Below are 473515 nucleotides of genomic sequence, written 5' to 3' on the forward strand. Positions count from 1 at the left end.
CAGACCTGTCAGTTGTTTTTCAAAACATAATTTATGTCGGTAATTGTAGAACAATATTAAATTACTGTAAAATTTCATGCATTTTACTATCCCCCCCCCCCTTCCTTCAATGGGAAAAATTTAACCTGTAAAACCGTCCCATTGGCCCGTCTTGTGAATTTAAAATGTTTGTTATTGCAACAACTGATCTTATTGTACTCTATCAGATTTAGGGATTGCAATACCGGACAGAAAATTCAATACCGGTATTCGGTATTTTAAAACGTAATACCGTTATTTGAAATTTCTCAAACAATTCTTGAAAGCATATTGTTCCATTTGCCACACTTCATAATTGTGTGCAAAAATTATATTATTTACGAAAACGTATTGTGGAAAACATAAAATGAAGGAACAAATGTCATAATAAAAAATCGATAATAGTGAAAATCATAATGCATTTATTGAACTGTCTAAGCATGGAACTCATTTTAGTGCTCAACTTTCATATAGTTAAAAGTACTCTCTGCTGATTCACGCAGGTCGGTGGTACTATTAACAATGTGCAATTCATCTCCTCTAATTGTCTAGAAGTCCTTCATCTTAAAATAATTTGGTATCTTGCTTATCCGTTTGTGTGTGTGTGTGTTTTGTATTGTGTGCATTATTATTATTGTTAATTACATTTATCTTTATGGCTAGTTGTAATTTCTTTGCGAGAGACGATACGTTTCCAATATTAACATCATTTTCTCTTGAGAAGGAGAGGTTTGTGTTTGCTTTTGAAATTTACGATACGTAACTAAATTAGATCTTGTTATTTTCTCTTATTCGTTTTCGCTTTCTTTTCAAAATTCTTTACAATTATAATTGTGCAAATATATGAAAGTATGTTTCAGTTGATTAGGTTTTACCTGTATGCAAATTTTCAAGCACTATTCTATAATTTCTAAATATTATCTTTCAAGTATAAAGTCAAATAGCGAGACAGGACAACAATACCGATGATGGTGACAACAAATTACCTATTTTTTATGCTAACAAGAAAGAGTTTTTGTCAAAATTTAGTACAGTTGAAACAATTTTTTTGTAAAAAAATGATAAAGTATTACTGCAATTGATAGTTGAAATAAATGTTTCACAGAACATATGCATTCAAAATTACACTCGAAATTTAACTTTCACAGAAGGGAAAGTGATTGATCAGGGAAATGGAAAAAATACAAACATGGTGCACAAAAGCGCACGAAAATACGATTCAGCTCTAATGACAGTATCATTTTGCAATTTTTCCGCTATTTGTGTTAAATGATATTCTATTAGTTCATGCTTTTGAAACCAAATGTTTACATCAATTGATTGATTTTGGTTGTTGTATCATGGACAAAGAAATATACGTTTAAAATATAAAGTAGATATATTTAATAAGTTAAATTCTTTAATTGAAGCTATTGATTATTTTCAGCTAATACCGAAAATACCAGTATTTTACCTCCGCAAATACTCGTATTGCAAAATTGTAAAGTTGCTCTTTATACCAGTATTCGGTATACCGGTGATGCAATCACTAATCAGATTCATTACAAGTATAGCGCAGCCTGAACTACCTCCTGAAGGTTTTTTTTTTTTTTTTTTTTTGATAAAAACTGTCTGAGAGAGAGAGAGAGAGAGAGAGAGAGAGAGGAATATATGTATAAAATACTGAATTAAGTTTTAAAATATTGTTAAGGTAGGCGAACAACCTAAATATTTTTTTCTTTAATATTCATTGTAACTTTTCTAAACCTTAACGCAACTTAAAAAACGCGGTTATGAGAAAATCAAGAAAGAAAAAGTAAATTTCAGTTATAAGCAGTGCATTTGAGTTTAGTAAATTTCTTCTAGTTTTCTTAATAGTTCAACGTTTACCAATTTAAAAAACAATTGCGGATTTAGAAAGAACTCTCTAAAACACTGGGGGCTCTCTAAATTTTTCAAAATCTCAAAATCGATAATTTTTGAAAATAAGGGTGGTCGCCCACCTTGCAACCAAGGCATCTAACGGAGAGATGACCCCCCCCCCCCCCCCACAAACACACACATCCTTCTCGCTGCACCTACAAAGAGGAGATTTGAAGTTTTATATAACAATAGCTTTTTAAGCATTTTAAATAACTCAAAATTACAACTCGAGCGGGAAAAAAGGAAAGGAGATGAAAATTAAAATTATAAGGAGGATAAAATGGAAAATATTAAGAAAAAAAAAACTGCGAATGATTAAAGGAATTATTTTTACATTGGTTTCCTATTCCGTTAGCGGAAAAAATGTTTTATTTTCGATTATATAAAGTGAAGATTTATGAATTAAACAAACTGTTTGAATAAATTTTCATCTATCTTTCTTTATGTTCAGTATCAGTTTTATTTGAAAGGTTTGTCTGTATTCCGATAAAGACGGATAGGGGAAAGAACATAGCGATTAGCCATATGGAAGTGCTTGCCACCTGTTTTGACAGGCTTGCGGCGACCGCCAAAAAGTCCCATATTCCCCCCTCCCCCCTTTCTTCTAAACAAATCACAATAAACCGGTCTCAACCCAGAGGGGGTGTTGAGAGAAACATGTACCCTCAAGATTTGTTATCGAAATTGAAAATTGGTGGAATGTTTTTTAAATTATACTTCAGACCGGATAAAATGGCCTAAAATTCATTATCCTGCAGTGGCGTACTAAGAAATTAATTTTGTGAAGTGCATATATTGTTCTAATATGGCATTTTTAGAACTACCACTCACTGAATATAATTTTTTACTACCGTATTATACTTTTTTTCTGTTTAAAACTGACTAAGGATTTTTAAAAATTAAATTATAAAAAAAACAAATATGAATTATTTAGAAATAATAAAGCTACCACAAGAACAAAATTTGCACTAGCCAAAATTTGGGAAATCAATCATTCAATAATTGATAATACAGTCACATGAAAAGATCAAAGCAGTGAATGTGTCGAAAATAAAAATTATGTACACATTTGGTTTTATAAATTTGCATCTATTCACATTTTTTGTTTTACAAAATTATTAAGATTTCTTCAGCCACGTAGAGACACATCTCCATGTAGTTTTATCCTAATATAAATAATAGCGGATGATCGAGTAACTCGCGTGTTTCAAAAATGAAACTCGCGCCACGGCATGATAATTTGATAATACGTTTTGGTGATGTTTAACATGCAGGGAAAGACTAAATGGTCAACAATGAACTCTATCTACTGGAGTTTTGATTTAATCCACTGGAGTTGGGTTTAAAACTTCAAGTGTCAAAATATCACCAAACAGGCAATTGCTGAGCTAAAATGTAGGAGCAAATTTTCACCCATCATACCTTGACGGGCGATTTTCTAGTAATATTATATCAAACATTCCGTTCACGCTTTTCAAAAGTACTAAACATTATAAATTTTAAAAAAAATAAAATTACGTTGTTGGAAACGATTTTTCAGCAGTGCATTAGGTTAGATCTTAAAAGCCGCGATTTTTTTTTTTTTTTTTCTGTTTTTTGCAGGCCAGTTTGATTAATGCATTAAATTATTTAGAGGTAAATTAACGGAATCAAAGCTTGAAAGATAACCGAAAACAACGATTTCTCGAAACTTAACAAAATGTGTTTACAATTACCGTATAAATTCCAAAATTTTTAAACATTATTGTACACATCGACTTAACTTTTTATTTGAAATAAAAAATGTATCATTAATGCAAAAACTAAGACTTTTGTCTCTACTAGCAGTATACTTTGACTTTCAATAGCTTGTAACAGGAATTGATGTTGGTTTACACCACTGGGTTAACCCACTGTCTCCCATAAGAGCAATTTTCACATTTTGTTTATATGACCATTTACTGCTCCTAGTACTTTAATTATGTCCTTTATCTGAAAGTTATCCTCCTTATTCTGTTAAATCTTCCAGATTACTTCCAAGATATTCATCAGAAGAAAATTCCAACAATGGAAATAATATCATTGATTCATTTGTAACAAAGTCTTCTAAGATTTTGTTTTTAATTCAATTCAACTCAACACTGATTTTTTGGTGTAATTTCTACTTTAGCAGAAACTTAATTTTACATATCATTCACCATCAACATCAGTCTTTTTGTTGATATACTGACAACTATCCAATGAAGTTAAACACACAAGTCCTAATAAATATTGCAAGTGATTTGAAAATTTATTTGAATTTGATTCAGAAATGTTGAATTATTGATGAAAATTCAAGTAACGATTTCAGAAACAGATAATTGTAAGAAACTCTGGAAGCTTGCAGTGCAGACATCTGAGCTTTCAAATATATACAAACTATGAAAAGGTGCATTGGACATTGTCCTTCTCCTTTTGAATTTAATATAAATTGAGTTTTGGATGTTCGGAGCTTGAGGAAATATACGACTTAAGACCATATATGGTAGATTGCTCCCTGTGACAATAGCTTATAAATGTAATTATACTAAGCTGGACCAACAAAAAAAGATGTTCATAAGTTCCATAACTTCATTACAATCTCCTTATATTTGGTTTATTTTGTTTTAGGTATTTGTTTGCATAGTCGATGGTCTTTAACGTTATGCTTTCTACTAGTTTTGCAACAATCTTTAATGAAGTTCCCGGCTCACACTTCACTAAAAAAAAAAAAAAAAATCCTAATATTTTTGAAAACTTTTAAGCAGCGCAATCTTCAGGAGAGGATGTAATTCCTATGCATGCTTTTAAGAATAAACTAATTATCTATACTCTATGATTTGATGTTTGCTAGCACGTGGAAGAAGTTTCTTTAGTTTATTGGGATCAGTGTTTGGACTGGTGCGACTAAAAATCATTGAACAAATGCTGCCATATCAACATTACCAATCTTAAATAGCTTCAGTCTCACTTTTTTCTGTAGGAACTGCGTAAAATTAAGAAATTTCTTTCCCAGCAGCTCAATAAATGATCAAGTTCTTCAGTAAGATTATAAGTTAATTTTCTATCACAGTTACAATTTATTAAATTCTATATTTTTAGTGCAATTAAGTGAGTTTTACTGCTACCGTCTAATAATTATATTGTTTGGAAATAAGTAAGAGCCAAGTTTAGCCTTAAGAATTAAAACAAAGTCTTCAATTCTAATCCAAAATAATCATGATTTCTAAAAACTAAGTTTTAGAAAAAATATTTCGAACATTTTTTAACGGTAGTTCATGTATTCTGTGATAGCAACACAAAGCGGCTCATCTGTTTTTTTTCCCTATTATTTATAGTTTTACATAGTCTAGTAATCCCTTACATAATTTAAATAGAAAACTGAAGTAGTAATGAATGTATTTTTATGATTTTATCCTTAAATTAAATTCCCATGTGTTGGATATATGAATGTATGCATATGCATCAAATATTTTCCCATCGTTGAGCTACCTCTAAATATTGTTAGAATCAAATTGCCAAAACTTGCCTGTTTTTTTTTTTTTTTTTTTTTTTTTTTTCACAAAAAGGAACCAAATTAGGGGGTGAGAAGACTTCAAAAATAAGCTCCACCCTGCAGTACAGTGTTATGAAAGGTTTTTTTTGCTAAGAAAGCTTGGCTAAGGAAGCTTTGGCTTAAGGAAAATTGGCTAAGGAAATAGGCTAAAAATTTTAGGTAATTATATTCTGAAAAATATCTAAGTTGCACTCTTGTAAAGCTGTTACAGCAGCTAATCTCATTTGTATTGTTAATAAGTTCTTCCCCATGGCTAATTACTCCACAGTCAAAACACACATACTATAATCTGCCAAATCTCAAAATCAAGTCTCTTTCAGCATCTCTAATTGATTAATATTCACGTGGTGCAGAAATGAGGTCATTCTCCGTTCTTTACGATGTACAGTAATAGCATTCGAAAAATTGTTGAAAAGCATTATGTTAAAATAAATTAGAGGAAGAAAAAGGGATCATATTTTTTTTCTTTCAAACTTTAAAACATCTGCAAACAGTGAGTCAACGCCAAAAACTGCTGTGATACTCAAACATGTCCCAAAATGTTTGTGAGATGCTGGGTAATACCGCACTCTTTACCCCTGTAGAAAAAAACACCTCATATTAAAAAAATATATGTATCCTTTTCTATCAAGTGTTTCTCATTCAAAAATATAGGAAGCACTTTTTCGTGAAGATCTCATTTGAAAATTTACCACGTTTCCCAACCCCTCCCCTCATTTTGATTTTGAACAGTTCCACTGAGTTTCAAAACTCGGTGTTACCGTCTTTAATATAATGATAAAAACCTGGAGGGTGCAGCATGTAATCCTTTGCTGCAATCTTTGGGTATGCCATTGCTGTCCTGTACCGACTTTTTATTTTCTTTCGCAGTTAAGTTATATTTCTTTCTGTGGCCAACTCTTTTCGGAAATCTTATTTTGCATGGGTATAATTAAACTGCTTTAGACACATTTATATGAGGAAAATAGAATAACTACTCTTAAGAATTTTTGACTACTGGAAGAGGCAGTATTCATTTTCAAGAAATGGCTTTCCATGGGTAGTCCAATTTTTCTTTTCCTTATAACATGCAAAATATTTGACAAAATAGTTTCTTCAGTTAAAAGATTCGAAAAACACCTGAAAAAGACAGTAATGTACATTTTATTAAGAAAAGGTCGTATTTATGGATTTATCTGCAACTAACGTCCAAAAAAAAAAGCAAAAAAATACAATTACTTATGAACTTTTGTGGTTGCAAATAACCCAGGCTGTAACTGTAGCCCCCCCCCCCCCTTTTTTTCCCAATAGATTCATAATTTCAATCATTTTTTACAAAGACGGATTCCTCTGATTCTGACAAAGTAAAAGTTTTAATCCTCATGGTATTTTTCTCACTTTTCTCAAATGATATTTATTTTCAACTTGATTAAAAATGCATTAAAATTCGAACCATTTCGGGTCCATTTGACCCAAAACGATGTTCAATTTACCACATCGCGAAACTTTTTTGTTGTGGAAGAAAATCCTTTTGTAACTTTTAATCATTTTAAGTCAACTACGATTTGCCAAATTTAAAAATCCGTAACTTAAATATTTTTAAAATTATTAGCACATATACCTGAACCGTGGAGTGGGTCAATTTGACCAATAGAATTTTTGTGCACAAATAAAAAAATGCATTTTTATAGAAAGAACTGCTGAAAACTACTTCCTAATCCAGGCACGTCATCTAAAAGACCCCTCTGGTTTTGAAAAATTAATGTAATTGGATAAAGTGGGTGTGGTTTTGCTGCTTTTTGGTATAAATTTGTATCGGGTATAAAGCCTTTGACCCCCCCCCCCCCCCGCCTCGAAATGTTCGAAATGACGGGCCTGTCCTCATCTTCGCATTCTTGATAATGGATTCCACCAGAAGTCAAAGTAATTATAATTGGTATGAAACACAAACTACTATTGTATGCAATTGAAAAACTAGTGAAGAGTTCGAAGACATTTTGAAGTAACCGTAAAGCGGGGCTAATTGAGCCTCCAGGGGCTACCTGAACGCATGAGAAAAAGTGTTTAAAATCCTTCCTGATCCTTATAACTCAATGTATAGAATTAAAAAACTTTCTCCAGCAGTACTAGGTAGAGGCTCGATTATGAAACAAAGTTTCTGCTATTCCCACCTTTTTCTGATTGAGGTTATGATAGCAAGTTGTCTAAACAGTTGTTTTTTGTGTGTCTGCAAACTTTCACATCTAAGTTCATGGAAGCATCTGGTATCATCAAGGTCAAGATAGTTTTATGTTTGCATTCTATTTCTTAATAAAATAACAGTGTTTTAAGGTTATAGCTATATAATTAACACAGTAACTAATATAAGTTAGTAAAAGTGCACTGGTTGCCTCAAAATGGGGCTACTTGAACCCAGCGTTCAAACAACCTCAAACCACATTTCGTCACTAAATTATGTAAGTAAGGTTTGTAATCTTTTAAAATAAAGAGGTTAGTTACTATTTATACCCGTTTTTTTTTTTTTTTTTTTTGCAAATCTAAGGATAAAAAGGGTCCGAAAGTAAAAGAGAACCCTTTGAAGTAGGAAATAATGCTGATTATTAAGAGGAAAAATTACAATTGTGTCCAGCTTCAACTAATTCCGGAGAAATGTCTTAGAGAATGGCATCAGCCCATTTTGACTTCAGTACATCAACTCTTGAAAGGAAATTAAAATATCTTTCGCAAAACAAGCCTGGGTATCCTGTAGTTTTTGGTAGCTTGGAAGAGCAGTTATTAAAAAATATCAGAGAAAACAAAATCATCCAAGCCATTAAATTGAGCTTTTTTCATTCTTTCTAATGTTTAAATAAGGAGCATTTCAATTGGTGTTAGCTGTAGTTAGATTATGTTTCTATTTGAGAAATTATGTTTGCCTAAAAATATGTTTTTATGTATAGTAGATATAAATAATTTGCAATTTGCAATAAATAGTTTGCTCACTAGAATGTACGTTTTGAGTTTATTTTTCAAAATCATTGGTCTTTTTTGATACCACCACCTGTTTTACAGCTTTTTCTAATGGATTTGCTGAGTGGACCAAGTAGCCCCAGCACGAGGCTACTTGAACCCAATTTTCAAAAATAGAAAAAAAATATCGAGTTAAAATTGTTGTTTAAAAAAGGCTTAAAGTGGTAGCAGAACGTCTGAAAGTGGTAAAAACAAGGTTATCAGTTCAGATTATGGGTTTAACAAAGCATTCAGTGTAAAACTCGCAAAAAATATGGAATTTCGGGTCCAAGTAGCCCCACTTTACGGTACTTTTGTTCTCTCTCTTTCTCTCTCTCTCTCTCTCTCTCTCTCTCTATATATATATATATATATATATATATATATATATATATATATATATATATATATATATCATTTAAAGTCCCACTCGTAAGTGGCACACTAGCAAGTGTATGAAACAAAAACAACAAGAAACATATAAGAATAATAACAGTATAAATTGAAAAACTATGCGAAGTTGAACAATATGAACTTTAGAATTTTAGAATGGGCAGTAACTGCTACGTTATCAAAGAGCTGGAGCAGTTGGCATAATATATCTCTATAGAAACCTGCAAATTAATATATTATGCCAACTGATCCAACTCTTTGATAACGTAGCAGTTACTGCCCATTCTAAAATTCTAAAGTTCATATTGTTCAACTTCGCATAGTTTTTCAATTTATACTGTTATTATTATTATATGTTTCTTGTTGTTTTTGTTTCATACACTTGCTAGTGTGCCACTTACGAGTGAGACTTTAAATGAGATATATATAATATACATTTAACACTTTAGCTGCATTTGCGCTGTCTAAATGTATAATATTTTATTTTAAGTTCTAAGAATATTATATATATATAGAGAACAATTATGTCATCATTGTCTTACATGAATATGCCAATAAGTACGCTCATTTCTTTCTTACTGAAAAAAGCGTTCCTTGTAACGCCGAAACACGTGTCTGCAGTAACCTGAAATTTGCATTTTGACGTTGATATTTCCAATTTTACTATTCCTTACGTATTTCCATATGAATTCTTCGATCAAGTTTTCTAGCAACTGAAGGACTATTGTTGATATAATTGAGCTTAATATGTGGTGTTGGGTCTCTAATTTCTATCGAAATATCACTTTGATTTTCTTCCTCTATAGTTAGTATCTATTTGAGAGACATTTAAAAATAAGACCCCCCCCCCCCCTTCTTCCCCAACTTTATAATTTAGACATTATTTTAAAGAATCAAAACGCCGCTGTCTTAACTGTTCATGAAACTTTTGAATATTAAAAACAGTTATCAAAAAGTGATTCGAAATGTGCTCATTGCTATACGGATGGTAATTATCTTATAAAAAATATATTTTTTCCAATAAAATATACACATTTGCAAGGACATTTTCATAAGGAAACTGCAATAACCTTTAAAGTCAAATTATAAAGTTGGAGAAGAAGGGGGTGGGGGCTAATTTTTAAATGTCTCTCAAATAGATACTAACTATGGAGGAAGAAAATCAAAGTGTTATTTCGATAGAAATTAGAGACCCAACACCACATACTAAGCGCAATTATATCAACAATAGTCCTTCAGTTGCTTGAAAACTTGATCGAAGAATTCATACGGAAAAACGTAAGGAATAGTAAAATAGGAAATATCAACGTCGAAAAGCAAATTTCAGGTTACTGCAGACACGTGTTTCGGCGTTACAAGGAACGCTTTTTTCAGTAAGAAAAAAATGAGCATACATATTGGCATATTCATGTAAGACAATGAATTATAACATTAGAAGAAAAGTATGCTTAAAAATCATCTTTATATACACTTCGAATAGGTCGTGAAAAAAGGACTTGAATTGGATAACTCGCGGTCAAATTACTGGGAACTATCTGTTCTTCCATAATAAAATGTCGAGAGACCAAGTCCTTGAAATGTGAGATTTTTACACTTCGATACGCAATCGTTGCAGGTTTTATGTAATATGTATTACACCTTGCTGCATTCAATGTCTGGGTTGTATGTATTGAAGTAAATGGATTTAGCTGGTTAAAATTTATTCAAAATTTAGATGTAAGAAAATGACGCGTAAAGTTCGTTCTCTCTCGACCAAAAAAAAAAAAAAAAAAAAGTTGCCCGAAATAGAGTGCAAACAAAAATGAAGGACAACAGCAAGTTAAACGTAGAAAATGCAGAACACTCATTTATTAAGTTTTATACGCAATGCATCTAGTAAGTTGAATTATAAATATAGTCAGTAAAACTATGAAAGATATGGGGGCTATGGGGGGGGGGGGGAAGATAACGGCCCTGGAAAGAAAGAAGTATACAATTTTGTGAGGTAATTCAGGATCTAGGTGAGTGTCGCATGCTCCATTACTCACTTTTTCACAACATTAATGTGAGAGCTAACGCTGCTTTTTAATATTCATGATGCAAAATTAAATTAATATTTGTTTATTTTATTTTTATTTTAGCGGTATACCCTCACGCCCCTTTGAAATTCTTCTACGCACCCTTTGGATGCACCTCCCCCCCCCCCCCCAAGATTGAGAACAACTGGTAAAGAATAGCACTTGTCTTAGAAGCATTTAAGAAAAGGTTTCTTGGATCTTCGAAACTCGTGCACGCCTTTTTTTTTCATTTGAATTAAATTGTCTTTAACGTTGAATACAGTATATCTCTAATAACAAGGCGTTTGGTCTTGGAAGAGTATTTCTGCCCGGGGGAGATTCTTCTTTTAGAGAATCTGCGCTCTGTAGTCGATTATTTTAAAGTTAAAATGTTGAAAGTTATACCATAATACTGGAAGCAATTAGCAGAAAATTAATGCAGTAAAAACTGCCCGTAGCTGTAATATTATGTAAAAGACGTGCCACTTTATAAAAAACTGGTTCACTGAAAAAAAAGAAAAAAGAACTTTTTGTTTTAAAGCAGACAAAACGAAAATGAAAAATCTACTTAAATAAGTTCATTTGAACATCTTTCGTACTAGAAAATCTTAGGTTAGATATGATTTAAAAAATAATCATTTATAAAGTTGCGCAACGGTTATAGTATCTAAATGTTTAAAGATAAATAATACTGCAATGTATGCAGAAATAAAAAGAAAAAAAAACAGGTGCAATGAATTTCCGATTCGAAAGACATCACCAAAGAAAGAAAGAAAAAGAAAGAAAGAATGTGAAACCACACAGTACTGCATTTTTAACGTGATAAGAAAGCAGATTAGATTATAAATATATAAATTATCATAGACGCTACGTAAGCCGCAAACTACTAATCACTAAGTGAATAAAACTCTATGCCAAAGTGAAACATTATAAACAATCTCGATCGCTTAAAAAATAGCTAAATAGTTTGGTTTTGAATGAATAAATATTTTATTTAAAAAAAAAATATTTTGTTTCTTTGAGTCTAACAAAGGTGAGTCACAATATTTAAACAAAATCATAATTGATTTGAAAAAAAAAAAAAAAAGAGATACAAAAAAAAGGAGGAAGGAGAAAGAATGAAAGAAAACGAAATAAATTATTGGGTTGGTTCCGAAATTTGAAAAGTGTTTTTTCTGCAAAAGCATGCAAAAAAACATAAGATTTGACCATTTTTTAAATATTTTGACAAAGTTAATATTTTTTAAAATATACTTTAATTGGTTCAATTTCATTTTCTTCGCTTCTGCACATGACATCACAAATGATAAAATGAATTCACCGATGCCATTAGAGCAGAGCGCAATATTTAACTAGCATCTTTACTCACATGTACTTGAAACGGTATGGTTGATAGCAAGCGTAGAGCGCAGTATTCAATTCGCTTCTGAATTATCATAGCCTGGAAACGCAATAGACAGCAAGCGTAAGCATTACGTGCCAGCGGAGATGCGCCAAAGTACATAATTGTGACGTCATAAAAAACCACGCCTATTTTCAAAATTGGACTGTTTAAAAAAAAAATAGTTAAAAATTAAGCGTTGGGAAATCGAAAGTTTTTTCTCTCTCCATGTTACATGTTTTTTTTTGCATATTCTATTAATTTCAGAGACTAAAAGTAATACTTTTGACTGAAGAAAACAACCCCATTAAAGTAAAGATAAAGATTAAAGTTATTTCAAAATGTTAAAAATTAGTTTTATAAATATTTTAAGAAAAATACGTAAGACATTTTTAAAACCATCTTATAAATATTTAATTATTTAATTTAAACCATGTTTCTGTTTAACTTATTAAGGGTTTTTCATCAATCTCTTTCTCAAAGCATTAAATAATTTAATTTGTTTACATGAGGCCAGACTGATAAAAAAAAAGAAAGCAAAAAAAAAGAGAAAATAATAATGATAATCCAGTTTTCCTGGAAAAAAAAAGTCGTCATTTAAATGTCGCATTTCCATCGCAGGGAAAGAACGCGGAACGCGCAACAGTTTCGGAATCGTTTCAAGCTCATTCTCAAATCCATACCTTCCGTACTACACTCCCAACAAGAAGAGAGGAGAAATCTTCCCCCCTTCCCCATTAAGCCTTCAGCCCACTCGCCTGGGGGACGATCTAGGCTAGGAAATCTTTCCACTACCGAGAAAAGGTGACATCCCGCGATCCGCGCAGGCAGTTTTCCCGCCCAAAAATAATGCCTCCTAATAAAGGATACACCATTCCGGCGACAAAACATTCTCCATACAGAAGATAAGGGGTCGGCTAAGATTATAATTTGTTACTCAGAAACGAGTAGTAGTTCCATGATTTAAAAAAGGTGGGGGGTGGGGGGTGCTTATAAACTACTTCTTTTGATTATAACCATCCAAAAAGTACTTTTAAAACTATGATTATTACTTTCAATACATGAGACATTTAGTAGACAATTTTTAATCAGCTCTATTTATGAATATACTTTATAATCCAATGTTAGAAGCAGCCCCCCACCTCGCATGCACGCACACACACACACACACAAGAGAACAGAGTTTGACGGAATAATGAACGATGTTATGAATATTATTTGAGTATAACCTATTGTTCAATGCCAATCCTATTATTAATTAAATTTTAGAAATAAACTTCTAAAACTGGACGTTATGTCCTAGCTGTCCAAAAATGTGGACGTTCTGTCCCTGGACCTTTTGTCCGTCGGACATTGTGTCCGTTGGACGTTATGTCCGCTGGATATTATGTCCTTCGGACGTTCTGTCCCCCGGACATTTTGTCCCTCGGACGTTTTGGACCTGGACGTTATGTCCATGGACGTTTTGGATTTGGACGTTATGTCCGGCATTCGTGATAGCGACAACTGCATGAATGGGGAGCTGCTAATGACTTGATGTCGCTTGGCTTCCTCAAAAAATGAGAAAAGATGAATGCGTTGTACGATTTCGTTTCAATTTCCTCCACTTCTAATCCTCACTTTTTTGTACCACTTTTTTAAAAATAAATTCTATTCTAGGATTTATAAATTAATGTTTTGTATAATTTTTATGATAATTCGTACAACATTAAAGCACAAACTTTGCAAATAACTGCATATACATGCTTCAGGTTTACAAGGAACCTCAAAACACGGGTGTGCAATTACTACTTGCAATATTTCGCCATCTATTAACCTTTTCTATTTTCATTATTTTTATTTTCAACCCAAATGTAATTATTTCTTTCCAGTTTTAGAAACTTAAAAGTATTACTCAGCAAATCAGAGCTTGGAAGGCATCTAAACAAAACAAATCTGCCCAGAGCTTTAACTTGCTCGTGAAAATATACTGCACCCCACCACATAACTGTTACCCAAACAGTAGCGCCCCACAAAAAGTGAGATAGGAGGTCATAATTCCATAAGGACTTAAAACACACATAACATGTAAAAATGTATGCATGGGTCAACCAACTCCAGTATTCAGGTCGCACGGGTGACTAAAGAAGATGCCTTAGATACTAGTTCTCTCAGAATGGTCAAAAGAAAAGAATTTTGTTACGATATTATACAATTTACAAACTACCGTATTATCCACTTTACCTTTAGAGTTCAAAATTTTGAGTAAAGTGATACTTACTAGCAATATAATATATATTTGCACTTATAAAAATTTAATCACAAAATAGCAGTTTCTAGTTTTCTTCTGAACAACATGTTATTCATTAATTTGGGAAATTCAGTCAGTTTGTCAACATGTAAATTCAGAACCATGATTTACAAAAAAAAAAAAAAAGTGAAAAATGACAATCTGCTTAAATCTTCAAAAACAGTTGTCTCTGAAGTGAGATAAACAGAAATTTCTAATGGCGCTAAGTCACATTGTAATATTCCTTTAACGATTGTAGTGTAACAAACACCAAAAAATCGGATTTAATTCTTTCCTAAATTCATTTAATCAATTTAAAAAGACATTATCTCTTGCTTTCAGTAGCACATCCCACAACTTTGTTTCCTTGAAAATTTAAATTAATTGTTAAATTCTTCAAACAAATTAAAGTACATATTTACTTCTGTATAAATGGCATTATTCAGGAAAACATCATCAGAATAAATTTTAGGGAATATTTTTTTAAAATCATGTCATACAGCATTTTACTTACTGAAAAATATAAAGAAAATCTAAATCTGTGCTTCTACATCTGTTGCATTTACTCTTTTAGCACTAATTTAGAATTAATTGATTTTTTAAGAGAAAACAAATGTCACCTCCTTCCCCCAATATGAAATTGTTGTCAATAATAATTAAGCAATTTCAGAGTTGCATCAAAACAAGAAAACTTTCGTTCAGTACAGATTTATCTATCTTGCATTTCTATGTTAAAAAGTTGTATGCTCTCATCTTTATCATATTCGATTAGCTAGTTATATACGATAACCATGGCAACTTGTGTGTTTGTGGGTTGGAGGGGCGGGGGGCAATTTTACCTTACTTTCAAAAGTAAAGGGGCCTTGCCCTCTCACTTTTCAGAGTTAAAAATTAACAATCGACTGAAAAATTACTTCTACTCGGATTGATTTTACGTATTAATTTATTTTGCGGGAATAAAACCAAAAAACTCCAAAAAAAAAACTGAATTTTTCTTATGTTATTTCATTGGAATGAAGATTATAATTGGAAGAGTTCATGGCCGGATTTGGAAGTGTGGAGGCCCCGGGGCAAACGAAGGAGTGGAGGCCCCTAATCAGGGTTCGAAAAGATTATCATATTTTCGAAAACATCCGATACTTTGATATACAGTAGAAGACCATTATAACGCCGACCTATATAACGCAATTTTCTATAAACCGTACAACCTTCCAGAAGTAAACAATAGGTTTTGAAGTTAAAAAAATACCTCTGTTTTGTTATGCAAACATAAAAATTGTTATTTTGAAATAGTTTTTCATCTTTCCATCTTAATCCAAAGCTTTTAAATGGAAATTAGTACCCCCCTTACAGTAAACAGAAAATACCAGATGGATCTTGCAAATGCAGCTGTTATGCAAACCAAGAAGCTAGCAGAAGTGCAGGATAATGCACTTTCGTTTGATTGTGAAACATATTTATTTGTGAATAACTAATTGTAATGTTGGTGCTTTAATACTCATTGCAGATAAAACTCATTCTGAAGTGCTAATATAGAGACATATTCTGAACTTTAGTTTCAAAATTTGTGAAATGACCTATATAACGCAAAAACCTGTATAACGCAAAAGCTCTGGTCCCAAGGAGTCCGTTATAATGGTCTTCTACTGTATATCCGAATATTTTGATGTATATGCACATATCCGATATTTTCGACCCGTGAAAGCTAGGATATTTTGTAAAAATTTTATTGTGGAGGCCCCGGGGCAGTGGCCCCGCCTGCCCTCCACTAAATCCGGCTCTGGAAGAGTTAGTCTACGGTGGCTATTCATCCCAAATTTTGACGCCAAACTCCATTTTTATCTGTCATTTAATAAGTAATGTCAAAATCCAATTACATAGACTAGTTTTATTTTAAAAAAAGAAAAAAAGGGGGGAAATAAATAAGATTTTGTGGCTTCCCCACTAAGCATTCTCTTAACCCCCGTTTTTTGAGGAAAAGATTTTTTTTTTTTTTTTTCATTATTACTCTTGAAAAATTATCTTTCTATTATTTTCTTTTAACTTTCCTTTTTTTTTCTCCTGACTGGGATAGCTTTTATTACTTGTCCGTAGTATATTCAGAAATGGAAAAGAGATAGGGGTGCAATTTCTTCCAAATGTTTGAAAATAGTTTCAGAAACATTCTTTCAGTAATTATTCTCATCAGTTTGTGCAAATGGAATTGATTGAAATTGGAAAATTTAAATTATTGCATAATAAATCTTAAGCTTGTGCTTGAACTGTAATGTTCTTATTTATGATTAATATCATCTACGCGTTGAAGGCGGCTAATATATGTGTATAAGATATTTTAAGATTTACAATCAATATGCGAAAGTTAAGGGATTTGGGAATCAACCCGGCAAACCTTCTCTCGCCATGCCCCTGTTACATATATTTTTTCTGATTTTCTGTAACTCTAAAATATGTCTCTTAAAAATCTAAAAAATATTTATATTTCTGAAAAAAGAATGTTTTATAATTTTATTATAGCCTTTTTCAATAACTTTATAAAAAAGGAAAACATGTATTAAAAAGAACTATAATGTTTTATAATTTATGATTCTGCAGAAGAATAAAAGTTATTGGCTGTGCTCAAACTTTTTTAATCAATCGAAATCGGAAGAAATGTTTCCAAAAACTAAAAAACCGAACTTATTAGCAATGTGGTTAGGAACTGATGGAAAGTCACGCTGTGAAACCACCTCAAAGATCCTTTCTTCCGACCGAAGTATTTTCAACTGATGGGACAAGTGACAGTGATGTACAATTCCCAATGGCAATACAACTACAAGGATTGATAGCTAATAACTTGTGAAGATGCCCGCATTTCGGGAGGAAGGGGGAAATGAAGAAACTTTTATATTCATTCTTTTTCATTCACGCGACTTGTTCTATTTTTTCCCTTTGAAATTCTTCATTCCGAAGTTGCTTTTGATTTTTGAATATTTTTTTTGCAATTCAGATGTTTTATTCCTAATTTTAAAACATCCCATGTGTCTATAGATCGCAGACAGCTGAACCAACATACGCGATAAACACTAGCCTGGGGAAATAGCGAAAAAGGCTGCACGCCCGCGACAGCGATTAAGGTGACAGTTTACCACGCCTACTGCAATTAGTGCACACAAGAACTGACGAGATGCTGCCGATGGGGGGTCTCAGAGTGGACGATTCCATTTCCAAAATAGCTTGGTCGAAAAAGTCAGGACCTAACTATAGTAAAAAATTCCCCCCTTCCCGGTCTTAAAGAGTTAAACATAATTTTTGAAGTTGACGCAAAAACGATAGATAAAATCATTCACAGTCATAACTAAAATACAACTATAAATTTAACCAGGCCCAGTTTCTTCACTATCACATACATTATGCATTGATGACAGCATATTTGAATAACGATATAAATGTTTCGTTCGTAACTTTGGATGATTTTCTGAAAAAAAAATATGAACGAAGTATGGTTACACTGGATTTTACGTTTTGTTTTTGCGCCAACTTCAAAAATTATGTTTAAAAGCATTATCGATGGTGTTTAAAGAATAAAATTATTTTTCACTTTTTAGAGCAATTTTGAAGTCGGTTCTAATTTTTTTTTTTCAAAAAAAATTTTTTTTTGTTTATTTTCCCACTTCATGCACTAAATTTATAAGTTTTTCTATGTCAATTTGTGTTACATGATTTGTCATAATTATGAATTTTTCCATTATACATAGTTTCTACAGCTAAAATAAATGCAGCATTAATTTTATTGCCATATTTGCCGCCTCAAGATATCGTCAACAAAAAGTGAGAAATCCAGGTCTTCATTAAATCAGACTAAGAAGCATTTTATAGATGAACTTCCAATAAATCCAAGTCTTTTAGTTGGAGTTGTGATTTTGCTGGATATAAAGTAAAATGTCTGAAAATTTAACCGAACTTCAATTGAAAAATTGAAAGGATAATGAAAATATATGAAAAATTAAAAGGATAATGAAAATATATGATAAGCTTTATATATGTAACAAGCTTTGCTCACCACACTAGTCCCTATTTTCATTATATACCTTTGAAAAAAAAAAATCCATTGATATCAGTCAATTAGTTCTCAAGACACAAACAAACAAGAAAATGCACTTTGTTATTGGGTTTCCCCTATCTTTGGCCTCCCTTGGCGTTTTTTATTTACTGCGTGAAAATTGCATATTTTAAAAATCAAATGTGCTTAGTTAAAAGTTGATACTCCCTTCGTCTCCGTCCCAAACTAGTAAGTAGAACTACGTTTGAATATTTTTGTACTAGTGATTGATTCTGATGATTTTATGATTTTGTTCGAATATTTTTTAAAGATTTCAAGATACTATACTATCAATTAACAACTTTACTCGGCAAGCATTCCCTCTTAAAATCATTACCAGCTGAGTTAAAAAAAATCCGAAGTACACACGCCTTTAAGCTACGCCCCATTTCGTAAGTACTCTACCCCCAGTATAGCAGAAAAATCAGTTTTTTTTTTCTACTAAATCCCTATCCATCAACTAGAAGGTAGCTTTATGTAATTACTAGTTAACTTATGAAATGGAGCGTGGCTTCGAGTGTTGGAGCCCTGGGTTTTTGACTCTAATTTGATAGTGGTTTAAGGAGGTAAAGCTCGGTAAGTAAACGTTGTTTATTGATAACATAGCACAATAAAATCTCTGAAAAATGTGCAAATAAAATCATAATCACCAGTTTCAGAACTACTTAATTCATAAGTACTTTATTGGAACTAATTTGGTTAGGGGGGGGGGGAGAGTACTTCAGAAAACATTCGTGAAGAAAACGGAACACGAAAATCTGGAAAAAAAACTGTGTATTTTGGCTATCGGTTAAAATAAAAAATAAATTAAAAAAAAAAATCACAGATCAACAGTTTTCGCACTTTTGATTTTTTTATAGCTCAAAAAAATGAAAATTCACGACTTGATGTGCAAAGGAATTAACTCGTTTAATGGCTAAATAATGCTGATTCTCGATAAATTGAAGAAACTCTAATTCTAGAATATTATTCAGAAATTAATTTCAGAAACTAACTGAGAGTCTAGCTGCCTAAATAAAAATTTTGTTCATCCGCTGTAAAAATAACTCATTCTTGCAATCTGCTTGAAAAAAAGCTGTCAGCATTGAAATAATCATATATTTTGAAAAATACAAAAATTAAATCAGATGCTTTTCAAAGTCACAAACGAATCGTAGCTTTTTAACTTAAGAAAAAAAAAACTCAGATTTTGAAAGAAATCGTGAAAACATGTTTTATTTCAGAAATAAACTGCTGAATTTAATCGTAAAACTTTCCTCGAAATAGAAAAAAAAAATCCATGTGCATGATGGCATACACCCATGGACTTAAACCTTTACTTATTATGTATATATTCCCTTTTTAAAACTTTTTTAGGATGGATCCAACATCACGGAGATAATCGGAACAAGGACAGACGAAGACCTTTTCATAATTATAACAGTATTCTAAATGTTCGTATATTATACATTGATTTCATGTTACACATGTTTGGAAATAAAAATAAAAACTTAGGGGTAAAAAGCAAAGGTATATTTTTATAATTATTTAACAAACATTACACTAAATTAATTTTACCAAAAGATTTATTTCACATCTGCATTTTTTTAAGATTTATATTTTCAAATACCTTTTACAATTTTGGCAGAGAATTGTTTTCAAAGTATGAAGTATGAAATGCATGCAATAATAAAGTTCCTGTATTAAACATAAATTTGGCCAAATAAACGTTCTACATACAAGCAAAATCAATAAAACAAATAATTAATTGGAAAAAGAAAAAGGTAAGCTTTTTCTTAAGATTATCCAATTTTATTTTCTGTATCTAATTTTAGAACAAATAGTATGTATTAACTTAAAGTTGTACATTTTATTGTACTTTTTCTTTGAAATTTGTGGTATAAGTTGGATAAAAATCTTTTTTTTTTTTTTCTGGAATTTTTTCATGCGATGCAATGAAGAAGAAACTTCTCAGCAATTTTCTCCCAAGCATATATCGATCTAACTGTGCATAAAAGTGGCACATGATTTATTTTTCCACAACCCAATGTCTGCTGAGGAAGTAGCACTTTTATATCCCCAGTAGGGACAGGGCGATGTAGGAATTTCTACATCGTGATGCATTGCCATCCTTACATCGCGATGTAGCGATGTAGCTCAAACAGTGAAATATTCTTTCCGCTTTAGGGGCACCCCCCTCCCCAATTAGGGGAGTTTTCCTTACAAAAATCCAGGCTTTTGTCAGATCTTTTTCTAATTTGGCACATAGGTTCTTTAATCACATGGGGTAGTACCCCATATGAATACTACCCCATGGGAAACTATCCTATGTGGATTTCCAGCATCAAAGGATATCTGAGCCGAATCTGGAAAAGATCCAACGAAAACTGGATTTTTATAAGAAAACTCCTATGGGGTTTGCCACACATAGCGGGACGAAAACTACACTATGAGAATTCCGAAACATCAAAAGACAAATGTACCAAATTTGGAACAGATCAGACAAAAACTGGGTTCTTTTAAGACCCCCCCCCCCCACACATACGTGGTTTCCCACTCCATAGCGGGACGAAAACGGGAATTCCCGGGCGTCAAAGGACATCTGTGACAATTTTGGAAAAGACATGATAAAACTTTTTTCTGTAAGAAAACCCCTCATTCGGTGGTTGTCCCCCATAGCGGGGCGAAAACTACCCTATGAGAATTCCTGAGCATCAATGAACGAGCCTCTATGCCAAAATTTGGAAAGATTCGACAAAAAATGAATTTTTTTCAAGGAAAACCCCCATTAGGGTTGCCCCCCCCCCCACACCCATACATTGACAAAAGCTAACCTCCTTGAATTCCTGAGCATCAAAGAACCTCTATGGCAAATTCAGTAAAGATCGGAGAAAAACTTTTTTTTATATAAGGAGAACCCCCAATGCGGGGTTGCTCCCCCCCCCCCAATCATGGAAGGTTGAAAACTATCATGTGTGAATTCCCGAGCATCAAAGGACCTCTGTTCCAAATTTGGAAAATATATGATAAAAACTGTTTTTTCATAAGAACCCCTCCCGTATGGGGGTTGCCCCCCCCCCCCATAGCGGAAAGAAAACCATCCTATGAGAATTCCTGAGCATCAAATAACGAAACTCTGCCAAATTCGGAAAGATCCAACAAAAACTGGATTTTTTGTAGGAAAATTACCATAGGGGTTGCCCCCCCCCCCATAGAAGGCCGCAAAATACCCTGCGTGAATCCCCGTGCATCAAAGAGCCTATGTGTCAAATTTTGGAAAGATCCGACAAAAATTGGATTTTTTCAAGGAACCCCCCCCCCCCTCCCCTTATAAAGTGATGAAAACTACCCTGCGTGATTCTTGAGCATCTAAGAACCTCTGTGGCAAATTAAAAAAAGGTCGGACAAAAACTTTGTTTTAATACGGAGAACCCCCAATGCGGGGTTGTCTGTCCACCCCCCCCACATAGAGGGACACAAACGACCTTGTGTGAATTCCCGAGCCTCCAATAACGAACCTCTGTGCCAAAGTTGGAAAATATCCGACAAAAATTAGGTTTTTTGAAGGAAAACCCCCATTATGGGGGGTTTAATTAGATACCGTGGAGAGTTTATTCTGCAATGATTTGTTTTACCTTTTTCAAGAAGTTGTTTGTTTTTTACATAAATAAAAATTTGCTTGACATATTTTATGTGCCTCTTTTTTTAACAAGTACTTGTCTTTTTTTGATGGGGGGGGGGGGGGCTGCAGGCCCGTTGTTTCAATTTTTTTCCCAAATATGACAAAGAGTCTGTACTCAATAAAAATTTTACAGAAAACGAACTAAAACAACGGCCAGTCATGTGTAAAAACATGAATGTTCAAAAATCAAGACGGGAGGGGGGGGGGGTCAATTGACCCCCTGACCTCGTAAATGACGGGCCTGTGAAAGTGACTATACGCAATAAAGTGGGAATCTACGGTGGTAAGATTCTGAAGTTAGAATTTGATCACACGCACACAAATCTTATAAAATACAGTCGAACCTCGTTATAACGAACTTAAAGGGACCATTGAAATCGATTATTATAAAACGTGGTTCGCTTTATCCAAAAAACAATAAACAATACGGCAAGGATTGCAAAAAAGTTCATTTCAGCAGTTATTTGTTTTAAGCGTGTTCGAATTAACGAGGTTCGACTGTATTCTCAAAAAAAAAAAAAAAAAAAAAACTAATGTTCTCAAAGAAAAAAAAATAAATTTTCTTAAAAATTTACGAAATTAACGTCCTCATATATGACGAAATTAATTTGACGAAACTAATGCTCTCAAAACTACGAAAATGATTGTTAATTTGACGAAACTAGAATGAAGAAATATTTCGTTACATTTGATGAAATTTGCATCCTCAAACCACTAACAAAAGCAGTTTCTTCAATTTGACGAAATGTTCGCTCGGAGCATATCCCTGAAAGTAGTTTCGTCAAAAACGAAGAAAATTTCGTCAAAATTGAAAGTCCATTTCTGAGAGTGTGGCAACTCAGGGTGCCGCGGCACCCACTTTGGAACCCCAGACTTATAACAAAAGCAATGAAGCGTTCGGGTGACCATTTTTTTTTGGATTGTTGAAAAAACTGCTAAACTCAAAACCGATTGGAAACATATCTGGAGTTCCTGTATCAGACTCTGAGACTGCGACGTCTTCGTCAACCTCCGATTTTCTACAATTGAAATGAATCAGTCGGTGAGTAATTTATCAAGCCCAAATTATGTTCATAGAATATTTAATTTTTAATTAGATTTTCGCCGCATTTTTACTAATATTTTAAGTGATGTTATTTTTCTGCATACAAGATGGATGTGTCAAGTATCATGCAAATTTATAATCTAAGATGGATGTGTGTCTAGTATTATTTAAATATTTAATCAACCAGGGGTTTAGTGATCCGAAATTTCCGAAAACTTTGAGCTGTCGTTTCCGAAAATTTTTGGCTTGCATTCTAAAACTAAAAAATTATTTTATTATTTTAAAAGAAAACTTAAAAAAAAAATATATTAAATAAAAACAAAAAACCCGACTGCGTAACTCCCCCCCCCTCCAAAAAAAAACTAAAAAGAAAAAATATAAGCCCAGTAGTTTAGAATTTTATTAAATATTACTGAATAACTACTCCATTGAAATAGTTTTATTACCGATACACACAAGACAATTCATAAATTGAAAAGCAGAATAGAAGGGTCAACAGTCGGGGCAATTCCTTTTTGACCAGTCAAGGAACTCCGTGGGTTGGCTGCCCCGACTGTTGATCCTTCTATTTTGCTTTTGAATTTATGATTTGTTTTATGTGTATATAGATTATAAAACTATTTCAATGGAGTAGTTATTCAGTAATATTTAATAAAGAAATTTTTTTGTGTATTACTAGAAATGGAAATAAAGTGTCGAACAAGAGTAGTAATTATAACAATTGTGATTTAGGAAATTTCAGGGTGTTAAATAAAGCAATTTGGGCATGCTTAAAGTTTACTATACCAATGTTTGCGGTATTAGGAACAAGATGGAAGAATTGAAAACAATAATTATAGATGAGAAGTTGGATGTTATTGAAATTACAGAGACATGGGCTACCGAATTTGATGTAAATTAATTACACACTGCTGGGTATAATTTGTTTAGGAAAAATAGAGTAAGATTTTATTTTATGTTAGAGACAATTTCATTTGCAACAAATTGGTCATAAATGATAAACCTACTGATATTGATATGGTTTGGCTGGAGTTGATGAGCAATAAGGGCAAAAAATTGCGCTTTCGAAACATTTATAGGCCACCTAATTCAAGCCAGGGACAAGATGAACAGATGTTTCGTATTATTTGTGACACGTACAGTAAGGGATTTTTATCCTAGTAATGGCAGAGAAGAGGAATTTTTAAAAGTAATTGGTGATTGTTTCTTATGTCAAGTTGTAACTCGGGGGACTAGAGAGAAGGCGATTTTGGATCTAGTTTTCTGTAACATAGGAAGTTGTGTTCAGAGGTTGTGTGTAGGGGATCATATTAGAGATAGTGATCATAACAGCATTAGGTTCTGGATTGAATTTGAAGTGTACAAAGTTGAAAATTTTTTGCTTGTGCCCAATTTCAGAAACACTGATTTTGTTGCACTTGGGCAGAGCTTGAAAGAGGTTTTTTTTGTCAAGAGTGGAAAATAGCGACGTAGATCAGCAGTGGACGGAATTTAAGGAAAAACTTGCAAAAACGGTTGGGGATTATGTTCCTTTTAGGAGAAAAGGTGCTAGTACTAAAATTTGGCCCATGTGGTTCTCCAAGGAGATTAAAGAAGCTCTAAATTATAAGCGAGCGACTTTTCGTCAGTTTAAGGAAATTGGTCAGAGTGCAGATAGGCTCCAGTATTGTAAGGCAAGAAGAAATTTTAAGTATTTGGTACGGATTTCGGAAAAGGAAATTGGAGCAAAGGTTAGCAGATAACATTGATGGGAATCCTAAAAGATTTTTTGCTTACGCTCATTCTGGGAAAGCTCGAAATATTCAAATTATGCCATTGGTAGATGAGCATGGAAATTTAATCCAAAACGATAGGGATATTGCAAATGTTCTTAATAACTTTTTTCCCAGTGTGTTTAACGATAACTGTATCTCAACAGTTGACACTAGCAAGACACAAGCTATTATGCAGCTTGAGGATTTTGTATGTTCCAGGGGGGAGGTTCTATTTAATTTGAAAAAAAAATAAAGCAACTAAAGCTTCGGCACTAGATAATATTTATCCAAAAATTTTAGTTGAATGGGCAGAGGAATTAGTGAATGTTATTTTAAATGTTTTTAATGCTTCTTTTAATTCAGGGACAGTACCAGAGGACTGAAAACTGGCTAAGATAACGCAGCTCTTCAATAGAGGGTCTGAAGGTAATGCTGGAAATTATAGACCTGTAAGTCTGACTTCAGTGGTTTGTAAGATTTTCGAAACTTTGATCAAAATTAATATCATGAATTTCTTAGAGACTAGTAGTCTGTTGACTAGTTTGCATTATGGGTTCAGGGAAGGTAAATCGTGTGCTACTAATTTATTGCATTTCTACGATAAGATTACTTTAGCTTTAGATAGCAAAAAGTGTGTGGATGTTGTTTATATTGATTTCCAAAAAGCTTTTGATAAGGTACCGCATGTTGCTCTTCTCAGCAAATTAGCTGATGTAGGAATAGGAGGAAAAACTTTACTTTGGGTTAGAAATTGGCTGACTGGAAAGAAACAAAGTGTAGTTGTGAGGGGAAATCATTCTAAATGGAGTGATGTTTTAAGCGGTGTTCCTCAGGGCTCAGTTTTAGGGTCTCTCTTGTTAATTATTTTATGAATGACATCAATGATAATATTTCTGGAAGAATGAATTGTTTTGCTTATGATGTAAAAGTCATGGGGATTGTATAAAATGAAGTACAGGTTAAACAGCTTTAAGAAAATTTAGATTATATTACTAAGTAGGCGGATAAGTGGGGTATGTCAGTTAATGTAGGGAAATGCCAAGTGCTACACTTAGGTCATGGAAATAAGCGTACAAGTTATCGTTTACAGGCTTCAATCAGGCAGAAAATGTTATTGATCTGGGTACCTTAATAAATTAGGACTTCAGTTTAGTCAACAGTGTAGCATTGCAAATAACAAAGCCAACAGAATCCTTGGGTTTATCAATAGATCTATTTCAAATAAATCTAAGAAGGTTCATCTGCCTTTATATAGGAGTTTAGTAAGACCACATTTGGAGTATGCTGTGCAGTTTTGGTCGCCTTATCTGAGGAAAGATATTTGTGTATTGGAAAGGGTTCAAAGAAGGGTAACTAGACTGGTAAGGGGACTTTCAGATTTAAATTCTGATACCAGACTTAATAGGCTTAATATGTATAGCCTGGAGCAAAGGAGAATCAGAGGGGGCATGATTCAGTTGTTTAAATTTATCAAAATGAATGAGGTTAATGGATTAAATTTTTGCACCGAAAGCAGGACGAGGGGTCATTGTTTTAAGCTATTCAAATCTCAGGTTAACCTGGAAATAAGGAAAAACTACTACATTAGTAGGGTAGTGGGCTCTGGGAACAACTTACCGGAAGAGGTGGTGATGAGTAAGGAGGTGGATAGCTTTAAGAGGGCCATTGATCTTCATTGAGGACTAATAAATTGACTAAATTGACTAAGACCAGCCTAGCTGGGCCAAGAGCCTGTTTCTGGTCGTCACATTTGTATTTGTATTCTGTGCTCATAGTCAAGACAACAGCGACGGAACCTCTACATAGTGTCGCACCTCTCACAGCGGCTCCCGGGGACTTTCTCTAATTGCATTACGTATCTTAATGATCTCTAAAAGACGTATTCCTAAGTAAGACGTGGACCATCTTGTACACTTCTAGACTGCTCTCATACAGCAGCCAGAGGGGAACTTTCCATAGTGCATTATGAATTTCAAAGAACAGTGAACATTAATTATATCTTTTAGTAATACTACCGTGCATTGGCGCAGATGCGAACCGCTCAAGCCTCTTGCTGACAGCTCATAATGGGTAACACGACGAAAGAAAACTCTCTGTCCTCCCCTAAAAATTGTGATTTTTCAATTCGTTCATTAATATATTGTATGTAGAATCTTATTCATTCTGAACCGAGCCATGTAAATGCAATTCTAAAAAAAAAAAAATATATTATTATTTACCCATGTTAAAAGAGCGCGTGTTCAATCTTTTGCATGCAGCAGATAAAAGTTTTTCCTCTCACCTCTAAAGTTACAATTGTATGACTTACGTTGTTCTTACCTGAGGTACAGATATTAATATTAGGGTAGCATTAGTGTTGAAAATACTACGTACTGGTGTCAGAGTACGATTAGTTTTGGGATACAGGAGTCGGAGGACCTAAAATGTTTTCAAAAAAATTCTGTGTACAAGTATGGAGAAAGAAAAGCATAGAATTAGTAATTTAAACTATTTCATAAAGTAAAATTTTTGATCTGAAAATTTAACAAATAATCTTTACTAATAATAAAGCTGAAAGTCTGTCTCTGGATCTCTGTACGTCTGTTACGCACATAGCGCGTAGACCATTCGGCCGATTTTCCTGAAATTTAACACAGAATTAGTTCGTAGCATAGGGGTGAGCATCTCGAAGCGATTTTTCGAAAATTCGATTTTTTTTTCTTTTTCTATTCTAATTTTAAGAACATTTTACAGAGAAAATTATCATAACCTGGACAAGTAAATTTCCAAATTATCATAACGTGGAACCATAACATATGCGAGCCAATTTGCTATATCTTCATTTGCGAGAAATTCATCATCCATTATTTGTAAATACCGTATTTTCCTGCGTATAATCCGCGGATTATCTGCTAAAAAAGGCAAAGTTTATGATGTGCGGATTATACGCAGCCGCGGATTATCTGTGATTTTTTCCCCCTTAACACCAACTAGCGGCGTAGCGTAGGTTTCTGCCGCCCGAGGCAAAATCCAAATTTGCCGCCCCTCCTCGTATATGCCGCACCCCCATAGAAGAAAAGAAAAAAAAACGACATTTTTTATATTCTACAGAACGAAAACAGACTTTTATCATACAAAACATGTTTTACATTTTTATAATCTTACATCAACAGGAAATATTATCAATCGAAAAATTCTAACAAATGTTTTTCAAAAATTATTGCATTATGAGAAATAATATTTTCCCTCAAAAAAATTTTGAAAACCATGATCTGAAACTCTTGGTATATACTAGTAGTATTTCTTAAACTTCACATTGAAAAGAAAAAGAAAAAAAACGATTATAAATTACCTAATAGATACATATTTATACTTGAAAGGATTTTTTTCTTTTTAACCTAAAATTTCATCAATGGAAAATCTTCAACAACAATCAACTTCGATTGTATCAGTCGTTTCTATAAAATATTACATAAAATGTCATTAGATAAAATGACCCCTTGAATCCAAATAAGACAACCGTTTCCCCTTATCCCCTCCCCCCGTTTTGGAGATAATGCCTTTTATCCTTATCATCCTTCTGAGGGACTAGAGAAAAGAAAAGATCAAAAACATGAGCATTTGCTGCAAGGAGGGATCCTCAGGGTGGTACTCCCTCCCCCCCTAAAATATTTAAAAAGTGATCGAAACGATCATTTTTTTCCATAATGTTTTCATACTTTTCAGTGTAAAATCAAGCTATCGGCTTCACTTCAATTTCCGAAAATATGTTCACGTTGAAAGAAAAAAAAAATAAAAATAAATAAATACATCTCTAAAAAAATAAATAAAAACTTTACAAAATAATAAATCTTGAATCACCGTATGTTCCACACGAGTCGCATAGCAGATTTTCAGTCACAAACCTTTCCAAATCATTAATATTTTTTGAATTACGATCACACTTGTAATTAAGAATAGCATTTACATCTTCTTTATCATCCGGCGTAGACTCGGAAACTACCGGACCAATTTGATTAAAATTTTCAGTTTGTCTAGGCATGGCTACCTGTATAAGGCGTGCAGGTTCGAGGATGCAAATAAATAGGAATTAAAAAAAAAAAAAAATGATTCGAGGGCGAGGAAAGAAAAATATCAAGGCGCACACGCTCGAGGGGAAAAAGAAAAACCGAAACAGCTCAGGTTCGAAGGCGCAGTAAAAAAACAAAAGTCGCAAAGGTTTAAGGCAGGGGAAAAAAAAAAGAAAATTTGAATTTTTGGCATCTTGAATTCAAATTATGTGTTTCGCAATCACGAGCGTGTGTGTGTGTGTGTAGGCGTCTGCGTGTACACGCGCGCGTGTGTGTATATAGGCGCTCATGTTTGTATGCGTGCATGTGTGCAAAGGTGTGTGTGTGTGTGTGTATGTAGGCGTGTGTATATACGCGTGTGTGTAGGATATGGACGCAACTTAGAGACGGTGCTTGCTAGAGGAGCAGCATCGGGAGGGGCTGGTCGACGGTGGTGCTGCAGAGGAAGGCGGGTGAAAAATAAAATCATAGGACACCATTCAACAGTCAAATGAGAACAATAAGCAATTCGTCATTGCTCAAAAAAAAAAAATTAATTTGAATTTTGACTTCTTGAATTCAAATTATGTTTTTCGCAATCACGAGTGTGTGTATGTAGGCGTGTGTGTTTGTGTGTAGGGGGTATGTGTGTGTGTGTGTAGGCATGTGTGTTTGTGTGTGGGGTATATGTGTTTGTGTGTGGGGATATGTGTGTTTGTGTGTGGGGGTATGTGTGTTTGTGTGTAGAGATATGAGTATGTGTGTAGGCATATGTGTTTGTGTCTGTGTGCAGGCATGAATGTGTTGGTAGTTGTGTGTTTTTTTTGTGTGTATGTGTAGGTGTCTGTATGTATGCGTGTGTGTATGTGTATGTAGATGTATGTGTGTGTATGTGTTTGTGTGTGTGTAGTTGTGTATGTATGCGCGTGTGTGTAGGACATAGATGCAACCTGGAGACGGCTTTCGCTATCGGAGCAACATCGTGAGGAGCCGGTCGACGGTGATGGTGCAGAGGGTGGCGCACAGTGGTGCCAGAGTGGAAAAAATTCGATTTTCGAAAGCGCTTATTTCGATTATCTGGTGTATGATCCTCACACTGTATAAGATACGGGATATAGGAACGGCATGATTTTTTCCGCTGTATCGAGGGTATTCCCATTAATTTAGGCCCAAAGTCAGAATTATGTAAGTTTGACCAAATTCCACCCTACTCAAGATGAGTCATAAAAAAGTGTAAAAGAGTTAGAAAAAAATAATCAATTTTCCCCCTGTTCTGCGATGGTCAATTAAACCACTCATCAGTCAAACAGTGCAAAAAAATATTACAGCGCTTTACAACGTTATAAGTTACGAATTTTAAATTAGCATTGAAAACAGCTAAGATAACAAAAAAAAGCTCCGGCTTCCTCTGCGATGGGGAAGGTTATTTATCAAACTAGGGGTGCTTAAGTAAACATTAGAACATAAATCACCTGCCTTTATCTGCCTATCCGATCATAACACAGAAAAGAAAGGAAAGGGTTAGAGTACGTATTTGTTTGTTGCACTATTTTGTTAATAGAATAGGCTCAGACAAAACATTTCCCCACGTCAAAACCTTTTTTATTTGAGTTCAGTCTAGTTGCTAATGTTGTCTAGTCAGGAGCTCTATCGAAATTAAATACCGTGATTTGTGTGAGTGATTGTGGAGTGGTACAAATTTCGACGTATTCCTTCGACAAAATCACCCTGAACTTGACGAAGGAAACATTTCTTTAATGCTGACAGCTCTTAGCAAGAGTTTCTTGCCTCATTTTAATTAAAAAAAAAAAAGATAAAGTAAATCGAGACCGGGAGAGGTTCAAAAAAATCTTCAGTGAGTGGACGGAAAATGAATACGTTTTCAACATACGGGAGCAGGAATCTACAGGATGTGTTGGGAGACCAAGTAAAGACTTTGATGCTTCTGGTGAACGAAGCAAAAAAGAATAAAATACGTAAACTTCAAGCATTGTATCAACAAAGCTTGATTAACGCAGCTGCGACACATGAAAAGCACAATAAACCCAAAGCTTTGTCAGCCGATCAAGCATTAGCAATATTTCTCCAGGCCAATCTGACAAAATATCAGTACGAGGTGATTCGACAAACACTAAAAGACCTTGGATACCATGTATTTCCAAGTTATAAAAAATTAATCATCTCAAAGAAGCAATGCCACCCTGATAATATGTTAATTAATGAAACATCTGCAGCTGTCCCTTTGCAGAATTTGCTTGACCATACAGCTAAACGAATTCTGGAAACAAAACCCCTAGAAGAACTAGAAAAATTAAATGAAAATGAATTAATATTGACGACGAAATGGGGATTCGACGGTGCCTCAGGTCAAAGTGAATTTGCCCAAAAATATTCGATCATCAATAACGAAATAAGTGACTCGCTATTTATTCATGACGTCCATAGTTCCTCTGAAACTCACAATTCCAATTGATGTTGATCAAAATGGATCGATTTGGGAAAACGGCCGACCTTCTTCAACAAGACATTGCAGGCCCTTGAGATACAGCTTCCAGAAAGAGACACTTGATTTGGAACGAGATGAAGAAAAAAAGGATTGAAGAAGAAATAGAGAAGTTGGAATTTTCCCAAGTTGTGATCGGCATTAATGTCATCCGTATTCGACACACGTTGGTGATGACAATGTTGGACGGCAAGGTAGCTCAATAAGCCATCACAAATACAAAGTCTGCAAGTGCCTGCTAAATATGCAATGCTTTACCTTCGGAAATGAACGACTTAGCAAAAATCCAACAGAAACCTCTTAATGGGTCATTCCATACAGATCCAACGGATGAGTCCGCTCGACCATTTTTAATTTTTTGAAACTCATATCCCAAAAAGATGCATATGAATGATGTTTAAAACCACTTTTATTTTTTCTCTAACCTTAACCCTTGATTTTTTAGAGGTCGTCGAAAGTGATTTTCGCAGTCAAAAATGGGACTTTTAGACCTTTGCATTTCGGCCAAAATCTATTTGAATTACATTTATGGCAGTTAATTTTACGCTTTGATGTTAAAGTGCATAAGATGATAGTCTTACATGCTGAGTTACGTGGCTGTAGCTTAATAATTAAAATAATGGCAGCAGGCCAAATTTCAAGGTCAAATGTAAAATTTTTACTCATTTCAAAGGGTCATAAATCGCTTAGGGGATAAAAACACAAAGTGAAATATGGCAAAAACTAATCACTGGAGTCACACTAATGAGAAAATATAGCTGTATTTGTGTGTTTGTTTACCCTTTCTAAATTACAGCCCCTCAAAGATCAGAAAATTGAGAAAAATGACATTTTTAGACCCCTGTAAACCAAAAGGGGATGGAATTAAAAATAAAATTTCTTGGCCAATTGAATATTCCATTCAAGTACTATACATGTTATATATATTGTTTGGTGTATTTGGTTTTTAAAAAAGATACAGGTCCTTGAAATTGAGCAATTTTGCTAGTTAATTCACACTCTAAAACAGAAATAAAAAGTGTGAAAACTTCATTGCACTTTCTTAAATTACCTATAGTGTGCTCTATGTAATATATTACACTGGAAAAAGATATTTTAAGCATAAAAATAATTATTTTATTTTGATAACTTAGAAATATTTGGACATAAATGAGTAGTTCATACATGATTTACAGCTTAAGTAGTTAATTTATAGACTATCTACACACACAAATTTTCAATACATACAAACATTTGCTCTGTACATTAAGTTATGTAACTAGCCTAAACACGTGCAAAAGCATTATCTACATAGTTGAAAGGAAAAAAAGGTGCGTTTTTCATTTCTTGCTTCAGTGTATAGTTTTAAGAAAATGAACTCACACAGTAGTACTATAGTAGTTCTGGTGGTGACACAGCATGTAGCGTACTTTACTCAAATACACAACAAAAATAGAAAGAACTTTCTTAATTTATGCAACCACGAAACGGATGTCAACTTGAGAGCTGAATGGCATTTCTATGCAATATCACACGGTAATGGACATTGTAGCAGAATCAGAAGAACCATAAAAAGAATTCATACTACTAAGACTATCTTGCGAAGAACTACTAGAAGTCACATTTTAATTCATACAGAAATGTATACCTTCTGCATTTTTGCTACTAAACATTGCATGTATCCTTGTGAACATTCAGTATATTAAACTAGCTGAAAAAATGCTGCAAGAAATGTTTAAATCTGCAAATAAAATTCCCAATACAACATTTAATCACTGCTTTATGCCACTGTATTTAAATATTATCACTGTAAAATTATTGTCTCCTAGCAATAGGTATGAAGAATGGTGTGTTACTAAAAAGAATATCAAAAGAAAATGCCCATTATTGTCAGAAAAGTTATTACATAGCTTGTGTTGATCACTAAATTTAGAACCCCTGTCACTGTCTTGCTCATAGTACATTTTGAAAGTATCAAATTATGAATGTGCCTTGGTAAAGCATTCCAAAACGCCATATACTTGAGTCACCATTACAACTTACTAAGTGACTACTAGGTGAGTTAATTTTTTCAATACTGCACTCAACCAAGAAATAAAAAACGCACTTTTTAAAATTTAAATTTTTGTATGTGGATCGTTCTCACAGAAAAGGTACAAATAGACCAAAAAAATTCTTTTAACAAAACTAAGTAAAAAATAATAAAAATTGCATAAATGTTTTTGTTTGTTTATAAATTATGTGCCTAGTTAAGTTTTCTATTTTATTTTTAAAAAGATCTCAAATATTTTAAATCCCACCTCGTCCACGGAGGGGATACAATAGTCAACGGAGGATATTTTTTATGTAAGAAAGTGTCAATAAAGGTTGTTATGAAAGTAAGCATGCGTTTTAAAGCTATATGAACTATTATGTGACTCTTACTTAACATTAACAAATTAAAATGTGGAGGCTTTTGAAATAAAGACTCAGATCTCGCTTTTTATGAATATCCTATTTTATTGAAAAAAAAATCAACATTCTTGCATTTGTAACAAAATCAATAAAGTGCAACCTAATTTAGTAGGAAAAGAAAATATCGAAAGTATGTTCTTAGTTTCAATGATGAGTAAAAAAAAAACCTAATAAATCAAAAGATATTTTTTTTTTAATTTAAAAAAAAAATCATTTTCTTTTTTTTTTTTTTGAAGAATTTGCTAAAGGCCGATTTAACAAGCTTCTCGGGTCGCTTCTGGCCCGCAGGTTATAGGTTGCGCATCCCTGCTGTACAACAACATAATCATTGATTTTTGGTTTGCTTCTTATCCTTTCTCGATGAATTAATCCCAAATGGTAATGTTTACATTGATCACCACAACTTAGACAGGTGAGGTATCTTGCTTCCATATTTATTTGGTCTTTTTTAAATACAAGTTCATGAATTTTCATTGTTCCTGGAAATGGTGAAATATGCTTTGGAATTTGTTTATCTACATCACTTATAAAACTTTCTTCAACATTTTTTATTATTACATTCTTACAGTTTTTTTTTTTTTTTTGAAGTACCGAAACTAAAGTTTCACAGTCTGCGATATCTGTTTTCTGGGCAACTAACTTTTTTGTTAACCCATTTTGGAAGTAGCACAGGTTCATCTTGAAAGTCATTTATTTTAATTTATTTTAATTTGCAGGCATCACATTTACGATTTAGGCAATGTTCTCTCTGCGGATCACACGTTGCTTTAAGAACTTGAGATATATTTTTTTCATTTATAATAACAAGACTATGTAGTTTTACTATTAAAAGCTTTATGTTTTCGTGAATTTAGCATAAACGTCTCCCGATCGAAAACTTTCGGAAAGATCCAAAAAGGTCGGAGACGACAAAAAGTTTGATAACTAAGAGTTTGATGTTGTGGGCATTCTTTTATAAACATTTTATGCAAATTGTACATAGTACCATTTAAATAACGCTTTTCTTTTTTTTCTTTTATTGTAATTGTTTCTTTTTTCCCTGGGCACAAGCGACTTGCTTTGTCAGATTCTAGAAATTTCTGAACATTTAGCTGTGTTTCTTCTATGAAATCTCTTTTTGACAGTTTTGTAAGTTTTATTACCATAATTGCTAAGCATTTTGATTGAGGTTATTTTTTTTACCTTATTGAGTAGTCGATACTTTTCCATAATTTTACCAGACAAAACTTGTAGCATTGTCTTTTTCACTTTGTGAGATTTTTGGCTTTTAAAGTTAGTTTGTATTTGTCTGCCAATAGCTTCAGCAAACAATAATTTTCTAAACCCATTGGATTTGATTTTTCTATCTTTACTATTCAATTCTCTTCGAACTTTTTCTCGTGGTGATTCATTTTTCTTTTCTTCACTTTTCTGAGATCTGCTGAATCTTTTTTTATATTTTTCAAGTCTAGTATTTAATTTTTTGTTTTTCTCTTCTAATTCCTCTATCTTCTTGGCTTATAACGGTTTTTTCGTATTGTTTTTTTTTTCCTCTCAAAATTCCAGAATTCTTGTTTTCCTTGGCACTGTTACTATTATCCAATTGAGAAGAGGTGATTGGAGGTGTATCTATAATTAATTCTTCAGTTCCTTCCAATTTTCTTTGTTTACGATATTTCCTTGCTTTTTCTTTCCAAAATTTTCTTATTTTTCTTTTTTCACGTTCATTCATTTCTAGAACACATTTAATTTTTCCACTAGCCTTTCTTTGGTAGTAACGTTCTCTCTCTTTTTTTCTTACTTTCTATTTTCTTCAAACATAAGAGGATTTTTTTTTAAATTTCTGTCTAGCACGTCTCATGCTAAGTTGTTTCTTTTGTTCCCTCCTCTTTTGGATTTGAACGTCTGACTTCTTTTTACTTTTTGGTTTTGCCATTTTTTTCTACTATTAAAAGAATATATATATATATATATATATATATATATATATATATATATATATATATATATATATATATATATATATATATATATATATATATATATATATATATATATATATATATATATATACAGTGTATATAAAACATTACAGAAATCATTTAACAGAAAAACTGACAAAATGAACTTCATTAAGAGTCGAATTTAATTTCTTTTCTATAAAAAATACAAAACAAAATTGCCCTATATTTTGTTTAGCAAACTGAAATTTATTGTGATTTTTTCTAAGGCTTTGTCTCTTCCGTGGACCACGTCATCTCCTCCGTGGACATGCCACGTCCACGGAGGAGACAAAAGTAAGCTTTAGAATTTTTCAGAGTTATGATTTTAAAGTTAAAAAAATGGAATGCTTCTTTTTATCAAATATACTACTTTTGCCATCTAAAAATGATGTTTCAAATACAAAACAGTTTTATTTTACCTTTTGTATGATGACCACGGAGAATACACTAAGAACTTTGCCAAACCAGATTTAGACACAACAATCCAACACGTGTACAAGAGAACTAAAGTTGATCACTAGAAAACAAAATGGCTAAGTATCCTACCATTTACCTTATATGGACTTGACTTTTGCTGCCCTCTATTATGTATTTATTAAGTTATTTTAAGTGTCCATGGAGGGAGACTTCAATCTTAGGGACAAAGTTTATGAGTCATTTTCTTTATAAATACAATTTATTTTTTAAAAAATTTTATTTTAAAAACATCTTAGAACTCTTAGCTAGTTAATACAATCAAAGATATTTAAAATCAATTTAAACAGTTTGAGACAAATTACAAATTGCTTTGTCTCTCAGACTTAGGGACGTTCACGGAGGGGATTTTAAAGCAAAATTTTTTAAAAAATAAAACTGAAATATTAAATTTATTTAATTGTCATACATAAAATTAATTAGTTCAAAACTTAACTAAAACACATGAAAAAAGTATTAAGGAATATACTGAAGTTTTTATTATTTATTACTAAAGGACTGTAAAAGTCACCTTTTTGTGAGAATGACCCATATATAATGTTTTTGCATATATTTAAGTCAATTTAGATATGTTAATGTACAGAGCATATGTTAGTGTGTATTGAAAATTTGTGTCTGTAGATAGTCTATAAATTAACTACTTAAGCTGTAAATCATGTATGAACTACTCATTTATGTCCAAATATTTCTAAGTTATAAAAATAAAATAATTATTTTTATACTTAAAATAGCTTTTTCCAGTGTAATATATTACACAGAGCACACTATAGGTAATTTAAGAAAGTGCAATGAAGTTTTCACACTTTTTATTTCTATTTTAGAGTGTGAATTAACTAGCAAAATTGCTCAATTTCAAGGACCTGTATCTTTTTTAAAAACCAAATACACAAAACAATATATATAACATGTATAGTACTTGAATGGAATATTCAATTGGCCAAGAAATTTTATTTTTAATTCCATCCCCTTTTGGTTTACAGGAGTCTAAAAATGTCATTTTTCTCAATTTTCTGATCTTTGAGGGGCTGTAATTTATAAAGGGTAAACAAGCACACAGTTACAGCTATATTTTCTCATTAGTGTGACTCCAGTGATTAGTTTTTGCCATATTTCACTTTGTGTTTTTATCCCCTAAGCGATTTATGACCCTTTGAAATGAGTAAAAATTTTACATTTGACCTTGAACTTTGGCCTGCTGCCATTATTTTAATTATTAAGCTACAGCCACGTAACTCAGCATGTGAGACTATCATCTTATGCACGTTAACATCAAAACGTAAAATTAACTGCCATAAATGTAATTCAAATAGATTTTGGCCAAAATGCAAAAGTCTAAAAGTCCCATTTTTGACTGCGAAAATTACTTTCGATGACCTCTAAAAAATCAAGGGTTAAGGTTAGAAAAAAAAATAAAAGTGGTTTTAAACATCATTCATATGCATCTTTTTGGGATATGAGTTTCAAAAAAATTAAAAATGGTCGAGCGAACTCCTCCGTTGGATCTGTATGGAATGACCTTAATGTGAATGCTCTTGAATTCGGTATCTCTCCATTACACGCCAGAATCAAGTGCATGGAATACATCCTTCATATTGCGTACAACAAAAAATTCGAATAATGCAGGACTACAAAAGACACAAGAGACATGCACGAAAATGAAAAGAAACGTATTCAACAAGAGTTTCTTGAGAAAATCGGCGTCAAAGTGACTTAGTTAAGCAGGGTTGCGGATCTTCAAATAATGGCAGACGTTTTTTCAATGATTGCAAGGTCACAAGTGCAATAACGGGAGTCCACGAAATTCTAATTCACCGGATCGCTACCATTCTGGAAGTCATAAACAGCAATGCAATGATTGACCCAGAGAAATTCCGACGATTCTCAAAAGAAACAGCAGAGCTGGCCATTGAGAAGTATTCATGGTACTACATGCCATCCACTGTACATAAGATTTTGTTACACGGTGCTGAAATAGTGCAGAAGTCAATTCTCCCAGTCGGAATATTGTCGGAAGAGGCACAAGAAAGTAGGAATAAAGATTACAAGGCATTCAGGATCACCAACTCGCGGAAAATGTCTCATATCTCCACCAACGAAGACTTGTTCCACAAGTTGCTGGAGACTTCGGATCCTTTTATCACGAACATGAGACCCGAACCAAAGAAAAAGCATCTTGAAATCAGTGAGGCAGCTAAGGAACTGTTAATCTAATTTCGTTGAATTGGCATTGGTATGTATTCTTTCAATTTAAACAACTATTGACTAAGAATCTCAAGCTTTATTATTTTTAAAACTCTCCAGGTCTTTAAGCTTCCTTGAAGGAATCATTTTAAGCAATATTTAATTTAAATATATGCTCAAAATACTTGTTGCAACTTGTTTTTATAAGTACAACCTGTTTCGGAAATTTATAAAAAAAAATATATTTGCAATAGTCTTTCATTTCCTAATTAGTTATTTAATTAACTTCAAAATGTCGATAAAAACAGTTGAACTTGATGTATTTTTTTGTTCTTTTTTGAATGAGACCGGCCCCAGCTTTCTATGTTAACCCGTTCTCGAGACATTGAATTTTTTCCACTTTTTGGCCATTCGGCCCCACTGTGTGGCGGTGGGAAAATAAAAAGATAGCACGCCAAAAACAGTCAAATAAAAGCACTAAGCAATCGTGATTGCTCAAAAAAAAAAAAAAAAAAAATGAAGGCACACAGGTTCAGAGCACAAAAGGAAGCAGGAGCACTGTTCGAAGGGAGGGCGTTAAAATAAAAGGGAAAAAAGGGGGAAGAAGGCACACACGCTTAAGGGCACAAACAAAATAAAATTAAAAAAAAATGGTTCGAGAGGGTGCAAAAAAAAAAAAAAAAAAAGCGCTCAGGTTTGAGGGAACGAAAAAAAAAAAAAAAGAGCGCAAAAAAGGGAGAAAAGAACGAAGGCGCTCATAATCAAAAGCGCATAAGTTTTTTGATCGCGTCAAGGGAAACACGTGGAGGCGCACTCACGGAGTTAGTTAAAAGGTAATGACTGCTTCAAGGGAATACTGGCCCACGGATCGATGTGCCCACAAATATGTGCGCCTTCGTTTCTTATTGCGCTCTCAAACCTGTGCACTCTCGAGGTTTATTTTTGCTTTTCTTCTCGCTCCCTCAAACTTGTGTGCCTTTTTTTTTTTTTTTTTGCCCTCAAACTTGTGTGCCTCTTTTTTATTTTGCGCCTTATTAAGAGGGCAAATTTTTGTCGTCATGTTTGGAAATCGTTTGCGTTCAACTCTGCGAACTCCACTGTCACTGTTCACCAACCTCCGCTAGCCGGTCCAAATCTAGGTGGTGGCGTCTATGCCCTACAGAAGCACACATACACGTCAACACACACACGCCTACACACATGCTTACACACACGCCTAAACACAGACACTCGTGATTGCAAAAAAAAAAAAAAAATACATAATTTAAATTCATTGCGTCAAATTTCAAATTTTTTTTTAAAAACTTTAATTACGTCCTCGAACATGTGCGCCTTTGATTTTCTTTCTTTTTTTACGCACTCAAACTGACCGCCTTCGTATTTTTTTATCATTTTTTTTTTCGCCCTTTGGTAGTTAAGGTTGCCGCCCTCTTGGGGGAGCCAGTCCGCCCCTGACTCTTGTTGATCTTTGTGATCTATAATCCTCTCCAACGAGGTTTTCCCAGCTCACTGCGTTCTCCTCTCTCTTCTCGTCTTACTACATCAGCGCTAGTAATGATGATTCGCAATGCATGCCTCAACGAGAAAAATTTCTTGATATGAGACAAGACTGAAGAGTAAAGAAAAAAAAACCTTTTGATGTTGATTTATGATTAGTCCTGTACGCGATCCTGTAGTTGAAATATGAGTGCAAGCGTGTGTGTGTTGACATGTATGTGTGTGAGCATGCGTGTGTATGTGTGCGTGTGTAGGGCATAGACGCCAACACCCAGATTTGGTCCCGCTAGCGGAGGCCGCTGGGCAACAAACAAACACGAAGGCGATCAGTTTGAGGGCGTAGAAAAGAAAGAAAGGAAAACGGAGGTGCACATTCTCTAGGACGCAAATAAAATTTAAAAAATAGTGATACAAAATTCGCAATTCCTAACAAAGCGTCGGCTTAAAAAATATATATATATATATATATATTCAATGTTAATTTAGTGTTACGGAATTTGCCGCCCTTAGCAAAGTGCCGCCCGGGGCGAGTGCCCCCTTTGCCCCCCTTACGCTACGCCACTGACAGCAACACATTGAACCTCAATATTTTTACAGTAGGATTCACTGATCGAGACCGTACGCCGACTGAATGTTGTTTATTTTACGAAGCATGCATGTTCTTCGCTGCCTGCCTGTATGTTGGTTATTTTACGTTGCTTGAATGTTCCTCTTGGCGATTCAGGTCATGTAAAATAAGCAAGATTACAGTAAATAGCCATTTGCACAAGATTAGACCGTTAGCTCCTTTGTCTTGATTCTTTAATTAGCGTACTATAATCAAGATTTCAAGAAGAAATCATTATATTTTAGATTATATTTCAGATTAATTTTGATTATGCCTTCAAAGTAATTACTTTTTCACGTTTTTAGTTTAGTTGCTCAAATGGTATATTAAATTCAAACTTTATCTTTTGACATCGTATTATCCGCGGATTATACGAAGCTTTTTTTTCTTCAGGCCGATTTTAGAACCTGCGGATTATAGGCCGCCCGTGGATAATACACAGGAAAATACTATACAGACGAACCAAACGTCCTTTTAATTTTCCACTACAGGCAAAGTCGTGCGGGTTCCGCTAGTAAATAAAGAAAGTAAGACGAAAGGGATGAAAGTAACGAATTTCTGTCGAAGCTGCAAAGTAGGAGTACGACTAATATTGAGGTATAGGAATCGGAGTTGAAAGCCCTAAAATTTTCTCTAGTATTTCTGTGTACATGCATGGAGAATGAAAATAATTAAACGAAATTATTAAAACCATTTTTCACAATGTACATTTTAAATCTGAATAAGGAAAAAATAAGAAATTAACTTATGAAGTAAGATGAAAAGGATAAAAGTAATGAATTTCTGCCACAGCTGCGGAGTCGGAGTACGACTAATAGGGAAGTTGCAACCTATTAAATGTTCATATTTTGGCTATTGGATATTGTTCATTGACCCTCAAAACTAAAAAATTCGCCATCGCCGAATTTTAAAACACCGTGGTTGATTTTTAATGAACTTTTAAAAATCCACGCGCAAAAGTGCGCTCTTCTGAAACGTCACGAGCCTACGTCACAGGGCGCGAATGGGCAGCCTTCCGCCGACGATCCCTTGTTTTAGCTAGGGACATTTTGATCGCGCTGATATTTTTTTTTTCTAGAAATTCAATAATCCTTTTGAACACACGACTATGGAGACCGGATTCGTTAAAGCACAATCTAAATTATCTTCCTCGTGTAACATCAGTGATGATAATCGAATATTTCTGTGAGGATGAGAGGTTTAATGTTCCAGAAACGCGAGGAGTTAAATGCGAGGAGATAAGCCTTTTACGTTTCGTCTTCGAAGTCGAATGCGTGACCTTCGGCTTCTCCCCTATCGGAAGAGCGCATGACGCCACTTCCTATGCCATTTGACGTCACAAGCGCTTGAACTTTAAAAATTAATTAAAAAAAACTACTTATCGTATCGCAAAAATTTTTTCACCTATGATGTTCATACATGTTACTCTATCATATAAAAATAAAATTGAAAAATCGAAAACTTCCCTATTGTGTGGTAAAGGAGTCAGAGTTAGTAGCTGGTCATTTCCCTTTGATTCCGCAACATTAGTAAAACCATTTGCATTTCGAACTCATTTCATTTTGGTTCAGTCACATTTATCTCTTGTGTCAATGTTCAAATCTACGAGATATGGCATTTCGATTTAATTGATAGATTTTTTATCTATTCCTTGAAACCAAAAATTGAGAATGTATTCAAAATCTGCACAAATCCCCCCCCCCTATTTTTTAGGTGATAAAAAATAATGTTTTCTGTCATTCTGAATGTTAGAAAAATTTCAATTGTTCAAAAAATACTTTTAAAAAGTTAAATTGACAAAACCCTTTTCTGTGTACATGTTCATCACCAAGAACTTTTTCCAACTAAGTTTGCTTGAAGCAAATTTACCTTTAAGTTGGGGATTTATCTTTGCCTTAAATTTTCCCTTATGGGCTAATGAAATTCCTTTGATCCGTAAGAAATAGAACAAAAAATATTTAAAATCAAAAAAAGAAATCTGGAAAAGAGGTGTGTTTGCTGAAATTTTTCGAACAGAAAGTTTGTTCAAATCTGACTGTTCACTCAAAAGTTATTGTGTGTGTGGGAGGGGGGGGGGTCTTCAAATTTCTAAATGTATTCTACTGGGAAAAAAGCCTTTTTGTTATTATAAAATTGATATCAAATTAATTTACTTTAGCTGTTAGTCTTTACAGTTAACTCCAGCTACATCAATAACATTTTTTTAGGAACATTTGAAATTCAATAAATTTCTTCTGCGTTTCTGCGTACAAGTGAGGTGAAAAAAAATCATGGAATTATATTATAAAAGCCATTTTTACTTCCTTTTACAAAAAAGGAAGTATTGTATTCGCGAAAAAAATTTCACTCAAAAATCGGCCTTAATTTCCATTTTTCTCACCCCCAAATGAATGTTGAGTTGTTTTTTCGACCCGACCACACGTGGATATATGCCGAGGAACCTACAGACACACGAAATATCCATTTTGACGACCCCCGAGTTTATTACAACGAATTTTCACGTGACGTCTGTATGTACGTTTGTATGTGCGTATGTGTGTACGTATCTCGCATAACTCAAAAACAGTATGTCCTAGAAAGTTGAAATTTGGTACGTAGACTCCTAGTGGGGCCTAGTTGTGCACCTTCCCTTTTGCGGTTGCATTCGGATGTTCCTAACCTGATCTTTTGCCCCTTTTTTGGGGGAAAACATTGTTAATTTCGATGTCTCAAGTGGTATTATAATTTGTCGGACGACACTTGGCGATATATCGCCAGTCTTTTGTCGCCAAGTTTTTTCACCAACTTGGCGACATATTTGGCAATTTTTTTTTTAATTTTAAATTTGGTTTCAATTTGGCCACTGTTGGTGATATTTAGAAAGTAAACAATTGAATCACATTAAAATTGCCAATAATGGGGAAATGACATTAAATTGGAGTAAAAAGAAATCATGTGATGCACACATCAGCTCGTTTATAATGTATTACTTTGAATCTGAATAGGGAAAAGTTAATAAACAAACAAATGAAGACAAAAAGGACAATTTTTATGCAGTTACAATTTAGCAACTTTCTTTATTTGAAAGTGAACAATGACAAGATTTTTTTTTTTAAAAGGAAGGAAGAAAAAAAAAAAGCATATAGAACAAAAAAAAAATGTATCGAAATCAAGTCCTTTTTTTTTTTTCAAACACAAAAACCATCGGCGATGAAATAAGTAAAAAGAGCTCGCATGAAGAGATAAAAACTTGTTTTAACAAACCAAGTATTAGTTTAGAGAGTTGGATCGTGTGATAAAGCGCTTTGTCCCTCACTACTAACACTGAGTACTGAATCAAAACACCTCTAGACGGTAATTTAAATGGATCTTTGCCGCAATGCCGCCCTGATTTTGCGTAGTTTGTACTCCCCGCCCGTGAAGTCTACGAATCGATATTTCCCAAATTTTCTAGTTTTTTAATGTGATCAGGTCCGGCTCTTGGGGTAGGTGACCTAGGCGGTCGCCCAGGCCGGCAGATTTTAGGGTAGGGGCGGCAAATTTCAAAATTGAAATGTTTTTAAGAGTATGAATATTTGTTTCAGCGCTATAAGATTCACTGTTTCAATGCTAAAAAAATATTAATAATAATAATAATAATAATTTAGAGTGTGTACCAGTGCTCGGATATGCAAAACAAAACATAGTTCGGAATTGAATTAGAAATTCAATTTACTTTTAGAGGCTGCAAATTGCGCGATTTAAAAATCATTTCAAAATATTAATATCTGCTTCAGCGACATAAGATGCACTACTTTAATTTTTATAGAAATGTAATTTAAAGTGTGTACCAGTGCTTATGGATATGCAAAACCCAGTTTGGAATTTAACTAGAAACTCCTCAATTTGTATTATTCCATTTTGCTATTATTTTTATTTCATTAAAATATCGATGTTTTTTTTTATAATTATTTTTAATCAATGGGGAGTGGGGGCGGCGGTATTTATCAATGTCGACTAGGGCGGCAGAGCTACTAGAGCCGGCTCTGAATGTGATTCTTGAGTCTTTTGCTTTGCACCTTTGTAGGGAGTGGGAGATAGAGAACTGCGTATTCTGCTTCGACAAATATGGTGGTAACTTTTGAAAGATCCTTCTGTCTAGGTCAAAATTGGTTTTTAGTTAATAATTCCCCCTTTTTCTTTCTTTTGAAGCCTATACCGCGACGCTGCTCGAACTTTGATTTCTTTCATTATATTTCCCTTTAGTGAAGCTTAATGTGCTTTGATGGTGCCCCAATTTTGCTTGACTCTGTAGCGCCCTTGGATATTTAGTGCTCCCGATGCCCACCTCTTTCTACTCGAAAGTAATTTAAACATTGAAAAGAGATCATTGTTGAACCTTGTTTGATACAAATTCTTACTGATAACAGTTTTATGGAAAATGTGTTTTGCGACCGATTTGTAAAATCTGGCTGTTTTGCAATCGTTAACTTAGGGAGTTGTAAGTGAATAAGGAAAAAATAAGAAATTAACTTATGAAGTAAGATGAAAAGGATAAAAGTAATGAATTTCTGCCACAGCTGCGGAGTCGGAGTACGACTAATAGGGAAGTTATAGGGAAGTTGCAACCTATTAAATGTTCATATTTTGGCTATTGGATATTGTTCATTGACCCTCAAAACTAAAAAATTCGCCATCGCCGAATTTTAAAACACCGTGGTTGATTTTTAATGAACTTTTAAAAATCCACGCGCAAAAGTGCGCTCTTCTGAAACGTCACGAGCCTACGTCACAGGGCGCGAATGGGCAGCCTTCCGCCGACGATCCCTTGTTTTAGCTAGGGACATTTTGATCGCGCTGATATTTTTTTTTTCTAGAAATTCAATAATCCTTTTGAACACACTATGGAGACCGGATTCGTTAAAACACAATCTAAATTATCTTCCTCGTGTAACATCAGTGATGATATTCGAATATTTCTGTGAGGATGAGAGGTTTAATGTTCCAGAAACGCGAGGAGTTAAATGCGAGGAGATAAGCCTTTTACGTTTCGTCTTCGAAGTCGAATGCGTGACCTTCGGCTTCTCCCCTATCGGAAGAGCGCATGACGCCACTTCCTATGCCATTTGACGTCACAAGCGCTTGAACTTTAAAAAATAATTTAAAAAAAAAACTACTTATCGTATCGCAAAATTTTTTTCACCTATGATGTTCATACATGTTACTCTATCATATAAAAATAAAATTGAAAAATCGAAAACTTCCCTATTGTGTGGTAAAGGAGTCAGAGTTAGTAGCTGGTCATTTCCCTTTGATTCCGCAACATTAGTAAAACCATTTGCATTTCGAACTCATTTCATTTTGGTTCAGTCACATTTATCTCTTGTGTCAATGTTCAAATCTACGAGATATGGCATTTCGATTTAATTGATAGATTTTTTATCTATTCCTTGAAACCAAAAATTGAGAATGTATTCAAAATCTGCACAAATCCCCCCCCCTATTTTTTAGGTGATAAAAAATAATGTTTTCTGTCATTCTGAATGTTAGAAAAATTTCAATTGTTCAAAAAATACTTTTAAAAAGTTAAATTGACAAAACCCTTTTCTGTGTACATGTTCATCACCAAGAACTTTTTCCAACTAAGTTTGCTTGAAGCAAATTTACCTTTAAGTTGGGGATTTATCTTTGCCTTAAATTTTCCCTTATGGGCTAATGAAATTCCTTTGATCCGTAAGAAATAGAACAAAAAATATTTAAAATCAAAAAAAGAAATCTGGAAAAGAGGTGTGTTTGCTGAAATTTTTCGAACAGAAAGTTTGTTCAAATCTGACTGTTCACTCAAAAGTTATTGTGTGTGTGGGAGGGGGGGGGGTCTTCAAATTTCTAAATGTATTCTACTGGGAAAAAAGCCTTTTTGTTATTATAAAATTGATATCAAATTAATTTACTTTAGCTGTTAGTCTTTACAGTTAACTCCAGCTACATCAATAACATTTTTTTAGGAACATTTGAAATTCAATAAATTTCTTCTGCGTTTCTGCGTACAAGTGAGGTGAAAAAAAATCATGGAATTATATTATAAAAGCCATTTTTACTTCCTTTTACAAAAAAGGAAGTATTGTATTCGCGAAAAAATTTTCACTCAAAAATCGGCCTTAATTTCCATTTTTCTCACCCCCAAATGAATGTTGAGTTGTTTTTTCGACCCGACCACACGTGGATATATGCCGAGGAACCTACAGACACACGAAATATCCATTTTGACGACCCCCGAGTTTATTACAACGAATTTTCACGTGACGTCTGTATGTACGTTTGTATGTGCGTATGTGTGTACGTATCTCGCATAACTCAAAAACAGTATGTCCTAGAAAGTTGAAATTTGGTACGTAGACTCCTAGTGGGGCCTAGTTGTGCACCTTCCCTTTTGCGGTTGCATTCGGATGTTCCTAACCTGATCTTTTGCCCCTTTTTTGGGGGAAAACATTGTTAATTTCGATGTCTCAAGTGGTATTATAATTTGTCGGACGACACTTGGCGATATATCGCCAGTCTTTTGTCGCCAAGTTTTTTCACCAACTTGGCGACATATTTGGCAATTTTTTTTTTAATTTTAAATTTGGTTTCAATTTGGCCACTGTTGGTGATATTTAGAAAGTAAACAATTGAATCACATTAAAATTGCCAATAATGGGGAAATGACATTAAATTGGAGTAAAAAGAAATCATGTGATGCACACATCAGCTCGTTTATAATGTATTACTTTGAATCTGAATAGGGAAAAGTTAATAAACAAACAAATGAAGACAAAAAGGACAATTTTTATGCAGTTACAATTTAGCAACTTTCTTTATTTGAAAGTGAACAATGACAAGATTTTTTTTTTTAAAAGGAAGGAAGAAAAAAAAAAAGCATATAGAACAAAAAAAAAATGTATCGAAATCAAGTCCTTTTTTTTTTTCAAACACAAAAACCATCGGCGATGAAATAAGTAAAAAGAGCTCGCATGAAGAGATAAAAACTTGTTTTAACAAACCAAGTATTAGTTTAGAGAGTTGGATCGTGTGATAAAGCGCTTTGTCCCTCACTACTAACACTGAGTACTGAATCAAAACACCTCTAGACGGTAATTTAAATGGATCTTTGCCGCAATGCCGCCCTGATTTTGCGTAGTTTGTACTCCCCGCCCGTGAAGTCTACGAATCGATATTTCCCAAATTTTCTAGTTTTTTAATGTGATCAGGTCCGGCTCTTGGGGTAGGTGACCTAGGCGGTCGCCCAGGCCGGCAGATTTTAGGGTAGGGGCGGCAAATTTCAAAATTGAAATGTTTTTAAGAGTATGAATATTTGTTTCAGCGCTATAAGATTCACTGTTTCAATGCTAAAAAAATATTAATAATAATAATAATAATAATTTAGAGTGTGTACCAGTGCTCGGATATGCAAAACAAAACATAGTTCGGAATTGAATTAGAAATTCAATTTACTTTTAGAGGCTGCAAATTGCGCGATTTAAAAATCATTTCAAAATATTAATATCTGCTTCAGCGACATAAGATGCACTACTTTAATTTTTATAGAAATGTAATTTAAAGTGTGTACCAGTGCTTATGGATATGCAAAACCCAGTTTGGAATTTAACTAGAAACTCCTCAATTTGTATTATTCCATTTTGCTATTATTTTTATTTCATTAAAATATCGATGTTTTTTTTTATAATTATTTTTAATCAATGGGGAGTGGGGGCGGCGGTATTTATCAATGTCGACTAGGGCGGCAGAGCTACTAGAGCCGGCTCTGAATGTGATTCTTGAGTCTTTTGCTTTGCACCTTTGTAGGGAGTGGGAGATAGAGAACTGCATATTCTGCTTCGACAAATATGGTGGTAACTTTTGAAAGATCCTTCTGTCTAGGTCAAAATTGGTTTTTAAGTTAATAATTCCCCCTTTTTCTTTCTTTTGAAGCCTATACCGCGACGCTGCTCGAACTTTGATTTCTTTCATTATATTTCCCTTTAGTGAAGCTTAATGTGCTTTGATGGTGCCCCAATTTTGCTTGACTCTGTAGCGCCCTTGGATATTTAGTGCTCCCGATGCCCACCTCTTTCTACTCGAAAGTAATTTAAACATTGAAAAGAGATCATTGTTGAACCTTGTTTGATACAAATTCTTACTGATAACAGTTTTATGGAAAATGTGTTTTGCGACCGATTTGTAAAATCTGGCTGTTTTGCAATCGTTAACTTAGGGAGTTGTAAGTGAATAAGGAAAAAATAAGAAATTAACTTATGAAGTAAGATGAAAAGGATAAAAGTAATGAATTTCTGCCACAGCTGCGGAGTCGGAGTACGACTAATAGGGAAGTTATAGGGAAGTTGCAACCTATTAAATGTTCATATTTTGGCTATTGGATATTGTTCATTGACCCTCAAAACTAAAAAATTCGCCATCGCCGAATTTTAAAACACCGTGGTTGATTTTTAATGAACTTTTAAAAATCCACGCGCAAAAGTGCGCTCTTCTGAAACGTCACGAGCCTACGTCACAGGGCGCGAATGGGCAGCCTTCCGCCGACGATCCCTTGTTTTAGCTAGGGACATTTTGATCGCGCTGATATTTTTTTTTTCTAGAAATTCAATAATCCTTTTGAACACACTATGGAGACCGGATTCGTTAAAACACAATCTAAATTATCTTCCTCGTGTAACATCAGTGATGATATTCGAATATTTCTGTGAGGATGAGAGGTTTAATGTTCCAGAAACGCGAGGAGTTAAATGCGAGGAGATAAGCCTTTTACGTTTCGTCTTCGAAGTCGAATGCGTGACCTTCGGCTTCTCCCCTATCGGAAGAGCGCATGACGCCACTTCCTATGCCATTTGACGTCACAAGCGCTTGAACTTTAAAAAATAATTTTAAAAAAAAACTACTTATCGTATCGCAAAATTTTTTTCACCTATGATGTTCATACATGTTACTCTATCATATAAAAATAAAATTGAAAAATCGAAAACTTCCCTATTGTGTGGTACAGGAGTCAGAGTTAGTAGCTGGTCATTTCCCTTTGATTCCGCAACATTAGTAAAACCATTTGCATTTCGAACTCATTTCATTTTGGTTCAGTCACATTTATCTCTTGTGTCAATGTTCAAATCTACGAGATATGGCATTTCGATTTAATTGATAGATTTTTTATCTATTCCTTGAAACCAAAAATTGAGAATGTATTCAAAATCTGCACAAATCCCCCCCCCCCTATTTTTTAGGTAATAAAAAATAATGTTTTCTGTCATTCTGAATGTTAGAAAAATTTCAATTGTTCAAAAAATACTTTTAAAAAGTTAAATTGACAAAACCCTTTTCTGTATACATGTTCATCACCAAGAACTTTTTCCAACTAAGTTTGCTTGAAGCAAATTTACCTTTAAGTTGGGGATTTATCTTTGCCTTAAATTTTCCCTTATGGGCTAATGAAATTCCTTTGATCCGTAAGAAATAGAACAAAAAATACTTAAAATCAAAAAGTGAAATCTGGAAAAGAGGTGTGTTTGCTGAAATTTTTCGAACAGAAAGTTTGTTCAAATCTGACTGTTCACTCAAAAGTTATTGTGTATGTGGGAGGGGGGGGGGGGTCTTCAAATTTCTAAATGTATTCTACTGGGAAAAAAGCCTTTTTGTTATTATAAAATTGATATCAAATTAATTTACTTTAGCTGTTAGTCTTTACAGTTAACTCCAGCTACATCAATAACATTTTTTTAGGAACATTTGAAATTCAATAAATTTCTTCTGCATTTCTACGTACAAGTGAGGTGAAAAAAAATCATGGAATTATATTATAAAAGCGATTTTTACTTCCTTTTACAAAAAAGGAAGTATTGTATTCGCGAAAAAATTTTCACTCAAAAATCGGCCTTAATTTCCATTTTTCTCACCCCCAAATGAATGTTGAGTTGTTTTTTCGACCCGACCACACGTGGATATATGCCGAGAAACCTACAGACACACGAAATATCCATTTTGACGACCCCCGAGTTTATTACAACGAATTTTCACGTGACGTCTGTATGTACGTTTGTATGTGCGTATGTGTGTATGTATCTCGCATAACTCAAAAACAGTATGTCCTAGAAAGTTGAAATTTGGTACGTAGACTCCTAGTGGGGCCTAGTTGTGCACCTTCCCTTTTGGTTGCATTCGGATGTTCCTAACCGGATCTTTTGCCCCTTTTTTGGGGGAAAACATTGTTAATTTCGATGTCTCAAGTGGTGTTATAATTTGTCGGACGACACTTGGCGATATATCGCCAGTCTTTTGTCGCCAAGTTTTTTCACCAACTTGGCGACATATTTGGCGATTTTTTTTTAATTTTAAATTTGGTTTCAATTTGGCCACTGTTGGTGATATTTAGAAAGTAAACAATTGAATCACATCAAAATTGCCAATAATGGGGAAATGACATTAAATTGGAGTAAAAAGAAATCATGTGGCTCGTTTATAATGTATTACTTTGAATCTGAATAGGGAAAAGTTAATAAACAAACAAATGAAGACAAAAAGGACAATTTTTATGCAGTTACAATTTAGCAACTTTCTTTATTTGAAAGTGAACAATGACAAGATTTTTTTTTTAAAGGAAGGAAGGAAGGAAAAAAAAAGCATATAGAACAAAAAAAAAATGTATCGAAATCAAGTCCTTTTTTTTTCAAACACAAAAACCATCGGCGATGAAATAAGTAAAAAGAGCTCGCATGAAGAGATAAAAACTTGTTTTAACAAACCAAGTATTAGTTTAGAGAGTTGGATCGTGTGATAAAGCGCTTTGTCCCTCACTACTAACACTGAGTACTGAATCAAAACACCTCTAGACGGTAATTTAAATGGATCTTTGCCACAATGCCGCCCTGATTTTGCGTAGTTTGTACTCCCCCCCCCCCCGTGAAGTCTACGAATCGATATTTCCCAAATTTTCTAGTTTTTTAATGTGATCAGGTCCGGCTCTTGGGGTAGGTGACCTAGGCGGTCGCCCAGGCCGGCAGATTTTAGGGTAGGGGCGGCAAATTTCAAAATTGAAATGTTTTTAAGAGTATGAATATTTGTTTCAGCGCTATAAGATTCACTGTTTCAACGCTAAAAAAATATTAATAATAATAATAATAATAATTTAGAGTGTGTACCAGTGCTCGGATATGCAAAACAAAACATAGTTCGGAATTGAATTAGAAATTCAATTTACTTTTAGAGGCTGCAAATTGCGCGATTTAAAAATCATTTCAAAATATTAATATCTGCTTCAGGCGGGCAACCGGGCATTTGCCCGGTGGGCCGGTCATGCTTGGATTGCTTGGGGCCAGTCAACTATCAGCAAAGTCTTTCGGGCCTGTCTACTAACAGCAAAATGTAAATTTTGCGCGCATGTGTTTAGAATAATGCAAATTCGCAAAACACAGTCTCTGCTCCTCTTTACGTATGGGCTAAAGCTGGCGGGTGGAGGGAGGTAGGGCCGTCCCCACAAGAGGGGGGGAGGGGGAATTTCTGAAATGGGGCTGCCCAGGGCCTGATTACCACACAGGCTGATTAGGCCTAGGCCTGGAGTCCTATGTTCCTAAGGGGCCCCAAAATTTTTTAAAGAATTATGCATAGCATTGCAACGATATGAAAATCACATGTATTTTTAAAAAAATATGACTTATTAATTGGAAAAAACTTCTTTAAAAGGAAATTTTTAATCATTCTGCCAGTAACTAATTTACTTGATCACGATTATGAGGGGGCCCAAAGGGGATTCATAAATGCACATAAGTGATTTATACATAGTTGTGTGATTAGACAAAGAGGCCTCCAAAGGTCGAGCTCTGGGGATGCCAATATATTTTTAGCGGTGTAATAAAAATAAATGAATAAATTAAAAACAGGGAAACCTTAGCGGTCGTAAAAAGTTAAAATACCTTTGGTTTCTTGGACGCTTTTATTTATAAATGACAATTCACAATTGCTATACAATGCAACTTACAACAAGGGCCGACGTGAGGTCATGTCAGCTTAGTTGGAGAATAGGGGCCCGGCTCGGAATTGAACTCGTGCAGAGGGTGAAATATCCTAATAGTGAAAGGTGTAGAAGGAGGCTTGTGAAAAAATTGACCTTAGTCATTTTTTCCCCAGATCCGCTTTTGCTTTCGGCGACCCTCTTTTTAACAATTGGAATAAAAGGGACAAAATATTTTTTCCGTAAAATTATTTAAAAATAGGCAATTTAAAAATACCATTGAGGAGCATCCAGTTTCGAAAATTTGCTGGAAGAAAGTACTCGAACCTCTTCCATTTTTTTTAATATTCTTAAAGATGGTCCAAAACTGTGTTTTTAAATTAGCAGTATCAAAAATCTTCTGGGAAAGTGCCCCGTCTCCTCCTCTCTCTCGGCATCATCAATGAAGAAGGTTTTAAATCCCGTTTTTAGTGCTTCAATTTCGAAAATTTTCCGGGGTGAGCCTCCTGAAAACTCTTTTTCCTAACATCACTGAAGGTCAGCAAAAATTTCGTTTTTGGAACTCAATTTTCGAGTAACTGCCGGTGTCCTAGTCTTTACCAAAAAAGGCTTTTAAGACTTCAATTTGAAAATTTTCTGGTGGATGGCCTTGGAATCTATCTCGACTTAAAATCACCAAGGATCGTCTAAAACTGCGTTTTCAGCGCTAATATATTTAAAAAAATTTCAGAGAGCCCTCGGAACCGCTCGTCGTACCATATACTCGAAGATAATTTAAAATTCTGTTTTTGGATTTCCACACTTCTGAAAAACTGCAGCAGGAGAAACTCTGAACCTACACTCCCCTAACATCACCAAATATTGGCTAATATTGAGTTTTTAAGACTACAATTTCGAAAATTTTCCGGGGGAGAGGCCCCCGGACCAGGGCCGATCCTAGGGTTTCGGCCGCCCGTGTGCAAAGACCTAATGTGCCGCCCCTCAAGAGTAATTTGAATATTTTGACTAATCTATAACGTCTATATAAATCTTTCTTTATATTTCTATGCCAAGTTCGAATTTAAAAAGGGGGGGGGGTGGACAGAAGAATGATCTTATAAAAAGGAAGAAATTTTTTTTAGTAAGAAACTCCTTAGGTACAATCTTTGAAGAAAGTAATAGACACCAAAATTTACTAGTCGTAAAAACGCATTTTATAGTCTTTCTTCGGTGACATCAGAGAAGGGACGGAGGAAGGGGAAGCGTGGGGAAAGGTGTCAGGGGTTCAGGGGAGGAGGATTGCTCTGAGAAAATTATCGAAATTGGCGTATGAAAAATATTTTTAGTTAATCTTTAGTTGTGTTTGGTTGCAAGGACAAAAGAGTCAAGTATATTCAAGGTGCATGAAGAAATTTTCGTAACTGACGTCCAATACCGCAATTTTAGGAACTTTTTCGAGACTTTAGGTGAAAGTAATGTTGCAGTTCTTTCCTAAAATTTTTTTCAAAATTGAAATCAATTTGAAGTTATTTTTTAAGACCGTAGCTTTGGAAGGATCGGCTTTCTTCCCAAAAAATCTCCGAAACTGAAATTTTAAACCCGCAATTTTGGATTACCTTTGTTGACGTTGCAGGAGGAGGGAGATTCAATCGTCTCCCATCGAAAGATTTCGAAATATAAGGTTAAAACGCAAATTTAGGCCGTCTTTGGTGACGGGGGAGGGGGGGGGGGGTCTGGCAGCTATCCTCCGGTAATTTCTCGGCACTATTTTTTCAAAAACCCGTTTTTGGCTAGATTTGAAAACAATAGGGGAAACGTAAAAATATTCCGAACCAAAATATTTTTCGGAACTGAAATCCATTATAGGCTATTTTTGGGAAGGAAGGATTTTGGGGCTCTTAAGCGGATTTCTAAAATCGCAATTTTATATTATCTTTGGTGACGTTAACAAAACTGGGAAGCTTCTACGGATCTTTCGGATATTTTTCAACATTATCATCTGAAAAATATAACTATAAACTTTTGTTCACCTCACCTCGACGATTGATGGATATGCCCTAGCGCCGTGAAAAGTTACAATACATATGCCTGGCAGTTCTCCTCCGGAATTCTTTAGAAATATAAGTCCCAAAATCGTATTTTAAGCATTGTTTGATAACGATGGGACTAACAGCTGGCGGGGGTTCAGTGTGCCATCACGAACTGTGTTATTGAAACTAGACAATTTCAGGCTAGTTTAGACAGGAAGCTGTGACTCCGGGAAACCGTCTAAAAACGAAATTTTCAGGTATAGTGATTGCGTTGGAGAAAAGGGGTATCTGGGGTCTTTCCCCAAAAGTTCTTGAAATTGATGTTTGAGAAACGCAATTTTAGTTTGTTTTTCAATAAGTTAAGTGGAAGGGGGTGGCATTAGGGGCTTCTCTAAAGACGCTAATTTAGACTGTCTTTGGTAGTAATGTTTGCGAATGGATTTCGGAGTCCTCCACTGCAAAAATTTCGAAAAATGCCAAAGCAATTTTATATGACGTTTGATGATAAGAAGGGCTGTCATCTAAAAACACGTTTTGGATTTTGGAGCCAACATTTTTAGGCTATGTTTGATTAAGTTAAGGTGGAAGAGGTGAATCAGAGACTTAATTGGGTCCTTAAGATCGATGGTTCAACCAACGAAATTTTTCGAAAGTAAAGTCCTAGAAACGCAATTTTAAGACTACTTTAGTTTCGTCAAGGAGGTCATGGCATTCTTTTGGATCTTCGTTTTGGAGACACATTTAAATTTGCTTCCCGGAGCAAGGACCCTGTCCTCCTACCTGATCTGAAACCGGGCAGTTCATTCAAGATTTTAATCAGAAAAATTGTCGTAAAGGGGGAAAAGTACAACATTTTAGCTCGTCATTCATATACGTATGTTACTGTCAAGGGAGTCGCAATTTTCCACTTTCTCTCCACGCATCCACGATTGCATAGTTTGTTACATAGTGTTGTTTGAAATGCTTGCGAGAGTATCTAATCAGTAGAGCTTTTTTTTTATAAATAAAATGTCTTAATTGTTTAGGTCTATAAAAGCTTGGGAGGTAAACATTAGTGGCTGCCCTCGGTGCTCCTTTTAGACGGCACCATTTCATGCTTCAGAAGGGGGCCTTTCCCCTCCCCTGTATCCATGCCTGATTACCGGTTCTGTCACAAACTTTGCAACCAAGTGAAGCATGTGTGTTAAGAGTAGATATTAATGGACAATGAACCAACACAATGTTCCCTAACATCTGTTTTTCTTAAACTATGCTATGCTATCGGGAAATCGACACATACTTTGACAATTGTACATTTAAAAATCATCATATTTGTTCTACTTATTATAAGTTATCTTGTGAGAAATTCTTGAGGAATTTTGTTTGATTATTAAGAACTATATGATGCGGCCTGCGGCCGCCCCTTGCTTTGGCCGCCCTTGTGCGGCGCACACTCTGCACACCTGCTAGGATCGGCCCTGCCCCGGACCCCCCTATTTCAGGTTCAATGATAATCTTTCCATTAAGTTTATATTGCTAATACTTTAATGACTACCAGAAGCCAGAAAACTAAGTCCACTCTCTCTCTCTCTTTATGTCGGTACATGCGTTTGAAAAAATATTAAGGGGCGGCCAAACTCGTACCCGACCCCTTCCACCAGGTTTTTGACCCGATTGGGACCATCGAGTCGGGTGTCGTCAGAATATGGCAGTATAAAACAGGGAATGTTTATGACAGTCCCAGTAATTTACTGGGCAATCAAGTTATTTCTGTTATGACTGCAGAAAAGGACATACTAGCCAAGCAGTGTTATCATTAAGGAAATATTCAATCAAGTTCCGGGCATTATAAAACTACTTAAATAGACAATTACAATCACAATTTTCCCCCCAAAAAAGGTTTAGCTAATACTGTATCAATTTGTTCACCATTAAAGAGCAGAAGTGTTCCTACCTGTTAAATTTTGTTTAAATAAAACATATTTAGTTGTTAAGAATAATTTCCTCCATTTAAGTAATATCCCAATCGTTAGGTAAAATTTAATATCCATAAGAGCTATGAGGCCGCTACACCTCCTAATGCCAGGGCCGATTTTTTCAACCAATCCGCCACTGCCTCTAGACGGTAATTTAAATGGATCTTTGCCACAATGCCGCCCTGATTTTGCGTAGTTTGTACTCCCCCCCCCGTGAAGTCTACGAATCGATATTTCCCAAATTTTCTAGTTTTTTAATGTGATCAGGGGCCTTACAATGATTATATCTAGAAGGGAGTCGTTAACGAGAAACTGGTCAGAAAACCAGTTTTTCGTCGTGCGTGACGTCACTTTCCGTGAGGCACCATTTCTCCCTACCATGAAGCTATCCTAAACGTCTTGCTGCCGACTTTAGCTGCCGAGAAGGAGCATTCTCGTTTTCACCCGGGTGGCAGGTGGTGAGTTCGCTTTCTCGGGAGGTGAGAAGTGCTTCCTAGTCAAGATGGCGGTGGCTGTTTACACTTGCGTTGTGATGGAAATGTTGCAATTGTGGGATTTCTAATGCTTGTAATTTTGCAAGAGGAGTCTAGGAAATATTGCAGCCAAGTTACTTTTAATAATAGTAACATTATTATAGGAACATGGTTTTCATTAAACACTGACGCATTGTTTAAATCGTTTAGTAATTTAAATATCTTCGGTTTCAAAATATTATGAACATGTTTTTCGTTATAAAGTGGTACGAACATATTTTTCTTAGGCTCATTCCCCGAATATGGATGTTTTTAAATGAGCATTAATTATGATGAGGTCAAATAGATACATTTTTTAACAATTTCGATCGCGAGAAATGACTCATTTCTTGGTTTATATATTGGTGTTTCTGCCTTTAAATTACATGTTTTGATAGTTTTGACATGCATATTGCTGGATTCAATTTTGCGACGTTAAGCAACGTTGCTCTACAGATAGACGTTTTCTAATAACTGAGAATATTTTTACAGTCCCCCCAAACCTTTATTTTTTGTACATATAATTTTGTCTTAAAAAATAGCAGGGTATGAATGTTGGTCATTTTAATAGAACCTCAAGATCCTTAGAAATTTTTCACCTACCAAATATTTTTTAATTTACATTTCATAAAATATCAAGCTTTATTTTTCGAATCAAACTGCATTCAGTTTTTTTTTTCCCGCAGTATGTTTACGCACTGTTTTGTTGTAACCTCAGTACAAAATCAACGCGAAACACTTTCCATGTAATTAATTAAAAGAAATAAAGTTTAAACCCCACAGCACTTTTCATGTTAAGTTATAAGTTATACACTATTCTAGCCGAATTGATTTGCTGGACCACTGTTTTTTCATTAGAAGTAATGAGAAAGGGCATTGTAGTCCATTCAAAACGATAGTTTTTGAATTCCCCAGCTTTATTATTAATCCATTATTCTTCAAACTTGCATTAAATAAAAAAAGGTTTTTTTTTTCTTTTTTTTTTTTAAATATATTTCACCCTGTCTATTTGAAAATCTCTGATTGAGTAGATAGGAGTAAAAGCTATAACAGTAGCCTGACTAGCTCTCACCACTCAGAAAAGAACTTAATTTTGGGCCAGTTTATAACATAAGATAGAATAAACAAAAAATAAATGCATAATCATACAAAGAACACATAAACACAACACAAGTAATGCAATAAAGTACGTCTATTTTATAACAGAACCCAGGTATACTATTACAAATATGCTACTTTATCCTAAATTGACTGCAATAGAATTGAGTATAAAATTGTTTAGCCTTTTCTTAAACAAATTTCGATTATTAATGGTTTTTTTTAAAAAATGGGTAAGGTGTCCACAATCTTGGTCCGTAAGAGTTAATGCCATTAAACAATAGATTTGTTTTTGCGTTAATAGGTATAATGTTTTCACGGTTTCTAGTGGGGTCATTATGAACCAAATAAATTCTGTCAAATGGTTCTTAAAAGCCGTTTGTTTTGCTTTTGAAAGATAATCAAGAGCGAGTCCATCGTTTATTTTTAAAAAAATATAACAATTGCTTAGTTTTTTTTTTTTTTTTAATTAATAAAGATTCCACCTTTCTCAAGGCTTTGTACAGAATCATGAAATCAAAACAAATATGTGGCGCATGAAAGTTTATGAAGAAAGAGAATTCTTTGGTGTAAACGAAGATTAACAGTCACTAGTTTCAAACTACAGCAACCGTGCTTCCCAAATCGGCATTTCTAATTATACGAAACATAATCGTAAGGATGAGACTACATTATCAACAATTTAGGGGGGGGGGATAATCTTAAAACTAGACCATTGTCAAATTTTATTCGCTTACTTACCGTGAAAAAGTTTTGAAAACTGATGCATATTAAACAAAAGGCAAACAAAGAGGCACTTTGCATTTTAAAGTATTCTTTCGGAAGAATATTTTCAAAAGAAAAAAATAAGCCAAAAATAAAATTAATAGAATGCGTAAACACAAAAGAAAAAAGGTTGGTTATGACATATCAAGAAATGTATCTGCCAATTTGTTTGGCCATGAGATAACTCCTCGGATCCCGAAACGCCGTGGAATTAGAAGTTGCGGATCCCCGTTGCTGTGGACAAAAAAACTCAATTAGTACGAGAAACCGCAAATGCCGTGGGAAACGGAGTTGCAAGCCTCTTTTGCCGTAGGAAAAAAGAACTCCAGTCCGACTGAAGAGATTCCTTTCCCGCGTCACGAGTAGTTCTCGGAACGCTGGAAACAGGGACAAAATACTCACTCGATGCAATGGTGGTAAGAGCAAATGGGAGGAACCGACTATTTTCTCGGTTGTTCTCGGTTTTCGTGAGGGAGAAAACGTCGTCACCAGAATGGAAAGTTACTTACGTTGTAGGGCCCCAGGGGCCCTACAATGATTATCTCTAGAACGAAGTCGCTAGCGAGAAAATCGGTTTTTCTCGGCACGTGACGTCACATTCCGTGACGCGGCGATTCTGCCTACCATGAAGCTATCCTAAACGTCTTGCTGCCGACTTTAGCTGCCGAGAAGGACCATTCTCGTTTTCACCCGGTTGACAGGTGGTGAGTTGGCTTTCTCGGGAGGTGAGAAGTACTTCCTAGTCAAGATGGCGGTGGCCAGAGAAGCATTGTGACTGTTTACACTTGCATAGTGATGGAAATTTTGCAATTGTGGGATTTAATGCTCGTAATTTTGCAAGAGGAGAAGTCTAGGAATTATTGCAGCCAAGTTACTTTTAATAATAGTAATATTATTATAGGAACATGGTTTTCATTAAACACTGACGCATTGTTTAAATCGGTTAGTAATTTAAATTAAATATCTTCGGTTTCAAAATATTACGAACATATTTTCGTTATAGAGTGTTACGAACATATTTTTTTTTAGGCTCATTCCCCGAATATGGATGTTTTTAAATAAACATTAATTATGATGAGGGCAAATAGATACACTTTTTAACAATTTTGATCGCGAGAAATGACTCATTTCTTGGTTTACATATTGGTGTTTCTGCCTTTAAATTACATGTTTTGATAGTTTTGACATGCATGTTGCTGGATTCAATTTTGCGACGTTAAGCAACGTTGCTCTACAGGTAGGCGTTTTCTAATAACTGAGAATATTTTTACAATCCCCCCCCCTTTATTTTTGTACATATAATTTTGTCTTAATAAATAGTAGGGTATGACATTTGGTCAGTCGACTTTGGTTAATAGGACCTCAAGATCCTTAGAAAATTTTCACCAATCAAATATCTTTTAATTTTACATTTCATAAAATATCAATCTTTATTTTTCGAATCAAATTGAATTCAGTTATTTTCCCGCAGTATGTTTACACATTGTTTTGTGGTAACCTCAGTACAAAATCAACGCGAAACACTTTCCATTTAATTAATTTAAAGAAATAAAGTTTAAAACCCACAGCACTTTTCATGTTAAGTTATAAGTTATACACTATTCTAGCAAAATTGATTTGCTGGACCACTGTTATTTCATTAGAAGTAATGAGAAAGGGCATTGTAGCCAATTCAAAACGATCGTTTTTGAATTCCCCAGCTATATTATTTATCTATTATTCTTCAAATTTGCATTAAATATATTTTTTTTCTTTTAAATATATTTCACTCTATCTATTTGAAAATCCCTGATTGAGTAGATGGGAGTAAAGGCTATAACAGTAGCCTGAATAGCTCCCACCACTCAGAAAAGAACTTAATTTAGAGCCTGTTTATAACATAAGATAGAATTAAAAGAAAATAAATGCATAATCATACAAAGAACAATAAACACAAACAATGCAATAAAGTACGTCTAATTTTATAACGGAACCCAGGTATACTATATTACAAATATGCTACTTTATCCTAAATTGACTGCAGTAGAATTGAGTATAAAATTTTTTAGCCTTTTCTTAAACAAATTTCGATTATTAATGGTTTTTAAAAAATTGGGTAAGGTGTCCACAATCTTGGTCCGTAAGAGTTAATGCCATTAAACAATTGATTTGTTTTTGCGTTATTGGTATAATGTTTTCACAGTTTCTAGTGGGGTAATTATGGACCAAAAAATTCTGTCAAATGGTTCTTAAAAACCCTTTGTTTTGCTTTTCAAAGATAATCAAGAGCGAGTTCATCGTTTATTTTTTAAAAAATATAACAATTGCTTAGGGTTTTTTTTTTTTTTAAATTATTAAACAGATTCCACCTAAATATGTGGCGCATGAAAGTTCATGCCAAAAGAGAATTCTTTGGTGGAAACGAAGATTAACAGTCACTATTGTTTCAAACTAAAGCAACCGTGCTTCGCAAATCTGCATTTCTAATTTTAGGAAACATAACCGTAAGGGTGAGTCATTATCAACGATTTAGGGGGGGGGGATAATCTTAAAAGTAGACCATTGTCAAATTTTATTCGCTTACTTACCGTGAAAAGATTTTGAAATCTGATGTATAATAAACAAAAGGCAAACAAAAAGGCACTTTGCATTTTAAAGTATTCTTTCGAAAGAATATTTTTAAAAGAAAAAAATAAGCCAAAAATAAAATTAATAAAATGCGTAAACACAAAAGAAAAAAAAAGTTGGTTATGACATATCAAGAAATGTATCTGCCAATTTGTTTGGCCATGAGATAACTCCACGGATCCTGAAACGCCGTGGAATTAAAAGTTGCGGATCCCCGTTGCTGTGGACGAAAAAACTTAATAAGTACGGGAAACCGCAAATGCCGTGGGAAACGGAGATGCAAGCCTCTTTTGCCGTAGGAAAAAAGAACTCCAGTCTGACTGAAGCGATTCTTTTCCCGCTTCACGAGTAGTTCTCGGAACGCTGGAAAACGAGACAAAATACTCACTCGATACAATGGTGGTAAGAGCAAATGGGAGGAACCGACTATTTTCTCGGTTGTTCTCGCTTTTCGTGAGGGAGAAAACGTCGTCAATAGAATGGAACGTTACTTACGTTGTAGGGCCCCGGGGTAGGTGACCTAGGCGGTCGCCCAGGCCGGCAGATTTTAGGGTAGGGGCGGCAAATTTCAAAATTGAAATGTTTTTAAGAGTATGAATATTTGTTTCAGCGCTATAAGATTCACTGTTTCAATGCTAAAAAAATATTAATAATAATAATAATAATAATTTAGAGTGTGTACCAGTGCTCGGATATGCAAAACAAAACGTAGTTCGGAATTGAATTAGAAATTCAATTTACTTTTAGAGGCTGCAAATTGCGCGATTTAAAAATCATTTCAAAATATTAATATCTGCTTCAGCGACATAAGATGCACTACTTAAATTTTTATAGAAATGTAATTTAAAGTGTGTACCAGTGCTATATGCAAAACCCAGTTTGGAATTTTAAACTCCTCAATTTGTATTATTCCATTTTGCTATTATTTTTATTTCATTAAAATATCGATGTTTCTTTTTATAATTATTTTTATTCAATGGGGAGTGGGGGTGGCGGTATTTATCAATGTCGACTAGGGCGGCAGAACTACTAGAGCCGGCCCTGAATGTGATTCTTGAGTCTTTTGCTTTGCACCTAGGTAGGGATAGTGGGAGATAGAGAACTGCGTATTCTGCTTCGACAAATACGGTGGTAACTTTTGAAAGATCCTTCTGTCTAGGCCAAAATTGGTTTTTAGTTAATAATTCCCCCTTTTTCTTTCTTTTGAAGCCTATACCGCATACCGCGACGCTGCTCGAACTTTGATTTCTTTCATTATATTTCCCTTTAGTGAAGCTTAATGTGCTTTGATGGTGCCCCAATTTTGCTTGACTCTGTAGCGCCCTTGGATATTTAGTGCTCCCGATGCCCACCTCTTTCTACTCGAAAGTAATTTAAACATTGAAAAGAGATCATTGTTGAACCTTGTTTGATACAAATTCTTACTGATAACAGTTTCATGGAAAATGCGTTTTGCGACCGATTTGTAAAATCTGGCTGTTTTGCAATCGTTAACTTAGGGAGTTGTAAGTTCCTGCGACAAAAAAACTAAAAAAAAAAGGGTCATAGTTCCTCGAATTTGCTCAGAGTAATCTTCAATTTGAACATGAGAAATCAATTATTTCACAAGAAATCTCGTAAAAACGATCTGAAAAATAAAATATCAGACTAATTTTTTTGATTCAGTAAATTACGAATATGAATTATATAACACCTTAATTACAGCTTTGGGCACTTTTTTCAGAATGAAATCTTATTTTAAAAAATACTTCATACTGGCAGCCGAGATTAGCTGTTTTATTTTTCCGATAAGAAGGGAGTAATAGATGGGGCTAGTAGTAATTCATGTATATCTAGTGGTCTGATCCTATGTGACATCGAAATGGCGACGATGGGAAGCTGGATAATTCCGTGTAATTTATGTTAGGTTGTGAAGGAGCTCAGTTGTTTACATGGAGTTTTCGATGTTAAAAACGAGAAACTGTGTCAAACGTAAACTTAAGTCAAATACTTAAAGATAGAGAGGTAAGAACTGCAATAATAAATATAATTTGACTGGAAATTCTCCAATATTTATTAAAAATAAACTCGCTAGATCATTGGACGTCTGTTGGATATTTATATGGGGAAGGGGGGAAACAAACATCTTAGCTGCAACTAATGTCTTCCAGACCCAAATATATGTATTTATGGACCAGTTATAATTTATTTATTAATAAATTAGTTTAGATTTCGGGTATTGTCATCGTTTGACTAATTGTTATTATTTTTTATGGTATAGTGTATTGTTGGATGATAATAGTTTGCAAGCTACTGAAAGTTAGCATTTATTGTGACGCTTGGAATATATATATATATATATTCTTCTTGATGGTGTACTGATTCACCCCCTTTTTTTTATTAATATTGTGTGATTAATATTAGTATGTGACGGTACAAGAATCAGTGAGCGTTTTTCAAACTGCCCGTGCGGAATATTTTTAATTTTTTACTGGTTGGTAAACAAAGAATCCTTCAAAAATAACTTTGATCAAGTTCTAGGTAGTAATGCAGAAAAAAGTTTCCTTGGTTTATGTTTATTGACCCCCCCCCCCCTGGCCGCTTTATTGAACTAGAAAACAGTTACTGAATACTCAGATGTGTTTTAAAGTGCAGTTACATGAAACGCTCTTTAATCTGAAATAGTTTTTATCATTAAAACTAGCATTATGGTGCATTTTCCTCTTTGCAGATAATTTTGTGTGATAAAATATTTTAAATAAAAAAAACATGTTTATTTAAAATATTTAAATATTTTGTACTGATATTGTTAACACATAGCATTCCCTCTTATTGTCAATGTGCTGAGTTTTGAGATCGGTAAAAGTGTAAGAATTTTTACGATTTCCAGGGACACGTATCTCAATGTTTATTTTGGATGTAAACACATATGAGTTTCTGATTTTTTCTGATGCCAAGGTAATACATATTGTAGCGGTGCTAAATTTTTTTTTCCCATTATTTAAAACTTGTGATTGCTTATATTTTAATGTAGTATTTTAATATTAAATATTTTAATACATCGTTTTAAAGCAACTAAAAATCTTTAGCGAAGTAACATTTTAAAATGTCGACCCAACTTTTTTCAGTATTTTATCTGTTCTATTCACAATTGAGACAGTGAAAAGCAAGGGGATGTTCCTCCAGAAGCTCTCCTCTGTCTTCGGGCAAGAGATAGTACTAGTAGCCCTGGTAGGTGCTGCTATATAGCATGATTTAAAATAATGTTTCAATAAAAACCTAGCTAGGACCTAATCTTTTTATGCTTTTTACTCAAAACTTGAAAATGTCTATTTACATCCCTCTGCTTCTTACTGCTTCAATTGTTTGGATATGTATGTACTTGTGTACCTGGGCTAGTATCACATACCAGACAATCAGACCCTATAATTTCACCAACATTTTGTTATAGATCTTAATATTTTAATTGGGAGTAAGCACATTTTTAGATCTTTAAATTTGATACAAAGAATACTCCTGACCCTGACACAGTATTATTTGAATTAAATAATTTATTTAAAATTTATTTGCACGCCTCACGTGTCCAAAGTCAACCTCTTGTCGTTTGCTGTATTATGCGTTAGTTAATATTTTTGCCCTATTAAAATAGCAATGACAAAACAAATGGTAGGTTTTAAAAGCTAAGGTTCCAACATAAATGAACCATAGATTACATCACATTTCTTTTAATACTACCATAGCAACAGGAAAATTTTTTTAATATTGTTTTAATAAAGTTTACTACCTTTTTATTTTATTAGACCTGTAGTTCATACTTGTTAATTTGGCTTAAGAGTTGTAGATTAATAATTTTAAAAATATGTAATAAATTTTATGTATTGACATTCCATTAAATTATTTAAAAATACATTTTAAGTGTAGTTTATATAGTTCAGGCCCGGACCTGTAAATTTTGGGCTCCTTTGCAAAAAAGTAGCCCTAAATGCCTACTGGTTTCCTATGGCACTATGACCACAGGCCCCTTTAGTGGCTTGCCCCCCTCCTCCCCTCCTGCATCGTGGGACCTGCGGGTACATAGATCTGAACTTGGTTATACCATCACATTTTAATATAACGCCAAAAATCCAAAGTTGCGGGTGACATTTCCTCAAACTATATCAGCCATCAGTTAAAATATTTTATGGCATTGGTTTAAATTTTTATATATTTCAATGTAGAGCACTTACATATACATTAATAACAATTTACAAGTTGGCTGATATTTCTTTAAAAAAAAAATTCCACCAGTTGTAAGTGTGACATTGAAAGGACGCGCATTTCCATCTGTTTGTGAAAAAACTCAAAAATCTGTGAATTATATCAACAGAGTGAACTGTTTTTTTTTTATATTGGACAAGAATGTTCAAAGAATTATTCTGTGAAAAAATTCAACTATACCCTCCATTCTTTATAGTGTAGGAAATTCTCAAAGTTGTCGTTGCGGGTGTGACTCGTATGACCATTGAAATTAAATCTTCAATAATGACTCACACAAATGATTACAAAGCATAGTTTTTGAAGTTAACTTGTTATTAAATACATTAATACAGTCGAACTTTCCTATAAGCACAAAAGTACCTTGATATTTGCTCATTATAACGAAGTACTCTGGAAAAAGAAAATCAAAAAACAAGTCCTAAATATTATCCATATTGTGCTTTTTTTTGTACACAGAACTTGGATAGTTTAATTTGACTTGTCTTAATGTCTCTTTTTCTTCTTTCGTTTTTGATTTTGAGGAATATTCACGTCCCAAAGAGAAAATAATGGTCAGTTGCATCAATGGCTTCAAAAACATTAGTTTTTCGTAACACCAAGAGCCATCGAGTATGTTCAGGGTTTTACACATTTGTGGTTATCATCATTGCTTTCATTATTTTTTTTCTTCTGCATTAGCTTGAATTTGAGTTACATTATGCTAGGAATTGATAACATTTATGTTAATAAATGTATAATAGTCAAAATGTTATTGTAGGTACTCCACAAATTAAAAAAAAAAATGTCATCACTTTTTCTCATGCTTTCTGATTTATTACCAACTTTCAGCTAACTTTAAAATGTAAAAGGAATCTTTCCAACAAAAGCTAAGCTGCAAGTGAATAGAAATTTTATGAAACACACTCAAAAAAAAAAAGTTCCTTTTAAGGGGATTTTGTTTGTTAAAAGAGATGCTCACTTAACATTGCGCCAACCAAATTGTGCCAATTTCCTCCATAAATGCCAGTTATTACTAAATCAGGGCACGTTTCAGCAAATTTGACTGTCATATCAATGGTGTACTATACCAAGCAGTTTTCATTCCCAATCTTGAATTTAAATCTTGCAGTTGTCAGCATTTTAAAATGAGATATTGTTTCTCACTGGATACATGCATCATGGCCAATTTGGCCGCTACATATTTTCTGATTTTTTTCTCTATATATCATCATTCATTTGTTTTATTTTTGAACAAATCTACTTTGTCAAAAACTTCAATTGCAATTAGGTTAGTGAGTGGTATTATATCCTTATCAGGATGTGGCAGCAAATATCTCAATTGCGAAAATAAAGCAATGCATTTTCGCTTTTTTACTCAAATAAAAAATAAATTAAAAAAAGAAAAAATGTATGATCCTAGAAAGGAAGCGTGCATGGTGATAATCAACTTAATATGTTTTAAATCTTAGCAAAGATGTTTAAACTACTATTAAGTTCAATATAACACTTAGTTTTATCCGGCATTTTGTCCTCCCAATAACTGTTTTATTAGGAGGAGGGGACTGCAACGTTTTAAAAACCAATTATGTGTTTTCTTTTTTTTTATTTTACGAGCTGCTGTACTTATTTCTCCTTAGATATTACAGATGAAAGATGCATTTTATTTTCAACTAGAGATGAAACACACTGAGGCATATAAATGTATGAGATTAGCATTTTGCTAAAATTTTTCCCTCAATTTTAGCTTTTATGCTTAGGAACTTTTGAACACAGCTTAAACCCTGGCTCAGGGGCATGCACAGAAATTTTGGGCTTGTCACAAATGAATTTTCTGGGCTCCCCTCCATAATTTTTACCCCTATATTTCTTGTCAAGTTTTTAAAATATTGGGCCCTTTTTGGGCTCGAGCCCATGCAGGTCCAGATTTAGACTAAAGTCAAGGGCCCTTAGCTGTTTCATGTATGGGGCCCTCTTTTGTAGTTTGAAAAATGTTTCTATCGATGGTGTAAGAGGCAATTCTTTATTTTTTCCCCCTTTACTATGTCTCTTTCCTCTGATACATACAGCAATACTTTTACTTTTTTCATAGTTTTTCCCTGAATCCAGTGCCCTTGATGATTGGCAGTCATAAATAAATATGAATTAATAAATTATTAATTGCAAAATGCATACTTACTGACACAATTATTTTAAAGAATCGAGAAAAGTTTCAATAACGAGTTTTACAACTGAAAATTTTCTAGGTCGTGATTTTTACTAATTATCCTGTGTGTCTTACATCTAATAAGTTTTTTAATTTGGCAAAACCAGGGGCGAACTAGCCCGCCGGCAGTGCTCCGGCCTCTGGGCCGGTGCTCCTTTGAACCTGTGAGACTTCGTTTTTTTTCTTGTTTTTTCCTTTCTTTTGGCGCCCTTGAACCTGTACGACTTTTTTTTTTTCATTTTGCCCAAGAACGCTTGCAGTTTCATTTTTTCTTTGCTCTCTCGAACCAGTGCGCCTTTTGGGAGTCAAGGTACGTGCCCTCTTGGAGGACTACGTTTCATATAGCTTGGACTCCCTCTGGTCCAAGCTATATGCTATATTTTAAAGAAATTGTTATTCAAATGGAAGATATTGAAAATTATATGCTTTGATCGGAAAAGGACGTCTACTCAAGCACCCCCCCCTTCCAATTGCTGTTTATATGCCTATCACACTGGTTATAATCTTTTCTAGATGAATTTTGCTCCTCCATGTATTAATGTGTCGCTTTTTTTCCCCCAGCAAGCTGTTTTTTTTCCCCTCTCTGCGACGTGCGCCCCTATACCAGGGTCTAGTTTGGCCAATTGGGTAATCGAGGTTGTGATGACATCCCACATTGTTTGGGATTGCTATAATTTGCTCTGCAATCTTGCAAAGCTGAACAAGATTACCCTTTGTTGGGTACCTGGACACTCTGGAGTGATGGGAAACAAAAAAAAACGGCTACCTTGCTTGGAAAGACTCGAATATCCCTTTTGTTTACCCTGAGCCAGCAATTGGAATTTCGAAAAATCTTATTAGGACTGCTGTTTTTGATATTTTTGGTAGAAAACAGTACCATAACTGGCGCAACCTTCATGGACAGCGGCAGGTGAAATAACTTAATAGAGGTTGCCGTAGTATTAGGGCAAAGGAGCTCTTAAATCTGAACCAAAACAGTGTCAGGATGGCAATCGGCCTCCTTATTGGGCATTGTACCTTGAAGCGGCATCTTACTATAATGGCCGTCACTGATGACCCAATTAGTAGAGGCTGTCGCTTTCATAAGGAAACTGCTGCACACGTCTTGTGTGATTGGGACGTCTTTTCTGCCTACAGTTTTAAACACCTTGGCTGCCACTTGCTTGAACCCTGTGAGATTTATGATATTCCCATTAAATGCCTGCTAATCTTTGTTTTGGCTACTGGTCTGTTTTAGGACTTCTGTTAGGGGTTTAGTACAATAGACCTCTGGTCGCAGTGCTTGGCTCTATTGAGCCCCCCTCTCCATCATTTCATTTCAAAGAGGGTTAGGTGTTGTGTTTGATTTTATTTTGCATCAAAATCTTCTGGATAAAAAATTATTTAAAAAAATCTTCCGGATTTTTTTTCTCGTAAGTTGGCAGGTATTGAATGTTAGAAGTGCTTTGATTACAAAGAATGAAAAGGTAATAAACAAAAAAGAGGAGGTAAAGGCAAAAGTATTTAGTTTTTGCCCCTTTTTGAAAAAATCGAAGATCCACCACTGGGCAACTCGCAGATCCACCACTGGGCAACTCGCAGACTTAGATAAAATGAAAAGCTTTCTGCAAACACAAATCCTAACTGGAAAATTTTCTGCAAATAATTATTTTGTCTAACTCACCCTTGAATAAAAAAATAAATTTATATTCATATATGAAAGAGGCAAAAAAAAAAGTGCTTTAAATCATTCAATTTTTTTTACAATAACATATAGTTTGCTTATTTTTCACCAACTGAAGAAAACTGCCAAAACCATTATTTTTTTCACACATGTGCTTTAAAAGGCTTTTGGAGAAAGGCTTTAACAGAACTAAACTCTGGGATTTTCTTAAAAATTCCCTTAATTTTTTTTTAAATCAACGTTAGCAGTTTGAAAAAAAATTTCTGCAGAGCCAAAAAATTTCTGCGAACCCAGTTCGCGCGTTCGTCTATATTATGCAAGACTGGCAACTCGGAGGCTTTTCCTTTAAATTTTTTCGCAAATGAAGTCTTAAAGTGCAATTGAAAGCCATCTATGGTGACGTTAAGGGAAGGCATGGGTTTTAGAACTCTTCCTTAGAAATATTTTGATATTTAAGTGCCAGAAGCAGCTTCAGATGATTTTCGATGTTTGTAGGTAGAGGAAGAAGGAATTGAGGGTTCTTCTTCGAAAAATTTTCAAAACTGAAGTCCTAAAAACATCTGGCGTACATTCAGAGAGCACTAACCCAACTTTGCTTTCTAGGCTTATGATGTTTTTGGCTTAGCAGCGATGTACTGAGTTAGCATCACAAAGATCCGTGGATCAAACATGCCACGGAATTGGAACATGCTTCACTCACTCTGCATTTACATAAGTACACCATATATTTGTGACCCGGCTACTCAACAGATGGTGCCATGTACCGCAGCAACAAGCCGCACATCAACAGCAACATGCTGCAACTGGAGTTTCGTTGCTTAAGCCAGAATGCCTGGCATCTTTACGCCCCATCTGATCCAAATATCACTCACTCTCTTGCTTCCCCGCTCCATCACTCAGGGTTGTCCTATTTTGTCCACCCCGGAAAAAAAAAACTGGAAAAAACCCGGAAAAACCGTCCCAGACAAAATGTCATTTTGTCCACTTCATCAGTAAACTGAAAAGTTTGAGTTGAAAATTTGAAGTTTGAAAATAATAAATAATTATACAGATTTTTCGTATTCAAGTAATATTTTAATTTAAAAATAGCATACATAAATGTGTATGTAAACAATTGATTGTAAAATATTTTAAAGGAAAATAAAAAAAAAAGGTAAGATCAGTTGAAGTTTATGTAAGTGTGTTAATAAATCAAATGAGTTTTAAAATAAATTATAATGCATGTAATAGCATTTATAAAACAAGCATGTCAGCTGTAAATTTTAAGATGTTTATCTGTGATAAGAAGGTTTATTGCCCGTAATAAGTGCATTTATAAAACTAAAAAGTACAAATAAAAAGTTTTTAAAGATTGGAGTTTCAAAACATTAAAAATCATATTTTTAAATAAAAGAAAAACTACTTGATATTAATAAAATGAATTTTGGCATGAAGTGAAATCTGTTATTGCAATACAAATGTGATGATCGGCAACTGGCTCTGACTAGGCTGTTCCCCCCTAGTCAATTTATTAGTCCTCAATGAAGATTAATGATCCTTTTAAAGCTATCTACCCTCTTGCCTGTTATAGCCTCTTCCGATACACTGTTCTGAATGCCCATAACCCTACTAAAGTAGTATTTTTTCTTAATTTGTATGACATTAACCTATCCATAAAATATGCTGTGTACATAAATATTTTGCTGTGGGGTGACATCAATAAAAACTCGAAAAATTAACGGTTATAAAATATTTTTAGTTTATATAAATCTTTCCTTTGTATGTATGTCTCCAAGCACTCAATTGACTTTCTCATTGAGTTTATTTTCTACTATTGTGTATAATAGTCTAATCATGCCCAATAGCTTATTCATTGTTAAATTTTAATTACTTTTAAGTAAATTATGATCTAAAATTAGCTGCACCAATGTGTAATTAAATTTTTTTACAGATTTATGAAATTCTAAAGCTAATGATTCTATTTTAATTAAATGGATTCATAATAGAAAATTTATTAGAATAGTATACGAATATTATTACACCATAACATTAAATTCATGTATAATCAGTTCATTTTTCATTTCGTCACTTTGTACAGTTTCTTCCGGCGTCCAGGACTTTTTAGAAAAAAGTGGACGAAATAGCAACCCTACCATAACTTCGGGGGAAACTGTGACGTACATTCAGAGAGTACTTAACCAAACTTTGTCCCTGAGCCTCGAAGTCCTTTTATCAGCAGTAAAGTACTGGGTTAGCATCACAAAAATCCGTGGATCAAACCCCGCTATAGGATACATCACTCACTTTTCACGTCCACATCCGCATACGCCACAAACACAATTAAAGGCCATCTTTTATGACGTTAGGAGAAGGAATGGGGTTCGAAATTTTGATCCGGAAAATTTTCGAAATTGAGGTTCAGAAACCCAATTTTAGATGAATTTTGGTAATGGGAGTTTCGGGGGCTTTCCCCCGGAAATTGTTCAAAAATAGTCTTAAAAACGCTATTTGTTGGTCATCTTTGGCAGGGTTAAGAGAAAGGATGCAGTTGACATATTTGCTGGAGCAAACTGGCCAGGTCGGCTAGTCAGTTATCCTCAACTGGGCCAACGCCCGAGTGGACCACTTTAAGCAATTTTTTTTATTGAACTTAGTACATTTAATTCATACCTAACATATTTTAAAGTGTCATGATAGAAAGAAAATAATTTGTTCACTCTGTGTGAAAAATGCGTTTCAAAACAGGTTTATTTTTCTTCTATTCTCAGCAGGGGTCAAAGTAAATAGCAGAAGTCCACGCGTGCGACTGCTTTCCTCTCTAATACCAATTTTCTCTCTAGTTTTTAGAGCTCTGGGGGCCATGGCTCCCATATTCAAGAAACGGGAGGGGCCAGAGAAATTGGGGTCCAACGCAGCCGGAAATGGGGCCCGGGATGAAAAAAAGAGCATTAAAAACTTATATTAGTACATTTATTAACAAAAATTGACCTGCACCGTAAGACAAAGCTGCCCCAGCCCTGCTATAAATGCGTGGGTCATGCTTTTGGGTGTTGATACATGAGCAGCGGCATGCACAAGGGGAGGGGGGAGAAGGGACACCTGTTGGCCCGGTTCCGAGCCTAAAGGGGGCCCGAGATTTTTTAAATGAGGGGTGAAATATATGTAGGCACGCAGGGGTAAACAAGATGGAGGGGGAGCCCATAAAAGTCATTTGTGACGGGCCTCAAAATTTCTATACATGTCCCTGGTAGTCACTGTTTTTATATATTTGTTTGTTTTTTTGAGCAACATTAGTTGTAATCAGGGCCAGGTTTAACTTGGGGTCCTATGGTATTTCAGGTAGGGGGGGGGGGAGGGGGAGAGAGAAGGTACACTTGTTGGCTCGTTTCCGAGATGATAGAGGTCCGAGATTTTTTTAAATGAGGGGTGAAGGGTAAACAAGATATAGGGGGCTTGTAAAAGTCATTTGTGACAAGCCCCAAAAGTTCTGTGCACGCCCCTGGTATTCAGTGGTTGTGACCGATTCAAATAAATGCTGTCAGGTAAGATATTTCATTGGTCTATTCAGGGGTCTGGCCAGAGAATATTTGGGTCCGTTAACGGACCCTTCAAAAAAATCTGACCAACCAAAGACCAACCAAAACGGATCTTTCACAAAATCCTGATCAACCAAAACGCACTCTTCACAAAATTCAGATAAACAAGAACAGATTTTTCACAAATTGTTTATTGAAAGAGCAAATCTGAAATCAAAATAAAGCGTATTGCCATGCCATGTATAAAACTGATAATTTTTGGAACCTTATTTAAAGTAAAATTAGAGGGATCAGCTTATACAAAATCTGCTAATTTTGCAAAGAAAAAAAAATCGGCACTCTTGTGATGCTCCTGCGAGTGATAAATAAGTGCCACTGCCAAATAAATATAATGCTTGTTGTTCGTTTCTTGGAAAGAAATTAATAGCTGAAAATAAGTTTGGTTTTAAATAATTTTGTTTGTTGGTTTTATTTATTACAGCTAATTAGCAGCGTTGTTGTAAATTTTTCGGAAAAGGCATTCGTAAGCACTTTTCTGCAAGCTCATTTAATAAACATTAATAATAATAATATATATTAGCAAAATGAACTTAGAACTGCAAAGGGATATTAAGGGTGGGGAAAAAATATGATCACTTCAGATAATAAGATTACAAACTTCAAAATTATGCCACTTAGTGTGTGTCTGGTGTTAAATCTTTATAATGACTTGATTAGAAAATATTCTCATCATTTTACCAGTTTGCCAATATTTGCATTTTTAGGGTGTTTAACTGTTATTTTGGCAGAAAATTATAGGTTTGATTTTTCGATTCTAACAAGGATGATTGACTTTAAATGACTCTTTTACTTTCTTTTTTTGTTTTCTTTAGATGTCTACATTTTGAAGAATACAATCTTTTAACATCTAATTAGAGAATCATATTTTGTTCTTTTTTCAAGCTAACTTCTCTCTATTAGGATGCAAATAAATAAAAAAGTCTTTATTTTTATTAGAAGGCTCATTTCAAGTTTTTAGAGCAAAATCCCATTTTTTTTTATGAGTCGAAAATTTAAATGCTGAATCGATGGTTTAATTTTTTTTTGCTTCAACCGTGTCCACAGATTTTAATATGTTTTATAGTGTTACTGGTTACAACTAAGATTTGAAATAAACTTGAGGGAATTTAAGAACACCAGAACGGATCAACGACCTAATACACACCTTTCAACCCCCGATTCCTTCTGAGTTTCGTAGCAACCTTTAGTGAACATAATATTCTCCCTTAATCTTCATTTTTCAGTCTGAAGTGGAAAAAAAATCTATGAATGTCTCGAAATTTTTTGCGATATACAGTCGAGTCCCGACTTACGCGAGGGATGCGTTCCAAGACCACCAGGGTGGCGACAGATCAGGGAGATCAGGGAAAAGTCAGGGAACTTTATTAATCAGGGAAAAGTCAGGGAAATATCAGGGAATTTTGAAAAAATAACAAAAAATCAGGGAAAATTGATTTTATGAAGAAAAAAAATTTTTTTTTTTGCTCTACAAAATTAAGTTCTCTAATTCCCTATGCATTTTCCGCCAATTATCTGTTCAAAAAGAAAGTAAAATTAATGAGGTGCGATTATACACTGCCGTTTATTTGTGCATTTTTTTTCCTCTACGTCAAAGTATTGAATCTTACTTATTAACAACAGGATGAACTTCCTAAGATTGCTTCGTGTCTTTTAGGTTATTTATTTTACCTAGCTTGAAATTTCCTTTTACGCTTTCAATGCTATGTAAAATAAACAACTATACAGGCAAAGAGGAAGCCTTCATTAATGCCTTAGCTCCTTTGCCTTTATTTCATTGTCTTGAAGTAATTAGCGTATTGCAATCACGATTTCAAGAATTTTTGAATTAATACTATAAATGCTTAAAAGTTATTACTAGGCAATTCCACGGTGTCGGACGTAAGAATTGCACGTTATTTACTTCAAAAAACCAACACATTTAGTGGTTAACAATTTTGAAACAGAGCAAAATATTTTTTTAAATACTTACTAATGTATGTAGAATTGTTAAGCATAAAAAGAATTTCTGATACAAAATTTTATTTTAAGAAAAAAAATATTTAACTCATGGTGTCGGACGTATGAGCTGAATCTGAAAAATGAGACTAGCAAAACTAAAATCTAAGATTCAGGTCAATGGCTTAATCTGCAACAATGTAACTACTTTCATGTCAAAGAGCAATGATGAAATATTAATAACTCATAAATATTTTTTTAATTTTAGAGGTATTAAGTGCCAAAATAGGGACTTTGGTATTGGTGTCGGACGTAAAAACTTGGTGTTGGACGTAATATGTACAAAATTACCATAGTGTCAGACGTAAACAAAAGTTTAAAACCTTTTCAAATTACTTTTAATTTTGCTTTAAACCTTAAGTAATATGTTAATGGCAATAAATAAGATGTTTACATAATTACAACATTAAATATCAAATATTTTTCGTAAATGTTAATTATCACCCACTTTTAATTGGGATAGGTGGAAAAAAATTCTTAAAAATATTTTATTTTGTATAGAAGATTTTATCTTCTTCTTTTTGCCATTTAAAGTGCCCTTCTGTCCTATACATCACAGATATTTCAATCATTTCACCATTTAACAAGGGATTGCATCTTGTGTAATGTACAGACTCTTCGTTAACCGCAATCCACTTATGTACTTTAAGTTGTGCAACAAATTCTGTATCTTCAAATTCATCCAATGCACCACTGTCAGGTAATTCTTTAAATAGAGCAATTATCCTAAGTGTTTGTGAGGAAGAAGTGTCTGAGATAGTAATTTTATTCAATGAAATTGCTTTGACTCAGTGCATGCAGTGCTCAAGGATTTTGTCAAATATTGCTGCAATGTTGCTGAATTATGCATGATCTCTTCTGAGGATATGTGTACTTCAAGTACACTGCTGATTAATGAGGAGCCACAGATGCATAATTCTGGTGGCATACCACTCAACACCATTCCAGCTTTTCTAGTACAATGGATCTTTGGTTGCAGTGGTGGTCTGATTTGGTTGAGCAGCCCACCCCCCCCCTGTCATTTTACTTCCAGCTTTAAAAATAGGCCACATTTTTTTTTTTTAAACCTTACCAACTATGCTCTCTACAGCTCCTTCTCCAGGGAACACTGAAAAGAAATTCCGGGTTAATCTGGGGTGAATTTCTGCTCAAATAAATGTAAATTTTGTTAATAGGTATTTTTGCTTAAATTGTAAGCTGAGTCTATCTGAAAAAACTTATTTTTAGTGCTTGGGTACTTGGTTTTAAGATATTTTAACAGGTAACTTACACAGCATATAGCACGGCGAGTTTAGTATGATCCAATGTATCAAAAATTATTGCAAAAGTTTGAGAGAATTCTTTGGAAATCCACGCATGGGATGTGAAGATTGTGGCTTGGGCATGTTTGCCTGATTGAATTTCGTTCTGCTGTAAAAATGCCACATTTTGAGATGCTTAAAATAAAGAAAAACTATTCCTTATAAGGTCAGTGCTTCTATAAAAAAAATATTAAGTAACAAATTCGACCAGTTAATCAATTACCAGTTTCATGGTTTTAAAAAAATGTTTTTAAGTAAACGTACCTATTAATAAAGACATTTTAATGACTAAAGTATAAAGAAATGTTGTTATTGATGTCCTCTATCCCTTCTATTTTAAATCAGAGAAATTCTGTAATCAGAACGAGGTAATAATTTTAAAATTCTTGGTGTCGGACGTAATGTGGTGTCGGACGTAATTAATTTGTTACGTCCGACACCATAAAATAACAAAAAACTATTTATTTAAATTTTGTTCGGATTGCACATTTTCAACAGTAACTTATGTTCTGATTTGCAGGTAAAATGTTTTACAAAATGTTCCATTCTATTTTATACAGCACAAACTTTTAGGCAATTTAGTGTCGGACGTAATTTTATCAAAGTGCCTGTTATAAATAAGCATTTAAAGACAAAAATATTTTATTTAGCTCTCATTTTTTGTGCTACATTTGTTCTAAAGTGTTGTGGCAGGCATCTGAATCAGTTACAATTTGAAAAATATTACAGCAATAGTTTGAAATACCAATTCCAACAAGATATCAAAAAATCCATTATGGCAGCAAGTCGAAAATACCTTTGTTCAAAGGCTTGTAACTCTTACAAACATTAACTTTTGCGGTAATTTTTATTATTTTCATATAATTCAACTCATAAGCTTCAAAATGATACCTAATTTGTGAGAAAAAAAGGATTTCGAATATTTGGTCATCAGTTCCCCATTTCCGTGGAATTGCCCTACTTCTTCGCGTTTTTAATTAAATTACTAAAATTGAACTTTCAATAAAAAAAACTTGCCATTATACTATTTGTTGTCACCGCAGATTATAAAGGTTTTCTTTTCTTCAGACTTAAGTGATACTTTAATTTTATAACCAAGTTGTATACTTCTTTTATATATTTTGAAATTAACTAATTGCTTTTTTTTTCTTCTTGCAGTTCAAAGTTGTTTGTTACAAAAGCAATAATCTAAGATTTTTTTTCGTCACATACTGAAATCATTTGAAATAGAGTTAACTTGTGTACTTAAGTAAATATATTTATTTTTTTATTGTTAAAATTCTGTATTCATTCATTAAAACCTATGTTTTTGATTAGAGAAAAGCTCCCTATGAATGGATGTCAAATGGTTTCATCTGTTTTGCATAAATATGTCAATTAGTTATGTAAGAATAACTACAGTACTTCTATTTTTTCACTATTACTTGTTATTCTTGCAAGAATTATTATACTGTTTGAGAACTTAGTTCAAAATAATTTCAATTACTTTTTAGTAATATCATAAATACACATATGTTTTTAAGAGATTTTAATAGTTTCTTAAAATTCTTATGTAAGTGGTTTCTGGAAGCAAAGTATTTTTTAAAAAAAATTTCTATAATATTTCCATTGTAGAAAAATTTAATATACTGTTTTGTAGGTTTTTTCTCCCAAAAAAATTGACTTGATATGTTTTTTTTAACCATTTTATTAAAAAAGTAGCATCTTTTAAAAATATATCTTTAGTTACACAACTTAAAACGTTTAAAATACTGCATTTTATACAAACATACAATGGATTTCAAGTAGAGCAAAGAAAGAAAACCATTATCGTTGGTAACGTAAATCAGGGAAATTTGGTGAACTTAATCAGGGAAATCAGGGAAAAGTCAGGGAACTTTTTTTCACAGTTCCTGTCGCCACCCTGTCCACTCGCTTAAGTTGAAATTTCGCGTTGTGGAAAAGGATATGTGTAAAAACTTTTATAAACATACCCAATTATTTTAGACACTTGTGAACACCACCTCAAACTGTTAAAAACCCCTTCTTAAGTATACATTACTGTTTCTTACACAAAAAACTGAGTTTTTATTTGTATTTTTTTAAAAATAATATTTTATTCCACAGAAATTACTGCTACGATGCGCAAAATCAATGATTAATAGGAAAGAAAGACATAAAATAAGCATCTACGGTAAGTACAGTATGTAGTAGCAAAAATAAATGCACTATAGTTGTAATGTACAGTAGATCCAGTAATGATAATTTTAACTTAAGAAAATTAAGATGTATGCTGTGTGATCAAACCGTTATTCTTATATATTGTTAAAAACACAATACAAAACAGTTGCTTCATTAGTTCTTTTATAACGTTTCCATCAATGATAAAACCCCTCTTAATGATTTCTTAAATTCACAATACGAGAGCAGCTTCCATTTTCATAATTTTTCCATTTTGCTTAGGTACTACTCTGTAAATTTTTACAGATTTCCTGTTTTTGACTTTTAATTGTACAAATGGCAGATTCACTCATACCTAATTGCCGTGCTATCTTCGACGCATTTTATAGTTGTTCAAGCATATAAACCTTAGCTTTTCTTCAATAGTCAGCAACTTTCTCTTTTTCTTTCTATCTTCACAAACTTTAGATGAAACAGTGCTCTTAGGTGTCATTATATTTCATCAACTTTCACATTTAGAATGAAAAAAATAAATGAAAAATGAGGAGTAGTTACAGTAAAACCTGTAAAGTTGACCACCCTTGTAAGTTGACCACCTGTCTATGTTGACCGCTTTTGTCAGGAACGGAATTAGTCCTATCTCATATAATGAAGGAAAACCTCTGTAACTTGACCACCTCTCTATCTTGACCACCTGTCTATCTTGACCACTAATGTTCGCCAAATTTGGTTAGGAGTATTGTAAAAAACTCTTTGTAAGTTGACCACTTGATTGATTTGTTTTTTTTTTTAAACTTTCTTCAGCAAATCATTTTATTTATTATTTATTTATTTATTTATTATTATTATTTTTTTTTCATAGCTTTCCAAGAATGTTTTTAATGCTTTGATGACGGAACAGTATTTTACTAACTAAACAGCAATATAAAGCTTATCGCTGCTCTTTATTCTCCAAACTTGTTTTTCATTTGTTGTTCTATTTGAGATAGCTTTTTGTACTCTGTTCAATGAAAATAGGTGTTAAGAGTAAAGTTCGAAGTCTTTTCTTTCAGTTGCGATTGTTGTGACAACACAGGAACTGTGCTAAAAAGAGAAGGCCCGGATCTATACATTTTGATTTCCCTGCAACAAAATATGTAGGGCCCATACCTACAGGCCAGCAGTGTCTTTTAGTAAAGTGAAAAAGTCTTAGTACTAATTTTTTTTATATATATTTTTTCTTCAATTTCTAGGGCCGTTAGCCCCTTTAAGGACGCGGGCCTCTCGCACTGCGGGTACGCAGATCTGGGCTTGCTAATGAGTAAAGTTACATGTTTCTGGTGCAAGGGATTAAGAGATAGGATATTTTGATTTTGTCTTTATGAACTGGGAGAGTCGAGCTTGTTGCTCTTGGTGCTATTAGTTTTACATAAAAAGGCTTCGAAAAGAAAATTAGCTGAACTTGAGATTAATAAAAAGTATGAAATATTAAAATTAACTGAAAATGGAAAAAGCCAGAGAATATTAGCTGGCATATAAGGAATTTCTAAAACTAAAGTGTCTAATATAGTTAAAAACAAGGAAAAACTTACAAAATTATTTGAATAGTATTTTTAATTATTGTTTCACTTTCAATAATAATTAACAATGAAAATGAGTTGAACAGAAAGAGCGAGGGTGAATTCCTCAAAAAATGAATACATAGTGCAAGAAATGACAAAGAAAAAAGTATTACCGCCCTTTATAAGTTGACCACCTGTCTAAGTTGACCGCCAAAGTACTTCACCGCGAGTGGTCAACTTACACAGGTTTCACTGTATTTGTAAAAGCAACGGTGTGGAAAATTCCGCTCTCAGTGGTGCTAAAGGGGTAAAGGTACATTTAGTAGCCAATAACAAAGCCGATATTTACACACCACGATTCCTTTTCCGAAAATTTCCGTGTTGCGCCAGGAATTCGTGTTAGGTCTAAAATTCTTTACTGGTGAAAAAAATCGCGTTAGTGAAACCTGTGTAAGTTGACCACTTGCGGTGCAGTACTTTGGTGGTCAACTTAGACAGGTGGTCAACTTATAAAGGGGGTAATGATTTTTTCTTTTTTTGTCATTTCTTGCACCATGTATTCATTTTTTCACTAATTGACACTTACTCTTTCCGTTCAACTCACTTTCATTGTTTAACATTACTTTGAAGCAATAATTTAAAATGTTATTCAAATATTTTTAGAGGTTATTTTCTCAGAATGACGTATAATGTGTCATGTAAATTTAAAATTTCAGTAAATTGATCCAAAAAAAAAAAAAGAATATCATTGTTTATAAAATGTTATTTGATATTAACAGTTCCTAAAAATTCATAGCTAATCAAAAATAACAAATTTTTTGATTATTTTTTTTCTCATATACATTTAATACATTTATAACCATGATGATCTACTTTTCAACAAAATAACTCCTTATTGAAGTTTGGCGCTCTTATTAGACACTAGTTTTGGAAATGTGTCAGCGAATTTTCTCTGGATTTCTCCCTTTTCAATTAATTTTAATATTTCATACTTTTTATCAATCTCAAGTTCAACTAATTTTCTTTTTGAAGCCATTTTATGTAAAATTATAACACAAAGAGCAACAAACTGGACTCTCATCTCTAAAAGGCAGTTGAAAATGAAAATGTCCTATTTCTTAATCCCTTGCACCAGAAATACTGCAATGCAAGTAGCTTTTACTGTAGCACAATTCCAGTGTTGCCAAAAAATATTGCAACTGGAAAAAAATACTTTGTACTTTTCTACTGACATATGTTTTCATTGAACAGAGAGTACAAAAGGTAAACTCAAATAGAACAACAAAAGAAAAACAAGTTTGGAGAATCTGGTTCTTAGTAGTTTTCCAATGTGGTTAAACTTACAAGGAGATTTAGTTATGCTGCTGTTTTATTTAGTTGGTAAAATGCTGGTCTGGCATCAAAAATATTCTTGGAAAGCTATAAAAAAATAATAAAATAATTTGCTAAATTAAGTTTCAAAAAATAAACCAAGTGGTCAACTTACAAAGGGTTTTTTACATTACTCCAAACCAAATTTGGGGTACATTAGTGGTCAAGATAGACAGGTGGTCAAGATAGAAAGGTGGTCAAGTTACAGAGGTTTTCCTTCATTATACGAGATAGGACTAATTCCGTTCCTGACAAAAGTGATCAACATAGACAGGTGGTCAACTTACAAAGGTGGTCAACTTTACAGGTTTTACTGTAGCTATTTCGCGTAAGTCGGATCGTGTTGTAGCGGGAGTCGACTGTATAGAGATTTTTTCGATGCATTGAAACAATTTTTCTCTATGTGATGAACATAGAAATTTGCTGGGATTTCGATATATAGAAAAATTCGATATGTGGAAGTTCGATATATGGAGGTTCAACTGCAGTTTAAAATTGGGTAGAGTATACTTCAGTTTTCAGATAGTCAGTCCAAATAAGATCACTGAGCCTCCTCCTTTCTCAAACGTGACCAATGATAGTTATGCGTTTTTTAATAGTTCAAAGTCGAAACATTTTTGTAGAGAGCTCCCGATGCTTCCCTGTAACATTAATTTTACCTAGGGTAACCTAAAATTGCATTTCTAAAACTTCTCTATTTCGGAAAATGTCTGGGAAGAGCCCTCGACATTCTTAAACAAAGATAGACTTCAATTTTGAAAAAAAAAGGTAAAAAAACCAATATCGTGGGGGAACCCTTTCAGTTCCCTTTTCTCAACGTTACCGAAAATTGCGATTTTTGACAAATTTTGAAAATATCGCTTGAAAGGGAACTTTAGAGCCCCTTCTCCCGATTCCTTTCTCCTTATGCCTACATAGATTAACCAATTTTGAAAAATTTCTGGAGGAATTTACCTGATTCCTCCCTTTCCTGGTATTCTTCCAATGTTATCTGTATAGAAGCATAATAATGAGCCTTTTCAGACTTACAGCCATTGGTATCCTTTGAAGGCACATAAAAAATGTGTCAGAGTAAGCTTTAAGTTTCACAATTTCCTTTTTTTAGAACTTTAAAACTTGATTAAGAAACTTAAAGGAAAATAGGAACTAGCAGTAGTTTAATGTCTTTGCTCGACTCGGAAGAATCGAGATCCGATACTGGTTAAATTAACTTTTTTAATTTACAAAGGAGGACCAAAATACTCTTTTACTGACTGGGCCAAAGTCAGCCAGTTCGCTCCTTCATACTTGCGAACTCTACTGTTTTAACGGGAGACTCCAGTTTTTTGCCTCCATCTCCCAATTTCCCCCTGTTTATGATTTTCTCCCATTTTTGCAGTTTTTTTCAGTCAATCATCAAAAAGTTTCACCTTCTTCTCAATGGATGGCGCCCTTTTCTAGTCTACCAATGTCAATGAATAAGATTTTTTCCAATTAATAACTCATTTAGTAAAAATTAATATTTTGGAAGTTTTCCACATTGCATGTTCAACGAAGCCGAAAATTGCAACAGATTTCAATCCTTTTGTATCTTGAAAATAATTCAATTATTTTGAAAATTTGAAGTTATTTTAACCTGCCCTACCCTGTACCTACTTAATTTATATTTTATTTTCATTATGAATTGATTTTTTTTCGGACAGCAATTAAATTTTTGTAGCTCCTTTGTTGGTAGAGACTGGGGAGTGTACGAAACTTTAAGCAATGATTTTTCCTTTGCAGTATATTTTTCTTGCTGCTACCAACAAGCTTACATCTGCAAAAAATCCCTATTTCTCTTTAAATTTAGTATTTATGTTATTTAAAACCATAATTTAATAATTCTGTTGTGAAGTTATGTCACTGGTGAATCACCTATATACCTCTTGTGGAATCTCCTGTTTTTTTTCTTTGAAGGTAGGCAAGTATGAGTTGAGGAACTGCCCCTCAGCTTTACGATTGAAATTTCCAAGGATACAATTTTAGATGACCCTTAATAATTGTATGGGATGAGGGTTCTCCCCTGGAAAATTTCCAGAATTGAAGATTTTAAAATGTTGCGTTAGGCCTCCTTAAATGGCAGCAGGCAAAAGCATGATGTTCAGAACTCTCCACTGGAAATGCATTGATATTGTTCAGAAACGCAATTTTCGATACTTTTTTTGTGATGTTAGGAAGAGAGAGATTATGTGGGAGTGGGGGGGGGGGGTCTCTTCTTGGGAAATTTTTCGGAACCGGAGTCTTAAAAGGCAATTTTGTATAATCCAACCTTGCTAATGTTAGGGGCAACTAATTTTAGATCTTAATTTACTTAAAAGTAATAAAATTTAGCAATGAATGAGTTATTGGGCATGATTACGCTATTATGCATTACAATAGTAGAAATTAAATAGAAAACTCAAAAGAATTGCTTGGAGACATACTTACAAAAACGAAGATTTACAGACTAAAAACATTTTATATATATTGTTTTATTTTTCGAGTTTTTATTGATGTCACCCCATAGCAAAATATTTATGTTTTTATGGATAGGTTAATGTTATACAAATTACTACTTTTGTAGGGTTGTGGGTACTCAGAACAGTGTACCAAAAGAGGCTATAATGAGCAAGGGGGTAGATAGCTTTAAAATAGCCATTAATCTTTATTGGGGACTAATAAATTGACTAGGAACAGCCTAGCTGGGTTCAGAGCCTGTTGTAGATATCATATTGGTATTTGTATTACAAAAACAGATTTCACTTCATGTCAACATTTCCTTTATTAATATCAAGTAGATTTCTTTTTTTTAAAACTATGATTTTAATATTTTGAGAAACTCCAACCTTTAAAAACTTAATTTTCAATTTTTAATTTTATAAATGCATTTATTATGGGCAATAAACCTCTACATCACAGATAAACATCTTAAAATGCACAGCTGATGTGTTTGTTTCTATAAATGCTATTACATGCATTATAACTTATTAACACTCATTTGATTTATCTGCACATTTACATAAACTTCAACTGATCTTAATTTTTTCATTTTAACTTTAAAATATTTTTCAATCAATTTTTATATACATATTTATGTATGTTATTTTTATATTAAAATAGTACTTGAATAGGAAGAATCTATATACGTAATTATCTATTATTTCCAAACTTCAAATTTTTAACTAAAAATTTTCAGTTTACCAAAAAAGTGGAGAAAATGGACAAAATGACGTTTTGTCAGGGACATTTTTTTCTAGGTTTTTTCCGGGGTGGACAAAACAGGACAACCCTGCTTACAAGGTTAAGACAAATCAATTGACGTAAGAATAATCAAAATTGGCCAAGGCGTTTAGTCTCTACAACACCACAAAGGAACAAACTTACATACATTGACTCATATACACATTACGCTCCTTTGCATCGCGTATGCGCAGTCAGTGTTTTTTTTTTTTTTGTAATTCAAAGATTAATAAACTACCTATTCCACCCTACTATCCATCAGGGTTTCCGCTAGGGTCGCATTTTTCAAAATATGTGAAAACACTATCTCAATTGCGAAAATGAAGCAATGCATTTTTGCTTTTTTGCTCAAATAAAAAATTAATTTAAAAAAGGAAAAACAATGTATGATCCTAGAGAAGAAGCATGCATGGCAAAAATAAACTTAATCTTTTTAAATCTCAGCTAAGATGTTTAAACTCTTATTAAGCTCAATAAAACTTATTCTTATTTGGCATTATGTCCCCCAATAATTGCTTTATTAGGAACAAGGGACTGAAAAGTCCTGAAAAGCAATCATGTGTTTTCTTTTATTTTTATTTTAAATAAAATAGCTGCTGTACTTAGTTCTTCAAAGATGTCACTGATGAAATATGTATAGCATTTTCAACTAGAGACGAAACACGCTGATTCATATGTAAATATATGAAAATGTTTAACATTTTAGAATTTTGCTAAAAATTTTCCCTCAATTTTAGTGTTTATGCTAATGAACTTTTGAACCCAGCTTAAATCCTGATACCCATTCCACTCCTCCTGACCCACTAAAGAAACTTGCAGGTCCTTTTTTTGTTCAGTTCAAATGTTGCATTAATCTCAATCAATGAAAGTTCATTTCCACATAGACGACAAAATCCACCCCTGCCTTGACTTGTTTAGTTTTAACTCTAGACGACGACTGACACCTCTTGTCTTATCAGTATTTATGTTGGTATGGTCAGATCCAATGAGAAACCAAGTTGTCAGTAGGATGTTCAGTAGATATTAAGAAATTAATGTTATGCTATATAATTTCAGCGTTTCCACGCATAATTGTTATATCTGTGTATTTGAGCTGGGTTGTTTTATCAGAATTCAACGGGATATTCAACAAGAATTGTGTTACACTTGTCTAATGTTTCTGCTCTTTTTCACTTGTGACGAAAATCACTTCTAAGTTTTGATATTCGGAAATGTATTTTTTTTTCCTTCCACTATAAAAAGAAGATGGCCCCGTTCGCAAGTTGAGCACAGTTAATTCGACTTTGCTTAAAGGAAAATTAATTTACTGAATTTTATAATCAAAAATTTTCTGTGATAAAAAGCTTTGTTCTTGTTGGGTGCTCAGTAATTGGATTGTACCATTGTGTAAAAAATTAAAGTAATGATCCATAGCAAAAGTTCTTAAATGTACTGTAATAAAATAATCGAAAAGAGAAATTAAATATATAACTGATAAATAAGTAGATTCTGCGAATGAAGGTGCGAAGAATTAGTTATATTGAACTTTTCAAACAAACGCAGTTGGTAGTATAAGCAAATGAAGATCTTTACTTATCCCAAAACATGCAAGAAATGCAATTTTGGCAACTCTTGACAAAAAAAAAAAAATACTGATGAACAAAGTTTATCATGTGATTGCTCACGAAAAAAAAAAGCAAAGTTTAAAGTGCAAAATAGCTACCAAAAATGCCGGCCAGGATCGGAAAAAACCCAGTTTTTTTTTGAAATAAACAAAAAAGAAGTATTTTTAGTTTAAACCAGGTTTTTTGGTTTAAACCGAGGTCATTCCATGTCAAATCAACGAGCCTCACAACTTGACCATCACGGATTCCTACAAATTTCAGGGGATTGATTATATATAGTGATATGATACAGAAAAATATTTTTTTTTCAGATTTTTAAGCTGCCCGGTTTTTTGTGTAGGCTATTTAAAAAAGGGGGGAAAAATGCAAAAAACGAGGTTTTAGTTATTACAAGAAGTTGATTTTCTCAGCTTCTATTGGAGCTAAAGAGTTCATTTTGGTTTTAATTTAAAGCTTTTGAAATGTGCTTTTATAGGATATGTCACATTATAAGGTTTGGAGTCATTAATATTTCAAGGTCACGAAAAATATAATTTGACCTTGAATATTTCAAAAAGTGTATCTTTTAAAAATCTGAAAATAAATTATTTTTTACCCACTAATGCACTGTATATGTGGAAAAAATTTCATAATGGGATTGCAATGGGATCATGGAAAAACAAAATTTTGAACATATATCTACTTACTACTTAAATGCAATTTGTAGCGTTTCTGAAAATATTTACAAAAGGACACACAAGTTATTTTTACAACTTTTGGTTAGAATTATCCATTTCTTCCTTCGACAAGTTATAAACTCTTCCTGCAAGATTTATCCTGGGATCTACTTTTAATATTACATCATCTACAGGTACATTCAGAATAGCCTCTGCGTCTGGATAGTAAAAAGAATATGAAGGTCCATGTGGATGCAAGAATTTTATCTTAAGTGTTTCATTTTCTTCATCAGTCTGAAACACAACCTAACCACCAGTGTCCATCATACCTGCAGATTAAAACCCGACCATTTCTGCGACGAATTCAATATAATCTCGAGCAGCTCTTACATATTCTATTCTTGAATTTTTTGAAAATGAAAATATTTTGACTTCCATGTGATTCATGTTCAGTGGAATAAAAGAATGGAGTTTCTGAGTACCTGGTATTCTTCTTGCGGTCATTAACCTGTTTTTCAAAGTCTCCTCTTCTTGTTTATGTTCTTCAGTTGTACTATATTGAAAATGTATTGTCTTAATGTGATCTTTTGCACATTCATAAAGCTGTCGAGGAGTCATAATTTGGTCATTATGTATCATTTGAAGACTAGCTCTCGCTGCTAGTCTTTTCACACTGCCTCCTACACCATCGCATGCACTTTTGCCGTGTGATGTTGCAAAAAAGTGCCATTGTGCTTTGATACCAAAGTCTGACCCACGGTAACAGAGATTCAGAAAATTGAATCGATTTTTGTACTGAGAAGCAGCACCATCACTATACTAATAAGTTAAGTTTGGTTTTGTGTTATAATGAGATTGCATGAAAGAAATTAGATGTTTTTGAAAAAGATTGACTGCTGTTGTGTCATGCACAAGGCAATCAGAAATTATTACTAGAGATGTATTCATTACTGCTTTTGTGGAAGCGTCCTGAAAATAAATGGTGAAGGGGTGAATTGTAGCTTGAGCATTGTTCCAATGGAAACCTTGGGCAGCATCCTGGAGGATAAAAGAAGAATTCTCTGCAAAGATGCAGAACGATTGAGATAGCTCAATTGTTGACTTGCAGAAAATGAGTGAAGAAGTTTCGGGAGATTTTCAAAAAATATATTGATAAATTCTTCAATAGTTTTCACTAATGTCTCGAGAGATGTTCTTTTTTCAACTTGTATCCACTGTTTATATGTGATGTTTTCAACGCAGTTGAATTCAAAAGCTTCTTCGATTCTTCTCGAGGTGAAAATTTAGAATGAAAAATCATGTAATTTATTTTATTTTTAGTAGATATACATATTATACTAAAAAATATTTTTCATTTAAAAAAATGTTATGCCATTTCAAAAATAAATATGCCAGAAAAAATTTTTTTCTTCAAAATTCATATAATAAAACTGATTTTTTTTAATATTGATATTAATTTTAATTTATGTTCAGTACATATGTATAGTATATAATACCCCTTAATAATGTCAATTTTAATATATTATTAAATAAATATTTGATGCAGTATGGTTGATTTTTTTAAAAATATGTATATAACTTAAAACTTAAATGCCGATTTTGTACTGAAATGGTAAGTTATATTTTATTTTATATTTTAGCATCCCATGGCAATCCCATATTTATATGCTCGTATATTGTAAAAAATAGATGTAGGAATAACATTTTTTTTCAAAGAAAAATTAAAATACACTTTCTGAAATATCGAAGGTCAAAGGTCAAAGTGTTTGACCTTGAAATTAAAAAATCAAGAAACACAAGCATGTCACATGTCAAATAAAAGGTCCATTCAAGCACTTTCTAAAAACACCAAAAGTAATGTTCTGCGACAATACGGGAACAAATAATGAGTCATTATATGATTAGCAAAATGCAAAATTTTACATTTTTTGCTTATCTTTGGATCGAATTATCTCAGAAACTAAAATAGATAGAGACTTATTATTGTATATTTATTCCTTTTTATGTAAACCTGACAATTGAACCAAATATCAAAAAAATTTGAGAAGGTCAGGTTGAAAATGCCATTTTTTTCGTTGATTTGACATGGAACGACCCACCGGGTTCATTTCAGAAACTTCAATTTGTGTGTTAAAGAAGAAAGTAAGTAAGCAAGCAGGTTTATATAGAAAAAAAAAAAAAAAACAGATGTTAGTCAACGTCAAATAAAAGATATACAACTGCTTATTTCTAACATTGGATTTCTTGATATTTTAGTTCCTGTCATCTGCAACACGACCTGCATGAATATAGTCTTCAGATTTCTTTGTGTTTTGGCTGTGGTTCTCTGAGGGATACTTCAAGGTAAGTTAACATATATTTATTTTATGTAAATTATTAACATAACATAATTGATTAATTTAAAGTCTAATGGATTTCCGTAGGACTTACACATTTTCTAAAACGATAGATTCAACTAAGGATTTTGTATACTTATAAACCTAGTTTCAGAGATAAAAATATTGCTGTTGGACGTCAACATTTTTGTAACCATCCCAGTGGCAGAAAGTTTTGTAGCTGTCTGCGACAAGCTGTTTAGAACTTCCTATAATGTCTGCAAAATATTCGCTTTGTTTCAATAAAAAAATGAAACAAGTCTTTCTAAAAATAATTGTTATTGAAACATAACAGGAGGTGACCCCTCCTCTCCCCCCCCCCAAAGATGATGGCACGCCTCTCTCAAATTCTATAAAGCATTCCCCTCTCAAAAACGAGATCCCTACCCCTAACTGAGACCAAAAACTTTCTTAAAATTACCTCCCCTCCCCATCTGTCTAAATGTTTCAATGGTGCAATCTGATGACTCCCCCCCATGGTGGGCACCTGATATTTACAAACATGCTCTGACTACTGAACAGGGGTCTGACCAGGTTTTTTCACAAGGTCTGTTTTATTTTTATTTATTTTTTTTTGTGAAAAATTTAATAATTTTGTAAAAAAATCAATTAACTCTAAAAATTCAAATAATTGTGTGGGAGTGGGGGAGTTTTAAAAACGAAATTTCAAAATTGATACATGTATTAATGCATTCGAGATGGCACAAACTGCACAATTTAATTATGCTTATGATGGCTGTTGTGAGAGAAACCTTCCCTTCAGAGAAGTTATCTCACAATGACATTGAACATATTCAGTTGGTCATCCTAAGAAGGATAGTCCTGATTCTTTCTGGGGATCACTTGCCAAAAATGCAAAAGGCTTCTTAATAAAAATAGTATTAGGAAGGCTTTTAGCCTTCTTATTGGTCGTTGCACCTTAAAGCGGCACCTTGCTTAAATGGGTGTCAATAAGGGTCCAACTTTCTGGGGTTGCCTCTTTCTTGAGGAAACTGTTACTCACATCATGTGTGATTATGAAGTGTTTTTTGCCTATAGATTTGAACGCCTTGGTCGTAATTTGGTTGAACCATAGGTGATTCATAACATTCCTATTAGGTGTTCATTGAATTTTGCTTCACAGCTATTGATCTGTTTTAAGACTTCTGTTTGGGGACTAGTACAATAGACCTCTGGTCGCAGTGCCTGGTTCGGTTGAACCCCCCTTTCTTTCATTTCATGTGTAGTGTGTTGCATGATTTAATATTAATACTTTTTAAAAAATAGTGGGAAACTTTTTAGATACTATTTACCTTATTCAGCAACTATTTTTCAGACCATTTTTCATTTGACAGGGTGGCGACAGATCAGGGAAATCAGGGAGATCAGGGAAAAGTCAGGGAACTTTATTAATCAGGGAAAAGTCAGGGAAATATCAGGGAATTTTGAAAAAATAGCAAAAAATCAGGGAAAATTGATTTTATGAAGGATTTTTTTTTTTTTTTTTGCTTTACAAAATTAAGTACCTTAATTCCCTACACATTTTCCGCCAACTATCTGTTCAAAAAAAAAAGTAAAATTAAAGAGGTGCGATTATACACTGCCACATATTTGTGCATCTTTTTTCCTCAACGTCAAAGTATTGAATCTTACTTATTAACCACAGGATGAACTTCCTAAGATTGCTTCTGTGTCTGTTAGGTTTTTTATTTTACCTAGCTTGGAATTTCTTTTCAGGCTTTCAATGCTACGTAAAATAAACAACTATACAGGCAAAGAGGAAGCCTTCATTAATGCCTTAGTTCCTTTGCCTTTATTCCATTGTCTCGAGGTAATTAGCTCTCTGTTATCACGATTTCAAGTCTTTGGTTTTTGAATTAATAGTGATAAAAGCTTAAAAGTTATTACTTCGCGCTTTTAATTTAATTGCTAAAATTGAACTTTCAATCAAAAAAATCTTTGTTTTTTTGCCGTTATACTATTTGTTGTCATTGCAGATTATAAGGATTTTCTTTTCTTCAAATTCAAATGATTTGTTTTTTTTTTTTTTTTGCCGTTATACTATTTGTTGTCGTTGCAGATTATAAGGATTTTCTTTTCTTCAAATTCAAATGATTCTTTTATTTTGTAACCAAGTTGTATTTTTCTGTTATGTATTTTGAAATTAACTGATTGCTTTTTTTTTCTGTTTTTTTTTTTTTTTTTTTGTTTCCATGTCGTTTGTTACAAAAGCAATATAAGATTTTTTTCATCACATACTGAAATCATTTGAAATAGAGTTAACTTGTGTACTTAAGTAAATATCTTTATTTTTTTATTGTTAGAATGCTGTATTCATTCATTAAAACCTATGTTCTTGATTAGAGAAAAGCTTCCAATGAATGGATGTCAAATGGTTTCATCTCTTTTGCATAAATATGTCAATTAGTTATATAAGAATAACTGCATTACTTCTGTTCTTTCACTATTACTTGTTATTCTTGCAACAATTATTATACTGTTTGAAAATTTAGTTCGAAATAGTTTCAATTACTTTTTAGTTCTGTCATAAATACACATATGTTTTTAAGAGTGATTTTAATAGTTTCTTAAAATTCTTATGTTAAGTGGTTTCTGGAAGTCAAGTACTTTTTAAAAAAAATTCTATAATCTTTCCATGTAGAAAAATTTAATATACCTACTGTTTTGTAGGGGTTTTTTTTTCCAAAAAATTGACTTGATATATGTTATTTAAACCATTTTATTAAAAAAGTAGCATCTTTTTAAAATATATCTTTAGTTCATCAACTTTACGCAACTTAAAACGTTTAAAATACTGCATTTTATACAAACATACAATGGATTTCAAGTAGAGCTAAGAAAGGAATTATCATTGGTAACGTAAATCGGGGAAATTTGGTGAACTTAATCAGGGAAATCAGGGAAAAGTCAGGGAACTTTTTTCACAGTTCCTGTCGCCACCCTGTTTGAGACGCTACTAAAATGATTATTTTGAGGACCATAACTCAGTGGCAGCCTTGCTAACACTACTAAAGATTGTTTAAAACAGCATTTATAAAACTAAAATTTCAGAGACTTTCCGGGGGAGGGGGCTGCTAAATTCCCAAATCTGAGAGAATACTATACTTACGATTAGGTTTATATTGCTAACATTTCACTCTTGTAATGACACCCTCCTAAACCAGGAGCTGAAATTCTTTCTCGCTCTCTCTCTCTTTCTGTTAAAATACATTAAAAATTGAGGAGCCGTCAAACCCATACATTCTCCAAGTTTTTTACTTTGCAATGGCCCTACATTAGTTTTATTGCTCTTTTCTTCGTCTATATTTAAACTTGCAAGATTGTGTACATAGGGTTAGAGGGGGGGGGGGGTTGGATTTATCTCTGAGCTAATGGCTGGTTTTATGTAATCCCCGGCCGTTTTCACGTCCCAGTCCAGCCCTAATGTTGATAGATTAACATAATAAAAGTCAGTTTTTTAATATTTGTAAGATAATTGAGATTATTTGGTAGAATTGAAAAAACGTTTCAGTTTCGTTTTATTAGTGGCATAAGACATTGCTCAAAACTTATGTTGTCCGACATGCACAGGGGGCATGTAAAAATTCTGATTGGACATAAATCTTTTACCCTTAGATGCCTGGAAGGGCATGTAATGTTTAAATGAAATATGTCTTCCTAAAACTTTATTATTTCGTATTTTATTGAAAAATTTCTGCATTGTTACCACAGTTAAAAATTTTTATCAAACGGTACTGCTAATATCATATTTGGGCCATTTCACCTCAAATCGCTAATGCCATGTGTCGTCATGTCTCCAATTTTGTCCATTATTTTGTTACAAATATATCTTTGAGAAAAGCCGAAATTAATTTTTTTAGATTTTTTGAATGAAAATTATATTTTGGAGAATATTTTCAAAAATTTGATTTTTGATCATTTTTGGGGTCACCGTTTCAGAATGAATTTAGAAAATCTCTCGAATTTCTTTATTTTTCAACCAGTTAAGCTGAATTTGGTATCAATTTCACGCTGATACTTTTCTCTTTCAGTGTGAATGACAGTATTCTGTGAATTGTTGGGTGTTGCCACTCTTTATCTAAAGTTGGTTTTTATGCTTTTTTCAATTGGGAGATTAAATAAGTCATATCTCCAGAGCACCCAACTATGATCTGCATCAGTTTTTTTTGCAGCATATTTAAATTATTCTCTTGCTATGTAGAAAAAAGTAGAAAGGTGTTTTTTGTTCTTTTGAAATAAAAAATAAAGTTTGTTTTGCAGAAAGTACAAGTTTCCTATTACTTGAAATCCCTTTTCAGCTTAAAAAAGACCAAAAATTTTTCAGAACAATTAATACTGGACTGTCAAAGGATAAAAATTGATTTGTATCAATAGTTAATTGCTAAAAAGTTTTTCACTTTGGAAAAGAATGGTGCAAAAACCTTCGTTTCAGACTTCACAAAAAAAAAAAAAAAAAAAAAAGTGTACTAAATATTAAGAATAATAGTTTGAAGAATCGTGTAAAAAAATATTTCTAATGGCATTATTTTGCATTTTTTTCTGCTGTAAAAGATTTAAAAAAAAATACTATTAAAAAGTTTCCATAGCAAAAACCTGTTTGAATTATGTAACACCTGGCAATGATCTTCTGCTCTTACAATACTCATGCAACATGCATCATTCTTCTTTTGCTTTGAAAGTGAATCGACACATAGCTTTGGTCGATTATAAAATGGGAAATGAAGGGCCTGCTTGTGTGGCCTGCATTTATCTTAAAAATTTACTATGTCCTATGTATCAAAAGATGAGAAAATTAGAATTTCTATCAATAAGTTTCAAAGAAATTTTAAAATATACTTTAATCAGCAAAAATAATATTCTTCAGATAAATCTGGAGTTGTGCTTAAAACAGTATTTTATACTTGTCCAAAACAATTTTTTTGGTTAATAAAATTATTAGATTGCTACAGAAACAGTACAAGTCAAACTTCATTTCGGACTGCCAAAAAAAAGGCAGTTATCACTTTTATAATTTTTTTCTCCCATTAAATTATTTTTATCTATATAAAATGTATACTTTTTATGAGCGAATAAGTTTTAAAAGATTAGTAAAGTCATTGAATCAAAACATTCTTATTTCTTTGAAAAAAAATTCCTTTATTTTTCAGACATCAAATCTGTGTAAATTTGAAATGACCTATTTATCTCTTCGTCTTCATATCTTTTTCATTAATACTTTAAAACGGTGGCAGACATGGAACTTTTAAGCTAAACTAAAATTTTGCCTTTAGGTTAAAATTTTGCCTTTAGGTGTCCGTTGTGAGTTTTTACGTATTTTTAAATTTGATTGCATTTGCTTGTGTAAAAACACTTTTGTTTATGGTGTTATTCTACCCCTTTGCTATGGACTAAAAACATGAAGTTATATACATTTCTTCCACCAGATAAATATTATTATTGATCATTAAATTTTCTGTTAGAAGTTCATTGCAAGGAGTTATTGTTTTCTTCTTTAAATAAATTGGCGATTTTATCTTTAAAAATGAAGTTTTTTCAAACCGTTATTTTTCCTTTATTTTTGAAAGTCCGTGGTAGTGTAAAATTGAAGACATTTTAAAAGTGTCTCCTAACAAAAAGGTGCGAAGTCCTTACAAAAGTGTAGTGTTAAGGTAATTGTGTGTTTTTGATCAGATTTTTCTATATAAATGTTTTATTACATTTCCTGAAATATTGTTTGCAGCTCAGGACTTACCTAATGTGACATCCTGTGCAATGGAAGTTTTCCCGCCAGATGATCCACAGCCTGAAGAAGTGGGTAATGCTCCCACACAACTGGAACAAATGAAAGCTTGGGATGACTTTACAAAACTTGAAAGTAATTACATTCATAATTTGTCTGTATTGTCACTTTTTTTTTTCTTTCACGTGTTTCAATCTCTCAGCATTCAGTTAGAGAACCTACTACAATTCTGTCATTGCAAATACGAGACAGTCGGTGCTGTCTGCTGCTCATGAGAAATTAAATAATATGCAGAAACTAAGTTAAGAAATGGAAATGTATTTATAAGTAAAACTTTGAAGTTGAATATACAGTTTACGCTCATTATAACGATCACACATTATAAAGACCATTCTATTATAACGACCACTGGTTAACACTAGTGTTCATGCTAGGCCGTTTTTGAAGGGCGCAGCGCCCTGCCCTTTTTTGTATTGGCAGAATGCGTCCTGCCCTGCCCTTCATTTAGTGTGCTAAATGCGCCCTGCCCTTTTCAAAAATAAGGAATTGCTCCCTGTGTTTTTAAAAAGATTTCACAAGCATCTTATCGGACCCCATGATATCCAGCAATTTCATTTGCCCAGTGATCGTTCACAAAAAGTCGGAGTATTGTCATCGTCCCAGAATTTCACCCTCAAAACGGCCCCTTAAATAAAAGGAGAATCAAACACCTAGGCAATGAGAGTAAATGAGATTCTTAGAATTCAGACAGGTTTATCAATTGGATACAAAAGCAAGTTCTTAATTCTTCCCAGGGGGGCTCTAAAGGGCGTGGGAAGGGGTCCGGTCATCTGTGAAGGGGGGAGGGAGAGATTGTTTCATTCGAGCCCCATCTTTGATCTTCTGAGAATCAACAATGAGAGTAAACATTTCATAGTATTTTCTGCTGTAGGATCAGGGGATGTCTGTTCGAAGAAAAGTAGAAGGGGTAGTATGAGAAAGTCTGAGTGAGAATGCAAATGACATGTGCCTTCTGCTGAAAGGAAATTTAAAGAGTTGGAAGAAAAAGAATATAGATGCCAGCAGATAAAATATGAAGATTAGGATGTTTCAGGCATTTTTTCTTCTGCAAAATAGAGCAGAAGAAGGGTTAGTATGCTCTTGATAAAACTTGAAAACAGCTTAGGAAAAAAGTTCATTTTTAAGTAATTGACAAAGTTATGAAAACTTATCTAGTGCTTGAATTCCTTAGGCATTCGTTGAATTATACTTTTTTTTAAACATTTCATCAATGCAATTTTCTATTTTCTTAACTTGCATCAATGTGCTTAAAACGTGCATCGCACAAAAACGTCCACCGCGCTTGAGATGTCAATCCTTTTGCATCTTGTAAATATTTTAATATTTCTGACAGTCGGAAATTATTTTGACACATGCTGACTTATATTAGCGTTTTTTAAGTTATATTTTTATACTTTTTTCTGAAACCATGCCAACATTGAACTCTCATTTCACGGAAACGCGCTTCTCATCTTTGAGATTTCAATCCTTTTCCATCTTGTAAATGTTGTAATATATTTGACAATCGGAAGTTATTTTGACATATGCAACCCAAGATTAGCTTATTTTATGTTTTATTTCAATAAATCATAACACTTTTTGGGATGTTTCGCGAAAAATTACTTCCAGTGTTTGAGATTTCAATCCATTGCAACTTGTAAGTATTTCAGTGTTTTTAACAATTGGAATGTATATTTTAACATGTGTGACTTTAATAAGTATATACATTATTTTTCATTTTAAATACTAAAAAATTAATTGTTTTTGTTTTTAGTCTTGCCTATTAATTATTGCAAATAGGATTTTAATCATTATTTCCTCATTGGTTATCACTGATTTTTTGCAAAAAAATACTAAATTTAAACAAATGAGCTCGCAGTATTTTAATTTAATGTTTGGCTTGAAATGCAATATTTTTCAAAAAGTTTAATTTACATTCATCATGATCTTGATGTCTACTAAAATATTTCATGGTATAATGAAGATTACTAGGAAGTTTTTTTTTATCTAGGAAGGGGGGATCCGTAATTAAATACTGTTTGTTCTTCTTACATTGCAATGCAAAGGATTTTGAAATGCCTAGAGTTTTTACTCTTTTGGAATAAGTAGTGAAATTTATAACCCAAAATAATGTTGAAAAACACCCAAAAGTCAAATTTCAGCATTAGCTAAATGCTCCTCAGGGACTCTAGATAAGATCACTATATTTAATTCTGAAGTCAGTGGTGGCCATCAAAGAAGGGGGGGGGGGGCGATGGTGCAGACTACACTGTTTGAATTTTTGCAAGGTGTTTTAAATTGTTATTTCTCCTTTTTTGGGGGGCGGGGGGGGGGGGCACTAAGTACTTTTTGTGTTAGTGCATCATTGCTCTTTGGTAGCACTGCGTTGAATAGTGCGCTTTTTATTATAACTGCCCCTTTCATAGACCAGCATCCTGCCCTTTTTTCCTCTAGAGTGAACACTAGTTAACACCACAACTTTGTGCCTATAAACTCTATAGTTATTTGCTTTCGATATAATGCCCAGGGGTCAAACTAGTGATTTCAAAAATTTTAGAACACAACTTTGATAAAACTTTAGGATGTTTTTTGGACAACAAAAATCAAGTTTTTTAAAACTTAAATGTAATTTATAAGCTTGATTTTCGCAGTGGATGATAAAACGTTTCAAATTCAATCTTAAAAACTGCAATAAAATGCATTCAATCTTTTATTCTTCACCGCAGTGACACATTATGAAGTAGAAGTATATACCACATACCAGTAGGGTAAATGTATGTCCAAATGCTTCTTTACTTGCCTTGTTGTTTCATCAAAGTGAATTACAAAGAATTATGAAAAAATATCCTTAATAAGGAGGGATTTAAAGTAAGGTGGAAGTCCAAAACTTATTATGTACTTAACTTTTAGCAGATAATATGATACTTTTTGCTATCTCAAAATCATCACAAATATCTCTGTAAGTTACAGGTAAATCATTTGAAGATGCAAATGAATAATTTTTTTATGGTAACTAAAACTAAGAAACCCTCCCCTTTCCATTTTTTTTTTATCTTGGAGTGAATTTGAAACAAATGCTTTGGATTGCTTCATCATAATAAATTCGTTTTCAGTAGAAGACGAAGAACAAGGAATAAAAAATACAGCTTGATTTTTCAAGCTACTTGTCAACCTCTTATGTCTCGCCGCATCAGCATACCTGTGAAAATCCCTGATTATCAATATTGGAAAGATAATGCACAGACAGAACAGTGCTTTAAATTCATCCTTTTCTGCACTGCACCATGTACTGATCTTTTATCCATTTCTGTCTGCTTTATCCATCCACAAGGAAGAGAATTTTGTTTTCTGTGGCATTTTAATAAAACAAATTACTATTTAAATTTTTAAAGCAAAAAGTTAGTGACTAAATTTAAAAATTGTATTTGCAAGAGATAATCCAACTAAAATAGACAGAAACACAAAGCAAACTGACTTTTTGTACTGTAAGAACAAACTGATGCTAAATTCACACACAAAATAAGCACTATAAAAATAAATATTGCTTCCTACCTGGGGACAAATCATTTAAATTTTGCTCCAAATAATTTTTTTGAACGAAGTGTTTCTATCGGGTTTCTATCTCAGCTCATTGTATTTATTTTATTTCAATTAGCTATGATGCCTTTCACCCCATCCGCTCTCTGGCATGGAACTGCATTTGAAAGAAGGAGGGAATACTGTCCCATCCCTCTATCCGGTTAACATATTTTTCATTTCTTTTCAAATAGGGAAAAAAATCAAAAACATCAGATCATATTTCTTTCCCCTAACTCTTTTTTTGCAAAATTTGCTACACAGCTATTTTTATTTTCTTTATATAGATATATATATATATATATACACATATATATATATATATATATATATATATATATATATATATATATATATATATATATATATATATATATATATATTTTGCAGAAGAGGAATGATTGCAAGAGTTGCAAAGTATAGATAAAACAAACAACTTTATATTGAGCATGTGTTTAAGTTAACTGCATACACCCTCCCCTTCTTCAGAAAAAAAAGGCCGCAGCAACATAGGTATTGCTGTTTCTTTTTTAGAAAAAAAATTCTTCGGGTCTTCAAAGTGATTTATCCTAAAATTTTGGCATATCATCATGAAAAGTTTCAATTGTAGGTTGAATTTTATTTTTCTGCAATAAGTAAGGAATAAATGATGGGAATTTTAGGACAAAACTCGAAATGTTAGGAATTTTTGGAAAAAATTTGAAATTTTATGATTTTTAGGACAACTCCCACCCCTGAACACCCCTTCTGTATCGTCTAACCCAATACAGCGACCGAATTCAGCAAATGCTATTTTTGGTGTTTTTAAAAAGATTAAGCCAGCTAACGACAAAAGCAATATATCTTTACTATTGAGAGTACAATAACTGTAGGGGAGACTGGGGATACTTGATCCCCAGTTTAGTTTTCATTTTTTTTCTCTGGTGCAAGTTATCAGTTAAAAAAAAGTGTGAACAGTCGTAATTGTTTCCTCTATATTCAGTTGAAATTAAACAGATAATTTAGGTAAAATATTTTTTTCAATATTTTTATTAAGGGATCATGTATCCCCATATCAAGGGATACATAATCCCTTTTTGGGGGATACTTGATCCCACTGAGAAAATGTCGACTTTTCATTAGATCAGTAATTTAACTGTGGGTTTTAGTTTTCTACATAATATTTCTAAACAAAAAACCCATATTTCTAATTTTCTTTCTTAGATCATAATAATGTGAAGTCAAAACAACACTTTCAAATTTAACTAGGGAATTTAAAAAAATGTACACAATTTTAATGAACTTAGATGCTTTTGATCAGTTACTTATTCTCCAATACAGTTGTGAATAGTATATTTTATAAATAAAACCAATAATTCTTTTAAAAGTAGCATAATGAAGCTAAAACTACAACAACTAGTAAAAAAACTTACAATAATAACTATAAAAATCAACTTATTTGCTTCTTATCTTGCACTAATAAAATTAAGAGTTTTTCAGTTGAATTATTTTTTTTTTAAAGAGAAGAACAATTTGAGTGAGCACTTCTTCATTTCTTAATATCTCAAAAAATATTATAAATTTTTCGGAGCAAAAGTGTCTCCATGATTAAATAGTCTTTTTTTTTTTTATGCCCCGGAACTTTTTCAGATTAAAAAAAATATTTTGTTACTTTATGGAATTAAAAAGAAATATACTCAATTGTTCACATGTACCCCTATAGGGGGGGGGATATTTCAACGAAAAACTCTTCTATATGAAACAAATACGTATATGCAATTACACTGAAGGTTTTGCAACCAAATATCAGTTGTTTGTGTTATTTTCATACTTGCCAACTTTTATGGATCATCCATAAAATTTACGGATGTCACTTAAACTTTACAGACTTATCGATACGTTTTTTAGCCTCTGTTTGCTTTGAAACTGTTCAATCAGTTCATGAGTTTGCTTAAAAAAATTCTCAAAAAAAAAAAAAAAAAAAAAACAACTCTAAGATTCCCTTGAAAAGTAGCCAAATAAAGCGTTCCGTTCCCCCAAGCTACATCCTAAACACAACTGGCCATTTAGCCTCGTCGTTTCTTCCTGGGAGGATAAAAGGAAGGAGCTTCATCTCCTTTGGCAACGCGGAGAAAATGTGGCGTGATTTTTTCATTGCCACTGGTTCCCCTTCGGTTCCATTATGCTCTCGATTATTGAGAAGGGAAAGGAGAATTTTGCATGACCCCAAGAACTTGATAGGGTGGTTGCGGGTAGTCAACTAGTTTGGGCCGCTGATGCAAAGAAATGAAGTGTATCAGTAAGAATGTTACTTCTGGGCTGCTGGTTCAAAAAGGTCAGCCATCATTCTGTTTCCCATGTTATTTCTACAAGAAGCTAAGTGAGGTCTAATATACACTATGTAACCAAAAGTATTGGGGCACTTTTCAAAAATTCACATTTTTACAGATTTATCAAGAAATAAAAGACCAATTGCTCTGTAATTTTTTTTGCATAAAAGGTGAAGTCCAGCTGCCATTTTCCAATAAAAATTAAGTCTACCATTCAGTTAAGGGACGCACAACAAACTGAGGAAACAAAAAAAAGGTTTTTGATCATTTTTCATTGTAAATAGCTGGGAATAAGCTATAAACTTCAGATATAAGTTAAAAACCTATCTAAAATTCATTTTTATATTTTCGTGAAAGTATCTCTTATACTCACGGAGATATAAGCATTTCTTTCAAAAATGAAATTTTTTTAAAAAGGTTCTCATCTCATGTCACGCAGAGTTTTCTGTCAAGCGTTACTAAACTTTCCGTATTAGAGAAACATAATAATAAAATGTGAAGTTAAAATATTGAAAATTTAATTTAAAAAAAAAAGGTTAAAGCAATTAAGTTTTCACTGTGCATGCGCTAAAGATATCTATTTATAAGTTTTATAATCCAAAGGTCAGATATATCCTACAACTCAAAATTCCACCTTGATATCTTTAAAATGTAAAATGTTATCACTGATCTAATGAGCTGAATTTTAATAATTCTTGACTAGATGACGAATCGTGAGGGATCGTTTGCAACTAATCTGTTCTTATCATGAATGACTCTGCAGTGATAGCAGGAAAGTGCTGCCAGTTTGCAAATAACCCCTTACCTTTCGTCACCTGTCCAAGAATTATAGAAATTCGGCAAATTAGATCGCTGAAAACTTATAAAATTTTAAAGATATTGAGGTGGGACTAAAAACTCTGCGTGATATGAGCCGAAAACCTTAAAAAAAAAAAGCATTTTTGAAAGAAATGCTTATATTTTGCATATGAACGTGAAAGTTTATATTAAGCGTGTAGTTGTGTTTATTTGGCGCGGATATTGCCACGGGGGGGGGGGGGGGGGGGGGGGGGAGATACAAGCCTTGTATCTCCGTGGGTATAAGAGATACTTTCACAAAAATATAAAAACAAATTCCTGATAGTATTTTAACTTACTTCTGAAATTTATAGCTTATTTCCAGCTATTTACAATGGAAAAGGATGAAAAAACTTTTTTTGTTTCCTCAATTTGTTGCTAGCCCCCTAAATGAATAGCAGACTTAATTTTTATTGGAAAATGACAGCAAAAGTACACTTTTTATGTGAAAAGAATTTGAGCAATTGGTTCTTTATTTCTCAAGAAATCCATAAAAATGTGAATTTTCGAAAGTGTCCCAATACTTTTGGTCATAAGGTGTATGTGGAATTAGGAAAGGTTTTATCGATTTCTTCGGTTTAAAAAGCACTTATTTCAATACCAGGTAACTTGAAGCATCAAATGCAATCAGTCTTATGTTCATTTAGGTACAGATTTCATTTGAGAATTAGATAAAGTTTTGTTTACATTCGCGTAGTGAACCATTAAGCCACCATTCTGCATGTGTTGTTACTCTAATTGTCGCACATTTGCCCTCATCAAGAATTATTTGAATTGATGAAACTATTTCCATATTAGATGAGTAAACGTCACCAAAAACTCCTTTTTCCATAAAATGTATGTTGTTTTTTTTCTGGTTTTTCAGAATAACATAAATGTTTGTTTACATTTAGTAAGGTGTAGTGTTGGTGTTAATTCTGCCTCTTTTTTAAAAAAAATTCTGCATATTTCAACTCGGTTATGAAGCTTTTAATGACATTTATTAGAATTATCAAGCATCATATGCAATGCATATATCATAAAATTTGTGTATAATCACTGAATAAACCACCATGTTCCACGTTGTGTTGCTACTATCTTTCTCGCTAAACACATTTGTTACATTTTTCACTTTTTAAAAGCTATTCACATTGAGATTAAGTAAACCGTGTTTCCTTAATTTTATGGTTTTTTATAAATAGGATAAATGTTTGTTCACATTCGCGGTACCGATATCCTTCTACATTATATCGTTCGCTGGTACCGTTGATTCTACTGGTGTTAAATTCTTTCTTGAATTTATTAGCCTTTAACTTTATTCTTATGGTTCAAAGTAAGTTAAAATAACGAATGCAAGCTATTGTCTATGTTCACTGAAACACTCATGTACCATGTTGTGACGCATCAATTTTCACTGATCTTGAAGCACTGCAGGTTTACCTTACATTAAAAACCATTTGCAATGGTAATAGATCAGTCAGAGTCAACAAAATGAACTGCATTTTATTCGTTTCATGTACTGCTTTTGTTTTTGAGAGTAAGACAAGTGTTTGCATTTGTTGAACCAATGTCTGAATGTCATGTCTTATTTCATTCACCATTGTATTTTCTGCTGTGATTTATAGTATTTTTTAGACACTAATTCTATTACCTCTCGAATGAAGTTAAAGCCAGGGCTCAAAAATGATATGTGTGATTTGTTCCTGCTCATAGCATGTAAAATTTTAAATTGAGATGTTTAGTAAATTTCAATAAAGAAAAAGTTGTTATAACTATGCATAGTTAAAGATACGCAAGAGCAGTACATGGATTCAAAGGTTGAAAACCACTGTTCCTCCTCTTAATTTAAGAAAACTTTTAATTGGATGAAAGATGTTCACTTAAAAGTTTTACTGATATCCCTTTCCAAAAATTGGCAAGTAGGCAGTTTAAATTGTACAGTAACTGTCAATAAAAAGACATTGTTTTCAAATAATATAACTGCTTACTATCAAATTTTAAAGTTTCATAACATGTTCTAATCACAAGATCGAAAAAAAAAAAAATAATAATAATAATAAAAATATTTTATGTCAAGCTCATTCTTGTTATATAGTGAGTTGAAGTTTCATACAGAATATGATGATGATATTTGCTGGTATCCAAATAAGATACTCTTTAGTACTTAACGTGTGTCCTATCATTTCCCTTTTGGGCTTAAGGTATCCAATTTGTTCCTACGTGATTGAGGAATGCCCACTAATGAAATTGTACCAGAAGGTTTAAGATGATTCACAGATGGCAGGCCGAGGAGTCAGTCACCTTTCTCACCTTTAGTCACCTTTTGAAAATTTGGTTACTTTTAGTCACCTTTTGCAACTTTTGTCACCTTTCTCACCTTTCTTGAAATGCGTCTTAGGATTTTTTTTTTAATAATTAAATCTTTGAAAAGTATCTGAATGATAGCTTTAACAGTGAAATTTATTAAAAAATAGCCTTAAATATGCCCCCCCCCCACCTTGTTGTTGTTTAAGAAAAATAGCTATGCTACCGGGAAATCAGGGAATCTTTTTTATTGCTTGCAACTGCACCCTATGAGCAGAACCAGTCTTTCTATCCCTTCTACAGATGGACTTGCTCCTTATTTTCGGGAATGTATGTTAAAGGAAGCATGTTTATCCTATTAAACTTTGAGCTTTGATGAAACTACCAATGTCAAAGACAAAAAAGAACTGCAACGAACAATAAAATATTGGTCTGAAAGCCAATGTTGCATCACAACAAGGCATCTCAAAACTTTCTTCTTGGGCAAGGCAGTTGGTGAAATTTCGATTGAGACGCTATCAAGCACTTACCGAAAGTAATTATCCATGAACAAATGTCTCATGCTTTCCTTTGGATGGTCCTTATGTTAATAAAAAGGTTTTTAGGCTGTTTGACACTATTATCCTTGAGACACAAGAAAAAAGCCTAATAAATATTGGTACTTGCAGTATTCATACAATGCATAATGCGTATGTCAAAGCATTGCAGTATTTAGGTGAAGAAGCATCTGAACTTCTTCTTAGTACTTATAGCTATTTTGATGGTTGGCCTTCCCGTTAGGAGGACTTCGAAGAAGTGCAAGCTCAACTAAATACACCTCATCGCAAGTTCCTGAAACACAACTACCCATTGGCTTACCCTTGGACTTGCAGCAAACAGACTACTGGAACAGTGGGATGCTCTTCAGTATTATTTTTTAAAACATGTGCTTTAAAAAAGAATTCAGCTATGCAATGCAGGTCATATAAAGCTGTTGCGAATATTTTAAAAAGACCTTCTATAAAAGCTGAGCTGCATTTTATCTTTCCATCTGCTGATTTGTTTATGCAGTTCACGAAACGCTTTCAATGCCAAGCACCTATGATACATAAATTGTACCAAGAAATAGAGACCATTGTTCAGACTTTTATGGCTCGGATTATAAAAGCCTTTGTCATAAAGTATTTTGATTTTTTAAATGTAGACACGGATAAACTGTTTGCAGTTGGTAACAGACTACCTCTTGGAAGATCTTGTTGTTAGTGGAGAGGTGACAGATGAACTGTCAAAACTGAAAGAAAATGAAAAGGTTATGTTTTTAAGAGCTGTTAAAAAGCATTGTGTGACTACATGCAAGTATGTAATGGAAAAAAGTTGCATATCAAACGGGTTACTGAAAAGTTTTAAATTTTTGAATCCAAAAGAGAGAAGTAAATCTAGAAGCTGTAAGGATTTGATAAAGGTTGCCAAAATCATGCCTTTTAATGTTCCACTCGATAAGTTGCAAGATGAATGGAAACTTTTGCAGCTGGAAAAAGATGATGAAGCATCCGAAAACAAAACCATTGATATCTACTGGCAGCAGCACATTTCAAAAAAGGACTCAACTTCCAATAATCTAATGTTTCTAAGGTGATAAAAGCTTCACTTCAGGGTTGGGTTTTGGACTGTCCAAAACTGGTTTAGGACAGGACAAGTGGTTTTTACCGTCTAAAACTGTCCAAAAGTGTCTGAAACTGCCTTAAACTGTCCAAAACTATGTTAAAGTTAAAGGGGTGTAATCTAATCAATTCGTTTTCACTGCAGTATTCATGATGCATAAATAAAGATATTAATGAGGTTTAATTAATCAGTATTTGATAATATTTTTCTTCAAAATGTTCATTTAAAAAACATTTTACTTAAAAAAAATTGCCAATAACTTTTTCAAAAACTTATTTAACAGTTGGTAGAGTTTTGGAAGGAAATTCACAACACTACCAAGACAACTAATTTCAGTTCCATTCATAACGCAAAGGAATATTATTAAATGTACAATATTTATTTGCAAGAAAAAAGCTAAATTTTTAAAATGGTTTTTGCAAATAAGTTTTACATGATTTTTTAACAAAAATCATTTTTTAAATCTTAGATTAAAGAACAAGAAATTGATGATTAAACACTTATATTATAAAACTTGTGCTATTCTTTTTTTAGTTTACGTTTTTAATATACATTCTGTAACTAAAAAAAATTGTAATTTATTGCATTTAAGTCAATTATTGCACTATATTTTGAACACTTTCTTTTGCACACATGCATAAATGTAAAAAAGTTTAGTTTATGCAAAAAAAAAAAAAAACTCCTGCATACAAATTGAAATTTTTAATGAAGAATTTAATTCCTACTTAACTAGATTAAAATCAGCTGCATAAATAAGTTACATATATATTTATACCTGAATGTTCACATTGAATAAATATATTAAATAGTCAATAAAATAATTTTGACACTTTTTGTTCTGTTTTTGATATTTTCTCACAAAATAGTTTTGGACATTTTCGGTCACAAGGCTTTTGAACAGGATGGTAAAAACCTTGCCAACCCTGCTTTCATTTGCACACATGCATAAACATAGGGAAATTTCGTTCCTATTATCAAAAATAAATAAACGTATGCATAAAAATTGAAATTTTTATCAAGAATTCAATTCCTATGTAACTAGATTAAAATCAGCTGCATAAGTAAGTTGAAGGTTCTCATTGAATAAATGTTCAATATAAAACATTACTTTGATACATTTTATTCTGTTTTTTGATGTTTTCTCACACAATACTATTTTTTTTGAATATAGTTTTGGACAGTTTTGGACACTAGGGTTTTGGACAGGACGGTAAAAACCAGGGTTTTTACCATGGTTTTTACCGTAGTGTCCAAAACCTTGCCAACCCTGCTTCACTTGCATTATCACATGGTAATGCTGACATTAAAAGACTATTTTCTATTTCAAAGCACCTTTTTGGTGAAAATAAGACAACAAGGACTGAAAGATTTTTAAACAGCATACTTATAGTTAAAGACGCTGTAAAAAGAATATCCTCATTTGCTTTCTTTACCAATTGGTCCAGAAATAATTAAATGTGCACAACAAGCACACGTAAATTACTCAACATACATGGATGAATGTGAAAGGAAAAAGGATTTGGAATTGAAACAGAAGCAAAAAGAAGAGCAAAAAAGAAAGGATTGTGAAGAATAAACTAAGAAAATGGAAAAAATTTAAACATATATTGAAAGTGAAACTGTAGAAATCTTTACAAAAAGCATATAGGGCTATTTTGGTAAAAGTCAGTAAAAAGGGATAATCCTTTTTTGTTTTTTGAGTTCTTAACAAATTGCTTTTGGTCACCTTTTAGTTACTTTTTTGTCACCTTTTAGTCACCTTTGTTTTCAAATTTGTCACCTTTCTCGCTTTTTTCAAAGGCCATCAGCAGTCCTCGGCCTGAGATGGTTTTTTACCACCTAAAAGTTCAAATGGAGTTATATTCTGATTTGTATGGCACACCCTGTTCAAAGTATATGCAAAATATAACATTGCATCAGGCCAAAATTGTTTTGGTAAACCACTTTCTAGTAATAAAACACTAGTACAATCAGCAACATTTCTCTTATAATTTTCTGCTTAACCATTTTATTCTGGTGCAATTAGTCAGTTTATGTTTGATTGATACCGTGCTTTTTGCAAAAAATATCCAAATTGCGATTTACAATTTTTTTTCCATTATCTGTCTGTACTTGTTAAATCAATATGCAACAATAAAAAAAAAAGAAATTGTGAAAAATGAAAATTAAAACATATTTCCTGAAATAAAACGTCACTTAAATATCAGTCTATAACAGGGCTCTCAAAATGGGTGCCGTAGGAAGAGGTGAGGGGTGCCATGAAGTCAACATGGTATCAATATGTGTATGTAAGGTGAGTGCGCCAAATAATGCCCGGTTGATCAGTAAGGTAATCTTCCTTTTTTTGATACAGTATAACAAAAATTCACTATATCCTCTTTCATTGTCATCAAAATGCCTAACTGGTGATAAAGCGTTATCAACAAAACATTTTTAACTACCGGGCAACAGTGCAACATTGTAGCAAAGTTGTTGCAGAAGAGTGATGTCAAAACCAATTGAACTTATTTTACAGTATTTTTTGTTTCTTTATGGTTCTCTAAATTTTAACTGGAATAAAAAGGTTGCATACTGCTCTTGAAGCCTAAATTTTGTAGTTGTTGAATTCAAAATGAAGTGTGCCGTCACCCCCCCCCCCCCCCCCCCCCGAGATTTGATAACTAAGATTGTAGTAAGAGGACCATGGTTCGCTTAATTAACACTCCACCATCCTTATAATATAACACCAGAGTATTTAGGAGGAGGATACAATCCTATGCTGCACATATGTGCACAAATTTAAGTAAGCACAGTAACCACTTATAAGTTAACATAATAGAGATGGACTAGGTTGCCGTGGGAAACTTCTAAATCTTGAAAGGGTGCCTCGGGTTGAAAAAGTTTGAGAACCCCTGGTCTGTAACATCTTTTAAAAGCTCTTTGTTTTTTTAGCATGGCCTTAGAATAAACTAGTTTCCTAAGGGTAATAATTGACAAACGGTATCGGATTTTTAATTCTACAAAAGAAAAATTGGAGAAATATTTTTCTATTGCAGCTTTATTTTCAGGATGCATTTGCAGAGCTGTAACTAGTGTGCAGAAATCTGCATACTGCACTTGACTTCGAACCCACAGAGGTAACTTCTTACTGATAGTTGATAAATGGCTTTTCCATCGTCTGTCGCATGAGCTAATGTTGCTCAGAAGTGGGGTTAATATTAAATGCATCTATCAAACTAGAGATATACAGAGTTTTTTCCCCCTTTCAAATCTATCCATTTTCTCAATAAAAGATAAAACTGCATTATTTCTTTAGAGAGGAATAAAGTTAACATTTTCCTATATTATTCAACTATTGTCTGTTTTTCAGCAGTTGGCACTTAGCTCCTCCCCCCAACACGTGGTATTGGTTTCGTTATCGCACTGGAAGAAGACGAGTGTTCTACAATTTTCTGAAAGATCTCCTCCCACCTTCCCTCTCGAAAAAAAAATGTCTGATACAAAGACAATTGTTTTTGGTTAATTTATCATTGATTTTGCAAAGGAAATCCTAAACTTTCTGTTTTTCACACTAACTAAACATAAACGGACACCCCCCCTCCCTGTTTTTTAATTTTTATGATTGACAATGATTAGCTTGCAGATACTTTTGAGTTGCGTGTGCAGATACTTTATATTTTTATCTGCCTCTGCATCTGCCCAGCACCCCAGAGCCCTTGGTCAGGAAAACTGAGATGGGCACAATAGGCCTTGGGCCCTCCCCCCCCCCCCCCATGGACTGTCGTGCCACTGTGTTTCATTTGGTTTTAGTTCGTACAGTTATCACTGTTAAAAAATTTCTCCTATTCCCTCCAAGCTATGTTAACAAACTGAGAAAATTAATCCTTAAAGTGTCAACGCTGGTAGTCTAATCTTACTCTCTTTTCTGAACAGTTTTAGTTTACTTGGCATTTTGTGTTTTTTTGGAAGGAGGGGAACATTTCCCCAGTACTCCATGGATCCGCTTCCACTACTGTCAAATCACTTTTCATGGAGCCTTTCGTCAAGTTCTGAAAAAGATTTTTTTTCCTGTACTCTTGTTTTCTGAGCAGTTTTAGGATCACTTCGGATTTTTTTTTTGAGGGGAGAAGGGGGGGGGGACATTCCTCAGTTCCCCTCCTTAGATCTGCTTTTGCTATTCTCTCCTTGCTTTTCCTTGCGCCCTTCTTCTAGTTCAAGTTCCATAAAGCAGAAGAAATTTGTGGTACTCTGTTGTGAAAAGTTTTAGGTATGCATGAAATTTTAGGGAGGAGTTGAAAATTCCTCCAGTTCCCCTCCATGGTTCCGCCTCTGCTATTGTATGATCGCTTTTCCTGGAGCCCTTCTTCAAGTTCAAGTTCTATAAAACAGAATTTTCCCGCTCTTTGTTCTAAAACTTTTCGGGTACACATGAGAGTTTGGGAGGAAAAAAACATTCTTTCAGTCCCCCTCCATGGATCTGCTTTTGCTATCTTCTAATTGCTTTCTCCAGAGCTTCTCCTCAAGTTCAAATTCTATAAAACAGAAGATATTTCCTGTGCTCTGTTGTGAGTACAGAAGGGGGGACATTTCGCCAGTTCCCTTCCGTTGATCCGCTTCTAAAAAACAAAAAAAATTCCTATTCTGTTTCATGAAGAGTTTAAGATGCACTTGAGGTTTTTTTAAGAGGGGGGGGGGGCAATTCCGCAGTTCTTTATTTGGATCCACTTTTGCAATTCTCTCCTCGCTTTTCCTGGTGCCTTTCTTTAAGTTCAAGTTTCAAAAAATGGTAGAAATATCCTGTATTCTGTTATGAAAAATTTTAGGTACTCTTGGGATTTGGTGGGGGGGGGGGGGACGTTCCCCCTCTGTAGATCCGTGCCTGCATGGAAAGAAGCGTACAAGTTACCATTTACAAAGTTCAGTCATTAGTCAGGCTGAAAATGTTATTAATCTGGGTTTCTTAGTAAATCAAGATTTAGTAAGGTTGAGTTTATATTCAACAGTGCAGCAATGCAAGTAACAAAGCCAACAGAATGCTTGGGTTTATCAATAGATCTATTTCAAACAAATCTAAGAAGATTCTTCTGCTTTCATATAGTAGTTTAGTAACACCTTATTTGGAGTATGCTGTTCAGTTTTGATCTCCTTATCTCAGAAAAGATATTTCTGTATTGGAAAGGGTTCAAAGAAGTGTAACTGTACTAGAAAGAGGACTTTCAGATTTTATAAGACTTTATAGGCTTAATATGTATGGCCTAGAGCAAAGGAGAGTCGGAGGGGACATGATTCAATCGTTTAAATTTATCAAAATGAAAAATGTGGATGGGTTAAATTTTTGCATGGAAAGCAGTTGGAGGAGTCATTGTTTTAAGTTATTCAAAACTCAGGCGAACCTGGGAATTAGGAAAAATTACTACTTTATAACTGTCATGGAACACTTGGAACAGCTTACCGGAAGAAGCGTTAATGAGCAAGGGGGTGGATAGCTTTAAGAGGGCCATTGATCTTCATTGAGAACTAATAAACTGATTAGGACCAGCCTAGCTGGGCCCAGAGCCTGTAGCTGTTTGACACATTTGTATTGTATTATTTGTATTTGCTGTTTTTATATTTTTGATACTGCTAATGCATGTGTAAGTTATTCTGAAAGTTTTAATGAAGAAAGCTTGTGATATGATGAAAATAGCTAAAAGTAGGAAATGTTTGCTTAAACTATGTCCCAAACAAAACCTCTCTTTGTGAAGCAAAAACATCTTTTTAAGAATAGATGTCTCAAAAAGAGTTGAATTTAAAGATATTGAAATAAATTTCCAACAAATTCATGTGCTAAAAGTTGGAATGCTTTTAAAATGATTTTTTGCAGTATGCAAAGACTGCATTAATGTATTATTGGATCCCATAAAACAAAATGGGAATTTTTAGAACATGCATTTTTTTTTTTTTTTGTCCCCTTTCACTATTTTTTTTTTTTTTTTAAATTAAGTGGCTTGCTGTGCAGAGAGCAAATTGATGACTTATGGGCCGCAAGTTGTACATTCCTTGCAGTGCTTAAACTGAATTCAAAATTTCTTTCACAAAAAAGCTAAAATTAGAAAAAAAGCTTTAGCGAAATGCTAAACCATGTTGACGGTTAGTGAATACATTGACATATCTTTCTAAATGCATCAATGTGTTTCTTCTAACAATAGAAGTCCAATTTGCCCAATAACATTAATTAGCTGGCCATAATGCCCATTAAAACTAAGTACTGTTGAACTTCATTGAGGCAGTGAGAAGCAAAGGGATGCGAATGGGCATTTTCAAGTTTTGAATAAAACATGTTTATAAGGTCCTAGGTAGACTTTCATTGAATTTTTTTCTAAATCCTGCTATACAGCAGCACCTACCAGGGTTACTAGTACTATCTCTTGCTCCTCGACAGAGGAGAGGTTCATCTACCATTTTTGCTGGTTATGTCCAAATTTTTAATTTTGCCACTTACAAACTTCCCTTTGCTTTTCCCTGCCTCAATTGTAGTTTCAACGTTTTATTAGCTGAGATTTATAGTATGATTAAGCTGAATATCACTGTGCTAGTTTAATCTCTAGGACCATGTCTTTTTTTTTTTTTAATTCTTTATTTTTGTATTTTATGTGAGCAAAAACGTGAAAATGACTTGCTTTATTTTTGTAATTTAAATAGTATTTTCTCATTTTGCGAAAAATGCAACTGTAGCAAAACCCCTGCTAACCTGTAACATTAAAAGTCTTTAACAAGATGAGTAAGAATGCATGATGCTTACCATTTTCAAATAAATTGCTTTAAATAATAATAAGTATTAAATGATGCTCTGGTTAAATGCATGACTTATTCATTAAAAGTACTTGTAAAACTTGCAGACAGATTAAATCTGTCTGTAAGTTTTGCTAGTAATTTAATCAATGCAAGTAATTTAATCAAACTTTTGCAAGTTTTCATAATCTGATTACGGTATCCTATGAGTTTGTTGCAGACAGCTACAAAACGTTTTGCGACTGGGCTAGATAAGATAGACAAATGTGACAACCAACAACAGGCTCTTGGCCCAGTTAGGCTAGTCCTAGTCAATATATTAGTCCTCAATGAAGATCAATGGCCCTCTTAAAGCTATCCACCCCCTTGCTCATTACCACATCTTCCAGTAAACTGTCCCACGACCCTACTAAAGTAGTAGTTTTTCCTGATTTCCAGGTTAGTGTGAGAGTTGAATAGCTTGTAACAATGACTCCTCGTCCTGCTTTCCATGCAAAAGTTTAATCCATTAACATCTTTCATTTTGATAAATTTAAACGAGTGAATCATGTCCCCTCTGATTCTCCTTTGCTGTAGGCTATACCAGAGTCAGATAAAAATATAAAGTATCTGCGCATGCAACTCAAAAGTATCTGCAAGCTACTCATTGTCTATCACGTAAAAAAATGGGGGGGGGGGGATAATTGTCCGACTTCCAAAAAAAACAACAACATTTTTCTCCTTAGAAATAAATACTTGCAGGTATATGCTTTTGAGGTTATAAGGAACTAATTTCATGCCAATTATGTGAGCCTATGGATGCTCACATGGTACTATCATGGCTATGAATACTATCTTGTAATAATTTTTACAATCTAAATAAATAATATCAATATCAACAAATTGCTCTTCAGTTGATATAATCCTTATCTTTTATTTAAGAACTTTTACGATTATTGGGTGACGTGCAACTCCTCGACGAATGTATCCGCACGTCAGCGGATGTATCCGCGCACGGCGTGCGTGCGTGCGTCTACATTATCTAGCTCTGGGCTATACATATTAAGCCTATTAAGTCTAGTATCATAATCTAAATTTGAAAGTCCCCTTGCTAGTCTAGTTACCCTTCTTTGAACCCTTTCTAATACACAAATATCTTTCCTCAGATATGGCAACCAAAACTGCACATTAGGATGGAGTGAAAAAAATGAAATTGAGAAATGCATTTAGCCTGTATGTGGAAAACCTGCCTCTTACCAAGCCTATTTATCATACAAAATTTTAGCTAAATCAAACAATATCTTTAGCTGTCCATTTGAGGGTCAATTTTAAGTATTCAGCCTCATTTTTCACCCAACTCACAAAAATGAGATGATAAAATATAATTATCTCCCATTTGAATCTACGAATGGTTGAAATTAAACCATGGAGAAATAAATAATGTATAGTTAGTTGAATGACCTAGGTAATTGTGAAATGGCCTTCAAATGTGCATCAAGAGCGCGCATCGCATATGCTGTCTCAGCTCTGGTTTGTCCTTTCTTTGCGTTCACCGCTATCAACTGGGTTCTTTGTTCTAGTTTGTTATCTTATTTAAAATGTTCCATTTAGTTTAAATTATTTCAAACTATTTAGTTATAACTTGAAATGTAAATGAAGAGGCTGCTTTTACATATAAACAGTTTGAAAAAAAAACACAGTTACAAGTCAAGATTTTTGCTCACCAAAGTAAATAAAATAAGCATCAATTTTTATAAGTGCAGCTGAATTCCATTGAAATTTATTGAAATAATCTTGAATTCTTAAACATAGTTATCGAGTTTAGCCCTTTTCTCCCTCTAGAGCTCTAGAAGGCTCAACTCTCACGCGTTTTCTATTGTTGGCCAGAATTGACCAATATAATGCTTTCTTGGCGTTTATTCTGCTCCATTCTATACGTTATTCTATTACACTGTAAAAGTGTTCACTTCCAATAATACACGATGAATTAGGTCTAATATAATAGAGTATAACATATTCTGTTGAATCTTTCACGTTCTCTGATGGGCAGTTTCTTGAAATATGTGACCGAAAAGTTCTATTAGCTGTCGTTAACCTTCTGCAATGACTATATTCTTTCTTAACTTTGAATTATTACTTCAAATGTAAATGAAGACATTGTTTTTACGTGAAAATAACTTAAAAGGAAGAAAAACAATTTCGGTAATTTTTTCCATTTATTATTTTTTAAATTAAATATCTGAAATATTTCATCTTTTTATTGCTTATGAGATTAATTACTAACGTTTATGCCCTACTAACTGCCTTATTCCGGGCCGATGTGATGCTTTTTATTGACATCCAAGCAGTTTCAGAAATTGTTTGTATCCAAGACCATATGTTTGTTCATGTGTGTGTGTTGGGGGGGGGGGGAGATTCAGCATGAATTTTCAGCATGAATTCCTTTCCCTAATGTGGTATTCTGTACCTGCCCCTGTCCAATAGATCAGCCTCAATTGTTATAAATGTTGCTTTAAAAGATATGGGAACAATTACCAAAGAAGATTAAGTCAAGGTAGTCGATCATAGCAAAATCAGAAGGTAAAGAAGAAAAAAAAACATTGACTTGAAAAGAAAAATGAAGAATAACACTCTTCAGCAGAATATGATGTACTTTGACAGTCGAAGAGGCAATACTTTGATTCAAATTAAGAACTGAAAAAATAAAGCTAGGAAGACAACATAAGACCAAGTTGTTTTACTCTTAGAACCTGGATCAAAGTGTGATGTACTTGACCTTCTTGTGTCTGGTAGCTCTCATAAGATTGAGATAAGCATACCAGCATTTTGAAAGAAAAATATTGATATTTCTAAGTTATGCTCTATGGATTAAGTGCAAACAGTGATCAATACATGTTTTTTGAAAATGGAGTTATAAGGAAAATTGAGATTTACATTGGACGTTAATTGCAGTGGTGTATTTGTTAGTTACATACAAATGAATTACCATTATGCCAAATACTATAACATTAGGGTGGAAAAACAGCTGAGCCAAGGGGATATTGTTTAGAAATTGGGGACTAACTAGAATAATGTGAAAAGATGGCTGTGGTAAACTTTGCACAGATCAATGGTATGGCTACGAAATATGGAATATAATTTCAAATGGAAATACTTCAATCAGTTTGTTAAGAAAGAATACAGTCATTGCAGAAGGCTAATGACAGCTAATACAGGGTAGCAACAGATCAGGGAGATCAGGGAAAAGTCAGGGAACTTTACTGATCAGGGAAATATCAGAGAATTTCGAAAAAATAATAAAAATTCAGGGAAAATTGATCAAATGAAGATACAAAAATTTTTTTTTGCTTTCCAAAATTAAATACTTTTATTTCCTGTGCATTTTCCGCCAATTATTTGTTTAAAAAAAAATTTAAATTATTGAGGTGCGATTATACACTGACACATGGTTGTGCATTTTTTTCCCTTAAGGTCAAAGTATTGAGTCTTAAATTATTAACCACAGGATAAACTTCCTAAGCTTCTGTGTCTGTAAAGTTGTTTATTTTAGGTAGTTTGAATTTTTCTGTGAGGTGTTGGATGCTACGTAAAATAAACAACTCTGCAGGCAAAGAGGATGCCGCCATTAAAGACTTTGCTCCATTGCCTTTACTCATTGTCTTGAATTAGCTAGCGTACTGTAATCCCAATTTCAAGAAAAAATCTTTTTTTTTTTTAAATTGATACTGCTAAGAGCTTAAAAGGTATTTTACTTGGCATTTTCGATTTAATTGCTAAAATTGAATGTTAAATGAAAATCAACTTTGTTTTTTGCCATTTTATTATTCGCTGTCGCTTTAGATTATACAAAAGGTTTTTTTTTTTTTTCCAAACTTTAAAAGTCCTTTATTTTAAAACCAAGTTATACACTAAAAATTTTGATGTTAATTATTGTTTTTTTTTTACATTTCAATGTTGTTTGTTACAAAAGATTTTTTTTTTTGGACTAATAATGAAATTATTTGAAATAGTTGTGTACATAAGTAAATATTTCTACTATTTTTTAATAGTTAAAATGATGTATTCCATCATTAAAACCTAAATTCTTGATTAGAGAATAGCTCAATATGACTGGTTGTTTAAAGGTTCCAATTTGTATTCATAAATATGTCCATTATTTACGTAAGTAAAACTGCTTTACTTCTATACTTTCACAGTTACTTGTTATTCTCGCAGCAACAATTATGCTGCTTGAAAATTCAGTTCAAAAATATTTCCAAATAAACTTTTTTAGTTTTATCATGATTAGATATGTCTTTAAGAGTGGTTTCAATAATTTTTTGGAATTCTTGTGTTAACTGGTTACTAGTATTTGTTTTAGATTTCCTATAATATTTTTCTCCGTAGATATTTTAATATACTATTTTTACTAAAAAAAAGCTTGTTTTCGAAATATATTTTTAATTAACAGCTTAAAACGTTTTAAACACTGCATTTTATTTAATATGCAATGGTTTTCAGGTAGGGTAAAGGAAAAAACCATTATCCATGGTAATGTAAATCAGGGAAATTCAGTGAACTTAATCAGGGAAAAGTCAGGAAACTTTTTTTTGCCTTTCTTGTCGCCACCCTGATAAACTAAAACTAGACAGTAATAATAAAAAATATATAATAAGAAAACACTTATATATTTGATTAGCAGCAATAAATCTCCCTGCATCACAGGCGTCCTCTAGTGGCCAAATCGACACTAACACTTCAGGAAAGCAATTACAGCAAAAATAAGCCCCCAGAACACTACAATACTAAAATACATGATGAAATACAGCAAAAATACTAAAACTAGACAGTAATAATCAAAAAATATACTAAGAAACCACTTATCTGAGCAACAGCGAAGAGCTCTCTATACAGCACATGTGCCCTCTGGTGGCCCAAAAAAAATCTGTCATATTAGGGTGTCAGAATATCTATAGGTCAAAAAAAGTCTGAATGTTATGAATGGGTAATAAAATTTTCTAATTGATCCTCCATAAGACCTTGTAAATCAGTCTGATGATAATGCATTTTCACCTCCCACCTACACTCAATGTATTTAGGCTATAAGTGCAAAGAAATCAAGCCTAAAATCTCTCTTAATTTTTCTTTTTATAACTATTGCTTCTGTTTTGGATGTGTTCTCATGACATGAAGTTGCTTACATGTCAGAAGCTCTCCAAATATGTAGAACTGCAACTTTATTTATACAAATAATGTAAAAGAGATCACTCTTATAATTGGGTTAGCAGAGGTAAATATATATTTTGTTTATTTCATAATCTGTGTTCTCTTCACATTGTGCTTCCTTTTATGAAGCAATAAGAAATAGTAAATATAACTACTCTTTTCAGTTTCGGAAATTTTCTATGGGGCTCTTATAATTGAATGTTTTAGTATTTTCTGTTACATTGTTTTCTTTTTAGATTTAAATTTATTACTACTTGCATGTAAAATTCTAATAAAATTCATTTATTTTCAGAAGTTTTACAAGCAGCATGTGAGAACAATGATGTTCATTCCAGTGTCATTGAAACTAGTTCAATACCCGCTTCAGAGATTAATGATGAAACCTCCTTGATCAAATCTGATATTAAGAGAAAATGGGAAGAAGAAATTGTTGATCCTCTAGAGTCAAATTCTCACAAGCTAAAGCGGATTAACGATTTGGTGCTGACATCAGAAGTTACCATTGAGCTAGTAGATCCTAAACATGAAAAATGTGATAATGCACCTGTTTCTAATTTGTTGACTGACATTGTGAAATCTGAAACAGAACCAAAATATGACGAATATGCTTTTAGTTTACAACCAGATAACGCACAAATTGATTCAAAAAATTCATTAGAATTCATTAAAATTGAACCAAAATCTGGTACAAATTTATCGAGGGATCTGATACAAATTCATGATATCAAAAATAATATTGAGGAAAGCAAAGCAAATATTTTTTCTGATGGCGGAAAAGATACTATGGCTGAAGATGACTCTCATTTGAAATTGGAAACTGCTCAAGATGTGAAAAGTGAGAAGAGCTGTACAGAAAAAACAATAAAAAATGAGACCAATTTTTGCCTTGCAGAAAATGCTTTAGTAAAATCTGAAGATAGAGAACGGTTTAAGCTCCCTGAATCTGAATCTATGCTAACAGATTCATCAAGTCATACGTCAGATGTTTCTAACAACTTGGTTGGATGCTGTTTATCTGATGATGAAGATAAAATTTCGAATCATGACAATGGGAATGCAAACTGTACAGACAGTTTGGAAAAGAAGAAAGACAAAAAAGAGAAAAAAGAGGAGCTCTCAGACAAATGCCCCAAAAAAGAAGATAAACTCTTAAAAAAGAAGAAATTTGAGCGTTGCAATATAAGGTAACTAATTTTTAGATTTTTAAAAAATTATTGATTAAAATTATTTTAATGTATGGCTGTAAAATATTTTTTAAATTTCACTAGTCAAACCAATATTTAAGTAATTGTCTCCAAATTTGTAATACAGTGACAAATTTTGATTTTTGTTTTGTAAAGCTCAACAAACCTACTGGCCACATGGGACAACTTCACAGGCTAGATGTGACCCAAGTGTTATAGGTCAGACACCGTTGCAAATAATATTAGCTGATGAAAAAAAAAATCTCTTTTTTTTCTTTCAAATAAACTTTTTTTTAAAAGCGTTCTTTTTGATAGGTCTGTATTTCGAAATTCCGAATTTGGGGTCCCATACTCAGGCATCGCAGCGTTCCTATATTTCTGAAAAAGTTCCTATTTTCCTATAATTCCTATATTTTCAGTTTCCGCTTCCTTTTTTTTTTTTTAACTTTTCCCCCGACTTTCTCTATTGCCTTTTCCGCGAGCAACGCGCAGACGCCATTTTATCTTTGCAGGGCTCCCAAATGGTCCGCTTTTCCCGCCAAAGTTCGTTTTTAATGGTAAAGTCCGCTTTAGACCGCTTTTTAACATTTTGATCCGATTTTTATTTAAATATCAGATTTTAAGTTTTTTATTTCGTTAAAAGTTACTGTACACCAGAGTTGGGCAAATTTTAATTGCATGGACAATTAAAGATTAACAATTGATCAATTGTAATTGTGAAAAATTACAATTAACAATTAATTAATTGTTAATTGTAATTTTTTACAATTACAATTGATCAATTGTTAATTGTAATTTTTCACAATTACAATTGATCAATTGTTAATCTACAGTTAACAATTAATTAATTGTTAATTGTAGTTTACTACAGTTAACAATTAATTAATTGTAAATTGTAATTGTAGTTTACTACAATTTTCAATTGTTTTGTGAATTTTAATTAAAACTAACTTTTAAAAAAATTACTGGTTTTGTATCATATATATATTGTACAGGCGACAGGTCTACCTGGGATGTGGACGCTGGGCAGATACCGTATTACTATCTAACTATGTGACTACACATTTTAGCAACAAATAAAAGATCAATGCAAATAAATTATCAGTAACTTTAATGAAACTTATTGAAATCGCAATTACAACAGTAATTAACTTTAATGAAGCATATTAGATAGACAATGACAATTTTTATTTTCTTGTAATAATTTAAGTTACATTTTAATACTACTCTCTTCTCAAACATGCTGTCTGACCATCTGTGACTCTTTGGCAGATTTGTCATTGTAGCGAAAGAAAAAAGGCGTTCATTTGCAGCTGACGACGGTAAAGGTGTGTTGTATTAATAAAAACACTTTTTATCTCAGGATATCTATTGAGCAGTTGCAAATCTTGGCTTTCCTCTGCAAAAAAATGCAGCATCAAAAGTTCTGCTTTAATCATTGGTGCATCAGAGGAGGGGTTTTTTTCTGAGAACGAAATGTCGGAGACAGAGTCAGAATCAAAATTGAAAAATAAGTTGTCTTGATTACTTTTTGTTGTTGCCACAGTTGCTACTACATTGTCACTCATTTCTAAGGAAATGCAGGTCTTGAAAACTTTTAGAACCTTAGTACGATTCGTGGGCTCAAGACAAGTCAACCATTTATTTTTGAATCTTGGGTAAGATAACGCTGCCATAGCCGCATTTTCAGCTTCAAGAGTGGCGACGTCAAACATTTTTTCAAATCTCTTACCCACACTTTCTTTGTATGTTTTGATCAAGGGGCTGCAAAAGGAAAAGTTGTTTTTCTTTTCAATTTTTAGCAATTTTTTTCTCAGCGCAAGAAGGCAAGGCAGAGCTATCCCATAATATGCGTTACTCTCACTCTGCATTATATCGAAGGCTTCTGCCACTGGCGAAGTACACGCCAAATACTCTTTTATGTAATCGAATTCGTTGTCTTTGATAGAATTTTTTATGTTTAATGATCTATGTAAAAGTAAGCTTTTTTCTTTTATGTTGAAAATTTGCTGGAGGGCATCAAACAAACTATTCCATCTGGTCTCACCAGGTCGGCTTAACGTATGTCCCAACACATCCTGCATTATTTCAGCACTCTTGGGTCGTCCTGCAGCCTTCCACAAAACATTACATTTCTTCATAATTGCAGCATGCATTTGCGACAGTGGTGTGTCTTGCTCGCTTAAAAGTTTGTTCGCGTCCGTAGTTGCGCAAAGGCTTAACGTATGTGCACAGCATCGTAAATGAGCAGGAAGGAAATAATTATGCTCAGAATCTTCTAAATTTGATGATTCTTCATCTTCAACATCTGATTCAGAAAAGACTTCTGTCGGCTGAGAGTCAAGCACAACTTCATCTGTAATATTTATATTGGTCAATTTGACACCGAACATTTTGAAAGCCTTTACAAAATTACTGCCATTATCAGTCACCGATGCAACAATTTTATTCGTATTGAGGATGAAATCACCGTTAATTTCTTTAATTATATCTGATAGTCGATCGTAGCTGTGGACACCTTTGAATCGTTGACAAGCTAACGCCACAGAAACTCTGCGTAGATCATTTGTGATCCAGTGTGCTGTAACTCCGATGAAACTTCTTTTTTTACTGGACCAAATATCTATTGTTGTGCACACATAGGGAACTTCCTGTAGTGCCGACTCTATCTTAGCTACTTGCGTTTCGTAGTGTTTTCCTATACGACGTTCTAGTGTACGTCGACTCATTACAGTTAGCCCCATTTCTGATATTTTCAAGTTCATAAACATTTTAGAAAAATATGGATCTTCCACTGCACGTAATGGAATCATAGAATGTATAAAATATTTCAAAATATTTTCATCGAATTGTTCTTGTGTAATTGTATTCTCATTTGACTTATTAGTTTTTCCAGTTTTTATTTTAACAATAGTATCATTTTTTTCCCGTACCTCACTTCTCTGCTTTTTTGAATATGTTTTGTACTCTTCGATGCATTCTTGCCCATGTTTTCGCTTCAGGTGACCCAAAAAGTTCAACGTGCAATTATGATAACCTTTAACTTTAGTTAATACATCTCTTGGACATTTCATACAAAGCGCTGCAATTTTATTACCAGTAGACTCTTCGGGCAAGAATTTAAAAAATGTTCCATCAAGTAGGAGAAGTCGCTCAGGCGAAGAAGATGAAGACTCGGCGGTGTCGGTTGGTGGACTTGGTGGCATTGGCGAAGTTATTTCTAATGACTCATTATTGTCCGAAACCCGAAAAGTCACTGACATGTTACTGTCTTCGTCCATTTCGTTTATCGACGCCATTTTATTTTATAACTTTAACTCGCAACAGGGGAGAAGACACGTGCGGTCTCACACAACGCTGAAAAGCTTATCCTACCACCTCTATTTCATTTTCAGTCCGATTGAATGGTTTCTCCCAATAGCTTTTTCTTTTGTGACCTTGAACACCTCCCTTGCTTATCAGCATCTTTTTGTAAGAGCTTCTAGTTTAAATTTCAATTGCATTCTTTAGGCTGTGAGACCTCACCTCCTCATTCCCTTCAGTGCTACAATTTCCCAGGGTTGCCACGCACCAGGAAAACCGGGAAAACCTGGAATTGTCAGGGAAAATGAAAATGGCCGAAAATCAGGGAAATGTCAGGGAAAATGAAAAATTGCATATTTCCGATCGTTCTTAGCGCGGCCCCGCGGTCTATGACGTCAAAAAAAAAAAAAACTTTCAGCCTTGTTTTTTTCGCCGCATTTCCCTTCCCATTCGTTTTGTCATTCCCCTCTTTGTTCTTCCCCCTGCAGTTCTTTTTATCAACTCTCTGCCATTGGCGCATGCGCCATAGCAGTCGGCGGGCTGCGGACATGCGCAGAAGGTACTTCTTTTCTTCCTCGTTTGAGCGGGCTCTGTTTAAACGCTGCTTGTTTACGTCAGCAGTTCTGAAGTTGTTATGATGCACAGCACATTGTTTTGTCTGCGAGTGCGACTGAAGTTTTTAATGAGCTGTAATAATCTTTTCATATTTTATATTATTTCTTTAAATTAATTAATGAAATCGTATTATTCTAAACAATTTTGTTCTGTAAATTGAGTTCATTAGACAATTTTAAACTTAGAAAGTTTCTTTTTTACAGAAGTATCGCTAATCTTTTAGTATTTTGGTAGTGATCTTTAAAGGCTTCCAATGAGCTTCTTTCTTTCAAAATAAAAGTAATCCAATTAAAAAAAAATCTGCACATCAGAGAAGTTTCTGATCAATGCTCAAAATTTAACTTTATGACAAGGTGCCCACAGGAGTGATTATGGCGCCATCAAAAAAAAATTTTTTTTTTGGGGGGGGGGGATTTTTAATTATTTATTTTACTTTATTTTTATTCAAATTATTTACTCATATTACTTTACTTTATTATTTTCATCTGTGTGTGTATTTTATTGGGGAGCGAGCACACTTTTCTTTCAAAAGAATAATAATTAAAAATAAATAAATAGGTAAAAAAATAAATGAAAAAAGAGGGTTAAAAATAAAAAAAGCGCTAAGGCGTTCAGAAATATTGGGGGGGGGGTGCCATTGAACTTTGGGGGGGGGGGAGCACCCCTGTTTTATGAGCAACCAACAGGGGAAATATGTGAAGCTAAAAGATGCATGAATTTTTTACAGGCCAAAGTCTAAAAGCGCTTTGAGTTCAATGGATTGGAGGGGTAGAAGGTAATAATTGAAAAAGTTTAGGTTTCATAAGATTTTAGTTCAGATTATTTTAGCAATTAACTTTATTTTTGTGATACAGTTGTCACAATTGTTAATTTTGCAGTTCTTTCACTTGATGTAAGGCAGTGGCTCCTCGCTATTGAAAATTAGATATGCTACATTTGCATTAATTGTTTATTACAGTGATTTGCTTCACTTGTATTAGTACATTAGGGTAGTTCAAAAATACACTTTTAAAAAAAGTTTTATCCTAGAAAACAGGACACCACTCAATGTTTTTAGACTTGTGGATAATAAAATACTGGAAGAATTTTAACTTCCTATTCCAACTGAAAGAGGGTGCTCGACCCCCTCCCTCAAACTTCATAACTATGAGGAGCGGGTTAAAAAAATACATTGAACTGAAAAAACAATGTTACATACTATAATCTACACGAGTTATATGCATATTCATTGCAATAAAATAATTACTTACATAAAAAAAACAGCTGGGGAAATTAAATGTTTCTAAATTTGTGACTTTTTCTATGCTAGAGCTAATGTTAAATTAAGGGGTCATTGAGCACCCTCTTAAAATTTGAGTAAGAAGCTAAAACTTTTACAGCACAATACTATTAATAAGTCTAAAAAAAATAAGGGGTGTCTTGGACTCGAGCTGAGAGAAAAAAAAAAAAAAAAATTGAACCACCCTTAGTACATATTTTTGATTATTTCAGCTTGAGTAAATTAAATTTGGTAACCATTGTTTGTAAAGTTTGAAAATGAGGTAAGTTTTATCAAAATTTGAGATGTATATATTAATGTTGCAAAATGAAGGTGGAGATCGATAACCTGGAATTTTTCTCAAAACCACCTGGAAAACCTGGAAATGTCATGGAATTTCATTCTTGAACTTCTGTGGCAACCCTGTTTCCGGCAGTGGTAAACATGACTTTTAACGTTGGGATGCGGAATAGATGCAAAATTTTCTAGATGAGGTTGAGAGTTGTTCGAAACGTTCGCACAAAAATTGCGCAATGAATGTTCTAAGGACATTTAGGCCGAATGTTTTCCGGAAATACGACGCTATACACTACAAGTTAAGATGCTGTCAAAATTTTCCCTTAATGTGATATAATCAATTGTTGTTGCCGTGAGCCAGTTAAGGTGGCAATTTTGGATGCGCTGCTTCACTTTTTCAAAGTCCGACTTCCATAGTACACACATGCAGGGCCTAATTACGTAAAAGGAATTTTCAGAGGCCCTAACATGACTGAAAATATATGCTTAACAATACCAGCATTTGTGTTTAGCAGCAGTTTTAAAGAGATTGCTAACATCAGAGCTTGCCAAATAAAAATCTTTGGAAGAACTATATAATTAAAAAAGATATATATTTAATTTCATACATTTAAAGACACATTTAATAAAATGTGGTCACAAGTTAAATTTTCAAATGTGGGATTTGGTTCAACTCTGTTTCAATGTATATTTATGCCACTTAGTTTCTTTTGTGAAGTGTTAAATTTGATTCAATTTCTTACTGCCCTTATTCGGCGAGAATTGCAGTACAACAACTGGGGGGGGGGGGCAAATGAGACCGAGCTCCCCCTAATTTCAAAGGTTAATCGGGCCCTGCATACATGCCATAAGGACCTGTTTATAGGGTAGACAACCATTTACAGCACAGAAACACATTCACACAAAGAAAGGACAAGGACAAGAGAGAGAAAGTACATGCATGCCCAAAACGAGATTCAAACCCGGGGCTTCCCAGTCGCAGTCAGACTCCTTTGACCACTAGACAGGACATGCGACGATAATATCAGTTTTCTAGAATTAAAATGTTCTGTATACATTAAATACCTAAAATAAAATAGTTAATATACAATAGGTTCGGCTTTATTACGAGCAATAAATTATTTACTGCAGCATATGACTTTTCTGAAAAAATCTTATGGCTCCAGCAAAATTTCCTCCAAAAAGGTATAATTCAATTAAAAATTAAATTTTTTTTTCCGTACTAATAAATTCCTAAGAACATCTGACAGAAACTACAGAAATGTTACATGATTTTTAAAAAAATGTAAAACAGAGCGGTCTCTCTGACCTCACGTCCCATGATATGTCCTCCTTTCTTACCTCTTCTGTTACGGTCAAAAACAACGATTTTTACTAACTTAAAACACTTAATTAAAACACAAACATTTACGTGTGGAAAAAGCTTGCCCAGGCGAGACTAGTTCACGCGGCGAGCGAGCAATCAGCACTGAACGAAAATATGAAATTGAATAATATTTGGGACTCTGTACGCTGCACTGTACCTATTGATACATAAAGTTAATTGTTAGTTTTAATTGTTTCATAAAACAATTAAAAAAATCAATTGCAATTATTTTAATTGTGAGAAACGATTAACGTACATTAATTCAATTAAATTAATTGCAAAGTGCAATTAATAGTTTAATTGCAATTAATTTAATTGCAATTACTTTTTTAATCAATTAACTAGGCAATTGAAAAAATAATTGATTAATGCCCAACACTGCTGTACACCCAAACACGCCGCCGCAGCGCGTGTTAAAGCAAGTTCGTACGCCCATGAAAAACTTTGAAAAGTTCTTGAAAAAAAAAATCTTTTTTTTTTTTTTTCAAGTGCTTGAAAATGCATAAAAAGTTTCTTTATTGCTTGAATTCTTTCAAAAATCATTGGATTGTGCTTGTAATTCTTTAAAAAATATTTCATTAGTGCAATTTTCTGAACATTTATATTCGATATGATTTATCGCGAAAAATTGCTTTCGTGTTTGAGGTTTCAATCCTTTTGCATCTTGTTAACATTTTGATGCTTTTTACAATCCAAAGTGATTTTGACATGTGCTTACTTTAGTTTATTTTTCGTTTAATTTCAATAATTAACGAGAGAATTGTTTTTGAAGCCATGGCAACATTGAACTTACTCGGACTTCGTGGAAAAATGCTTCTCGCTTTTGAAATTTCAATCCTTTTGCATCTTGTAAATATTTTGATGTGTTCCACAATTGGAAGTTATTTTCACATATGCTACTTTAGTTTAGCTTATTGTTCGTTTAATTTCTATAACTAACGAAGGAAATATTTTGAAAACCATAACAACATTGAGCTTATTCGGATTTCGCGGAAAATTGCTTCTCGCGTTTGAAATTTCAATCTTTTTGCATCTTGTTAACATTTTGATGTGTTCCGCAATTGGAAGTTATTTTGACATATGCTACCTTAGTTGAGCGTTTTTTTTTTTTCCGTTTAATTTCAATAATTATCGAAGGAAATATTTTGGAAACCATAACAACATTGAGCTTATTCAGACTTCGCGGAAAAATGCTTCTCGCGTTTGAAATTTCAATCCTTTTGCATCTTGTGAACATTTTGATGTTTTTGACAATTGGAAGTTATTTTGACATATTCTACTATAGATTAGCTTATTTTTCGTTTAATTTCAATAATTAACGAAGGAATCATTTCGGAAGCCATGGCAACATTGAACTTATTCAGACTTCGCAGAAAAATGCTTCGTGCGTTTGAAATTTCAATCCTTTTGCATCTTGTAAATATTTTTATGTGTTCCACAATTGGAAGTTATTTTGACATATACTACCTTAGTTTAGCTTATTTTTCGTTTAATTTCTATAATTAACGAAGGAAAAATTTTCGAAACCATAACAACATTGAGCTTATTCGAACTTCGCGGAAAATTGTATCTCGCGTTTGAAATTTCAATCCTTTTGCATCTTGTGAACATTTTGATTTTTTGAGAATTGGAAGTTATTTTGACATATACTACTATAGATTAGCTTATTTTTCGTTTAATTTCAATAATTAGCGAAGGAATTATTTTGGAAGTCATGGCAACATTGAACTTACTCGTATTTCGCGGAAAAATGCTTCTCGCGTTTGAAATTTCAATCCATTTGCATCTTGTAAATATTTTTATGTGTTCCACAATTGGAAGTTATTTTGACATATACTACCTTAGTTTAGCTTATTTTTCGTTTAATTTCAATAATTAACGAAGGAAAAATTTTGGATATTCGGACTTCGCGGAAAATTGTATCTCGCGTTTGAAATTCCAATCCTTTTGCATCTTGTGAACATTTTGATGTTTTTGACAATTGGAAGGTATTTTGACATATAATAATTTGTTTAGCTTATTTTTCGTTTAATTTCAATAATTAACAAAGGGATTATTTTGGAAGCCATGGCAACATTGAACTTACTCGGACTTCGTGGAAAAATGCTTCTGGCGTTTGAAATTTCAATCCTTTTGCATCTTGTAAACATTTTGATGTTTTTGACAAGTTGGAAGTTTTCGATTTTTCAATTTTACTTTTATATGATAGAGTAACATGTATGAACATCATAGGTGAAAAAAATTTTGCGATACGATAAGTAGTTTTTTTTTAAATTAATTTTTAAAGTTCAAGCTCTTGTGACGTCAAATGGCGTAGGAAGTGACGTCATCCCCTCTTCCGATAGGGGAGAAGCGAAGGTCACGCATTCGACTTCGAAGACGAAACGTAAAAGGCTTATCTCCTCGCATTTAACTCCTCGCGTTTCTGGAACATTAAACCTCTCATCCTCTCGGAAATATTCGAATAAAATCATTGATGTTACACGAGGAAGATTACTTAGATTGTGCTTTAACGAATCCGGTCTCCATATTGTGTTCAAAAGGATTATTGAATTTCTAAAAAATAAAAATATCAGCGCGCTCAAAATGTTCAAATAGCGCTCAAATAGCGAAAACAAGGAATCTTCTGCAGAAGGCTGCCCCTGTGACGTAGGCTCGTGACGTTTCAGAAGCGCGCACTTTTGCGCGTGGATTTTTAAAAATTCATTAAAAATCAATCACGGTGTTTTAAAATTCGGCGATGGTGAATTTTTTAGTTTTGAGGGTCAATTAATATCCAATAGCCAAAATATGAACACTTAATAGGTTGCAACTTCCCTATTGGATGTTATTTTGACATATGCTACTTTAGATTAGCTTATTTCTCATTTAATTTCAATAATTAACAAAGAAATTATTTTGGAAACCAAGGTAATATTGAACTTACTCGGACTTCGCGGAAAATTGCTTTTTGTGTTTGAAATTTCAATCTTTTTGAATCATGTAAATATTAAAATATTTTGCCCAATCGAATGTTATTTTCCCATATGCCACCTTAGATTAGCATGTTTTATGTTTAATTTAATAGAGAATAAATATATTTTATAGAAAACATGCCAACATTGAACTTGGTTCGTGAAAATTTGCTTCTCTAAACTTTCAATCGTGTTGAATCTTATAAATATTTTTATATTTATGGCAATTAAAAGTTATTTTGACATGCTACATCAGATTAACTCGATTTAATTTTTATTTAAATAACTAAAAAATTAATAATTTTTGTGTTGTTTAATTCAAGTTTATTTAGTTTTCCTAACTTAATTTTGATTATTATTTGCTTATTTTCGTTTATTACTGTTTTTTTTGGTGTGGGGGGGGGTGGATATTAAATTTAAACAGTTGAGCACATAACATTTTAAAGTAGCATTTGGATATGAAACAAACTTGAATCATGTAATTTTATGAAGTTGAATTTGTGTATATATTTCGTTGTTATGATGCCTGTAGTTGTTGTCTTGTGCCAGCTAGGCTGGCAATTCGGATTGCGCTGCTTCATTTTTCCAACCGCATCGTCATTTGGTGTGAAGTCAGACTTCCACAGTACACACATGTCACGAGGACCCGTTTATAGAGTAGGCAACCATTCAGAGCATAACAATACATTCACACAAAGAAAGGACAAGAGAGAGAAAGTACGTCCATGCCCCAGCCGGGTTTCGAACCCGGACCTTCCTGTTACAGTCAGACTTTTCAGACCACTAGATAAGGCAGGCGGCATGATGCCTGCTAAGGGGGGGATCTGTCCCCCCCCCCATAAAAGTTCAAAGCACTCATGGCCCTGCAATCATGGAGTAATTTTTTAATGTAAGCTTTATGATTCTTGAAAATAACTTTGAATATGAAAATTGCAAAACTAAGCCTCATGTGATCTGCTTCCCTTTGTGATTGAGCATTTCAGATATTTTTAGGAAAACTTTGAATACAGTAGATCTGTTTGGTGTGTGATAGATTCATATCCATTGTGAAGGGATATAACGCTATTAAGAAGCATTACAAGACAGAAAAACACAAAAATAATTTTAAACTAAAGAAAGATGAAGCACAGCTTCATCTATCCTTCTGTGGGACTACCAGCATCCCTGGTTCAATTCAAAATGTATCATTATTCCTATTTAATTCTAAGGAGGCTGCCTCAAGTGCTGAGCTAAGTGCCTCCCCCCTCCCATCCAAATGTTTGTGTAAATAATATTATTATTCAATGGATAAAAAGATCAGTTGTGCAGAAGGTGATAAAGGAATTGTATCATTAAAAATCTCAGTATTATGGTTAATTAACAAATTATCTTCACGGATTTAGCAGCAGGCAGCTAATTGCCTTTTGGTGCTTCCTTGAGTTTAAATTAATGAGCAAGAGAATGCTCAAGACTAATAACCTCCAAATGAGATGACCTAATTAAATGTATGACTAGAAATGCATGATTAAAAAATAGTTGAAGACAACTTAAAAATAAAAACCAAATTTATTTGGTAAAGAAAACACCGAAGAAGTCTATTTTCTACTCGAAACATTTCCTTTTATCCTACGTGAACTCATTAGCATGCGGACGCCAAATCACCTTCTGATACACGCCAGCATAGCACCTGGCCAATGAGCATCAGGCACGTGCCGATCTGTTACGATGCATCACCGATTAAGTAAAGGTCGTGACGTCATAGATCGGCGACTGCACGTGCGAGATACGTCTTCAGGCATCCGCATTAGAAGAAAGAAAAACATCGTTGAAAATTTCTCGATGATTAGGCAAGTGACTGATATTATGGTGAGATAAGTGGTGAGATGAATTCGTTAATTATTATATAAGGGGCGCTAGGCCAACATAAATGAATGGTCCTCCCAAGGTCCTCTTTTTAATCCTAACTGGTCCTCTTTAGTCCTCTTTTTAATTGAAAATGGTCCTCTTTTACCCTTTTTTAAAGCTAAAATGTGTTTGGAGCCCTGTACCATGTTTCTTCCTGAGTGGAGCAGCGTTCGACTTTAGCTCATCTGCGCAGCTCAATTCTGCGCCCATGAAGCTCCTGCGCAAGTCCTCAAAACTTCACTTTTGAGCTCGGCGTCGATGAACTTGGGCGATCATGATGGGCACATGCGCTGTGTAGGTTTTGACAAGGTCATTCTAGGAAGGGCTCCCCAGTTAACTACCGTTTCAGGTCTCCCCAGGTGCGATTTTTTTTTCGTAACTTTGTGTTTGGCTACGGTTGCAATTATTGCTGCTTGTGGGATAGCTCATCTCAACTTCGATTGTTTTGGTTTTGATTGTGCGGAATGTAGGTGCTGCAGTTCGCGTATCAACTAGACGTTCATTTTAATAATAATGCCTCCGAAGAGGCCGCACAGCCAAGTTTTCAAAAAAGAATACACAAAGCTGTTCCCGATTTTAAAGGAATCGAGGAAGTAGGAAAGACATGCACACTTTGGGGTCGTTCCAGACCCGGATTGGGTTTGCTTTGCGGCCCCTTCACAAATTTACGCATGGTAAAAGCATCCCCATTCACAAATTCCACATCTCAAAAGCAGCTCATTCACAAAATAAATATACGAACAACATAATAGGGTAAATCTGGAACGATCATTTCTTTTTTCAACCGGAAAGCTACCGAACCAGCAGCTACGTGTGAAACATAGTCGCCATATTTGGTCATTCACGGGATGGAATCAGGCAAGGTGCTTAAGATTATAAGAACAAAGAATTGTATTTTTAGACTTATTTATGCATATTGAACTTATGTCAGGTAGTGTTATTACATGTTTTTAATCGAATAGTAGTATTGCATTTTGAAAAATTTGTCATACTGGCCAGTAGGGTGGGGCGAAAAATAAAAAGTTTTTCCGATCAACTAGTAATAGTTGCCAAAAGTTGTCTTTGGTGATAGTTAGCAAAAGTGCAAAATTTGATGAAGATCGGATAATATCTTCAGGGGGCGCTGTGGTCACAAAGTTTTATTATAAATTTTTTCCCGGATTTCATGGTTAAAATACGAAAAATAATGCTGTTAACTTATATCATTGCATTTTTTTACTCATAAGATTTATTTATGCACTGAAAGCATATGAAATAACCCATAAAAGTTCTTTTATGTTATTTATTTATATTTCCAGCATCTTAAAAAGAAACAAAAAAGTAAAAAATAGTGACTTTTAGGACAATACTAAGTAAAAATTGATGAATTTTACAAAATGTGACACAAAAATTATGAAAATGCAAATATATTAGACAAATAAAATTAAACAGCACTATTGAAACAATAATAAACAATTTTAAAAATCTGTAAAAATTTACACTACATACGTGATACAAATTTATGTGTCACAGTTAGAGCTTTTACGAAAATAGTCTTTTTTACTTTCAAAGAAAGGCAGTTCCTTTCGAGCCTCTAAACGTGCACGAATGAAACCATCCCTGGCTTCTATTCCACTTACGGCCAGAGATGCATCCGTCACCAACTTTACGCAGCGCTCCACAGATTGAGTATGACAAGGAAATTTGCACATGTTTTGAAGAAAATGAGGAACATCTCCGGTTTTCACTAAGTCATGTAGCTCGTCCTCAGTTAGTATATTTGTTATAGGAGGTTCTGTTATAAGCACTTCTTCACACTGCCAATTGATCAAGTCAACATAGTCGGAAGAAGAAAAGTTAAGCTCAGGGATGGTAAAAGTACGGATATCATTATTGTTCACAGAATTAGTGTCTCGTACTCTCAAAATCCGACGAGCAGCTAACTGCCGTATATGCCTTCGATCATCATTTAACATCGCCAGCAAGATGTTTTCAGGATGTGCAAAAAAGGCGTTCCGCTGAATGATTGGATCGATGACATGTAACAGGTCGTCTGGCAAATAACGCGACAGATGAATAACGTGCCACAAGTTTCGTGCACCATCCTTGCATGCTGAGTTGCACTTAATTAGAAACCAGCAAGGTGTATAAACTTTAATAACGAATGAAACAAGCATTTTTAAATTTGCTGTTGGATATTCTGTGCCGATGTACAAACGCAAAATCCGACTGGCTGTCATGAGCTATCTAGAATGACTCAAGGAACCAGGTACTCTTTCAGAAAGGTGTACGGAGCAGTTGCCACTAATAACGGCTTCAAATATTTCCAGTAGATATTTCTGGTCAGTACTTAGGTCCCCTCGGTCGATAGTTGGCATGTTTTGAATATTGCACTCAACGGCTTTATATTTCACTATCGGTAGTGATTCGCAGCCTATCAACATTTTGCCAATAGGACCGCTGAATCCTCGGGGATTAGTACTTGGTCCATCCAAGTATTCTACTAAATGGCGAAGCAGCAATTCGTTGCCATGAAGCTGGCATATTAACCACTGTAATGGTCTGTGAAAGAATGTTTCAAGGCGTAAAATCACGCCACTTTTTCTTCCGGTATTTACTGCAGTACCGTCACATCCGACGGCGCACAACTGAGTAATATCAATTTTGTTTTCGACAATGAAATCCAGTATGCCGTTTGCAATTCCTTCTGCGTTTGATCGATTTGGCGAAATATGTCCTAAGTATTTATTATCTGGCAGCATAACCAGTGCTACATGTTCTTCAATAATTATTTTTCGATGATAACTGCCGGACACAGATTGTTCCAAGAACAATGTACTATCCTTTCGGCCATCAAAGTACAGACCTTGTACATCAGCACATTTTGGCCCTTGGTGATGAGCTTGCAGATTTTTTCTCACTTTTTTACGCTCTCGTTTCACTTTGCTTGGATCGATTATATTTGAAGATGTTTCAGGAGAAATTAAGCCCACGTCTTTTAATATGGATGATGCCAACGCAGGCCCAGACTGGCCATAGACTTGACCGGGACTTTTCCCGGTGCGCCCTCTCGAAAGGCGCCCTTCTGTTCTTTTCTTATTTTTCGAAACAATGTTTTAGCAAAATGGAAATAAATTATGTGGAACAAAGAAGTGATTTTGCATGTGAATATTTTCACATGCAAAAGCAATGGTCTTCTTATTTATATAAACGTTCCCTTTTATTGCCCCCAATAAAGGCAATTAGTCCCCTCTCGTTTCGTAAACGGTCTGCTCCCAGGGCATCGTTTGTGGCTTATCTTTTGCTCCAAGTTTCAATTCTGAGGACAAAAGCGGACCCATGGTGTTTCCCCAATAAAAAAGGGATGTGTGCAGGGATGTGAGGGTGAAAGTGACAGCACATATCTATAGTCAAGAATACGAGAATGGTTTGATTTATTGACTGTACTTAAGTTGCTGTAAAAGAGCGAATAGCATGACTCCCTATTCTGGTAACGACCATGAGTGCAATAGAAACAAGAAGACAAATAATGTTAATTTTTGAAATCTGCACATTAAAAATAGTGTAATGTCGAAATAAGCCGCATAAAAGCAATAATTTAGTGGATGGATGAACACGATGACAGAAGTCAGATGTCGCATTTTTTGTCACTTCACAAAATAACTTTTAGGACAAGACTGCACGGTGATTCCTAGATTTTGGAGTCATGGCGCCCTTTTTGGAACTAAGATATTCGCATGGCGCCCTTCCCAAAATAAAAGTATGACTTGTAACTGGCAGTCAAAAATAAATACGAGTCGTGTATCTGCATTGAATAGCCCTTATTTATCCTGTAAAAAAAAAAAAAAGTTTCACAAATAATAAGTCTAAATTAATTGAGAAAAAATAGTTAATTTTCGATGTGGTCCTAGGAGGACTGCAGGGCTCCCCTGGGCACATTTGAGGAATTACTGGACTAAACACAATAAAGATGCCGAAAAATTTTAGAGATAAAACATTTTTTGATTTTAAACTAAGTTTTGTCAATTAAAATCATTACAAATTCAAGATCTTTGTGTTCAAAACATATTCCAGTTTTTTTATTTGGATTTAATTCTTTCACTGTCTTTTTAGCCAGATGTGTGTACAAAGGAAGGGGGTCACGGCATAACCTTCGGCATTGAAATTGTTAGGAGTTAACTTAAGAGATTTTTTAAATCTCATTTTGGGGGTCAAGTTCTCGGGAAGGGCAGCGCTGCGTAGCATTTGGAGGAGGTTCGTCATTGCCCTGGCGGTGGGGGGTTGTCGCCCTTATGTAAGCTACAATACTACCTTAAAAATATTAATATTTGAATTCCTGCATAAAATCATAATATTACATTTTATGCTGCCTTTATATCATTTTGGGAAGTTTTTTCATCTGTGTTTCCCTCAGATGAAGCTCGATACCGCGCCCCCCACTCCTCGCTATCCTGTTGACTCGTGAAGGTTATTATTGATAAACTTTGCATCAATGAAACAATGCAATTCATTATGAGCGGAACAAAGTTTGAGTTTGAAGAAGGAATGTATAACGATGTTGTTAATAAGTAAAACGCAAAGCTATTACTTGTGACGTCGCGAAGGGGGGGGGGTCCGCCTCGGGTTTGACTGTCTGGGGGGGGGGGGGTGATAACCAAAGTGGATTTACAAGTTTTTGATAAAAATGAAGCTGAAATGCATTTTTAAGACTTCTAATTTGAAAATTTTACAGGGGATAGGTCCGCCCGTACCCCAATATTTCCCACCCCACACCATGGAATCAATACGTACTACTATACTCAGAATTAGGTTCATATTGTCAATACTTAGACCTAGTAGTGACCTCTTATAACAAAAAACTGAAAACCCATTAGCTTTCCATGTGTGTAAAATAAGTTCAAAGTAATTACGAGGCCAACAATTTCACAGACCCCCTTACTTTTTTGATCTCTCGACGCACACATGCGTCTTGGGTAAGTTACATAAAAAGCATTCATAGTTTTTATTTGCCTTATGTATATTATCCCACATAAAATTTTGTTTTTCACAAATCACAAATACAGTTGTTTCTGAAAATTGTAATATTTTCATGTTTACATAGAATTTAATTTTTTTTTTTTTTGCTTTTAGAGGGAGAGGGGGGGGGGTGACACATCACTAATTACCACTCCGAGTGTCACCCATGCTAGGTACGCTACTGGTATTACAAATATTAATAAGAGTCAAGAAAGACTATATTAGAAATGGAATGTGAGAAATATCGAAGTAACCTTATTCGTTTTCTATCTGCAGTTAGTTTTTACATATCAGGATAGTATAAAGCCTAAAAAATAAACAGCACTTTTTTTTTCACAGAATAAAAGCTAAAGAATCTAACGATTAAAGCATTTTTATGAGGGTCTTTCGAAGCATTCTTGTACTGTGCAAGAGCTTTTGACTAACTATCTTTTGGTAAGCAGAAAAAGGGAGCATACATGTAGACCACACACTTGTTTTATGGCTTTAAATAACGCCTTTTAAGATGCTTTATATCGATAAGGATCTGCGATGCTTGGGTCCTGGGGGATTCATAGCAGCGGATTTCTGTTGGACAAGGGAGGACAACTATCATAAATTTTATGCAGTTAGACTACAGAGGTCCAATTGCCGTTACTTACATGAATCGAAGAGTCATTTGGATCAGATTTTTGCATTAGTGAACAAGTAATTTTGAAGCGGCAGCAAAATTGGATATATTAAGTCAAGGATCTTTTCAACAGTAGGTTACTCGTTTCAGTTTTCATTTTCTTTTTATTGCGAAAATATTTTCCTTCATGTATAATCTTAAATTATAGAATTACAATCTATGATTCATAATTAATGGCATTATGATCTATGTGCTGCGAAATGACAAATGATATTGCAAAATTTTCGAAAGTACATATGGTTAAAAAAACAACGTACTCAGATAAGTTGAAAGGTCTTGTGTTATCAATTGAAAACTATTATTTTAAAAAGTAAAAACTACTAAGATCAAGCCTGTCCTTGAACTTTTTTTTTTCATCGTCCCTCTGTTTTTAATATGATTGGTAGTTTTTATGACGGCTCTGTCTAGGTCGGTCGCGCCAGTTTTCAAAAACAAAATCTGACACTCAAAAGTTCTCGAAACTTTAAGACAACAGTGCCATGAAAATGAATAGAAACATTTAAAATGTTCGTTTTTTGCTATATATATACTTTAAAAATATAACACTTTGGACAGCGAGAAATTCTGAAATGAATTTTCAGAAATTAGATCCTGATTTAAGAATGTGGAGGAAAAAATATCATTACGAAAAACCCTCTTGTTTTCTTATGCTAACAAAAAACTTGTAATTTTAATTTTACTTTAAAAAAAAATAAGGAATTCTTAAATGAAAAAAGGAGGCAAGGGGAAATTGGACATGGTCAAGAAATTTATTTGTTATTCTTTTAAACTGAAATCTTTGAGTTTTCTTGCAAAAGTTTTATTGATTAATCAAATCAATTCATTTATTCCTTATAATAGTCACAAACAATAATAGTAATTTTAAATGTATATCCATACATAAAAAATGATTTCTCAAATAATTTAATTTCAAGCTTTTCCCCAATAGTTTCAGTGTTATTAAAATGATATTATTTATTACGTATTGCAAAAAGGCGATCAGGTGCACTGGATGAGTTAGAGTTCGATTGGTTGTATTTTCCCCCAAGATATTTGCTATGACATGATCATGTTACTAATAAATAAATAAATAAATATAGGATTTGAAAAAAAAAAAAAAAATCAGACTTTAAAAATAGATTTTAAGGACTCTAGGTATTTCTTATGTTTTATTTATAAAAAATATGTCCTTGCAAACATTAAGAAAAAAAAAAGATATTTTAACTCATTTTCATGGTAACAGTTACTTTATAGCATACATAAGCCAATTTCATTACAAATGCATAATTCGTATAAACGTAATTCGAATAATCTTTTGATTTTGAGGACTGAAATCAATTAATCACTAATGTCATGTCTCATGTTATATCCGCACTAAATTCTTCATCTTAATTACTCTTTATTAATTTTCATTTTTGATAAATTATAATATTTCTTGATTTACCCAATTTGTAAAATCAAGTTTCCCCTTCATGACTGAATTCCTTTTTTGTATTGCTATTCATTAAAAAACATACCTTTTTTTTTAAAGTACATTTATAGAAACTAGTAATGGCCTGATATTCATTACCACTCGCTCCTACTCTCAAAAGAATTGCATAACTAAAATGCTTTAAAAGAGCACCATGCAGAGATGCAAAGATTTTTACAAGGCCGATCCTAGCAGGTGTGCAGAGTGCGCACCGCACAAGGGCGGCCAAAGCAAGGGGCGGCCGCAGGAGGCATCATGTAGTTCTTTTAATCAAGCAAAATTCCTCAAGAATTTCTCACAAGATGACATAATAAGTCGAATAAATATGCAGAATTTTAAATGTTCAATTATCAAAGTGTTTGCCAATTTTCCAACAGCTTAGCATATTGAGAAAAATGGAATGTTAGACTCACATGCTTCATTTGGTTGCAAAATTTGTGACAGAACTGGTAATCAGGCATGGATACAGCAGGGAAGGGGCAATGACCGGAAATCTATTCCCCCCCCCCCCACCCGAAGCATGAAAGCGTGCCTTCTAAAGGCCACTAATACTCATTCCCAGCCTTCCAAGCTTTTATTGACCCTTAACAATGAAGACATACATATTCTATGTAAAAGAAAAAAAAAAACTATGCTGATAGGATACTCTCGCAAGTATTTCAAACTACAAATTCTGTGTTCAGCAGTCGTGGATGCGTGGAGACTGGAGAGACAATGGAAAATTGCTACTCCCCTGAGAGTCAAACATATATAATCAACGAACTAAAATTTTTAATTTTCCCCCTTTACAGCAGTTTTTTCTAATGAAAATCACGAATGAACTGCCCGGTTACACATCAAGTAGGGGGACAGGGCCTTTGCCCGGGTTAAAAATTTTAAGTGTAGCTCCAAAACGAAGATCCAAAAGGATGCCTTGACCTTTTTGACAAGACTAAAGAAGGTTTCAAACTGCGTTTTTAGGACTTCAATTTCGGAAAATGTTGCTGGTTGAACCATCGATCTTAAAGATCCAATTCAGTCTCTTATTCACTCTTTCTACTTTAAATTTAATCAAACATAGCCTAAGAATGATCGCTCTAAAATCCAAAATGTCTCTTCTGGGGACAGCTCTTCCAAACGTCATCAAAATTGCTTAATGGCATTTTTCGAATTTTATTTTTCGAAATTTGCGGTAGAGGCCCCTGATATCCATTCCCTAATATTACTACCAAAGATGGTCTGAATTAGCGGCCCTCAATCCTACCCCCCTCTCACTTAACGTATTCAAAAACAAACCAAAATTGCGTTTTTCAATCATCAGTTTCAAAGAACTTTGGGGGAAATACCGCGGATCCCCCTTTTCTCAACGTAATCACTATGGTTCAAACTTTCGTTTTTAGATGGTTACGTGAAGCCACCAAACCCTTCCTGCTTAAAATAGCCTGAAATTGACTTCAGTTTCAAAAAACAGTTCTTGAGGGCACACTGAATCCCCAACCGCTCTTTGTCCCATCGTTATCAAACAATGCCTAAAATACGATTTTGGGACTTCCATTCTAAAAAATTCCGGATAGCTTACGTAAATTTTCACGGCGCTTGGACATCCGGCATCCCCCATCAATCGGAGACAAGTCTTTAGTTATTTTTCAGATATTAATATCGAAAAAATATTCAGAAAGATCCGCTGAAACTTCTCGGTTTCCTTAACGTCACCAAAGATAGTACAAAATTGCGCTTTTTAGAGCCCTAAAACCCTTCCTTCACAAAAATAGCCTAAAATTGATTTTAATTCCGAAAAATATTTCTCTCAGTTCGGGAGTATTTTCCCCTATCGTGTCCAAATCTAGCGGAAAAATGTGTTTTTGAAACAATAGTGCCGATAAATTAACAGAGGAAAGATGCCAGACCCCCTACCGTCACCAAAGACAGCCTAAATTTGAGTTTTAAACTTCAATTTTGAAAACTTTCGATAGGAGACGACCGAATCTCCCTCCCTCCAACAACGTCAACAAAGATAACACAAAAATTGCTTGTTCCAAACTTCCGTTCCAAATAGAATTCCCATAGAATTTAATTTTTTTTTTTTTTGCTTTTAGAGGGAGAGGGGGGGGGGGTGACACATCACTAATTACCACTCCGAGTGGTCACCCATGCTAGGTACGCTACTGGTATTACAAATATTAATAAGAGTCAAGAAAGACTATATTAGAAATGGAATGTGAGAAATATCGAAGTAACCTTATTCGTTTTCTATCTGCAGTTAGTTTTTACATATCAGGATAGTATAAAGCCTAAAAAATAAACAGCACTTTTTTTTTCACAGAATAAAAGCTAAAGAATCTAACGATTAAAGCATTTTATGAGGGTCTTTCGAAGCATTCTTGTACTGTGCAAGAGCTTTTGACTAACTATCTTTTGGTAAGCAGAAAAAGGGAGCATACATGTAGACCACACACTTGTTTTATGGCTTTAAATAACGCCTTTTAAGATGCTTTATATCGATAAGGATCTGCGATGCTTGGGTCCTGGGGGATTCATAGCAGCGGATTTCTGTTGGACAAGGGAGGACAACTATCATAAATTTTATGCAGTTAGACTACAGAGGTCCAATTGCCGTTACTTACATGAATCGAAGAGTCATTTGGATCAGATTTTTGCATTAGTGAACAAGTAATTTTGAAGCGGCAGCAAAATTGGATATATTAAGTCAAGGATCTTTTCAACAGTAGGTTACTCGTTTCAGTTTTCATTTTCTTTTTATTGCGAAAATATTTTCCTTCATGTATAATCTTAAATTATAGAATTACAATCTATGATTCATAATTAATGGCATTATGATCTATGTGCTGCGAAATGACAAATGATATTGCAAAATTTTCGAAAGTACATATGGTTAAAAAAACAACGTACTCAGATAAGTTGAAAGGTCTTGTGTTATCAATTGAAAACTATTATTTTAAAAAGTAAAAACTACTAAGATCAAGCCTGTCCTTGAACTTTTTTTTTTCATCGTCCCTCTGTTTTTAATATGATTGGTAGTTTTTATGACGGCTCTGTCTAGGTCGGTCGCGCCAGTTTTCAAAAACAAAATTCTGACACTCAAAAGTTCTCGAAACTTTAAGACAACAGTGCCATGAAAATGAATAGAAACATTTAAAATGTTCGTTTTTGCTATATATATACTTTAAAAATATAACACTTTGGACAGCGAGAATTTCTGAAATGAATTTTCAGAAATTAGATCCTGATTTAAGAATGTGGAGGAAAAAATATCATTACGAAAAACCCTCTTGTTTTCTTATGCTAACAAAAAACTTGTAATTTTAATTTTACTTTAAAAAAAATAAGGAATTCTTAAATGAAAAAAGGAGGCAAGGGGAAATTGGACATGGTCAAGAAATTTATTTGTTATTCTTTTAAACTGAAATCTTTGAGTTTTCTTGCAAAAGTTTTATTGATTAATCAAATCAATTCATTTATTCCTTATAATAGTCACAAACAATAATAGTAATTTTAAATGTATATCCATACATAAAAAATGATTTCTCAAATAATTTAATTTCAAGCTTTTCCCAATAGTTTCAGTGTTATTAAAATGATATTATTTATTACGTATTGCAAAAAGGCGATCAGGTGCACTGGATGAGTTAGAGTTCGATTGGTTGTATTTTCCCCCAAGATATTTGCTATGACATGATCATGTTACTAATAAATAAATAAATAAATATAGGATTTGAAAAAAAAAAAAAAAATCAGACTTTAAAAATAGATTTTAAGGACTCTAGGTATTTCTTATGTTTTATTTATAAAAAATATGTCTTGCAAACATTAAGAAAAAAAAAAGATATTTTAACTCATTTTCATGGTAACAGTTACTTTATAGCATACATAAGCCAATTTCATTACAAATGCATAATTCGTATAAACGTAATTCGAATAATCTTTTGATTTTGAGGACTGAAATCAATTAATCACTAATGTCATGTCTCATGTTATATCCGCACTAAATTCTTCATCTTAATTACTCTTTATTAATTTTCATTTTTGATAAATTATAATATTTCTTGATTTACCCAATTTGTAAAATCAAGTTTCCCCTTCATGACTGAATTCCTTTTTTGTATTGCTATTCATTAAAAAACATACCTTTTTTTTTAAAGTACATTTATAGAAACTAGTAATGGCCTGATATTCATTACCACTCGCTCCTACTCTCAAAAGAATTGCATAACTAAAATGCTTTAAAAGAGCACCATGCAGAGATGCAAAGATTTTTACAAGGCCGATCCTAGCAGGTGTGCAGAGTGCGCACCGCACAAGGGCGGCCAAAGCAAGGGGCGGCCGCAGGAGGCATCATGTAGTTCTTTTAATCAAGCAAAATTCCTCAAGAATTTCTCACAAGATGACATAATAAGTCGAATAAATATGCAGAATTTTAAATGTTCAATTATCAAAGTGTTTGCCAATTTTCCAACAGCTTAGCATATTGAGAAAAATGGAATGTTAGACTCACATGCTTCATTTGGTTGCAAAATTTGTGACAGAACTGGTAATCAGGCATGGATACAGCAGGGAAGGGGCAATGACCGGAAATCTATTCCCCCCCCCCACCCGAAGCATGAAAGCGTGCCTTCTAAAGGCCACTAATACTCATTCCCAGCCTTCCAAGCTTTTATTGACCCTTAACAATGAAGACATACATATTCTATGTAAAAGAAAAAAAAAAACTATGCTGATAGGATACTCTCGCAAGTATTTCAAACTACAAATTCTGTGTTCAGCAGTCGTGGATGCGTGGAGACTGGAGAGACAATGGAAAATTGCTACTCCCCTGAGAGTCAAACATATATAATCAACGAACTAAAATTTTTAATTTTCCCCCTTTACAGCAGTTTTTTCTAATGAAAATCACGAATGAACTGCCCGGTTACACATCAAGTAGGGGGACAGGGCCTTTGCCCCGGGTTAAAAATTTTAAGTGTAGCTCCAAAACGAAGATCCAAAAGGATGCCTTGACCTTTTTGACAAGACTAAAGAAGGTTTCAAACTGCGTTTTTAGGACTTCAATTTCGGAAAATGTTGCTGGTTGAACCATCGATCTTAAAGATCCAATTCAGTCTCTTATTCACTCTTTCTACTTTAAATTTAATCAAACATAGCCTAAGAATGATCGCTCTAAAATCCAAAATGTCTCTTCTGGGGACAGCTCTTCCAAACGTCATCAAAAATTGCTTAATGGCATTTTTCGAATTTATTTTTCGAAATTTGCGGTAGAGGCCCCTGATATCCATTCCCTAATATTACTACCAAAGATGGTCTGAATTAGCGGCCCTCAATCCTACCCCCTCTCACTTAACGTATTCAAAAACAAACCAAAATTGCGTTTTTCAATCATCAGTTTCAAAGAACTTTGGGGGAAATACCGCGGATCCCCCTTTTCTCCAACGTAATCACTATGGTTCAAACTTTCGTTTTTAGATGGTTACGTGAAGCCACCAAACCCTTCCTGCTTAAAATAGCCTGAAATTGACTTCAGTTTCAAAAAACAGTTCTTGAGGGCACACTGAATCCCCAACCGCTCTTTGTCCCATCGTTATCAAACAATGCCTAAAATACGATTTTGGGACTTCCATTTCTAAAAAATTCCGGATAGCTTACGTAAATTTTCACGGCGCTTGGACATCCGGCATCCCCCATCAATCGGAGACAAGTCTTTAGTTATTTTTCAGATATTAATATCGAAAAATATTCAGAAAGATCCGCTGAAACTTCTCGGTTTCCTTAACGTCACCAAAGATAGTACAAAATTGCGCTTTTTAGAGCCCTAAAACCCTTCCTTCACAAAAATAGCCTAAAATTGATTTTAATTCCGAAAAATATTTCTCTCAGTTCGGAGTATTTTCCCCTATCGTGTCCAAATCTAGCGAAAAATGTGTTTTTGAAACAATAGTGCCGATAAATTAACAGAGGAAAGATGCCAGACCCCCTACCGTCACCAAAGACAGCCTAAATTTGAGTTTTAAACTTCAATTTTGAAAACTTTCGATAGGAGACGACCGAATCTCCCTCCCTCCAACAACGTCAACAAAGATAACACAAAATTGCTTGTTCCAAACTTCCGTTCCAGAAAATTTTCTTTAAGAGCGCCGATCCTTTCTAAACTAAGGTCAGAAAAAAAAAAGCTGCAATTTAACATCAATTTTCAAAGAATTTTAGGAAAGAACTCCAACATTACTTTCCCCTCAAATCTCTAAAAATTTCCTAAAATTGCAATTTTTGACGTCAATATTGAAAATTTCTCCATGGACCTTGAATGATCCCGACTCTTTTGTCCTAGCAACCAAACACAACCAAAGATTAATTACAGCTTTTTTCATAAGCCAATTTTGAATATTTTCTGGATGCGATCCCCCCCCCTGTTTCTTCCTCCTCCGTCTTTCCTCTGATGTCACCAAAGACAGACTATAAAATGCGTTTTTACGACTAGTACATTTTTTGTACCTATTACTTTCTTCAAAGATATAAATTGCACCTAAGGAGTTTTTTCTAACTTTTTACATGAATTCATCCTTCTTCTGTTTTGTTTTTCTTTTTTTTAATTAGATCTTGATACAGAAATTTGAAGAAAGATTTATATAGATTTATATGGGCGTTATAGTCGAAACATGTAAATTGCTCTTCAGGGGCGACACATCAGGTCTTTGCACACAGGCGGCCGACACCCTAGGATCGGCCCTGGATTTTTAACAATCCAAAGAAAAAAATTTACTTATGAAATGATATTTTTAATTTATTCTTTATGAGTTTTGAACTTTAGCACAATAAAGTGGAAAAAAATATTTTAAAACAGTCTTTGAAAACGGACAACAGTTTGAATTGTCATGTACATACATCTCTTTTTAATTTTAAATTGCAGAAGCATTTTGTCGAAAATGACAAACTAGCATATGCAGGGACAAAACGAGAAAAAAAAAACCTGAGCATGAATGTTGATCGCACAGAGAAAACCTCGTCAGCTTAAAGAACCGACAAATTCATGTAATGAAATGATAGCGTCATGTTTTAAAACAACAGCAGATACCAGTGAAAAAAATTCAATCGACAACACAAAAAAAAAAGGAACACTGCAAGAAGTGTTGTTACTTAATGCTATTGAACTAGTGAATGATGCATTTCAGAAGAAAGACGAACAAGCAATGAATTTTCGGAAAAAGTTTCTGTTGAGAAACATTTTTCAAAACTTCTCATTCTTCGAAATTAAAAATTATTCCCCCCAACCGCCCCCGCGACGTTATTCAAATTTTCAGGGTGTATTTTGGTGGTCTTTCGTCTCTTTTTTTCGGGGAATCTCTTTCTAGGGGGTAATCATTAATATTTAAGGGGATGTACCAACACTCTTTGGGGGGAGGGGGGAGGTCTCTTCTACTATTTTTGAACTTGCAAAAAATATGACTTCTCGTTTAGACACTTTCAACAACAAAAAGGGCTTTATTTGCTTCTCAATGATTTTTTATCCTTTTAAAAATGGTCGCATTAAATCTTAATTTCTTAGATATTATGAAGGCTCAGTCGGCGCCCTTCAACTCGGCTTTCCCGCGCCCTGTCGATCACCCAGTCCGGCCCTGTGCCAACGCGGCCGCTGATCTATTCGAAACACCGTATTGGTCACACGTTTTAGAAAATTTGTTCAAACTGACTCTTGCTTGCGAAGTGCTTGCTTTATAATTTATAACTATAAATTCAGGATCCTTTTCGTCCGTACCTTCTATTGAATATTCTTTATCAATTTCTGTTTCTTCAGAACCTTCTTCACGGGTATTAACTATGCTTTCCCTCTTCGCTCTTGATTCTTCTTTCTTTTTTCGTTCAAAACTCAGTTTTAATTTTCTTGTGGTTTGAATATCAATGTTTCCAATGAACATTTTTCTATCACCACGCTGATCAAAAAGAAAAAGTTGTTCTTTGGAAGGAACTTTGCGAGTCTTGTCGCAGTTACACGCACTGAAACGGCATTTACAACAAGCGATGTCGAAAAGTTTTTCTCGAGCTTCGGATGAAAATAACTGCATCTTTGCGTTAAACGCATTTGTTTTAACAGATTTTTTATTCATAGTTTTCTTCAGGTTTTTATATTTGCCGTGAAAATGTCGAATCATTTGAACGATTCGTTTATGTGAACTTATAGGAATAGAGGAACGATGCCATATCTCTTCTAACTTCATGGCTACGTCTTCTGCTATCTCAGTCACTGTGGGCTCTTTGGAAGAACTAAACTGTTTCTTTTCGTGTGCAAGAAATAAATAATACTTAAATACATCTTCATACGTAGGTAACACAGAATCAGACAAATTTTTTGGTGTTCCGAAAATGGAATCTTTTAACATTTTCCTTGTTTTTACTTTCGATCCCGCACAATAATCCTTCGAATGTTTTCCGCTCATTATGGTGTTAGAGATGGCGTTTCAATGCACTGAAAATATAAACATACACTGTGCTGTGCACTCGATGCTGCAGAAATGCGTCTGGAACTTTTCTCGGTTAGAGTTCAAGGTTGTATGATGTATTTAAATGGCATTTCAAATGATTCTAAGTGCTCGACGGCAGTGTCTCTTCAAATTATGGAGTTTTTACAACAAAACCATGCATTGCTTCCTTTTAATGCTAACGTTTAGTGACCAAATTTCTTTTGGAAGCTATTCTATATGTTCTTAATACATACATGTCCTTTAGAATTAAAAAAGGTGAAATTAAAGTTAGAAAAAAGCATGATTTTTACATTGAAACCATGATATTATAGGAAAAGAACAATGTTAAAACTTTGCGATCGCAGCGCCCCCTGAAGATATTAACCGATTTTCGTCAAATTTTGCACATTAGCTAACTATCACATAAGACAACTTTTGGCAACTATTACTAGTTGATCAGAAAAACTTTTCATTTTTCGCCCCACCCTACTGGCCAGCCTTGCTATAAAAATTCCTGTATATCCTCTTTTTTCAAAATGTTCCTATATTATTTCGAAAAATTCCTATATTGTTTGCAGAAAATTCCTATATTTTCCATCGAATTCCTATATTTTTTTCAGAAAATTCCTATATGTTCCATCGAATTCCTATATTTTTTTCAGAAAATTCCTATATTTTCCTATATTTTTGTTGGCAAATGTCACTTCTATCCCTGCCCATACTGTATATGTTTAATATAGAATAAAGATAAAAATGTCATATTACATAGAAATAATCTTTTTGTTTTTGGTTTGGGACATTAAGTTTAAAGATGAGCTAAAATATACACTGCTTGACATTGAAAATGCAACACCAAGGAGGAGTGGTCAGAAAGTGATGAAATTTGGAAAAAAGACAGAGACAGCAAGGAATAATTGATTTTAATTTCAAAATGATAGGCAGAATACAGAGCGAGAACGGCGTCGGCTCAGTAGGATGTAGTACCACCACGGACAGCGATACAAAGAAACATGTCTAGGCATAAAGTCAATAAGGGTACTAATGGTGTCCAGAGGGATGGCTCTCCATTCCCTTTCAACCATTTGCCACAGTTCGTCTTCTGAACAATGCAGGGACAGAGCCTGCAAACGGCGTCCAATCACATCCCACATATGTTCGATTTGTGACAGGTCAGGATAGTATGGTGGCCAGGGAAGCATCTGTGTTCCTTAGAGAGCATGTTGGCAGTGCGAGCACTGTGTGGTCAGGCGTTATCCTGCTGAAAAATTGCATTAGGTAGCCCTTGAAGGTAATGGTTTGCCACCGGCCTCAGCATACTATCCAGGAATCGTTGGGTCGTCATAGTGCCCTGAATACGAACTAGAGGTGATATGGAATTGTACGCAATTGCGCCCCAAACCATTATGCCATGTTGTCGTGCGGTGGGACCTTCCACAGTTACTGCCGGATTAGATCTGTCTCCACGTTGATGCCACACACTGGCGACTATCACTGGATAAACAGAAGTGGGATTCATCTGAGAACACGACATTTCGCCATTCTGTCATCCACATCGTTCTAGTCCGGCAGCATACTAAACGTTGCTGTCTATGTTGTGGGGTCAATGTCTTCTTAGCGGACGCCGTGATTGTAGACTAAGGGCGACCAAACAACGGAAAATGGTTCTGGTTGACACGGGAACATTCATTGTATCTTGCACCTGCTGCAGAATCGAGGATCAAGTGACTTGTGGTTCTGCTACAGCTTGTTGGTGGATGCGTCGATCCACGCGTTCTGACGTCACTCTAGCTGCCTCTGCACTCCCCAATCTTGCCACATTTCGTTGTTCCAACCAACTTTGGCACAGCTGATGCACCCTGCTCGCATCCATGTTGGTATCGGCTGCGATTTTACGTACGGACCAACCTCCCCTTTAGGGCTCGACCGATGGCATTTTTTGGCCGATGGGCCAATGCCGATTGTTGACCGATTGTTCAAAGATGGCCGATGGCCGATTGTTTTCCTCCAAATGACCGATGGCCAATGCCATAGGCCGATGGCAAAAAAAAAAGAAAATCTAACAGAAATAAATTGATAAGATTGTCAGGGATTTAAAGGATCATTAATTCTTTTCACTTTGCTTCCTTGCTCCGAGTAAGGAATTGTAATCACAAAAAAAAAAATCAGATTTCGACCTAAATTTCTATTTTACGATTACCCAATTTAAACTTGACAAGTTTTTTCGTCACATGTGTACATGCATATGTACCTAAGAACATATAGATAACCAAAATATCCATTTTGAACACCTCTTTAGTTAATTATCACATTCTTTTGTGATGTCTTTATGTGCGAAAACTTGTGTCACTCAAAAACGTTATGAAATAGTAATTTGAAAACTCATACGCACGTAGTATGATCTAAGAGTTCGAGGACAAGTTGTATAAAACCTTACCCTGAATAATTCACATTACCGAAGTACATATATCTACAAAATAGTCACCTTGAACGACTATGCACGTATGCCAACGTTGGTATAGCTTTTAGAAGGACTCCTGGAACACATTTGTCGCAACCTTCTGTAAGGCTTCTTGCGCTGCTGCTTTAACTTCATCGTGGGGAAGAAGTCGACTTTCATGTTGAGGATGCACTGTTTGATTGGTCAGTACTCTGATATGGCAAACAAATAACAACGTTTCGTCGGACTTAGCTCTGTGTGACTTTTACCTGTACTCAGCAAAAAAACATTTGCATAAGCGCCGCTTTCTTCCTTCAGGAGAAGATAAAACTGCATCACAGAAGGTAGCGAAAAAGTGGCTTCCAGGAGTGTTTCTAAAAGTTATATGAACACTGGCAGAAATACATAGTCCCTCAAGGTAACCCTTTGAAGGTGGATGTGCTTCGGTAATGTGAACTATTCTGGGTAAGGTTTGATAGTACAGCTTGTCCCTCGAGCTTTTGGATCGTACTACGTACAATCTGTACAGGGTGTAGTTATGCTTCTCCTTTTTTGACTGCTGTATGATGGAAGACAAAAAACAACAGTCAAAGAAAAAAAAAACAAAAGAAAGAAAGAAAGAAAAAAAAAGAAAAACAACGAGACTGTTTAATAACCAATTGATTTGTTTTCTTTTTTAATTAAACATATAACTAAGATTTCAGTAATATTGTAATAATGTATGGATTTAGGTACACTAAAGATAGTTAAAAAACATTAAATTATGTTGTTTAATCATTCAAAAAAAAAAAGAATAAAACTATGAAACCGTCAACAAATTACGCAATTAAAGTGGAAAGAGTGCACGTAGACATTTTTTAGTCATCAAATTAAACAAAAAAGGTAACAGATAAATTACAATATTAATTCCTAACAGGAATATTTTTATACTTATTTAAAGTTTATGAACAGAAAAGTTTGCATTTTTCATAAAAGCTATAACAGTGACACAAATTTTACGGAAAAAAAGAAATAGCCATGAAAAGAGCGAGGTTCTTAAAACACAGCCAAAATAAACAATCTCAACATTTACACCAAGTTAATCACTGAATACATATACTACTTGATCTGATGTTTGCACACGTAATATTGAACAATTTGATTGTTTAATCTTTTTTGAAGCACTAGAAACAAGTTCAAATTAAATTTTTCCATTTAACAATAATTTTCTGAAATTTAAAAAAAATGTATAACAGAAAATTTTTGAAACTTTTCTACAACATATTATTAAAAATGATGAAAACAAAAATAACTTATTGATTTTACATAAATACATAAAAATAGTTACTTACAACAGAAAAATAATCAATCGCTATTAATGATGCAAAAAAATGGCTCATTACGAAATATATGTGAAACAAGTATAAGAAATATGCAAAATGACATTTCTTGACCAAATTAAATTATCGTTAAATAATTAAGAAATGCTTGAAATGACGAGGGTGGGTTAGGGGGGGGGGGGTCAACCTCTGATTTTGGAATAATTCACAACATTAAACTTTGGCCCCAACTTCGGCCCCCTTTTTTATAGTACAGAACCGCTACCACCAACGCCTCGGAAGAGTTTCTGAATCTACTTCAGCACTTCCGAAGAAAAAATTCAAAAGTCCCTTTGATTTCCGAATTATGTCACCATTCAAAACGACTTTAATCAATTTCTTACATTAATGCTCGAAATTCTTCCTAAACAATAGATAAAGCTTGAAAAAAAAATCTCTAATTTTATGAATGGTGTTAGTTTTAAACAACTCAGAAGTACAACTAGAGTTTAGTTTCAGAAATTGAGGGAGTGGGAGGAGGGGCACATAAGTGCTCTCGGAAGTACAAAAAATAGTCGTAAAAAATAGAGTTCAAAGTAATTATAAACATTGAGCAGAAAAACCCTTTTAATACTTTCATCCGAGTTTGTTTTGATGTGCAGTGGCGGATTCAAAATATAGCAAATGTTGCAATTGCGCGAGAGGCTCCATAACCATATGGAAACCGTAGGAATTACAAAAATGCCTATGATAAATGTTTTACAACTTCTGTTGGAAACCATAGGAATTACAAAAATGCCTATGATAAATGTTTTACAACTTCTGTGATAGAGAAATAGGGCCTCAGAATGTATTTCGAGGGGCCTCAAACTTGTAGCTCCGCCGAAGAGATACAGAAAAAACTGCAATACTGTGATTCATATTACAAATATCGAAAAATTAAAAATTACTGTTGGTTCAACGGGTATCTAACAAAATGAAACAAAACCGGTTTCGCCATCTCATATTTGTTTCCATGGTCTCCAATTCGGCAAAATATCACCAAATGATCGTCAGTCTGAGACTCTAAATTAGTTTTGCATTGAAATAAGTAATTAATAGCCACAAAAAATAAGTAAATAGACTTTTTAGAACCCCCGATCGAAAACAAAAAGGGAAGTGCACAACTGGAACGTACGCACACCCCACATGCGAAAATTTAGCATTCTACAGCTTACCATTTTGAAGTTATAACTTATGAGAGGTACATACGTACATCCAGCTGCAGGAAACAACGCAACAATTAACTTGTTCGGTACCTAAATGCAGTATTAAAAACTCTTTCAGGGGTGACTAAAATAGAAATTCATACTGAAATTTAAGTAAACGATTTTATATGAAATCGGTAACTCAATTTACTTTGTATTGAAAAGAAAAATAACAAAGGTCCTTTTTTTTTTTTTTTTCAAAAACATCGGCCAATTCCATCGGCTTTTCGATGTTTTTTAAGGCCGATGTTTCCTGCAAGTTAGCATCGGCCGCCGATGCCGATGGCTAAATTGTTGAACCATCGGCGCCGATGCATCGGTCGAGTCCTACTCCCCTTCTCAGTCCAATCACCATACCCCTCGTAAAATCGTTTATCTGCTGGAAGTGCCTTCGTTGACGGTGGCCTGGCATTCTCTCGTGTTACACGTATCCTCCAAGATGAAAACAAAATTTCTTTGATAATTCTCCATTCGGAAATAGCGACACGAATATTGCCCATTCTGCAAGTTCTTTCCATTATATCTTACTTCACATGCGTCAGAGAGCTGCGCATTTCACATCATTTACATAACTCAGTGATGTCGGTCCACTCTAAAATTTGCATAAATTTCTGAACACTCCTTCTTGGTGTTGCGTTTCCAGTATCGAGCAGTGTATGTCCTTATTCATACTCATAATGAAGTAAGATTTGTGTATGTGTGGCGTTCCATCCGGGAAAACCGTAAGTACAGTCAATCCTAGATATCTCAAACCTCTTTATCTCGAAATCCTTGATGTCTCGAGAAAAAATTTTTCCCCTGCATTTTCTATGAAAACTCCTATGTATTTTCCATGGTTATCTCGAAATTTATTTTTCGAAACCCTTGTTATGTTGAAATTTTTTCACAGAAGCAAGTTTCATTAGTCATTTTTCTTTGACAATTTTTGTAGTAAACACAGTTCCAGGGACAAATGCTTGATGTTTTTTATCCCTTTTCCTAGAAATTTTTTAAATAGGGGATTGGGTCAATATAATAGGGGAGTGTTGGTTTTCGGGGGTGCTGTGTTTTCCCCAGAGTTTAGAATCTTTGTGCATTGCTCACAAACATGTCCACTTTGAGGAAAGGGATTCAATTTTTTGTCTTTCAATTTTCAAGCGAAAACGGAAAATGTCTTCCTCATTTTCATCATTCTGCTTTTTTAACTCCTACAAAATGACTGCTGAAAACTTTTCAAATGTGGGGAGCTACTGGCTGAAGATAAAATTAGAATTTTTAAATTTTTAGGTGAAAAAACCAAGTTGAAATTATTGTTTATTTCAAAATCTCATCCTGTGCACTTTCGACAATTTTAAAATTTCAAGTCTAGTAAAATATTGAAGACTACTTTATTCATCATAAATCAAAGTGGTCCCATATTACATATATAAATGCACATAGTGTACGTGTGTGTAGTTGTGAGAGTTACTAGTGTAATTTTTTTAAAACCTTAAGAACTCAAACTCAATATCTTGAATTCTCCCTCCTCCCCCACGTCCCGAGAGATTTGAGATATCGTGGTTGTACTGTATATATAAAATTTCATAATGTTAAGAATTTTTTTTTTGTTAGGGACATTAAGCTTGAAGATGAGCTGGATGCTGTTACACTTTCAGCTCAAAAAGAAGAGCAAGAACGTATAAGACGGCTTCAAGAAGCTCAGATGAGAGCATTGCAAGAAAGACTGCAACAAATAGAAGTAGAAAAGGAAGCTCTTACTCAACTGTTTAGCCAGCCACCTACTGATGCTTCCAATTTGTTTGATTCTACGTCTTTCAGCGAGTCTGAGTTGTCAAGTGATGAAAAGAAGACTGTTGTTAAGAGAGAAAATGATGTTGTTCTTGTTGAAAGCAGTGAGGAGGATAAAGCTAAACTTCAAACTGTCATTCAAGCTCCAACAGAAGGTAATCTCTTTTTCTTTTGTTTTTTTACAAATATATATTCTTCCTATTAACAGAATTGTTAAAATATAGATCGTCTTAATCAATTGTATATGTTTGAAGTATGGTTAAAAAAACTAGGAGGGTAATTATGTCCTAATTTTTTCTTATTTTAATGTAAAAATTCTGTTGTGCTTAGTTTAGGTTTTATATTTTTTCCTCACACTTTTCTTTTACGTTTTGGAAAATTGAATTGTCCAGTGAATGTATCAACAGTTGCGTCAAATAATGTGGGAAAATTTTTGTTAAAATTTTGCATTAAAATATCATGAATTAAGTTTTATATGAGCTAGAGTTTGCGAGATTTTTTTAAAACAAAATTTCCAAATATAAGAATTTAAAATATTTTAAGATTGATTAAGATTTTCTGAATAGGATCATAAAACGATCAGCTGTAGTGATCTCAATACTGGTAAACCGAATATCAGTTTTCTGAGCTGTTTTATAATTTAGTGGTACTGGCATTTGTTGAGGTAAAATACCAATCGATTGATATTAAAATGTGGCTTCTAGAATACGAATTAGTAGAATACAGGGCTAGAGCATAAAAGAATATCCCGGTTTAAAAAAATTATGTTTCATAAATTATTACACTAACCACTCGAAATGATACATAAAAATAAAGATTAACTGTCCAAGTTTTTTTGAACATACGTAACTACTTAAACCTGTACGTTCTGTACTAGCACAGCCAGAAATTCCTTATAGAGCTGGTATATTGCTCACAATAGTTCTTATACGTGTTTTTATTACTGTATTAGGATTGGCAAAAATGTAAAAACCAAGAGTGTATAAACCCAAGGTGTTTTTATTCCCAAAACCCCCCACTTCGTTGGGCCACTGATGTTCTGTCGGGTTACAAAAGGCGTACACAGTTTATCTTCGTTTTCATGTGTTTTTTAAAACCGGGGTATTCTTTTATGCTAACCCTGTATATACCGGGTGATTATAAAAAAACTTTGCCAACATCTGCACTTCTAGCGTCCGTTCTATTTAACCGATCAAGATGATATTTCAAATATAGTTCTTTTGAGATATGCGCTCGAGATTCTGTGAATGGCAACACAGTGGCCCTCGCGGTTACAGTTACAGTGACAGAAACTCGAAGTTTTCGAATGGCAACGCTTACTTTTTACCATCGCAAAATGTTCAGCACATGCGAAAACCCTAAATAGCGTTGAAACGGTACCGATATGTCCGAAAACCGACGTGTTATACACATACAAACAGTTCTTCAAGGCGCACGGAGGAATAATGCATACGACAGAGACAAGACACTGCTCAATGATGAGAACACATAGAGAAAAAAAAATCTTTATTAATTTTAAACATTTTCCACATGAGTGCCATCACAGCCAATTACGTATTGCATGCGGGAGACGGTGGACAATGTCGCTGCACGCAACATGGTACGAGGGATGTTTCCAATCTCACGCCGTATAGAATCCTTTAAGTCCGACAATGTTTGAGGATTGCACAGATAAACTCTGGATTTGAGATAGCCCCAAAACCAGAAATCCATAGGTGTCAGATCTGGGGATCGCGCAGGCCACAGAAAAGGATAATGGCGTGAGATGATGCGATCACCAAAATGCTGATCCAGGAGCCTTTTAACTGACCTCGCTATATGTGGAGGTGCGCCATCTTGCATCCAAACAATGTCATTGAGTGCATTCAGCCGACGCAACTCCGGTAAGACATAATTTTCCAGCATGGCTGCATACCGACGGCCCGTTACAGGACATGTTGCAAGGCCAGTCGGGGTCGTTTCCTCAAAGAAGAACGGGCCCAGAACAAATGTAGCTGTAATGCCGCACCACGCAGTCACTTTGGCGTCATATAATGGTACTGGCACCACAGCATGAGGATTCGTCTCTCCCCAGTGCACACAATTCTTTGTGTTAATGCTGCCATTTAAGGTGAAATGTGCCTCGTCCGTCCATAGTATGCGAAGTGGCCAATCGTTATCCGCATCATATCGTAACAAAAATTCATTTGCGAAGTCCAGACGTTGTTGTGGGTCACCCGGCTCCAACATCTGGACGCGCTGGAACCGATAGGGAAACGTGAAGTACCGAGCGCAAGAGCTTGCGGACCGTTGAGTTCGGAATATCCAACACGCGTGCTATGCCTCTTGCGGTGTCTGTGTGTCCTGTAGTCACTGTATGGTGCACTTCCATGACAACGTCCTCAGAAACAGTTGGCCGTCCGGAGCGCTGTTTGTCACAGGTGCAGCCTGTACAGTAGAGCACCGATTATCCGAACACGTCGGGACTGACCCTAGTTCGGATAAGCAAAAGTTCGGATAATTGGACAGACAATTTAAAGGATATCCCTATCTATACAAAAACCTTCACACTTTATCCAGGCTTAGGACTGGCAACACTGTTAGTGCTGGCGTGTTTAAAAATGTTTTTTTTTTGTCTTTTTTTCATTTTTTAAACTTTTTTTTGTCTTTTTTTCATTTTTTAAACTTTTTTTTGTCTTTTTTTTAAAAAAGATTATAATTTAAGTAAAAAAGCTTTTGATTTTTTCTTGCTTCAAAGAAGACATTCTTTTCAATGCTGCCATATCTCTAATGCTTCTTAAATGCATTGCTTGAATAGGATCAGCGTCTTTCTGCCTTTCGAGCCATTTCATAGCTTTTTCCAAGCATTCAAAGGCTTCGCTATGTGATGGACCTGGGTCATTTTCAGAGCATTCATTTTCAATTTCATTTTTATTTTCTTCATTTTCGCCTTCAATCTCAGCCACAATCTCATTGTCATTTAAAATCTGATATCCAGGGTCTTGCATGTCACAATTTAGCCACTCATTAACCTTTAGCCAACGGCGGTACATATGCTGTACCGACAAAAAGTGCTCTCTTCCTACGGCTGTGGTACAACGTCTGTACCAGTCCTTCCCTTCCCCCTCCAGTTACTTCCCGCAGTTGATAATCCTTTCACACACGCCTACGCAGGGAGAAAATGAATGAAACGCACTACACCCCTTTTGGGGGTCTGTCAATCAGAGGCGTTTGGCATAGTTTTGTTCCCAGTGAAGGAATGTGTGGCGAAGTTTCGAAAAAGAGGGGAGAAAGTTAAGCAGAAGTAAAATACTTGAAGGAGAGAAAAATTTTTGATAGCCTTTTTCTGTTTAATAACCCAATAGTAAGGCTTCCTATAATTAATAACAGCATATTTTACTGAGTACAAAACACCTATTTAGTTTAAGCAGTGTAGATATTTAGGGAGCAGAGCGCAAGAAACATCATTCTCCAAAATATTTCTTTTGTTATGGTTTTATAAAAATAATTAAACACTTGAAAAGCATATCTTATTTTGCTAACTTTTTGAAAATGAATATCATGCTGAATAAGAAACAACTTATCAATTTGCGATTTGCCACGTTTCATTTATTTCTTTATTTACATTTTAACTGAAAATTATTTGTAATACCATTTCAACAAAACATGGAAAACATTCTAAAATCAATAAATTTGAGAGAGAGGTTCAATTAAGAATCTGTGTCGTGAATCTTTTGGTTTGAAAATTGAAAGTTAGACTAAATGCTCATTTTTTTTTATTATAAAAAGAGTCACTAGCACAGCCAGAATTATCTTCTGGAGGGGGTTTTCTGTTCAAAACGAGCCTTTTCATATGTAAAAGTTATTGCACTAGGGATGGCAAGAATGTAAAATCAAGGGCTCTGAGGGGTGTTTTTAATCCCCCCCCCCCCTTCGCTACGCCTCAAAATCTATCTAATTGATCACTTATTGAGTGAAAAGCATAAAAACTTAATTTTGATATTTTAGAAAATATAAATGTATTTCCTTGATATTTTGTCTATAGCGAATATTATTTCAGTAGAAAGTCAAAAGGACTAAGGATATGCTGAATGAAACAAAATAAGTATGGTACACCGGGGCACGTTTACGAGGATTTTTTTTTCGCTGAATTTTTTAATTTTATGGTTCAACTTAGGAATTCTTAAACGTTATGGCCTTATAAAGCAGTTAATAAAGTATAAATTTGTGCATTCAGTTTTCCCCCTGTTTGTATTTAAGGGGCTTAAAATGTTAATTTTTAAATCAAAGTAGGTTGCTCCTCTTTCCGACTTGCGCAAAAAAAAAAAAAAAAAGAGAGGTTAAGTGAAAAGATTTATAAGAGCACCTGATATATCTTACTCAGTTTTCAATGAGAGTCTAATGTCTGTTTTTTTTTTCTTCTGTTAATTAATTCTTACATTTGGAACTGTTTATGCCAGTAAAAAATGGAAGAAAGAGGTTGGTTTTCTGTTTACTCATGCGTTTTTTTTTTTTTTTTACTTCTCTTACTCACAAATAACAACGTACTGGGTAGTGAAAATGTATTATAAAGATAGTACATAAATAGGAAATGTTGAAAAGAGGAAAGACTTGGAATTTAAAACAAATTTGCCCAGATATTTTTCTTGTGAATTGTGAAGGGAGCGGAACGTAATCCTTCAACAATTACTAGAGGTATTTCAACCACAATTGGAAGAGTGAATGGGGATATCAGGGGATTTGTAGGCTGTCTCTCCATATTATCTCACTCGACAGTGATTGACTTTGAAACGCCAGCTTCATATACAAAAAAGGGTGCCTTGCATGCTCTAAAAGATAGATAAGCGCTAACGTTCTTTATGTAAATGAATACGGTGTTCAAGTATATTCCGCTTGCACCTGCTCAGAAAAGCAAACCAAGGAATTGTTCGCTATTATTGTGGATTCTTTCTTGGACACGTATTAGTGTCATCATTTTTCTGAATAGCCAAGCTGAAAAGCAAAGTTGCCTCCCTTGAATCTAAGGTATTCTACATTGTATTTACAATGGCTTTGGTCTCAGTTGAACGCTATTTACCTCCGCATTTTAGCGCATAGATAAGGACATCTGGCATTTATTGAATCCAGTGGTCTACCTCACAAACAGAGTTTGATATTTATTATTTTGTTGTCGTTAGCCTTAGGTTAGATGAGAAGCGTTATTTCAGTGATTTCAATTTTAAAACTGAACCAAATATACTTACAGAAAATCTAAACCTAGAGAACCCCATAAGGAACAAGGAGGGAAAAAAATTATTTTCAAACCATTGAATAAGTGATGACTAGCCAAGTATAGTGTCCCACTATAGTAACCCTGTATTGCGGAGAGCTCAGCGGTCGAAGTGGACATCGCCCCCTTTATGCTGTCCTATTCGGGGGGGGGGAAGGAACTAAGAAAGCTTTGAGCCGTAGGGAGAGGGAAAAGATAATTGTATAGTTGCCGTAGCCTAAAGGTTAATTTCTTTTTCCTCATAATTTAGGATTCTTCCCATCTCTTTTATAGTTTTACACTCCTCATTTTCCTTATCAGATGCTTCTGCTCCAGTATCAATTTTTTCCCTGTTTAAAATTTTATTCCAGGCATTTTTTAACGTTGATGATTTTACAAGCTTCCAGGAATCGGCAGCCATAATGCAACAATCTTTTAAATTAATGTTTTTGGCATTCTGGGAATCAGGCTCTTCAGTGTCTTCTGATAGAAGCATCTTTCTCAACATTTGCTTTCTATAAAAGCGCTTAAATGTCTCTATTACACTCTGATCCATGGGTTGCATCAGTGATGTAACATTAGGTGGCAAAAACTTTACTCGGAACTTCCCATTTTCCCGTTCAAGGGTATCTGCACACGGATGTGAAGGTGCATTATCAAGAAGTAGGAGTACTCTGCCCTCTTTCTTCATATCTTCTTGATGTGTCTTAACTTTAGGAATGAATGTGTGATCATACCAATCAATGAAACCTTCTGATGTCATCCAAACCTTCCTTTGAGAAGTGTAAATTACTGGCAGATTTTTCCAATTATTAAAACATCGAGGCTTCTTTAAATGTCCTATCACGAACAATGGTATTCGATGGTTACCGGTTGCATTTGCGCAATTAAGAACTGTGACTCTTTCTTTGTTTAATTTAGTTCCAGAAGCACTTTTTTCGAACCCAGATGCTAATGTTTTTCGGGGTAAAGATCTCCAAAACAGGCCGGTCTCATCTGCATTGTAAATAAATTCTTCTTCGTATTTTTCTGATTTTACAAATTCAATAAATTCTTTTACGAATTTCGTAGCAGACTCTGTAGATGCAGATAATTTTTCACCATGCAATCCGATTTCGCGTATACCATGCAGTAGCTTAAAATTTCTAAGCCACCCAGAACTTGCTTGAAATGTATTAGTATTTTCTCCATTCAACTTTTCGTTGAAAAATAGTGCCTTCTCACATAATAAGGGTCCAGAAATGGGATGACCAGATGAGCGTTTCTGCAAAAACTACATGTGCAAAGCTTTATCTACTTTATCATCAAAGGATTTTTTCATCGATTTTCTATCTAAGCTTCCTTGCTCACTTTCAAGTCCCGTTAAATACTTCATAATTGATTCTTCATTCTTTTTTATATCTGATATTGTAGACTTTCCTACACCAAACTCCGCTGCTAATTTTGAAGCGGCTTCATTATTTTTCAGCCTCTTCAATATCTTTCCTTTGTCTCCTAGCGAAAGAACAACTCTTTTTCGCTTTCCAGACATCTTTTCACCTTCGTTGCAGAAAAAGAAATGAGCTAGATCGCTGGTGCAATCAACAACCGCTATCAAGAAACCTTTAGTAACAACCACTAACAACTCTATTAACAACAAGAATTAACAGCGGCTAGCAACCGATATCGACGATAACAAACTCTAAAAAAAAGCAGAGCACATGATTCTGAGCAACTCACTTTGTCAACGTAGATACGTCACACAAACCAGTTTTTCCCCACGTGTCCACAGCGAGGGTGGGGGGAGAAGAATGCAAACAGGAATTTTGTGCTTTGACCTTGGTTTCTCAACCCCTTTCTTCAAACCTTTTGTGTTCTCTCTTCCCACTAACAAAACTCCCCAAAAATACCTTGCAGTTTCCGGATTAAAATTTGTATGCCAAGAAAGAAAAGAAAAACGATAGATAACAGGGTGAAAAAAAGAGTACGTACGTAATTGAAAGCTTGGTTAGAAGGGACAGAAAAAAAAAATTAGGTTTTGGATGAAAAATATGCCGTTCGCATAAAGTTCGGAAAAAAATTTTAAAAGGCGAAAAACACGGTTCGGATAATTGGAAGTTCGGTTAAAAAATTTTAAAAGGCGAAAAACACGGTTCGGATAATTGGAAGTTCGGTTAATTGGAGTTCGGATAATCGGCGCTCTACTGTATCTTCGAATTTCCGCACTAAATCACGCAGAGCTTGCAGAGTACATGGGCCGCGTCGTTGTCGATGATTGCGGCGATACACACGCAAGGCTTCCGCAGCGTTCATCCCATTTTGGTAATAGAGTTTGATCAATTCACCGCGAACTTTCCTCGGAAGACTCATATCGTCAGCATGTGCGAGTTCCCGAATGACGACTTCGCATACCCGCTTGGTATTTTATAGGTTTCCTACACTGAATATCTGGCGACCGGCGCTCTGTGATTGGTTTCTTGACTCTGTCACATGCAAATTTATTGCGTGCGCCCAGATCGTGTTTTATTGGCCGGTTTTCAGAACTCTTTTTTGTGTTTGCAGAACACGTCAGTTTTTAGACATATCGGTACAGTTTCAACGCTATTTAGGGTTTTCGCATGCGCTGAACATTTTGCGATGGTAAAAAGTAGGCGTTGCCATTCGAAAACTTCGAGTTTCTGTCACTGTAACTGTAACCGCGAGGGCCACTGTGTTGCCATTCACAGAATCTCGAGCGCATATCTCAAAAGAACTATATTTGAAATATCATCTTGATCGGTTAAATAGAACGGACGCTAGAAGTGCAGATGTTGGCAAAGTTTTTTTATAATCACCCGGTATAATGAACTGGAATTTGTTTTCAAAGATATTTGCATATTTAATTAAAACATCTAAAAAATTTTGGTGGAACCATGAAAGGATTAGCATTAGTTATCGCAATTCCAATAATATACTAAATATTGTATTTTGAGCTATTTTTCAATTTCACTCAAACCTCTTTTAGTGCGTTTTTTTTCTTCTGTGCGACTTTTTTGTACAGAATATGAAAATTTCACTCTAATTGGGATGTAATTGACAGTTATCTATTGTTATGAAACGAGTGTGAGGTAGGTACCTCAAGTAATGAAAGGGATTTTGAGCCAGTTTACTGCTAGAAAGTTTGCTGTGAAACTATGAAGGATGTAGGTTATATGTTTTAAAAAGTTTTCTATGTGGAAAATAAGAGCACATGCTGCTGTTGTCTTGTGCCAGCTAAGCTGGCAATTAGGGTGCGCTGCTTCACTTTTCCAACTGTATTGTAATTTGGTGTGAAGTTCGACTTCCACAGTACACATATGCCAAAGGACCCGTTTAAAGGTTAAGGGTAGGCATCCATTCACAGCACCACAACACATTCATACAAAGAAAGGACAAGAGAGAGAAAGTACATCCATGACCGAGCCGGGATTCGAACCCGGAACTGCCTCATCGCAGCTAGACTCCTCTGACCACTAGTCAAGACGGGCCGCAAGAGCACATGTAAATAAAGTATTAAAAAATGTTGGCATGTGTATTTGAAAATCAGGTTATAAATGTTTAGCGAGATTAGAAGTAGCTCCTACGTCTTGAATTCTTTTAAAAAAACAATTCTTAGTAATATAACATTTTGAGTTATAGTTGGTTCTATGTTTAACTATACTCTATTTAAGGGCTTTCTCTATTTAAAGCGAACTTTTCACGATCCCGGATGCTCTACTGTAGTTTTAGAAGCATTCTATATAAGGACGATTTTTTGTTCTCCCTTGAAAGCCGTTAAATAGAAAATCAACTGTATTTTCTAAGAGAATTTTTTTTATGCAGTCCCTATCCTCTGCACAAAAACATGTTTGAGTGTACCAGTATTTGCTGAGGTAGAATACTAGTATTTTTTCGGTATTGGCTGCAAATAGTAAATAGTTTTTAATTTATGAGTTTTCAAGTTTACTCATTTGACATTGGCTGTTAGTTTATAGGGGTATTCTAGTCTAGAGGCTTGATTTTAAGGTGATTTTACGGGTGTAATAGAAAAAAACCAGTTGCTATTTTCATTATCCATTTTTATTAGTTTTTTATTGATACTTAAAAAGTATAAAAATGCATAATAGTTTCGAAAAAAAATTGAAGTTGGTGGAGGCTGGTAAAGTGGGGACTCTGAAAAAAAAGGGGGGGGGGCGTCTCCTGGTTGACATGATCCCAATCCTTCTGGTGATCTGAAACACAGTTAAGGTTACTTCTTATTAAACAAGGATGTAGAATTATCTTTTTCTCAAAATGGCATCGTTTTCATAAAAAAAGTTCAATTTTTGGCTCCTTTTTTAAACCTTGGTACTTTTTAAAAAGCAATAAAAATCAAAAAATACAAAAACCCCTACGTTGAGGCAATTTTGATAGTACTAAGAAAGTCTGTACCGAATTTCAAGTAAATCGGTGCATTAGAACTTGAGATATCTTGTCAATCGTATCGAAAAAACTAGTTTCGAGAAAAACGCTTTTAAAGTTTGCAGTCTCATTTCAACAAAAGAGTTTATTTTAACAAAATTAACTATAACTCCAAAAATAATTTCAGTTTCCATAAATCCTCTTAGAAACTTATTCTTAAAGGTCTAAACTTTCAGAATATGAAAGAAAGAAAAAATAGATTTTTTTGAATTTCTGGACTAGAATACCCCCTTCAATGTGCATTTCTTTTACTGTGACACAGTACCAAAATCATTCTATTGATGTAAAAACTTGCTTGAAAAGTAAAAATAATAGAATATGCATAGTTAACTGGAAAATAGTTTCGGATATTTACATATTTGGAAAAATTTTGGAAGAGAAAAATAAAAATAATTAAAAACAAAAACTTGCAATAATGATTTAGAAAAAGTTGTATTTAAATAATTCATCCATAAGTTCGGGTAGATACGACGCAGCTTATAAGTTTTTTAAAGTTGAAATTTAGCATGTGCGGCGTATCTTCCATGGCGTTGTATCTGAAGAAATCCCCCTCCCCCTTTCCTAGTGTTTCATTAGTTCACACAATCGAGTGGCAGTATTAGAATTCATTCAAACGTTAATAGATCTCTTAAATTGCACCATGAAACATGGTTTGCTCATTAAACTGCTCTTAAACCTGCGTTAAGTTCCGGCGATTTCACCGCTTTTCGAAGTTGTTATTCTTTGCAATGTTGCCAGATTTGTGATGGTATCATACGCTTCACAAGGCTGAAAAATGAAAGAATTGTTAACTTTTTTGATTAATGTCTCAAATATAACTTTAAAAAAAAATCAATTGATAATAGTTAAACTATTTTTCGGTGTACTACTAAGTATAACACGATGATCCGAAACTTCTCATCCAACCAAATGTAGATGTAAGCATCAGGCTTTTTGCGTGACCGTAGCGTTTTACGATCTTCTCTTTTTTACACGAAGTTCACTCCATTTCACACCCTCTATCAAGCATAGTCCCTTGTTACAGTTTCGTTCCTATTTTAATAAATGATTGCATCTGTGCATAGAAAGTGAGAGAAATATAGAGGGGAGGAGGGGTGCCATGTCAGGGGTCTGTCCAGGGTTTTTCACAAAATCCGTTTTTTTGTGAAAAATGAATTTATTTTGTGAAAAAACAAATAATTTTTCAAAAATAAAATTGTTAAAACGAAATTTTAGAATTTAGAGATGGCACAAACTGCATCATTTAAACTTAAAGTTAAGTGTTTTCCACTTCTATGTTGAAAATATCATTCTGGGGTGTTTTTCTAGTTTTTAGCTCGGGGGGGGGGGGGCATCGCTCTCTCAAGTATCAATATTTATCTTCCATTCTACATTATGTTAAATTAAACTAGAATTATTTCTGTAAACAAAAAAATAATAAAATTCAGACAAGGGTTCAGCATTTATTTTTTTGATCCAAGAGACTTTTAAAAAGCACAGAATTTCTTTTAAAACTTATAAATTCCGTGATTTTAACAGAAATAAAAAGAGATTTTATTTTCTTAACAAAGCATATTAAACATCAAAAATTCGAAAAATCATATCATCAATCCCATAGCAGATGCAAAGAGATCGCAATTCTCAAAAGTATTAAAACGGCTTGTAAAAGAAATATTTCTGATAAAATTATTTGCATTTTAAAATCCTATGATTAACATATTAATATCTGTGGACACAGTTGAAGCAAAATAAATAAATAAATAAACCATCAATTCAGCATTTTATTTTAATTTTTGATTCATAAAAGAAAATGGAATTTTGCTTTAAAAACTTGAAATGAGCGTTCTAACAAAAATAAAGAGATATTCCATTTATTTGCATCCTAATAAAGTGAAATAAGCTTGAAAAAAGAACAAAATATTCTTCTCATGTCAGATGTTGAAAGATTGCATTTTTCAAAATATAGACGTCTAAAGGGGAAAAAAAACGGAAAGTAAAAAAGTTTATTAAAAGTAAATCATCCTTGTTAGCATCGAAAAATCAAATCCATGTAATTTTCTCCCAAAATAACAGTTAAACACTGTAAAAACGCAAATATTGACAAGCTGGTAAAATGATGAGAGTATTTTCTAATCAAGTCATTATAAAGGTTGAACGCCAGACACTAAGTGGCGATAATTTTGAAGTTGGTAACCCTATCTGAAGTGATCATATTTTTTCCCCACCCTTACTATCCATTTGCAGTTCTAAGTTCATTTCGCTGATAGATATTATTATTATTATTGTTTATTAAATCATGAGCGGGGAGACAAGTGCTTACCAACAAGTTCTTACCAACGCTTTTACAGAAAAGTTTACAACACCACTGCTAATCAGCTGTGATAAAACCAACAAACAAAATTACTTATAAAACCGAACATTTTCATCTGTTAATTTCTTTTTAAGAAAGAAACAACTAGCATCATATTTATTTCCCAAAATTATCGGTTTTATACACGGCAATATGTGTTATTTTGCTTTTAGATCTGCTCTTTTAAGGAACAATTTGTGAAAGATCCGTTCTTGTTTATCAGAATTTTGTGAAGGGTCTGTTTTATTTGATCCGGATTTTGGGAAAGGTCTGTTTTGGTTGATCGGATTTTTGTGAAGGGTCCGTTAATGGACCCAAATATCCTCTGGCCACACCCCTGCATGTTTTGATATGCTCTTCTGCGGCATATATGATGGGGCAGCTTATCCGACGCACTTTTGTTTTTTGTTTTCGAATTATTGTACGTGCGGCATATACGGTAGGGCGGCTTATCTACCTGAAATTACAATAGCAAATATATACAAAGCTAAATTTTGTACTGATATTTATTTATTTTTTCATATTATAAACAACTAAAAAGAACTTTTGTTCTCTCAGAAAAGAAGCCATTGATAGCATCTGTGTAAGAAGAAAAAAACATTTCTATTTGAGAGAATGAAGTACCCGTAAAAGTTATTCAGTTTCCATTTTTAAGATACACTAGCCTCAAAAAGTTGAGGTACAACCGATATTTTGCGTCTAATTTGCAAATGAATGAATGAAGAAACAAAAAATTTGGAGGATAGGTGCATTGAATAATTTTTCAATTGAATGCGTCATAGAAATTTGTATAAGTGTATTGCGAAACTGATTTATAACAAAAGAAAGCAATGTTTATGGAAAAGTCCATTCTTTGAGAAAACAGCACATCATAGTGTTATGTAGTAAAATATCATAGAAACAATGCAAAAATGGGTTCTAATAAGGAATGTGGCTCCCCCCAACTTGAATGCATTGGCGGCATCGTTTCCATGCTGTTTATTAAGTTGTCGGACACTGGAATAGGAAGCGGCGACCAGACATAGAGTAAGCCTTGTTCCAGCTCTTGTAACGACCTTGGAGGAGGATTTAAAGTAGCAACCTGTCTATAAAGATAGTTCCAAAGATGTTCTATCGAATTCAGGTCTGGAGATCGAGCTGGTCATTTTTTCTATTTGTTCCAAACTGTGATCCTCAAGATACTCCTCAACAATCCGAGCTCAGTGAGAATGTTTGTTATCAATCCATCAGAATGAAGTCATTACCAACAGCACCAGCATATGGTAGGACGCATGGATCAAGGATCTGATCCTGATATCTCAGTCCAGTCAGAGTTTCACCATGGAACACATGCAGGTCAGTGTGACCACTGAGCGAGATCCCTGCCCAAACCATGTGATTCCACCACCTCTATAACTATGTCTTTCAACAGTGTCGGATTGATGGTATCCCCCAGATTAGTTAGATGTCCTGAATCACTCTCCAATGTAAATCTGGACTCTTCTGTGATCAGCACAGAAGCTTCGACAATCATGTTGTACCTAAATTTTTTGAGGCCAGTGTACATGATTGTTTTGGAGCTAAAGAAAAAAAATTAGAAGGTGCTAGTGAGAAAGTGACACCTTTAAAAAAATAAAATGCACCCTACTTTTGAGCGACATATCCGTAGGGCTGCCAATTACTATGTATTTGGCATACAAATTATGCATTCATCTAGTTTACTAGGTACAACGCATCTCAAAAAAAAAAAAAAAAAAAAGCGAAAGCTACCCTTTTGTATATCACGAGAAATTACTTCCAGTCTTTAACATTTTAATCCTTTTTCCTTTTAAAAATAATTTGGGCAGTTGAAAGTTAATTTAATGCTTGTTACAGAAGATAAGCTTATTTTACTTTTTGTTGTAATAATTATGAAATTACTTAATATTTTTTTAGAAAGATGGCAGATTTAAACACAGATAATTGCTTTCCTTACTGGAGATTTCAATCCTTTTGTATCTTGTAAATATTTTAATGTATGGAACAGCTGTCAGTAAAGAAAAAAGTTTGTACTTAAATTGCAGAATATGAATAATGATCAAGTGCTGCTATTTCGGAAATGAGACTGGAGCAAGGAGTCTTCTTCAACCTCTTTTGTCTTTGGCCATGTTTTGTCCTAATTCCTGGTTCCACTTTTCAGGGCTTTGGGACTATTGGTCACACGGTTCGTACGAATCATGGGAAATCCTGGAAAGTTATGAGAAAAAAAAAAAAAAAAATCAGACCTGGAAAAGTCATGGAAAATTAATATTTTCATTACAAGTCATGGAAATTTATTTTAAGTCATGGAAAAATGTCTTAGGCAGAAAGAAAGTAACAATAGCAAAAAAAGAGAAAGAAATGTTGAAGGATTTAGTAATATTGCATATAAATTGAACAATCTCAAAAACAAATCCGAGTTTTGGAATCCAATTTCATCCCCTTTTGTAACAGCCGCTCGCCTTTTTTTTGTGATGTGATTTTACTACTGGGGCATCACTAATTTTGAACTCACCATTATTTTCAGCATTTCTTATATTTTATATTTTGTAGTAGTGGACTTGTACGTTCTTGATTTTGCCACGCCCCCTCAAAAAGTGTAATTCAATTGCATCCAAGTTCGCTTCAACTACTTGTAAAAATTTCATTATTGAATTTATCAGAGTTTGTCTTGATATGTTGAAGGCTTTAAAATGAAGACTTTAGTCAGGCAATAGAACATAGAAATAGGGGAATTCTAATACTCTAAAACAGTGGTGCCCAACATACAGCTCTCAAAATTGATCCTTTTGACCAGCTGAAATATCTGGTTTGGAAAAATGAAATTACTGAAAAAAGTGGCCTTAATTTAATGAACGAATATGCTGTTTAGTTACCTGGGTAATTAGATGCACTATTGACACAACATTTTTATGATGTAAATTTGTTATTTTAAACTTAGTGATGACTCATTCAATTTTTGTCCCATTCATTACTATTCTACCCTAATTATTAAATATTTATTGGACATTTAAACATCAGTGTATTACATTCACTATATTTTTATTTTACTAGAATTTATGTGATGAAGGCAAATAAGAATTTATTACTTTCAGCAGTATGCTCTGATATTTTTCCAGTCACAAGTGCTCCAATGAGGTTGTGGCACTCCCCTAAAAGTTTTTCTAATGCTGATTTCCGAAAATTGACAAGTTTTACATTAAATAGTACTATTCTCTTTGTGTAACAAGGTAATGAAAATTTTTATGAAGTCATGAAAAATCATGGAAATTTTTTATCCAAATTGAGTATGAACCCTGTGGTCAGTTTTGCCCCTTAGTCATGACCAAAGTAGAACCTTTATCTCATGCGCATTGTATGATAGAGTAGAATTTTGAACAAAAGATCCATTTGAAATTTCTTTTACTGTGTGCTTGACTTATCTTTGTCATTTTCTTTGTAGATAATATCATTGATATCTCAAGTTCTAGTTCTGGGAATGAAAGTGACAGTGAAGATTCTGAGAAAAAAGATGATGATATTATGGTTCTTAGTGACGAAGGCGAAGTTGAAGCAGATGGTACTGCTGAAGATCCAAACAATAGTGGAGCACATACAAATGACTGTTTTAATCTGCCAGATGAGGAAGGGAGAGTTTTAGTAAATGTTGGTCATCCTCCTGAAGACCCTGATATATTTCTAGCTCCTCAAATTGCAAAAGTTATAAAGCCACATCAAGTAATTTTAAAATAGTTTTGCTTTGTAAATACTTTTCATTTATTCTTGATATTTCTTTAGGTAGTCTAATCGAACTCTTTGAAGAAACTAGAAAAACATGTACGTAGTTTTAAAAATTAGCACACCCATACATTAAGAGCTTCTGATCAAAACACGAAAATCCCCAGTGGAGAGAGGGGAACTCGTGCCGCCAATTAAATTTTATGTGTGATTTTTCAGTCTTCATGTTATAATTTTAAAACTATTTGCTTGCATGCAAAATCTTAGAGTTGATAAATGGTACAAGTGCATACTTGCCAACTATACTGTTTTTTATGGGAGACTCTCGTTTTTCCTCCCATCCTTCCATCTCCCTATTTCCCGTTTTTTTATGGTTTTCTCCTGTTTTTGCAGTTTTTTCAGTCAATCAAAACATTTTACTCCTCAATAGATGGCGCCCTTTTCCAGTCATCTACCAATATCGGGGAATAAGAATTTTTCCAATTAATAACTCATTTAGTAAAAAATTTTTTTTTTTCAAGCTTTCCACATTGTATGTGGAACAAAGCACATGTTTTGTCGAAAATTGCAGCAGATTTCAATCCTTTTGCATCTTGAAAATATTACAATTATTTTGAAAGTTTGAAGTTATTTCAACATATGCTACTCTATACCTACTTTTTTATATTTTATTTTCATTATATATTGGATTTTTTTTCCGGATTTTAGTAATTAAATTTTTGTAGCTACTTCTTTTTTGGTAGAGACTGGGGAATGCACGTAACTTTAAACAAATTCACTCCTTATTGGTTTTTCCTTTGCAGTACATTTTCATGCTGCTACCAATTAGCTTACATCTGGGAAAATCCCCATTTCACTTTAAATTTAGTATTCATGTTATTTAGAAGCATTATTTAATAATTCTGTTCTATAATATGCCACTGGTGAATCACCTATATACCTCTAGTGGAATCTCCTGTTTTTTTTTCCTTCGAAGGGGTTGGCAAGTGTATGCAAGTACAAGCAATTATTTTCATTATTTTAATAGTGCAAACAACACAGTTTGTTGTACACATATTATGCACACATTGTACACATTGTTCTTCTTGAACTTTCACAGTGAATCGCCACATAGCTTTTGTTGATTATAAAATGGTAAATTAAAAGTATGCTTATGCAAACTGCATTTATTTTAAAAATTTACTTTATTACTTAATTCAATTAAACCTTATCTTACACTTTTTTTCCTTTATTGTAAAACATGTTTACAAAGTTTCCTTCAATACCTTCTGTTTGAGTGTTTAAAAAGATACTGGATGGATCGCATTTCTTTTGTATCAAAAGATTGAAAATAATCAGAATTTTTATCAATTTTTAAAACATGCTTAAATCAACAAAAATAACCTTAAGACAAATCTAGAGTTGTGGACTACATTAGTAATGTAAGAGTAGAGGTACTTGTAGTCTATGGATAATAGGATGTAAAAAAAAAGTTATGATCTAACATACACTTTTTGCAATTAAATTACAAACATGAAGAAGTAATAACTTTTAAAGTATAACCTAAATTAATTTAAAAAATAATGATTTCTTCTTGAAATTGTGATTATAGTACCCTAATTACTAAAAGACAGTTAAGGCAAAGGAGCAAATGGTCTAATCTTGTGCAAATGAAGGCTTCATCCTTAACTAGATGTTGTTTATTTTACATAGCCTGAACCACAAAGAGGAACATTCAAGCCATGTAAAATAAACAACCTACAGGCAGCAAAATGAACATTCAAGCTGTGTAAAAGAAACAACATACAGGAAGGGACGAAAAGGTCTCTGTTGGTGTGAATCCTACTGCAAATATTGAGATTCAATGCGTTGTTGTTGAGGGGGAAAAAATCACAGATAATCTGTGGCATCGTATAAACTGCACCTCATTAACTTTATACTTTTTTAACGGATAATCCACGGATTATACGCAAGAAACTATGGTAACTAAAAGCAACGGTAAAGCTAGATATCCGGTTCAAATATCCAAATCCAGCAAACAAAATAAATTATCCGGAATCCAATATCTAGAGAAATTATGATCCGGTGCATCCCTAATTCTCCCCCCCTGCCCCGTTCCCTTTTAGTATTCATCCACTGCAACTTCTGTCAAAAATGTATGTTTGGGAAACATGCCACACATGCTTTGCCGTAGCCTACATACCCTGTTTGAGATTTCGATTTTTTTTGCATCCTGCAAATATTTTAATCTATCTTTTTTACTATGGAAGGTTTTTTTTCCTACAAATTTTTCCTTATGTCTGCTTATTTTCTTCAATATTTTTATTAATTTCTTAAACTTATTTTATTTGTTGGTTCCTTCCATGCAAAATCATAAAAAAAAAAAAAAAAAGGCCCAACACCCTCAGTCTCTTAATTTAATGAAACTTGCCATGGTTACTCTTTTTATGTATTTAAGTAAGCATACAAAATATTTACGGTAAATCTCAAATGATTTAATTTTTTACAGCCTGTTAAAATTTTTGGCATTAAACGTTTTCATGATTAATTGAATCAGATCCAAGTTGTTCTTTTGATCCTGAAATGGCATTATGAAAATTTTTAAAACCTAATATAGAGTTCCACTCCAAGCGGAATATCAATGAAAAGGGAAAGGATAAACAGTCATATACATATATATATATATATATATATATATATATATATATATATATATATATATATATATATATTTATTTTCAATTCGTGTCATGAAAGTATGTTCTACCACATAAATTTTCTCTCTGTTGTAACTTTTTCCTTTGCAAACAAACCTAATTTTAAAAAGAACATTCTCATTTTCAGCAAAATAAATTCAAGCAATTTAAATTTAAATTTTCTCTAAAAATATGAAAAAAAAAAGACATTATTGAGTGATGCAGCCAAGATAAGCACTCTGACTCCCTCAATCTTTTATCATTGGGATTAAGGGGTGAGAAATTTCTGTCTCTCTTTCAAACTTTAAATTCTTATAGAAATAAACAAACAATATGCATTGCAAGAAATGACAATGCAGCAAATTTGTACAAAATGGAATGCAAGTAACAAATTAAAAACCATAATAATAAAAACGTAGTTTACTATCTTGAGGAAAAGATATTATGAAGTTCTTGCCATGCAATTTGCCTCCCACTCTAATAATGTATGTAACATTTTTATAATAGAATGCTTTAATTATACAACTAATTTCTGAGCTTCAGCCATCCCCATTTTCCTGATCTTTCTTCATAACTGAAATTGTTTATTACTGGAAAGAGAAAAAGATTAGAAGAACAAATCAATGATCTCAGAGAGTCTGGAAATTGACATTTATGAGTTGAATACAACCTCATTCAAATACTCAGAAAGGCAGTGACATTTCCTGTACGAGTAAAAGTTGCTTTAAGACAAAAAGTCAAGGAAACGTTTGATAAACTGTAAAAGGTTGAAATAAACTTTGATAAATTATGTGCTGCAAGAAAAACTCTGTAAGAAGAATTGGTTCTGAATCATTTAAATTTTGACAATTTTTGATTAAATGTCAAATATATATTTTGTTTAATATATGCTGGAATTAACTTCAGTAGTGCTTATTAATAGGTAATATCTTATCTTAAGCTGTTAAAAGATTTTATAATGCCTTAAATAATAGACCTATTCTCTACTTTTTATTTTGTTAGCTACATGAACATTTGAAAATTTAGAAGACTAATGCAAATTTTTGAGTGAGGGAAGACTTCTTTTTAGATTTATGTTTAGAGGGGATTACAATTTTTTGGGAGGAAGAGTTTTGTGTATTCCTGTTTCATGTTATTTCCAAACAATTAAAGTGCAGATTTTTTTTTTTTTGATTGAGTATTGTGAAAAAGGAAATTACTATTAGTCATTGTTTTAAATAATTAAAAACATAATACATTTTACATATACAGTCAACTCTCAATAACTTGAAGTCTTATAGCTCGAATATTCCTTCTCGAAGTTTTCATTTGGTACCAAAATTATGACTTTTCCAGTTCTAAGTTGTCTTTTTATCTCGAAGGTAACAATTTTAAATCGAAGCTCTTATTAATGTTTTGTTCTCATTTTTACGTGCATCGGCGTAGTTTCCTTTTCCTGCAATGTTGATGAGGAATTGGTACAGTATTGGCAGATTAAATGAAAAGCAACTGATTGGGCTACACTTTGCTACGTCTAGCGATATAAAACTTTATGAGTTGCAGCTGGCTATTTTTGTGCAACTTAAAAGTTTTTGTCAAAATTTGAAAAAGTAACCTTTTTTTCTGGACCACATAAATAAGTGCTTTTATGACAAAATAATGTTTGAAAGTAATGAGAGCAAGAGAAATTGGGTGAGCTTGTATTATATCTGGCTACTTTCTTAACATTTTGTATTTTTTGCTATCCTGAAAATACAGCAACCCTGCTTTGCCATTTCCAATCCACACTTCGGGATTGAGATTTGGTTCTGTGGTGACTGCTTTGAATGATGTCAGAACAAAAATTGATGAATAACTCTTTTCATTCTAAACTATGATCGTTACAGTCCATACACACAATTTCTGTGGGGAAAAAAACCCTTTAATTCTTGAAAAGGCTGGGAGGGTTTAAAGGAAGGCTAAGAGTTTAGTAAATGGGCTTTGTATTTCAGATTATAATTCTAGGCTTAAAGCCAGGAATCATTGTTTTAAGCTTTCCAAGTCCCAAGCTAAAAAATAGGAAAAATTACTGCTTCAATTGGGGTTTTGAAATAGTTTGCCAGAAGCAGCTGTTATACGCTGGTTGCTGGTCATCACTTTTGTATTTGTACAATCTTACATGCACTCAACATTGTAGTATTGGAATTTAACAAAGACTTAGCAACCTTTGGTGGCAACAGTTTAAGAAATAAATTGCTCTGTAAATTTGTATTTAATGTGCTTGTTCATATTATTTCTTTTTTTTTTTCTAGTGAAACTAGTTGATTTGAAGGTTTTTAGCGAATGAATGTTTGTTAATCCCGGATTAATAAGGCTTGTTCTGTGATATGTATTTTTTGGTAATTATACTTAGCTTAATGTGTTGATTTAATCTTAATATATTCCAAGAAACTAAAATTCTTCGAACAAAATTGTTTTCCAGATTGGTGGCATCCGTTTTCTTTACGACAATGTTGTAGAAAATTTAGATCGATATAAATCATCCAGTGGTTTTGGCTGTATACTTGCTCACAGTATGGGACTTGGTAAAACAGTTCAAGTATGAACAATTTTCTATTAAATTTGTTATATTCTTTTAATTTTGTATTAAAATGCTCTTTATCTAAACTTTAGTTTTACAAAATTTATTGTTTTGCAGGTTGTATCATTTGTAGATGTCTTTTTGAGGCATACTCCTGCAACTTTGGTTTTATGTATTGTACCTATTAATACAATTCAAAATTGGAAAGCCGAATTTGACATGTGGGTTCCTGCATCTAACTGTGTGGAAGATTCACAAGTGTTAAGTGGAGAAATAAGACCTAGAGACTATAATGTGTACACACTGAATGAAAATTTTAAAACAATGGCTGCCAGAGCTGCTTTAATAGGTAAATTTCTTTGAAACACTCAATCCTATGTTGTTTAATTTTCTTAAATTCATCGTAAAATGGTGTGTGAAGAATAAAATCTGAAACCATCGGTGATAAATGTTTGAAGATAGCGATGAGTTAGACTTGACCTAGTCAAAAGTTATTTTATGATACTAGAAACTAATTCATCTGTTTCATAAGGAATAAATATGAATATTTAATTTTCTCCTTAGTTTGCACACTTTTGAAAAATCACAAAGTGCTTCAAAAAATTCATTTTCCAAGTGGTGGAAAATCAAAAGCTATTAAAAGCGTGAATCCTCTTGAAATTCATTAAAATTGTGCTTAATAAAAAATAATAACAAAACACTTCATCTATGCAATTTTCTTACCAAGTGTACAAAATGTCTTCACATTCACACGACGTATACATATCACTTGTATTTTGCAGGAAAATGCTTCGTGTGTTGTAGATTTCAATCCATTTACATCTTGTAAATATTTCAATAATTTTTGATGACTGGAAGATTATGTTTAATTTTAATACCTCCTAAAGTTGGTTTAGGGAAACATGCCACACTGATCACTTGCTTTGCAAAAAATTGCTGCCATGTTTGAAATTTCAGTTCTTTAACATCTTGTTAATATGTTAACGTTTTTGAAAGTTAGAAGTGTTTTTAGTACCGTGATTTCAGGTAGATAAGCCGCGGCTTATACCTGTTTTAAAGTTGAAATTTAACATCTGCAGCATATCTGAAGAAAAATTTTCATCCATCCTTCTTTCTTCCCATGTTTGCACAATTGAGTGGCAAGATAAGAATTCATTCAAATGCTTATAGAACTCTCACAAATTGCACCATGAAACATGCTTGGCTTTCGTTTAATTCCCCTTAAATCTATGTTGAGTTCTGACAATTTCACCGCTGTTTGCTGTTGTTGTTCTTTCCAATGTTGCCAGATTCATGATGGTACTGGCTGAAAAATGGAGAAATCACTAACTTGTTTGAATACGGCTATCGCAATGATGATAAATTTAAAAAAAAATCAAATGGTAAAATTTAAATTTTCCGATGTATTGCTAAGTATAACACGATGATTTGAAAACTGTTCATCCATCCAAATGTATATGTAAGCATCTGGCGACACTAGTTTATTGAGAAACCGTAGCATTTTCCCGCTTTTTTCTTTTTTATACAAAGTTAACTCCGTTTCTATCACTTTATGAAATGTAGTCCCTTGTTACAGTTTCGTTCTTACTATAATAAATGATCACATCCATCTATACTAATAATTTAAAGCTGAAGAGTTTGTGTTTGTTTGTTTCAATGCGCTAATCTCAGAAACTACTGGTTCAATTAAAAAATTCTTTTTGTGTTGAATAATCTATTTATTGAGGAAGGCTATAGGCTATTGTTTTTGAAATAAGATTGACTGAAATACACTGGTGTGCAAAAATTAAGGACAAGATGGATTTTTCAATATAACTTTGTACAAAAGCTTTCCAAATCAACACATTTAATACCGTAAGATCCCCAATACGTAAGGACATGTGTAATGTAAGCAACACTGACTAAAAGAGAAATCAGAGGGATAAAAAGAAGCTTTATTGAAAAAGTAGCGTGGAGCGCAATGCGACTGAAGGCCGAAACATCCCTGTGATGGGTGTCCAGCAAGAAACATCCGGTCTTTAGTAGGGGATATGATCTCCCCCGACTGCTAGGCAGGTTTCACAGCGTCTGCCCATGCTGAGAATGAGGGTGTCGATGAGTTGTTGAGGCATTGCTGCCCATTCGTCTTGCAGTGCCAATCGAAGCTCCCAAATCATAACTTGTGGTAAGATACGAGCTGCCAAGCGTCTGCCTAGAAAATCCCATACATGCTCGATGGGATTGAGATCCGGAGATCGTGCTGGCCAATCCATACGTTCAATATCCTCACTCTCTAAGAGCTGTTCGGCAGCTACTATGCGATGACATGGTGCATTGTCGTCCATGAAAAGGAACTGCGGACCCATAGCGCCTCTAAAAAGACGCACCTATGGAAGAGGAATCTCATTACAATAACGGGTCCTGTTGACTGAACCTGCGTCGAAGATGTGAAGATCTGTACCGTGCTGTCTTCTGGCTACGGTAAAACGCGATATCGGTTGTCCAGTCGCCTGTGTCGTGTGTCTAGTGATTTCTCCCGCTATCTGCCGCCTGTTTCTTCTGGCCTGTAAGACAATATACCGGTCATCTGCGGGTGTGGTTCCTCGTGGACGACCACTACTGAACCCCCGGATAGCTGTTCCTGTAGTTCGAAATTGTCTCCAAAGTCGTGAAACGATGCTGTGAGCAATTCCGAACTCTGCAGCCACACTTGTCACACTGCGGCCTTACTCCAACTTCTCAATGATTCGACCTCGTGTAAAAGCATCCAGATGTCGTCTAACAGATTGATTATTCACCATTTCTCACTTGAGGCAGCAACTCGGTGTGATTTTAACTGCTATACGGCGTGCAATCTCTTTGCCAGAAATACTGATCTTACACCTACGACATACTTTATACTACTCGGACACTCCCCCATTACGTCTGCCTGCATATCTGCGCATGTGCTATCGTACATCACCTTACTTAATCTCCTGATTGGTCTTTCTGTCCGCTCTGCCTCTTCGTTCAGCTGATGTGCTAATTTTTCGACTTCGTCCTTAATTTTTGCACACCAGTGTATTTGTAATTGCAAATTACATGTTTAATTAAATATTTAGTTTTATGAATTCCTAACAGATGTCAGGGTTAGTTTAGTTCTATGAATTCCTCATATATGGCAGGGTAAGTTACCTCATAGAGAGGGGTAGACCGACAATGTCCTCAGCTGCAAGGAATCATGCTGCGTGGCTCAGACACGTGGTTAGCTACACTATTGTGGGACTGTTATGGTCAGCCAACTGATTTTTTAATGCTTTTTTTTTTTTTGATATTCAGGTATGTATTTTGTTTTTGTAAGATTTTTCTAGTGGGTTTTGTTTTCCTTATTTCTTTATCATTTGATTTTGTTCTTATAATTGAAGATAGTTATTTATTCTAAGCAAACAATTTGATTCGTCATATTATTCAATTGTGATTATTCTTTATAACGTTTTTATTATAGTGTTTATTTGGGGAAACAGTTTGAATTGCAGAAAAAACCGGTTCACTCACTAAAGGGCAGGGTTATGGTAGCATGGTTATCTGGCGCATTAAGCGATGAACTATACAGTTGAAGGATTACTTTGAGTTTTATAACTACTGTTAGACTTTTTATGTGTTTTGGCGAATAGTTTTAAGTTCCAAAGAGACTTTAGTTGGTTTTTTGAAAAAGTGCATGCATTTTAGTTAAAGAAAAAATAATCATTTTACATCAGAACGGGGAGGGGGCATGGATTTTTTAATTCAAAGTATACCCTTTAAATTTTTAGCACGGGCATCGCCGTAGGGATTCTATATACAGTCTATTCTATATACAGTCGAATCTCGATAACTTGAAGTTTATGACTTAAAATGTCCTTTATCTCAAAGTTTTCATCGGGTCCCAAGCTCTTGAGACTGTTGTGGAAACTTCCTGTAACTCGAACTACCAACAACTCAAACGTTTTAGCCAGTCCCTTGGGAGTTATCGAGAGTTGACTGTATATAGCAAGAGAGAGATGGGAGAGGGGAGGGCGCCATGTTTTGATGTGCATGTTCTGCGGCGTATACGATGGGTCAGCCTATCCGATGAACTTCTGTCTTTTATTTAAGAATATGGTTAAATTACAGAAAATGTTCTAAATTCCATCCATTCGGTACAATGCAAGCTTCACAACGTTGCCGCATAGATTCACGAAGTTGTTCAAAATGTGTAGGTGCGTCATGGACACATTCTGCTGCTTCCACGATTCTGGCGTTGAGATTCGTGTCCGATGTCATATTGGCCAAATCATTATAGTTTAAATTAATATATCGACCAATTTTTCATTAGAAAAGATTCATTTTTCTCCTGCAACGTTGTCGGCTAAAATTATCACACTTCCCACTCACCCATTAGCCTGCGGATATAGCCTGTTACGATGCTGTTCATATTTTCAGACAAAATTTTCTATTCAACACTCTTTTCTAAGTTTTCTATTCTTTCAGCTGGATCTTTCTGTTTGGTTTTGGGTTCACTTGATAAATAATTTGGCTGATTTGAAAAAATAGATGGATAAACAACCAAAGTAAGCTTCGGTCTTTCTCTTTTGAGAATAAGAAGGCTGCCATCTTCTGGAGTTATTCATTCTATCATCTAATACAGTATACTATTGACTGAAATGTTTTTTGCATATGTTTGATACCCTGCTCAGGACAAAATTTTCTCTTGGTATCTTTGGGGAATTGGAATACTGATATATTTTCACTAGTATTAACAAATTTGGTAGACTTTCTGAGACATGTCATTTATGAACCATCTTTGGGATTAGAGGAACACATTTTTTTCTTTTTTAAAATTTTTACGTTAAGTTACAGAAAATATTATTTTGTATATTAAAATAATTTATTCTTGTCATTTTGAAAGCTAAATTTCTCATGGGAAATAAACAAATCACACATTCACTATGTGTATGAATGAAATGGGTGAGTTAAAGAATATATTTTTCAAGGTCATCTACATGAAGCACCAAATGCTCTAAACTTCAATTTTTTTAAAAATGATAAGTGTGTGTCGTTTCACAACTATTATACTGTCTACAGTGTAATTTTTGCTTTTATTGTGTTTCATATGTTTTATTTTAATGCATTATATATATTTTGATTAATCTCGTAGAAATTAAAGTTTGAGGTGTGTGTGTGTGTAGACTAGGGTGCCCCATTTTGCTCCCCCCCCCCAAAGCAAAAGGTAATGCCTGCTAACAGTGATCATTACAGGTATAAAATATTTTTCAAATCAAATAATATCTTCTGTGAGACGCATGGCTTTGAAATTTTGAGCAAAAAACCCTAAAATCTAATTCTCCAATTTTAATTATAGTAAAAGCGTCATGTTTCGACTTTAACAGATGTCTACTGTGAAGAAATTTGATTTTCAAACCTCAGAAAGTCAGTTATGTAATTTTGGAGTGATCAAAAAACCTCATTTGGTGCTTGAAATGGGGCATAAATTCAGTACAATCAGCAGATTTTTTTAGATTTTACATCCAAAAAGTTTCATTCCTTTCATGTATGGATTATAAATGTAATTGGATCACATTTCACTGCTGCTTGCTTTCCCTTTCCCTAATATATATACTGAAGCAGCACACTTTTTAAATTTTTCACTCCAGGGTCCCCCGTACCTACCACTATATGTGGTTTAACCAATTGGATGGGATCCTGAAGACATCTGATCTTTAGATCCAGACCAGAAACCAAGCAATCCCTGATCCAGTACCCCCAGAAGTATCATTTCACTTGGAGAACTTTGTGACCATGAGCATATTTAGTATCCCCAGTCACCATTACTGTAAACGATGCATCTTCGACTGGCTAGGATCAAACCCGGGACCCTCCCCTCACAAGTCTCCCCTTATCATTCTGGTCACGTCGGCCAAGCAGCACACTGCACACCTCAATCCCCCCCCCCCACACACTGGCCAGAAGTGACAAGACGGACATTTGTCAGCTAGGGTGCCTCAGTTTTTAATTTTTTTTTCCAGAGCAAAATGTTATGCCTGCCTGCGCGTGAACAATACCCATACATTGCATACATAAAATTCATTTTTAAATCGAATAATATCTTCGGTAAGAAGTATGGCGTCAACATTTTGAGTAAAAGCTCTAAAATATCCTCCAAATTTAAATGCAGTAAAACATTCATATTTTTGAGCTAAAAATGTCAACTGTGAAGAAATTTAATGTGCAAACCTAAACCCCCCCCCCCCCAGTCTTGCTAGAAGAGACGAGACACAATTATTATTAGGGTTCCTCGTTTTGCTACTTATTTTCTGGAGAGGAATGTAATTCCTGCCAAAAGTGGCCATTAGAGAATTATAGCTTTACATCAAGTTTCTGCACAGTTGACATGTTTTAATGCAAATATATGATCTTTTTACTGTAGTTAAAAGTGGAGAACATTTTAATGTATTTGCTAAAAATTTTTGAATTTTGAGGCCGTACTTCTCGCGGAAGGTATATTTGATTCAGAAAAGATTTTATATCTGTAATGACCATGGAGACGGGCCACTTTTGGCAGATATTACATTTTGCACTGGGGGGATGGAAGCAAAACAAGGCCCCATAGTTTGTGTAGACCTAATATTGCTCGAAGCCGTACAGTTATTGAGAATGTATGAGGATATTGTTTATCTTAAGGTGAACACAATTTTTTTTCCATAAATGTAACACTTCTTATGATTTATGTGTATTACAGTTTGTACTTATTATACAAAAAAGAATGGAAATTTAGCTTAAAAAATTGATACAGTATGTTTTTAATACAAAAAACTTGCCTAAGTATATGTGGTGCTAATGCTAATTATGAATAAGACTGAAGGCTAAATTTCATGCAATTTGTTTTTATGTGATTTGCAGCTGTGCTTCTTTGCTAGTCAACAAATTCATAAGTGAAAATACCCTTTGACCATTGCAGGGCCAAGAGCAAGCATATAATGTACTCATTATCTATGCTAAAGTTTGCATGATTCCAATCATTAGTTTTAAAATGCTTAAACAATTCTTCCAAATGATGTTTTAAAAATTAAAAAAAAAACAGCTGGCTTCCCCCCCCCCCTTAATTTTGTTAGCTGTTACCTCAACTCTTTGCAAGAGGAACGAGACAGCCTTCCTGAAGATAGGATTATTCTATTCAAAGCAGCAGGATGTATGGTCACTTTATTTAATCCATCTGTTTACGTACGACCAAAGGGTACGACCTTGAGGGTCACAGATTAGGACAAAATTTTAACTATAGGTCCATCCCCTCTGGGTATGAGTGCAGATAAAGCGGTTTGACTGCATAGGTCCTGGTTTGGCTGCAACGAAGGTCGAAAGCTGCTAGTTTGGTCCCAGAAATGCAATGGTGTTTCCATTGGAATTTCAGACTTCGACACTATGTTCGATCTCAAAAACACCTTTGACATCCTTTGTTAGAAAATTGAGTATGAGGGAGAATACATATTCATTTATGGGCACTATCTACGTTATTTCAAAAGTGGAAACGATCTTGTGTGTTTTTTTTTTCTTTTTTTGTGTGTGTGTTCCATGTGCAATAAATCAGAGCTTTTTCTCCTCTCATATTGTTTGCTTATCAATATCGGATATCTTTGACAGCAGACGATAAATATCCAGTTAAAGTAAAAGTTTTTTAAAGCAAACGACAAGTATTTTTTTACTAACAAACAAATAATATAAAATGAAAATAATTAATTTCATTTGCAAACGATAAATATCCTGTAACTATGTTATTTTGACATTCCAGTTCTTGAAATTAAAAATAGTAGCCAATTTAAATTTGAGAACCCCACTTATTAAAAATTAGTATCCAACATAATTAAATCAAAGGTAAGCATGCAAATGACTCATACTACAGTACAGTAGCAGGAAAAGGGATAAAAGTGGTAATTTTAAAGGAAACTCCATTGCATCCTAGTTACAAATTAACAACTTTGGACCCCCGTTACAACCGAACTAGGACCTATGCAGTCAAACTGCTTTGCCTGCGCTCATACCCAGTGGGAATTGTACTATACCTAGAATTTTGTCCAAATCCGTGACCCTCAAGGTCGTGCCGTTTGGTAGTTAGCTGAATAGAGGAAACAAGGAGGTGTGTTATTAATGGGATAGAGATGTACAGAATGTTAGCTTCAAGGAAAATGCCTATTATAAAGAGTCAACAGCTAAGCAAAAAATAATGTTTTTGGTAAACATTGTATGCTGCATATTTAAAATATGGGTAAGTGTTTGCAGTGCATATTTTATAAAATCATACATTGTTTTCCGATTGAAGTTTTTTAAAAATAAATCGTCATTGAAATGTACCTCAATCAGCCTTTTAATGAGACTTCTAAAATGTAGCTGATTTACTTGCTAACAATTTGAAATCTATAGAACTGATCCTGAATGGTGTGTCTGCAGATCGAGCGGCGCGAGCCTTGATTAGTAAGTAATCCAAATGGAATTGTTGATCTGGGAGATTGGCAAGAGATAATGAGGAGGCGGCAGTCACCCAATCGTCCAAATAAATTTTTATCTGACACATTAATGTCAACTTAAGCTACAACTAGGTTGCAAAAATATATTATTTCAAATTCTATGGCTATTGTGTTTGCATTCTCGGCATACTTCTGTCTTAAACCTTTTTTTTCTTCTCTTTTTACTTAGCTGAATGGAGGAAACAAGGAGGTGTGTTATTAATGGGATATGAAATGTACAGGATGTTAGCATTAAGGAAAATGCCGAAAATGCCTATTAAAAAAAGTAAAAGACTAAAGAAACAAGAGCTTCCAATAGAACCAGAAACTAATGAGCAAATAAAGAAACATATGGATGGTAAATAATTAGTGTCTTGTGATACATATTTAATTCATATTGATTGTTGTACAAGATAATGTTGATAATAGTCTACCTTTTTTCCTAATAAATTGGTTCCACTGTGGGAATTTTAAATTTGATGAGGCTGTATTCTGTATCTAGAGTCATATGTTAAGTTTAATGCTTTTTTAGAAGCATTTTATTTGTTCTATGTTCTTTCAACAGTAAGTGTGGTTGTGTTCTAGCCATACGCCATAGTTCCTATATTTTTTTGTCTGTTGATACCGAAAATCCGGTACCTTATATTATGCTTTTTCCCTCCCCATCTCTTTTTTCTGCTTCACTAATAGCTTACTTCTCGGTCATTATATCAGTTGTTACAGTAGAGAACGAATTATTCGGAATGGTCAGGACCAACGTGATCCCGGACATGTGAATTTCCTGGTTTCTATGTGGGGATTGGATTTAAATGCTAAAAAAGCTGTATGCCAATTGCTTATAAAGCCCAAATTACAATAATAAACTACTGCATTTCAAAATAAGAAAATAGTAAATAAATGCTCATAAGTTAGGAAATAGTAACAGAAAGAACCATTTGAAAGCAAAGGAGAAAAAATAAATAAATAAATATTCATAAGACAAATTTTTAAAAGCAAAATAAAACTGCAGTTCTTCACTTGCTTCTGGAAAGAAATGTTATAAAAAGAGAGAAAATAAATAAAAATCTAACATTTTTCTGAGCTAAAATGTGAGATTTTTTCTACTAGTGTGTGAAAGAGTTTTTTTGTGAACACTATTTTCAGAAAGGATTCATAATGATACATATATTTTTGTTAATTATTGCTTTTACATTGAATTAATATCAAAAAAAAATTTGACTTTTAAATTCTTGAAGTCTTATAAGTGCCATTAAAATAAATAAGTGAACTATAGTATCTGAGCAATCTGAAATGTGGACAATTCGCGAATAAGTATTCTGTGTTTCCCGTAGTTTTGTATAGTCAGACTTTTGCTCTAATAAGCTTTAACTCTAATAAGTTGGCCATACAGTAAAAAAATCTATTATAATGCAATTGTATAATCTCTTTAGAGTTTAGTTGGAATGAAATAGGAATAACATCAGTTTTTTGAGTGCTCTTTTCAAGTTTAGTTCGGGCAGAAAAATAGTGTAACGTGATCCGTTGCGACTTCCAACTTTCTTGAAAGGACGACACAGTTCTTGATTAAAAACGCAGGAAATTTATTTACACTATGTACAGGAAAGATCGTCAACAACTACTAAATTACTCATCAGCAATTAAGCAAATATCACACAACACGGTAAACTCAACAGTTACACAGGTATTTACTTCCAAATACAAAAAACAGCACATCGAAATGCCTCGCAATAAACAGAGCTAATACACTCTCAGTACAAATTCTCAATCAAAACTAACTTTTTATCATGCATGACGGCTTTTTATATACACCGAAAGAGATCTCTCAACTATTCCAGAAAATGCTACACCGTTCCACACTTTCTTATTTCTTTTCTTTCACAAATCTTATCAATGAAAAAAAATAGGGGATCATATACTTCAGCCGAATGTATAGGGGCTGAATATTCATTACGGGAAACTATTTACAGGTTACGTTACTGCAAAAAATACTATTTACAGAATTTGTAACAATAGAAAATTTTAAATTCTCTTTTAAGTTGACCCACCAAATTCAAATCTTGTTTCTGCACTGAAATTTGTTGTATTATGCTCGAGTGTATATGATACTTAAAAGAAATTGTACAAATCTTTAAAAAATATTTTTTAAAAAAGGCACATTTTTAAGAAAAAAAAAAAACAGTGGAAAGACCGTGCAATAATGTGCCAGTTTCTCGGTTTTCTGGATCCCGGATAAAAGGTTCTGTGTTGTACCAATAATAATTGTCATGTGGACCCATTAACATGCAATTCAAAAGTTATTTTATGTTTTCTTTTATCTGCCACTTTTATATTTCTGGCAAGAAAGAGATCGCATTATTCAAAATGAAGCCCCTAAAAGTAAAATTCTACAATGCCATTTTAACAAGCAGGGTTTCCAACTGCTCTACAACTTGCAGAGTTGCTCTGCAAAAATAGTAAAACTCCGCAGCACCACAAAAAATTTATTTTGCTCTTCATATTGCGGCTGTGCGTGTTTTCAAGCGATTGCGTAAATACCTCTTCACCTCCCTTCTGCGACTATCTTTCTGTCAGAATTTTTGCTGAGGCAAGTATTCTTCTTAAGTAGAAAAATGAAAAGAACTTAAATATGTCGGTGGAGAGGGGATAGGCTTGAGCGTGACGATGTACCCAGGTAGCATCAACTCATCGGATTTTGCTCGGCCGATCATTGACTCCTCCTAAACTCATCTTGTAATGCACGCTGATATCGTTGTGATCAGAATCCGAGAACGGTTTTCGATGAGCTGTTTTTTATCGGAAAACTAGATCGTTACGATCAAATTTTCCAATGAAAATTTGCCGAGCTGCATTTCATCGGAAAAACATATGGTAACGATCAAATTTTCCGATGAAAATTTGCCGAGATACATTTCATTGGAAAAAGAGATCGTAATGATCAAACTTTCCAATGAAAATTTTCCGAGCAAAATTTCATCGAAAAACGAAATCGTAACGATCAAATTTTCCGATGAAAATTTGCTGAGCTACATTTCATCGAAAAAAGAGATCTTAACTATCAAATTTTCCAATGAAAATTTGCCGAGCTACATTTCATCGGAAAAAGAGATTGTAACGATCAAATTTTCCGATGAAAATTTGCCGAGTTACATTTCATCTTAAAAAAAGTAGGTCGTTTAAATTTTCCGATAAAATTTTTCCCAATCTAAAATTTTTGGAAATCTCCCAACTGTTAAAATAGGATAAGTTTTATTATTCGAATATCCGACTATTGATCGAACGTAAGGCTATACGGATCAACATTCAGGGTTGAGAATCGGAGGAAAAATGACTGAGACTTTGACTCCGAATCCGACTCCTGGGTTTTGGAAGGGTTTACTCCGATTTGCTGCAAAATCAATTCAACTTTAACTCCACGATTTCAACGCCGATTACCTCACTGGAATTGCGAACAAAATGAGACTCCGGCTCTTGAATGATTTCTTTCTATCTCCAAAACAATTCCACTCCGTTCAATTTGACTCCCAAAATTACCGACTCCGACTCGGTTTGCGGGCAAAATGATAGACTCCGACTCTTCACTAGCTGGATCCACAAGTATATTCACTGAATAAAATTCTCACTTTCCGTTCAGAAATCTGTCATGGCCTTGCCACCTAATAGATGGCGCCACAAATGATTTTCCATTTAATACATTATTTTCCTTCTTGGAGAGAGCATAACTTGTCTAGTGGTTAGCATGTGAATCTCATATTCCAGAGGTCTAGGGTTCGATTCTCGGCTAGAGCGACTACGATTGAACTCATGAATCACGTTCATCAAAAGTTCTAAAAATAGAAATTAAATAAACAAGTGATTAAAAAAAATTAAAATATACTAAATAATTGTCCTAAATGACGTCATCCGAAAATACCCCTCCTGAAAGTTTTCAAAATGGCGGAAGGGTCACGTGATCATCCAAGATGGCGGACCCCCCTTCCCACTGTTAATTTTTTTTCCTCCTGCTTGTCCCTATATCGCAGTTGTTACTACTTCTCATCGTATTTTCATCCAAAATTCATCGCCTCGGAACAGCACTGCTCGTATATTGCTCCAAATCTCATCCGTATAGGGAGCAAAATTCATCGGATTCTACTATTGCCGATGAGACATATTGGAGCAATTCCCGATGAAAACTCATCGGAATCCGATCATCGGCCGATGAGTTGATGCTACTCGGGTAAGCATTAATGTTTACACATTTTCGAAATCTGTTTGCATCCACTTCCGTAACACTAGCTCACTTTTCTCTACTATGCCATTTTACCACTTAGACCTTCATAAATTTTCGTAGACTATTATTTTCAACCCTTCAAATATTTTATATTTTGCTGAAGACTTGAACACTTGTTATTTAACCACGCCCATTTCTCGACCACACGATTTCAAGAGATTGCTATCGCACGTGTCATTTCTTGGGTAGAAAGAAGAGAGGAACTTTTTTCTGTTGGTGGGGAGGGTAAAATAGGATTGCAGGGGAGAGGGAGGGGATAGGCTGAAGAGTGACAGTGTACTCATTAGCTGTAGCTCCTCGTGTGATGATTTTTCACTCATTTTGAAATCAGACTGCATCTGTTTTTGTTACACTCTCTCATTTTTGTCTAGTATGCCATTCTTCACTTAGATATTGTTCCTTTTTTGTAGACCATTATTTTCAACTCTTATATTAATTTTTTGTTGAATACTGCCACGCCCATTCAAAAATGTTTATCCAGTTCCATCCAAGTTAATTTAAGCCAACACCATTTGAGTTAATATAATCTAGCATCATTCGCCAAATGTAGTCTTAATGCTTACCAGGGATACAGCTCATGACGATTTTAATAAAATAAAATGTATATTAATTTTATTTTACTATTTTATTATGGCAGACATGCAAATATTTGAAATTAAAGATATTTATACTCAAAGCATGACATAGTATGTAAAGCCGTTTTACTAATTTAAAAATAATTATTTTAATTGCTAGCACTTGAAATATTTATGAAAGCTCAAAAACAATATTAGATAAGTAGTTTTTGTTTTTCTTATTGATAACAAAATACCAAGCTGCTCCACAAAATTTCAAAATGCCCGTCAAAATCACCGCAGATGCTCTTCATATTGTTCCTCAAAGGTTAGCAACCCTGAAAAGGTCTTTAAGATGAATAGTATTACTAATTATTGGCATAATAGCTGGAAATTTAGAATGAAGAAAAAAAATTGAAGATGGGGAGATAAAATAATGGCGAAAAATAGATTTCTATTGTACTATAGTGTTTGAATTAATTGGAAAAAAGCTATTATTTTGTGAACTTTCAAATTGATTGGCTAGCTAGCTCCAGCAAGTCCCACTAAGCTATTCTGTCTGTCTTCGATCTGAATGGAAGTAGTATTTTTAGTATAATCATGGAAGTAGTATTTTTTTACAGCTATAGATGCATGACTGTTAAGTACAATCATCTTTGCAAACTTTCTAGGAGTTATGTCCCTTTTTAGCATACTAATATGAACAAATATAAAATGCAACTTCCTCTTTAAGGAGCAATCTGAAGAATTGTTCAATATTCATTATTTTCCATCTAAAACTGTTCTAAGCAATCAAAACCGACATTTCTTTTTTGACCATGTTACAACTTCTCATGATCATTACAATTGACCACAAAGGTCAAGTGCTTGTCGAGTTCCTGGAACAGGGAACCACCATCAAATGGACCACCAACCTTTAGACAAGCCATTAGATGAAAATGGTTAGGCATGTTGTCCAAGGGCGCCCACTCACGGCCAATGCGTTGACGACAACATTGCAGCAATTTCAGTGGGGAATACTGGAACATCCACCATGCAGTCCAAACCTTTCACCGTGTGACTTTCATTTTTTTTTGGACCTCCAGTATAAACTATTTGCAGACATCGATTCACAACGAAGGATGAATTGTGTGACTGGGTCCAAGCCTGAATCCGACAGCAGCATATGAACTTCTTCAAAGGTGGAATCGATCGACTTGTGTCGCAAAGTTTATTGTCGCAGGCCCAATATCTTTTCTCTTGATTTCAGTTTGCATTGATTTTAAAAGTCTTTTTGTCCTAAAAAGTTTATTTGAGTCACCCAAAAAATAAAAGCTACTTTTTTTTCTTCAATTTTTTCTAAACTTTTAAGTCTCTTGAAGATTAGCCGGCAATAAAATTTTACTTCATCAACCGCGGCAAAAAAATTCCCATTTGGGTACTTATGTAATCTTACAACACTGCTTTGAGGACTACTATCGTAAATAAATTATGTCCTTCACACAAACTGATAAGCAAAGCAATGTGTTAAAGGGGAACAAAACTTTTTTCTTACTAAAGCTGTATTTTTATGCATGAAATGAAAGCGTAATTTTCGCAAAAACTTTGAATTAAAAAGAGTGCATTCAAGGTATAGAGACAACTTTGTATTAAAAGGAGTACATTCAAGATATAGAAACAACTTTGTATTAAAAACAGATTTTTTGACTAAATAAAATTTTCGAGATAAATTAGTATTCGAGTTATATGGTTTCAATTTATCGAAATTTGACTGTACTGTGAAAACCCTCAAGAAAGATATTTTCACCAGAAAAGAGATAACATTCCACAAAACACCCACCTAAAAGTTTCAGTGGTGCAGTTTGCGCCGTCCCAAATACATGTATGAATTTTGAAATTTTGTTTTTGTACGAAGTTTTCATTTTTTGATTTTTCATACAATTATTTGATTTTTCACAAAGGTTAATTCACTTAAGTTATTGATTCTTTACATAAAACACACCCTGTAAAAAATTCTTTGCAGATCCCTGCCCAATTTATCTATTACTGAAATTTATAGAATTTCTGAAAGCTACCAATAAAAATGCCAGAATTTTTGCATTTTATCCCTTCTGTGAACTTTTTTTGATGCATTTCTAGATGCTGCCTTCAACAAAATGTTTTCAACTCATTTTTAATTTCCACCTTTTTGTTCTTTGACAACTTTCACCCCTGAATATTTTTATAGTGACCAAGATCTTGAAAAACACTGTTCTCTCACCCCCCCCCCCATCAACAGCACTGGTTCTGACTTTACTCTTCTGTTACTTTGAGGTAAAAATACAGGTGACGATAAATTTAACTAGCTCTCTCAACTTTCTCCAACGATTTGGTAGAATATCTATGCTTTGGTTTTTCTTCTTTTTACAATTCCAATGAAAATGTTGAATGTAATACTGTTTTTAAGTCACCATTGCTAACAAAAGCTGCAAGAGCAATGTTTGCTTGGGCAAATGCATTGTCCTGTCTTTTACTCTTTGAAGGGATGGTCTCGTTATCCGCTAACTAAGCGGTATCCACCCAATTGGAGTGATTTTTAACTATTTCTTTTTATTTGAAGTAAGATTATAAATTAACAGGGTGGGGTCTGGCCAGAGCAAATTTGGGTCCGTTAACGGACCCTTCACAAAAATCCGATCAACCAAAACGGACCTTTCACAAAAATACGATCAACCAAAACGGACCTTTCACAAAAATCTGATCAACCAAAACGGACCCTTCACAAAATTCTGGTAAACAAAAACGGATCTTTCACAAATTGTTTATTGAAAGAGCAAATCTCAAATTAAAATAATATAGCATATTTAAAGTTAAATTAGAGGAATCAACTTATACAAAATCAGTTAATTTTGCAAAAGAAAAAAAATCGGCACTCTTGTGATGTTCCTGTAAGCCATAAATAATTACTATCGCCAAATAAATATAATGCCTGTTGTTGGTTTCTTTGAAAGAAATTAACAGCTGAAAGTCAGTTTGGTTTATAATTTTGCTTGTTTGTTTTATGCAGCGGTGTTGTTGTAAACTTCTTTGGAAAAGCGTCAACATTCTCTGAATAGGCGTAGTAAGCACTTTTCTCCCCACTCATGATTTAATCATCAATAATATACAGCGAAATGAATTTAGAACTGCAATGGATAGTATGGGTGGGACGGATGTGATCGCTTCAGATAGGGTTACAAAATTCAAACTTATCGCCACTTAGTGTCTGGTGGTGCGTTGTTAAACTGATATTTTGGGAGAAAGTTATATGGGTTTGGTTTTTCGATACTAAAAAGGATGATTAACTTTAAATAAACTTTTATTTATCGTTATTTTTTTCTATAGATGCCTACATTTTGAAAAACGCAATCTTTTTATATCCGATATGATAATCATATTTTGTTCTTTTTTTTCAAGCTAACTTCGCTTTATTAGGATGCAAATAAATGAAAAGTGTCTTTATTTTTGCAACGAAGCTTATTTCAAGTTTTTAAAGAGGAATTCCATTTTCTTTTATGAGTCAATAATTAAAATGCTGAATCGATGGTTTATTTTTTATTTTATTTATTTATTTTTTTATTTTTGCTTCAACTGTGTCCAGATATTAATGATATGTTTATCATAGGGCTCTAAAATGCAATTCAAAAGTAATTTTATCAAAAATATTTATTTTACAAGCCGTTTTTATACTTTTGATTCCTTCACTTTGAGGATTGCAATCTCTTTGCATCCGCTGTAGAAATGTGATTTTTCAAATTTTCGATGTTTAGTACGCTTAGTTAAGAGGTAAACAAATAAAATATTTTTTTATTTTTGTGAAAATCATGGAGTTTATAAGGTTTGAACGAAACTCTGTGCTGTTAAACAGTGTCTTGGGTTAAAAAGTTAAATGCTGAACCCCTGCCTAATTATTTTTCTTAGTTATTTTCAATACTATACAAAAAACATTTCTAGTATAATATAACATGATGTAGAATGGTAGATAAATATTGATACTTGAGGGGTGCCCATCTCCCAGGGAGCGATGCCTTCCCCCTCTCCCCAAATACTAGAAAAACACTCAGGAATGATATTCTCAACAGAAAAGAGAGAAAACACTCAACTTTAAGTGTCAATGATGCAGTTTCCACCATCTCAAGAGTCTAAACTTTCGTTTTTACAAGGAAAAAAATTTTTTTTTTTTTAATTATTTGGTTTTTCACAAAAATAATTGATTTTTCACAAAATTATTTTATTTTTCACAAAAAACGGACCCTGTGAAAAATCCTGGACAGACCCCTGATTAATAAATTTCAAGTGTAATTCTGAGGAGATTCAAAATGTGAAAGTTAAAATTTAAATGTTAAATTTTGAATGACTGGTTTAATTTTATTTTTAGTTTCGACTACGTCCACAGTTATTCATATGCTTATCATCGTCCTTTGATATGCAATTTTTAAATATTTCCTAAATTAATTCTTTTATACACCCTTTTACACATTTTTAATAACCTTCATTTTGAAAATAGCTGTCTTTTTGCCTCTGACGGGAATAGGATTTTTAGCATTTGTTTGCTAAGAGGCAAAAAATAAAATTAATTTGGTTTTTGATAAAAATTATTAAATGGAAAAGTTTTAAATAAAATTCCATGCTCTTTAAGAGTGTCAATTGGATGCTTCACTTGCCAAATTGAATAACTCCATGAAACAAAAAGTCGAGAAATGTGATGAAGAAGATAGTGTTATCTATAGGAGTGAAGGGGTCCTCGTGTTACATTTTCTGCCATCGCAGGATCCAAAAATTTAATATAAATTCACATTCTAAGCATTGATTAAGCACAATTGCAGCAGAAATGAGGATATTTTTAAAAAGTGGAGTTAATCGATTTGGCAACTGAGGCATCCAATTATCAAAAAGTTAAACGCTGAATCTCTGGCTGAAATTTTGTTTCAATTTTTTTGAAACAAACTTAACATCTCTAGTCAGTAATTCACGTCTGTATTTATAAATATGTAACATCTTTAAAATCAGTTTATTTTGTATTAATTATGCGGTATATGCTTTGCTGCTAGTGAAATTCTTTTAAATGTTTAGTAAAAAAGGCAATTTTCATTACTCTACAAATATTTGCGAGAGGCAAACAGAAAATCTATTGTGTTACTTTTACTTCCACCTTAAAAGAATTTTTTTGGATTTTTAGGTCCTGCTCAAAAGTATTTTTTCTTAAACCTGCAGTCACCCCTGTTAAATGCATTTTTAAATTTCTTTCAGAAATGTATGAACACATTGTAATACCAGGTCCTGATCTTGTGATCTGTGATGAAGGGCATCGAATCAAAAATAGTCTTGCTAGTACCTCTATGGCTTTAAAAAGTATTAAAACTAGGTAAATATTGAAATATTTTACAGTGCAACTGTCCTTTTTGAATCAGTTTGATTTGCTTTAATCTGTTTGATTTAATGATAATCTTCTTCTATAGCTTTGTGCTGGTTTTTTCTAATTTTTTGTTTCTGTTAACTTAGAACTATCTATTTCCTGTATTTTTCAGACGAAGAGTGGTTTTAACTGGTTATCCACTTCAAAATAACTTGCTTGAGTACTGGTGCATGGTGGACTTTGTGCGTCCTAATTATCTTGGATCAAGAGCAGAATTTTGCAATATGTTTGAACGACCTATATCAAACGGTCAATGTATTGATAGTACACCTAGAGATCGCCAGTTGATGAGATTTCGATCTCATGTTCTTCACAGTTTATTAGTTGGATTTGTTCAAAGGTACTAAATGTATGGTTACATTATCTATATCTATGTTCAAAGTAAGATTCTAATTGCTCATGTTATCAAAATACAATAGCTGTGAGTACAGAGGTGCAAAAATTAAAAAAAAAAAAATACAGTGAAGCCTGTATAAGTTGACCACTCGCGGTGCACTACTTTAGTAGTCAACTTAAACACTTGGTCAACTGACAGAGGTTGATTTATATGATAAGGGCTAATTCCTTGCCTTAAAAAAGTGGTCAACTTACAAGGGTGGTCAACTTCGCAGGTTTTACTGTACTTTTCTCTTTTGGCACATGGTGAAAAATATATCATTTTTGTGCAAAATATTGTGCTTAACTTAAATATGTAGATCTTTTTTCTCCATCACCCACATATTTTCCATTAATGGAATATAAGTTTGTTAGTTTATTTTATGAGTTTTAGTTTGTAATTTATTTAATTTGCGGAATAAACTCTATGCTTGAAGCTAATTTTGTACAGCCTGCTGTAATCTCCTCAGTCTCAGCGTCACCAGTAGGAGGCACTAAACAACAGTTAAAAAAATAAATAAATAATAAATAAATAAGTAAATAAATAAAAAAATTAAGAACACGTGTCAAGACTGCACGGTATTAGTTTTCTTGTTAGTGGATTACAGCACTGAAAAAAAGGTATTTATTGCCAAATTTTCGTTCATAGCTTGTTTACAGTCAAATAAAAATAGCATTTTCTAAAAAAAGAGGAAAGAAAGAAAATGATATGCTTGTGGGTTAGGAAGTGTTCCTATTATTTTTAAAGTAGTCAATTATTAAACTTGATGATGAATTCCTTAAATATTGTGTTTTTTATGTGAAATTACCAGCTTTCTCTTAAATCTTCCTTTTTTCTGATTTAGAACGCAATTTTAGTGTTGCTCCTCCAGAAAACAATTTTCTCAAAAATCCAGATAAAGAATTGAAAAGTACAGATTTTTTTTTTTTTTTATGTTTAGAATAAATTAATGCAAAAATTTTTTTAAAACTTATCATTCAAAATTAACCTTGGGGTCTAAGGAGGTTAATGAAATTTATATATGATTTTGATTGATATACTGGAATGTACCCTATTACCTAACATTTATGTTGGGGTTGACCAACCTTTTTTAGTGAAGGTCCACTCACGTCACAGGCGCTCTAATGGAAGGCTCTAGTACAGAGTGGGCGGTAATTGATGCATGAAAAATTTAATTGTGTATCAATTGAGTATTAAGAGCCATTATTTTGAAATTCAGACAAAAAACGGAAATTTTGGCAGTGACCATTTTTTATTTTCCTAATTTTTTTATATGTCAAAGTAGGTCATAAGAAGTGAACATTCTGAAATTTTTAGCCTTCCAAAAATTTTCTTTCGCTCATTAAAAATTCCCAAAGTTTGAGGTTTTGCAGCGCTTTTTTAGAAAAATTCTAAAAGTTGCATTTCAGTGCACTTTAGCTCTTTACAGAAACACCACCCCACTGTTATGTTTATATTTATTGGTTGTACTGTATCTAGTGATGATGACTTCATAGTTATTTTGGTTGGGGGTTGTTGCTTTCTTCAGATAAGGGGTCGCAAAGTATGGATTTTATCCGTTTTCACGCAAGTTGAACCTGCGTTATTCCCCCCAAAAAGGCACCCCCGGAAAAAAATGTGACATGTACTGAAAGTTTATACTATGAAGAGAGTAAATAGCACAAAATTTGTTTGAGGTTTAATTTTTTTAGGAGAAAAATGCCCTGATATTTTAAATTTTCAAAAATTGTGCTTTTTTGATCGCAATTAACTCAAAACAGCATCACTAGGAAAAAAAAACTTTTAGATATTATGGTACCTGGCTATGTGTAAAACATCATGAAAAAGAAAACACCATGGGATCTCTTCTTGTTTTTTAGAAAATAATTTTTTTTGTAGCTCATTTTATGCGTTTTCTCGTGCGTAAAACGTGTGTCTAGTATGCAGATTAGATCTGCTAAAACTTAAAGATGTAGTAAGAATGTATATATGTATGTATAAAAGAAAGAGAAAAAGACCAGCACTACTTTATTTTTCTGATTTTTACAAATTGATGATATTATAATTGCAGGTAAATCAGAAAACGATAAATCAATATTTTATATATATATATATATATTGATTTGTTTTATCGTATCAATCCCAAAATAATTCTTTCTTATTTATTTATTTATGTCCATAGCAATAGAAGAAATTTCATGAACAATATCTGCTTCACTTTCCTCTAAATGTCTATTTTTTATGTTATCTTCAAATACCTCTAAAAGGCTGTCGGTTCTTGATTAATCAGTATTATTTCCTTTTTTCTTTGCTTTGTATATCGGATAAAAGCAGCTTGAATTTGACTTTTTTTCAGATATTGTTTGGTTGGAATATTTTTATGTCTTTAATCCTCTCTATTCTCATTGCATGTTCTACTTGGTCGGGCGTCTGATATCTCCCGGTTTTCTCACCATAAAGGAACTTTTCTTAAAGAAACTCTCTTTGTTTCATTGAAAATCGTGTACTTTTAAGAGTTGGGAGAGCCCACCCCTCACATGAAATTGACAAAATGTTTTCTTCTTTGTTTTCTCTTTGTTGACTGGTAGATGCCTGACCAAGACCATACGAAACATAACTCTGAACAGGTATTTGAAGTTGACATAGAAAATAGATATTTAGAGGAAAGTGAAGCAGTTATTATTCATCAAATTTCTTCCACTGCTATGGACATAAATAAAAAAGAATAATTTTTGATTGATACGATAAATCAATATATATATATATATATATATATATATATATATATATATATATATATATATATATATATATAAATATATATATATATATATATATGTATATGATAACTTACGATGTTTAAACGAAAAGCCGAAGGGCTAAATTTCGTAAGTCAGTCAACAATGTTACATGCTTATACAAGCAGAGATAATATCACACAGTGGAAGGTGCAGAATCAAATATTAATGTGAAGAAATGAACATTGGAAACTTGTTAAAATCTTACCAAAAATTTATTGGTCCATAGTAACTAAAATAAATAAACTAACAAAAATAAGTTCTTAAGAATAAAACCCTGGCCATAAGTGGAGGCGGAGTTCGCAACTCCCCAACACCTATCGGACCTAACTCACAAGAGGCTGACGAACACAAAAGAAGAGAGAGAGAACGATTGGAATTGTTCACTATTTATACTTGCCTCATTTGTGTATGATTGGGCATCAAAGGATGCCAACCTAAAACTGAAACTTTACACGTGCCGAAAGATTTGAGAAGTTAATCTAATTTGAAAAAAGTTAATTTTATATTACATTACATTAGGAATGAGAACGCGGATAAATATTGTTTACCGATGTCTATCATATCCCCCCTTCTCATTCAGTAATGTTATTAAACTTTAAATTTTTATACAATTTTAATAGATTCAAAAATAACCCAAAAAAAAAATCCACAAAGGGACAGGCTTAATCTTTTACAAAAAATTTAACAATTCAACAATAAACAAATATGGATATATATCCATCATAATACATCATCCATCAGCACATGCAGCTCAATGCATCACCGCTCATTTGATTGAAGTCCTTTCTCAAAAAAGTCCTTCTTGCCTATTGATGATCCACAGTCCAAGGAAATAGTAAGTCCAAGATTAACATTTCCACTGCAAACTATCTTGTCAAACTGTAATTGACAAAAATACTCGAAACAGTATTGTTAAAATAGATGGGCACAATGATTTTACAAAAAAAATTTTTTTTTTCACAATGACAAAATTATTTAAAACACTTAGTTTCCAAAAATGAACTCTTGTCATTGAATCAAATTCCTCCATCTCAAAGATTAAACCAACGAGAAATTTGAAAAAGAATTTCAGTTGTTACAAAAATATTTATACTTTAATATCCCATTATATTTATTATACTAAACAATTTCATACCATTAAAAATTAACAAAATATTTGTTCACAAAAACGATTCAGTTCAAAACGGGTCTGCGGCTTCGTAAAAATATCGGCCCTATTGGATTTACTACCTACATGTTTTAGGGTAAAAATGTCCCGTTGAATCAAATCACGAGTTTTAAAAGACCGTTCCAATGAATGACACCAGGATTGCTTTGAAATTGACTGAAGATATTGACCGCATAACAAATGTCCGGTCTCGTTCTGCTCGCAATGAAAGAAAGACAACCCAACAAATTACGATAAGGAATCTTTGACATTTAAAATTTTTCATTTTCTGTATTAGGACAATTCAATTTCGAAAAAACAGTACCTTTACAAATCGGCAATGATGAAACCGGAAAATTGAAATGTTTGAACTTTTCAAAAACTTCAATGATATATTTTGTTTGAAACAAATTCAAACCATTCTCAGTTCTTTCAAATGCAACACCTAACAGTTTTTTCGTTTTTCCGAGAACTTTTAAGTCAAAATTTTTCCTACGTAAATTTAAAACATGATTTAAATTCTTTTCTTTCCGTGCGAGCAAAACAATATCGTCAACATAGAACAATAAAATGACACATGAATTATAAATATAAACACTATTACATTCTTCAAATTTCTGACAACCAATTTTCAATAAAACACTGTTTATCTCAAAAAACCACATACGGCCACTCTGGTGCAAACCGTAAATTGCTTTATTAAGCTTACAAACTAGATTTTCTTTCCCTTCTATTGCAAAACCCGGTGGTTGTCTCATAAAGATGCATTCTTTTAGAGGTGCATATAAATAAGCATTTTTCACATCGCACTGAAATCGAACCAACCTTCTGATATTTTCAAGGAAAAGAAAAATCGAACCAATAAAAAATGAATCGTCGGACTAAAAGTCTGATCGTACGATTCATGGGATTGTGCATATCCCTGAGCAACAAGTCTCCCACGATACCTAACAATTTTTCCCGATTCATCTCTTTTAACATTGAAAACCCATCTTGATCCGATTGGTTTTTCATTTGCAGGCAAAGGTGTTAAATCCCACACTTTTCTAGAATGCATAACCTCTAATTCATCCCTCATTGAATCTAACCACTGGTCCTTTTGCTTAGATTTAAGAACCTGTTTGTAATTCTTAGGAATTACAATTTCATCATCTAGTCATAAGTTACATAAATTTAAATGAATAGTTTGATCAGAAATTTCACCTTGATATAAATTTTTACCATTAAAATCAAATAAATGTGGCTTAAACAAAATAGCATTTTTAGAACAATATTTTTCAACATCATTTAAAGAACGTAATCGTTTAGAAGAATGTTTCTCATAAAAATAAATATCAGTACGAGATTTATCTGACCTTGGGATTGCTTTCCTCACCCATTCTGTTTCACGCAGCTGGGCGCGTGGTGGGTTTTCCCCATTTTCACTCAAGTCAGAATTCGAATCTGATTCATCCCCGCTCGTCTCGCTTTCACTCTCATCAGAAGATAAGAATTTAGACGGCATACTCGGGCTTTCACTTCCGTTATCCGTTTCGGAATTCGATTCATTTTCTGAATTTTGAGAATCTGATTGAATATTTGACCATTTGAGACAGGGACCCAGCACAACTCCACTAGAGTCACTCTCTGATATATTTTTAAAAGCTTCTTTGTAATAAACATTTTCATTAAAATTTACATTTATACTTTCAAAAATTTTTCCGCTTTCGGGAATCCAGATACGAAAACCCTTAGTGTTAAATGCATAGCCCAAAAATATACCTTTTTTGGCTTTAACATCAAGTTTATGTCTTTGCTGACGGGGTGTTCCAAGATAACACAAAACACCGAAAGGTTTGACGTGCCTAGCACTTGGCTTACGTCCACCATATAACTCAAAAGGTGTTTTAGTTTGTCCTGAGTGACAAATCCTATTCCAAGTATAACTGAAATAAAGCATAGCATCCGGCCAAAATCTTTTACTTAGCCCACTTTCTTCCAATAATACTGTTGCAGCATTAGCGGCTGAGCGATTGTACCCTTCGGCCAAACCGTTCATCTCTGGACTGAAAATATTGGTTAACTCATGTTTTATACCGTTATCCAAACAATAGTTGTCAAAAACTTTATTTACGAATTCTCCCCCGTTGTCAGTTCTAACAGCTTTTACTTTAAGATTTAAAAATCTTTCAGCACGCTTTATGTGCCTAATGAAAATTTCTGGTACTTTGCTCTTTTCACTAATTGGATACAAAGCAGATTTACGTGAAAAATCATCAATGATTGATAAATAAAAACGTTCCCCCTTATTTCCCTTAATATTACATGGACCCCACACATCAGCATGAAGTAATTCAAGGGGACATTTAGACCGTATTTTACCTATTGGTTTAAATGAAACACGTTTAAATTTACCAATTTTACAATTTTCACAATCTATTTTTACATTTTTGAATTTAGGCAGGCCACGGACACACTCAAATTCACCGCTCTTTCTGATACTATCGGTGTTAATATGTGCCAGCCTTCTATGCCACAATTCTAATTTTTCTACATTAGAGCATTCAATTTTCTCATTTTCGAAATGATCATTACTTTTATTTAGTTTTATACTTTCTTGATACGATTTATTATACAAAATTTGAGGTTTTACAAAATAAATGCCATTTCTTAAAATTGCTCTAAATATAAATCCATTTCGACCAGATATCGCCACAGAGCCGTTTCCCCCTTCAAACTTAGCACCCCCCTTATCGAATTTAGTACCCGATAACAAATTTTGACGCAGATTAGGAGAGTACTTTACATCTTTTAAAACAATGATAGTATCATCAAACTTTAATTTCACAGTTCCCATCCCCAAAATGGGGAAAGTTTCATTTCTAACGGCTACAGCCATTTCTTTGTTTCGCAATGGTTTAAAGTTCTCAAACGCACTACGAATGTTGACGAAATGATGGGTGGAACCAGTGTCGAAAATAAATTCATGTGGGTCTTCTGATATTTCATTTAGATGTACTTCGGAAATGAAAAAGTTCTGGTACTTACATGCTTCCTTTTCCACTGATGGGGAACTGCACCTCGCAGTTTTCTTGTTCGCCTTCCTCTTATTCCGGATTGGTGATCTTGACTTTCTGTTACGTTGTTCGAGGTCCTTGTCAACTCTTCTATATTGACACACGTTACTTTTATGGCCGGGTTTATTACAGTTAAAACAAATTAGTTTCCCTTTTACTCCTTTCTTGTCAAAATTACCCGGTTTCTTTACAAAGTTAGCCCTGCCGATAATTTTATCATCCTCATCTTTTAGTCGAATTCGCGATTCCTCGGCAATAAGTTCGCTGACTACTTTATTAAATGTGAATTCCTGTGCAGTAGTTCTAAGAATAACTTGACAAATATTGTCAAATTCTGAGGGCAAATGACGCAAAATTTGAAAAATCAAATAATTTTCAGAGAAATTCGCGTCTATAGCCTTAATTCTTTCGAAAATTTGCCGAGTACGGGCAGCGAAAAAATTTATCGACTCTTCCTCTTTTATAAGACATTGGGATAACTCTGAAAACAATGTCATATGCTGACAACGATTGTCAGGAAAGAAGTGATCTTTCAAAGCCTTCCAGGCATCAGCCGCGTTGACCTGATTTTCGATTATCTTTTTGAAAATTTTCTCCAAATTTAAATAAATTATGGATAGGGCCACATCTTGTCGATTTTGAAAATTACGAATCTCTTGCTCAGTAGCCTTTTTTTCATCATTAGAAAAAGGTTCTTTTTCAATGCCATTTACTATCTTCCATAGACCTCGTTCCATTAGGACAAATTTGATATCCGATGACCAACTCACATAGTTGTCAGACCTTAATTTTTCGATAGGAACACTCTGGGATGCCATGATTGATAAGAACATGAAAAACGCCAAAAAAATAAAAAAACCTAATTTCAAAAAAAAAAAAAAAACCAACAAAATCTCAAAATATCCCCGAAAAAAAAATCTAAATAGTGCAACTGTTACAGCTTCCCCCCTGGAACAAGTCCAGGTCTTCCGCTGAATTTAGCAGCCACTATTCTGCCTAACACCAAACCAACTGTATCCCCCCATAAAATGCAAACGAAACGTCTGAGAAAAGTTTACACTACACATGGCTTAAAGATTCGATACAAATTTCCAAAAAGTAAAAGAAAAGCTTATATTTTCACAGTTTTCATTCAACGCCGATGCGGGGAAAACAATTTGAAAAGATTTCCAAACACTTGTCATCTACCGATTCAGCAAAAAGACAAGTCAGTTACAACATTCCATTTCATCACAAAAACACGAAGTCTAATACTCTACTCTGCTGACAATTCGAAAACATCTTAATACATTAATTATACTCATGATACTGAACACGTAATTATTATGATACAATTGGGTAGGGCTGGGCCCATAACCCTTATGATAACTTACGATGTTTAAACGAAAAGCCGAAGGGCTAAATTTCGTAAGTCAGTCAACAATGTTACATGCTTATACAAGCAGAGATAATATCACACAGTGGAAGGTGCAGAATCAAATATTAATGTGAAGAAATGAACATTGGAAACTTGTTAAAATCTTACCAAAAATTTATTGGTCCATAGTAACTAAAATAAATAAACTAACAAAAATAAGTTCTTAAGAATAAAACCCTGGCCATAAGTGGAGGCAGAGTTCGCAACTCCCCAACACCTATCGGACCTAACTCACAAGAGGCTGACGAACACAAAAGAAGAGAGAGAGAGAACGATTGGAATCGTTCACTATTTATACTTGCCTCATTTGCATATGATTGGGCATCAAAGGATGCCAACCTAAAACTGAAACTTTTCACGTGCCGAAAGAGTTGAGAAGTTAATCTAATTTGAATAAAGTTAATTTTATATTACATTATATTAGGAATGAGAACGCGGATAAATATCGTTTACCGATGTCTATCAATATATATATATATATATATATATATATATATTTACGCACACACAAATATGATATCGATTTATCGTTTTCTGATGTACCTGCAATTAAAATACCATCAATTTGTAAAAATCAGAAAAATAAAGTATTGCTAGTCTTTTTCTCTTTCTCTATTCACACATATATACATTCCTACTACATACTGTCCAACCACGGATTGCATGGAATTTTCAAATGCCCAAATAAGACGTATCTATGTGAAAAAGGGGGAAAAGTAAAAATTTTATGCGCGTATTCCGCTCATTTGAATGAGACTCTGCTTCTGCAAAAGCTGACATCGGTAAAAAATAATAGATTCGTCCATTTCCGGCTGTAAAACGGATGTTTGTCTTCCATACAATCCGTGGTCAGACTATACTTTAAGTTTTAGCAGATCTAATCTGCATACTAGACACACGTTTTTCGCACGAGAAAACGCATAAAATGAGCTCCAAAAAAATTATTTTCTAGAAAACAAGAAGAGATCCCATGCTGTTTTCTTTTTCATGATGTTTTACACATAGCCGGGGTACCATAATATATAAAAGGTTTATTTTCCTAGTGATGCTGTTTTGAGTTAATTGCGATCAAAAAAGCACAATTTTTGAAAATTTGAAAAATATCAGGGCATTTTTCTCCTAAAACAAATTAAACCTCAAACAAATTTTGTGTTATTTACTCTCTTCATAGTATAAACTTTCAGTATTTGTTAAATTTTTTTTGGGGGGAAATAACGCAGGTTAAACTTGCGCGAAAACGGATAAAATCCATACTTTGCGAGCCCTTATCTGAAGAAAGCAACAACCCCCAACCAAAATAACTATGAAGTCATCATCACTAGATACAGTACAACCAATAAATGTAAACATAACCGTGGGGTGGTGTTTCTGTAAAGAGCTAAAGCACATTGAAATGGGACTTTTAGAATTTTTCTAAAAAAGCGCTGCAAAACCTCAAACTTTGGGAATTTTTAACGAGCGAAAGAAATTTTTTTCGAAGGCTAAAAGTTTCAGAATGGTCACTGCCACACTTTGTCTGAACTTCAAAATAATGGCTCTTAAATTCCTTATATTAAGCTACTTTGTTATAGATGATATTAATAACTTAGTTAAAATACAAAACGACCAAAATATTCACATACATGATTTAGAGCAAAAAGAAAAACCTTTTCAATGCAGAAAAAGGTTTTAAGCTTTTGATGCTGGGCAGCCTTTGTTGGACTGCTGCATAGCCATTGAAGTAAAAAAAAAAATTTTTTCCCGTTTAAAAAGTTCGAAATAGTTGTCATTAGGTAACTACTCGTTAAAAACAAACTTATCAGATCAGTTTTTTAAAATGTTTTTTTGATGCCACGTGCCATGTGTAAATAAGCATATTGCTGAAATTGCATGGGCGGATTTATGAGGGGTATAGGGGGATTAAGCCCCCCAGTTTTGGAAGGACTCTATATAATAACAACAGACCTTCCAAAATCTTAAAACAAAAAATCATGTTTTTTTTTTCTTTGAATAGTCTCAAACTGAAAATGAAGAGAATAAGGAATTTCCTATTGATATTAAAAATAAACTTATAAAAACAGCATTCACCATAGATTGCCTAAAAATAGGGTTTTAGGTTCTTATTTTTGAAAAATGTAAGTAAACTGACCCTCAAACCTGTCCTCCTACCAAGTTCACCACAGATTGTATACTGGTGTTTTTCAAACTACAATCTTGAAATACTTACGAAGTCCCGAAAATTACCTTCACCCAGCGTCACCAAAAAACAACTAAAATTGCATTTTTAAACGACAATTTCGAGAAATTGTAGAGGGTGTTTCCCTGAACCCCATACCTTTCTTTTTGTTAAGGAGATGGCCAATACTATCGCCTTTTTAAAATTTCCAAAAAAAAAAAAAAAAATTCCAGGGGGAAGACCATGAAACATCCCCTGTTCCAAACGTTGCCAAAGATTGATTATATTACCTACTAATGTAAAAATGCAATTAATGATCTTTGCAACACAACAATCTATTAGTAATATTTTTAATTTCTTTTATTCACACAAGTTTCATTTGAACATTGATGACTTTAAAATTGAGACCAAATGTAAGGGGCAGCAAACATTTTATTTGCTCTGCCAAGAAATTGCCCAGGGCTGGTATTGAATTAGCCACAATTTTAGACATTTACTTTGGGAGGCGATGAGGAGGAAGTGGGAGCAAAAATGGGTTTATATATGTTTGAGAAAATTGAACCCCTTGAGAAAATTTGGAAAAACTTTTTTTCATAAAAAATGTACCGAAAATGCAAAGTATTTTTAACATTTAAAATTCAAATGAGCATATTTTTAACATTCAAGTTGGAAACATATTTTAAGAGTTGAAATATTAAAAAATATTGCCACTGTTTTTCTTATGGCGATGGTTACTTCTAAAGCAATTATTATTTTTGTGGAATTGAAATTGCTTTGACCTCTGACTAGTAACTGAAAATTCAAATTTTCATTTCTGCTCTATCCTTTCAAAAACCTGAGATACTAAGTACAAACCTATTTTAAGTGAATTTGGGAACCCAGTGTGTGTAATTAAGAATCCTATCTGGAAAAGCTTTTTTTCTTTCCTTCTCTAAACATTTTTTTCCTTCAAAAAAAAAGAAAAAAAACTTCAATTACCGTTGTGGACGGCACATTTTTATGCGGTGAGCCGCAGGTTGGCACCTTTAATTTATGTCTGGTTTTCCATGATGTATGCTCGACCTGTGTTTCTTTTTTTCACCTACATGGTAAATAATAAGTTGTGCTGTTTGAGAAAAGTAAATACAATTCCTTGAATGTTTGTTTGCATGTGCATTTTTTAATACTGAATCTTAGACGATTGTTTTGAACAGCTGATTTTATAGAAGTCTACTTTTGTAACGCTTGATTTCAAAAACAAAATGAATGTTACATTTCTAGAATTATGGAAGTATGAATTAAAGTTTTGAATTTTGCAGGAGAGGTCATTCTGTTTTAAGAGCTGTTCTTCCCAAGAAAGAAGAACATGTACTGCTTATAAGAATGACTCCTATTCAAAGGCAGCTATATAAATGCTTTGTGAAAGATTTGCTATATGTCCAACAAGCTACAAATCCTTTAAAATTGTTTGCTGTATGCTGTAAAGTAAGTTTTTTTCATTATATTCATAATATATGTATGACAAATGACAGACAGAAATGGACAATAATAAAATTAAAGACAATATATGGCATATTGGCATAAGTGATATTTATTGCATTAGCAATAATTAATTTTAAAAAATGGTATCTCACCTCTTATTTTCAAGATTTATTTACTTTGAAAATTCAAATTACTTTTTGGCTTACATTTTATTTATTTTTTCCTTTTGAAGTCAATTTAGAAATCAAAACCAAAAGATTTGTCAAAAATGCAAAAATATAGTTAAAACAATTTTGCACTATCAAAAGTGCAAAATGAAAAAAAAAAATGGGATTAATCACCAATGAATAGGCATAATTATCATCACACTCCAATTTCTCCATACCACCACATTTTGTGGTACAACAGGTTGAATTTGAGCCGTAAAGACTGCTCTGTTTTTTGATCCAGGCTGGTGGCTACGCAGTCCCTGGTTCAGCACCCCCAGAGGTTTTACTGTATTTGAAGGACTTTAAGACCACAGCATATTTAACATGCCCCAGTCACCAAAAACGTGCACGGAGAACCGGCTGGTATCAAACCTGGGACCCTTCAGTTACAAGTCTATTGCCTTACCATTTAGGCCACCACAACCTCACTGCAAGCATTAAGCTTTAAGAGAAACAAAAGACACAATGGGTGCAAACAGGTTCTTTGCAGCATTCACAGTGCTGTCCAGTTAGCTTTGCCCTCATATACAGAATCAAGAGTATCATGGCTAACCTTCATCGGTAAATGTCACCAAATAAACCTAATAACACAGTGACAAAAATAAGATGATTTTGTGACAGTCATGTGCAGTGATGTGGATCATGTAAATAGCCAGTGAGTAGGCAAATATTTTTTGGGTATTAACCCTAGGCTTGGTTACTCAATGGGTATTTTGAAAAAAAAAAGTAAAAGTTGAATAAATGATAAATTTTTATCCAAGTACAAAATAAATTATGTAAAATTGATATATCTATATCCCTAGCGTCAATGACCAAACTTTTCCCTTACTTTCAATAACTGGTACCCGGGTACCCATTTTGAATTTCGAAGATTTAGAGCAGAAAAATAATTTTTTTTCTGACACCTCTTCTATTTAATTGAAACGTTTTCTTCCATCCTCATCTGGGGAAGTTTGTGTATCCTGGTTTTACCAAAAAAGGAAATGGTTTATTGTTTTCCAGCGTTTTATGTTTACGTTTCACCCTAAACTGTTTGAAACAAATGTATTTCTCCAGTTTTTTCGTAATACTGGATGTATTAGATTTTACACTTTGGTATTTTATTGTGAATTCGTAGTATTAAATTTATTTATACCAGTAATGTTCAACTTACAACCCGTGGACCACATGAGGCCCGCGAAGCTCATACCCTATACACATAGACCTGTCGTACCAAAAAATATTATCTGTAATTTATCCTCACTCTCATTTGCTCAACCTTTGCTGTCATGCCGTCTGACATTCGTAGGTATACTCAAAAAAAAAAAGGACAGATAATAACATATGTAGACAATAATATCCAACTGAAATGTTATTGTCTACATATTGAGAGAAACGAAGTTCCTAATTCTTTATCACTGATGATGTAACAATATGTTCGTACATCAACAAAAAGAGAAAAGGCCGTAATATTGTTTTCCACTTCACATCATAACAAAAGAAATTCTGGGGCAACAAAAGTCACAACTATTTCGTTTTATAACAAAACAAAATGTAGTGTTGACACGACTGATCAAATTTCGATAATTTTGAAGCATTTGATCAAATGGTGAAAACCAACTGGTGTAGTGCCATGTGAAATACAATTATGAGAATACTTAATTTAATTTAAAATCTTAATTATATCTGTAAATGTAATTTGAATAAATGTAAATTATACGGAAACTTTCTTTGTGTCTACGATCTGCAGTGTGACTCGTATGTAATTGCAATGTTTTCAAGTGTTTATTAATTTTTATTTATTTGACTTTTTTTTTACAGCGCGAAAAATTTTTCGGCCATGGGAAGCGAGTCCAATTCTTTGGTTTTACACCAGAAAATAAGTGAAAAAATTGAAAAACGAACCTTTATCGGGAAAAAATGGTTTCTGAGGATTTTTAAGATTTTTTTATTTTTGAGGGGGGGGGGGGAGCGCTTGAGTGTCCCAACTTGCTACAAATGTTCATGCTTTTGAACCATACTCTTCTCTAACCCTTCAGAAGAATATTAATGGTGAATACAATGCTGTTTTCCCTATCAAATATAAATAATTACTATGTAATTGCCAAAAACGTTATACAATTTGGGGGTGTGATGCCGAAGGGGGAGGAGGAGTGAGGGGGGGAACGGTGGTCATAATTTGACTCAAAGGCTCATTTTATATGACAGTCATCAAAAATTGGTGTCAGAAGCATTTTGAAGGGATATTTTTTGACGTGCAATGCAATGAGTACCCGGGTACCTGGTTATTGAATCTAGGTATAAAAAATTTAAAGGCTAAAAAACTTCCCCCAAAAATTTTTTGAAAACAAGGTTACAACTTTCTTTAGTTCAGATTCATGAAAATAACAAGGATTAAAAGCAATTTTATAAAGACCTTGTTACAAAGCGTAAAAAATTATGACAGGGTTGCCACGCACCGGGAAAACCTGGAATTGTCAGGGAAAATGAAAATGGCCGAAAATCAGGGAAATGTCAGGGAAAATGAAAAATTGCATATTTCCGATCATTCTTAGCGCGGCTTGCGGTCTATGACGTCAAAAAAAAAAAAAAAACTTTCAGCCTTGTTTTTTTCGTCGCCATTCCCTTCCCATTCGTCGTTTTGTCATTCCCCTCTTTCTTCTTCCCCTGCAGTTCTTTTTATCAACTCTCTGCCATTGGCTCGTGCGCCATAGCAGTCGGCGGCGGACATGCGCAGAAGGTACTTCTTTTCCTCCTCGTTTGAGCGGGCTCTGTTTAAACGCTGCTTGATTACGCCAGCAGTTCTGAAGTTGTTATGATGCACAGCACATTGTTTTGTCTGCGAGTGCGACTGAAGTTTTTAATGAGCTGCATTAATCTTTTCATATTTTATATTATTTCGTTAAATTAATTAATGAAATCGTATTATTCTAAATAATTTTGTTCTGTAAATTTAATTCATTAGACCATTTTAAACTTAGAAAGTTTCTCTTTTACAGAAGTATCGCTAATCTTTTAGTATTTTGGTAGTGATCTTTAAAGACTTCCAATGCACTTCTTTCTTTCAAAATAAAAGTAATCCGATTAAAAATAAAATTTGCGCATCATAGAAGTTTCTGATCAATGCTCAAAATTTAACTTTATAAAAGGGTGCCCACAGGAGTGATTAGGCGCAAGTTGCAGTATCAAAAAAAATTTTTTTTTTTGGGGGGGAGGGGTATTTTTTTAATTATTTATATTTATTTTACTTTATTTTTATTCTAATTATTTACTCATATTATTTTACTTTATTATTTTCATCTGTGTGTGTGTGTGTATTTTATTGGGGAGCGAGCACACTTTTCTTTCAAAACAATAATAATTAAAAATAAGTAAAAAAACAGGGTAAAAAATAAAAAAAAGCGCTAAGGCGTTCAGAAATATTGGGGGGGGGGGGTTGTGCCATTGAACTTGGGGGGGGGGGGGGAACACCCCTGTTTTATGAGCAACAAACAGGGAAAATATGTGAAGCTAAAAGATGCATGATTTTTTTACAGGCCAAAGTCTAAAAGCGCTTTGAGTTCAATGGATTGGAGGGGTAGAAGGCAATAATTGAAAAAGTTTAGGTTTCATAAGTTTTTAGTTCAGATTATTTTAGCAATTAACTTTATTTTTGTGATACAGATGTCACAATTGTTAATTTTGCAGTTCTTTCACTTGATGTAAGGCAGTGGCTCCTCGCTATTGAAAATTAGAAATGCTACATTTACATTAATTGTTTATTACAGTGATTTGCTTCACTTGTGTTAGTACATTAGGGTAGTTCAAAAATACACTTTAAAAAAAAGGTTTCGCCTAGAAAATAGGACACCACTCAATGTTTTTAGACTTGTGGATGGTAAAATACTGGAAGAATTTTAACTTCCTATTCCAACTGAAAGAGGGTGCTCCACCCCCTCCCTCAAGCTTCATAAGCATGAGGAGGGGGTTAAAAAAATACATTGAACTGAAAAAACAATGTTACATACTATAATCTACACGAGTAATATGCATATTCATTGCAATAAAATAATTACTTACATAAAAAAAACAGCTGGGGAAATTAAATGTTTCTAAATTTGTGACTTTTTCTATGCTAGGGCTAATGTTAAATTAAGGGGTCATTGAGCACCCTCTTAAAATTTGAGTAAGAAGCTAAAACTTTTACAGCACAATACTATTAGTAAGTCTAAAAAAAATAAGGGGTGTCTTGGACTCGAGCTGAGAGAAAAAAAAAATTGAACCACCCTTTGTACATATTTTTGATTATTTCAGCTTGAGTAAATTAAATTTGGTAACCATTGTTTGTAAAGTTTGAAAATGAGGTAAGTTTTATCAAAATTTGAGATGTATATATTAATGTTGCAAAATGAAGATGGAGAGCGATAACCTGGAATTTTTCTCAAAACCACCTGGAAAACCTGGAAATGTCAGGGAATTTCATTCTTGAACTTCCGTGGCAACCCTGTATGATAAAAGTTGCAAAAAGGTACTCGGGTACCCGGTCATTGACGCTAGGGATATACATGCAATGTGTTTGGTTTTAACCTGCAACACCTCTATTTTTGCAACCGTTAGTCCCAGATGCATACTTCCAATTGCAAAAATGTTCAAAATCAGATGCAGAGTTAAGATTTAGAAAGTTTGAAGCAAAAACAAAAATGAGTCGAAAAAAATGCAAAATTTAACTTTTTATGCGGGCCCTAGGTCCCTTAACATATATTTAGGGAAATAATCTCCATTGAAAAATAATTTAAACATGGAAAGTTTGACATTAGTACGACCAATATTCACTGACATATGAATGGCAGCGTTTTGTAACTCACACCACTTTACACTCGCCTCCAATAGCACCTTTTTGAGAAAAAAATAGCGGTTAACAAGGGTTTAAAATTAGATGTATGCATAGAGTGTGGTTTTAGAAATTTTTCGAGGTTTTGTAGTATGTTTTTGCTTATATATCATGGCAAAGCATTTGCATTTATTTTTAAATAGCAATGAAAAATATAAATTCTTTGCTTTTTTACTTTGACAGCCTGTCATTCTACTGAAAGGGTAATAAGTTCCAATCTCATCTTTTGTACGGTCTTTTAACACTTGGAGATCTATGCCCGAGCGTCACTCGGGTTGCCGTTTTTGGTGCAGGCAACTAAGCCCCAGACTCTCTAGAGGTCAAGTTTTTACTCTCTTAGCTATAAAAGTACGAGTTCTACAAATGTCTAACCTTTTTAGATACTATCTGCGAACCTTTTACTTTCAAAAAAAAATAAAAATAAATAAAAAATAGATAGCAGCACCAGGCAGAAATAACTACATGATTCGTGATAGAATAAGGGTTTAAATGTGAATTTGTGCTTTGAAATGTACCATACTAAAGCAAATTTTATTGAAAAATGTTTATATTTAAATTAAACCTATTTTCAGATATTTGTTTAAGATTTGGGTAAGAGTTCAATTTAGTCTCGGTAAACTTTTGTGGTTAAAAATGTTTTCTTATGCGGAACTTTTTTTTTTAGTTTCAAACATGCTTTTTTCAACAATTTCTTACTAAAAATTGATATTTATTTCATTCAAATAGTTACTTTATTATGAAAGAAAACATCTTAAAGTATGTAATTCTATAAAAATTACTAAAATACACATCTTCGAAGTATTTTTTAAAAAATCATGCAAAGCGCCAAAAAACCCCAGTCTGGAGGTAGATAGCCGATACCGAAAAGTGTTAAAACTTTATACCCGAATATTTCCTTGAATTCTGGTCACGCAAATGTCAAGTTTTTTGTGTTAGTAATATTTTTCAATGGAGATTATTTCCCTAAATTTATATTAGGGGACCTAGGGTCCATATTAACATTAAATTTTATATTTCTGGATTCATTCTTATTTTCGTTTCAAACTTTCAATATCTTAACTCTGCATCTGATTTTGAACATTTTTGCAATTGGAAATATGCATCTAAGACTAACGGTTACAAAAAAAGGGGTCTTGCATTTTAAACCAGAACACTCTGTATGTTGTATACAGTTTTTTACTGTAAAATTTGATGAAATTATTATAGATGAATTGTGAGTCAACTCACTTTCAGTCTAAAAAAATGTTATTGGTTCAATTCACCTTGCAGATTTTAAATCCAATAATGCAAGGAAATCATCTGAAACAATCCAAATTACTTGATGGTTTCTCTTTTGTTTATGAAGGACAGAAGCATTTGAAATTTGACAGTGTTCAGCTAAAGACATTACAGGATTGTTCATCATAAGATGTTGGGAAAATTAAAAGAGCATGAATACATAAAAAGTAGTCGAAAACTTTGTACTGTATAGTGAATAAAATATGACAACGTATATAAAGTACAAATTGAGAATGAAAAAAGGTTAAAAAAACAGCAAACAGCTGTTTAGGCACTCTAAAATACAAGTGCCATCATCAGTGCATTAAAAATGAAGACAGGTTCACCCGACTAAAACACAGTCGAGGCGAACAATGGAATGAGAGACGAGTTGTAAAAGATATGAGAGCAGTGCCGGAAATGATGACATCAAGGTTACGTCAGAACTCCAAAGGACAGTTGCACTCAGGAGAAAACGTCACGGACAAAAAATAAATCAAGTAACAGACTTCCAAACATTAGGAAAAGGGGGAGTGCTAGACAAATCATTGACGATTAAATTAGCATTTTTCCATACGTAATATGACTCCCAAAAATCTAAGTCATGAATGGACGAACACTCGTGAATAACTTTGGCGGAAGAAAAAATAAAATTATGACCGTAGGACCAGGGCTGCGGAGTCGGAAGGAAAATAGCCGACTCCGACCCCGACTCCGGGGTTTCGAAACACCCGACTCCAACTCCGACTCCGGCTTTTTTATTTATTTATTTTTCAATTCAACCCCTAACCCCCTTAATGAGAAGGGAGGAAGACCTCTATACAGAGATTGAAATATTAATTTGTTTCTTATGAAATTTAAGCGCTGTATTTTTTTGTAAAATTAAGAAGCATACAACGTCAGAAACTGAATTTGAAAATCAAATTATTCCAATAATTACGATTTTAAAATTGAAATCACATAATCATCCTATTGTTAAAAAAATTGAAAAGGTTTAACTTGCTCCCCATTAATGTTTAACGAATAGATGTTGATCAAATCGTGTGATTTTCAAAAACGCTTTTTTTGCTAAGTCAAAAAACCTTTCTAGAGCGAGGGCGGTCCGCTCCGGCCGAGATCCATCTGGTGGGTAACACCTCAAGTATATTTCAGAGTTTATAAAAACAATACACATACTTTAATTCTGAAAAAAAAAATCCCCTATAAATTTGAAATTATATTTCATCTATAAAATTTCAACGAAAATAAGGCACTATACTTGTATTGAGGGAAAATATGGGGTACATGTACGCTTGGAGAAAATTTTACAGAAAATGCGGCAATATACAGCTTTGTACAAATAGCTTTTCTTTTTCCTATAATTATTCCCTCAATTTTTAATTTTAATTTTACTGGCTGCTTTAGAATTAATCTTGAAATGAAGATTTTAAGATTAACTGCAATTATTTGAGTGTTGTAACCAAGATATTTGTTCTATTTCATACTTTTGTTGAGAATCAAGCTTGTAGATGTTGTCCTGAAATTGAAAAGACAGATATATTTTATCATGTCTTTTAGATTTGCGCCTTTGCACGCCAACACTAAGTTGAATTACAGAACACCGTAAGATACCTCTCGAACTACGGGCTCCAACTTGCTCAAGGGGTACATTCCTTTTACAATTTTATAACTGATGTCGAAGTAAAAAAATGTTATTATTGTTGTTTTAAAGTGATTAAAAAAATATAAAATGTTAGGTAAGAAAACCGTGCTCACAGTTGCTATTATTTCAAGAATGTTGAAAAACAAGCAAACTAGGGAACAGCGTAGGTGGCTATTACAGAAAATTCGATGAACAATCAAGCCAGCTGGTTATTAATGACAGTTGTCAGGGTTCGTACGGGTCATGGAAATCCTGGAAAGTCATGGAAAAAAAATAAGTGAATTTCAGACCTGGAAAAGTCATGGAAAATTTAAATTTCCATTAAAAGTCATGGAAATTTATTTCAAGTTATGGAAAAATGTCCTGGATAGAGATAAAATAACAATAACTAATAGAGCATTACAAATATTGAGAGATTAAATTTAAATGATGAAGACAAATAAGAATAGTTTAGTTTTTTAAGTGTACACTTATATTTTTTCCATTACGAGTAAGTGCTTCAATGAGGCTGTGGCATTCCTGTAGGCGTTTTGCTAAAGCTCATTTCCAAAAATTAGCAAGTTTGAGATTAAGTAGTGTTATTCTCTTCGTAAACAAGGTCATGAAAATTTTTACTAAAGTCATGAAAAAGTCTTGGAAAAGTCATGGAATTTTTTCATCCAAATAGAGTACGCACTCTGAGTTGTTTTCTTATTAGTAGGCTTTTATACATGTAATCGAATCAACTGGTAGTCAGTTTTTCAAAAAATGCCAGGAGAGTCAGCGAAAATTAAAGAAAAAAAAGTAGACCGGAGTCGGCATATTTTCTACCAACTCCGACTCCAACTCCTTTACGCCAAAATCAGTCCGACTCCGACTCCGACTCCACAGCCCTGCGTAGGACCAACAATGTTGAGCAATAGAGGAGCGTTTGAGATCCTGTTTTTTGACGTAATTTTCTTGTTCTTTTATCCGGAATTTGAGGGATTGTCGAGTCTGCCCAATGTAGGCCAATTTGCACTGGCAGGAAACACTGTAAATGCCCCATTTGTCAAGGTTCTGAACAGGGTGTTTAAGCTGTGAAAATTTTAATTTATTAACAGGAGAAAAAGTGACGGAAAAATGAAACTTTTTTAAGATTTTGGCAATTTGTAGACTGATTTTAGGAAAAAAAGGGTAAGAACGGAACTCGAATAGTTCACAGGAGCAAGTGTTTGATTTTTGTTAGTTGAGCTACATAGCTTCTTATAAATGGTATCAATAATATCTGATGTGAATCCCCGATCCACCGCAATACTTCGTAGGTAATTCAGTTCTGGTGAAAGTAAATTGGAATTTGAACAAATGGCTAAAGCACGGTAAATAAAAGATCTAAAAGCAGCCAATTTTTGTTTAGAAGGATGAACGGATAACTTGTGGGGGGGGGGAAGAGAAACAGCAAAGGGTTTACGGAAAACAGTTGTTTTAAACGTATTGTCATGACGAGTGATGGACACATCCAAGAAAAGAAAGATGATTACCAGATTCCAATTCAACAGTAAATTGAATATGTGGGTCAGTAGTATTTAGGATGGATAAAAGGTTATCAAGATCACTGACAGACGAGTCCAAAAGCACAAAAATGTCGTCAACGTACCTGACGTAACCTTGATGTCATCGTTTTCCGGCACTGCTCTCATATCTTTTACAACTCGTCTCTCATTCCATTGTTTGCCTCGACTGTTTTAGTCGGGGTGAACCTGTCTTCGTTTTTTAATGCACTGATGATGGCACTTGTATTTTAGAGTGTCGGAAACAGCTGTTTGCTGTTTTTTAACCTTTTTTCATTCTCAATTTGTACTTTATATACGTTGTCATATTTTATTCACTAAAAAGAGCATGAGTTTACTAGTATGGGTGGAGAAACTGCAATAGAAAAAACTTTTAACATTTTCAGTTAGATTCACAATAAAAAAGTTAAATCTGACAGAGTGGCTAAGCTAAAATCAGGGGTGATTGTGTTCCGGTATTTTACCGAATTTCCGGTATTTACGGACGTATTTCCGGTATTTTTATGTTCAAAAATACCAGAATTATGTTTTTTTTTTGTTATGCTTTTATCTCCCTACCTCCGCAATTTTTTAAAAATTATTATAATACTCATCAAATATACCTGCAAGAGCCTTAAGATGGACACCTATCCCTTAAGATGGACAAATGTCAAGATAATTTTGTATAACACCAGCTCAAAAGTAACTTTGTAACCCATTAAAATTTTAATCAAATGTACACACACTATTTTGACACCGACTATTGAACTATTTAATACTATGGCAGACCTGCCAACCTCTCCCGTTTTTCACGGGGAGACTCCCGTTTTTTTACTCCATTCTCCCGGTTGTACGTTTGAGTATCCATTTCTCCCGATTTTTATATTTTTTTCGGGTTTTTTTTCTTTTTTTTAAAATTAAACTTAATTTTCTTCCTTAAAATAGTTACTCACAGCCCTAATAGATGGCGTGGTTAGCAGAGCAAACCCGCACTGCTCAGTGAGCTCACGTTCGACGAGCACGACCGGTTAGTTAATCACGTGACAGCTAATGATCACGTGCTTCAATCAACCAATCAACTGCTTAGAATGGTAACGGATGCGGTAACCGGTTGATCATAGAACGCTGCGGTTAGTAACCGGTTACTTACCGATCGAACCGGTGAGGTTCGTCGAACGCAAGGGTGAGCGGCAAACATCCGATGCGTGCGTTCAGAGTGTCGACCGAAATGCTTCCAGAGATGGTATTTTGGTTTAACTCTACGTTCGCACTTCCACTTCTATCTCACGCATGCGCCGTTTGCCGTTTTCGCGGTATCGTTCAGTTTTCAGACCAGGGAGGCTAAAAGAAGGAGCCTCATCTCCTTTGGCAGCGGGGCGAAAAAGTGACCGGATTATTCCATCGCCACTGGTGGCGCTAGTGGTCCATCTCTCGCAGTTCACTCGCCTGATTTAACCGACCCCGAGTATTCGACTGGGTGGATGCCGTGGGCAGTTAGCTAGTTTGGGGCCATTGATACGAAAAATTTGTTGGAACTCAATAATATCGCGCTGGGGGGGGGTCAGCACGATGGACCTAAAATTACTTTCTTTCTTATATTTGTTCTAGAATTTTAGACATTAATTCTGTGTGTCCTCGATCTTCTTTCTATTTAGTTCTTTTACTTCAATTAATTTTATGCAGTTACTTCCTATCAACCTTCTCCACCCCCCCCCCCATAAATTTTGCATGATATAAGCTCATTTAAAATTAAATATTTCACAGTAATATGTGCAACAATATTTAGTTTCTTTTTTTGTTTACTTCTGCTGAAAAAGCCGTTTTTCTTTTCGTTTTTTTTTCTGGTGGATTAATCTTTAAAAACGATAAGAAAAAAATAATTAATACTTTGAACATTGAAAAAAACTGCTTTTTCGTGTAGTTAATTGTGAACAATTAAAAAAGAATCTTACAAGAAAGTGCTATTTAATTCAAGCGCTAATCTAGTTTATTGCTTATATTTATCAAGCTAAGTTTCGTTTTCACTTACCATAATTACTTGGTTCTTTTATTCCAATATTTAGTTCTGTTACACCGAGTTTCTTTATCCTGCACCTCCCTTTCCCCTCCCACACACAAATTTCGTGCGATATTAGCTCATATAACTTAATATATTTCGCTGTATTATGTGGCACCAATATTTAGTTTCGTTTTTGTTTAATTAATTACTTTTGCTGAAATAACCTTTTTTTTCTTTTTTATTTCGTTGGATTTATCTTTAAAAACCATTAGAAAAAATATTAATACTCTGTATATTGAGAAAAAAAAATTGTTTATCATTAGTTAATAGTGAACAATTACAAATAATGTTACAAGAAAGTGCTATATATTACAAGCGTTGATCTAGTTTATAGCTTATATTTATCACATTGTGTTTCGTTTTCACTTACCATAGTTACTTTCTTTCTCCTCCTCCCATACATAAATTTCGTGTGATATAAGCTTACATAAAACTTTATGTATTAAGTTTAGTTTGAAATTGTTGCTCTGCTCTCGATGTAAGTGAAATTTGAAGAAAAAAAAAGCAAAACATAAATATTTTAATAAAAATTATATGTTATACAATTCAATCTTAATTTCAATTGAATTCTCTACATGAGTGCGTTATTGAGTTTTTCTACTACAGTGGAGTTTCTATTATTCAAGTTAAGCATATGTGAAATTTAATAAATAAGAAGAAAAAGGACATGGAAATATAACTAGAAGAAAACAAAATTAGTGATTTAAATTCCAAAACTTTAGTTGTTCATTGCTACTCTCTTTCTATTTTTTTAAATGAATAACTTTGAAATCAAGTCTTCTCGCTTACTCTTAAAATTAAATTTATAGTACTTAGAAAAATTATGAAAACTGGATCGTAATTTACGGGTTTTATTGGGAGAAAATGTTTTCAAAAGCCAGCTAAAATCATTTTTAGTTTCATGGCAAATGAGCAGAACAGCCATATCAAAAACAATATACAAAATAGAACACAAATTGCACAACACATAACAAGAATGAATGCTCGCTAAAGTCATAGCAGAAATACAAATTAAACACATCGAATGCAAAATATGCCAAAATCCTAGGGTGGAATAAATTATTTTATGCTTCTTTGAACAGCTTTCATGGCGAAAGTAGTTTAATACTTCCAAATATACAGGTGGTAGTTTTTAAATTACACTTGTTTACAATGCTTCGCTACGAGCGAAAAGATATAAGCAGTGCGAGAGAGCATACTGTAGCAGTCTCTGGCGGAAGTGGAATTTTGTTGCCAAACTGCTAACATGGAGATTCGTCTCCTTCCTTTTACTCCCTGTTTCAGACGCATGCTAACTGCGCCGCGTGTTTTCATCTTGATCTACAGCGTGCGTTGTAGTTTAACATTCATCTTTAGCGATGTCTGAAAAAAAGAAATATCTAAAAACAAAAAGAGCGATTATACGAGTGAATTCTCTTTCATGAAAAAATTAAATAAATACTTGTTATAACAGTGTTTTTTACTTATTATAGCATCGTTTAAAATCTCCCTTTTTCTCCCTTAAAGCTTTGACTGGATCTCCCGTTTTTTCTTTTCATAAGGTTGGCAAGTCTGCTATGGCATAGGTGCACTTAAGTAATAGGGGCCAAAGATTCCCCCCCCCCCCCCATTCTAGCTTTGAAACTTTCAGGTATTTTTTGATGAACCCACAATCACCCCTGTAAAATATATCTCCTATAATTACTTGGAAGCAGCTGCTTTATGAAAGGGAGGACAAAACAAAAGGAATAAGAACTAGAAATAAGTGAAAGAGCTATAAAAACTGAGGAATTAGTTATAAGTAAGGAATTTGTTAGCCTAAAAATATATAACTTGGGCAATTTAGATTACAGTTCAAAATCGAAGTCTGACTCTCAAATGTTTGAATGAATCCATAGTTTTCTCTTAAAGCATAGGTGCATATATGGGGGAGGGGCGCAAGTGGGAGGGTGAAGCCCCCTTCTTAGAAATTAGAATTTTTTTGCTTTTAGTACTTTTTTCTTTGCAAAAATAAAAAATCATTTCTTCTCCAGCCATTACTGAATAAGTTATTAAAACTTTCAAATTTTAATAACTTTAATCATTAATGAAATTGGTTTCCATTTAAAAAATATCTGAGCCCCTCCTCCCATAAAATTTTTTATATGGGTGCCTATGTCTCAAAGTGAGCAAAAACTTAAAATATGTTTTTCTTATAACTTTCAAAATGATACAGATTAAGTTAAGATGCAAATTTTCTTGCCTTTGTTTTATTGGCTTCTTGGTTTTTTTAAATGTTATTTTAAGGATTTTTTAAACAGGGTTGTTTCTGCTAAAATTAAAGCATGAAAAAAAAAAACGTCAAATTTCAACATTTCCCTATTGTCTGTATGAAATCTAAAATGTGTGTCTTCAAATGTCTGAAAACTCATTTTTGTAAGTACTGTACTTTACCTTTCCCAGGCAGTATGTCCTTATCTGATATGTCTATAAGTTTACAATTCATGGTAATTTTTTACTAAATATTTGTGAGTTGAGATGAAATTGTGAAGGGAAATAAATTGCATTTACAGTTGTCCAATTTGCTGTGCATACCATTTTTAAACAATTTCTACTTTTCTTGTGAACAGATTTGGAATCACCCAGACATTCTGTATAAATTACTACAGGAGAAAAAGGCACAAGAGGATATTGATTTAGATATTGATATAACTGTGGCTTCAAGTCCTGCTCTTTCTGGAGTAAATTGCAGTTTGAGAAAAAGAGGTATGTTTATGTTGTAAAATTATGACTAATATACATGAGAATATACTAGTACAATAAAAAGAGTAAAGGATCATCTGAAATGCACATCATGGGTACAAGACCTTCCATCTCAGGACGGATTTCAATCTTGACGAAATTTTAGAGACCGATGACGAGACGGAAAGAAATTTGATGACTTTCCTGCAGTTATGTGTTAGAAATATATGCTTTAAATATTACACCGTTCTATAACCACAAATCTACATCCACATTCTCGCGATTTTCCATCATGGAATTGTTTCATTTGCAACAAGCTTTTAGAAGAGTGGCTTTTCGACTCGCGCTTTTTCACTTTTTTTAGGTAGTTCTGTTATACTGCCAACTCACAGCATTGTATACTGGTAAGTTTCTTACTATTCTCACTGATTTTTGAAAATTCAGCCTATTTTCTGGTTGTTTTTGATCATTCAAAGTGTAGATATGACACACAAGCACAAAATACTACATTTACATACTACGTTTGAATACTGCATTAAAAACTAGTTTCATTTTTTTTACAAAAGTCAAAACCTTAAAATTCAAACCAACAACATTTATATATGTAGATTTTTCTTTAAACATGCATATGTAGGGGAAGGAGGCTCAACATGCTTCTTTGCAGCTCAAAATACTTTCTGCCTTGAACACATCATAAAAATTTACAGGGGTTTTATTTTCATTTTTCCGCTGCTTGAAGGCTGAACTGGTTTGACATTTTCCTGAAGCTGCACACTTGATTTGTTGATTTGGGCAAAAAAGAAGGTTTATGACCTAATTTCTGAGGGACTATATTTGATTTTTCATCTTTTAGTAAAATTCTCGACTTCAAGTTTTTTCAGTTACCATCATTTCTTCTTCAGCTGAAATATTTTTCACAATAGTGGCCAGCAAAATTTCTATTTCAGCTTCAGACAATCCACTGAATGCATCTGGTTTACTTACGTGCATTGCATCAAATCTAGGTTTAGAATCCACTTTCACTGTATGTATAATGGATAGAAGAGAGTCAGTTTTTACTAATTCCTGATGCAGTGCATTTGATTTTTCATCTTCTGGTAAAAATGGTATATGTATGTAGATCTTGCCAGCTCCTTGCCACATCCTGCATCAAAAATATAAAATTCATAGTTCTCTTGTTTGTGTATCATATTACTTGAGACAACATTTTGTGACACATGTTTTACAGGGTGGCGACAGATCAGGGAAAAGTCAGGGAACTTTATTAATCAGGGAAAAGTCTGGGAATTTTGAAAAAATTACAAAAAATCAGGGAAAATTGATTTTATGAAAAAAAAAATTTTTTTTTGCTTTACAAAATTAAGTACTCTAATTCCCTACGCACTTTCCACCAATTATCTGTTCAAAAAAAAGTAAAATGAGGTGTGATTATACACTGCCGCATATTTGTGCATCTTTTTTCCTTAATGTCTAAAGTATTGAATCTTACTTATTAACCACAGTATGAACTTCCTAAGACTGCTTCTGTTAGGTTGTTTATTTTACCTAGCTTGAAATTTCCTTTTACGCTTTCAATGCTACGTAAAATAAACAACCATACAGGTAAAGAGGATGCCTTCATTAATGCCTTAGCTCCTTTGCCTTTATTCCATTGTCTCGAAGTAATTAGCTTACTGTAATCACGATTTCAAGAAGAAATCTTTGGTTTCTGAATTAGTACTATAAACGCTTAAAAGTTATTATTTCTTCGCATTTTTAATTTAATTGCTAAACTTGAACTTTCAATAAAAAAAACTTAGTTTTTTGCCGTTATACTATTTGTTGTCACTGCAGATTATAAAGGTTTTCTCTTCTTCAGACTTAAGTGATTCTTTAATTTTATAACCAAGTTGTATTCTTCTTTTATATATTTTAAAATTAACTAATTGCTTTTTTTTTCTTTTTTTTTTTTCTTGCATTTCAAAGTTGTTTGTTACAAAAGCAATCTAAGATTTTTTTTTCATTACATACTGAAATCATTTGAAATAGAGTTAACTTGTGTACTTAAGTAAATATCTTTATTTTTTTATTGTTAAAATGCTGTATTCATTCATTAAAACCTATGTTCTTGATTAGAGAAAAGCTCCCTATGAATGGATGTGAAATGGTTTCATCTGTTTTGCATAAATATGTCAATTAGTTATATAAGAATAATTACATTACTTCTATTCTTTCACTATTACTTGTTATTCTTGCAACATTTATTATACTGTTTGAAAACTTAACACAAAATAATTTCAATTACTTTTTAGTTCTATCATAAATACACACATGTTTTTAAGAGTAATTTTAATAGTTTAATTCTTATGCTAAGTGGTTTCTGGAAGTAAAGTTTTTTTTTTTTTTTTTTTTAATTTTCTCTAATCTTTCCGTGTAGAAAAATTTAATATACTGTTTTGTAGGGTTTTTTCCCCAAAAAAATTGATATGTTTTTTTTAACCATTTTATTAAAAAGGTTGCATTTTTTTAAAATATATCTTTAGTTCAACAACTTTACACAACTTAAAACGTTTAAAATACTGCATTTTATACAAACATACGATGGATTTCAAGTAGAGCAAAGAAAGAAAACCATTATTATTGGTAATGTAAATCAGGGAAATTTGGTGAACTTAACCAGGGAAATCAGGGAAAAGGCAGGGAACTTTTTTTCACAGTTCCTGTTGCCACTCTGTTTTATATCTTGCTGTTTATTTAATCCTGAATGCAGTGTTTTGGAAATTATTTTGTTGCTTGCTTTTATCTTACTTCTACTGCATATTGAAAATCTGTTTACCTCCCCCCCCCCAAAAAAAAAATACACTATCTCTATTCCTTTTCGTTTTCTGCACTACTTGTAGTTGGAAAAAAAGTTGTAATGAGAATTTTTTTCTTTTAAACTTAAAATAGTTGTTTCTTAGAAAGTTAAAACACTAGTGTAAGACTGTATAATCTAGTACTAAATTTCAGAGACTGGAAAGGGCTAATAAAGTGCCTTAAATAATTTTAATTGTTCTCTAGTCCTTGAAAAGGATTAGATGAGTTTTTGAAATTCCAGTTGTGCTTCAATTTTATTTTTTATCAAGTGTATAAATTATGAATTTTCCAAATGAGCAGCATTTTACTCTCTTGTTACCTATTTTCTAAATCGGTACACCCATTTCTTGTAAAGCATTTTTTATACTATTGATCATTTTATATTTAATTTATTGTTGTACTTGTGGTTGAGTTGGAGATGTGATCAAAAACTAATTGAATTGAACCAACAGTTGATGTAAGCAAATAACAATTGCATTATCTTCTCTCCTGCCTCGCATTTTCTCTCTGAGGACTGCTATCATTGATTAGTTGACCACAAAACAATTTTTACTGTGTATTTTCCTAATTTGCCAAAGAGTATTTTCCCCCCGAGATTTTTGTAGCTCCAATTACCCTTATAAGGTTTCAAAATGCAGAATTTTATATCTATTTCACAAAAATTCCGTGGACCCACTAGAATTGGGAAATTCTATTCCTACTTGAAAGGGACAGCATTTCTCACCTTAGACTTTATGTATAATAACATAGTGGGGGGGAGGGGGAAAGGCTTTAAAAAATGGCCTCTTTTGCCACCGACAGAAAAGTGATCCGGGCCCCCTCCAATTCGGGATATTTTATACCCTACTGTAAAAGGGACGCCATTTTCCCTCTTAAGTTCAATTTAAAAAGGACAGCAAGCAACACACAAATTAAACGACACGAAAAAGTAAGGCATGACATTATGTATCACAGGAAAAAGACATACAACATGGGGGGGAAGGGTGCTTTAAAAATGCCCCTTTTGGCCACAAACGGAAAAGTTGTCCGGACTACAGAAGAGACCCAAAACCTGAAATTGCTTAGGTCCACATCAGGTCTAGCTTTGGTTACAACCAATATTGCTTTAAAAAAATAATTTAAAAAAACACCCCCCCCCCAACAGGTACTTTGTCGTAAATCTGCCAATGATTACAATTATGATTAAAAGCATGAAAAATAAGAGATTGCGATTGTGATCATAATCCTCAACCGAAAGTTATTATGATAGCAGCAATGGTTACAGTCAGTAAAAATGTAGTTATTTACGATCATGACACACTAATTACAATTTTGATTACAATTAAAAGATAAAAAAAATTACTAAATGCACACTCATCATTTAGGCTGGTCTCTTTTATAGTAAAGTATTGTCAATTACAATTATGATTTAAAAGTGAAAAAAGTGAGCAAGGATAGAAATAAAATAATTAAATGGTTTTGTTGACACTTTTTAACATTTTAAAAGCATATCAAAGAATGATGAGCTTTAAATCTGCAATAAAATATTTAAAGCTGCCTTGCATTGACTAAGCCGTTATGCAGGTAATTCTATGTACTAAAATACACAAATACAATGGACATAGGGAAAAAAAGAGTACATGTGAACAAGTTTTTTCATTTCTTTATTTTTCAAAAAATATTAATTTCTCAATGCAAAAGTGTCTCCATGATTGAATACTTTTCTTTGTGTCATGCATTTTTTTAGGATTAAAAAAAAACTATTTCTGTACTTTATGGTATTTTTAAAAAACGTCTGCAGGGGTACATGTGAACAGGCCTGGAGCACTGTTAAAAAAACAATTAAAAAATGCAGGAGAAGCATCATGTTTTAAAGGAAAATTCTTCAATATGAAATATGTACCTAAATAAATACGTTGAAGGGTTTGTAACCTATACTTCGTCAGTACAGTAATTGTTCCAATGAGAAAATATTTTTTTCCAAATATATAACTGCTCACTGTCAAATTATAAAGTCTCGTGGCCTGTTCTGATCGCTGAATCACTAAATAATTTTTTATCATATAAGAGTTATTCTACATATATTTTGCTTTTAAGCTTCATACATTTTTTGATAATGTGTTTTAAAATGATTTTGAACTTCAGTTTTTAATTAAATGAAAATATTTTTTGTCTTACTATGTCGTGTAAGAATTATATAACACTTAATTATTGATCAACTATTTAGAAACAAAAAAAAACTAATAATTAAAAATAATAAACATAAGTAAATAAATATTTAGTAATATTAATAACAATTAACAATAAATTTACGAAGTGATTATAGGAAAATAATGATTATAAGTATTTACACATTTTTCAACACTTACAATATTCTATACTAATAGTAATATTACGGGGAGTGGCTACGGGAACTGTTCACTTATGCCCCTAGATGTTGTGTTCACAAGTGCTTCTTCGTCTACTTTAGAGCTAATTGACAAAAATAAAGAATTTTTATTTTAATAAAAAAATTTAAACGTTATCATAAATTTACATGCATGTTCGTACAATCAATGAATTGTAATACTTAGATTTAGATTAGCAGTTTGTCTTCTTCATGTGATAACATTTTTAAAACAATGATAAAATTTTTTCAACACCTGTCAAAACAAAGAAGTTGCCACCACAGAGACATAAAATGGTTCATTGCTCTAAATGTTTGTCCAAGAGGTACAGCTGTTCTTATTTTAGAATTTTTCCAGATTTTTTGCTTGAAGTGATCTTAGTAAAACTTACCATGGGCTGGGTTCACATGAGCCCCCTTTTCCCCTGTATACATCTGCATCTATCCGCCTGTTATGTCTATTGGGGTACACTGTTCACTCACATTTATGATGAAAAATATGAAATCGACCAGATAAGATTATTTTATTTGAATGCCTCTAGAAGGGGAAAAGGAAATGTAGCGAGACAGATGTGTTTCATTTATTTCAAGGTTTGGTGCTCCAAATTCGACTGAATGTCGCCTCTTCAAATTAATAAATACACCTCTTTTAAATCAGATATTTGCCTTTGCATTTCATCGCTGGTCGAACAGTACTTGTTGCACATATAAGTGATTTCTGAAAAGCTAAATATTTGCTTGTTCATTTCAGTGATTATACATGTATGAAGATTAACACATTATGGAAACTAGTACTAAAACTACCATTAGTGTTTTAACTGATAAAATTAGTTTTTTTTTTTTTTCATTTACGGAATTGGGACTGATTAATGAGAGTTGCAGTACTTTTCAATAATATGTTGCACAGGAAATCCTTAGAAAATATCCTAACTATAGACAAAGTCTATTCTTCAAAGTTCATTTTAATTAAATTCCACATTTTTAGAAAATTTTTAAATTATAAAACATGCAGAAATAAATGAGTATTCTTTAATTTTTTGATTTTTTGCAATGGTATGCAGTATATTTACAAACATTTTAGGACTTACAATTCATACTTAAAATCAAGCCCATTTATCGTGCAGGGGCAGTAGTGGATTCGCAAGTGGGGGGGGGGGGGGGGGGGGGGGGGGGGGGCTTGTTGCAATGGGGGCATTTTTGGGGCACCCTTTGTCTCTCGCAGACCTATGTAAAACATTTATCATGTGCATGGGACCCCTTGCAATTGCAACATGGCAAATCTGCCAGTGTGCAGGAGTGCTTTATTTGTTCTTGAGATAAAAAAATGCTTAAAATTGTAACAAATATGCCTGTATTATTCATTTATAATCAGATAATACGAAGAATGTTCTTTTATATTTTTCATTGATTGTGAAAAGAAAAGAAATTAAAAAGTTAAGCTAATCGCAAGAATTAATTAGCGTTTAAAAATTTGATGATTTAACTTTTAATTATATATTTTTTTAATGCTAATGCAACTTCTGTTAATAGAAAAGACCACTTTAGGAACCAATATCTGAAATTTTAAGTTTAAACACAGGTATATTGTCTTTCTTTAACATAGTTATTTGTTATTCTGCTTTTCAATAGCTTATTTTTTACTTATGCTTTAATTATGATTGTAGGTGTTGGCCAAAATAAAACCAAAATGATGCAGAGACCTTTGAAATCTTTACCTAAACTTTTAAAGGTGCAGCCAAATCTAAACATGACAGCTGACAGTATTAAATCTGAAGTTGTGGATTGCAGTCAAGGAAGCCTTCAACAGATGTCTGATGATGTGAAATTCAATTCCTTAGATGTTTGTAAAAATAATTATGCAATGAAGTCTCAAATTACACCAGGGCATAAAGATTTCTGTCAAGAAGGATCTCAGCAAACTTTTCTCAATCAATTTTCAAAAAATACTCTACCTCAACCATTTTGTCAAACAAACTATCCTCATTCTTCTGGTAAGGCATATGTAAGCAATCCTCAGAATACAAATAGTTATATACAACAAAGTAATATTGTATCATCTCGGCAGTTTTCAACGCAAACATCTCAGCAACCATTAAGTCAAGCACAATATCCTCCACCATCTTTACTACAAACAAGTTTCGAGCAGTCTCAAAATCAATATCCACTTGTTCAATCTCAGTTCAGTAATGAAACCAATGAACTAGATAAAATTAATTATCCTTCCTCTCAGCCAAATTTTCCAACAAAAGCGATGCAGTCGTTTCCTTCACAAAGTGAAAACAACTCCCATTATTCCCAGCAGTCTGAAACACATAAACAGTTTCCCCAAAGTTTATCACAATTCTCATCTCAACCGGATGATAATCAGGATATAAATTATCCCTCATCTCCTCAATCTTCAAATCAAAAGTTTTTGAAGTCATCTTCACATTCTCATGTATCAACTCCACAACAGACATATGGAACTCAATCGGAGCAACAGTATTCTCAACAAGCATATCCTTCAACCTCTAAGCAGTTTGGTGAAGAGCAATCTTTGCAATTCTCCCAACAGTCACTTACTAGTGGTTCCACATCTCACAACTCTCAACAAGTACCTTATCCTCAAATGGCAAATCAATCACCTATTGCATCAGACCGTTCTTCTGATCATACTTTGTCCTCAGATTCTGTTTATCAACCAACTCTACAGCATTCTCAGTTTCCAGTTAGTCATCCACCCCAGTCATACTCTGAATCATCTCCCCCATTATCCCAGCAGCAGTTTTCCCAGCAAGCTTCATTTCCTCAACATCCTTCATCTCAGCAGACATCTCAACAGCCAACATCTCAGTCTTCAGCTGTACAGCCACAATTTTCACAGTCGTCTACAAACCAACAAATGTATTCTCAACAGTATGGTCAGCCATCTCCAGAGTTTTCTCAAACATCATCTCCACAGTTTCAGCAGCAAAACCTTCAATCATTTCCAATTTCTCAAAACATTCAGCCTCAATTTGCTTCTAATACTCAATCATACTCTGAAACTTCTCCAAATTATCCACGACAGTCATCACCTTCATCAGTTTCTCAGCAAACATTTTCTCAATCATTCTTACAAGGAAGCTCTGAATATTCTCAGCAGTCTTCTCACCAGTTTTCTCAACAAAGCTCTACAAGTCAAACTTTTTCTAATTCATCACTGCAACATTTTAATCAACAGACAATACAGACAGGAAAATATGTCGGTAATACAGATCAGCAGAATTCTTTTCCATCACAAGCACCCACTGATGGGCATTTGCAGTTTTCTCGATCACCTCAATCTTCTGGTCAAAAACAAGTCTCTGATTCTTCCGTTGTGGGAGGAAACAAACAACAAATATTTTCACAAGCCACTTATCCTTCAGCTTCTCAACAATCTTCTGACTCACAGTACCCTCAAATTGGACAAAATCCTGGATTTGATTCACAAACATCACAGTCCAATGCATTTCCTCAAACACCTGGAAATTCAACACAGTATGCATCTCAGTCTTCAGAGCAATTCTCACAACAAGCATCGAACTCTAATCAGTTTCACCAACAAGCAAATAACCAAACTCCAAAATATTCTCAACAAACTTTACAGTGTTCTCATCAACCAGCTAGCCAACAGTATACTCAACAAGTGAATCAATCGCCTAATTATAGCCAACAACCGGCACAGAATTCTCAAACCTTTCCTCAGCAAACAGTTTCAGCTCAATTTGCTTCATCACCTCCAAAATCTCCATTCAAACAATCTAATCAAAGTCAAATTTCTGTTCCAAGCAGTCCCACATGTTATCAACAAGTGTCGCAAGCATCAGCACCTCAACAGCCTACCCAAAATATATCTCAGTTTTCACAAGTTACTTCGTTTCCTCAACAATCATCTCAAGTTCAGTCATTTTCAGCTCATGGGTCACAATATCATCAACAGTCTGTCCAGTCATCGCAGCAGTTTAATCATACAACATCACAGTCACCTCAACTGTATCCTCAACATCCTGCACAATCTCCTCAGCAATTTAATCAACAAAGTAATCAGCATTCGCATTATAACTCACAGGTTTCTCCTACTGCTCGGTCTCCTCAAAATTTCTCTCAACAAAGTAACCAAGCGCAGGAATTCACTCAGCAACCTAATCAATCATCAGGCCAAGTACATAATAATCAGCAGTCTCATTCTCCTCAACAGAAAGCTGTACCACCATTCAATGCATCACAACAAAACTCCTCTCAGCAATTCAGCCAGCAACAGTCTCAATCTTCAGAGTTTAACCATTTAGAAAATTTAAATGCTCAGCATGGTAATCAGATCTCTCCTTCAGCAATACATATTAATCAATCGCCCAATCAAAGTTCACAACAATTTAACCAGCAAGAAAATCAGGCATCACAAATATGTAACCAACAAGCAGTTCAAAATTCTCAGCATTTCAGTCAGCAGACAAACCAAGGTTCACAAATATACACTCAGCAAACAAGCCAATCCCCTCAACAATTTAATCAGCCAACAAATCAAATTTCTCCCCATGTAAATCAACAAGCTAATCAACAATATGCTTCAAATAATCAAACATCTCAAAACTGCAATGAGCAAACAAATTTAAATCAGCCATATAATATTTCAGCAAATCAGACAAACCAAATGTATAGTTCATCACATCAGACATACAATCAGCAGGTTGAACCATCACAGACTTACGTTCAACCATCGGGTCAATCAGATCAACAATATGCTAACAACAGTCAACATTCTCAGCAGTTTAATCAGCATTCAAATCAGACATCTCCACAATATACTCAGAAAGTTCCATCAAATTCTCAGAGCTATACCCAAGTACAATGTCAGTCCTCTCAACAATATTCACAGCAACCATCTCAGTCTCCGCAGCAATTTAATCAACAACCAGTTCAATCACCACAATTCACACAACCCGTTCAGTCTCCTTTACAATATTCCCAACAACCAGCTCAGTCACCTAAACAGTATTCTCAACAAGCTACCCAATCACCCCAACAATATCCACAACAGCCTGCCCAATCACCCCAACAATTTCCTCAACAATCTGCCCAATCACCACAACAATTTCCTCAACCGCCTGCCCAATCGCCCCAACAATTTTCGCAACAACCTGCCCAATCGCCCCAACAATTTCCACAACAACCTACTCAACCACCCCAACAATTTCCACAACAACCTGCCCAATCAACCCAACAATTTCCACAACAACCTGCCCAATCAACGCAACAATTTCCACAACAACCTGCGCAATCACCCCAACAATTTCCACAACAACCTGCCCAGTCTCCTCAGCAGTTCACCCAGCAACCTGTGCCATCACCTCAACAATTTTCTCAGCAGCCCTTGCAATCTCCTCAGCAGTTTTCACAACAAACAGTGCAATCTCTTCAACATTTTACTCAACCAGCGCAATCACCGCAACATTTTACTCAGCCAGCACAGTCACCCCAGCAGTTTTGCCAGCAGCAAATTCCATCTCCACAACAGTTTTCCCAACTTACCTCGCCATCTCCTCAACAGTTTTCGCAACCCACTACTCCATCTCCTCAGCAGTTTTCACAACCTACTACCCCTTCTCAGCAGTTCTCACAGCCTGCTGCTCCATCTCCACAACAATTTTCTCAACAATCAGTAAATTCACCCCAACAATTTACTCAACAAGCCACTCAGGCACCTCAATTTAATCAGCAATCCATCCCATCATCTCAACAATTTTCTCAGAGTGCATGCTCACCTCAACAGTTTTCACAGCAGTCATCTCAATCAGTTTCAACCCCACAATTTCCTCATCAGTCTACTCCTCCAACAACAACTCAATCATTTTCACAGTTAGCAAATTCTCCATATAAGCAGCCAATAAGGTCTGGACAAACTGCTTCTTTTTCAGTTCCACAGCAACAAAGTGTTCAGTCTTCTCAGTATTCTAATTCATTTTCTCAGCCTGTGAACCAAGCTTCAGTGAAAGGAAGTTTTCAGGCAGAGTACCAAAATCAGTTGCTTTCTAATTCTCCAACTACACAAACCCAAGGTTTAGTTTCTCAAAATAGTAAATCAACTCAAAGAGGATCAAAAAGCAAACAAGGACGTGCCAAGACATTAGGACCACCCTTGCTTCCTCAGTCCAATGTTCAGCATTCTGTAAAGCAGCCTCCATCATTTTCTGTGCAAGCTTTTCAAAATGGCAATTCTGCTGCAAATGTTTCACAAAAAATGGGACATTCTCCAAAGCAATTCCAAAATAGTACAAAAAGTACATTTCAGCCTCTAAATGCATCTCTTTCTAATCAGCAGAACTATTCAATTCAACACATCAAACAAGATTCTGCTGGTGTATACTCTTCAAAATGTTCTAAAGCTGTACTTCAGCCAATGAACTGTCAAGGAGTGACACATGATGCTGTTGGAGTTCAACAGCAACAGATGCAACCCAATCAACTAAAAACTGAATCATCTGTGATGGACAGCGATCAACAAAGTAATTCTGCTGAAACAGCAGTTGCTCCATTTCGAGAAAGGATAGATTCTTCTATTAACTATGAGTGGGTAAGTTTTTTTTTTTTTTTTTTTTTTTTTTTTTTTTTTTTTTATAAATTACTTAAGCTTATGTTCAATATCTCTTTAAATTTTTACAGGCTGTTCCAATAATGAAAGATTATGTCTTGGGAGTTTTGGAAAATAGCCATAAGATGATGGTTCTTTTTGTTATAATTGCTGAAACATTAAACATGGGGGATAAGTTGTTAGTCTTTAGCCAGTCTCTCTCAACACTTGATCTCTTGGAGCACTTTTTGAGCAAAATTCAAATACCCAAAAAAATAGAAGATCCTGACCATATGGGTAATGAGACCTGGTGCCGTAACAAGAATTATTTCAGTAAGTTTTACTCCTGGTGTAATTTAGTTATTTTTATGGAGAGTTACTTGAATTTACCTTGTACACATTTTTGCAGGATTGGATGGAAGTACTTCTGCCCAAGAAAGAGAAAAACTGATCAATGAATTTAATCGTAATGACAATGTGTCTCTGTTTTTGCTTTCAACACGAGCTGGTTGCCTTGGAATAAATTTAGTTGGAGCAAATCGTATTGTTGTTATGGATGCTTCATGGAATCCTTGCCATGATGCACAGGTAACTTCTATTTCTCTGAACATTCGCATTTGCACCAAATTTTATGAGTCTTTAACCCAGTAACTGAAATATCATCCTTAAAATTAATTGTATAATTCCCAGTCCTTGTAATCTTTTCTTCAAATATCCCTTTTAAAAAATAGCACAACTGGTTTAGTCCCTCAATGTAAATGGTTTTATTGAATAGTTACCATTAAGTGCCAGGGGAAGGTAAAAGTCCTTATCTGCAGAAATAAGTTTTTGAAGCACAGTGAAGCATTGTTTATACATTTTTGAAGAGACTGTATGAAAAAAGCATACAAATAAAAAAACATGTAATAGGTGTAGGTAGACTATAGGTAGACTCTGCAGGGACCAATTTGTAAAACATATAATTGATTAAAACGTGTAAAAGAGAAATGTATAAACGATACTTCACTGTATATGATAAAACGTTTCAGATTCTGTACTAAAGAAAGGAAATGTGGGAATTCGACTTTTTTTTGTGCTTTATTATCAGCGGAAACCAAATGAGCAAGCTTGTGCAATAAAGCTGAAGTACAATAGATGAAAAAATGCTAAAAAAAAGCAAAATTTGCATATACTACCGCCCTTTACCTTACCATTGCAGTATACTCTAAGCTGGTTGAGCCTTTTAGTTTCCTTGCCTAGTACTTACTGATTACTGCTTGAGAAAAATCTAGTTTACTGAAACACTAGACTTGTCTTAGGTATATGAAGCTTCCAAAAATTTCTTAATCCGTTGTACAGGTATCATCTTTCAAATACTGATACTAAAATGTTTGCACTAGTTTGTAATTTGAGTTTGCAATAATTTGCTTTCGTTTGCAAATAATTTTGTAATATGTGTGTGTGTATATGTCTTGCTCATTATCAGCTAAGTGGATGGTAATCCAATAGGAGTTATCTATTTTAGAAATTGACTTGCTTTTCTACATCGTAAAAAGCCATCATGGAAAAGCTTTTGAGAATTTTCACAGAGAATGTTGAATGAGGTAGACCTCTGACGAATCTCTTGAATAGCTCAAAGCTTAATTTGGAAGTCTGGTGTCTGTTGTGCCATATGGAATAAATTACTACACAAAATTTCAAAAACTTATTTTCTCTTTTTGCTGCACTGCTTCTGGATTGGAAGAGCTGTCTGATTTTCTAACACATGTTCTAAATTTTGGTGTGATTTGTTTAGGCGCTTACGGTTTACATAATGAGGAGAAAGTGCAGTTTTTGTTTTATAACTATTTCAAACGCAAGTAGAATGCAGAAAAGTTTCATTTTTACGATAAAATAATCTTAAAAGATATGATCAATGATCAAGCTTTGTTTTTTAATTTCAGTGCATATTATCTTTTTAAATGATGGGATGTATCAGAAAAAATAATTGTAATCCCACTGAAAAATCTGTTTTAAGTGTAACATGAATGTATTGCACTAAATAATTTTTAAATGTTTTACTATGTAAAAAAAAAACTATTTTAGAATATTTTCTTTTGTTCGAATTTCAGCGCAAATTTTAAGCAAATAAATTTATACTGTGGCATACTTCTTTCATCCAGGGTTGTTGTTAAACTCATGAGGGGGGGGGGGATTATCTTCCCCAGTTTTTCAGAAAAATTGTAGCCAAACTTTGTGTCACAAAAATAAAAGAAATCTTCACAATGCTAAAAGTGAAAAAGAAATCCGCAACAGAATCAAGATAACTAGAAATGTTTTATTCTGCAAAATTACAAAAGAAAATGCTGTCCTTAAATATTTACCATATCAATTTCAGGGTAATTTTGTTTTTTAAATCGCTTTTAATTTTTAAATCTCTAAGTATTTTTTAATATTAAATTAGTAAGAAATGAATGAATTTTCTGCAACATATGTGTAACATGTAGCATGGAAGTATTACATGGAGCTAAAATGAAGACAAACAATATAAAATTTGCATTACTGCAACTTATCCTCACAGCTGATGTTCGCGTAACTGTATTATGAAGAATTAAATCTGTCTAGGGGAGAAGTGGGTATAATGAGACAACAGCAATATATTTTCTGTTTGAATATTTTGAGCCTGGTAAAGCTTTTGAAAGGTCAGGTTGACATACTGTATATAATACTATAGAGAAAAGTTTTGTTTTCAAGTATCACATAAGAAAAATAACTATGTCATCATAGCTTGACTTATTTGTTTGTTTTTAATATTTAAATGGTTTTGTTAACACGTTTTTACTTTTAAAAAGCTTATCAAAGAAGGATGAGCTTTAAGTCTGAAATAAAAAGTTTAAAGCTGCTTTGCATTGTTTAAGCTGTTATGCCGGCAATACTATAAACTAAAATGTACACCTAAAACTTTTTGTTTCAAATTATCAACTTTGAGACCCTGCAATTTATAAAGTTGATTAGATGCCATGGGTTTGTAACCAGGACCTTAAACTTCACCACATGTACTATAACTACAGCTGTATCAAAATTATTGGCTCTTTGCACACAGAGTTATTAACCTTGATACTTGCCTTTTTGAGCAATCACGATTGCTAATTGTTTTCACTTGACCCTCCCTGATGTTGTGGTTCCTTTTTCAGCTTTGACCAAGTGCCTGTGCAGCACCACCACCCCATCGGCCTCTGCAAGCTCGCATCCTCTGGTCCTTACCACTGTCCTCCGGAATCCGATGGTGTGCATGTCCTATAGACACGCGCGCTCATACACTCACATACATGCGCACGCCTTTACACAAATACACACTGACACACCCACACCCGCCTTTACACACATACACTCGCGCCTTTGAGCATTCACGCAGATATACGTACACACACAAACCTGGCCACGCCTACAAACACAAGCCTAGCCTATACAAACGTAACCGCCCAGATCAGGGGCAGGCTTGAGGGGACAGAAGCTGTTTCTGGAAACAATAACTCCAATGAGTAGGGTCCTTCCGAAACTCGTGATTGCGAAAAACATAATTTGAATTCAAAATTTCAGAATTCAAATTTTTTTTTTTTTTTTGAAAATCATCAACTTTGAGACTGTTAAACTACCAAAGCAAAAAATAACGTTACCAAAGCAAAATTAAGTTATTTTCTGTTTTTCCGAGTACTATACAATGGCGAGTAATTCATTCTATACTCTTATCCAAGTATCACTCCCGGCTTTAGCAGATATCTGGACACAAACAAGGCAAAAAAAGTAACAAAAATAGCATTTTCAGTTGACCTTTGCTCCCAAAGCGTGCGCCCAAGACTGAGTCACTAAATTATTTATGCTAACATGTACCTAGTATCAAGTAGTATTCACATTTTAAAAAATAGCATGAGTCACAGATTGCTTTTAAAGCAAAAGAATCATACATTTTGTTCTATTTATTCACAACCTTAAACTTTGACCTCTACTAATGGACAAACAAATCAGATTTTAGAAAAAAGAATTTTAACATTTTCTTAAAGTACAACAAACACAATCTGAAATTTTCAGAAAAATTCAAAACATCAACTATCAAAAGTGTCCAATTTTTATCAAAAGTGGCAAACTTTTATGATGGCAACTCTTTTGTACTGAGATCATAAGTCGCAGTTCCGAGTGTACTGCAGTGCATCATGACGCATCGTGATGCACAAAAAGACCGCCGAAGCTGAAACATCGCAATGCGTCAAAGCTAGAACTGCCTTCGGGGATATGCCTCACTGTCTTGTGGTCTGAGCTAGGATTCACGAACCTTTGGCGGCATGATGTTGTGCAAGGTGTATGTCCACACCGCAAAGTTACTAAATTGTGCGATATCTTGCATCTTCTTGCATTCTGTTATTGATGGCAAATTTTCTTCGTTATGGCTATTGGCAATGCTTCTCGTTATTAGTGATTTTTTGACTGAAGTCGTGTTTGTTTACATCCAAGTTTTTTTTATCCAAGGAAAAAAAATCGGAAGCCTGCATGTTAGTCCAGTTCTATAAACTCATAAGGCAGTTTTCGTCCCACTAGGGGGGGGAGGGGACACCCCCTCATAAGTGATTTTCTCAAAAAAAAATCCTGGATATTTCCCAAATTTGGCATAGTGGTCCTTTGATGCTCGGTAATTCACACAAGGCAGTGTAATCCTTCTATGGAGGCGGGGGGGGGGGGGGAATCCAGGGGGGATTCTTCTAACAAACCAAGTTTTGTCCCATCTTTTTCTAATTTGACAGCAAGGTTCTTCGATGCTCAAGAATTCACATAGGAAAGTTTTCAGGACGGGGCTGTGAGGGTCAGCTTCGTTAATGGGGGTTCTCCTAATAAAAATCAAGTTTTTCTTATTTATTTTACAAATTTTGGCTCAGAGGTTCTTTGGTGCTCAGGAATTCACATGGGGTCCTTAGGGTCTTTATGAAAATCCTGTTTTCATCCAAAATTGGCACAGATGTCCTTCGACGCTCGGGAATTCCCCTGTTTTGGTCCTCTAATGGAGGGAAAAACCACCCTTGGGGTGGAGCTTCTTGTAAGAACCCAGTTTTGTCAGATCTATCCCAAATTTGGTGCATTTATCCATTGATGCTTGGGAATTCCCATAGGGTAGTTTTTTAACTTTTATGGGGGCAAATGCCCAAAGGGCAGGCACAGTAGGGAAAGGGTTGGCTAATGGTAGAAACGGGCGGGAAATGGTGGGTCCAAAATGCGACGATGAGACAACGTTGGCCCTACCGTGGATCTTTTCGATGGGCCATCATTTGGGAATTTTTAGACGGTGTAGCAGATAGTTTGGTAACGGTTGCATAGCGGACATTGCCTAAGTTTGGCCAACCATGAAGCTCACCATTCATCAACCATCTCCCATCCATTTGAAACTTGAGTGTACCCACACCTCTCCCACTATTAAATTGTAATGCAAAAACATGCGTAGTTCAGAATTGTTCGGATACAAAATATACCTTAATAGTTCATATATATTTCCTCCTATGCTAAATAATCCTTCACTTATTTCATTATTGTACTTATTTGATTTATTAAAATTTCATGAGCATGCTCTGAGGGTTTTTTTTTAAACAAAAAATTGATTGTTAAAATAGCATTAATTTTGTTAACTTAATTTTTCTGTCTTGGATAAATATGCACCCTAACCTTTAGCTTGGTGCTTTTTAGATTACCTTATCATTTTCATAAAGAGTAAAAGTCTTGGATTAAGTGGTTGATATTAATAAGAATTTAAAAATAATAAAAAAATAAGTAAGTGTAAAATAAGTAATTATGTCAAGTTATCGTAACAACTTCATTAACAACTTGCAATACTCACTAGGCAATGTCCGTTCTAAGAATTAAAAGGAAGTCTGTTGAATAAAAAATCCCCCCCCCCCCACTGATATGAAATGATCATTTTTCTTCAATTAAAATGCATACACTCTTTTTCAAAAAACCTATTATAGTCTCTTAGGAATTTAAAACTATTCGCCAAAACGCATAAAAAGATTAACAGTAGCTTTGAAACTCAAAATAATCCTTCAACTGTATAGTTCATCGCTTAACACGCCAAGCAACCACACTACCATAACCGTGCCCTTTAACGGGTGAAGCGTTTTTTTCTGCAATTTAAAATGTTTCGCCAAATAAACAATACTACATTAAAAACAGTATAAAGAACAGTTGCAATTGAATAATACTACAAATCAAATTATTTACTTAGATAAGTAACTGTCTTCAACTATAAGAACAAAAACAAATGTTGAAGAAATAAGGAAAACAAAACTCGATAGAAAAATCCTACAAAATCGAATTATGTACCTGAGTATCAAAAAAAAAAAAAAAACATTCACAAATAATTTCGCTGACCACAACAGTGACGTTCGTGTTTGAGCAGCACGGCATGGTTTTTCGCAGCTATCGACATTGTCGGTCAGCACCCTCTGGATGAGCAAATTCATAGAACTAAACTTACTCTTCCTTCTATAAGAAATTCATAGAAATAAACATTAATTAAAAATTTAATTTGCAATTACAAATATTTTGATCAATCTGATTAAAAAAAAAGCCTACAGCCTTCCTCAATAAATGAACTATTCAACACAAAAATACTATTTCAATTCAAATCAGTAATTCCTGAGATTAGTGTGTTCGAAAAAACAAACCAACTCTTCAGCTTTATAATATTAGATAGTGTGAAAATGTTCTCCCAAAAATTGAATAAAATTTTGAAATATTGTTTTGAAAAAAAAAGGATAATGTAGAAATTGTAGTACAGTCGAGGCTTGACTTACCCAAGGGATGCTTTCCTAGTCATTTACCCTGTATTCACGATTTGTTTTCAGTAGAAATCATTATTTGTAGCATCTGTCCTGTTAAAATATGTGAGACATCTCTTCGAGAATGGTTAGGAGGTACGAGTCGATAAGACATGTATATACAGTGGAGTCTCGACTAATGCTAGGAACATGTCCACAATCCTTCGCTTAACTCAAAATTTCATGTTGTGAAAAAGGGTACATACAAGTTTTTGATTAACATATGACTTGTGAGACAATGTGCCAAAACTAAGATGGGCATGGAAATAAAATAAGACTGTGTTAACCAAGTTAAGAAAACATTTTTATTATAACTTCATTGAGACAAAGAGAACAGTTACAGCTCCGTTGAGAGACATATTACATAGAGAATTTTTGTTTGAATCCCTGAATGAGTTTTACCTTTTGAGTATGATTAATGCATTTATCTAGCTGTCAAATATTGGAATTCCTCTTATAAGAACTAAAACCTGAATAATGATTTTGAGAGGTTTAGGTGTCATTTATTTGCAGAAGTTTTCTTTTCTAACTCAACAGTTTATGGTGGAAGTATTTTGTTTTGTCAAGTTTTGTTACCTCTCCTCCAAAACTTCTGAAAAATTTTCCTCTGAAAGCAAACTCTTCAGAAATTAATTTAAATTCTTCTACAGATTATGTAATGAGAATTTGTAATATTGACATCTGAGTATACCTAGCATCACTTTCTTTTGTACTCATGTCTCAAGATTTACATTGTCTAACACAATATACATGATGTTATTCAAACTATTTTTTAGTAATTTATATAAATTCATTTGTTTTTGCTGTATTCTAGGCAGTCTGCAGAATTTATCGTTATGGCCAAAAGAAGCAGTGCCATATATATAGGTTAGTCACCGATAACAGCTTAGAAAAACGCATCTATGACCGGCAAGTGAATAAGCAAGGAATGTCAGGTAGATGTATTTCCTGTGAAAATTGCTTTTAAATAAGTATCATGACTGTTGAACATTGTTATGAAAATTAATATTAATGCTGAAAGATTAATATGTGTTTGAATATATACCTGCAGTACATTAGAACCTTGATTAATCATCGCCTGCACTTAACATGTTCCCGTAATTTGTTTTTTTTCTCATTGATCTCGAATTTCTTCAATGCTGTTAGTGTTATTTCTTCCTGCATATTTTACCTTTCTCAATTCACAACTTGAGCTGGATAAAAAATATAAAATATCTGCACACAAAACTCAAAACTATATGCAGCTCTAAAAGAATATACACATTGGGTAAACATTATTTTTAGAAAACTATGTCTTTTGCTTTCAATCATATGTCCATAAAAGCAAAAAGTGAACTTCTCAATAATTTATCTACCTATTTTGAAGATAATCTATGTTTAATGAACAAGGGTCATTCAATAATTAAAAAGGCAAACGGACCTGGAGAAAATACCATTTATTTCTACACTTTTCATACTCAACATAATCCTTATTAACATTTACGCACTTGTCTCAACAAGTTACTAGTTTTTTTATACCAGCTGCAAAGAATTCTTTGTCTTGGTGTTGGAGCCAACTTTCCACAAATTTCTGGACATCTTCATTGTCCTGGAGCTATTTTTCATGAAATGCCTCTTTCAGTGGACCAAACAAATGGAATCCAGAGAGTGCTCAATCAAGGCTATGAGGTAGATGAGGCAGTACCTCCAAGATCACTTTATCAATGGTATTGTGTGTTAATTGAGCAATGTGAGAACGTATGTTTGTCTTATTGGAGAATCGCATCCCTGAAATCTGTGACTTTTCTCTCTCATGGCTGGCTTCACCTTCTGCAAAAGCATGTCTGAGTAGTAATGGCTGTTAATTGTATGCTACAATTGGAGTTTAAGGGTAGGAAGTTGGAACTTCAATCGGCTGACCAAGAACAGTGTTCTTCAGACAGTGATTCTTGACCACTTTTGAACTGTACAACCCACTTGTGAAAACTTCCACGTTGCATACAACTTTCACAATAAAGTTCAGTCTTTCTTGAGTATAAATTAACAGATTTTTTTACTTCAGCAATAAAAAAATTTAACAAAAGAACAAAAACCCTAAACATTGTTCAACTGATGTGGAATTTTAAAGAAGGACCAACATATTTTAACTTCCATTTTGAGGTTATAAACAGCAGTGATGATCAATCAGCTAATTAGAACTCATCCTAATGATGCTAGCTTAAGATCCCAATTGCATCCAAGTTGTACTACCAACAGTTTTTTCCCCACACCAATTTGTGCTTCTTTAATTATTGAATGACCCTTGTATATATTAATTAATGATTATTATTCTACATTATATAGTTATGTTCATCAAAAATTCTGCTTTTAAACTTTTCATCCACATAATACCAGCTTAGTTTTATAATTTTTTCCATAAAAAATTGTACATTATATTTCTTTTCAAACCAAAAACATAATTTAAACCTTTTTTTGTAACTTATTTTTGTTCTGCCTGCTAAAAAATTCCAGGAAAAAGATGGAGTTTGAGGCGTTGTATACAGAGTTGTTGAGTGGTTTTTTTTTAAATGTAGATTTTCATTCACATAGCATGGGAAGTCTGATCAAGAGGTTAATACAATAAACATTTATGATTTTTGGGATATAGATTTCTGTTTTGAAAAATTCACTGGTTAAGATCAAAATCCTATCTCAGCAATTTCTGAATTGTCATACAGCAAAAGTGAGATTTTGGAAGTCAAATTCAGATTTGCATTTATGCCTGATGCTGCAATGAAAGGAGCAAATGACTTAAAAACCCCTCTCTAGCCGATATAATTTACATGAACAGCACTTTTTGAGTCTCAGTGATTGAGAGGTCTCTTCTGAGACTAAAACAAAAAATATGTGGCTGGCAAAAAATATCGAAATTTTAAACCTAGCTGATTTGAAACTATGCTATTTTGTCAGATCGTATGTAAAATTTAAATTTCATTCAATTAATTCATTGTTAAATAACTTTTACTGAATGCATACTGTATGTACTTCTACTCAAATTATTCAGTAGTATTTAATGAATTTTGTCGACCCCTGATTAACATTTTTTCTCCAGTATGGTAAGTGTTTACTCAGGGTGCTACTGTATTTTGATGAGCATTTCTATTAACCAATTTTAGTGTATTTATTTCTTGCAAAGTGGTATAATAGTATCTTATTAGGGTGTTCCAAAAGAAAAAGCGAAAGCCGATTTTTCAAGTTGCACATGCGCTTATATTTTTCCTTTTTGGTCAAAACAATTGTCAAAAAAGTGTGATATAATTTGAACAATGACAATTCATGCCGACTTGCGCCTGACTGGATGAACCAGCACTGTGTACTAGGATGAATCAAAATTTTCTTTTCTTCTTAAGTTTGAAATTTTATGTTAATAAATCACAGCCTCCATTGTCCCACATGTGCCCCGAAAATATTTAGGTGTCTAACACGAGGCCTAAAAATTGTAATTCTTCAAATACAGTTGACTTTCTGTTTAACGGCGCTTTATTTAACGACTTTCTCTATTTAATGTCAACTTTTCAGTCCCGGATGCTCCACTGTAGTTTTAGAAGCATTCTATTTAAGGACGAATTCTACTTAAGAACGATTTTTTGTGGTCCCTTGAAAGTCGTTAAATAGAGAGGCAACTGTAATTTATTTTTTTCTATTCATTTAAAAAAATATATAAGGTAAGTTTTAAGAAGTTATCAAGCTGAAAAACATAAACAGTAAAGTCAGTAATTAGCATTAAATAGAAATTTGTGCTCTCTTGCAATATTTGAGTCTCCCACATATTACTCAAAATGGATTTTTTCAAGGGTAAGTTCAATTTTTCATTTTAAATGTGTTGATTTTTAATTTAATTTTTTTAATTTGAAAATGTGTTTGCCAATAGTTTTTGCACTTGATATTTCATTTAAATGTATATGTAATTTTTTGAAACATAAATAAAAAATCAATTTTTTGAAGAAAATTATAAATTATTGGCCTCTTGCTGGACATCTAAATACTTTTTAATCTGGATAAATATTTTTGTGGTACAAGTGGGGCTATAGATACAACATTTTATCAACATGAAATTTCGAACTTCCCAAACAAAAAAATTTGATTCTGCTTTGTACACATGGCTGGTTAACACTTTCGGGCTCAAGTCGGCACAGGTTGCTTTTAATGATACTTTTTTAAAAATTGTTTTAACCTAAAAGGAAAAATATAAGAGGGTGTGCAACTTAAAAAATCGAATTTCTTTTTTTTGGGGGGGGGGGACACCCTAGTAAATATTCTTCACTTCTGGTAATCCCAGAACCTCATTCTATTTATCTTAAATGCTCCTTTCAGACCTTTTTCTTGGGGGGTGGAGGGGCAGGAGGTCATCTAATGACTGAAGTACAGTAAACTCCCGATTATCTGCTGCCATTCACTTTCAAAACCAAACCTTCCATGGTCAGCAAAACCTGACTAATTGAAACTGGATTTTTAGATCTACAGTATGTACTGCTTTAGATATACACAACTGATATTTTGGTCTACACTACTTACTGCTTTAGATCCACACTACATCTATACAATTTACTTTTTAGATCTGCACTACTTACTGACTTTTTAGATCTGCACTACTTACTGACTTTTTAGATCTTCACCGCTTACTGACTTTTTAGATCTATACTACTTACAAAATTTTTAAATCTATGCTACTTACTGACATTTTAGATAGACATTACTTACTGACTTCATATTTGCACTACTTACTGACTTTTTTAGATCTGCACTACTTATTCACTTTTTAGATCTACACTATGAGAACTAAGTGAGTGATTGAACTAGTCTTGCTCAAAAATTTCCCCAATATGTTTTTAGTGTGAAATAGCTTGATCTGCTTTAATATCTCTGTTTGCAGGTTTTGCTTACGTATGTGTGTAATCATTTTGCAATTAGGTGAAATTCATTTTTTACTTACACTGTAATCATTTTAACTATAGTTCAAATGTATGCAACTGTTACTGATTTTTAAAGCTGTTGCATACACTAGTTCTGTTTTTACTTATTTTGCTGCTTGTCCTTGAATTTGCTTATCTTCGGTTACTGTGCCATCCTACTCCGTGGATAATCAAGAGTTTACTATAGCACACTATGTTTCATAAACATTGCATATGCTACCTGGGGAGTAAAAAGGGATGATGTCTTAGTAGAAAAAAATGTGCTTTGTTCAGTTCTTAAAAACCATTTCATTATATTTTATAAAAGTGTAACAAGTTGTAAATGATGTCCTTTATTAATGATGTAAGATTTCTGGACATTTTGACGCATCGGAAAAAACCCAGTTCTTTTCTAGAAACAATCTATTATTTTTACAAAGTAATAGTCAAGTTAATGAATATTCAAATTTTTAATTTCTTTTTTTTTCTTACATTTTAGTCAAGTGTTTTTCATTCCCTAAGATTTCAGTTTATAAAGGAAACTTTTATAAAAAAAATTTCTTATGTTTTTGATAAGTACTTCAAAGATCTTAGTTAAGTGTTTCCCTTCAAATAGATTCGTTTAGAAAAGAAAGAAATGAAAAAACAAAGTACTTTTATTTATTTATTTAAATTTTATTTAAGAGTCATTGATGATTGCTTCATCATGTACATTTTACTTAAGTTAGACATTTATGTATTCAATAACATCTGTTTGCTAGTGCAAAGTGATGGTTCTTTTTAGGAAGAAGGGGGGAGGGCGCGATGGATGTCAGAGTGAATCTCTAGAGGGAAAAAAGGGGCTCAAAATATTGGGAACCATTGTTCTAATCACTAGTGATTTTGATTAAATAAAAAAAAATCAGCTGATTAATTTGTTAAAATTATAAGGTATTTCAGAAGTCAATTTGTACCCTCGGTCACAAAAAGGAAGGGGTAATAAGTTTTAAAAGGGTGTATCTGTGTGTCTATTTGTGGCATCGTAGCTCCTAAACAGATGAACCAATTTTGATAACTTTTTTTCTTTCAAAAAGGGACTTGATCGAAAGTGTTCTTAGCTTGGCCTCGTTTTTGTAGAACTTTAATTACCAGAGATATTAATTTTAAACCGACTTTACATTTTACACAATTATGGTAGTAAGAACTTACCCGCGTACGTTAAAAATATTGGTCCTAATTGCAAGAATGAAGTTTTCTGTGTTTGATATTTATTTGGAGCTTCCAAGTTATATAAGTAGGAGCTATAATCTTGTTAAGTAAATTTTAAATGCAATTCTAAATCTTTATACGCGTGATTGGTAGCGATTTCATAGTCGGAAGATAAGGAGAAAAAGCTCAATGATTTAAAATTTGTATCTGCTGTCATTTCATATTTGTTAACAATGTGTGTTATGACCCGCAAAGTTCATCTTAATATGATGTTGGCTCTCTGGGACATGTATGTTTTTTTTTTTTGTAAATTTAATATTAGTTTTTGTTATTGATTTGGGGTTTCTGTTATTCTTCATTTTGGTTTTTCTTGGCAGCCTTAAAAAATAAATTCTCTGTTTACTGTTTGTAAAGGTGTTCCCGGCTCTGTTATTTTTTCTGTCAGAGTAAGTTGGGTGGAATGGGTCATCGCTGCATTTATGCTGAAATAAAATGCAAAAAATTATTTCTAGCCTGTCCAGTAGCAGCTTTACACTCTTGCTGTTGTATCCTTCATCTACCGAGCAAGTTAGAAAATTTTTTTCACATTCTATTTAAGCATTAATGCAGAGCGTTGACCCATTTCACTCAACTCTCCATTAATTTTAATGGAAATTTCTTTAAAGAGTAAATCATAGTCTTGATTATAGTTTTGCCGTATATGACATTTTTTGAAAAAACTGCCATTATTCTGACGGGAATACCTTCCGTAACAAATGTTACTCAAAGATAGTTGAATTGGGTAAAACAATTTTGAGTTCCGTATCCGCAGATCTTGCCGCTAATGATCCAGCTCCGTATCCGCGGGTCTACTTATTAACGATCCGGCGCATCACTAGTTATTGCCAATTAATCAGCTCATCCATAGTTTTAAACTTTAAAGGTCAAGATTGAAGTCCCTTTTGGTAACCCATTTATCTTTTTAGAATTTTTATTCTTTTATTACCTAAGGTCACCAGTAAGGTGTCAATTGCTTTCAATCAAAAACTGTTTGGATCCCTGGTTTTCTCTTTGCTAACTAGTTGTATTTCTTGTAAATACTTATCATTATTGCTTTCTATGGGCAGATCGAGTTGTGGATGAATTAAATCCTGAAAGCAATTTCACTTGGAAAGATGTAACTACTCTGATACAGGATGATGAAGATGATGGCCCAGTTTCAGAACTGTCTAAATTTGCTGCCTCATACTCTGACAAAGTTTTAAAGTATTTAGTTTCTGAAATGAGTCCTAGTTTGAGCAAAGTAAGTGTCGTTACAAATATTTGATTGCGCTATCTTGCAAATTTTTTTCATATTCTGATTATTCATTATTTTATGTGTCTTTAAGCATTGAATATGAAAATGATCTTCAATAGTGTTCATACTCTCCTGAAAAAATGCTGAAAAGTGCTTAGTTTTAATTTTGTTTTTGAGGGCCCTGAAAGATGCTTAATTTTATTTAAGGGTGCTGAAAGTGCAACAGAAATGCAAAACACTTGATTTTTGAGATCGAGAAAATAGCATGTGCAATGTGAATTAAAACATTATTTTCTCAAAAATTAAGCTTCATGCTTTGATACTTTACTAAAATTCCTGACAATCCTAGGAATTTGTGTCTTTTTAACCGCCTATTGCAGTGAGTTGCTGAGATTTGAGCTTCTTCTCACTGATTGCTGAGTTACTCAAAATTTGTGTTTCAAAGGATTTTGCTTCAATTTCCTTCATGAAATTGGTGGCAAATTCAATAGAGTTAGTGAATCAACTATTATTTTCAAATCTCTATTTTTCATTACCTGCTACTCTTTAGACCTAGTTCTAGGACAAATGCAGAAGTATTATTATTAAATTGAAAAGTAATTTTTAATGAAGTAAACACTTATATTGCTAGGAATTGTTTCTTTTACTAGCATTATTTGGTCTTCAAAATTTTGACCTATTTTGTAAGATAGAAAATTTTTTCGTAGAAGATTTTTGCTATTGCAATTAAAATTTCTACCTTGGAAAAAAAAAAAGAATCTATATTTTGGAAAACATGACAACATCAAACAAATACTTTAACAGACATTGAATGCTGTGTCAGTTGCTTTTCAATTATTTTGAATAACTGAAGTAATTAAAATCTTTGCTATTTTTATGTTGCTCTTTTATTTTCTATTTCAATTAAAAAAAATTTAGTTATTTAAATGAGAATATTAAAACATAAACTAACATCATTTATTTGCTTTCAGACTAAAATATTTTTATATACGAGGTGTGATCAAAAAGTACGATGAATGAATTTTTATAGCAGCACTGCTGAAGTTACATCCATATTCTGTGATTTTTCCAGTAACGTAATCATCTGAGACTAGCAGGGACAATTTGTAACGCGTTCAAAGTTGCAGTCAGGTGCCAGAGCCTCTAGAGTGAGGTCGAGTTTATCGTGTCTGTCATGCAACATGGATTTCGAACAATGCATTAACACTAAATTTTGTTTTAAGTTGCAAAAGAGCTCATGAAATGTTAAAACTGTTGCACGGCAATAATGTGGTAACTTTAAAGACTGCAAGCGGTCGAAACGGATAAGAGGCTGTTGAAGACAATCAGCATACAAGACATCCAATAACCTCAAAAGCAGAAGAAAAGGTGCAAAAAGTGGAAACAATGATTTTAGAAGTAAAATTCAAATTCAGATCAAAATTTGTTTAGAAGTAATTAAAAAGTGAAATTTATGTTGACAGTTCAGTGATAAATTTTTTGCGAAGACATTTTTTGTGTGTGTGAGGACGTAAAAGGTGTTCTTCTTTATGCCATCTGAAAAGAATTAAATTTTTAATCTGGAAGAATTATCTGGATAAAAAAAAAATCTTGAGTTTTCAATAACCCGAGCTGGCATGAGCCCCAATTACCTCGGATTTTCGACACTCTGCTGTACTTGCTTTTCACATACAATGAAGCACCATTTATACTTTTCTCTTATATATATATTTTAAATTGGTCCTTGCAGAGTTTAATACATATTAACATATATACCTATTATAGCTTTTTTTCAATTATACACTTTTTTATTACAGTTCCTTCAAAAATGTTTAAGAGGTGCTTCACTTATGTTTTAAAATTCAAACTGAAGCTAACTAAAAAACTATGAATGCAACAATGACTAATGATACTACACATGAAGATTTTGAAAATTAATATTTGCTTCCAAGGTCATGTATTTATAAATCTTTAAAATTAGACAATTTCTTTGGTATACCATATCTCATACAAAAATTTTCTATATATATGTTTAGAAATTTAACACACAAACAATTTTTCTTCTCAGAAAAATCTCTATCATATACAATATTATTCTGTCAATCACCAAAAAAATGAATGATCATATTGATTTAAAAATGACTTTCCAAGATAGTCTTCAAATTTGGGGCAATAATGATGAAATAAATTTACTGGCAGAGGAGAATTAACTCTGGCGCTGCATAAGTAATTCAGTTAATAAATTTACATGGTTTATGGTGTGCAGTAAAGTTAAATATCTTTTTTAGGAACCATTTGAGCATGAATCCCTCTTGTTGGATCGCAAAGATTTGAAATTGACAAAGCAAGAAAAGAGACTAGCAAAGCAAAGCTATGAAATGGCTAAAAGAGCTAATATGATAAATATTCGTACAACATACACATATTTACCTGCTGGAGCAGCTGGTGGTGGACAATTTATCATCAATAATAAGTAATTATATTTTGTTTTAATTGCATTTATTTAAAAATGTTCTTACATTTTTTTCAGTTTCTTTTTTTTTTGTATAAAAACACTTAGTAACTAATTTGGTATTTAAACAGTGATGGCCAACCTTTTTTAACCCAAGGCCGCAACCTGATATTAAGATAAATTGTGTATTCCAGAACCCATATAAATCTGCCATGGGCAGGTAAATGGCTGTATCTGCAGAAATAAGTCTTCGAGATATTTGAAAAAATATGTGTTGGTTTCAATACTAACAGTAGAAAAATGTTGGTATGAGACATTTTTGTGCGCTTTTGTTTTCCAGCTGAAACCAAATAAGCAAGCTTGTACATTTAAGCTAACATGCAATAGATGCAAAAAATCAAATATGATAAAATTGTAGTTACTGCCCTATACCTGCCCACGGCAGAAATATATTTAAAAATTTTCCAGATAACATATAAAAAAAAAATGTGGAAAAGTAAAGAAATTCACCACCAATCAAAAACTTATCATATTTTATCACCAAAAAATTATCACTCACCAATTAGTACTTGGGAGACTACTCAACTGGCCACTTTTTTAAAAACTCACTTGACCACAGATAATTTGTTACTACAATTGATTTTTTTTTCTTCTGAAAATCCTTTCTGTTTTTTCAGTTTTTGTTTGTGATCTAAAATCGATTCCAAGTTCTTATAGAGTATTGTATATCACTATAGATAGAAAAGCAATTATTTGTTTTACTCTTCTGTTCCACATCCTCAACAATTAGCAAGTGTAAACTCTTGGGCATAAATAAAAGGTTTGAGTTCAATTTAGGGGGGGGGGGGGTAGTGCTACTAAACTTAAGTGCCTACCAGCCTGTAGCGACTAACTAAAAATTTGAATTTTCATGTTTACATCACTTGGTAGGTATGGGCAGTTCTCTAGAAAGGCACAATTCTTCTCTCAGGCTAATAGCAAACTTAGAAAAGCAATTTCCTACATTTTTATTATTATTTTTTTTGTCACTGTTTGAAGAACAAAATGCCAGGTATTTAATGTTTATTTATGTGTAAACTTAATATTTGTCGGGGGTCTGCCCAGGATGTAATGTATCTAGGTGGGGGGGGGGAGTGTTACAATTCAAATTGTGCAATTGAAATGTTTAGGGGGATTTTTTTAAGATTTTTTCTCTTTGTATCATTTTTTTTTTGTTTTTTTTGGGATTTACTTTGAAGGAAGGGGTGCGCTATTGCTCTTGGTGAGGGGGATGGGAACCCCTGATGTATCAGTATCTATATACCCATTCAAAATTATTCTACATATTTCACTTTTTAAGTGTTAACTTTAAAAATGAGAAGATTAAAACAAGAGGTATTTGTCTCTGGTAAGGTTCACTTGGTTAATTCATAGTGGTCTGCATGTTAAAAAGGTAAATTGATAAAACCTTAGGTAGAATACTTTTATGAAGTAACTAAAACATAATGTGTAAACAAACACCGGTGCACCTGCACCATCTCTTCATGTTAACAACTGCCTCGCACACCAGACGTGTGTGAGCCTTTTATTAGCGTTTTTTTTTTTTTTGTAATTATCTATTAAATTTCGCATTTCTTTTGGGAACTCATTGTTTATTTTTTCTAGGTTGAATAAATTTTGAATATGGGCATTAATGGCTAGTGTTTTATTTTCAAAACGGGCAGTTAAGGCATTTATTAAAGAATCATAAGTGTCTTCCAAGGTTTGCAAAGATTGAGCTTCACCTTTTAGCACAGATTTAAGGTAAAATAACCTTTACGTATCATTTAATTGCTCATTTTCGTGAATTAAGGCTTTGAATTGCGAAGCGAAGTTTTCGAATTCCTCATATTTGCCGGTAAAAATAGGTAAGAGGTTTTCTGGCAGTTTATATTTAGTTTTAATGATAGGTTCATTCTGCGTAGCTAATACTTTAGTACTAATCTGAGAATCGGCGTTTTTACAAATTTGAGAGATGAGTGATAGACTTCTTACCTCAGCATTTTCAATAGAAACTTCTATTTCTTCAAATGCCTGAAGATCTTTGGTCATGTCGAGGCTATCTGGTAGCTCAAGTAACTCAGTTTGCAGTTTCTTCACATCTCTTCGAGGTTCTTTTAGGGCTTCTATAATTTTACTTTCAATTTTACTTCGGTTTCTTCCAACTTAATGGTATTTAGGAAATTTTCAATTCTTGTAACTTTTCCTTTGAGCATTCTTCTCTGACGGCTAATCACAATGGGAATTTTTTCCATGATGATTATTGTGAATTCGTTATTTCAGTCCGGTCAGACGAACCACTTTGGTAAAGTGGACTCGGTTGATTCACATAGTTGAGTGTATGTTAAAAAGGTAAATTGATAAAATCTTAGGTAGAATACTTTTATTAAGTAACTAAAACATAATGTGTAAACAAATCTTGGTGCACATATACCATCTCTTCAAGTAACGACTGCCTCGCATGCCACACGTGCAAGCCTTTTATAAATACAAATACAACTGTGACGACCAGCAACAGGCTCTGGGCCCAGCTAGACTGGTCCTAGTCAACTTACAATCCCCAGTGAAGATCAATGGCCCTCTTAAAACTATCTTCTCCCTTGCTCATTACCACCTCTTCCGGTAAGCTGTTCCAAGGTTCCACTACCCTGCTAAAATAATAATTTTTCCTAATATCCATGTTAGCCTGAGATTTAAATAGCTTAAAACAATGACCCCTTGTCCTGTTTTCAGTGCTAAACTTCAGCCCCGTAACATCTTTCATTTTAATAAATTTAAACAACTGAATCATGTCCCCTCGGTCTCCTCTTTGCTCAAGACTGTACATTTTTAGCCTTCTAAGCCTGGAATCATAGTCTAAGTGGGAAAGTCCATTTATTAGCCTTGTAGCCCGCCTTTGAACCCTTTCCAATACATTAATATCTTTCTTAAGATAAGGAAACCAAAACTGAACAGCATACTCCAAATGGGGTCTTACCAAACTTCTATATAAGGGCAGAAGAACTTCTTTAGATTGATCTTTCTTAGATTCTATTGATAAACCCAAGCATCTTATTGGCTTTGTTACTAGCAATGCTGCACTGTTGGCTAAACTTTAAATCCTGACTTATCAAGACCCCCAGATCAGTAACTTTGTCTGCCTGACTAATGACTGAACCTTGCAAATAACAACTTGTGCACTTATTTCCATGCCCTAAATGTAGCACTTGACATTTCCCAACATTAACAGCCATACCCCATTTATCAGCCCATTCCGTAATATGATCTAGATCCTCTTGCAGCTGACTTGCTTGTTCTTCATTTTCTACAGTCCCCATAACTTTGACATCATCAGCAAATTAATTCATGTTCCAAGAAATATTTTTGTGAATATCGTTCATAAAGACAATGAACAAAACTGACCCTAACACTGATCCTTGAGGAACTCTACTTAAAACCTCACTCCAATTAGAATAATTTCCCCTTACAACTACCCTTTGTTTCCTTCCGGTCAGCCAGTTTTTGACCCAAATGAAAGTTTTCCTTCCTATTCCTCAGGCATCACAGCGTTCCTATATTCCTATATTTTCCTATATTTCTGAAAAAGTTCCTATTTTCCTATAATTCCTATATTTTCAGTTTCCGCTTCCTTTTTTTTTTTTTTCATTTTCCCCCGATTTTTAGCTACTGCCTTTTCCGCTTTTCCGCGAGCCCATCGCAGGCGCCATTTTATCTTTCCTTCCGTGTTTCTTCCTGAGCGGAGCGCGAAACTTTCGACCCGACTTTAGCTCGTCTGCGCAGTTCAATTCTGCACACATGCAGCTCTTGCGCAAGTCCCCAGTCTTCGCTAAACTTCGGCGATCGTGATGAGCGCATGCGCTGTGTAGGTTTTGACGACGTCGTTCTAGGAAGAACTCGCCGGCTAACTACCGTTTCAAGTCTCCACACGTGCGATTTTTCTTTTCTTTTTTTTCACGGAACTTCGTGGAGTTAGCTCAATTTCGATTGTTTTGGTTTCGATCGTGTGGAATGTAGTTTCGTGTGTTAACTAAACGTTCATTGCAATAATAATGCCTCCGTAGACACTCCACAACCAAGTTTGTTTTCAAAAAAGAATACGCAAAGCTGTTCCAAATTTTAAAGGAATCGAGGAAGTCGAAAAACATGCATACTTTTGGGGTCAATACAGACCCAAATTGGGTCCGCTTTGCGGCACCTTCACAGAATTCTGCATCGTAAAAGCGGCCCCATTCACAAATTTCCACATCTCAAAAGCAGCTCATTCACCAAATTTCACATCATAAAATAAATATAGCAAACCGGACCTTCGGACCAGCAGCTACGTTTGAAACTTAGTCGCCATATTTGGTCATTCACGAGATGGAATCGGACAAGATGCTTAAGTGTCTAAGTTTATAAGAACAAAGCACAATTGGATATTTATTTACTGCAAACTAATGGTCATTCCCTAGATGGAAGTAGACAAGACTTATAAGTGCCTAAGTTTTCAAAAACGGAATTGGAAGTCAATTGCTATGAAAACTGTTGAAAATACCGCTAAATGTGCCAGAATTACAATTACTTTTATGCATTAAATTAAAAAATCTATTGTCGTAAATTTTTTGCGTAGTCGCCATGTTTGGTCATTCTCAAGATCAAAGTAGACAAGACTGTTAAATGCCTAATTTTCCGTAATCAGAATTTTAGATGCTTATCTCAAAGCAAACTATTGAAAATAACATAAAAGGGGTGTGTCATAAATCATGGTTTTTTTTCTCTGAATTAATTAGTTTTTTGAAGAGTGAAATTTTATTTGCACAATTACATTTGATCCTCATTGTTTTGGAGGTTTTGCTATGAACTTAAAAAAAACTATTTCATCTAAAATGCAGTTTCTTGCCGACTTCTCATTTATTTATTTTGAAACAATTCAAAAACCTATTGAAACTTACATTTTCCAAAAAACATGTTTTTGTAAAAAAAGGGCAAGGTTCTATTTTTTTTTTCTGAAAGTAGTAAAAATTGACCCCCCCCCCCCCCCCCCGTCTTTTACTTTTTGTACTTAAAAACTTGGTGACAGTGGTGGCTAATAAGATTTTTAGGTCTGGTTTATTTTATACTAAAGTGAAATTACATGAAATACACCGCCATTGTAATTTACTGAATACAAGGTGGAATTAGTCACTAATATTTCAGCTGGAAGTGCTGGAAAAAAAAGTTCATTTTTTTATTTACTTGAAAACATTGAAAACGTTTTCAAACTTTGAAAAAGTTTCTTAGTGCTTAAATTCTTTCAAAAATCATCAGATTGTGCTTAAAACTTTTTAAAATGTATTTTACTAATGCAATTTTCTGAATATGCGTTCTATTTGCAACATCGCGAAAAATCGCTTCCATGTTTGGGATTTCAATCCTTTTGCATCTTGTAAATATTTTCAATTTTTTTTCAATTATAATCTATTTTGACATATGATACCTCAGATTAGTTTATTTTTTAATTAATTTCGATATCTTAAAAAGGAATTATTTGGAAACCATAACAACATTAAACTTACCCGAATTTTGAGGATTTTTTTTTTTTAAATTTCAATCTTTTTTGCCTCCTGTAAATATTTAAATATTTTGGCTAATCGAATGTTTTCGCATATGCTACCTCAGATTAGCATATTTTATGTTTAATTTTAGTAAAAATCTAATAAATTTATTTTATGGAAAACATGCCAACGTTGAACTTACTCAGAATTTACAGAAAATTGCTTCTCATGTTTGAAATTTCAATCTTTTTGCATCTTGCAAATATTTTAATATTTTGGCTAATCAGATGTAATTTTCATATATATGCTACCCTAGATTAGCATATTTTATGTTAATTTCAGTAAAAAATAAATGAATTTATTTTATGGAAAACATGCCAACATTGAACTTAACTCACGAAAATTTGCTTCCCTTGTTTGAGGTTTCAACCCTTCAGCATCTTGTAAATATTTTATTTTTGCAATTAGAAATTATTTTGATGCACGCTAGCTACATCAGATTATCTTGTTTTATATTATTTTTTTAATAACTAAAAAATTAATTACTTTTGTTTTGTTTAATTTCATATATACTTATTTAATTTTGCAATTTTGATTTTAATTTATCATTAGCTAATTCTTGGTTATTACAGATTTTTTTGAAAAAAATTTAAATTTAAACAACTGAGCACCTAACATTTTAACTTACAGTTTGTATTTTAAAGATGAAGTTGAGCTATACAATTTTGTAAAGCTGAATTTATAAGTACATCATTTTCTTTATGTCTGTTAAAATAATTAAGGTACGTAACAGGGGTGATTGTGTTTTGATTATTCACTGGAAATCCAGTAGTGTTTGTTATGCTTTCACCTCCCTACTTCCAATTTTCACCCTTTACCTCAAATGTTCAAAGTTACTACTTTTGTTGGGTTGTGGGCACTTGGAACAGCTTACCAGAATAGACTGTAATCAGTAAAGGGGTAGATTGCTTAAGGAGGGTCATTGATCTTCATTGGGGTCCAATAAATTGACTAGCCTAGCTAGGCCCGTTGCCTGTTTCTGGTTATCAACAGGCACTGGGCCTGGTATTTATCTGTATAATATTTTGACTTCATAAATTATTTTAACATAAGAAATAAATTGTATGTATATCAAAAGTAATTGTTGTACACATGTATATTTAAGTAAAAGGGGTCTTAGCTTTGAAAAGTATCCCCCCCTCCCCCCGATTAGCTCTTTGAAATTTACAGGTTATTTTTTATGAAATTGCAATCATATCTGAATAATATCCCTTCTCTAAATTTAAATTCTAATTTCAACAATAATCCATTTGTTCCCCAAAAAAAAACTACTTTTGTCATTATGTATGTTAACTTCTTGTGAATCTTTTCAGTTAGCAAATATGGCTCTGTGAATCTGAACTTGTACATTTATTGACTATTACAAGTTATTCAGTAAAAGCAGGCTCAAGATTACATTCAGAATATTTATCACTTCTTAAGCAGCTTTCGCGAATTTTGAGGTACGAAGACTGGATTGGAGACTTTCATAAAATGTTTTCTTTCTGACTAAATTTTAAAGTTACTTGAGAACAGTTGAAATGCTTTAACGCCTGAACAACTAATACATGCATACGAATAATTTATTTATAATTATTACCTATTTATATGTTTGCATTAAGGGAAACCTGCATGCAATATTTTTAGAACAAATTTATGGTATTGCCTTGAAAAAGAATTTTTTGCCTTGAAAAGTACTTGAAAAGTGCTTGATTTTTTTTTTCTCCCTAAAGGGTATGTGAACCCTGTGACCAAATACTTCTAAATCAAATATATATTTTCCTGGGTGCCCTTGAAAGTCATGGGAAATCGTGGATTTCACTATGATCGAATTTGGTGTTGAAAAGTCAGGATTTTCAGAAACAAATTGCTCAAAGTATCATATCAGAGATTTTTCTGAGAAAAAAAGTCGTATACGTTTAAATTTTAACCTACAAATCGTCAAGTGATTTTAATTTTTACCTAAAAACTTTTTTTCCAGAAAAGGAAATTCACAATAATTTCTTTTTCACAAAAATAAAGAAAATTCAGAAATATTTTGCTTTTTCACAAAATGGGGACTCAAAAAATAAAACCCGGATTGATTCCTGATATTACTGTGTGACATCATGTGGCTTTGATTTCAGCATAGCACATGGAAAGATAATGTGCATGTTTTAACAACTTATAAAACTTTAAGTTCGGCGTTTACTGCATCGTCAAGTGATAACATAATTAGAACAGAACTTTTATTCACAAATTTCGGTCTGGAGCACAGCTTTCCCATCACAGTATCAGATCATGCAAAACTTTCATTAAAAATATGTTCCCGGGCTTGTAGGTAGCAGAGAAAATACGGTTGTGCTCGGACGGAAACAACTGCTATCATAAACTGCTTAGCAGGGAACACTGCTCAAGAGCTGTCACAAGATTTACAGCATAGTAAATAAGTATTTTAATTCTTTTCTTGAATGAAGTGGGAACCCTGGAATAGCAATGTACAAAATGCAATGAAAAAATTTAATTGCGCAAAATGCTGTAACTTCAATGTCACATGTGTTTTGCTTGTGAAAATATGTTTTAAAATTCCAAACTTGATTATGTGAAGGTTCTTAATTTGGATTCAAATTAACTAATTTTATAATAAAGGCATTTGAAAGTAGAAGGCATTTGTAGTAGTCCTTTTGTTGAAATTTAATTTATTGCACATTTTAAGTATTGTTACTGTTGCTGCTGTTTTAAAAAAAAACATTCATTTATGTTTTTTTAAAAATTATTTTGAACTTGTAAAACTAGAAAGAATCTTCAGTGAGCAACTTATGTTTAGAGATTGATTATGGACGCCACAACAAACATTCAAGAATTAGTTTAGTAATACAAATATTTTAAGGAAGATTTGTGTACACCTACAAAAAATTTCGTCTAATTTTTTTTATTTTTAAAGAAGAACGCCTTAATATGTTATTTAGTACAAATTAAAGTTTTACGCTCTTTTTCTTTTTGTAAAATTGATTTTGTGTGTATTTTTAGACATATTTATGCGTATGTATTGCACTTATGTTAGGTAGGAGTGTTATTACATGTTTCTAATCGAATAGTAATGTTGCATTTTGAAAAAAAAAAATGTCATACTGGCTAGCCTTGTTATAAAAATTCCTGTATATTCTTTTTTTTTTTCAAAACGTTCCTATATTATTTTGAAAAATTCCTATATTGCTTTCAGAAAACTCCTATATTTTCCATCGAGTTCCTATATTTTTTTCAGAAAATTCCTATATTTTCCTATATTTTTGTTGGCAAATGTCACTTCTATCCCTGTGTCTACGTCAAATTCCGCTTGAATCACAGAATGACCTCTCCTTTGAAAACAACTCGCTGTGCAGTATGTTGACAAAACGTTGTTTGTTTACAGAATTGGAAAGAAAATTGTTTTTCAAATAATTATAGCTGAGTTTTCATCAAATACTATTCAACTGATTGTTTTATGCGCAACATGTTTTTCATGTCTTTTATACTTGGTTTCTTATACCCATTGAATATTATGGTGTCTTTTCCACATCTTTTGCTTTTATATGCTTCATAGCTCCAAATATTTCAGATGTGGATCATGGTATCTGATGAACCAGTGTGTCACCGTCACGAAAGTAGGAAGTACTCTGGTGATATTGTATTAACATTTAAAGTATCTAATGACTATGGCAATGAAGATTAATCAATTTTTCTCATTTGCTGACTATTATGGTCAAATAGTGAAGTTGGCATAGTAGATAACTTGTGATTTAAAATCCACCAGCATCTTGAGCGTTATTGTCTAAGGAGATACATGCAAGCATCCTCTGTGTTAAAGGACGTGAATTTAAGTAGTGAGTCTCGCCAGCAATGACTTCTTTTTTCAGTACTCATGTTACTCATCGTTACTACTAAGAGGCCTAGTCTCTGCCCAATACGTAAAAATTTAACGCATGCAACGCCCACTCGTGACGTCACTTTTACGTACGCAACAAAACTCGCTAGTCTCTGCCCTTTCTTACCGGACGCAAAAGGCAGCTGCCAAAACGCGAACGTGCGGTAAATTAACGCCATGATTTTTCTGGCGTAAACCTTTCGTACGTACGTTCAAGAGTCAAAACAAAGATGGCTGCTGTATTCGCCGCCCATTGAGTTTTGTGAAACTTCCTGAACTATTGGAACTCATAAAGAAAAGTAATGAAGGATCATCACACGCGTTGGATATTTTTGATGCAAGATGTTTGTTAAACTTTATAAATAGATCAAAAGTTAAGTGATTAACGCCACAGAAGTGAAACATTGCTTTCCCTCCTAGAGGATTACCAGCTAATTTGCGAGTACATTCTTCGTCATTCTACAAACACAACATCATTTTTGATTCTTAGCGTTCATTTATATTTATTGATAAGAGTGAAGTAAAAGGTCTTGCACCGTGGCCCTACGAAGTTTGCTGTTGATTTTGTTCGTACAGATTAATTATTTTCCGACAGGTAAGTGGGTCATAAACCAAGCAATAAAATAAACAAAATTCTCAAGCTGATCGTTTCAGATTTTCAAGAAACTTTTCGGAATCTTACTACTCTCTGACACTTCAAATGTATGTAAATTTTTTTAAAAAATCTATCGTACACAATTGATAAGTAGGTAATTAATGTCTGAGTTTGTTAAACACTATTTTCCCGGCAGTGTTTTGAAATGTTATACCTAATTCAAGTTCTATGAGAGCTTCAGAGTTGCATAATAGCTCATTTTAAAAGAAAACTGCATGTGCCTTCCTTTGATATGTAACAACACAAATATTTCTGGTAAAAATATTTTTTCCAATTTTAAATTTTGACATTGTCTCAAAAATTCAGGTTTTTTTTTTTGTAATGTATTATAATTAATGCATCCCAAATGTTCAGAGTGGGCTCGAAACAGTTGCAGCAAATATTGTAGGATAATTTTTGCAGAAAATTGGCTTTAAAAAAATCCTGGCTAGTGATATGCCGGATATCCGAGGAAAGATACAGATTTGTATCCTTATCTGTTTTTTCGGATATTAAACAAATCTTTTATATTCTTTAATTTCAACGCATGGCATATTTGAATTTTAAATATAGATAGGTATGAAACATTCTTAAATTCTATGTAAGTTAGGTGTTTTGATTTAGTTAAATAAGGAATCATTTCAGAAATTAAAAAAGTTAATTTTTAAACCCTGACTCTATTAAGAAAGAGATAATAAGTTTGACATGTATATTTGTGTGTGTTTGTGGAATCGTAGCCCCCAAACAGATGAAACGATTTTGATCATTCTTTTTTACGCTCAAAAGGTGACTTGATTGAAAGTGTTTTTAGCTTAGAAAGTGTCTTTGTAACACTAATTACCCAGGGGTGTCCACTTCTTCCCCAAATGCAACAGAGAAAAATACCCCTGAAAACAACCCTCCTAAAATTTTCAATGCCATAGTCTGACCTTCCCTTGGTGGACACCTATGAATTAATGAAAATATTAATTAAAAACCAACTTAGTGTTTTTCGTAGTTTTAATAGTGAGATCTTATATGTGTTTAAATATTGGCACTAGTTGAAAGAATGAAATTTTCTGCGTTTAATATTCGTTAGGAATTCCCAAGTGGGGAGTTATAAGCTTGTTTACATAAAAGTAAATTTTGAGTACAATGTTGCACCTTTACGCTTGCGAGTAATAAGAATTTCTTTGTTGCTCCACGATTTAAAATTTATCTGCTTTCAGTTTCTAGCGTGTGATGACCCACAAGAAGTTCTCACGGATCTAGACACAAGTGATCCTTATCCGCAGATCTGAACTTTTAACTATCCGGCACATCACTATTTAACGATCCGGCACATCACTAGTTATAACTTAAGTTTTTTTTTTTTTTTGAGCTACAGAGCTGTACAATAGTGCATTTTAAAGATAATTTCATGATCTTTCATCTCTGATTTGCAAGTTAAATATTTTTTTTCTATTCCAATAATTTTAAAACAGCGTACTTATTAAAATTTTGTCGTAGTCCCACTCTGAAAATTTTTGGCCCTATTCACTAAAATACAGTAAAAATCATGCTCTTTTTTTACAAAATGACACTATTCTCTTTTTTTTTTATTTAAAAATTTTGGGGAATTTTTTCCCGAAAAGTATTTAAATTAAAAAATTTAACTAAAGTGCATGTCTTTCTCTTCAAAGTGAGCTAAATACAGCTCTGTAGCTCTCTTAAAGCTTGAATTATAAAATTTTAAGCACTGCCAGCAAGTTAAAAAGTGCTTTTCAACAACTTTCAGAAATTAATTACTAATAAAGTATGAAAGTGTTTTTTTTAATTATATACAGTAAAACCCCTCTAATACGGACACTAACCGGAAAAAAAATTTTATCGGCAAAAGAGGGGTGTCCGCAGGACAGAGGTTTAATAATGTTATTTTCCTTGCAATCGGAGAATAAAACATTGTCCGCATCAGAGTGGTGGCTGTTAGGAGGGATTTTATTGTAACATTTAAGATGTCAGAGAGTAGGGCTTCCAAAACTTTCATGAAAATCTGAGATGATCAGGTTGAGAATTTTATTTATTTATTTATAGATTTGATATGATCCATTTGCATGTCGAATAATATTAATTTTTGCAAATAAAATAAACAACAATGTTTCTAGGGCCAACCTGCAAGACCTTTTACTTCACTCCTATCAAAAAATATAAATGAATGCTGGGAATTAAAAATGATGTGTTTGCCGAATGATAAGGTAAATTAGTTGGTAATCCCATAATGATGAAGGAGCAAATGAGCTGGTAATATTGCTGATGGAAAGCAATGTTCCATTGCTGTGAGGTTAATCTGAACATTTTTGGTCAGAAAAAAAAGTTTGACAAATTTTGCATCTAAACTATTCAACACATTGTATGAGACTCCTGAAATACTTGTCCTTTGATGCATTCCAATATTTCTGCTTCTTGTTGAACACTCAAAGGAGCAAATTCAGCACTCAGCAGCCATCATAGACTTTGCACATAATAGCTGTAAGCTCAGGTACACATGTATACTTCCGTAGGACTCCCTCAAGGTACAGTAGGGTCTCATTTCACAATTTTCCATGGGAGGGGGGGCTGAAGATTTATGCTCAATGTATTTTATATTAAGAAAACAATAAAATACGTACACAATAATGCCAAATTTGATTGTTTCTGAAATCCAGAGGGTCCCCTTACCACCCAATTGATGGACTGGAATTCATTTTTCTTCACTATACATATCATCATTCCCATAATACGTATTACAAAATTTTACACAGTTGCGGAACCATTAAATGCAAATTTACATTAATGTTCATCGTTTCTTCAATCGGCTGATTTCAAACAAATTTCTTTACTTAAGCTGTCATTTTATTATAAAAAGGAATATTAAAACATATTCTGTACAAACTGCAGTATAATTGTAATGGAATTTTAGAGGGCTCTGCCCCCTGCTCGTTTGGCTCGCCAACCCCTGGTTGCCACCTGTGGGGGCTCAAAGCCATTTGCAGCAGGTGACTATTAATGATTTTAGGGGTGTCGAGACATCCCTGGATATCCTCAGGAATGGAGGCCCCTAAATGTTTAGAGGGGTGTTAAAGAGTGGAAATGGCTTCCCCTAGTTGCCCTGTATCCAATGGTACAGATAGACACGGCCAATCCAGAGAAGATAGACACAGAAATAAATAGTTTAGACAAGGGGCCCCACCCCCCCTGCTCGCTTTGCACGCCAACCCGTTTGCCATCTGCCTCAAAGATTTTATGCTTTTTAGGGTATCATGACATCCTTGGATATCCTCAAGACATAATCAGTACTGGATATCTGGCCCCTCAAGGTTTAGAGGGATGAGACAGGGTGCAATAAATACAGAGATTAACAACCTGTATCCAAAGGTGGGGTGTGTTGGCCGAATTAGTAAGGTGTCAGACTCTTAACTCGGGGTGCCCACCTGAAAGGGGTCATGGTACAGACTGCGCGAATAGAATTTCTAAGGGGGGAAGAAAATTGAGAGGTATTTTTTGGGGGGTGCTTTTGCTCTTGGGGGAGGACTCCTGCTTACTCGAAGGGTCCCAGGTCCGATGCCAGCCGGTCAAAGATCTTCCATGTTTGTTAATGGTGACTGGGGCAAGTTAAATATGTCGCAGTCAAAGTCCTTCAAAGAATTAATACCTCTGGGAGTGCTAGACCAGAGATTACTTGTCTTCTGACCTGGATCAAAAAACAGCTGTCTTCAGGTCCCCATCCAACAGTTTAGAACAAAAATGGTAGGTACGGGGAATCCTAGAGTGTGATGTATTCAACAGTACCAGTATTGATTTGGCAGACGTTTCCAGTTCAGAGGAGATGCGGTTAGGGACAGGCAGTCACAGAAATTAATATAATCGACTATTAGATAATCTGTTATGCAAATTGTTCTGAATTATGTTTTAATTTTCAAACTACAAATAGAAAGAAATTCACGAAAAAACATTTTAGCAATTATTTTTCTTTTCGTAATTGCATATGTAAAGCCTAATAAATACAAATTAAATTTCATTCATTGGATATTTAAAGAGAGATGGGTTTCTAAACTCCTTGGGCCTGAGCTCAGTTAGCCCCAGCTTCAGATCTACTTACCTGCAGCGCGGGGCGGCTCACTATACTAAATGGGCCCCTGGCTTTCAGTGGCTTAGAACTCCAGTAGCCAGTTAGGGGCTCTGCTAATTTTTTGCCAGGGGGGCCTAAAATTTATAGATCAGAGCCAGACAAGGGTGTCACCATCTCAACATGGAAGGGGAGGGAAGGTCCAGGAGAGTCCCAATGCAAAGTCGTTGTGACATCCCAAAATTTTCCTTATTCGACAAATTTTTTTGCCGATTCAGCAAAATTAGGAGTTCTATTAGGCAAAATTATCTTGAAGACTTTTTTTCCTCCCAAAGATTTAAGTTCAGTGTCCTCCTGGGCAGGGCCATAATTTAGACAATTTGGGGACTGGTCTTTTAGCCCCCCCCCCTCCCCCCAAGATTTTGGAAGCAATGTAATTCTAAAATGATAGCAGTATTAACTCAACACCAATAATTTTTCTTTTTTAATGGACTTGGAAGAAATATGTATATATACACTTTCAAACTCATTGACAAATGCCCCCCCCCCCCCCCGGTGGATATGTCCATGGTGCCAGAAGTGCCTGTTTTTTATTTGAGAGTTGGCACAAAAGTATTTTAAGCCAAATTCTTAAAAAATATTATAGTGTTAAAGCTATTTTGATAATTTACAAAACAATTCAAAATAATGTTTAAAAGAATGATATTTCGCTACATTAGGAATATTATGTAATTTCATTGTCATATTGACAGATCAATGAAGAAATATTAAAAATGAATTTAATTAGAACCTTTCATTGCTTTGTTTTCTTTGCTAGTTGATATTTTAATTTTTAGGAACTTGTTACTGAATCTCCGAAAAAAATGGTAAAAACTCCAACAAAAATGCTCTTTTTTATTATCATTATGATTCTTAGGTCAAAAGGTTCTTCTATTGTGCCCCTTTTTTTTCTGATTTGGGTACCCGAGTGGTGTAAGTAACAACAAGAACATTTTTTTCCATCTTTCTGTGATTGATAGCAGACGTCAGAAGGAGAATCAAAACAAAACAACTGAGGCTAGCCTCGTCTCCTGAGCGTTCTCATGTCAACGATTATAATTTTCCATTGGCTTACAGGGACAGGAAGAAAGGCGTGGTTTAATGCTTACCGTACGTTCGTTATCCCAGTGAGTATTAACGAACTTCCGGTATTTTTGGGCAGAGACTACCGCAATTACCGTACGTACGGTGAGTGCGTAAGTTGCTAGCGTCCGTTACGATGTGCTCGTGCGATGACGTCACGATTAACGTATGCTATTTACGTATGGGCAGAGACTAGACCTCTAAGTCTAATTTCAGTAGTTTCATCGTTTATCTTGGATATTTCTTCCAATAACATCAGAAATTTTTCTGCAGTAACTTTGTTTTTGCTATACACCATTCCGTTAAAAATATTACATAAACCACTTGAAAGAATGGCAAATGGATTATGGTCTACGAAGAATTGCATTAGCACTTCTGATATGAACGCAAGTTCATGTAGGCATGCTGTAATTGTTTTACCAATCTCTACCTATTTCGTCTTAAAAGAACACTTTGCTTGAAAAATCTTATTAATACCCTTTTTCAGTGAAATTTACTGTTATTTTACACAACCCATGATTTTTTCTTTTTTTTTTTTCAATTTTGGGAATGTTTCATGATTTTTCAAGATGGCGGCCAAAAAAAAAATCACTTTTTCGCGGTAGCATGGGTGTAAATCTATGTTCACTTCACTTTTAATATCTCATTCTGTATTCCTTTTCAGCTTGAAATTTCCTTTCATTTGATACCACTCATGATTTTTTTTTATATTTTTAAATTTCTTTCATGACTTATCAAGATGGCGGCTAAAAAACGCCATTTTTTGCGATAGTACAGGTGAATATTTTTAGTATGTTCACTTCTTTCTAAATGGAGGCGCATAGACATTCAATGCAGTCAAATCCAGACCAGTGAAATGTATTGTAAATTGAGGTAATCGTTAAATCAGGTATTGTTAAATCAAAGTTATACTGTACATCATGACTTTGTTCAATATGTTTCCACTTCAAATTTAATTCTAATGTTTGCTAACAGTTAATAAATATTTTACAACACTTATTATTTTTATTTTGAAGTTATGTTTTTATGTATTAAAATATTTATTCCTAATATGTTTGTGCAGGCAATGTCAATGGGTTGGTGGTACTACCATTCGTGTTTTACCAAACCAGTCATCTGGAGGTGGTGCTTTACGATCTGGAACAACAGCAACACCTATCACAGCTTCACAGTCTCTCATGAGTAGTCTTTTTAAACAAGGTGTTATGGTACAAAAACTTACTATGCCTTCAAGTGAGTAATATTTTAAATTTTGTACTAAATTTAGTATTTAAGTTTAGTGTCTGAAAACATTACATTTATTTTACATTTTTCTTAAAATGAGGACAAAATTTGAATTAATAGTTAATGAATTAATTAAGAGAGTTAATTGATAATCAATTGCTGATGTTGAAAAAAATTATCTACCAAGTTCATGAACCGTAAAAACTTAATGCTTCAATTTTAAAATTTAAATTTATCAGTGGAACTTCTCAAAATACAAATGTGATGCCCAGCAACGGACTCTGAGCCCAGCTAGGCTGGTCCTAGTCTGTTAATTAGCCCTCAATGAAGATCAGTGGCCCTCTTAAAGCTATCTACCCCCTAACTCATTCCAGCCTTTTCCAGTAAGCTGTTCCAAGGACCCACTAAACCCCTCAATCCGTCTCTTAAGTTGTGACACACATACAGTCAACCCTCGTTTATCGCAGTTAATTTGTTCCAGACTATACCGCAATAACTTAATTTCTGCGAAGTAGGAATATGTACTTATAAACCCAATGTTTTCATAATTAGAGGGCATAAAACTTCCTTGCGACAATTTAAATAGGTTTTTAACATAGTTAGAACCCCTAGACATGAAACAGCACCCTTTACCACCATTACATTTTTTATTACTAAATATATTGCACAAAATATGATAAAAGGAGATACATTAGACGTAATAGCTATCACATTGTTATTGTAGGGAAATAAACTACACACGCAATTCTTACATACTACTAGTCTATGAAAATAGCTTAACTTGTTCGATAGGGAATTAATTGCCAGTTAGTGACCGTATGCGCCCCCGTCATACGTATACAACTTAAAAAGTACATTGTTGAATACTACTGAACAGATGTTTTTATCCTCTAGTAATGGTACAGTGATTTTTACTTTCCAGTTAGTGTTTAACAGTTAAAATTAGATAGCGATTCCCTATACTTTCTTCGGCGATTTTAAACCTTCACTCCCTCAACCTACAGCCCCTCAAAAGAGCTTATCTTAAGACATACTCTGTTATTCTTTTGCAGGAAAAAGTTTACACTTGCACATAAAAAAGGCTAATTACTATATTTGAAAAAAAAAAAAACAGAAAAAACCGCGATGTAGTGAAGCCGCGAAAGTCGAAGCACGAAGTAGCGAGGGACGACTGTACTAGTAAAAAGGCGTTTTGAAGGAATTTATGATCATTTTTAAGAGTTTTTTTTTTCCCCAAAAAGGACTTTCTGGAGTTATCATTTGAAGTTGGTGTATAGTAGAACAGTAGTGAGCTATATCAACTATGTCATAAATTGTTTGTAACTTGCAAATAGTTTGAACTTATTCATGTAAAACAGTATCATTTACATTACTAATGTGTGTAGTTTACTTATGGAATATTATTCACTTCTAAAAAATCAGACCCTTTGATAAATCATATGTATTTAGTGCCGTTACTATAGGGGGAGGGGGGGAGGGGACAGTTCTCCCGGATGCCACCTGTCAGTGGGTGGCATGAAATGGAGTTCCAAGTTTTTGAAAAATTAAATACCTCTATTTGGAAAATTTCCCCCAATATTTTGAATCATATTTATTTGATAAAACTCAGCTGCATCACCATGGGGGGAGGGGGACAGATGATATCAAACTGGATTTAAGAGTCATGAAAAGTATATTTATTTCAGAAATTTTTCTCCCAACATAATAAATTATTTTAAATCAAACAATAGAGTAGAATCACTGCAAGGGGGGGGGGGATTTGCGTCAGCTGACATCCTCCTGGGGGATGACATGATAGGGAGGAACCAGAAAACTGAACCTCATTATCATTCCCTGTGTTTGAGATACGTTTAAAATAATTAAGGGGTCATCAATTTAATAGACCCCCTTACTTTTTTGACCTTGCGTCTGCCCTACGCATATGAGTCTGTGGCAAGTTATATAAAAAGTGTTTATGGTTTTATTTATCTTTTGTGCGTTAGCCAACTTAAAATGTCGTTTGAAAATGTTAAGAATTTCATTTTCTTATTGTGACAGCAAGGCTTGTCACAATTGAGCAATGAAAAGAAATGTAACGGAAAGAATCAATTTAGTGTCTTGGGCGCAACCTAGGTGACAGCACCAATTAACTGTTAGAAATAGAATTTCTACAAATATCTCTACACTTACTTTTGCCCAGGTAACTGAACTTCACGATAATCAACCGATGCTTGTTCGGACCAACGATCCGAGTGAATCGGAAGTGAGTGATCGGATCGGATATGTGACGTAACAGACTCCCGCCATTGGCTTAGCAGGGAGGCGTCTGCCACTTGGTGCATCCTCATTGGTTGCGTGGATGTGAGGGCATTGATGTGAATAATGTTGACAGACTATTTAATAGCGATCGGAGCTGAGATTCGCTCTCTCTTTTTTAAGACTCGTTCGGTGATGTCTGTCCTGTAAAAGGTAGCTATGGTAGAGCTCGTATTGTTCGGCGGATTGCGGACTGTGCTTGGCTGATCGTAGTAATAGATTACGAGCCGTATTAGGATGAGCTTAACTAACTTGCTAGTCATATTTAATTAATCTTTTTTACCTTTGGCTTCAGTTATGTTTATACAATTATATTTACCTTCTTTCACGTGTTAATAAATTTTAGTTATTTTTTAAAGAAGTCTCTTCATCAGTTATTCACAGAAAGTAGATGAAATGTTAGTTCTTTCACTAACTCTGCAAGAAGTATATAAGTTAACAGGTGGTATCATTCATCAATGGTATCAAGAAGGTTATGGGCAATTCCTGCCATAACTGACATTTCACGCACAAAATTTTTTTCAAAACCTTGCTTTCTGTGAGAAAGAAATTGAGAGATTGTTTGTGAAGGAGAGGCCAAAGATTTTTGGAATTATATTTTTAAAGAATGGCGTGCTCTAGCATAATGATAGAAAAATTGAAGGACGACAACTGCTCTTCTTGGTGCAGTGATATGAAGTTTGTTCTCATCGACCGGAATCTATGGAATATCGTCACTGGAAAAGAGACCAAGCCCAAAATTAGCACGGATAGAGGGGTTACCGCGAAAGTCGTCGCAAATTTCGAAGCTAGGAGACAATCTGCTGTTGCCGTGATATATCTACACGTCGGAGACGAATTCAGGAAAATTATTGAGAATACCGAAGATCCCCACGAAGCGTGGAACCAATTGAGGGAAGACTACTTTCCAGACAACAGAAGTATCAAGATGAAGCTCTTTTCGGAGTTAACCTCATCTAGAATGGAAGAAAACGAGAAAACTAACGTATTCGCAGATAGATTGAGGAGAATTTACGATTGTATGAAGGAGTTCAAGACCCCATTTTCGGAGGAATTTCTGTCATTCCAACTGCTCCGGTACCTCCCAGCCTGTTTCGACGGAATTGTCCAAAGTATACTGCGGAGAAGTGATGAAGATTTCATTTTTTTGAAGATTGTGTCTGACCTGGTAGCTGAGGAAAATCGTCTATCTTTGAGAAATGATGATTTCGACATTCAAGCCAAGACAACTTTCGCAGTAAACAAGAACTACAACAAAAGCGTAACGTGTTTCCGTTGTCGAAAGACTGGTCATATCAAGAAGTATTGTCCTGAAGCAAAGAGTCGTCCCTTAAGTCCAAGGAGAGGTCGTTCAAGATGGGAAAAGGCGCGGTTTCCAACGGCGAAGTGATGACCACCACCGTTCTCCATCGGCTGATTTTTGTGAGTATGAAGATTTCTTTTTAAGTGAGGCAAACTGTCTAATGGATAGATCCAGTTCATATATCTTTGATTGTGCCGCCACCCACCACTTCTCAAAGGACAGAGACATTTTTCAGAACTTTGTAGAATTAAGTAACAAAGAAATGGCTGTAGCCATTGAAGGTAAAACATTCCCGATTGAGGGAAAGGGAGATATTTACTTAAGATTTGGTAAAAGAAAAATTGTTTTAAAAGATGTACTTTACTCCTCCAAATTGAGACGAAATTTAATTTCGGGATCTAAATTTGATAAAGGTGGGGCAAAATTTGAAGCTAAAAATGGTATTTTGACGGTATCAGACCAGAAAGGTGTTATTTTTAAAGCATTTTTAAATAATGGTATATATTATGTAAAACCCCAAAATGTTGATAAATGTTTTCAAAAGTCTAGTCATGATAACGTAAATTTGAAGAATAAACAAAACTCTAGTCATTTTTCTCGTAATATCGTTAATGTTGAATCTTCAAATGTTGAATCCTTAGAAATTTGGCATAAAAGATTAGCCCACGTAAATGCTGATTGTATAAAGAAAACCAGCAACTTAGAAAGTGTACGGGGTTTGCCGAAATTCAAAGGGGGGAAATTTAATTGTGAAGATTGTAAATTGGGAAAATTTAAGAGGGTATCCTTCAAACCCATTAATAAAGTTAAATCTGAAAAACCTCTTGATTTAATTTATTCTGATGTTTGGGGACCATATCCCGTAAAAGGAAGAAATGGGGAGCGATACTACGTGTCAGTCATTGATGACTATTCCAAACAAGTTTCGCTGTATCCGATCAGAGAAAAGAGGCAAGTAACTGGTATCCTTATTCAGCATATCAGGAGGGCTGAAAGATTTTTAGGAAGTAAAGTGAAAGCACTTCACTATTATACTTATTAGTGATTAACTTACTATTATTATTACTTCACTATTATACTATTAGTTCACTTTCTATAAGAACTGATAACGGAGGGGAATATGTCAATAATGAATTTCAACAGTTTTGTAAGAATTCTGGTATTTCTCACGAATTAACAAACTCTTTTTGTCCAGAACAGAACGGTGTCAGTGAAGTATTTAACAGGGTAGTTGCTAATGGGGCCACTGTATTGCTTGAGGAAAGCGGACTAGATAAAAAGTTTTGGCCAGATGCAATGTTGCACTTCGTTTACACCTGGAACAGAGTTTGCCATTCGGGTCAAAGAAAAACGCCATTTGAGCTTTATGGGGGAAATATTCCTTCAGTAAAACACCTTAAACCATTCGGAATCGTGTCTTACGTTGGAATTCCGAAGCAGAAATGTAATAAACTAGACTTAAAAGCTAGAAAAGGTGTTCTCATCGGATATGCCTTTAAGACGAAGGGTTATCGTGTTTTTTTCCCAGAAACTGATAAGGTTGTAGAAAGCATTAATATTTCCTTTAATGAGAATTTGTTCTATAAAAAGGAATTTAAAAGTAATCGCAGTGGAGCGGTGATTGGCCATTGTCATTTTGACGATAAATCTAATTTTTCTTCAGACGATGAAAGTTCCGTGTACGAAGATGCGAGCCAATCCCAGAACGTAGAACATTCTACGGGTTCAGATCGCGAAATCGACACTACGTTGGAAGATGAAAGTTCCATTGATGAAGAAGTTAGACCCCTAAAAGAAACAACTTGGTTTAGAAAAATAGCACCGCGGAAAGATGGATTGCGAACTGATGTGTATTATTACGAAAAAAATAGTTCGAAACGGTTAAGATCCATTCATGATATCAGAAAGTATTGTAACAGAAATGCTATAGTTTTTGAACCGCATATTTTTAATTTCCAAGGTAAAAATACGTATGAAGGGGAAGTTAATGGTCAATCCACGAGCGCGAACTTTTCTCAATTATGACTAGATGAAGAAGAGATAATTATTCCCAATACTTACAAACAATTTTTAAAGTCAAAACAGAGGGAAAACTGGGAAAATTCCATGAAGGAAGAAATGAAAGTTTTTCGGGAAAGAAGGGTATGGACTTTGACACCACTTCCAGAAAACGCAAATGTAATAGGATGTAGATGGGTATATACTGTTAAACGAAACGAACAGGGCCAAATCGTAAGGTGGAAATCAAGGTTGTGTGCACAAGGTCACGAACAAGTTCAATTTGATTCCTACGATTTAACATTCAGCCCAGTTGTATCATTTAGTGTAATCCTTTTGGGCTAAATGTCTTTATTTTTGTTTCTTGAAGGATTTCACCAATATTGTTTTTAAAAAAAAAATTTTAACTTGCCTTTTGCCATTCCGGGAAAAACCTTGCACGGGAAATCCCATCCACCTGCCACCGACACTCAAATGTCCGAGTTTGAATCGGAAGTGTTCGGAAAAATATGTGGCACGCTATGATTGGTTGCCGTCATTCGGCAGACGTCGGTAAACTTCCGACAGAGCACATGTCGATCACATGAGGAAACCATGTTGAGTGCTGGATGTCAAATTAAATAAGAGTTGTGCAACCTGCAAGCTGCGTTTTTTCGAGTTGAGTTGTTCTTGCAATATGCAAATAAGGTAACGTCACATTGTTACGAGCAAGGTCGGATCTGGCTATAAATACTCGGACCGGCCGTAGCTCGATCGCTTTTGGCTACTTTTCTTTCGCTTGTCTCCTCGTCTTGTGTTGTTTGTGTTTGTAAATGTGTTCGTCCATGTTATCATAAGTTTTTTGCTACTGGCCTCTTAGGTGAGGTCTGATCTTTTCTGAATGATTCCCTGCTGATGTCTTTAGTTTCGGAAGCGCGTGCTGCCATGACGTCTATAAAAGTGAAAAGTTATAATTAAATCTAAGTGGGTCATTTGGTCTCCGAGGAAAAAGGATCGTGTCCATCTTCGATATATTTTTTCCTGATATGGTGAACTTGGCTCATAAGGTGTGAACTGACCAGCTTGCAATTCTGGTGGAGATTGCGATGCCGTCCATCTACCTGTGGGGATTCACTATGGAACATCGACAGGACTTTTTGATACCTGCATGGACTTATTGTAAGATCTTTTTAACATAATTTAATTTTTCTTCGGAGGACCAAATTATTGTATTGTAACCATTTTAATATATGTTAAATAAATGTTTTTCAGTGTAAAGAATGATTCATGTTTTATTTTCTTCGGGCAGACCACTCCCTCAAATTGTTCAGTTGGAAATGAGTTGCCTAATTTTCAGCTTAACTGTAGGCTATTAGCTCTATAACCTCAAATTATATCCAACAGGTGGTAGCAGAGTCGTGTGGTTGACCTGCCCGGAGAAAATTGAATCATTTTTTATTATGGAGAAAGATTATAGAAATGTTGAGAAGTTGGGCTCCCATAATTGGGCTACCTGGTCCAAAGATATAAAAATGGTGCTAATAGAAAGGGATTTATGGGAGATTACCCAAAAGAAACCAGAAGGGGAATTAACTAGTGCTGACAGAAAAAGATGTGGCCAAGCTTTAGCCATCATCTATTTAAACTTAGAAAAGGACATAAAAAGGTTAATTGATAATTTGGAAGATCCTAGTGAAGCTTGGAAAGCCCTTAAGACAAATTTTGAACCCCCATCTTTGGCCAGAGTAGCCGCACTATGGGAATCCTACTCCTCTTGCAAAATGCAAGAAGGTGAAACGGTGGGATTATTCGCTGCAAGGTTGGGGGGAATTTTTAACCAATTAGTCGAAAATGGATATATTATGGAAGAAAAACTCAGAACTTTTCAATTGATACGGCATTTACCTCCAAATTTCAGTAGTATTGTTCAAGTCATCTACAGATGGGAAGAAGAGAGATTTACCTTCTCGAAAGTAAAGGACGAACTACTGGCTGAGGAAGGCAGGATTAGGTATTTGGCCGAAGAGCCTAATGTAGAAAATTCGGCAATGTTTTCAAAACCCGGAAACTCCGGAATGGCAAATGGTAGGAGTAAATTTCTTGCTAAAAATAAAGTTTGTTACATTTGTAAAAAGAAAGGGCATATTGCGTCGAAGTGTTGGAGCCGTAACAAAGTAAAACAGGATAAGAATTTTAAATTCAAAACCAAAGAAGACCCTCAGGCAGGAATGTTTTGTTCAGTAAATGAAAACGAAATTTCTGCAAACACTACCTACCCAAAATGTGAGGATACATGGCTATTGGATAGTGGCAGTACATCTCATTTTTGTCGAGATAAGTCATTGTTTGCCGAACTAGAGCCTGTACAAAACACACAAATGGAGGTAGCTGTAGGAAACGTGAAGAGCCAAGGGCATTGGGAAAGTAATTTTTAAAATTGAATCAGATGGAAAATTAGTTACCATCACTCTCAATAATGTTTTCTATGCTCCAACACGGCGACACAACCTAATTTCTGGTTCTTGTATAGACAGACAGGGCTATAAGCTCAAATGGTTGCCCGGAAAGATCTGTGTTTTTAATCAAGAAAATGTTAAACTATTTACAGCAAATTTAATAAATAAACTTTATCATATTAAACCAAATTTTTATATTGATTGTGAAAATGTTAATTATACAAAAGTTTTTAAGACCAAGGACCCGTCTGAAGGGGCCAATATGGTCTGTTGATATGGAAAAATGGCATAGGAGATTTTGCCATATAAATATGGAAAGTATCACCAAAACGAGTAAACTTGGTGCAGTCCAGGGACTAGAGATTAGGAAGGGGCAAAAACCCAATTGTGACCCTTGTCAATTGGGAAAAATGAGGAAGTGCTCGTTTAAATCTATGCCAGAAAGACGTACATGGACCTGATGGGACCCCTTCAGACCGAGTCCTTGGGGGGAAAGAAATATATTTTTATAATTATAGATGATTTCTCAAGAAAGTCATATGTTTTCTTTTTAAGAGCAAAAAGTGAGGCATTTAATGTTTTTGTAAATTTTCAAAAAAGGACTGAAAGATTCCTGAACTCAAAAATTTTGGCTATCCGTTCCGATAATGGAACAGAATTTGTTAACAAAGATTTTGAGAACTATCTCACCAATCAGGGAATAAAGATAGAGCGGACCAACTCCTACACCCCGCAAATGAACGGGGTAGTAGAAAGATACAATTTAACCATAATGAATGGTGTGAGGTCTATGCTCAATGATTCTGGATTGGGGGATGAGTTTTGGGCTGAAGCCGCTCTTTGTTTTAATTATGTAAGGAATCGGACAGTAATAGGAAATATGGACAAGACCCCTTTTGAGCTGTTTTCTGGGCGTAAACCTTCAGTGAGGCACCTACGTATTTTTGGGTGTACTGCCTATGTAGGTCAGCCTAAGTCTAAACTAAAAAAGTTAGATATAAGGGCTACCAAGGGGATTATGGTCGGATACGCCTTACGTACCAAAGGGTACAGAATCTGGGATCCTGAAACCAGAACAGTCACAGAAACTATTAACGTAAAGTTCAATGAAAATGAAAAATGGGGGGAATTAAAAGTCCAAAATAAAAATGAGAGAAAATTTAATTTTATCAGGCCTATGAGTGAAGTTCAACTTGAACAGGAAATCCAGGAGAGCGTTGAGCAGACTCCCTGTGAAAAAATTAAATGGGTTAGAGAAGCCAAAAAGAGGAAGACCGGGGATAGGACTGATATTTATTATACAATTGCCGGTAAAAATAAAGTAAGATTAAATTCACTAAAACAGGTTTTAAAATATTGTAGTGAAAATAAAATAGAGTATAAACCAAAACTTTTTGACTTTTCAACTAAAAATCCAACAGTGGGGGAAATCTGTGACGAGAGTTCGGGAGAAGGTGAAGAAGCAAGTTTAGTGGAAATTTCTATACCGAATTCGTATAGGCAATGTATCGCTACCCCCCGAGGTAGACAACTGGAAACTGGCCATGGAGTCTGAATTAGATGTCATTAACCAAAGAGAGGTGTGGGACCTTGTACCCCCACCAGAGGGGAAACAAATTTTGGGAAATAGGTGGGTCTATGACCTCAAGGGGTGAAATTGTAAGATACAAGGCCAGATTGGTTGTAAGGGGGGACCGTCAAACAATTGAGTCATATTCTGAAGTTTTTAGCCCAGTAATTGAGTTTTCACTTGTGAGAGTTTTCTTTTCTATTTTTATATGTCTTTTAAAATGGTGTCACTCACAAATTGATGTAAAAAATGCTTAACTATATGCTGATTTAGAGAAACAAATCTACATGAGACAACAAGAGGGTTTTGTCAGTAAAAGCCACCCTAATTTTGTCTGTAAATTGAAGAAGTCTCTCTATGGACTACACCAGTCCGGAAGAAACTGGTTCTTAGAAATAGACAGTGTTCTTCGTGGTTTTGGTTTTCAAAAATTAAAAGGATGTAATTGTGTATATCATAGAGACAAAAACACTTTTCTTCTTATTTATGTAGATGATATAATAATTCTAGCAAAAAATGAAAATTTAATTAAAAAGGTAATGAATGAAATTAAAAGTATGTATGATATTAAAGAAATGGGGAAAACCAGAAATTTGTGGAAACCATTTGTGGAAGATAAAAATAATCTTTTTATTCACCAAAGCTCTTACATTTCGAAGGTTTTGGGGTTATTCTCTGATTACTATGTGCCAAATTCAACCCTCCCAATCTCAAAGGGTACAGTTTTGTCGAAAGACGACTGCCCGAAAACTGAGGAAGAGAAAAGGGAAGCAGAAAAGCTCCCATACAGAAATTTGTTGGGTTGTATGGCATACATAGCGGGAAAGACCCGGCCTGACATCTCTTATGCGGTGAACATTTTTTCCCAATTTCAAGCAAATCCCGGAAGGAAGCATTGGGATTTTCTATTAAGATTGCTAGGATATTTAAAGTATACAATATCATACAAACTAAATTTAAGCTCAATCAGTAGTGTTGATCTACGGGGATTTTCCGACTCCGATTATGACGCTAATCGGGAGGATAGAGTCTCAATGGGAGGATCAGTTTTGTGTATTGATCGGGTCCCAATTAATTGGAGGACATTTAAACATAAATGCAGGCATCGCAGCGTTCCTATATTCCTATATTTCTGAAAAAGTTCCTATTTTCCTATAATTTCTATATTTTCCTATATTTTCAGTTTCCGCTTCCTTTTTTTTTTTTTTTCCTTTTCCCTCGACTTTTAGTTAACGCCTTTTCCGCGAGCCCCGCGCAGGCGCCATTTTTGATAACTTACGATGTTTAAACGAAAAGCCGAAGGGCTAAATTTCGTAAGTCAGTCAACAATGTTACATGCTTATACAAGCAGAGATAATATCACACAGTGGAAGGTGCAGAATCAAATATTAATGTGAAGAAATGAACATTGGAAACTTGTTAAAATCTTACCAAAAATTTATTGGTCCATAGTAACTAAAATAAATAAACTAACAAAAATAAGTTCTTAAGAATAAAACCCGGCCATAAGTGGAGGCGGAGTTCGCAACTCCCCAACACCTATCGGACCTAACTCACAAGAGGCTGACGAACACAAAAGAAGAGAGAACGATTGGAATTGTTCACTATTTATACTTGCCTCATTTGCGTATGATTGGGCATCAAAGGATGCCAACCTAAAACTGAAACTTTACACGTGCCGAAAGAGTTGAGAAATTAATCTAATTTGAAAAAAGTTAATTTTATATTACATTACATTAGGAATGAGAACGCGGATAAATATTGTTTACCGATGTCTATCATATCCCCCCTTCCATCATAATACATCAGGGCAATTCCGCCGTTACGGACGTAACAATCACAGACTTTAAACACACATAATTTCAATTTGGTTTCATAAAGAGTTACAAATTTTTTTTCTGTTGTATAGTTTGGTGTTATTAATGCTATCAAAAATTTGGGTGCAGATTGCTTTATTAGAAAAAGTGACAAAAATTAAAAACTACCTGTTACGGACGTAACTCAGAAAACAGCAAAATGTATACATTGTCATACAATTGCCAATATTCCTGTGAATTATTCATAGATTTCTAAAATTTTCTTTGAAATACTTGTTCTTGAGATTTCAAGCTTTCTAAAACCATCAAGTTTTCATGGATATTGTTTGGAAAATTTATGATAGAAATTTATATATTTGTTACGGACGTAACAAAAAAGTGTTACGGACGTAACATGTCTGATATGGTAATTGCACAAAGCAAATAAAAGCTTGTGTATACTAATAAGTTTTGTTAAGAGAGTGCAATGGTCTAGATTAACACATTATTTTGCCCATTTAAGTTACACTTTAATAGTTTTTAAAGATTTGCGGAGGTAGGGAGCATCTCCCATGCATATACTAACCACCATGTAAATAAATATAAAATATAAATTGGTGCGTCATAAAAAGTGCAATTATCCAAGGGGAAATTAAGCAAAACAAAAGTGGAATTATTCAGTTACAAATAAATTTTTCAAATTTTTAACATGAACATGGAAGGAGAGGGTGGGGGAGGGCTTCTACAAGAGAGTACTTTTACAGTTTAAGAATTTTCGATGATTTTCTCTATCTCTCAACAAACATATTAACTGCCAAATTTCTTTTAAAGTTTAATGGTTGCCTTTGATTTCAATCGCTTTTTAACAGAATTGGCACTTTTTTTGCCAACGGTGGAAAAAAATTGTCGAAACTGACATAGGAAAAATGCATTTTGGCCAACATTTGCCTAAGTAATCTAAATCTTGCTTCAAAACTAAATGTGTTTTATCTGAGGATCAGATGTAGCTAGTTTAATAATATTTAGTACTTTTAATTTTAATCTAATCATTCTTTTTAATTTAAGTTTTAAAACTATAAAATATTCAACGCATCAATGAAGCAGTAATCTAAATATTATTTTTTTGCGGAGAGTAAATAACAATAAAAAGTAACTCAGTAACTTTGGTTTAAACTATTCAAACAGGACAAAATTCTTATCTCTAAGTTATTAAATAAGAAGTAATATCAATTTGGCTATGCTTTCAGAATGATAGAAGTTTGAAGAGAAAAACTATACTTAATATCTAATATAAATTTAAAAAAAATATACTAATGAAAATTACGCACAATATGCTTTGGATTTCATCGTGTTAAATGATCAAGTAATTTTCACAAAAATCTACTTGGAGAACACTATTCTTTTGTGTCATAGTGCATTGATGAAGCAAAGTTTAAGAATTTAAGGAACCCTCTAGAATATTTTTATGCACGTTATTAAGCATTAATTGCTAATCTAGAATTATTAACAGCAATTGAATTTATTGCATGATTTGGAGGACAAAAAAATCATACCTTGAGATTAACACCTCAGAGCAACAGTAGGATATCTTGGTGTTATTCCTAGGATTAGATGTCTTAATGTTGCTCTGAGGCGACGATGTGTATTTCAATAATTTAAAAAAATGAAATTAAATATCCACTAATATTTATAAAATTTTGAAATTCACAGTGTTAGAAGTTTTGTTATATCATATTACATGTCATACCCTATATTTTCATTGCCCATCCTGTGCTTTTTTTCTTTTTAATTGGAAATATACATGTGTTACGGACGTAACGTACTGCTTTTTGTTACGTCCGTAACAAAAAATGTTACGTCTGTAACGCCATTTTTTTAAAAACTAAAGAAATTCTAATGTTTTAAACTATGGTAAACAATTATTCTAATGAATTGCTAAAAGGACAAAAAAGGATTTCTTTTAATTTTGATTTTTTAGGAAGTAACGACAACTTTTGCTAAATTTTTGTTACGGACGTAACATTGAACTTCATTTTTTTAAAATTTAAATTGCCTGATTTTATTTTGTAAAAAAATAAAAATAAATGCATGTTATTATAGTATTATGTTAATAGTTTCAGCTGTATTGCAATTAATTTTGGTTATTTTTATTTTGCTATTAGAAATAAGCGTTTGAAAAAGGGGTATTTTTTTCTGATTGTTTTGAAGACCCGACTATCATACTTCCAACTAGGAAAAAAATTTATTATTTAATTTTATTCAAAAAGCAATGCAATATTCTGAAAATACACATTTCAAGCTTTACAATGATGTATAATATAGCAAAATAACTGCAATATGAAATTTTGACCTACTGGTTTCACTTTTCATGGAATTGCCCATCATCCATCAGCAGATGCAGCTCAATGCATCACCGCTCATTTGATTGAAGTCCTTTCTCAAAAAAGTCCTTGCCTATTGATGATCCACAGTCCAAGGAAATAGTAAGTCCAAGATTAACATTTCCACTGCAAACTATCTTGTCAAACTGTAATTGACAAAAATACTCGAAACAGTATCGTTGAAATAGATGGGCACAATGATTTTACAAAAAAATTTTTTTTTTCACAATGACAAAATTATTTAAAACGCTTAGTTTCCAAAAATAAACTCTTGTCATTGAATCAAATTCCTCCATCTCAAAGATTAAACCAACGAGAAATTTGAAAAAGAATTTCAGTTGTTACAAAAATATTTATACTTTAATATCCCATTATATTTATTATACTAAACAATTTCATACCATTAAAAATTAACAAAATATTTGTTCACAAAAACGATTCAGTTCAAAACGGGTCTGCGGCTTCGTAAAAATATCGGCCCTATTGGATTTACTACCTACATGTTTTAGGGTAAAAATGTCCCGTTGAATCAAATCACAAACAAAAAATAATTTTACATCAATATGTTTTGTACGGTGATTTTCAATCGGAGATTTAACAAAGTCAATGGCCGATTGATTATCAACGTACATTACAGATTTAATTTTACTTTTTCTAACAATTCCCCAGCGTAAACATTCGTTTAATACACGGTCAAACCACATAAGCTCTTTAGACACTTCACAAAGGGCCACAAACTCACTTTCCATAGTGGAAAGGCTAATACAACGTTCCTTGAAGGTTCGCCATTCAATCGGCGCATTATCCAACAAAATTAACTGCCCCCGAGTGAAGTTCGATCATCTCGATTAGCTGCATAATCGGCGTCAGAAAAAGCTATTAATTGGGTTCTATTACAATTTAATTTAAGTTTTAAATCTTTTGTTTGAAAAACATAGCCCAGAAGTTTTAAAAGACCGTTCCAATGAATGACACCAGGATTGCTTTGAAATTGACTGAAGATATTGACCGCATAACAAATGTCCGGTCTCGTTCTGCTCGCAATGAAAGAAAGACAACCCAACAAATTACGATAAGGAATCTTTGACATTTCAAATTTTTCATTTTCTGTATTAGGACAATTCGATTTCGAAAAAACAGTACCTTTACAAATCGGCAATTATGAAACCGGAAAATTAAAATGTTTGAACTTTTCAAAAACTTCAATGATATATTTAGTTTGAAACAAATTCAAACCATTCTCAGTTCTTTCAAATTCAACACCTAACAGTTTTTTCGTTTTTCCGAGAACTTTTAAGTCAAAATTTTTCCTAAGTAAATTTAAAACATGATTTAAATTAGTGGTTGGCTATAAAAATGACATATTTCAAAATCATCTGAACACCCCCTATATTTGTTCTACTCATCACCCTGATTACTTTGGTGTATTACATGTCATGTTTGGTTGGAATTTCAGATGGTGCAGGCCAATTTAGTGAAGAAAACTGTCATTTTTTGTATTGCGGCAATAATTTATATGTTTTAGGCCATAACTTTATCAATTTTTCAGCTAAGACAATGATTTTGATGTCTCTACATATGTTTTCATAATTAAGAGGCATCAGGAGTGAAATCTTAAACCTAATTCTTCTTTATAATTAAAAAAAAAAAGAATAATTAAAGGCGACACTACGATTTCCCATTGATTAACATAACAATAGAAGAATTAAGCTTAAGACTTCACTCCTGAGCACCTTTAATAAATAATAAATGCAATTACAATGTTAACTGTTAATCTCTGCCTAAAATGTCACCATATGCACAAATTTAATTAATATTATTAATTAGGAAAAGCGTAAAAAGTATCCTGATCACTTTAACAATCATGCATGTAGAGATGTTTACATTTTTTTTATTTAAAGCCTAAATGAAATTATTATAACAATTTTTCATAGCGCCACCTATATTCTTTTAGGTCTTAATTTTTACAATTATGACTAACCCTGTTTTTAACTGTAACCTCACCCATGGAAAAATGTAAACATCTCCACATGCATGTTTGTTAATGTTAAAATGACCAGTAAACTTTTTATGTTTTCCTTAATTCTTTTTTGAATTTAAATTTTTCATGTTTAAAAGCAAGCAGAACAAATCTGTGCACTTTTATTAACCAAAATCATGAGTGGCAAGGAGTTGAGATTTGTTTTCATGGACAAACTTCCTCTTATTAGTGAATGTGTGTTGGCCATTACTAGTTGTGCTCCATCGTATGGAAGTTCCAAGCAAAATTTAGCAGTTCATACTTTTGCTGTTGAATTGGAAATATTGTGGCACAAAGCTTTTACAAAGGAACATGTAATTTGCTTAACTACTATAAAAAAGAAGATTAATCAACATCTAAAGTTATTTCGGACAAATGTGCAAAAAAAAACGAGGAAATCGCAGAGCTAACGTAAGAAATTGGCGTGCCAACCATGCAAGTGACTTATTGGACCTTCTAAAGCCAACATCAGGTAAATAATTATATTTAATTTATTATTTTATTGCTATTGTTTTCTTTCTTGGTTGGTATGGTATATAAATTATAATTATTGTTTTTACATTGCTTTAGATCCAAATAAATTTGATTCTGATGAGAAGGCATTCTACTTTGATCAAAAGGCTCTACGTCAAGGACATCTTAGTGACCAAATTGATATTGAATATGAAGAACGTATTAGGTTACAGGATGAAACATCTGAGTTAGAAATAGAAGACAACACAGACATAGCAAATGAACAGCCAGCTTGCAGTACTTCTCAGTTTGATTTAGCTCTAGTTCAAGCTCAGAACAGATCAGGATTGGTCCGTTTTACCAAGACATTAATAGACACTTCAACACAGACTGAAAGTTCTGAAACATGGAACGAAATAATACCACCATTACGAAAAATTAGAAATGTAAATCCTAAAATTAAAATGTCTCTCGCAGTATGTAGTAGCAAAGCAGGGATTACTATTGAACAATCCCGCAAAGCTTTCAAAGCAATACTTGAATCTCTAACAGATGAGTGCTATTACTTAACAGTTGGAGATGTTCCTAATTATGTAGCTGAAACACCGAAGCGAATAAAAAAGCCAAGAATGGCAGATGATTATAAATTATACAAAAATGTCATACCTTCATCACGTGTCATTGAGCGAGTGAAACACTTACTAGCAATTGAAGAGGAACGAAACTGTGCTCTTGCTATTCTTGACACTGAGCGAAGCGACAATATAACAGTTCATTATGATTCCACTACAAGGAGACGAATCCGTGGAGAATGGACATCCATTGTTGTTAGGCTAAAAGAAGGAAGAACTTTTCGCTTGAGACCATTGTCTTTAGCAGTTGAAAACCGTGAAAATATATCAAAATTGTTGGTAGAAGAATTCAGTCGTTTGGCTGTAGCAGGTAATACAACATCAAAGACTTTGTGGAAAAAAATCTCAGCTTTGATGACTGATTCTGCTTCTAAAAATCTACATATTGAAGAGTCCGTAGCTATGACTCTTTTATCTGCACATATACCACTACATCTGCTTTGTGTTTCCCACACATGTGAAGTATTTGACCGAGGAAATATAACTGTGCTAAAAGACTGTGAAAAAAAACTGACTTTGCGTGAAAAAATAATAGCAAGGATGCCAAATATAAAGTCATTTTTGTCACTGACGAAATGCATTGTGCAGGTGGCTCTGGAAGCTCTTACAAAGCTTGTATCAAATAATGGTCACAAGTCTTCTTTATGGGAGTCATTTGAGAAGCATGTTATAGATGCTGGAAAGAAAAAGAAACACTCTCAATTTAAAGAACGTCGTTTTGGCTTGTTAGGGTATACAGCAGCTTGCATTATTTTCCATATGGATGAGTATAAGTCACTTTTACATGAAACTAAGTGTAACAACCAACTAGTACAGGCATGTCAAATGTATCTTGACTGCGATTTCATTTTGTCTGGTTTGAAAGCCCTTTCAATTTTTACTTATAAGGTTACTATGCCATTCCTAAATATGGTTGAGCAGGTTTCGCAAAAAGATTTATTAGATATTCTACCAAAGTTGCACACAGATTTGATGTCTAATTCCTTGAACACTCTGAACAAGTATGAAGTAAAATACTCATTTGAGCCTGATCAAAATTGTTCACCAATCGAGTCGCTTCTCTTAAATAAATTTTGCATGCAAGCCAGTAAAGATCTTGCTGTTCAACGTGGTAAGGAGTATGGATTTTCTGTAATCACTGGTGATAATGAAAGAGCAACTAGGCTTCACAAATTGGACGAAGCATTACTTGTTGGATTGCCAACAAATAATTTGGAATGTGAAAAAGATTTAGCGAAATTCGACAAATTAGCAGCTCGTTCAGCTGCATGTTCTAATTACAAATTTACAGGGAAGGGAACTCGAGATGATATGACTCTATTCAAATCTGCCAATCAATCTATATCTAAAACAACAAAAAATATTGCTCGAATTTTAGATGAACAAGAGCAGAAATGGGTTCAAGAACAAAACAAGATGCGGGCGGATAAACTTCAGAAATGTGTAGAGAGTGCTCAAAAGTATGTTGAAGCAGGAAATATCCTTCTTCAAAAATGTAAATCATGGAATGGTCCATTTACAGCAATAAGAGATCTTGAACAATGCCTTGAAGCCAATGCTGAAAATAAGAATAGAGTAAAACACATACTCAGGACAGAATTATGCTTTCGTCGCCATACATCGCCTCGTGATCTCCAATTCCGTCCCTACTTATACAGGGTGAATCAAATGGAAGTTGCAAATTTGAAAATGAATTTGACAATATTACTGACAAATGATGAAGAAAATGACGTTTCTCAAATTCCTGACATGTATTCTGAAGAAGATACATTGAGAATTTTAACTGAACCTATATCAAATGATAGTTCTACCAGTGAAATCACAGCTATTGTTCCTGACGCTTCAGTTAATATTATTATTAATGAGCCTTGTATTGTAATTTGGGATAACAAAAATGGCAACAGGGAGTGGTATGTGGGAATTTGTTTAGAACATATTGTTGAAGAACAAATCAATAACTACAGGATTGAACATTTAGAACGTTGGCCAAAACAGGGTGAGAGCCACCATTTGAGATGGCGTTATCCACAGAAAGCAGAAGTTCTAAATGTAGTGATTGAGCAAATTATCCCATGCAATGTAATAGGCTCATGGGAGGTATGCAGTCGTAATTCTTCTTTTATTTTGGATAACTGCCATGTTATTGACAGTCTATTCAAAGTTTTTCTTAAGAAATAAATATGTAAAGTAAATTGTGTAATCGCAAATTTTGATATTAAAATATGTTTAGAACTTTTATATTATAATTTTATTGAATTCATTGGCCATGAAAACATATGCAAAGACACCAAAATCATAATCCTAGCTCAAAAATTGGTTCAGTTATGGCCGAAAACACAAAATACTAAGTATCAATATCATGCTTTAAAAATAGAAGAGTTACGTTACTACTACTAAATCGGCCTGCACCATCTGAAATCGGCCTGCACCATGACATGTAATACACCAAAATAATCAGGGTGATGAGTAGAACAAATATAGGGGGTGTTCAGATGATTTTGAAAACGTCACCTTTTTTCGACCCTGTATAGCCAACCTCTATTTAAATTCTTTTCTTTCCGTGCGAGCAAAACAATATCGTCAACATACAACAATAAAATGACACATGAATTATAAATATAAACACAATTACATTCTTCAAATTTCTGAAAACCAATTTTCAATAAAACACTGTTTATCTCAAAAAACCACATACGGCCACTCTGGTGCAAACCGTAAATTGCTTTATTAAGCTTACAAACTAGGTTTTCTTTCCCTTCTATTGCAAAACCCGGTGGTTGTCTCATAAAGATGCATTCTTTTAGAGGTGCATATAAATAAGCATTTTTCACATCGCACTGCAAATCGAACCAACCTTCTGATATTTTCAAGGAAAAGAAAAATCGAACCAATGAAAAATGAATCGTCGGACTAAAAGTCTGATCGTACGATTCAGGGGATTGTGCATATCCCTGAGCAACAAGTCTCCCACGATACCTAACAATTTTCCCCGATTCATCTCTTTTAACATTGAAAACCCATCTCGATCCGATTGGTTTTTCATTTGCAGGCAAAGGTGTTAAATCCCACACTTTTCTAGAATGCATAACCTCTAATTCATCCCTCATTGAATCTAACCACTGGTCCTTTTGCTTAGATTTAAGAACCTGTTTGTAATTCTTAGGAATTACAATTTCATCATCTAGTCATAAGTTACATAAATTTAAATGAACAGTTTGATCAGAAATTTCACCTTGATATAAATTTTTACCATTAAAATCAAATAAATGTGGCTTAAACAAAATAGCATTTTTAGAACAATATTTTTCAACATCATTTAAAGAACGTACTCGTTTAGAAGAATGTTTCTCATAAAAATAAATATCAGTACGAGATTTATCTGACCTTGGGATTGCTTTCCTCACCCATTCTGTTTCACGCAGCTGGGCGCGTGGTGGGTTTTCCCCATTTTCACTCAAGTCAGAATTCGAATCTGATTCATCCCCGCTCGTCTCGCTTTCACTCTCATCAGGAGATAAGAATTTAGACGGCGTACTCGGGCTTTCACTTCCGTTATCCGATTCGGAATTCGATTCATTTTCTGAATTTTCAGAATCTGATTGAATATTTGACCATTTGAGACAGGGACCCAGCACAGCTCCACTAGAGTCACTCTCTGATATATTTTTAAAAGCTTCTTTGTAATAAACATTTTCATTAAAATTTACATTTATACTTTCAAAAAATTTTCCGCTTTTAGGAATCCAGATACGAAAACCCTTAGTGTTAAATGCATAGCCCAAAAATATACCCTTTTTGGCTTTAACATCAAGTTTATGTCTTTGCTGACGGGGTGTTCCAAGATAACACAAAACACCGAAAGGTTTGACGTGCCTAGCACTTGGCTTACGTCCACCATATAACTCAAAAGGTGTTTTAGTTTGTCCTGAGTGACAAATCCTATTCCAAGTATAATTGAAATAAAGCATAGCATCCGGCCAAAATCTTTTACTTAGCCCGCTTTCTTCCAATAATACTGTTGCAGCATTAGCGGCTGAGCGATTGTACACTTCGGCCAAACCGTTCATCTCTGGACTGAAAATATTGGTTAACTCATGTTTTATACCGTTATCCAAACAATAATTGTCAAAAACTTTATTTACGAATTCTCCCCCGTTGTCGGTTCTAACAGCTTTTACTTTAAGATTTAAAAATCTTTCAGCACGCTTTATGTGCCTTATGAAAATTTCTGGTACTTTGCTCTTTTCACTAATTGGATACAAAGCAGATTTACGTGAAAAATCATCAATGATTGATAAATAAAAACGTTCCCCCTTATTTCCCTTAATATTACATGGACCCCACACATCAGCATGAAGTAATTCAAGGGGACATTTAGACCGTATTTTACCTATTGGTTTAAATGAAACACGTTTAAATTTACCAATTTTACAATTTTCACAATCTATTTTTACATTTTTGAATTTAGGCAGGCCATGGACACACTCAAATTCACCGCTCTTTCTGATACTATCGGTGTTAATATGTGCCAGCCTTCTATGCCACAATTCTAATTTTTCTACATTAGAGCATTCAATTTTCTCATTTTCGAAATGATCATTACTTTTATTTAGTTTTATACTTTCTTGATACGATTTATTATACAAAATTTGAGGTTTTACAAAATAAATGCCATTTCTTAAAATTGCTCTAAATATAAATCCATTTCGACCAGATATCGCCACGGAGCCGTTTCCCCCTTCAAACTTAGCACCCCCCTTATCGAATTTAGTACCCGATAACAAATTTTGACGCAGATTAGGAGAGTACATTACATCTTTTAAAACAATGATAGTATCATCAAACTTTAATTTCACAGTTCCCATCCCCAAAATGGGGAAAGTTTCATTTCTAACGGCTACAGCCATTTCTTTGTTTCGCAATGGTTTAAAGTCCTCAAACGCACTACGAACGTTGACGAAATGATGGGTGGAACCAGTGTCGAAAATAAATTCATCAGGGTCTTCTGATACTTCATTTAGATGTACTTCGGAAATGAAAAAGTTCTGGTACTTACATGCTTCCTTTTCCACTGATGGGGAACTGCACCTCGCAGTTTTCTTGTTCGCCTTCCTCTTATTCCGGATTGGTGATCTTGACTTTCTGTTACGTTGTTCGAGGTCCTTGTCAACTCTTCTATATTGACACGCGTTACTTTTATGGCCGGGTTTATTACAGTTAAAACAAATTAGTTTCCCTTTTACTCCTTTCTTGTCAAAATTACCCGGTTTCTTTACAAAGTTAGCCCTGCCGATAATTTTATCATCCTCATCTTTTAGTCGAATTCGCGATTCCTCGGCAATAAGTTCGCTGACTACTTTATTAAATGTGAATTCCTGTGCAGTAGTTCTAAGAATAACTTGACAAATATTGTCAAATTCTGAGGGCAAATGACGCAAAATTTGAAAAATCAAATAATTTTCAGAGAAATTCGCGTCTATAGCCTTAATTCTTTCGAAAATTTGCCGAGTACGGGCAGCGAAAAGATTTATTGACTCTTCCTCTTTTATACGACATTGGGATAACTCTGAAAACAATGTCATGTGCTGACAACGATTGTCAGGAAAGAAGTGATCTTTCAAAGCCTTCCAGGCATCAGCCGCGTTGACCTGATTTTCGATTATCTTTTTGAAATTTTTCTCCAAATTTAAATAAATTATGGATAGGGCCACATCTTGTCGATTTTGAAAATTACGAATCTCTTGCTCAGTAGCCTTTTTTTCATCATTAGAAAAAGTTTCCTTTTCAATGCCATTTACTATCTTCCATAGACCTCGTTCCATTAGGACAAATTTGATATCCGATGACCAACTCACATATTTGTCAGACCTTAATTTTTCGATAGGAACACTCTGGGATGCCATGATTGATAAGAACACGAAAAAACGCCAAAAAAATAAAAAAACCTAATTTCAAAAAAAACAACCAACAAAATCTCAAAATATCCCCGAAAAAAAACCTAAATAGTGTAACTGCTTCCCCCCTGGAACAAGTCCAGGTCTTCCGCTGAATTTAGCAGCCACTATTCTGCCTAACACCAAACCAACTATATCCCCCCATAAAATGCAAACGAAACGTCTGAGAAAAGTTTACACTACACATGGCTTAAAGATTCGATACAAATTTCCAAAAAGTAAAAGAAAAACTTCTATTTTCAGTTTTCATTCAACGCCGATGCAGGGAAAACAATTTGAAAAGATTTCCAAACACTTGTCATCTACCGATTCAGCCAAAAGACAAGTCAGTTACAACATTCCATTTCATCACAAAAACACGAAGTCTAATACTCTACTCTGCTGACAATTCGAAAACATCTTAATACATTAATATTATTCATGATACTGAACACGTAATTATTATGATACAATTGGGTAGGGCTGGGCCCATAACCCTTATGATAACTTACGATGTTTAAACGAAAAGCCGAAGGGGCTAAATTTCGCAAGTCAGTCAACAATGTTACATGCTTATACAAGCAGAGATAATATCACACAGTGGAAGGTGCAGAATCAAATATTAATGTGAAGAAATGAACATTGGAAACTTGTTAAAATCTTACCAAAAATTTATTGGTCCATAGTAACTAAAATAAATAAACTAACAAAAATAAGTTCTTAAGAATAAAACCCGGCCATAAGTGGAGGCGGAGTTCGCAACTCCCCAACACCTATCGGACCTAACTCACAAGAGGCTGACGAACACAAAAGAAGAGAGAGAGAACGATTGGAATCGTTCACTATTTATACTTGCCTCATTTACATATGATTGGGCATCAAAGGATGCCAACCTAAAACTGAAACTTTACACGTGCCGAAAGAGTTGAGAAGTTAATCTAATTTGAATAAAGTTAATTTTATATTACATTACATTAGGAATGAGAACGCGGATAAATATCGTTTACCGATGTCTATCAATTTTATCTTTCCTTCCTCGGAGCAACTTTCGACTTTAGCTCGTCTGCGCAGTTCATTTCTGCGCACATGAAGCTCCTGCGCAAGTCCCCAAAACTCCGTTTTTGACTTGGGCGATCGTAATGAGCGCATGCGCTGTGTAGGTTTTGATGACGTCATTCTAGGAAGGACTCGCCGGCTAACTACCGTTTCAAGTCTCCACACGTGCGATTTTTTTTTTTACTTTACGGAACTTCGTGTAGTTAGCTCAACTTCGATTGTTTTGGTTTCGATTGTGCAGACGTTCGTGTGTTAACTAAACATTCATTGCAATAATATTGCCTCCGAAGAGACTGCACACCCAAGTTTGTTTTCAAAAAAGAATACGCAAAGCTGTTCCCGATTTCAAAGGAATCGAAGATGTCGAAAAGCATGCGTACTTTGGGGTCAATCCAGACCCAAATTAGGTCCGCTTTGCGGCCCCTTCACGGAATTCCGCATCGTAACAGCGGCCCCATTCACAAAATTCCACATCGCAAAAGTAGCTCATTCACAAAATTTCACATCACAAAATACAACAACAAATAGGGTCAATCTGGAGCGATCATTTTTTGACCAACAGCTACGTGTGAAACTTAGCCGCCATATTTGGTCATTCACGTGATGGAAGAGAAGTGTCTAAGTTTATAGGAACAAAGCACAATTGGATGTTTTTTTACTGCAAACTAATGAAAATAACGCAAAATGTGCTGCAAATCTTTTTTTTTTATTATTATTATTATTTTAATGTTTTCTAGAGAAATGAAAAACTTAATATTTAAAATTTCGTCTTATCCTCATTGCTTTGGTCCCTAATGTGCTAAAAACTATAGCATTTTCACTAAATTTTTGTTATATGAGGATTTTTCAATTATTTTTATACTACTAGTTAAAATCTAGATCGGTATAGTCGCCATTTTTGGTCATTCCCTAGATGGAAGTAGACAAGACTTTTAAGTGCCTAAGCTTTCAAAAACGGAATTGGAAGTTAATTGCTATGAAAACTGTTGAAAATACCGCTAAATGTGGCAGAAATTCTTTTTTTGGATAACAATTGTTTTCTTGAAAAATCCAAATTTTATCTTTAAAATTTTACCTTCAGAATATTATTTTATCTTCATTGCTTTGGACGCTAATGTGCTGAAAAATGACTATTTCATCTGAATTGCAATTTTTTGAGGATTTTTAATTACTTACAATTACTTTTATGCATCAAATTCAAAAATTTACTTTCGTAAATTTTTCGCGTAGTCGCCATGTTTGGTCTTTCTCAAGATCGAAGTAGACAAGACTATTAAATGCCTAAATTTCCATAAACAGAATTTTAGATGCTTACCTCAAAGCAAAATATTGAAAATACATAAAGTGTGTCATAAATCATGTTTTTTTTTCTTTTAATTAATTAGTTTTTTTGAAAAGTGAAATTTTATCTGCACAATTGCATTTGATCCTCATTGTTTTGAAGGTTTTGCTATGAACTTAAAAAAACTATTTCATCTAAAATGCAGTTTCTTGCTGACTTCTCATTTATTTATTTTGAAATAATTCAAAAACCTGTTTTAACTTACATTTTCCAAAAAGCATGTTTTTGTGAACAAGTGCAAGGTTCTATCTTTTTTTTTTCTGAAAGTAGTAAAAATTGAACTCTCCCCTCTCACTTTTTGTACTTTAAAACTGACAGTGGTGGCTAATACAGTCTGAGTAAAAACTTTAAGGCCAGTGTAATTTTCTTTGAAGAAAGAAAAATGAAATTAAAAGGATTTTAATATTATTGTATTATTAATTATTAATGTTCTTTGGTAAGAAATAACGCAACAGACAGGATTTGTAAAGCATGCAATAACCAGAAAAGCAATGGTTTATTCAAAGTTAGCATTTCAGCTTGAGTAAAAACTTTAAGGCCACTAGCATTTTTAAAAAACTGCAAGTACTTATACTGTAATAAATGTCACCTCAGTTAACAAGATTGTGGAAACCCTTCAACTTGCAGTTTTGTGATTAATTTCTTCAAAGTTTTTGTCCTACTTGTGACGATATCGTAAGGTAAAAAGTTAACTGTTCAAGAAAGAGGGCAGATTGAAGCTTTTTCTTCAACAAGGATAAGTAAACGTAATATTGCGAAAAAATAGGAAGATCGAAGACTGAAGTCAACATTTTTGTTTGATTTAAACACAATTAGTGTAAAAAGAAAACCCCGGAAAACTTAAAGCTTTGTCCTCTTGTCATGGAAGAAGAGTTTCGAAATTATTACATTATCTGAAAAGTACTCAACCAGGAAACTTATTCAGACAATAGGTTTAAATGTTTGTCAAAAACGATATATAACACAATTAGAAGGTGTGGAAATTTTATTAATGCTGCGAAATTGCTTAAACCTCATTTTTTGAAAATGCACAATATAGAGCGTTTCAACTTTAGCTAGGAAATCATGACCTGGGATAACCAATGAATACAAATAAATTTTTCTAAGGAAAAGAAGTGAAGTTTGGATGGACCAAACGGACGGAAGTACTATTGGCATGATTTACGGAAAGAAAAAGAAATATCTTACAAGCGCCAATTAGATGGAGGCTCTGTCAGAACTTGAGAGTATTTTGCTTACAATGGTGTGTGCTCAGTTGCGTTTGTTTCATGTAAAATGAACTCACAAGCATATCAAAATTTCTTCCCAAGTCATCTTTTACCAAATGCTGAATTTTTTGCTGTGGAAAATTGAAAATATCAGCAAAACAATGCATCTATCCATATGAGTAACAGTGCCAGAAATAGGCTCCAAGTAAACAATGTTGAAACTTTGAAATTACCAACTAAGTTTCCAGATCTTAACATAATAGAGAACTTATTGGGTGACTTAGCAAGAAGAGTTTATGCAAAGGAGAGACATTTTACTTCATTAATGGAACTGAAATCTACCATCGAAGATGAATGGTAAAAAATACACCCCGAATTTTGTCAAAAACTAGTTTCATTCATAAAAACAAGAATATTTGAAGTAATTTGAAGGAATGACTCCCACCACAAGCTTATAAATATTTGAATTTTTGTCCTCATCTGCTTTTTTCTATGTTGGCCTTAAAGATTTTACTCAGGTTCAAATATTGATCAGTAATATTTTCTGATAATGAAACACTTACAATTAATTTTTTTTTGTTTTTTTTTACATGTATTTAAGGTTAATAATTATCACTCATATGACTTTTTGATCCTAAGATTAAGGTGTGTCCAATTTCTCAAAAAAAGTGCACTGGACTTAAAGTTTTTACTCAGACTGTAAGTGTTTTAGATCTGGTTTATTTTAAACCAAGGTGGAATTAGTCACTAATATTTCAACTGATTTATTTTTCTTTAATGACCCAGGGTTCGTACGCCCTTGAAAAACTTTGAAAAGTGTTTCAAAATAAAAAGTTCGTTTTCAAGTGCTTGAAAACATTGAAAAAGTTTTAAAACTTAGAAAAAGTTTCTTAGTGCTTAAATTCTTTCAAAAATCATCGGATTGTGCTTAAAACTTTTAAAAAAGTATTTTACTAATGCAATTTTCTGAATATGCGCAAAAAATCGCTTCCGTGTTTGGGATTTCAATCCTTTTGAATCTTGTAATTATTTCGAATTTTTTTTTCAATTGGAAGCTATTTTGACACATGGTACCTCAGATTAGTTTATTTTTTAATTAATTTCAATGTCTAAAAAAGGATTTATTTTGGAAACCATAACAACATTGAACTTACCCGGATTTCGAGGATTTTTTTTTTTTTTTGAAATTTTAATCTTTTTGCATCCTGCAAATATTTAAATATTTTGGCTAATCGGATGTTATTTTCGCATATGCTACCTCAGATTAGCATATTTTGTTTAATTTTAGTAAAAAATTAATAAATTTATTTTATGGTAAACATGCCAACGTTGAACTACTCGGACTTTGCGAAAAATTGCTTCTCATGTTTGAAATTTCAATCTTTTTGCATCTTGCAAATATTTTAATATTTTGGCTAATCAGATGTAATTTTCATATATATGCTACCCTAGATTAGCATATTTTATGTTAATTTCAGTAAAAAATAAATGAATTTATTTTATGGAAAACATGCCAACATTGAACTTAACTCACGAAAATTTGCTTCCCTTGTTTGAGGTTTCAACCCTTCAGCATCTTGTAAATATTTTATTTTTGCAATTAGAAATTATTTTGATGCACGCTACATCAGATTATCTTGTTTTATATTATTTTTTTAATAACTAAAAAATTAATTACTTTTGTTTTGTTTAATTTCATATATACTTATTTAATTTTGCAATTTTGATTTTAATTTATCATTAGCTAATTCTTGGTTATTACAGATTTTTTTGAAAAAATTTTAAATTTAAACAACTGAGCACCTAACATTTTAACTTACAGTTTGTATTTTAAAGATGAAGTTGAGCTATACAATTTTGTAAAGCTGAATTTATAAGTACATCATTTTCTTTATGTCTGTTAAAATAATTAAGGTACGTAACAGGGGTGATTGTGTTTTGATTATTCACTGGAAATCCAGTAGTGTTTGTTATGCTTTTACCTCCCTACTTCCAATTTTCACCCTTTACCTCAAATGTTCAAAGTTACTACTTTTGTTGGGTTGTGGGCACTTGGAACAGCTTACCAGAATAGACTGTAATCAGTAAAGGGGTAGATTGCTTAAGGAGGGTCATTGATCTTCATTGGGGTCCAATAAATTGACTAGCCTAGCTAGGCCCGTTGCCTGTTTCTGGTTATCAACAGGCACTGGGCCTGGTATTTATCTGTATAATATTTTGACTTCATAAATTATTTTAACATAAGAAATAAATTGTATGTATATCAAAAGTAATTGTTGTACACATGTATATTTAAGTAAAAGGGGTCTTAGCTTTGAAAAGTATCCCCCCTCCCCCCCGATTAGCTCTTTGAAATTTACAGGTTATTTTTTATGAAATTGCAATCATACCTGAATAATATCCCTTCTCTAAATTTAAATTCTAATTTCAACAATAATCCATTTGTTCCCAAAAAAAAACTACTTTTGTCATTATGTATGTCAACTTCTTGTGAATCTTTTCAGTTAGCAAATATGGCTCTGTGAATCTGAACTTGTACATTTATTGACTATTACAAGTTATTCAGTAAAAGCAGGCTCAAGATTACAGTCAGAGTATTTATCACTTCTTAAGCAGATTTTGCGAATTTTGAGGTACGGAGACTGGATTGGGGACTTTCGTAAAATGTATTCTTTCTTACTAATTTTTAAATTTACTTTAGGACAGTTGAAATGCTTTATCGCCAGAACAACTAATACATGCATAGGAATAATTGATTTATACTTTGAATACTTATCAATAATTAACGGACGTCAAGTACTTTTGAACTTAATAGTGCCACCGAAAATTACCTTCTGGGTAGTGTTTTTGATCCTAACCGCCCTTATATGTGGATAAACCACTATCAATATTGGAAATAACCTCCTGTCTAGCTATTCCATTGAATATAGGTGTTTTGGTTTCTTCCCCAAAAAGTTAAAAGCATTCATAAAGGTTTTTTAATTATTGGCTTGCAGATTTTTATAAATTATATTTCTTTAAATGTGAAGATTGCAAAATTAAACCTCATGGGACCTGCTCCTCTTTATGACCAAGCTTTTCAAACATTTGCAGAAAAACTTTTGACACAGTTGATCTTTTTCCTATCAAAGGTCTCTTGTGGTAGAAAAGGATATTTTGTTTTCCTTTATTTTTTTTTAATATTATTACCTATTATTTATATGTTTGCATTAAAGGAGACCTGCATGCAATCAGGGTTGGCTTTCTGCCGGCAGAAACCAGTTTTTGCCATGCCAGTGGCAGAAACTGGTTATAACCGGTAAAAACCAGCAGAAACTGGCAAAAACTTAAAAATGTCTTTAATAACTCAAGTAATTAGTAAATGATACTTGTTTAAGTAAACTAAAAAATTAAACATCATTTCATCATTAAAAAAAAAATAAAATCCATCGCTAGTGCCTTTGATTTAGTTCAGAAAGGGAACTTATCAATTGCAGAGGCTTGTAGTATTTGGATTAGTTTAAAAAAGGATAAAAAAAAAAATCGGGGGTGCTTAGGAAATAGGAGTGAACTACAGAATTAAACAGGCATTACTGATTGTAATTTGCTGACTTATATGCTTCCTCTAAATTGTTTATGATAAAAATTATCATTTCATGTGCTTCAAGAAGAAAGAGCCAGAATTTTACTTGCCTAGATTTTGTACCTAATGTCACAGCTTTGCAAAACAAATTGGCCCCATTTCTCGAAACTTATATTTTTACCACAACCCCCAGTTATTACATGGTGGACCAGTTATACAATAGATGAAAGTTTCAGGAACACTGCTTGCTCCCTTGTCTGCTAGCTTTTCTGTTTTAAGAATATTCTAAAATTTCTCGTTTGTGCGTATTAAAGTGAGAACCTATTAAGATTTTTGAAACCAACTTTTCTAAGGGGCAATTGCAGGGTCCAAACAATGTAACATTTGATTTTGAATTGTGATAATTTTGTAATTAAACTACAATACATTGGTTAACAATTAATTATTTTTTCCATGCATTTTCCATTGTATATCAAGAATTTAGTTTTCATTTTGTGAGTTTTTGCCAGTTTCTGCCGCAAAGTGGCAGAAAGTGGTTTTTGCCATGCCGGTTTTAACCGGTTTCTACCAGTGGTTTTAACCACCTCGGCAGAAACTTGCCAACCCTGCATGCAATATTCTTAGAACAAATTTATGATATTGCCTTGGAAAAAAAATTTTTTGCCTTGAAAAGTACGTGAAAAGTGCTTGAATTTTTTTTCTCCCTAAAGGGTATGTGAACCCTGTGACCAAATACTTCTAAATCAAATATATATTTTCCTGGATGCCCTTAAAAGTCATGGGAAATCGTGGATCTCAACTATGATCGAATTTGGTATTGAAAAGTCGGGATTTTCAGAAAAAAAATGCTCAAAAAGTATCAGGTCGGAGATTTTTCTGAGAAAAAAAATCATATACGTTTAAATTTTAACTTACAAATCGTCAAGTGATTTTAATTTGTACCTGAAAACTTTTTTTCGGGAAAAGAAAAGGAAATTCACAATAATTTCTTTTTTACTAAAATAAAGAAAATTCGGAAATATTTTGCTTTTCCACAAAATGGGGACTCGAAAAATAAAACCTGGATTGACCCCTGATATTACTGTGTGACATGTGACTTTGATTTCAGCATAGCACATGGAAAGATAATGCGCATGTTTTAACAACTTATAAAACTTTAAGTTCGGCTTTTACTGCATCGTCAAGTGATAACATAATTAGAACAGAACTTTTATTCATGAATATCATTCTGAAGCACAGCTTTCCCATCGCAGTATCGGATCATGCAAATTCTTTCATTAAAAATGTGTTCCCGGGCTTGTAGGTAGCAAAGAAAATACGGTTGTGCTCGAATGGAAACAACCGCTATCATAAACTGCTTAGCTGGGAACACTGCTCAAGAGCTATCACAAGATTTAAAGCATAGTAAATAAGTACTTGAATTTTTTTTTCTTGAATGAGAGTGGGAACCCTGGAATAGTCATGTACAAAATGCAATGCAAAAATTTAATTGGGCAAAATGCTGTAACATTATTGTAACATGTGTTTTGCTTGTGAAAATATGTTTTAAAATTCCAAACTTGATTATATGAAGGTTCGTCTTTTGGATTCAAATTAAACTGATTTTATAATAACGAAGGGGGCATTTGAAAGTAGAATGAGTCTTTTTGTTGAAATTTAATTCATTGCACATTTTAAGTATTGTTACTGTTGCTGCTGTTTTCAAAAGAAACCATTCATTTATGGGGGGGGGGGTTAATTATTATTTTGAACTTGTAAAACTAGAAAGAATCTTCAGTGAGCAACTTATGTTTAGAGATTGATTATGGACAGTTAAGAATAAGATTAGTAATACAATTATTTTGAGAAAGATTTGTGTACACCTACGAAATTTCGTCTAATTTTTTTTTTTTTTTTTTTTTTTTTTTTTTTTTTTAAGAACGCCTTAATATGTTACTTAGTACAAATTACAGCTTAAAGCTCTTTTTCTTTTTATAAAATTTTTCTTTCACTTGTCTCCTCGTCTTGTGTTGTTTGTGTTTGTAAATGTGTTCGTCCATGTTATCATAAGTTTTTTGCTACTGGCCTCTCAGGTGAGGTCTGATCTTTTCTGAATGATTCCCTGCTGATGTCTTTAGTTTCGGAAGCGCGTGCTGCCATGACGTCTATAAAAGTGAAAAGTTATAATTAAATCTAAGTGGGTCATTTGGTCTCCGAGGAAAAAGGATCGTGTCCATCTTCGATATATTTTTTCCTGATATGGTGAACTTGGCTCATAAGGTGTGAACTGACCAGCTTGCAATTCTGGTGGAGATTGCGATGCCGTCCATCTACCTGTGGGGATTCACTATGGAACATCGACAGGACTTTTTGATACCTGCATGGACTTATTGTAAGATCTTTTTAACATAATTTAATTTTTCTTCGGAGGACCAAATTATTGTATTGTAACCATTTTAATATATGTTAAATAAATGTTTTTCAGTGTAAAGAATGATTCATGTTTTATTTTCTTCGGGCAGACCACTCCCTCAAATTGTTCAGTTGGAAATGAGTTGCCTAATTTTCAGCTTAACTGTAGGCTATTAGCTCTATAACCTCAAATTATATCCAACAAATCCATTTCTTTTTTGCATTTCTTGTAATTTTTCAAAAGTGGGAAAATGTCCTGTGCGATGTAAAATGTGCATATCTTTATGCTCCCTTAAAAGAAGATGTGTATATGCAACAACCTCCCGGTTTTGTTGAAAAAGGGAAGGAAAACTATGTCTGTAAACTTCAAAAGGCAATTTACGGACTTCATCAAAGTGGTTGAAATTGGTATTATGAAATAGACAGCGTTTTAGCAAATATAGGTTTTAACAAATTTCAAAGGTGTAATTGTGTTTATATTTTTCAATCCAAAGTAATACTTTTATTATATGTTGATGATATTGTGTTATTCGGGAAAAATAGTAAAAATATTGAATTTGTTTTAAACTTGTTGAATAAACATTTTGACCTTAAAATTTTGGGAAAAACCAAGACACTACTTGGTGTAAATTTTGAGGAATATGAAAATGAAATTAAAATGCATCAAACAAATTATATTACAGAAATTTGTGACCGTTTTAGGCATTTTAACTTTCCAATTTCTTCATTACCAATAAGTAAAGGTATAGTTTATTCCAATTCAAATTGTCCTCAATCAGAAAGTGAAAAACTTGAAATGTCTAAAATTCCTTATAGAAATTTGTTAGGTTGTCTCGCATTTATTGCAAACGGGACCAGACCGGATATTTGCTACGCCGTAAACATATTCAGCCAATTTCAGGCAAATCCTGGAATATTTCATTGGGGAGGATTACTTAAATTATTAGGTTACGTGTCTCACACTAAAGATTTCAAACTCAGTCTAAAATGTAACAAATTACAAATTTTGGGATTTAGCGATGCTGATTTCGCCAATAGCAAAGATGATAGAACTTCCTTAGGGGGACAAATAATTTCACTATATAATGCTCCGATTTCTTGGCGTACGTTCAAAGAAAAAAGCATATGCTTGTCAACCATGGAATCAGAATTCGTTGCACTTACAGAAGCAGTAAAAGAATTGCTATGGTTTGACAGAATTTTAGATGAGTGCATTAACTTTGGAATTACCAATAGCCAGAAAGTAAAATCAATATTGTATGCGGATAATCAGGCCACGATAGATTTCTGTAAATCCCCAATTGAAAATTATAGAACGAAGCACATCGATGTTAAATTATTTTTTGTGAGGGACTTAATTTATCAGGAAATTTTCTGCATTAATTTTGTAAGAAGTAAAGAAAACCAAGCTGACGTATTTACAAAACCACTTTCTAGAACTGAACTTGTAAAATTTTGTGAAACAATTTTTCATTAATCACTTTTGCTAACGATGAATATTCAGTTTGAAAGATGTAATTTCGACATTGTATCAGGAAATTTTTTAATGTATTAGGAAATGCTTTTCTGTATTGTGTAACTTTCTCAAAAATGAAATATTCGCGAAATTTTATTAAATACAATCGAATTTACCAACGTTTTTTTTGAAAATGAGAAATTTTAGGGTGTTATATATTAGAATAATTTTTTTGCAAATTACAGCTCTAGTATACACTGTAGTAATTAGTTAAAAACTTAATATGTACACTTTTATTGCATACTTTATTACGAATGTGTTTATACTTGTTTTTTTGCAAATGTTTTTTTTCTTGAGTTTTACATTAAAGTCTGGATTGTAATTTGCAATTGGATGCATGTATTTTCGTCCTGATGGAATGTGATATATCGCCGAACGATGTTTTGTATTATGCTTAATTATTGTTATATTTTCACTTTTCTATAAAGTTATAGAATGGATTTGTGAAACTAGAAGCCAAAGATGTTTTTTTTTGAAAAAAAAATTTTATTAGCTGTTTCTTGTAAGATGTAGAGAGGAGGGGCATTGTTAGAAATATAATTTCTACAAATATCTCTACACTTACTTTTTCCCAGGTAACTGAACTTCACGATAATCAACCGATGCTTGTTCGGACCAACGATCCGAGTGAATCGGAAGTGAGTGATCGGATCGGATGTGTGACGTAACAGACTCCCGCCATTGGCTTAGCAGGGAGGCGTCTCTGCCACTTGGTGCATCCTCATTGGTTGCGTGGATGTGAGGGCATTGATGTGAATATTGATGAGGACAGACTATTTAATAGTGATCGGAGCTGAGATTCGCTCTCTCTTTTTTAAGACTCGTTCGGTGATGTCTGTCCTGTAAAAGGTAGCTATGGTAGAGCTCGTATTGTTCGGCGGATTGCCGACTGTGCTTGGCTGATCATAGTAATAGATTAGCGAGCCGTATTAGGATGAGCTTAACTAACTTGCTAGTCATATTTAATTAATCTTTTTTACCTTTGGCTTCAGTTATGTTTATACAATTATATTTACCTTCTTTCACGTGTTAATAAATTTTAGTTATTTTTTAAAGAAGTCTCTTCATCAGTTATTCACAGAAAGTAGATGAAATGTTAGTTCTTTCACTAACTCTGCAAGAAGTATTACAGTTAACAGGTGGTATCATTCATCAATGGTATCATTAACAGCACACCGAGTAACCGGTCGCTCGTGGAGAGAATAAGAGCGCGAGAATTCATTCTGCCATTTTTGCCGAGTGAAAGATGTTCGAGAAAGAAGAGCTCGGACACCACGCCTGGAAGAGGAGGAAAAAGAGATGCTGAATCCTTCAAAGAATAAATGGTCGCCCAGTTGAAATATGTAAAGCATCCTGAAGCCAAAGCTGCGGAATCGCCAGAAAGCAGAATATGACCTACTCCTCGGAAAACTGAAGAAGGATCGAACAAGATTGATAAAATTTGGAATGGCCAAGTGAGATGCTCCCGAGAAGGAAGTCCAACCTGCCTTCTTTTCCTTGCCAGAGATAGCTGATCGAGACACCTCTCGATTTTCCTGCCACCCTGGGATAAGATTCCAACGATGAAGTAACTATTCCGACTGCAGTGTCCCGTTGACAACGTCTACGCCCTGGCAGGACTCTGAATTCTCCAGCTCCAGCCATGTGGTGAAATGGCGCAGCGTCCCGGCGGCCATTTTCTTCTGCTCCCTGTTGAATGAACGTGAGACTCCCACTCCATCATCATGCCTGCTCGCGAAGAGTTCCCCCTACAGAAATAGTGCTTGTGGCCTTGTCAGGCAGAAAAAAAAAGTGAAAAAAAGAAGGTGGCTAGATGGACGTCGATTCCGTGGTCCTGCATCTGATTGATTAGTGCTCCTTCTGCGCCCATCATGACTTTCTAGTGATTCTGGACGATCCAGGCTCGAGGGGATTTTATTTGGGGGGATCATTTTGATTTTTCATGATTCATAATTACCTATTTTAGTCTAGATGAGTTGATAATAAGTCTGAGTTCACCATGAGCTCGTGAAATGTTTTTATATGTCCTCGGAGGTGCACCCCTCAATTATATAATTTAAGGTTTCAAAATAAATGAAATATCTTTTGCTTCAACTTTATATATATTTTTATTGATGCAGCTAAACTCATTTCACACTCCTGTAACCAGGAGTACATCTTAACATATTTTTGCACACACAACGCAAGTACTGCAATACGCAATCGCGTAACACTTATGTTTACACAGAATGGTGTTTTTATATTTTTCAGTACAAAAAAAAATCTTCCGATAATTGTATAAATTGGCTTCAGTTACATGTTACTGTATCCTTCAAATCAAGGTTTGCCACTTTTTTTTTCGGTGGAAATTGAAAAAAATATTTCCTTTACTTTATATTCCTTGAAGTACTGAAAAACAGCAAGGTGATTGTGACATTAAAAAAGTCCAAATCTAATTTCATTTAAATTAACATGCAAATTTACAGCAGATCATTGACTCTTGCTATATGCAATATTTACAAATAATTTCGAAACTGTTTTAACTTGGTATATTTTCTCATTAAGACCTTCAATTTCAGGCATTTCCTTTGCATCTTGATCATTTTTAATGACATTAACGATTATCACTTTAATACTATGTGAAAAACTGAATGTAATTGCAAGCATTTCTATTTTATCCCAAATTACAACACATAGAATCGAACAGGGCCGAATTTCCAATTTGGCAGAAAGGTTGCTGGCTAGAGTGGCAAGTTTTTAGAGGCAGCAAAATTTTACTGAAATAATTTTTTTTTTTTTACTATTCATAAAAATAAAAATACATTTTTTTTTTTTTCAAATTTTCTGCACTGAGAAAATTTTATCACAATATATTGAAGTGATAAACAATGGGGGCAGAACATTTCCAAAAACATAAATTGACATTTATGCTAAATTTTAAAAATACTTAATTTTATTTGTAGTCTTCACTATCTCAATTAATGTAACTTCAGTAAATATAATAAATTCGGGAAGGTTTGTGACTGAGGATCTGTGATGCGAATGCGATTCGAATGAAACATGCAATGTTTCGAACATTTTATTAATATTTTTATTGTAATAAATAAATTTCTCTTAGCGTGAAAATCTTTTCGGACATGGGGTTTATACAATTCAGACCTATTCTTTAATTTTGAACCGAAAAAGTCAAAGTGTAAATTTGGGTTTGATAAAACTAAAAATTATTTTGGGGGAAAATAGCCTCCCCCTTGCAACATGAGTCTCTCAACTTGCTCGAAAGGTTTCTACCTTGGAACTTAGTTTCTTTCTCACCCTTCAGAAGAATATTAATGGTTAATATAATGCTTGCTTCCCCTCAAAATAAAAATAGATAGGTAAACGATACAACTTCTGGCCCAATTTTGAACTATATCGGAATACACTACATCAAAGCATTTTAGATACCGTTTGATGAAGAATACGAATAGCTAAGAGAAAGTATCTAGTATTCTTCACAGTGAAATCACACAGACAGTGACACAAAATGGCAGGCTAAACCCATGTGACTCCAGCCTCCAATCACAGTCGAAAGCAACACACAGTGTGTGACTTTAAGTGTCGCTACTGAAGAAAAGGATTCAGCCCTTTAGGACCCACAAACCTACTAAAGTAATATCTTTTCGTAGTTTCCAGATTAGCCTGAGATTTGAATAGCTTTAAACAATAACCCCTAATCCTACTTTTTGTATAAAAATTTAACCCATTAACATCTTTCATATTGATAAATTTAAAAAACAGAATCATGTTCTTTTTGACTTCTTTGCTCCAGGCTTTACATAGTAAGACTTTTCAGTCTGGCATCATAATCTAAATCTGAAAGTCCCCTTATTAGCCTGGTAGCCCTTTCTTGAACCATTTTGAATAAAGAAATATCTTTCTTGAGATAAGGAGGCCATTACTAAACAGCACACTCCAAATGGGGTCTTACCAAAGTTCTGTATAAAGGCTGAAGAACCTTCTTACTAAGAAAACACATTAGTGTAATAATGAAAATCCTTTTAATGTGTAACAAGTGAAAGAGCAGTGTAAAACATGTTTCTATAAGAACTAACAATTTGTTCTCGTGACTCTGTAATTGATAAGGTCCCTATTATGACGAGGTCTTAAAGTCTGAAAATTCTAAGAAGTCCCACATTTAGTGAGTTTGAGTCTCTCACGTTATTTGTAAATGGTTGCAGACAGTGAAAATGTGTGATCAATTTTTTGCCAATTCTTTAAACTTGGCACTTTTCTTAATATTTCTTGAGATTTGAAGCCTTTATGTCTCAAAAGGAGAACACAGGCAAGTATTTTTTGCATCAAAAATGTATCACGAGATGCTTTTTCCAATTGGTACCTTTTGGAACATTTCCACATTTTTATTGTTACACTACTATTTGTGTAGTCACCCCTGTTAGAATTGTTTGAAAGAGATCTATTGATAAACCCAAGCATTCTGTTGGTTTTGTTACTTAAAATGCTGTACTTTTGACTAAACTTGGAAGTCCTGATTTATTGATACACCCAGATGAATAACCTTTCTTCCTTACTAATGACTGATTCCTGTAAATAATAACTTATAGGCTTATTTCCATGACCTAAATGTAGCACTTGGCATTTCCCAACATTAACTACTATACCCCCACTTATCTACCCACTTAGTTATATGATCTAAATCATCTTGAAGCTGTTTCACTTGTTCTACATTTTGTACAATCCCCATGACTTTGACGTTATCAGCAAAACAATTCATGTTTCCAGAAATATTTTCATATATCTGATTCTTCCCCATATAACTACTCGGTTTCCTTCCAGGCAGCCAATTCCTAGCCCAAAGTAAAAATTTCCCTCCTATTCCTATATCAGCTAGTTTGTTGAGAGCAGCAATATGCAGTACCTTATCCAAAGCTTTTTGAAAATCAATATAAACATCGAAACACTTTTTGTTGTCTAAAGCCATAGTAACCTTGTCATAGAAAGGCAATAAATTAGTAGCACACGATTTACCTTTTCTCTAACCATACTGCACGCTAGTCAACAGACTATAAGTCTTTAAGAAATTCATAAACTTGATTTAGATCAAAGTTTCAAAAATTTTACAGACCATTGAAGTCTGACTTGTATCACCTTTAGACCCGTTCTTGAAGAGGGAGTTAGCCAGCTTCCAAACCTCTGTCACTGCCCTTGAGTTGTGAGCAACATTGAAAATATTTAAAATCGCATCCACTAGTTCCTCAGCACATTCAACTAACATTTTTGGATAAAATTTTTCAGGCCCTGGAGCTTTAGTTGCTGTAATTTATTTTTTCAAATAAAACGAAACATCCTCCCGGAAAACACAAAATATTAAAGCTGTATAATAGTTTGTGTCTTGTATCTGCACTGTGATCAGTTTCTTTAAAGTGAGAAAAAGTGGCTTGCTTATAATTTAAAGCTTCTTTAATTTCTCTGGGGAACCACATGGGCCAAATTTTAGTATTAACTTTCTCCTGAAAGGAACATAATCCCCAACCTAACAAAAATACTTCATTCAAGCTCTGCCTTAGCCGAACAAAATCGGCATTTCTGAAATAGGACACAAACCTAAAATTTTCATCTTTGCACTTACCAAATTTAATCCAGAAACTACTACTGTTGCGGTCAACTATCTCCAATATGATCTCCTATACACAATCCCTGAACAGAACTTCCTACGTCACAAAAAACTAGATCTAAAATCGCATCCTCTTGACTTCCCCGAGTTTCAACTTGATCTAGATTCAAAATGGCATTCTGCCGAATTCCTTGAGTTGCAATTTGATCGAAGAAACAGTCACCACACAATTACTTTCAAAAATTCCTCTTTTCAACCATTACGGGGGAAAAAATTATGCCAATCAATGCCAGGAAAATTGATATATCCCATCATGATGACGGATCCCTTACAGGACATGTCATCAATAATGATACACCTGTTCATCTGGTCCCTGGTGTAGATTAGGTGGCCTATAGGAGGGTGGCGACATATCGGGGAAAAGTCAGGGAACTTCAGGGTTCGTACGCCCTTGAAAAACCTTGAAATGTGCTTGAAAAAAGAAAGTTCATTTTCAAGTGCTTGAAAACCTTGAAAAAGTTTTAAAACCTTGAAAAAGTTTCTTAGTGCTTAAATTCTCTCAAAAATCAACGAATTGTGCTTAGAAGTTTTAAAAAAGTATTTCACCAATGCAATTTTCTGAACATGTGTTCAGTATGCAACATCGCGAAAAATTGCTTCCGTGTTTGGAATGTCAATCCTTTTGCATCTTGTAAATATTTTGATGTTTTTTACAACCGAAAGATATTTTGACACATGGTACCTTAGATTAGTTTATTTTTTGTTTAATTTCATTAATTAACAAAGAAATTAATTTCGAAACCATGACAACATTGAACTTACTCGGGTTTCGCGGAAAATTGCTCTTGTGTTTGAAATTTCAATATTTTTGCATCCTGCAAATATTTAAATATTTTGGCTAATCAAATGTTAGTTTCGCATATGCTACCTTAGATTAGTATATTTTTTGTTTAATTTTAATGAAAAACAAATAAATTTATTTCATGGGAAACATGCCACGTCGAACAAACTCAGACTTTGCGAAAAATTGCTTCTCGTGTTTGAAATTTCAATCTTTTTGCATCTTGCAAATATTTAAATATATTCACTAATCGGATGTTATTTTCATATTTGCTACCGTAGATTAGCATATTTTATGTTTAATTTCAGTAAAATATAAGTTTATTTTATGGGAAACATGACAACATTAAACTTAATTCGCGAAAATTTGCTTCCCTTGTTTGAGATTTCAATCCTTTTGCATTTTGTAAATATTTTTTTATTTTTGGCAATTAGTAGTTATTTTGACACTGCTACATCAGATTAGCTTATTTTATTTTTTTATTTTAATAACTAAAGAGTTAAAGAATTTATTACCTTGGTCTTGTTTAATTATTTGCTTATTTATTTTTGCAATTTTGAATGATTATCTTTACCTAATTTTTGGTCATTACAGATTTTTTTTTTAAATTTAAATTTCAGCAGTTGAGCACCTAACAAATTAACTTAAAGTTTGTATTTTAAATATAAAGTTGATTTATATAATTTTATTTATAAGTACATCATTTTTTTATGTCTGCTAAAATAAATAAGGTGTATAACAGGGGTGGTTGTGTTATGATTATTCACTTGAAATCCAGTAGTGTTCGTTTTTATGCTTTTACCTCCTTATATCTCCAATTTTCCCCTTTTCCTCAAATGTTCAAAATTATTACTTTATTATGGTTGTGGGTACTTGGAGCTTACTGAAAGAGGCTTTAATCAGCAAAGGGGTAGATAGCTTAAGGAGGGTCTTTCATCTTCATTTGGATCTAATAAATTGACCAGTACCAGCCTAGCTAGGCCCAGTGCCTGTTGCTGGTTATCAACAGGCACTGGGCATGGTATTTCTATGCAGAATATTTTGACTTAATAAAATATTTTATGAATTGTATGCATAGCAAAAGTTATTGTTGTACATATGTATAAATCTGAACTTGCACATTTATTGTCTATTGCAAGTTAATCAATGAAAGCTGAATAGGCTCAAGTTTGCATTCAGAGTATTTATCACTGCTTAAGCTGCTTTTGTATATTTTGAGGTGTAGAGACTGGACTGTGGACTTTCATAAACTTTTCTTACTTCCTAATTTTTAAATTTACTCGAGGACAATTGAAATGCCTTATTGGCTGAACAGCTAATAAATACATACGAATAATTGATTTGAATACTTATAAATGATTTGCAAACCTAATATTTTTAGAACTTAATAGTGCAAACTGAAATAACTTTCTGGGTAGTGTTTTTGTCCTAACCACCCTTATATTGTAATAAACCACTGTATGGTACTGGAAATAAATGTTGAAACCGGGGGGGGGGGGGGGGGGGGGGGGAGTGACTTCAAAAACTCCTCTCTGGCAATGCCATTGAACTTGGGTATTTTAGTTTCTTCCCATAAAAGTTAAAAGCACTTATGAAAGGGTTTTTTAAGTATTAATTTGCTGATTCTAGAAAATATACAAACCTCTGACTGCTGCAACCTTTGAAAAACCTCAAAATTAAACCTCTTGGTATCTGCTTCTCTTTATGACCGAACTTTTCAAACATTTTCAGAAAGACTTTCAACGCAGTAGATCTTTCATCAAAGCGTCTCTTGTTGTAGAAAAAACAATTTTGTTTTCCTATACTTTTTTGTATTATTGCCTTATTTCTATGTGTTTGTAGTAAATGAAATCTGCATACAATATTTTTAGTACAAATTTTTGATATTGCCTTGAAAACAAAATTTTTTACCTTGAAAAGTGCTTGAATTTTTTTCTGCCTAAAGGGTATGAACCCTGAACTTTATTAATCAGGGAAATATCAGGGAATTTTGAAAGAGTAACGAAAAAAAAACCCGGGAAAATCAATTTTATAGCAGAAAAAAAAATTTTGCTTTACGAAATTAAGGACTCAAATTCCCTTTGCATTTTCTGCCAATTATCTGTTTAAAAAAAAAAAAAGTAAAATTTATGATCATACAGTGCCGCATATTTGTGCATCTTTTTTCCTCAACGTCAAAGTATTGAATCTTGCTTATTAACCACACGATGAACTTCCTAAGACTGCTTCTGTGTCTGTTAGGTTGTTTATTTTACCTAGCTTGAAATTTCCTTTTATGCTTATGTTACACATTGTTACAAATTTTGTGAATTGTTAATTGTTTTTAAGATTAATTTGTTGTAATCTGGCTAGTTTTGTCCTTTGTTCCATTAATTTTAATTTTAAATTATCATAACCTGTAAATAGTTTCTTGTAATGAATATTCAACCCCCTTACATTTTAATGAAGTATATGGCCCCTCCTTTTCTGAATGATAAGATTTGTGAATGGAATAAAAAGAAAATATGAGAATTTGGTAGAACGTATTAGAATTCTCTGGATATTTCTTTGCTAGGTATAAAACGCCGGGCGTCTTGTGAATGGAAGAGTCAGTCAGTTTGCTTTCTAACTGTGGAGTCTCATTTTCAGCAGTTCCGCTGAAAGTGTGTATTAGCCTTTGCGCTGTATTTTTGATGTAGATACATGTGTAACCGTTTAGTTTAAGGTGTTAATTGATATTTGCTTATTTGTTATGGTTAATTTAGCAGCTGTTAACCATATTCCTTGTACATAGTTGTAAATAAATCTCCTGTGTTTTTCTCAAGAACTGTGTCGTCATTTAAAGAAAGTTTGAAGTTGCACTGGATCCTTAACAATATTGATAAAATGAATAGAAGTATTGTAAACTTAACGCAGATGCTAAGAGATTTCTGCACAATTACAATAAAACATGAATATAAATGTATGACATGTGGCATCAAAGGAACCTTGAAATAAGTTGAAAGTACTTTGTTTTCGACAAATAATAAATGAATGTTAACAATTTTGAACATTTAAAACGTAAAAAAAATTTAAAGGTTTTAGAGCGAAAAAAACAAAATGATTTCAAGATTTTTTTTAAACCTAAGGCAATAAGTTTCGGGTGTTCCGTATTGCTGCTTTAAACAATTACATTTAAAAAATATTGTTATTTGAGCTTAATTTTGAGTGAAGTGAGTACAGTAGACTAAAGATTATCCGTGAGTCAATCAACAGTCTAGAACATGTATTTTCGCAGTAAAAAGCAAATACAAATATTTTTTTTGTCAAAAAATGTCAAATTTAAACTTTGCTGTTTTTGTTTTATTTATTTATTGTGCTTTCTTCTTCGAACATACCCTTGTTCTTTATTGATGTTAAGTTCTGTTGTGCAAAAATACAAAACATTTTACTACACTGTATATATTTTCACTGTTTGAAGAAAGTATTTTGCATCAATACAGCTAAATTTTTGAGGAAGGACAAATTTTACTTTTTTTCCCCTCATTTTACCTTTCTTGCGGTTTATCTGTTATTTTTATTGTCCGCAGAATTTGTGCCACCCAATTTCGTGGATAATCGAGAGTTTACTGTAATCTGGAATTTTCTAAAAACAACCTGGAAAAGTCGAGGAATTTTTTTTTAACAACAAGTGTATGAACCTTGAGCATAAGGCCTCCTGCAGTTTGTTTTGTTATCAAATATACTAAAGAATATGAAGTAGTGTAATGTTATCACATATGGTTCACAGTTTGCAAAAAATTTAGAAAAATACATTATGTTACATAACTCTTAATATTTTGCTGTTTTCTCTTTACTGCTCAAGTATCAACAGAGTTCAGCTAAACTTTCTTACATTTGGTCTCAATTAGACCAGTTTAAAACAAATTTACTGTATTTAACTTTTATAGTTTGTTTTAGAGCTTGTTCTTGCTTATGCTTTTGAAAAGTATAGTTTTATGTGAGATTTATCAGAACTAAATTTGTAATTTTCTTATTTAGATGTGAGTATTCCTGTACTTACACCTGGAGCTCCACCAGTTGTCATTCCTGCTGGTCAGGATGTACTGGTTCTCAGAACACCAAAAGGTGTATATCTTCGATTGCCAGATGGTCGCATCATTGCTGTACAGTTACCTCCTAGTCTCTTGGCAAAAACTCAATTTCGCCCGAATGTTGTCACCCATTTTCGACCTGCAGCACCTAAAGGTAACTTTGTGATTCAAATTTTTATTATTTTTCTTTATAACATCTTAGAAGAATTTATATCATAAAATCCTTTATCATGAATTACCTATTCAGGCAATTAATTTGTCAATTTTAGCTACCTTGACAAATTTCAAAATGCTTGATGGCATGATTATGTTCTTCTTTTTTGTATATTTCCACTCTTTCCGCGAAAACTCATACTGGGCTAAAAACAACCCCTAGCTGTTTTTGTTTTTATATCTCAGTGGTGCAATTGCAGAATCCTGCTCCCAAAAGCACTTTTAGACCAAAATGCCTCCTGACTGCTAAAAGGATAATCCCTGTGCGAATCTTGCCAAAAGAATCATTATCTTTACAGACTTGTCAACTCTCTTGATTTTTGTGAGAGACTCCTACTTTTCCAAATCTCCCCCTTTATAAGTCATTAATTCCTCCTTTTTTAAAAGAAATTATTCTTAATGATTTTCCCAAATTATTAAAAATTTGGTTTAATGTTCTGATATTTGAGTAAAGTTTGGCACTAGTCTTATCGTTGCATGATTGTTCAATACGATATTTTACTATATGGAGTTAATGATGATAAAATGTAAGCTCACTCAATCCTCTGCAAGTGGCCTATAATAAAAAATTATTCTAAAAATTAGTCATGATAGTTAAAAATAAGTGGAAACATGTAATGAAAGTTGAAAAAATGTCTTAATAAAACCACCAGAATTTTAATTTTTAAAATGAGCCAAAAATAGTAGAGAAAAAATAATGCTCTAATGAAGCAGCAAAATGTAGTGATTTACCACAATTAATCTTATCAAAAATTCGACTAAGTTACTGAATGGTTTCAAACAAGTTTCGAGCACCCCAAAACAAAAAAAGTTGGACACAGGATTGCGCCGTTCCCTGTGTGTTTTCCGTTCATCTTCCCTTTTTACGAATGTGGAGGGTCAGAAGGTCTAACAAAATGGTGTAAGAAGGGGGCGAAATGTTTTAGGTAGGGTATTGGGCTTCTCAGTGTATTACAAAAGTATGTTAAAGTTACATTTTCAGACTCCCCCAGGCTCTAGAATGAAAGTGACATTAGATATGCATCTCCGAATCATTCCTAACCCCTAAGTGAAATAATAAAGGGTGTGAGAAATCTTTGGAGACATTCCTCGAGTTGCTTCAAGACAATAAACTGCGGTGCTTCCGGAAAAATTGCATTTGACTTTGAAAAATATTTCACATAACAAGATTTTGATTGAAAACTCTTTGACATAAGAATGAAAATTAAATTTAGATAAATACCCAAAATCAAGGGGGAAAACAATTTTTCGTCATATCAAGGTTTTTGAGATATCAAGAGTACTGTACTGAGATTAGCTAAAAAATTTCAATATTAAAATCATTTTTTAAATATTAAATAAAAAAGTTTAAATAAAGTTATCTTCTCGATAAATGTTTAGAAAAATTACTTTAAATTTTCCGTTTTCAAGGAGTGATGACTTAGGCTGGGGTATACCCAGACATGTTTTCTTTTGCACCCCACTTTCAAACTGAATTTAGCCTTTTTAAATACATTGTATTTTTACTGTAATGTGTCTAAAATATGTAATTATTGGAATACCTTATCTTAAGAATTAGAGTTTATCCTCAACAACGCACACAAAACACATTTGTGCAAAAATTAGCTTTGTGTAAGCGACTCCTTAATTTCTAGTAAATGTTAATTTATTATATAGATATGAAAAAATATCTCTTTAATAAAGGTATGAGTTTAAGATAATACAGTATCCATAACTATAGATCTAATCAGTATTTGGTCTTTTTTATCGTGTTATTCCTCCCATCCCCCCCCCAAGTAAAACTCACTCATGAGGGGTAGCACTCATTAGATTTATAGAATTCTTTGCTGGAATAAATTCAATTTGTGTTTTAAAAATTAAGTTAGATCTCTTGTTTCCTTAACAAAAAATACATTATTGCCTAATTGTGTATTTCTATACTTAAAAAATGATACAAACTAAATGCGTAACACTCATGACAAATGATTAAAATACTCTTCCTATTGAATTGTACATTTCAAGTACAACATAAAAGGAAATGATATATCCATTTTTATATTTACACATTCTAAGAAGAAACAAATCGTTGGTTTAGAGGAAAAACTCACTAAATGTATTTTAAATAAATTTTGAGTGTTAGTTCCTTTGGTTACTAAAAGTTGTTCTCTTTACAATAAAGCAGGCTTAAAACAAGACTTGAGCACCAAAAAAAAAAAAAAAAATGCAACAAAAAATCAACCAATTTTTTTTTTTTTAAATAACTATTTTTTTCATTTTCCCCACATTTCCAGAAATTTATCAAAGTGCACTTAGTGAGTTTTCCTCCTAAACCGACGAAATATGGCTTCCCTAACACTGTTGCTAACTAGGATAAAGAAATATTTTGCACATAAAAAATATTTACCTCCCTGAGGTAACACTCATAAGTTGCACATAAGGACAAAAACTGCATTGATATTTTAAAATGTTGTATGAGCAGCTCAGTAAAATCCATTTCAGCTGTTTTCAGTGACAAATATTACTTTTTTTTAATGTACAAAAATTGAAAACTCTGCTTGAAAGCGTACTAAAAAAATATAGGTTATGTAAAATTTCTAGTTAGGATAAGGAAATTACCATTACTAGCTAACTAAAGTAATAGAAAAGCTAATTAATTTACAACCATGAGAAAATGCGATGGATTTAAGATAAAACAAAGCCTCACTCTTATGCTTATGCAATTTCAAAAACTTTAATTTTATCAACAAGAAATTGTACGAAAAAAGCCAGGACACCTAACTGTCAACTGTTTTGAAAATCATCCAAAATTAAACCTTGTGTGATTTAAACCCCTTTTGACACAGTAGATCTTTTATCTAAGTGTCTCTTGTTGTAAAAAAATGCAATTTTGAATTGCTATACTTTTAATAGTACCTATTTATATAAAGGGTGTCCCAAAATTAATGCAAGATTTGAATTTGCCGCCATTTTTGCAATAAATGGTTGGCAACCCTGAAAAAAGAACAATTTGACAGCTGAGAGTTTAGGGTAATCAAAAATGGAGTATTATATGATACAATAACGCTCTTTCATTATTGAACAATTGTTTCATAAATAATGAAAGTTGAGGCTGGTCAAGCAGTTACTGTTATTGGCGCTCAGTATCACAACACGGTAATGCACGGGTGGTTGTAGGCTTGTTGACACAGACCTTTGAATTCAAATAACCCCATAAGAAGAAATTTAAAAATGTTAAATCACACGATATAGGGTGCCAATTCTGATCACCAAAATGAGAGAGTACGCGACTAGGAAATGCCTTATGCAGTAATTGAAATGTTTCACTCTCTCTAGCTGTATGGTACAATAACACCCCATTTTTACTAACCCTAAACTCTCAACTGTCAAATTGTTCTTTTTTCATGGCTGCCAACAATTTATGGAAAAAATGGTGGCAAATTCAAATCTTGCGTTAATTTTGGGACACCCTTTATTTGCATTAAGTGAAATCTACATGCAATATTTTTAGTACGAATTTACATTATTGCCTTGCAAAGTTTTTTTCTCCCTGAAGGGTATGAACCCTGTTTTATATGTTCAGAAAAACTTTTTTACAGAAACTAAACTTGGTCCGGATACTCATTCTTTTTGAGACAGTAGGCCACAAAGCCTAGAACTGTTTATGTTGAGGATAAATCAGGGGTGGTCAGTTAAAATCTTATGAAAGCGCTCCAAATTTAGCACTGTATTTGGAGCTATGTATAACTAACTATGCAATACTGTAACAGTTGTTTGATTTTATGTAGAGGTAATGTAAAAAAATTAAGAAAGATATTCACACAAAAGTTAAAGTTGCAAAGAAGCATGCATTTATAAAAATAAGGATTGTTAGCTTTTGAATTAGATACAGATAACTGCACTTATTAAAAGCATTTAATTCACATTTTGCCTTGCAAGAATGCATAGTAGTTTATTGATGTTAGGTATCTTTATATTACTTGCTTAAACTTTGGGTTTGAGAATATTTGTAGCAAGAGGTTGAAACAGAAGAAAGGTTAACATCCATTCCTAGTTTTTGACTTGTTGAAACTGTTGGCAGAAAAAAGTAAGTTTGCAGTTATAAGTAGTGCCAACTACTGTGGTACAAGCAGCTGTATTCAAAGGGACATATTTTTCTGCCTTCAAATAGAATAGCCAATCCAGGATTTTTATCTTTTTGCTTGTTTTGTGATAAGTTTCTTAATCAAAAGTCTAGTATTTATAGGAAAAGAAAAAGAAAAGTGCAACTGAATTCTGTCGGAAAAGCACAATATCTAGCATATGTTAGTAATTAAATAACAAAATAGAAACAATTTAATGTATAGAAAATAATGCTTCATAAAATGTAATTTAGGTATATTCTACAGCATAATAGCCTATTGGCAAATTTCAAATGGAACAAGAAGTCTCTTTTTCAAACGTGGGATCCGGTAGGGAGCTATGAAACCCAAAGAAACAAAAGAGCACCCTTGTATTTTAGCTGCTAGACTTTCTTCTCTGACTGAGGATTTTTTTGAAACTGGCTAAAATCATAAGGATGAAGTCTTTACAGCAAAAATTATCATGAAAAAGTAGAGAACATATGAGCAAAAAAAGAACTATTAACACAAAAAGGAAGCATATTAAATTATAAAATTTGAAAACTTGAAAAAACAAAAAGGCTAACAAACTCCTAAAATAAAACGGGGAGGGGGAGGAAAGAAGCTAAAAGTCTCCCTGGCTAACATTTTCAATGATGAAGAACAGCAGGGTGTTTCTGAACTCTAGAGTAAAACTTTAAGGGGCCGCTGGAGAGAGCCTCGGAAGTTTCGAAGTCAATGTTAAGTCTACGGGGAATTTTCCTCCCGATTGCTAATTTGCATTTCAATATTTTGAGATAATTTTTTCTGCATAACATTCTTCACAGCAGTACAAATAACGCGTCTTTTTTAATTTTTCATTTTCTGTTAAAATTTAATATTAAATGACTGTTAAATTTATGAGTTGACAAAAGAAGAGGTGCTTTCTGTTTAAACGCTTCATAAATGCTCAAGATCTAACATTTGCTCAAATTGAAAAACTACGCGTTATTCTTGAAAGTTTGGGCTTTTCAGGGATACCTTTCTTTTAATCATACTCAGATTAGGATAAGAGTAATTGGGAGGGGAAAACTGGAAAATTTTGCAAAAATTGACGAATTTCCGTGTTAACCACGCCTCCCGCCGGTGACAATAGAGAAAGAGGGGACAGCTTCTTTATCCCCTGTTGGGGTGGGGCAAGGAGATCGTCTCCAGGCAGTCTTCAGGGTAATAAAAAACATGTGTTTAGGGGGAGGGGATGACAGCAATTAAGGGTTGAATGAGCGAGAGCATTTATTTCCTTCGGGTCTAAACTTGGAGTCGACTATTTTTTGAGCTTCGCTACGCAACTTTTTCCTTGCTTACATACAGATTTGGAAATACATATCCTAGCAGGGGGAACCCCCCACGTAATTCAAATAAATTTGAAACTTTTTTTTAGCGAAAATATTACACTATCTAACAATAGGTTTGCATTTTAACTTTGCGTAATTGCCATATTATCAACTATATTTTAATGCAAAACAAAAACTCTCTTTCAGAAAAATGTATCAGAAGTGTAATATGCAAATAAAATAAAAGATGTCATAATTATGTGCCCATTGAAAGTGATTACAATGAACTTTGAAGAAAAGCATCAACAATCTTTTGTGCAAATAAACAGTTGCATTAACTAGGATGAAATACTGTGAAAGCACTTATTCTTACGAGCCTAAATTTTAGCGAAATTGAAAAAATCTACAAATTTCCGAGTTGCAAATTTTGCGAATTTTATATGAACAGAATTATTCTATAAAAAATTATTTCGCGAGGTTTAAATTTTCGTGATTACGACGAGCTCTGGAAAATTGCGAAAATGAAAGCCTCGCGAAAATAAGTGCTTTTACTCAAAGTCTTCACATAAATACGTTATTCTGAATCACTATTGATCTAATGAACTAATTTTCACGTGCTGAAAATCTAACTTCATGGTTTGAAAAGAGCCTTCTGTTATTTAAAAAGTTCTATTCGGGAATTAATGCATCACTAAGTGCTTATAGTCATAGTTTTTTTCCCCTAGATTGGCCCTCTCACTACCGAAATATAGCTAGGGGAGAGGAGACAGCAATTAGGAAACTGAAGTGCCCCGCGTGGGAGCACAGAGCGATTTCGAATGAGGTACAATGAGACATTGAGAAGGCTCATAATCAGTTATATTATGACACCATATTATAAATATTGAATACAGGTTAACATATAGTAAATGTTACACAAAACATTACAAGACTAAAAGTTAGTTATAACGATAAATTATTTATAAAGTAACTTTTGATGCATCACAAATTGAAAAAAAAATCCAATAAAACATTAGATAAGAAAATAGGAATTATGGAACGTAAGAGACATTCAAATCTTCATTGTCGAGAAATTATTCCATCGTTGGCCATCGGAACTGGCCATACCTTTTCAGTGCTGTTACCAGTAGCCAGCTTGAACACGAAATAAGATTTTTTGAAAGTGAACCAAAAAACTTTGTGCTTGAAAAACTATTTTTTTTAATTTATAAATAATTTGCTTTTAAAATATTTTTTGAAACTTTTTACAAAATTTATTGTTTTTAAAAACATAATGGGGTTCTTTCCTTCAGTCAAAAGTATGTGCTACTTTTAGTTACTGACATTGATAGAAGCAAAAAAAAAAAAAATAATAATAATAATAACAATAACAATAATAATAACATGGAGCAAGGAAAAACTTTCATTACCCAATGCTTAATTTTTATTTAATTATTTTAAATGTCCAATTTTAAAAATAATGCGTGGTCTTTATGGCGTCACAAATGATGTACTTTGACGCATCTGTCTACCCCGTTTCACGTTATGATAATCAAGAAACGAATTAAATATTGCGCTCTACGCTTACTCTCAGCCATATCGTTGCCAGTACACGTGAGTAAAGATGCGAATTAAATATTTCGCTCTGTGAATAGCAACAGTGAATGGCATTTCATCATTTGTGATATCATCAGCAGAAGCGTAAACAATGAAAGCTTCCGATTAAAATATCTTTTTAAAAATATTAAACTTAGTCAAATTATGTAAAAAAAGGTCAGCTCCCATGTTTTTAAACATGCTCTTTTGGGAAAAAATACTTTTAAAATTTTGGAATCGACCCCATTTGAGGAAATTAATATTTTTAATTTAAATGTAGTTTTCATAGTAAGTGATTGTGTACGATTTTCCTACTCCATCTTTTTAATACATATTGTTTATTTGTAATTTTGCTGTAAGCTATTCAATTGTTTTCAAGGTACCTATTGCGTTTTAAATTTAAAACTTTCGTAGATTCATTCATTCTGAATGAACCTATGATCTGAATGACGAAGGAATCTACATCTGAACGATTTAGTCTGATTAATAATCTGATACAGACAAAGCTTAAACCCATCATCAAGCCTGCAGTTTCAACATAGGCGAATGTAACACTTTTTTTTCTAAAATTAGCAGGTATTCCGGGAGGATATTTTAATGCTCCGTAATTGTTCTAAAGTATATCCTAAAAACTGTACCAATACGTGCACCATGAAGTGTTAAAAAAGTGCGCTAAAATGTATGCTGAACAAAATACATGTTCCAAAAAGCGTTATCCGAAGTGTTCTCAAAATTATTCAAAAACGTTCTAAAAAGGGGGACAAGAGTCCATGCTTAAAAAGTATTTTGAAAAGTGTTCTCAGGAGGGTTGAAATACCTATTTCAAAAAATGTGTTTTTTCCTCGTTTGTTGCCTGTTGCTATGTCCGAAAGGTATGCAAGTGTCATTTTGATAGCTCAAATAATTGCTGTATCATCCTAGCTGAAAAATGAGCCAAAAATCGATTTCGTCAATTTTGTCTCAATTTCAAAAATCAATATCTCAAAAGGGTCCTCTATAATTTGGTTTTCCTTCACATCATTAAAAAGAGAGCACACTTTTATCAAATAAAAAATGTTCGTTTCATTTTCGAGAATAATGTACGTAGTAAAAAAAAAAAAAACTTTTAAATATTTTAGACCGTTAGTTTTTGTGTGAGCAACCCTCCAACAGTCCGAGAAATGGTAAAAAGTGACATTCCGGTTCCTGGAAACGAAGTAAAATATGACTGTTAATTTGAAAGTAGTAACTTCAGGTAAAAAAAAAAACCTTGATAACAGGACGAAGCCATTTCCTCCAAGCTTTTTCATGGCTTTGCAAATCACATGAGGGGAGGGGGACATGGCCACAGCCCTCTTATCCTGGAAATGAAGTAAATATGTATGACTGGTTCAATTTGAAAGTAATGAATTTTAAGAATAAAAAAACCCCGATTGCAGAAAGAAACTATTTCTTCAAGCCTTTCCATACCAATGCAGACCACAATTTAATCTGCTTTTAAGTTTTGGCCAAATGTGAGAATGGATTACAGAGTCTCTCCTACCAAATATCCCTATTAATACGCTACTGCCAGTGGCGCACACAAGGGAAGGTCTTGCTTTATTTTCCCTTATTGATTACGATTCTATGTATTTTGTACGTAAAATAATTTCGAACAATAATTTCAGTTGTATTAAGTGAAAAAAAAAATCCTCATGTTAAAAGATTTTTAAAAATATTGTGCGCTTTTCCTACAACGGACTGCCTATAACAAGTAGACTGGTGATTATAAATGAATACGCTAAAAATCCATGTTTTTAGTTTTGTAGTTACAGATTATATCAAATGAGATGTTATGTACTTCTATAATCATATGGTGCTTCTGCAACGATGAATTTGCTTTGCTGAATAGATTTTTTACTTATGAGAAAAGTTAATGCGTATATTATTTTGCTTTCTGGTAATTTATTTAAGTTTATTTCGTTGAATAATGCTAATTATTTATTCAATAGTTTACTTTTTACTGTTTTTCGTTCTCAAGAATCGACAAAATCAAGTCAATATGTTTGGCGTATTGGGAGTATGGTATGAGAATGAGGCTTTCCATCTTGCACCTTCCCCTTGCAAAATTCCTATGTGCGTTCAGTATCATTTCATTTATTTTCAACCTTTTATTTACTGATTCATTTGATCAAAAATTCAAATATCGGCTTTCCCCTTATTTTTGATGTAACATAACACTTATCAGCTCAATCGTGACTTCATCCTTATCAAATAGTCTAACTGATGATAAAGTGCTATCAACTAGCAGTTTTTTGTCACCAGGTAACAGTGTAGCGATGGGTATGACAGAAGAGATAAGAACGTGGTTCGCCTTATTAGTATTCCTGTCACCAGTTTTTGGGTGGAGAATATGATCCATTGCTGCATATCCTGCTCATTTGCACGAACTGTGAGCAGGAGCGAAAAAGAGAAAATAACGAATTACTCTGTGCGGCCAAATGAATAAATAAATAAGTAGGGGTGATGGGAGAAAACAGCGGTTATATTTGGATCAGAGGGAGGGTCGCGTTTTACATAAGAATCAGAAAGAATGGTGTTCCCCTATTTTTTAAAAAAATATATCGAAAACACTATTTTTTATACTAGGGTTTGTTTTCCTTCTTTTTTTTTTTTTTTTCCGAAGTAAAACCAGGGTTTTGGACACCTGTAAGCCCCGTGTCCAAAAAATGTTTTCCGATGCAAAAAATGTTTTAAATAGGGCATGAAAACACTACATGTTGCATTCGAGCCGCACCACAGATTTTCAATAAAGGGATGCACCACCCCCATCCCTATATCAAGAAGTGTTAGCAGGCGGTGATTATTAGTGACGGCGATCCGTGAGCTATGGAAAAGCAGCAATGTTACATTGCAAAAAAACTTAATTTCATCTTTAATCTTAATTATTTGATTAGAATAATTTGATTAAAACATATCTTTTGAACATGGGGCTCATAGGAGTGAGTCCGATACTCAGGTTTTACACCAAAGAATTACTAAGTGAAAGAATTGTAAAACAAACCTCTAGAAAAAAGATATTTTTCATGATCGTTTGAATATTTTAGGGAATGCCTATACGAGACTCTCACCTTGCTCCAAATACGCGTGCTTTTGAACGTTGCACCTCTCTAAACCCTCATGCAAATGTTAATGGTTATTATAATACTCCCTTCTTGTCCAAACAGTTGCGTACCGAAGGGGGGGGGGGCAGAAGGGGCGGTCTGCCCTAGGCCCCGCTTTGACATAGGCCCCCAAATTTCAATTTTTGGTTTTCACCAACATTGTCGCATATCTTGGTTTGAACGCTTAAACAAGTTGGCTTAATAAATCATAATTTTTTTAAAGACCAAATATTTGTTCACAGTGACTCCTCTTCGGGATCAATGGAGGGTTTATGATACCCAGGCCCCGCTTTGACATAGGCCCCAAAATTTTAATTTGTTTTCTTTTTCGCCAGACGTGCCTTATGTCATGGTTTAGATAAATAAAAAGTTGATTTTTTATGTAGAATGAATATTTTCTCGGTGACTCTTGCCTAAACAAAGAGAGGGCAAATTATGCCCTACAGGCCCCGCTTTGACATAGGCCCCGAAAATGTATCTTATTTTTTCCAGTAGATCTGTCATATACATCATGATTAGAAATATTAATCAGTTACCTATATATGCGAGTATATATCATAAATTTTGTTAAATATGACTTTTTTTTCACAGTGACCCTTCCTAGTGTACGAAGGCACATGAGCGCTTGGGCCACGAATTTAATGGGGGCCCCAAATTTTTAAATTAACCAAACCTATAAAAATCGTTTGCTTTTATTTCGTTAAGTGCTTTCAGCAAATTTTTATGCATTTTTTTTCAAACAATTTATGTAAAAAAAAACTAATGCATAACAGATGCACGTTTATAATTTTTGATCATTACAGAATACAGCTAAAATATCTGTTTTATGTTTTGTTTTGTATATCAAGACTACGATGATCTAGTCTTAATTCATACACTATTTTTGAAACCAAATTCAAACATATAACCAAGAAAATCCATTCCTAAATGAGAAGTTGTCTATCCGTTGTGGCGTTGGAAAAATCAGTCAGATAAATTTTTCTTTTTACCAGCTGCACTTCTGTGGTTTTAATAAGTTTCGTCTCCTGCCCGAAGCTATAACTTCTAAGAGCAAATCGGACCCTTCTGACTCAAGCAAAGGGGGCTTCCTTTTTGTTATGCCCCTTTCGCCAGCGTAAAACTGTTTAATTGGTCAGTCCTTTGGGACTTTTGACCTTGACTGCGTAATACCTCCTCCCATCCATTCTATACTGGATTGCAAGCTTACTTGACTATGGACAAATGAGCTGCAGCCAAGCAAAAGAAATAGTTCCTAGCGCTTTGTCCGATAATCAGGGGAAATTACGCTCTTCGCTTTAGAAATCGGATTAGTTACTTAAACCCACGTGTACGCAAAATTTTTTTGTCTTAATTTCTGTCGAACATTAAATATTTTCAATTCTACCAGCGAAGTCGCACGGAGCGTTTTCTCCACTTCAGTCAAACGCGCCAGGCAAGTATAGGGTCACACCCGAGTATTTTTGTCTGACGAACATAAAGAGCGTTTTTTTTTTTTTTTTTTTTTGTGAGTGAGACCTAGCAGAAAAGTTTTATTTAGACTGTGAACGTGTGAATTTCATCCTTATTTAGGTAAGCATGTTTTAAAAATATTTTTCTCTGAGATTAGGTGATGTTATTAGGGAAATAGTTCCCTGGTGTGTCTTACTCAAAGGAATAGTAAAGGTTTTTTTTTTTTTTGTAAAAGCCAATTTTTATCCTAAAATTAATTAAATCTGGAATGCCTAAATGTTTCTGTTCACTGTACTTGGATGTTCAGATGCAATAAATTTTTAAGATACAATATAATTTTAGGACTTTTTTCTGTTTTTGATATTTTCTGACAAAGCACAATTTTATTAAAAATATAGTATTTACTTAATTTTACTTAAAACCATGTGTTTTACTGTGGTATTTACAATAGTGTCCGAAATCAAACCAACACTACTGAAATATGTAAAAATGTACCACTTAAAATAATTACTGTCATATATGGTACGTACACATAGTTTGAGAAACTTCAGTTTTAATACCAGGTAGGCCCCCATTTCGAGTAGCGCCCCAGGCCCCCATCTGTCTTGGTACGCCACTGTGTCCAAATAAAAATTATGACCATGAAACTGTCCAAAACTGAAAGAAAAGGGGAAGGGGGGTGGAGATGGGGCGTTAAAACTAATCCCCCTTCCAAAACCTTACCCTTTTCCAACCTACAATAGTCTAATACTGTACGGAGCTGTAGATTACGTAGAATGTAAGAATAAAGAAAATGTAAAAATGTATTATTCATGCGTGTGTTACTTTAAAATAATACATGTGTGTATGTAGTTTTAATACGTTTTTTCAATTTCAAAAAAATCTCCTAACTTTCTCAATGTCTTTTAGCAAAAAAAAATCTTGCATTTAGATGCTTTTTCCCATCATTCAAAAATGGTTGAAAACAGTAAAGACTAACTCATTGCAAAACTAAAGTTTCTTTTTCTTTCAAATCGTAATTTTTCTCTCTCTCTCTAGCGGCAATGGAAGTTTTCTTTCCTAACTCAACGAGCCGATTCTGGAAGTCTCCTGTCTTATAGCGAAGCAGAGGGTCTTCCTAAAAGCCCCGGGGTGACCGCAGGCGTAGTAAATAGTAAACAAGTCAAAGCAACAAGGGGAAACCTCAACCCCTTAAGGTTGTCCATTATTGGGATAGCAGCTAATAAATAACATGTGGGGGGGTCCTAGATGCAGTGTCAATTCCTTTTCTGATTGGATGCTCGCCTGTCAATCATGTGAGCTTAGCACATGCCTTCTCGCCGTGTCGAAAAAGGATCTGAAGTGAAGCGGTGGGCAAGTTTCAAATTAGGTCTCTATCCCGCGGCACCCTAAGGGGTGATAGTATGTCAAAAATGTACCTCTCACACTATTTATACTTTTAGTATTTTTATTCATTATTGAAACTGATTGGCATCATAAGTATTTTATATATATCTTGAGTTAGGTACTCGATTGGCAACGCCATCATGCTGTGGTTCAGTTTGCCTGCTGCGTGTGTTGTGCAGCATGGTAGGTAGTAAGATGTTGCAAGTTGTCTAAATACATTCAATCCAGACCTTAATCTGTTCGAGTGTTATCATCACGAACACTCTAGGAATAAATGGAGAGGAATGACAAAACAATCTACAAATGCAAGAACTAGGCCTAACTGGCAGCGATTCCTGAAGTATGTTGTTAGGAAGAAGCAATTAAACTTGTTTTTGAAGAAGTTAGCCATCTTTTATTTTTTCACTTTAAGGTTTATTAGAAGGAACTGAAAAAAAAAAAGAAATGGCTTCCAACGAGCATAAATTGCCAAAGTTGAATTCCGACAACTACCATTCATGGTCAATTAAACACATGCTCTGATGGTGCAAAAACACTGCTGGGAGGCAGTTGAGCCTGGATACGGTCATGAAATGACCAAAAATCAAACAAGAAGAAATGAAGAAGCTTTAAGGTTGCTCTTTTTAATCGTAGAAGACGATTTTCTTGACGACATTGCCGATTGCAACGCTGCGAGAGAAGCGTGGAATGCGTTGAAAGACACCCACAGGAAGTTTGGACTACTGCACACAATACAGCTGATGAAAGAATTTTTCAACACAACTATGAAAAATAATGAAACAATGCACTCCTATTTAAGTAATCTTATGAACATTAACTGAAAACTCGGGAGCAGAAACTACACTTTTACAGATAGGGAAGTTGCATTAATAATGCTGATTGGAAAAACCAAAGCAATACAAAAATCTGATCCTAAATTTAGAAAAATATGAAGTAAACCTCGACACTCATCCTTTTTCACGACATTCATCCTGAAATTCTGTCAGACTCTGAAGACAAAACAGAAGAATGTGAGAAGAATCTGCCCACATATGAAGGTCCAAGTGATGAAGATATAAAAGCTTCAGAATCTCCATGTGAGGAAGAAATTAGCAATACAAACAGGATCATCAGACCCCCCCCCAAACATTTTAATAATTTTATTTTGTATAATGCGAAGGAAGTAGATTGGAACACAAAAGAAGCACCACCAATAGAAAAGGATCCAATTACAGTATGCAAAGCACTAAGATCAGATGAAGCAAGCATGTGGAAGAAAGCTATGGAAGAAAAGATTGAAAATTTCCGGGGGACGCAGACATGGGAACCTGTGCCAAAACCTCCCAGCATCAAGACCATCGGCTGCAGTTGGATTTTTCATCAGAAAAAGGACAACGAAGGTTTACGAGTCAAACATCTCTCGGGCCCCAGTTGTAGCGAAATGCTATCTCCAGGTGCCCGGAATAGATTTTCAGGACACTTTTTCCCCGGTCATCAAACTAAAACCCATATGTATCCTCCTGGCGATAGCTGCTGAAATGAACACTGAGATTCACCAGATGGACATCACTGTTGCATACCTGAATGGTATGTTAAAAGAAGACATATATATGACTCAGCCAGAAGGATGTGAAGAAATAGGTAGCGAACATCTTGTTTGTCATCTGAAAAAAAGTCTGTATGGGTTACGACAATCTGGTCATGTTTGGAACTCGTGCATCAACAGCTTCTTCGACAACTATGAATTGAAACGAGCAGCACCCTTGCATATATTACAGCCCTGACAAGAACATTGTGGTATGGATTTATGTAGATTATCTAATCATAATTGGAAGTCTCCTTAATATAAATGAATTCAAGAAGGCAATAAAAACAAGATTTACTGCAAAAGATCTAGGCCCTGCTAGCCAGATATTGTCGATGCAGATCAACAGAAAAGATGGGTCGATCACGCTGGATCAAATTGCTTATGCATCTGAAATTCTAGATACATTTATGAGTGATGCCAAACCAGCTGCTATGCCATTAGACCCGAGCATCAAGTACTGGAAGCTTGATGACCAGCAGAATTCACCAGAAAAGGATTACTTGCCTTCTCAGATGCTGACTGGGGAGGAGAAAAGACTGACAGGAAATCCTTCAGTGGATACATGCTTTTACTCACTGGAGGACCAATATCTTGGCCCAGCAAAAAGCAGACCATTACTGCTTTGTCCTCCACCGAAGCGGAGTATGTTGCCATGTGCCACGTCGCAAAAGAAATCTTATAGTTCAACTGCTTGGTTAAAGAGGTAAGTGCCTGCCTATTTGCCTCACCTCAAGTTGTGAATTTGGACAATCGGTGCAATATTTATTGCGAACAACAGTGTGACTTCAGAAAGAAGTGAGCATATAGACATCAAACACCATTTTCTACGTGACCTGGTTTCCAGGAATATATTGAAATTCGAGCATATACCCACCAAGGAGAATGTGGCTGATGTCATGACGAAACAAGTTTCTAAGGGAACATTGAGTCATTTGAACTATGCGATGACTTGTTAGTTTTATTTTTTGAAGTTCTGCAACCACCGACAGTTTGCAGCTGTGGACATTCTTTTATCTTTTTGAATTTAATATCTGTTAAAAGTGTTTCACCTAATTTTCTTTCATGATACCTTTTTCTAATGTATTTTGTACCCTCAGTATGCCATGTTAGTATTTTTGCTTTATAATTGTATTTTTTAATCAGAAGTTTTATTGTTTTTGTGTAGTATCTAGTGTGATAGGCAAGGGAGCTTGTCAAAAATGTACCTCTCACACTATTTATATTTTTAGTATTTTTATTTATTATTTAAACTGATTGACATTGTAAGTATTTTATATATATCCTGAGTTGGTACTTGATTGGCAACGCCATCGTGTTGTGGTTCAGATTGCCTGCTGCGTGTGCTGTGCTGCATGGTAGGTAGTAAAATGTTGCAGGTTGTCTAAATATATTTAATCCAGACCTTAATCTGTCTGAGTGTCTTTTTTCCTTTGTCATGTCTTTTTAAGAGTTTTAAAATAGTACATATCTGGACAAAAAATAAGGGTCCCAAATGTCTTTCAAAGGAGATAGGAGCTAATAAAATTTAGGGTCCAAAATTTCAAATGATCATAAAAAATGGAAAAATTGGTCAATTTGTTTTCGGTTTTCGCTAAAATTATTCTTTTTATCAGTATTTTCTTGAATATAAATTTTGAAGATGTAGTTTTAAAACTGCCGATAGAGGGCGCTGTGGACTTTGGAGCAACAAACAACCATTTTTTACCGTTATTTTTGAATCTCATTAAATGTTTTCTAATGCTTGAAACTTAAATATTGAGCTAAAAATCTGAATCGTTGGGAGTGATTAAGTATCGAAAACTGAACTGTCTTCAAAGGTTGAAATACACTTAGTCACAAAAACATTTATGCATCAAGAATAAATTGAGCTGCTACCAACAAACTCGGCAGGAATGTAGTTTGGCAAGAGATGATTTAACTTTCGTCACCAGTGACAAAAGGGTAAGCGAGCTATGCACATATAAGATGCACAGATAACTACCATTAAAAGTGTGAAAGCTTGTGTCAAAGGGCACTTCAAACAAAACTGTTGGGTTGTAAGGATACTGTTGGGACTCGGACAACATTTTAGAGGTATATAAACAATTGTTGAACTAGTTAAAGGGGCGTATAATATTTCTCAGAGAAGCAAGTTGGTTGTACGCGCATATTTCCCCCACCTAGGTCAGAGCGGCATGGTAGTAGCTTAGTGCATGTAAAAATAAATGAATCACTCCATTGGTTGGTTAAGGCATTCTAGAAACATAAATGAGCTAAAAGATCGCACATCATAAGAGCGACCACTACCGTATCAACAAAGTCGCTAACACTAGTTCCATGCCATTTAACACCTTCCAAGATACTGATGGTATCAAGAAAAACAATCTTGAGTAAACTAACAGACGCTGGTATCTTGAACCTGCGTCCATTGCGATGGATTGGATTTTCGTTGATTGGATTTCGCTGCACTTGATTAGTTAGGTTGTGACAGACAGGAGGCATGTTATCTTCAACGATGAATTTTGATTTAGTCCGAGTGGTCATAGGTAACCTATTTCAGTTCATATTACGCCGTGTTTTGTCTTGTATAGCTGCTAGAGGAGGCTATGCAACTTATGGTTTTGTAACTTTTATTGTATCATAACTGCTTGGTAAAACAATCTTTTGTTCTGAATTTGTAATCATTTCCTTATCTTGTCGTAGGCCACATCCATTTTAAGTTTCGTGAAGATTGCTCATTTCCTTCTGAGTTAATGTATTTTTTTGTGACAGAGTGTGTTTGAACGTCTGAACCCAGTTCAGTTTGCGCGACTTAATCACTCCCAATGATTCTGATTTTGAGCTTAAAATTTAAGTTTTAAGTCCAAGCATTAGAAAAAACCTAATGAGATTCAAAAATAGCGGTAGAAAATAGTTGTTTGTTACTTCAAAGTCTAAAGCGCCCTCTATCAGCACTTTTTAAACTACATCTTCATAATTTATTTCCAAGAAAATACTGATAAAAAGAATAATTTCAGCAAAAACCGCAAAATGAATCGTTTTTTATTATCATTTGAAATTTTGGGCCCTAAACTTTAATGGTGCCCATCTCCTTCAGAAGACGTTTGGGACCTTTATTTTCGCCATTATATTTTTTGTCCTGATGTGTATCATTACCCCTTAAAGATTTTCCCAGGACTTCAAAAACACCCTGTATTTTCGTATGCATCAAATATTTTCGTAAAAATGAAAGGCATGAAGCTTTCTCTGCAAGGGAATAGCATCACAACTTTTGATGCTAATAAAAAAAAAAAGTAGTCATCACTGCCCCCACCTACTCTGCAAGAATACGTTCACTTTCATAATCAATCATAAAGTAGCTATTAACTTTACTAAGTTATGCCGATTTATTTTTATTTAAAGGTCACTTATAGAAGCATCGCTTTATGCTATTCACCTGTTATGAAGGACTAAATTGTTTTTTTTTTTTTTTTTTTTTTTTTGTCTGGAATAGGTGGGAATGCATCAACGACAGTAATAAATACACCAAGGGGTCAAAGTATTGGAGTAAGTTGTGCACTTTGATTTTTTTTTTTTTTTTAAATGTTCCTTGGATAACTTCAATTTTTTTTCTTTTTAATTTAGATTATAAAACAAACCCTTCAGTGTGGTGGAACTGTGAGATATTTAGGACCAAGAAGTGCTGCTGGCAGTGCTACTCAGAATATTCGCAGCTCTGCCCCAGAGGTAATAGATTTAAGTGATGATGATGAGCCGTCTTCTAGAAAAATTATTGGAATTTCAAACACATCTGCTAATTCATCTGAAAGTGAATCTGGTGAACAAGACAAAAATGAAAATATGCAAACCAACTTTTTACCTGGTAAACAAATTACAATAAGAAAAATTTCTCCTACCTCCCAACAAAATACATTTTCAGTTTCTGGATCAAAAGAAAAGTGTGAGCTTCCACAAATGCTTACTAAAAATAAACAAATTACTATTCTTCCAGTTAATCCTAATACTCAGCAAAATCGTCAGAAGTTAGCACCTCAGTTAGCTCAACCAGTAAGAGTGCAACAAATGCTCTTACAGCCTCAGCAAGGGAAACGTAAATCTACACAGAAGACTGCTGCTAAAATTCAAATGACTCCGTTATTGTCGAATAAAAATGTCAGACCTCAAATCACAATAACGCAACCAATATCTACTCCTTCCAACATTACCTCTTCGAAACTACGCTTGCCAAATTCTGCTTCATTGTGTAAAAGCGTTGATTTGGTGGAGAATATGAACTGTGAATCAAATGTAAGTTCTCCCACTAAGCAAAATGTAGAGTCTTCAACTTTTCAACTCTCTGAAAAAAATCAATCTACATCTCTTCACTCCCTTCAAATTTCAAAAAATATTTCAATTTGTGTGCCAGATTCTGGAAAATTTCCAGGAAATATGATGCCCCAATCTTTAGCATCTATCTCTACAATGCTAAATCCAAGTCTACAAATAACTCCGGCTAACTCTGAGAAAGTTAATGTTTCGGATTTATCACAACAAAAATCTTTGTGTCATTCGAATGTGCCGAATATTTCTATCACACCTAGCAATCAAAACCAAATGTTGCACAATGTTCAGTCTCATTCAAAATCTCATAAAAATGAGACTACTGTTGCACAATCTTCTATTTCTCAGACGTTTTCTACTGCTAAATCAGATTCCTCAGAAACACGGATGAAAACTGTGAATTCGGACTCTTCATCTTCCTCAAAATCATCTGCACCCCAGCTCATTTCTTCCAGTCAATCTTTTTTTCAACAAACAAATGTATCTCCTCAACCCTCTGCGCAACAATTGATCAATTCTGCTCAGACATCTTTTCAGTTATCCTCTTCACAGTTCTCATCTCAACAGCTTTCTAATCAATCTTCTCTTCAACAGTCATCTGCTCAACAGCTTAACTCAAATGCAACTGCCTTTCAACAGCCCACAGCCTCCCTTCAGTCATCTGTCCAACAGTTAACGAGTTCTAATCAATCTTCTTTTCAGCAATCAAGTGTAGGACAACTAAATTTTCATCAAATTCAACAAAAGCACAACAGTGATCAACAGTCCTTACCATTTTCATCTCAGAACTCCAGATTAACCCATTCATTGAATCATATTCAGTCACAAAGTTCCCAATCATCTACTCGTAAACGGAAATCTGCAAATAAGCAAACATCTAAAAAATCTCAACAGCAGCATTCTCTATTGACTCAAAATCATACGCTTCAACCTCCAAGTTCTGATACGTCACAGTCATTTCTTCATTCTCAAATTGGTGATCATATGCCTGAAAATCACTTTCTAAACTTTCCACACCATATGACTAGCACAGATTTTCAACCTTTCACAAATTTTTCTTCACACAAACCCATTTCTCATATTCAGCATCCTCAACCATTGCATCCACTTCAGCATGCCCAAGAACATACGCTTTCATCACATTTACCTCCTATGTCTCACTTATATGTGTCACCACATCTTGCTAGAACTTCAACACCAATATCAGATATGCAACCATCCGCTCCAAGAGCATGGCCCGTACCTCAAACAGCAGGGTCTTCATTTCATCCATTTAGTCAGTCTTCCCCATATTACAGTTCAGGCCAAGAAACTAATCAGTTTTCATTTCAACCATCATCATTTCCTTTACCCCCTTCCAGCATAGCATCTAATATAGGACAGTCAGAATCACATATTAACTCTGAATCTGGAGGTGATCAAATCTCTCGAATCAACTCTTCTGATTTGTGACTGTTTCAATCTGCTACATAAACACGTTGAATTGGTAACAGAGCTTTATAAAGTTGCCGAATTCATACTGAAATTTGGTGCACTTCTGGATTGTGTGTTTGCGTGTGATATTATGATAGCATTATATGCATCAACCGGAAGTAGTTGTAAAAATGAACAGGATTCATTATGGAGAAAACATTTCTCCTGTGCAATGTTAAAATATCTGAAATTATTATGGTTTTTATAAAACACATAATTTAAAATTACTGTAAACGGGTTGACAATATTCATCTTTCATTCATCTGCGATGGTGAAATTTGTTGTACAAAGAAAAAGAAAAGAAAATGGATGTAGTGTCTGTATGTATCACCAGCTGTGTGTCTTTGTCACATCAAAATGTGCATAAGCATCTAATATAGATTAGCATTGTCTTATGTTTTTTTGCTTGCAGCTTTCCCACGGGAAGACTTTTTTTTTATGTATAAAAAATTTGTATACGAGCTAAATTTTTGTATAGATTTTGTTACTGTAAAAAGAATGCACTTCTGCTTATCGTGTATGCTATTTTTATTTATTTCATTGTTTTTGTTATCCAATATGTACAATTTTTCTAACATACAGAAAATTAAGTGTTTGTTTGTCATGAAACGGAAGTACATTTTCAAAATTTGTGATATGGTGCCAAGTACTACAACTTTATAATATAACGTGCATGTTTATATGATTATTTATGAAATATTTAAATCATGGTCTTAGATGTATATGATGGGTTTTATTTTGTTTCAGTACTTAAAATGAATTACATATTTATTTTGTTATTTAACTTATAAAAAAAACATATTTTCCTAGCATAAATGTTTTAATGTTTCCATTTATAAAACAAAATATGATAGTTGTGCTTGTTCATTTGAGAGAAAACTGCATCTCCATTTTGCAATTTTAGATAGTTTTTATACTTAGTTGTAGATGTAACTTACTTTTGCTATTTATACTGATTAAAATATTGGCTAATTTAAAAATAATGTGGCAGCAGTGCTGTACAGAATACACAATCACATGTAAATGAAAAGTATAATTATTGTTTTAACTAATCAAAATTGAATTTTATTGATTGTTTTTGAGAAATTTTCACAGTTGTTTAAAAAAAAAAACCTGGATATATGTTGCTAAGAATGCTAGGTAGCAACTTTCTTCTAAAACTTATAATTTAAATTAACACATTGAAACCTGCGTTAGTTGACCAGTCGTGGTGTAGTACTTCCGTGGTCAACTAATAGAGTTGACTTATATCATATACATGATAGAGAACTAATTCTGTGCATGACAAAAAGCAGTTAACTTACAAGGCTGGTCAACTTAACAGGTTTACTCTGCAATGAAATTTTAGCTAATTTTTCTGACCAGAAAATTGAAATGCCATAATTTCCTGTGCATTGTCTGGATTATCTGTTAAGTGTAAAATTTTGAGGTGCATCTGATATACTCGACCATGGATTACCTGGGCTCGCAATGTTATCGTATTCAACCTCAATTTATAGCAGGGTAAGGATTCACTAAAAGAGGCTCCATCTTTGCCAATAGAGTTGCCTTGTTTACATAGTCTAATATCTTTTGTTGCTGATTTTCCTTTTACCTGATTCAGGCTATGTAAAATAAACAACTTTACTGGCAGCAGTCTCCATTTGCAATAGCCCTCAGTACTGATTACTGACTAAGCACTTTTGCCTGTACTCTGTCTTTAAGTAATTAGTGCACTTTAATCACGATTTCAGGAAGAAATCTTTATTTTTTTAAAGAATGATTACTTTCTCATGATTTGGTTGCTTAAATTATATTTTAAACCAAAACCAACTTCCTTTTCTTGCAATTGTGTTGTACACTGCTGTGGATTAGATAAAGAATTTTTCTTTCTCTTCAGGCCAATTTTAGGAGTTGCAAATTACATGTCGCCAAGGAAAGTGCACAGGAAATTAAGGTAATGTGGAAGATAGATACAATATATAGGAAACTCAATGCTGAATTAAAACTGCTGCTTCTTCGTTCTCTTTTTAGGCAGGCTGCTTTAAGTCACCTATTCTTTTGCCTTGTGTATGTAATTAGCCAAGAGATGACTAGTAGTATGCTCTGAGTTCAACTAGGCTGGACCTAGTTGGGCTTTAAATAGCCTGTGAATATTTGTTACAGGACATGATGAAACATTAATGGAAAACAATTCATTGCTATAACATCAAAAATGAATAAAGCAAACCACCAATAAAACAATGTATTGGAGAAAATTAATAAGAAATGCTTTAAATTATTCTACTCCTCTTCCCCCTTTTTCAAAAAAGTCAAAAAGGTAAAAATAATAACTTCATGACATAAACAGCAAAAGATAAACTTTTTAAGGGATGAAAATTATATTGTATAATTCATCAAAAGAAAAATTGGTAACTTAATTCAACAACAAAAAAAAAAGTTAATTTTGTTACTTTTAAAACAAGTACAAGAGGAGAAAATTAGCTAATTAATATTTTGCAGTAATAATCTGCTCTAACTTTGAAAAAAAAAGCAACAAATGTAGCTAATATAGTAGCACAAATAATAGCAGAAGGTTCACTTTAAAAATAAAAAAAAAAAAAAAAAAAAAAAACAGTATCTTTTACTTCAAAACAAAATAATAATCTGAAGTTGTATAAACTAAAAAAAAAATTATTAATTAGGTTTAATTGATGTAAATTAGCAAAATTTAAATCATGCTGAATAATGAAGAAAGGAGAAAAAATAAATAAAATATTAATGATATAAAATTAAATGAATGTATACTTATTTAAAATTTGACAAAACAGAAGACTCTTGCTTAAAAGTGTTTTAATTTACAGCAGTAAGTACAAAACTTAAAAAATAAGTGTTTGTGCATAACCAACAGACTGACACACATATGAACAGGGACACTCTTATTTTAGAGCAGGAAAATATCCCTTTTCAAAGCATGAATTATGTTTCCTTTTGAATGAATTATATGTTTGTTAAGATAGAGAAAGTTTAATTGCAAATTCTGCCACTAGCATTGTTGAAATTGTAATTTAGTTATATTAGTATGCAGTTTTGAATGAATTTTAAAATTCTCTAATTGTTTGATATCCTGAAAATTTTAATTGTTTATTTATTACCATTAGTATTTGACATAGTGCAATAAAAGTGTAAAATATTTATTTGTAATCTTTTTTGTTTCAAACATTATGTCTGTAAATTTTCGAAGTTGTTTGAATTCCTTGCTTTACCAAACTAGATTTTAATGTACACAAATTCAAACTTGATGTCACGAAAAAAGTTGTTATCCAAATCCTTAATGTATTAAAATGAATATCAGTTTTGCTCAATAATAAATTATGAACTGTACTTTTCTCATGTTAAAATAAGTTATTAACTTTAGTTTCTTGCATTGTTTTTGGTTTTATTTTTAAAAAATAGAGAGGCAGCTCAGTTGAAGCATGATTTTGTTTGTTTCTAACAATGTAAAGAAAGATAAATATTTTGAAGTTGATGTCATAATTTGTAATCATTAATCTCCAATTTACATCACTTCTCACTAAGTGCTTTGTTACAACAATGTTCTAAAGAGTAGTAAAATCTCTCTTCACTCTAAGGCCCTTTTATATTGTATTTCTATTTCTTTTCCACATTTCATTTAGTTGATTAAGCAGAAAGTGCCACCCTATAGCTACTGTACTATATGCTCGCATGTATTTGTGTAGGTACTTAAAATCTCCTTTCATCACCTTGAGGCATTTCTGTGTGTGTTGTATTTTATTATATTTATTCACAACAGATATTTTCATTAAAGTTTCTGTCACCAAGAATTTCCTTTTGTTAAATTTTAAAATACCAATCTTTATGCCTATTGTAGCATAATCTTAAATTAAAGATTTTAGTGTTTCAGATTTAATACGGCAGTTACAAAAAAAAAAAGTTTATTCTTGTTGATAATTTTTGTAGAATCAGTGTTGCCTGTTTGTGTGTTTGTGGGGTTACTGCCAGTCTAAAACATTTAAATTTTTTTATGTCATTCCTTGGGTTATTTAAGCTGCTTAACTACTTTGCACAAATATAAACCCAAATTACAATACCAATGCATAAAAACAAAAGAGCATATTGAATTCTATTTGAAATTACAGTGATCTCTCACTTATAGGCGACCTCTGTTATACCCATTTTTCTCATGGGCCCGGCCAGCGACATAGGAAAACAATGTTAACTCTTGTTCATTTGTATGCAAAACCTAAAATGCACCTTTCACTTATGCGCAATAAGTTTTAGTTCAATCGCCTATTCACGCTTTGCTTATTTGGAAGATTTGTACCCTCCTTGTTCGGATTCTTCCAAGAACACGTTCTTTTTCTCGCAAGTGTGCAATTGGAGGTGGTATTAGTCTTGTGAATGACATCGAGAGGGGAGAACGGGTTACATACGAAAAGGTTGACGTCACTAAAAGTCATGTTCAAGCGGTGAGCATTGACGTAGCCTATTGAGGATCTTTTGCATCCTCGTAGACTATAGCTCTGAGGATGTGACATTTTTTAGGTTTTGGGGGATTCAAATACAAATGTGCCGACCAGCAACAGGCTCTGGGCCCAGCTAGGCTGGTCCTAGTCAATTAATTAGTCCCCAATGAAGATCAATGGCCCTCTTAAAGCTATCCACTCCCTTGCTCATTACCGCCTCTTCCGGTAAGCTATTCCAAGTGCCCACGACCCTGCTAAAGTAGTAGTTTTTCCTGATTTCCAAGTTAGCCTGAGATTTAAATAGCATAAAACAATGACTCCTTGTCCTGCTTTCCCCGCAAAAATTTAATCCATTTACATTTTTCATTTTGATAAATTTAAACGATTGAATCATGTCCCCTCCGACTCTCCTTTGCTCTAGGCCATACATATTAAGCCTATAAAGTCTTATAAAATCTGAAAGTCCTCTTTCTAGTACAGTTACACTTCTTTGAACCCTTTCCAATACAGAAATATCTTTTCTGAGATAAGGCGACCAAAACTGAACAGCATACTCCAAATGAGGTCTTACTAAACTCCTATATAAAGGCAGAAGAACTTTCTTAGATTTGTTTGAAACAGATCTATTGATGAACCCAAGCATTTTGTCGGCTTTGTTACTAGCAATACTGCACTGCTGACTAAACTTGAAGTCCTGATTTATAAAGACACCCAGATCCATAACATTTTCTGCCTGATTTATGACTGAACCCTGTAAACGATATCTCATACGCTTATTTCCATGACCTAAGTGTAGCACTTGACATTTCCCTACATTAACTGCCATACCCCATTTATCTGCCCACTTAGTAATATGATCTAAATCCTCTTGTTAAAAAAATGACAAAACGTACAACTTCAAATTTTACATTTTTATTAAACTACAATGCGTAAACGGAAATTATGTGCATATTTATTCATTAATATTAGTAGTGTATTATTAGTATTACTATAACTGATATTAACTTATCAGTTAAGCTTATTTTCGGATTTTTCGCTTATGTGCGAATCTCACTTGTGCACGAAAATTTAGTTGTCCCCTTTGGTCGCATATGAGTGAGAGGTCACTGTATTAATATTTTACTTTTTTTAAATTTGAGAATTGCCGCCCTGCATCCACATATTAGAATATCTCTTAGACAAAAGAATATTCATCTCTCTGCCGCAAAAATATTGTTATTAGTTTTTTCAGCTTTCTTGTTTAGATGAAAAAATTTTCAACTATGTCAGTAATAAAAACTGAACTAAGAAATCAATTGGAAGTTAATACAGCTCCTTGGTTTGTCGCAACAACTCATAACTTTGAATTCCAAAATTATTAAAAACTAGTAACAGTGATTGTTGTGCTAACTAAAAATTATGCATTACAATTAATAATTAAAATATCCCGAGCACAACCAGAATTTACCTTCTGAGGGAGGTTAATCATAAATCCCTCCCTGTATTTAAAGTACTGTGCTACAAATGGAAAACGTGCTCGATCCAAGGGCTTCAAATGGTTGATCCCTGACATCCCAGCTATGTTGTGCCCCTAAAATACCTATTTGTAAACTTCATTTTTGCTGTTATGCATGTGTAAGCAGTTGAAAATCACTGTTCTAGAAGTTTTCTTTCATCCTAATATGAAAGTTAAAAATGAATCTGTTAATGACATAGTATTATAAACTGCATTCATAACTTCTGCTGAAATTACACTCTCTTCTTAACCAAAAATTCAGTAAAAAATTATGAAGTTAAAAAGCATAACTCTAGCACATGCACCGTTTTTCGTTTCCATAGAGAAAGAGCTCTTGGATACTATTTTGTGGTTTCATCTTCCAAGACTGCTTCACAATGTGTCAAAATAGAATTTATTTTTATATTGATGAAAAACAAAATGAATAACAAAAATTTTTTTCTTTGGATAACAAGTGGATATAAATGGTAACTTGATTACAAAAAATGATTTTGAAAGGTTCTTCCATGTGATAAAAATAGTAATTATTTATGTTCATAGTATAATCACTCATGATGCGAAAAAAAATCTGCTTTTGCTGAATTGAAAAACTTAGTTTTTTTATTCTTTTCTTTTTTTCACTTAATAGAAGATACTGGTTTGTTTCATTGTATTACTTTGATCAAAATATGAATAATTTTTTGAATATTTCTGTGTAGACCCTGCAAAACTGTAGGGTTCAGTTTAAGATAAATGTTTACAAATTAGAAAGAATGCTTTGAAGTTCAAATTATAAAAAGATGCTGTTTATGCAATGGTCAATTGTGCCATTTAAATCCTATGTGAAAAGTAATATTTACATGGAGTAATCACATTGCTGTTGGTTTTGGCATCTGATATTAATATAGTTCAGTTCAATTTTATTCTTTAAATTTAGTCCCTCATTATTTTTCATCAAAACTTCAAACATTCCTTCAATTAAGTCAAGTAGCTGGAAATGTGTTGTTGTGAATACTTATGCAAAGGATCAAGGAGTCATTAAATAGTTTGAACAGTTAAATGTCCTCTAACTTGTGAGGTTAATATACTTCAAGCAGTAGTTTTTATAAGAATTCAAATTGACTAGCTGAAAACCCCCTGGCATTGTATGCGTATAATATATACTTATAAATATATATATATTTTATATATATATATATATATATATATATATATATATATATATATATATATATATATATATATATATATATATATATATCGGCCATTCTGAAGTTGAAGGGAATTTGAGGAGATTAAAAAAAAGTTATGAACATTGAAACTTTACACTTTGAGTTTTATTAACAAAAGTAACACATTTATCACTTCAGAAAAAGGTCAAAGAGAAATTTTCTCTGAAAAAAGTTTTCTAATTTTGTTGAACACTGAGGTTACAAGTGATTTTACATGATTAAATAATGAGAGTTTATCATTTGAAGTCATTAAAACCTGTGCATTATTGCAGTTAAATAAGGTATATCACATAAAAAAAAAAGAAACTTGGAATTCTATCAAAACCATATCTGTATTAGCCTTTTAAGCATAAATCTATAAAATTATTCAGAAACTAAAATAATAACATCTAACATCACTCGAGGCAATGAGAAGCAAAGGGATGTAAATGGAAGTTTTAAAGTTTTGAGGGAAAAAAACCTAAATAAAGTTTTAATGTTAGGTAAGCTTTCATTGGAAAAAAAAAATCTGAATCTGGCTGTATAGCAGCACCTATGTATTTTTCTTAAATCATGCTATACAGAAGTGCCCCCTATGGAACTACTAGTATTATTTCTTCAGTTCACCTATCAGTTGTACTGGTTACCTGCAAATTTTTAACTTTTGCATTTCCATCCCTTTGCTTCTCACTGCTTCGCACGTACTTCACTTGCTTGAAATGCCCATGATTACCGCAACCCATAAAAGGCTATAAATAAGTAAATTGCCTTTTTTAAAATTCTTATCTGAAAAACTAGATACACTGGTTTTGCTTTTAGAGAAAAAATTAGCTATTTTAATAAAATTTAACTAGAAAAGTATCATGTACATGATAAATAATGGCATTACTGTATACACAGAATATTAAATGAACAAAAGAACTGATCTATTCGAGGATTGAAGACTTGTTGCATGAACAAAATTAAATGCATGCAACATCACTAGATACAACAGCTGACTTCAGCTTCACTTCTGCAGTGTTGAAAGAGACTGGCGGACATTTTATAGTTATAGCTCCAAAACTTTATTACATTCTCAGACTCTCATGCATGTGAGTAAAATCTTGAGTGATTGTGTTGAATTTAGTAGAAATAATTCTGAATTTTTCTTTTTTGGATGGGCTTTTAGCAAGCAACATTTTTTTCCCCTTTACAAAAAGTTCATTAGCTACCGTTCATATTATAGCTTAATTTTTAGATATATTGATTAAGTTAGTGACCCATTTTAAACACACACATATCTCACTTTATTCTATAAATTATACAATATTATAGATCATGTGTACAGGGCTGTGGAGTCTGAGTCGGACTCCGACTCCGGGCTTCTTTTTTTTCTTTCCTTTTCACTGACTCTCCTTGCATTTTTTAAAAACTGACTACCAATTGGTTTGATTACATGTATAAAAAGATACTAATGAGAAAATAACTGCCATTATGACAATCAGCTAGCTTGAGTGCGTACCGAACTATCAGTAGCTGTCCCCTAGTTTGCTTGCTTTTTAACTTAACTAATAGCAACTGTCAGCAAGCGGTTTTGTTGCCTAACATTTTCAAGTAATCACTTTCAAATAAAAATAGAAATATAGTGTTTTGTTCGATCTCGGTTACAAAATAGTAAAAGAAACGTAACAAATTGGTAAGTCGAGGCCCGTAGCTAAGATTGAAACGTTTAAGGGTGATCGGCAAATTCAAAGAAATTCTGGCGCGAAAGCACGAATCCAAAAAATCTGATGAAATAATCTAATGTTTTTTTTCTTTATTGAAACTATTTCTATAAGTTTGGTTCTTACTAAAAAAAGTATGGAACAAAATAAGTAAATGATTTCTTGATTACAACACTCAATAATTGCAGTTTATCTTAAAATCTTCATATTAAGGTTAAGTCTAAAGCAGCCAATAAAACTTAAATTAAAAATTTAGTAAAGAAGAAATATAGGTATAGTAAAAGCTATTCGTACAAATTTGTATACCGCCGCATTTTGTGTAAAATTAGCTCCTGATGTATATGTGCCCTATTTTCATTGAAATTTTATTGATGAAATATAATTTAAAATATATTTGCGAAAATTTTCAGAATTAAAGTATTTATATTTTGTATAAACTCTGAAATTAACTTTGGGTGTCATCTACCAGATAGGTGTCACCCTGGGAAAACCACCCCCTCTCAATAACTTGGATTTAGAAAAAAGCTTTTTTCTCTCTTAAGTTATAGCTTTCAAAAATTGAAAGCACATGATTTGATCAATATCTATTTGTTAAACATTAAAGGGGTCAAATTACAGATAATCCTTTTCAAATTTTTTAAAAGGGATTTTTAAGTCATCTCACATTTTAACTCGTAACTATTGGAAAATTTGATTTTTAAATTGAATTTCTAACGTTGTATGCGTCTTGGGTTTACAATAAAAAACAAAATGCGAAATTGTCATAAAAAGGAATTAATATATATAATAATTGTCATTTCAATCTCTGTTTGGAGGTTTTCCCCCTTCCCCTGAAGGGAGAGAGTGAGTTAAAAAAAATACAATTAAAAAATATATAAAAAATCCGGAGTCGGAATCAGGCGTTTCAAAATCCAGGAGTCGGGGTCGGCCATTTTCCTTCCGACTCCACAGCCCTGCATGTGTAGGTTCTTAAAGCTATGTTTTCTTTGGAAATATCAGTTTAAGTACATAATTATAAGTTAGAAACCTACCTATATAGATGTTACTTTTTAAAATACATGTATTAATCTTTATATCTTAGGTAATTAATTGCTACAACAATATAAAAAACTAAAGACTCATGAAATGTATGTACAGAAAAATTATAACATGAAATGTTTTAACTAGGCGCGATTGCTCATTCTTTTATTTATTTTATGTATATATATATATATAGAGTGCCTGTAAATTTTCACCTAGTATATTTAAATATATATATATATATATATAGCATACCTGCCAACTCTACTGGTTTTTCCTAAAGGTTCCTTCATTTTGAGCATTTCACTCGATTGTGCATACAATTTACTTGCATTTAATTGTATTTTGATGGATAATAAAAAGGTTCCATTTTTCTATAAATAACAATAAAAAAGTAATGTGGCTCTGTGTCTCAATCACCTACTGGATTTTTTTTCCAGTAGATGTTGGCAGGTATGATATATATATATAGAGAGAGAGAGAGAGAAAGATTTACTTTAAATTTTCACCTAGTATATTTAAATGACACTCAATGCTTCATTTTTATATGCTAATTTTTTGCATGTAGCGAAAAAATAATATTGATCCACCTTTACAAATACAAAAGTGACGACCAGCAACAGGCTCTGGGCCCAGCTAGACTGGTCCTAGTCAATTTACAATCCCCAGTGAAGATCAATGGCCCTCTTAAAACTATCTACTCCCTTGCTCATTACCACCTCTTAAGGTAAACTGTTCCAAGGTTCCACTACCCTGCTAAAATAATAATTTTTCCTAACATCGATGTTAGCCTGAGATTTAAATAGCTTAAAACAATGACCCCTTGTCCTGTTTTCAGTGCTTAACTTCAGCCCCGTAACATTTTTCATTTTAATAAATTTAAACAACTGAATCATGTCCCCTCGGTCTCTTCTTTGCTCAAGACTGTACATTTTTAGCCTTCTAAGCCTGGAATCATAGTCTAAGTGAGAAAGTCCATTTATTAGCCTTGTAGCCCGCCTTTGAACCCTTTCCAATACGTTAATGTCTTTCTTAAGATAAGGAGACCAAAACTGAACAGCATACTCCAAATGAGGTCTTACCAAACTTCTATATAAGGGCAGAAGAACTTCTTTAGATTTGTTTGAAATAGATCTATTGATAAACCCAAGCATCTTATTGGCCTTGTTACTAGCAATGCTGCACTGTTGGCTAAACTTTAAATCCTGACTTATTAAGACCCCCAGATCAGTAACTTTGTCTGCCTGACTAATGACTGAACCTTGCAAAGAATAACTTGTACACTTATTTCCATGCCCTAAATGTAGCACTTGACACATTTCCCAACATGAACAGCTATACCCCATTTATCAGCCCACTCCGTAATATGATCTAGATCCTCTTGCAGCTGTTTTGCTTGTTCTTCATTTTCTACAGTCCCCATAACTTTGACATCATCAGCAAAACAATTCATGTTCCCAGAAATATTTTTGAATATCGTTCATAAAAACAATGAACAAAACAGGCCCTAACACTGATCCTTGAGGAACCCCGCTTTGTTGTGGAAATAGTGTAAATGATAGTTTCAGGTCATTTTTAAAACTTATCTAACAAATATAATTTAGTTGTTACCAAGACTGAACTGTTTGCTGCATCATTTTTAATCGGAGTTAATGCTATTTTATTATGAAATCAGCTTTAAACTGAACAACACTCCATCTTTTTTCGTCGAGATGAAAGGTTTCTCTTTAGAGATAAAGTGTTGAATATTTAGAGTCAAACTATTATGAAAACCATCAATCGTTAATTGTAAACAGACATTGATTCTGGACGTCCAAAACCAGACCCTAAAACATTGCACAGTAACTGCTGATGAGAACTTTCATAAATGTTTTGGGCTGTAGTAACATTTTTTTTTTTTTTACCAAGTCTAGCTATCTAGAGGAATTTTAATCTAAGTAAAGATAATGCAAGTTACCTCAGCGCTCACGGCAACTTTTGTTTTTAAAAACTTTTTTTTTTAAGAATAGTTTTTTGCAAATAAATATCTATTTAACCCACAGTTTTTTCACAAGTACATTGTTAGCCAGTTTTATTTCTTCAGTTAACACTAAAAACATAGTTGGGAAATTTCATGGAGGCAATGTTTCTCATACTGTTTTTTTTTTTTTTTTTTTTTTTAATTTTTATAAAATCAGCTGACACTGAGAAAATAAAAAAAAAAATCTCATTAAAAAGAATAAACATAAAGCCTCTAAAATAACAGAGACTAGAAATTTCCCTTCATTTCAGAATGGCTTGTATATATATATATATATTATTAGTCAACTCCCGCGCGATAACTGAAAGCTTAAGAACCAATATTGCTTTATCTTGAAGTTTGCATTAGGTGTTTAACTCTTAAGAAGGCTGTAGGAAGTTCCCATATATTTTGAAGGTTTTAGCAGATTCCTTGGGGCTGCTGGATATTGAGAATTGACTATGTTAGGATGGGTCACCATCTTATAGAGAAAAAAACTAGTTGCTGATTTTTTTTACTGGGCATAGCATGAAAAAGGTTCCAAATGATGTTTTAAGGTTTAAATATAAGTTTCTATTAGATTAGTTCTGGCTCTGGATTGAATTTGAAATACATATTTTAAAAAAAAAATCTTTATTGAAAAATAGAAAAACAAGTTTACTATTTCAAGCAAATCAGAGTTGTTAGAGTTTCATTTAGTTTTTACAAAAACGTTTACATCAAATGATATTTACAAGTTTGAAAATAATGATCTTTAATTAGCATTTTATTTGTATTTTTGAGTGATATGTAGAAACAATTGTTTAAAGGGCAATTCAATCATAGGCATCAGGCATTATAGTGGTTTTTTCCAAGCAGACATATGACACCTTCATATAAATTAACTCCATAAATTAACTAACCTGACTGCCATCAAAGATTTCATTGATACTTTTTATGATTCTATTGAGAAATATATAAATTATCATTCTAATTGTGCATTTAGGTGTACTACAACCTGGTTAAAAAAAAAAAAAAAAACCTCTGGTTCCATAATGAGTTAAATATAATCTTAAGCAATGCTTGTTCTACATCTTGCCATTCTTTTTCTGATAGAATTCAAATACAGAAGTGATGACCAGTAATAGGCTATGAGCCCAGCTTGGCTCACCCTAGTCAATGCCCAATGAAGATACAAGAGCTCTCTTAAAACTGTTAACTTCATTTCAGTAACAGCTGCTCCTGGTAAACTATTCCAAATGTCTACAACCCAGTTGAAGCAGTCATTTTTCCTGATTTCAATATTAGCTTGGGATATGAAAAGCTGAAAACAATGACGCTTGTTTTGCCATCATAAACATCTTCCATTTTAATGAACTGAAACCCGACATAATTCAATCACATTACATTTTCCAACATAAAACATCATACCCCACTTAGAAATTTGACCTAATCCTTTTGATGCTTTTTCTTTTGTTTTCTGTCAAGAATCCTCATAACTTGGCCATCACCAGCAAAATGTTAATGCTTTCAGAAAGCCCTTCACTAATATCATTAATGAAAATAATAAATAACAATGAGCCTAAAACTGCACCTTGTGAAACCCCACAAAACTTCGGACCATCAAGCAAATTTTCCCCTAACTGCTCTTTGTTTACTCCCAATTAGCTAATTTCTGACCCAGTTTAAAGTTCTCTCCTACGAGCCCTGATTTGACGAGAACATCAAAAAGATTTGGTTGGTACAATGTTAAGCCCATTGGAATATAACTCTTTTTTACTGAGCAAACCCCGCTTAAAGCGAGCAATATTTTTGTAATTCTTAAAATTTCTGTTATTTCCACCCCAGGAAAGATTATCCTATTTTTAGAAGAATTTAATTAACATTTTGAATTTGACAGAAAGTTAGAGATAAGATGTAAAGCCTGAGAACAAGTCATGATGACTCTTTTTTTTTAAAATTAGTATAGTAGAGGATCATTCAAAACTTATATATTTTTTGAGCGAATGTTATCATTTACCCCCAAATGTGAAAACCAGCAACAAGCGCTTGGCCCAGCTACGATGGTCCTAGTCAATTTATTAGTCCTCAGTGAAGATCAATGGCCCTCTTAAAGCTATCCCACTCTCTTACTTGTTACCCGCCTCTTCCGGTAAGCTGTTCCAAGTGCCTACAACCCTACTAAAGTAGTAGTTTTTCCTTATTTCCAGGTTAGCCTGAGAGTTGAAGAGTTTAAAACATTGACCCCTTGTCCTGCTTTTGGTGCAAAAATTTAATCCTTTAACATCATTCATTTTGATAAATTTAAACTACTGGTTCATGTCCTCTCTGATTTTCCTTTCCTCCAGGCTATACTTATTAAGCTTATTAAGTCTAGTATCATAATCTGAATCTAAAAGTCCCCTTACTATTCTAGTTACCCTTCTTTGAACCCTTTCCAATACACAAATATCTTTCCTCAGATAAGGCGACCAAAACTGCACAGCATACTCCAAATGGGATCTTACTAAACTCCTATCTTCTTCCAAAGTTATTGTACAAGGTGTGTATAAAAAGTAAGGAAACTGAGCTGTGTTTCAAGAATTTATTGCAGATGTTAATACTCACACCTAAAATTCTTTAAAATAAGACCCTTGGCCTAGCACACACTTATCCCAGCGAGTCTTCTAAGATTCAAAGGCTGATTTGTAGACTGTTTCAGGGTTGATTGTGTTCCTGTATTTTACCGAATTTTCGGACGTATTTCCGGTATTTTTATGTCCGAAAATACCAGAATTATGTTTATTTTTTTTTGGTTATGCTTTTATCTCCCTACCTCCGCATTTTTTTAAAATTATATAATACTCATCAAATATACCTGCTAGAGCCTTAAGATGGACACCTATCCCTTAAGATGGACAAATGTCATGATAATTTGTATAACACCACCCGAAAAGTAATTTTGTAACTCATTAAAAACTTAATCAAATGTACACACAATATTTTGACTCTGAACTATAATACTTTGGCAAAGGTGCACTTAAGTAATAGGGGCCAAAGATTACCCCCCCCCCCCCCCCCCGTTCTCGCTTTGAAACTTTCAGGTATTTTTTGATGAACTCACAAACACCCCTGCTGTTTCCAGAGTATTTTTAAAAAGTTTTGTACCCCAGCGCTTTCACGGCCTCCAGAGTTCCATGGTGATGCTCTTTTAGTGATGTTTTCATCTTTGGGAATAGAAAAAAGTCAGCTGAAGCTAAATGGTGGGTGTAGGCAGGCTGGGAAAAGCATAGAGATACCATTATTGACTAAGAAGTCTTAGAGAATGAAGCAGGTGTTTCATGCATTTCTCAAGTTTTCAGTGATGATGCTGTAAACTGTCATTTTATCAAGTCCAACTTCATCTGCAATCGTTTTCACACTTAACCGGCAGTCCGAATTAGGCACAACATGCACATGTTCCACATTTGCATACAATCTGCTGGTTGACGGACACCGTGTTTGAGATTTATTCTTGACGGTCTCCCGGCCATCTTTGAAACACTTGTGCCACCAAAACTCATGCGCCTTTAACAGACAATTATCTCCGAACACTTGTTTACACATCTTTGAAACCTCTGAGGCCAATTTACCGAATTCCACACAAAACTTAACCGTGCAATGCTGCTCAAATGTTCTCTGCATTTTGGAGCTGAAACCGATGTTCGCAACAGAGGTCCACTATAACGACAATGCTGTCTGAACAAAGACTCCCAGGTGACTGCGGACCGGAGTGAGTCCCACCAGTAACCCCCACCACTGACCTAACCAGTTTTTGCGCACTTGAGAGGTACAGTCGCATTAGGAAAAAATGAGTCTCATTACTTTTTATACAGACCCTGTAGCTTAAAGTCAAGCTAATGCAGGTGGAAAAAATAATGAAAGCAACCATGACAACAAATGTGAAGAATTTGAAGTTAAACAGCCCTCGACACACCCAATGGCTTCTAAAGTGCAGAAAAACTTCAAACTGTATTTTTTTTTTCAAGTCACATGTTTTTTGAAAATAATAATGGGAGACAGTAAAAGAATTCAAAGCAAATAACCAACTTCTTTGGCTCTGTACAGAAAAAAAAAAAATAATAATGCAAGCATATACATATTGTCTTTTTTACGATTCTGTTTTTTACGAGCACTCTGTTAAAAGGAGCAAATATGGTTATAATAATATTACAATAATCTCACTTGTTATAAGCGAGTTCGACTTCAATACAAGTCAATTTGCTTAGCAGAGAAATGTGCAATATTTTACAGCAACTTTTTTATAAGCACATGTGAACAGTGTCTACACACTTTTTCTTCAATAGAAATGCCACAAATTAATTCTGCAGGATCTACCCCCTCCTCCTACCAAGCCCAACTTATTTTTCGTTTGGACCTGTTCAATAATTAAATACTTTGCCCTTGCAAGAAATGTCAAATAATAGTTGACTGGAACTGCTAAATTCTTCTATTTTTTCTTATCTGGTATTTTAGAAAGATTTCAAAAGATTTTTGCTTTTCAATAAGTTATTTTTTGACATCACTTTCTCTGATTTATGCTGAATAGCAGGAATAGAAACTTTCAACCAAATGTCTCCAATTTGTTTTGCAACCTTATCCTCTATTTGCTTGTGCATTGGTCTTTTCTTTGTCTCACTACCACATTTCGGTTTAAGACGGGGGGAAAAAAAGTTGAGCAAGAGACACATTAAATCAAAGCTATACTAAAATAATGTAGTGAATTTGTGTATGCAGTTTATTTCTCAACCCTCATCGGCACATTTCAAGGAGTTCTCACAGCTGAAAAGGCAGAAATGAACACCGAGCAGATAGTTTTTGATAAATTTTTAATGTAATGAAAACAATGTAAATTTATTTATTTTTTTTGGAATCCCATATGAAACATATCTAGGTAAAAGTATCAAATTTTCAAAATCAATCCAGAGGTAAAAAGATTCACCAGAATGTGACAGCATTTAGCACCTTTTTACTCCTGTGCTCCCAGAAATTTCAGAAAAAAAAATAATGACACACCCTACTGTATGTATGGGGTGGTTATAAAATAAGTCTCTCCATTTGGAGCTGTCTGTAGCTTTACAGAATAATCCGAATGAAATAAAAATTGTTACATTTACTAATCATGAAAGGGGAGAGAGAAAGGAATAATAAGAAAAAAATAGTTGCTACAGATGGTGCTGCCAGTTCAAACACTGTTAATCATGAGCAAAATCAAGAAGTAGTTTTGTCTGCTTGGTCCGTGTTCTCAAATTTCATCGTCGGTTTTATTCGTTTGAGGAGTTATGGATAACAGGATCTGTAGCATCTTCAGTTACTCCACACTCTAGAGTCCCCAGTACCTACCACTAATTTTTATTTCATTCGGGTCATTCCTTCAGGCTGAGACAGCTGCAAGTATTCTTATTTTATAGCCACCCGGTATATGTTGGATGATTTTGTATTTGCTTGTATTCACAATGCAAAAAATATCACATTTTTTTCCATGAATGTTGGTTTACTCATTATTACTCTTGAGGATTTCGTTTTCCTACCTAATTTGGTATGTTCTAGTCCGCAACTTCAAATACCATGATTTAAATAAATATTCTATTCTCAACTAATTAACATGAGATTGACATCCTTATTAGGTTCTCAAAATATATCTATATTGAGCTGATTTCAGAAACTAGTGAGTGTATTACATTGAATGATTTTTTTGTCCCTATTGCAGATTTTATTTCGTTCATAGTGCATAATTCTGAAATGGCACTTGTTTCCTAGTTTTATTAACTCTCAGAAAGTTCTAAAACTCGTAAAAGGCATTTATGTAATTGTACTGCTACTTTGTGCCTTATCTTGTGGTTCTTCACAAAAGCTGCTATTACATTTCCAATTTTACTGTTAAAAGTTGTTTTCAAAGTCATTGGTGTTTCAGTTATTTATTACATTGGTGGATGGTCAGATGTATTAGCTAATGCAGGGCAACTAAAATAAAAGAAACCCATAAAACATTAGGAGCCTATTTTAATTTAGCTACCCTGTATTTATGGGGATACATGTTGTTTTTGGTTGCCATGAAACTACTTAAGAAAACCATTACTGAAGTAAAGCATTTTAAAACATATTAATTTAGCCATCTTGATTAGGCTGTTTTCATAACTTTCCATGGGCAGCACAACATATTGCAGATATTTTATTTGCAGATTTTGTAACAATACCAGCGTGAAATTATTAATATACGATCAGAATCCTTTTTTCTTCAATTTAAAAAAAGATATATAGTAACAGGCACAGATACAAGAGGATGATGGCCCCTCCCTTGATGAACTCTTTATTGGCAATATTTGGATACTTAAGACCAAAAAATCTCATCCTAGAAAATGTTCAGCATTGATACCCACAAACAAATTTTTAGGCAATCTTTAATGATGGGGAAAGGGCATCGCTCGAGGGTCGCAGTGTGCACACTCTTCTGGAAGTTTTTTAAAATTAGTCTCAAATACACAATTGTGAGGTTAATAATCACTATGCAAAAATTGAGTACCATTGCCTTGAGCGGTTGAACTTCTTTATTTATTTACAAATAAGACAACACATGAAAGATTTACAGCACAGGGAAAAGAAATAACATGCAGAGCACTGGTCGGAATCAAACTCATGACCTACAGCAGCATATGATTATGAAGCGAAGCTTCTGTCACATGGAGGCCCCATGGCAGAAGATGAAATTGAAATGGAATTTAGAAAAACTTTTTTTCCTATGAAAGAGGGTAACATTTGTAATAATTTTTTTGTTCGAAACAAAATATTTTTGTATACATTTCTCTCATTTAAATGTGATGCATTTTAGTCATGTGCATCTTAGAGGCAGTTGAAAAACAATTAAACTTACCATATTTGACTTCAGGTTGTTTTGCTTGATCTATTTTTGTGATTCCCTCCCCCTCCCCTCCCCTTGAAATTTATTACTTATTGTAAGGTTTTATTTATGACAGAGGAGAGGGCACATGTTGATTTTTTTTTTTTTCAAAAAACTAATCTTTTTCATTTCATTTTCATTTTTTTTTTTTTTTACGAAGCATAATCATGCACATGATTTCTTCAAATGTGCATGCTCAAATATTAGAAGATGAGACAATATTTACTAAAAAAATATTTAAAACCTGTAAAATCATCCACATGTGCTCCTACATGGGGTATATTTGGACATAAATAAAACGATATTAATTTAAAATAGCAAAGAAATGGAGTGAATTTACATGTGTAGGAAACTCTTCAATCCACCAAAGCTGCTTGGCCAATCTGTTTTTTGCTACCTTCAGAAATTACTTTTGGATGAGTAGGAATTCTGAGGTTCTTTACATATCAAAATTTAGAAGTCTGCTTGGAATGAACTTGTGCCATAATATTTATAAAAAAAAAAAAAAATCAGAATACATCAATAATTTCTGCACCAATAATTAATTAAACTCAGGCTAAAGTTTTATTCTTTGGTCTTGAAAGAGAAAAGTTAGGACATTGCTTCATATACCTATTTGTCTTCCTTCAGTTGATACCAGCTATTCTATTATTTCTCCTCAGCATTAGGAATCTTTTAATTTAAATCTTCAGCGAAGTTAAATGCTAGCATTCTAGTTTAAACATTGGACAAGTCATATTGTGCCTATTTGAAATGATTTTATGAACGAAGATAACGCTTTTTTTCTTCTTCACTTGTTAAGTTCACTTGTTGACTGCCATACTTCAATCCAAACATAACCACACAGCTTATGCTCAAGCAAAGAACTAAAGCAGATCTTTGTTAGGATGCTTAAAATAATTTTTAGGTTTATATTTCTTCGTGTAATAACTTGTAGATATATAACATTATGGGCCCATTCAGTCTGTCCTTATGTGCCCCTAAATCAGTGTCCAAATGTGCCCTATAACCTAGATGCTAATAATTTTGTTAAACCTTGCTTGACAGATTTTTTTGTTTGTTTGTTTTTGATAAATTTAATTAATAATTCATTATATTCAATAAATAAGCGGCTTTTTTAAAATAATTAATTTTCATTAGTCAATAGCATCATGATATATTAATCAAGTCATGTATGTATGGAGAACCATCCAAATTCTACATCACATGTTTCTTCTTAATTCAATTTGAAAATATTTTTGGAAAGCTATTTCTCATCAGTGGGATTTTAATCATTTGAATGGAAGACTACTCGTTTCAATCATTTAGTTTGTATTTAAATTTCCAGCCTGTTTTAATGTATAAATACCATGTAAAATGTGACTGTTTTTGTTTGAAGTTAAAGAGCTTTGTGTGAGAGAAGGACTGTTCACCCTTGTGCCCTTTTTTGATTTTGTTAAAAAACATATGAGAACTGAAAATCCGATGCAGTAGTTTGAATCTTGACTTTTGGTGGGCAAATATGACAATGTAGATGTTTCTGGTATTTTTGTTTCTGATATTCAAAGCAACATTTTACATGGCACGAGGCATAGTGCGGTTTCATGAGTTTTTTAAATTACCTATTGGAAATAAATTTTTATGTTTTGTGAGTCATCTAACATTTGTAAAAATACATTTTTATGTTTTTTGTTATTAATGTTCATAAAACTTAAATTTTGATAAAAAATTTTAATAGTTTTATCATCAATATTATTATTAAAGTGGGTGTTTGGTAGCCATGCAAAAGCATACCGCACTTCTAATTTTGCATTTATCACAAACAAATTATTACACATTTTAACATAATGTACAAGTTTACTGGCCTAAAAGTTTTGAAACATAAGTTATAGATAAAACTCTTGGAGTAATGTTGGTCTAAAACGAGCTGAATGTTAGCAGAATTATAGGAAATAAATAAAAGTGTTATTGAAAGCTCAAAATACACCCAAAATGAGAGGCACATTTTTCTTAATAAAATTATTTTAACATTTGATCTATGCTTATAGGCAAAGGTTTTTATGTGTAAATAATAAATATACAGCATTAAAGAAGTAGTATGACAAATTAATCTGATAGTGCTGGAAAGGGCATAGAATCTGTTGCTGGATTTTTGTTAAGAAATGTTCATGATTATTCATAGACATTATTACTCAGGGTTTATATGTAAAAATATTCGTCATATCAAGTCTGCTTTAGTAAATTTGTAAATCTTTATTGTATAAAAGTATAGTTGGTTTGATTATGTTTCAAATGTGTGTGTGTGTGTGTGTCAAAAGTGTCCTTTGTACAACAATAAAGAATTATAAGAATATTTTTGCCCATGAAGTACAAAATGATCAAGAGTAAAAGTAACCTCAGCACCTTTAATTGTTCGGTACCTAAAACCATCTAGGGAGTTCATAGTTATTTTTAAGGTCTGATTATATTCCAAAAAGTTTAGATACTTGCTGAGATTTATAAGGTAGTTATTTTTAATGCATAACAGCTGAGCATATTGTTCTAACCAGGGCTCGATCAAGTCAAAATGATAAGGTTTTGAAGTAAGTTGGCGTCCCCCCCCCACAAGAAAATCTACATTTTCAAAGTGGTTGTTGTGAACTAAAAAATTAATCAAACATTAATACCTGTACACTAATCCAAATAATATTTTTATGTGTTAAAAAAATAATACAAACTAAAAAAAAAAAAAGAAAAATAAAATAAAAAAAACCTGAAGATGAAATAAAGAAATTTACCCTACTTATGTGCCCCTAAAAGTATAGCACCAAATGGTATGTATCCTAGTCCACGAACTTGTAGGACTGTGTGTTAATCAGGCTCTGGTTCTGACAATAGTATGTACATTAATGATTGCACAAAATCATACAATACATTTCTCAAAAAGAAAAGTATTCTTCGTTCAAAAATCGATGGTTATGTTATGAAAAAAGTTATATTATTAAATTATTTGCTAATGAAAAGTAGATTTAAGTAGATTTAATTGTAGTTATATTTAAACAGTTAGACCATCCGATGAAGATTCTTCCTGATAATATATTATGGCGTCTACTAGACTTGTGACACATACAATTGTTTAAAAAAAAAAACAATGTCCTACTCCTAAGAAAGAATTATTTTTGAAAATTTGAGAACTTCTAAATTAAGTTCAAAATGTATGAAGTTTTCAAACAAAAGTAATATTTCACTCTTCATCACAATACATTTTTACCTTTTTTTGCTGTCCCTCACAAAGCATTTTATAGTATTTTAGACATTTTATTATTTTTTTTAAAATCTGATAATTGCAATAATTAATTAAGCAATAAAAAAGTATTAGCTTAAAAAATTGTTAAATAAATTTGAAATGCAGTACTAAATGTGCCTGTTAAATTACTTAACTGAAATGTTTTAAAGACAGGCAACAATTTAGTTTAACCTTAAACAAGGATTAAGACTATTTTACAATTTCAAAATCTATAATATAATACAGAGCAGGAACAAACATTTATTAAATTGTTTATTATGGGTGCTTCCTGGAATGCATTTCTGAAAAATCATTTTTACTGATATAGCCTTTATACAGACTGATGTTGAGTAGATTGATTTTAAATAATAGAGTGCTCTGAATAGGCTTCTTTAATCACATTCACTAAATATTACAACTTACTGATGTATGTATACTATTTATATTTCTTCTTTTAATTTATTCAGGAAAACTTTCATATATTCAGGAGTTTTCATTCAGGAGGAAGCACATTGATATCAATTATGAATTACCCTTTTTTTCTTTTTGTTAAGCTTTAACATAGATTTAGTTTAGTTGGAAAAGCTGGTTTTTTCCTTTTTTTATCTGTTATAGCTACTATGTTTATTATTTTCTTTGATGTATTTATCATATGTAAATATATCATGGTATACTCAGGTTGCTAAAGTGTAAAATTGTTCCGCTTGGAAAGCTGTATAAAAGTAGATTGGCATCCATGTAATGTGTGAAGTGCTTGAAACTTGCAAGCTTTTTTGATTTTTAACTAAGAATATGAGTGTGTATGTTGTTTGTCTTGGTCCCCAATGTTTTTCGAGTCCATGTATTTTATTTATTTTTTTTTACCACGACTTTGTTTATGATCATCATATTTAAGCTACTGATTTTATGGGACCATTTTGGTTAATAAGAGATGTAAATAGTGTAATAATTATTCAATTCATTCATAATAATTTTATTTGTAAATAAGACTTATGACTGTAAATTAGTGGATGCAAGTTTTAAGTTATTCTGTAGTTTTTATTTAAAAAACTATTTTAAATTTTATGACGCTGCAGCTGTTGTGTATATGCTGTATAGTTAAATAACAAATTGTCAGTGTGCATGTCAATGCATTTATTTATGAGTGAAATGTTTCATATGAATATCCAGCTTTTGTGGAAATATTTAAAGAAAATTACATTTTGACGTTAGAGCATTTGATTTACTGTACAAAAGTACTGTCAAGTTCAAAAATAATTGTTAGTGAGCACTTACTGGCAATAAAATTGTTTACCTTATTGGATTTCTTCTTACATATTGGCTAATATTATCTTTTCTTGAGCAATTTGCAGGTCTTTGGGCCCTTGAAGTTCTGCACCCTTATGCCTTTCCTGAAAAACATTTCAACCACAGTCTAAGTATTCAGAACCAGGGGAGGATACAGGATTTCATTTGGGGGGGGGGGGGGGGGTCATGCTCAAAAATGTAGTCTTACATACTACAATTTTCTTGTTAAATTGTATTTTAACCTGCTCTAGACCAGTATTCGCACCAGCCAGCCAACACAATACATAAATACTATGAAAATTTAATAAAATTTAAATGTTTTACAAACATGATAAATTTATATATTGATTACAGGGATGATACTAGAGTCAAGCAAAAAATTCTGAAAAGTGTGAAAATTTCTGCCCCCCCCCCCTTCCCCCGTAAAAACTCTTCAAATATGCATATAAAAATCATCAAAATAATTGATAAAAATAATTTTCAGTTTTAGAATGTGTTGTAAGCGCAAAATTTTTGGAAATGACAACCCTAAGTTTTTGGAAATTTGGAATCCAAACCCCTGGTTGATTAAATATTTGCATAATACTCAACACATATCCATCTTTGATTATAAACTTGCATGATACTTGACACATCCATCTTGTATGCAGAAAAATACTATTAAAACATCACTTAAAATAATAGTAAAAAAATGAAGCAAAAATCTGGAAAAAATAAATACTCACCGACAGATTCTTTCCCAATTGTAGAAAAATCGGAAGTTGAGAAAGACGCCCCAGTCTGATAACAGGAACTCCAGATATGTTTCCATCCGTTTTGGGTTCATTAGTTTATAGTTTTTTTTTTTCAACTTTCCAAAAAAAAAGATACTACACTGCTTTGTCACTCGAACACTTCATTGTTTTGTTATAAGTTATGGGTACCCAAAATGGGTGCTGAGAGTTGTCCATATTTTCAATAAACATGAAAATAGAAATAGATTACGGTGCTGTGAAAAAAATGCAATTTGTCAAAGGGTGCCATTAGTCAGAAAAGTTAGGGAACCCATGATATATGTAGTTTTTTTCTAACAAAAGAGCCATTTTTCAACAGGGTTTCCATCTAATACGGTGGGCTAGTTTTTGGGAACCTTTGTATAAAGTGAGGTTTTGCGCTAACACAATGCTGAATTCTTTTATTTCTTGCAGGATACTAAATTCAAAACACTGATTGAAACCTCAGTACGAACAAAAAACGAAACATCTAAAAAGTACAACAGAAAGGAATAATAATCTACAGAGACTTTACATTAAAAAAAACATTTACACACTCAAATGTTCTATCGATTAAAACAAGGCCTACAGCTCTGGATACAGTTTTACAATAACTATTGTTGATTAAATTTGTTGCATAAAAAGCGATTGGGCGTCAGACACTTCTTTGTTACTTTTCATTATACTGGCTCCTGAAGACAGCGCCGCATACTAACTGTCTCTAGAAAAGCTATTTTACTGGCTATATCTTCTAAATACAAATGTAAATATAAAAGTGATTTAATGCCCTCAAAAAAAAAAAAAAAAAGGTTTGGAAATTATTCATTTTCTTATGACTTCTGTCTGACTTATCTTTCTTTTTAGCAATCATTTTCACTACTCAAATGAAATGAACCTTATAACATATTACAAAGTACTGTAGCAGATTCGGATGGGGGGGGGGAGGCATGACCCCCATGATCCCTCCCTCCTTGTATCCACCCCTTCATAAATTGCCCCATTATTTGCCCTTTTCTTATGGTTTCGATCAAATACTGTTCCAGGTTTGGGGGGTGGGGTTCATGACCTCCCTCTGGCATCCGGGGGGGGGGGGGGGGGGCAATATGCTTAAGTTCTCAGTGAAAGTTTATGAAAAGTATTTTATTATTACACTAATGTTGTTGTCGAAATTCGATCGTTGTATCATCAATCAATAAGTACTTGAGTATGTACGAGCCAGTCATGAAGTTGGAACTAATTTAGATTTGTAAAAGACTCCTTTTTACAATGCTACATCTAAAGTCAATAAGACAACCCTATTTTTAATGATCATCTTCAAAGGACATGCAAAAAAACTTCTGCTGTTGACAATCAGAATTATGATTTTTTTTTCCTTTTAAAACTTGTTGTTTACATCCCCCTCCCCTCAATGGTTGCTATTTTGCAGTGCGGGTTGGTAGGTGCTATGAGAACTTCGTCTTTCGACTCCATATAATCTTTCCTATGATGTTAAGGGGAATAGCTTTTTTTAGGAGGATTTCTATAAAAGCAGCTGTTCTGTAGTCCCTATTAGGAAAAAAATACTTTGGCACACAAGCTTTTAAAATAACTGTTGTAAAGCTTCAGAGAAAAGTTTGTTGTTGATATTCTTCAAAAACCGTCTCTATATGCAATACTGCTGAAAGTCCAGGGAGAAGTTTTTAGAATTCCTTCTAAAGTATTTAATCCTTTTTTGAAGCAAAAGGGGTCCTTCATCAATAACGTTTGAAAGTAGCTGTTATAAATATTCTCTAGTTATCTCAAGATTCAGAAATGTTCCTTATTTTCTTGCACTTGGTAATATTATCAACTACTCAGTATTATTAACATTTATATTTATGCATTATGAATATTGCAGTTAATACAAATTGATTAGATTTAGCATGCTCTTTAGTTTTAGCATGCTTTTGGACAGTTGACGACACTTTCTAACAGCTTTAGACGGTAAAAACCACGTGTTCTAAACCAGTTTCACACAGTCCAGAACCCAACCTTGGCATCATCATCTCTTAGCAAAAAATATTCATTGTCTGGAGAATTTGGGAGTTCATCATCAAAATTTATCCTTTCCCTCATCAACTGAGCATGTTATCCACTTTGTATTCCTTGAAGCAGTGTCCATTACACAATGCATGAAATGGTTCTTCTTATACTGCTGTCACTTCTTGCTGTATAAAAACATTCAGTTCCGCAAGTTTAAACCTCTCTAGACTTGAGGTAATTTTTTTACGATGCTAGTTTTTTTTTTTTTTGTACTCAATTGGCCGTTGCAAATGCATAAATTATCTTCTTAAGATGCTAGATAATACATTTTTCATTCAAACATATTTCAGCAAATTCAAAGCTACATTGGTTTACACACATTTCAATTTACTAAGAAATCAGTGAGAAAATGCCATTTCTTTACCTCCATATCAGACTTCTAATTCAATTTATTCAACATTTAAACACAATTTCTTCACAATTTTCAACATTTAAACTGATTGTTCCAAAACTGACAGCTTTTCAAAAATAAGCATAAAATTAGTTTCAGAGGCAAATTTTAACTCTATAAAGAAGAACAATTTAACAGAATAATGAAAACAATTTATTATTATTTCTTAATTACAAAATTGTTGAATCCATTTGATAAATGTTCATGTAAAAAACTTGTTGAGCAAAATTTACAGTAGGTTCAATTCAAAACTGCTATAAGAACGGATAGCAGTCTTGTACAAAGGCAATTTTTTTAGAACTACATATTGAAAAGATATTTGGTTTTAATAATATTCAAAAAACGGTAAGCTTTCAAAAAGAGAGGAAAAACCATCTAATTAATCGCATTATAAAATTCTATTGCACATAACAAACATGTTCTAACAGGCATAGTCTCAAGCCATACACTATAAAAAACAAATTACATACTATACTTACATTTTCCACACTAATCTTACATGGCAGAAAAATATAGCTTATATATTACATATTTATTTCTATTTACATAACATATATACGTCATCAACATTTTCTGTACTTTACACTTCTGCAACATAATAAGAAGTGAGAATCAAAATATACAAAGTACAAAATCTGCTACTAATTTAAAAAATGAAGTATAATAATCAATCACAGATGTTTCTTTCCAGTAGCAAAAATAAAATTAACTTTTGTTGTTCAAACAGAAAAAAGGAGTACAAGTCAAATATCAACTGCAAAAACAAAAAACTTGAAATAAATGTTTTTTGTTGAAAGAAATATGAGCGTACACATTTCATATGCTTTATACAAGTGCTATAATTCATAACTAACTGATAACTACAAGCTTTCTTCAACATTGTACTTGTATAACAAAACATATGTCTAGTGATATATTCAGTCCAATAACTTTACATAGGAAACGCAAAATAATGTAGTAAAATTTGCAAGAGGAATGAACAAAAGTAAAAATATATGTTAATATATTGTTATTCATAAAATGAAAGCTAAGAAAACAAATAAAAAAAACCTAAGAAATATTTTTATTCAAAAAATGTGTGAGTTGTTTAGCTATAAGATGGTCATAGGAAATATTTGAGAGTAGAATTAATGTCTTAGAGCTTGTCGGTGGAAAAAAAAAGAATTAAACTATATGTTTTTTAACTAAAGGGAATCACTAACAACACTGCTTTTACTAAAAATTATTAATCAAACAATTTGAGTAGTTAACAAAAGAAATTTAATAGGGATATATTAATATGAAAGAAAACAATGCTCAAACAAAAGTATTTCCAAAACATAAATTATTTAACAACTGCAATATCTTTGGTATCTTAAATGACTAACACTTGCATGAACAATGAAAAAGCATTAAGAGGAAAAAGAAAAAAATAGAGAAATGAAAGTCAAACAACACATCTGTAACAAGTTTATGAGAACTTACTTCAAAAACGTTAATACTTTTTGGATGTAAGGCTCATAAAAAAATTTTTTATTAGTAATAATATCAACTTCAGAAAGAGCATTCTGCTTAAAGACATAAAATAATTTTTAAAATTATTCTTTAAAGTGTGAGAGAGTCAAGATTTCAGAGTAAACACCTGAAGTGTTATTTACATTTTCAAAAGGTGATATGATTATGTAAATATATATAGGGTCATTCCATAGAAATGTCAACCTCAACCATAGAATTTTTTTCCCCCACAAAGCCCTAATTGTGACCTATAATTTCATTCAGCATACTTTCTAGTACCTAAATCCAGTAACAGTTTGCAAAAATTTCATTCAGTGTTTTTCTTCTGGCTCTAAACGTGCGAGGTTGTAGAAAAGGCTTAGCATACGCAGAAAACATGCGTCTAAGTTTTCTTGTGTAATGTTAACATTTTTGCAAATTTTTAAAAGAACTATGTTTATTCTAAAAGATAAAATGTTGGCTCAATAAAATTGACCGTTTTTTTTTTTGTATACATTACAAGATAAGTATTTTAATTAGTTTGATTATTTCACTGAAAATATTTACGTTAGTCACGAAAATGTACTATTTTCTGCTTAAAAACTAAATCAGATGATTGAGCCAAACAGTCCTTTTTATTTTCTTACATCTGTATCATATCTACTTAAAAAGTGCAAAATATTTATTTTAGTATGACTAGATATAAAATAATTAGTGTGACTAACGTAACATTTCAGCTGTGACTAACGTAACATTTAAAAAATGACTGCGAATATTAAAACTTATTCAATTTAATGTACATTTTCATGAACAATTTTGAATAAGTAGGCATTCTATACTGATTAACAATGTTTAGAGTGAAAAATACCAGTAATTTTACATTGTAGACCTCCTCTCTACTTAGAAAAATACTTTCTAAATAGTCTTTAAAATGATACTTCTAATTAAAAGAATTATTGCTTAAAAAAATAGTGAGTAAAGAAAATGAGTACTCTGCTGAATGTGCATTCAACACAATCCAAGCTAAAGAATTAATAAAATAGAAAGCCAGTCTTTACATAGGAGAACATCTCTATTTTTTAGACGTAGGAGATGTATTTTTTATTTTTTAGATAATACATCTCCACCTATTATTAAAATGAAGTAATGGCAGCTCGTTGAGAAAACATTTGAAGATGTTACATGATACAGTGATAATGAGCGCTGCAGAAGCATATTTCAGAAAATGCATCAATTATGATTTAGAAATTTAAACATTTGCGGTGATATCTGGAATTAAAATGCTTTCTGCAAAAATGTTCGAATATTTTTTTTTTTCAATGTTGCATTTTAATTCAGGATGCACAACACTATTCGTTCGACGAATCAGTAAACCTTAAAAAATAATATACCCTTGAAAAGTACTACGGAGTTTCTTATAACGATAACTAGTATATCTGTAAAATACTAGAATTTGGTGAAACTTTTAACTTGTATAAAGTTAACTTTTTAAAAGAGAGATATTTTGGATTTAATTACCCCAAAAATGATGTTATTCAGTAAGTAAAAGCAGTTTTTCTTTTTTTTCCCCCACATTCAAATTGAGTTAATTGAACTGAATCCTTCCATTCAATTTATTACACTAATATAGAAAAAATGTAAAGAAAGAACCATAATGCAACATAAAAAAGGTACCTAAAAAGTGTAAAAGTAATATAAGAGCAAGCAGGGGTCTGTCCAGGATTTTTCACAGGGTCCGTTTTTTGTGAAAAAACAAATAATTTTGTGAAAAATGAATTAATTTTGTGAAAAATCAAAAAATTTCGCAAAAAAAAAAAAAAAAAAAAATTTTTTTTTTGTTAAAACGAAATTTTAGAATTTAGAGATGGCACAAACTGCATCAATTAAACTTAAAGTTGAGTGTTTTCTTCTTCTATGAGGAGAAAATCATTCCGGATTTTTTTTTCTGATATTTGGCGGGGGGGGGGGGGGGGGGCATCGCACTTTCAAGTATCAATATTTATCTACCATTCTGCATTATGTTAAATTATACTAGATATATTTCTGTACAGTATTTAAAATAATTGTAACAAAAATATAAATAAATAAAGCAAAATTCAGAATAGGGTTCAGCATTCAACCTTTCGACCCAAGACACTCTTAAAAAGCACGAAATTTCGTTTCTAACTTATAAATTCCGTGATTTTAACAAAAATAAGAAGATATTTCAATTGTTTACCTCTTAACAAAGCGTAATAATCATCAAAAATTCGAAAAATCGGATTCCCATAGCCAATGCAAAGAGATCGCAATTCTCAAAGTGAAGGCATCAAAAGTATAAAAACGGCTTGTAAAAGAAATATTTTCGATAAAATTATTTTAAAATTGCATTTTAGAGTCCTATGATAACATATCATTAATATCTGTGAACACAGTTGACCCCCCAAAAAAATAATAATAAAATAAAATAAACCATCTATTCAGCATTTTAATTTTTGACTCATAACAGAAAATGGAATTTTGCTTTAAAAACTTGAAATGAGAGTTCTAACAGAAATAAAAAAGAGACTTTTCATTTATTTGAATCCAAATAAAGCGAAGTTTGCTTGAAAAAAGAACAAAATATGATTCTCATATCGGATGTTAAAAGATTGCATTTTTCAAAATGGAGACATCTAAAGAAAAAAAACGGTAATTAAAAGAGTTTGCTTAAAGTTAATCATCCTTGTTAGCATCGAAAAATCAAAACCCATATAATTTTCTCCCAAAATAACAAGTGAACATCGCACCGCACCGTAAAAACGCAAATATTGACAAGCCGACAAAATGATGAGAATATTTTCTAATCTCATTATTAAAGGTTCAACGCCAGACGCTAAGTGGTGATAGTTTTGAAGTTGGTAACCCTATCTGAAGCGATCATATTTTTTCCTCACCCTTACTATCCCTTTGCAGTTCTAAGTTCATTTTGCAGATATATATTATTATTGTTTATTAAATCATGAGCGGAGAAAAGTGCTTACCAATGCCTTTTCAGAAAAGTTTACAACAACACCGCTGTTAATTAGCTAAAACAAACAACCATTATATTTATTTGGCAGTAGCAATTATTTATTGCTTGCAGGAGCATCGCAAGAGTGCCGATTTTTTCTTTTCTTTTTTTTTTTTTTTTCAAAATTAGCCGATTTTGTTTAAGCTGATCCCTCTATTTTGACTTAAAAAAAGGTTCCAAAAATTATCGGTTTATACACAGAAATATGCGTTATTTTGCTTTCAGATTTGCTCTTTCAATAAACAATTTGTGACAGATCCGATCTTGTTTATCAGAATTTTGTGAAGGGTCCGTTTTGTTTGATCGGGATTTTGTGAAAGGTCCGTTTTGTTTGATCGGGATTTTGTGAAAGGTCCGTTTTGTTTGATCGGATTTTTGTGAAGGGTCCGTTAACGGACCCAAATATCCTCTGGCCAGACCCCTGGCAAGATATTAATTATAAAAAGTTTTTATACGCATTTATTGCTTGTTATTCAATGGTTACATTAGTCACACAGTTTTTCGTAAAAGTACCATTAAGGGCCAAAAAAGATTCATCTGTAATAAATCTGTAGTATATTTTTAAAAATAGATTGTTTACTTCTTACAAACATATTGGCCAATTTTAAATGCCTGCATAACTTTCAGAAAAATTTACCTCGTAACATAAGCATTGTTTCTCAGGGTTGCAAAAATGTTACGTTAGTCACGATGCCTTTTTTGGTGAAAAAAATACCTGCCAGCGCTTATTTTGCTTCAAATTCTTGGTAGAAATGAAAAATTGTCACCTTGTACATTTTAAATCTGCATATTAAACTGAAAAAAATTAATTTTTACTCCCAGTGTAGGTAAAAAGAGTAAGAAAATCAGCTGCGAATGTTATGTTAGTCACTATGGAATGAACCTATACAGGGTGTATCTGAAATGCTTTAACAAACTTAGAGGGATGATAGTACCCATCTACATGACCAGTAATTATATAGGAACATATGGTTGCATATACAATGCTGACACACTATTCACACACAAAGCCAGTAACTAACAGATGCAAAACAGGTCACAAAAGTTAAATACAAAAAGATCCTTTGACATGTCGTTTAAGTTTCATGAAAAGGGTTGAAAGCAGCTGTTAAAATTGCACAAAGCACCTATAATACTTGTGTTGCAATGACAACGCACTGATTATCCCTATTATGAAAAGCTTTCTTCTATTTCTGCATTGTCGTTGCAACACATGTATTACCGATTGCAACTTTAAATAACCACTTTAAACCTGTCTTAAAATTTAAAATGATGTATAAAATCGTCTTTGTATAACAAATTTTTGACCTGTTTCGCATCCGTCAGTTTCTGGCTTCGTGTGCATGTAGTGAGCGTGCATCAGCATTGCATTTGAGACCATATGTTCCTATGTAATTATTGGTCGTCTAAACAAGTACTATCATACCTTTAAATTTGTTGACCCATTTCAGATACACCCTCTATGTACTGCTCTCCCACACTGCTCTTAATTTGTCCAACTTGTTTAAGCAAAATTGAACACTTCATTTGAAGACCACAGAAATGAGCTCACAATTGAAGAACTCCAAGAACATGAACAGGGAGTAGCAAAAAAAGTGGTTGAAAAACTTTCTTCAGGTGAAGAGGAAAGTTGTAAGAGAAGCATTTCCACAGCAAAAATTAGAGAACTGTGTTATTACTGGGATAAAACAGAGTGGTGGAAAATGGCATCAAAATACTGTGTGTCACAGGAGTACCAACTTGTTCAATGGCATTGTTATGGGAAGAAAAATAATTCAAAGATTCTTCTAGAGCAAAAAGACGGATTGAAGAAATACCACTTGAAGGACTATTCAATGATATTTTAATGGAAGGTGACACCGTGCAACATCCCTCTTCTTCCTCTCCACATTAAACGTATGCCATCAGCTCATCTCAGTACAAGCAAAATGAGGATAATTTTTTATCTTTGAATTTCATGTACAGTAGTGTATTTTTATCAAATTTATATGCTTAAATAAGCAGTCATGTGTTGTCTGGAGTGGATTAATCCAATTTACATCATATCTTCGTGAAGAGATGATTTGCCATTCAAAATGCCTTCTGGAATTAAATGTGTACAAATGTGAGGTGCCAACTAATATATATATACTATATATATATATATATATATATATACATATATACACACAAATAAATACATAACCTACGTATATCAGGAGAGAATTGATGCCTGAATGCTGTTTTGGCACTGCTTTTCTGGAGAAATAGATTCCCCGTTACATAAAATAGGTCATGACTCAAGATTACATTTTTTCTCAAAGATTGTTAAAAAAATTATTCCAAAAAATATATCACTGGTAATTATTACAAAAATAACCCTTGATGTGTATGTTATACAGTAAACTCCCGATTGTCCACTGAATAGGGTGGCACAGTAATCGAGAATAGGCAAAATTGCGGAAGATCGGCGAATTAGGTAAGAGCAATGCTAATGTATGCAATAGCTAAAAAAGATCAATAACACTCCAGTATGTTTTGAATATAATTTAAACGATAGCAGGGTGTGCAAAAAAATGCATTTAAAAGCGGAAAAGGGATTGCTCATTATTGCAAACAGATTACACACATACCAGAGCAAATCGTTCAATCAGATTACCTACAACAGATCAAGTGAAGTTATTTCAAAAATGCACAGGGGAAGGGAATTCTATCAAGATTGGGTATGGTCACTCATTTACCTACATAAGTAGTGCAGATCAGAAAATCAGTAAGTAAATTTAAAAATCAGTAAGTTGCATAGATCTAACAACCAAGTTTCAATTAGTCAGGCTTCAATGACGTTTGAAAAGAAATATCTAAAAATACATTTGCTCGTGGATAGTCAGGTGTTTACTGTATGACAGTACATGAGCTTATTTCTATTAGGAAAAGAAAAATTATAATAAAGTTTAATTGGTGGTTTCTCAAGCAAGCTAAAAAGATATGGATTTTAGTCAACTAATATCAAATCATAATGCACTAACTTAATCGTATTCAAAGATGACTGCGCTATTAAAAGCATGTGAATTTGACAAGAGGGTGTTGACGAGAGGGTGTATATAAAAAAATTACGTACTATTTTTGACACTTCCAACATAAAAGGAATAAGTCATGTTCATAACTTTAAGGGAAATAGGAAGCTTTTTAAAAATCAATATTTTGTAAACATTTTTGTTATAATTAACAATTTCCATGAATAGTAAATAATCATATATTAGTTGTATTTTTAATAATAGTGAAGTTATAGCATTCATTTGATTCAGAAGAACAGTTATAGGGCTCACAACATAGTTTTAGCTTATCCCTAAGGAAAAAATACATATGCATGTACAGAAGTTTTGCATAGCAGAAAAAAGAATGGAATTTTCTGTGTGAATAAATACAATTCAAAAATATGCCCTGACATGTATAAGAACATATTATTACAAAAATATGTAAGTGAATGAATAAAATGTAAAAAGTTCCCAAGTTGTATTCTTTGTTTCATTTTACTTGTTTCTTTCTTTCTTTTTTTTTAATTTTGCAAATTCAAAATTTGCATTTTACAAAAAAAAAAAAAAGGTCATGAAGAAAAATGAAGGTCATTTCTAGATTCTGCACAAATACATATGAATAATGTATCAAATGTTAAGGGTGACAATCCAAATTCTGTGTGTTTTGCACAATAACCAAGAACAGCTAAAAGTTAACCATGAAATACAGACAACATATTTTAGTTACATTCAGTCAATCACAAATCATCAACATTATAAGCACCATTGCCAAATCAATGAATGGTCAAATCAATATGACAACATATAAAGTCATTGCACCTTAAATTAAAAACTTATTTACCAGGGAACAAGAAACAGTGTAGGGATATTTGGTACTTTACAATACATAATATACAACTAAATAATATTTAAACTCTCAAATGATTAAAAATAAAAATTATTTTAGAAAGGGGAGAGATACATTTAAAGTGTTTAATTATACACACGTAAAAATACATAATCTGTAATTTAGCCTAAGTACAGTAATTCAGGGAAACATTCATCCATAATGTGTCTATTCTTAACTCTAATATATCTTAATAGTGTTACTGCGTCTTATTGCAAAAAACTGGACAAAACAATCCTAATCAAATAATCATCCAAAACTATTTTAAATGGTATTATAATCATTAATTAGTAAATTATTGACCTCCTTCAAAGTTATCATGGGGCAAGGGATTTCAACAGCTTGAAATAAACATTCAAGATCAACATCCATATAATAACTTCAGAATAATTCGTATATAGAATGAAATCTGATTGGCATAGCCAACTTATTATGCAAAATATATAGTGAACGAATACCATGATTTTCCTAGCAGAGTGGAGCATTGGGTCTTCTAGTTTCTTTTGATGCCAAAAAAAAAAAAAAAAAGTGGTGACCCAACATGGTTCGAAGTTACCCTAAATGACTGTAACTATTGTGTGAAACTAGTGACTAGTGTAGTGGAAGACAGAGCATCATTCGAAATCCATAGAGTAAAAAATAACATAGTTTAGATCTCTCCCTTCCCCTGCCCCTAAAAGGGGTTAACTTTTCATAAAAATGTCTATAATTCATTAAACAGATTACAACTTTTGAAGATCTATAATAATTAATACAATTTGAGTTATGTTTAATTTCTCATAGAAAATAAATGATATGAACAGAAAAAAGTTAGCTCTAAATAAATTACATTAAACAAATCTGGTATTTAGCATATTAGCTACTTTAGATGGAACTGTAAAATATATTCTGAAAGTTTGATCCAAAGGTCAGCTGTTGTGGACTTTATTTAAAACATTTAAAAGCAGCATCAGAAAAAAAAAAGATAACTAAAACTTAAAAACCACAAAAATACCATTTCTTATTATTAGTTTATTTTATCCTTAATTAGATAATAAAAATAGCTGCCAATAAATAAACATTTAAATATTGCAGGTGTTTCCATCAAACGAAAGTAGAGTATGCTGCACTTAAAAATTTTACACAACTTTTACATGTAAGATCCAAATGGTAGACAAGAGTATGCTAGTTCTGGTTTATATTTATAACTCAGAAAATAATCAACAGCTCAGTTGTTGAAATTATTTATCTCTTTCAATTATTTGAATAATAATACTTTTTATGAAGCTGATTTTAATGACTAAAGGCAGAAACATTTTCTCAAGAACCGTTCTCTGCTTTTTTTTTTTTTTTTAACAAGATAATCTGCTAAATTAAAATTTGTGCCCCCCCCCCCCAAATATTATCAAATACTTATAATTTAAAATGTTTTAATTCATATGTACATAAACATACACAAATTTACACTCAATTCATGCTGAAACTAAATTTTTTTTCAAAGAGTAAAAAATCATACATAGCTTCAGTGATGCTAGAATGAATCGATCCTGTATAATTTAGAAATAACACAGGATACTAAAATTAGAAATCAGCAAACAATTTTTTTGATTATGTGAAAGGTTGACATTGTTTTAAAATTTCTTGTATTTACATATTATTACAAAGGCATAAAATAACTTTTCTATAAATTTTAGATATTTATGAAGTCACAGTGAAACATGTACACTAAACACTATAATAAATACTATGCATATAACATAACACAAAACATGTAAAACAAGAAAATAGTTTTAATGTAAAATAAATCAAGGAAAATAAATAATCTACAGAGGAACCAGCAGCAACAATATTTTGTAAAAATCATTGCAAAATATTTTGTAGAGACCAAAAACTTTATAATTATCTTTTATTTTTGTAAAGCGCATTTAAAAACCATGTGAGGCACTTTGATTACCATTTTTAAGGTTCCCTAAACCTAATGAAATTTAAGTAATACTGTCATTATCATATTATTATCTCTGCCAATCACCATCCTAGTATGTTTTTTAAAAAAATGTTCATTATTACAAGAACATAAAATTTGTGGCAGTAATTAAATATGTAGTCTGTCCAAAAAATACGCTAACTCATGCAATCTAGCGGCCATGACACTGACAATAGCCCTGCTAACTGTCAGCAATAGTTGTCTGTGCGTATGTTGCAAATTATGTTTTAGTTTCTCTTGAACTTGTTTCTACTGCTCGTCGAAAATGGAAACCTATGAAATCGCTGAGCAACCAATCTCACAGTTCTCAAGCATTTGATCCTTCACCATGACAATGCACCAGCACATACAGTATTGATTATTCGCCAGTTTCTGGCAAAAAAGCCAATCAGAATGCTTGATCATCTACCTTATTCGCCAGACCTGGCACCCTGCGACTATCTCCTATTAACGAAGTGCAAAAATGTGATGAGGGGACATACTGGAAAGATTTGGACTCAATAAAGTGAGAAACGACGCGACAACTAAAGAGCTTAAAGGCTGAGGACTTCCAAAGGTGATTTTTAAAGAGTGGAAAAGGAGATGGGATAGGTGCATACAATGAATGGAGAAAATTTTGAAGGAGACAAACTTGATGTGGACTTAATTTTGAAAAATTAATTTCTTTTGGCTTCATTTTGCATATTTACTGGACAGACTATTTAAAACTACTGGTGAACATCAATGAATTAAGCCAGTTCTTTTTCTTTTTGTTTCAATTTTAGAAGATTTTTCAAAAATGTATAATTTATATTAACAACAAACAATTAAAAGCTTCTCCTTTTAAGCCATAGCAGGTTTCATTTAAAGAATGCAACTAAAAATAATTTATATAAATTACTAAAATTATCAAAATAAATAAATCAAATAAATAAATATATTGAAAGAGTAAAAATAAAAAGTCAATCAAAGCTAGTATACATCAAACTAGCTTATGTTATTCAATACTATTGAAATCACTCATGGGCTGCAATAGCGGCACAACTCAAAAAATCGTATTTTGAGATAACCGAGTTTAAAGTTTTCATTGCTGAGGGAAATGCATAAGAAATGCATTTTACTTCTGCCATCTTATGGTATAATATTGAATTATGAGTTGTGCTTATATATCTGCTGAAAAGAATGCGTATTTTCATATTTACACCTGTTCTTTGTCCAAAACGGGTGTTTTTTGAGCTGTGCCACTATTGCAGCCCATGAATGAAATGTTAGCAGGGTATAAAAAGATTTATATCTTGAAACTGTCATTCAAAAAATGTTGCTTTCAGGTGGCTTGTTATTTTGTTGCTAGTAAGTCAACGGGTATTTAATTATTAACTTATCTTTTTGTTCGCCAAACTTTTTGGAAAGGAAATAAGTTGGACGAATAATGAAAAAAGTTCCAAATCTGAGTAATTCACTACATTTTCCCCACTTAAAAAAAAGAAAAAAAAAATCCATAATTTATTGTATCACTTTGATGAACAAAATGATTCTATTGCTATTCTAAACGTCTCTAATAAACATTTTGGATCAATTTCATTTTCTGAAAACTTCATAAATTTAAGATAAACACTGATGAAAATTAATGATAATATTTTTAAGTGGTATTGGCTTGAATAGACTTCAATGCAAATGCATTAAAATCTTCACAAAGGTGTGGCAAAATGATGAAAGTGCAAGTCTTAAACTACACAATACAAAAAGTAGGAAGGGTTCAATATAATTGTAAACACGGAATTACTAAAGTTCAAGGGAAATAATCAAATAGTAAACAAAATCAAGCAAGTTCTATAGAAAAGGATGCAATTGGATTTTTATATGTGCAAAACATCAGTAACAAATTTGTGCAAAACATTAGAAATGCAAAAAAAAAAACAGCTAAAATGAGTACATTTTATGCCTAATCTAAAATTTGGTAAGAATGTACGTTCTTTTACTCAAAACCCATAACCAAGTGTCAGTTTTCATGCTTTTTGAGAATATTTTGCCGAAATTCATGACTTATCACGACAAAATTTGATCACATTTGAAATCCACAACTTTCCAGGTGTGTACATACCCTGCAAATATGGAGTACACATATTTGATCAAATAGAAAGAAAATATGTGATTGAATCTGGTTCCTGACAAGGCCTAACATGTTTCTCTCTGTATTCTCTACTTCGTTGCTATTGAAGCATATAGGTTTTTCAAAAGAATTTGATACAACATAGAATGTCATGTACCTTAAATCTTAAATTTAGCTCATAAGATCCATAAAAATTTTTTCCATAACTCATCTCTACTTTCAAATCTAATACAGATGACACCAGCCAACATTACGGGAAGGAAGCAAAATCAATGTCAGATGAATTGATGCAGCAATAAAACTATAAACTCGATTTACATTAGGTCAGTTTGCAGTTTATATAAAAGTAAGATAATTAATATAAATTTGTAGATACTGCAAAAGGGATACACAAGACAAGTAAGAGTACTTTGTGTAAATTCAGAGAAATTAGTTTGGTACAATATGCATCACCTTCAAAATAAGAGAAAATTATAAAATATAGCATGGACTGAGTGGCATGTCAATGTGAGATGAAATGTGAAATTAAATAGTTAGGTTTTTAGAAGATCCTGGTTTAGCCATCTTTAATAGAATTTTTAGGCAAGCATAAAATTTATGCTTGGGTACTGCAACAATCATCAGATCAATTTTCACGTTCAACCATCTAAGATCAATTTTAAAATCAGAGTTTGACAATGCTGATACCAATGAGAGGTATGATAATTAAAAATAAAAATTGAAACAGCTAAAATAACAATAGAATTCATAGCAAAAGAAATAGCAACACTAACAAATTTAACAAATTATAACCGCATTATAAGTGTTTTTTTTTAAACACTTAAGTTTGTGGACTCCCTATAACTTGTTTAAAGCTTCAGTGGTCTTAAAACTTATTGCTTCTTTTCTCACAAGTCTTTCATTAAAATAATGAAAAACTTATCTTTTACATGCAGTATAAGGAATTTTTTAAATTTTGAAGGATAAAAATGCAATGGAGTATTCTTTTAAAATTATAAAAATTTAACAAGGCTAGTTTAAGGCCACATTGCAAAAACATTGTAAAGTGAAACATTGTAAAGAGCCCTAATGCATTTTAAAATGCAGTTTGTCATGACAAATCTTTGGCAACTTGGGAATTCTTGGAATCCGAATTCCAAGTCCTTTCAGCCTTTTCTTTCATTGCTATTTGATAAGCAACTTCAAAAGCTTGACCAAGAGTCAATATAATTTCAGATGCCAGATCCTGTATTGAAGAGAAAAAAATATGCTGTATCATTTAAAGCATGTGCATTTAAATGCTTGAAAGAATGTAAATATGGTCCTTCAGGGTATCTTTGAACCAATCTGGGTAACTTTGCACCACTTCATGTTCTTTATGTTATAATACATTTTAAAATCATAAAGAGCAGAAGATTCAGACTGGTTCAAAGATACCTTGACTGATTGTATACTATATAATTATTAATTTAACATTTTTAAATGAAAACAAAGAAAATGATATTGAAAGTCACTTTTAGGTCTAGTAGTAGTAAATTGTGGAGGCTGGTTTTCCCAGCGCTAACAAAATCACTTTGCTTAGTACTGTCAAGAAATACATTTAAGAAATAAAATAAAAGGAAATGGCAGGGCTCATAACAAATTTTCAGTTTTTCCCAACAGAAATAGAGACCTGAAGCCTAAAATCATACAATTGCTGCATCACAATGGATGCTACAAGTTCTAGGTAGATGACCAGAAATAGGTTGTGCTGTATGACTGGTGGAGGTCCTGGAAAGTTGAGATATTCTAACATGGTGGAGTTTGATATCTGAGTTGCATTTCTATGAGAGCGCACATGTGCTCTGTCGGATTAAGATCAAATGAGATAAACTGCCAGGACATTAATTGAAGTCATTATTCAGCTTCTTGAAACACTCCAACACAATACAGTGCATTACAAAAGCAGGGCTCACAGCAAGTGAAAATCAATATATAGGAGTTTGAAAGGAAAAATAAAGGAGTTCAGTAGAAAAATATGTAGGAATTTTGAAAAAAGTATAAGATTTAGTATGTTTAGAGCATGTGCACGGAAAAAAAACAAACAAAAAAAAAATGCCATCATCAATACGATTCTATATTGTATGAAGTCAAAGCAATGTGAAGAGTAACAAATGTGAGAGGAAATGAATTTTCATACACACAGGAATTAGTGAAACACTCAAACAAGAAAGTAAGCCGTCGGAGCACATTTGAAAAATCACCAGAAAGTCCTATTTCAGTGACCACTGTTTATATGAATCATGTTTGTTTAAACTATTTTAAGATAATTTTATTTAGCTTTTAGTTAAACAAGATATCCTTAGAAGAATACTGATCATCAAAATATCCATTCTCAGATTATTTAAAGAATTTTATCATAAAACAGTATAGAAAAGCAATTACAAAACTCGGATTTTTCGTAATGCGCTTTGAAAAATGCATCTCTTAATGATTGCTAAAAATAGGTAATAATTAATTTAGACCCTCTTTTTTTCAATATCATAAATCTACCTATAGTCCTCGGCATTGGTACCTCATTGTTTCAATTTTAACACTAATGATGAGAAAGCTGAGAGCATCGAAGTCCCGTCTACTCCATGTCTCTCTCGGTCTAACTGGTTTCGTTGGATTTTTTTCCATGAAAACACTCATTAAAGGTGCAACACTTACAGAAAAAAAAACTCATTTTGCTAAACAAAAGCAAAGAAAAAACTGCATTAATGTATCACATGTTTGTGCTAATGCATCACATGTTTGTAATGGGGGAATGCTCAGTCACATACGCTTGATTCATTTATCAGTGTGTTTGATTCAACTATCCGGCAATTTTTTAAAATTAAAGCTGGATTTCATTCTGTTTTTGAGAAATTGATTCATTAATGTGACCGATTCAATTGCGGGGCGCTCACTGTAACAGCATTCTTAAGTCAACATCCATAACTATCAGTTAATGTGTACATACTTGTATACACATGTATATAAATGCATGTAACTAGATTTTTTTTTTTTTTTTAAAGAAAAAATAACATGGATTGCAAATGTCTTTAAATATTGAAAAATTTTTATGTTTTCTAAGAAAATATAGCTGTTATATACAATTTGAACCTGTAAGCAGTGAAAAAAATATAGGAGTTAGTAAAAAAGTATAGGAAATATAGGAGAATATCTGAGAAGTTGTGAAAATATAGGAGATAAAGGAGGACTACGAGCCCTGAAAAAGTTTAAGCACAATGCAAATAAGTGAAAAAAAGGGGGGGGGGGGAACCATTCAACAAAATGCTTTTAAATTTCTGCTGCTGGACAGTATAATTATATATATGTATCTGATGTTTTGAAAAAATAATTGAAATGAAAATCAGAATTTTTTTTTTTTTTTGATGTTGCAAAAGTTTATACACAAAAACAAAATATTTATATGTCAAAACATAAAAATCTTTTAGTCTGGATGGGGTGTTTAAATTGCCCCTGACGAGATGGAATATATGGTTTTCAATTGAAAATATGAGATTATGGAAGGTTTTGGGAGCAAATCTGCCCCAGGTTTCTTAATCCCTGATTTTAGCTCTTGCACTGAATAACAGTGCCTTCCATTCTTGTAGAAGTCACGTGAGAGGATTCCCAGATGTTCTCTATCAGATTGAGATCTGACCCGAGTGTTAGCGAGTTCAACACAGTGATATTCTGAGATGTAAGCCAATCTTTAGTACAATGAGAAGAGTGCATATATGCAGTGTCTTGCTGAAATATTCTATTGGAAGCACCTATAAATTCACTAAACCATAGCAAATACTCATCCAGTTTTTCGAAAAATTTTTGAATTTTGTGTGCATATCAGACAGCAAAGAAAGATGCTTTTTTTTTATTCCAAAGGCTCAATAGTATACAATCTTGGTGCCTGAATTATATGATCTTTGGATGTTTCCTTAACAAAAGCAAATATAAAAATTGACATATCTATTAAATGAAGGAAAGAAATCTGATGTATATACTACATAACTTCAATATGTTCAATATTTGATGCATTTTTAACAACTCAAAAGAATAGAGGCGTGTATTCATATACGAGCACTCGAAATAATACTATTGTCACGGTTGTATCATACATTTACACAGTTAAACGGTTTCAAAAGAAACGAAATGCTCATCAAAGGCAAATGTTTTCAACCAGATTTTTAGGGAAGTTATTATTAAAAAGTATATTTTTTAATACATTTGCATAAGTATAGCCTTCGATGAGCATTTCGCTTCTTTTGAAACCGTTTAACTGTGTAAATGTATGATACAACCGTGACAAACCATTTTTTGTGGATCACCGGGGTGGATGAATTTTACACGTGGGAAACGGACGACTGGCATGTTTCTGGAGTGATCTCTTTGGATATGGATTTGTTTTTTACTTTTACATCAATAACTGGAAAGAATTCTGTCATGTTGAACATCGGAATGGTTTTTTATAAATGGATCTCAAGGTAAGATAATTTTGTTATTGGCAGGTACTGTCTCGTGGATGACTAATTATCAGAACTTGTTTTCCTAATTAGTTGAGGCGAAACCCCTTGCTTTTAGTTTTAGGTTTGAGCTCTTGTTTATTGTTTATAGTTTAGCATGTGGTGCATTTGCCCAATTTTACTCTATATTACATGTACTGGAGCTTAAACATTCTCTTTTAGTACATAGTTAAAAAAATTTCGACTTTTGACCATATTTAATGAATCCTCCACGGTTGATGATCTCTGGATTCATACTTTGTCTTTTCCTATTTAATAGCTATTTGCAATTTTCCTTTTTATCATCATTATTTTTATATAATTTGTTTAATATTTGGAATTTGGCTTGCTTATTTTATATTTACTTGGTTTTTTAGTTTTGCTGCGTTACACATCTATGGGCTTTTGGTGTGGTCTTTTCAATATTTTACACACTTTTTTTTCACTTTTATTATATATATATATATATATATATAAATATATATATATATATATATATATATATATATATATATATATATATATATATATATATATATATATATATATAGCATTAAAAAGATAGCTTTTTGCTATAAAATGAAAAGTCACACTGCATTTACAAGAGACACAAATGTTAAAAATCATACCACAGTATAGGATGAGAACACATGACAATAATGATTGTGAGTCTGGTGTTCTTTTGTTATGTATGCAAAATGATGCAAATCATCAGCATCTTGACAAGCACAATGAATATTCCTAATTTCATGTTCACAAACAAGTTGCTAAAAAATAAGGAAATAGATGTAATTAAACTCATGTTAGAAAATGCATGATTTCAAGAAATGTACTAAATCTTACTACCATTGATGTAATATGAAAGCTATTTGCTGTTTTTTAAACTGTTAAAATCAAAGACTTCATTACAATAACCATCTATGATACAAAAAAGTTAGGGAATGAAGGACAAATGAATTCATATAAACAGTAAAATATTTTACTGTTTGGCAATATGTTAATTATATTATTAAACATTTTGTTGGTTTCAGACAATAGTTATCACTGAAGATCAAGGTACATGATAATACAACGGATCATCAGAACTTGATACTGATATATTTGGTGGTATATTTAAAAAACAACTGTTAGTGTGAAATCATCAAGCTGTTATTATTCACTTTAGGTTTCCCTTTTTGGTCATATTGTGTACAAAAATAAGTACACTTTTGATGAATAATTTTGTGTTCAAATCAATTACATAAACTCAAATTTGCAGTCAAAAATGACTGAATTAATGTATTCATTAATTCATGTTAGTATTTAGCTACAGCTTCATTACATAACCTAATTATATTAACATTGGAAGTAGTTCGCCATAGTTTTTGAATTGACAATTTATAAGAAAGCTAAAGATATTGACGAAAAACACAGTAAACTAAAAAAAAAAAAACAACCATGGGCAAATCAACTGAATAGCATGCAAAATTATGTTGTCCAAGAGAAACTTGGGCAAATAATAAAAATAATCTTTCAAAACACCCAAACAGTGTTCAAAACTAAATCAAACCCAGTGGCGCAACAGCCCATGATGGCCAAGGCCTACTCTGAAAATCTCAGTTTTCCTGACCAAGGGCTCTGGGGTGCAAGGCAGATTTTCCGGTTAGGTGGTCAGCCTAACGCAGAACCCACAGGGTTTAGTTCTCAAGCACACTTGGTACTCATTTTAATTGACCCACTGAAGGGGTGAACGGCCCAGTCGACTATGCCCAACCTGGGAATCAAACTCAGGCCTGTGGCGTGGAAGCACAAAGCGCTATCATTGAGCCACTGGGCTTCAAAGAGTGTTTGTGCATGTCAGATCATGTCAGATCAATCACCTTCTTGACCTCACCACTTTCGATTTTAACGACATTTGGTGTGAGGGACACATATGACAAGATAAGTAAAACTACCAATTTTTAGAGTTCTACTTTAAAAGTTTTACAAAATACAGGGGTGTTAAAAAATGGAAAAGTGCCAAAAAAATGAAAAGTTGTAACATGCAAATGATTGTTAACTTCTCTCCTAACTATAGTAGAATAAAAATTCAAAAATCATTGTAAAGCTAAAGAATAGAGCTTTCTACTGATATAAAACATGATGCTCTCACAACAGGCTTAAGTCTCAAGGTCATTCGCCAGGACTTTTGACCTTTAATACCTCAAAACATGCCTTCTTCAAAAAAATATATTTTATTGCTCTACCACCATTCTTCCACTACACCAAAACTTAGGCTGCGATCGAAATGGCAAGACACTGCAAAAAAATCACGAACGTTCATGTTTCATTGTGGAATTCCATATGTCAGGTCTGTCACCATCTTAATCTTACCATTTCTGATTTTAATGAAATTTGGCGTGAAGGAGGCATATGACAAGACAAGAAATAACTGCCAATTTTTAGAATTCTACTTCAAATATTTTTGAAAATACAGGGCTGTTAAAAAACGTAAAAAGGGCAAAAAAGGGAAAGTTGCGACATGCAAATGACTATAACTTCTCTCTTAATCATAGTAGAATAAAAATTCAAAACCATTGCAAAGCTAAATAATAGGGCTTTTTATTTATATAAAACATGAGTTTCTCATCACAGGTTTAAGTTTCAAGGTCATTCGCCATGACTTTTGACCCCCTTTCAATATCTCAAAACACACCCCCTTAGAATTTATAGGAAAAAATATTTTTTACAGCTCCAACACTATTCTTCCACTACACCAAAACATAGGCTGGGATCGCTTTGGCAAGGTACTGCAAAAAAATCAGGAATGTTTACTAATTTTCATTAGATGTTTTGTCCATATTGTTTTAATTTTTTGGGCATGAGATATGCACATTTTGACAAAGCAACAGGCTTCTTAAATTAGAGCTAGAATATGACAGAACTTTTTTTTGATAACCATAATTTTTATCTGTAATTAGCAACAAATCTTGGAAATAAAAAACTGCAAGTTTTAGCCTATGACAACACTTCCTGTATAATGTCCGAGTTTTGTTTAACAACCAATGTTAGAAATTCTGTCCAAACATTAATAAAAATGTAAACATTCCTGATTTTTTCTGCAGTAGCTTGACATTGTGGTCCCGGCCTAAGTTTTAGAAGACTAGAGTTTGAGCTATAATATGTATATTTTTAAAGAAATTCTAGGGGGGTGTGTTTTGAGATATTCAAGGGCACGGTGAATGATCTTGAAACTTAAATCTGTCATGAGAAAGCCATGTTTTATATCAATAGAACTCTATTCTTTAACTTTATAATGTTTTTCGAATTTTTATTCTACCATAATTAGGTTAGAAGTTACAGTCATTTGCATGTCATAACTTTCCGTTTCTTTCGCACTTTTTAAGTTTTTAACAGCCCTGTATTTAGTAAAATTTTGAAGTAGAATTCTAAAAATTGGCAGGATTACTTATCTTGTGATGTGTGTCCTTAACAGGAAAGTTCATTAAAATTGGAAATGGTGAGGTCAAGAATGTGACTGACCCGACATTGGAATTCCACAATGTGAAACATGTGAACGTTCCTGATTTTTTTTGCAGTGTCTTGCCATTTCCATCCCAGCCTAAGTTTTGGTACAGTGGAAGAACAGTGTAAGAGCTATAAAATATATATTTTTGAAGCAATTCTAAGAGTGTTTTGCAATATTCAAGGTCAAAAGTTATGGTAAACGACCTTGAAACTTAAACCTATCATGGGGAAGTCATGTTTTACATCAATAGAAAGCTCTATTCGTTAGCTTTACAATGGTTTTTGAATTTTTATTCCACTATAATTAGAATAGACTTTACAGTCATTTGTATGTTACAACTTTTCTTTTTTGAACTTTTTCAGTTTTTAAACAGTTCTGTATTTTGTAAATGTTTTAAAATAGAATTCTAAAACTTGGCAGGATTACTTATCTTGTCATATGTGTCCCTCACACCAAATGTCGTAAAAATCGGAAATTGTGAGGTCAAAAACTTATTTTTTTATTGATTTGATGTGGAATTTCTCATATTACTCTGATAATGTTATCACAGAAAAATTAATAAAAACAACAGGAAGGAAAGAACTCGCTAAAACTGAAACAATAGAACGGTGACTGAATGTTTATATTTTAAAGAAAAGTAAAAGACCCTTCTTTTATAATACTACTACATATAAAATATGTAGAAGAGACAACCATTTTCCACAGCTGCATTGTCATGTGACACAACTTCCCCAACTCAAAAAGCTAAATGTTCTTTTAACTTTAAAAATGTTATAATGAAAGTCACAAAAGCTGGTTTTTTCATTTAAAAAGGAATGAAGCGGTTCGTTGCATTCAGTCTTAAATTTTTCAAGAGAATTTCTAACTGGACTTATGCACGTTCTGAGCATGAGTAAAAGAGACTGTTCAACTACCTTAGTTTCATAGTAACAAATGGCATTATTTTGTTTCTAGATTTGTAGCTTTGATCTTTGAGATGATTTGGTGTGTAATAGTATTATTATAGTGAATGGCAATTTTTGGACCAAAAAAAAAAAAAGGATAGCAAAGAGGGAACTGCAAATATCCTTGCATTCTCTAGGTTCCTAAGGAAATTTTCGAAATTCCCAGTATTTCTGATATTCTTTTAATTTTTTGTATTTTCCCTATCTTTCAGGTTTTCCCTAAGGCGTGGCATCTCTGATTACATATTAAATGTTTAAACCTATTTCTTGTTACATATAAAAATATCATTTCTTTTGACTAACTCCCAGAGTGTATGAGGATATTGCTCTTCCACATACTCCAATTTGTACAGGTCAATATGGGAATTTCGTGTATTAATCTTTCAAAAATTGAAATATTTTCAAATAGGATGTGATAGCTACATCTTTCGGTTATGACCAACTGCTGGGCCCAAAACCTCTTGAAAACCACTAAGAGAGAAGGATAATTCAAACAAGAAAAAATATTCAAACAGAATTCATACATAAAAGTACATCAGTCATTTTCTTGAGAAAAAAAAACTTGGAAGACTTTTTCAGAAATTTAAAATTATTTATTCCGCATTCATAGTTTTAGAGCTTTTAAAAGTGCAACCAGGAACATCCAGAATATCAGTAATGATAAAATCCAATTCACAAAAAAGTTTCAAAATTCACTATGGTAGAACTAAAACACTTTAAAAGGTTCAATAAACAATACAGTGTACAGTGAGAACTGTGTCAAAATAGAGTTTTAAGCTAGTGCGGGAATGCTCAAACAAAGAGAATGGATAATGTAAAGAAACCTAAAATGCATCCCTGTCAATACCTAACACCCCACCTGCAACAAAGAAGTCAAAAAAAAAATAAATAAAATAAATAAATAAGTACTCCTGTTGCCAACTCTCAAAACCTTCTGAGAAATTTACGTGGAAAAGTAAGGAGTTGGTTGAGTTGGCGAAGATGACATCATATAAGCTTCGATAGATGACTATGCCACGCATATAGAAAAAACTATTTAAAAAAAGAATCATTGTTCTTCAATATTTTTTCCTTTTTCTTCGAAGAAATCATACAAAAGTGGTAACAACAATGAGATACACCCCTCCCCCCCATTTAAACTAAGAAAGAGAAAACATTTAACTAGGCAGGATTTTTATTGGTTTTATTTATTTTGTATTGTGTAATCTTAAAGGTACCACCACCAAAAGGTATTGCACTGCCCCCTCAAGCCCTAGTAATGACAAATAATGAAGATGTTTCTAAGGGCGGAGGAATCTTGGTTTAAATAACACAAATGAGACAGAAAATTTTGAACAATATATATTCAACACTATCACCTTTTCTTGGGTCACTTTATGAATAAGGATACATACCCGAGTTTTATTATCTATGAATTTTACACCTGAATAAGAAATGGATAGCAATATATCTGGAATTTTTGCAATGTCTTTAGTTGAAGATTTAAGCTTCTGAATAGAATTTCGTGTTGATTCCAGACCATGTAATTCTTTCACCAAAGTTGATCCTAAGTACTGAAAATGAAATAACAGTTAGTCATGTATCATGCAATATTTATTGATGCAGTTTTCTGCCATATTTTCATGAACATCTACATACCTATGTATGAGTATAAATCATGAAATTTAGTACAAAAAATAAGGTTGTTCTAAGAATTTTTCAGCAAGAATTTAAATGAGTTCGGCTTTGCCTACATTTCAAATCTTAGTATAGTAAATTTCTTGCATGCTATCAAGTGTACAGAAAGCTTGGTAAGCCAAAAATATGCAAACAAAATTGATTTTTTTGAAAGAAATGCATATTTCCTCTTGAATGTAAGTGATACTTTCACAAAAATCTATAAATTTATTTTACATCGTAAGTACACTAATTTCTGAAATTTACAGCTTATTCCATACTATTTATGAGGAAGGACAATCAAAAAACTTTTTTGTTTTCTTCATTTTGTCCCAGGTCCCCTAAATGCATGGGTGATATAATTTTTATTGGAACATGAGAGAGAAGATGCTTGCATTTTAGAGAAAAGTTGTAGAACAATTAGTCTCTTGTAAAAATGTGAATTTTTGCAAATGTATTGAAATTAATAAGCGGTTCATTGGGTTAGGTGTGTGTCAACTCCATGAAAAAAAAAAAAAAAAACACATCACAAGTCAAAATAGCAAACAATGGCAGATTGGATTATTATAAAACTTAAATTTAGAAAGTGGTTCCTGGGGTACCACAAACCTGGGGAATATAGGATCTTTCTATAAAGATAGGATATTTTAAAAACTGTTTTTAAATATAAATATTGTATTTAAAGGAAAAAAGGGATAGCTTTGATTTTCATAAGTAGATTTAAATCTGAATTTTAGTTTATTGGTAATTAAGTTGCATTAATTCCTGTTCCTACATGAAAAATAGTTAAACTCCTACTTTTGGTTTATGGGATAGTTTTGTTATTTGATTCTGCACAAAAAAGTAGAAAATTTAGATATAAATAGCATAAGTTGTTTTAAGTGTGTCATTTAAGTGTTAAACACTGAAGAGAATTGTAAAATGCTCTAAAGACAAAATAATTAAGAGCCAGTTTTTATAAGAGTCATGCAGGTCAGATACATGCCACTTTTGATTTCACTAAAAATTTTACAGTGGTTTCTTTGAATGATTTTAGAAGCCACATATTTTTGTTTTCTTCAAAAAAAAAACTTTTTGTGACTCACAAAAATTCCGAAAGGTGTAGCTTTTCTCAAATTGACAATTTTTAATATTCAATTTTCTCTGCATATTGAGCATCAGCAAAAGTAATCTTAGTGATTACATGATATTTAGTGCCTCAAATGAAATATATCGTAAATTTTATGGCTGATCTTCAGTGAACCCTGGCAGAAGTGGCTAAACTGTGCCGAAAAAAGTGAAAATGTGTCTGTCATGTTTAAGGCCTCCTGGTTCCATCCACTGAGGTTCAACCATATTTTTTGTGCACAATTTGTGTAGTGATGTATATAAATTATTCAATAGGCTCATTAAATGCATGGTTAATGCTTACTGCTGTGAAAAAAAAAAGCAATTTTGTCATCAAAATATGACAAAAAGTGTACTTTTTAGGGGCTTGTAGCTCAGTTCACTGAGGGTCAGTATAGAACTTACTGCCTACATTTCAAACTAGAGTATGTGTATTTTCAAAATCAAGGACAGAACTATGGGCAAATTCCTTTCAAGAACACAATATGTATTTCAAAACAGTAAAATGAACTATTTAGTCTTCAGATCAATCAACATATCCGGGTTTAAGTTTTCCTCTAGGGACTTCCAGATACTATTTAAAAAACCAGTAAGATCAAAAACTTACCATAAAAGAGTTATAGGCTTGCAAATAGACTGATTATGCTTACTCGCATATATAACAGGAAGCAAAGTGAAAAAAAAAGGTTATTATTGCGGTAAAAACCTAAATTATTAGTGATGGAATTTAAATTTTATTCTGTCGTAATGTATTAACTGTTTTATTTGTTTAACCGTATGCAAATTTCCGTAGATTAAGAAGGTATTTAAGCAGTCGACTGTATCCACGAGTGGGTGATTCTATGTGTTGATTTTGTCTGTTTAACATGTTCTGTAAATAGTTTTATTTTACGTTAATTCTTGAGTGTAAGAATAAATATATTTTAACTTAATATGATAGTTATCTCTCAGTCTCTAACTACACCAGGCAATGGCACTGCGTACATAAACTCTGCTATTTATCGGAATATTGGTTATGGGCCTTCTTCATGCGTTAAAAGGTCCGATAGTTGCAAACTGGTGTAGTATTTGAAAAAGTTTGAACTGTTTGAAAAATTGAAATGGTTCAAGTGCAAGAACTTTCATACACATTTCCAAAGCTGTCCGACTATAATTATGCGTCCTGGAAACTTGACATAAAGTGTGTTTTGATTGATAGAAATTGTTACGAGTTTGTTAAAAATGCTGAAGAAGTCAAATGTGATGACGCTGCGTCTGAACGAGATAAACGAGACTTTGAATGGCGTAAACGAAGGGCTTATACCACCATTTATCAATCTGTAGAAAAGAAATTTCAAATTCTTATCGCACAAACTGAAAGTGGAAAGGAAGCCTGGGAAATTCTGAAGTTAAATTTCAAACCGACATCCCGAGCATGTTTAGCTGGATTACTGGATGAATTCTTCGCACTGAAATTTAACCCACGAGAAGAAACTGTTGGTTTATTTTGCAAGAAAGTAGAAGAAAAAATTTTACAAATAAGAGATGCTGGTTTTGACATGCCCGAGTTGTTACTATGTTTCCAACTTATATGCCTTTTACCCGAAGAATATGATAACTTAGTTCAAATACTGTACAGATTAGAAGATCAAGATTTTAAGCTGGAAAATGTATCGAAGCAACTTATCACCGAGTATGGAAGAATTTGTTTGAAACGCAAAGATGAAGGGAAAATTATAGCCGATGCATACACGACAAAATTCAAGTCTTCTGACGAGAAACCTCCAATACAAGGGAAGAATTTCGGAAATAGAATGCCATCGTCTTCAAGCAGTGGAAGCGACCTGGATCCTCGAAGAAATTGGAATTCATCACGACTTAATCGTATGGGGCCGAAATTTAGCTGCAATTACTGCGGGAAACTAAATCATTTGGAAGAAAAATGCTTCGAAAAAGCTAGAGATCTCGAGAAAAAACAAGCTTTATATTGCGAGTCTACAAAACAGACTGAATTAGCTTTCAAAGACTTCATCGATTGATAAAAAGATAGAATTTCTGATAGACTCTGCATCGACTTCACATTTTGTAAATGACAAAGAACCCTTTAGTACTTACCGAGATATTCCTCATCAAAAAGTACTGATTGGTGACAAAGACAGTTCCTCCGAAGTCCACGGAATTGGCGATATAGACTTTACTATCCAAGACACGAAAGGTAATATAGACATTATTTTGAAAAATGTACTTTATGCACCCAACATGAGGAGAAATTTAATTGGTGGGGCTAATGTAGACATTGCAGGATGTAAAATTCTATGGGGAAATAATAGAATGGTTCTGTATGATAAATTTGACAAATGTCTGTTTACTGTACCCCGCGTAAATAAATTGTATGTAGTTAAAGGTTACGCTACAAATTGCAAAAATTTTGCTTTTTCTACTAGCTTAAGTTCTGAAATTGTTCACCGTAGATTCTGTCATACTAATTTACCTTTATTAGTAAATATGAATAAAAATAATTGTGTAAAAGGAATTGAAAATATTAACAGTAAAAACGTAAATAAGGTATGTGAAACTTGTGCAGTAGCCAAATCTGAAAGAATGTCGTTCAAGAGAGGTTACCAGTATAAACGTAAATCTAATAAAGTTCTCGAAAGAGTGTACATGGATTTATGGGGTGCTTCTCCAGTTGATTCTTTAGCAGGGGGGAGATATTTTTTGTCAATTGTTGATGATTATTCCAGGAAAACTGAAGTTTATATAATAAAAGACAAAACTGAAGTTTTTGAATGTTTTAAAAAGTATTTAGAAAAAGCTGAAAGGCAGACAGGTAAAAAACTAAAGAGCGTGAGAACAGATAACAGTCTTGAATTTACGCATAAACAATTTGAGAAATTTTTGACCGAGTTAGGAATAAAAATTGAAAGATCTTCAATTCATACCCCGGAACAAGTAGGAGTCGCGGAAAATTTCAATACAGTAGCTATGAATGCAGTTCGAGCAATGCTACAGGACAGTGGATTGAAACCTGAATTTTGGGGGGAAACTCTTTTAATGTATGTTCAAACGAAAAATAGAACTGAACACAGTTTAACGGAAGGTCTAACGCCACAGGAAATATGGACGGGATTCAAACCTTCGGTAAGACATTTAAGAATTTTTGGATCTTTAGCATATGTTCATGTTCCTAAAGTTAAACGACATAAACTTCAACCTAAAGCTTTGATAGGAATTTTAGTTGGATATGCGAACAAAACTAAAGGATATAGGATTTATATTCCAAAAGAAAGGAGCGTTGTAGAAACTATACATGTGCGTATTGATAAAAGTAGAAATGGTGTAAATGCACTATTTGGGAAAAATAATTCTTATAAGTACAACGAATTCAAATTTTAATCAATGCCCCATTGAAACTAACAATTTTAAGAACTCAACACTTGATCTCTATCATGAAATTACGGGTAAAAACTTTAGTGACGATGAAGACGAAAAACTTAATGAACGTAAAACTTTAAGTTCTATAGATATTTCAGAATGGAATAGAGTTGAAAAACCTAAAACAAAAAGTACAAGAATTGATGTTTATTATTATACCCCAGCTACAAACGTAAGATTAAAGTCTTTAAATGACGAAAGAAAGTATTGTAGGAAAAATAAAATAGCTTATGAACCTGAGAAATTTCATTTTGTTCCAAAAACTAAACATCTTAAAACGGAAAATTTGAAAGAATCTTCTAGTGATTCTGATCTAGATTTAAATGAAATTTTTCAAAATGAAATTTATAACGTTGAAATTTCCAAATCGTTTGAGGGTGTACAAATTAATCCAGACAAGGGGAAATGGAATGCTGCGATGCAGCAAGAATATGACATGATGCAAAAGAGGAAAGTTTGGCGGTTGGTTGATCCTCCAAAAGATGCTACAATATTAGGTTGTAGGTGGGTTTATAATATAAAAAATACTGAGAAAAATTGCAAGAAATATAAGGCAAGGCTCTGTGCGAAAGGGTATGAAATGAAATATGGAATTCATTTTCATGATTATTTTTCGCCAGTTATCAATTTCTCTATCATAAAACTAATGTTTATTTTATTAGTATCAATGTTAAAATGGTATCATGTGCAATTAGATGTGAAATCTGCCTATTTATATGGTACGTTAAAAGAAATTGTTTTCATGAAGCAGCCACCTGGCTCTGTTGTAAGTGGTGCTGAAAATAAGGTTTGTTTATTAGAAAAATCTATTTATGGTTTGAAACAAAGTGGAAGAGAATGGAATTCTGAACTGGACAGTATATTGCAAAATATTGGTTTTCACAAGTTAAAATGGTGTAACTGTTACAAAAATGGTGTAACTGGTATAAAATGAATGATAATGCTGTTTTAGTTGTCTATGTAGATGATTTTGTTCTATTTGCTAAAGATGAAAAAGTACTGAAATTAGTAACTGGAATGTTGAAAAATAATTTAGAAATAACTGAAATAGGATTAACTAAATATTTGCTTGGTGTTAATTTTGAAAGAATTGATAGTATGTTATTCATTCATCAAAAAACATTTATTGAAAAACTAGGGTTAAAATTCAAATATTTGCCTAAAAGTTACGTTAAACTTCCATTCAAAACTGGTTATGTTTTACCAAGTAAAGTTAACGAAAATGACATAGTAGAAACTGAAATTATGAGGAAATTCCCGTACCGAACTTTAATCGGTTGTTTGTCATTTTTGGCTTCCAGATCAAGGCCAGACATAAGTTTTTCTGTAAATGTAATGTCACAATTTTGTAATGGATATACATATCAACATTGGTTATTAGTAGTAGACATTTTAAATTATGTTTTTACTACCAAAAGTTACAAGATAAATTTTTCGAATGTAGAATCATTTAACTTATGTGCATATTCAGATGCCAACTGGGGGTGTCATCTGACTAAAAGACATTCAAGAAGTGGCTTTATAATTTATTTTTGTAACGTTCCGTTTACATGGAAATCATCAAAGAAAAATGCGTAGCACTCAGTTCAATGGAGTCGGAATTTATTTCCTTGACTGAAAGTGTAAAAGAGTTAATTTGGTGTTCCAGAGTTTTAAATGAACTAAATTTATTTGGTGTAATTAAACCTATTCAATATTGTGATAATGAATCTGCAATTTATTTTTCGAAAAATAGCCAGGAAAATTTTAAAACTAAACATATTGATATAAGATGTCAATTTATTAGACAAATGATCGATGAAAATGTTTTTGATTTGAAATTTGTAAGCTCTAAGAGTAATAGAGCGGACTTTTTGACAAAACCTCTTTTGTTTGCAAAGTTTCAACTTGCTATGAGTGAGATTTTTGAATGATTGTTTTTTTATTGAAGGAAGAAAAAAAATAAAAGGTCTACATTTACGACAGGTGATTCTATGTGTTGATTTTGTCTGTTTAACATGTTCTATAAATAGTTTTATTTTACGTTAATTCTTGAGTGTAAGAATAAATATATTTTAACTTAATATGATAGTTATCTCTCAGTCTCTAACTACACCAGGCAATGGCACTGCGTACATAAACTCTGCTATTTATCGGAATAATTAGTAACATTTTTTTGAAGGTGTTTTAGGTAATTTTTGGAATATTTTAATTAAGATAGCTTTTCTTCATTTGCGCTGTACATTATAGTTTGTTGCCATTTGTTTAGGCTGTACATTATAGTGACAAAAAATTTTTTCTCTGCACTAAACATAACAACATATGATAAAAGCAATATTATGACATTATAAAACAAGGGAAGGGTTGCCTGACTAGTGGGACAATAAAAAAAAATGCAAGACAAGGCATACAGTTTAACTACAACTTACTGGATGAGTCGTTAACTCGTATGCAATTTTCTCATCTTGAAGTGCTTTTTATGAGCCTGCAAAGCCAATTGCCCATAGTTATGTCACTTGTTTGTGAAAAGACATACACTCTAGTTTGAAATGTAGGCATCAAGTTCTATACTGACCCTCAGTGCACTGAGATACAGGCCCCTAAAAAGTGCGCTTTTTATCACATTTTGATGTTTTTTTTTCCACTTTGCTTCTAGTTTATCATAATATAAAGTATGGGATACTAGTTTTCTAAATAGTATCTGGAAGTCCCTGGAGGAAAGTTTAAACCCGGATATTTTGACTGAATTGAAAACTGAATAGTTCATTTTACTGTTTTGAAATACGCATTGCATTCTTGAAAAGAATTTGCCCATAGTTCTGTCACTTGTTTGTGAAAATACATACTCTAGTTTAAAATGCAGGTATCCAGTTCTACACTGACCCCCTAAGTGCACTGAGATAAAGGTTCATGAAAACTGCAATTTTTAGCATTTTTCGATACAAAAACTGCCATTTGTTGGAAGTGCAGAGGGTGAGCCATGCAAGTAATGAGAGTATTGAATAATTTATATATATCATTGCACAAATTACGTACAAAAACCTTGTTTGAGACTGAAGGCAGGGAACCAGAGGGCCTCAAACATGGCACTTTTTCATTTTTTTCGACTAAATTTGGCGACCCCCAAAAGGCTGTACTGAAGGTCAGTCACAAAATTTACGATATATTTCCATTTAGGCACTAAGCGTCATATTTTCAGCACAAGAATGTTTTTGGTTGATGCTTAATACACAGAAATAATCCCACTTTAAAAAAAGCCGATTTGTAAAAATCTTTACATCGGGCTCCACTTTACGAATTTTTACAGGTCCCCAAAAAGTTTTTTGGAAGAAAAGAAAAAATACATATTTTCAAAAATCTTTAAAAGAATCCACCATAAAAATTTGAGCAAAATCAAAAATAGTGTATATCCGAACAGTCCATTTCTGCCCAGTTCTTATAAAAACTGGCTCTTAATTGTTGTGGAATCCAAGTAGTTACGGAAGCAAAAAAAAAAAGGCACATCATTGCATGGATGCTGCAAATAAAAAGGAAAGAAACACTTAAAACTCGAAAAACAAAAAAAAAATCGGGGGGGGGGGGGGGAGTAGTTAAAGAACAGGGATTAAAAGAGGCAAACATTTAAAAATATAAAAAAACAAGATACAATAAGTTATCAACTTTGAGGACATCCCTTCATCAAATGCTTTTTTGATGATGTTTAGCTCAATAAATTTAGTCATTGAAAAACCTCTTTCAACATCAGCCTGATATAGAACAGGATTAATCATTTCAAACAAAGCAAAAAATTTGAATAAAAAAAAATAGTAATCACAGAACAAATCCAAAAAATAACATATATGGAAAATGACAAAAAAAGAGGAAAGTTGTAGATCTTAGGAACAATCACACACCTGATTATAGTTGTAAGCTAAATATTTTGTCTGCATTGAGTAATTTCAATCTTGAAAATAAATGAATAATGCTCAAGTGTGAATTTTCTTGTTAAAAAAATAATGTACAAAAAATCAGGAAAATGTGTCACATTGTTTTGGCTTCAAACATTTACAGTTATTTACAGGATGAATGATTTAATTACTGCATTTTTATTTCACAAATACTGAGGGGTTCATTAAATTCATACTCATCTAATGGTTCTGATCTTATTTGTAAAAAACTTTACAAGTACAATAAAGGGTATTTAAAAGGCTAATTTAACACAGTTAATTTGCAATAGCTCGAATCTAAAGGGAGTGACGAAAAACTTTGACTTATCAGAAGTTCGACTTACCGCTAGTTTTGGTTTTTGACAATTAAATATTAAAAACCATCGAATATTTTAGTTAATATATACATATAACAGACAAAATTAGATTTTGAAAAGTTTTAAGCACAATATGCACAGTTTAATCAAAATTATTGAGAGAAAAGATTCAAAAGCATGGTTTTGATTTTGATACTGCTAGAACCACTAGAATAGAGCTGATTCTACTTCAGGAAAGGTGCACATCTTCATTCGTTTCAAATTTGGATTCATGGATTCTACCGCTTTAGAAGTTCTTTTTCTTTTAATATTGTAGACAGAGTATTTGCTTAGACATCTTTAATAGTAGAGAAAACTCACTCGGTCTCTCAGGAACTTTTCAGCAGATGATCCAACTAAATAATGAAGGGGAACGCATCTTAACTTAGATCAGCCTTTGAATAAAGGTACAATCAGTTGACAACTTGACAGCTTAAAAACAAATTTGTAGTCCAGTAACATGTCAAAGTGTAAACTGTGCAGTACAACAGAAGAAAACAAGCTAACTCATTTCTGCACGTGTAACTACTTTATCACACATTGGCTCAACAGGCGTTCTTCTTGCTTAAAAGGTCTATTGTGTAGGAATTGCAAGTGAAGGTAAATTAATTTTTCTCTCATAGTCACTTGTTTCTTTCTCTTTTTTTTTCTTGTTCTTTTGAAATAAATTGTGAATTGTCTTTGAAAAAACTTTCAGTTAAAGGAAGTTAACTTCGAGATATTAAGAATAATTGGCACGGAATTAAAGACAAAGGGGTCGGTACTAGATAAAACTTCGAGTTATAGTAATATTCGAGTTATCACGAATTGACTGTATACAGTAGAATACCTTTATAACGCCGACCTGTATAATGCAATTCTCTATAAACCACACAACTTTTCAGAAGTAAACGATATTGAAGTTAAAAAAATCCTTCTGTTTTGCCTTGCAAACATAAAAATTGTTAGGAAAATTAAATTTTGAATCAGTTTTTCATATTTTCATCTTAATTCAAAGCTTTTAAATGAAAATTAGCATTCAAAGTAAAATGAAAGTACCAGATGGTTCTTGAAAATGCAGCTGTTATGCAAACCATGAAGCTAGCAGAAGTGCAGGATATTTCACTTTCTTGTAATAAAGAAACATATTTATTTGTGAATGACTCATTGTATACTTAGTGCTTTAATACTCACTACAGATAAAACTCATTCTGAAGTACTAATATATAGATATATTTTGAATATTAGTTTAAAAATTTGTGAAATGACCTATATAACGCCAAAACCTGTATAACGCAAAAGCTCTGGTCCCAAGGTGTGTGTTATAATGGTCTTCTACTGCATAATAACATTACATACTCCGATAAAATGTGCTTAAAATTTGATAACACTGAAAATTACAGCATGTGTAATTTTTGATCCGAACAAACATGGGTTGAAACATCATAAAAAGGTTAACATATTTTAAATCAGATTTAAAAACTGTGCACATACAATTAAGATACAACTAACAGGAGTTCAACATAAGCATTAATTTTAAATCTGAAATAAAGTGTTCACTCCTTTTCTAACATATTGGAAAATTAGAAATAGAATAAACCTTTGCAATGTAGTTAAAGCTGTACTTCACAAGTTCATCAGGACGATGACACCACTGTGCTTTAATGTTTGACTGTTGAGCACCCATTTCGGGATATTGTGAATCACTCATTAATTGAGTAGGTGATCGTATCCTTAAGTACAACTTGGATGAAGAGTCAGGTGTAGAATCATCAACTATTTCCCTGGATCCTTTTAGCATGTTGTATTTTTTATTTACGTTATCAACAACATCAAGTTCTGCAAGATCTAAAGTCTAAAAATAATTACAATAACAGTTTAGCAAAGTTTTATTTTAAAATCTACTTACACAGCATATCTTACACAAATACATCATAAAAAGTTGATACAAAAATACATTGAACTACACTGCTGTAGACAAGTAAACCACAATATCTTCTTCATCAGTCCAATCTTTAGCTCTTAGCCTGTGTTTTCCAACAGCATCAATCACAGAGATCCCAAAGTTTCATATACTACTTCAGAAACTAGCATTGGTATGATTAAAATTAAAAACTGTAGAAAAGTAGGAACGTTTTCCCTAAGAACCTGCTTTTCTAAACGTCCATTTTGAACCTCAAATTACAGTCTCCAACAGAAACTGTTTCATTTACTGTAGTGTTGTTTATTTTACTAAGGTTGAATTTTTCTCTTGTGTGCATAAACTTAACAGTCAGACTGCTCATTTGTCTCTAAGTAATTAGCATACTATAGTATAAATGCAATTTCAAGACAACTCATTATATTTTGGATTATTTTTGACTATACCCACCCCAGCCCCCCAAAACACACATACACACACACACATATATATATATACATATATATATATATATATATATATACATATATATATATATATATATATATATATATATATACATATATATATACATATATATATATATATATACATATATATACATATATATATATATATATGTATATATATATATATATATATATATATATATATATATATATATATATATATATGCAGTAATACTTTCAGACTCGACCTCTGCTTTACAGGCTTTGTCTAGTAATAACCATGAAAGTAAGGGATCTCGTATTCAGAGCTGTAAAAAACTCCTGAGAGGTATTGAGAAAACTGTGGCTTTTCAGTGGGTACCATCCCACTGTGGTCTGCCCGGAAATGAGAAAGCCGACTCCTTGGCTAAGAAGGGATGTAATATTCTCCAAAGGTCTTGTGGACCCTTGCCGCTCCACTCTGCTAGATTGGAGATCAAGAGGGTGCATAGGGATGCAATTCGTCATGTTGCTTCCCGGGCTGCTGAAGGTAAACCCTGGGGGAGACTGTGCAATGAGTCCCACTGTATCCCAAATTCTCTTCGAGCTGCTGCTGTGGCTGCTTTTCGACTTTTAACAGGACAGGATTGTCTCAATGCCTATTTGTTCCGCTTTCAACTGAAGGATTCCCCGACCTGCACTTTATGCAACTCTGGACAAGTCATGGACGCTACTCATCTGGACGACTGCTCTGCACTAACTAATTTTAATTGTGTTGTCGAGAAATATTGAAGAGCCCGCGGTTTATGGCCGAATGGCCAATGTACCCAGCATTTGTGAAATATATATATAAAATCTTCATGTTTCTAATTAAGTTGCTAATTGTGTATGAAATCAAAATAAATTGTTGGAAAGAAAATATAGACATAAAATTTTATAGCTCATTCAAATGTAAAATATCATACATTTAGCAGGTAATATTTTGCCTTTCAAAACATTACAGCCTGAGTATCATTCCAACCTAGTCAACTCTCAATAACTCAAAACCCCAAAAGACTGATTAAAACATTCAAGTAATGGGAAGTTCCTCACAACTTTCTTAAGAGTTTGGAACCTAAGGAAAACTTCTGAGAGAAAGGAATAATTGAGTTATAAGGGTTTGAGTTATCAAGAGTTAACTGTAATAAAATTTCTCACTAAAAGCCTGCACAATTTTGGTAACTCTCAAAGTAAAATTAAGTTCAGAATTATGACACAAGGATCAACAAAATAATTAGTTACTTACAAGTTTGGAAATGTCAAGTTCATTTGTACCAATTACTTCATCAAAATGTTTATCACCAAGAGATGCTAATATGCGTTTCCTGTGACCAATCTTGGAAATTTTTAAAACCTGTAAAGCAAAAGAAAGCTTAAAGCAGGATAACCGATAGTGCAGGAGACCACAAGAATTGTGCACTTTTAAATTCTCACTCATTTGATAGGTGATTTTTTGCAAGTTTTTCATGCATGTTAAATTGAATCACTGATAGCAAGTAAAACAGGAAATAAGAACAAAAAGCACAAGCATAACAGTACTGAAAAAGCTGGACCTGCACCTTCACAATGCTGGGTTTTACTGAAATTGAACCTTCTTCAAACTGCATTTTCTTATTATTGATTATCTTTCACACACTGACTTATCTTGCAGTTATATCCATTGATCTATCAACAGTCCTCCAAAGCTATTAATTAGCACCATAAAAGCTATAGTCCAAAGAATATGAGAAATGCTGAGTTTTCAAACAATGAGAGCTTAAAAATTTTAACTCATTTAAATATAATGACCTAACAAAAATTGTTAGTGCAAAAAGGAACCATTCTCATACAGAATGGGTACTAAAACTGATTTTAGAGTTTGAACCTATAGGAGTTGATTAACTGCAATAAAATTATCATTGAAAAGTATTTCCTTGATCCTTAGATGAATCTTTTATAAGTTTGATATTTTTTTACTGATTGAACATGCGTGAATGCCATGAAGTACAAGTGACTTTTCTTTTTTTTTACCATATCTTGAATACAAACCCAATGATAAAATTCAGTAATGAAAAATAGAAGCACTAATATTTTGTCTTTAAACGTTGTAATCTTTTGTGGAATAAAGATTATCAAAAGAAAAATATCTATCTCCCAGTTTTTAAAAATCTCATTCTAATTTTAACAGAGAATAAGATTTTGTCACCATTTTTTTTTTTTTTTTTTGATCCAATGGGAACTCTATTTATAGGATCATTAAATTAAGTTTCTATTCATTAGTCAGGGAGGAAAATCATACACAAAAATGGAGTCAAAATTTTATCCACTTGATCAAACAAATCACACTGCTAAGGATTCAGGGTTCGCGTTTACGCGCTATAGCGGGTTTTTTACGCAAATTCGCGGGAAAGGGACGCAACTTCCGCGAAAAATCGGGTCCCAGGGACCCAGAAAACCCAAAAGATAAGAACCAGAAAAAAAAATGGGAGAAAATGCTAAAGATCTATTTAGTAAATGCTTTTAAGCTTCAAAATGACCAGGAGAATCAACAGAAAGGGACTAAAATGACCCTATCTGTTTATCAGCTATTCAAACACACCCAAATTGTGGACCAGTCAATGGAATTTTAGTGATAAGACTGGAGCTTACAGTGACCTCCTGGGCAGAGCTCAGGGAGCAAGTTCACAAATAGCCCATTGTACTGTATTCTAAGAATAAGCTTTCCCTCAACTTTTGTCTTGAGGAAATTCCTAAAAACAGAAATGAAGACTAAAAATGAGAGAGGTTTTCAATGCAATCTTCAGGATTAATACAAGACAATTGTACAGTAAAAATATTGCAATTTGGTATTCATGTAACCAGAATTACTTTTGAAAATCATCATTTTGCATCCCCAATAAAAAGAGGGGAGGAAAAAATGGCGAATATTTTCCAGATCGTGCTAAATACAAAGAGTTTGGAACTTTACATTTTTCTTGTTAAATTGCTTATGAATACTTGAATTTTATACAAAAGCACTTTAACCTTGTTCTTTTTCTAATAATTCATCTCTTTCTGATGGGTTATTTTTATTTGGATTTGCAAAAGTCGGGTATTAATCGATCGCGCCATTTTCAAAATGGCCATTTTAAAAATAGAACAAAAATCAAAACAGATATTTTGAACAAGTCAAAATAAAGTCAAATATACTGATTTAAGATTGCAAATGAGCAATTTTCACACTCATATGAGAAAATGTTTCGTTTTTGCGATCGCGATTTTTGCGTTGGGTTCATTCGCTTGCGATTTATTATTATTATTATGCAATCGCCAATGATAATTGGGAAGGGGGGGGGGTCTGTTTGCTTTTTTCACTAAGAAAAATTTCCAGGAAAACAAAAGTTAAGGGAGTGCTTTTTGCTTGATCAATCAGAGGCACTTGTTTTATATTTTATGGTAAAACCCATTTTTAAAGTAAATTTTGAGTTAATCTCATTGTAACTGACCAAATAGTTTCTCACATAACTGAGTCTTGCAAGTGTATTATTTGCAAATAATTTTACAATGATGAAATCACAAAAAAATTAGGGCAAAAATAACCAATTTATTTTATTTCATGCCCCCTCCCCCCCTTAAGTATAAATATTTTTATATTATTCATTTTTTCACTAAGATTTTCTGTTTAAAATTTAAGGGACTCATTTTTTCCACCAAAGGACCCAAATCTATTTCATTAATGGGTCCCTGGGACCCATGTTACGGATAGTTGAGCGTGAACACTGGGATTTGTTTTTTTCGTGGATAAGGATTCCATAACTTTCAACTACAAAAATCCACATGTAGCCAACATACAATATAGAGCTTTAAAAATTTGATCTATCTGGAATTAACATTTTTTAAACAATAAATATATTTCATTTGGAACCTAAACACTCAACTAGATATTTGATTACTTACAGATTGTAATTTTAAATTTCTTTGAATGTTAATTCAAGATAATGCAATGAACCGCCATAGTTATAACTATATTTGTGAGAGTGAAAATTTCAAAGGAATACATTTTAGAGTTATTTTTTTTAATAAAAAAAATGAATTAAAAAAAATGCTCACAGTATTGAGTTCTACTTCCCACAGTTTTAAGGCTCGTTCCATATCAGTTATATTATTATTAGCAAAATTATCACTGTATTCCAACAGATTAATTGAATTCAACCATTCATCAACAGACTGAGGAAAACTTCCATTTTCTCTCATTTTACTGAGAGGTATCACTGATGGTAATTTCTGAGCAAATGCACAGAGCTTATTGCGATCCTTTTCATTCTGTACACCAATTTCAATCAAATCTGCATCTTCAATTATGTTTCCTCCCTGCAATAAAATATATAGCATTTAAAAATAGGAGAAGGGGTGGGGGCATATGTTTGAAAAAAAAATAATTCAGGAAGTGCTATTCAAGATAAAATATATCATGATGATACAAAATTTCATGAAACAGTTTTCTCTCTCTCTATGTATGTATGTATGTATGTATGTATGTATGTATGTATGTATGTATGTATGTATGTATGTACGTATATATATATATATATATATATATGGGTGGAGTGAAAAAAATGAAATTGAGAAACATGTAAAGCCTATAGGCAGAAAAGTTGCCTCTTACCAAGCCTATTTATCACACAAAATTTCAGCTAAATCAAATATTATCTTTAGCTGCCCATTTGACTTTGAATTTTAAGTAATTAGCCTGATTTTTCAAACTGGCGAAAATAGAATGATAACTGTAATTACCTCTCATTTAAAACTTTGAATATTTGAAATGAAACTTTTGTTTTGAATGATTTCAAACTATTGAGCTATAATTTCAAATATAAACAACTTGAAAGGAAAAAAACATGATTATAAATTTCATTGTAAATGAGATCAGTGTCCATTTTATAAGTGTAACAGAATTCCAGTCAATTAAAGACAAATAGTTGTCTGCATTGAAATTTATTGCAGGAATCTTGAATTCTAAAACATAGTTATTGAGTTCAACCATTTTTTCCCTTTTAAAGCTTTTGAAAGCCCCCAGCTATCCTTTATATTGTTGGTCAGCATTAACAATAGAATGTTTTCTTGGCATGACTAAGTTATTTTATTTTCTGTAAATTGTACAGGGTTCGCCACTACCTTGAAAATAAAATTCAAGTACTTTTCAAGGACAATTAAAATTTTTCAAAAACTTAAACTCTAAGGAAGGGTCTGGAAAAAAAAAAGATAAATTTTAAGAAGGAAGTAATTATTAATAAACAGCAATGATTATTTTTGTATTTTTTATGCTTTACATTTTAAAAACCTAAAATTGGTGAATTTTTTTTAAATTTTTGACATTAATATGGAAAAGAAAATTCTAAGGTAATGTACATTAGAATCAAATGTTCAATATTCACTCATTTAAGTGTGGTTCCAAGGGAGTTTACAGTAAAAAATTAGATGTTTAAACAAGATTTTCAATATAAAAATCGGATCATTGTGACAGAACGGAATGAATTTGCTAAAAAAAGAAACTTGCTGACCACAGATGGGATATTTAACAATTTAAGTTTTATTTTATCAATGCAGTAATTTTCAAATAGGGAACCCAAATAACATGAAAAATACCAAAATGGCTGTGTGAACATAGCACTGTTAGTACATCGTACCACACCTGCAAGTTCACCCACGTGTTGTCTCTATAAAGTCAACTACATTAATTGGATACATGAAATTAACTGGCAGATGTTTAATTTAGCCAGCAACACCCTTACTTTTTTTTCTGCATGTCGTAGGAGAGACTGCGGATACTTGATCACTAGGGATACATGATCCCATAGCCAAAAATGTACCAAACTCATTAAGTAGAAATTTGAAACCTGACAATTAGAGTAAAGTGCGCATAAAAACTGGCAACATTTTATTTTTTTCAGCCATTTTGTTTTAGCTCAAGAAATGATTGTCTGAATGTGTCATGGAAACTTTTTTTTAGGAAAGCATTCTGAAGTTATTATCCATTAAATACGACTTAAAAAATACCGTAGTGTAATGTTAAAGTACAGACAGTCTTTAATAATTGAGACATACTTTTTTTGGAAATTGCCACTGATTGTTAATAATAGAACAAGTATGTTTGTAAAAATCGCATATTAGAGATACTTGATCCCTTCGTTTAGATGAATACATGATCCCAGGGATCAAGTTTCCATATGACAATATAAACAATGAAAACAATATAACTGTTGTTTACTTAGTTGACATTAACTTTAAACGTTCAAAAACCATGTTAACATGATAAAATTTATCATAGTTTGAGTGATAGTTTTAAACAATCACTACAGTAAATATGCTAAACAATTCAAATATCAGTTCACCCTTGTAACCCACATAACACCTCAAACATCTAAATATAAACTAACTCGACTGATAAATTATGTTCTGATCAGCCAAATGAGCTTGAACAAGTTGCAATAGATATGAAATCTTTGTTTGAAAGAAAGAAAATGATTTTGCTATAGTTAAATTTACAACAAAAAAGTGAGTTGCTAATTATGTAGACCCATTAGCGGATAGAATGCAAAGCTGGATTTCTAGAGTTTGAAATACGTTTTCTGAAGCGAAAAGGTAATATGCTTAAACAATCTATACTTCCTGGAAAACTAACAAAATGTGTTAAGCTGCACACATCCTGTTGGGTTGAGCTGAATTTTAAGAACTACAACAAACAAATTGTTTGTATTTGAGTTTTCAGGTTTTGAAAACATATGCCAGGCTTTCTTTTCTTTTTTTAAAAGTACACTGATACTTACATTTTTCTTCCCTCTTTTTTAAAATTAATTCAATTGATTTAATTCTTAATTTTATTATTGCAAGGCAAGAAGCAAATAAGATGATTTTCCTGCTTGTCATCCTTTTTTTTTTTCTGTTGTAATTTTAGCTTCGTTGTGCTAATTTAAAAAAATGTTAGTTTCATTTATAAAATATAATATTGTTCACAACTGTATTGGATAATAAGTGACTGATCAAAAGCATCAGAAGTTTATGAAAGTTGTGTACATTTATTTTTAAAATGTCTAGTGATATTTGAAACTATGTTATTTTGTATTCATATTATTATAATCTAATAAAGAAAATTAGAAATGGTGTTATTTTTTAAAAACATTATGTAGAAAACTTTCTAATGTAACTGTGAAAGTGGGCGAACATCAATTCCAGGCTCACAAAAAAAATTTTGGCAAGCCACTCCCATGTGCTTGATGGAATTTGTTTTAATATTATTTCATAGTTTTTTCAAGAAAAAAATAATGATTAAGAAAAATGTGGCTTTTGAATTTATCTCTATAACTATGCATTTTTTGGTGCTGTCTGTGTGCTACCAAATATGGCCAAAATCTAATACAAAAAAATTTTTTATCACAAAATAGATGCTGAAATTTGAAACAGCAGATATTTTTTAATCTAAAAAAACAATTTGTTTTTAATTTATGTGAAAAAAATATTTCAGTATGTCAGGACCACATTTCGTGGAATTGTCCATTTTTAAACAGGAACAAATTCATGAAAACTTTTAGTTAGAACCATTAGTTTTTTAATTTTTGAATTTAGATGCAAATTACTGGTTTTCATTATGAACCCCCTTCATTAAAATAAGGACGGAATTTAGAGATTCTAGGGATGTGTCAACTTTTCAAAATATTGTAAAATATCTTATTCTCCCTTGAGTGAGCTCTAATAAAACTATTTTTAAAAATACATCAATAATGTAATACTCACCAAGAAATTAACATCATCAAATCCGTTGATTATTAGGACATTTTCATATTTAGACAAACCAATGTGAGAAAGCCACTGCTCCACACAGCTGAAACACTGTTGATTTGGTCTAGGCTCTACGGAAGAAAACAAAACTTTTAACAGATTGCTCAATATCTTAGTAAAAAATTGATCATTTCATTAACTAATGATTAGATTTTACAATAAAATTGAAACATGTATCAATGAGTAGCTATATTTCAAAATAAGAATGGTCGCTGTTCATAGTACACAAGATAGAAACATCACTTTTTGAAGGGGAGAGAGAGGTGATTTTCTTCTATTCAAATACACTGGACAGGGAAAAAAGCTTTGATCTGAAATAATACTATCTACATAATGTCATGTATTATATTTCCCTGTATATTATCTGTGGCGGTGTATGATCTGCAGGTCCTAAAATCCACCTGAAGAAAAAAAGAAAATCTTCATATAATCTGCGGCTAATACGATGCAAAAAAATGAAGTTTTGATCTAACATACAATTTTTAGCAACTAAATTAAAAACTTAAAAAATTACTAACTTTTACGGTATTTTCAAAATTAACATTAAAAAAAATCCGAGAAATAATGATGTTCTTGAAATTGTTATTACAGTACGCTAATTACTTGAAGACAAAGAGTCAAGAAAGAAGCAAATCTTGTGCTAATGAAGGCTTCTTCTTTTACTGTATGTTGTTTATTTTACATAGCCTGAATCGGGTAAGAAGAATAATCAAGCTATGTAAAATAAACAACATACAGGCACTGTAACGGTCTCGATTAGCGAGTGCTGTAAATATTGAGATTCGATGCATTGGTTTTGAGGAAAAAAAAAACACAGATAATCCCCGTCAGGGTATAATGCACACCTCATTAATTTTACTTTTTCAAAAGAAAATCGCAGATTATGCGCTATGGTATACTATTCCTTAAAGATCAATTTTGTATTTGAACTACAAATCCAACTGCTAAACAAAGTCATTGCTTTATGTTACCTGCCAGCGGCAGGTAAACAGCAGTATCTGCAGAAATGAGTTTTCAAGAAATTTGAAGAAACAGGTTTTGGATGCAATACTAACAATAGGGAAAGATTGGTATCAGACTTCTTTTTTGCGCTTTTTATTTCAGAGGAAACCAAATAAGCAAGCTTGTACTATAAAGCTGAGGAACAATAGATAACAAAAATGCAAAAAAATTAAAAAATGCAAAATTTGCAGTTACAGCCCTTTACCTGCCCACAGCAGTTATGATAATGACTATCATTCAGAAAACTAAACATTCAGCAAGCAATTAATGTTATTTTTCCCAAGCAACTGACAAGCAAAAAATAATTTGTGAGGAAATTGTAGCTGCATAAAAACTATATCTGTTTTTCAAACATAAGAGAAGAACAATAATATTTAAGTGCAGTACAGGATGCAGTTTTTTTTTTTTTTGAGCAATCACGATTGCTTATTGTTCTCACTTGACTGTTTTGATGTCCTTTGATTTTATTTTCCCATCGCCACCCTCTGCAGCATCACCGTCGACCGGGTCCTCACGATGCTGCTCCTATAGCAAAAGCCGTCTCCAGGTTGCATCCATGTCCTACACATACGCGCATACATACACAACTACACATGCATGCACAGACACACACCAACATTCACAAACACACATACACACATACACCAACACATATGCCTACAAACACATACACATCCCCCCACACACACATTCATATACACAACTACCCACATACATATGCCAGCACACAGACACAAACACACATGCCTACACACACATACACATACCCCCTACACACAAACCCCCCACACACACAAACACACACGACCACATACACACTCGTGATTGCGAAAAACATAATTTGAATTCAAGATGTCAAAATTCAAATTATTTTTATTTATTATTTTTTTTTTAATTTTAAACCCATACATTGCCATCAAATAACTCTGGTAACACAAGGTTTATCTTGCTCGTTTTTTTTTTTTTTTTTTTTTTTTTCAAGCCTGCAGTACTTTTGCATGAGGAATCTATATCTATTAACAAAATTCTACTCACATAGAGTTTTTTTAGTTATTATTTCTGTTTTGAGTGGAGCCGAAACTATCTCTTTAGCGTATAGCATTTGCCACTATGAGCGCTCTTAAGTATGGGTAGAGATAAACCATTGTCGAGAGAGAACAAGGATAGATTCTAGCATTTCATCTTTGTAGACTACAAGTTCTCGTATTATGAAAATGAAATGATTAAAGATTGCTACCTATAATTTTCTTAAAGAATTCTACAAATTATTTCCAAAATAAATCTATAATGGGAAGGACAAAATTTTTACCTCCTCAATAAAAGAGACATAGTATAAATAGAGTTCTCAATAAAAATATTTCTGTAGTGGCAATTGCCCAAAATTTGGAAATGTTGTGTTCAAGTGGAACAGTATGGCAAGTAACATCAACAAGTCTTATCTAGGATGCATGAAAATGAAAAATTGACAGTGAAGCATAATAGATGCTACCTACAACGTTCCAAACCACCCCTAACATCAAAAATGGGTCTAAAACTGTGATTTTACGATTCTTGCTTTGAATTTTTTTAGAGCCTCCAAATCCCCCCCCCCCCCTCAACACTCTTAAATTATTGAAGATGAAAATGTTTTAAGACTTCAGTATCAGGAGTAAATTTGCGGGCTCACGCTCTTCGCAAGAGCAACGGTTTTTCACAAGGGCATTGCCGTTATTTTTCTTGTTTCCATCCTCCTCCTCCTCCACTTACGAATCTTAGATTGAAAGACATAAGAATTTAGTGGTTCATCAAGTTTTGGTCCATATTAACAGTGTTATGTCAAAAATTCAGGAAGAGTTGCCCATCGTTGTTTCAAAAAGTTTGAGATTTTCCCAGATTCTTTTCTCAACTCTTTTTATTGAATCTTCAAAATCCTTGATAATTCCTGTTTTTCCTTGTCTTTGGCCAGCCTCTTCTCCTACCAGATCTAGGCATTATGTCAGCTAAACCATTTCATTCCATAAGCAAACACACGCGACTCCTGCAGGTGATGTCACTATGGTCAATGATTCAACTTCAGACATTTCAGAGTGCACATGATTTTTATTTTTACATGGGACAGATCTCCCCCAAGATCATTTTTAAAACAGTTTTAGGCTATCATTGGAGATGTTATGCTAGTAGGCAGGGAGACTGCAGTTTGGGGCCCTTACCCCAGAAGTTTTTTAAATAGAGGTCCTAAAAATGCATTTAGACTGTAGGTTATTGCATTTAGACCTAGAAGGGTTTGAGACAGTCTCTGAATTTCTTTTTGATGTTGCAATTTCAAAAATGAAAGTTTAAACTATATTTTAAGATGCTAGTGAAGTGGATAGGTAGCTTCCATCAGAAATATTTCACAATCAAAAGCCTAAAAATGCATGTTCTGGTGTGTTTTCAAGAGATTGGAGATAAAGTGAGAGGGCTTTGGGGCTCTCCCCAGAATTTTGTGGAATTAAAGCTCTAAAAAGGCAATTCTAAAGCTAACTTTGGGGGGGGGGGGGTAGGGGAAGAAGTGGTTGATACTGAAGATCTATAAGCACAAAACCAAAAAAACACATTTAAAGCTCTCTTCAATGCTTGAAAAGGTAATTTTTAGTCATATTCGGTCTCTTAATGGGGGTCGTGTCAGTTTGGCACCCTCAGAAATAGCCGCTTGGAACATGAATGCCTAGATTTGGTACTGTAAACAACAAGCAAAATTAAGAGGGCATGAGATAAGAGAAAAGCCTCATAGAATGTTGAAGGTTAAACAAAAATTTAAATGTTAGGAGAGTATGATTTTATTGAAAAATAAAAATAATTATTTGCAAAAAGAAGGATTTCAACTTTGTTGGTAAATTTTTTAAGGGGGGGGGGGGTTAATGAGCTGTCAGGGGATCTTTGCCTCCTTAAGCTCCCCCCTTAACTCTGCACTAATTCAAAAACTAGCGAGTATAGTGAGGCCCAACTCCAAGGCGTGAAATCAATCAGTTAGTAGACAGTAAGAGAGTTACCTAAAATTTAATCAGCATGTCTAAAAGCCACCCCTCCAAAAGCCCTTTTCATAACAAAATAAGGACACTGCCGAAAGTCGAGAGCTCGTGGGAAAGGAAAGGGAAGATGTAAATGCATGCAATCATGCAAATGCATGGTTATGGAATAGAACAGTGATTACAGCATACTTTTCTTATTTTTTAACTTTTTCAAAGTAGAAACTCAAGGGAAGTCATTCATTTTCTTTTCTGTCCTGCTCTTAGTCTCGTCAATTTTGTCAAAACTGTAATAGTCTTGAGACGGATGGTATTGCACCCATGATTGTAACTTTCTGGGATTAAAACCTCTTGAATACACTTTGCAGATTGTTGAACATAATTTATTGAAATAAAGTTTGAAATAAAATTCTACAGCGCAAAATTTCTTGTTTATTTGCTATAACCTTTTTTTTTTTTTTAATTTTACATTGGAAAATATGGCAGGAAATCAAGAACCACACTTTAGAAATATCAGGTAAGAACTTGACAATAGCATAAATTCAAAAATTAATACATTTTACTAAAGAATATTTTTCTAATGGTTGAAGTTACTTTAAGGTATACAAGTTTTGAGAACATGAATCTATAAAAAGAAATTAATGTAAAAAAGTTAATTTTTTTTTCTTTTTTGCATGTTTAAGTTGTTTATTTCTTTTTCATTTATACATGCTTTTGAGTAATATCAAAGTTTCTATGTACAGGAATGTGAAATATTAAGTTATATTTTGGTAGGAATAAAAATGTACAATTCTTGTCACAAATTATTAAGAAGAGGAAAAGGCAAATAACATGAAAGGTGTTGTATTATGGCCTTTTAAAATGTCTTGATCCAAAATGGCAGATAATTCGACCTGAAAAAGATGTACAGGCCCCAGTTTTGAAGACCAGCTGTTTAAAAAAATGAGACAGAGGCTCTCTTTCGAGAAATTTTAAAGAATTGAGGGAAGACTGCTTTGCCAATAAGTTTGCTAGTTCAAAGCAAGCTCAATCTAACTTAACATTTTTTATTATTATTCTTTTTTTTTTTTGGAACCACAAAAATTGTTTATTAAAAAGAAAAAAAAACCATCCTTACAAAATAAATCAATTGGAAAAAATAATAATAAAATAAATAAATAAAATTCTATAGTGTGTTTCAGTTTTAGTTCAGTCAGTTTTATATAGAGATCCAGTAAAATATAATTTCAAAAAAAAAAAAAAAAACAGCACTCAGAAACTTTTCTTGTGCTAACTTTGCATATTTGTTTTGATCCTCAAAGCAGAATACTACTAAGTTTGGGATGTACGTTGCAGTATTACCCCATGAACTGCAGAAAATTCTGTTCAAATGTGAGGGGGAAAACTCAGGCAAATTTTCTCAAGTAAAATCTGCACAATTTCTGCAGAAACTCGACAGAATTTCCATAAATATCTTCTAACTAAGATGTAATTTTGCACATTTTGCAAAATTTGCAGATTTCTCCAAATTAGAAGTAATTCTAAAATTCCTACAAATTACACTTATTCGGCTGAAAACTTGTACAAAACGTAGAGCTTTATGCATCACTTTCCAGAACATAGGATTTTACTTCTATCTGAAGAAATCTTCAAAATTATATTTACAGAAAATCATTTTTGACGACGTGCACCTGCTTTATGCTTAAAGACCCTGGAAGACCAGTAAATAATAAGCTTATTGGCTATAAAAGGCAAAATATTTTTGCTCAACATCTTTGTGTAGTTATCTCTTAGTCACTATTGATCATGTGCTGCAATTCTGAGGGAAAACACTGCTTCTAATGCAATGAGATACTTGGAACGGTGTCAAAGCGCTCGGAACAGAGATGGCAATATTACGTGCAAAGAATGGAGACTGTAGCAAAGGGTTTTGCATTTTCTGTCCAGAATATGTGTGCCTGAAATGTTAATGTTATGCTTTTTACTTCCTTTTACGAAAAAGGAAGTACTGTTTTCGCAAAAAAATGTTTAATCAAAAATCGACTTTAATTTCCATTTTGCTCACCCCCGAATGAATGTTGATATTTTTTTTTCAACCCAACCACACGTGCATATAAACCTAAGGACGTATAGGGGCTCGAAATATCCATTTTGACGATTCTCGAGTTAATTACAATGAGTTTTCTCGTGACGTCTGTATGTATGTGCGTATATACATATGTGTGTATGTCTGTTGCATAACTCAAGAACGGTATGTCCTAGAAAGTTGAAATTTGATATGTAGACTCTCAGTGGGGTCTAGTTGTGCACCTCCCCTTTTGGTTGCATTTGGGTGTTTCTAAAGGGGTCTTTTGCACATTTTTGGGGGGAAATCATTGTTAATTTCGATGCAAACTCAAGTGGTGTTATAATTGGCGGACATATGGCGATATATCGCCAGTCTTTTGGTCGCCAATTTTTTTTTTTAATCTGGTTTCAATTTGGCCACTGTTGGTGATATTTAGAGAGTTATCTATTGAATCACATTAAAATTGCCAATAATGGGGAAATAACATTAAATTGGTGTAAAAGGAAGTCACGTAATACACACATCAGCTCGTTTTTTTTTTTTTTTAATGTAAGACTGAGTGCTGAACAAACAAATAAATTTCATACTCCAGACTCTAGTACAAAACAGTTCTGATTTTAGAATCATGGTTTTATAAAAAGGCCACATTTTTCTGTATACAATAACATTTTTTGTTAATCGTTATATTCAACAATGTTCTGAAAGTAATTTTATAATGTATGAATTTATCTTGCAGAACAATGTTGGTCAAATGATTTTATGTTGCAGAACATCATGAAGTATTCTGTTTTAGAGGTTTTGATAATTTCAAAAAAGAATTTTCAAAGAATTTTACCTGATTTAAATGCTTGAGCAAAGTGAGATTCAACAAAACGTGACTCTCTTGTAATGCTACCACCAAATGAAGCCATGATATCTGCAATTTCAGCCCATTCAGCCTTTTCATCAAATGGACTCATTACAGACAAGCATCCACAGTTATTTTCTTTCATATCACTGCATTCGCTTGATAATATTATTTTATTCCTATCTTCTTCCATTGCTATTTGAACATTTTCATATATGGTTCGAGATTTGCTTAGTTTCTCACCTCTAGTTGCAGAGACAGACCCATGATGGAGACCTATTTTACATAAGTAAATATATATATCACCAATTTTCCCCACAGAACCACATTCAAGCAAAAAATAAAAATAAAAATAAATAAATAATAATAAGAAGAAGAATACCAGCAAAAGGACTGCAATCATTTTCTGTAGATATGCACTTATTATCGGTTGCTAAAGTAAGTTCAAATTCTCCATGTGGACCTATTGTGGCTACAAGTTGCTCATCAGTCAAAGTATCAATGTCACGTGATGACAATTTCTTTGGTGCCTGTAATAAAACAAAATAAGTGGTAAGAAGGCTTTCTCTAAGTTTACTTAAGAAACATAAAATGCTAAATCATAAACTTTCATGAGTATAAGCTCTAGCTTTTTTAAATATATATATATATATACACACACAAGAGCGGCTTGATAAGTCCGTGACTTTTAAATGAAAAAAAATCAAAATAAATACTAAAATGCAGTTTATTTTCCAACATAATCTCCTTTCATTTTCAAATTCAATCTATTAGAAGAAAATGAACAATATAGAACATAAATGATACAATAAAAATAGCAACAAAAATTCCTAAAAATGTGACGGAATAAAATAATGGGATGAGGGGGTCACAAGCTAGCAATCAGATTAAATATCTTTTAATTCCGAACTTTTTCCTTTAATTTTACATCCAAGGAATTTATTTCTTTTTCAGTTAGTGTTTTCCTAAGTTCAAGTGATTGAATGAACAAGTTCATGTCCTTTAATTTTTCACCCTCATCTGCCAAATGATTTGCTTTTGCATTTGTTTCCATCAGTGTGTCTTTTTGGAGAAACATTTTCTTCTTTTTAAAAAAATGTACTTCCTCCTCTAATGCTTTACAATTCTCTTGTTTTGTTTCATTTTTTTCCTATGGTTTTTTATTTTCCAAATACTGAGTGTATTTTATTCTAGCGGATATAGCAGCTGTCCTCATTTCTTTGGTTATTTGTATGTCATTAACTGACATAGACAATTTCATAAATTCATGAATTACAGGCCGAGAAATATTTGTCAGCAGCGATCAGCTATTGCAGTTCAGTTTTTGTATCAGTTGTTTAAGACAGACCAATCGTGTAGGATTTGGCAATAGCGCTGATGGATGTGGCTTCCAAGAACGAGAGCCGAGATGGGGTTGCATTTCTCCTCCCTCCCCCATTCTGCAAGAGTTCCCTAACCAAGGTGCGGGATTAATAAAGCAGTCGCCTAGGGGAAATAGAGCACTTGCAACCACTTGATTTTCCTCCAGCAACTATAATCTTGCCCTCTCTCTCTTTGCAGCTGTTAGAAAAACAAAAATATGATTTTTTAAAATAAGGGCAGAGTAAAAATAAGGACTTATAAGGACTTAGGGCATTAAAATAAGGACTTGTAAGCACTTATAAGGCAAAATATAAAAGTAAAGACTTGTAAGTACTTATAAGGAACTGTACGAACCCTGTGTTACACAATTCCGTTTTTGATCGACTGTCAGCAACATGGCATCCATTTTACTGATAATGTTTCCATACACAAAAAGCTCATGCAAAATGTTGGATACACGTTCAGATATGTTAACCATCTCACACACTTTCACATGGCGGTCTTCTAGCACGATATCATGGATTTTGCTGATCATTTCTTCATTCACGACTTCAATCGGACGTCCAGAACGAAATTCTGTAAACCACTTGTGAATCATACCATGTGATGGAGCAGACTCACAATAATATTTCTTCAACTTTTCTTCCATTTCAGAAATTGCTGAAGTATAGCCTTCAATGAACATTTCGCTCTTCTCTTCAAACTGTTTAACTGTATAAATGTACGATACAACTGTGAGAAACCATTTGATTGGATTGCAGATGTGAATGTTTCTTTTGCACGTGGAAAACGGATGATTTGCATGGTTTTTGGATTGATTTCTTTGGATATTGACTTGTTTTATTTAATTTGACTTTTATGTTAATAACTTTTCTCCGCACACACCCCACCACTTAGCTGTAAGTCTTAGGTTCCACCGTCCGGGGGGGGGGGGGGTCCGCGTAGTAGGCCCCCCCCGCACAACTGGGTGCGAAGATAACTGGATTGAATATCGTTATGCTGAATACTGGATTGGTATTGTTCTCATCGGATCTTAAGGTAAGTTAAGTTATTGGCAGGTACTGTCCTGTGGAAGGCTAATTATCGGAACTCGTTTTTCCTAATTAGTCGAAATGAAACCCCCTGCTTTTAATTTTAGGTTTAAGTTCTTCTTTATTGTTTATAGTTTAACATGTGGGACATTTAGCTTAATGTTATTCTATATTGCATACACTGAAGCTTAAACACTCTCTTTTAGTTTGTAGTTAAATTTTTTGGTCTTTTGACCATATTTATTGAATCCTCCATGGCTGATAAGCTCTGGATTCAACCTTTCGTCTTTTCCTATTAAATTGCTGCTTGTATTTTCCTTTTTCTCATCATTATTTTTCGTATAAATTGTTTAAACTTGTTATTTGGCTTGTATATCTTTATATTTACATGGCTTTTTAATTTTGCTGCGTTGCTCCATCTATGGGCTTTTGGTGTGGTCTTTTCAATATTTTTCACTTTTATTATAATTATTTTACATATATATATATATATATATATAAACTAGCTGCATTGCCAGGCATTGCACAATCTAACTGAAAATTAAAAGGAGTGTAAAGGGACACATGCTCAAAACTCGACTAAATATATGATGACATATTTAGCTTCAAATTTGTCATCAGAATAATGAGAGCAGTCCTTAAAAATCCTCTCTACAATTAGTATATAAGTCCCTGCTTAGCATTGAGATTTTTAGTTGACTTTTTTCCGTTCAAGTCTGAACGCCAATTCAAAAAAAAAATTATTGCACTGTTTTGATTAAATTTTAGGACAAGAAATGTCATGAGCTTTTAAACAAACACCATTATTTTGAGCACATGCTTTGTCTTTTTTAACTTTGTTATGGACCCCCAAAAACCACTTTGAGAGAGTGTTTGAGGGAATGAAATTGGCTCTCACAGTTCTTTGTGAATGCTTATGAGGTTCGTTTTTCGAGGGCCCAGAGAAAAGGTCTAGCCTAAGGACCTTCAATATTTTAATCGGGCCCCGCTTATCAGTAGCTCATTCATTTTTAAGAATGGAAAATACATTTAAAGTTTAGAACAATACTGATTAGATGGTTGCGATTGACTCAGAGGACGTGAGCAATACCTAGGAGCATAGTAAGATAAAAATATGAAGTATCCATGCACATAACTCAAAACTATCTGTGAAACAATGTATAGTAAGTAGATAAAATTTTAAGTAAGATAATGCCTTTTGATTCTATTAACATATCCACGAAAGCAAGATGTCAACGTTCTTTATTAGTTTTTATGCTAATTTAGAAGTTAACCAATATTTAATACTGATATTAATTAATGATTATCAGACAATGCACATATCTGCACAGCAGTGAATGTATCTGTGCACGTTGTGCAGATGTGCGTCTGTATTATCTAGCTATGACTAGGACTCCCGGGCTGTTAAAAGCTCTTACTCTAAGCAAACATCTGGATTGCGGGTGCGGTTCTTTCTTTTTCTAGTCTCATTAACAAGCCTAACAAACTTCAGCCCCCACTTCTTGCTTCATGATGTTTCAAGGTGTTCGTCAAAATCAAACATTTCATAAGGGCTAATTAGAGTTTATGTTCTGCTTTTTCCAACACTCATATCATACTTAAGTTCTATCTCTAAATATATGAATTATAAATAATTTGTATTTAAAATACTCCATTTCATTTAAAAGAGGGAAATGAATATACAATATGTACTACAGCAGGCATGCACAACCTAAGGGTCGCGGGCCAAATGTGGCCCGCAAAGCCTGTCAAAGTTGACTGCGGTCACTTTGGAAAAAAAAATGAAAAAAAGAATTTTTTTTTGAAAAAAAAAATATTGAAACATTTTTTCTTTTGTGGTCAATTTTTTAAGAAAAGCTCCATTTTTTTGCTTTGATCCGCGAATCTGTTGGAAATACAGAGGAAGCTATCGAGAGAGACGCGTGTAAAATTTCAGTGGTGATCCGATTACCCAACTAAGCAGCGCAAGATTCTTCTCCAATCAGGTAACAGCACTAATACGCACAATAAATGAGTGCGAGCGAGCACTCTCCTCTCGATTATAACTTTTACTTCTTCCTGGTGTCTTTGCTCACTGTAACTGTGTTGCTTCTTGCTTGTTGGTAAAAATAGCTTATTCCCCTCTTGTTTCATCAGTAAAATGAAAGGGGATTCCAAGAAGAATCGGAAATTCCAGGATGATTGGACAGAAAAATATTGTTTTATAAATAATAAAGGTGTGATCACATATTTGCTGTGTAGCAGCGTTATCGCTGTTGCGAAGGAGTATAATTTGAGAAGGCATTATGAAACATGACACACATCTTTTGCATCAGTGACAGGATTTGAGCGCTCTGAAAAAATTAATCAAATGACTAAATCTCTTTCCACTCAAGCAACATTTTTCCAGAAACAAACATCTGAACTTGATTCATGTGTGGAAATTAGCCTGGGAGTTGCTGAATTGATTGCAAAACGAGGACGACCGTTTACTGATGGGGACTTTGTGAAAGAGTGCATCGTTCTTGCTTCTGAAAAACTTTGCCCAGAAGCAAAAAAAAAGTTTGAAAAAATCAGTCTTAACCGAATGACCATTCAGAGGCGAGTGCAACAGCTAGGAGGGGACATAGAAGAGCAAGTAAAATCTGCAGCTTCAAACTTCGATTTTTTTTTCTCTTGCTGTGGACAAATCCACTGATTGCACATCAACTGAGCCCAGCTATTTGTATTTTTATGTGGCATTGATATGAGTTTTTCGATTACAGAGGAAATTCTTGGTATGTTTCCCATGAAAGGGCAAACCACTAGAAAGGAAATTTTGCACAATGTAACACAATTATGCAATGCAGCTTCTTTGGATATGGACAAGTTTATCCGTATAACAACTGACGGGGCAAAAGTCATGGTTGGTAATAAAATTGGCATGGTTACTTTGTTGAAAGACGAAGTTGGTCCACGTGAAACTGAGTTATTGCAATTTCATTGCATTATTCACCAGGAGTCATTGTGTGCTAAACAATTGGGATTTGTTCGCTTAATGCAGTGTGTCTTCGATGCAATAAATTTTATTTGAGCTTCTGCATTAAGGCATAGGCAGTTTAAGGAGCTCTTGAAAAAATTAGAAGACCTTCCCTCTGATGTTATTTATTACACTGAGGTAAGATGGCTTAGTAGGGAAGCTGCATTGCAGCAGTTCATTGCATTGTTTGATGAAATTGTGGATTTTTTAGATAATAATGGGAAATAAACCAGATGGTTAAAAGAACCAAGCTTTCAGTGTGACCTGGCTTTCCTTGCTGACATCACACATCATTTAAATGATATGAATGTGAAATTGCAGGGAAAAAACCAGTTTATTTTCTAACTAATGAACATTTCAAACAAAAAACTATTTGTTTAAAAGCCAGTTGAAGTGTAAAAACTTCTCTCATTTCCCAAAATGCAAGAAAATTCAAGAAAAATTTCCACAAATGGGTATGCAGTATGAGGAGCAAGTGCAAGTATTATCAGGTGCATTTGCTAAAGGAATTTCAGATTTTGATACATGCAAGATTCAAGTAAATTTGTTTTCAGCACCTTTTGATACTGACATTAACATAGTGCCAGAAACTATGCAGATGGCACTATTGACTTGCAATGTTCCGACTTTTGAAGGAACCAAATGCAAAAAAAAAGTCACTAATGGACTTTTATAGTTCTTCGCCAGAGGAGTTTGCTCTTTTAAAATTAAATGCAGCTGCTTGTGCCATAATATTTGGCAGTACGTAGATCTGCGAGCAAACATTTTCAATAATAAACTTAAATAAGTCTAAAACTAGAAACAGATTAGCAGACGAAAACCTTACTTCGGTTTGACGCATAGCAAAAACTCTCAATGTAAACAATGCTTTACTCCCAATGTAAAAAAATTGTTTTAAAAATTCAATCTCAACCATCTCATTAAATATTTTTGCCACATTTATCTCTTATACCTCCAATTTTATTTTTCAATTCAACGAATTATTTTGTGTATATGTTGTTACTCATGTGTTTAAATTTCCATCAACAATTTTTGTTAATTTTCAATGTATTTAATTCAGTGCTTGATTAAAGAAATTAAAAGTTATCTAATTTGTCTTACCTGCTGCTTACCAACATTGTTTATTTTTGCATGAATATATTTTAATTCCTTTTTACATTATCTCTATTGAAATAAGGTAATTAGCTGCGCTATTATAAATTTGCAGATTCTTTTCAAATAGAACAAAATATTATATGTATTTTACAAGAGTTTTACTGACAAGGGATATATGTTAAGAATGTATTTTGCACGAAGCTATACGTGGGGGGGGGGGTACTCAAAGTGGCCCTTGGCTTGACGTATTCTGGCTTTTTTGGCCTGCAGGCTCAAAAAGGTTGCTCATACCTGTACTACAGTAAGGACTGCTTAATGTGATCACAGTTAATGTCATCATTCCCTTAAAGGGGGGGGGGGGGGTCAGGGTCAAAAAATTCACTACTTTTACGAATTCTTTTTAGAAAATGGTTTGATTAAATGTTAAAACCTTTTGTGTATTATTATGCATGGTTTTAAGAATATTCTATAAATTTTTGATCAAAAAATATCCACAGACAAGCTGGTGACAGAGCTTTTCCCAGAGCACCTTTGGAGAAAGATGATTTGTGGTGTTCACTGTATCTCAGCTGATATTTATCTGAAATCAAATTCTATTCAAATTGAGTCAAAGCATTAATTAATCCTCCCCCCCCCCCCTACGTTCTCAGATCTTTTTTTGTTCGACTGAAAAATTTTTGGCGGCCATTTGAAGTTAAAAGTGCTATTTTTTACCAAAAATTTCACTATCCTGTTGGTAAAAAATGCATTAAAAAAAATCTGACTCAATGTAGCAGGGAGGTTTTTTATATGCAGAACATATGTACAAAATTTGAAATAGATAGGTCAATTGGTTTTAAAATGGGAATGAGCACAGACTTTGAAAAAGTGGTTTTGAGAAAATGCGTTAAAAGTTTTTGAAACTAAAAGGCCTCAATTCCAGCTAAATAGAGGGCAGTCCCTGCAGCAGCTTTGATTTCCTCAGCCCTTTCTTTGCTTGTTATTTATTTATATTATACTCAACTAACCCCAAGCAAGCAGCACAGATATTCTGAGTGTCCGCAGCTGTCGGGGCAACAGTTTGAAGGAGCGGAGACTGAATACTTGATAACTTTGAGAATTTAGCTTGAAACAACTTGAAATTTTTGGAATATATTTTTGAAATGTTTAACTACGAGAAAAAATCACTTTTTCGAAACTGCAAAACCCTATCCCCCCCTAATGTTATCAAAATTACTAAGTCCTAGAACACATGTATACTAACATGTGGTAAAGAAAGTCGAATATTGTAATCAGTATCTTAGTTTATTGTTATTAGTTTTTCATAACGTCAAAATTTTTTCCCTTTTCTTGATTCTCAATCAACAGAAATACAAAGGCAAACCCTGATATGTAGCTTCCAAGAAAACAAATTCCCTTCTTATGAGTAATGCAGAAGAATTTCTCTCCCTGCCCAGCAAGGAAAAAATTGATATTTTAAAATGCGTTGGCAAAAAAAACATAATGAGTCAAAGATGCTGCAGAACAACTAAACCTTTTTCAGCCATTACTTTGTAAGTTACTAAAAATCATGACGAGATTGAAAACAAAGCGAAGCTAAATGAAAACTTAAATATCAAGCAAAATCGTGGTGGAAAAGATGGTGCAGTTGAATCAGCTTGGAAACTGGTTAATGAATGTCAAGGAAAATGATATGGTCCGTTACCATATTTTCGGGAATAAGCGCTGCACCCGGTGTAAGCCCCGCATCGTAAAATATTCTCAAAAAAAAAATTTATTTATGCATTGCACCCTCCATAAGCGCGCACCCAACATTAAACAACTTAAAAGCACAATCAGTAGTAAAGAAAACTGAATTAAATGTAAATAGAAAATATTTTTTTTAATTTCTCGTTAGTATTTTATACACTGCTAATTTCTAAAATACTATTTTTAGCAGCCATGTGTTTCTGCAATCTCTAACAGTAACCATCACCACTAAATAGTGCCATAGTAAAAATCAGCATCAAAGGAGTAAAATTGACGATTTTGTGAGAGGTAGAAAATTTCATGACTCTAAAGTACATACTTTCTTCATTTTTATTTCATTTTCTGTCTTTGTATTTGTAAAACTAATTAACTGAATTTTATTTTGTTATAAAGGGGAAGTACTGTAAATATTTTGCTTATGAGAAAATAATGATAATATATCTAGATTGACCACTATTTTGGTTTTTCTTAAACCATGTGGGGATTGTATCTTGGGACAGCCAAACATATTGTACCTTAGGACACATTCCTAGGTACAACATATGCATGGTTCTTAATAATTAAGATATGTTTAGGAACATGGAACAATGTTCCAATCTTATGTAGTCTTTTAAACACATTTACTGTCAGATAATAATTCATTATTGAATTCAACACAGTGAAAAAAAATATTTTTTGTTTTTTGGTGCAAAACTGGTACAAGTATATGGCTGTTTTAGGAGTCATGAAGACTTTTCCATAGTACAACAGGATGTCCCAGGGTGCATTAGGATGTTGTACCTTGGGGCAGTTTGGAACTCTTATTTTAAATGATTGGCAATATTTTATTTTCAAACTGTTTGGATTTTAAAAAATGTATTGCATAGAAATGGGTATTTTCATGTGACTTTTAGATTTTAAATTTGGTCCAAGTAATTGACGTTAAAAATGAAAATATGAAAAGTGTTCCAAGGTACAACACGCTCCCCTATTTGTCCCAAAGTAATCACATTAAGCAGTGCCTACTGTATATACAATGTTGTTGATTTGAACTATATGACAGTTTTATAGTTTGTGCTAAATCTGAATTTTAAGCATTTGATTTTTCTAACAAGATTAACCCAGTTTTAAGTGTAATATTCAAGCATGTGCTTTTTAGTAGTGTGTGTCTGTGTCTCCTCTGCACTTTTTTCCCGAATCATAGTTCTAAAAACACAATTCTAGATAATAGGGGGAAGGAAAGGGGCCATTTTTGAAAAGGATGTGGTTCATAAATTCTCTTACAGCAATTTTTTCAAGTTGGGAGCTCCAAAATCAAAACATTTGAGAAGGAATACCAACTTCCTCCCCCCCCTCACTAACAGCTTTCTTCTCCTTAACACCACAAGAGAGTGAGTAAAACTATGTTCTCTTTGGAATTTTTGAAAAGAAGAGTTTGTAGGCTATCTTTGTACCAATTGTAGGCTATCTTTTAGACATTGAAGTTTTCAAACAGCAATTTTTTGGTTATTTTAACATGAGGGGACGGGTAGGATGCTTTCTGTTGGAAACATTTTGAAATCTTAAAGATAGGGACTTTAATATTTGGTGACGTTACTAGATGATTGAAGAGACTTAGGGTGCTCTTTTAGTAGAATTTTCGATATTGAAGTTATGAAATTCCAATTTTAAACTATCTTTTGTGATGTTAAGGAAATGATGGGAGGTTCAGGAGCTCCCCCTCTCTCCTAAAACACATTTTAAAGTGATTTTCTAGCAACATTGGAAGAGTGGAAAACTTCTCAACCAGAAATGGTTTAAAACCTTAAAAATGCCATTTTAGGCAATATTTGACCAAGTTAGGGAAGAGGAGACAAGCAAGGGGGGGGGGGGGTCGACTCTCCCTTGGAAAATTTCCATTGTCCCCAGAATTTCCCCTGAAAACGGCCGAATGAATAAAAGGAGATGCAAACACCTAGGCAAAGAGGGGATGAGATTCTCGGAATTCTAACAGACTTATCAGCTGGAAAACAAAAGGTAGATTTCTTCCTTCTACTGAGGATGGGTTTGAAAGGAGGGAAGGTGTTCGGTCGTCCGCGATGGCGGCAGGGGGGGGGGGATTATTGTTTAATTCCTCTTCATCCTTGAGTTTCTGAGAATCAACAATGAGAGAGGGAGGGTGGTAGGTAGTCTTCCTATATTATTTTCATCTGTAGGACTAGGGGCGCCAGTTCTAGGAAAAATAGAAGGGGTACTACTTGTGTTGTCAGACAAGAACAGACGCAGATGAACTGCTGATGAATTTCTTGTCCGAAAAGTCCAAGTGCAAATGCAACCGGTTCTTAATTTCAAAATACACGGTTCTTGACAATGATGCGGGCCGAAAAAATATGAAGTTTACTGAAATATTTCAGGCTGTTTTTCTTTTTCCCTGCAAAACAGAACAGAAGCAGGGTTTGTATGCTCTTGATAATCCTTGTAAAGGGCTTGGAAAAAGCGTTTATTTTGAAGTGATTGATAAAGTTTTGAAAGCTAACATAGTGCTTGAATTCCTTAGAGTTTAAGGAATGCACAACCTATGGCCCGTGGGCCAAACGTGTCCCGCGAAGCCTGTTGAATTAACCCGCGAAAAATTCTAAAGAAATAAATAAAACAAAATTTGAAAAAAAAAAAGAAATAACTGAGTTTGCGAAACTATCGTTACAAAACTCATTTACTGTTTTAGTTAACAATTTCAAGGTCCAATACAGGTCGCTTTTACCCCATTTATAACTATCAATTCCCCGAATTCGCACTTGCAAAATCGGAAGATTAACGAAAATAACGTAACAAAAATGGCACCTTCACGAAAATGAAAATTATTTTTGAAATAGAATGTTGAATTGAGCAATAAACATCGTATGAATAGGCCATTTTCGTAGCGCTTCAGCCCTTTGTGTCCGTTTTTCGTTAGCACGTGGAAATTAGGTTTAGCTAATTTTGGCGCATTGCTAGTGATTGTGAAGCAATCTTATCGCATCTGATTCTGATTGGTGAACTTTCTAATTTTTTTCTAAGTAGTACACAGTACAGAGCCTACTGAACCAAAATACAAGGGTTTTTTTTTTGTTACCTTGAATTTTTAGGACCCCCCCCCCCCAAAAAAAAATAGAACGTTTGAAATGGAAACATTGTTCTGTGTGAAATTTTCCAAGGAAATTTTCAGCTGCAAAATATTTATTCGTTCCTTTTTGGTGAGTATCTGTATTATCTCTGAATAGGATTTGTATACTAAAAGATTATTTAAAAAAACTTACTGACATAATTAAAAACATATTTTTGACATACTTGTGCTTTTTCTGAACTAAAATGATCTTGCAATGTTTCTTTTTGTTTTATATATATAAAAAAACTATAATATTACTTTTTTAAAAATCACAAAAACAAAATTCTGATGTATTAAATTTTTATAAAAATTTTCAGTGAAATTAAAATCTTGGATTGGCCCCAGAGCTGCTAGGGTAGCGCATACATCTGCAAACACATTTATTTCCTGAAGTTGTGTCAAGTCCAACACTAGGCATTCAAATAAAGCGTTTTTTGTTTTGCACCTTGCTACGACTGCATTTTTGAAGCACTGCACACAATATTTTAATAATTATTCTGTTTGAAGTATAATATATTTAAAGTTGAATTTACATTCATCATGATTTTGATGTCTACTAAAATACTTAATGGCATAATGCACACTACTAGGCAGTTTTTAGATAGGAAGGGGGCATCAGTAATTAAATGCTGTTCATCTTACATTGAAATTCAAATGATTATGAAATGCCTAGAATTTTTTATTCTTATAGGAAAAGTAGTCACAGTTATGGCCTGAAAAATGTTGAAACACACGCAAAGAAAAGATTCAGCATTAGCTAAATGTTTCTACGGAGTTTGAAAAATGTGCTTATAGTTGGCATTTGGGGTGGGGGGGGGGGCAATCTAACCTAAAGACAAGTGCATTTTCTGGAAGAAATGATATTCAATACTGAAGTCAATGGTGACGATCTATATTTCACCCTTAGTTTAAAAAATATTGGACCCCTTGGGGATCAGGCCCTTGCCAACAGGTGTCCCTTCTCCCCCTCCCTGCTGTGCACGCCCCTGAGAGGGGTGCTCATGGTACAGACGAATGGATGAAATTTTTGCAAGGTGTTTTAAGATGTTATTTTTCTCCTTTTTTTTGGGGGGGGGCATCAGTACTTTTGAGAGGTGTGTCATTGGTCTTGGATGGGGAAGATCGCGTTGAAATATACAGGGTGTTTCAAAATGAATAGCGGGGTTTTAACATGTGATAATGTTTATTACACCAAACTTACAGCCACAAGTGATATATCAAATGAAAGAGAAACTCAGTTTTACATAATAGCCTACAAGTGTTCAATGTGAGCACCATTTGTCACTCGGCACACGTCAAGACGAAATGCGAGTTCTTTCCAAACTTTGATGAGTGTCTCATTAGTAATTGCTGCAACAGCTGTTTCAATCCTGTTCCTTAATTCGGGAAGGTCGGCTGGCAGTGGAGGCACATACACACGGTCCTTAATAAACCTCCAAAGATAGAAATCACACGGCGTTAGGTCGGGTGACCGTGGAGGCCATGGGAAACAAGCCCTGTCATTAGGCCCCTTACGGTCAATCCAGCGTTCGGGTACAGTTAGGTTAAGCCAATTGCGTACCTCATTATGTCAGTGAGGCGGCGCACCATCTTGCTGAAAGATGAAGTTTTCTGTAAAACACAAAACGCTTTCTGTTCTTTAGTCGCCATCTTTGCTACAAGCGCTTTCTAGCGGATTGCAGAAGAAACATTCCACACGCATGCGCACTGATGCAAACAAACAAAACTGTTTGAGTTTCTCTTTCATTTGATATATCACTTCTGGCTGTAAGTTTGGTGTAATAAATATTATAACATGTTAAAGCCTCGCTATTCATTTTGAAACACCCTGTATATAGTGCCCTTTTTATAATAAATAGTGACCCTTTCAAAGACCAGTACCCTGCCCTTTTTTTCTCTAGAGTGAACACTACTTCAGCATAGCAATGTAGACTGGACATTTCAATTTGATTCCACACCAATTCAAATGCCAAAAAGACAAAAGTGGTGCAAGGTGCGTGATATCACACGCTAGATCTCAATGCCATTTATATACTGTATGGCCTGTTTTTGAGTAAAAGGTCTATCCTAAACTATACATAAGCTAGGATTCTCCAAACCAATTGCTTTATAGGGAGTAGGATTGATTAAAGGACTTGCGGTCCTTGAATGAAAATTTCAATAAGCTGTTGCACCTCTGTATTACTTTAAAAAGCGGCCAGTTTCAAACCAATTAATTTAGTGATTGCTAAAGGTCTTCTATTATTAGTTTTTGTGTTTCGTTAATTTATCCTTATATATTATTTCTGTAGCCTGTTTTTGGTTTCTACGCCAGATTTTCCTCAATTCTTGATCGATTTCTTTGATTTACGCCTTATTTTAAAGCTTATGGTGCTGGCTACTGACGAAAAATAGACCCACGGTCTAAAAATTGTTTTTTTCAGCCGAAAAACCTGTTTTAAAGAACCAGAATGAGGTTTTCGGCTAAACTTATAACTTTAATTTGCACTATGACCGACAGAGCTGAATAGCTTGATCGGCAGAGCGTTCTCTTCCTAACCAGGAGAATGCGTGTTCGGGCCCACGTCCGGACAATCTGCAACAAAAAAATTAGAGAAATATCGCGCATTACATGAACACTTACTTAAGTGAATAACAACTATGAAGAAATAGAATAAATGAGAAGGAAACGCTCCTTGCTGATATGAAAACATGAAGTGACTTTGTGCTAAATTACTTCTGGAATTGTACGTTTTTTTTTGTTTTTTTTGTTTTAAGCTTTGGCTCTGGTAAGAAAATTAAAGCATAATGTAAGCGAAAATATAAGTAACAAGTTTAAGATTTCAGACAACAATAGAATAGTTTTTTGTTCATAAAAAATAATAAATCGTATATTGAAGTAAAGATTCTTCCAATGAGTTTTGGACTCTTTGTACAAATTAAAAAAAAAACCTCAATTTGAAGGGTAAACTAATTTTTTTTCTTCTTTTTGTAAAAAACAAATAGCCTATCACATTTCTACTGCATTCGAAAAGCTACGCTTAAAAAAGAGCTTATTTCAAATTATTTTGTATTTTAACCGTGCTGTTAAATGAACACGTGCTGCCATCTATGTTATAACTCTTCAAGAAGCCTGCAGAATCAAATTGTAAAAATTTTGCAAAAATTAAAACATTTCTTTTTAATATCTAATCTTATATATTATTCCCCTCTTAAAACTTGTCAGGCTGACTAATGACGAAAAATAGACTTACGGTCGAAAAATTAAGTTTTCGGAAACGCGTCTTGCTGTTTCAAAACCTTGATGCAGCTTGAAGTTCTTATGCATATTTTTTTTAAAAGCAAAGTTCTAATACAATTTTCCAATTTTTTACGTCGCTTTTGGCAAAAAAAAAAAAATAATAATAATAATAATAGCCTGTGTGTGTTTGTATTTTAATAAAGCTTAAAAGCACTGAACTTTGTTGTTCGGTTAAATTAATAAGTTTTTTTCGGTAGAGCGTTCGGCTATAAACTATCTGAACTTCGAGCAAGCTTGGGTTATCGGACAAAATCCATAATATTAATGTAAATATCAAATTTACATTAATATTACGCATTATATGCACTCATAACATACACGTAATAAAATAAATGCAGTGAGAATGCTACTTGGTGTTTCGACTCCTTTATGCAGGCTACAGTTATCATTCGGATAAGTTGACTGTTAATCGAAGGGTGATCTTCCTTTTTTTTTTTTAAGTTTTAACTACATCCCGATCACTCAGCATGATGTAAGCATAAAAAAATATTAGATTTACCTCAAGGAAATCCTTTTTCTGCAGAAAAACCTTTTCATTGTATGCTGAAATGTAGATGTTTCTAATAGCAGTGTTCGACCTTTTGTACAAATGAAAAAATACTACGCCAAATTAAAACTATGAGTTTCACCCAGTAAACCTTTATTTTTTTTTATTCGAGCGAATACGATATAAAACATTAAAATCATTATCAACTTCATTAGCAAGAAATCATTTTCTACTCCTCTGCTTTCTGCTGAAAAAAAAAGAAACATTTTGTCTACGTTCGAAAAATTACACTTAAAAAAACGGACTCAATTCAACTGGTTTCGGTTTTGGATTTTAAGTGTTCGATTAAAAAAGAAACATGTGTGGGCATTTAAGCCATAACGGTTAAAGCAACCTTCTATGTGAAATAGTTCAATATTCAAAGATAAAAACACTTATTTTCAATCTAATTTATTACTTCTCTATAATGTTTGTTTCAATCGCTACGTGAGATCTTCGTCATTCTTTATTCAAATTCCATGCTTTACGAATAATTTTAAATCGTATCATGCTGGTTAATGACAAAACATAGAAGCATGATCTTATTATTATTTTACTTATTTGTTTTTTTTTTTTTTGGCAGAAAGCTTTTTTGCTGTTTTTTACTACGCATTCCTTCAATGAATAGCTTTCGAAAAGGAAGGCGCAATCGCTAGGTTTGTTGGGGTGTCGGGCTGTTAATTAGAATAGCACCAATTCGAATCCGTGCCAATAAATATCTCTTTAATGTTTCTTTTTTTCCCGTCAGATGCTCACATGAGCAGGACTGTATTTGCCACAACCTGTTTTTTCACATGCACAATTATTGCTTTTTCACGAGTCACTACTCAGCCACACTTTTAATGATATTTATGTTTGAATTGAAAATATGTACGACCAAAAGGTGATCGATGATCAAATTATCACAACGTTGTATTTAACGAGGTTTTGTTACTGATGTCTTTAAATTACATGCCTTCTCTTCTGCGCTTACTTTTTTTCGGTTCTTCTTCATAATGTTCTTCCTTTGAAATTTTTAAAGAGCGAAATGGCTTATGAAACGATTCGAAGCACAGTGCGGAGTTCCGCACGGGTCGACTAGTTTATTTTTAATAAAGTTACAGGGAAAATTGCTTGCCTTTTTTTTTTGCTGCATCCTGTACATTTGGTTTGCACAGTCAGCAGAAACATTGTTCTGTGATTAAAGTTATGAAGTTTTATGAAGAAGGAAAATAATTCGTTAAGGATATTGGTTTAATTATTTTTTTTCAATAAGTATTAAATGTTTTTTGATCTATAAGTAAATTATATTATCATACAACTTGCATTATCAAAGTTAGACAGTTTTTTAACATATAAGGAGAGGGATGGGGAGGAAATTGCATCAGAATTTAAGTATGAGAAATTTCTAATCACTTTTTGATGAAAATTTAAATTAAAACTTTCTGAAAAGTTGAAAGAAAAATTAATTTTTCAATTTTTCTGGAGTGGAAGTAAACTCTTTCAGGAAAAAAAAAAATTTCCGAAATATTCTGTTCTTTTCCCCCGATCGTTATCTCTAGACCGGTGTGACATTCAGACACTATTTTTACTCGTTAAATCAACATTTTGAGCACTAAATCAGTTAACAAATACTAACAAAGTATTTTAATCATGTTTAGCTATGCATTTGCTTGAATAATCAAATTGAAGCAAAACTGTAGGACTTTAATTTTTTTAAAGAAATTGTGTGAATTGAAGTGTAGGAAAGGGAGTGGTTCCCAGGTCCAGATCCCACATCTGAAACTCAGAAGTAAACTCCAACAATAAAAACTGAAGTTTAGGGGCATATTCATTGGAAGGTCAAAGGGTCAGCTGACCCCCCCCCCCCTCGTGACAAGAATTTTACTATGATTCTTATTATACTTCAATTTTTTTAGAACCGAAAAAAAATACATAGAATCAATGTTAACCTTACTTTACTTGGATATGCAAAGTATTTCTTCTCAGTGTGTCATAATTCAAAAGATTGACTTGGTTGGTTTGCTGGACTTTGCTGCTATTTTGAGTTTTTTGTTCATTTTCAAAAGAACAATCATCTATAATGAGAGTTTAATGTTTTTTCAGAGTTCTCCTCCACCTCAAACCACATGTTGTTTATGCTTTTTTCATCTATTTTATAACGGTAGTCTTATATAGTCAAAGCTTAAAGTAACGTGACCAGCCTGCTTGCCCGAAGAAATACGAGTTTTGATGAACAGTTAAGGGAATAAAGGGAGGTACAGGCCATGCCATTGAAAAATTTAGAGGAGGCTGTAAATTGAAAGGATTTTGTTCTCATTTGGGGGCAGTGGCGTACCGAAGGGGGCGCGGAGGGGGCGGTCCGCCCCAGGCCCCGCTTTGACATAGGCCCCCAAAGTTCAATTTTTGTTTTCACCAATATAGTCGCATATCTTGGTTTGAATGCTTAAACAAGTTGGCTTAATAAATCATAATTTTTTTAAAGACCAAATATTTGTTCAGGGATACAATCAATACCTCTTCGGGATCAATGGAGGGTTTATGATACCCAGGCCCCAAAATTTTAATTTGTTTTCTTTTTCGCCAGACGTGCCTTATGTCATGGTTTAGATAAATAAAAAGTTGACTTTTTATGTAGAACCTAAACAAAGAGAGGGCAAATTATGTCCCACAGGTCCCGCTTTGACATATGCCCCGAAATTGTATCTTATTTTTTCTAGTAGATCTGTCATATACATCATGATTAGAAATATTAATCAGTTACCTATATATGCGAGTATATATCATAAAGTTTGTTAAATATGACTTTTTTTCATAGTGATCCGTCCTAGTGTTCAAAGGCACATGAGCGCTTGGGCCACGAATTTAATGGGGGCCCCAAATTTTTAAATTAACTAAACCTATAAAAATCATTTGCTTTTATTTTGTTAAGGGCTTTCAGCAAAGTTTTATGCATTTTTTTTACAAACAATTTATAAAAAAAAATTAATGCATATCAGATGCACGTTTATAATTTTTTTAATAATTACAGTATACAGCTAAAATATCTGTTTTATGTTTTGTTTTGTGTATTAAGACTACGATGGTCTAGTCTTAATTCATGCACTATTTTTGAAACCAAATTCAAACATATAACCAAGAAAATCCATTCCTAAATGAGAAGTTGTCTATCCTTCGTGGCTTTGGAAAAATCAGTCAGATAAATTTTTCTTTTTACCAGCTGCACTTTTGTGGTTTTAAGTTTCGCATCCTGCCCGAAGCTGTGACTTCTAAGAACAAATCGGACCCCTTCTGACTCAAGCAAAGGGGACTTCCTTTTTGCTATGCCCCTTTCGACAGCGTAAAACTGTTTAATTGGTCAATCCTTCGGAACTTTTGACCTTGACTGCATAATACCTCCTCCCATCCATTCTATACTCGATTGCAAGCTTACTTGACTATGGAGAAATGAGCTGCGGCCAAACAAAGGAGATAGTTCCTAGCCCTTTGTCCGATAATCGGGGGAAATTACGCTCTTCGCTTTAGAAATCGGATTAGTTAGTTAAAACCACGCATACGCAAAATTTTTTTGTCTTAATTTCTGTCGAACATTAAATATTTTCAATTCTACCAGCGAAGCCGCGAGGAGCGTTTTCTCCACTTCAATCAAACGCGCCAGGCAAGTATAGGGTCACACCACAGTTTTTTGTCTGAAGAACGTAAAGAGCGTTTTTTTTTTTTTTTTTTGAGTGAGACCTGCAGAAAAGTTTTATTTAGACTGTGAACGTGTGAATTTCATCCTTATTTAGGTAAGCATGTTTTAAAAATATTTTTCTCTGTGATTAGGTGATGTTATTAGGGAAATAGTTCCCTGGTGTGTCTTACTCAAAGGAATAGTAAAGGTTTTTTTTTTTTGTAAAAGCCAATTTTTATCCTAAAATTAATTAAATCTGGAATGCCTAAATGTTTCTGTTCACTGTACTTGGATGTTCAGATGCAATAATTTTTTAAGATACAATATAATTTTAGGACTTTTTTCTGTTTTTGATATTTTCTGACAAAGCACAATTTTATTAAAAATATAGTATTTACTTAATTTTACTTAAAACCATGTGTTTTACTGTGGAATTTAGAATAGTGTCCGAAATCAAACCAACACTGTTGAAATATGTAAAAATGTACCACTTAAAATAGTTACTGTAATATATGGTACGTACACATAGTTTGAGGTACTTCAGTTTTAATACCAGGTAGGCCCCCATTTCGAGTAGCGCCCCAGGCCCCCATCTGTCTTGGTACGCCACTGTTTGGGGGACAGTGCTCTGTAGCATATGAGGAGATGGGCCGACCTCCTTGGGGGGTGATCACTAGGGTGGGTCGAAAAAACTCATTTTTTTTTATTTCAAATTTGTAACCATGCAGATAAGTTGCTAATCATAAAGACAAACAAAGGAAAAAAGAATTATGGAAATTGATTGACATTTTCAGTTTGCACATGGGGCCTAAAGTTTGACAAAATATTAAAAAACATAATTTTTGAGATTAAAAAAAAAATTATTAGATGTTTTCTTGAGTAATAGTTTGTAATGTCTTTAAACAGAGCCTCAAAAGATTGTGTTTAAATTTGGTTTCGATCAGCTAATATCTTTCGGTCACGCATGGGCCCCAAAATTTTCCAAAATAATGAAAAAGTTACATTTTTATGGGTTTTTGGTATTTGATGAATAATCAGTATTTAAATATAATAGACGAAGTATTATTTCAGTCAAACTGAAAATAAGATAGAAAAAGAAAACTATCAGGTTCATTCAATGTTTAACGGTAGCGCAAAGCCTTAAAAACGTTCCTGCGCAGACGTCGGACAGCAATCCACCAGACAATGTCACTCGCCTGGCTGGGGGGGGGGGGGGGGGGGCTCTCCTCCACGCCATCCTAGAACCACATTAGCTGTCTCCTAACGTTGTTTTTTCAGTCTGCAGCTGTCAGTAGTGATCTCAGTAAACTATTATTTAGTTTGATTTAGCTGTTTTAGTTCTGCAACTCTTGTAGATTTCTGTCATGATATATGCCTGTGCAATCGACAGTTTGTCTTCTCCATTTCAATGAGTTGCCATTCCGCTACATGTTTCAGATCTTGGATGGCAAGACAACAGCAGGGGTCTGTCCAGGGTTTTTCACAGGGTTCGTTTTTTGTGAAAAATCAAATATTTTTGTGAAAACGAAATTTTTTTGTGAAAAATAAAAAAAAAAAATTTATGAAAGATCGTTTTTTTTTTTTTTTTGTAAAATAAAATTATTTTGTAAAAACGAAAAATTTAAATTTATAAACATTAATAAATGCGTTTGGGGGAGGGGGAGGCTCATGGAGCAAACTAGGGCATTGAAATAATTTGTTGGAAGTTTTGCAGTATTTTTTGTCTTTTCTAGGGCATTTTCGAAGGTTATCATAGCAATAGGGAGGTATCCTTCTCCAGCGGATGGTCAACCTAGATGTATCAGTATCTATATACCGTTCCACATCTTGTTAAATTGTACTAGAAATTTTTTCTGAAGATTTTGTATAAAGAGTAAAATCATAAAATAATTGAAAAAAAAAAAAAATCAGGCAGTTGTTCAGTATTTAGCTTTTTGGCGCATGAAATTTTTACAGAGCACGAAATTTCGTTTTAAATTTGTAATTTTAACAAAAATAAGTATAAATTTTATTTGTTTACCTCTGAATAAAGCGTAGTAAGCATTTAAAAAAAAATGCAAAAAATTCCATTCCTATAGCGGATGCAAAAAGATTGAAATTTTTGAAGTGAAGGCATCAAAAGTATAAGAACGGAATATAAAAGAATTTATATTAGTAAAATCTTTTCAAATTGCATATTAAAGGTTAATGATAAACATATTGATAATGTCTATCGACATAGTTGAAGCAAAAATAAAATTCAACCATCGAACCGTCTTGACACTTTTAAAAGAACACGAAATTCTGCTTAAACTAATGATTTCAGTAAAAATAATGAGAATTTTTATTTATTTGCCTCGTAACAAAGCTTAGTTAGCATGAAAAATGAGTAAGATTTGATTGTCATACCGGATGCAAAGAGATCGCGTTTTTCAAAATGAAGGCATCAAGAGTGAAAAACAGCAAATAAAAGAGTTTATTTAAGTAAAACAATTTTAGAATTGCATTTTAAAAGGTTTACATGATAAATATTATTGATTACCACCGACATTTTCGCCGAAAATTCGTAGTTAGAAAAGAAAAAAAAAAGGAGGTAGGGTAATGTAAAACAATGGACAATACCAGATTCCCGATACGGACATAGGAAAAAAATACAGGAATTCCGGTTTATAACCGATACACGAGCACCCCTGTTAGCATAAAAAATTCAAAACTAATATAATTTCTTCTTAAGATAACGTTAAAACATCACACCATAAAGGCACAAAAATTGCCAAGCTGGAAAATGTTAGGAATATTTTCCAAGTCCCTGTGAAAGGTTTACTAGACACCCGGTAGCAGAAACTGCGAGACGCGCGTCGCAGATTTTTCGGCGGCCTGCAGATAATTTTATTAAAGAACAAAACGAAAGAAGGGGGGAAAAAAAACAAATAAATAAAAGAAAAAAAAAGAAATACAACTTAGAAAAGATCGTTTGGAGATCGCTTTTTGAGCAATGGATGCTTCAGCATTTCGACTAGAAACATAGTCGCCATATTTGGTCATTCACAAAATCGAAGTAGAAAAGTGCAAAAGTTTTCAAAAACAAAGATGAATTGGATGTATTATCTTTCTGCCAAGAAATGAAAATAACTTAAAATCTACAGCAAATCGTTTTTTTATTTTTATTTTTTAAAATAATTTTCTTGAGAAATGAAAAATTTTATGTGAAAATTTCACCTTATCCTCATTGCTTTGGACGCAAAAGCGCTAAAACTTTTTTACTAAAGTTTAGTCTCATGAGGATTTTTATTTTGAAAATATTTTTTGCAACAAACTCAGAAATTAATATCTTAATTTTTAGCGTAGTCGCCATGTTTGGTCATTCCCAAGATGTTGGTACCTAAGACTAATGAAGTGCCTACGTTTTCAAAAACGGAATTGGATGTTTATTGCAATGCAAACTGTTGAAAATTAAGCAAAATGTGTCTTTTTTTTTTTTTTTTGGTACTTCTTAATTATTGTCTTTAAAATTGCAAAATTTTATCTTCAGAATATTATCTTATCTTCATTGCTTTAGAGGCTAATGTGCTAAAAACTGACTATTTCACCTAAATTGTAGTTTTTTAAGGATTTTGAATTTATTACTACTTTTATGCAACAAATTCAAATATCTATTTATAACCATGAATTTTTCGCGTAGACGCCATGTTTGGTCATTTGCAAGATAGAAATAAACGATACTAATACTTACGTAAGTTTCCAAAAACAGAATTGGATGTTTACCTCAACACAAACTATTGAAGATAACATAAAGTGTTCAATAAAACGTTTTTTTTTTCTTTTTATAAAATATTTTTTTGAAAAATGCGAATTATTATCTGCACAGTTCTATTTGATCCTCATTGATTTGAAGGCTTTGCTATGAGCTAAATATTTCATCTAAAATGCAGTTTCCTGCCAACTTCTCATTTACTAATTTAAAAAATTTAAAAACCTATTTCAAAGCAAATTTTCCATATTAAAATTAATATGTCCTGAAGAATTGGTTTTCATAGTGTGTAGAGTTCTATTTATTTTTATGAAAGTGGTGAAAGCTGCTTCCTCCCCCCCCCCCCTATTGCTTTAAAACTCAGCGACAGTGGTGGCCACAAGTTTTTCGGGTCTAGTGGCTACTGGCCAGTTGGGAAATTGTCCAAGTCTTGGCCTTCACAAAGGACTTGTGTATTTTATTAAAACTTAAAATAAAACTAATAATAATGCTGCAGATTATTTTCAACTACCGAAAATAGTGTCGCAGACTGCCTAGAAAGTTTCTGCTACTGGGACTAGACATTTATTTATTTAGCGTTAATGTTAATTTTATAGTTGGTAACCATATCTGAAGCGATCACATTTCTTCCCTAACCTATAGCTATTCTATTTGTTAGCAGTACCAAGTTCAATTCGCTGATATGTGTTATTATTGTTTAGATTGAGAGCAGAGGGAGAAAGGTGCTGAGGCAGCAATATCAAAATGCAGAGGCCATAACATTTTCAGAAAAATCTATAACAACAACATCGTTGCAGGCTATTTTTATTCTGCTATGATAAAGGAAACAGTAAGCGTCACAGAAATATGCAGACATTTCTTTTGAAAAATTAGCCGTTATTTTGATTTTTAAATTTGCTTTTACAGTAAATGATTTGTGAAAGATCCTTTTTTGTTGATTAGAATTTTGTGAAGGGTCCGTTTTGGTTAATCGGAATTTTGTGAAGGGTCCGTTTTGGTTGATCGGAATTTTGTGAAGGGTCCATTTTGAGTAATCATATTTTTGTGAAGGGTCCGTTTTGAGTGATCGTATTTTTGTGAAGGGTCCGTTAACGGACCCAAATTTCCCCTGGCCAGACCCCTGAACAGGGTCTAGTACCTCTAAAGGGTCAATTGAGAAAAAGTTAGTCGACTGCCAGAATCTTCCGGTAGTTAAGTTAGTACTTAAGTTAGTAGAGTATTGATTGCCTGGTCGCAGAGATGGACCAAAATGAGTTCAGCAAAGATCAGCATCATTAATTTGATATTTCAAAGACAATTGAATTAGGAACCTGTAAAGAAGATTCGGTTGTACAAAATCCTCAGCATTTATCACATTTGAGTTGGTTGACAAAGGCAAATAGAACTCTCAGATTGTGTATATAAGTGAAAAAAGCCTCGCATCTGAACTTCAAGAATTAGTCGAGTTTATATTAAAATCATTCATGCCGTGGTTTTCTATCAAACCATCTTAAGACGGCCCAAAACTTGTTTACCAAGCAATACAATATATCAGAAACTTCCCAAAACCTTTGCTTTATGTTGTCAACCCTGCGATCGAACGGATCACCCCCCCCCTCCCCAGGAGGAGAGCGCCCCCAGCCAGGCAAGTGACGTTGTCTGGATTGCTGTCTGACGTCTGCTTAGGAGAGTTTCTAAGGCTTTGTGCTACTGGAAGACATTGAATGAACCTGACTTTTTTTTTTCTATCTCATTTTCAGTTCGACTGAAATAATACTTCGTCTATTATATTTAATCAAATTTATCATTTCAATTCAAATTTATTATTATTAGAAATTCAATTTAAACACAATGTTTTGAGGCACTGTGTAAAGACGTTAAAAACTATTACACTAAGAAAACATCTCAAAAATGATGTTTTTTTTTCATATTTTGTCAAACTTTAGGCCCTATGTGCGACATCGGAAGATGTCAACCAATTTCCATAATTCTTTTTTTTACTTTGTTTGTCTTTATAATTCGCAACTTTTCCACGCTATTACAACTTAAAAATGAGTTTGTTTTTGGCCCACCTTAGTGGTCACACCTGCCTGACTCATACTTTTTTATGTAGGAGGAAAACACTGGCAATTGAAACTTGACCCCCCTTACAAAATTTTCTGGATCCGCCCCTGCTGAAGTTATTCCCTTCTCCTTAAAATATTTTTTTTTCATCATCTAAACAATTTTGTGCGTGTATGGCTGTCTAAGTAAAATTAAACTCTGACTGCTTCTATTCCAAGTACCCGATTTGGCAGGACACCTCCATCAAGGAATTTCTTGCTACGCCATTTATCATCCAAACCATTAATGCATAATCTCAACCTTATTTCCTTTTACATCATAGTAACATATAAATTTAGTAGCCGACCCAAGCATTGAGCATTCAAACATTACGGTTTGGCATAATTCGAATAGATGCAAAGCTTTAATATTAGCTTTGTATTAAAAACACATGCTTACGCCATTATTATTCAACACGCGAACTTTCTGTGAGGACCTGCATCATACCATTGAAAAATATTAGGAAATATGTTTGAAGTGGAAAACCTTTACAAAGGCAAAAGCAGCTCAAGTATCTATTTAAAATTTCTCGTAGTCTTACCAAGGAAGCACTAGAAATATAAATCAACAACACCAGAAATAAGATTTTTACTGAAAATGGTATAGATATTACTAGCTTTAATGAAACACTGTGTCACTTATGAAGTAAGTTAACAAACTTATTTCGAGCAAAAATATCACAATAGTAATCTCCCACACTGTTTACAACACGTTGTCAAACCGTTGCCAATTCCCAAAAGATAAACAAAGTTAGAAAAACTATTCTTTCGTTCCGTGACGTCACAGAGTGGAGTATTTGACTGAAAATCCTGGCCAAAAGTCCAAAATTAAAATTTTACCCGATTTTTATGAAAATTTATTCTATGATAGTTGACTAACTGGTGTATCGATCGGCACCTGTTTTGGAAACCTGAGTCACGTACAATTGCGCATAGCCTTGGTAAAAGATGAGATTTCTATTCGCAAATCCAACGAACTATAGGGGGCACTGAAGTCACTGTCTAATGGCCGACTTAAAAACTAAAACAAACGCACATGGTAACGAAGAAAATGCTAAAAGTGTTGTGATTTTTGTTCGTACGTATGATTTTTTCGCTTTATTCTTTTTAAATTAATTTTCAAAGTCTTGTGGATATTCTGGCCCACGTAGAAAGAAATGAGAATTCAAGAAGCATTACTAAACGTCAAAGATTAATGCAAACTACGTAGTTCGTAGTTCTAAGCAGCTATTTCCACGATGTTGAATTCGATATTTATCAATTCTTGATAAAACTAAATAATAATTGTGGCCTGACAAGAATTACAATTAATGCTAGAAAATTCAATATGACATTACAAATTGTTATCGAAAGATGATACTTTTTTGCCTTGCTTGGCTAGCGCTTATTGTTTTCCATTTGTAGCTGAGTTATTTCTCTCGAATTCAAGAATCGGTTAATTTAAAAAATTTCTGTTTCGATTTTTCTAATGTCTGAGTTACGATTTAATTGTGTCATGTTATGCAAATCATCAACAAAATTCTCACGGATATATGGTGGTAGTTTTCTTTTCAGTTGATTGACCATTATTTCTTTTCACTTATCGAATTCTGTAATCTTACTACCATTTTATTCCACTCATGATAAAAATTAAAAATGGTTTAACTAAAAACGTGAAATCTCGCCAAGGCTACTTTGCTCGCACTATACCAAAACTATAACCCTAAACAAATTTGGCGAAACCTTTCAGCTGAGAATAAAAGGAATAAAGTAAATTCTTTCTCGGTTCTTCATATTGTTCTACGATAATATATTCAAGAAAATATTTTGCATACTGTCCATTCCAACTAAATGCTGCTGTAAAATATGGTAAGTTTAATTAATTTAAGATTTAAAAAAAAAAACCATATTCTTACAAATTCATACAAAACAATAAAAATTTTTACCTTGTATAACGTTATCCAAGTTTGTTAATCCAGAATTTTCGCTTTCACCAATTACTAAGGAAATAAGGAAAACTAACATTATTTTGAGAAGCTCGAGAATACTACTAAGGGACGAATTAATTTCTGTAGCTGAAAGCAAACTAAGACACATCGATTGCGTTAATAAATACTCAGAACAAACTGCCTGTGTTTACGTCAACAGACACATGTCGAACGCAACGTGGCAATGTTTTAGTTTCATTTGCAGTTTTGTAAATCACCGCAAGGTAGCGTATTCGAGCGCTGGAGTTCCGAATAAGAATTTTCGCTTTTTCTGCTACGTTTCAGCTTATAGTTATTACGTTTCAAAGTAGATTTTTTTTGTGGCTTTATAAATGAATGGAATTGCACCAAACCAATTTTACGGGATAAAGAAATGTCAGGGCTTTGTGCTAATTATAAATCAAAATAAATATTTTTATTTTCTTTTTGCGAAAATAAATAAAGAAAACTTGGTACGTGAGATTTTTAAAGGCTTTTCGCCTTAATTTATAACTAGAGAAGGCTTTTTAAATGGGTGTCGGGCTGCTTTGAAAGTTGCATCGTATTTGGCAAAGTCTCTACGCTAATTTCAGCAAAAAAATCTTCCGCCTACAACTGCCCTTTTTTAAAGTGATTTAAAAAAAAAACACAATCCGATCATTTTGTGACAAGTCATTATTTTAAACTGAATTTACCTGCAAAGATTTAATAAATTTGTAAAAAAAATATCATAAGTATTACTGAATGAAAAGATCAACATATTTGAGCGCACAAAAAAACAATAAAATTTCAGACACGAGTTTCAGGGTTGCGAGAAACCGCTTCATCAATGTATAAAGATGTAAGCTATGGAATGAGAATCATCCAATTAATTTCGAAAACGCTTATCTTTATGCATCGCTTACGAGATTCATTGCACCCCTAAAACATGTGTTTGCGTTCAACTATGTTAATTTTCTCATGTACATTAATGAGTTAATAAATTAAATTATTTTGTGATCTCGCTAAGAGAATTTGCTCTTCCTTAAAATTGAGATAGATTTTTGATAAAATAAATATTTATACTTTTTCAGATCATTGCTGCAAATAATGTGCTGGGGGAGGGGGTTCTTTTCCCCTTTATACATAGTATAAGGGGGAAAAGCCCCCCCTCCCCACACACACAGAAAAATTTATCTCCCTGGACCCTGAAAGTTTAGGAGCTTAAAGTACAATTGGCTGTTAATACACTTTTTTTTTTTGTGAATTTGAGCTCATTATATTTTTTATAGCATGCGTGTAAACTCGTGAAAAAGCGCGATGGGGAAATTTTTTTCCTGGATTTAAGGTTGTCATAAAATTTGAGCAAAAATAATTCAAAGGCTCGTACTTCCTGATTGTATTGTAAAAACACTTGTTTTTAATGGGTTACGGTTGCAGAGCTTTAATAACTATTTTCGAAAAGATATTGTCATCCAAATTGACTATCAAAACCGTTCAAGTGAAAAAAAAGCTTATTTTCAATGCACTGTAACTCAAGTTTATCACCTCGCATCTTCTTTTCGTTTATGCCATTAGAAAGAACACTTTTTTTCCTATCAAAATAAGTTTTTTTTTGGATGGTATTCTTTTGAATAAGGAAAAAAAGGTGCTTTAAATTCTGTCTGCCGTAACAATTTGCAACGTTTAAGGTCAGGTTGTGGAAAATTTTATCACACTGGAAGTCTGAAATTTTGAGAACTGAAATTGCTTTTGGTTGTCAATACGTTCTAGTACTTTTGTGAGTTTGAGCGATTCTAGGGTGTCGGCCGCCCAAGTGCAAAGATCTAATGTGCCGCCCCTCAAGAGTAATTTGAATATTTTTACTAATCTTTTACGCCCATATATATCTTTCTTTATATTTCTATACCAAGTTCTAATTTAAAAAAAAAATTAAAAAAAAAAAAAAACAGAACAATAACTAACTTATAAAAAGGAAGAGAAGTTTTATTGTAAGAAACTCCTTAGGTACAATTTATATCTTTAAAGAAAGTAATAAATGCTAAAAATTACTAGTCGTAAAAACGCATTTTATAGTTCAGACAGACATCAGAGTTAAGGACGGAGGAGGGAGGATTGCTCCGAGAAGATTATCGAAATTGGCGTATGAAAAATAGTTTTAGTTAATCTTTGGTTGTGTTCGGTTGCAAGGACAAAAGAGTTGGGTATATTTAAGGTGCATGGAGAAATTTTCAAAATTGACGTCAAATATCGCTATTTTAGGAACTTTTTCGAGACTTCAGGAGAAAGTAATGTTGGAGCTCTTTCCTGAAATTCTTTCTAAATTGAAATCAATTTGAAGCTATTTTTGGTGAGCGTAGCTTAGGAGAGATTGGCGCTCTTCCCGAAAATTTTCCGAAACTGAAGTTTTAAACACGCAATTTCGGGTTACCTTTGTTGACGTTGCTAGAGGGAGAGAGATTCAATCGTCTCCCATCGAAAGTTTTCAAGATTGAAGTTTAAAACGCAAATTTAGGCTGATGGTAGGGGCGGCCTTCCTCCGGGAGTTTCTCGGCATCATTGTTTCAAAAACCCATTTTTGGCTTTATTTGAAAACGATAGGGGTAAAGTGAAAATGTTCCGAACCAAAATATTTTTTGGAACTTAAATCCATTATGGGCTATTTTTGGGAAGGGAGAGTTTTGGGGCTCCCAAACGGCCTTTCTTTAATTTCCAAAAGCGCAATTTTATACTATCTTTGGTGACGTTAACGAAACTGGGAAGCTTTGGCGGATCTTTTGGACATTTTTCGATATTAATATCTAAAAAATACAACTATTGACTTTTGTCCACCTCACCTCGACGATTGATGGGTACGCCCTAGCTCTGTAAAAAGTTACATAAGTCAGGCAGTTCTAATCCAGAATTTTTTAGAAATTGAAGTCCCAAAATCATATTTTAGGCATTGTTTGATAACGATGAGAGTAAGAGCGGACAGGGGTTCAGTGTGCCCTCACGAACTGTTTTTTAAAACTGAATTCAATTTCAGGCTAGTTTAGGCAGGAAGGGTTCTGTGGCGCCACGGAACTGTCTAAAAACGAAATTTTGAGGTATAGTGATTAGGTTGGAGAAAAGGGGGATCCGGGGTCTTTCTCCGAAAGTTCTTGAAAGTAATATTTGAAAAACGCATTTTTAGTTTGTTTTTCAATACGTTAAGTGAGAGAGGGTGGGATTCTGGGATTCTCTAAATACGCTAATTGAGACTCTTCGGTAGCCATTTTTGGGAATGGATTTTGGGGCCCTCCAACGCAAAAATTTTGAAAAGGAATCCGAAAAATGTCATCAAGCAATTTTTAATGACATTAGAAAAAACTGTAATCTGAAAACACATTTTGGATTTTAGAGCCAAGATTTTTAGGCTATGTTTGATTAAGTTGAAGTGGAAGGGGTCAATTAGAGACACAATTGGATCCTTAAGATCGGTGGTTCAACAAGCGAAATTTGCCGAAATTTAAGTCCTAGAAACGCAATTTTAAACCTTCTTTAGCCTCGTCAAGGAGGTCATGGCTTCCTTTTGGATCTTCATTTTGGAGCTACCTTTAAATTTACTTCTCGGTGCAAGAGCCCTGTCCTACTTGATCTGAAACCGGGCAGTTCATTTGGGATTTTTATTAGAAAAAATTGTCTCAATGGGGGAAAATTACAAAATTTTTGTTCATCATTCAATATGTTGGACTCTCAGTTGAGTCGCAATTTTCCATTTTCTCTCCACGCATCCACGATTGTTGAGCACAGAATTTGTTGTTTGAAATGCTTGCGAGAGTATCTAATCAGTATAGCTTTTTTTTTAATAAATAAAATATGTCTTCATTGTTTAGGTCTATAAAAGTTTGGGGGGTAAACATTAGCGGCCGCTCCCCGGTTCTCCTTTTAGAAGGTACCCTTTCATGCTTCAGGAGGGGGCATTTCCCTCATTTCCCCTCCCCTGTATCCATGCATGATTACCGGTTCTGTCACAAATTTTTGCAACCAAATGAAGCATGTGCGTAAAGAGTAGATATTAATGGACAATGAACCAACAAAATGTTCCCTAACATTCTATTTTTCTTAAACTATGCTATGCTGTCTGGAAATCTACACTTACTTTGATGATTGAACATTTAAAATTCAGCATATTTATTTGACTCATTATAAGTTGTCTTGTGAGAAATTCTTGAAGAATTTTGCTTGATTATAAGAACTATATGATGCGGCTCGCGGCCGCCCCTTGCTTTGGTGGTGCACACCCTGCACACATGCTAGGATCGGCCCTGGTAGCACGCATGCAAAATCTTGACAAAATGCAGTGGAGAGACTTTTCCTGGATTTTAGAATGTCATAAATTAAGAACAAAAACAATTCAAAAGCTTGTTCTTGGTAATTCTATTGCCAATATACATGGTTTTAAGCAGGCAGAAACTGCAGAGCGTCATATTGATGCTCTAAAAGCTATTGCCATCCAAAGTGGCTATCAACATGGTTCAGATGAAAAAAAGAAGCTAATTTTGAATGCGCTATAGCTCAAGTTTGTCACCTTGCATCTTCTTTTCGTTTATACCATTAGGAAAACCATATTTTTTCCCATAAAAATTAATTTTCTTTCCGATAAGCATAAAAAAGTGAACTTGAAATACTATTTGTCGTTTACGAGAAAATATCGTTCCACAATGAATATAAAATGGTGATTGCGATGGAAACCAGCTTTTGTGGTTTTGCAACTGTTAGTAGACAGAAATAGTGTTTATTTATCTTTTAAAAACCTATTTTGCAAATGAAATATGGTTGAAACAGATAGCTATCTAAAATTTAAAATACACGCGCATGGTCATAAAAAACGCTCGTTATAGTCGGATGGTATAAAACAGCGGTTGTGCAAAATTGAACAAAAAATGGGTTATTAGGGGATATGATCCCCTGTAACAGACCTATAGGCCTCGCAGTGTGACTCCTTACTTGAAATGAAATAGTTTACGGGATCCTGGGGTACTTTTTTCCACTTGTTCAACAACACTATACTCAGGATGTAGAGGGTCCCCAGAGGGTATTGCGAGTTGATATTGCCCTCCCGAGAACATCCCAGACATGCTCTATAGAATAGGAGTCTAGAAATCTGCTTGGCCAATCTATCCTGTGAATATCCTCCCGTTCAGGAAATTCGTCGACCAGAAGAACTTTATGTGGTCTTGTGTAAACATCTATTAAAATTAACTCAGGGCTAACAGCACCCCTCAAGAGGTGAGCGTAGGGCTCCAAGGCCGCATCCTTATACCTTGCAACTGTAACAGAGCCTCTCTCAAAGACATGGAGAGGCGTGCAGCCATCCAACATGATGCCTGCCCAGACCGTCAAACTTCCTCATCCATAATGGTCGATTATGCGATTATTGGAGGGCAGGTAGTGCTCCCTGTTCAGCTTAACTGACTATTATTGTCCTACGTTCATTGGATAGAAGCAGGAACCCACTACCGACCCTCCAATATGCGCGAAATCGACCATTATGATGGTAGTGATTTGACGGTCTCAACAGGCATCATGTTGGGTGGCCGCACACCCCTCGATGTCTTTGAGAGAGGCTCTTTGACAGTTGCGAGGAATAGAGATGTGGTTTTGGAGTCCTATGCTCATCTCTTGAGAGGTACTGTTAGTCGTGGGATAAATTTAATGGATGTTAATGCAAGGCCACATAAAACTCTTCTGGTCGACGAATTTCCGGAAGGGGAGGATATTCACTGGAGGGTTTAGCCAAGCAGATCTCTAGACTCTAATCCTATAGAGCATGTCTGGGACGCTCTCAGGAGAGCAATAGCAACTCGCAACACCTCCCCGGGGACCATCCATAGTCTGAGAACAGCGTTGTTGAACGAGTAGAAACAACTACCCCAGGATCCTATAAACTACTTCATTTCAAGTATAGAGTCACACAGCAAACTCTATAGGTTTGTTAGAGGGAATCATACCCCCATTAACCCATTTTGTTGTTCAATTTTGCAACCGCTGTTTCATACCATCTAACTCTAATGAGTGTTATTTATGATCATGCATGTGTATTTTAAATCTTGGACTGTTATTTGTTTTGTATTGTTTCAATGTATGTACATACTAAATTTCATTAAAATCGATCCAGTAGTTCTGGAGATAATTGACCATATCTGAAAATTCTCTTAATTTCTTACACCAGTGTATATGTCTTGAAAAAGTTTAATTACAATTGTTTAATTGGGTTAGATGTGCTGAAACAGGTAAGATCAACATTTGATGGTTTATATTTTTGAAGTGTACTAGCATAATTAATTGTGATATGAGTGATTCCTTGTTAAATGAACAAAAGACTGTTCAAGAGAGGTCATGAAAAAATAAAAATGAAACCATTAAAAAAACTGAAAATTGGGTGGATGAAGATGCCTCTGGTGTTACTGCCGGTACACAAAAACTGATAATAAGCGGAATGTTACACAATGAGCAAAAAGGACTAAATAGAAAATTTATTCCCCCATGAGGAAAACAAAAACCTGTTAGAAGGAAAAGGTAGAAGATTCAAAAACGTGTTCGTCAAAAATTTTGGAGATGATTTTGATGACAAAAAACTTGAAGAATTATTCAAGAAGTATGGCAAGATAACAAGTGCTAAGGCCATGCCTGACGACAAGGGAAGGTCAAAAGGATTTGGATTAGTTAGTTTTAAGAAGCCAGAAAATGCTGAAAAAGCAGTCAAAGATCTTAATGGGGAAAAATTGTTCGGAAAAATACTGTATGTTGGACGAGCCCAAAAGAAATCTGAGAGAGGTAGTCAAAGCAAAAGCAAATATTTTGAAGATTCTTATAGAAAAGATGCGTCAATTCAACCGAAAGAAGAAAAATGCCAAGAAGCATGAAGAAGGCGAATTAGAAGCTATAAAAAGAACCCAAGAAGGTCCTGGACTGAAACTGCGATCGGAAATTTTTGGACCATATAAGAGTACAAAAGTCAAGATGAATGACCGGTATGATGTCGTAAAAATTGGAATTCATGAAGGTCCAAAAGTGACATCAACTACGGCTGATCACATGAAACCATGGGTGATGGTTTAGAAGAACCAGGAAGCACTCATACCCAATTGTACATAATTTTTCTGTTTTTCTTTTTTCTGTCGATTTTTTTTTTTTTGTCATTTTAGCTAGATAAAACTGGAGATATACCCATGTCGGATGGCCAATCTGTGAGAACTAGCTGACAAGCCGTAACCCAACTACATGGTAAGAGATCGTGCAGTGGCGCTGCCAGCGTCTACGTGGCAGCAAGAGTATCACCATATCGCGCGGAAAGCATATACCATGATTGACTGCCCTGTGGAAGACTTGGCTGAGGTCGAGCACCACTTCAAGTACCAGTGCTGGAAGGTACCGTTGTACCATGTGCCAGATTGGGAAAGGATGCCGTGGTATCCAGTAGTTATAGGACATACATTTTCACGTGTAAATAGATCATCATCATCGTTAAAGAACCATTTGTAGATAAGCATCAAATAAATAATTACTCAATTAACGTGGAAGTCTATGTGTCCCCCCACAATATTGTAACTGTTCACAATCTGCCATTGGAAATTTTAAAAAAATGCTTACATTGAAAAAAAAAAACTTTTACTATGTAAAATAAGATATCTGACGTATTTTAAAAAGATCCTTTGAAAAAATAAATGAAAGAAAAGCATTTTGATTCTTGAACAAAAGTGAATATATAAATATTCATGTTACCTTCATAGAGACTGCGGGCATGTTGCATTTCTATACTTTTGTTAGTAAAAAGTATCATCATGAAAATCACAGCTAAGCTGAGAAAAGTACATGGACCTCCGAAATATGTTTTAAATATGAAAAAAGTAGTGTTTGAAGGTAAAAAACAAAAGTAAACCAAAACTTTATCTAGCGACATTGGATGTAAGATACTTAAAATAAAATAAAGTGGGGAAAAAGAGGTAAGGTATCATTGAAAAGTACAAAATTAATCCAAAATATTAAAAGTATTTTACTCGGGCCACAAACTTAACTCAAACAAATAAAAATATCAGAATGAAAATTTTACTATGGGAAAAACCAAAACACTCAAATGGTTTTGGAAACAGAAAATTGAGGAAAGTTTTCTACAACATTGTTGTCAATAACTTAATGAAATTACAGACGAAAGGGACAGAGCCAAGAAAGGGGAAGGCAAGAAGGTTTCTGAACTTTATTCTTTCATTTTACGCCACCAAAGGTAGCCTAGAAGCACCCTTTTGAAAGAATTCCTGGGAAGAGTGCGAACAGCGCTCTTTCCCCTATCACCATCAAAGATGGCCCACAATTCGGGGAGACTGGAGCACAGTGAGAAAAATAAAATATAATTCAAGAAGTTTGATAACTTTGATTCAATGAGAAAACTTTTAAGGAGGATTTGTAATACAGCACGCCTATATAATCTTCTGTGATGAAATAATTTTCATTATTATTTAAAGTTTTTGAATCAATATTAAGAAAGGAAAGATAAAATTTTGTCTCACTGTACCCCATACTTGAGGTACAGTGAGACACCATACGGGGCACAGTGAGACAGCCTATAGGGTTGAGTAACACATAATATAAGTGCATGTTCAATGTTTAAAATCAAAATTAAATCATGCTGAAGAAAATATTAATGTTTCATTGAAAGCTAAATAAAATTTTCATTTTCAAATCATAAAAAAAGGGTTGATTTTGCTCCGTTCTATTTTTTTTTTCTTTTGTCTTGTAGAAGCTTGTAACAACAATTTCAATATTCTTATTTGGAAGGATGAGACAACTGGTGCAGATGGCCAAATAAAAACATTCAAAATGTTTTTACAAGAGTGCAAAAAACTAATGTACAAGTCTCCATTGTTATCAGCAATCTTCATTACATTCCCATCATAAAAATGTTTCTGTGTGTTGCCAAATTCTATGAGATCAAAGTCTCCTTCAAGTAGCTTACAATATAGCTTTTTAAATCCTGAAGGCAGATTTTTGCACATGTCAACATAGTCTGACAATGTCAGAGCAACAATATAATTTCTTCTTCCTCAACAGTTATGTCATATTAGGGTATACTGTTTTCCATATTTTTAACAAAATATTTTTTTTCTAGTTGCTGTGTTTTTGTCATCTAAAATGTGTTTTCAGGAGTCTGTTGCAATGATACTTTTACCTTTTTTATGCCTTTTCTACATTACTCTTTCTCTCTCTTCAGCCTTTGGATATACTTTGATAATCTAAGGATTGAAAAAAAAAAACAGTCGATGCTACAACAGATTAATAGGGCTCTTTTGCATCAGTTTTAACTATGGTTGACATATTATGAACTACTTTTTCTGAAGTGTCACTTGGAATTAGAGGATTAGCTACAAATCAGTTTCTCATGAAATCAGCAAAAAATATACTATTTTCTAAATGCGGTCTATTTTGAATTTTTGATGTGGTAAAAAAAATCTGTGAAGCAAATAAACAGAAAGTTAAAAAATCTTAGAGCATAAAACAAAATTAAAAATATCCTTTTGAAATCAGAATTCAAGGTGGAGGCACAGTGAGACAGTCTCACTCTGCCTCAACTACGACTGTCTCACTACACCTAACGGTGCTTTTTTCTCCTAATACAACATTTTAAGCAATTCATTTAATATTTATCCTAGATGTGCTGAATGATAATCAGCTATATATGTAGAACACAATAGATTGATCCAGTGATTAGTTTTTGTTCATTAAATAAAATGCTAGAAACTGATACATGCCAGAGTTGGAAAATAAGTATTGCTTACCTGAAATCAGAAAAATAGCAATCAATAAATAGTAAACAGAAGAAGCACCTTCGTTTCCCAGAATCAACACGGCTATTTGCTGCAGAATCATGGGTATCTAACGCTATTTATAAATCGTATTTTAAAAATCTCAAAAATGGATTTGTCGCACTGCACCTCAAGTATCAGCGCCTCAGTCTCCCCTAAGTATTAAGGAATGAAACTTTGAAAAGCTGTATTTCAAAAGCTAACTTAGGAAAATTTCTGTCTCTCCTAATCTCGGCAACATCATTTAAGTTTGGCTTAAATTTCATCTTAAGGGCTTCAATTTCAAAATTTTCTGGGGTAAGCCCCCCAAAAACTCTGCCCCAAACATCAAAGTAGACTAAAACTACATTTTTGGAGCTTGAATTTAGAAAAATTGCCATTGCCTAACTGCAATCTTGGAACTAGAATTTCAAAACTTTTCCAGGGGAGAACCCCAGAATCCCTCTTCCTAGCATGATTAGAATTTTCTATATTGCTAGGGAAAGCAGATTTTGGATCTTTCCCAAGGAATATTTTTGAAATTAAAGTGCTAAAAGTGTACTTTTTCATTCCACTGAGCATGGGGACGGAATAAGGTTAATAACTATCCAGAAGTTTCCCAAAACTAAAGTTCAAAAGCTCAGTTTTAGACAATTTTTGACTGCTAGAGAACAAAAAAAAATCACCTGGAATTTTTCTAAAACTAAAGTTCTAAATGCATAATAAAAACATAAATCACATAATGCTATAAAAACGAGTCAAGTATTTAAACAATATCCCCAAACTCACCTGTACTGGATGAATTTTTTCATGTATGCCTATTTCAGCTGTTCCTGGAGATGGTGGAGGATTATCTGGTGTTGGGGGCTGTTGGTAACCAGTTGGGCTTATAGGCAATTGTGTTGAAGCTCTTTTCTTTACATTTGCATTAATGGGTTTTTGCTGCTGAAATTCCTTTAGTGCTTGATCTAAAGTATGTTTTGATGCATGTAATGCAGGCGTACTTTTAGATGGCATAAGATTATTGAAAGAACCAGCTTTTCTATGCACATCTTCACAAATAAACGTAAGTGGTAACACATCAGAACTTTTTCCTGATGTGATATCAGAGCACATAATGTTTTTAACAGCAGAATGTTTTTTATCAACATCCAATCCATTGGAACATATAATATCATGATTTTCATAAGCTGCTATAGATCTATTTACAAGACTCATATCAACATACTCAGATGGATCAACTGACTTGAAACAATTTAATCCTGCTTGATTATTTTCATTCTGATCACAAATCTTTTTTGGGCGTTTCTGTATTTCACTGGTAGCAAAACAAATTGATTCACAACTATTCCTTTGAGATGATGAACTTTTTGCATCAGCTGAGAGCGGACTAACAGATTTCCTAGGGGGTTTAGCAGGAGGCTAAAAAAAAGAGAAGAAATTTATGCTTTGCACACATGATGAAATCTATATTTAAAAAAAAAATCCCTTAAAGAGAGATAAGAATGACAGTTGTAAAACAGTTGTGTGACTATAGTTGAGAATATAAATATCAGAAAAGAGTTAACATAACTCTTGTTATGTTATGGATCAATTACAGCATTTCAATTTATACAAATAAGTAAAAATTTATTGGTCCAAAATTGTAACAAGAACTACGCAAAAAGGCAAAGAGTGTACATAAACTGTTTAAAATGAGAAAATTTACTACAATATGTCAGAATGAAGTAAAAATCAATATTCTTGAAAATATTTCTGAAATACAGATTTCATACTTAAAACTCTGAAAAGATCAAAGGTTAAGCTTTTAACAAGAATCAGCATCAAAAATGTGTTGAAAAAAGTTGCTTAGAGACATTTCTTTGTAGTAATAAACATTTTTGCCACATGGGAATGGTAACGGCCCATGGTTCCCCCTTTTTAGCAAAACTCTTTTTGGTACTTTTCAAAGACCAACTTAAGAAATGCAATGTAGTATGAAAAAAGCATGATAAAAATTTATTTATAGCATGTATTAATAAGAACCTTCACTTAAACTTTAACTTAAAAGCCCTATTGATTTTTTCCCCTTTTTAAAACTACCTCCCCCCACAAACACAAAAAATAATAATAAAATAATAATCAACACTGTTTGGAGACAATAGCTGATTATAATTGCCTACACTTGCGGAATCAAGGGAAACGCCTTATATGGACAGCAGACTTCCTAAGGCATAGAAAATTTAGGGTTTGTTTTAATGGAGCTCTTTTGAAAAGCGGGCAGGGGTACCCCAGGGCTCGGTCTTTAGCTCACTATTCTTTTTTCTGCATGCTAACAATATCCATCACCAACTACAGGATAAAACAAAAATTGCCTGCTTTGCACACAACATAGGAATCATTCCTGCAATGACATCGATAAATCTGCCCTTGCTCTCAACCGATCACTGGAAAATATCCTAACCCGGTCTCAGAAATTTAAACTGAAGTTTAATCCCCAGAAGTCGCTTTCACGGTGTTTTCAACAAAACCAAAACAGAGAAACCAATTCAGACCTTCCATCATGCTGAATAGCGTTCCCATTACACAAACGTCTTGTCCAAAATACCTAGAAGTACAACGCGACCCTGAACTATGTTTCGGTAAACATATCAAGAACTGTGGAAAAAGTCTCTAAAGAAACTAAAAATTCTAAAGAGCCTATGTGGCACTAACTGGAGAGAAAACCCCAAAACTCTTTGGACAACCTATACAGCCCAAGTAATACCAAAACTTGAGCACATCATTCATTTGGCACAGGTTGCACTCCTCAAATTTTATCAGTGAGCTTAAAGCAACATACAACACACTGCATAAATACATGTCAATCAACGACACTGACAAAGCCTATGGTCTAGTCATCTTTTGCAACTAAAAAGCAGCCTTTGAAGCATCATAGTTATTGTCAATCAATGCTAACTCATGATGTCCAACATTAATTGGAAAAAATCAACAAACTAAATAAGATATGTATACTGCAGTGGAGATTCACGCATGTAAGCATCCCTGGAAATGAAGAGGCAGACCAACTTGTCAAGGAAGGGAGAAATCTCAATAATGAAATTTCCATCAAGGTCTCTCTTGATTTTCTAATGTGATCGTAAAGTTCCGTTTAAGAGAAAACACTATCGAAACAAAAGACTCACAGATCACAATGTGTACTTCACACTGTGAAATAAATGCAGACAGAGATCTTACCAAAACTATCTCCCACCTTAGAACTGGTCACTTTCGAGGTATGACGATCCCCAGAGATTGTAATAGAACCTACCTACTCTGCAGTACCTGTGATGTCCCACTCACACCAAATCATATTTTTCAGTGCCCTGCCATTTTAAGATCTCTGGCCCAGCTTGGAGAATTCTCTCCCACCAACATGAGTCTGTACTCCGCCAACATCAAGGCGTTGGCTCGCTGTGTTTTGCATACACATGGATATATATAGTTCTTGCCATGGCCAATGGTCTAGTCATCTTTTGCTACTAAAAAGCAGCCTTAGACACATTATATAAATGTCAATCAAGGCTAACTCATGATATCCAACATTAATTGGAAAAAACCAACAAACTAAATAAGATATGTATACTGCAGTGGATACTCGCATATGTAGGCATCCCTGGAGCTGGCCGGCTGTGTTTTGTGCACGTGGATATACAGGGTATTCCGTTTTAACCTGCAAGACCTCTATTTTCGCAACCGCTAGTCCTAGGTGTATACTTCCAGTTGCAAAAATGTTCAATACCAGATGTAGAGTTAAGATATTGAAAGTTTGAAGCAAAAATACAAATGAGTCAAAAAATACAAATTTAAACTTTTTATACTGGCCCCAGGTCCAGGTTACTTATATTTAGGGAAATAACCTCCATTGAAAAATAATATTAACACAAAAAAACTAGACATTTGTGCAACTAAAACTCAGGGATATATTCCAGTTTAAAGTTTTGAGGGATCATACAAAAGATGAGATTGGAACTTACCACCCTTTCAGAAGAATAACAGGTCGTCAAAGTAAGAAAAACAAGGTACTTATACTTTTCATTGCTATTGAAAAATAAATGCAAATGTTATGCCGTGATACGCAAAAACACACGACAAAAAGTCGAGCAATATGAAAAATCACTCTATGCACAAGTATAATTTTAAACACATGTTAACTGCTATATTTTCCCCCAAAAGGCATTATTGAAGGCGAGCGAAAAGTGGTATAAGTCACAAAACGCTGCGTTTCATATCTTGGTGAATATTGGTCGTACTAATTTCAAACTTTTTGTGTTGGATTTGTTTTTCAATGGAGATTATTTCCCTAAACATAAGTTAGGGGACATGGGGCCCATATAAAAAGTTAAATTTTGTATTTTTTGACTTATTTTTATTTTTACTTCAAACTTTCAATATCTGAACTCTGCATCTGATTCTGCATCTGATTTTGAACATTTTTGCAAGTGGAAGTATACATCTAGGACTAACGGTTGGGAAAATAAAGGTCTTGCAGGTTAAAACAGAACACCTTGTATATAGTTCTTCAAATGGACACCACACCACCAACACATGTAAGGTTTTCAATCCAGAATTCCATGGGATCTCCCATGACATTTAGCAGGATTAATCCGGCAGGACAGAAAGCATGCATGTAGGGGATGCATGTGAGACTTTGGGTAAAGTGAGACAAAGGTTATTTTTCTTGGTTTTTTAATTATAATCGGTAACTTCTGCTTGGTACCCATGAATCTACAGCAATAAATCAGGTAGTTTCTGAGATATGAAGTTGCTGCTTCTGTTTGTCATTAAATGATCATTATTATTTTGATTTCAGGTAAGCAATGTTTATTTTTGACTCTTGCACGAGTCAATTGAAACATTTTCTTTGCAAAAAAATCATAACCTTTGATCAATTCAACTGTTCTACCTATGAAGGCAATTATCATTTAGAACATTTAGGATAGGATTTAAACAAACTCCTCAAAATGTTGATTTAGAAGAAAAAGGCAGAGTTGGGTATAGTGAGAGTCATAGTCGGGGCAGGGTGAGACTGCCCCTCTGCGCCCCGCCTTGAATTCTGATTCGAAAGTGATGTTTTAATTTTGTTTTGTGATCTATAAGAGTTTTCATCTTGCTTTTTGTTTACATTACACAATTTTTACATCATAAAAAATGCAAAAAAGAACACATAAGGCAAAAAAAAGGACATTTTCTAACAATTCCATGAGGAATTCTTTTATGACTAACGATCTGGTTCCAAATGACACCTCAGATAAAGTAGATCATGATAATCTGGAAACTATAGATAAAACTGAAACAAAAGAGCCCTCTTGGTTTGGTGTAGCAGTGAGATTACTCTTAGGATCTTAAAGTTTTAGAGGTATCCAAAGAGCAAAGAGAGAAAAGGTTGAGTAATGAAGAAAGAGCTTAAAAAGGGAAAAAGTATCATTGGAACTGATATATTCCTGATAAACAAAATAAGAAAACACAAAACTTGAGAAATTTGAAAAAATTTCAAAAATATAGAAAAGATGAAAAGGTCAATATGACACAACTGATGTGAAAAAATAAATAAATGGGGATCTGATAATTTATCAGACCTAGTTGACATGTGCAAAAATCTACCTTTTGATTTTGAAGAGCTAGATCCTGAGTTATATCAAAAAGACATTGTTCTTAAAGCATTTGAGATCAAATAGAAATATTTTTAGGTGGGAAATGTTCAGAAGGCATCTGATAATGTTAGAGACTTATACCTTAATTTTTTGTGTGCAAAAGAAACACCATTTTGGATGTTTATATTCAATTACCTGTACTAGATATTGCATCTATTCTGAATAAAAATACTGATTGTAGCTAACAGCTCCCACAAAGAGAAATGGTACAAAAGCGAAATCAATATTTTCTGTGATTTGAAAATGAAATTTTTTATTTAGATATGATGCAGCTTGAACTGTTTCTAAATCAAAAGGATTTAGTTTTGATTTTAACATTGGTGCCACTCTAAAAATTGGCCAGGACTGAAAAAGTGCGTGGCTCCATTTTGAGACACCAAAATGTTAGCACTTAATTTGTTTGATGTTTTAGACATATATATGATGCTAATTTTTGATTTTGTAACTATATAGAAAAACCAAATTGTAAGATTAAGTAAAAACTAAAACCTAAATAAAAAAATAACATATCATTGGCTAAGATTTTTCGGAGGTAAAAGCAGAAAAAGAAAATAATAATAAAATGCAATAAAAAAACTTACTATTTGCTACTGCAGAAAAAAATATTCAGCTTGTATAGTTCATGTTGCATAAATAGTTCATATTTTTTTTTTACAAAAAAAAAATCTGATGGCCGAAATTTTTGAAAAGACAGAATTCCGCCCCCTGAACGGAAGTGTGGCAGCCATGTTTTAAACATGGAATAAATTATGTCTCAGTCAAGCCTACATGCTGTCTCACTATGCATTTGTATACTGTCTTATTGCAACATATGCTTGGAATACAGTGAGAAAAAATTTTACGTTTCCTTTTTTTTATATTATCTCAAAAACTTTAAATAATAATGAAAATTCTTGCGTCTCTGAAGATTTTATACTTAAGTTGTATTACAAATCTACCTTAAAATTTTTTTTATAGAATTAATGTTTCCAAATTTTTTGATTTTTATATTTTTTGTCTCACTGTGGCCAGGTTCCCTCAATCTCACAAGATTTCCAAAATCTTTTGCTAACCTCTGCCATGCATAACTAATGATCAGTTTCATGAGCATCACGATAAACTTCACTCAACTTCTTGTCCTTGTATGTGAAAAATAGGAAAATACTTGCATCTCATGTGATGAATATGAAAAAAATGGTGATAAACTTGACAAATATCCCAGTATATTACAAGATAAAAATAGAGTAGATCTTACTGAGAATAAATTAGAATTCTTATTTGAGGTGCCAAGTTTCATACACTTCACAACTGAGAAATTGCATAAAAATTAACAAGGTTTTCAAAGAGTACCAGTAAATAATGAATGCCTGCAAAATAATGCTTTAGAAAAACTGGGAAAGAATTGTACTTTGAATTACAAAATACACTGGAGTAGCCTAAATGCAATGCCGCATATGTTTCTCCAAGCAACAGAAACTTAATCCAAATCCTTTAACTTGCTAAAAGTGCACAGAATCTTACTTTGAAAAGGAATGCAACGAAATAAGTTTCTTTATGTATACCCTCCAATCTGAAGAAATTGACATCCAATGTATTTATCATCCTGATACTACTCTTATAAACATGGACATTTCTTTAAAAGTCGTGTTGGTTGAATTGGCTGAGGAATCCATAATTGGTGAAGTACGAGTTTGAAAAAGGCAACAGAAACTTAGATCAATCAGAAGATCTCTCACATGAGCAATGCAGTACAGTATTTATACCTTTGCTGTTGTATGTTTTAAAGGTCTCTGTAGAATGTAACGTTAAAGTAAATTCAGAAGAACCAAAATCTTTTACTGAGACTGAAACTTGGTGAAACTAATCAGTCTTAACCCCTGCTATGATGAATAAAATGCAACTGACAGTCCTACAATTACTGACGTAAAATTAAGAAATAAAAGATGCCTTGATGAGAGTTAAATTGATTATAGAATATACAAATCAGTAGATGAATGCCATTTAAAGCCTGTAAGTACCCTTATAATCTAGTCCAAACCTCCAACTGTGTTATATAAGTAAGAAAGAATGAGCAGCAGATCACAGTCCTAAAAGTATTTTTATCCCAAAAATTAATGAGGTGTATAAACCTTATTAACTACACACCAAATACTTTTCTATAGGAAATTAATCTGTAAGTTAATAGTTTATTATTTAGAAAAACATTTAGTTTCTTTTATTCCAAACATCACCTTTGCTCCATGTATAAAATTGTATATTTTTTATTAGTTTCATTTCCACTGCCAAAGGGATAAGCATTAATTTTGAATATCTTGGATGCAGGAAATAGTTTTGAAATGTAAAACACAATATGTATACAAAAAACATTCAAAGGTTGAAGAACAAACCTGAGGACGGTTTCCACTAGATGACACTGGAAGCATTGGAATGTAATTGCTTTTAAGAGTAAAGGTAGAAGAATGTTTGGAAGATGAAACTTCTGTATTATCAAATAGATCAAACGATACTTCTATAATGGAAACAAAAAAAGTTAACAGATCATAGCAACAGGTATTTTTCTAGTTATTCTAATTTAATGTAAAAAATGAAGCATGTTAGTATCAAAAATGAGACTTAGAACTTAAGATGCAAAAAACAAACATTAAAAAAATCTATATAAATGTATCTGAATGTCTGCCTGCTTGTTTGAACATTGATTTACATTTGTTTAAACAAGCACATTTTTTAAATTTAACATTTAAATAGAAATTTTTTTATATTATCAACACTAAACATACCACTGACTGGTCAAAAACCTGTTACGATCTTTAGCATTGAAAATGTGCATATCATTTATCCCTTTCGCACATTTGACTTCATGACCTTTCCTATTAAGTATAAACAGTTACTGTTTTTATTTTACTGTTTTTACTTTTATTTTGCTTATTTTGAGTAACCCTGGTCTTGAACGATTATCTACTGACATAACTGGTCATTTCACTGGCTATGGTATATTAAGTGATGGTATGTTTAGTGTTACAAAGTTTGATACAAAAATTATTCAAATAATAATAATAATAATAAATTTGCAACATTTAAACGAAATCTGCTACTAAGTTCATTCCTAGAGTAATTAAAATCGAAGTTCTACTCAAAAATACGACCCGCCCCCCCAATTCCAAGTTTTAAGATTACTTTGACATTAAAAAAACTGAAAATATCCTAACACTAAAACTTTCCCCTACATTTAATTACAAGGGGGGGGGGGGAGGAGCAATCTGCAAAGATTTTTAAAACATAAAATCTCAAAATCATATAAAAAGGAATGGCTTAACTATTAATGCAAGATTAAAATTCTTGACACTAGTGAATAGTTTCTTGGAGCAATTTGCATGATGAAACAAGTGTTATTTTTGTTAAAAATACTAACATTGTGCACATTGTCTTCAGAAACACTACAAAAATGAAATAAGGTGTATACACAAAAACAAATTCATGAGTCAGTCATTTTTGCCTTGGTTTCAAATGAAAATGTGAATTATTTGTGATATTCTCAATTCCAAACAGCAGCATACCAATGGTATAAAGTATTATAAGTAAGTACTTAACTTCCAGTAACTTATATTCACTCAGAAAGTAAAACCTGATTTTTTTCAACGTCAAAGAAGTAAAAAGTTTATCATGTTTGATGATGAAATAAAGAAACCTAGCAAGTGTAGTGCTCTCTGATGAAGTAACACTTGACAGTCATATTTGTTGTACGCAGTGACAATTTATTACTGTATAACCAGTTTAGGGTAGGATGACAGAATACTATAGTCTATTTCTTTAGAATAAGCGCATCAAAGATATGTTTTCTGTGTCGTGTCCATGAAAACAGTAAGAGAGATAATGACAATAAATCAAACCACTCTACTGCTACATCTTTTTATTAATCATTTGTGGAATTTAACTAAGGTTTTATCATCAATTCTAAATAATAATTTTGAGTAAGAATGGCCAAAAGATTAACTATGGTCTTATGAGCCCATATCTAAAATACTTACTTTTAATTCACTAGTTTTGGGAACATTAGCTTGAAAGGATTTTTACCAAATATATATGCATACGATTGAAAAAAAGCTAAAGAATGAGTATGTAACAATAAAATTTTAATCTGATAAATAAAAAAAATACAGCAATTTCAGATCCTTAAGAAATAATTCCATCAAACCCTAAAATGCAAAGAAAATTCACCATCGGAGAAGCATTAACATTATAAATTACACTGTAGATAAAACTATTGTTTGGAAAAATGTAGTGGGTGTTCTTGAAAGATAATACAGTGGTGGACAAAATTATAGACTCAATTTTTTTTTTCTTTTGTTTCAATTATAGTATGATTCAGTTTAAATTATTTTCATTGAAGTTAAGATGAATAGTTGAAGAAATAGTTCTAAAATTAGTACATCTCATCAATTAAATTAAAAAGTTCAGGAAATTAGAAAATTTGCTAATTTAATATTTTATCATTACGTGAAACCTGTACAAAAGTATAAACTCAAAGGTAAAAAATTCAGGATTATGAGAAAGTGTCGTTCAAAAATGTTAATTTAACGCCATAGAATAAATAAATGTTGCCATCAGTGGTTGCTAAAACTTTTGTTTTTGGAAATTATGAGAAACATATAAAAGCACCGCTGGACAAAATTATAAACTTTTTTTTTTAATTTTTTCAATCATAATTTAACTCAGTTAAAAAATTTTTTGTTCCAGTAAAGATAAATAACTGACTAAACAGTCCTAAGTTCAATATAACTCATAAAAAATATAAAATAAATAATTTAATTTAAAAAATTCTCAACTTTAATACCTTAATAACACATGAAACCTGGACAAAAGTATCAACTTAAAAGTAAGAAACTCTGAAGTTTGGTAGAATTTTATTCAAATACTTAATCATTTAACATCCAAAAATGAACCAATGCTGAATTACAAAATGACAAACTTACGATACTGCATAAACACAATTATAAGCTGACAAAATTTAAGTTTTTTAAATTTAATTAAGTTACATTTGCAATTACTTTAGTAAAACAAAAGCATAGATTTATGAAAACGTAATTTTGCTATTAACATGGATGAAAAAAATATCAATATTTGAAATGTTTTAAAAATTAACACTGCATAAAATCTAGCCGTTAGTGTAAACTACTAACTTTTAAAAACAAGTTAGGCTACCATTTTTCTGAATTACTTCGAATATGCGGCTGGGCATAGATTTCACAAGAGTTCCCAACAGCTGCTGTGGCATATGGTTCAATGCTGAAAGTATTGCCCTTTTTAATTCCTCTGTGGTTTGGTACTGGTGCTCATCATGATAACCTTTGCGAACCATGGTACCCCAAAGATTTTCAATCGGATTAAGATGCGGACTACGAGCTGGCCATTCGATAACTTTGATACCCCAGTGCTTGAACCATTCTTTTGTTCTTTTCGCTGTGTGTACACTCGCGTTATCTTGCTGAAATAACCAGTTACCTCCAGGAATCAGATAAGCAAAAGGTAAGAGATGATCTTCCAGGATTAACTGGTAATCTTTAGCGTTCTGTCTTCCATTAAGAAATGCCAATCCTGCTTTACCATGCTGAGAGAAACCAGCCCAAACCATTACAGAGCCTCCACCAAAGTTTCGGCTAAATATATGTTGCTCTTTTTTTTAAATGTAATTCCAATAGTATCTTAAGCCATTTGGACCAAACAAATTGAAATTTTTTACATCGGACTAAACAACTGTATTCCACATTTCTTTCCAAGACATATGTCTTTGTGCAAACTGAAGTCTTTTAGCAATATGTTGAGCCTCCAGTTTTGGCTGTGTTTTCATTTTTCTCCACTTCATATTCTGAGCTTGTTGTAGAACTCTTCTAACTGTCCTAGAGCTCACCTTGAGTTTTAAAGTCTTCAGAATTTTGCTGGAAGAAGCTTCAGTGTTTGACGCTGTGCGTAAAATATAACTTCGATCTCTCTCAGTTAGTTTCGAATGCCTCCCCGTCCTAATTCTTTTTCCATAACTTGGGGGATCCTTCAGTACGTTTTTTACTGCCCATTGGGAGCATTTAACTAAATAGGCAATTTGGCGCTGGGTTTTATCAGCATCTCTGTAGGCCACAATTTTTCCTACTTGTTGCTCTGTAAGTTTTAAACCTTGAGGCATTTCGAAACTCAATGAATACCAAAGCACGAAGAACTTAACTCGACAGAATGAAAACTTGCGCTAAAAAAAGCTCAAATCATTCTGAACATGAAATTCAGACGATAAAAAGTTTTACTTGAATAATAAAGAAAAATTAAACTGAGGAGAAAACATCGTCTGAAATGAAAATAAATGTTTTTTTTTTCAGTTGCATTTTTTTTTGTTTGACATAATGAAAAAGAAAAAAAAGGGAATAAGCAGTAGCTAATGACAAGAAAATCCAAAACTTAGAATATAATGCACAAGAGCCCTTAAAGTTTATTTATATATTAAAGTTGAGCATTTAAATTGCGTTATTTGTTTTATTAAATAAAAAATTAAATTGAGCAGGGATAAATTATGATTGAAAAAATGAAAAAGGTCTTGAGTTTATAACTTTGTCCAGCAGTGCATTTAAATGTTTCTCCTTAATTTTGAAAAACAAAATATTTAGCAATCATTGATGGCAACCTTTATTCATTTGATAGCTTTAAATCAACGTTTTCGAAGAAAATTTTATTGTAATCCTGGATTTTTTACTTTTGAATTTTTACTTTCGTCCAGGTTTCACGTAATGATAAAAGTACGTAATGATATTAAATTCTCTAACTTCATTAACTTTTTAATTTAACTGATGTGTTGTACTAGTTTTAGAACTATTCTTTTAACCATTCATCTTTACTTTAGTGAAAAAAAGTTAAATTGAGTAAAGCTATAATTAAACCAAAAAAAAATTTTTTTCAGTTTATAATTATGTCCACCACTGTATTTTGAGATTTCATTGATGGTGTTACTGGAATATCGATTATAAATATGATATTGACAATACTGGATAAACCTGTTCATTACTGGTTGGATGCTCATAACTAGTCCCAACTTGACCAACCCAACTTGAAATTTAAATATTTTTGTTTTCTAAACAGTTTTTTTTTCTTTTGCAGGATTAAAGATAAGAATTTCCCCTAAATATTACAAAATGTGCCTCAAAACTAATTTGAAAACTTATTTTTTTCTCAAACAGCTTTAAAAATATTTAAACATTTAATGATTTATTAAGTCTAACTCTTTTTAACTTTAAAATGTATTTTTGACAGTGAATCTAAAATAAGTTTGATTTAAATCTTTCTAACATTATTATCGCTGGAAGTCCTTTGGAACAGGACTTCCAAACGAAAAAGAACTGAAGGAAAACAGTCCTTTGGCATGATAGCTGCTATTATATGAAATGTTTGTCATATTATGGGTCAAATTAGGGAGGATACATGCCACATTTACAAGTTTTGCAAAATTTCAGTGTCTTTTTTTTTCCCCCAATGAGTTAACAAGAGGAATTTTATTTCTGCAGGCTGATTACTATATTAACTATGGAAAATAATTGGCATATTATAAAAGACTGCTAGCATGAATGACCAATGAAATGATTTTCATTAAAATAAAATCTGAATATTTGGTTTACAGCAAATTTTATGCAAAATATTGTATGCAAGTACATTGTTATCTTATTAGAGCCAGATTGTTTATAGCAATGGTTATGATGAATTATCATAAAACCAAGTGATAATGATTTGTATGATTGAAAAAAAGTGCAACCCTACTTATATGAAACAGATAGATGCAGGGTTACCACAAATGATTCGTATAATTTCAAAGCCCTATGTATGTAAAATTCATGTAAAACAATGAGGAATAACATGAACATAACCACAAACTCATCAAGATTTGGAATTTGTTAACCAGGTGGTAACATGAGAGCAGTATAGCTATAGAAAAATTATAAGGACATGTTGAAAAATGAGTGTTATGTATGAAAGTAATCATCAACTGCAAACAAAATCAAACATAATTACATAATTTACTATGTGTAATTAGGAAGCAATAGAAACCTCTTAGTATGCAATTAAATTAAATTATACTTGTTAAATCACAAATTGAAGCAATTAGATGAACCATTGAAAAAATTATAAGGACATCAACAAATATGTTCCGAAAAAAATTTATATTCAATTTCCCTCATCAATCACCCATTTCTTGACTCAGAAAGTTCAATTAAAGTTTGTTTAGAAATGTTTTTACACTCCAATTCAATAGTTGAGACTTGTTAATCTTTATTTGCATATTGTGTCCCATTTTAAGACACATTTTTAGTTAAAACGCCCCACTGATTCTCGATGTGGTTTAAATAAAGACTTCTTGTGAACCAGTCCAGACTTTTCACTAAATTGGCCTCAAACCATGAATGTGATCCACAAGACACATGGCAACTTGCATTGTTTTTCTGAAACAAATAGTCACCACCTATGATAAGGGGTGCTTCAGGGGTAAAAAAAATTCATCTAGCATATAAACATACGATTCTGAATTTAAGGGATTTTGAATAGACACAATCGGTGGTGCTCCATTAGCTGCAAAACTTGCCGCCCACACACCATCACAAAACTGTCTCCTAATTATCGTTTTGAAAAAAAGGTTTTGTTTTGCAAATTATGCCAGTAAAGGTGAAAATCATCTGGTCCGTCCAAATAAAAGTTTTTTTCATCAGAAAATATGCCATATTTCCATCGAGACCAAAAAGAAACGTGTTTCTTAGCGAATTAAAATCAAAGCTTTTTTTGAAGCTTTGTGAATGGTGAATGTGACTGTAGTTTAGCATGTGCAATACTGGAATTATTGTGCATAACGTTATGCACTGTTCGGTTAGTGCAAGGTACATTTGTTTATCTTTAGATTGAGTATAACTCTTTTTTTTAAGCAATCTCTATGAACCATTGCTCGTTTCTGGCACTTAGTAAGAGATGGGAAGCTTACCTGTATGCTTTTTCTTGCTGTACTCTTTTGGATTCTTCAAAAAAATTATAAATTACTGTTTCAGATATGTTTACCTTACTTGTAATTTCACGCCCACTCATTCTACATTTTTGTAAGCAACAATTTGTCACTTTTCACCTTCAGAGAGTTGTGTGCTGTTCGGCCTGATGAAGAACGAGATAAAGTGAACAATCTTACTGGGTAACAGTTTTGGGTTATTGTAAATGATTATTTGATAGGACTTAATATGTAAATTTTTGTTCCCAGTCTCAAAATAAATGTGTGTCTTTATAATTTTTTCCAAGTGGCAAACTAATAAAACCTTAAAAATTTATGCATTTTAATAATTTTTATGAAATAAAATGAAAAAAAGTGTTAGCATAAATATTTCTGATTTCAGCTTGGTTTATATACTCTAAAGTTATGCATGCAAAGTAAAGAAAGATTATGAAATGAAAATCGATGCAAGCATTTACATGTATCAAATAAACACCTCTTATGTTTACACAGATAATTTAAGCACAAACAATTATCCGTTTAAAACTATAGTCCATATGTATGTCAAAGATAAACTAATTAAATCAAGTAAAGTAAGTAATAAAAATTACCTTTTTTACAATCACGACCATATATTGTTTCATAGTGAGGGCACTGTTGCAAAGGATCAGAAAACCGTTTAGTTGAAAAAAAAGATGGGGGAGGGGGAATTTCATAATACAAACTGTCACTTTCCACATATTGATAAATATTATTTTCAAACACAGATGATTCTGATGGATCACATTTTGAAGGACTGCAGCTACCACAGGATGTTTGATCAAAACAAGAATCTTGAGAGTGTGAAGATGTGAGTGAACTCATACTGTTCATCCTACAAAATAATCTTATGAATAATTGTTTTGAATAAAAATAGTATACATGGTCAGTAAAAAAGAGACTGAGATAAAGAAAGAAAAAACAAGCATTTGAATGAATTTCAACTGCCACCTACATTCTACAGCCAAAAGCAACCAGACACTCAATAATAAACATTTTTTGGAATTTCTATAGAAATACTAAACTAATTGTTCTGTAACTTTTGATGTATCATGAACCAGAAAAATAATTGAAGAGCAAAAACTATGATTTAAAAAGATTTTTTACAATCTCAGTGACGATTCAAACATTTGATTCTTGGGTCAATCCATACAGGTTCGAAGGATGGGTACGCTTGACCATTTTTAATTTTTTTGAAACTCATATCCCTAAAAGCTGCATATGAAAGATGTTTAAAACCACTTATATTTTTTCTCTAAACTGGACCTTTGATTTTTTAGAGGTCATCAAAACTGATTTTTGTAGTCAAAAAGGGAACTTTTAGACCTTTGCATTGTGGCCAAAATCTATTTGAATTACGTTTAGTTAATTTTACACTTTGATGTTTAAATGCATAAGATGAGAGTCATACATGCTGAGTAACGTGGTTGTAACCTAATAATTAAAATAATGGCAACAGGTTAAATTTCAAGGTCATATGTAAAAATTTACTCATTTCAAAGGGGATAACTTACATAGGGGACGGAAACACAAAATTAAATACGGCAAAAAACTAATCACTGTAACCATGCTAATAAGAATATGTAACTGTTGCTGTGTGTTTTGTTTTTACCCTTTATAGATTACAGCCCCTCAAAAATCAGGAAAATGACAAAAATAACATTTTTAGACCCCTGTAAACCAAAAGGGGATGGAATTAAAAATAAAATTTCTTGGCCAATTAAATATTCTATTCAAGTACTATACATGCTCTATGTATTGTTTTGTATATTTGGTTTGTAAAAAAGATACAGGTCTTTGAAATTGAGCAAGTTTGCTAGTTAATTCACACGCTACAACAGAACGCGCAAAAACTTCATTGCACCTTCTTGAATTTCGTATATTGTGCTCCATACGTTATACTGAAAAAACATAGTGTAAGTATAAAAATAATTATTTTAATCTGATAACATAGAAATATTTGGACATGAATGAGTAGTTTATACTTGATTGACAGCTTAAGTAGTTAATATATGGGCTAGACTGAAAATCTACACACACAAATTTTTAATACAGTAGAGAACCAATTATCCGGGAAGTTCGGGACCATAGCTATCCTGGATATCTGAATTTCCCGGTATTCTGGATTGCTAAAAAGAGCTTTTGGCCGATTGTTTATAATACTTAAATTACTATAATAAATAGTAACACGTATTAAAATAAGAAGAAAACAGTTCAGATATGCTTATCAATATCGAAACATTAAAAACTACTCCTGAGAGAATAATTTAAACACCAAAAACCTTAAGTTATTTAATAAGACCTGAGACCCTCACACTCATTTCGAAAAGGAAAGAAAAACACCAATTTTCGATGTTTTTAAATAAAAGAGAATGAAGGGAAGGGCACGAAACAAGTTTTTGAACGTAAATGAGCGATTCTTCTACTATAGTGTATGAGGAGACTTTGTTTTCATGAACGCGTTTTTTTTTTTGCCCTTTTTTTGTAAAGGTTTGGCGTTAGCGATTATTGATAACTATTGCTTTTACATTAAGTTAATACCAATTGGAATTTAATTTATGAGTTCCTGCATCCTTATTACAGTCTTGTGTTTAACGATTTATAGTTTCCACCATCAACTATCCGGAAAATTCGAGAATCGCGGCGTTTCACGCTGTTTTGCGACGTCACTTCTGCTCTAAACGGTTTTAATTAAAGGCCATTCAAAAAAATATTGCATTATAATGTGACAATATTCATTTCTTTAGTTTTTCAGTTGGAATAAAACACAAAAATTTCAGACTTACGTGTGTACTTTTTAGTTCAAGAAAATATTCCGGAAATTTTCCCCCTGCGTTAATGACAACCCTTTGAAGCTCATTTTTGTAAACATTTTCCCGAGTTATAGATGAGTAATATGGTATTTATTAAGAAACCGCTCATTTTCTTTTAGGTATTTCAAAAAAATGCTTAGTTCTTCAAAAATTGCCAAAAATGCATATTTTTAAAAAACGGCGGGAAAATAGGCAAAAGGTTGCCGGTTTTCTGGTTTCTTGGTGTTTTGGTTCCCGGATAAAAGGTTCTGCACTGTATATACAAACATACGCTCTGTACATTAACATGTCCAATTGGGTGGTTCAAAATTACATGTAAAAAAAAAGTTTCTCCTAGGTAACGGGACACCCCTCAATATTTTTAGACTTGTGGATAGCAACATACTGGAAGAATTTTAGCTTCCTATTTCCACTGAAAGAGGATGTTCAACCCCCTCCCCCAAACTTCAATAGCATAAGGAGAGGGGTTAAAACATATATCGAACTGAAAAAACAATGCTACATATTATGATATACTCTAGAAATATTCATATACATTGCAATAAAATAATTATTTACAAAATAACAGCTTTGAAAATTAAATATTTCTCAACTTATGGCATTTTCTATGATATGGCTAATGTTAAATTAAGAGGTCATTGAGCACCAGCTTAAAATTTGAGTAAGGAGCTAAAATTTTTACAGCATAATACTATTAGTAAGTGTAAAAAAAAAGGGGGTGCTCTGGACTGTAGCTGAAAAAAAGTTTTTTTGAACCACCCTAATATCCAATTTGCCTTAAACATATGCAAAAACATTAACAAAATTTAAATTTTAAAAGATGTGTTTTTATTTTTTGTTTGAGTGTAGTTTTGGAAAAATGAACTAACATAGTAGTCTTATAGCTGTAATGGTGACTCAAGTATATGGCGTTTTGGAATGTTTTACCAAGGCATATTCATAATTTGATACTTTGAAACTGTACCAGGACCAAGACAATGACAGGGGTTCTAAATTTAGTGATCAACACAAGCTATGTAATAAGTCTTTTGACAATAATGGGCATCTTCTTTTGATAGTCTTTTTAGTAACACACCATTTTTTATACCTATTGCTAGGGGACAATAATATTACTGTAATATTTAAATAGGGTGGCATAAAGCAGTGATTAGATATTGTTTTGGGAATTTTATTATCCGAGTCAAACCTTTCTTGCAGCATTTTTTTTCAGCTAGTTTAATATACTGAGTGCTCACAAGAATGTATGCAATGTTTAGTAGCAAAAATGCAGAAGGTAGGGGAGGGTGGCCCAAAGTGGGTAGGTTTTCGAAGAACGCTCAAAAATTGTAGTTTTTGGATTTTAATCGGTTTTTTTCATTTTTCAGTTCAATTTCAGTTTTATTTCCTAGCAGGGTTCTTGAACTTCAAAATAAAAAGTGATTTTTGTATTATTTCAAACTCAATATCTATTTATTATCAAACTTAACAAACATGTGAAAAACCTGAAGGCATGTTTTTTATTTCAATAATTATAACCTTAAATTAATAATTAAAAAACGGAAAGACCATCGCAGTTTATAGGTGGATAGTCTCAGAATAAGTTAATATTATTGACAATAAAAAAATAAGCTGGTCTTCGACTAATCACAAGTTACAAAACTGTTGCTTCCCTGGGACTGATGATAACTCGGGATGTTCGGATAAACTGACATACGTATTCATCGCTGCTAACACACTATGAGGGGGAGGGATACGAAGGCATAACCGCTTTGGGTGACCTACCTGCTTTGGGCCACCTTCCCCAATACATTTCTGCAGAAATTAAAATGTGACTTCTAGTAGTTCTTTGCATGCTAGTATTAGTAGTATCAATTCGTTTTGCGGTTCCTCTGATTCCGTTACATTGTCCATTACCAAGTGATATTGCACAGAAATGCCATTCATCTCTCAAGTTGATATCCGTTTCGAGCTTAAACAAAATTAACAAAGTTCTTTCTATTTTTGTTGTGTATTTGAGTAAAGTATTTCAGTATGCCACATACTGTGTCACCACCAGAACTATAGTACTACTGTGTGAGTTCATTTTCTTAAAACTGCACTGAAGAAAGAAATGAAAAACGCACTTTTTTTCCCCTTTTAACTATGTACATAATGTTTTCGCATGTGTTTAGGCAAGTTACATAAGTTAATGTACAGAGAGTATGTTTGTATATATTGAAATTTTATGTGTGTTGATTATCTGTACAGTATAATTTAACTACTAAAGCTGTCAATCAAGTATGAACTACTCATTCATGTCCAAATATTTCTAATTTCAAATTAAGTCCTCAATTTCAAAGACCTGCATCTTATTTACAAACCAAATATACAAAACAATGCATAGAACATGTACAGTACTTAAATAGAATATTTAATTGGCCAGGAAATTTTATTTTTAATTCCATTCCCTTTTGGTTTACAGGGGTCTAAAAATGTCATTTTTGTCATTTTTCTGATTTTTGAGGGACTGTAATCTATAAAGGGTAAACAAACACACAGCAACAGTTACATATTGTAATTAGCATGGTTCCAGTGATTAGTTTTTGCCTTATTTCATTTTGTGTTTTCTTCCCCTACACAAGTTATCCCCCTTTGAAATGAGTAAAATTTTTACATATGACCTTGAACTTTAACCTGTTGCCATTATTTTAATTATTAAGTTACAGCCACGTAACTCAGCATGTAAACCTATCATCTTATACACTTTAACATCAAAGCGTAAAACTAACTGCCACAAATGTAATTCAAATAGGTTTTGGCCAAAATGCAAAGGTCTAAAAGTCTCATTTTTGATTACGAAAACCACTTTTGATGACCTCTAAAAAATCAAAGGTCAAGTTTAGAGAAAAAATAAGAGTGGTTTTAAAAATCTTTCATATGCAGCTTTTAGGGATATGAGTTTCAAAGAAATTAAAAATGGTCGAACGCACCCATCTGTCGAACCTGTATGGATTGACCCTCTTGCATTCAGCATTTTATCAGAATAATATGGTTAAACATTTCAAATTCATTAAAAGTTTTTTTTTTGCTTACAATAGGCTGTAAAAACTCCCCTGTTAAAAGCAATATTGCAAAAAGTAGTAATTAAATTCTAATGAAAGAAAGTAATAGAAAATTTATAAAAGCCACATATAACATTTTAAGAAAGAAATATACCTTAGAGAGCTCTGATTTATAGGTTTGGGAGGTGGTGGAATGTCATATAAACTGTCATCAAGACTGGGTGAACAAAATTGCCTTGGAGGAGTAATTTCAGATAAACTGCACCGTTCAGGTGTTACGGGTTCAAAGACAGAATTCAGATATCCTTGTGGTTGTGGTTGCAGAATCGATTCACTACTGCCAATTTCCAGCTTCATCAAAGTCATGTGATCTATCAAAAGAAGTTAATGCGCTGAAATAAGACTATTTGATAAAAATAACTAAATAAAAGTAGCACATGGAAAGAAAACATGAAAATTACTTTCATTCAGATTAATTTAAAATAGGATGAAAAGTAGTTACAGTACATTCTTTTTAGATAATATGAAACCAAGTTTAAGTGTACATTTTTTAAATAGATTAAGTCTCCTTTTACTGATGCTGCATTAATATCCTATTGAAATGGTTGAAAGTGGGTTTTTGTGATATTGTAAGTTCAAATCATGCTTAAAAATAAATAATAAGGTAAGAAACTTAAAACTGATGAACAAATAAATTTTAAAAATGTAATCAATACTTCAATTAAAACCTTATGCAACTAGTTGATTTGACAATACTTGAGCCTCTAATACTCCACCACAAGGATTTAAACATTATTTGAGGTTTTTACTTTACACTTTAACAAATTAGATGATGAATTCAGAAGAATTATAAAATTTACAAGCTCTATTCTACCTTGCCTTTAAAAAAAAAAAAAAATCTTGCAGCATTAAGGAACAATGAATGCACGACATTCTGAATACAGTAAACTCCTAATTATCCATAAAATAGGGCGGCACTGTAAGCAGGGACACGCAGATTTTGCTGATTATCAGCAAAATAGGTAGAAAACAATGCTAGTGTAGGCAATTGCTTTAAAAAATTTTATAATACTTGCATGCATTTAAACTGTAGCTAAAAACAATAACAGTGAATGTATCACCTTTGGGCCGTACTGATCCATGTTCACAAATATTTTTGCCAATATGTTCTTTCCACAGTAATTGGTGACCAGAATCACTTTTCACAATGAAACTAGATTTGCTGGAGAAAATCTTTCAAGATAGATATTCGTGATTCCAATCAACTTATTCCTTACACCAGCATAATCTCTCTCGACAATAGCATGGTTGAAGTGGGATGCAACAAACAAGCTTCAATGCATGCAAGAGAGACTGCTGATGTGAGATGGTTCTTGCAGAAACATGAATACCAGTAGCTGTTGCAAGGTTTGCAGCTATCTGGTCAGAATAAAAATTTCTGTTCCTTTTTTATAATGAGGGCAAAAAAAATAATCGTATAAAGGTGTAGTGTTCCTATCACGACCCCCAGCATGCTTTTGCAAAGCATTTTCTCCTTCAGCAGCTTTTTTTAATCAGGAGATGACTCTTTGATGCACCCATTGCAGCAGCCACTGGCGTACACTTAGACCTGCTTCCAGTCATCCAACAACTCATTCACGATTGTATGTACACAATCATAGCTGCCAACTTAAAAAAACTTACAATGCACGTGATGGCTATATTTCTACGCTTTTTTGACCATTATAAAGCAAAGTATTGAAATTTAAAGTAATATAAAATTTTCAAATCGTTACCTTTACTTGATCTGTGCTTTTATAAGCAAAATAAATAAATAAATAAATTTAAAAACAAGTAAATAAAATAAACTTTTATTTCTTTGAAGTTAAATTTTGAAAAGTTGCTGACTTTGTGGGCTTTAAAAAATTAACTACCAAAAACTTATTCAAAACACTAGTTTTTCTGTAAGTTCTTACAGAATAAAATGTTCTCCATGCTGTTATCCAACAAAGAAGTACACAGTTCTATCCTAGTGTTTTTCATGCTACTAAATATTCTTTCGCACTCTGCATTGCTATGACGTATTGTTAGAATAGATAGCATCGTAAAAGAGAGCCTTTCGTACTTGAGTGAACCACTGGCGTCACACAATTTTTTTAATTCGAATAACATTCCAGAAATATATGGTTATATTTCTTAGCTTTAGACATTTTAACTTAAATGAATAGCAAACTTTCGAACACCACGTGTAATTCTCATAATAAATTCATCGCTGCAAGTGATAATAGCCAGACAAAATGCCTCATGCACTATGCGTAACGCCTCAGAGATTTATGCTTTTTCCACACCATTCAGTTGAACCTCACTGGAAAACCCCACCAATCATGTTGGTACTTTCTTGCTGCTTGGCCGCAAAACATATCATTCTGCACTGAACTGCTTTGCCAACCGAGATATCGTGCCAAATGTTGGCTTCAAATGAAAGTCTTTAGGAGACGAGTAGCACAGAGCATAACAGAAGAGAATTTGTGTTTTTTTTCAACGTCGTTTACATCACGCATTTAGGGGTTGCAATCAAAAGTGCTGGAAGTAAAAGGAAACTTCAACCATTCACAACTTATCGTAAAATTAAAACCCAAAACCTAAAAATCGTACAAATCTGCCATAAGACCGTACAATGGTAGAAAATGTCCGAAAATCTTACAATGTATAGCTAAATCGTACAAGTTGGCAGCTATGCACGATTGTCTGCTCTTAATTATTGTAAGAACAAAACAAAATTTCAGAGAAAAAAATTTTATAACATCCAAACACTATTTTCATCAAGCATCAAACAGCATGAATTTTCATATGAATCATGAGCTTTTGTGCCCTGTTTTTTTATACAGATAACAAATTCTGGTTTACCATGCCTTCTGAACTTGAATTTACTTTTATTGGTCGGCTGTAGTTATTTAGTATTATCCTTAATTTCATGAAAGTAGACTTTGTTTATTAACTACAGCATTAAATTGACTATTTGAGACAAAGCAATTTTGTCTACAATAATTTCTCATCAAAAATATAAATAAATAAAAATTAGCACATGCAGCCTGCCTTCAGTAATCGTGGTTGATCACTTCCGGACTTGTCCGCAACAAAAGAATTTCTGAGTAGTAGAAATCTTTAATCAGTTAACTTCAAAAATGGAGCATAGAAAACCTGTTTACAACCTTTTAAACATTATAAGACCCTTCTTGACATCAAGCAAAACCTTTCAGTCCCCATTACATTCATATTATAGAGTATATTAGACTGAATGAGAGAAATCAAGATTTATTAGAGAATATAAATACCATATGAACATATTTTAAGAAATGATTGAGCCAAGCTGCAAAAGGTGAAGAGTGAAGGAGCGAGGGACATATATAATCATTAAGTGGCACTTGATATGGGTTTCCACCACTTGATTAAGAAAAAAAAAACATTTATGAACAATACCTCTGATCACTTCTTCAATTTGCTTGGCAATAGAAGTATTTAAGTCTACTAAAACATCAAATACTGTTTGCCCTGATCTAGGATTCACAAGCCTAGGGTCAATACCTAAAAAAAGTATTTCAAATAAAATTGTATTACCTCTATTTAAATTAATAATGACAACTCATAGACAACTACAATTTTACTTTATTGTATAGCTACAGGATTATAAAAAAAGAAGATACAAATCCATCAAAGTGACAAGGCAAATTACATACAAATTTGCTTAATGATATTTTTTCCAAGCAATAAGAATATTTTTAATAAGCTCAACACATTACTAAAATAAAGTATTTGAAGTAGGAAAATTATTGCGCATACATCACAAGACAATGAAGTGAATTAGGATCCAGTTGGGTAATTGGTGATAAAATTCTGACTTTAGATGTGTTAACACCTTTGATTGATTCGAGCAATAAAATTTTTTATATCATATCCAAGATTGAGAGTAACTGCACACACACACACAAAAAAAAAAAACATAATTTACGGCTATCTGCTAGTGAATGAAATCCTGTTTTCATTTACCACAGAAACTGCAATAATTACCTTACCTTGATCTAGAAAGAAATCCATGACACTTAGAATAGAGCTCATCAAAATGCAAGAGTTAGAAGAAACTGTCAAAAAAAATTCCTAAATGAAGGACAACTGGGAGAGTTTTTAAGGGGCATATAAACCCTGAAGTATGACAAGCTTAGCTATTTCTATTCCTGGGAAGGTTGCAATCAATAGAAGGCAGTTTGAAAAATGAAACTTTCATGCAAAAATGAAGAAGGTGAAATTCATAACTAAACATTTTTAGTAGCATTCTACTTGACATATAAAAAGTTGAAACTACATTGCATTTGCAGATCTGCTGGAGAGAAAACTGTAAGGTAAGGTCACTAAACATTACAAATAACTTGCTTCACAGAGCTATTTTCAAATAATGATGACACCTACACAGTTGTTTCGAAATATGCTGAAATATCTGCATGTCCTCCCCTTATGTTGCCTAGTAGTAAGTCACCAATAGTCTATTTTTAAAAATCAATACAACAGTAGCTATGCAATTTGCTTCCATTCATGCATGTTCATAATTAATTTAACTGACCTTATATATCTGATTTAGGCTTTAATTATAATATAACTATGCAATAATTTAACCCTCAATGTCTTTACATGAGTTGTAGCAAGAAGCCTAAGGGATACTCTTTAAAGTTTACTGACTAGTGTGAAAGATTACAATGAGGGTTTTGAAATACTCTCTCAATACTGAATTAAAAAAAAGGAAGCAAAAGAGAAAGAAAGAAAGTTTAATTGTGAGGGTAAATTTGATGCTTTGATGTTTTCAGTATTTGGCTTCTGTTTTGCACCTAAATCATACAGAGAGCGCTTTGCATGCGCACCATTTGAGTTGGAGGCTTGTGCCATGTAGTGCAGCTTGTGTGTGCGCTTAGTGCAACAACAAATGAGTGTTGTTCAACGAGTCAAATTAATTAAAAGCAAGGGTTGGTGCTTCAATTGTTTCGATTCTCAATGACTCTGAGATTGCAAAAGCACTAACTTGTGCAAAGAATGTCGAAGCAAACATCATACATTGAATCATTTCCATAATCTGAAACCAACCCTTGAACTTTCAACTGTCAAATCAGGTCAAGGACAAGGAAGAGAGTGAGGAGAAAAAATAAAATTCTCCAACAGTTAGGAATCATTGCTTTTCTTCTTTGGTAAAATCTAAACAAGTATTGCTCTCTGCAGCAATTATTTATGTACAGAGGTTAGATAGTATATTTATTCGTGCTCAAAGTCTCCTGGATTCTAATAGTGAATCAAATTTTATAACCTCTGAGCTTGCAGATTTATTAGGTTTAAAGAAGTTGGCTCACTCAACTGTTACTCGATTAAATTGATCAGCTGTAACAGTTAAAAGAAAATATTCAGCTAAAATATGTAACTCAAAACAATCCCACAATAGACATTTAGAATTTTTCGTTATTCCAAAAATTACTCATGAAACTCCTCATAAATATTTTGATTTGTCAAAGGTGATATTACCGAGTGACATTACTTATTCTGATCCCCATTTTAACAAACAGGATAAAATAGATTTACTAATTGGAGCTGAATTATTTAATGACTTATTAGGACCTAATAGAATTAAATTAACGAGTGAAGAAATTATCATACAAGAGTGTTTTTTTTGGAGGATTATTACAGGTTCTATTGGAGAGAGTGCTAAAGGAAAGTCAATTTATTGTTCATCAACAAAGCAGGACTCTGCCGATGAAAATTTAAGAAGTTTCTGGGAGTTGGATTTGCTGGGTATACTAGATATGTCAAGTAATAATGAGGATCAATCTTTAGATAAATTCCAAAAAATAGTTCGGCACAAGGATAAACGTTATGAAGTTAATTCCGAGGAAAGTAGAAAGCAAAAAATTAAATGACAACTTTGCGCTTGCACATAAGAGATAAAATTACAGTGTAAAAAGAAGGATACGTGACACTAATCTACAGCCAATATTGTGAAATTTTAGAGGAATATTTGGAAAAGGAGATAATTGAAATTGTATATAACTCTGAGAATCCAACTATGTAATTTTTGAATTTTGAAGCGCCTTAATAATGGAATATCGAGTCTAGAACTAAGAAAGGCAAGAACTTCTTTAAAGACACTCTACAGTATGATTTCAAGTGCATGATGATAGCAATACAAATGCAATATATCACCGTTCAGCTTTTGCTCTAAAAAAATACATGCACAATTTATATGGCCGGTATTGTAAGCCGCTGTATAAAACACTACAGCTTGAACAGTTAGCAATAAAGAGCAATCATCTAAGATATCATATACAACTAAAGAAATATCTCAGAAATTCTGAATAGCTGTTCAACATTGGAACCTGAAGCTATCATGGTAAGAATATCGGACGTTTTTTTAAAGTTACATTTGGATGTAGCTTTGTATCCCAGGGAATAAATAAAAAAACCTAAATTTAAATTCATGAAATCTGATTTTACCTCTCGAAGATTTCCTCTTGCTCCCTTAAGGGATGTACGATTGATCATAAGGTTATTTGGATTTAAATTTATTGCATCTACATAGGCTGTTAATAAATGAGCAGCATCTTTGTCCCTAATATGGCATTTGTCTAACATTGATGAAATGCAAGCAGATCTCAATAGTTGTCAAGCCTTTTTGCGTTGTGGTAGACCAGATATAGAAAAAAAGTTTCAACAGGTTAGGATAGATACCCATTTCGGTTTCTAAATCTTGTGAAATGCAAGAGGAATTTGATGATAATAAAGGACTATGTACTGAAATAGAAGACAGTTTAAAGTATAGATTTTTACATTATTCCGATCTGGAATTTTTTAAAATTTATATTTTAGATATGGAAAATAGAGTTTATTTTTATGGTAGGGTAATCGCGGATTTTTCAAAATTTAAATTATAAGAATGTATAAACATTTAAGTATATAACTAAAGAACAGCGAATTAAAATATAATTGTTATTACTTATATTTATAGCATGGAAACCTAGTGACTCTATTTGCCACACCTATTACATACACAGAACATTTTCTAAATCAACACACCCAAAACCTGGAGGAGGCAATTTGTTGTTGTCAAAAATCATTCATTAATGGCCTTTAGAATCCCTTGTGTCCATCTTGGTGGAAAGAAATGCTCCCCTGTCGCTTGGTTTGAAATGATCGCGAATAGCGTTATGCCTGTCCCAAGGCCATTGGTGTACTTGTACCCTATGTAATATGTAAAATTTTACAGAATGAAAGTGAGAGAATGGTTGGTCTGGAAGTAGCAACATATATTGATGTTCAAAATTACTTTAAATATGAAACCTAGGAATATTTTTACATAAAAATGAGAGAATCCGCAATTTTTTCTTCAAAACTCAAAAAAGGGGGCCCTAGGGGCACGTGTTAATATTCATGGATTGACTTAAAATTTTGCATGGATCATTTATTTGTATAATGGAACAAATTGAGGGGGTGTCGTATAAAATATCTACAACTTCAAAAATAAGGACAACCCTAATATGCAGTATTACAAACAAGGAGCAGACACTGATAGTAGTACAAGAATATTAAAATCCTGATAGTTTTCTTATGAGAAAAATAAATGAAAATAAGAAGTAAAGAAGATTTCATTAAAACTAAAATAATAGTATAGTGACGAAATATTTTTATTTAAAAAAAAAATCTCAACCATTCATTAGTTGGACCTTATAAGATAAAAAAAATGCAAAAGTAATGCAGAACAAAAAATATTGATGGCTAATCTCACGCTTTTTTTATTTCCAGATGCATGTCAAATAAAACAAGAAATAATTTTTGCTTTTATGATAGACATTTCAACTTTAGCTGCGTCGGCTTTGACCTGCCAGAGTACACCATCTTTGGAGGTGTACTTTAGAAACTACACCCCCTCCATTTCACCTGAGACAGCTCAAATTTACTAATGAAAGTTAAAGCTTTTTGGGAAATAAGTTACATCCATTCAAAAGAAAAGTTATTGACAGACAGCTAGCTGCTGCATCAGTCGTGCATGGAAGAAAAGTCGCTGAGAGATCGACATTTAAACTAATATATTCTTTAATATGCATACAGGCTATTCATGATCCAAGTAAAACAGATTATGTATTTCAACAACTGATTTGGTGTCAAAATTCCCAAAAAATATTTCAGAATTCTTGAACAATTTGATCAGTGTTTAAACTCTGTAAGGCTAAAAGTGATATATCTACTATATAATAAGCATGTCTATTATAAAAAGGTGACTGAGAAAGGATTAATATAAACAGACCTTCTAAACATTTAATGATTTTCACCAGTCAAAAAGGTTTAACATGTTCCTACTTGTCTAGATAAATGTTAGTTTCAAACTTAATATGAATGAACTGATTTTCTTCTATTTATTTTAAGCCTTATCTTGCAATACATGTGACGACAAAGTATTTATTTAGTACATTGGTAAATTAAGTGATTTTAACAAAAGGCATTAACACCAGTTAGCTTCTCAGAACAAATGTAAAGTTTTTTTTTTTTCAAACATCATTATTTTAATCAGGATTGTTTAGTAATACATTAAGAGGTACAACAGAAAGGCATTAAATATCCTATAACTTTTGACACCTTTTTAAATTCAATGTCAAAATGCATGAACATTCTTAAAACTAAAATGTTTCTATTTACTTTATTTCTAGACCATATGTCAAACTTAAGTAATTTCTTTGAACAACAGCTTTGTTCAAGTAATTCAACTTCAGCATTCCTTAAAATAACTTTTTCAATTTATTATGAAAATATCTAGGATGTGCCAAAAGTTCAATAAAATTTTATCCATCAGGAAGGAGAAAAAATGATCACAAAAATTTCTGATTTGCACAAAAAGGATCAGATTAAAATGGATATTTTTCATAACAAAAGAAGTTCTCCATAAACTTTACCATAATCTATAAGTGCTTACCATAATCTAAAAGCAATTTTACTACCTCCAGTTTTCCATACATTGCTGCCTCATGTAGAGCTGTACCATTTTCAGCCTAAGAGAAAATAAGTAGTTAATTAATAAGACTATACATTTATGTTACTTCATAATACTTTCTCCAAAAATATTTAATATTGAATGTTTAAGCAAATGTATTTGCATTTACCTCAGTTTTATAGAAAGAGTTTTAAACCAAGACAATATCATATAATCACACTTTTATCATGAAAAATTATTAGTATTACTGTTGCTAGTTGCTTTTCAATTGTTACAACAAAATTAATATTCATAAATACACTAAAACTTAAACATCATGTAACAACAAATAAAATTCTTAAAATCATGCAAAGGGGGGGGGGGCAGATTTAGATCAAACTGAAATACTAATCCTAAGCCAGGGCTCTTCAAACTACGGCCAGTGGGCCGGATCTGGCCGTGAATTGATTTTGTCCTTCCCACTTACAAACTTTATTTCTTGGAACAGACACAGTCTGGTTGGAAATAAAATTGAGATATTATATTTAATTACAAATAATTATTTAAAATCTTTTTACCATTAATTTAAATAGTTTTTTAATCATTTTTTACCATTAACTACAAGTGCAGCACCCATCTCTATTTTTGCTCTTTCCGAGAACAAATCTCTTTCCTCTGCGCCACATTCTAGTTAGTCCCCTGGCATTGGACATTTCCTGGCATCAGGGAAAACATGTGCTCCATTTTATTACAGTTCTCTACCAGAAAAAGACTTTTAAGAACTTAAAAATTCATGCTAGAGCTATGTTTTCTCTTTTTTGCATCCACTTACAAGAGTGAACAGACGTTTTCAATATTGAAGTATACTGAATCTAAGTATAGATCTTCTTTATCAGAAGACTCTCTTAATGATAGGAACAACAAAATTTGTCGCTGAAAGAAATACAATTTTAAACAGTTAACAAATGTAATTTTCTCATTATTTTTTTTTTTTAACTTTCTAATTTTTTTAACAAAGTTTTACACATGCTGTGCTCTCATTTATTTCCAAGTTCTTAATTGTCATCAATTCAATAAAATCAATAGGTAGAACATTGCAATAATTTTGTCTAGCATCACCCACTCATTAGCCATTTTTTAAAAAAACTTCACTTTGTTTTGTGACAAAGAATACTTTTCATTTCAGTATTATCGTAAGTAAATGAATGGGTTGTCTTTCTTTCATTGCGAGCAGAACGAGACCAGACATTTGTTATGCGATCAATATCTTCAGTCAATTCCAGAGCAATCCTGGTGTCATTCATCGTAACGATCTACTGAAACTCTTGGGTTATGTTTTTCAAACAAAAGATTTAAAGCTTAGTTTAAATTGTAATAGAATCCAATTGATAGCTTTTTCTGACGCCGATTACGCAGCTAATTGGGATGATCGAACTTCACTTGGGGGGGGGGCAGTTACTTTTGGTTAGATAATGCGCCGATTGAATGGGGAACCTTCAAAGAACACTGTATTAGCCTTTCCACTATGGAAAGTGACTTTGTAGCCCTTAGTGAAGCGTCTAAAGAGCTAATAGGGTTTGACTGTGTATTAAATGAACATTTACTCTGGGGTATTGTTAGAAAAAGTAAAATAAAATCTGCTATGTACATTGATAATCATTCGGCCATTGACTTTGTTAAATCTCCGATTGAGAATCACCGTACAAAACAGAACGTAAAAGATTGAGCCTGGCCTTTTGTGGATTTTTTCGGGGATTATTTTTGAATCTGTTAAAATTGTATAAAATTTGAAGTTTAATATCATTATTGAATGAGAAGGGGGGATATGATAGACATCGGTAAACAATATTCAACAGCTTTCTCATTCCTAATGTAATGAAAATCTTCTTTATTCAAAGCTTGTGTGTGCGCTTGGTGTAACAACCACCGAGATGAAAGTGATTATTTTTTGTTATTAAAGTTATTGGGTTCAGGAATACAGTCCACATTCTTTGTGTTTTTTTTCCTGAGCTACCGAGGGACAAGTTTGGTCCGTCAAACCGGAGAAATTCAAGGCCTTACCAGAATCATGGCAAACGAAACCAAAATACCTACCCATCTCAACAAGAAACATGGAGTCGTTGAAGGAAAACTAACAAAATTAGAACAGTTTTCAAAGATTACATCGTGCATGAGGACAGTGCTATAGAGATAAAACTAAAATTTGAGACCATCCGTTCTATAAGACAGAACACTGAAGAGCAACAACTGCTTTATTTTGAGTTACCTGATGATACAGATTTCGATGAATCCCTGCAACAACTGGAAGAAATAGCAGATAGTATTGACCAAGTAGAGGTAAGGCTCAAAATTAATTAAGGATTCAAATTGTGGAACAGTACTGTAACGTAAGTAATAATATTAAAACCATATTTAATTTCGCTGTGGAAATCAAGCTCCCTGAAATAAATAAACCTGAATTTTCAGGCAATTATGAGGATTGGAGTGACTTTAAAACCCAGTTTCATTCACTCATTGGAGAAAACAAAAAGTTGAAGGATGTTCAAAAGTTACATTATTTAAGAGCTACTTTGAAAGGTGAAGCTAAGCTTATTCAAACAGTAGATGATACCTTTGATTCGCTTATCAAAACCAAGAAAGAACATTATGAAAGTAAAAGATTAATTGCAGACATTCACATAAATAGGATTTTAAATCTAGAAAGAGTGCAATATGAATCAGCAACATTTTAAAGAAACTTTTATGATTCTATTTTTAAAAACATGAATGCACTAAAGTTATTAAATTTAGAAGCAAATCAATTAACAGAGCTGATGCTAATTAATTGTTCAGATACTTGACAGTGAAACAAGAAAAGTTATGAAATGTCTCTGAATTCAAATGAATTTTCTAACAGGGACGAATTATTAAATTTATTCAAAAGCATTGTCAGAGTTTGGAAAATATCCAAAGAAATCAAAATATGTTTCCAAAACGTCCTTGTTTTACTTGACATGAAACAAGGCATAAAAGCAAAAAAATTGATGATAAAATCCGATTTTAAAAATAATTGACATTGCTGTAAGGAAAATCATCCGATATATAAATGCAAAGCCATTTCAGAAATGAGTGTTGAATCTGTTAAAATTGTATAAAATTTGAAGTTTAATATCATTACTGAATGAGAAGGGGGATATGATACCCATCGGTAAACAATATTCAACAGCTTTCTCATTCCTAATGTAATGTAGTGTAAATCTTCTTTATTCAAATTAGATTAACGTCTCGTCTCTTTCGGCACGTGTAAAGTTTCAGTTTTAGGTTGGCATCCTTTGATGCCCAATAATATGCA

At 33.3% G+C, this 473515-nt stretch overlaps 2 protein-coding genes across 2 annotated transcripts; one reads left to right on the forward strand and one right to left on the reverse strand.

Moving 5' to 3' along the window:
- Nucleotides 1-63512: 63512 nt before the first annotated feature.
- On the forward strand, nt 63513-309009 carry LOC129218968 (uncharacterized). The gene is made up of 22 exons (XM_054853288.1): nt 63513-63659; nt 89433-89519; nt 95271-95405; nt 118182-119073; nt 152882-153213; nt 168491-168765; nt 173881-173997; nt 174097-174328; nt 182644-182811; nt 192525-192639; nt 192803-193030; nt 204920-205085; nt 219195-219330; nt 226171-231080; nt 231170-231410; nt 231487-231665; nt 238710-238830; nt 245100-245275; nt 247537-247721; nt 264036-264205; nt 308518-308724; nt 308984-309009. The coding sequence occupies exons 3-22, from the start codon at nt 95303-95305 to the stop codon at nt 309007-309009; spliced, it is 8979 nt and encodes a 2992-aa protein (XP_054709263.1). The 5' UTR covers nt 63513-63659; nt 89433-89519; nt 95271-95302.
- A 60062-nt stretch (nt 309010-369071) lies between these two features.
- LOC129218970 (ankyrin repeat and sterile alpha motif domain-containing protein 1B-like) lies at nt 369072-470229 on the reverse strand. The gene is made up of 15 exons (XM_054853289.1): nt 470188-470229; nt 464673-464777; nt 461368-461584; nt 455953-456215; nt 448734-448855; nt 441485-442117; nt 404764-404911; nt 404370-404657; nt 397454-397569; nt 393773-394033; nt 390951-391058; nt 388917-389171; nt 378294-378452; nt 373098-373235; nt 369072-369206 (listed from the first exon to the last, which is right to left on the reverse strand). Exons 3-15 carry the CDS (start codon nt 461577-461579, stop codon nt 369072-369074), a joined length of 2838 nt encoding a protein of 945 aa, XP_054709264.1. The 5' UTR covers nt 461580-461584; nt 464673-464777; nt 470188-470229.
- Between the last annotated feature and the right edge of the window lie 3286 nt (nt 470230-473515).

Source organism: Uloborus diversus, chromosome 3, assembly GCF_026930045.1.
Source record: "Uloborus diversus isolate 005 chromosome 3, Udiv.v.3.1, whole genome shotgun sequence".
NCBI lineage: Eukaryota > Metazoa > Arthropoda > Arachnida > Araneae > Uloboridae > Uloborus > Uloborus diversus.

Excerpts from the sequence above, each read along its gene's own strand:
- LOC129218968 (XM_054853288.1), top strand. The coding sequence starts at position 95,303 with ATGGAAGTTTTCCCGCCAGATGATCCACAGCCTGAAGAAGTGGGTAAT. Across the intron at positions 119,074-152,881 it reads TTTGAGCGTTGCAATATAAG|GGACATTAAGCTTGAAGATG; the intron begins GTAACTAATTTT and ends TTTTTTTGTTAG. Across the intron at positions 308,725-308,983 it reads TCGACCTGCAGCACCTAAAG|AATCCTGCTCCCAAAAGCAC; the intron begins GTAACTTTGTGA and ends GTGCAATTGCAG.
- LOC129218970 (XM_054853289.1), bottom strand. The coding sequence starts at position 461,579 with ATGACTTTGATGAAGCTGGAAATTGGCAGTAGTGAATCGATTCTGCAA. Across the intron at positions 397,570-404,369 it reads TGCTCAAGCATTTAAATCAG|AGCCTAGACCAAATCAACAG; the intron begins GTAAAATTCTTT and ends TTTCTTCCGTAG. Across the intron at positions 373,236-378,293 it reads TCATAGATAATAAAACTCGG|CAACTTGTTTGTGAACATGA; the intron begins GTATGTATCCTT and ends CTTATTTTTTAG.